Source organism: Barbus barbus (genome assembly GCF_936440315.1).
Source record: "Barbus barbus genome assembly, chromosome: 26".
NCBI classification, from domain to species: Eukaryota; Metazoa; Chordata; class Actinopteri; order Cypriniformes; family Cyprinidae; genus Barbus; species Barbus barbus.
Window position 1 is genome coordinate 8944569 of NC_136754.1, and position 471421 is coordinate 9415989.

General features: G+C 38.2%; 31 protein-coding genes and 1 pseudogene across 53 annotated transcripts; 15 read left to right on the forward strand and 17 right to left on the reverse strand.

Moving 5' to 3' along the window:
- Window positions 1-137174: 137174 nt before the first annotated feature.
- On the reverse strand, window positions 137175-146708 carry psmb5 (proteasome 20S subunit beta 5). Its single transcript, XM_079378979.1, has 3 exons — window positions 146323-146708; window positions 144841-145147; window positions 137175-138568 (listed from the first exon to the last, which is right to left on the reverse strand). The coding sequence occupies exons 1-3, from the start codon at window positions 146536-146538 to the stop codon at window positions 138282-138284; spliced, it is 810 nt and encodes a 269-aa protein (XP_079235105.1). The 5' UTR covers window positions 146539-146708; the 3' UTR covers window positions 137175-138281.
- Window positions 146709-147482: 774 nt separating this feature from the next.
- psmb11a (proteasome 20S subunit beta 11a) lies at window positions 147483-148682 on the reverse strand (the record flags this gene model as incomplete). Its single annotated transcript, XM_079378778.1, has 1 exon — window positions 147483-148682. The coding sequence occupies one exon, from the start codon at window positions 148680-148682 to the stop codon at window positions 147483-147485; it is 1200 nt and encodes a 399-aa protein (XP_079234904.1).
- Window positions 148683-149749: 1067 nt separating this feature from the next.
- Window positions 149750-160652, forward strand: prmt5 (protein arginine methyltransferase 5). The gene is made up of 16 exons (XM_079378576.1): window positions 149750-150068; window positions 150792-150910; window positions 151679-151764; window positions 152098-152232; window positions 153107-153219; window positions 153427-153476; window positions 153572-153735; window positions 153808-153969; window positions 154073-154150; window positions 155264-155322; window positions 155437-155559; window positions 156193-156368; window positions 156469-156672; window positions 156830-156940; window positions 157268-157332; window positions 159781-160652. Exons 1-16 carry the CDS (start codon window positions 149971-149973, stop codon window positions 159931-159933), a joined length of 1896 nt encoding a protein of 631 aa, XP_079234702.1. The 5' UTR covers window positions 149750-149970; the 3' UTR covers window positions 159934-160652.
- A 2915-nt stretch (window positions 160653-163567) lies between these two features.
- Window positions 163568-174285, forward strand: slc7a8b (solute carrier family 7 member 8b). 4 transcript variants are annotated; one of them, XM_079378540.1, is made up of 11 exons: window positions 163568-163746; window positions 165378-165582; window positions 165648-165799; window positions 170489-170614; window positions 171788-171941; window positions 172065-172188; window positions 172359-172462; window positions 172574-172670; window positions 173166-173315; window positions 173500-173677; window positions 173826-174285. In XM_079378540.1, exons 1-11 carry the CDS (start codon window positions 163623-163625, stop codon window positions 173918-173920), a joined length of 1509 nt encoding a protein of 502 aa, XP_079234666.1. In that variant the 5' UTR covers window positions 163568-163622; the 3' UTR covers window positions 173921-174285. The 4 variants fall into 4 exon arrangements, with proteins under 4 accessions (XP_079234666.1, XP_079234665.1, XP_079234664.1 ...); XM_079378539.1 differs by having other exon boundaries at window positions 165630-165799; window positions 173826-174276; XM_079378538.1 differs by having other exon boundaries at window positions 173775-174275.
- Window positions 174286-176055: 1770 nt separating this feature from the next.
- ap1g2 (adaptor related protein complex 1 subunit gamma 2) lies at window positions 176056-187037 on the forward strand. Of its 2 annotated transcripts, XM_079379890.1 has the most exons (22): window positions 176056-176284; window positions 177498-177706; window positions 177911-178035; window positions 178678-178819; window positions 178949-179045; window positions 179139-179215; window positions 179296-179391; window positions 179509-179589; window positions 179681-179779; window positions 179906-179961; window positions 180709-180822; window positions 180918-181058; window positions 181482-181536; window positions 182161-182283; window positions 182498-182587; window positions 183118-183245; window positions 183509-183613; window positions 184680-184824; window positions 184916-185048; window positions 185347-185498; window positions 186100-186198; window positions 186303-187037. In XM_079379890.1, exons 2-22 carry the CDS (start codon window positions 177506-177508, stop codon window positions 186420-186422), a joined length of 2379 nt encoding a protein of 792 aa, XP_079236016.1. In that variant the 5' UTR covers window positions 176056-176284; window positions 177498-177505; the 3' UTR covers window positions 186423-187037. The 2 variants fall into 2 exon arrangements, with proteins under 2 accessions (XP_079236016.1, XP_079236017.1); XM_079379891.1 differs by lacking the exon at window positions 182161-182283 and having other exon boundaries at window positions 186303-187035.
- On the reverse strand, window positions 186962-188504 carry LOC306846475 (ubiquitin-like protein NEDD8). The gene is made up of 4 exons (XM_079379897.1): window positions 188346-188504; window positions 188131-188178; window positions 187961-188043; window positions 186962-187878 (listed from the first exon to the last, which is right to left on the reverse strand). The coding sequence occupies exons 1-4, from the start codon at window positions 188361-188363 to the stop codon at window positions 187785-187787; spliced, it is 243 nt and encodes an 80-aa protein (XP_079236023.1). The 5' UTR covers window positions 188364-188504; the 3' UTR covers window positions 186962-187784.
- A 682-nt stretch (window positions 188505-189186) lies between these two features.
- On the forward strand, window positions 189187-191062 carry LOC306846473 (zona pellucida sperm-binding protein 3-like). The gene is made up of 8 exons (XM_079379893.1): window positions 189187-189362; window positions 189440-189543; window positions 189634-189725; window positions 189796-189976; window positions 190081-190186; window positions 190269-190357; window positions 190455-190858; window positions 190950-191062. Exons 1-7 carry the CDS (start codon window positions 189240-189242, stop codon window positions 190561-190563), a joined length of 804 nt encoding a protein of 267 aa, XP_079236019.1. The 5' UTR covers window positions 189187-189239; the 3' UTR covers window positions 190564-190858; window positions 190950-191062.
- A 3569-nt stretch (window positions 191063-194631) lies between these two features.
- LOC306846474 (E3 ubiquitin-protein ligase RNF212B-like) lies at window positions 194632-197796 on the forward strand. 3 transcript variants are annotated; one of them, XM_079379894.1, is made up of 13 exons: window positions 194632-194752; window positions 194949-195055; window positions 195144-195196; window positions 195814-195888; window positions 196070-196176; window positions 196261-196321; window positions 196407-196435; window positions 196516-196559; window positions 196660-196684; window positions 196775-196823; window positions 196944-197004; window positions 197144-197174; window positions 197281-197796. In XM_079379894.1, the coding sequence occupies exons 2-13, from the start codon at window positions 194956-194958 to the stop codon at window positions 197354-197356; spliced, it is 711 nt and encodes a 236-aa protein (XP_079236020.1). In that variant the 5' UTR covers window positions 194632-194752; window positions 194949-194955; the 3' UTR covers window positions 197357-197796. The 3 variants fall into 3 exon arrangements, with proteins under 3 accessions (XP_079236020.1, XP_079236021.1, XP_079236022.1); XM_079379895.1 differs by having other exon boundaries at window positions 194640-194675; XM_079379896.1 differs by lacking the exon at window positions 195814-195888 and having other exon boundaries at window positions 194641-194752.
- A 523-nt stretch (window positions 197797-198319) lies between these two features.
- On the reverse strand, window positions 198320-204991 carry LOC306846472 (homeobox and leucine zipper protein Homez-like). The gene is made up of 2 exons (XM_079379892.1): window positions 204676-204991; window positions 198320-201109 (listed from the first exon to the last, which is right to left on the reverse strand). Exon 2 carries the CDS (start codon window positions 201090-201092, stop codon window positions 199110-199112), a length of 1983 nt encoding a protein of 660 aa, XP_079236018.1. The 5' UTR covers window positions 201093-201109; window positions 204676-204991; the 3' UTR covers window positions 198320-199109.
- A 1695-nt stretch (window positions 204992-206686) lies between these two features.
- LOC306846477 (dehydrogenase/reductase SDR family member 1-like) lies at window positions 206687-210171 on the reverse strand (annotated as a pseudogene). The gene is made up of 9 exons (XR_013786003.1): window positions 210031-210171; window positions 208887-209030; window positions 208650-208793; window positions 208459-208538; window positions 207768-207900; window positions 207460-207603; window positions 207285-207354; window positions 207074-207147; window positions 206687-206953 (listed from the first exon to the last, which is right to left on the reverse strand). The product of XR_013786003.1 is annotated as a dehydrogenase/reductase SDR family member 1-like (transcript).
- A 1047-nt stretch (window positions 210172-211218) lies between these two features.
- LOC306845729 (dehydrogenase/reductase SDR family member 1-like) lies at window positions 211219-218192 on the reverse strand. 4 transcript variants are annotated; one of them, XM_079378693.1, is made up of 10 exons: window positions 217999-218192; window positions 217786-217840; window positions 215027-215170; window positions 214790-214933; window positions 214634-214713; window positions 214086-214218; window positions 213759-213902; window positions 213575-213644; window positions 213088-213168; window positions 211238-212966 (listed from the first exon to the last, which is right to left on the reverse strand). In XM_079378693.1, exons 3-10 carry the CDS (start codon window positions 215168-215170, stop codon window positions 212836-212838), a joined length of 927 nt encoding a protein of 308 aa, XP_079234819.1. In that variant the 5' UTR covers window positions 217786-217840; window positions 217999-218192; the 3' UTR covers window positions 211238-212835. The 4 variants fall into 4 exon arrangements, with proteins under 4 accessions (XP_079234816.1, XP_079234819.1, XP_079234818.1 ...); XM_079378692.1 differs by having other exon boundaries at window positions 217978-218102; XM_079378691.1 differs by lacking the exon at window positions 217999-218192 and having other exon boundaries at window positions 212070-212631; window positions 212827-212966; window positions 217786-217905.
- Window positions 218193-219692: 1500 nt separating this feature from the next.
- Window positions 219693-232548, forward strand: LOC306846579 (uncharacterized protein). The gene is made up of 45 exons (XM_079380042.1): window positions 219693-219795; window positions 219888-219940; window positions 220243-220289; window positions 220746-220820; window positions 220935-220994; window positions 221126-221209; window positions 221302-221391; window positions 221505-221564; window positions 221816-221881; window positions 222020-222106; window positions 222241-222330; window positions 222429-222515; window positions 222612-222689; window positions 222802-222891; window positions 223035-223097; window positions 223333-223395; window positions 223583-223642; window positions 223725-223799; window positions 223966-224052; window positions 224134-224211; window positions 224502-224564; window positions 225037-225126; window positions 225219-225308; window positions 225391-225480; window positions 225579-225668; window positions 225804-225893; window positions 226021-226083; window positions 226181-226240; window positions 226330-226389; window positions 227478-227546; window positions 228091-228177; window positions 228244-228324; window positions 228425-228493; window positions 228634-228723; window positions 228827-228904; window positions 229314-229403; window positions 229520-229609; window positions 229743-229832; window positions 230102-230248; window positions 230407-230496; window positions 230850-230927; window positions 231157-231303; window positions 231434-231505; window positions 231602-231637; window positions 231721-232548. Exons 4-45 carry the CDS (start codon window positions 220769-220771, stop codon window positions 232272-232274), a joined length of 3834 nt encoding a protein of 1277 aa, XP_079236168.1. The 5' UTR covers window positions 219693-219795; window positions 219888-219940; window positions 220243-220289; window positions 220746-220768; the 3' UTR covers window positions 232275-232548.
- Window positions 232549-232677: 129 nt separating this feature from the next.
- On the reverse strand, window positions 232678-234997 carry cUnh14orf119 (chromosome Un C14orf119 homolog). 2 transcript variants are annotated; one of them, XR_013782086.1, is made up of 4 exons: window positions 234692-234997; window positions 233952-234370; window positions 232903-233194; window positions 232678-232761 (listed from the first exon to the last, which is right to left on the reverse strand). XR_013782086.1 is itself a non-coding variant. In XM_079380043.1 (3 exons), the coding sequence occupies exons 2-3, from the start codon at window positions 234366-234368 to the stop codon at window positions 233021-233023; spliced, it is 591 nt and encodes a 196-aa protein (XP_079236169.1). In that variant the 5' UTR covers window positions 234369-234370; window positions 234692-234997; the 3' UTR covers window positions 232797-233020. The 2 variants fall into 2 exon arrangements, 1 of the variants encoding a protein (XP_079236169.1); XM_079380043.1 differs by lacking the exon at window positions 232678-232761 and having other exon boundaries at window positions 232797-233194.
- A 674-nt stretch (window positions 234998-235671) lies between these two features.
- LOC306846582 (uncharacterized protein) lies at window positions 235672-251858 on the forward strand. Of its 2 annotated transcripts, none has more exons than XM_079380048.1 (18): window positions 235672-235847; window positions 237313-237378; window positions 237498-237609; window positions 238344-238402; window positions 238619-241414; window positions 242024-242137; window positions 242314-242399; window positions 244900-244960; window positions 246921-246966; window positions 248059-248207; window positions 248310-248450; window positions 248544-248727; window positions 248868-249013; window positions 249111-249218; window positions 249305-249412; window positions 249531-249846; window positions 250673-250773; window positions 250887-251858. In XM_079380048.1, exons 1-18 carry the CDS (start codon window positions 235710-235712, stop codon window positions 251190-251192), a joined length of 5037 nt encoding a protein of 1678 aa, XP_079236174.1. In that variant the 5' UTR covers window positions 235672-235709; the 3' UTR covers window positions 251193-251858. The 2 variants fall into 2 exon arrangements, with proteins under 2 accessions (XP_079236174.1, XP_079236173.1); XM_079380047.1 differs by having other exon boundaries at window positions 235673-235847; window positions 244903-244960.
- An 8804-nt stretch (window positions 251859-260662) lies between these two features.
- mmp14b (matrix metallopeptidase 14b (membrane-inserted)) lies at window positions 260663-273179 on the reverse strand. Its single transcript, XM_079380054.1, has 10 exons — window positions 272562-273179; window positions 266859-267007; window positions 266336-266458; window positions 265662-265969; window positions 265021-265182; window positions 263903-264069; window positions 263674-263812; window positions 263412-263562; window positions 263214-263329; window positions 260663-262720 (listed from the first exon to the last, which is right to left on the reverse strand). Exons 1-10 carry the CDS (start codon window positions 272646-272648, stop codon window positions 262263-262265), a joined length of 1860 nt encoding a protein of 619 aa, XP_079236180.1. The 5' UTR covers window positions 272649-273179; the 3' UTR covers window positions 260663-262262.
- Window positions 273180-274682: 1503 nt separating this feature from the next.
- sall2 (spalt-like transcription factor 2) lies at window positions 274683-283559 on the reverse strand. The gene is made up of 3 exons (XM_079380049.1): window positions 283161-283559; window positions 276374-279927; window positions 274683-276207 (listed from the first exon to the last, which is right to left on the reverse strand). Exons 2-3 carry the CDS (start codon window positions 279617-279619, stop codon window positions 276070-276072), a joined length of 3384 nt encoding a protein of 1127 aa, XP_079236175.1. The 5' UTR covers window positions 279620-279927; window positions 283161-283559; the 3' UTR covers window positions 274683-276069.
- Window positions 283560-286842: 3283 nt separating this feature from the next.
- LOC306846587 (GTPase IMAP family member 8-like) lies at window positions 286843-291582 on the reverse strand. Its single transcript, XM_079380055.1, has 5 exons — window positions 290999-291582; window positions 288688-289398; window positions 287878-288558; window positions 287647-287773; window positions 286843-287468 (listed from the first exon to the last, which is right to left on the reverse strand). Exons 1-4 carry the CDS (start codon window positions 291033-291035, stop codon window positions 287658-287660), a joined length of 1545 nt encoding a protein of 514 aa, XP_079236181.1. The 5' UTR covers window positions 291036-291582; the 3' UTR covers window positions 286843-287468; window positions 287647-287657.
- A 109-nt stretch (window positions 291583-291691) lies between these two features.
- On the forward strand, window positions 291692-297579 carry trim110 (tripartite motif containing 110; the record flags this gene model as incomplete). The annotated part of the gene is made up of 8 exons (XM_079378779.1): window positions 291692-291755; window positions 292706-293199; window positions 293309-293404; window positions 293553-293789; window positions 294308-294330; window positions 294465-294610; window positions 294793-295064; window positions 297307-297579. 8 exons carry the CDS (start codon window positions 291692-291694, stop codon window positions 297577-297579), a joined length of 1605 nt encoding a protein of 534 aa, XP_079234905.1.
- A 2841-nt stretch (window positions 297580-300420) lies between these two features.
- Window positions 300421-301330, forward strand: cbln12 (cerebellin 12; the record flags this gene model as incomplete). Its single annotated transcript, XM_079378780.1, has 3 exons — window positions 300421-300696; window positions 300767-300886; window positions 301133-301330. The coding sequence occupies 3 exons, from the start codon at window positions 300421-300423 to the stop codon at window positions 301328-301330; spliced, it is 594 nt and encodes a 197-aa protein (XP_079234906.1).
- A 2054-nt stretch (window positions 301331-303384) lies between these two features.
- chd8 (chromodomain helicase DNA binding protein 8) lies at window positions 303385-324334 on the forward strand. 3 transcript variants are annotated; one of them, XM_079380045.1, is made up of 39 exons: window positions 303385-303497; window positions 304144-304317; window positions 304899-305861; window positions 306320-306586; window positions 306677-306793; window positions 308184-308665; window positions 308746-308860; window positions 309004-309207; window positions 309373-309441; window positions 309540-309595; window positions 309777-309894; window positions 310679-310762; window positions 311056-311193; window positions 311362-311483; window positions 312461-312704; window positions 313003-313179; window positions 313302-313445; window positions 313538-313636; window positions 313729-313888; window positions 315650-315860; window positions 315989-316184; window positions 316281-316451; window positions 316610-316900; window positions 317003-317223; window positions 317361-317563; window positions 317966-318122; window positions 318209-318298; window positions 318542-318645; window positions 318829-318952; window positions 319151-319226; window positions 319348-319622; window positions 319704-319933; window positions 320329-320979; window positions 321702-322045; window positions 322134-322220; window positions 322326-322427; window positions 322510-322620; window positions 322938-323042; window positions 323180-324334. In XM_079380045.1, exons 3-39 carry the CDS (start codon window positions 304911-304913, stop codon window positions 323555-323557), a joined length of 7674 nt encoding a protein of 2557 aa, XP_079236171.1. In that variant the 5' UTR covers window positions 303385-303497; window positions 304144-304317; window positions 304899-304910; the 3' UTR covers window positions 323558-324334. The 3 variants fall into 3 exon arrangements, with proteins under 3 accessions (XP_079236171.1, XP_079236170.1, XP_079236172.1); XM_079380044.1 differs by having other exon boundaries at window positions 303405-303497; window positions 304816-305861; XM_079380046.1 differs by having other exon boundaries at window positions 303405-303497; window positions 304816-305861; window positions 321705-322045.
- A 1405-nt stretch (window positions 324335-325739) lies between these two features.
- Window positions 325740-331199, forward strand: tox4a (TOX high mobility group box family member 4 a). 3 transcript variants are annotated; one of them, XM_079380051.1, is made up of 10 exons: window positions 325740-326042; window positions 326312-326459; window positions 326598-326660; window positions 326877-327179; window positions 327295-327549; window positions 327630-327980; window positions 328514-328594; window positions 328680-329414; window positions 329991-330142; window positions 330241-331199. In XM_079380051.1, the coding sequence occupies exons 2-10, from the start codon at window positions 326355-326357 to the stop codon at window positions 330296-330298; spliced, it is 2103 nt and encodes a 700-aa protein (XP_079236177.1). In that variant the 5' UTR covers window positions 325740-326042; window positions 326312-326354; the 3' UTR covers window positions 330299-331199. The 3 variants fall into 3 exon arrangements, with proteins under 3 accessions (XP_079236177.1, XP_079236178.1, XP_079236176.1); XM_079380052.1 differs by having other exon boundaries at window positions 325752-326042; window positions 326317-326459; XM_079380050.1 differs by having other exon boundaries at window positions 325753-326042; window positions 326598-326681.
- Window positions 331200-331519: 320 nt separating this feature from the next.
- LOC306846589 (uncharacterized protein) lies at window positions 331520-336411 on the reverse strand. Its single transcript, XM_079380057.1, has 4 exons — window positions 336022-336411; window positions 334562-334716; window positions 333502-333583; window positions 331520-333300 (listed from the first exon to the last, which is right to left on the reverse strand). The coding sequence occupies exons 1-4, from the start codon at window positions 336293-336295 to the stop codon at window positions 332435-332437; spliced, it is 1377 nt and encodes a 458-aa protein (XP_079236183.1). The 5' UTR covers window positions 336296-336411; the 3' UTR covers window positions 331520-332434.
- A 585-nt stretch (window positions 336412-336996) lies between these two features.
- On the reverse strand, window positions 336997-348928 carry casq1a (calsequestrin 1a). The gene is made up of 11 exons (XM_079380056.1): window positions 348531-348928; window positions 343604-343697; window positions 342931-343031; window positions 342608-342719; window positions 342450-342523; window positions 341885-342015; window positions 341761-341806; window positions 339093-339147; window positions 338893-338993; window positions 338711-338785; window positions 336997-338637 (listed from the first exon to the last, which is right to left on the reverse strand). Exons 1-11 carry the CDS (start codon window positions 348765-348767, stop codon window positions 338221-338223), a joined length of 1443 nt encoding a protein of 480 aa, XP_079236182.1. The 5' UTR covers window positions 348768-348928; the 3' UTR covers window positions 336997-338220.
- A 2211-nt stretch (window positions 348929-351139) lies between these two features.
- On the forward strand, window positions 351140-352656 carry c1ql4l (complement component 1, q subcomponent-like 4 like). Its single transcript, XM_079378676.1, has 4 exons — window positions 351140-351397; window positions 351555-351617; window positions 351734-351865; window positions 351939-352656. Exons 1-4 carry the CDS (start codon window positions 351172-351174, stop codon window positions 352214-352216), a joined length of 699 nt encoding a protein of 232 aa, XP_079234802.1. The 5' UTR covers window positions 351140-351171; the 3' UTR covers window positions 352217-352656.
- LOC306845717 (heterogeneous nuclear ribonucleoproteins C1/C2-like) lies at window positions 352489-359182 on the reverse strand. 2 transcript variants are annotated; one of them, XM_079378675.1, is made up of 9 exons: window positions 359045-359182; window positions 358175-358255; window positions 357779-358032; window positions 357631-357703; window positions 355836-355886; window positions 355589-355758; window positions 355276-355389; window positions 353624-353757; window positions 352489-353511 (listed from the first exon to the last, which is right to left on the reverse strand). In XM_079378675.1, exons 2-9 carry the CDS (start codon window positions 358177-358179, stop codon window positions 353419-353421), a joined length of 894 nt encoding a protein of 297 aa, XP_079234801.1. In that variant the 5' UTR covers window positions 358180-358255; window positions 359045-359182; the 3' UTR covers window positions 352489-353418. The 2 variants fall into 2 exon arrangements, with proteins under 2 accessions (XP_079234801.1, XP_079234800.1); XM_079378674.1 differs by having other exon boundaries at window positions 352632-353511; window positions 355836-355889.
- A 1322-nt stretch (window positions 359183-360504) lies between these two features.
- LOC306846162 (DDB1- and CUL4-associated factor 8-like) lies at window positions 360505-370654 on the reverse strand. The gene is made up of 13 exons (XM_079379302.1): window positions 370398-370654; window positions 369535-369604; window positions 369108-369194; window positions 367922-368562; window positions 366857-366997; window positions 366348-366442; window positions 365072-365182; window positions 364759-364889; window positions 364539-364646; window positions 364249-364379; window positions 364046-364165; window positions 363170-363286; window positions 360505-362852 (listed from the first exon to the last, which is right to left on the reverse strand). Exons 2-13 carry the CDS (start codon window positions 369569-369571, stop codon window positions 362742-362744), a joined length of 1830 nt encoding a protein of 609 aa, XP_079235428.1. The 5' UTR covers window positions 369572-369604; window positions 370398-370654; the 3' UTR covers window positions 360505-362741.
- Window positions 370655-371536: 882 nt separating this feature from the next.
- On the forward strand, window positions 371537-376210 carry pcp4l1 (Purkinje cell protein 4 like 1). The gene is made up of 3 exons (XM_079379910.1): window positions 371537-371725; window positions 373428-373482; window positions 374392-376210. Exons 1-3 carry the CDS (start codon window positions 371717-371719, stop codon window positions 374541-374543), a joined length of 216 nt encoding a protein of 71 aa, XP_079236036.1. The 5' UTR covers window positions 371537-371716; the 3' UTR covers window positions 374544-376210.
- A 279-nt stretch (window positions 376211-376489) lies between these two features.
- On the reverse strand, window positions 376490-385214 carry LOC306846481 (uncharacterized protein). 4 transcript variants are annotated; one of them, XM_079379903.1, is made up of 23 exons: window positions 385126-385214; window positions 384602-384671; window positions 384263-384311; window positions 383539-383594; window positions 383362-383415; window positions 383168-383227; window positions 382867-382932; window positions 382670-382738; window positions 382167-382217; window positions 381759-381830; window positions 381581-381628; window positions 381401-381466; window positions 381193-381264; window positions 381013-381084; window positions 380858-380926; window positions 380721-380759; window positions 380451-380513; window positions 380313-380375; window positions 380052-380126; window positions 379931-379967; window positions 379593-379644; window positions 379106-379520; window positions 376490-378968 (listed from the first exon to the last, which is right to left on the reverse strand). In XM_079379903.1, the coding sequence occupies exons 5-23, from the start codon at window positions 383398-383400 to the stop codon at window positions 378387-378389; spliced, it is 2010 nt and encodes a 669-aa protein (XP_079236029.1). In that variant the 5' UTR covers window positions 383401-383415; window positions 383539-383594; window positions 384263-384311; window positions 384602-384671; window positions 385126-385214; the 3' UTR covers window positions 376490-378386. The 4 variants fall into 4 exon arrangements, with proteins under 4 accessions (XP_079236029.1, XP_079236030.1, XP_079236031.1 ...); XM_079379904.1 differs by lacking the exon at window positions 382167-382217; XM_079379905.1 differs by lacking the exons at window positions 382167-382217; window positions 384263-384311; window positions 384602-384671; window positions 385126-385214 and having other exon boundaries at window positions 383539-383613.
- apol1 (apolipoprotein L, 1) lies at window positions 385126-390509 on the reverse strand. 3 transcript variants are annotated; one of them, XM_079379907.1, is made up of 10 exons: window positions 390342-390509; window positions 389507-389696; window positions 389236-389301; window positions 388569-388643; window positions 388398-388454; window positions 388255-388317; window positions 387653-387730; window positions 387531-387570; window positions 387305-387356; window positions 385126-387230 (listed from the first exon to the last, which is right to left on the reverse strand). In XM_079379907.1, exons 2-10 carry the CDS (start codon window positions 389561-389563, stop codon window positions 386396-386398), a joined length of 1323 nt encoding a protein of 440 aa, XP_079236033.1. In that variant the 5' UTR covers window positions 389564-389696; window positions 390342-390509; the 3' UTR covers window positions 385126-386395. The 3 variants fall into 3 exon arrangements, with proteins under 3 accessions (XP_079236033.1, XP_079236034.1, XP_079236035.1); XM_079379908.1 differs by having other exon boundaries at window positions 385471-387230; window positions 389507-389575; window positions 390342-390477; XM_079379909.1 differs by lacking the exons at window positions 389507-389696; window positions 390342-390509 and having other exon boundaries at window positions 385471-387230; window positions 388569-388672; window positions 389236-389246.
- Window positions 390510-391573: 1064 nt separating this feature from the next.
- Window positions 391574-392614, forward strand: cbln9 (cerebellin 9; the record flags this gene model as incomplete). The annotated part of the gene is made up of 3 exons (XM_079378781.1): window positions 391574-391634; window positions 391887-392027; window positions 392331-392614. 3 exons carry the CDS (start codon window positions 391574-391576, stop codon window positions 392612-392614), a joined length of 486 nt encoding a protein of 161 aa, XP_079234907.1.
- A 1529-nt stretch (window positions 392615-394143) lies between these two features.
- Window positions 394144-396291, forward strand: cbln10 (cerebellin 10). Its single transcript, XM_079378650.1, has 6 exons — window positions 394144-394349; window positions 394541-394603; window positions 394713-394796; window positions 395085-395204; window positions 395288-395587; window positions 396077-396291. Exons 1-5 carry the CDS (start codon window positions 394181-394183, stop codon window positions 395569-395571), a joined length of 720 nt encoding a protein of 239 aa, XP_079234776.1. The 5' UTR covers window positions 394144-394180; the 3' UTR covers window positions 395572-395587; window positions 396077-396291.
- A 23914-nt stretch (window positions 396292-420205) lies between these two features.
- On the reverse strand, window positions 420206-468140 carry LOC306845618 (telomerase protein component 1-like). The gene is made up of 56 exons (XM_079378523.1): window positions 468034-468140; window positions 459679-460216; window positions 458773-458943; window positions 454257-454406; window positions 454007-454171; window positions 453693-453830; window positions 452445-452516; window positions 452228-452349; window positions 451959-452116; window positions 451755-451864; window positions 451585-451663; window positions 450977-451169; window positions 450609-450828; window positions 450306-450458; window positions 449769-449849; window positions 449559-449680; window positions 449362-449439; window positions 448579-448725; window positions 447481-447772; window positions 446877-446998; window positions 446580-446693; window positions 446385-446502; window positions 445507-445692; window positions 445234-445418; window positions 445008-445149; window positions 444734-444913; window positions 444552-444644; window positions 444296-444428; window positions 440005-440164; window positions 439794-439927; window positions 439242-439330; window positions 439031-439145; window positions 438877-438921; window positions 438477-438684; window positions 432723-432843; window positions 432490-432614; window positions 432311-432410; window positions 432064-432219; window positions 431784-431996; window positions 431617-431673; window positions 430801-430939; window positions 430479-430709; window positions 429144-429301; window positions 428943-429050; window positions 428744-428848; window positions 428438-428567; window positions 428261-428346; window positions 427373-427508; window positions 427103-427233; window positions 425759-425880; window positions 423397-423534; window positions 423146-423245; window positions 422734-423052; window positions 420908-420990; window positions 420711-420815; window positions 420206-420620 (listed from the first exon to the last, which is right to left on the reverse strand). The coding sequence occupies exons 2-56, from the start codon at window positions 460204-460206 to the stop codon at window positions 420501-420503; spliced, it is 7986 nt and encodes a 2661-aa protein (XP_079234649.1). The 5' UTR covers window positions 460207-460216; window positions 468034-468140; the 3' UTR covers window positions 420206-420500.
- Window positions 468141-471421: the final 3281 nt, after the last annotated feature.

Here is a 471421-nt window from a genome sequence, read left to right on the forward strand (position 1 = left end):
GACACAATTCTACACAAACATTCGCACAATGGATCCGTGAGAGCAGTAAAATTCATCTTTCACTCTCTCACTCCTTCTCTCTGCCTCATTCTTTCTAGCCTGTCATACACACAAATACCCATCATTCTCCTCACAACCCTTACGCTCACACATAGAGATTGGCCACACAGTCCCACTGTGTGTAAAACCGCACTGTGCTCACTTCACTTCTGCCAATTCCACTCTACAGCACAAAGAAGCAGGAGTGATTTTTCAAATGAATACAGCCCCCCTGTAACCCTGAATAAAAGCCTCTCGCAAGCCTCCGGGTCACAAACCAGGCCCACCAACAGGCACAGAGGCAGAGCGCAAAGGCCGGGCCGTTGTGTCATTTAAGCTTGCCATTTAAAGGAAAAGTTCACCCAGAAATTCTGTTATCATTTACTCAACCTCCCGTCGTTCCGAACCCATATGCTGTTATATTATTCTGTGGAGATATTTTAAGACTTTTTATACAGCTACACCACCGCTCAAAAGTTTGGGGTCGGTAAGATTTTTTATGTTTTTGAAAGAAGCACTCTTGTGCTCAGCAAGGCTGCATTTATTTGATCAAATTAAAAATAAATGTCCAGTGTCACATGAAATCATTCGACTATGCTGATTTCCCACTTAAGAAACATTTATCATTATCAAACATAGAAAAAGCATCTGCGCTGCTTAATATTTTAGTGGAAACTGTGATATAGGATTCTTTGATGAAAAGAAAGTTAAAAAGGACAGCATCTATTTGAAATATACATTTTGTAGCATTGCTATATAAATGTCTTTTTACTGTCACACAATCAAATGAAAAACATAATTTTGAGGGGTGAGAACCAGAAGGGCGTCAGTGACATTTTTGGTGAAATGGAGATATATATATATATTAAATGAAACCTCTTAATGAGCTCTTTCTACTGGCAAAAGTACTGTCATCCATGAGTGTACAAATTTGTATTATGAACAATTGAAATCAGTACACAAATTCAGATCAAACTATGGTCAAATTTTTGTTTTGGCTCTCCTGTAAAGTAGGTGAAATGTCGCTTATGCCTTTCTGGTTCTCACCACTCGATTTGTTCCTAAAGAAGAAAGCCATTTTCATCTCACTCACTAAATGCTGTATATACAGTACTATTTATCATCAATTAAAAATTTTAAAGTCATCAATGAATTTGGAAGCAGATGCAGACTACACTGTTTAAAAAAAAAAAAAAAAGTTGAGCCAACTTAAAATTAAGGCAACCAGCTTCATCAGATTTTTGAGTTTTCTCAACTTCTTGTTTTAAGTTTATGCAACAAAAAGTTGAGAATCTCCTTCAAAAATAAGTTGAGAGAACTCAAAAAATATGCTGAAGCTGGTTGCCTTAAAATTTTAAGTTGGCTCAATTTTTTTTTTTTTTTACAGTGTAGATGTAAGTTTTAGTGGCATAAATGAATAATGACTTGCAAATCTCTTGTAAAGCTATCATATGATTTCAGAAGAATAAGATGCACAAGTCATGAACTACTTTTTATGCTGCTTTTATGGTGTTCTTTTTAGAGTTTGCTCACTGAATTGTTATTGTAGGGCAAGAACTGAACAGAGATTCTTTAACACATTCCATTGTGTTTTCCACTGTAAATATAACAGCATACAGGTTTGGAATGACAAGAAGATGAGTAAAGGATGACAGAACTTAACTATTCCTTGAACAGTTCACAAACCTGCGGTGGCGCTCCACTTTGAAGCATTTTTTCCTGTTTTCCACAGTCTTCAGAAGTGTGATTTGAGTTCGTGTTTGCAGCATTTGTTAGAAGTGCAGCAGCTCAAGCGGTATGAATACATTTCTGCCAAGTCAGTCTGGATTAACGAGTGTTGAAGAGAGGGAGGGAAGAACCAGGAAAATAGGAAGGAGGAAAGAAGCAGAGGGATGACGCGATTACAGAGTAAGGGGGAACTTATGGAAATGATCAGGGCTTTGAAGAGAGAGAATGTGGCTCTAATGGCTGACCAGGGACTGAGACTGGCCTAAAGACAGTATAACATGAAACTAAAGGCTCTGTATTTCACAAAAGCATTGTGATGTACTTTTCACTGACTGCACTTGATTCTCACCCAGTCATTCAGACTTCAGTCAAGAACTGCAAGTGATGTTCTCCATGTTGTCGCCCAGACAAACACTTGAAGCGGTTCTTCAAACAGTTTCTCATAAATATTTTAGATATCATCATGCTAGTGGTATCTATACTGTTACTGTGTTGCTGTTATTGCAGACTTTGCAGTCAGAGGCCTTTTTGACACTTTTATTGACAGTACAGTAGAGACGAAATGATGGTGAAAAGATGAGGGAATCAGATCGAACTCATACTGGCCACATGAGCACCATGGCACGTGTCAAAAACCTGCACTAGACAGTTTTGAAAGGATCATAAGTTTATGGTGGTTAGTGCTGGTCTGAAGTGTTCTATGCTTTGCTAAATAGAGTTAAATAACATTAACACTGTTTTGCATAACTTGGCAAATTTACTGGTTGTAACTGAAATGACACAAAATAATTTTGATAATTGATTTTAACAGGTGATAATTAATCTTCACACATCACATGTCTCAAATTTCATGTCAAGAGTGTTTTTCACGTACACATTTGCAACCAAGAAAAGTCATTTCTGAAACAACCTTAATGGGGAAAAATTGTAGGTCATGATGGAAATGCTTCTTTCATATAATAAATAAAACATAATACACCTTATATTTATGTTTTCATATCTTAGTATTTTAATAATGGATTTTCATACTTTAAAAAATAGTTAACCCAAAAATGAAAAATGTGAGAAAAGACTCACTCTCATGCCATTCATCATATTTTATGTGCTCTATGTATGTGTTGATCAATGTTCATAAATTGACTCAAAGGCTAAATTAAATCTGTTGGACATTCAAAGGAGGGACAGAATTATATCATGTTTCATTAAAAATATCCTCATTTGTGTTTTGATGATGAATTAAAGTCTTATGGGTTTTCAATGGCATGAAGCTGAATAACTGATGACAAAATTTACATTTTTGAGTGAACTAACCCTTTAAGATAGAAAGCTTGGGCCTGAAACAAGTAAATAAAACTTAATATCCATTGAATTAAAAGTATTGAGAAGTATTGAACTGAAAAACGTTTTGTTTTAATTAATAATTCATTACATTTATATTTACATTGTGAGGGGGGTATCTCCTCATCCACCACCAATGTGCAGCATCCACGTGGATGATACGATGGCAGCCATAGTGTACCAGGACGCCCACCACACACCAGATTATTGGTGAAGCCAATCAGCATATATGGGGATGATTAGGAGGCCATGATGGTCAGAGGCCAATGGGCGAATTTGACCAGGATGCCGAGGTCACACCTCTACTCTTTTCGAAAGACATCCTGGGATTTTTAATGACCACAGAGAGTCAGGACCTCAGTTTAACGTCTCATCCGAAGGACGGTGCTTGTTGACAGTATAGTGTCCCCATAACTATACTGGGGCGCTAGGACCCACACAGACCACAGGGTAAGCACCCCCTGCTGGCCTCACTTGCACCTCTGCCAGCAGCAAAAGAGTTTTTCCAGGAGGTCACCCATCCAGGTACTGACCAGCTGGGGTCGGACTGGCTATCTGGCAGACCGGGCATTTTCCCGCTGGGCCGACGTACTTTTTGGGCCGGGCCTATACATCTTCTCATACCATATTTGTCTGATAGGCCCATAAAACTCTTAGCAGCCTATAGTTTTTCTGCCTAAATAGTTGACGGCGCTGTGGTCTTTGAGGCTGTTTAATGTATTTGTCAAAAAAAGTCGGTTTAGGATTTTTTCCCCCCAGACAGACCGGCCCATGAGACATTTAATCAGCAGCCCATTGGTTATTTTCTTAATTGACATTGGGCTGACCCAATCACATCTTTAAACAACTCCCCTTTTGGGCTCTCTCGCGCTCTCTCTCACACACACACACACACACACACACACACACAGTGGTGTATTGTAACGAAGTAATAATACGTTGTTACAATACTTAAGTATTTTTGGGAGTATCTGTAGCCTACTTGAGTTTTTATATTTCAGCCAACTTTTACTTTTACTCCGATACATTTCCCCGAGGCATATTCGCTACTTTCAACAAAATAGTCAGAAGAACACAGACTGCAGGAAAGCAGGTTTGAGAATCAGTGGTCTGGCGTTTGCAAGTTAGAACAGCTTTGCTCATGTGCAAACCGTGCAAACAAGTGCACGCACAATCGCGGATGATTCATTTTCCACTCAAAGTCGAGTCTGGGGTGTGTGATATACAGTATATCTTCTACAATAATAGGGTAAGTGTTGTTGTAATGATGTGTGATCTGACATTATCAAGTAAGCTATATCATCAAACCACACACAGAGTGCACGCACGTTGATTTATTAATGTATTAAAAAATTCCAGGCATTCTAAATTGTAGACGGCAAAAAATGCTTATGTATGCTTTTTATATTTCTATAATATAGTTAACTTCTAAATTTTACACATATCACCTGGACTATATCTATATCACACAAAGAGTACCGTTTTTCTGCAGATATCAGCATGAACACATTTAATAATCATTTCATACAAGTCCAGTAAGCAATAAGTGACTTGAAAAATTTGTTTTTGCTAAATTTTGCCAAAGAAAATAATTCCAAACAAAGATCACAGCACTGTTTTGCATCTCTGAGCAATGGACGGTGTACTTATTGAATGAATCCGCTTTTTGAACGAATCGGTTGAATAAATGATTCAGTGAATTCACTCATTAACACAGTCAAATGCTCTGTTCCTGAATGAATCAGTCGTTTGAATGAATCGGTTGAATCTCAATGACTCACTCATTAATTGTCACTTTCTGTCACCAAAGTCTTTGCTGTCACCCACTAGCGGTTTTAATTTCACATTTGGACTATTTTTTCATGTTTTAAATTATTCCAAATATCAGTATTCAATGTTTTATGTTAAAAACGCAACATTAGGCCTATTTATGCATCTGTAACTGTAGTTTAAATGCATCCATGTCCCCTGTGAGATATATTAAACTGTGTAAATAAATACATCTTAATGCTATTTCAGATGCAGATTCCAGAAATGTTTCCTTATGTTAGAAAGAAAGAGTTCAAACTGAACACAATCTTGCAACTAAAACTGTATGAATATTTTTATATATATATATATATATATATATATATATATATTTGCTTCTTTTCCATTTTGCATTTACTTGTACTTTTACTTTCAATACTTAAGTACGTTTACGATTTTTAAAAATACTTTTCGTACTTAAGTACAATAAATATCATATACTTTAAGACTTTTACTCAAGTAATTATTCTAAACGAAGACTTCAACTTCTACCAAAGTCATTTTTTTGGTAAGATACCTGTACTTTTACTTGAGTATGGCTTTCGGATACTTTATACACCACTGCACACACACACACACACACACACAAACACACAGGATGCCTTCTTATGTTTTTAAAGGTTCATCCAAGGAGTTAACCAATTTGACTAAGTACGTTTACAGTTTATTTAATGCTATACTATGGGAAACAGTGATGATCTGATCAACAATTTATCATGTCTCTTCCCTTTCTCCCTCAAACACACAGGTACATTCACAGGATGTCATAACTATATAGGCCTATAGTTTTAGGATTCATCAGTGTGGATTATAGTTTTATTATATTAATAAATTACACTTTTTAGAAGTTTTTAATGTGTCAACTCTTACTCTTTCCTACCGGTCTGGGCCAAAATGCCAGGGCCGATTTTTTGTCCCAGTCCAGCCCTGCTGACCAGGCTCAACCCTGCTTAGCTTCAGTGGGCGACCAGTCTTGGGCTACAGGGTGAAACGGCTGCCGTTTTAATAATAAAACTGTTCCTGGGAAAAGAAAACCTCACCTGTCTGAGCGTCCACTGAGAAGTGTGGGTGCCCCTGAACAAGTGTGTACACCAGCCGCGCACTGTTCCCATAGGTGGGATCATCTGCGTCTGAAGCCATCACCTGAATGATGGAGGTCCCTGAGGAAGAGTTTCAGGGAGCGAGAGAGAGACAGTAAGCGAGAGGGCAAAAAAGACAATAAGAGATGATCAATATGGCACATATGAACACAGGTCATCACAGGACAAGCACATTACATGAAGAGAGCCGTATAAAGACTGACAGATTCTCCCCTTCTCTCCTCTCTCTCTCCCTCCTGCTGCAGTGTGACAAATACAGTATTCACTTTCTCTTCTCCCCAGCCGCACACCTTCTTTCATTCGCACCTCTGTCTGTCTCACTTCATTTCTCTTCATCTCCTTCTCCAATTCCCCATTTGCTCCCTCTCTCAATCTCTATGCCTGTTTTTGCGGCCACACTCCCCTGTTCCCTCAACTCCCTCACGTCTCGAATCTCTCTTTCGCTTCTGACAGATTTGGACTTTTTTCCAACCAAATAAATCAAAGAGCTTCACGCGAAGGACCGAAGCGGTTTGAAACGAACATATATATGTACAATGGAAAGAGAACTACGTTTCCCATGGGGCAACGGCTGACAAGCTCAGAGGGACAGGGGGATTTGTGGGAGCAGCTTTTGCTGTTTTCAGACATCAAAGGCCTGATAGTGTCACCATGAGAGCTTGTGGGTTGAGGGGAGGGTGCCGTCTGATTACAGATCTTTCGCAGGTAGTTAAGAAGCAGCAAATAGTAGACGGTAGAAGAACGAGAGCGAGAGAGAAAGAGAGATTGTCACTGTAAACGAATGATCAGAAACATATCAAAAAACATACGTGACTGCCGGGTTGACGCAACATCCACCGGCTCAGAGAAATCTATTCATATTCAGTCTGAGTGGAACTGAAGAAACACGCAACAATTTAGACTGATAACGCATTCACACTGATGGAATATTAGATCTGAATGGCGCTCTGGTTTCATTTATCTCAGAAAGGGTTTGAGTATTCAGATGCGGCGCAGAATATTTCTTGTTTGTGGTTGGGATCCTTTGATATTAATTAAAGCCATTTCAGACAAAACAAAACAAGCACGACTGTCTAGGGGTAATATTTTGAGCTTGCCTCAAACGGACGTAAAATCGATAAAGGTGAGAGGTTATTTCACCGAATGAGCGTCATTAACATTTAAACGCCGCAAATTATAGGGAGCATTTCATTTTCATCCTCGGCTTTTCATTCAATGATTTTTGGGACAGCATGAATCCTACATTATTCAAAAATCATTGACATTCACCAAGAAAACGGGCTAGCGGGGATGAGCATATGTTGTCTTCCTCTACCTATGTTTGCCATCTCGGGTACTGTGGCACTGTAGGGTCCTTCCTCGAAAACAGGTGGGTTGTCGTTGATATCCTGCACTCTAATGATAAACTGGGAGGAGGGCTCCAGGGCACGCTCCGTCTGACTGTCTGTTGCTGTGGCAATCAGCCGGTATTCGTCCTTCTCCTCCCTGTCCAAGGGCTTGGTTACGTGGATGTTGCCCGTCTTCTCGTCAATCACGAACACTGACCCCGCCCCCTCACCCCGCAGCACGTACCTAGTGCGTCCATCACCTCTGTCCATGTCAGTGTGAAGCTGATGAGGAGAAAAAGACAGGGAAAGGTTGAGATCATAAGATACTGAAGGGTTCAAAAGGACTAATATATTATATTATATTGTATAGTGCTGGGTAGATTGCAGTCCATTAGTGATTCCAAATTACATGACAGAAATTGTAGTTAGTAACATAATCCATTACATTACACATTTTAGGTTATATAATTTACCTTTTCATTACTTTTAGATTACTTGAGAGCCAACTCATCTACTACATTGATTTAAAGGTGACATATCATGAAAATCAGATTTTTCCATGTTTAAGTGCTATAATCGGGTCCCAGGTGTGTCTACAAACACAGAAAATGTGAAAAAGAACAACCCAGTACTTCTTATTTTTTTTGGTAAGATTTCTCTGAAAGCTTGTGAAAAATGAGTCACTTTTTAGTAAAACATTTACTAAAAAAGATGAAATATTTGATTTGTTTACTTACATGTCATTTGACCACTAACCAACGCCACAGAACAGTGAACATGCAAACTTATTCCCTTAAAATCTCAGGAGGTACAAGTAAATATATTAGAGGAAAGAGGTTCAGCTGACAAAAAAAATGGGAATCACAGCATTACATGTAAATAAATATTAACATGAATTTGTGCCTTTGGATGTGTTTTAAAGACAAAAGCCTTACAAAGACTGAATAAAATGTAATCATGTCATCAATAAAACAGTAACTCTAGTCTGATCATGAACATTTTAAAATGCAACATAATCAAATGACACGTACTTTATTTTTGGAATATAATTATGCAATCCAGATTATATGTAATCAGTTACTACCCAGCACTGAGTATACAGAGGAGCCTAAAACAGTATAAAACAAAAATTAATCTTGAAATATAGACTCCACTTTGACAGATGAGGACTTCAGGGGCTCGTTCGCAGACAGTACAGATGGACGGTAATGATGACACAGCCTTGCATGAAGCACTCGTACTCTGGGCATTGATTGCGGGTGGAGTCTGGTTACCGGATCAGCGGCAGTCTACGGCTAAGGAGCCTTCATGCAGTGAGCAAAGCCTGGGCTGCACAGGGAGCGCGTGACGCTCAGAGGGAAGACTGTGGAGAGCGCATCAGCATTCATCCTCATTACAGCTTCTACGTGGCCAGAATACGGCTGCTTAAAAAGACCCCATAAGAGCACAACTTCAACAAAAAGTGCCACACAGCAAGTTTGGAAGACAAATGGGAGCGTGTCCTATGTTTGCAGATATTCGAGTGTGGAAAGGGCTGAGTGTGTTCCCTCAATGAAATCAAAATGGAGATTTTTTGGAATCAGAATATTCATTGGCTTTTCTAGATTGAATTTTGAGACAAAACATGTGGTTGTGTAGATGTAAATCCCCGAAGAATGTCCTGACACTCAGTGAGCAGTGATGAGGAAAACAGTAAGAAGGCACATTCTGCTTAGTGTTACACATTCCTGTGTATCACAGGCAGGCCAAATGCAACAAGTTGGCAAGTGATAAAACAGTTTTTCCATGTCAAAGGGTGCTCACATTGAGGTCTGCAGGTCGCTGTACTGTTGGTTGCTAGTAGGCGTTTCTACTCAGCTATCTGCATCACAGAGCTGTAGTATGTTCATATGTAGTTTAAAAGTTCAGCTACAGTCATACTAAAGCAATAATTTCTAAAATGTCTGAAATTGTACTAGGCAGATTTTTGCAGAGTTGGACTGACAGATCAAGATGCTGCATTTATTACAATAAATATTCATATAAAAAAAACTTAATAAAATATAATTATCATTTTGTTGTTATTAATTATTGAGTTATCACATTTTATATTGTTTTATATTTCATTATTATTATTATTACTTAATTTGTAATAATATTCATTAATATAAGTCATAATCAATCAAATTTTCCTGCAACCGATCAGAATCATAAAAAGGTAGGTAAAAAATAAATAAATAAATAATGCTTTAGTTGCTTTTTTTGCAAAGATGGACCAACACTCCTAGACAATGTGACAGCAGCCTGCATATGAAAATTTCAGGATCAGTGTGCAAGGACCTTTAGTCTATTTCTTTTGCATCTCTTATATGCCTGTGTTGTCTGTCTGAATGTTATTTGCATTCTGTGACCCAAGCTTTGTGTCCAGCGTAACCTAAGTTGTGCAAATGACAAATACACAAATGACAAACTACTTAAACTTGGACATGCACAATCATAATAAACAAAAACATAAGCTTTTACATTAATATAGCTTTTTACTAAATAATTTTGCTCAAAGCATATTGAACAAGTGGTATGGTGGGGGTTTCCACAATCGATCTCTACCTGGATAATGCGGCAGCAGCCTTATTGTGCCAGAACTCCCGCCACACACCAGTTATCAGTGGAGAGGCAAGTGTGAAGTAGCCAATTATATGGATGATCTTGATTTTTGATCTTGATGCAGGGTCTTTGATTTCAGGGCTACATACACCACTTATTAAGTCAGGATGACTCTACATGTTTGCAAGTGCAAAAAGGCACAACAAGTCATCACATTATTGCTTACTGCACATTATACTAAATATACTCAAGTACACCAAATCTACTGCAAGCATGCTGTTTTGAATGAAATGCTCATTGTTATTTTAGCTCCTATATAAAATATTTTTTGGATGAAATTCACTTGATCTGCATCATTTAATGCGGTTGTAAATCCAAGACATTCATGCACAAAATTCAGTTTTGTGCATGTATATGCAGCGTTATGTCATCATACATACAGTATAAATGTGGTTATAGTATATATAAATTTTCATATGCTACCTTATCAGCAAAAGATGCCTCATTAATGGACTAAAATGTACATTTCCCATATAAACAACTTTTAAAATGTACAAATAATTATGAATCAAAGGATTGGGCTATCAATCAATCTATCTATCTATCTATCTAATATTATATTGACATTTCTGAGCATGCATATTTTAATACGATTTACAATAACCGTTTTAGTTTGGTGAAGAGTTTTTGGCTCAAGGTCTGCATATAAAGTCACACCAGAGGTGTTCAGCTGGGATTATTACTTGGCTTTCTGCAGACCAGTCAAATTCTTCCACACTGACTGAATCAATCATGTATTTTTGAACCGTGCCTTATACACAGAGACACTGTCATGTTAGAATAGAAAAGGGTCCTGTCCAAACTGTTAGAAGCACACAATTCCCTAGAATATCATTATATGCTTAAACATTCAGATTTGTACTCATAGAAATTACTAAAGTAGTCAAACATGTTCATTAGAAGGGGGTGACCCAATACTTTTGGCAATATAGTGTATATAGTATATATAAGAAATATACAAAATAACTGAATATATTTTATATTTTAAATTATACTTTATTCCTGTGATGTCCTGTCAGCAGCAGTAATATGCTCATTTGGTGCTTAGGAAACATTTCTTATTATCCATGTTTAATATTTTTGTGGAAACCATGACACTTTTTTCAGGATTCTTTGATGAATAGAAATTTTCAAAGAATGGCATTTATTTGGGACAGAAATGCTCTCTAACATTGTCTTTAACTTTTCATTGTCATCAATTTAATGCATCCTTGCTGAATAAAAGTATTAATTTCTTTCAAAAAAAAAAAAAAAACTTTTTTTTAATGGATGTACACATGTAAATGTTCATTGTCACTCTCTGTGAAAACGAATGAGGTCAGGCTGGTAAATATGTGCTATTTACTAAGTCACAAAACGTTTTGGACCTCACAGACCACTTGTGATCAGACTGTCCAAAACAGATTTTAATATCAGGTGTTAGTCAGTACCTCAGCTACAGTTGGTAATCAGTCGGGAAATCTACGTGACTGCCAGTCCAGGTGTCTTGTGTTGTTGCTAGTGAGAGCGGCAGCCATGAAACCGTTGCTGTGTTGTGGATCTGGAATTCCTGTTTCCATCCATTAATTTCGCCTTGAGCTCTCGGTCAGTCAAGTCTGCCAGCGGTTTGCCGTTCCAAGCCTGGGGTTCTTAACGAAGGGTCTTAATGACCCGCCTTAACGACAGGACTTAACGAGGCCCTTAATGAAGCTGCCGCTATCGTTAAGGCTGGCGATGGCGGGATGATAAAAGACGCTGAGAATCCCCTCTGTGTAGTCATGGAGAATGAGAGGAGCGTGTCCTTTTGTCCCTGGCACTGACCCGTTCGACGTGACCTCCGCCAACACTCCTTGTGATTTACACGTCCAATAACACCGTCGGAGTGACACGGCTCAAAGCAAACACACACACAGACTCAAGGACAGACACACAGCGTGATGCACAACCGCACACACACTCTGCCAACCAGATGCCTGACCACATTAGCAAAAAAAAAACAAGCATGAATTTAAACAGTCGCACCATTATTGGCCCTAGCGAGATTAGAATATCGGTACTAAATGAGGTCTAATATCCACACAGCTGAACCGGGCCAACACCTTAATAAAGGACTTATCAAAGAGGCAGTTGATTCAAAAACAAGACATTTTGAAAAGCAACTGAATTATACATGAAATCGAATCAGAAAGGTCTAATTTATGCAGAGACATCTAGCTGACCATAATATGCATTCAAATTAGCCATGTAAATTCTTGGCAGACATCCTGTTTCAAGGACAGCTTCTCGGCTTCTTTTGTATACATGGGCATTATCATTAGGCCTCTAAATCAACTAAATTACTTATATTATAAAGTAATGTTCTTATACTCATATAGTCAATTTCATATTTTTGCAATAACCATAAATCAGGAACTGTGGGAAAAAAAATATTCAGTGTCAACCTCTAAATCACTTAAATAACTTATTCGGGTATACTCAATTTCACATTCCTGCAGCACAATAAATCATAAAACATTGGGAGAGGGGAAAAAAATGTATTTCGCATCTGTGCATTAACCTAATGAATGTGTTTTCCTGGGCAGATTTATTTAGCGCCCCGCGAGTTGGGAGAAACAGTGTTTGAGAAAATGGCACTTCAGCCATCATGTGAAATGGGTTTTGACTGCTCTAAACAGCAATGCGGTGGCCTGGATACCGAGAGGCCATCTACACACATAACCATTACAGAAACACACACTCCGATACACACAGATCTCAGCGTGTTATGAGTTTCAATCCCCCTTTGCCACCGGGGAATCTTATCAAAGGCTTTAAGGCTGATGGGAGAGAATCCTCGGCTCCTTCACGTCTGAGTGAGGAAGATGAAGCTCGTGCGCTTCTCCTCAGAGGAGCTCAGCAACACATGACTCACTAGCGGCATTGAGATGTGTTACTGTAAAACTGAGGCGTTTTTCTTATTTATTATTATTATTATTATTAAGGTGGTACTTTTGCTTTGGCTCCCTCAACTATATGACAAACCTTCATAGATATCATACTAAACATCTTGTGAATTAAAACAGGGTTATGTCCCAGTCTCTATATTTTCCTGTCACCTCTCCACTAGCTTGTCAAAAAAAGCCAATAATAGTAGAAATAAATAAATAGTAGTATAATATAATAGTAAGTATATTATATATATAGTATATAATATAATATAATAGTAAGTATAATATCATATATAATATATTTTAATACAATTTTAAAAGATTTTAAAAATATTACAAATGAAAATTTAACAATGAAAATATTTTCATCTAAAAAAGTAAGTAAATATATAGACTAACAAATAAAAACAATAAATTATTTTTCAAATTTGTTAATAATAGATTATAGGAGTATGTTTTACAAGAAAATACTATTTCAGATTTCTAATGAAAAATTTCATGCTTAATTCAAATTTGTTACTTGCCGTTTCTTTGTAATTGTTCATAAAATTTTCTAGCAATTTCTGAGTGAAAACTGTTTATACACAAAATTGTGTGCCCATGAAAATGAATGCTGCCAGAAAGTATATCAGTATTGAAAGATTCACTAAAGCAGCTTCATAACAACTTTCACTTAAAGGCTTCAGGGCATATCTCGCAAAACAAGTCAAATGACAAAACCAGACAATCTATTACACATCTATGTTATTTCTGTTCTGGCACAGTGACAGGTCTCTTTCGCAGGTGCAGTGTGGGAGAATTCCAAATCGGGGTGACCTTGCTTGCTAACTCTCCACTCTTGGCCCTGCTGCATGACTAAGAGCAGCCGTGACTGTGTCTTCTCCCCCAGACTGACCTTCCATCTGTCTGGCCCCCAGCTAGAACCAACCTCGCATCCCTCACTGGATCTCCTCTGCCAGGCGGCTCCGCACCTGCAGCCCCAAGGCCCAGCTGAGAATCCACGACTGTAGGGCCGACACAGAGCTTTAGAGGCGCCCTTATCTATCCACTGACACATAATTAACATCAGCCCTGCCAGCCCAGACGCACTGACCGCATTATTAAAGCTGTTTACCCTGGCATAGCCTGACACCGTAACACCCAAGCACCAGACTTGGGGCTCTAAGAATCATGCAATTCAGTCAGAAAAATGGAATTTACAGTATAACACGGGAAATTTTGGACTAATAAATCAAAAGTATGGCTCTACACTTAATCAAATCGTGATATGGACTACTGTCTCTGAATATTAAAGTGCAAAAAGACTATTTTAAATAAAGTATATTCTGTGTGTTTCTGTGTGAATGAACAGCACAGTTTTGTCTACCACATATACTCAAGCAAACATGACGCTTGTGGTGTTTTCAGTGTCTGCTGTCTCATCATATAAAGCTTATTTCAAGCATTAAAAAAGGGAAATCTGGCAAAAGCATAAATAAATAAATAAATAAATAAGGATTTAACAGGGCGCTAAAAATGCTATTTTTGCTAAACTTTTAATAAACTTCAACTGTGTGTTAAAAGCTTTGTGATTTCAATTTATTTAGACATGCTTTTTAATTACTATATTGTAAATAAACTTTTAAAATGGAATGTTGAAAAATTTTAACCGAAAAAAAAAAAAAAGAATTTGGGAAAAAAAATACATAGGGTCATACAGACCCCTCTGAAGTGCAGTGTTCAGAACTACAGAACAGGAAGGTTCAATTTATCTCTGCTCAAATCTGTGGGAGGACCAATTTGATTCAAAACGTAAGCACTATGTGAGAATGGTATCTTACAGTTGATTTCACAATTGGGCTTGAGCTGCGGTTACAGGTCAGTGGAGTCACAGCGCAGCCTGGTTTCACCCACACTCTTCCACTAATGCTCCTAGCAAGCTAGTAGGGGTGCTGTGGTTAGTTACTGGTGCCGAGTCTGATAATCGAGGTGTTGTTTTTGTCCGTGTTGTTTTTATCAGGCTGAGCCGAAACTGATGTAATGCCATCTGACTCAGCTTGGCCCAACACCCAACAACGTCCATCACCCGCGTGTCACTTATGCCCACGTTTGCCGGTCACATGAGTAGTTGTTTCACATCATCAGCAAGTATTTTTCCAATTTGCTGCTGTTGTTCAGCCTCCTTCATACATCATTTATGATCAAAACCATCTTTATTTGGCACAAGTTTATGCAAATACCAGCGGTTATTATCATAATCAACTGAAATATGAAGGAAGAGCGTGTGGTTGTTTTATTAATGTGCTTAACTTTAATGGGTTGGCTTTGAAGCCAATGCTATATACTTCAGCTTTATTTACTTTAATAATTTTAACAGGGGAGCATGTAGGCAGGGAAAAGGCACCAATCCTGATGCAAATCTTTTCTGGGCATTTAAAGGGCAATTTGCTCACTTCTATGCCATTGTCTGACAGTGCCAAGATGAGCGACCCTGTGCCAAATACTATACATCATGTAACTGCAAAAGACTGAGCTTCTTATTTTAATTGTTCTGAGCATGACTTTGAGTAGGCTGTATGAATAAATGTACAAACAATAGTAACTTGGTGCTTTTCCAAACACTTTGCATAGTGATATGCAATTCAAAAATAGCAAACGCCAATGTCCCTGGAGAAGTGTTAAGCATGTTTATTAACCATTAGGGTGCAGCCCCTTTGAAAGTGGTCATCTCTATGCCTTATTCTCTGCAAAGAAGAAACCCCTTTGAAGAGGTGACTCTTTAAGGGGTTAGCCGAGGGCATGGATCACAAATCGCAGTGGTCTGGAATATACATCTAACGTCTCTAGAGCTCAGCGGAAGAAGGGAGGCATTGTACTGTCATGTTGTTCATTCACCCTAAACATGAACAAATTCACAACATAGCAAACACACAAACATTTTTTATATTTTTATTATATATTTATTACATATGTGTAAATATATACACATACAATATATTTTGAAAATATGTACCTGTATTTATATGTATATATCATATATATATATATATGATATATGTTCATAATTTATATGATATATAAATGTGTTTAGTATATAAACATAACATATTTATCTGAAATATATACGTGCATGTGTCTGTATTTATATATGCGTACACATATTTTATATACACAACCTTTATTTTGGATGCAATTAATCATGATTAATCATTTGGCAGCACTAATATATATATATATATATATATATATATATATATATATATATATATATTTATGACGGGAAATTATGAAGGGAAAACAAAATCCAAACCCACATGGTCCTGTGTGAAAAAGTGCTTTCCCCCTAAACCTAATAACTGGTTGGGCCACCCTTAGCAGCAACAACTGCAATCAAGCGTTTGCGATAACTTGCAATGAGTCTGTTACAGCGCTGTGGAGGAATTTTGGCCCACTCATCTTGGCAGAATTGTTGTAATTCAGCCACATTGGAGGGTTTTCGAGCATGAACCACCTTTTTAAGGTCATGCCACAGCATCTCAATAGGATTCAGGTCAGGACTTTGACAAGGCCACTCCAAAGTCTTCATTTAGTTTTTTTTTCAGCCATTCAGAGGTGGATTTGCTGGTGTGTTTTGGATCATTGTCCTGCTGCAGAACCCAAGTTCGCTTCAGCTTGAGGTCACGAACAGATGGCCGGACATTGTCCTTCAGGATTTTTTGGTAGACAGCTGAATTCATGGTTCCATTTATCACAGCAAGTCTTCCAGGTCCTGAAGCAACAAAACAGCCCCAGACCATCACACTACCACCAGCGTATTTTACTGTTGGTATGATGTTCTTTTTCTGAAATGCTGTGTTACTTTTACGGCAGATATAATGGGACACACACCTTCCAAAAAGTTCAACTTTTGTCTCGTCAGTCCACAGAGTATTTTCCCAAAAGTCTTGGCGATCATCAAGATGTTTTCTGGCAAAACTGAGACGAGCCTTTATATTCTTTTTGCTCAGCAGCGGTTTTCGTCTAGGAACTTTGCCATGCAGGCCATTTTTGCCCAGTCTTTCTTATAGTGGAGTCATGAACAATGACCTTAACTGAGGAAAGTGAGGCCTGCAGCTCTTTAGATGTTGTTGTGGGGTCTTTTGTGACCTCTTGGATGAGTCGTCGCTGCGCTCTTGGGGTAATTTTGGTCAGCCGGCCACTCCTGGGAAGGTTCACCACTGTTCCATGTTGTGAATAATGCCATTTGTGAATAATGGCTCTCACTGTGGTTCGCTGGAGTCCCAAAGCTTTAGAAATGGCTTTATAACCTTTCCAGACTGATAGATCTCAATTACTTTCTTTCTCATTTGTTCCTGAATTTCTTTGGATCTCAACATGATGTGTAGCTTTTGAGGATCTTTTGGTCTACTTCACTTTATCAGGCAGGTCCTATTTAAGTGATAAGCGAACAGGTGTGGCAGTAATCAGGCCTGGGTGTGACTAGAGAAACTGAACTCAGGTGTGATGAACCACAGTTATGTTTTAATATATTATATATTATATATATAATATTTATAAAAAACTATCAATTACATTTTATTTAAATTCATATTTACATTCAACGTAAATTACAATTATATTTCTATATTGAATACATTAAAATATGCTTTCAAATATCATGTGGAGAGGATTTTTTTTAGTGATTCTTTTTGCAGGTTACTTCTTCACACTAGTAGAGAGCGACACGTGGCTTTATGAATTGAATTATTCATGCAAACAATCCATTAAAAAATGCTGATTCATTTGGGAACAAAACTATTATGGAGGAAAAATTTAATCATTCACCCAATCAATTTGTCTAAAAAACTGATTAAATCAGAAGTAAAATGACTGACTGAGAGAATCGTTGAATCACTCAACAGATTCGTTTGAATTTGAAACTGTATACTACCATAATAGACTTTTATTTATATAACCAAAAAAATAAGAGTAGTATGCTAGTATGTAATTCCAAATTCAGCCCGTTTCATTTAGGAACGAAAAAAAACGAGTCTTTGTTTGAAGCAATCTCTCAAATGATGTGTTCAAAATACAGATTTTTATTGGCGGAGCAAAAAAACTAAATAAAAAATATAAGATATTCAATGTTAACTTCTCATTTTGTTTAGTGAACATTTATATCCTTTATGAAGATTAACCAGGTTTACTACAAAAAAAACTGCTTTAGTTACTATAATTAAACCATGGTAACCAAATTAAACATGGTTTTGCTACAGTAACGATGGGAACCATGATATTTGTAGTAAGACTGTGATTATAAAAAAATTGTAATCATTACACCAAAAAAAACAAAAAAACATGGTTACTACACTTTTATTAATATAAAACCATGGTTAATTTTCTTAAGGGATGAAACTAAAATCACATCCACAATCCGAATCAGCATGGTTTACATTCTGTTCAACAATATACTGACTTCCACAGCCAATAGTCAATGTTTTATTCACCTGTCACAATAATCTATTTTAATTATCTTAATTTTCTCAGAAAATACTGATGCAATAAATTAAGTTTATCATGTAATTAATTTGATTTTGAACTGATTGACAGCCTTAATATAGAGATTTTTAAGCTCAGCTCATGCAGGTCAAAGACCTGTTCTGACTGTAGCCTCTGGCTTCACACTATAATATTGATGATGTGCCTTTTGCAGCTCGCAGGCTGTTAGATGCACATCTGAAAAATACCCATGTAGTCATTCATACCTGAAAAAATCTGCATCTGCATATTCATGTTTTAACAGTAAAGGCCACAGGTCAATTTCCCTCCCTCAAAGCATCACCCTTTTCAATAATCTCTCTTCATCTCTTTCTCTCTCTCTCTCTGTGGCATTGCCCTCATTCAGGGGCAGTAGGCATGGTTAAGTAGAGCGGACGGCCAGCCTCAGCTGAGAGGATTCAGAATAAATATTAGCTCAAGGTCATGCACTGTATTCACACTGGACTATACATAATCATGAGTTAACCCTCCACATGAGCATCCCCTGTCTAAGCATGAGCGAAGTCTTACAGTCCTCCAGCTGCAAATCGCTGAAAGTGAACTACCTCTAAAGCCTTTATTCTACAGAACCTGTGAGTTACAGAATTTCTTTGATTTTGAAACTTGGCTTTACCAGGGTTTCCCAACCTGGGGGTCACCATGTCTATTTGATTTTAGTGGAAATGATTATAATTTTACTCAGAGTCATAATCAAGCAATTTGCTGTTCACACAGAATATTCTAGGATTCCCTCAGCAGTCTGCACCAGTATTAGTGACATAAAGCTAAAATAAAAATAAAATATGAATATCAGTATGACTTAAAAACTTAAAGGGATAGTTCACCCAAAATGCTAATTCTGTCACATTCTTACTAACCCTCAAGTTGTTCAAACCTTTCTTCTGTTGAAGATAAAAGAAGACATTTTGAAGAATGTTGGCAATCAAGCACTTGCCAGTAACCATTGACTTTCATAATGTGGAGAAAAATACTATGGAAGTCACTGTTACATACACTGTAAAAAAAAAAAAGAAAAAAAATAGATGAGCCAAATTTTAAGGCAACCAGCTTCAGCAGATTTTTGAGTTCTCTCAACTTATTTTTGTAGGAGATTTTCAACTTTTTGTTGTATAAACTTCAAAAATAAAACAAAAATCTGCTGAAGCTGGTTGCCTTAAAATGTTAAGTTGGCTCAACTTTTTTCTTTTTCTTTTTTCTTTTTTTACAGTGTAATATAATTTTTGTAATCAGATTCAGGTTTGGAACAACATGAGTAAATGACGACATAATTAAAATTTTTGGTCAACTATATCTTTTAAAAAATATCTTTGAAGTATTAAAATGACAAAATTGAGAAAATAAATTAAAGCTAAACTGAAATATTAAAAATATAAAAAATCTATAATATAACACATAACACAGCTGCACTACTAAAGTAACACAGCTGCACTATTTTTAGACAGTTAGTCTGTGTATAAAACCCTGAATTATTTTCCGTCAAGCTCTTTTGTACTGTAGATGCAAGAGCATGTCCTGCATGAACTGGCTGTTAATTAAAAAGCCAAGGATAAATACCAGACGGAATACAGCTTGGGCCAAAATCCTTATTTCTTGTGAAAATTCTCAGCATTCAGTGAACAACTTGCCATCAAAAGAAAGGCATGCAACATACTGAAAGTGTGAAGTTATATTCATAAAGCAAATCACTAAAATCACTCTCGATGTATCTGAAGAAATGTATACGAAAGATGAAATGGCAGGTAATTCGGACAGTTTATATTAACTGTTCACAGATGCATGGGGAAAGAGGCTTGTGAAGCATATCATTTGTAAAAAATAAGAGCGAAAACCAAACTGCTGCCCGATGTGACAATCACTATGGAGCGCCAAGTGTGACTTGACTAATTTCATGCATCGTATGAAATGAGTGACACAAAATGCAGTATTTCATAACAAAATGCAGTTACACTTTAATGTGTTTCATATACAGATCGACAAAAGCTAGCTGTATTTTGTCACCGAAACCTTTCCATTTTGACTGCATAAGGTGTTATCGACAAATTGAATTTTTGCATGAAATGAGCGTCTGCTTAGGATTGTGTGCCTGAAATGATTTGCAAATTTCACATTTAATGGAAAGCTGACTTTCGTCGTCCTGTGCATGAAATGCAGTAAAGTATAACTTTTGTCATGTAATATTGCATTTTCTTGTCACATAAATAATCTGGTTCATGAAATTAGTCAGTTTACACTTGGTTCTCCATTAATCAGCCTTTCAAAACACATTTGATGTTTAATAAACAGTTACACTACCACTTAAAAGTTTGGGGTCTGTAAGAGTTTTTAAATGTTTTTGAAAGATGCCTCTTATGCTCACCAAGACTGCATTTATTTGATCAAATATACAGTAAAGACAGCAATATTGTAAAATATTATTACAATTTAAAAGGACTGTTTTCTATTTTAATATATTTTAAAAATGTAATTTATTCATGTGATGTCAAAGCTGAATTTTAGCAGTCATTACTTCAGTCTTCAGTGTCACACGGTCCTTTATAAACCATTCTAATATGCTGGTTTGGTGATCAAGAAATATTTCTTATTATCAATGTTGAAAACAGTTATACTGCTTAATATTTTTGAGGAATTTTTATTTCAGAATTCTAGATGATAGATGATAACATTATAGATGTATTTACATTCACTTTTGATGGTTTTAATGCACCCTTTCAAAAAAGAAGAATTCATTTAAAAAAATAAAATCTTACTGACCTTAAAAGTTTAGTTCACCCAAAAATGAAAATTTGATGTTTATCTGCTTACCCCCAGGGCATGCAAGATGTAGGTGAATTTGTTTCTTCAGTAGAACACAAACAAAGATTTTTAACTCAAACCGTTGCAGTCTGTCGGTCATACAATGGCAGTCAATGGGACCCACGGCTTTGAGAGTAAAAAAAAAACATACACAGACAAAACCAACGAAACCCTGCGGCTTGTGACGATACATTGAGACATGAAACAATCAGTCTGTGCAAGAAACTGAACAGTATTTATATCATTTTTTACCTCTGTTCCACCTAAATGTCCAACTATCCTGAGCACTTTCACAACAGCCGGCGAGTGACGCGTCAACGTGCTCTGGCATAGTATACCATAGATATATACAGTCCCCTCCATAAGTATTGGAACAGTAAAGACAAAATTGCTTTGTTGGCTGTGGAGTCAACACATTTGCAAATATGATTAAAATATGAATATGAGACAAAACTACAGAATGTCACATTTTATTATTAGCCGTTTCAACACATACTGTACATGTTTTACCAAATAAAAAAAGCAGCACTTTTAGAGTTCATCCCACTCATTGATGTGAGCATAAGTATTGGGACAGTTGAACATAAGGCAGATATAAAAGATTAAAAGCTATTATTTAGATGCAGATCCCTTGCGCACAATCACAGCAGTGAGTCTGAGATAGACATCACCAGACTCTTGGTCTCATCCTTTGAAATACTTGTCCCAGTCTTTAATGCAGCCAATTCCAATTGTTGCTTATTTTGGGGAGTTTCTGCCTTTACTCTCTTCTTCAGCTGGTGAAATTCATGTTCAATCGGATTTAAAACTGGAGATTAACTTGGGCAATCTAAGACTTTCCATTTCTTTGCCCTTGTAAATTCCTTGACTGAACTGGCAGGGTGTTTTGGGTCATTGTCCTGATGCAATATGAAGCACTTCTCAATGAATCTGGTGGCATTTTCTTGAATATTAGTAGGCAAGATGGTTTTGTACCCTTCCAAATTCATTCTGCTACTGTCATCATACATTAAGTCATCAGTAAAGTTGAGAGGGCCTGTTCCAGAGGCAGCCATGCATGCCCATGCCATGACACCACCTCCACCATGCTTTACAGATGAGACTGTATGCTTGGGATCTTTTGCAGTTCCCTTTTTTCTCCAAATTTTAGCTTTCCCATCACTTAAAGATAAAGGTTCACCTTTGTCTCATTGGTCCATAAACACAGTTCCAAAACTCTTCTGGCTCACCTTTGTGCTTTTTTGCTAACTCTAATCTTGCCTTTCTATTTTTGGTGCTGGTCAGAGGTTTGCATCTTGCTGTGTAGCATCTCTAATTCTGTGTCAAAGTCTCCTGAGGACAGTAGATTGTCAGAGCATCACCCCAGCATCACCCCACGTCTTTTAGGGTTCATTTTCACAGCTTTTATGATTTGTCTTTCATCAACTACTGTTGTTTTCTCAGCCGATCAGGTCGTTGTTGGTGGTTTCCAAACTCTTGATTTCTCCATGCCCTTTATTTTTGCTATAGCTCTAATTGACTTCCTCTTTTCTTTTAGCATCCAAATTGCTTGCTTTTCTCTCAGAGTCAGCTCCCGCGTATTCTTCCTGGTTTGGGTGCGTCATCATCGAATGCAAGATTCAGAATACAGAAGTAATGGGTATAACTGATACGCTACATTCCTTGCTTTTAATATCTGAAGAATTAATGCAGCAGGACACAGCTGATCACTTATAAAGACCTGTGAGGCAACTGTTCCAATACTTATGCTCACATCAGATAGAGGGATGAAACTCTAAAAGTGCTGAACTTCTTAGCTGGTAAAACATCTATGTGTTGAATCACCCAATAATAAAATGTGACATTCTGTAGTTTTGTCTCATATTCATCTTTTAATCATATTTGTAAATGTCTTGACTCCACAGCCAACAGAGCAATTTTGTCTTTACTGTTCCAATACTTTTGGAGGGCACTGTATATACGTAGATGCCTCATTAGCGACTGTTTCTATGGGCCGCGATACGTAAGCCATCCACCATTTTTGAAACGGTCAGCAAACCTTTGAGCGCATTGACTGTGTGTGTCTACAACAGCAGGTTATACGCTTGTATATCTTTGAATATTCATTGATTATTATGGTGAATGACATCAAGTTGACCGTTCCATGATGGCAGAAGCGTCAACGTATCCGCAGTGGTCGAATAGGGCATCTATACATATTTATGTAGGAGACGCATACGCGGAAACTATCTAAACAATGAGTGATGTATACGCGCGACAGATCGCTTCCGCGCATGCATCTACTATGCCAGAGCATGTTGATGCGTCACGCGCCGGATGTTGTGAATGCGGTCAGGACAGTTGGACACTGCGGTGGATCAGAGGTAAAAAATGATATAAATACTGTTCAGTTTCTTGCACAGACCGATTGTTTAGTGTCTTAAGACCTCCATGTATCGTCACGAGCCGCAAGGTTTAATTTGATTTTGTCTGTGTATGTTTTTTTTTACTCTCAAAGCCGTGGGTCCCATTGACTGCATTATATTACTGACAAACTGCAACAGTTTGACTTAAAAAAGTTTGTTTGTGTTCTACTGAAGAAACAAAGTCACCTACATCTTGGATGCCCTGGGGGTAAGCAGATAAACAACAAATTTTAATTTTTGGGTGAACTATCCCTTTAAACTTTTGAACGGTAGTGTACAGGATAGGGATTTTGAACCAATGAGATTTCACAGTGGGCATTGCTAACCAGCGCAACACCACAAAAATAGAAATAAGAGAGATTATCAAAATATCCTGTTGCATATTGCAGTCGTGACTGGTAGAGGAAAAACTCCACAAAGATTTACATACAAGAGACTGCTTTTATCGCTTGTCACGATATTGCATCACGTTACGCAGGCAGTTTCTCTGTTGTGTGAGAGAGAATAACAGTCAAAGTTAGGAATCAAACAATATCAGAATGCCATGTGATAGCACCACTTGTTAGAAAAATGAAAATAAGTTTGTTTTTACATGTGATGAAAGTGTAGGTAAAGGAAGAAAAAAGCGCTTGTGTGTGTGCCATTATCTTGATTTGAAAGATACACAGGGAGAGGCAGGGAATAGAATAAAGAGAGAGGAGAGAAGAGAATGGCTTAGACATGTTCTCTTTGAATTTCACTTATAATAGACTCTCCAGATCCTCCCCCTTCCCCCTCTCCTCTACTTCTCTCTTTCAGCTCCCACTCTCAGAACAGAAACACGTTTGAATTTCTTCTCCACGGGGGTTTATAATAAAATGGTATTTAACCACGCTCTCTCTCTCTTAGCCCTGCCTCTCTCTTGCATCCTACTCTTTCCTTGTTTGCTGTGCTTTCTCGCTGTGCTTTTTCTCCTTTTTTAAAAAATAATTTATTTTGCAAGAATCCTTCTCACTGGATTCCAAGGTCACGAGTTTCCATATACAGTGGAAGCCAAAAGTCTGAAGTTACACTGAAAATTGGGGGTTCAAAATCTAATTTAAAGGAGCAGTTCACCCAAAATAAATAAATCACGTACCCTTTCTCACCTTCATGTCGTTCCAAATCTGAATGACTTTCTCTCTTCTGCAGAACACAAAAGATGTTCTGATATGTGTTATATATTTAAACTGTTTTGTCTATAATAACACCATTGGATCCAAATGACTTTCACTGTATGACAAAAAATGAACTTCTTTTGTGTTGTACAGAGTAAAGTCAGTCACACAGGTTATTTTCCATTGTAAATTGATAGACAGTGGTAACTGACCATTGCACTTGTGTTCCCTTCCAGGAACTTCCCTTCCCTTCCATTTCTTTGCCCTTATAAATTCCTTGACTGAACTGGCAGGGTGTTTTGGGTCATTGTCCTGATGCAATATGAAGCACTTCCCAATGAATCTGGTGGCATTTTCTTGAATATTGGTAGGCAAGATGGGTTTGTACCCTTCCAAATTCATTGTGCTACTGTCATCATACATTAAGTCATCAGTAAAGTTGAGAGGGCCTGTTCCAGAGGCAGCCATGCATGCCCATGCCATGACACCACCTCCACCATGCTTTACAGATGAGACTGTATGCTTGGGATCTTTTGCAGTTCCCTTTTTTCTCCAAATTTTAGCTTTCCCATCACTTAAAGATAAAGGTTCACCTTTGTCTCATTGGTCCATAAACACAGTTCCAAAACTCTTCTGGCTCACCTTTGTGCTTTTTTGCAAACTCTAATCTTGCCTTTCTAATTTTGGTGCTGGTCAGAGGTTTGCATCTTGCTGTGTAGCATCTCTAATTCTGTGTCAAAGTCTCCTGAGGACAGTAGATTGTCAGAGCATCACCCCAGCTTTCTGGAATTTGTTGGTGATTTGTGACAGACACGTCTTTTAGGGTTCATTTTCACAGCTTTTATGATTTGTCTTTCATCAACTACTGTTGTTTTCTCAGCCGATCAGGTCATTGTTGGTAGTTTCCAAACTCTTGATTTCTCCATGCCCTTTATTTTTGCTATAGCTCTAATTGACTTCCTCTTTTCTTTTAGCATCCAAATTGCTTACTTTTCTCTCAGAGTCAGCTCCCTCGTATTCTTCCTGGTTTGGGTGCGTCATCATCGAATGCAAGATTCGGAATGCAGAAGTAATGGGTATAACTGATACGCTACATTCCTTGCTTTTAATATCTGAATAAGTAATGCAGCAGGACACAGCTGATCACTTAGAAAGACCTGTGAGGCTGAAAAAAGTCAGAAGTTACACTGAAAATCAGGGGTTCAAAATCTAATTTAAAGGAGCAGTTTGTGACCGCACCAGCGTGACCGCACTCTGAATCACATGTGTAATCTGTCCAATGGATGGGCGAGACGTCATAAGTGGGTGACGTCACCCACTGGGAAGCTATAAAAGCACATGCGGTGGAACCGGCATCAGCTTTTTGTCATTCAGCAACCGCCACTCTGTCATTTTTCTGTGTTTCTGTCATTTCATGTTGTGAGTCTTATTTAGTGTTGTTTGTTTCTGCACAAAGCACATATAAGCTCCACAATGTCTAAGAGTGCTCACAAATCAAGCACTTGAGCGACAGCAGATCACATTTCAGGCAGTGTGTTCCCCCGTGCCAACGTTACATTACTGCAGGGGATACTCACAGCCTGTGTGTGGTCTGCTTGGGAGCGAGTCATGCAGAGTCGGCTCTCGAGGGAGCCTTTGCCAGCATTCCCCACCGTGCTGGTCTCGCGTCTCCCGAGGCGGAACGGCGGCTGCACTCATGGGGTTCGCAGGTGGATCTGGCAGACGGAATGGAGACAGGCGAGTCCCTATCTCCTTCCTCACCTCCAACAGCCGCTCTCTGGGATCGGAAGCCCGCTCCACAGTTTCTTCCCCTCTGGGAGGCGGCTCGACGCTTCTCCTATCTTCCTCCGAGGAGGTTGATGTGGAGAGCGTCGATGAGGAGTCGCATCCTCAGTCGCCCCAATATGAGGAGCTCATGGAGGTGGTTACTCGCACTGTGGCCAAATTAAACATCAACTGGCCTGCCGAGAAACAGACTGAACCGCAGAAGAGCAAATTAGACAAGAGATTTCTGCATACTAAGCCGCTGCCTCCATGTCGGAGCCTGCCGTTTTTTCCCAATCTACACACCGAGGTGTCAAGATCATGGACGAAACCATTCTCGGCCCGCCTCTTCATCCCCGCTTCTGATAACTATGGCAACGTAGCAGGGTTGAACGACTGCGGTTACAGAGCGATGTCCCGGGTGGAGCAGACACTCGTGAGCTATCTGTCCCTCTACCCGGCATCGTCTCTGAAGGCTCCGACCTTGCCCACCAAGCCGTTGCGCACAACATCAGCGCTGGTGGGCAAGGGGTATATGGCTGCAGGTCAGGCTGGTGCGTGTCTGCACACCATGGCGGTGTTACAAGTGTACCAAGCCGACCTGCTCAAAGAGCTGGATGAGGGAGAGGAGCTCAAGTTTGACGATTTCGCTGAGCTCCGCAGAACCACTGATTTATCTCTCCACGCCACCAAAGAGACCGCCCGTGCCATCGGCAGGCCTATGGCAGCACTGGTAGCTGTGGAGAGACATCTGTGATTGACCCTATCTTATATGAAGGAGAAAGATAGGGTCTTCCTCATGGATGCCCCGCTTGCGCCTTCTGGCCTGTTATCGGGGGTGCCAATTTCGTCGTCGACAAGTACCAAGAGGCCCATAAACAAGTGGTGGCGTTCCAGCGGTTCCTCCCTCGCCGATCTCTAGCTCTGGGGGCTACTGGGCGGGAACAGCCCTCACCGCATACCAGCTCCTCACATAGAGAGGCGCAAAAGCAGAGCGTCGGGGCAGAGGTGGCAAACGCTTTGGGTCGGGGGCCTCTAAGACTAAGCCTTGACCAAGAAGCCCTGACAGGCATGGCCCAGGTCTTACGAGGGCAGACCCCTCTGGGGACGAGCGGGTTACACCTCATTACACGGTGTCCGTCTCTCCTCAGTGCCCTTGGGAGATCAGTCTGCTAACCCTGCCAGAGTTCCAAGGCGTAGCGGTCTCCAGTGAGCGCTTCCCTCAGTTATTTCCGCCCGGAAACGTAGCAGAGCTGAGGAGGCCAGTCTCGAGAGACTAGTTCCCTTAGTAGAGTATTTGGCAGTGTGGAAACTACTGCCGAATGTGTCTCAATGGGTCCTGCATACTGTAGAAAGAGGCTATCGTATTCAGTTCGGCGCCCCCTCGCCGCCTTTCAACGGGGTGATTCCCACACTGGTGCGCCCCGAGCAGGCTCTGGTTATGGAACAAGAAGTAAACACTCTCTTGAGGAAGGAGGCCATTGAGGTGGTCCCTCCTCACGAAAGGGAGTCCGTGTTCTACAGCCGGTACTTCATAGTTCCAAAGAAGGATGGAGGGTTGCGTCCCATTTTAGATCTGCATCAGTTGAACCGCTCATTCATGCGACTGAAGTTCAAGATGCTTACCATGAAGCAAGTCGTATCTCAGATCAGGTCCGAAGACTGGTTTGTCACGATCGATCTAAAGGACGCATATTTTCAAGTCTCCATCGTTCCCACTCACAGGAAGTTCCTGAGGTTTACTTTTGGGAGCAAAGCTTACCAATATCGGGTTCTTCCCTTCAGCCTTGCACACTCACCCCGCACTTTCACAAAGTGTGTGGATGCTGCTCTGGCTCCTCTGCGACTCCAGGGCATCCGCATACTCAACTACATTGACAATTGGTTGATCCTAGCTCAATCAGAGCAATTAGCGATTTGACATCGAGGTGTCGTTCTCGCACATATGAAAGCGCTGGGGTTGAGACTGAACGCCAAGAAAAGTGTGCTTTCTCTAGTACAGAGAACCACTTATCTAGGCGTGGTGTGAGATTCGACCACGATGCAGGCACGCATGTCCCATGCTCGGATCTCTCTGCTCCCGGTAGTTCAGGCGAGAGTGTGCCGGGACAGGGTCCGTCTCCTACTAGTAGCCCTGTTCTGGCCGAGCTGAGTATGGTTCTCGGACCTAGTTTCTCTCCTCGACGGCACCCCATGGGAGATTCCCGTCAGGAGAGATCTCCTCTCACAGGCGGGGGGCACTATCGTCCACCCTTGCCTGGAGCTGTGGAAGCTGTGGGTGTGGCCTCTGAGGGGGCAAAGCACATAGTTTCCGGTCTCTCAACCGAGGTTGCTGAGACCATCCTCCAGTCCAGAGCTCCCTCTATGAGGAAACTGTATGCCCTGAAGAGGAAACTTTTCACTTCATGGTGCGGAGACCGCCAGCTCGACCCAATTAACTGCCCAATTGGTACAGTGCTGGAGTTCTTGCAGTCTCGTTTCTCCGCAGGGTTAGCCCACTCCACCCTGGGGGTTTACGTGGCAGCTTTATCGGCCTACCACACCCCTCTCGGTGGCCAGTCAATGGGCAAGCACACCCTTGTTACACGTTTCCTCCGCGTTGTGCTGAGGCTGAGGCCGCCAGTACGTTCACGTGTCCCCACGTGGGACTTGGCTGTGGTGTTAGAAGCTATCTGTAGGCCTCCATTCGAGCCTATTGAGGAGATCTCCGATCGCCTGCTCACTATTAAGACTACCTTCCTTCTGGCGATATCTTCTCTCAAGAGAGTTGGGGATTTACAGGCCCTTTCAGTGGCCCCTTCCTATCTCAACTTTGCGCCCGGTCTGGCCAAAGTGTTTCTCTACCCTCGAGCGGGGTATGTCCCTAAAGTCCCCTCTTCTACACCACAGCCTGTCGTGCTGCAGGCCTTCAGTCCTCCTCCCTTCAGGGAGCCCGACCAGTGGAAGCAAAATTGTATGTGTCCAGTGCGAGCATACGTCCACAGAGCTGCCCTGTGGAGAAGGACGGACCAACTGCTGGTGTGCTTCGGTCCTCCTAAAAGGGGTCTGCCTGCCTCTAAACAGACCCTTAGTCGGTGGATCGTGGATGCCATCACTATCGCTTATGAGTCATCTGGTCTCCCCTCGCCTCTGGGGGTCAAGGCTCACTCCACCCGAAGTATGGCAGCCTCCAAGGCCTTTCTGGCAGGTGTTCCTATGCAGGACATCTGCAACGCTGTGGGATGGTCCACACCCCTCACCTTTAATGGCCTAGACATGCAGGCCACTCCAGGCTCTTCCGTTCTTGCGCCCTCGTCATGCTCCTGAGGGATACACACAGGGCAGGGACTTGGAAGTCTGGCAGTGTGGGCATCTCGTTCCCCTAGCGTTTTCGACGCAGTTCGAGTTCCTGGAAGGGAACGTCTCAGGTTACGAATGAAACCATGGTTCCCTGAAGGGAACGAGATGCTGCGTCTCGAGGCCATACTTCCAGCATCCCTGCGAGCGGTTGCTTCATTCCTAGAAGCTGACGCCGGTTCCACCGCACGTGCTTTTATGGCTTCCCGGTCGGTGACGTCACCCACCTATGACGTCTCGTTACCTTCAGGGAACCGTGGTTACATGCGTAACCTGAGACGTTTTGCAGCATCTTACGTTTGACACTTTATTCTAAAATGCAATGCTCAAGTTAGAGTTCAACTCTTCTGTGTTTTTCCCACTTTTTGCACCTCACGTTTTTCAACGCCAAAACACATTCTTTGTGAATGACCCATCACCCAGCATCTGAAAAATATAGTGTAAAATTAATGGTAAATATTTAAGATTGTCCACTATTTATAGGACACTAATCAAATAAATTTGTGACACTGACCATGGTAGGACACAAACTTGTGGAGTTCATGCAGTTTGCTGTCATTAAAACAAAAAGCAGGCAAACCAAATACTTATCACTCAAATTACTATGCTAATAATATAATTTCTAACAAAGAATGTTAGAAGCATTCTCACTAATGGTCTCAGACTTCTGGACCCCACTGTTTGTGTTTTCCACATTGACCCTCTCCTCCCGTCTCGCGTGCATTTCCAACTCATTTGCTCCGCGGCATTAACCTTCCGACATTTTCTCATTCCTAGCCCATCTTTCTGTCCATCCGTCATCTCTGCCGCCCACCCCGTCGCTCATCTCAACATCTCAGCATCATTCCCGCAACTTCCTTTATCATTTACCTGTGTGCCCCTCCTTTTCTCCTCTCTCTCTCTCTCTCCTTGTCAGTCTCTTTCTCTCTCTAATTGCTCTCTCTCTCCTGCTGAGCTCCAGCCCGGAGGCTAAATGATTTTCACTGCAAGAGACAGAGGGAAATAAAACACAAAGCCGTTCCGAAAGAGACATTCCGCAATTATTACTGATGATCTCTCTCGCAGCGTGTGTGTGCTGTAACTGTTGCCCCTGCGTGCTCTCTTTCTGTCGCTCACCCTCTGTGTCTGATTCTCACTTTATTCTCATTTTTACTCATGCCCCCTCCCTTACTTTGTAGTGATATTTAATTCTATTTGGATGTGCAGTGTTTTAGAACAGCTTCTTGGCCATGCTTTTAGGAACGAAAGTAGACAAGCCGTGTGTGTGTGTGTGTGTGTGTGTGTGTGTGTGTGTGGCCAGATCGTGCATGCTAAGAAATATTGGCCCCCCAAGAGACACACCCCATTAAAATGCCAGTGACAGCCACCATCTACCCCTGCCAACACCTAACATATTCAAAACGCTCCCCGAGTGCTCGAGAAATGAGAAATATAATAACCCAGCTTGCCAGCGCTGCAAACGCATACGCAGCATGAAATTTGCACATGCTCCAAGGTTACTCAATTTCACCAGCTTGGAGCTCCACGGTAGCATCCTAACCTCGTCTTTTTCATCCCGAAAATACGCTCCGTGCCTACAAACGTGCTCCTGTTGAATTCGGTTATAGGTTTTATCAACAGATTGTCTCAGATCTTGGTGTGCTTTGCGAGAACCGGCACAGGTGGTCTCGCTGATCATCAGTGAGGATCCCTCGTGACATCCGGGTACCCTGAAGCTTGCGGAAAGAGTGCAGGGGTTCAGGCAGCTGGTTGCTGCTTCAGTGTGTCGTTCCTCCAAGGAACAGCTTGATAGGTGGCCGCATCAAATTACAGGTTGCCTGTAGTATCCACCAGCACCCAAGCATATGGTAGGAGCACAAGGGCATTAACATGCTCGTACCCTCACACAACATACTTAATATTAATTCTTGACATGACACATAGGGTGCTTCAGTTCAGGGATGGACTGGGATTTGAAAGCCAACACTGGACCATCACAACCCATCATGGATCATTTTTCACTATAGTAGCCCATTTCCACTTCAAGGAAAAAGTAAAATGGTAATTGAGATAAATTTTGAAAAGCCATAAAAGACAAGTGTGAGATATAAAGTCACAATTCAAAAAGTCATATTAAGAGATCACAAAAGAACAAAATAACACAGTTTCAGATTTAAAGTCACATTGTGAGATATAAAATCACATTGTGAGTCATATTGTGAGAAATAAATTCAGATATAACGGCACATTTTCAGATATGGTCACATTTATGGGATATAAAGTCATTTTGTTAGATATGAACTCAATTTTATTAAAGACTCAATTGGGATATATAAAGCCACATTGTGAGATATAAAGTCACATTGTGAAAAGTCATATGAGATATAATCTCACAACTTTGAGAAATATTAGGCAAAGTCATGTTATGCGATAAAAAGTCATATTGTGAGATATAAAGTGTTATTGTGCAATATACAGTAAATAGTCACAGACTCATAGATACTGTATGTAAATCTATCTATCTATCTATAAACTAATTTTATATAGTTTACCAAGATTCACATTTTGAGATATAACATTGTGTGATATAACTCATCATTTAATAAGAAATAAAGTCACAATTGTGGGATATACTGTAACAAAAGCTTGTCTGATGTATTACTAAACTAGCTTTCTAGATATTCAATGTGGACTTTTAAACCCCATTTATAAAATGATTTCTAGAGTATATTTAATGACTTATGTTGCCTTTTACATTGCAAAAGCAGCACTAACAAGATACACGATGAATGAAGCATCACTGGTAATGTTGAGTGAGACTTTGAGATTTAAAACATGTTCAAACTAGGGGTGTACCTGATTAAGGATTTACGAGTCAGAATTGTCGAATCTGATGTTTGGGGGCAGAGCAAAATACATTATTAAGAGTCAAGTAGTCAAACATTCATCAGTCATAAATACTAACATTAACACAGAGAAAATGGTTATCAGATGTGTATCGATGAAGCCTGTGTGCATTAATGCTTACTCTAACTGTATAGAGATTTTCATGGAGGAAATTAATAATAATATCCTGAAATATAGAATTTTAATTTAGAAATTAAAAATTAATATCCTGCTAATTTGTCAGGCTTTGAAGCATAGCCTACTGACACATAAAACTCCATGCGATCACCTGAATATGAGCTGCTGTGAAAACTTTTTTTGTCAAAAACTTTTTGTCCCGTCCATCGCTCTTTCGAATTTAAATCCTGCATAAATATACGGATGTCATTTCCGAAACTTTGCAGCATTGTATGTGGCCAAAAAATAAAAGTTTTATAAAAACTGAAAGGGATTATATACGTATAGCCTTGAAAGCACACAAAGAGCACTGCCTTTATAATCACTAAAAAGTTGTCCCCATCGAGCGATCTCATGAAGTTTTGTTATAATGAAAGGATTCGAAAGGTTGCACTGGACAAAAATAAACCGTTACCAGAGCACAAACACATTGGATAGTTTGCCAGATCTGTTTCACCAGTATGATAGTGAACAGATAATATCTCGCGTTTTTGGGCACCTATGTTCACAGCATCCAAAAATCAAATTAGAACCGGTTGAAATGTTTTGAAATTTTGTACCCTGCGTAATCAAAAAAATCCAGTCTTTCACTGCCTGTGTCAGTTTGAGTCTTGTTAAGGATTTAAGTCCCTGACACTCCTCTGTCGGTCACGGATTATGGAAAGTGAAACTTAAATCTGTCACAGGAGTGGATGGATTAATTTATTTTATTTTAAATAAAATTATTTAAAGCACCCCCTTATGGCCAAAATGGAACGATCCTCATTCGTAACACCTCTGCGAATATTCGACTGTGAGATTGGTAGTTGAATCAGGCTCATCCTATCGAAGCATTGAATCTTTGAATATTCAGGGTCACTACTAGTAATGGGTGCATCTGATTTGCTTTTATTTTGTGCTTTTATGGACTTTATTAGGCTGACCTGTACTATACAGTGCTATTAATATAACACCATGCCCCCACGTTTGGCCTCTAGCAGGTGAGGAAACTCACGGGCAGACAAATGGCAGCAGAAGAGCGATGGGGCAGCCAGCGGCAGGAAAGGAAGTATTGCACCTTGCGGTCAGTCAATGAATGACGCCTGGTGGCATCACCACAGTCTGCTACAAGGTCACTTTCAAAAACCTAACCTGAAACTCACAGTCTCGAAGGTGAAATAAACTCCTAACCCTTATCCAAGATCCATGGCAATCCTCAAAACACATCGGAAAACAAACTGCACTTAACTGAGTTAACTGAATGCATGAAAGAGTAGTAGTGGACAACCCCAGTCTAAACTAAGGTCTCACTCAGTGAGACCCGAATCTGAAATATCAAATTACTATTGATGGGAGAGGTTTCAAAAGCCACTCAACTGGAGATAACTGAGCTCCCATGAAATTACAGAAATCAAGTGTTTGTGAGTGTTTTTAAATGGATTTCATTGCAAGTATTTGCAACACATTTAATGGTGTTTTGATTCACTTGCCATGAGAGGATTTGAAAATATGAACTGAAGAAAGTGAAAGATCAAAGCTCAAAATGTTGTTTAGAGATTCTCCTGGACAGAACTGTTTCAGAAGTCTGTGAGGAGATTTCTGAAGACCTAACTGAATTTGTTGCTATTTAACAAATCATTATTTAGGACTAATGGCTGTGCTACAGCTGCTTGTGTATTTAACTTACACTGACTGTTTCCAGTCCTCCTCACTTAATATTTCCAGTCAGTACTCAAATGGGAAAATCTGATTTAAAATTGCTTTAAAAAATGGCACCGCCCCCTAAATATACATCTACCAACCTATCTATCCCATTCAGAATTGAATTGAAAATGTATTTTAAATTCAAATTCAATTTGTGAATTTGTACTGAGTGAAAAAGACAGAACATCAGATAGATAGACAGAAAAATAACAGAATGACATATACATAGACTGAATGACAGACAGACAGAATGACAGATACAGAAGAACAACAGAGACAGAATGCTATACAGAATGTAAGATGTATCAACAGATTGATCAACAGATTAAGATAGATACAGTAGGGACATAGACAGATAAAGAGAGATACTGTACTGTAGACAGATTGACAAAAACAGAATGAACAGAGAACGAAATAATGAAGGACAAACAGACAAAACAAAAGACCAATTGACAGAACAACAGACAGAATGAAAGAAATACATATGGAATGAAACAATGACAGACAGAATAAAATAACAACAGACAGAATGAAAGAATGACAGACAAAATGAAATAACAACAGACAGAAGGACAGAGACAGACAGACAGAATGAAGGACAGACGGACAAAATGAAAGAGACAAAATGAAAGAACGACAGACAGAATGAAAGAAAGACAGACAGAACAAAAGCAAAATGAAAGCAAGAATGAAAGAATGAAGAACAGATGGACAACTGAAAGAATGATGGACAAAATGAAGGAGCAACAGATAGAACAAAAGACTGATGGAGAGAATGAAAGAAATACAGACAGAATGAAAGAACGACAGACAGAACGAAAGAGACAATCAGAACGAAAGATTAACAGACAAAAGAAAAGAACAACAGACCGAACAACAGAGACAGACAGAAACACAGAATGAAGGACAGACAGACAGACAAATCGATAAAAATATGGACAAACCAAAAGAACGATAGACAGAATGAAAGAAATATAGACATAATGAAATAATGACAGACAAAATGAAAGAAATATGGACAGAATGAAAGAATGAAAGGCAGATGGACAAAATGAAAGAACAACAGAGAACAAAAGAACAACAGAATGAAAGAATCACACACAAAGCAAAAGAACGACAGACAGAACTAACTAAAGACAGAGAACCAAAGACTGACAGACAGAACAAAAGAACTACAGACAGAAGGAAAGAACGACAGAAAAATGGCGGACAGAAAGAAAAAATTAAGGACAGACTGGCAAAACAAAAGAAATATGGACAAAATGAAAGAACAACTAACAGGACAAAAAAAAACAAGATTTAAAGAACGACAGACAGAACAAAGGAACCACTGACAGAATGAAAGAATGACAGACAGGTGGACAAGACGAAAAAAATAGAACAACTTTTATTTAATGGTAAGTCAGAATTTGGGCTTGCAAAACTATCAGTGTTGAGAATAATTCCTAGTAGAGTAGCACAGAATTGCCAGTACTCTCTACCAGCGTGTACTAGCCTGCTTTGAGCACAGACTCCCCTGCAACATAAAATAGTGAAAATGCCTGCCAAACATGTTGCTAACAAAACTACTGTGGAATTATGAATCGGATTTGTAAACCACAACATTTCCAATCAAAGCCAATCAAACAAAACCCAGAGGAGGGTAAAGGGCTGGGACACTTAAAGAGATAATCAAGAGACCCCAAGCACAAAACATCACTTCGACAAACACAAAACCACAGAGGAACGATGGAGTTTTCAAGCACTTCAAGTACCAAATCTCAATCTTGCCACTTTTATTTTGTACATCCAAATTAGGAACAGTCTAGGGAGGCCTACGGTTTTATGAGGTTGGTATGGTAGTGTGCAAATTTGTTTTCCCTATGCCTAGGCATTGCTTGCGGATGCAAAAGATGTGCTAATTTATGTCCATACATTAAGATCAAGAAGAAACTACATTCATTACGGAATGCAGAGGAGCATATATTGTTATCACAAAATCCCTGCATATGCTCTCCAGCAATGAGTCCTCTGACATAAAAATATGGATGCTTGTTATGCCAACCCCCCAATTTCATTATCATTTAACATAACTATAATTGCATATAATTGATGTTACCTACCATAAAATATGTTAAAATGCATAATGGCCCAGTACAGTATTTATAGATGCCGTAATGAGTATATGAACGCGCGCTCCAAATGCTGAATCTGTGATTAGCTTCACTCTGTAGATTGAGTGCGCTGTGGCACTTGGCACGTCTGCCGCGGGGCTACATAGTTCACTTCAGCCCTTATTAAATCATAATCATCTCGGTTATAAGGCGCAACAAAACATGTCCCCAATTGATCCAACAGACAGCAGTGCAGGCAGCTCCGCATAGGGTCGAAGCAGCAAGATTAAACATTTGTAAGAGCATTAGAACACATAAGAGCATTAGGTGTGTACGTACACACAACACATGCTCAGGCTCCGAACGGGTTCAGCCATGGTGTTAGATACCGTGAAGGATGCTCGGTGAGCAGGGAACTATCAGTGACAGCATTGCCACCTGTTAAGCACACCATATTGGCTCTAATGGCATACAGGACTGTCCATCTGTAGCAATGGTCAGCAGCACCTAAGGCATTTTTAGTCTCGTAATTCCCCATTTCTTCACTCTGCCGCTTACTCTCACTCCCTCTTACTCATTCTGCTGCCCACTGGGCTCTAATGAAGATCAATGCTTGTCTTCTTACCCACTCTAAACAGCCGTCCCGTTTGAGTTCAGTGATCAAATGTGTCTAAAACTATTGGGTGGATGTGTCTGGATCTGGAGTTGGGTATTAACAGCACGGGGGGTTCCATTAAATGCTGCAGGAGCTAACTCACAGACAGGAATACGGTCCCAGAAGAGAACGCGAGAGGTTTTTTTTCTATTCCACAGTGCCCTCTGACTGCCTCAGGCAGACACGCAGAATCATCATCATTCATTTACTCAACGTATTACCCCACCACCATCCCCAGCCGCTCAAACTGCAGCCTAGGGATATGGCAAGAGGAAAAAGATGAGAAAAAGACAGAAAGAGAGAGGTGGGAACTGTGAAATAGCAAAACAATACCAGATGTACAGTGCCAGTCAAAGTTTTGGACATGCATGATTATGATATTGATATTGAATATGATATTAAAGATCTTTTCTACTAAAGGCATGCAGTTAAATACTTGGGGGACAACAGAAAATTACACTACAAAACAATATTTAAAAAAATAAAAAAATAAAAAAGTTAAATTTACTTGAGCTAAAAATCAAAATTGACACATTTTCTTGTTTTAAAGAACAACCTAACTTTAACTTTAAAAGAGGAAATGTGCTTAGAAGAAAAAACACTCAGTTAATTTACATTTTTTTATTATGCTTAATTACCCTAATTTATTACCTAACACAGAAGTAAACTTTGTAGTGTACTTTGGAAGACATTTAAATAGTTTTACTAGATAATATTACATTATTTATAAGTATCTGTATTAATTCTCACTGTAGTATAAATTAATTTTAATTAATTCTTTATAAGAAAAGAAAAAAAATAAAATATATATATTTTTTTTTATTAAATTGATGGTTGAGAAGTTCACCTCACATAGTACTTCTGTCAAAAACATTAATAAAAAAATAAACAAATTAATGTGACATATGAGAGGTCCACAAAGATGTTATCAATGTAAACGGTGGCAAAAACTAAAATATAAAATAGATTTTCAATCAACATTTTTGGTCACTACATAATTCCCATACATCCATTTGTCATTTCATAATCTTATACGTAGGCTAAAAAAGAATATGTAGGTATGTCTCAAATTTGGCTGGTACTGTAAGTCATGGGCACAGTTCAACACTTTGACCATCCAAACGGGGTCAGCAATGGAGTATGACTCACAGAAGAGAGGTAATGTTATTTTTCACCCTCCACCACCAGGCTCTTGATTTTCTGATGAGAAGAGCAATTGTTCATCACAGCACATACTGTAGCTTTAACAGAGTAGAATCAACGGCTGATTAAGAGGCTGATTGAAACATTATTCTGTGACCTGCAGTGCTCGGCTTCCTCAGGATTCAAACAGACAAAGACAGCAAGGAAAAAAAGACTGGGATAATGTGACTAATGCCATTAAGATCAGTGATGTGATAAACATCCAGGCACAATGTTCTGTGGGAGATGTCTTTCAGTCTCAGTGTGAGCTTTTCCCCCCCAATTCACTGTGTTAAGGGTCATATTGGTTAGTGATCTTTGATTTTCCTTTGCCAAAGTGATTAAACTCAGCTCTTTATTCAATTAGAAATAAGTGGTTATTTAGATAAATACAAATGTCAATTAATTTCAATTAAAAGTTGATAGCAATGAGTTGTTCTGTTTTTCCAATACAGTGAAAACAACACTGTGCAAAAAAACAGTCAAAGTTTCACAGAATTAAAGACATATACTATCATTCAAAGTTTTGGTGTAATGTAAGTTCTTACCCTTCCAATGAGCACTGGTTCTGGACCAGCATACTCCTCAATGACAAAGAACTGGTTCCAGATCCAGCTTCGTCGTTTTCTGGATCGAGAGATTTCCCCTTTTTGTTGATTCCGCCCCTCATCTTCATCCTCATCCATTTCCTGGAAAACAAGACCTCGTCCATCTCTGCCAGGGCGAGAGTCCACAGTCATCTCTCTGCTCTCCTCCACCTCCTTCCTTCCCCATTCCGGATCTGGTGGGAGTTTTAGGATGTGACTACTGTCAATGGGTTCTGAAATTTTAATCAATGGATTCTGAGTGGCACCGAATGGCATACGAACACTCTGATCTGATTCTCTTTTAACGTCAAGACTCGTCTCAGTCAGTGAGCTGAAAGCGCCAGGCCGATGTCCCCAGTCAATCTGAGACGGAGTGTGTGATATGCCCATATCGCCCTGACCAGCGAAGGGGTTCGTCTCCGTGACGGGCATGGTCTCACTTTGGGGAGTTGATGCTAAGTGAGTAGTGAAGTGTTTGTACTTCCATGAAGCAGTTCCAGGTGCACCTCTCATCTCCGTTTTTCTGTCCCCCTCACCTAGATCCATAGTGAATCCACTAAACTGTCTAAAGAGAGTGTGAATGGTCTGATCTGGATTTAGGCTGGTATTTGTAAAAGCACTTGAATGTAGCTCAGCAGTCAGGTTATCCGAGTTATAAAGTTCAGGATTGCCTATCCTGTCTTGTTTTTTCATTTTGAATGCCTCCACCTGACTGTGATCCATGTTGATCAAATCCCTTTTCCTGCTGTGACTCATTTTACCTGGAATATTTAGACCTGGAACACTCTGAAGCTGGGAATTCACAATCCGTACAAGGTTTTCTTTAGATATCAGTTTTAATAAGCTTCCAGTCAGGTTCAATTTCCGAGGCGAATCTGGAGTGAATACTTTTGTACCCGCTGTAGTGTGAACAGCAGAATTTGAACTTGCTCTGGTTCTTGAGGGGATTTTGAATCTGGTTCTGTTGAAGTGTATGCCAGAAGTTGTCCTGTGGTGCATCGGGATCCATTTGTCAATTCTTCCACCTTTCTTTGTGTTATTTCTGCCCCTTTTAAACTCTAAAATGTCTCTAGAGTCGTCAATTGGGGCTTGTACCCTTAAATCAGTTTGGTCAGAGTCTTCGTTTATTTGTACAGGTGATTTGGCATTAAACCCAACAAAGTTTTTCTTGGTGAAGATAGGAGAAGCTCCATGGCTCTGGTGAGCTGTGATCTGCTCTTCAACTTCCTCAGGGCCAATCAGTTCTTTGATTCTTGTCATTGTATTGCCATTCCTCTCCAAACTTGTATCCCATTGGTCAGTTGCTCCATTTCCTGTATGTTGGGCGTGAATTGAGCTCACTCCCCTTCTCCGAACAATCTTAGTGACACAGGCTCCGCCTACAAAACAGAGGGACACCAATAGGAGCAGCCTCCTGTCAATCATGTTGCACGTTTGTGATGTATTAATTTAAACAACAACTGATGAAAAGGCGTGTTCGCTTTCCAGTTGTCGTCATTATTTCGTTCTTCTCTGTTTACTCTTCCCCACTTATTCCTCCATTACACCACCTTCATCCAGTTTACGCAGAGCATGCGTTAAGTCACTTGTGTTCACTTTATGTCTCTCCCTCTATCTCGCAGGGCTTCTGTGTTTTGGTGCTGGTAAAACGTTTTACTCAGTTTCCCACAGAGGGTTGGATGCCCTAGGAGAAAAGATAAAGATAATTAAGTTAAAACTTTAATCATTGCAGTATGTTAATTAAAAGTGGAACGACAAGGCAAGTTAGCAGGACACACAGCCAGGCTGATTCATTAACGTATGAGTAATTGCAAGACAGTAACATCAGCAGCATCATTAGAATTCAATATGAGCCAAGGTGGCTGATATTTCCTTGTTCTGTCAGATGTTGCAAGTATCATCAGAAGGCATATGGCATTTCACTTGTGCTCAATGAAGACAGAGGTCTGGTGGGTAGCGCATACAGAGGCGCTCTGGATCTGGATCATTTTTCGTCGTGACGTATTGTCAAGTATGGTGACCCATACTCGAAATTGGTGCTCTGCGTTTAACCCATCCAAGTGCACACACACAGCAGTGAGTAGTGAACAAATGCGCACACACACACACACACACACACCGTGAACACACACCCGGAGCAGTGGGCAGCCATGCTCAAGGGCACCTCAGTCGTGGTATTGAGCGTGGAGAGAGCGCTGGACATTCCCTCCCCCCACCTACAATCCCTGCCGGCCGGGGGCTCGAACTCGCAACCTTTCGATTACGAGTCCAACTCTCTAACCATTAGGCCACGACTTCCCATAAATCATGTGTTGTTTCCTGTCTTATATCTCACTCTCCTGTCAAATAAATCCAAGACCTATTTGAAATGTTACAGTCAAGGTTTTATATGTTACAGTAAGATTCTGTAAATAAAAATGTTTTACAATGAGCAACTTTTTCATTACAGTAAAAGTACAATTTGACAATGGAGTGCCTTGGAGTCAAAAAGGTTGAGAACCAACCATTTATTTTATATACATTTTGTGGTGACCTATGTATTTTATTGCAATCAACTGTAGTGGTTTTTAAAGTGTAGCACCTCATTCTGAGCCTCCCTTCCGTGTCAACACTTCAAAACCTAGTTCAAGTGTTCCAGTTCAAGAGTCTGTTTGTGTTTGAACAAACAAAACAAATATCCGTTAAAACTGATTTTGGTAAAAAATCTATTCAAGCATGTCCTAACTGAGGGGAAAAAAACGTAAACCAATTGAGTATATTTTTTGCTGAAATGAATGACAGACTTCTCAAGCATTCAAGCATGCCATCTACTTCTCCAATAGAAGCTCCTTCCAAGTTGGTGATCATCATTTGACAGGTTGATTTTTGCAATTACCTGGAAATGAAGCTGTTTCTACCACAATACATTAGGAACTGAGCAATTTTACAGTTTAAGTGTGATGTTGAATGAGGCTGTCTGATTTCTGTAGACATGAACAATGAGGCATTGCAGTGTGAGTTGTGTTTATGAAGAGTAATGAACAGTAAGTTGAATGATGGTAATGGTAAAACTGCATAACACTGCATGATGGGTTGTGTATTGTGCACAGAGATGCCCTGTGGGACATATAATTGCAATACAAAGAATTGTGGACTACAGAACTACTTTGACTCTAAAGCAGTATGTTATGAGTTAGAGCCCTGGAAATTGCATAAAGCCAGCCAATCAGACCATAAGTGGCTATTTTAACCATTTTTCTGAGCAATACGCTTCAGACATTCAGCAAATAAAAAATACTGTGGATTTAACTACAGAAGGATGCACTATAGGGCTTCTACACTATACATTTAACTGGTAATGTCTTTTTAAACACCAGGTAAAGGCCAGTTGTAACCCATGGGTTAAGCAACATTTGGCATTTTGAAAGGGGGTTAGCACTGATTTGCAAAGTTTAACCCCAAAGAGTTGCCCCAAATGTATAACGTGTGATTCTAGGAATGCCACGGTGAGTTGTTTAGCAACAGACAACCAATCATAAACAGCCTCACTATTTGCCTTGTAAAATATTCATGAGATTTGCATAGCTGCAGAAAATGTCCATGCACCCATATTTAAGGGAAACACTGATGGCAAATGTGTTAAAGTAAATGTGAAATGAAAATTCATGGTAATGATCTTACAGTGAATGATTCATTCATACATAGGTTGTTTTTGTTTTTTATCCAAATGTCATAAATCAATCTTCAGGTGAAAATACTGTCACTGCTTCCGTTTCATCACAATCTTTACAGAATTGAGAGAATACTTAGTCTATTTTTAACAGACACAAGACAAGAGTGACGACACAATGACATTCCCACAGACAGACAAGCAGTTATTAAAACCGGTCACATCCTGTCAATCAATGTTAATCACCTCATGAATATGCAAATAAGAACTTTAACCCAGCATTAAGAAATGCACAGTGTGAAATCTATGAATTACTAACCATGAATAAAGTATGAACTGTGTGAAACATGGATAAGATAACCGAGGATTACATTAACCAAGTGTAAGAAGCCCAACTGTGATAATTGCTGACTGTAATGCATCGCAAGTGTTATGTCCGCTGTAAATGCTATGACATGCAAGTACAGTAGTGGTGCTCTGGGTCTTGTCAACCCACCTACTGAAGTATAACAGAATGCTGCGTATCCTCACAGGATCCCCCAAACTTGTTTCCCTCTCCCTCCTGATTATTCACACAAGCCTTCAATCCTTAACAAATATTTTTAAAAGCATGTTATATTTTCTCTTTCATCGCCTCCTCCCACTCACCACCTGTCTCTATCTCTCTGCCTGTCCCTTTCACAGCATTGTTTTAATGTGTTATCCTCTGCTTCTCTTTCCTTTTCTTCAGCTACCTCCACGTCAATCATGATTGTGCTTTAACCTCTCTCACCTTCTGCGCTTTGACTCGCTTCGATCAATCAGCCAGTCTCCACAGTGACATTGGGATTGACGGCTGTCTGGCACCTGCACCGATGCTAAACTAAATGAACCTGAAGCCGAGAGTCTTACCGGTGAGTCTTATAGATTATACAAATGAAAAAAAAAATGTTACCGTGCTACAACGAGATCCAAGTCTGCCTTGCAGCCGATTTATACAATGAACAAACTAAACAGCTGTTTGCCAGTGCATAGCAGTTAAGGTTCATACAAAAATGGATTTGTTTTTGCTTAAACAACAGATGAAAATGCGCCAAACAAATCACTCATACAGATAGGGTTGATAGGAAACTGCTGATAGATTGTTGTGCTCTCAATTTAACAAGCTTTAAAACTACGAAGAGGCAAAATTGCAGAGGCAGTGAAATCTTCCTGCCAGCAGTGACAGTTTCTTTAGATTAGATTCATTAGATAGGAACTTTTTTCCACACTGGCTGACTTATTATTGATGGCTAGACGGTCATAACTTGGTTGCAGATTTGCATTTGGACAGTAGAGACAAGTTTCTAGTTAATAGACTGCAGAATAGGGTCTAAGATTATTTGCAGTGGCATTGACTGAGTGTTATGCAAGTATTGAATACAATAAAAGAGTAACACAACAGCTGTTCTTTTTTATAAACCATGTTTTTTTTTTTACAGCTACAGTACAGATGTTTCACATTTAAAATCATTCTATGAAATCAAACTGCCTTTAAATAAAAAGTAAAGATAAAGAATAAACAACAAAAAAAAGAAGAGAAAAGAAAATCAAGTGTATTGTTTTGGATATTTAAAAGGAGTGGACAAATCCAGATTGGCCATATTTATTAGCTCTAGTTGTCAAAGATTGCATGTCTTTCTAAAAAACAAAATAGTTTGTGTTCATAATTTTTAATCCCCACTAAAAAACTTTTCCGCTGATATCACTCAGGCCATGAGATATTAAATATTAACCAAAACTGCTTTAGCTAACATAGATATGGTTTGACTCCGTTCTGTTACATAACATTGGATTTTCACAATCCAATTAATTCCCAATGGACAATATTCAAGCCTCATTCAAATATTTTTGCCTCAATGAAAAGTTCACTCAAAAATGCATCATATTAGGAAGGTAAATAGGTAGCAAGTGGCAATTTATTTTGAAAATACAATATATATATATATATATATATATATATATATATATATAAAGTATATATAATAGAGAAGAATTGAAATGCATTTCTAAAATTAGAAAATTAGTCAAAATGGAAAACAAAAATTTCACATTTCAGCATTTCAACTGTTATACAGTAATGACCAACATATGGAAAATTTCCATAAAAATTTAACAGTTGGAGATTTCTGTATCTATTTATCTATTTATATATTATCTATTTATCTATTCTATATCTATATGTTCTGTATCTATTTGTACAGTTTAACAAGTCAATGTTAAAACCAAACCTGCTTAATTGAGCCATCATCTAAATTAGCTCCAGATATCAAACAAATTAGTATTTTTATTTGATGTCTAGAGTTACCTCAGATGATGATCCATTAATGTAGGATTGGTTTAATAGTAAATTAATTGTAGATGGTAAATAAGTTGCAGTCTAACGCTACAAAGATCCAGGTTGCTAACACAAAGGTCGCTGGTTTATTTCCAGGAAGGAGTGTCCCACTGGAGAGGTTCTGTGACAGCACTCGTGCTCTACCACTGTTGTGCTCCTGAGTGAGACACTTAACCTCGCTCTGCCCCTGACTAAGGCTCTTAACACCAGCTTGTTTAAGTGCCTCTGCTCCAGGCAGACTGTCCCTCCAATTACAGTGTTACTTTAAATAAAGTGACTGCAAAATGACAAGTAACCATGCTGGATACATTCAAAAGCTGTGTATCTTAATAAAACCGTTTTCATGCTCCAGTCCCCAAACTATGCACACAGAGAATTACAAGTGGCACAAATTGTCTTTGGATATTTCGCTCAGCCTATTTACTCACCCATCTACAGTATACAAATGTATGTGCAAATCTGGACGTTGTGGGGAAAGAGCTCCCATTTGTGATTCAGAATTCTGCCCTGAATTAACCTGCATATAGTTCAAGTACAACTAACACATCTTACTTCAGCAAAAAAAATGTTCTGCATTACAATACTTTGCAGGATATTTGTTTTTTTCATTAGGTGTTTTGATGCAGCTCTGCCTACGCTCCACTGATGGAGCTAAGTGACAAATAAAAGAGGAATTTCTTAAGGCTACAAAAAGCTACAAAGAGCCCTTTCTAAGGCAGAAATCAATAAAGCTGTTGCCAACTTAAAGAATGAAGAAGAATTAAGCAGTAAAGTAAGCAAAGTCAGCAAAGTAATAGCTGTGCTAAATGCTAATCGCACTTTGCATTAAAAGTGGATGGGAGGGTGTACCTGAACAAGAAGACATGCTAGTTGTTAGGTCATGGAGATGACTCATGAATATTGATAATGGTCCATTAAAGTCATGTTAGAAAAATCATATCTATGTGTTGAACGTACATGAACTTCACCACAAAGTCCTAAGTATTCTAGAAAACTTGGGATTTTCTTTTCTCTTCCCTGAGTTTCTGAATTGAGGGTGCGTCAACGAGAAAACATTTCAGACATAAATGAAGCAGCATCTGTATTAATCGTAAGTTTGTAAAAAAAAAAAATGTTTTCCATTTACAATAAAACTAAGTTGCATGTGCAAAATACCACAGTATTGTACAGTTTTCATAGATAGTTTCGTACGATACAATTACGATAGAATATATAATGATTCTGAATGTATAGCTGCTTCATAAATTGAATAAAAACATAAAAAAAATCAAAAACACACAGCTCAGTATTTACTAATCATTCTCTAAATCAGAATTTAAAATCTTGTAGAATTTTATGCAAAAAAAGGTAAATCGCCATCTTGCTTTAACCAAAGTTAATTGAACACATTGACATTATAATTCCAGACTTCCCTGGAGGACTGTAATGCAACATAAAAATATGCTTAATTATTTTAATATAGAATATTTATTCAGTTCAAAATTGAAACATAAACAATTATAGCACTTTGATTATAAACTAAATAATTTAAACAACAATTCAGTAGCATGGTAAGTGGCAATTCAACATAAAACTAAATTCAAACAATGATTTGGACAACAATCATTCTTTTTGACCAATTCAAGTGCTTAAATGAACTTGCGGTATATATTTTATACGAACACCATGGTCAAATTTTTATTTGCATACAGGGATTTAGGGTTCTGATCTGCCCTATCCGCTTCTTTTAATAAACCATTTATATACATATTCAATACCTGACACAGGAACACATTTATTTTATTGCTTTCGATTTAATGCATTAAGTTAGTTTTATTAATCATAAAGAAAGTAAAGTGAAAAAAATATATGCAATAAATCATGCCCCCTGACCTGTATGTAAATTTCATTAAAAAAATTCCATTAGAGCTATTCATGCTTGAAGTACCGTTTTCATGTTTTTGCTACAACAGACTAACTGAAACACCAAACCATATTTATAGAAAGCGAACAGGTATATATTGATACAATTAACCAATATTAATCAGCATACAATATAATATAATATAATACACAGTCACAGAAAATCAATAGTGAAACAATAAATAAGCATTAAGTGTAGTTATGTGACAAAATTGCTGCTGAATTCAATCCTGTTGCAATCTATTTCAAAAAGTCATGTGAATATGTAATGATGCCTATGCTTATGCCCATCCAATAATGGCATGCGAGGGGCGTAAAATGCAGGTGGCTGGATTGCTCTATTGTCATGGGCACCAGGGTAACAGCTGAGAGCGTAGAGTAAACCAGCATATCGACATTGTCACATCGGTGGTGGGAGTACCCTTGCTCGACATGAACGGCATATGCAAGTGAGAGACTGAGCATAATGCCTCTGTCACTATGTGGTCTCTCTGACACTGTTAGGAGAATCAATGTAGGGTAAAAGTGTACGGCTAAAGGTGTCGGGAGCAGTTGCTCCTTAAACTGGAGTGTGTGTGTGTGTGTGTGTGTGTGTATGTGTATGTGTATGTGTGTGTGTGTGTGTGTGTGTGCGTGTGTGTGTGTGTGTGTGTGTGCGTGTGTGTGCGTGTGTGTGTGTGTGTGTGCATGTGTATGTGGTTTATGAGGACACAAATTTGTATAATGACATGGGTATGACAGAGGTATTACAATATGAAGGTGGTTTATGAGGACACTGCCTATGTCCCCGTAATTCAAAAGGCTTAAAAAACATACTAAATGGTGTTTTTTTGAAAATCTAAAAATGCGCAAAGTCTCCTGTGAAGGCTAAGTTTAGGTGTAGGGTTGGTGTAGGGCAATAGCGCACACAGTTTGTTCAGTATAAAAACCATTACGCCTATGGAGAGTCCCCATAAACCACAAAAACCAACATGTGTGTGTGTGTGTGTGTGTGTGTTTGTTGAACAGCAGAACGTGACAGCATCTGATCCTTTTCAGACTTGCCTTTTGCTTCATGTGACTTGTATCCATACGCCCCCACGGACAATCGGAGTATCTCACTGAACTGATGGGGGTCATAAATATTTTTAATTAATTTTTCTTTTCCCCAGGGCTTCGAAATCTCTTGGTTCGTTAGTATTGGAGGCAGATCTTTTCCATCGATCTCCGGAACCCATGGTGCAGTGAAGGCTGTCACCAACTTAACGAGACTGAAAATGTTAATTACGATTCTCCTCCGTACTCCTTACTCGCCATTTATTTCTCACTCTCACACATATAACACCTACCCACAAAACACTGTTCTCAATCAGAAAGCCAGAAACACATTCATGCAGACAAATGCCGCATATATGCTCCGTTCCAAAGCCTAGTGCATTTTGGGCGTGTAAGACATAAATGGGCTCTCAACATCAAGGCTGTTCCAAAAAGTAGGCAACTTAATAACACTGCTTCCTAAAAAACTTGCTTTAACCAAGTTTTAAGCAGCATCACATGTATCTTTCACAATAAGACAATCCCAGTGCGCTATGACAAGTATGACAAGTCCAAAAATGTGTATTAAAAAAGGACCGAAATAGGTATGCTTTGATATTATTTTGGCAAATAACAATAAGCAGAAAATGATTTTCATGTTTCAGCCAATATCAAACATATTACACTATTTTGTCTAAATAAATTATGAAAAATGGACATTCATTTTGAGATTTGCTAAAGATTACAGTGTTATTAAAAAAAAAATATCTATTTGTTAACAAATAAATAAAATTCTACTATTGGCCAGTAACTGATCTGGTACCGATATACTGTGTATTATTATTAGAAAATATTTTAATAATTAAATGTTAAGAAAACTATATAAAATCTACACTTTTTTTGAAAACCCAAACTGTACAACATTTTACCCAGAAAATGGTGTTCATTGCATGTTTATTATAGCATTGCAGAGTGCTGTTTGTATGATGCACAGCTGAGTTGCTTCCTACGTAAAGCATTCCAAATCAGTCCCTTCTGAAGTTGTATTTCAGTTAGTATGTAGGCAGTAAGGCAGCTCTCTAGGTTTTGGAACAAAGCTACTATAATGTTCACGAAAAATTACATACACTTCATAACATTCCGTAGTTGATTTCAGATCAGAAGCACACTCATACTCTAGAAAACATTATCCCACACATGGCAGAGAAAATAAATAAAGCTTGCTTTGTTATGTTTTTACACCTCTCTTGCTGTAGTGCTCCAGGGAACAGCCTTCTGGACCAAAAGGGAAAAAAAAAGAAAAAGCCCACCGTTAGCCTCTTTATTGCCCCTGTAAAAAACAAAAAAAACAAAGCTCCGCCTACAAATATAGGCAAACTAATGCTGTGCAGAGTGTATGGTGACTGCAGGTGCTCCCCGCTGCGAGACCTTCAGCAGCACAGAAGTACAAAAATGACTTTGAGAGAGTCAGTCTTCCCTCCCTCACAAAAGCTTGAGTATAAAGCTTGAGTATGAAACAAGAGATCTGAGAGCCACAGCAACAGGGGAAATCTGCCAAAGCGCAGAGGGATATTGCACAAGGCATTCTGTTTGCAAAAGGAAGATGTTTCCACATCTAAATAGATAAAATCCATCGTCCTACAATTGTATTTTACCCGAGGTGAAATTACTAAACTGCTGATCAGTATGCCGTGACTACGCCAGCATGGGGTGTCGACGGGGGGCCAGTGTTTTTTAAAATGCCGGCTCTCTCGGGACACTCAAGAAACAAGCTGGAAGGGGTGAAAAACAACACGATCATAGACTGAAAAGGACAGAGGGAGCATAATCTAGATGGTTTCCATGTTCTGATAAGTGGCAAGGATAAGTCCACTTCAGGGTGGTTCCCGTCTGGAGGATTAATACAAAAGGATCATTTTAACACAAAAGACAAGAAGGGGCTTAAAACCGCGCAGGGCTTCGGCATGCTGAGAGCGCTTCCGCCGGGGCAAGCGGAAGAGAGGAAATGAAAACTCAGCAATCGGCAGATGAAACGGGACAAGCGCGAGAGAGATAAACAATCTCCCAGCCCTCTGTTACAAAACAGCCTATAAGAGACAATCAATCTGCCTCCCACACCACAAGCCAACTGGAGAAATCTTGCCATCGGTAATCTGATTATGGCTGATGGTTCTTGGGCGCTTAAAGTACAGTGGGAAAATGGCGAACATGGCCTCCCTCTGACCCTACTGTCATAAGCACCTCATTAATAACATAATCAGTATTCACACACATTACTGAGCTTTTAATAATTCATAAATGGCTACAAGAGATGCAACGGGGTTAGCAAACAGAGCAAGAGATAAGATAAGAAACCGTTTGGTATTTAACGTGTTTGCCATCTAAAATTAACCTTTTGCCAATGGTGACAATGGTTCATGTTTTAAACATGAAACCGTATTACAATTTAAAAATAATAGTTTTCAATTTAAATATATTTAAAAATGTAATTTATTCATGTGATTCATGAATTTTCAGCAGCCATTACTCAAGTTTTCAGTATAAAACAATCCTTCAGAAATCTAATATGCTAATGAAATATTAATGGCCAAAAAACATATTTTGTATTGTATTTATCATAAAAGTGTCATTATGCAATGAGCCCCAGATCACTTCCATTAACTCTCACTTAAAAAATGCACTAAAGGCCTAAAACCAGCTAAATTGATTTTATTCTTTGCATTAAATTACAAATTAAAATATTGTCTTCCAACAAGTACAATACTTTCATATCTGTTAACATCTCCAAAAGTAAACTGTTATGAAAAAGCTGTTAGAATCTGCTTTAGAAACCACTGATTTGAATTTCTCGTCACTTACATTCAGATTTATATATGAGTATTATATTGCAGTTCCAGTAAACTGGCAAATAACTGCTTTATTTACTCACCACAACCAATTTCCATTCACCTCTGTGTTTGTCTTATGATTTAATGATTCTGAGTCGTTTGTGATAAACGGGGAGGAGGGTTGCAGTTTTATTTTTACGTTGCGCTATGCACTGGAAAATGGACTTTCAAGCTGTCTCGTTACATCTTATAATGATAACTTCTGCTCAGTCATCGGTCTTAGCAACTAATGTATGCCAGTGTTCCACAGACAGAGAGTTGCCAGAGAAGATTTGCTGGTGAGTCAGAAAGTGCGGAAACATTTGCTGAAATTACACCTGATGCCCATCAAGAGTCTTTCTCCTTCTTCTGCCTCAATGGCTCTTGACATCAAAAAGCTATCTGATCCCTTCAGAACAGCACCTGACATTTTACAGAATGGCCTCTGCAATCTTTGCCTCTCTCCACTCAGCAATAGCTCTATGTTTGTGTGGATTCACTACATGCTTACACAAGGTTAATAAGGCAAATATGTCAAGATGTCAAATGAGTACATTTTAATTGAATTATTTACATGATATGCTCGTTAATTAAGAAATCAATATTGGCTGAGTAAAGCCCCAAACGAAGACAATTGAAATACAAATTTTTAGAAATGATACATACACAAACGGAAACATACACATTTTTAGGGGGATCCACCCCTAAACCTGACCATCAGTGGGGCTTCAGATAGTAGCAGATCTTATGGAAAAGATTTAGCAGCACAGTACTGTAAAACCCTACATTACAATACCACATTTATACAATACAGTAAAATACTGTAATTTGTATTGCATTCTGGGTAATTTTGACTTGGCGGTGATGGTTACAAGAAACTTGTTGTAATTTTAACATTTAAATTTTTAGATAGATTTAAGATAAATCAAGTTCTCTCTAAGGACATTGATTCCCAATCTAGCCCTCAAGATGCATGTTTGTTTCATTTATATTCTTGCACAATGAAAATGCTTTCGTGGCCTTAAATTGTTGATGCACCATACTAAAATGTTTTGAAATGTTTTAATAAAAATACTTTTGTAAGTGTGTTTGGATTGTCTTTTGATTTGTAATGTTATTCTGAATTATAGTAGTATCACAATTTTACTAACTATATGTATGTACTATTCCAACTACACAATACACAATAATAATTACACAATAGCAAATTATAGTAGAAACAAAATTACAAAGTACTGTAAAAATACAGTACAATACTGTTTTGTAGTTATACAGTACATTGTTCTACATACTGTAAAGTTGTATTACAGTACATTGCTGTAAAATAAAATACAGTAACTTGCTAGCAACTGTGCTACCAGTAACTTACTGTAAAAATACAGGAAAATTTTTAACAGTGTGGTTTAATCTGGTCTCCCAGCTTTGCCAAGCTGGTCTTCAGACAGTCTACACTCTTACAAATAAAGGTTCATTATTGGCATTGATGGTTCCATGAAGAACTTTAACACCCATGGAACCTTTGCATTACACAAAGGTTCTTTACAGTGGGAAAAATGTTCTTCACACTAAGAAAAATTGGTTCTTTTAAAAACTGTTTACTAAAAGGTTTGAGGAACCAAAAATGGTTCTCTATGGCATCACTGCAAAAACCCACTTTTGGAACCTCTATGTTAGTTCAATGTAGCTGGAGTCCCAGGCTGACCAGCTGAAAAAAAACACAACTTATAGATAATTTTGACCAGGTTGGAGACCAGTGGTGTGGTTCGCCTGTAGTATCAGGTGAAACATGCAAAAACAAATATAGCACTTAAAAAAATTCAATTGCTGGTCTTATTTATTTATTTATTATTCTCACTTAATTAACATGTTAAATTGACAAACCAATTTAATTATGAAAGGCGTTAGTCTCACATCTCTTATAAAATACTTGAGACAGCCTCTCAACAGGATATAAAACTGCTTCAACAGATTAAAGGACACGCCTTCATTCTGTTCATTTCTCTCCACACACAAGTACTTTCCAAGAGACCATAAACTGCCTCTATTACTGTAAACACTGTAGAAGCTCAGCTGTACAGGCAGAAGACATCTGAAGTTGAAAACATCCAAATAGCCCTGGGTTAACCAATAAATTTTTACTTTTTAAACACTGCAATCCATTAGAATAAGAGAATGCCTTTGTCATAAAGCCTGAAAGAGAATAATGACCCTTAATTGCTCATTTTACTAATTACTTCTCATTTGTCAAGCTGATGGTTTCATCCAGTGCAATTTACAATACGCTTATTATGGAAGGGCCCCTGTGGCGCAACTTGGGGTAAAGTGTCTTGCTCAAGGGCGTGATCCATTGATCAATCCTTACGAGGTTTGAACCTACAGCTTTTTGATTAGAAGCCAAGATCTTTAACCTCAAGCCTTTTAATAAAATGCTTGAGTAAGTTCATACAACAACAAACGCTTCATTGTTGCCTATAGATACAATCTAGTCTCTAAAATATCTATGGAAAGAGAAAAAAGCAGCAGTACAGTAGCTCCACAGGGCACATCCTCTAGCTGAATAGCGATAAAGTGAACTTGTTCAGCAAGCACAGATCGACTGGCTTTGTTCAAGCCATCTGCTGGATAGCCTTACGATCAACGCTCAGAACTGACATCTTACGTGAACCCAAATATAACTGAATCACACGCTTTCTTACTATATCTCAATTTACTTCTGGAGGGTTCTGTAGCCAAGAGCGTTTTTTCGATATGTCATTAGAACTACCTTTGCTTAGTTCTAGGCTTTAGGGATTCGCTATAGCTGGAGGTACTGATCAAGCTAACAAACTCTGAGCAGTGCTAGCTGAATGCTAGTGTTGTGGGGTGCTAAAAAAATAAGGGTTTAAGTTTGTTTTTTGGGTTTTGTGAGATGCCTGAGGCATTTCTGTGACTATACTGCTAACCCACCTTGGCCCCACAAACCACCAGCTCCTGTGTGGCAGGTTGGATGATTATATTTGTTGTTCGAGTTGTGGCTGGAGCAGGCTGTCTGAACAGAAGTCTATGAATAAATTGGGAGTTTGAAAAAAAAAAGAAAGATACTTCTTTTAGTAATGCATATGAAAAACAGTTTCTCAGCTATGCAGTGTTGGGAAGTCCAACACATTTGAACAAATCAGTTTTGAACTCACAGTTAGATGGAATAAAAATGACTCAATGATTCTTTGCATGAATGATCATGGCAAGTATTCATAGAGAAGAAAAAACAGAATTCGTAGTGTTACTTTTCTGCCATGATTATCCAGTATGAAGTTCAGCTTTGTTTCAATTAACAAAAATTATGTTTTAGATTTAGTTAACAATAACAACACCAGACCCTCCAAACGAGTGTTTTGTGTCTAAATGCTTTGTAAACAACACATGGTTTACCAATTGGCTGTTCAGATTAATTTCCAAGAAATATTGTTTTCATTATATTTCCAACCTCTGTGTTTACCTACCATATTTGCTCTGGAAATGTAAACCTGAGAGCCATTTTGTGTTTATGGTAATTAAAGACCACATGCCAACATATTTTATGCCATTATCAAGAAGAATATACAGCTTTCTGATACCTGGGGGAAAATAATTAAAAAAAATGCAAGTTTAAGCCTAAACAGTGCAGGAGCGGGAAGGTAGGAAGAAAACCATTATAGGTCCGGAACGGATGGACGCTGAGTAAAAAATTAGGAGCGGGTGGGTGTGGAATGAAACTCGCAGGAGTGGGAAGGCAAAATCAGTCTCACGCAGACCTCTAGGGTAGCGCTAACGCTCACAATGGAATGTTAGCATACTTGCGTGTTGACAATCCTGCAGCTACAGAAGAGTGAAAGCTACTGAATATATGCAGTGCTGTCTTCACATCAGATGTTCAAGCTAAACGTCTGAACTGAAATGCCTCTTTAGTTCCTTTAAAAGCCTCCATTCAACTGCAAGTTATGCAAGATGTGGAATTTCAGAGTAATACGCTCAATAACAGAGTGAATTAGACTCGTTAAAAGGGAAAGTGCAACTTTATGATGTGTCATACTGGTGGTTGCTGATGTACATGGGCCTTTTTTACCTACACAAAAGCTTACGCAAGCTATGCAGTGATATATGACAAGCGAAAGGATGCTAGGATTATGTTATACATTCATAAATGCACAATTGCTACAGTGGCACTCTCTATACTCCACAAAACAGTAGGTACACAGTGCAGCAAAGAACCGCAGCAGCAAGCGGGACTGTAAAACTCATCTGCTTTCGCTTTTTAATCCCCCTGGTTGGAGTCACAGCGCGCCCTGCCTCATTAGCATATATCTCCCTGTACGGGTGACTTTCATTCTCATTGGTCCTCTTGCGTTTAAGCAAGCTGTTGATAGTTATCTTTGCCCCAATCTCAAACGCATTTCCTGTTTTGTTGTTTTCTGTATATGGGTAATTTTCAGGAAGTACATGTTCTCATGCTTGGCACCACTCCAAAATAATTCATTCAATAAATCTTAATCAGAATATTTTTTTTTGTCTTGTTTTATCTAAACATCCTTAAAACAAGACTAATGTAGTGTACTTGAGAAGCAAAATTGCTTAAGATAACAAGACTTGTTTTCAGAAAATATATCTTTTTGCCACTGGCAAACAGTTTTTCTTGCTCTAAGCATTAACCTCACTGATTTATGCAAACAATTGTCAAACAGGGAAAGAAAAAGATTAATAATTCAACAGTATATTCAACTATATATTGCCAAATATCTTATCTTATGCAATTTCACTTCTCAAGTAAACTGATCTTGTTTTTAAAGATATAGACAAAGATAAAGATTTTTTTGCAATGAAAATTCAGCTTCAATCAACCAGATTCAACTCGAGCATTATTATTTCCAAAAGAACATGAGGACAGAGAAAAGCATGGAGAGAAACATAACAGGGAAAAAAAATACCTAAAAAAGAATTTTGATTAATAAAACCGCACATACAATCAATAATGCCACATTTAAGTAAAAGCTCTTTTGAAGGTAAAAGCTCTCCTGATTTGTTTGCACAGACGTAAGTTCGTGGAATGATCTGGCTCGCTCGTTGTCGCTATATTTTGATGTATTAATTTATGTGTATTGAGCCTCGGGGCAGGTTTGGGCGGGCTGTGTGTTACTGCTGATGTACTTTGCAGTGAACTATGTTATGAGTCATTCTAATAGCCTGCTGGATTTATTTGGATGCTTTTACATCTTTAGTAGTTTTATTTGGGGACATATATAATGCATTGTGCAGAGCTTGGCTTGTTCTTTTTTTAGGTCGAGCTGACACGTATTTGCTTGATGTTGCTCTGCACAAACCGAGCGTACAGCTCAATAAAGTGCCATTCTGTTTCTTTGGTTAGCATAACATTTTTATTGAGTTATTTTGATAGAGATTTAAAGGCCTATATGGGAGCCGAGCAGTGCTTGTATGGGGTTTTGTGAAGGACAGATTCGTTTTTATGTCGAGCTCTGCTATGCAAGTTACGCTGATATACTTTCCCACAACCTTCTGCAACAGTAATTCAGTGTTGGGGTTTAGCGATGCCGTGGAGGCCTTAGCTAGCGCAGCTTTGTGCTCGGTTGTATTTCAGGGTCGTTTTCCAGGAGTCATCTTTGCGTCGCCTGGCTCGGCCTCAGCGAGAGGTAGTAACTCTGCCGTAAACGTCCAGACAGTGTCCTCCTCCTCATCGTTTTCTGATTTCCTTCCACCCTAGAGCGACTAATTCTGACCACTCAAGGTCGTGTTCAAGAACAAAGGGCGGCAGTTGATAAGAGATATGGAGCAGCCGACAGTCACGTGGCGGGACGCGTAATGCACAACTAAGCACTCTTTGATGAGGAGATTCCCCACCTTGGGAGCACAGAGATCACATCCTATTTTCCTGAAATCCCTGTGCATTGTTTAGCTTTCCTTCGCTTTTTCTTGTTTATAAAGCCGCATCCATAACTGCATTTTAATGTGTGTGCTCTCACCCGCTCGGACAGGTATTCGGCAGGCTTACGGCAATATCTTTTGGACAGGCGACATGAGAGATTTGTTTAGGCCCCTCTCTCTCCATGCGCATATCAATAAGGGCATTATAGCGAGTAGGGTATCGCTTCTTTTTAGTACAGCGCTGCCATTAAGAGTCTTTGGAGTCAGCTTTTCTCTACTTCTCTAGATCCATCCCTCCATCTCTTTATCACTCATATATTCCATCTCTCCCTCTCTCGGGGTATTAGCCATTCAAAGATCTCTCTCTATGGCACGCAGTAAAAGTTATCACTCCATCTCTCCCGCCCTCGCTCTATCTCTCTAATCTTACTTAATCTTCCAGCCCAGAGTGAAGTGAGAATTAGTTTCTCACTCTCTCTCATCAATCTCTCACACCCTTCCTTTCCCTTCCATCCAGCTCGGTACTTCTCTGTCTCTCTCGCCGTCTAACTTTACCCTCCCTCCCTCATTTGTACTTTTTCATACCTTTATTCCTTTGCTCTCGGCTCTTTCTCCACCTTTTCAGGTTCTCACTCAGATCAGAGATCTTTCTCTCCTTGAAACATGCATTTTACTTTTTTTTCTTACTCTACCTCTTTTTGTCCTTACCTTTACACAGAGTTCTGAAGGAGTATGTTAATCTAATCCTGTCAATCACAATGCAAGGACATATGAGGGTGTTTCTTTAACTATGGTGTACTTTTGGTCTGGTAGACTTCATACGCCACTAACATTTCAAGACAATTGAAAGATAATTATTTTCAGTAAAATATATGGGATTAACTGTACTTGTAGTTAACTGTAACTGTACACTATTGAAAGAGAACACAATAAGCCAATTAAACTGAGGTGAATAATGACACTATAATGTAATTAATTATAACTCAATTTATTGATTTTTAATTGAAGAATTTTCCAGCACTGACAGCATTGTTTGTTTATTAGCTACTATAAAGCTGCTTTGAAACAATCTGTTTTGTATAAAGCGCTATAAAAACCTTATGAAAATTAACCATGGTTTTTTGGCGTATTGATTACCATTTGTATAACCACAGTTTTACAACAAATACCATGGTTAATCCATGGTTAGTGTAGAAAAATGTCTCAGGTTACGTATGTAACCCTGGTTCCCTGAAGGGAACAAGACGCTGCGTCGAAAACGCTAGGGGAACGTCTTCAGCGTCACCGCGCTCTGAATACATGTGTAATCTGTCCAATGGAAGGGCAAGACGTCACAGGCGGGTGACGTAATCGACCAGGAAGCATAAAAGCACGTGCAGTGGAACCGGTGTCAGCTTCTAGGAATGAAGCAACCGCTGGCAGGGATGCTGGAAGTATGGCCTAGAGACGCAGCGTCTCGTTCCCTTCAGGGAACCAGGGTTACAAACGTAACCTGAGACGTTCCCTTCCAGGAACTCGAGCTGCGTCGAAAACACTAGGGGAACGAGATGCCCACGTCACCAGACTTCCAAGTACCTGCCCTGTGTGTATCCCTCAGGAGCACAGTGAGGGCGAGAGAAAGTCGGGCCTGCGTCCCAAATGCCAACTTCTGAGAAGTAAGTCTTGATCCCCAAGAAGGGGGAGAGCAGAGGACTTGAGGCTATGGAATAGCATCCTGATCCACCACATAGCATAAGCTCTCTGGTCGGAGGGCTCAGCCCTGGAGGAAACATGTACTAGGGGGTGCCTACCCACTGAGAGGCCACCAAGAAGGGCACAGTAGGCCGATAAAGCCGCCACGTAAACCTTCAGGGTGGAGTGGGTTACCCCTGCGGAGAAACGGGCCTGCAGGAACTCCAGCACTGTACCAATCGGGCAGTTAACTGGGTCAAGGTGGAGGTCTCTGCACTATGAAGGGAGAAGTCTCCACTTCAGGGCATACAGTTTCCTCGCAGAGCAACCTCGGTTGAGAGACCGGAAGCTATGAGATGTGCCTCCTCAGGAGGCCACACCCACAGCTTCCATAACTCCGAGCGGGGGTGAAAGACCCCTGCATGTGAGAGGAGATTTCTCCTGACGGGAATCTCCCACGGAGAACCGTTGAGGAGAGAAATCAGGTCCAAGAACCAAACTCGGCCCGGCAAGAACAGTGCTACCAAAAGTAGGCTGACCTCATCCCGGCGCACTCTCACCAGAACTGCCGGGAGCAGAGCGATCGGGGAAAGACGTACAGATGAAGCCTCGGCCAAGTTTGTACCATAGCATCCAGTCCCAGAGGAGCTGGAGGAACTAGAGAGAACCAGAGGGGACATTGCGCTGTCTCCTGAGTCGCAAAGAGGTCCACCTGTGCCTGGTCAAACACTCTCCATATCTGCTTCACCACCTCGGGGTGAAGCATCCATTCCCCAGGCCTTGGCCCCTGTCTCAACAGGATGTCTGCTCCCATATTGAGATACCCAGGAATGTAGACGGCTCTCAGTGAGCGAAGTCTGCCCTGGGACCACACAAGGATCTGGTGCGCCAGCTTGTACAAGGGGCGCGAACGCAGACCTCCCTGGTGGTTGATGTAAGAGACCACCGCTGTGTTGTCGGTCCCCACCAACACATGGTGATCTCTTAGGTCTGGGAGAAAGTGTTTGAGTGCTCGAAGCATGGCCAGCATCTCCAGGCAGTTGATGTGCCATGTGAGATGGCGACCACTCCACAGACTGCGGGCAGGGTGGCCATTCATAACCGCTCCCCAACCGGTGAGGGATGCGTCCGTCGCTAGCATTACGTGGCGACAAGGAGCTCCCAGCACCGGGCCCTGAGACGAGAACCAAGAACGTCTCCACATGTCTAAGGCACGTAGGCATCACCGCGAGACCTTGGATGCGAAGTGGGTTTCCCCTCAGGGAGAACCCCTTGGTTCTGAGCCACCACTTTAGGGGTCTCATGTACAGCAGGCCAATAGATATCACGTTGGACGCAGCTGCAAGTTTTTGAAACTGCTTGACAGTGAGGGACTGGCCTTCTCTCACTCTTTTGACTGACGTGAGTATCGACTCAAACCGAGCAGGGGACATGCATGCCTGCATCGTGGTCGGATCCCACACCACGCCTAGATAAGTGGTTCTCTGTACTGGAGACAGCACACTTTTCTTGGCGTTCAGTCTCAACCCCAGCAACTTCATGTGCGCGAGAACGACATCTCGATGTTGAATCGCCACTTGCTCTGATTGAGCTAGGATCAACCAATCGTCGATATAGTTGAGTATGCGGATGCCCTGGAGTCGCAAGAGAGCCAGAGCAGCATCCACACACTTCGTAGAAGTGCGGGGTGAGAGTGAAAGGCCGAAAGGCCGAAAGGAAGGAAACGATATTGGTATGCTTTGCCAAAAGTAAACCTAACGAATTTCCTGTGAGAGGGAAGGATGGAGACGTGGAAGTATGCGTCTTTTAGATCTATCGTGACAAACCAGTCCTCGGACTTGATGACTGAGCGGTTCAACTGACGCAGATCTAAAATGGGACGCAACCCTCCATCCTTCTTTGGAACAATGAAGTAACAGCTGTAGAACCCGGACTCTCTTTCGTGAGGAGGGACCACCTCGATGGCCTCCTTCCTCAAGAGAGTGTCTACTTCCTGTTCCATGACCAGAGCCTGCTCGGGACCCACCAACGTGGGAATCATCCCGTTGAAAGGCAGCGGCGGAGCACCGAACTGAAAACGATAGCCTTTCTCTACAGTACGCAGGACCCGCTGAGACACATTGGCAGTAGTTTCCATGCTGCCAGATGGTCTACTAAGGGAACCAGTCTCTCGATACTGGCCTCTGAACCCGTCTCCAACCCGTCCGCCAGATCCATGTTGCGATCCCCACGATCTCACTCACTCGCCGCCGTGCCTCAGCAGAGGTGCTGAGGCACGGCGGGACCGCGAGATCGTACGGCGGGGCGAAGCACAATCAGCCCCATTTCTTAGAGCTGACGGCGCGAATATAATGATGTCGTCATTCATAGTATGCTTGTGCAAACACTGCAACTTTACAAAGCTCATCGACATCCTTCACGTCCACCTCCTCAGAGGAAGACAGGCGGAGCGTCGAGCCCTCTCTCTGGGGGGAAGAAACGCGGGGCGGGCTTCTGATCCCAGAGAGCGGGAGCTGGATCTGATTGGAAAGGAAGAAGATAGGGGCTCGCCCGTCTTCATTCCCTCCACCTGATCCATGTGCGATTCCCACGAGCGCAGCCACCACTCCGCCTTTTTTTCTTTTACTTTGGCAGAAGCGGGACCGGCACCGGGAGGAACACTAGTGAAAGCTTACTCCTCAAAGAGAGCCTTCCGGGAGCAAGCATACGCAGTGACAAACGCTCACAAAGTGGGCAGTCAGCTCCCTCGAAAACTGACTCTGCGTGCTCTGCTCTCAAGCAGACCACACACGGACTGTGTGTATCCCCAGCAGTGATGTAACGTTTGCAGGGAGGAACATACAGCCTGTAATGCGATCTGCTCTCGCCCAAGTGCTTTGCACACATTGTGGAGCTTATTTCAAGTGGTTGTAAGGGACAAACAACACTAAATAAGACTCACAACACAGATTGACAGACACACACACACACACACAGTAGCGGTTACTGAATGACAAAAAGCTGACGCCGGTTCCACCGCACGTGCTTTTATGCTTCCTGGTCGATTACGTCACCCGCCCGTGATGTCTCGCCCTTCCATTGGACAGATTACACATGTATTCTGTCCAATTGTGTAGATGGTAATTGTGTAGATGGCGCCGGTGAGATCGGCTGCCGTCACGACTGCTCCGACCAAACTTTGTCTTTTTTTGTTATTTTTCCGTATTGTTAACTATAAACACCGGTTTCTTTTTGTAAGATGGCCATTCTTACATACGACAGGGCCACTCTTATTTCTATTGGTGCACAATGCACTAACCTTTCGCCGATTCTGAACCCGGACCCATCCTGGCCAAGCGAGATCCTGAGGAGGAACAAAGGACGCGACCCGTACCGGCGTCCTCGAGGGAAACGAGCCGGCGTCAGGAACAGGCTGAGGGCTCGCGCACACCGCGCTCCCTTACCAAGTGTCCTGCTCGCCAATGTCCAGTCGCTGGATAACAAACTCGATGACCTCAGGGCAAGAGTCAGGTTCCAGAGGGACATTCGGGACTGCAACCTTCTCTGCTTCACCGAGACATGGCTGAACCCAGCGGTACCAGACCACGCCATCCAGCCGGCCGAGTTCTTCTCGGTTTACCGCATGGACAGAACGCTGGACTCGGGGAAGACTAGGGGAGGTGGAGTATGTCTGATGGTGAACGAACACTGGTGCGACAGCGCGAGCATTGTTCCCCTCTCACGCTCCTGCACACCGAATCTTGAACTTCTGACCATCAAATGTCGCCCTTTTTATCTCCCTCGGGAATTTAGCTCGGTCATCGTCAGTGCCGTTTATATTCCACCTCAAGCGGACACGGACACTGCGATATGGGATTTACATGAAACACTACACCTTCACCAGACACAGCACCGGGACGCCGCATTCATTGTTTTGGGAGATTTCAACAGTGCCAACCTCAAGCGTGCACTGCCGAACTTCCATCAGCACATCAGCTGCCCCACCAGGGGCGAAAGGGCATTAGATCACTGTTACACCCAATATAAGAACGGCTACAAGGCACAGTCACAACCACCGTTTGGGAAATCGGACCACGCCGCCATCTTCCTCATGCCTGTTTACAAACAGAGGCTGAAACAGGAAGCCCCGGTGCAGAGGGAGGTCCAACGCTGGACGGACCAATCGGTGGCCGCTCTGCAGGACGCGCTAGATGACGCAGACTGGGACATGTTCCGGCGCAGCTCTGATGACGTCAGCTTGTTTACGGAAGCGGTTGTGGGATTTATAGAGAAACTAATGGATGATACGGTGCAGAAAACCATCATCAGGACGTTTCCCAACCAGAAGCCGTGGGTGGATAAAACCATCCGCGACGCCCTGAGATCCCGCTCCGCTGCCTACAACACAGGGCTCATCACCGGGAACATGGATGATTACAAGGCTGCATCTTACAGCGTGCGCAGATCGGTGAAGGAGGCGAAGCAGCGCTACGGGAGGAAACTAGAGTCGCAATTCCAACATGGCGACTCTAGGAGCCTGTGGCAGGGACTTAGAACCATCACGGACTATAAAACACCACCCTCCAGATCGGGGAATGCGGACGCCTCTCTGGCTGACGAGCTGAACACTTTTTATGCTCGCTTCGAGGCTGCAGCTAATCTCGCTAACGGCGCTAGCAGTGTTAACTGCATGCACGCTGAGGAAGCCGGTGAGGACAACGTATTCACCATCACGGAGCATGACGTGAGGAGAGCATTCAAGAGAGTGAACATCAGGAAGGCAGCAGGACCAGATGGCATCACAGGTCGGGTTCTGAAGGCCTGCGCTGACCAGCTAGCACCGGTGTTCACTGTGATCTTCAACCTCTCCCTGGAACAGTCCATAGTCCCCTCATGCTTTAAGCAGTCCACCATTGTTCCTGTCCCCAAGAAACCGCAGCCCACCTGCCTAAACGACTATCGCCCTGTAGCCCTCACATCAGTGGTGATGAAGTGCTTTGAGAGACTGGTCAGAGACTTCATCATTGCATCACTACCAGACACACTGGATCCACTACAGTTTGCATACAGACATAACCGCTCCACGGAGGATGCCATCTCACACCTCCTCCACACCACAACAAGTCACCTGGACTGCAGAAAAGGGAATTATGTAAAAATGCTGTTTGTGGACTACAGTTCAGCGTTTAACACCATAATTCCCTCCACACTCACCTCCAAGTTGGAGGTCCTTGGTCTCAGCACATCCTTGTGCCAATGGATCTCCAGCTTCCTGAAGGACAGACAGCAAGCCGTACGGATGGGTAAGCACACCTCATCCTCCATCACCCTAAGCACTGGAGCCCCTCAAGGTTGTGTTCTGAGCCCCCTGCTGTACTCACTGTACACTTATGACTGTGTGGCCACTTCCAACTCCACCACCATCATCAAGTTTGCTGATGACACTGTTGTGTTGGGCCTGATCTCAGACAACGACGAGACGGCCTACATACAGGAGATTAAGAACCTGGAGAGTTGGTGCCAGGTGAATAGTCTACACCTGAACATCAGCAAAACTAAGGAGCTGATAGTGGACTTCAGTACGAAGCAGGAGCGGTCGTACCAGCCGATCACGATCAGCGGGACTCCAGTGGAGAGAGTGGACAGCTTCAGATACCTGGGTGTTCACATCACGCAGGACTTGACTTGGTCCTGTCATACCAGCACCCTGGTGAAGAAGGCAAGGCAGCGTCTGTACCATCTGAGACGCTTAAAGGACTTTAGACTTCCCTCTCGGGTGCTTAAGACTTTTTACACCTGCACCATCGAGAGCGTCCTGACGGGCAGCATCACTTCCTGGTTCGGGAACTGCACTATGCAGGACAGACGAGCCCTCCAGAGGGTGGTGCGTTCAGCGGAACGTACCATTCACACCGAGCTCCCTAACCTGCAGGACATCTACAGCAAGCGGTGCCTGACCAGGGCCAGGAAGATAGTGAAGGACCTCAGCCATCCCAACAATGGACTCTTTTCTCTGCTGCGTTCAGGGAGACGCTTCCGCTCCATGAAGGTGAACACTGAGAGAATGAGGAGGAGCTTCTTCCCGCAGGCCATTCGGAGTCTAAACCACTCTCCACTCTAATCACATCACCCCACACTTCCACTTTGCACATTTTTCAAGTACAATCTGCACTAATTTGTAGAAGGTTACGAAAGGATAAATGAGTGGGACTTACATACCATTTGTCTTTGTCTTTAGTATTCCTTTTACTCACTTATACACTTTACTGCACTGCACAGCACAGCACACGGACACTTTATCACTGACATACACTTTACTTTTTATAGAATCTATATAGAATCATATTCTATTTTTTATTCTCATATCTATTTGTTATTTTATTTTATTGCTAGTTTATTCTGTATATATGTTTACTGTACTTTTTCTATTTGTATTTTTGTAAACTTGAGATTTTTCTTAATTTTGTTGGACAATTTGTTGGACAGTCGTACAATACATTTCACTACATGTCGTACTACGTATGTATATGTATGTGACAAATAAAATTTGAATTTGAATTTTTATTCAGAGCGCAGTTACGCTGAAGACATTCACCTAGCGTTTTCGACGCAGCTCGTGTTCCTGGAAGGGAAACATAGTTAATTTGTGGTTACCATGGTTTAACAATAGTAACCATAATTAATTTTTGTCAGGGAAATAAATGTTACTAGTAAAATTATGTGGTAAAGTATTCAAATAGACATTTATGGAATAAAATTGTGATACTTATCTTTCTTCTCTATAGCTGATTTCATAGTTAGCACCAAATGCTAGCTAGAGTATGTCCTAAATAAACACAATTAATCAATATTTTCCAAACTTTGTATATAATTTAAGAAAATTAAAGCTTGATTGGAAAATCACACGTAATAAAATTTCAAACCTGGTCACAAATTTAGGAGAGAAGGTTTGAACCTTTTTAATAACAGAATATTTAGTTAATCATTGTTGTGTAATACTATTTTTATATATATTGGAAGATGTATTTATTGTAACTTGAGACACATAAAACCCTTTTTGTATAATATAGTATAATATATTTTAAAATAAACTGCCCTCCAAATAGTTGAAGGTAGAGTGAAGTTAGAAGTTGCTTCCTGAACATCATCTTGCACAATACTTGGAAAACTTTACCAATTACACCAAAATTGCCACGAATTACACTGAATTGCAAATAATGAAATATGACAAAACGTTTGAAATAAAACTAGGCGGAAGCTGCTCTCTCCTTAATTGGAAATCTGAAATATGTCAATGTTTCTAGAAAGGAGCGACAAACCGATCTTGACAAGAACTCAAATTCTGACAAAAAATTTAAAAGCTCCACATCCTTTTTTTTTTTTTGTGTATGATCCAATCTGCACAATCACACTAAAGGGACTTCAATAAATAACATACCTGGCCTATATCCCAGGAAAGCTATCATATTGCTGTACTTTCTTCTCTCTGTACATTTTTGTTGAGTTTACCATTGTTGGCTGGATTGAAGGTACAGAGGCGACAGACAGCGACTTTGATGTGCGCAGACATTTCTTTTACAAATGCCTATGCTGAATGAATGCACAATGCGCTCAGCAGCAGGTATACAGATGGAAACAGACAGAAAAAGAGATAGAGAAAGCCAAAGACAGAGAGATGAGAGCCATGAGATGCATAGAACGGTGCAGGAGAAAGTCAGAGAGAACGTAAGAGAGAGGACAAAATAAAAAGAAATCAAGATTGGAGCAAGAAAAGACATTAATGCTATGAGCGGGAGAAAGAAGATGAAGATTAGAGGTTTAAGGATAAACAGATAAGGAGAGCAAGCACGTGGCAGGCGATGAAGCGAAGTAAAAAAAAAGATAGAGAGATGAGATGAGACTGGCAGCTGATAAGACGTAATCCCCCCTTTTCACTGTCATTCCAAAGAAAACAGAGAGCGTTAGCAGAAGAAAGAGACAGAAAAACGTGAGGCCACCTCATTTACCTTGGCGCCCACGCGATCCTTCCATTCTCAGTGATCCGGTGATTAAACACAACATGCTTCCCGACACCCAAGTAATCGAAGAAAAATAGCAGCTACGAACTACAATTCAGAACATTTCTCTTCTCAAGCTCCCCCATGCTGCTTGTACAGACACACACAGCCTTCTGTTCCCACCGTAAAATAAAGATGTGGGGGGAATAAAATAATATGAGAAAGATGTTGCACCGTATTGCATCGGGAGTCGTGCGAGTAGAGAGTCTGCTCCCCAAATACTTGTCAGAGCGGAGCTGTAAGGACGTGCACGGGATGAAGGAGCCGAACTGCCACTTTAAATGCTACTGAGAGTGTAACTAAAACTGTGAGTGGTTTACATTATGGACTGTGAGGGGCCCTAGCAGACTGTGTAGGGCCTCTATGAGACTGGGGCAAGTTGACACAGAGACAACCAGAAGGTTTTGTGGCGAATATCTAATTACACAAAAACATGTTTTGTATAGCAATAGACTTGCAGGTTGGTTTCAAATACCTAGTTCAAATCGAAATTCAATTTTATACTCTCAAAATTTTTATACTCTCATTTTTGTTGTTCCATTAATTATTTTAGGTTTCGAAACCATTTTAGTGTTTAAATTTAGCTGTAAAGCCTGTTTAATGGCAGGTTCCGTTGTGACCAATGAAGCATAAAACAAGTTTCTCTATTGGGGCATGTTGTCACAAAAGGTCAATGTGTTTTGAATGAATTGTATATTTTAAAAACATCAGATATGTTCAAAAGCTATTTTGTAGTCCAGACTTTTGTTTATGCACAAAAATTACTTTAATAAAAAACATACCCTGAGAAATATTCTCTAGAATAAAAAGTGTGACAACTAGCCCCGGTCTGCTTTAATGTGATCCACTGCATTAGACTCTGAGAGGTCATTATAAATAGCATTAAGAATATAACTATAAGACACAATTCATCTCAGAGAAGATAAAACAGCAGTTTTCGGCTCATTATGTTTAAAACAAAGTGAAAGAATTATATAAACATATAATCAAGCCAAAAAGGGAAAAAAAAATAAGATAACAAAAACTAATTGCAAATAAAATAAAAATAAAATCTGGCTGGTGTAAGTAGAGAAGTCAGTATTAGGCTCATGCTGGAGATGCAGATCTGTGATCTGAGCAATTAACCTGAATATCTCTGGTGAAATCCCAGCTGTGCAAGCAGGGCACGTGTAAAGATGTAACCTACAAAGCGTCTCCATGGCTAAAGGCATCTGCCAACAAAATAAGCAAAGCACTGTAATCAAAATGAGCTAATCACTTCAGCCTAATTTACCACAGCTACAAAAAGCTTCTCCGGAAGAAAACAAGAAGATAGAAAGAGACTGAGACAGTGTGGCAGAAACTAGGAAGCAGCAGATACATCACAGAGACTGAAAGAGCAGTGCGGTAGAGCAAATTCAAAAGTTAGAGGGAGAATATATATCAGAATATATATATATATATATAAAATTGTAAATAAATACATTAAGCTTTATACATATAATTTTAACTTATGTATTACATATATATTTATATATTCATGGTGGTCAGGCATCATGAATCATCGTGAAAGTAGTTGTGTGTGAGGGACAGGCTTTATTCAGAAAAACTTTGACTTGAAAATCTTGCTTGTATGGTAAAGATCAGCTTGACATCCTGCTGTAAATAACTCTTTGTGTTAAGACAACACAAAAGAAAAAGTCATCCAGGTTTCTAAATTCACAAGAGTGTGACAATGAAGGCAGAATTTTCATTTTTGGCTGAGAAGAAGTGAAAAGTGAGGAGGAAAGAAAGAGACCTACGAAGGAAATGACAGGGGGAACCGCAGGAGGTGCAGGCAGAGAGAGTGCTGGAGGCAGAAAGGAGAACAGCGACGCTATACGTCTCATGAAACTCCACTGCTTCTAAGCTCACTAATTCAATCTCTGCAATCCTGTTGAGTGACTGAACCCTCCACCCTTCCCGTTCCTCAGCTCCCGAGTTCTAATCCGACGCCTATATCCACTACACAACATAACATGACAGAAACGACAGTCAGGGGAGAGCCAATGGAAGGAGAAAGATGAAGAGAGGTAAGAGGAAATGAGTGGAAGGAAAGGACAATTGTGTCACGTGTGTGTCCTAATAAATTCATCTTTAATTAAAACTCGAAATCCCTCATACTTTAAAGCCATTTTTATAATTAACACTCTGATCTTCTCCTCCTAAATATAAAACAAGAAAACAATTAAAACTTTTATTATTTTTACTTCAAAACCCATTAATTAAAAAACACAAACGAACAATGGCAAGAAATTGAGACGGACCCCTCTTTGCTCATTAACGCGTGGCTAATTGATCCAAACCGAAATGTTTACCATAGGGAAGGCGAAGAATAAAATGCTCTCATTTTTTTCACTTAATTGCATTTTTTATTTCTCAGTTTTTGAAGGTTGAATGCAATAACATGAAAAGGTTTTCTTTTAATCCCTATGCTCACTTAGGCTCTCTAATAATTTGCCCAGGTTTCTACAAAAATTAAGATCTGACTCTGAAGTGCCTGATGAAGGGATGAAGGATAAGTGTTTTTGTTGAAAAAAGCAGATTCTTCGAGTGCTGGCTGTAAGTGGCATTCGGCACTTGGACAAATGGCCGTGCCCTTCACTGTGACCCTGATAAAGAAATGATGGGACTCATCCATCAAAACTACAATACCCAAGATTCATCACTGCAAGTACGGATCGCAAACAGACATTGCCTTAAGACACACACGCCATTGTGGTGGCAAATAAGCCATAAACTCACTCATCCTTTCTCCCACTCCTCCTTTGCATGCACTTCATTTCTTCTCTCTCCTCAAGGCAAGAGGAACTTTTAATAAAAAAAGCATTTTAGCAGAGAACATCGGTGTTATAAAAATGAACGAGAGAAGGCCATCTCACCGTAACATGGTTGTGAATAATTTAACGACAGAGATGCTACGTGCCAATCTGCCAAAAGCCTAGGATTTTTTTTTTCACCATCATTTAAATAATTCTTTCATGCAACAGTATCCAGTCCAAAGTAATGGCTAGTCCTCTTCTTCTTCTTTTTTTCTCAACCGCACTTAAACAACATTCATTATCACATTCTCATCAATATTCAACAGTCTGTCCCTCTTTCTGTATCACCTGACCTCTTCCACAAACTCTGCTAACATCTCCATCTTCCTCACAAGTCAGACTCCTCCATAAAGCTTTTACTTTTCAACTTTGTCGTCTCACCAACACCTTGCTTTCCTCCCTCTTTTTCTCTCATCTGCTCAGTGCACATATTGATTTCTAGCAATATGATGCAGTTTTTATTACGATAGATGTCCCCTAATCAACAACAAGCAAGCTATATTTCACATATTACTATACCCATATTTTGGTTTATTGAAAAAAAGAGTATCAGTTAAACAGATTCCCAATTCACCATTCTGTTCACTTTGCTTAGTGAATTTCTAAACTTATATGATTGAATGCAATTTTATGGCGAGCCACTTATTACATGTATGCATCTTTCAAACAATCAGATTCAAGGACCATAAGTAATTGTTCTATCTATCTATCTATCTATCTATCTATCTATCTATCTATCTATCTATCTATCTATCTATCTATCTATCTATCCATCCATCCAACCAGGCAAAATATTTTTAATAAGTCTCTTATGCTCACCAAGGATGAATTTATTTGATTAAAGCAAGTAAAACCTGCAATATTGCAAAATATTATAATTTAAAATACCTATTTTCTATTTTGAAATATTTTACAATGTAATTTATTCATGTGGTGGCAAGACTAAATCTCCAGCAACCATTACACTCTAAAAAACATTGGGTTATTTACTGTACCCAATATTTGGGTTAAACATGTTGGGTCGCTTTGTTGGGTTATTCCTATTGGGTTATTTCAACAACAATGCAACCAGTTGGGTTAAAATTTAAATTCCAACGGTCGATTGGTGCAACTGTCTGCGACAGATGATAAAGTGGTAAATTAATATGTGTACGTTACAAAGTGTCTTCATGCCCTGACACAATAATATTTCAGTTTTTCCTACGAGTATGTTTACATCTCCCCTGTCGACTGAAACTTTAATCCGTTTTTTTCTGCACTCTTGACTAATGACACGAGCGCTTGTAGCCGATCGATTTCAAACGTATTAAAAACGGTTTCCTTACTTTTTCTGTTCGTCTCGACAATTTTGGGGGAATTTTTTTACAGACATTTCAGATGCGCTCACCTTGAAGACCAGCCTCTTTCGTGGTGTCGCGTCCACTCTGAGTGAAGGTATGTCGCCTTTTTATTAAAATTGTATGTCTTTTCCCCAGGAAACTACAGTGTAAAATTAAAACACTACGAAACACGCAGAAATTAAGCATTTTACTATCTCTAAGCTGCTGGTTACCAGAGCAATCATGTAGTGATTATTTTCGCTCTGCGAGCTACACTGATTACACGCGCCGCTTCTTCAGTCATGAAGACCCGAACATGGAAGAGAGTGGTGCATTGTTATCATCAATTATCAAAAGACACCATTATCGGTTTCAAGGTATAGTCACATACAAACTGTTCATGTTATATTAAATTAATACTGATTGTATGTACTATATTAGGGTCTGAACAGGATGCTGGATTTTACACAATTTGAATTTAAACGTTACTGAAATTTCCACTGTCAAAACCCCAGACACGTCTTAACTATAAATGAAAATACAACTAAATAATTAGACATGCAACTATTACATTTTCAGAATGTAATTACATTTTATGCTAAAAAAAAAGGCTTAAATGCAAAATAATAAGGCTAATTAAAGATTAATTTCCAAAAGCACAAACATATAATCACATTTGAAAAGTTCAAAAAGTTTGTATTATATATGCACTGCATGTAACAGTTTGTGAAAATTAAAATATGAAGTACACTAGAACTTGTTTAAAATATTTGTTAAGTAGTTTATATTTGTTTTATTTATCATGTTCTCATATTTATTTTTGTAATGTGTTTGTGTGAAGTCATAACCTTGTAATAATGTAGTACTGTTTTAATCTGTTTGCTATTTGGAATGATTTATGTTTAATATTTTTCATAGTGTGATTTTTGGTGTACTGTATTAAAACCAGTTAGTTAATTAGAATAATAAATGGAACCCACAAAACCATAAAAAATGCATGTCTCTGTTTTTCAATTGATAGATAATAACAAGATTTGAATTATATTTTGAACACTGAAGTAGGAAATGTAGTCATCTTATGTTAATGTTTGATTTTAACTGTTCCTTTTCTTTGTTAATTTTAGATTACTCTGGACTAAGGTATATTATACCCACATGTCAGGAATGGATAGACTTTGAGCTCTAAAGGGCATGGAGAGATGAAGAGAGCCTTGGTTGGATCTTCCAGATATTTCTTCTGGTGAGAAAACCCTGCTCTGTATTTCATGCCAAATTGTAATATTTTACATTATGTACTGACAAGCACACGGACACACACTTAAAGGGTTGTTTCACCCAAAAAATAAAACTTTTGTTATCATTTATTCATCCTCATGTTATTCCACATCTCTATGAGTTTCATTTTTCTGCTGAACACAAAAGATATTTTACTTTCATAGTATTGATAAAAACACATTCTACAAAATATTTTGTGTTCAACAGAAAACAGAAACTCATACAGGTTTGGAACAACTTCAGGTTGAGTAAATAATGACAAAATTTCATTTTTGGGTGAACTATACCTTTGAGCAATTTCACACAAACAAGAGTACTGTGAAGGTGTTTCACATAGCTGAGTTAAAGGAGAAGTTCAATTCCAGAATAAAAATGTCCTGATAATTTACTCACCCCAATGGTGGCCAATAGTTTGAAGGTCCAAACTACAGTATAAGTGCAGCTTCAAAGGGCTCTACAAGATCCCAGCCAAGGAATACGGGTCTTGTCTAGTGAAATGATAAGTCATTTTCATATACTTTTTAACCACAAATGCTTGTCTTGAACTAGCTCAACCTCACACATTACATAATCATGCATGCATGACGTTGGTGGAAGTACCGCCCCAGTTTACAAAGCGAACGTGCAAAGAAATTCAAATGCCCTTAACAAAAAAGGTAAAACAACAATGTTGGACGATTTTGAAGTTGGAGGAGAAAATGAGATGGAGTTTTCTATCCTACCCTAACTTTCTGAACCGGAGTACACAGATGAAGAACTAACCACACGTGACCTTTTTTCAACATGATTACGTAATGCATGAAGACACACATGCGCATCACAGAGCTAGTGTAAGACGAGCATTTGTGGTTAAAAAGTAGATAACTTTTTTTTTTAAATAAGAAAACTAACTCTTATTGTTCGGCTGGGATTGTGTAGAGCCCTTTGAAGCTGCATTCAAACTGCATTTTGGACCTTCAACCTGTTGGCCGCCATAGAAGTTAACTATATGGAGAAAAATCCTGGATTGTTCTCCTCAATAAACTTAATTTCTTTGTGACTGAAGAAAGAAAGACATGAACAAGTGAGTAAATTGGTGAGTAAATTATCAGGAAATTTGCATTCTGGAAGTGAACTTCTCCTTTAAGGCTTTAAGGTAAAATGCTCTGTATAGATGCAATGCAGCATAAAAGGTAAACTAAATTCCAGCTCTGACCCGTTTCAGAATCTGAGTATGCACTTGTAATTCTGTAAATGCATTTATGCCCTTCTGAGAGGCATTAAACAGTATTGTAAAGAAATACCACTTTCAGAAGTGCTTTTGTGCCATCTTTGCAGCGTGAATTTGGCATTAGACTCTAGATCATGTATGAGGCCACAGATAACCACAGCCTGTTGATATAGAGTCTAACAGCACGATTACGAGTGTGATATAGCTTTTACATAACTTAAATTGCATTCAGTATGTCATTGATACACTCACATTACCACCCACTAGCATAACAATGTAACATGCAGAAAGAGTTAAAAAAATTCCCGCACCTGTCTACAATGATACAAATACAACTCTTGTAACACTCGGCTAATCAAATTGATATATAACAGACATTAATCCATTATTACAACAGTAAGAAATGAAATGAAAAACTGCTACCATGGCTTAGAAAGTGCTTTGCAGATTCCCCCCCCCCCCCCCCCCCCCCCCATTCTCCCCATTCTTGTTTGGAGATTAATCCATTGTTTTTTCTATTTAAGTTGGTCTTGGAGATTGCATTAAAGTTGCAGTAAAACCCTGCCAGATATCCTCCTTCATTGCCATACAAAGTGGGTAAGTGCATCATTTATGACAATACATTTTTGGTTATTATTTGATCCAATGTATGTGTGCATATTATTTACCATTTAAAATTTCTGTTTAAAGGTTGGAACAAATTTAATTCGGTATTTGGAGGAGGAGGAGCAACCAAGCCAATTCCCTCATGTCCTGCAGTTCTGGGATCAAATCAAGCCTTCGTTATTGTGGGAGAAATGGCATTGAAGCAAGACTGTCTTTTTACAAGCAGTTGATACATGCTTTAAATTATTTTACATTTTGAACATTGAGTATCCCAAACCTGTTGCAGCTGTAATTGCATTGTCTGTACTAGCTTTGTTCTGTTTGTTTGTTTGTGAATTTATATTTATCTTGTAAACTGAAACAATTGCATATAACCCAATGTGATAAGGAAATAATTAATAACACAATTTCAACCAGTCGTTTAATTTAATTTAATAGAAGTATTTGCAACTTTAAATGTAATGGAAATAAAGCATTTTCCATATGCATGCTGTACATTATTATTTATTTACATAGCAATAATAATAATAATGATGGTTATAATAATAATAATACCAGGATGGTTAAAGCATTTTTTTAACCATCATGTCCTATTTTCCTGAGCCCTTCCAACATCGCCCCAAAAGGCCAGATCTTGTCCACTCAAAGCCGCATTCGGTTTTGCATGCGTTTGATCTCACAGTCCCTGTCATCAGGTTGCATTGCCACAGGCGCTTCTCATTCAATTACAGCTTCCACTGTTGTTGTTATTGTCCTCACTAATAATAGAGCACCTCTGTCTTTGCTGTCACGCAAGGAGCCATCAATAGTGCCAGTCCTTATCTCCATCTCAGCAATCAGCCATAGCAGTGCCATCCTAGTCTAGAGGAAAGAGGGAGGGGGAGGGTGGGGAACGGACAGGCAAACCACAGAACCATCATAAATGAGAGAGGGAAGAGATGAATGGAGACCCTGGAGTCCTGGATAGAGAGATGAGGGTGGACTAGCTTATAAGAGTGTTGGTTTTGTGTGCTATTGTGGACTCTGTGTGTGTGTTTGTTTACAAGACTTAGACGATAGAGGCAGAGGAAATGGAGGAGAAGTGGAAGAAGCAGGGTAGGCACATAGACAGAGATTCAAAGATGAATAAGGGGGTGACAGACAGAAGTGCCCCGAAGGCTCCGGGTTACATTTGGAATTGAGGACGCACAGTGACATGGATGTAATTGGTGGAAACTAGCTTAAGAAGAGGGAAAGGGCCACTCACGAATGAAGGCCAAAGAGGCCCCTCTATTGCATCACTGCCAATCCCAGCTCGCTTCCTTTTTAATCTCTCAGGTTTAGTCATATTTTCACTCTGTCAACACAAATCCACATGTATTTGTGATGTAATCACACTTTAGCTCCACTCCAGCTCATTAACTAGGGATGAGCAACAACACTAAATTTATTTTCAATCTAATATCAAGCATCATCAAGATATAGATATAACACTAATTAAATATTAATTAAAAAATACTAATGAAGACAATATTACAGGATTTTTGAGATTTCTGAGTGAGAAGGTCAATATTTTCAATACCACTAAAGACAACAACACAATAAACCCATTAAAATGTAATTAACATAAATCATAGATAGATAGATAGATAGATAGATAGATAGATAGATAGATAGATAGATAGATAGATAGATAGATAGATAGATAGATAGATAGATAGATAGATAGATAGATAGATAGATAGATAGATAGAAACAAAATTTAACATTATTATTCAATATTACAAATGTCTGGGCACAAAGTATAGCACATTTACTAAATTGCCTCTCCGCACTGCTCCATTTGCCCTCATATGACATTTTCAGACATCTTAGTATTACACGATCGTGGTGAACTCTGTAATTGTAGTGAAGCCTTTATAATGTCTGATAGACAGATGGCCAGCAGGGCTGCTGAGATTAATCTGTACAAAAGCAAAAGCTTTCACACCATGTGGTCACAGCACGAAACTGGATTTCACTGACACCCGGTAATAACATTTTTAAATCTTTCAGAGTTAACGAATAAGTTCGAGGCCAAAGCCCAAAGTCAGCGTGAGTGTGAACCTTCGGCCTTGCACTGGCAGCACATGGCTGGCCAAAGATATTCCTCTTTACCTTAGGGAGCACAGGAACTATAAGGCGTTAATGCCTGAAGTTAGCAACAATTTGCGAATTTTACATTCAATTACCTTAGTTTAACACGTCCCCTCTGCCTCGCAACAGCCTCACAGCCAATGGCATCCAAAGTGTAAGTCTTGCATACCAAGGAATTTCTGAGCGCCTAAATCTGTCCCGAAAGAAACATTTTTTGGTAGAGATGCACAAAGTAGCTGTCAGGGTCTTTTTTTGACAGCCACAAGGGGGAAAAAAAAGGGTAATTTACACTCAAATGCCTATCTGTGAGGAAGTTTGTGGTTAAGTAGATTGATTGAGTAGGAATTTTAATTAGTGAAACTGCAAGAACTCTTAAATTATAAAAAGGAAAGGGAGAGAAAGTGTGTAATTTGAGAGCAGAGCTCTCGACCAGACCAAGGTCATGGGCGAAAATTAGAAGGTCTCTGTGTGCTACGTTATTTGATTACTTAATACATTAAACTACTAAATTTGAAGCACACAGACAGGAAAAGAATGGCCTAAAGAAGCCACAGAGCTCCAAAGCAGTAAAAAAAAATTATTCTGTGGAACACAAAAGAATAAATTCAGAAGAAAATTCCTTACAATGAAAGTCAATGCCGTCCAGTGTTGTTTTGGACCTCACTGATTTTTCAAACAGTTAAAACATTCATCTCCACCTACACTAACCTTTTTCCTTGGTGCCAAAGAGAGAACCAATTGTGTGATACTACCGAGCACACCCTGCAAACACAAAACAATTTCTCTGCCCCACATGCACACCTACTCACTCTTCATCATCAGCTGTGCACATATAATATAAACCTGAGCCCGCGCACACAACCCCCGAAACCTCTGCTGTAATGGAGTAGGTTTGTGCGGGAGAGAGTTCGCTGTCTGCATTGAAATGAAACCGGAGTTAAAAATACACACAGGCACTTGGGTTTTCAAAGTGGAAAAAAGAAGGAAGCTACAAAAGCAGCATTTTTCATTTAACTTTTCCCCTTTCCCCTATGGTCCTTGGAGGCCGTGTGGATTAAACCTTTTTGTAAGTCAAGGAAGTTGGTGCCGCCAAGATTTCTAAATGAAGGGGGCGTCTTAATTGGAAAAGGCTTTAGATATTCCTGAGTCTGATTAAACAGCTCTGCACAACAGAGATGGATGGAGGGAGCGAGGGAGGGAAGGATGGATAAGAAGAGAGGGGAATGGAGAGAGACAAAGGAGTGGAGTAAAGAAGGAGATGTAGCAGAAAGAGAGCAAGTGAAGTAGGATGTAAAGGACTGCGTGTTCATTGAAGTAGGGGAAATAGATGTGAGCGGAAGCTGATGAGTTATCCTGCAGGCTTTAAGTGGCCAGAGTGGAGCTGAGCACTGCACAACACTCTAAAAAATAAAGGTTACGGCAAGAACCAAAGTTTTACAGCCCTGATGCTGTAGATTAAGCTATTTTAAGATCAATTCTCTAGAACCTGGTGCTTTAAAAACTCACAAACTAATACACTAATCCAAAGAACCTATCATGCAACTTTAAGATTTTCACAGAACTTTCCACCTTGTTTTTGAACTAAGAACAGCCGCCGCTATTTGTAATCTGAATGCAAGGCTTCTTGTGTCATTGGTTATTTTACCTATGCAAAAACTATTATGCTGCTTGATATTGCAAACTGGTAATTCATTATCATAAACACAATGGTTTGTAATGCAAACAAGTTTTACTGTTTACTGAACTTTCTTACTCCTCTAGTTATACTGGCTCATGAATCAGACGTCTTACACATTCACAGTAAATAGCTTACTTCCACATTACAAAAAGTCAGCATGGGAATAGGAGATCCACTATGTAACCTAGTGGTCATCTTTCTTATTCTATGAGACAAAATACAGTTATAGTTCTTTGCAATACATTGCACCTTTTTTAGCTGATAAAATAAAATAAACTAAAAAAAATTCATACAAGTTATATTTTATAGTCCATGTCTTCTGAAGCTATACAATAGCTTTGTTTGATGGACACATGGTAAATGTTACTATCCGCAGAGCTCTGGAATAAATAAAAGTCATATGGACTATAAAAACAGTACTGAAGCCAAACATCATTACTTTTTGTTTGTCTTATGACCAACATCTTAGCGTAATTCACTCAATAATATCATATGACTTCAACAGAATCAGAATATTGTGCGTGAGTCATATGGTCAACTTTGTACGATGTGTTTTGAAATTTTAAAGCTTGGTGTTAGAAATCACCAGCCACACAGTGTTTGAGGCTAAGTAAATGATGACAGAATTGTCTTTTTGTCTAATAACTGTATATTGTACATTTAAGAATGTTTACATTACAGAACAAATAGCATAAAGGGATCTGAGCCACTTTGGGAAAATACAGTCTCACTATATCACCTCCTATATATCTCCCATGTCTTCACGACGTACACAAGTACACTCAGACCAAAAAGAACATCATATGCTGCCTGTGACTCAAAAATATTAATCATACCTTTCCTCGAGACTTCTTAATGTTTCTCGCACTTCTTCTTAATGTTCATGTTTCTCGTGATGCTGGAATATTCATGATTCTAACAGGAACATGGTGAGATATTGACAGACTTCACGCATGTGAGCGCATCTCTGAGTGCCACTACCTGTTTGTGTTTGCATGTTTGCGTGTGTGTTTATGCAGTTTCCTTCTTCCAATCATGCCGATTTTGATGGTTTTTAAGCATGCATGCACATGTCTTATTAGCAAACAGTTAGTGTTCATAATTAAGAGAGTGTGTGTGTTGACACGATACACGTGTGGATACACAGTGAAGGAGATTTGGCCGTGCTCCTCCACACCTCCAGGCCCGATTAGCCTCCCCTCTCCTTCTTTTCCGAAGAGCCCTTAGGTGGGCTTTAGTAGCAGCAGATTATTCACCCTTCCTTAGCTTCCCCCTGGGCCAGCTGGCTGGATGACTGGCTGGCTGGATGACTGGCTGGCTGGATGAGCATGAGGGCCAGGCCACGGCGGCTGGAGGGTGTGGGGGCCGATCTATTCTGTGGGGGTTCTGCTGGAGCACCATCCAGCTGGTGTGGATAGATCAGCGATCACCTCAGGCGGAGGGTTAACACAAAACTAACATGCAGAGACTCGGGAGGGAACGACTACAACTGTATCTGGCAGCCTCATTTTCACGAAGTACACAATGCAGAATAAACCCTGAAGATAGAGGCCTGGGACTGAAAATGTTTTCAAAGTTTTTATTAACTGGAAAAAAAAATAATTAATTAAATAAATAAAAAAATTAAATCTTAAAATAAAAATGTCAACAAATAACTTTTTTTGTGCTGTAAAATGTCAAATTAAACATTTTTAAAATTTTGCCATTTAAAAAAAAAAATAAACGCTGAAATCAGACAATTCTAGTGTTATTTTAGTATCATCAAAATACTATAATAGTTTTTTAGTTAAGGTTTTAATAATGTTGTTGATGAGTTTTTGTCATTTTTATTAGTTTTTTTTTTTTTTTTTTTTTTTTTAATGTGTCAAAATAGATTTCATTCATTTTTAATTCAGTTATAGTTACATCAAAACAATGAAAATGAGAAATGTTGCCAGCTGTCTAAAAATAAGTTTGTTTGTTTTTTTGGATCTTTGTTTGTTTGCATTTAAAGTTTATTTTAAGTAATTATATTATATTATATTATACAATTAAAAATGATAGTGTGAAAACTAACAAAAACTCAAATAATTTGTAATGCAAACATAAATAAGTAATACTAACCATGTCTGGAGCAAGCTGTAGTGTCTTGCTCAAGGGCATAATGGTGATAATTCATGGCTCATTCCTTGGGATCAGACCAGCAACAGTTATAATCCCAGATCTTTAACCAACAGGCCGCTCAACCTTCATGTACTAATATTTGGGATCCGAGGCTCAGTACATGCAGAAACAGGCCTTTACAGCAATTTTTAACAAAGCGTGACCTGATAGTGACAAGCGATAAATCCTTTCTCATCCATGTCAATCTCAGTTTTGTCCTAACCAGCAATGAGTGCAACATTTGACGCTCGACGAGACATTCTATCCATCACTTGGTTTTTATTTTTGCTGACTAGCTCCATCCACAGTGAAATCTATTGGCTTGAAGTCCCGCTCCACATAGCTGTACATCAAATATTTACTGATTGGCTGTTATTTTGTCGCTTCACACAGTATGTCACATTCAATGAGGAAAGAGTGAATGCTATCGCCTGTTTGGGACAATTTGTTTGAAAAGGGAGCATGTGCAGTACCAGTTTGGGTGCACCTGAATGAATGTTTTGAACAAGACTAGAACTGTATATATTTTTTAATGTCCAAGGAGAGAAATTAAATTATAAAAGGATGGAAAGCATCTCAAAAGTCTCCAGCAGGCGTAAAAACATTCCTCTTCATTTACTGAAATAAAAACAAAAATTAACATAACTTTGAAAAACTGAAACTAAACTAAAATACATTTTTATGACTCCAAAAATAACTAAAAGAAAATGGCCATAAACTAATTTAATAAATAATAATAATATATAATATTTTTAATTATACTAGTCAGTGCATTAACTTGGATATCCTTAACATACTAAAAACAATAAAATAAAATAAAATGACAGTGAAAAGTAACAAAAAACAAAACTACAGTGAAAAGACACATTTAAAATGTTTTCATAGAAAATAAAACTATAATCTCAATCTCATTACAATTTAAATCACATAGATTTGTGTTTTTTCCTACTTTTGATGAATTTGATGACTCTTATTCTGAAATGTGAAAATAGGTGTTGTATTACATAGGCATGCATCTTTGCTTTTGATCCAATTTCAATCATAACCCGCTAGTCTGTGACAGCTTGTGTCAATTCCCATCATAGTTTCATGCTAGTCTAGCAAGAGCCAAGCTAAGAAGAGAAAAAAAAGAAAGAATCATATTTCAAAGAAGCACACCGGTGTACCACTGTACCGCAGCCGACGTCACTAATTAAAAGGCCTCTCATGGCAAGGCCTCAATGTTCGGAACTTCTTCAAAGTGCGTTAATGGAAGGTCACACCATTATTCTACACAGAAAACCACTGTGCGCCGGGGTGAGAGGAACCAGTCGGGCCTTGACTCTCACAAGCACGCAGTCAGATGAATTATAAGAGACACAGATAAAGGGAAGCCGAGCCTGAGAGAGGAAGAGGTGGAGGGGAAGCGAGTGAAAGTGAGGGCGACGGAAACGAACAAAGAGAACGAGCGAGAGTAGGACGGGAAGAGAAGAAAAGAAAAGAAAAGTGCCACAGATCAGCAAACGAGAAAAGAACGTACAGGCAGATTGATTCACGAACGGTTTGATTTCAGAGGCAGTCAGCGGCTGAATTACATCTTAAGCGGAACCGAGAGGATTGACGGGGCAAGAGAGGGAGAAAAATCGAAAGAAATGATAAATTATAAAGAGTTATGGAAGTACAACTTTGAACGCAACGAGCCAGGAAGAGAATAGGGGGATTAGAAAGAGGAACAAATTAAGGCCAGGGAAGTTAAAGAGAGCAAAAGATTGAGCGAGAGCTACCGGTTGAGAGCGGAGAGAGAGAGAGAGAGAGATGATGATGGCGGCTGATTCGCCGATATTATCTCAGTGCAGGGAGATGTGTGTGACACAATCTCAAATTGGAAATCGCTGTTTCAATCTCTCCTCACTCTTTGCTCGCCGCTTCACTGATAACGAGACAAGCTTAATTCTATTAAAAATAGGCCGGTACGTGTGGCAGGAACAGAACCGTCCCGGGCTGCTAAAAAATGCAGGCCCCCTTTCACTGACAGCCAGCATTATAGCCCACTTTAACAATCCCCCCTACCAGAGCCCCCACTGGACTAACTTTCATCTCGATCTCGGCATCGCCATCTCTCAACGTTCATCTATCTATCTAATTATCCATCTGTCCCTCTATCACTCTCACCCATCTGCCGCGCTCTATCTCTCTCTTTCAGACTATAAGACCAGCTCTAGGGATCCTTTCGTTTTTCTTTTTTCGTTCCCTCGCTTCCGCAAGTCTTTGCTTTGTTTTGCTGAGCCTAGTGTTTTCTTTAAACCGCTCTTCCTTGGTCTCGCTTTCTTGCTCTGTATCTTCCAGGCCGTCCTAATCTCTGCACGCTTCAGCTCCTCTTTTTGTCCTCCTTCAGGGCAGGCGGTGCATTTCCATCATATCATCCCGCACTAAGAGTTGTCTCTCCGTTAGGAAGCTTGAGTGACATTTGGTATACTCCATCACCCCTCAACTTCTGACCCTGACAACACAGCCAAGCGAGTCTCATGCATGCTAATGCCTCCAACCAATCATGAGTCAGCAGGTAGCCAAATGGCCAATCAGATCACGGTGCTCTGTCTCACAGCAGGAAGGTGAAATTAGGCTCATTAAATTAGGCAAGGGATGTTTTTTTTTAGAACTATGTATCAGAGAAACCAACTCTCTTCAGTGAAGTTTCCCAGCTGGAAAATAAATAACACATGAAATCATAATGAGCCTTGATATTAGATTCGTACCGAGATTCATAACTTGACAGAGAAGAGTTGAGGGGAAAAAAGAATGAAGACTGTACTTTTTTATAAAAGTTTACTATTAAGAATACCTCATACAAACAAAATGATTGTTTTGTAGCTTATGTCTGTTAGCTTTAGCGCTAATGCTAATGTACTGCTAAAGCATTGGAAAAAGAAAAACCTTGATAAAACTAGATAAATGAATTTGAAAACTGGACCAAAAATATTGATGACTCATCCTGCACTACACATTTTTGTCCACTTTTTTTCTCTCAAAATAAGTCCCTCCCTCTTGTATGACCTGCAGCCAGCTAGCATGTAGCAAATAATTCATGGCTGAAAAAAGATTATTATAAAACGGATAGTTCTGGTCCTTGATTCTGATTGGTTGAGCCATGTTCGAAGCTGTTGTAAATTACTCTACAAACATACACCTCTTTGTTTCTGTTGTTGCTCGGCAACTACTTTGTTGCCACCATAGATATATATACGTAGATTCCTTATTAGCGACTGTTTTTAGGGGCCGTGATAGCCATCCGCCATTTTTGGAATGGTCGGTGAGTGACTGTTGACTGTGTGCATCTACAATAGCAAGTTATACGCATATATATCTTTTGAATATTCATTGATTATTATGGTAAATGACGTCAAGTTGACCGTTCCAAAATGGAGGACGCATCAACGTATCTGGAGTGGTCGAATAGGTAATCTATACATATCTATATTTGCAACCACAACCGTTTCTGATTTTGTTTGTTCTTGTTCTGACATTGTTTGGCGGAAGAATAATGTTTTTATTAATATCATTACATTTTATTTGCTTTGTTTTATTTTTGTGAAACTTTGCTATGTATATGGAATAACCATAACAGTGAATTTATAACAGCTAAATTCACTGTAAACCGCAGCTTCGTGGGGCTTATTGCTTTCCCAGGCTTTGCCTGGCATTTGTGCAAAATGATATTGTGTTCTCGCTTCTTGCAAGTTTCGCAACTCTCTCATAGTAAAATGTTCAGTGAGTGGCACTAAAAGCATATTCAGTTTTATCCGAACGTAATATTTGGAAATGTTTTTATTGAGGTGAGTGGTGCTAAAAGGTCCATGCAATAAAATACAACTAATAAACACTGCCCTTAACCAAACCAAAAGTGTTAACAAAAGAAAATGTGAGACCAAAACAAATTTACTGAAGCAAACGTGCCTTTTTAACATGTTTCAGTGCTTTAATTGTGTTTCGTACCCAAGTGCTCCTCAGTGGAACTGCATCAAGTTCAGAAAAGCATAAATGTATAATAAAAGTATTTTTAGGTCATGACAACTGTGTGAAATTGGTCATATAAGACAATAAGTCAATCATAATTTGAGTGAAAAACAAATAAACATTGTGTTTTACTGCCACTGGTGGTCATTTCAGCTAGAAATAGCAGATAATGTATAATTACATATGTGTGTATAGGTATGTTTTTGGAGTTTTACAAAAATATAGGCAGAAAATTTCTAAATCAGAGAATGTTGAGGATTATTTAATTTTTAAAAAAGCCCTTCCATTGGTTTCAACAGGAAAAACTTCAACAAAACTGCGCTCTTTAAGCAATTTCATAGAGAGAGGGCTATTTTTCGCAGAATGCCCTTCTTTGGGATTGAGGTAGTGATGGGTAAATGGGTTTGCCCACATGAAAGACTAAGGAGAGTGTCAGGCTAATGAATTAATCAGGCGGTCATTAGTTTATATCTACTGCAGCCGCGCAGATCCCTTTTTTTCCACATAGAAGGAATGGAGCAGAGAGAACGAAGAAGGCAAATCATTCAGGCATGAGAGTGAGGTCTTCTACAGTATGTGTGTGTGTGTGTGTAGGGAAGGGACACGGAGAGACCAAAAAGAAAGAGAGATGGATAGAATGAAAGAGTTATGAGTGTGTGTAAAAGCGTGCTCTTTCATTCCCCTTAGCTAACTGTGTTCATTTCCCATCATGCCAATAAAGCCGAACTTGATTTTAAATTAAATCGGGTGAAGGGATGTATGACTTTAGCAAGGGCAGACAGATAAAGAGTTCGAAGGAGGCTGAAGAAAGAAGAACGCTGTTTGAATGAAGGAGAGGGGCATGGACAAGTGTAGAGAACAGGGGAGGTTACGCAATCATAAATTAAAGCCCTCACTTAGCATAGTTGTACAAGTTGGATGCTCCAGGTACTGTAGAAATACAATGCAAATGAAATTCAATACAAGATAAGCTTACAGCATGTCTGGCATAAATGCCAATTACCACAGAAAATAGGTTCAACTTGTATTTTTATTTTATTTTTTTAATGCAAAAACTGTTATGTTCCTGAAATTAATCCGCAAACAAACTCACATACCGACCACTGTGCACTACAGCCTTTAAACAACATGCAGTATCAATATTTTATTCTAATTATTTTTAACAACAACAACAATAATAATAATAATAATAATAATAATAATAAATGTATTACTTTAATAACATTTATGATAATAATTCTTATAATTATATATTGTTAACAATGTCAATTTTGACAAACTAATATTATTCTAATAATAATAATAATAATGCATTATTTTAATAATAATAATAATAATAATCATGATAATGTAATGTTTAATTTATTACTTTTGTTAACAATCATGACAAAAGGTGATATTATGAAGATGATTTTAATTGTAATGATAATTATAATGTGCCAGTTTAATAATGATTGTTATTATTGGTGTTATTTTATTGTTGACAAATCAATAATGACAAAAGTAATTTAAGAAATATGCTTATAATAATTATAATAATAATGTTTTGTATTTGTTTTGGGGGGGGGGGGGGGGTGCAGTAATAAGTGGAGGCAATCCATTAATAATCTACTGAGTAGAAAAGCATGAACATCTCTGCTTAAAACATCAAAGGACAGCAAGTCTTGTAGTAGTGTACACTTTACTTTACTTTGTTGAACCCAGTACACTCCTTTAACCAGTTTGAGTACATGCTCATGTACACACAAACATCTTTTTCGCACTCTCTCTGTCTCAACTCTCGAGTCAGATGTGCCAGAGGTGACAGTTGAAGCGTGAAAATTCTCCACTGGCTCCAGGTTCCCTCCAGGTGCACATCTTCAGGTCCCAGAAAGTAAACTGATCGATGCTTTGAAAGTTCCCTCAAATGAACAACTACCCTATTCCTAAGGGGAGATACTAGAAATCAGGCTTAGATCAGCATGTTCAGGCCAAGAGCTAAACTGTATCAACCCAGAACTCCTACAGTCAGGGATGTGCTCCAAATAGAAGACGCCCTAAACCCACACAACTTTGCCAGAGATGGTGACCTAAAAGCTCCCGAAATAGTGTTCCATTCTTTCAGAACAGACAGCTACCCACCCTGTATCCGTGTCTAAGGGAAAGTGGCGAGATGCCCACTGAATGAGTTGGCCGCTGCACTAAAGAGCTCACTCTGAGAGAAGATAAGGCAGTTACACTCTGTTTCAGAGAAAAGTGGTGCATAAAAGATGATCGGAGAAGCACTCGCATGCACTAGGTGTCAAGATTTGTCACCACCTGTGCTAGATCAAAACATTTTGATGCCGCATAGCAAGCCACCACGCTTCTGGGTTTTAGTGATAGATATAAGCAACACAACCAACATTAAGTGTAGTTTTGTTTGTGACTTCAGGGCTTGTGCAATGCTTCAGAGAAATGCAAATCTACCGATATCAGCTGTGGCAGCAACTGGAGCAGAGACGGTCATGATGACCAGAATCCATGAATTATCATAACTTATGCCAAATCTCAAGTTCTTTCTGATCCAATAATAATGAAAATAGAACTGAAAAATGAAATGGCATGAAAATACATTTGCATACTAGACAACATGCCAAATTCTGGTAAAACTGTACAAAAGTCTAAATCTCTAACAATGTTTTGGAAAATTTTAGTTTCAATGCCAAAGAAAGCACTTTTTGGTCATTTCCTTGGTCAATCTGAATGAACAAAGTGCTTATGGGGTACCTGAACATCATGAAAATCTCATCATGAAGGTTTTTTTTATTTTATCCCAGTAATCCCACAATTATATTGTAAAACTTAAAAAAAAGAAGAAAAAAAAGAGGAGCATTTTTGTTTTGTTTTTTACCTAGATACTTAATATGACAGATGTCGTTTTTTATTGTTTTTCACAATGTTGCTGAAATATGACATTGCTAGTGAGTCTACTTAAAACCATTTCATACCATATTTTTACAACAAGTTTTAAGGAAGCACTGATACAATAATTATTTTCAACCAATAAATGATGTAATTATTAAAACTGGTACTGTTTCAATGTTCAAAATTTGCTACAGATTACATTTAATGGTGTTATTAAATTGTTTTATAAGACACATTAGATGTGTGTTAGACAAAAGATAATCTAAATTTAATATCTATAAATATTTAATTAAACATATTTAAATTAAATACAAAATCTATTTAATTTTTACATTACTTTTATAATTTTTTAAATATTATATTGTGATTAAATATATTGTGAAATGTACAAATGTTTTGTGGTTTTTTTTTTTAGATCTACACAATTTCATACTGTATATTATAGTGCTGTGTTATACCAGTTTTAATAACTGGTCATTTATTGGTTAAAAATTGTTTCTACATCAAATATTTTTCAGTGTATTGTGGTAGCGTGACCACATTAAGAATGCATTAATGCCAATCACCTCAACATAACAGCTGATTTATATTCTCCTCCAGGTAAGAGGATGGGCACAAACATCATTTCAAAGCATAAAAATTTGGTTTGATCCCCACTTGGTCCAAAAACCTGCAAATTTCTGTCAGGAACAATTCTGAGCGCCAGTCTGAAAATGATTAACTGTCAGGCACCGAAAAGCTCAACCCTGGCCCTCAAGTACAGCAGACATCTCTGGAGTTACACTGCTGTCTATAACGAATCACTCCAGCCGCAGAGTATTGAACCCCAACAGACACTGTCCGATACAAGCAGAACAGCTTTGCTGAAATGAGAGCCATAAAGTCTTGAGCTTTGATCAATGGGTTAACTAAAAAACTATGACTGATCGACATTTGCCAAGTGTCTGATTTATCAGGTTTAACCTGCGTGTGTGTGTTCATGGCGTGATGAAAAGAAAACCCCGATCAATGAGGTGATCGATCGTCCAAGGCCCCTTTCGCTCTCCGTTGAGTGACATTAGCAATTGATCAAGTGTGGCGTGCAACTCGGAACATGTGAACTTTAGACTACTCGCAACAACAAGTATTCATATGCGAACTTGTGTTTGCCTGGCTGTATGTTTGTTGAAGGTTAGAAACAAGGGCAGGAAGACGTCCCACTGTGACGAAGAAGGAAGCTCGGAGCTGAAGTGTGGGAAAGCAGCAGCTTTTTAAGGAGGAAGATAAGCAGAGGCGCATCGACAGGAAGCGGTGACAGAGCGGCTATGGTTAAAAGTCAATGGGCATAAAGCTGAGAGGGCAAAGTTGAAGCGACATCAAACCGCGAAGCTGAATGCAGCTTTTGGCACGAGCTACAGATAGCCCTATTTTTCACCATGCGGGTCGGCTTTATGCCGCTGACAGAGACATGAATAGATGTGTGTAAAGACCCGAGAGATTTGCCAGTGGATTAATCCTTTCATTAAAGGAAAGCGAGAAGTTAATTGCAGCGACAGCTGCGTTTCTCAGAGTTTACTCGATTGACATTTTTACGCCATCTTTTTAAACGGAAAAAAGCAATTATCAATAAATGCAGGGCAATCTTCACATGATGAATCAGGCAGAAATTAGCTTTTATTTCTCTTTTCTTTGGCCTTGAGGCGTGTTGGCAGCACAGGCCTAGAGTGAGTTTTCGTGAGAACCGATACGCAAACGAAAATAAACCACTCGATAGCACTGTGATGAAACGACAGACACAGTTTAAGCGGCAGATCAAAGGTTACGATAGAGCGCCGTGCTGAAGTCTGATGAAAAAGACTGAAAGATAGATGGAGATGGTCCTGGGTAATTACTTTGAGTACCGGTATTGAACTACTGAAAGGAATATTACGCAGAAAAAGTTAGGCTTTTAGACTATTCAGAAATGATGCAGATAATAAGATGAATGTGAATGAGTGTCCGGAGACCAGTTATGAAAGGATAGGCAGCGCTGGTGACAATCCGAGAACAAGACAAAAAAAGAAGAAACCGGTAACTAAAAAGAAAAGAGTGAAAGGGAAAAGGTAGCGCCGGGAAAAAGAGACACTGTAAGAGCTGTTAGTCTTGATCAATCGCCCGTTGCTCAATAATGGCTATGAATGGGCTCGAGGGTTGATATCAGACATACCTTTCTGACCTCTAAACATTTCTGGGCTTTACACATATGAACTCTCAAACCTTGAAATCAAACCATATACAGTTTAAAAATGGAAAAAACATGCATACTTATATTATTAGCGCTGTGAATATATTTAATGAATAATGTATTTTTATTAAACCTTAAAAAAACTGTAATTTGTTAAAACACATTATAAATGGTGTTATAAAATAATAAAAGGTTTTTACCATAGCATTTTTATAGTCTTTTACCATAAAATCGCATTAATTTTGTGTAATTAATTTGATTAATTTGTATATTATGTAATTTACAAACTGTTTAATTGATTTACATCCATAATATACAGCATAGACACAATATATGCAAAGTAGTAAACACAAAGTAGTCTGTTCACAAACAGCTGTCTCACGCACACTTATATTGTCACACTTATACACCCATCTGGCTCTTAACCAAAACTCACCCAACAATGTGTCATAAAATCTCAGCTGCTCTTTCTCCTTCCCTCACTTCCATCTCTCATCCTCTCTTTCTCCATGCTCTGATTCATTCTATTTTCCTGGTGATGACAGCTATGGCCTGGTGTCACTCGTGCTTTTAACAGTACAGCTGTAGGTGCAGCAGCCAATGTGTGAAAAACGGCAGATGACAGGACATGAAAGCATCTCAAGACTCTTTACCCAGATCTGTCAGAACCACACACCTACCAACCCACATCTGCCACACAAATGCCTCCTCCGCATGCACACAGATGTACACATGCATGTGCAATGTAAAATGCGTGGACGTGTGCAGGTGTTACTCATAAAACGTTCTGTCATGTGAAAGGAACAAGTTTTGGCACTCAGCTTTGACTAGGATATTGGTTATTGGCGGGCGGAGGTTGGAGAGAGGAGTCTGACTGATTTCACGTCTGACTGGACAAGAGGAAAGGTCTATTTCTCTATTTCAGGACAAATATGTGACTGCGGCTCAGAGTGATCTAAACCAACCCAACTCCACAGGCAGTTCTAACCAAATCAGGCTACAGCTATAATGTTCAAAATACAGTTTGCTCACAATCGTGATTACATTTTACATTTAGTCATTCAGCAGATGCATTTTACCCAAAGCGACTTACAAATGAGAAACATCGCAATCAAGAGCCAACGATACTAGTGCTACGTTTGTGCCAAAATTATAATATGTGAATACAAATTTTAACCCATTCACATGTGGGATGGGTTTTATTTTTATTTATTTTTTTTTGTGACATACGGCCAAGTATGGTGACCCATACTCGGAATTCGTGCTCTGCATTTATCCCATCCAAAGTGTACACACACAGCAGTGAACACACACCGTGAACACACACCCAGAGCAGTGGACAGCCATTTTTATGCTGCGGCGCCCGGGGAGCAGTTGGGGGTTCGGTGCCTTGCTCAAGGGTACCTCAGTCATGGTATTAAGGGTGGAGAGAGCGCTGGACATTCACTCCCCCCACCTACAATCCCTGCCGGCTCGAGACGAACCTGCAACCTTTGGATTACGAGTCTGAATCTCTAACCATTAGGCCACGACTTCCCCACTTCCCCATTTCTGGCTCTAACTGCAAAACTTGCAATAAAGAACATTTACTGTACAGTGAGCCTGAGGTCTGCTTTGCGTTTGCAAAATATTCAGTGCTTGAACTTTACATTTATTCATTTAGCTGACGCTTTTATCCAAAGCGACTTACAATTGCTATATATGTCAGAGGTCGCACGCCTCTGGAGCAACTAGGGGTTAAGTGTCTTGCTCAGGGACACATTGGTGTCTCACAGTGGATTCGAACCCGGGTCTCTCACACCAAAGGCATGTGTCTTATCCACCGCGCCATCACCACCCACAACACAATGGCTACACACAATGGCCCAATGGCTACATACTTTAGTATGTAGCCATTGGGTGCATTTTCAGTGTCGAGAGTCATAGTTTTAGGCTGCTTCCAAATAAGAGAACAGCAGAAGACGAGATGTTACACTGTCGGCCTTTAAAATATGAGAGCATCTAAATGATCGATTTCTAGATGACGAGTGTTGACCTCTGGACACTTTTATGGTGGCGGCTAATGGCCAGTCAAGAAAATTACAGAGGTCTTGCAGCACTATGATTTATCTTAACATCATGCATATTTATACTAATCAAAAAATGTGTCATTATAATTAAAATCTCTTTTTAAGATATCTAAATGTGCCCAGTATGAGCAAAAGTGGTTTGTCTCAGCCTGAAACAGCATGCCCAATTGGCCACAGAATGCCCACTGAACATTCATGACCCAGGTAATGCATACTGCACACAAAAAGGGCAAGAGCTGGCAGAAATCCATTCTGATTGGCTGGCTGCTAAAGGGTTTGAAAAATAAAATAAATAAAATTAGATTTAGATACACTAATATTATATTGATATATAACATGTTATTACTATATTCACAATTCTTTATACTGTATATACATATATATTTCATGAATCATAGGAATAAATAATATTTTCAAATATATTCAAATAGAAACTGCAATAATATTTCACAACTTTACAGTTTCTACTGTATTTTTTTATTTTTTATCAAATAAATGCAGCCTTGATAAGCATAAGAGACTTCATTCAAAAAAAAATTAGACCAGTAGTGACACATAATATATATATATATATATATATATATATATATATATATATATATATATATGTATACATACACACACACACACACACATTAATTAGAAGAGGTTGTCAAACATACATTTAGTGTATTTGTTATAAGAGCCAATAGCATTCTCTACAATACCTGTTTATTCAAACAGCTCATACCTGGGCCCCAGGGAGCTGTTTAAATAGTCCTTTCAACATGTAGCTTGTGGCAGTATGTGTATCGCATTGCATTTAGCAGCTTTTATTGCACTGATGAGATCGATAAGAGTTTTCCGATCTCAAATGGGAAAAGAATTCCAATGAGCGTGCATTTGTGTGGCATTAGACTTGATGGAAATGATATGGAAACTCTCTGTGATGTATTACTTCTGAGCAAATTTCACCCTCGAGTGATTTGGACAGAGTTTTCTGTGTACGCAACTGTGTACATAACCGCTGGTATTCTCTGATTCTGATATTATGTTCTGGTTGCATATAAATAGCGGAGAATCAGATGGCTATGTACTAAGGAAAGCAATGCTTTGCGATTACTAGATCTTTGAGTCAACAAGCACAAGATTTTCTCTCTACATGAAGTCATTCACACTCAGCTTCCAGGAAATTGACTGTAGATGATGATGGGGAAAAAAGGAGAACGAAGCACTCAAAATTCAAGACCTCCCCCAGATTAAGGTCACTGCCGAGCTCTATTCTTATGACCTGCCATAAAAAACGTGATCCGGAGGCAAGAAAATATGCCACGCCAAACTGCCAGGTAAGATGGATCAATCAGAGCTTTGAAGTCTAGACCATTTGCAAGTAAATGAAAAATAAATGAAAATCATCTGTAATTCTATGAGTCTGTGATTGTGCATCTACCTTACAAAGGCAAAACACAGTAAACAGACAAAAAAAGGAGTTTGAATCGTATGGGGTCTCTTACACAGTGCTTTTAAAATTGTGGGTCATGAAAAGTCTCAGAAGGGTGGTTTGTTCATGTGGGAAATATGAAAAATATAAGTTCTCAAATTCAATTAACAAGTTCGTTGGAGGGCATAACCTATATTTACTTATTTCTCACATGACACAACGTTTGTTGAAGATCATAGAAATATTTCCTGCAGCACTTTTAAAGGGATAGTTCACCCAAAAATGAAAATTGTCATCATTTACTAACCCTCATGACTTTTTTGTGAGTTTATACCTGAATTTTCACAATTCTGAGAAGAAAAGTCCTAATTGTGAAATAAAATGTTGCAATCTTTACAAAGATTTCTCAGAAAAAGTCAGAATTGTGAGATGTAAATTCAGATTTTGCTAATTAACTTTTTTATTTTTTTATATTCACTGACAGAAACTGGCTTCCATTCTACTAAAATAAATATTATTGCATATTTAAAATAACGATTATACCTTCTACTGTGAAAATGTTTCTTAACAGTCATTACATTATCTGTCCTGGGACATACAGGTTTGGCTTAACCAAATTTATATAAATTAAAATTCAATCAAAAATGGTTTCAGTGTTGTGTAGTTGCTGTACTTTTGTCTTTCTAGGACAAGATGGTCCACACGATAAAAAACATGGCTATCCTCCTGCCTTCACCACAATAAAACAATTGTAATTACTGTAGGTGAGTTCTTCCAGCACCTATTACTGCCCCATCACCACAGCAGCAGCAAAGCCTGATGGGATTGCCCCTTGAGCTTCAGTCTGCCATCTCCATCATTCTGTCAACTTCAGTGTCTGTGTAAACTGAAATGGCATTACTGAGTGAATTACTGAGCATGGCAGATAGAAAAATGTTCTGATCCTTGTACGTGAGGATGCCTTACGTGAGCGTGCCAGTCGACCGATTGGCTCGAGTATTGTGGTGCCTCTTACAAGTTCAAACAACACTTTTGCTCTCTGTTTGAATCAGCCCCTGTCTCTGTGGAACGTACAATATACAGAAACGCAAGCAGATCTTCTTTGAACATTTAGGGGGCGGCTGTTTATTGCGTTCCTCTTTTCCAAGCGGGATCATCAATTATGTATAATATAAGACTTTTACGATTAAGGCCTAAAAAAAAAGACGACGACGCAGCAGCAAGAAACAAGATTTAAGCCTGCCATTGAAAATCAAACCCACATCCCCCCTCTCTAATTGAAGTGAGTGATGAGCCTTTTTAATAACAATCAATCTGAGAAAAAAAGAAGACAGGATTAAAGCATCAGAAAAAGAAAAAAAAGACTCAATTAAGACTCTGCCAAACTTTGGCAAGCAATAACACATTAGCATTAAACACAGCAACCTAGAGACATCAACACTGAATCAGAACCAAGAATTTTTCAGGTATAAGAATTCAAAACGCGTATTTATTGATGGCTTCAGAAAATACACCAAAAATGTAATCAAGGGCCACAAACACACACATGTATATCCCAGCAGTTTGTGTCACCCTATTACAATTAAAATCACAGGCTCAGCATTCCCTGGACCCAGGTATTGATGATTCATTTTGCATTTTATCAGAGAAACAGAAACGCTGTTAAAAGGAGATCAGTCAGGCAGCAGGCATAGGGGGGCTCTCTCTAATTGCCTATTCATCAAAAGAGTTCCTCAAGTATATCCAGAGCTGAAATATCACGCATGACAACTGAACCGCACTCCATTAATTATGCTCCCAATGAACCAGGTTCACAACACTCCTCTTCTGGTTATTAGAATCTCAGTCTCTCTCTTTACTGGAGACTCACATAATCAGAGTCATACTTTAACAAACGAGGATAATCATTCACACTGGTAAACAGAGCTGCAGGAATAAATCCTCAGACACACACACACACACACACACCAACTGATGAAGCACATTTTCTAGATCAAATTGAAAAAAGTGGTTAAGGAGGGGGTTGTTGGTACTTCAAAACACTGTTAAACAATAGCGTGGGTGACGCATCGTGGTTTTGTACACACTGACAAACAAAAGACCATATAATAGCACAGAAACTCTGTTGTACTAATGCTCGCTACTAATGTTGGAAAACAAATTAACCATCACTGACTTGGATCTTTGAGGTTTTAAATTATCTTTGTCAACTTTTTACTTAACTGAATGTAGAGTAATGTGCCTGCTTCAAGAGAACATGAAGACATAATATTTATTTTCTTTGTTCATGCTCCTGGTCATATTGTGAACAATTCATCATTGCGCCTTATTAAAAACTGTACTTTATATAATCTTTTACCAAAATGTTATAACTTTTCTTTCCAGATTATGCAGCTACCTGTCATATTCATCTGTTTCAGATTATTTTTTCCTCACAGCTGCCATATTTATGATCATTGGTGAGAAAAAGCAATGGCATAGAATTCCAAAACACTCAGGGGAATAATATTGAGAGAAAATGCAGATCATTGGTTTTGTTATCTGTACCAAACCCTAGGAATTATTTATATGGATCTGTAGTCAGCACAAACATTGCCAAGAATTTTAAGATTAATGCAAATTGATTTTACACTACTGTTGCATTTTACTGAAGTTATGAATTTAAAAAGTGTTTCTTTGGGGACTGAAGTTATATATATTTGAAATGCATTTAAAAATATAAAATATTCTTTTAAATATTGAAAAATACATGTTTTGGATAAAACTAAAAAAAATTTTGCAAAACTTACAAGTCAAAAATCGCTTCATGAAAGGAAAATAAACAATAAAAAATGTAATGTCAACTTTGGTCAGATAAGTAAACTAAAGTATCATTTTATTATGTTTAAGTATTTTCACATCACATTTAAAGGTATTTAAGTCATAAAATGATGTACAGTGATGTCAAACTAAACAGAATAAAGAGCTTTTCACTCTCACATTTCACAATCTCAGTCAATTTATGTTTGAACGATCCAAGTACAGTCCGAACATTCCAAAGTGTTGACTTTAAATGTGTAGAGGAACAATATTGGTATGGCACAACTCTCTACAGCAGGGGTGCCCCCTGATCCTGGAGATCTGCCATCCTGCAAAGTTCATCTCCAACCTTAATACATTTCACATTAACCAGCTCATTAAGATCTTCGTGAACACTTGATAATTTATCATTCAGACAGGTTTGTTAGGTTTTGCACTGATCTCTGCAAAAATTTAGATCTTCAGGAACAGGATTGGGCACCCCTGCTCTACAGCATCTATTGTATAATCTATCACCCCTTTATCTGCTAAATATTTCACAGTTGTCCTACTTGTCCTCGACATGTCTGTGGAAATCAGACATGACGTTTAAAGCAAACATCACAGATTTCTTTGCACCAAAATTAATTTTGCATCGAGGAATTTTATTTTAATACTCAGCTTCTCTATTTTTGTTTACGCAACTCTTGCATTCATAAACGCTGCTGTCTAATTCTATCCCTGCAAGCAGCTGCAACTGCTGACAAACTCATCTGTCATGTGCCAGTGTAAATGTGTACACGGGATACATTGTGCCTCAGGGTTCTTAATGTTAACTCTTTAGGCTCAGGCCTCATTTTTTATTTGGCTTTCACTGCATTTAAAGAAATATTATTGGTTCAGTACAAGTTGAGCTCAGTTGACAGCATTTGCAGAGTAATGTTGATTAGCACAAAATGTATTACTTCTTTTTTTTTTTTTTTTTAAAAAGCAAAAATCTAGGTAATGGTGTGGCTTTTACAATGGAATGAAATGGGTCCAATTTTTGAAGGAATTCGGAGCTTTTAATTTTAGAATAGCACGTACATTAATTCTTCAGTTAAAACCTGCATTATCTGAGCTGACCATTTTTATGGTTGCTTTAGGCTTTTAGGTGTTATGTTACTGTGGCAACAAAGTTGTAAAATTAGATATAACTTTACACAGAAAAGATTAGAAATCAATAATTTCATGCTAAATCATGTTAATACAGATTATGACTTGTGGCTATACTATTAAAACAGCATGTATTTTAACGCTTACAGATTGGCACCATTCACTTCAAGTGCCTCACCATAACCCAGATGTTTGCTTTTTTCTAAAATGGGGGCAGGGGATACGTGTGAAAAATAATTTTTGTGTGAATCAAAATCATTCTACTCGTGTTGTCAATAGAGTTTAACTTGTATTGAACCTGGAATATTCCTGTAAAGGGTTAACGTGTGCTCAAGAACACACACACTTATCTAGCGGATCCTTGAGGCACAAGACTGATGAGAAAAAATCTTCAAAGCCATAAACTGAGGCCTGCTCTGTTCGTTTGATGTGCAGATAATGATTAAGGTACGTAGCAAGAAAACATTTCCATTCGATGGCAAATTGGAAAGAGTGGAGATGGAGGTCTGAAACTCAAGATGAGGTGATGAAAGATGATTGTCAGGGTCACTGGAAGTTTGGCTCCTAGAGTCAAATGTGACATAATTGGGACTTCAGGCACTGGATAAGGTTGGTTGTCGAGGTTATTATATGCTTTGTTTGGAACATCGGATTTGAAAAGCTCAAGCTGTAGCTAGCGTACGATCACAGCTAAGGGAATAAATGCAACAGACATTTTTTCTATTTTCTAATAAGACCAGGTAAATTGGTGGCAACTCGGTCGTGTTCACCATTGGCATGGGTTTCTGTAGGAGGACAGCAAGCAACAGACAGCAAATAAACAAGATGAAGTTCAACCATTCTTCGATATGAGCCAAAATGGCACCCAAAGATGACAGTTCACATTTAAATTCGCCACAGCCAGCCAGGCAGCCATCTCGCTGGTGCATGACTGTGTGAGGGAGAATACATCTGTCTGTATGTCTGTCTGATAACGCGGATGCCAGTCCATGTGCCATAGCACGTTCTTCCTCTGCTTCAGGCCCTCCACAGCTATCAGTCCATCATTGTCATACAATAATTCTGCGTGTAATACCCGTCTGAGTCCCACAGAAACTGACATACTGTGTCTGCAGTGAGAGCGTGTTAAACCCACTCAACATCCTGTAGAACAGGCCAATTTAACACAGGAATAAGCCAATTATCTTCGAAGAGTAGGCAAATTTACAATAGGATTTTCACAATTCCTGTCGGACGTCCGTGTCAGGGGTTGGGCTCCAACACATTAGTCTCCTTCATGACCACACACATTTTCCTAGACAAAAATCTCACTTTCACACACTCATAGAGAGAGGCTTCAGCCTATTGCAAACATCACATGCTCACATTCATAGTCTAGCCCAGATTACACGCCACTAAAGAGATCCTGTTAATACAAACGGTGGTGGAAAAATGGACAGCAACTGATGGAGCTTCTGTGATGGCTACATCTCTCTTGGCATGAAAACGCTGCCATATTCTGGGTTAAAGGAATATTTAGAACAGGGTGCAATGTTAAAACACAACTGACAGAATGTGTAACAATGTTGATTGTTACAAAAATGAATTTCCGCATTTTAAAAGAATCGTAATCTGGATTACAATGAGTTGCTTGCAATGAGGTCAATCAGTGTTAAAACACTCACAGTTTCAATAGTACAGCACCAAAACATAAACAAGATTAGTGTTACAATGATTTTAGTGTGGGAAAAAACTGCTTAACCTTCTGTGTGATATTTTACAAATTCACTGCAATGACAACGCAGTCACAACCCCTCATAACCTAAAACTGAAAAATAATGATTAAATAACAAACATTTTTACAAAATAATTCATTTATGTGCTTTTATAAAATTGTAAACTTCACATTTCTACTTTTAAATCCTTACAATTGGCCCCATTTAACATTTTACGTGCAGTGTTCATAATTTGAAAAAGCATTTTTTGAAAAAGTAGAAAAATACATTTTACAGTAATCAACAGTTTGCTACAAATGCTGGCACTTGATCTTAACTTGTACTAAACTCAGGATATTCCTTTGAAATCTGAGATGCTTTAGTGTCAAAGAGACTGTAAAATCAATTGGATTATAATACACTACCAAAAGAGACTATACTTCCCGCTTGGTAGAACAGCTGATGTTTGAGAGCTGTATTACAGAGTGGCACTAATCATAGTGTAGAATTTATAGTTGTCATTCAAATGTTTGTCTGACTGTTAGAATGGCACAAACCAATCAACCAAATCATTCTCATTCTCAGCCCCAGTAAGATTAGGCTACATAACAGACAGTGTAAGGAAGAAGAGATGGACCACTTGTAGAAAAATCCATCCATCTTTTACTTTTTCCTATGTTGGTCACAGAGGAGTCCTAGAGACTACTTGTAGATAAATGAATAGAAGAAACCACAGCACTCAATATTTCAGTTAAAGACATTAAATTTATGATACTGTTGTTGCCAGATTTTATGATATTGAGGAACAAACGATTTTGGAGTTTTCAGTATTTCCCCATTTAGGCAGACAGAAGTTGTATTAATGACACTGAAAATAGCTGCCTGGGGCCATTGCCAAGATGGCTGCCGAGTGAACTGACTTACACTGAAAAGGATTTGGCTACAATAAGATGATACCTGGGAACCAAAACCAATATCTGAAATCGTACTCGGTTACTATCGTAACCTCGGTTCCCTGAGATACGGAACGAGTACTGCGTCTTGCTAAAGACGCTATGGGAAAAAGCCTTTTTTCTCCTTTACTGAAGCCTTATTCAATCACGCAGTGAAACTGCACGATCATTGGTTCGTGCAGTGTGTTAAAAACGAACCAATGTGTCGGCAGCGGAGCTGCATGAGCCTATGGCGACGGAGCCCGCCAGATCCCGCCAGAATGGGCGGGGTTATCTGGCTATATAATCGGCCGTCTGGCCATAGGATCCTCAGGTTTACTTCGACTGAAGCGACGACTGAGTCGTGCAGCTACCTGGCACGGCAAAGTACGCAGTACTCGTTCCGTATCTCAGGGAACCGAGGTTACGATAGTAACCGAGTACGTTCCCTATCGATACTCCACTCGTACTGCGTCTTGCTAAAGACGCTATGGGAACACAATTCAATCACGCCGTGCTATGGTAGAGGAACGACTGTGTAAAATACCTCCATAAGCATTCCATGCTCAGAGGGAAGTATAATAGTATACTCGGGCTAAAGCGAGCTGAGCTCGTAGGGGTCACGCTCGGCCCGGGTCATTCCATGCATTCCTCGCATACTCAGCACTTTCAGGGCTGAGATATGCAAGGAACCCATCAGAGAGCTTGAGTGCCCGTGCAGTCAAGAGTTCTCCGTTAGGGTTATTCCCACAACGTAAGTCATACTCATCTAAGCAGATAGGACCCTGGCCTGCAAGGCCGGTACATCCAGCTTATAAAACCTTGCAAATGTGGACGGCGAGGCCCAGCCGGCCGCCGCACAAATGTCTGTAATAGACACACTGCTAGACCAGGCCCGTGACGAGGCAATGCCTCTAGTCAAATGGGCTCGTACTCCAATGGGGCATTGAAGGCCCAAGGAAGAGTAAGCCAGCGTAACGGCATCCACTATCCACTTAGAGAGTCTCTGCTTCGTGACCGGAAGCCCTTTGGCGCGGTTACCGAAGCTAACAAAGAGCTGTTCCGTGTGCCTGAAGGAGGCGGAACGCTCAAAGTAGATCCGTAGGGCTCTAACATGGCATCACAAAATTAACTCCCGGTCCTCCTCGGAGGGAGGAAGCGCGGAGAGTTTGATGACCTGAGCTCTGAACGGAGTGGAAAGTACCTTAGGTACGTATCCATGCCTTGGTTTTAGGACGACCTTGGAGTCGTTTGGCCCAAATTCCAGGCAGGCGGGGCTCACAGAGAGCGCCTGCAGGTCTCCTACTCGCTTGACTGACGCTAGTGCTAGTAGCAGAGCAGTCTTCAGCGACAGTGACCAAAGGTTCGTGGACTGGAGCGGCTCAAAAAGGAGGGCCCCTCAGGGCCCTCAGCACAGTGGGTAAGTCCCATGTAGGGACAGTAAGGGGCCGAGGCGGATTCAGCCTCTTGGCACCCCTTAGAAAACGGACGATAGCATTGTCCCTGCCCACTGATTGGCCCGCAATAGAGGCGTGGAAGGCCACTATTGCCGATACGAACACCCCGAGTGTGGAGGGAGAGCGTCCTTTATCCGGCAGTTCCTGCAGGAAGGACAGAATCACCGCCAACTCAGATGTAGGGGGGTCCTCACCGCGGTTTAGACACCATTTGGAGAAAACCGCCCATTTAAGGGCATAGAGGCGTCTCGTAGACGGGGCTCTAGCCTCAGAAATGGTATTTAACACTCGCTCTGGGAGGCTGGTAGGCTCCCGTTGAGCGGCCAGAGGTGAAGCGCCCACAGTTTGGGAAGAGGGTGCCACAAACCATTCACCTGAGAGAGGAGATCTCATCTCAGGGGCACGGACCAGGGGGCTGCGGTTAGCAGCTGGGTCAGCTCTGACATCCAAGGCTGGTTCTCCCACAGGGGGGCCACCAACAAGACCTTGTGTCGTTGTTCCCTGATTCGCCTGATGACCTGAGGAATCAGAGCGATCGGAGGGTATGCATAAAGGAGGAGGTTGGGCCAGTCGTGGGCCAACGCGTCCTTGACCTTCGAATAATAGGCTGGGCAGTGAGAGTTGTCTTTGGAGGCGAAAAGGTCTACTTCGGCCTTGCCAAAGATTCTCCAGATCATTCGAACCGTCTGCGGATGGAGCATCCACTCTTCTGAGGGGACGTTGCTCTGTGATAGCATATCCGCTCCTCGGTTCAATCTGCCCGGCAAATTTGCTGCTCTCAGCGAGCGCAAGTTGAGCTGAGCCCACTCCAGAAGTCGCTCTACCATAAGGAAGAGGCGCTTCGAGGAGAGACCTCCCTGGTGATTTACATAGGACACCACTGACATGTTGTCTGAGCGGATCAGCAAATGTCGTCCCTTTAGCTCTGGCAGGAAAAACTGGCAGGCTCGACACACTGCTAGCATTTCTAAGCAGTTGATGTGGAGGTTCTGCTCCGCCTTCGACCAAAGGTCGGTTTGCCTTCGCACAGCGCCCCCAACCCATGTTGGAGGCGTCTGTTGTGACAACTTTCCTGCTGCAGACCATCCCTATGGCCACACCCTTTCTGAACCATCGTGGGTTCTTCCAGGGGACCAGGGCTGTTACACAGGCCTGGCTCACCCTGATATGTAGGCGATCATGTCGCCATGCGTGGGGTGGAACCCGTGGTTTCAACCAGCGCTGAAGGGGCCGCATGCGAAGCAGGCCCAACTGTAGCACCGGCGATGCTGTGGCCATCTGCCTGAGAGGGGAAAGAGCCGCGTCCATGCACTTCGTAAAAGTGCGTGGGGCCAGGGACAGTCCAAAGGAAAGGACCGTGTACTGATAAGCCACTCCCTCAAAGGCGAATCTCAAGAATCGTCTGTGATGGGGGGGCTATCTGGACGTGAAAGTATGCGTCTTTCAGGTCCAGGGAACAGAACCAGTCCTCTGAGCGAATTTGCGAGAGGATCTGCTTCAGTGTGATCATCCTGAACGACCTCCTCACGAGGGCGCGATTCAGGCGTCTGAGATTGAGGATGGGCCGGAGGCCGCCATCCTTCTTGGGAACGAGGAAGTAATGGCTGTAAAAGCCTGATTCGCTCTGAGCTGGAGGAACCATTTCTATGGCTCCTTTTTTCAACAGCATCATCATTTCTGAACGTAGAACGTGAGCGTTCTAGCCGTCTACAGAAGAGGAGACCACGCCGCTGAAGCGCGGGGGTCTGCGAGCGAATTGGAGTGAGTAACCTCGTTCTATTATCCGTATAACCCATTCTGACACTCCGGGGATGGCCCTCCAGGCCTTGGCCCGCGTGGCAAGGGGCTGGATAAACTCGAGTGGCAGGCCGCCAAGCGGGGACCTGAAGCTCGTGATAAGAGGGAGAGGAATGTGCTCCCTTTTGAAAATGTTTGTTTTATTTCCTTGCTATAACAGCGATCAGTTGTGTGGGCGCTTTTTGAAAGGGCCCAGTGTTCACAACAGTATTTACCACAAACTCATTGCCATCGGCACCCGGAGCTAAACGGGGTGTTTGGAGGCATGACAGAGGCCATTTGGGCCGAGGGCACAGCCCAGAAGCGTCAGGAGTCTGAAGCTGTCAGTTATAATCATAGTGACAACTTGCTTTCGATCTGCCTAAAAGGATCAACCACTCTTAGAAGAGGGGTATTAATTACCATTGTGTAAACACACCAGCAGATCAAAAGTGCTGCGCGCATCCTCTCAGATCCGCTCGTAGCGGACGAGGGGAGGGGCCATCTTCACTGAAGAAGGCGAGCCGAGATCAAAGAGTGAAACGCGGGGCTGCCCTGGCGTAAATTCACTCAAGCTTGATCGCGCGAACCCTGGAGCTTGCAGTTTCTTCCCCGAGATAACTGGGAGAGTAGAAACACTAGAGCAGGGGAGGCGTGGCCACCTTCATTGAAGAAAGGGACCGTGAGCGCGGCAGGGACAGACTGAAGCTTTCATAATGAAAGTAGCGCTGGCAGATCAAAGAGCTGCAAGAGGCGCTAATACTTAGTGTAAACACACTGGCAGATCAAAGACTGTATGCAGAGTGAAAAACGCGGGGCTATGCCGGCGCGAAAAATCACTCAAGCCTTTTTTTTTTTTTTTTTTTTTTTTTTATCCGTCTCCTTCTCCGAGGTGACTGGGAGAAGAGAAACGCGAGAGTCGGGCCGCCCAGTGCAGCATGTTACAATGTGCACAGAAGGATTGAGCCACTCAATGTAATGAGGCGCGCTAATCCACACGCGCTGGCAGATCAAAGCGCTGTATGCAGAGTGAAACACACGGGGCTAAGCCGGCGCGAAAAATCACTCAACCTGATTGCTCAGCCTCACTCGCTGTTCCTGTCTCCGAGGTGACTGGGAGAAGAGAAGGGGGGAGGCGGGGCCTGCTACATAGAGGACCGCGAGCAAATCAGAGTAAAGCCCGGCTTTCGGTGAAAGCAGGCTGCCTGTGTGAGCGCAGTCTCAGTGACGCACACACATAACTTTCCACTCCGGTCCGCCAAAGAGAATAGAGCCGCCCAATGAAGGAGGAGCTCTGATTCTCACGTGTGAACACCGGCGGATCCGAGCGCTGCAGGAAGCTCCGTGGCTCTGATGTTTCATTCTCCGAGCTTTGCTGAGAGAGGGGAAACGGGAGAGCGGAGCTGCCTCCACAGAGACGGACAGCGAGCGGGAAGAGCGAGACTCATACTCGAACGACCTGTCTCAGTAAGCGCGCAGTCAGTGCGTGGGCGAGACCCAGACAGGCGGCACGCGCTCACTGCTCTTTTGCATCGTGCAGGATCCCCTGCACGAGCCACACTCGCTGTTGCGGCATTTGCAACAACGCCGATAAATATGCATTTTTATAGCACTCACCGGATGGCGGCAGCGAACAGACCGGGACTTCTGCGGGGCTGGAGCGCGGTGAAAGCGGCGTCTCAGCTGGCAGGAGGTCTCTGGCTCAGCTGCGAGGCGTGTCAACGGCGAGGCGGCTTCTTGGGATCAGCGAAGGCGAGATGTCGTCGCTGAAGGAGAAGAAATCTGAGGATCCTATGGCCAGACGGCCAATTATATAGCCAGATAACCCCGCCCATTCTGGCGGGATCTGGCGGGCTCCGTCGCCATAGGCTCATGCAGCTCCGCTGCCGACACATTGGTTCGTTTTTAACACACTGCACGAACCAATGATCGTGCAGTTTCACTGCGTGATTGAATAAGGCTTCAGTAAAGGAGAAAAAAGGCTTTTTCCCATAGCGTCTTTAGCAAGACGCAGTACGAGTGGAGTATCGATAGGGAAAGAGAAATTCTTCCATGATCAGACACCACAGGTATGCCCATTCAAATCTAAATAGAGAATGCCTATTTAAAACTCTCTGTTTAAATCTAGATTAAAGACACATCTCTTTAGCCAAGCATTCACATAATGCATCTTATAATCTTGTACTGCAGTTATATCTGATCAAATGTACATTATTTTTATTCTTTAGCTTGGGTTGAACAAATAATTTTTGCTTAGATGGAACAGCAGCTATGCTAATTATGTCTCTATTTGTTTCTCTGTTTCTGTCATAGGATTGACATCCCGTGGTAACTAGGAATTACAGAAGCTTCAGTCTGGATCCAACCCTTAAATGATCTGAGATGACCGAACACCTGAGGAAAGATAATACCGACCCCCCAGAAGACCTCAGAGGATGCCAATGCTCAGACAACATACAGAATTACCAAATTTTGCCAAAAGTTAAATATATTAAGGTTCTGCAATATATAAATATATTGTGGAAACTTAATTCCCTTGTATCGTAAAAAGCGCTATACAAATAAACTTGAACTTGAACTTTTAAATTCTAATTACTACATTTGAACTGAATTTGAAATGAAGTAGAAAACATTCTACCATGTGATTTAGAATTTTTGATTAGAAAAAAAAATTCATAAACTTTGAATGTTGGCTTGAAATTTGAAGATTTAGGCATTACAGGCAGACTAGAGATGGATGGATGGATGGATGGATGGATGGATGGATGGATGGATGGATGGATGGATGGATGGATGGATGGATGGATGGATGGACGGACGGACGGATTGATTGATGTTACACAATCCAAAGACTTGGTCAATAAGTTAAGGCAGAAAACTACAACATGAAAAAAAATTCTCAGTTTGTCAATGGACACATTTCATTCCCCGGTGTGATTAGGTCCATGGGAATAAATTGTTTCAGCTTAATTTCTAGTGGCAAATATTCTCTCTCAGTGCCAATAGCTCTTAAAGCAGTATTTTATTTCTCACTTTAACAGCATATAACAAGTCCCACTTACTGCCTATCAGTAGAGACCACTTCCTGCCTTTGGCACAAAAAGCTCCACTGCCTCCCACAATATATTCAGAAAAACATTAAAATAACAAAATAAGAAAACTGTTTGAAGTACATCAAAATAATAAGCATATTCTCGCTCTACTAGTACATGGCTTTTTACTTTTCACCTCAGCGAGCTCTCTAAACACAGAGAGAGATCGAAAGTATACTTGAAGGTACTCACTTCACTTGATTCTTTCTCATGGAGAGCCAAGCACATTATTTTCCTGACTCACATTAACAAATTGCAGAGGCACAGTGTTTCTTTCAGTGAAGGTTTTAAACATTTGCTGAAAGGTTCCTGTGTTTGGTTAGATGGTTATGTTCCACTTATGAACACAAAAAACAAGCTATTACACATCCTTGACACTAAATGTCATGTCAGAAAGATGCAAAGTAATCTGTTAGTTTCCAAAGAGACAAATTGCATGATACTAATCTGATTCAACATGGTAAAGAGGGCCCAATGTTAGCTTTAATACTCACTTTAACTTGGTCTCTGAGGGCCTCTCATCTGATAAAGCTTGTCGACTTCATTTTACACAACAGCCTGCTGTAGATGGCATCTCTGTAGAGGAACAACTCGCTCTTTTTTGGGGAAACAGAAACTCTTGCTTTCTAATTTGCTAAGGTTTTGTTGCTGTTGCATAATGGGCCTTTTTCTCAAATTGCAGCAAATGTTTCAGGTTTGGATCTACAACACAAACACCTGTACACTCACTTACATTCCTCACTTCATCTTATCCTTTTCCTTGTTCTCCTTGCATGTGCTCATCGTTGCATCTATTGTAAATTAAAGAATTGCCTAGGGCTGTGAGTCAGACAGTCTTGCCAGTGACAATACCAGCATTTCTCTACTGCCGTTTGCTTGCAAGCAAAGCCTTTGGCTCAACATAAGTCGTTGAGCCAATGTCTTGTGTCTATTTCAACATGGATGCCTCCTCATTTTCTCCACACGCTATCTCTCCTTCTCGATTTCTCCCTTGGTAAATGCAAGAGCTCCTTGGGTGTAAACAATTACAAGCTTATTGCTGACACAGATTGCTGGAGTCGTGTTAAATAAAATCAGAGGAGTGTTCACCCGAATTGCAAGCTGCCTCCTGCCTGGCCCATTTTGTAACAGTGAACCTCCCCTTGCTGAAGCTTAGCCAAGCTGAAAGGGATTTTGTGCATCACAAAAACATTTTTTCTGCATATACTTGCACTAAAAACAACAAAAACAAACCAAAAAAATCCATTTGTATCTGGGTCCCTTTGATAGCGCAAAATCATCAAAGGAGCCAAATGAATTTCATTTTCAAGACACACACAGACAAATTACTGTACAAGAAAGGACCAAATGGGGAAAAAAATTAAGAAAGGTGTGTATATGGACATCATAAACCCATAATATGAAATACATGTAGAAATAAAGTTGAAATGCATTTTTTTTGTTTTTGTTTTGTTTTTTTGGCTCTTCTTTAAACTTCTTTTCTGCTCCTCAAGTGTGTTTTTATAAGTGTTTCTGAAGAATGTCTTCCTCTGCTTATTATTTCTCTTTGCCCAGCATGTGACAAGGCACAAAGGCCTTTCAAGCTCTTCTATTGTTTCAAGTAATGATGAAGAAGCTTGAAAGTCGATTTGAGAGGTCTGGTGATATTGCAATACTCCCCAAACCTCTACTTCTCACATATATCCAATGTTACAAGCTATTAGCTAGTATACCCTCAGCATGTAACACACGCTAACCACACAAGACTTGTACTATTTGCTTCATTCAGAGAAAAAAACAAAAACAGGCTGTCGCTGCGCTGTTGGAACCATAGCCGTGTGAGTAAGATTTCCAACATATGGTGAGGCTGCACTTTGGGCGACCTGAGTTCGAGTCCCGGCTCGAGGTCCAATCCCCTCTCTCTTCTACCATGATTTACTGTCTGTCCTCCTACTGTGCTATCTAAATAACGGCAAAAAGCCCAAAGATAGAATTTACAAAAATAAAAAACAATCAGTGCTATGCAAAAACATTTCTCCACAGTTAGAAATATCATCCTCTCATTTAAAGATGCATAAAGTTAGTCTTTTCTGCCTCTTGCGACAACAAACAGAATTGCACTCCCTCCAAATGCCACTGGTTGGACTAAAAGTCTAGTCCTGCCCTCAATTCACTCCATTGGTTGGGTCAATGCTCTTGTGTTCAGCTGGTTAGGATGCTCAAACAGTGTAAAGTCATACACTTTTCTGGTAAATCAACGAGTAATTACTTACAGGACTTGTCATTTATGTTGGATTTTCTATAGGTACAGATTATTTATAAACAGTATAAAGCAGGTTATAGGTCAGACACTCAACAAATACTGGGAATACTAACTAGCCTGCAAAATATGCAATGACTTAAGTCAAAGATATAGACAAACAAATAAAAATGTAACATTTTTGTGGCATACTAATATCGATGTAACGTGCGATACGCTAAAGATAACGATCCAACATGCTGTTGCTATGGTTACATCCCCATCTGAACTTTGTACGTCTATTTTGTAAGCTCTGACTAACTTGTAATCTAACTTTTGTAGCTGAAATATATGGTGAACCGTAGCTATATACACAGTTATATAAAAAGGAATACGTAGACCTTCGAGACCACTCACCTTTTGTATTGAAGAGGGGTAAAGCTTTAGGCAGGTCAGACCTTGAGAGCTCGGTCAAATCCAAACATCATTTCACTTAAAGCCAACATGTGATGAAAGCAGCAGCAAATCTGCCTACTACCATCAGTAATCATTATAACAAATAAACATAGCAAAAACAGCGCCTGTCCTACTAAAAGGGCATTCGCGCTATTAATATATTTTGGGGAAACACATGGCACGGGCAGCAGAGCGTACAATCCAGCCCTGTCGCCGCCGCGCGCTCGCTCACGCGCAACCAGACTCACTTTGCGCCTAAAAACATTATTAGCGATTCAAATGAGTGTCATCAGTGAAGCTGTCGTTAGGGAAGGGACTAATCGTTTAATATTTGCCCCGCGAACACCGGGGTGTCGGTAAACGTGTCTGGTACTGCCCCGCGAATCCCTGAACGGCGACAGACAGACAGAAGCGCGCGCGCCATCTGCTCCAACTCTGCGCGCGCTCAGTCATGTGGAAGGTCCGCGTTTCCCAAGAGTGAATCCCGTATTTAATAACTCATATACCTACTCATAAAACCACCGCTTATGTAGGAAGGACAGGACGCGTGTATTACAGAGTACTGGAGTACAGAGTTTCTTTGACATTGTCAATGGGGAGCATCGGCACTTTGTGTTGACTGTGTTGAATTATCTATACCTTGATAAAAACAATCATACAGCGGACCTTAGATGGACGTTAATATAAATGCAAACTGAACAAAATAGGAGGATATTTCTTATTATTCACATGGGTTTACAGCCAAAACAGTCAATTAAGAAGAATTTAAAAAACACACAAACAAGAAATATATTCAATTTGAAATGAACACATCCAAATCCTTCTGTGCAAGGGAGAGCTTATTCCTTAATCCAACATTCAAAAAAGAGATTCTAAAATATGAAGGAGACAGAAGCGCTGCCTTTCATCACGTGTGATCATAGAAAATATGAATATTTTACCTTGTAATGTCGATATTAAAGCAAGGACTTTCTTTCCTGCGCTGAGTGAGTGTCGGTGTTCAATGACAAGCACCGAGTCAAATATGAACAGGGCAAACGCTGTTATCGCATCTCTCTCTCTCTCTCCCTCTTCCTCTCTCTCCCATAATAAAACGACTGTTTTAAAATCCCTCATCACGTACTCACTCTCCCTAGCTCTCAGCAGTCTGCAGCCTATCACAACAATCATGACAACTGTCTCTTTCAGAAATCCCATGCATAATAGAAAATAAATTCCTATAATTTTGCAATCATCACAATTTACAACATCATTACTCCCTTATTATGGTAATAGTCTATCGGGTGAGTGCAGTTCTTTGCATTTTCCCCTACATTTCAAGAGAGCACAACAGAAACACTATGTGAGTCCAATTTTAAAAAGACTATCCCTCCTCCATCATAGAAGCAGAACGGAGCCAGTCAAAGCATAAATGGAAGTATTTATCCACCCGGGAATGACTGTTTTCTTTCTGTTTGGTGTTGCTGCCAAGGTTTCCTTTGTGTGTGTACGTGTGTCTGTGTATATGATGGGCTTTGAAGGGCACTGTTTTTAAAAACTGATGGAGTCTCTGACCCACGTCGTGCTTCAGTTTCAATATCACCTCGTTTATGCATGACAATCATTTAAGTTGACAGTTCACCCAAAAATAAAAATTCTGTCATTTTCCCTCATGTGGTTCCAAAATTGTATTTCTGAAGAGTCGTTCAACTGTTTTTGTCGTTATGAAAGTCAAAGTGGTCCAAAACAACATTGTACCAATCTGGTCCGGTCACACTTCAGGCAACCAGAGTTTGAGTTCTGGCTTGGGGGTCAATTCCCCTCATTCCTCTCCCAAGATTTCTTGTCTGTCCCATGATATCTAAATAAAGGTGGTATTAAAAAAAAAAGTAAAAATTATTTTAAAGTGAAGCGACATGTGGCCAAGTACCCAGAATTTTTGCTCCAAGTGTGTACAAACAGTGGGCAGCCAGACCTGAGACTCAAACCCGCAACCTTAGGGTTACAAGTCTGACTCTCTAACCATTAGGCCACGACTGCCCCTAAACGTGAACGCATCTTAAGACTTTTTTTTTTATATATATATATATATTTCCTTTTGTGTTCTGCAGAAGAAAGAAAGTCATACTGGTTATACAGCGATACACTCAAAAATAACTATTTGGCTGAACATGATTCCATCATGGACAGTGGTTCCACGCAACTAAATCAAGCTATTTGGACATATCTAATTTTAATTGAGTTTACAACTCAGTTCACTTTAATTCATCCTGTATGAAGTATTTGAGTAGAGGTAACATGTTGTCATTGTGCAAAAGCACTGTCCATGATTAAAGCTCAGCCAGAGAGTTATAATAAAACACTATCAAACACTATCAATCTAAAAATTACTTTTCTTTACACACATGATGTTAGATGTTGGCAGTCTAAAAATGGGATTGCATCCCTTGCACACCCATTGGAATTGCTTTTTTTCATTACAAGCTTTAATGAATTGTTCATTCTTGTTAGCAGGTCCTCAACCCAAGCACAGGCTCAAGGCTTCACCACAATGGTAACTCACCCAAAAGCACCAACATAACAGTAAGTCTTTTGAAATAACAACATAATAGAACATTAAATATTAAAAAGTCTCCCTATTTTCTCATCTTGCTAAAAAATATAAAAAATAGTACTTCATTTCATCATTTTCTCTCCCTATCTTTACCCTAAACCATGCAAAGCATGATGAGACAAGTAAACTTTATTTTAAACTATTTGATTGAAACATTATTATCAGAACCCAAAGAATGATCTAGGTGAAAATATATTACAGTTGCTTTGCTAAATATATAGAGATGAAGACAGATGGAAATTGGAAACCGTGAAACATTAATCAAGTCAATAGTGTTGTTATTCAACTCAAGTCAGTTCAATGTTGATTCAGTTCAGTTCAATAAGTAGTAATGTTGCAAATGTTGCGAAAAAGTAATGTTGAACAAATTTGATTCAGCTATAAAGAAGCAGACAGCAGTAACATTATTTAGCTCAATTCATTAAAGCTAACACAGAAGTCACTTCCAACAAGTTTTCTTTTGGTCAATGGGGCAAATTTGCATGACCAACCTGAACCTGCTGTGAAATGCGTGTAGGGAATTAATTCGGCCTCAGGCTAAAATTCTCTATTGCATTCCCTATTTGAAATAACCTGATTTTTCCACACAGAATTTGTAGAACCCCGGTAAATTTGACCGCACCTTGAGCTATTCTTCTAAATAACTTCTTTTGTGTTCCACACAAGAAAGAAAGTCATACAGGTGTGTAACAAAATGAGGCAAAGTAAATGATGACAGCATTTTCATTTCTGGGTGAACTATCCCCTCAAGTATGGGAAGCAATGACAGTGAAAAAAATCAGCCGAGCCAGTTATTTTCAAGAATTTTCAGACAACACAAAAAAGCACAGACAGACTTACAGCTGAGAAAACAGGCGGCAAAATTGCTGATATCTCCAATCCTCCGTCTGCAACGAGTATGTTGTCTCGCTCCACCTGTCTACCTGTAGCTGTCAATGACAATACTGAGGCTTCGCCCATAAGGCCTCGTTGCTTTGATCTCCTGCTGACATTTACCATTTGAAGTCCTGTCCTAAGCAGCAGACAATAACACAAACACGCTGACTCCCTCCGTATTTGTGCCGGCGTGTGGGTGTGTGGACGTTGTTGTTGAGAGGGCGATGCATTCAAAAAGTTTCAAGCTAGCGAGGGGTGAGGAGGATTATTTGCGTTCGAGTGGTGGGTCATAAATAATAAATGTGCTGGTGCGGACCTCTGTGAAATATTTTCCACCTGTTTTCCTTCTTTTCTAGCAGCTATCATGCCCTCATCGGATCTGTTATTCTTTCAACTGCTTTTCTAATATTGAACAGTCAGATAGGAGCGGGGAAACCTGCTCGGAGGAGATCTCATCAAATCAGACACACTTAAACAAGCTGACCTGTCTCTTGACCCTTTGCAGCTCCCGAATGGGACCAGGGCCAGCCGATGTCAGCAGAGCCAGAGGTCAAGGGGTCAAATTCCCTCAGACTGTGAAAAAATTCCACCTACTTCAACTTAAAAACTTCAGCTGCAGCAATTATACTTTTAAGCATAATCAAGTTTGGCTGTACAAGTCATTGCGGCCTTGTCCACACTAATATGTTTCCGTTTGAAAACACATATTTTTCTCTACGTTTTGGCTTTCCATTCACACTGAGACGGCATATTTATCAAGGAAAACGCTCTCCAAAGTGGATAAATTTGAAAATGCTGTTTTTGAAAACGAAGGCTTTTGAAAACGATCATGCATGCTTAGTCATGTGACACATATTGTACCAATAGATATCTATGTTTATGCCGGTTTGATGCCTGTTGTGTGCTATTCACTTTCACACTATTGCTACAGGTGCTACAGGTACACTCTTCTTATCACATTCCTGTAAAGACGACTCGCGATTGCTGTTTGCGGCAAAACATGAGGGCAGTTGTGTTTTAGATCATTTAGATCGTACAATCAGTGAATGTGAATACGACCTGAACACGTCAGTGAATAGTGAGACATCTTTCTTAATAAAATGATCCTGCCAGAAGAATTGCATGAAAACGTATCATGTCGGTTCCATCTGATTGAGCTTTTTTGAGGATTTACACATGCGTAGTAAAGCGAATTGAATGTTTTCTGACATTACAGTGTGAATTGGAAACTTTTAAAGAACGCCATTTTTAAATGTATTAGGAATAATGTAGATGTAGCCTGCACCTTAAATTATATTAAACTGACTTAAAGGGTTACTCCACCCCAAAATGAACATTTTGTGATTAATAACTTACCCCCATGTCGTTCCAAACCCATAAAAGCTTTGTTCATCTTCGGAACCCGCTTTAAGATATTTTGGATGAAAACCGGTAGGCTTGTGACTGTCCCATTGACTGCCAAGTAAATAACACTGTCAAGGCTCAGAAAAGTAGGCTATGAAAGACATCGCCAAAATAGTCCATCTGCCATCAGTGGTTTAACTGTAACGTTATGAAGCTACGAGAATAAGTTTTTTATGCAAAGAAAACAAAAGTAACAACTTTATTCAACAATTTGTCTCTTCTGCGTCTCCTCTGCGTCATCATAGTGCCATTTTGGAGCGTATCTGCTGGACGCAAACTGCGTACGCATTTCTGTGTCAGCCGCACCACACGGATACGCAGTTTGCGTACAGCGGATACTCCCCAAAATGGCGCTATACTGATGCTAGTTGCCACGCGTCCCTTAAAATACGGATTCATCCTGTATTTAAAGGTAAAATGCGATTTGTCCCGTATTTTACAAATGCCAACATATAGTTGAATCAACAAATAAGTATTTTGCACTGTTTATAATACTAATAGCATTATAATGAAATCAGTTTCATTCGAGGTATTAGAGAAGCTCATTTGCACGTGATTGCATTTTGGTGTCTTTGTTTTCATAGCGACAAGTCTCCAGAAAGCATGCAATTAAAGCCCTTTCACACGAGTGCAGCATGTGGTAAACAAACTTGTGCGGTTTTAAAATATTTAGGAGCTCACGTCCACCCTTTGAACACAAGGTTCTCCAGATGTAAGACTGAATGGGAAAGTGATCAATGGGTCTGTCCAGTAACTAATGATGAACGCGCAGTTTGCAGAGAAGCATTTCAGTTGCTCACGGTGAACTGGATAGTTCACCCAAAAATGAACATTTTGTCATCGTTCCAAACCTTCATTTCTTTCTTCTGTTGAACATAAAAGAAGATACTTTGAAGAGTGTGGGTAACCATAGAGTTTCTGGTCCCTAATGACTCTGATAGTATTTTTTATTTGGTTTACCCACATTCTTCAAAATATCTTCTTTAGTGTTCAACAGAAGAAAGAACTTTATGCAGGTTTAGAACAACCTGGATAAATTATGACAGAATTTTCAATTTTGGGTGAATCATAAAGTGACAGACACATCTGTGCTACAAGGTATAGGCCTATTGTTTTATTAAAATTTGGATAGTCTGTTAATATAATATTCCATACATTATCAGAGCTTGGTAGACATAATTATTATATTTTTAGACATTATTAGACAGATTAATTAATAGATTATAATTACTGTTAGACCATATTTATTAATTTATCATTTATATTAATCATAAATATATACATAATAAATAATCAAAAATCTCATCAGTTTGCCATTTTAAAAATTTGTTAAAAATCCTAAATTATTTAGATAAAAATGGGACAAATTAATATAATTTTAATTTGAGCAAATGAATAAAAATAAATAAATAAATAAATTCATCCCATCCAGTTAACAGCTGCAGAACTGTCAAAAAAGACTAATAGTAATTAATAATTGAAGAGTGCCATCTGAAATTTTCTTCTAAAATAATAATTTTTCTCAAGCTCTCATGTGTAGGTTCAATTATTTCACTTTAAGGCCAATGAAAAGAACCTTGCCATTAAAGTGAAATTACTGAACCTATACACGAGAGCCTGAGAAAAATGCTCATTTTAGAAGAAAAATCGTGAATGGGTGCTCCTTATTTTGGGCAACCCTAGATGACGCGGAGGAGATGAAGTGTTGAATAAAGCCGTTATTTTAGTTTTCTTTGGGTACAAAAAGTATTCTCCTATCTTCATAACATTAGGGTTTGAACCACTGATGGCAGATTATTTTGGCGATGTCTTTCATACTTTTCTGGGCCTTGACAGTGTTATTTAATTGGCAGTCAATGGGACAGTCAAAAGCCTCCCGGATGAAAACCGGGATTCCGAAGACAAACTAAGCTTTTACAGGTTTGGACCGACGTAAGTGGGGGTAAGTGATTAATGACAAAATTTTAATTTTGGGATGGAGTGACCCTTTAAAAATTTGTGTTGAAATTTGTTAAATTATTTTTGATGAGTTATAGTAACGGAAAAACTTAAGTTGCCATGACTTAAAATTTTTACTATGCAGTAGCTTTTGGAATATCATGGTGCTCTTGTATTCATATTAAATTGTTCATTTTTTAAATTTCTTTTACTTTTAGGAAAGGGGAAAAAAGCTGTTAAGAGTAGCACGCTTAAAGTAATACAAGCAATTTTCCATAGCTATAAATGTTTTTGCATATTATCTGCCACACAGTTTATGGTAATAAACAGCACTAGTAATCATCATTAACCGAGCCAAGAGAATAATCTAGATGAGAATAATCTACAGTTGTTTAGCTAAATATTTAGAGATGGAGACAGATGGAAATTGGAAACCATAAAACATCAAAAAGCTGATAAATGTTATATGCTCTAGACGTCACGACTTTGTAGTGAGACAGTCTTGATCTCTTGTTCTCACCACGTGAGAACATTTTATACAAATTAGCTGCTAAAGACACCGCGTACGTATAGCTGTCCTCAAAAGAGGCCTATTTTCCTCTGAGTTTATGGGCTGCCTTGCTAATATGCTCTATCGTGCACTGCTGGCAGGCCAAGAGGGGTGCAATTTAAGGTGTATTCAAGACTTTGGCTGCCTAGAATAAATTGGTATCTATTTTCCTGACATCTGGTCTTTTAGAAAGATCATTACTTTGATCTTTTTAGACTTTACCACAAGAGTGGCTTCTGAGACTTGTTACTTCGCACTCTGCCGTTTCACTCCCTGTAGCATAACATATCTTCTCACTCTTCCACTTTCTCCATCTGGCCCTTCTCTCTGCTTCTCTATTTGTAAACCCTCATTCTCACATTTTCTGCGAAAAATACATCTAAGGGAATTAAAGGAATAGTTCACCCGAAAATGAACATCGTTTACTGACCCTTGTGTCATTGCAAACCCATATGAGTTTCTTTCTTCTGCAGAACACTGAAGTCAGACTGCTCATAGTTCATGAGATTGTTTATTATTGTCGATTATATAAGAGTTTTGTTGTATCTTTCTAGGGAGATTCACCTTGCCAGTAAACTTTAGTTTGCTCACTGAAGGTTTAATGGTAATGTTTTCAGTAAAGCTGCTCAGTAAAAATATATCTATGCTTCTTATTTATGATAAACAAATACATGTAAATTTTAATTTTTCTCTTACAAAATACTGTTTTTAAAAATACAAAATACAAATATTTGTTCAATTTAATTTTTTAAAATATGTTTTACGGGTTTGGTGAGTAAATGATGACAGAAGTTTTGGGTGAACTTTTTCTTCAACTGTGTCATTCAGTAACGTTACGTGACTTCAATCATGCATTTGGGACTTTGCTTGTTTTTAAATAACAGCTTGGCTGCCAGATTGAATGCAGACATAAATGTAATTCTGTGCAATTTTACAAACTACATGCAGCACAACTCACCATGGTTCCCATACGCACACCTGAGTCTCAATATCTAACACAAACATCTACATACACACAAGCCAATCTGATGTTTTTATGCCTTCTCATATATATTTACCATGGATCTCTCTCTCTTTCTCTGCCTCTCTCCAGCGCTCCCTCCTCTTCTCATCTCCCTTCCTTTTCTCCTTCTACCAGATGGTTGACCCATCTGCTCTTTCTCTCTCGCTATCCCTGCCTTTACCTCCATCTCCATCTCTCCTGATACCCCTTGGCTTTTAGAGTGTAGGTCCAAACCACATAGTTCATACATTTCAGAAATGTCAAAGTCACACCAAATTAACCCCAAGGTTACACATAGACACCACAGCCTCAAGGATGGGAGAAAAACCGAGAGAATAATCTGTTTTCTCTATCTCTTTAGCTTTATCTCAAGCGTCTTTCGTGCTGGGTCATGCTGCATATCTCAAGCGGCGTGTTTGGTTATAAGCTGATCTGATCGCAGTGAGGCTTTTCCATCTCTGCCAAAATGTCTCTCTTTCCCTCCATATGCAACTTTAGCCTTCATAATCTGTCTGTGCAAGTAGGTTTATATGGTATCCACCAAAGTTGTTGCAGATGTAAAAAGTCATACATGTTTTAAAGGAACAGTTCAACAAAAAATTGTCATTTTTTACTCATGTCATCCAAAATGCATAGAAACCTTTTTTTTCCATGCAGTTGCAATGAAGACTGAGACTTTCAAATTTTAAAGAGGGCATAAATGCATAATTTGATGAGTTGACAGAGAAGATTTTCAGTGAATCATGACTTAAATTTCAGTATGTTCTTCACACAAAGCTATTATGTGAACTTGGATGAATTACAATGTATTCTGTGAGTCATATGAACCCGATTTGTGATACTTTTATGGTGCTTAGTTTCCTTTTTAAAGCTCTCAGTCTCAGCTCTAAAGTCTCAGTGCCTATGAGGGCTAATTGCATGGGGAAAAAAGGTCTACCTAATTCAACAATTCTGTGTTTGATGGAAAAAATGAAGTTATAGAGGTTTGGAATTACATGAAGTTAATTATTTTTAGTTGAACAAGTACCCTAATTATTTCCCTTAGATTCACTTTTCAAATAAGTATAAAGGTATTTTTGGCTAAAAAGAACCATAATTTAGTTTTTCACTGACATTTTCCACCCTCTACTTACAAAGACTGCTTTACGTTGTTACAAGTTGAAAAAAAATCCACTAAAACGAATGATTGAAGTATGTCTAGATGATCATGGATCTCGCTGAATATAATTCTTGCAAAGACCAGGATTCAAATCCTTCAATAAGCTATTTAATTGTGTTTGTCATATGATTTTACTGACCTAACGCTCCATCCATGTGCAGGAAGGAAGGCGAGAAGACTCATGTGCAGGCAGATAGTGGGAGAAGTGGGATGAGATGGTTAATCTTCTTTTTCCGACCTGCTTGGAAGAAGATACCTGTTCAAACACATATCACCATCAGCCAAAATTCTGTAAAGCTGCTATGAATCTGCAACAGATAAGTGAACACTGTGGAGGTCAGGAAGCTCCCTATGGCTAGTCCATATCCTTGTAATCATTTAGTGCTGATGTATTCATCTGTCTGAAATCAGAAAGCTGTATAAATCCAGAACAAGCTGTTTTTTGCAGTGTAGTTTCAGTAAATAAAATTCAATAAAGGACATTTTGAGTCCCAAAAGTTATAGTACACAAAGCCCTTTTATATAAAAGGTCAAAAAGATCCTCATGATGTGACCCCTTTAAAATGGCTAAAAGGTAATCATGGAATTTGTGAAAGGCATAGGACTGATGAAAATATATACCTGTCTTTGCACTATACAGTATATAACACAATATCACTACAAAATATCACAATATGTTGCTCAAAATGAAGACACTAACTCTTGGGACACTTTCTGCTTCTGGTAAAAAGTAAGCTATTAAGTTCTTCCAAAAAGGACTTACTGACCCCAAACTTTTGAACAGTAGTGATAGTGAAGGTTAATTATATTTTCTGGACTGGTGGAAGGTCATCTAAAGGGTAGTAAAGAGCAAAAAGGTTCTGTGCGTGTCACATCTGCGTCATAAGTCCTATGTCAGAACAATTACCCACTTGCAGGTCAATTTAGCCCATTTACACCAGTGGTGATAATGAAACTAGATGGACAGTGACAACATCTATCCCCTCGAGGCACAATTTCCAAAGCATTCAGCATGGAGTCTGAGACACCTGCGCACCGCCTTGCAACCGTCTCCAGTATCTGCCTCTGCTTATGAGTGTCGCTCCAGCTGTCTCGAGCATATTGGGGGAGGAGGAGGATGAGGAGCATGATGAAGCAGGGGACGTCTGCCCCTTCATCTCATTTCCCACGCTGACGCATCAGTTAGGCATCCGGAGGCATTCAGCTTGAAGCTTGGTATCCAGCCCAGGCCTTATGGTGTTCCTGCGAGCTCCCAGCGCAGCACAGATTTGCCAATTAATAAGATGAAAGCCAAGTCTGCACGGGCATGATCACAGCAAAGAATTACCAAAGTCAGGTGATGCAAACAAACAAACCGTTGGGATTAGAAACGAAGTAGACATTGAGCAGTAAGTGGATGTGCGGCAGGTCTTAAGACAGAGAACGATTGTGCGCGTCTTAAGCAGACACCGGGACTTAGTAAAACTAATTAAAGCTGCAAATGGGAATGAAGACAGAAGCGGCAAGGGTGAGAAGCAGTGGTAAACATCAGATTAGGAGTCATTCTGTCTTTATTAAACCTTGTCTCTCAGAAAGGGGCACTCTAGTCTTCACATACACACACCGGTAAGTACCACACACACTGTGATTGTACAACAAAATTAATTATGGCACAGATGCACTAGCAGACACTTAATATCTACTAATAAGGTAAATAAATCTGAAAGCTGAAGGAAGACACTGTATGATTCCTCTCAAATACCCACTGGGTGTGACAGTCCAGATCTTCTCCAAAGCTACAGAGACACACAAACATACAAGACGCTACAAGTAATAAACCTGTCCTTGATTTACTGGATCAGATAATTCACCGTTGGCTAAAATAAATCCTCTCAAGGTAAGGCTGGATCAGCTACTTGATTGGCGGACTCTGCCTTAAAGGGTACCTATTATGTAAAATTCACTTTTACATGTTGTTTGAACGTGTGTTGGTACACAACCACCATATATAATTATAAAAATGTTGACGGACAATGAGTGAGCCACACACAATCTGCCATGTTCATCTTCACACTAGAGCATTTAAAAGCAGCATTCAAGTAAGAAATGTCTTCTTATTACTGCTACAGAAGTTGTTCAGTCCAGAGCAATGAGTGATTTTTTGCTTCTATTTTATTTTTTGGTTCATATTACAGCAGTAGACAGTTCTCGTGATCACGACTTAATTTTCTCGTGATTTCGACATAACGAAAGTTGTTTTGTCGTTATCACGACTTAATTTTTCTCTTGATCTCGACATAACGAAAGTTGTTTTGTCGTTATCACGACTTAATTTTCTCTGTGTATTCGGCATGAGAAAATGCTATAGAAGCAGCATCATCGCAGCATCATGGATGATCGTATTCGCTTTTACTTTGATCAGGGACTCACTCAAACTGAAATAATAAAAATAAAAATATGGTATAAGTACCATCCCAAATATTGAAGGTGTTGTGTGTGTGACCGACTACATTGATCCATGATAGAATACTTGTCATGCATATTCATACTCGGACATTTTAGCTCTGTGTCTGTCAGTGATTGACGACTTACACATAAGTGTTCGACACTTGAGAAGGAGGCTGTCGGGTCTGCAACTTTATCGTCGAAGACAATATAGCGACCCTGATTTTCTCACTATAGCTACAATTACGTCGTGAGAAAACGGTTTTTAGGTTGAGATCAACAACTTTCGTTATGTCCAGATAACCACAAAACAAATTTCGTTATGTCGAGATCACGAGAAAATTAAGTCGTGATAACGACAAAACAACTTTCGTTATGTCGAGATCACGAGAAAATTAAGTCGTGATAACGACAAAACAACTTTCGTTATGTCGAGATCACGAGAAAATTAAGTCGTGATAACGACAAAACAACTCGTTACGTCGTGATCACGAGAAAACAAGACAGAAAAATTATAATAATGCATGGCCGCTTAGAATTTCCGTACAAAACAGAACAACAACAAAAAACACAAAATGAACACAAACATATATTTATATAAAACAAAAGAAAAAAAAACAGGATAAAAAAGTTCCATACAATAGTATTTACTGTATGTTATGCTGCTGTCACATAATACACATATCTAATATAAAGATGTGATTTCTTTCCCATCTGTTTAACTTCACAGAAACAACTGACTATGTTTTTGTAACTCGTGTGTGAAAGAAAACTTAGTTTAGTCCTCGCATCCTGTGTGACAGCCGCTTTCTGTGTGCGTGCATCAGATGAGTGCGCTCAGAAAACCATAAGAAGTTTCTGTTTTGGAAAAGAGGGCAGGGAGCAACAGATCATTTGCATTTAAAGAGATATGCACAAAAACAGCCTGCTTTTGCTTCCACTCAAAATAAGCATTTTCAAAACGATATAATAAATGATTTGTGGTATTTTGAGCTGAAATTTCACAGACACATTCTGGGGAAACCTGAGACTTCACAAAATATCGGCCTACACAAAATATCTTGTAAAAAGGAGAATAATTGGTGCCCTTTAAGTACTTCTACAGGGCAAAACAAAGGAATAAAAATCGTACTGGGGGGGGGGGGGTCTTGCCTACTTAAAACAAATTGCTTTTATGGAGCCCATTTGTAGAATTTTATAAAGTTTTATATCTCATGCCTACCACTTTTATGCCATACAGATTTAAACTTATCAGCTACAACATTAAAACCACTGACAGGTGAGGTGAGTAACATTGATTATATCGTAACAATGGCACCTGTCAAGGAATGGGATATATTAGGCAGCATGTGAACAGTCAGTGCTTCAATTTCATGTACTGAAAACAGAAAAAAATGGGCAAGTGAAAAGAATTTTGATGAAGGCCAAATAGTGATGGGCAAACCACTGGGTCAGAGCATCTCCAAAACAGTAAGTCTTTTGAGGTATGCAGTGGTTAGTACATACCAAAAGTGGTGCAAGGAAAGGCAGCCTTACCACTTTTCCCCTGAAGCTAGTGCCAGAGCCAAATTGGCTGTGCTTTTCCATTCAAAAGAATCTTGGCCAGGTACCCAGATCCTGGTTCTGAACCAGCCCTGAATCCTTGCTGGTCTTGAACAAGAGAACCTATGATGTCAGTAGGTGGCGCTTCCAACAGACTGCAGTTTGAAAGGTGCCATTTTTAGGTTGGAGTTCAGGTAAAGAAGGCAGAAGAAGGCAGGATGGTGGAGGCAGTGTTGTGCTCTGGGCAGTGATCTGCTGGGAAATCTTGGGTCCTGGCATTTATGTGGATGTTACTTTGACATGTACCACCTGCCTGTACATGCACCCTTCAAGACAATGTTGTTCCCTGCTGGCCTCTTTTAACAGGATAATGCACTCTGTAAAAATAGTCCAGGAGTGGTTTGAGGATCATGACAAAGAGTTCAATGTGTTGCCTTGGCCTCCAAATTTTCCAAATCTGTGTTGTTTCCTGGATGATCCACAACTGTTTTTCTGTGTTGTGATAGTTGTTCATGAGTCTCTTGCTGGTCCTGAGCAGTTCAACTGCCTGCTGTTCTTCAGAAAAATCCTCCAGCTCCAGCTCCTGCAGATTCTTTGGTTTTCCAGCATCTTCTGCATATTTGAACCCTTTCCAGCAGTGACTATGATTTTGAGACCCATCTTTTCACACTGAGGGCAATTGAGGGACACATACACAGCTATTACAAAAGTTGGAAATAGTTACTGATGCTCAAAAAGGCAACACAATGCATTAAGAGCCAGAGGGTGTAAACTTTTGAACAGGATGATGATGTGCAAGTTTTTCTTATTTTGTTTAAAGATCATATTTTTTCATTCGGTACTGCACTTAAAGGATTAGTTCACTTTCAAATTTAAAATTTCCTGATAATTTACTCACCCCCATGTCATACAAAATGTTTATGTATTTCTTTCTAAAGTTGAAAAGAAATTAAGGTTTTTGATGAAAACATTCCAGGAATCTTCTTCATATAGTGCAGGTCAATGGACTATAAACTATACCAGACGATGAATAAGGGTCTTATCTAGATCTGTCATTTAAAAAAAAATTATAAAAATGTATATGCTTTATAAACACAAATGCTCACCTGTTCTGTGATATGCGGTCATGACATAATGACATTGAAAAGGTCACGCTTGATGTAGGCGGAAGCACCGAGTCAGTGTTTACAAGTTGACCGTGTAAATACTAAGTCAAACGCCGTTTACAAAAAAAGGGAGTTACAACTCAACGAGTTTACAAGGTAAAACAACGATGTCGGACGATTTTGAACTTGGAGGAGAAGATGAGATGGAGCCTACGTCAAGCAAGCGTGACCTTTTCAACGTCATTACGTCATGTTTATAAAGCATATACATTTTTATTTATTTTTTTAAATGACAGATCGTTTCGCTAGATAAGACCCTTATTCATCGTCTGGTATCATTTATAGCCCTTTGAAGCTGCACTTAAACTGACATTTTGACCCTCAACCATTTGGAGTCCATTGACCTGCACGATATGAAAAAGATTCCTGGAATGTTTTCATCAAAAACCTTAATTTCTTTTCGACTGAAGAAAGAAATGCATAAACATCTTGGATGACATGGGGGTGAGTAAATTATCAGGAAATGTTCATTTGAAAGTGAACTAATCCTTTAAGAAGTTACATAAATACTTAAATATTTCACAGAAGACAAAATAAGTACAATTTACCTTGATCATCCAATTCAAAATGCTTACACCCCCCCCAGCTCTTAATGCATTGTGTTGCCTTCTTGAGCATCAGTAAATGTTTTCACCTCATGTAATAGTTATGTATGAGTCCCCCAATTGTCCTCCATGTGAAAAGATGGATCTTAAAATCATACAGTCACTGTTGGAAAGGGTTCAATTATGCAGAAAATGTTTGAAAAACAAAGAAGATGCAGGAGCAGAACAGGTAGGCAGTTGAAATGTTCAGGACCAACAAGGGACTCATGAACAACTATCACAAAAGAGAAAGACAAGCGTGGATCATCCAGGAAACAACACAGTATTGTTTTGGAGACTATATTAACATCTGTTATGTGAAATAGCTTATTCAGGACCGTATTAAATAAACAATAACATGCAATTTTCATGATCCCTCCAATTTTGTTAAAATTATTAACATTGTGCATATTCTGCAAGGGGCATGTAAATTTATGAGCACAACTGTATATACATATAATAATTGTGGGCCACATACGAAATCTGTGAACTTTTTCACATATTGTATACTCATTTTGGAGTGGTTTTAAACATGGTAAAAAGTGCTAAATCAGTTGTCAGTAGCTGAAAACATTTTCAAATTAGTTAATATATTTTAATAAAGAAACTTGAAAGGGACAGGCAATGTACTACTGTATTGTGTGTGAACGATGGATGTACTAAATTCGCAGGGGGCACAGATTCTTTGTGGGCATAAACACTGCAGTTAGAAAACATTACTTTAGTTTGATGTTTTGTTATTTGCTGCAATGACATACATTTTAAGTGTGGCTTAAGTGTCCAAATATGGACACTGTATAATAGTCGTTGCCAGAGGCATTTTCTCCAAAGAGACAGCAACAAATCTGGATGAGAAAATAATGGACACTGCAAAAATAAAACAAAATGAATATTACAAAACATGAGACGAAATAGTGCATACAGCAACTGTGCAACAATCTGTGCAACACCAACTCAAGTTTCACAGGGGAAACAACATCTCGTTAACAGCAAGAGACAGGTGAAAAGTCAAGTGAGAGGAGGCAGTGTCTCAGTCGTACTTTGACTGGCCTTTTACCCTGTCATTGTGATAATGTGCGCCTATTATGTTCTCTTCATCACAGATTGGCTTATTACCCTGTCAGTGCAATAAAGGCCACATTCATGTTGACATTCAGTCTACAAATAGGCCTGAATAGGTCCACTTTTTAAAAAAATCTGTCACTAAGGCAATAAAAAGGTCCACCTTTGTACCTTACTCACCTCTATAGGGTGCATATTAGTACCTTAATAGATACATATTATTATTTAAAGCATACATATTAATGCCTGAAGGGTACGTATTAGTACATTTTGAAAGGGAACTGCCTCAAGCTTTTGTATTTTTCTGAGACGGTGAAAATGGACAGACTAATTAAAGTAAACAACTCACCCACTCTGATACCATGTCAAATGACTTGAAAAGGTGATCTGAGAGTGAGGCGGTTTTTAAGGAGAACTCAGCTGCACCTCAACATGACACCTGCAATGTTTTCCAAGGACTTATTGACTAATGGTCTGAAAAGAGGATGACAATTAATAATAATAACCAGAAAAACCATCTCTACAAGAAATATGTATAATAAAATATCTATAATAAAAAAAATTCTAAAAATCAAAATGGATACATTACCATTCAGAAGTGAAAGTGGCGAAAGCGACGTCACGTGTGGCCAAGTATGGTAACCCATACTTGGAATTTGTGCTCTGTATTTCACCCATCCAAGTGTACACACACACAACGTGAACACACAACTAGAGCAGTGGGCAGCCATTTTTGCTGTGGCGCACAGGGAGCAGTTGGGGGTTTGGTGCCTTGCTCAAGGTTCTCGCCTAAGTTGTGGTATTGAGAATGGAAGAGAGTGCTGGTCATTTAATCCACCTACAATCCTTGCTGGTACAAGACGCGAACCCACAGCCTTTGGGTTACAAGTCTGACTCTCTAACCATTAGGCCACGACAAAAGTTTGGAGTCAGTAAGTTTTTTTTTTTTTGTTCATTTAGATCAAAATGGTCAAATGTGGCAAAAATGTGGCACTAAAAACTTACAATGTTATAAAAGATTTCTAGATCAAATACAAGCTGTCATTTTGGACTATCTATTAATCAAAGAAGCCTGAAAAAAAATGTATTATGGTCTTGATGAAGATATTATGCAGCACAACTGTTTTCAACACTGATAATAAATCAGAATATTAGACTGATTTCTGAAAAATCATGTGACACTGAAGACTAGAGCAATGGCTGCTGAAAATACAAGCTTTGCCATAACATGAATAAATTATATTTTGAAATATTAAAATAGAAACCAGTTGATTTAAATTGCGGTGATTTGTTTTTTTGTTTTGTATTTTTTGTATCAAGCAAATGCAGCCTTGGTAAATATACTGTAAGAGACGTCCTTCAAAAACATTTTCAAAAATCTTGCCGATCCCAAAATTGTGAATGGTAGTGTGTTTCACAATATTTACTTATTATTTTAGTTATAATTGAAACCATCAAAAAAAATTAAGCATAATGTGAAAATACAAAAATACAGTGTCAGTTGCCTGTCAATAGTTGCATTTCATTAGCCATTAGCCCACAAACTGTGTAAAAAACTACTAAAAGAACTGTGTAAAAAGAACTACTTTCTGCCCTACACAGATGTGCTAACATACAGATACAGTCAGGGCTTAATTTGTGCCGGAACAAGCCGGATCCGGCACCTCATTTTGTCGGATCCCCCTCCTCACGTGCCAATGAAAGACATTTGTGCTGACCTATAATGTGCATAATATGAAAAATCCTCTATAATGACCGCGCTTGCGGCACATCTGCATTTGAAATAAAGAACCTGAGCACGCAAAAGATGCGACATGTGAACTGCTCTGTTCTCACAAGACATAATGCACGGATCCATAGCCTATACACATGCGTTTTCTTTCTCAGCTGTTCACATTTACTTAAGAAAAAAACCTGGATACTGGCCAGGACGGCCATTTTTGCGTAATTTTGTGTGTATTTGGCTACTTAAACTCAACAACAAACTATGAAAAATAACTCAATATGATACTCGCTAGGCGGCTTTGGATGTGACTGTGACATTTCCTTGAAACAGCCTCTGGAGCGCACCAGTACCTATTGACTTAAAAAGATGTGCAAATTACACATTTTTGTGACGATGCAACAATGACCCGATTAAGCAAGTGACAATTTTGACATCTGTCCAGAAATGCGAGCGCAAACCTTGGATCAGCGACAGCGTGCAGCAGCTCGTATTGCAGACAGATGCGCTGATGTGAAGCCGCTTTGAGAGAGTGAAAGAGAGACGGTCCAGCTGAATCACTCATGCTGTTTTCAAATGATTTATTTACTCTGATAGTTTGTGTGGATTTATTTACCCATACAGGGCTCTAGACTCATTCTTCCCACTGGTCGCACTTTTGCGACTAACTTTCTCAGTTTGTCGCACAAGCACATAATTAGGTCGCATTTTTTATTTTTTTTTGCTACAACATTTGATTAATCAATGCATGCTGATTAATTTTTATCATAGTTTATATTATAGTTATATGGTAATGAAAGTGTTCAACATTCAATCCGTTCTTTTTCATCTGTATTATTTGTGATTTAAATTTTGTGATCAGGAATTCCTTTTTTCGTGCACTTTCACTTTCAAATTCGAGATATTGGTGTCACGTTTTACAAGAAAAGGTAATTGTCTGTTTTGCTTATATCTATACACCTTTCACTTTTTAAGACTAAAACAAAAGATGGATTCATTGTTATTCTTAATTAAAAAGCACAATAACAATAAAACAGTAGGGTACAATGACAAACTAGCTTACATAACATTTATTAACAAAAAGGAATAAGAAGAGGCATAGGACACATCACATGGGGAAGTCGTGACCTAATGGTTAGAGAGTCGGACTCGTAATCCAAAGGTTGCGGGTTCGAGTCTCGGGCCGGCAGGGATTGTAGGTGGGGGGAGTGAATGTCCAGCGCTCTCTCCACCCTCAATACCACGACTGAGAACCCCTAACTGCTCCCCTGGTGCCGCAGCATAAATGGCTGCCCACTGCTCCGGGTGTGTGTTCACTGTGTGTGTGTGTTCACTGCTGTGTGTGTGCACGTTGGATGGGTTAAATGCAGAGCACGGATTCCGAGTATCGGTCACCACACTTGGCTGTATGTCACTTCACATGCTGTATTATTTACCGACTAATAGCCTAAATTACAGAATGTCTAGCAAACACTGAGGAATCAAATAAATAATATTAAAAAAAGGAAAGCCTCTATAGCATAATGTGAGGTAAACAGCAAAGATAACAACCCTAATAAAACCAACTGATGCACGCTGTTAATCACTTAAACTTGTCCACCAATGTGATCGGCTGAATGCTCTGTTACCTCTCCCTCCTCTAATCACATGCCGGATCCATCACCACGCTTTGTTCCGGGACCTCGAAATTTACAAATTAAGCACTGGATACAGTACATAGTATACATGCTAATAGAGGTAAGCTGAGAAAGAAACAGCACTGTTCTGGTTACGACCATTTGCATTCTATAAAGTTTAACACACATTTTTAAATGCAGAGTGTGAAAAATGTATCCCTCTGACCTTTGTAAAATCCTATATCACTCTTTATAGTTCTATCCAAGCTATTTTAAACATAACATCAATAAGGCAGAGAGTATAGAAAAGGCAAAAGCACTTCTGAAATACAGAGTCAAAGGTGAAAACTCTGCTTCCCTCAGTGAAGAATGAGATGAATAGATCAGTCAACCACATTCCAGCTACAGTGGGAATAATTGACACCATACTGAAATCTTACTGTATATGCAGGGAAAAATATCTGAGCTAAATGACATAAATGTAGGTCGAAATCCTTTAAGTGGCCCCATTAAGAATTCTAAATCACTTTCAAGGTGACTGGAATGCGGAGACACGGCCCTAAAACTAGATTTCCATGGCAACGATACTCTTACCAACAACTCAGTGCAACTCAATTTCGCACAAAAGGGAAAACTAAGGCCAAAGTTCACAGTAAAGTGCGAAGTGTATGATCCAAAACCTCACATCAAGGTCAGATGTCATTGTTTAGTAAGGCACTAGACACCACAGGTCACGGAATCAAAGGGTATCTTTAGCTGAGAGCGCGTGTAGGTGTGGATATAAGCAAATTTGCAGGCTGAGGCATCACAATGTGCCCTTGAACAGACAAACAGTTCATGAGCAGACTGCTGAAAAAGGCCTCGGAGAGGCACTAGGGAAAGAATACCAGTGAACTGAATCATCACCATCACCATAATGAGAGGAGATCTGTCCTCACTGAGAACGAGAGAGATCATAAAACGAGAAAGGGTGGGTAGAGAAGTGAGAGCGCGATAAAAGAGAGAGATCCTAGGGAGAATAACCAAAAGGAGTCAAATAGAGACAAACACTGAGGTAGATAGAGGAGAAGCAAGGCAGAAGATAAGGACGGTATATGTAGTTATTCAGGGATTCTGCTTCAGCACTGACAAGCCGACATTACAACACAGCTGGATATTCGAGCTAGTACTCGGTTACGCACAAAGAAAGGAAGAGAAAAGCAAACGGAAAACAAGAGCAGCCAGGTAAACAGGATGTGCAAAGGACAGCGACATGGGCTTTTAAGGTAAAGGATGAGCCAAAAATACGCCTGAAATTTGCATAACACATTCCCGTACCTGAGCCCATTGTATCCCATACAAAGTCAGTTGATTTCCATAACATGATCTATTCATTTCCACAGCAGCCAACACGGAAAGAGAACGATAGGAATCTCATCTTCTCACCCGTGATCCGCTGACCTTGTTATTCTTCCCAAATCCTTCACCCATCCCATCCCGTCCATTACTACACCTTTCACGCTATCCACTACTAGATCTGTCAATTATACCCAATCCTGTCCAGCGGCTGTCAATCACCTCCTTGACGTCCTGCCCACTAGATCATCCATCAGTGGTGGCAGGCCGAACGCATCCCTTCTCATTACCCTCATGTCGTGGGCCAGGAGAATTACAAGTGCGGCGACGGTGGAGAGGCCTGCAGCGGAGGGGAATGGCTTGAGTAATGAGCTGGAGGGCCTTAATTAAGGCTAGTCCTCCGCCGCCGTGAGGAGGGTTGAGGCATTGATTAGCCTGAACAGGAGCGCAGGGGAGATGGCCGATGAGACAGGGCGCTCAGGGGAGATTAAGTAGGAAACTACAGGAAAGGAGAGGACTTCACGCCTCAGAGACTTGGGCCTTAGGTGTGCAGGAGGCTGCTTCTGCATATCTAACATCCCTGTCACAGCAGCCACAAAGATGTTAAACTATCCGAACTGGCGGAAGAAATGCACTCTGTGCAAGTACACAGATGTGAATGATGAACATGTAGCTACAACAAACCTCAGTATTTCACACTATCATATTTGGTACGTAAACATCTAAGGCCTCTAAGTTATCAACATGATCAAAACATCGCTCAAAAACCTGTTTTGCATGGCATTAAATGTTTCGCCCCCACAATAAAAACTATCTTTGTTAATAAAACTAAGCATTTAAATATAATCTTACTAAGACAGTATTATTGGGAGATAATATGAAGAGTGACAACTAATATTTATATGCATTTTAAGAAAGTAGTCTGCTATAATGTTTTCAATTGCGAGCATTAGGAGCTGTAAGAGTTCCGTTTTACTATTTGGCCATATAAATATGAGCAATTGCGTCTAATTGTATATTTTTGCTCATATTGGGCCTTTTTCCTCAAGTATGAGCTCCATATTCTCTTACATCATACTATATGGACCATAAAAGCATGATGTATCAGATATTATACTCCAAAAAAACATTTTTGTACCTATTTTGTATGAAGGTTCAAAAAATTGTTCCATTTAAAAATACATTTTTCAGACAAATATCTCAGGTTTTACAGATAGCGACAGATAATTTCATGTTTCATCTGAGTGAAATAGATTATTTTTAAAAAATCAACCAATTGTTGATTGGATTGAGGCAGATCTGAAAGCAAGATTAAAGTTGTTTGCAAGAAATGTCCAAGGTTTAAAGGGGTCATCGGATACAAAATTCACTTGTTCACAAGTTGTTTGAACATAAATGTGTTGGAAGTGTGTGTACATATCCATGCTATAATGATAAAAATCCACCCAGTGTTTTTTTTTAAATCCCTGTTTTAAAATCCCCTTTCTCAAATCAGGCTGTTCTGAGATTCCTGTCAGAATTACGTAGTTCTGCACAGACCGCTCCCACGATAGTTGATTGACAAGCCTGTCTTACCTTAGACCCGCCTTGAGTGAGCTGAGAGCTGTTCGCCTTTGTGTCGACTCCGGGGGAGGGGAAGAAGATGTCTCTGATTAAGGGATTGAGGTGTTTTGTTGTTGGATGTAATAATGACGATAGCAGTCGTCATTTACTCCCAACATCTGAGCCGCTGAAGACGCAGAGGATTAACGTTACTTTCGTTTTGAAGAGAATGCGCCGATCCCCGATCTGCCTAAATGAGTCTATGTTTGCGTGAATTATTCGTGATCCAGCTTCATCTACAGAAGAAGTGAGTATAATGTTTTTTTATGAATCTTTGCAAATTCCTTTCCTAATAAGGTGCTAGTTAGTCAGTTCCGCGGCTGAAGTTTACAGTCTGCTCGTCACTACACAGAAAAGAGGGGTTGGGTCAGCAGAGCTAATTAGCATTTAAAGCGACATGGACTCAAGCGGCAACCTTCCGGTCTCTCTCGTGAAACCAACACGGAAGTGACCTAAACTGTCATTCGTCAACTGGCCGCTAGAGGCTGGCTGCAAAAGGGAGTCAATCCATAGACTCTCCATGCTAAAATGCCCAACTTTACAGCAGAAAAAAAAACATGTTTACAGCCTGATTCAAAAAAGGATTTTGGTCTATATAGCTAATTTCCCCCTTCATGACAACTGTGAAGGGGGTGAATGTTTTCATAACTCATCCATTTAAATTATATTAAGCCTTAAAGTTCTGCATAATTAAGGGTGTGGCCACTTGAGTGACAGGTGGATTGCCACTGCTGTCAACACCGTTGCGCTAGGCGGGCGTGGTTTCAGCAACTAACTCCACCCACGTAAATTTTATTATAGACTTTTTATTAAGACCCTAAAAAAAATCATATCAGCTTGTGGAAAATGTGCATCCGATGACCCCTTTAAGTTAGCTTAATGAATGAAGAGGTCCAGCATATGTCAGCATAGTCTTTTGCTTTTATTAATAAAAAGTATGATGTCTGTTAGACCACATGTGGTAATTCAGGCAGACTATTTGAACTATTTTATGCATTACAGTGCTCTGATCGAAAGATCAGAAAATTCCCATCCATACACCAAAAGTGGAAAAAAAGAGATGGATTAAAAGGGCAGGAGTAAACAGGAACGTGCCTCCCTTGTGATCCCACCAACCAAATCGCATCTTAATACCAGGTGTAACAGGGCCTTTGCCCCCATCCTGATTTTCTTTTTATTGCATCTTCTCACTGAATGTTACATATCAGATAAAATTTTATATTACTCAAAGGACACTGGAGAAAATTTTATTCATTTGATAGAAGGTGTCACCAATTACTTCTATTGCCTTTGTGAAAAAGTAACTGCATTTGAAAGCAACAAAACAAACAAGTTTTTGTAGGTAATTAGATTCAGGTTGAAATAAAGTTGCACATATATTGAGAGAACCGACTTGTTTCTTTGGGTACACAATGCCACACTTAAACACGACGACTAGTTTTGTTTTTGTTTTTTAGCTTAGGTCAGTGTTCAAGTTTCTGAGAAAGAGACTACAGAAACTGACTTCTCGTGAAGGGTAAATATTGTTATGGTCGCTGATACAGCAAGACTCTCTTTAAACTATGTTCTGCCATGATAGTAGGGTATTTCGAGCCTGAGAGAGAAAGATTAACATTATTTTATTTTATTTTTTACAAATAACTAGGTTAAGTTTAATTATACAAAAATTTAACAGATGTAAATAACTTCAATCACATACATACATACGGTTAGAATACAAGTATATGATAGTGGTGTTTTGCTCAGTGGGCTACTTTCTATAGCTGACAGCAAAATGCCACACTATTCCTGCCCCACCAACCAGACTAGGCGATTTAGCTTGATGCACAGCGCTGCATACTCTGTGACCCGCTGTGAAAAGCAATAAAGGGCTTTCTCGCGGGTCGTGTCCGTGGGGCATGCTCAAAAGGACACAGAGAGCAAAGGAACAAAAATACACAAAAGCAAAGTGACCACAGCCACAAACATCAGTCTTAAAGGCCACTCCTCTAACAGCATCGCCCGCCTCACCGTCTCCCTCGCAGGGTCACCGCACGACCACTTGAAATAGAGACACTGACAGTAAAACAAACAGACATGCTGCATTTATAGAGTCAAGTCATGAGCAGAGGTGAAAAGCTTGTGTTGAAATAGCCACTCAGAAGACAGGTGATGACTAATGACAGATCTTTTTCCAGCTCCTTCATCAATATCATCGGAAACCTCTATCATCGAACACAATTTCACAGGCATTAGGCTTGACCAACAATCACAAAGGTGTCTGCTTCTGCCTGCTGGGTGCATGGTGTTACATTTTAAAATGCATATTTCATAACAGTGGTTTTGGAATTCTATAGGAATCTATAGTCAATATTCAGTGTATACAATCCATATATATATATATATATATATATATATATGGACATTTACTTTTTCCTTTGATAAACATAATCCTTGGTTGCCTTGTTTCACACTGTTCACACTTCATCCTGGGTTACTAATTAATCTAGTGTAGTCAGTTTTCAAGATTTCACATTTATAAACCCTGGATTAAAGTTGTTATTTGCATATTTATAAGGTTGATAACACTGATTGAACAAACACAGCGTGCAGTGATCATGCAAACTGTTTTAATAGCTGTTAGTCCATCTGTGAACATGTTGTAGATCCGCTCTCGAAAATGCTCTGTCTCCAAAGACCTAAAGGAATATTCCAGGTTCAGAACAAGTTAAGCTCAATTGACAGTGCCTGTGGCATAATGTTGATTGCCACACAAATCCACTTGGCTCACATTTTCTTTAAAAAAATTAATTATTAAAAAAAAATAAAAGTCTCAGTGAGGTCAACCCATAAACATTCAAAAAACTTTTGTTTAGTAAAGTTTTGATGGTATAGCAACATGACATGAACTACTGTATGTTTACACATGATATTATTGGGAGGAAAAACTGCTTACTAACCTTTTCTGTTTGAAAGATTTCACAGAATAATTCATGTTTTAACAATATTATAAGCTCTACATTTCTGCATTTAAATCTTCCACAAACTGATCTGAAAATGATGGTGAAGACATTCCTGCCACAATGTCAACTAATCTTAAGTTCTGTTGAACACAAAATGTTCCTTTAAATATTATAAAACATGAGGCAAAAATAGTATCACTGCAATTAACATGTTAGTTGTTGCTACACAACATTTTTAACTGTTCCCACAGATATGGAGACTAAACGAAGCTTTTATGGCTGAACACAGTAGGCTACATGAATATTTAATAAGATAAGTTCGGAGACGGTTATGATTGGTTGTCTTGTCTCTAGGGCAGGGTTTCATAACCCAGGTTTAAAAACAGTGCTAACTCGGTTAATTAGAGGTGTGAAATGTTGCTTAACCCACATGAAATAATATTGTCGATACGGTATTTAGAGCGACAGAACGATAGATAAATAGAACGATAGAACGACAGATAGATAGATAGATAGATAGATAGATAGATAGATAGATAGATAGATAGATAGATAGATAGATAGATAGATAGATAGATAGATAGATAGATAGATAGATAGATAGATAGATACTTTGAGGAGAATGATATGAAAGGTGGGATGACTGAAGCCCCCATGACACTGGCCAGCTGTGCCTGTGCGTTATAAAAAAAATGAATAGAGAGTTTGGCCCAAAGTCGTCTGATCATTTAAGGTTTTAGATTTATTCTTAAATGCTCTTAATTGGAATTAATGAGCACAACCTCACAACATTATTATGAAACGGAAGGAGAAGAAACGAGGATGGGGCAAACGTTACACGCCACAGCAATGACAAGACAAAAGCGTGTCCGTCGCGCGCAGAGATGAAAAACGGCACCTCTCACTGCGAGGCGAGCTGCAGCCTCCTCACGCGCACAGGGGGAGAGAGAAGGATGCGCGAGTGAGCTCAAGGACTGAAGCACGCTGATTACACGAGTCTTTAGGTGGACACTGCATCGCACCGAGAGTGATTTCCTGCTAAATTGATCTCTCATTTGTTTTCGATCCGGAATAGCTGTGGAAGTAGGGGGAAACAACGGTTTTATTTTCTCAATCAGAACCAAAGTACATCACACCTCACTGTATTTTTCTCTTTTATCTGTTTACATTTTACAGAATTACATTTTCCTTGAAGAGAAACTCGCAACACATTTGAGACTGAATCTGGCCACAAAGATGAACAGTTTGGTGGTTTGCTGGTCTTAAGATTGCCTCCTAACCCGCATTGCTGGTCCTGCTTAAACCAGCCTAAACTGATTTTCTAAATTTAGATGGTTTAAGATCTCTCAGTCTGACTGATCCATGTGTCCAAAACCAGGCTGGGAGATCATCAGACCAGTCTAGACTGATTTAAGATCAGTAGCCTAAAGTGACTATCTTAACAAAATAATAATAATAATAAAAAATTCTGCCAACTGAGTATGAAGGTGTGAACCTTGAAAGTTAGCTGACTTTAGAAGGTTTAACTTGGTATTATAGTTGGTCTGAGATGAACACCTAGCCCAATAAAATCAAACAACAGATTCAACAAACTCACAAAGTGTTTATAAAATGACTGTTAAAGGGGAGAAGATTTCCTGGTCTTAAGCTGGTCTCCAAGCCTGATCTGCTGTAAAATGCCCAATCCTTGGAGATCACTTAACACCAGCAAACCATCTTAAGCCATTCAGAGCAGATCAAATTAAGAGAGATGTATCATCTATATGGCCACCTGACAGATGGTGGCACGTGGGTGCATTGGGGTTATTTTTTGACACTGTGAAAATCATCTCGCTGGCACCTAACAAACTAACCAGCTGGTCTCTCACACAATCTTATTCTTCGGTTTGGCTTTGGTTAAGATACAGTTTGACTATCCAAATCACTACAGACTTACGTGGATTGTATCACAATGCTTGTTGAATCACAGGACAAATAGTGTGAAGATGATCCATAAATAACACCGACAAGCATGCTGCTATTGAAATTTCAAGTAGCTCTTCCTACATTTTTAAACCTTGAAGTGGAGGTTCATACAAATTACTCATGAGAGAGACAAATGGTAATGGGTCATCAAGGCTAACCAGTGCTTCTCCCATTGCAGCGCACCTAACAACATTTTGCACTAATACGTGTGAATTGCATTTTCTAAAATCTAACATTATGGATAATTAAAGTAGACAGTTGATGAGTATTCAAAGTGCTTTCAAGAGTGACCTGCCCAACATCTCATTTCACCACTTAAAACGAGTACATGTTCGATGCTGCAGATGTTCTGCAACTAAATGACTTCAAAAACATGATTAGCAAATGTGATTTGTAGTCATGTTGTAAGCAACTCTCTCATCTCTGCATTTTCTACAAGCAAAGTAATGGAGAAGAACTCCCCATTTACATTTATTGGAATCCCATTTGCTTTTCATCTGCTAACTAGCCACCTGTGAAACTAGTTTTTAACAATCATTGGGGCTCAGGGCCACCACATCATCCCATACCCTTTATTAGTGTTTATTTTCAGCTATAAAACTACTGAGGGGGGCTATAGCAAATCCTTGCATTGTAAAACAACGTGATAGAGTATATATTTGGTGTTGGGAAACTAGGTGTGCCGAAATGAAAATCCAAAATTCCCCCTCTAATTAAAAAAAGACATCCAAGGACTAAGTCCATAGACCCGAATGCCAGAGGACAATTGCAGAACACCACAAAATACTATCACTATTTTCCCTGTCAGCTTAAGGTGTTAGAGATTGTTTACTTCAGTTCAGCAAGCGCAAGCACTAATAGCCCACAAGACAAGACTGATGCAGACACAGACACAATGCACTATTTGCATCTCTAAAATACTATTAGGAAGCAGTGATGGCAAGAGGAAGGAAAAAGTAAGACACTTAATTCAGGGCCTCAGGCAAAAGTGAGGAGGAAAATATTCAGAGTTCCTGTGCTGATGGAGACAAATGGGCAAGATGGCCAAAACGAATCCCATTACAAACTATTTTAGTACTTTTTTAAAAAACCCATCTGAGCTGACATTAAAAGGTTCACCTAGAAATAAAACTAAAATACAGTGCCCACAAAATGTAGTTGGACACAATGTATGAATCGAACTGCATTATATATAGGCTGCAGCCCCCCCGCTACTGGGAAGAAAAGGGGGACAGAGTGCTTAGGGCCCTGAGGCTGAGAGGGACCCACAATGATGTCCTTAGGGGGGCCCAAATGAGATTGCCACCCCCTACTGAATATGACATAATTCATTCATAATTATATATAGGTATTCCCATTTAAGAGCAAATATGTTCATTTGGGTGCTTTTCATAGAAAATATTTATAAATTCCAAGACATCATTGAGACAAAAACATGTTGGTGGTATTTCAAGCTTCAACTGCTCCCAAAGTAGGAAAATCCCTTAAGGAATTTACATACGGGTCAGGGGGCATGATTAATTACGTTAATTTTTGCCAACACATTTTTGTATATAATTAATCACAATTTAATTGACAGCCCTAATTTGATAAAATATCAAACCATGTGACATTTATTTTAATGAGAAATAGCACAAACACAGTTTCTCGAAAATAAGTATGGATTTTAAATTATGATATAGCAAATATACTGCTGAAATTAAAGACAGCACTTAGATGAGTGGCTCTAAACCAACACAATATTTGATATAATAATTGAATAACTTGTAAGGACGGAGACATTTCCTATGGCATTTCTGCTGTAATTTTGACTTTTTTTAATAAATAGAAATTAGGTTGATATTAAATGAAAAACATTGTGTTTCCAGAATATTCATGATTATATATGTTCTTAATAAACAATCAATTACTTAAGGGTTTATTTGTATTTTAGGATTTTAATCAAAAGTGTGTGTGTGTGTGGTAAAACTTTAATATAGGGACCAATTCTCACTGTTAACTAGTTGCTTGTTGGCTATTTATTAGTACTTATAAAGCACATATTCTACATTCCTAATCCTACCCAATATCTAAACTTAAAGACTACCTTACTATTAATAAGCAGCAAATTAGAAGTTCATTGAGGCAACAGTCATAGTTAATTGTTTGTTAATGGCAAGAATTGGACCTTTAAATAAAGTGTGACCATATAATTAAGACATTCTGCAGACCCCACTAAAATGAGCTTGGGGGAAAAATACCTAAAAGTAACTGCAAAAATGGACAAGAAAAGTAGTTCTGAGAAACATTTGCTGGCACTGTGCAGATGCAGCCGGTTTGATATTTTGTTATCTAATGCAATGGCATTCATGCATCAACTGTGACAAAGACTCCAAATACATTTTGGGGCCACTGCACAAACTTGTAAACACCTGTCAAAACACTTACCAACCGATACATCAGGAACAAGAGGAAAAAGATAACACTTATATAGCAAAAATCCAAGGTTTATTGAGAGCAGGTTTAGTGTGGTATCTGCAGATACATGTGAGATGAGAAGAACAGAAGCCCACACCCACTCAATGAGAGTCGGCCAACTGGAGTTTTGGCTTGTCACGGTGTCCATTGGGATACAGCGCCCCCTTATTTTATAATTACAAACAACAAGAGGAACTGCAATGGCTTGGGGTTGTAATACTACTGAAAAGGGTTGAAAACTCAACGAATAATATATGTGAGAAAAATAACGGAAACTGGTGTAACTTGGAGAGATGTGAGGAAGAGAGAAAGAGAGAGGGAGCGAGACAGCCTTGCTCATGTTGTCATGCACAGACGAGCCAGCTCTTACAAAAGAGTTGGCATTAACTTTCTTGGAAGAAGATCTGATTTCATTAAGTTAACCAAAGTGCCTTTTAGGTTATATCACGAATCTGCAATTCATTCCTCATCTGACCGGTCTCATCCTTCCCTTTTGAAACCCAACTACCGCTGTGGCCTTTTCCCTCATCCCTTTTCTCCTCCCAACCCCTCCTTCTATGCTTTCTCACTCTGGTATTTAAGGTGCAGCTGAAGCACATCTTCCTGCGAGACCCTTTCCCAGCCCTCGCTGTGGACACGGTAGAGGTTGACTTGGCCTCCGCTGTAGGCGTCACGGTAAGTAGCTTGGTAGATGGCACGGCGGCCCAGGTCGCATGCTTCTTCTACAGTCAGATCGTAGCGAAGGCCGCTGTCGACGACACCGTAGGCGTACATGGATCCTGAACCAACTGCGAACAGGTCTCCACACACTCGGTTGCCCTCAGAGTCCACGTAGTAGAGCCCTGCGATCAGAGGAAAGCAAAAGGAAGAGGAAGAAAGACCATCAGCACTGCTTTACATCCTGCGGTGTTAAAAAGGCAGGCGCCTCCACGGAAGATGTAAGCATTAAAAAAAGCAAAACCCTTCAGAGAGAATTCAGTAGATCGAAGTAATGTTATGAACACAAGGTTATAAATAATGCTCTGAACAATACAAGGTCAAATCTATCTCGGTGAGTACATGTGAGAAAAGGAATCATGGGAACTGGGTGGTTGGCTATTTTTTCTGACAGCTGGATGCTTGGTAGCTAGAGTTTGGTCTGGGAGGTACCTAGGGGCTTCAGCATGAAAGCAGGTGAAAAAAACAACAGGAAGAGTTACAGAATGAGAGCTTACATTTAGCTAATATTCAGTAGGCTAAGGACAAGCTGGAATGGGCAAACATAGCATCCACCCTGGGGCACCGCCTGAGGTGCTATTGATCGCTCTAAAAACAACAGAATTAATTATTGATCTATACCTGAAGATCCGACCTCTCACGAAACATGATGGACGAAGCAGATCACAATCAGTGAACTGGTGGGTCACTGTTTGGTCCAGCTGCAGATCACCTCAAGGTTTTTAAGTGTCCAATGGCGAAGCTCACTCCTACAGTAACAGTGACTACGTCCCATCTGTGCGCCAGCAGAACCAGGCTGCAGATGGACTGTTAATCGGATAGTTCACCCAAAAAATGAATCGTCATCATTCACTCACCTTTTGGAACACAAGACATTCTGAAGAATTTTTCGACTGTTTTTGTCCACGCAATGAAAATCAATGGGGTCATTTGGACTATATGGACAAAAAAAACAACAACAAATCATACTGGTTTGGAACCACATGATGGTGAGTAAATGACTTTCAGGACGAGAGGGTGAATAAATGATTTTAGAAACTGAAGTATCTCAAATTATTGCAACGTTTGCGATGACTGGATGATTTTAAAACTTGATAAAGTTATAAAAAGTCCGTTTTAAATGAATAGTTCATCCAAAATTGAAAATTTGCTTTAAAAAAAAATTAATTTTACCATCCAGGAGTTCTTCCCTCAGAATTCAAACAGCTGATAAAAAGCATCACAATATTCCACAACATCCCACTCCAATCAATTAATGTCTTGTGAAGCGAAAAGCTGTTTCATCATTAAACCATTTTTAACTTCAAACCATTGCTTCCAGCTAAAATATGAAAGTCCTCACATTAGTGAAATTTGATGTGAAAGAACAACAGAGGATGGACTTGTTCACTGATGGAAGCATTATTATGGATTACAGACAGGTATTTTAGCCAGAAGCATTGGTTTAAAGGTAGAACGTCTTAATGATTTGTTTCTTACAAACATATTAACTAATGAACTGAAGTCATGTTGTGGAATTCTGAGATGCTTTTATCAGCTGTTTGGTCTCTCATTCTGATGGCACCTGTTCACTGCAAAGGATCTATTAGTGAGCAAGTGATGTAATGCTAAATTTCTCCAAATCTGTTTCGAAGACGAAACAAAGTCATGTACATCTTGGATGGCTTGAGGGGGAGTACATTTTCAGCAAATGTGACACCAAACCCCTTCAAGGAAGAAGAAAACTCTTGTGTTTCCAACTGTGACAATGATCGTGATCAACTAAACGCTGGATTTTTAAAAGTACGTGAAATTCACTGCATAGACTCTTGACGGCTAAGAACCACCAATCTTCAACGATGCATACCAGTCTGTTATTGTAGGAGCATCAACTTTACATTGTCACGCCCCTAAACATGACGCTGAACAAAAACTGTGGTTGGATGCTTTACATGTTGGTCAGACGGCCTCTTGGGTGGTCTTTGGCCAATGAAAGCTGCTAGAGTCCAGACCTTCTGCCATCAGTCTGATGGTCTGGGTACGACAGACTAGTTCAAAGATAACTAGCACTGAAAACAGAATCTGAAACGTTCCTTTTGTACTCTTTAAAATTTAAGTAGAGTTCAAGGACCCCAAATTGGCTCAGAGAGACATTTTAAGGACAATCTTAGGAAGTGAGGCACAGAAGTCTTCAACAAGCAAATTACACCCTCTGTACGCACCGTTAGCGTGACCTGATAATCGTTACAGCACCCTGAATATATGCAGGGTAATTTACTATTTTGTAGAGCCAAGTGTGACAACTAAAAACAGGTTAAAAATGCAATAGGACGTTTCTTTCACCCGCAAGGCACCGGTTCTCATAAAGAGCGGAGTGCGAGGGTACTTCAGCAGTCTGGGATTTTTTTTTTTTTTTTACGTACAACACCTGGGATCGTTTTTATCACACAACGGACGTCGCATGCTACCTGCGTCGCTGAGAAAGGGTGGGGAAGTAAAGGTGAACAAAAGAGGCACTTGAATTTGCAAGCCCTCGTAAAGCAGAAGCGCTGAAGAGGAAGCGATGTCAGGATGTTACGACAGCCTGGCTCCTTGCACTCCATCACAAAGGTGACAGGCAGTTAGATGTGCTAGACTAATAGTGTGGCTGTCTGCATGTATGAATGGTAACTTCAAGACAATAGGAAGGCATGTACACAGGTGATTGGCTGACTGCTTTACTGATTGTCACAAAGCCATGGTTGGTTAAGAGTGCCGCTGATGAGAGCCGCTGCTCAGAAAGCAAAGCAACTCTGTTTACAGATGTCTAAGCATGCATGCACATAGGCAGTCCACGTCTACACAACATGAAAAGGTGCCAGTTGAAAGAGCTTCATACGTCTTTGAGATAGCGGTCCTGCTGATATTTGCAGCTCCTGGCAGGACAGAAGATGTCTATACTTTCACAGTAGGTGCACAACAAGCTATCGGAGTACAAATTCTAAGTATATACAAAATTAATGTGTAATGTAGAAAAATACAGAAAGAAAATTTGGATCACAACGGTTGCTTTAACAGGAACCTAGTTGTTCACGTTGGGCTTCTAAACACCTGTCTCTCAACCCCGCATCTCATGTAACCATCACAGAAAGGCAAAAAGTCATTTTCCAGAACATTTTTGTTCACTGTTCCTTGCTGTTGAATGATCTTCCCAACCCTATTCAGAACAGAGAATCGCTGGCAATATTCAAGAGACACCCTTTACCATAATCCCTCCGTTCTCAAGCATGTACCATTCTAAAAGACATATGAAACTTTGTATTACATGCACTTCTGGTGCTTAATTGCCTTTTTATGATCAATTGCTTGTTGTATTCCTCAATTGTAAGTCACTTTGGATAAAAGCATCTGCTAAATTAATAAATTAAAATATAACCCTTCAGTGCTATTTTAGCATATTTAACATTTACATTTTCAGTTTTACTTTTAATATTAGTTTAAGTTTTAGCAATTTTGCTGTGTTCTTATTTATAAAATTATAAATAATTAGTTGAATAAAAAAAGAGTTTTTTTTCTATTCAGCTTTATTTTTTATTCCAGTTGTTATTATTAGTAATTTTAGTACTTTTATTTCAGTTTATAGCCACATTTCTAATTGTCAATCATTTTTTAAGTTTTTCATCTGATGTTTACAATGTTATTTTAGCTCAATGCTTAAACATCTTAATTTGTGTTCAGAAGATGAACGAAGGTCTTATGGGTTTAGAACGACATGAGGGCGAGTAATTAATGACAGAATTTTAATTTTTGGGTGAACTATCCCTTTAATTGCAAACCGACTCAGAGTAGAACTTTTGGACCCAACTGTGATCGAATCACAAAGTGGACCACAATTATGTGCATTTTGACTGTCCACTTGTTGTCAGATCGCTTGACATGAATTTTGATACTAGAGCACAACTCAACCAGCAAAGAGAGAATGCATCTGAAGAACGGCTCTAACACTACACGAACACAGGATAACTCTAGGGCATTGACGATGGTCTCAACAGAAGTTGCACTGCATTAAATTTTATTATCACCATCTTTGTAAGAATCATCTCACTTTTTTTTTTTTACCAAATTTATTCCTCAGCACAAACAAACACTACCACAGGAATAAGAGTGCCAGACACTGTTAACACAGTCAATGTGGTCTGTTTAATCAAGATTGATTTAATTTGCAAAACATTTACCTCTATTGAATCACAACACATTGTAACAGCCAGTGCCTTTGTCGAACTTCTAACAGCAATCATTACTTGCAAAATTGATTGGAAGATTTACCACATACTTTTGTTTGCCTGCCAGGCAAAGGTTGTTTTTTGGGACCACGCTAGTCTGTGTCACCGCATAAACCCCAATTGATCTAGCTGACGGGACTTTGCATGCGACCCGACTGCCCTGGCTAAGAGCCGCGTCCATCATGGTGTTGCTCCCTCCTGGCCCACAGTCACCGGCATATTGATTTCCCATTACTGTGTCACTGTGCAGGGCCTCTTTAAACACATCGGCTGCGATGTAGAGCAGTTACAGCACCCTAGTGTCTGCAAATTGAGGGATGCATCACTATCAGAGAGCACTTTGTCGCCATCTGGTGGTACTGGCTAAAAAAACTCCCTGGTTTGCACACTCATGCTTACGAACCGCATTTTGTAGCAGTAATTTATCTTCGTCTTTCTCAGTCAGTTTTGTTTCATTTAGGCTTGCACACCTCATGTTAGGAAGAAACAAAATGAACTGAAAATGGGCAGAGCTCACCATTAAGACCATTAGATTAAAAGCCTCTTATAGCTCTAAATGCAATGTCCAATTAAGAAAAATGGACATCAATCATGGACTAGAAAAGCAAAGGTCTTGAGAGTCCATTAATGTGCAAGTTTGTGATTCATCTCAAAAACAAAGTCATGGTGCTGCATATTAAAACCAGTTTCCGGCTACTGCTGGAGACTGTCAGGAAATTATGGTGATAGAGCTATTTTTACAAAGCCATTTCAGCAGAAAGGCAGGGTCAAATCAGCATAGAAAATAATCCCATAATTTGTCCCCATGCCAACTGCAGCAATCAGTCAAAACATAAATGGCACAAAAAAAAGGCAGTCTTTTACATCACAAAGCTATTGCAGGTGCAGACAGATTACAGCTGGAATGTTTCTGATCAATGATTTTTTTATATGATTGATTTTATTATAAGAAGCTTAGTACTAAATCAGTTATATTAATTATATACTAGGGTTGTGCCGATAAACAATATCATGTATCGAAGATAGTCAGAGATATCACCTGTGGCCGATGCCTCTAATGATAGCAAAATGTTTGTTTATTATTATTATTATTAGTAGTAGTAGTAGTATTACTAGCCTGATGATAATAATATCTAATTAGTATTAGGACTTATTTGTTCCATCATATTACTTTTTCCACATTTTTACAGTGTTGCTCGTTCTAACCAATAACACACGATGCCGTTGAGTATATGAATGCAATGGCCAATCAGATGTGTTCAGATGAGTCATCGCTGAAAAAGCGGAGTTTTGATGTTCAGCACGCGCTGCTTCGCGAATTCTCATCTTAAACAACAAAGTGATGTACGTGTGATATGTAAGTATAAGAGGTTTATGCATCATTCAGTGTAGACAGCTTTACCGATTAGCGGGAGTGTTTTTAAAGTGCATAAACTCACGCTAGACTGAAGTCAGTTATGATATACTTTTTGACAATGTAAATATTCTTTGCTCATTTTCTGTAGCTGCTTTTTTAAAAACTGAGGAAATGTAAGCCTAATAATTAGTAACTTACAATGTTTCTTTTAAATTTTTATGTTAAATACAAATTCAGTCATATTAAAAACATTAGGCTTCTTTTAGCCTTACGCTGGAGTTGGTTCAATTTCCAGCAATAAAACGAAGTAAATAAATAATTACATAAATTTGCATGATAATATCGTGTATCTGCGATCTCACAGGCTGATGGCAGGACGATATGACAATTGAGCATATCGCCCAATACTATTGAATACATTTTACCAGTATGTATTATGTAAATTAAATATCTAGCCAAATGCATAAGACCCAAAAACGGTTCTGACCAATTACAAGGACTTTGTCTAATAAAAGTTAATCCACTTAAAGGGATACTTCACCCAAAAATAAAGATTCTGCCATCATTTACTTTCTTCTGTTGATCATTTTAAAAAAAATAAGATATTTTGAAGATTTTTGGTTAAAAAAAAAAAAAAAAAAAAAAAAAAAAAAAAAACATACATTATCAAAATATCTTCTTTTTGTGTTTAGCAGAACAAAGAAACTTATACAGGTTTGGAACAACTTGAGGGTGAGTAAATGATAGAATTTTCATTTTTGGATTAGCTGTCCCTTTAAAACATACATATGATATTCACCTGGTCCTCTTTTGTCCCAGCCGCAGACCATCGTGCCCATGCTGAGCCCCATGCCTTTGTACTGATACACCATGTTAGCCAGTAGCTTGGAGGCAGCCGCCACTGAAATGCGCTCTTTGTTGCGCAGCTCATAGATGCGACACTGCCTGGCCAGCAGACGCTCCCAGAAGCTGCAGTCCGCGGCTCCTCCAGCCATGGTGCCAAGCAGGTACGGGTTGATTTCAATCACCTTCTTCACTGTCTGTGAAGCAATGTAGGAACCGGCAGTTGCTCTGGAATCCACAGCCACAATTACACCATGCTGAAACTGAGACATATGAGAGAAATAGAAACGTGAAGCTTGCAAATTTAATATTAACTGAGAAAAAGACACCTTTTTATATTTGACTTGACATTCTTTTACTGTCCATACTAAATAAAATGACAAAATGCTGATGTAGAATTACTTTTAATCTAAAAATGAATCAAGTAGTCAAGGTTTGGCTGGTTAGTGTGGTACAGTTAGATGGTAGGTTATGAAACGAAACCATCTGGTTCTATAAAGCATCCTTCTCCCACTAAGAGCCATTCAAAAGATACTATGTACAAATTTTTGTTTTCATGCATAAATCTTCAATAATATTTACTTACAGAACCTTTTACCAATTCTTTGTTTTGTAAAAATTCTCTCAAAAGCATTAAACAGTATTATATTGTCCTGTCAGCTGTTTTCTCATCACTATTATCATGCAGAGTTCCCAACAGACTTAAATAGAATGGCATTTGATGATATTAACAAGTCATAATTTGTTTGCTCTAACTAATAGATTAACATAGGCTTATGAATAATCTATTAAGTCAAAGCAATTTAGTGTCACCCAATCAGTGCCACTGAGGAAACGACAGTCAGAGTAAACCTTAACAGATTTAACATGTAAACAGTGCGTGATTAAATAACACATTTGTCAGTAACTCACTTCAGTAGTATTAAAAAAAATACCTGTAATAATAAAGTAGATTAAACATGTCATTTCTGTCCGCATAAGATTCTGACAAGATCATCTACTTATGAACCAGCAACAGCTGGACACTATAGGCCTCAATGAAAAAGCTGATTTGTTGCTGTGTCATTATGATTCTTACAATCTTCACTTTGGTATTCTGGAGCAAAGCTGGACTCTGTATGTATTCATACTGTAATCAATCTCCATTTAAACATTCATACAGACATTAACACACTTCGAAGCTCTCTAAAGACGTTTTAATTGTTTACAACACACGAGTTAAATGATTAGACACTGCCTGTACTTAGCGACTGTGAGTAACTAACAGGCTCTTGCTCTTCTGTCTACCATTCAGCCTTTTTCTATTCATTACAAACACTGTATAAACATAACAGCAGTATTATAAAAGACATGGCATAATTGTTATGATATGAAGATTTCAATTGTAAGGGGACTGTAACTGGCCAGATGCTATTAGCTGCTAGCTAAACAAACTCACTTTGAATGCTAAGGTGGTCGTGCCGTGAAGAAACTCGATTTTTCTCTCGGGTTCATCTCCTTCATCCAGCGGTTTCACGGCGAAGTTCAGACTGTCATCCAACGTTGCTCCAAAGCCGAGATCCGTCTGGTTGAAGCCGGTACCGTTCGCAAAAGGCTGGTTAAAGCGAGCTGCAAATTCCGCAGACTCACTCCGCAATACACTAGACAGCGCCATGTTTCAGATAATAGCAGAAGCGGCGTTCTGCTTCTTGTATGTTACATGTTGAAGATGCCAACGATTGTGTCACCGCATCGCCATCTAACGCCTAGGATGAACGACAGTTTGCAGTATTTGAATTTTACTAAATATGCCTCAACTACTCATGGGTGACACAGACACTCTGTAATTTGTCATAGTGACAGATTTTGGTTTAGAAAAAAAAACACAAACATTACAGTACATTGAATGTCACAGCTTGATACACTGATGCCATTCCTAACACTGTCAACAAATATACTCTTTATCAAGTATTTGACGTATACCTCACAATTTTACCAAACTAGTTCTTAATTCGTTTTGTTTCATAAAAAAAAATCAAAAATCGTCCCAAAATAAGTTTTAAATCACGTTTTTTACAACCAGTGGCTTCCTAAAAACACTTTTAATGAGGAAAAAATGTACCAATGGTAGGCCCATCAATGGGTCCCTGAGGAATGGATTTATTTATTTATTATAGGACTATCTTTTTTTTCTTTGCTATCAAATTGTTCATTCTTTTTATATTTATCCAGATGTTTATACTTTTTAAAAAATTAGTTGTGTCAGTGATTTCTCAAATTATTGCTGAGTCATTAATTTCCATACAAGGCAACATTTATTGCACATAGACTACATTGTCAATTATTGTACACAGACTAAATTTGTTGGCTCATATTAATAAAGAAAACTGGAATAATATTGATCTACAATATCAAGGAAAATTCTATTTGTTTATGATTACAATTGTTTATATGAAAAAAAAATATTGTATTGATGACTATTTTATTTTTTGGTTGAAATACAGTTTATGAAAACTTATTTTCTTCCCCTGTGCATTGTGGATTCTTTTTATCTGCACTTTTATCAAGTGAACCGCCTGACATTGTTCTACTCACAACTGCTATTTCTGTCCATCACATTCACATTCCATCCATGTAGTTTTGTATTTCCACAGTTTGTGTCCCTATCCGCAGTGCACTGAATATATCACCTTCCCCTAGCTCATCCCCCTCTCTTTTCTGTCTCTCTTTCTCCCTCTCCTTCATCTTCTTCTTCTTTCTCTCCCACTCTCTGTAGTACTCCTCCTTCAGATCTTCTCTGTCTCTGCGTCTCCAGCCATGGGCAGTGATGTGGAAAAGGTCTACATTATTCCCAGAGTAGGCATCCCAGTGAGTGGCTCTGAAAACAGCCTCCCGGGCCAGTGCCACTGCCTCATCCACAGTCATCCCCCATTTCCAGCCATCATCAAGCACAGCGTATGCATAGGGTGACCCTGAGCCCACTGATATTATCTCTCCTTTCAGTTGCATGCCATCACTGCAAACATAGCATACCCTGGGACCAGACCGTCCTCCAAAAACAGACAGAACTTTTTTTGTATTTTGATCTGACACAGTTGGATTCAGTGCATGAACGTCTTTTAAAATCTCCTGCTCATTTACAGAGGCCATTTTCACACTACTTAGAGCTGAATCTGAAATTGTGGATACACCGGTATCCTGTTCCACTGCTTCTTTAACATTGGCAATTTCCATGCAGGACTTTAGCGCCTGAGTTTCTTCACCATCCCATCCACATAGAGTAGCTGCCACACACACATTAGTGCCTTTGAATGGATGAAGCATCATGGAGAGCAGTTTTGCAGCTCCATTGACGCTTAGTCTCGTGCGATGGCGAAGCTGGTAAAGCCTCATCTCACGGGTGAGGATCCGTTCCCACAGCATACAATCGGCACCGCTGCCTGAGGTGTTGACCACCAGGTGAGAGTGGATGGGCAAAATTTTTTGACTTATCGGGCAGCAAATTAAACCCTTACAGCTGGCGCGAGTGTCCGCAGCGGCTATCACGCCATCCTGAAATATAAATCCCAAAGTTGTGGTACCGTGTGATAGCTGAAAGGGTTGCTGATGAGGTGACAGACTGGAGAAAGTTGAAGAGAAAAGAGTTGGTGCTCTGTTTTTTCTGCTGCATTGCTGAGGGGGGAAAAGAAAATGAAAAGCACTATCTCTGTCAAACTCAAACGGTGTCCTCCACATGTATCCCATCTCATTTGGTGGGTAAGTGCATGGGCTGGTGTCATCAAGGGTGTCTAGGAAACCACAAACATCCTGAAGAGCCATTTTCTTTTTCTAGTGAGATAATGGCTTGTAAGTTGGTGAAATGTGGATCCCTGGAAGCTGCACTTACAGAAAAGACCCCTCTGAGACAAGGATTTTTATAGGAGGTGGAGAGTAGGTTATTCACACCCACACACATGATGTCTCAGCAAAAATCTTTGCTATACTAGGCTGTATCTGATATGCTTCTGTGGTCACCACTGAGGCACAGCAGTGAAGCGACTCTCAAACATAATGCTGATGAGAGCATAAATGAGCTAGTTTTTCCACACACATAAAGGACTCTAATGCAAACCTCACAAATTATTTTCAAAAAGGTTTATGCATAGTGGAAGTAAACCATAACAACACTAAATTCTAACAAAATGTGTAACTGACCATGAAACAATTTAATGGTTTGATTTGGGACAATGCTTCTGCTTATGTGTATATGCAAGTCTTTTTTCATAATTTACAAATATTCGATTACAACCATTTTACATGGTGGAACAGCAATGGTTTAAGATATTGTTTTGATTCATAAATTATTTCCTCCAACCAGGCTCTAAACAAAGTGTAAAAAGGGTCACACGCTGGACAAGAAGAGGTATAATTGAATGGCCTACATCGTTTATAAAACTTTATTACTCACTGAGAATTTTGTTTTCATTTCAATTGTATTTTATGATATCCACAAACAATGATTGACTGTCATAAAACTGAAAGCAATGTTTCAGAATTAAATATATGAATAAAAGTATTTAAATCTAATTTCTTGTTAACAATTTGGTTCATTCCTAATATTTTGTGGCTGAGGTAAGAGAAGTGAGTTGCTGTTTTGGAAAGCTATTCTGCTTCAGGCAACAGTAAAGCCTTCAAATATTCTTTGTAAAGTAAAGTTCCAGGGCAAAATCCATTTGGCACACGGGTTTAATCTGTAAATAAGCAGCGCTCAGTTTAATTAAAATAAACGTGGTTATCGTTACTCAATTCATGATGAATGATCCTGTTGTATCAAAAACAAGCTGCTTATTACATAAAAGACTCATCCCCTTAAAACTAATTAAACGTTCTCTCAAAGCGAGCGCATCGTCTTTTTCTGCAGCATCACGTCTGCCCACAGTCTAATCTCGTTCTGAAGTCTCGCGAAGGTCGTACCAGAACGAGAAGCTGCGTTTCAGGCAATCGCCATTTTGGATCTATCCCCGCGTTGTTGCTAGAACGCAGGCGCTCTTATTTTGAGCCAACATGACATCAGTTTCTCCATAGTCCCGTATCAGTTTTATCTTCCCTCACATCCCATCTCCTAACGATGGCGTCCGGCGGTGCAGGTAGCAGGGTGTCCTGCGGGAGAGATTTGAGTTGTGTTCCCGAGGTGGCGGATACCCTCGCGGCGGTGGCCAAATTAGGGTAAGCGAAGAGAGCTTTCGGCGCTGTAACCAGACAAATTATATCAGCGTTGTGGCTAAATGAAGTGTGCTCAGTTTGAAGTTGGCTCGGCTAGGTCGCTGCACGTGATGCACATGAGCATTTGCTAGCTGTTAGCGGATTCTTCAGATTTGCATTTACTCACACATGCGTCTGCCCACCAGTTTTGGGCAATAATATGCAGCTTTCTTTTGAAACCTTTATAACACCTACAGAAGAGGTGTTTATAATCTTTAATGGTTCGTTTTAATATTTAATAGATGTTTTTGAATGGAAACATGAATGTTTTGTTGATGAGAAATGTTCGTTTTCCAGCACAAAAATTGTTACAGAAGTATTAGGTTACATTAGTTTATTTATTATTCAACGTGCAGGTGATTAGATATGCTTGCATTATATTTAAAGATCCGACCTCATTGACTGATGGGATTGAAAGGCTGATCATTTGACAGCTAAATAATCTAATCTGAATCATAGTATTATAAAGGATTTAACACTAATTACACACACACACGCTTCAGTGTTTCTGAAATAAAAAGATGTACTTTATTGATTCCTAAGCAGGGATCAATAAAGTCTAAGGCAAAATCCTTCCCTTTTGATGACATTGACGACTTTTGGCATTTACTTTAAACGTGTATTACAACTAATATCTGTTTTCTTGTGTGCTCTGCTTGTCTAAATGCATATCATTCTGTTCTATAGCTTTGATTTCCTGTGCATGCCACTGTTCCACCCGCGGTTCCGAAGGGAGTATGAACTGGACCCTGCTAAGTCACGACCCGGAGCCCAAACACGCTCTGACCTGCTGTTATGTGGCAGAGGTGAGATATAAGAATCTCTGTGCATCTAAATATTCACTCATTCAATACTGTGAATTAAGGAAAAAGAAAGGTTTTGAGGTTTTCAAGCTCTTAAAGTAATCATGTCATTAGAAAATTTTCTTCATATGTTTTAGTGATGCATCAGTGTACTTTGAAAACATAGGCTATTCTAACTGTAATAACTCAAAAACGTCCTACCTAGTCCAAAAAGACTTTGTTGAACCAAAACATCTGCATCTTTCTGATGTCAGATAGAAAAAAAAAACTACTAATACATGGCGGCCCTACATTTGCACCTCAATAATATCTCTTTTAGTAATCAGAAACTTGACAGTGAGAGAATTTAGAGGAAATTATGTAGATAATATTAATCCTGAGAAAGAAGAATTAATGATAACAGTAAAATGTTGTAGTCACATTTCACATTCAAAGACAGACTTAAAAGCAATCTATTAAATCTTAAGGGTCAGAAAGAGAGTGGAAAGTGGTTATGAAACCTAATTTTATCAAACGACTATTTTTGCCACAAACATTTTAACTAGCTTTTAAACGAACCTCAGGGGACAGAATAAAATGATTAAAGATTGTGTGATAAGACCCTTTAATGTCAGTTCCTCATTAAGTTGCTTTTTTTTTTTTAATTAAAGATTGAATAGCTAACTTGTTCTCCATTTTCTTTATCCATGGTGCAATTACATTTACAGAATTACATGCACTTAAATGTTGCGATTGTATCTTTGTAATAATATGTCCATTCTTTCTTATTAGATTGGAACACGCTTATCGTGGGAAAGCTGTCACCCTGGATTGAGACCGACTCAGAGCTGACCACAGAACGCAGGAATTCAGAAGAAGTATGTTCATAATGTCTTATTATTTTTTAATTAACTATATTTTTCCTCTTCTAAAAATATTCCTTGTCTAATTTGATAGGCAGATATAATTAATTTGCTGTAACTGATTGTTGTGTCACAAATAATGCATACACATGTGCACAATATCTTGACCCTTTTTGGTTTTTGATAAGGGCTTCTTTAAACAGCAGTGCCATTGTAGCTGTAATCAAGTCTCGGATGCAAACGAGGGCCATTTATTGGAGATCTTCCCAACAAAGAGGAAGCCGAGCAGATTTGTTGTTTATTTTGATGTGATCACTCCTCCTAATGTCTTTTGTGCCCTTGCTGCAGGCGCTGGTACAGGAGCTCAATTTCTGTGCTTATCTGGGGCTGCCAGCTTTCATGATCCCCCTAAGGGGTCCGCACTGTGCCAACCTGGCTCGAATCCTGCTTAACCACATCCACACAGGACACCACTCTTGCATGGTAATGGCAATCTGTAGCATAGAATGAAAACAAATATGCTCAGAACACACCATTATTTGTTTATGTATACAACCTGGGCCTATCATTTACACACAATCTTCATTCCTGCTGCTTCCATTTTTTTTTTTTTTTTTTTTTTTCGCTGATGGAATATTAATTAGTGATGCGAGTAGTAGTCATTTTAACTTGCTGTCCATCTATTATTCAAAATAATACTACATGCATTATCCTTAAAGATGACATGATCTGATCCTTTTGCAATATTATTAGGCTGTCATTTTAACGCATTTATGTGCTTAAAATAATATATTTCCACACAAATATTAAGCTTCACAACTATTTTCAACACCGATAGTAAGAAATGTTTCTTGAGCAGCAAATAAGCATATTAGAATGATTTCTGAAGGATCATGTGACATTGAAAACTCAGCTTTTGTTACATTTTAAATTGACAGTCATTTATATATATATATATATATATATATATATATATATATATATATATATAATTCACAATATTACTGTTTTACAGTATTTTTGATTAAATAAATGCATCCTTTGTGAGAGATTCCTTTCAAAAACATTGCAAAAATCTCCAGACCTTTAAGTGGTAGTGTATTCTATCATGCTGGCTTATTAGAAAGTAAGTTCTTAAAAGCGTTTGTACAAAATACAAAGACACAACCTCTGTTCCAATAAGGGCACAGTATAAACTCAATTATAATGCAAAGCCACGTGTAATGCATCAGTGTGCAAGCACAAATAAATCCATTAGTTTTTTCTCAGTTGGCTGCTCTTTTATTGGTTGTAATGCTGCTTTCTTTGTTGATTAGGAATTAATTAGTTCAATGTTGATTTGTTTTTAATTACATAGTTTTGGATACGCGTTCCACTGTTAGCTCCTGAGGACACGCGTGAAGATCTCATCGAGAACGAGTCATCTAAACAAATGGATGATGGCAGCAATGATGAGAAGACCTGGGCATGGTGAGAGAGCTAAAACAAAGCCATTTGTTCAGTTAAATAAAGATATTAAATATCTAATTAAAACATTCCGTTAAGGATGAATGTGAGTTTTTTTTTTTTTCTCGCATAGTCCATATTTGGGTCTGCTGTGTGATTAAATCACTCAGCTGCATGGAGAATAAAGCAGTCTTTGGCCTCTGTTCATTTAATTTCCCTTTTCCTCTTCAGGTGGCACTCATTCAGAACACTCTGTGACTATAACAAGAGGATTTGCCTTGGTAAGAGCAAAAAACTCAAAAGTGAAGTGCTTGTAATTGCCTATTAAAAATTAAGTGGTGAATACTAAGTTTTCTTTTTTTTTTTTTTTGTGAAGCTATTGAAATTGGAGAAGACCTGCCATCTGAGACTTTAATCGACAAGTGGCTTGGTGAGCCAATCAAAGCAGCCATTCTCCCCACCAGCATTTTTCTAACCAATAAAAAAGGTTTTCCGGTCCTTTCAAAATCTCACCAGCGAGTCATCTTTCGCCTCTTCAAGGTAAATTTTACCAATATTATGTCACATTCATTCTTTTCTGGGATGTTATCTAACATTCTAGGGTCTCCCTAGCTGGAGGCTCAGTTTATTTTCACAGGGGCAAACCGTCACAGTGAGAAAGACTTGCGCTCGTACCTGCAGTATCTAGAGTACCTCAACCAAAACCGTCCAGCGCCTAATGCCTATGAGCTCTTTGCCAAAGGCTATGAAGATTACCTTCAGTCACCACTGCAGGTCTGTCTGTCAAAGGATAAACATTTTGCCTAGTGAGTTTTTCAGCACATTATTGATTCTTTTGGTTCAATTATGCTAATGGAATGCCTAATTGTTTTATCAGCCTTTAATGGACAATTTGGAATCACAGACGTATGAAGTTTTCGAAAAGGATCCCATCAAATATTCTCAGTATCAACAGGTGAGTTAAAATAATTTGGTGATGGAAAGCAGAATCTATCACCATTAGGTCACCAGTTATTTACTCTCATTAGTGGTGTTTGTTGCATCATTATAGCTCACGTTAAATGATAAAATGGGCAAAAAGGGGGAACTGAGCCATATCTAGGGGTCACAGTATGATAATGTTGGGGGTTCTCTTTTACAATTACACTACCAGTCAAAAGTTTTTGAACTGTAAGCTTTATAATGCTTTTAAAGAAATCTCTTCTGCTCACCAAGCCTGCATTTATTGATCCAAAGTACAGCAAAAACAGTAAAATTTGTGAAATTTTTACTATTTAAAATAACCGTTTTCTATTTGAATATAGAAAATGCTGAAAATTTAGCTTTGATCACAGGAATAAATTAAATTTAAATATATTAAAATAGAAAGCAGTTATTTTAAATAGCAAAAATATGTCACTTTATTACTGCTTTTGCTGTGTTTTGCATCAATTAAATGCAGACTTGGTGAGCAAAAAAAAAAACACTACAAATCTTACTGTTCAAAAACTTTTGACCAGTATAGTGTACATTTATTCAGTTAACAATTAATTTGTTAATTTGGGTTTGTAAGGACCTTAGCATTCATATACATGACTGTTCAACAGCTTTAGTAAGTTAGTAAGGTTTGTTTTTCCCCAAAAGAAATGAACTTATTCATCAAGGATGCCTTAAATTGGTCAAAAGTGACAGTGAAGGCTTACATTGTACAAAAAATTGTTCTATTCTGTACTTTCTATTCATTGAAGAATTCTGAAAAAAATAATAACAAGCACAACCTTGATAATAAGAAATATTTCTTGAGCACCAAATCATTGAAGACTTCACACTGAAGACTGGATTTCAGTATTCATCTTTGCCATCACATAAATAAATTACATTTAATATTATATTAAAATATAAAACAGTTCTTTAAATTGTAATAATATTTCACAATATTGCAGTTTTAGCTGTTACTTTTATCAAATAAGTGCATCTTACTGACTTCTAACTGGTGAACGTTAGTGAAGCAACACCCATCACTGTAGTGAAGGAAAGGCACCACTTGAGAAAAGAAGAAAAAAAGAAGTTGAATTGTCTCTCCCAACAGGCTGTATATAGATGTCTACTAGACAGAGTTCCTGAAGAACAGATGGAAACCAATGCGCAGTAAGTGACTTCACGTACTTCCGGGTGTCCCATTGTCAGTTCTTAACGAACAAGAAATTTCAGAGATATGCTGTTTGCTCGGCAGACTATGCCAACACTGAGATTTCTTTTCAGGGTTTTGATGGTACTAGGTGCAGGTCGTGGTCCACTGGTAAATGCCTCACTTCGTGCTGCAAAACAGGCTAAGAGGAAACTGCGTGTATATGCTGTCGAGAAGAACCCAAATGCTGTTGTCACGTAAGTAACTTAATGTTAAAATGTGATTTGTTTCTTTTTTGTTTTTTCCTCTCCTCCTTTTTCCCCCTTCTCTTGATAATATAATACTGTAATTGAAGATTTGTAATGTCTCTTATGCTCATCAAAATAGAGAAAAAAATAGTATTTTCACAATTTAAAAACACTTTTCTATTTTAATATATTTGAAAAAGTAATTTATTCATCTGATGGCAGTGCTATATTTTCAGCAGCCATTACTCCAGTCTTCAGTGTCACATGATCCTTAAGAAATCATTCTAATTTGCAGAGTTGGTGCACAAGAAACATTTCTTATTATCATCATCTTAATAAATTTCTTTCATTGAAAACTGTTGTGCTTATTTATTCAGGATTCATTGATGAATGAATAGAATAGCAGTAGAAACAGAATCTATTTGAAATAGAAATCTTTTGTAAAAAAATATATATTGTATGAATATTTTAATTATTGTTTGTCTTAAACAGATTACTTTCAGATTACTTCTATTAAAACATTTTGAAATGTGATGCTTTAAAGGAAAAGTGTGCAATTTATTTTCAGATGTGTTAATTTGATTTCAAGTGTAATAATTTATGGAAGTCAACAGTCCTTTGGTGTTCCCCTTTCTTTCTCAGGCTGGAAAACTGGAAATTTGAGGAGTGGGGTGATCAGGTGACTGTTGTGTCATGTGACATGAGGGAATGGACCGCTCCAGAGAAAGCGGATATCATTGTGAGCGAGCTTTTAGGGTCATTCGGAGACAACGAGCTTTCACCTGAGTGCCTTGATGGAGCGCAGCACTTCCTCAAAGGTTTTATATTAAATCATCTTTGTCTTTTAAAATTCTATGATTTTTGATTTGCCCCGTTTTATATCTTTTGATCCACTCATGGATGTTTGTTTTCCCGTAGATGATGGCATAAGCATTCCGTGCTCTTACACATCTTTCCTGGCTCCGCTGTCCTCCTCTAAACTATATAATGAAGTGCGGGGGTGTCGGGAGCGAGACAAAGACCCCGAGTGCCATTTTGAGACGCCATATGTTGTCAGACTACACAACTTCCACCAACTTTCAGACCCCAAACCCTGCTTCACATTCATACATCCCACTAAAGGTACAAGATCATGCAAAGACAGACAAACCGATGCCAAAAAGACTATGTACTCCAAAAATCGTTCCTTTCATTTTTTTTTTTTTTTTTTTTTTTTTTTTTTTTTTTTTTTGGAGCTCTGTCTATGAAGCCATTAACTCTTGATCTTTACCTTGTACAGATATGAATAATAACCGGTATCAATGTCTACGGTTCTCCATTGGATGTAATTCAGTGCTTCACGGCTTTGCTGGATATTTTGAGGCCACACTCTACAAGGATGTCATGCTCAGTAAGTCTTTTGTAGCAGCAGCAGTGTTTGTGGCACACAGTGTCTGTTTAATGGCTGTTTCACAATGTAAGGCTTGCATTGTTCATGAATTTCTGGGTTACCACATTGAGTGTGTTCTATTATAATGACCTCAATTTGGCATGGTTATCAGGAGAGGGCAATTGAGAATCATTTTTATAAAAAGGAAAACAATTACATTTCTATCAAATGCATCACACTGTAGATACAGAATATTTACTTTAACTGTATTGCATCAAATTTACTGGACAAAAGTGCAGTTTGTGTGTGTTGCTTTAGTGACAAATATCTCTTTCTTTGTTCTTGCAGGTATAAAACCTGAAACGCACTCTCCTGGGATGTTCTCCTGGTTCCCCATTCTATTCCCTTTGAAAGTAAGTTCAGTACTTTTGTGTACACCCCTTTTTCCATTAAATATATTTTATTGGACTGTCCCGCTTTTAATGCAAATATACAAGCTCACTTAAGGATTGGTTTAATAAGATTGTTTAATAAGAAAATGTTTTATCATATGTAAATGTAAAACACCTTGTGTAATTTTAAATGTATTTTTGTTTTGGTTTGGTTTTTATTATTGTGTTTCTGTATCTATTTCAAATAAACGCTGTTCTTTGAACTTTCTATTAATTGTAGAATCCTGAAAAATAAATCTTGGTTTCCACCAAAATATTAAGCAGAACTGTAGTAGAACTACTTTTCAACACTGATAGTAATAAGCAATGTTTCTTGAGCAGCAAATCAACATATTAGAATGCTATCTGAAGACTCACACTGAACATTAGAGAAATGGCTATTAAAAATTTTCAATGACTGAAATAAATTAAAATAAAAAAAAAATTAAATTAATATATAAATGGAAAACAGTTGTTTTAAATTGTTATAATTGTTTTAACCCAGTGTTACTCATTGCGCGGCTCGCCAAGCTTTACTTTGTGACTCGCATGGCAGTAAATGGCCTAATATGATGATATGATCATGCAGTCAATACAGATGTTTCATGAAAACATTAAAAACAAGCAGGGCTTTAACGTAACCCATTAAAAAACTCTCACCATGTCTAAACCGGACGCAAGTTGCGCGATCCGTCAAAAGACAACAGAACCCATCAGAGTACGTGAGCGGAGTGGTGTGTTTCTGAATGGAGGGAGGAGCGGATTTTTTAAGTCAGAGCGTTGTGGTTTTCACTCGCTCCAAGAGCGCTCCACCACCTCGCCATCACGAGTACAATTCATGCCAACGGCCTGTAATATAACTGCATATTTATCAAGAATTCACATGTTAAACACATTTAGCTAGCTTGATAGAGATGGATCACTCAAATCAGAAAGAATGTGAAGCCTATGATGACGTGAGTGGGAAATTATAGTTCTCAAGGAATTTGTAACGGTGCTCCTTCTGATACTGAATATTTCCAGGTGAAAGCATGATTTAAACAAGTACTACAGCACTTATTGCTGATTTTAGCTTGTCATGTGGAAGGAAATGAAGTTTGCACACTTCCAATAAGCCACTTTGAAACTCTCCTGTTATTTTATTTTATTATCCTCTCGTCTTTTAATATACGTTATGAACAGAACTGTGATATTTCAAACATACTGAAATACTTTAGAAGCGAAGGTGGAGCAGTGTTTCTGAGTGGAATGGGAAACGGTGACCCTGGAGCGGAGTGATTAGTAAATGCTAGGAGCGCGGAGGGGAAAGTGTTGGCGCTCCGCTCCACTCACATACTCTGGAACCCATTGATGTTTACACTGGATGCGGCGCGATGTGACACGATCCCCATCAGTAAAAAAAAGATGCCTCGTTCTATGCTCTATTACAAATAATTTATATATTTTTTAAAAATACCTAAAACAACTGCATTACAAGATGGAAATATAGACTAGACATATTTACACTTGCTCTGTCCTACGTCCATGACACTGACTCACTGCGGAGTTGCCAGTTTTAATCTTAACAGCTCTTAACATGAATGTGCACATGGATGGTTAGATAATAGATACATGATGGGCTAGTATAGAAAAAAAAATAACTTAAGGTCTTCCCAGCATTAAGGTAATCCTGCTTTTTTTTTTTTCTTTTTTTTTATCTTGTCCTAGTTACAAATTTGACTGGTAAATGATAAAGAATGATAGCCTCTTTTGTATCGCATTGCATATCAGGAATGACAGACTGATCAAAAAGACATGCTATTTATGACTGGATTTTTTCAGATTGACTTTGTCCTATCAGTGCGGCTGCCATGAAAACAATTGTGAGGACCACTGTTTTAACCATTTTACTGTTCTGTATTTTTGATCAAATAAATGTAGCTCTGATGACCGTATATTTATTAAAAAACAAAACTTTTATTGTTTATAATAGTAGCTCCTCCACCTGATGATATCATATACATACCATAACCGTTTACTCAGAAGTTAGGAGTGCATTTTTCACTTAGCCTATCCCATTGCATTCTGGGAATCCCTTCTCATTGAGTGCTAGTATGCTTCATTATAGCTGTCAGCTTATCTTTTTATTTGACTTTTATCAAACAGTCTGGTTCCACTGAAACTGTATTATTAATGCTACTGTGTTTTATCTCAGTATGTGATTGTTGTCCATCACTCAGTGCATGCACTTTCTTGTAATACCATTTGGTGTGAACATCTGCCATGGACATAAATGCAGTTAGTACTGTCGGTTTGAAAGGAGCCAGCTAAGCACTGTCAGAGCGTGACAGTTTATCGACTCCACAGTTAATGCGCTGAAGTGTACAGCCACGTTGGGAGTGTAATCCTAACACCTTTTTTCCCCCTCTCTCTCTCTCTCTTCCCATACAGCAGCCGATCCCGCTGTCCTGTGGCGATAACGTGAGTGTGAGGTTCTGGAGGTGTAACAATGGAAAGAAGGTCTGGTATGAATGGGCTGTGACTGAGCCTGTATGCTCTGCCATTCACAACCCTTCTGGGCGCTCTTACACCATCGGCCTGTAGCAAGCTGACATCTACTGACACATGGGGTTACACTGACTTGTTTAGTTTTTTGTCTTGTTTTTTTTAAATAAACAATCTGATATTCAGTCAAGCGGCAGGTTTAAATATCTTGTTTCAAGGGCCCAATTACACTCAAGGAGATTGTTCACCATGACAGCTATGTATCTTTGGCATTTCTGTAAACTTCATAAGGATGGAAATTAAAACCACTTACGAGGTATCCTTTAAAGCAATGCGCAATGTCCTGGTGCTCTTTCTTTTCTGATATTTCAAAAATATATTAATAACACACAAGCTGTTAGTTTTTGAATACCATTGTTTCTAGAACTGATTGAGTACAACAGTCTATTTTCTCACTCTACATAATACATCAGCTTTATTTCTCAATTGTCCACCAGTCCCCTGCAAAGCCCCGTTGTGAGAATAATCATAGTATGATGTCCCCAGTCAGGCCATGTTAGAAAACACATCCCATACTTTTATAAAAAAAAATTCCTGATTTAAAAAAAATGTATTGTCATACAACATGAATAAAAAAGGTACAAAATTATGTGATCTTTCTCTCTGCTATATTTTATAAAATGTCCCAGGACAAGCTCACTCCTTTTCATAAATCTATGTTGCAATATACAGTTAATGGTGACCGTGACATATTTAAAAACAAAAACAAAAAAAAACATTTTGATATTGTATTACTGTTACGCATAATCAAATACGCCAAAAACGTAAAAAAAAAAAAAACGTAAAGAACAATTTGAATTAGATTTCCTTTTTTTTTTTGCACTGTTTCTATAGATATTGCAATATCATTATTGTGGATTATTGTAAATCATGATATATTTAAATCAAAATTAGATGTTAAAAACGGCATTAAAAGTGAAAAGTGGCAAATATGACTTTTTATGACATTTGACTTTCCGACTTCCTTTCTCATAATTTTTACTTTTTGTCATAATTATTTCTAGTTGACACTTCATAATAGGTGGCAGTATTGCACCTTAACACTCATTCGGTCTCCAGGAAGTGTCGATTGACATGAAACATTTATTTTTGTATCCTAATGTACAGTTATATGTGATTCATTAACCAAAAAAGAGAAAACACATTAGGTTTTTTAAAGATATTGTGATAACATTATAGTGAATTCTTGTAAATTATAATTATTTCATACTAAATCTTAATTGAGAGTCATATAATCAGTCAAAATTATGGGATAAAAAGACAATTGACATAAGTGAAATCGACAAATTCTACTTTATATGTTATAATTTTGACCCTTTTTTTTTTTTTTTTTTTATGGAATACTCCACATAAATCGTGAAATCTGATATCATGACCGCTGTAGTTGAGCCAGTGCTGCTGTGTGGGCCTGGTCAGGATGCTCAAACAGAGCCAGTGTTTACATGTTTTAATGCTGAATAAATTAAATAAAATTTACGTAGACATCAGATACTTTTAGGCAAAGAACAGTCACATTAGCTGTTGAATGTACTTAAGAGAGAAGTAATTTGTAGCTAAACAATTATAGGCAGGGAAACCATCAGCGCTGATTTTGTTTCCTTTATTTACTCATGAACTCTCATTAACAGAGCACAGCTTGTGAACCAGGGAAATCTCCAAGAGTGTTTGCCAAGACATCTGAACCTATTTGTTAGCATCATGCAGGGAATTTTCACAAATATCCATTCAAGCACCATTGATTGTGAGCCTTGTCTTCTTGGTGAGCAGCTTTGGAAGACACTACAGAAGGGGCTTGCTTTGTCTAATTTAATTATGAATGTAATTGGCATCTGTGACTTCTCTTAATTTTATTCAGTTATTCTTTAACACTAATTTCTTTGGAGTTAAATTTTACAAGTCATTGCATCATTGTTTATGTTATTGTTAAAATGTGGTGGGCTTCCTCGGCTGAGTTTTGGTTTCTTCTACTTAGAGCTACTTAGAACATCTTAGGGAGTTTCTTCACTGGCACTGATGCCTTTGGCAGCTCACCGGGGTGCGTGTAAGACATTGTGTGTAAATCAGCTTTGGAATAGTATGCATTGTGAAAAGCACTATACAAATAAATAAAAATTTAGCTTTAGGAAAAAGCTTATTGATTTTCATGGCTGGCTGAGCTGAAGCTTTGTTCTTTGGCCAGAGAGCTAATTTTTGTCATATGGCCCCTAGCAAACACAATTCTGGCCCTTTTGAAGTGCTGAAAAAATTAGTTACAACCCTGTAATGCATGCATATGTGTGTCCGTCTATATTTAGAAATCAATGTTTAGATCAAAATTGATTGCAGCCTTCCAAGTATTATATATAAAAAAACTTTGCCTATATGGTGGCCCATTTCTGCCACATGAGAAAAAAAAATGCATTGGTAAAGCATAATTATGACGTACCAAGTCATTGACATAGAAAGTCATAATTATGACAAAAAGTTCAAATTGAGAAGTGTCAGTAGCTATGTTTCCATTTTTATGCGCATTTTGGAATATTGCATAAAAAACGCTGGATAGAAATTCCAAGATGCACATAAATTCTAAACTTGTGCATAAAACACTTGTGCACAATTGAGTAGGATAAACTTTTTGTCCGATAAGAAAAAATGTGCATAAACTATGGTGGAAACATGTTTACTGAATAAATTGCACCATGCGCATCAAAAAAGTCATTAGACTTTGCATGATAGGACAGGATAACTTGTCTAGCAGCGGACTGATCTCGTTGCACAGCGTCTGAAATGTTGTTTTGGTTGTTCTGAAATGCCTGAGCAAAAACTTTCATTAAAGTTTTTCTGCAGAATTGTCTTGAACGACTGCTTTCCCAAACAGCAGACATCCATCTACAAAAGCAGTGACAGTTTTGACTCGTCGGATGGAAAGGGTGCTTTATTCGCAAATGTTTTATGTGATATTCCAGTTTTCTGCACAAGTTAAATTTGAATCTTTGGATGGAAACATAGCTAGTAAAAAAATTAAATAATAGAAAGTAAAAATGGTGGTAATTAACATTTTATGACAGACTTTTTGCTTTATGACTCATAATCTCAATTTTGACTTCTCTTTTTGTCATAATTTTGGCATGTCAAATGTTCCCATCATAATTTTGACTTATGGCATAGTGACTTTTATGAGCAGTAATGATTTTATAATAATTAGTTATCAATGCAAGAGTTTTTAGGTGGTGGAAATGGGGTTCCATATTACAAACAAAAAAATAATTTCATATTAATTTTTTTAAATATGTTTCAAAATTATCTTTGTATAATATTTTGCTGCTGTTTTTTTTTTTTTTTTTTTTTATACAGAAAAAGCTGTCCTCAACAGGTTTTGATTTTTTAATGTCTTGATTTTAATATCAGTAAGTGTGGGTTTAGAGGACAAACATTCAAATCTCATAATTTTATTTGCTGATTTACCTGATTATGACCCAGATTTATTTATTTATTTATTTTGACCTTAAATTGAGATTTGGAGCTGCAAGTCTATTGTGATTCCATTGCGCTACCAAATTACTAAATACTAAATCTCTTTGTAGTTGCATAATATTGTCTCTGTTGCATTCATCTATTAAACTAGACCAAACCAGAACACTGTGGGCGGGTTTATCAGATTATCACATTAAGTTTGGGGCGGGAGGATAAAGTTACAGAGACTCTGAACATCAACACTTAAGCACAGAGTTGCTGCTGTCTGTGTGAAAATGAGCAGCAGTGGCGCCCGACGCAGGGCTGCATCAGTGCCGGACACAGACACCGATGACGGAGAACCAGCAGTGACCTTGAAGAAAGAGATCGGACTCCTCAGTGCATGTGGTATTATTGTGGGTAAGTCTGCGTTTTATGCATTGTTTCCTCTTTATATTCTCTTTGCACTTTAAATGGTAGAAAAATACATGCAGTAGATAAAAGTAGGCCTATAGTCTGTGTCCCCTGAATTCATTAGATGAGATGTTGATGCATATCCATGATAGTTTTGAAGAACTGACCATACAATGAAACTGAAAGAGGTCCAATATTGTTTTCATTGTTAGGACCAAAAAATATGAATACATTTTTTATTCCTCTTCCATCATTATACTGGGTGTAGGATATATGCATAAAGTACATAATTTCATAAATTGTTTAAAATATATCAATATGATATAAATGAGAAATAAAGCATATGAACAGTAACTCGAGCATCCAGAACAAACACAGCATGGAGCTGAAGCACAGGTAGGGCCCAAGAAAGGATTATAAACAGTGAAGAGATTTCTCAGTAGGAGTCTGGTGTTAGGTAGCAAGTTTAAACCTAAACTGGGTCACTACTCGGCATGTAATTTAGACTTGAATACAAGAAGCTCACCAGCATGTCTGTGCCAGTTACCTCACTGCTGGGTTAATGCGCGTTATCTGAGATTTAAGCTGTCAGGAGGTGTTTGGGTTACAGCAGGTCGGGTTACTATCTACCTGTGCTGTCCATTAACAGGTACTGTTGTTTTGCCAGTACCTCTGATTAAAATTCAGATTAATAACCTAAGAATTACCTTGTATGGTAAACCCTGAAACACGTGTGTGTGTGTGTGTGTGTGTGTGTGTGTGTGTGTGTATATAAATTACCCTCACAAGTGCTTTTTCCACCTGCAACTATTTACATATTGTACTTTACACCTGTAAATATGAAACAATTAAATTGTTTCATATTGTCTTGCAAATGAAAAAAAAAAAAGATAGAGGAAAATAAGTTAATATGAAGATAAAGGAATTGGTTTCTTGTTTTGTGCAAAAATAAATAATGGAGGAAAGGGACTCAGGAAGGTACTTCAGTAAAAAAAAAAAAAGTGATTCAGGGCTTCTACAAGTGGCAAAACAGCTTATTTCATTCTCCCCTTGTCTTTTTTTCCAAATCTCTTGAGAATTCCATCTCTAAACAAAGGAACTTTTCACTGCTCAACAGGTGTTAACAATGAGCATTCTTAATATTTTACCAGACTGGTTGAAACCAACCCTCAAGGTCACAAAGCACTGAAGAAAACCTTGTACAAGAGAAGAACACAGTACACAAAGACAGAATTTTATAAGATATACACTGCTGTTCAAAGGAGTCAGTACAAGTTTTTATGTTGCTGAAAAAAAATCTCATGGGGTTTTTTTTTTTTAGATGTTGTTAGAATTTCAAATAACGTTCCCAAGTTCGAGTCCTGGCTTGTGGACCCCCTCTCTCCCACTACGCTTCCTGTCAACTAACTGTCCTATCAAAATAAAGATGCCAAAAATCTTTCACACTGACATTAGAGAGTTGGCCTAACAGCTTCCACTTATCTGGAGAGGCTGTAAATACTGAAATATACATGTAAATACATGTAAATACTGAAACATGACAGTGGGGATTTACTTTCTTTCAGACACAATCATCAAATAGTTACATTCAAGTCCTTCTGTTACCTCCTCTTGCCTGTTTGTTGTCATTTCCCCAGGTAACATTATTGGGTCTGGGATCTTTGTAAGTCCAAAGGGTGTTTTGGAAAATTGCAGCTCAGTGGGTCTGGCTCTCATAGTGTGGACTCTCACTGGAGTCATCACTGCCATCAGTGCTCTGTGCTATGCTGAACTGGGAGTCACAATCCCAAAGTCAGGTGGAGACTATTCCTATGTTAAGGACATCTTCGGAGGACTAGCTGGGTAAGACTGACTCGTTTATTTAGATAATGTCATGTGAGGTCTTACAGGGCTTGTCTTTTGAATAGGTTTCTAAGGCTGTGGATTGCAGTGTTGGTGATCTATCCAACTAACCAGGCTGTGATTGCCCTCACATTTGCCAATTACGCGTTGCAGCCTCTCTTCCCTTCCTGCTTCCCTCCAGAGAGAACGCTGGGTCTGCTTGCCGCCGTCTGCCTGTGTAAGTAAATGCTGACAATTAATACATGCTTTGGGGCTACATTACATTGTCCATGACACAACGTTTTATCCAAGAGCATCTTGCATGTAGGTAGTGGTGCTGGGCAGTCACATGTAATCTATTGATTCTCCCTAATTGTTCTTTTTCATCTAAAAAATGGAATATATTTTCTTTCTCTGTATTTTCTTTTGTTTGTATTTTCTTTGTATTTTTATATCAATATGGTTCAATCTTATAAATGAGTTAGGTCAAAATAATCTAAAATGAATCATACAATAGTCTGATTATATTACCTCAAATGTAATTGTAAGTAATCTACCAAGCACTACACTGAACAAAATTATAAACGCAACACTTTTGTTTTTGCCCCCATTTTTCATGAGTTGAACTCAAAGATCAAAGACTTTTTCTATGTACACAAAAGGCCTATTTCTCTCAAATATTGTTCAAAAAATGTTTAAATCTGTGTTAGTGAGTACTTCTCCTTTGCCGAGATAATCCATCCACCTCACAGGTGTGGCATATCAAAATGCTGATTAGACAGCATGATTATTGCACAGGTGTGCCTTAGGCTGGCCACAATAAAAGGCCACTCTAAAATGTACAGTTTTACTGTATGGGGGGGGGGGGGGGTCAGTATCTGGTGTGACCACCATTTTCCTCACGCATAGAGTTGATCAGGTTATCCCCTCCTGTTGCTGGATATTGGCAGGAACTGGAACACGCTGTCGTATACGCCGATCCAGAGCATCCCAAACATGCTCAATGGGTGACATGTCCGGTGAGTGTGCTGGCCATGCAAGAACTGGGATGTTTTCAGCTTCCAGGAATTGTGTACAGATCCTTGCAACTTGGGGCCGTGCATTATCATGCTGCAACATGAGATGATGGTCAAGTCAAGTCACCTTTATTTATATAGCGCTTTTAACAATACAGATTGTGTCAAAGCACTTAACAGTATCAAATTGGAGGATAGAGTGTCAGTAATGTATAATAATAAGATTAAACATTCAATTTTCAGTTAAAGGCATTTCATTATTGAATACAGAAATGTCATTGTCTAGCTCAGTTTAGTTTAAATAGTATCTGTGAAATCAAGTTGACGATAATCGCTAGAAATTAAGTGCCCCCAACTGAGCAAGCCAAAGGCGACAGCGGCAAGGAACCAAAACTCCCTCTGTGACAGAATGGAGAAAAAAAAAACCTTGGGAGAAACCAGGCTCAGTCGGGGGGCCAGTTCTCCTCTGGCCAGGATATTATTGTTTATTTATTGTTTTAATTAAAATTTTAAATGTATAAATGTATTATATTTCTATTTTTATATTGTTGCAATTTCTAACAATAATAGTTATTTGAGGGGAAGTCGTGGCCTAATGGTTAGAGAGTTGGACTCGTGATCCAAAGGTTGCAGGTTCGAGTCTCCGGCCGGCAGGAATTGTAGGTGGGGGGAGTGAATGTCCAGCGCTCTCTCCACCCTCAATACCACGACTGAGGTGCCCTTGAGCAAGGCACCGAACCCCCAACTGCTCCCCGGGCGCCGCAGCATGGCTGCCCACTGCTCCGGGTGTGTGTTCACGGTGTGTGTGTGTGTTCACTGCTGTGTGTGTGCACGTTGGATGGGTTAAATGCAGAGCACGAATTCCGAGTATGGGTCACCATACTTGGCTGAATGTCACTTCACTTCACTTCACTTCACTATGTAGTTCGGTATTTTATTATTTTTAGTTATTTGTTTTATTTTAAGTTTTATTGTATTTTAAGTTGAGGTCTTCACTGGGGATATGTCCCCGGGGCTCATCCAGGTGTCCAGCTTCTGCCGACGATCAGGGCCACATACATCATCTCCCGGCGCCGATCCACCATCTGATCCGGACACGGACTGAGAAACAGAATAGAAACAGACAAATATTAGCGTAGATGCCATTCTTCTTATGATGTAACGAGTACATCATGTGTTATGGGAGGGGAGTGTCCCCGGTTCCGGTTGATCTAATTAATGCAGCCTAATAATCCTTTAACGGATTTGAATAATGGAAGTGTATTAGTGTGTTATGTGTAAGCCAGGTTAAAGAAATGTCTTTAATCTAGATTTAAACTGACAGAGTGTGTCTGCCTCCTGAACAGTATTAGGTAGATTGTTCCAGAGTTTGGGTGCTAAATAGGAAAAGGATCTGCCAACCGCAGTCGATTTTGATATTCTAGATATTATCAAATGGCCAGAATTTTGAGAATGCAGCAGACGTGGAGGACTATAATGTGATAAGAGTTCGCTCAAGTACTGAGGAGCTAAGCCATTCAGGCAGGGCTTTATAAGTAATTAACAAGATTTTAAAATCTATACGATGTTTGATAGGGAGCTAATGCAGTGTTGACAGAACCGGGCTAATATGGTCATACTTCCTGGTTCTAGTAAGGACTCTAGCTGCTGCATTTTGGACCAACTAATTTGTTGATCAAGCGTGCAGAACAACCACCCAATAAAGCATTACAATAGTCTAACCTTGAGGTCATAAACGCATGAATTAGTATTTCTGCATTTGACGTTGAGAGCATAGGTCGCAATTTAGATATGTTTTTGAGATGGAAAAACGCAGTTTTACAGATGCAAAACATGGCTTTCAAATGAAAGATTGCTATCAAACAACACACCTAGGCTCCTATAAGATGTGAGCATTTGCCCACTCAAGTCGGTTACGATGACGAACTGCAGTCAGGTCGAGACCCCGATGAGGACGATGAGCATGCAGATGAGCTTCCCTGAGATGGTTTCTGACAGTTTGCAGATTTCTTGCAGAAATTCTTTGGTTATCCAAACCGATTGTTGCAGCAGCTGTCCGGGTGGCTGGTCTCAGACGATCTTGGAGGTGAAGATGCTGGATGTGGAGGTCCTGGGCTGGTGTGGTTACACGTGGTCTGCGGTTGTGAGGTCGGTTGGATGTACTGCCAAATTCTCTGAAACGCCTTTGGAGATGGCTTATGGTAGAGAAATGATCATTGAGTTCACGGGCAAGAGCTCTGGTGGACATTCCTGCAGTCAGCATGCCAATTGCATGCTCCCTCAAAACCTGTGACATCTGTGGCATTGTGCTGTGTGATAAAACTGCACATTTTAGAGTGGCCTTTTATTGTGGCCAGCCTAAGGCACAACTGTGCAATAATCATGCTGTCTAATCAGCATCTTGACATGCCACACCTGTGAGGTGGATGGATTATCTCAGCAAAGGAAAAGTGCTCACTAACACAGATTTAGACAGATTTGTGAACAATATTTCAGATAAATAGGCCTTTTGTGCACATAGAAATATGGGGGCAAAAACAAAAGCGTTGCGTTTATAATTTTGTGCAGTGTATATATAAAATTATAATTCATAAGATCATGGCTCCACACCAGAAATATCAGATCCAGCCCCAGATGCCAGATCCTGTCAGAAAATATCAGTTTTGCCACTAGTCAACAAAGTTGTCCAACCTGTTAGCAGCAAGTCTTGTCTTGTACCCAAAACCAGTGTTTATTCTGTTACCCAAAACTATATTAACAGTCTTAATCAGCCAAGAATTTGACTGAGAAAAAAATCAGTGAAGAGCAGAAACAGGAGACAAAGTAATAATAATTTTAAAAAGAACCAGTGAATAGACTTAGTTGTGTATTGATCAATGCTCAGACTTTGTCTGACCAACACAAATCCAACAAGTAGTGTTATACCAAACTGCTTCATAACAGCATCCCATAAACCTTGAGTTCCCATAAACATTCCCTTTTATCTCTTACTCATGAAGACAAATAGCCCTTGAAACCACACATCATAAGACTAAACAGCAATGGAAAAATAATATAAAAAAAACAATAATAAGATAAATGACTAATCAATTAATTAATCAATAAAATTTGTACATAAATGGTTTTAAATGATTATATAATTAAATGGAATAATAAATTATTAAATGCTAAATGAATGAATAAATGAATTTAAAAGAAAGCAAAATATAACACAAATGTTATGTTGCTCTTGAAGTAACACACACAAGTTGTATTATGAATTCTTAGATGCTTTATTTATTTATATATATATATATATATATATATATATATATATATATATATATATATATATATATATATATATATATATATATATATATATATATATATATATATATCATTATTGAGCCTTGGCTTGACCGCAGGTGTCACTTTGAATCAGAAAAGAGGCTTTTCATTACCTCTTTGTTAGCTCTTGATATATTAATATATAACTGTGGTTAATGAACTGAATTATGCCAGCTTTGTGACTCATAATGGGAGGGTTTCCAAAGAGCTTGTTCATACAGGTCTGGATCATGCAGGGCGTTCTCTTGCAAGAGCTCAAATCGTACATATTGAGAGTGTTTGTAGACCACGTGTCCTTGGCTTTTTCCAAAGCTGTGGAACAATGTTGTCTGGCAACTTTAATCACTGTTGAAGCTTAAACCTGTTGGCAGTTCTTGCTTTGTTTTCATTCTTTAATCTAAAGCTGTTATTTTCATGTTTGTGAAGATTACAGTAACAGTATTAAGTATTTTCAAACAGCAGCTTGTTTTGTCTGAATTTTAAGTTGGACAGTATATATAACAGACTTCATTCTTCATTCAATGTAACTTCTGGTTCTAATATAAAGTTGAATGTTTATAAATTGTTCTTTTTGTTTATAGTGCTGTTAACTTGGATTAACTGCTTCAGTGTCCGCTGGGCGATGCGTGTACAGGATGTGTTTACCACAGGCAAACTCCTCGCCCTCTGCCTCATCATCATCATGGGCGTTGTGCAGATCTGCAAGGGTAACTTATAACAGTGCAGTCCATAGTGCATCTCCATACATTCCTTAACATCCCTTATAAACATATTTCACTGATATTGTTTTCCATATTTTAACATTTGTCAGGTTGCCTCTTTACATTTTGCTTTTTTTGGGCTGCATATATGGCAATGATTCATTCCAGCATTATTTTTGTTCAGTTGCTGTTTTCCAAATGTTTGATATAAACTACGTCTTAGCTGCAGTCATAAATATTAAAGCCATTTTCTTTCTTTCAAATCAACTTCACCATTAATCACCAAAACGTTGAGTTTTTTTTCTTTCAAATTGATGACAATAGCACTAATGTATTATTCCAAAATGTTTTTAGTTCTTGACATTTCCAGAACGTGTGCCTTAATTCTTTCTGCATTATCAGCATGAAATGGTGGGCATTTGAAGATATGCTGATTTGAATAATGGCATTTCATAGAGAGTGAGATGTGTGCAATTTTTCTGATAGTTCATGAAAGCTGTGATGAATGAAAAGTTCAAAAGAACAGCATTTATTTAAAATAGAAATATTATGTAACATTATACATGTTTTTACTGCGTACTGCATCCTTGCTGAATAAAAGTATTAAAAAACATTTGAATGGTAGCATGTATATCTATATTGATAATCAGATGCAGTACAAGAATACAGTACAAGAAAACAATTAAATCTGTCTTTGGCTTATTTAACTCGCTCGTATTAGATTATCATAAATGGCTTGAATATAAGAGGGCAGGCATTAAGCTACGAGTATTACATAAGCATACTTTTCATATTTGACCCATTTTTGCTCTATAAACAAAAGAGTATAAATCCATTAAGCACAGACTCACATATGAATTGGACTGTCATGCTGGGCCATTTGTAGTCTGCTGCTTTCATGTGTTTAATATCCCAAGGACAAAAAAGGAACTTTGGATGTCTTCCTTATAAAAGAGTCAAAGAAAGAACTATTGATTTTGATAATGGAAACTGTAGTTTGGTTAAATAAGCGTGCTTTACAATGCATACTATGCTTTCCTGCAGTAAATGTGACTAAAAGAAATGAAGAATTGAACTGATTTTGCAGTACTTAATACAACTTTCTCCATTCATTTGGATGTTCTCTACATATTAATTCAGGCATTGCACATAAAATGATTCTCTGTCTTGTGTCTCCAGGTCATTTTTATTGGTTGGAGCCAGAAAACGCATTTCATCCTCTCCAGCCCTATGACATGGGCCATATTGCACTTGCTTTCCTTCAGGGCTCCTTCGCTTATGCAGGCTGGAACTTTCTCAATTATGTAACAGAAGAGCTCATTGACCCCTACAGGTACACTGCCATTTTTCAGGGAAAATGTACCAAAAATACCAAAGTATTCCTGCTCTGGGGAGTACAGGTTTGCCCAGGACTTACAGTCGAGATTCAACCCAGGTTTTAACGCTCTCTTTACAGGAACCTGCCTCGTGCAATCTTCATCTCAATCCCTCTGGTCACTTTCATCTATGTATTTGCAAATATTGCATATGTTACAGCTATGAGCCCTCAGGAGCTGATGGCCTCCAATGCTGTTGCTGTGGTGAGTTGCTCTGCTCAAATTAAGACACTTATTGAGATCTTCCTTCATCAGGAAATTAAGTAGCCTATTCATCAGCAGATCGGACTGACTCATCTGACATTTTTGCTTACCTCTATACTTAATTAACTTAAATATAACTTTGCCTTCTTTCTCTCTTTAATCTCCATCAGACATTTGGCGAAAAGCTGCTTGGGGTGATGTCATGGATCATGCCCGTCTCTGTGGCTCTGTCCACCTTCGGAGGGGTTAATGGGTCCCTTTTCACATCATCTAGGTCAGTCTTGATGCCATGTTATTGCACAATTGCTCATTCAGTTTGCATTGTATTTTAATGTCAATGGATTTCTTTGTATTATCAGCTTGATTGACAGTTGTTCTTCCTCAGGTTATTCTTTGCAGGTGCGAGGGAAGGGCATCTTCCCCGTCTGTTGGCAATGATTCATGTGAACCGCTGTACACCCATCCCAGCTTTGCTTTTCACTGTGAGCTCTTTATTTTGTTTCTTAAAGGAATAGTTCACCCAAAAATGAAAATTTACTCACCCTCAGGCCATCCAGATGTAGATGAGTTTGCTTCTTGCTACATCACTCGCTCACCAGTGGATCCTCTGCAGTGAATGGGTGCCGTCAGAATGAGTCCAAACAGCTGATAAAAACATCAGAACATGTAATCTACATGACTCTAGTCCATCATTTAACATCTTGTGAAGCAAAAAAGCTGTGTTTGTAATAAACATATTTATTATTAAGACATTAAGTTAAAATCATTTGTTTCTCACTGATACTCTGAGGTAATGTTACATTTCTCCAAGTCTGTTCCGATGAAGAAACAAACTCATATACATCTTGGATGGCCTGAGGTTGAGCTTTTTTAGGGAGCTATTCCTTTAAATAATCTAAAAATCTTTCTTTTTATAAATTATATTCAATGTGTTGTTAGGTGCTTATATTCAAATCAAATACTGGTTTATTTGATAGTGTATATCAACTCTGCTGATGTTGTGCACCAGTGATATATACACACTCATCAACTATGTTGGCTTCATCAACTACCTGTTTTATGGGGTCACTGTTGCCGGGCAGATTGTGCTTCGAATCAAAGAACCAGACATGCATCGACCGATCAAGGTAAAGCTGAATCCTATTGACTTTATTTTGTAGTTGTGGCAGCATTAAACCTCAAGAGCAGTCAGAGCTCAGCATTTGCTGTGAACAGTAATGATGTATAATTACAGATTTCCTTTTTTGGGTGGGGGAGGGGGTATTGTACATTTGTAGTCCTTTACCAAAATCAACAGGTTTCACTCCACAGGTGAGCTTGGTGTGGCCAGTAATTTTCCTGATTTTTTGGGCATTCCTGCTGATCTTCTCTCTGTACTCGGAGCCTGTGGTGTGTTGCATTGGTCTGGCCATTATGTTGTCAGGTGTTCCTGTGTATTTATTTGGCGTCTACTGGGGAAACAAGCCCAAGAGCTTCAACTCATTTGTTGGTATGGTATTATCTTAAATCTCAGTTAATATTGATGGATGAAAATGATTTACAAATGTCAGCTATATTTGCATTAGACTAAACAGATTGTGAATCAGGCCTACAGAGACTACTAAGGACACTCCATCTGCTGTTGTCTGTCTACATAGCTAAACTGACACACTTGGGGCAGAAGTTGTTCATGGTGGTATATCCCGCTGAGGGCAGTGAAGATGGAAATGAAGACGAAGACGAAGCTGGATAGGATTACAAGTACATTTACTGATTCATTGATAGATATTCATTTATCAGCTAAACTTAAGCAATATGAATTTGGTAGGTTATGAAAATGCAAAACAAACATGCACATAGTGTGGAGGATAATGTAATGGCTAAAAAAGTATTTTTCATTTAAAAGACTGGCCTTAAACATTCTAGGTGCAATACTGCCACCAATTGGCAAGATTATTAGATGCAATAAAAATGTTGTTGCTGTGACTGTTAAGGATAATTTTGTATTTTTATATTGAAAATATTGTTGTATTCTCTTCATCGGTCTCTTGTGTTTGTATTACCTACATTTTATACTCTATAATAAAATGGTTGAATAATCCTGAAGATAAAGGTTTGCATTTTTGTGTGCGCAAATGTTTAATTTTTATTCACATTTCAGATGTCAGACTTGAAAAAAAACATTATCACCCAAAACAACACAAACAGAAAATGAGGAGAGACAAAGAAATTTGTCTTGAATGTGTGTTATTTACCAGCATGGAATCTTGCCAGCATGGAAAATGTCTGTAATTTAGGAGTAAATGGGAAGAATAGCCTGCTGTGTTATATAACCCACATCCTACACCCTACAACAAAACACGTCCAGAATTGTTACATTTTGGGCCTTGTATCTACAGTAGTGAAGGTAAGGTAAACCACTATTTAATCATTAAAGAACGTATTCTTTATTTTAAACTGACTCATCAGCACACAGGCCTTTATCAAGGTAAAAGGTAATATTAGTCGATTCAATAAAAACTAAAGCAAAGTTCAAAATTGAAGTCAACTATGTGGAACTGAGAATGTGTGACATCTACCCGTTAAAATACAATATAGCCTATAATAGGCCTACATTATACAATGTGCTGTTGTTCTACAGATCCCACGGTGTTTAAAACAGTATGACTTTATTCCACTACTGTCGTGTCCATTCTTTGGAAAACAAATGGGTTCTTCCCCCAGTGCACAGTATTGTCTAAGAACAGAGTTGGCAGAGTTCAGCTCCTGAACAAACAATGAATAAATGAATGTCCCTAGAAAATAAAAAGATCTATATTATGACATTTGTAGCCTTTTTTCCCTTTATTTAAAAAAAAAATATTTTATAAAATAATTTTTCTTATTTAAAAAAAAATACAGATTTTAAAAACATACAGTCCCCTACAGTTTCACTAGTGGTTCGATAAACAATTTTTCTTACTACTTTTTACTTTTAGGAGTTTTTTTTCTAATGGTCACTAACTCGGTGACAAGTAACTATTGGCAGTGACTTTTTTTTTTTTTTAATTCTAAGTTGGTCTGTGCTTCAGATTTCACTTCCTAAAATATCCTATTCCAGTTTACCAAACCTATTGAATAGAACCTAATGAATACTACCTTTCAAAAGATTGGGATCAGTACGATTTTATTTTATATTTTTAAAGTAAATTAATAGCCTACTTTTATAATACAAGGATGTTGTCAAATTTAGATTTCTATTTCAAATAAATGCTGTTGAAATCCAGAATTGTTTTTCTTTTCTTTTTTTTCTTTTTTTTTCACACAAAAAACATAGTAGTAAGGAATACTACTACTACCAAATCAGGAATACTACTACTACCAAATCAGCATGACATAGAAAAAAGTTATTTTAAATTAACATTCACAATATAATTTTTTATTGCATTTTTTATTTTAAAAAAAGTCTTGATGAGCAAAAGACTAAAAACGTTACTGATTACAAAATTAAATGGTAGTGTAGGCTACTAGTAAAATTTAAATAGGTGGGCTTATCAACAACAGCCAGAAATTACATCTAAAACTCGGAAGCCCACAGTATTCAGTGACCTCATATATATACATATATATATATATATATATATATATAAAATTAATAAGTAGTATCTCATAAATAGGTTCTGAATTCTAGTTCCTGGCACTGAAAAGAAAGTAGGACTATAGTCACGATTTAAATATAAAAAATGTAGCAATAACAAATGATATATATTTATTTTATGGCAGAATAAATGTTCAGCCGGCTTGCCATACTTTGTAACATTCATTGTGTAATTTATCTTAAAAATATACGAAAAACAGTAAATAGTGTTTGGGTCCTTTAAATATTCACTGCACACAAGTATTTTTCCCATTCCAGAGCAGCTGGACGAGAATGAATGGCACACCCGGATGGCGGAAGTTGCGCTGTACTATGAGGCTTATGGAAACGTTTGTAAATGCTCTTACAGCGTAAAGTTACTCGCACAGTAAAAGACCTCGCCTGGTTACATTGCAAGGTTAAACAGAAGAGGAAGAGCGGATGAATTAGGCTCTGAGCAGCCGGCAGGCTTCGGTGTTTGAGATTACTGCGCTGCCGAAGGTAAGACGATGAGCCTGGGATCAGTAGCGCACAGAAACACAGCTTGACAACACTCGGGACCTGTACAAACTTGACCTGTGCCATCAAAAAGTGTGTCAATACTCATTTTAATCACAAACAGATGCAGTGTACCACAACGCAAGAAATGTTTACATCTTTTGCAAACGACGAGAGCGACGAGCGGCGCTAATTTATTGCCGTTTTCATGTCTTTCCTGTCGTTATCACTTGATTGTTGACGTTTTATCAGCATTTTATTGCATTTTATTTTGCTGCGAGCACAGCGTTTGTGTTTGAAGATGGTGGGTCGAGGAAAGTGTCTATATATGAACACATGGACTGCGCTGTAAATAATGTATGAAGATGGCTGTATTAGATGTCAAAACGATAATGAGATGTGGAATGCGTCTTGTTAGGAACGAACGTCACAGAGACTGAAGGCCGCGGAGCGCGTGCGGGTTGAATGTAGTCAGCATGGGAAGATCTGAAGGCAGGTGTATATTCCTCACCTGCGCCAAAGGGGAAGTAATGTGACAGGCCCAAATAATCTATAAACTACTTAGGCCTTCGAACAGTTTTTTAAAGTAATAGTGCGGACAAAAATGACTGATTTCTTGAACACAACAAGAAATTTTTGTTCATACAGTGAGATTATATAATGACCACAGGCTTTCACGCTCCAGATGTGCCATATATACATTATAAATGATTAAAAATAAATCGTTTAACCAGTAAGGATTTACTAATTTTATCAAAAGTGGCATTAAAGACATAATGTTACACATTTTTTAACTTTGTATTCATAAAATAAAAAATGTATTACGGTTTCTACAAAAATATTTGGCAGCACAATTGTTTTCAACATTGATAATAAAAAGAATTGTTTCTTGAGCATGAATTCAGCATATTAGAATGATTTCTAATCAGTGAAGTGCCAGTTTTACTGTATTTTTATCAAATAAATGCAGCCTTGCTGAGCTTAAACGACATCTTTTAAAAACTTTCAAGCCATATTTAGTTCTTTGTTTATTTAAAGTGAAGCCAGATAAGATCCACAGAGTTGCAATTAATATAAAAAAATCATTGTAGTCACGATTATGTACAGATATACAATTGAATAAAGTACCAAGCGACTGCCAATGCAAAGTCCTTGGTTTGTGCTGCTTCCTCTTTCAATTTCTATGAAACGTCTCTCTCAATCTCTCTGATTACAGATACAGTCATGAGTCCCTCAGTGCGCTTACAGGAAATGATCCGGGTCATCCGAAGTGCCCGGACACAAGGTGAGGAGAGGGGCATCATTCAAAGAGAGTGTGCGGATATCCGAGCGCAGTTTCGCCAGGGTGACAATGGAGAGCGTTCGCACAGCCTGTCAAAGCTACTCTACGTGCACATGCTGGGCTACCCTGCACACTTCGGCCAGGTGACTGTCCACGTGTGTGTGTGTGTGTGTAATTGCACTGATGGATAAAGAGGTTTTACATCTCTGATTAGGGATATATCACATTATACCACCTCATTTATGTCTTGTCTGTGCATCCTTCTCCCTCTGTACTTTATATTATGTTTTTCTTTTCACTTGTTAGATATCTTTATATGGGGATAACTTTAGTATTGACTCCTGCAGATGGAGTGTGTACGCCTGATTGCCAGCCCCAGGTACAGCGAGAAGCGGATTGGTTACCTGGGAGCCATGATGCTCCTAGATGAGAAGCAGGATGCTAGTTTACTGATTACCAACTCAATCAAGAAGTAAATATTTTACATATTTTTAAGAAGAATGCCTTTTGTAATTTATTAATATTTTTTTATTTAAATGAATAGCTTGCCCAAAAATGAAAATGTACTTATCCTCAGGCCATCCAAGATATAGATGAGTATGTTTCTTCATTAAAACCGATTTGAAGAAATTTAGCATTACATCACTTGCTCTCCAGTGGATCCTCTGCAGTGAATGGGTGCCGTCAGAATGATGGTTCAAACAGCTGATAAAAGCATCACAATAATCCACAAGTAATCCACATGACTCCAGTCCATTAATAATAATGTCTAATGAAGCAAAAAGCTTTGTGTTTGTAATAAACAAATCCATTATTATGATGTTTTTAACTTAAAACCGCTTTCTCTCTCATTCTGACGGCACCTATTCACTAAGTAATGTAATGCAAAATTTCTCTAAATCTGTTCCGATGAAGAAACAAATTCATTTAGGGCCTTTATCTTGATGGCATAAATGTGAGTAAGATTTCAGCAAATGTGAACAATCCCTTTAAATGTTTGCTTTTATATTATATAAACACATTTTCTTTTATTTATTTGATTTTTTTCTTGTGCTTTTAATGTAATTCCAGTTTTGAATCATTATTCTGACCAGCTATTTTATCTCTGTCGTAGTGACCTTTCCCACAGCAGTCAGTATGTTCAGTCTCTGGCTCTATGCACTCTGGCCTGCATGGGTTCAGCTGAGATGTGTCGAGACCTGGCACCAGAGATCGAACGGCTCCTCAGGGCCTCTACTTCTTATATCAAGAAAAAGGTCAGTTCTTGACATTTTATGTCAATAAACTTATAGTTTAAGTCATGTCATGTCAGCACCCAAACTAGCACAATCCTGCTAAATCATGTTTTTGTATCTGCGTGCTGTTGATAATGATTAATGCTTTAGGCCACGCTGTGTGCCGTTCACATAATAAGAAAGGTCCCAGAGCTTGCAGAGCTGTTTACTCCTTCAGCAAGGACTCTGCTCTCTGAGAAGAACCATGGTTAGTGTTTCTTTTTGCAAACTATGCATAAACATAAAAAGTTTGTATTACGTGCAATATGCTTTTTTAATAATTGCCTGACTGTTTCCACAGGGGTTTTGCATGGGGCTGTAGTTCTTATCACTGAATTGTGTGGGCGTAATCCTGACACTCTTGATCGGTTCCGCAAGGTAATTCAAGTGAATTTTCTCTAAAACATTTACTTTAAATTCTCAGCTATACAAACTTTTTTTTCTTCCATTTTTATTAGGCTGTTCCTGAGCTGGTTCAGATTATGAAAGGTCTTGTGACATCCAGTTATTCTCCTGAGCACAATGTAGCTGGTATCAGTGACCCTTTTCTACAGGTCTGATGGCTACAGTCAAACTCAATATCACTCTTTATTACGCTACAACATAATTTCTACATTTTATAGTAAACCCTATGAATGCTATGATTTTATTGGTCTCTTTCTGTCCCTCAGGTTCGTATTCTTAGATTACTTAGAATCCTGGGTCACAATAATGACACCGCTAGTGATGCCATGAATGACTTGTTGGCACAGGTACAGCAGAATAAACACATCCTGTGTAATGTAATTCTGTATATTTAAAGCAGAGTTTATAATGCTTGATCTTGGTGATTCTGATGCACAGGTGGCTACAAATACAGACAGCAGTAAGACTGCAGGCAGTGCTGTGTTATATGAAACCGTCCTAACTATCATGGACATCAACTCAGAGAGCGGGCTTAGGGTTGGTCACAATTCAATTTAATACAATTTCATATTCAATTTTATGTTGATTTAAACGGGAGCACTGACTGGTGTTTCTATAGTTTATTTCAGGTCTTTAAATGCATCTAATTTTTGTCTTTTTAAGGTGCTAGCTGTAAATATTCTTGGCAGATTTCTACTTAATAATGACAGGAATATTCGGTAAGTTTCTACTTTATTTTAATGCTTTAATATTGAAAAGAATTACAATGTTAAATCTTAATTAAAGTAGATTTAACAATTTTATTTTAGAATTTAACGCCACATACATATTTTGGTTCACTACTGCTGTGAACCGATTGTACATTCTTGTGATGTTTGAGTTTGATGTATGTAGAGGCAAAAGGTTAGTCAAGATTTTTATTTATTTATTTATTTTTAAAGAAATTACTTTTCAGCAATGATGCTTTAAATTGATAAAAAGTGAGAGTAAAAACATTTGTAGACAGTAAAGACATTTATATTTCAAGTTTTATATTTATATTCAAGTTCTTGATACATTTCTATTTATCAGCAAATACTGAAAAAAAAAAACTGTTTTATTTTTGATCAAATAAATGCAGCCTTGGAGAGCATAATAGATTTCTTTCAACAACATTAAAAACTCTCATTGACCCCAAACTTTTGAACAGTAGTGCATCTTCAGTTTTAGTCAGTGTTATTTTGGAATAAGTGCAGATCTATTTCAGAATTTTTATGTAATGATTAAAATCAATTTTGGGTGCCTGTAGTTCACATAGACGTATGTGCACTGCAGTTGCTTTAGATAAAAGATTACATGTTTTTTATATTTCAGATATAATGCAAGTAGAATGTAAATTTAGAGCAGGAAATATAAATTGTAAATTCATTTTCACAACCCTCACTACAGTACACTCTCATTTTTTTTTCTCCTCTCATCCATTACAGCTACATTTCAATGACATCTCTCCAGAAGATTGTACAGACGGACCACAATGCAGTGCAGCGGCACAGAGGCACCATTGTGGACTGTCTGAAAGATCAAGACACCTCAGTGAAACGGTACTGTAAGTTCTAAAAAGTGAAGATGCATAGAAATTACAGCGATACAAATGGTCGTGTAATTAGTTATTCATTCTGCTCTTTTTCTTTTGCAGTCGTGCATTGGAACTGTCACTTGCCCTTGTGTCTGCCGTGAACGTTCGCTCAATGATGAAAGAGCTCCTCATTTTTCTTTCAGTCTGTCCCCCAGAGCTTCGATCTCAAACCGCTTCTGGCATCTTCAGCGCTGCTGAAAGGTATCGTCAGTCCTTTGTACTTCATATCTACCTGTTAGTTTCATTCATTATGTCTATGTGTCTGACTCAGCCCTGTTCATTTGTCAATGTTTCTCTCCTATTGAACACTCACATCTGAGCAAGCACCTCTCATACATTTGCTCTCATATAGGACAATGTCCAGTGAGTTGGTTTCTGTAAGGCATGCCTACGTTTAATGCACATTTCCATCATTTGATTAACTAGCAGTGTCAGTGTAAGCTAATTAAAATTTATAAGCTCAGTCTTTGCTACATCGTAACGTTCAGCTCACTAACCACTGGTCTGCCCATTCTAAAACACATAGTGCCGATGTATTGCTTTTTTTGTGTTCTGTATTAACTTGTCTATTTTTGTGTATGTGGCACAGGCGATGAATAGCACTTGTCTTTGTGTCTTGGTCAGGTATTCCCCTTCGAAGCGCTGGCACATCGATACCATCCTGCATGTACTCACCAAGGTAAATAGCCACTGCAACACAACCAAACCAGTTTCTTTACAACGAAAGTCAACCCATTCACAAATAAACAATGACGTTCAGTCTGTAAACACCATAGTGTTTAATAACTGTCATAATTTAGTCATTCATTTCAGCACTGTATTATTTTCTTGGGCACAATGTTAACTAACATTTCCGTACAATGAAAGTAAATGGTAATTTTTAAATGCCAAGATGCAAAAAAGATAAGATGGTAAAATCTCCTGAAACTCACTTTCATGTTTCTCAGAAAATGTACGTAGCCTCGCACATAACATGCAGACAAAAGGTTATTTGTCATAGCCACAAATCAGGAAATAGTTACCACAAATTAAGAATTTCGTGGCCACGAATTAAAAAATTTGTTCCCATGACTTATTAATTAGCTCCCTTGTTTTATTAAACTATGGGCACATTTTACTAATTCAACAGAAACTAATTAATACATGATTTACCAAAACAAGGGAACAAATTAGTACAGTGTGTCCACGGTTTAATTAAAACAAGGGAACGTTGTCGGAGTCATATTTAGGGCTCTATAAAAATCAGTTTGAACAACATGAGAGAATCAATCATTTAAATTTAAGTGATGTACACCTCTCTCAGGCAGGGGGGGATATAAGAGATGAGACTGTGCCCAACCTAATCCAACTCATCACAACTGCATCTGAGCTCCACTGTTACACTGTTCACAAACTCTATAGAGCACTTATAAAAGATATTGCACAGGTAAGGATATGTTTCTTTGCTTATAAGTCTGTAAACAATGTGTGGTTTGACCATTGAGCATATCTGGGCCATGAATACAGCATTTTTAGGATGTTGAATTTCACTATTTTGAATGCAAGAATATGTCCTGTTTGAAAAGTCCTTTTTTCAAGCATTTTGATTTATATGTGCCCTTTGTAAGTGCTTGTGTGTAATAGACAGTTTATCTTCATAGCAATCCTTGGTCCAAGTTGCGTGCTGGTGTATAGGAGAGTATGGAGACCTGCTGCTGAAGGGCGAGTGTGAGGAGATTGAGCCTGTGCAGGTAAACCGAAATGAAGATTAGATAGAAAAGTACATAGAAAGCATTTGTGGAACACCAGTCAGTGTCAGAATAGAATCAGAATGAATCTGGTAGATAAATCGATACATATAGTGTTGTTTGTCACTTACGGAAAATAATTAAAAAATGACCATAGTAGTGCCAAGTTGTTCTCATTTTGAGTTATGTTGAGTATCATGTAAATAAATACCAATGTACATGAATATGCTAGTTATTGTGGTAGGGCTGAGGGTTGCATGCTTTACTTCTGCATGTAAAGTTTAATAGTAACTATTAGTTTGTCAGCAAGATAAACCCCATCTGAGAAGTTGTCTCACAAACCTATTTAATTATAATAATTTATCCTTGAAATTAACCAGTCAGATTTAAAAAAAAAAAAAAAAAATTTTGTAGTTTTGCATTTCTTAGACTATAGTATGAAAGTACTAATATCTGATGCCACTCCTGTACCACCACAGTACTTGTTTTGTAAGGGCCAGCTAAATTGAGTTTTGGGCCTTTCCTGTCGCTAGGTTACTGAGGATGACGTCCTGGATGCCTTGGAAACAGTTCTACAGTCTCACATGTCTTCGCCGGCAACCAGAGGCTTCGCACTCACTGCTACCATGAAGCTGAGCACTCGTATCACAGACAATGTCGAGTGAGACACGCTTTTGTGAAATACTGGCTCGCAGGGGTGCCGCTATGGTTTCTGGGCCCCCTGGATATCATTGACTCAACCCCCCTCCCACCGCAATCGCGTGTAGCCCTGGTGTATAGCTAAAAAAAAAATTAATATGGGTTGAAAACTGTTATGTATCGAATACGTACATTACTAGGAACAAATCACTCACAGAAACATGTTATTTGTGCTTTGTGTAGATTCTGTAGTCTGACCTACATCTTTGTTTTTCTCTCAATCAGCCGAATCAGAAGTATTGTCAGTATTTACGGCAGCTGCATTGACTTGGAACTTCAGCAGAGAGCAGTTGAATATAATGCACTCTTCAAGAAATATGATCACATGAGGTACCGCTGTGTGTTTTCATAGTGTATTATTGTTTATTAAAAATCATTAGGGATGCACGATATTATCGGACTGATATCGAAATCGGCCGATAATGACTTTAAATGTAAATATCGGCATCGGCCTGACATGCAAAATTATGCCGATATGTCTTGCCGATAAGGGGAAGGGGTTAACTCGCATGTGCTCAGGGTGTGCTAGCGATTAGATCAGGCTCATTCTTGAAGCAAAGTTGTCTGAATGATGAATAGATTGACTGTTTTGGATCGCTGTATTTAATGTGTGAAGGCATGTACAGAATGACGCGTTCGTTATAGCACAAGCAGGAGCAGCAGTGACAGCCTCCCCCAGGTCCTAATGCCCATTCGGTAAGGAGTTTTAATCTGTAGGGGGCGCTGTTGGCCTACTTCTAATTAAATTCAAAGTAAAATAGCCTACACAAATAACATTTAGACTGTTTCTGATTAAATAAAGCAGTAATTGATGTAATAAAATAAGTATGTTTTGATTTAATGGTCAGAAGCTATAGCTTACATGAAAAAAACAAATCACAAACATGACCCTTGTAAATTAAATAATTTTATATATACTGATTTATTCATTAATGTGTAACGTTTTATTTTTTAAACAAATCATGAGCTCTAAAAGATTTTCAGAATTTTTACAACTCTTTTGTTTTAGACCATCTACAAATGTTAAATCTTAAAATAAAATATTAGGGTTAACTGCATCTTTCTGGGGGGAAAAATGCAGCGATTGATATAGTTGATTTATATTTATTTTCAAAGCTTCAATGTACTGTTAAAAAACCTTTTATTTTTTTATTTCATTCTAATAAATAAGTTATTGTTAAAAACTAGCCAAAATTAATAACATTTTGCTTATAATTTCTGCACAGGAGAGACTTGTTGTTTCCAAACAAAAGGAAATATATCGGTATCGGCATCGATATCGGCCAAAATGAGTTGAAAAATATCGGCATATCGAATATCGGCAGAATTCCAATATCGTGTATCCCTAAAAATCATCATGCATGAATGGTGCTGCTCTTCATTGTCTTCCTCTCAGAGCTGCGGTATTGGAGAGAATGCCTGTGATGGACAAGAACTCACCAGGCCACACTAATGGAGACACATCAGCAGAGATTAAAGAGCCTAACACATCCAAACCCAAACCAGTTGAAGCAGGTTTGCTCTTAGAACCAGCAAGCCAGGTAATAATTACAGGATATTATATTTGGACATAGAACTGATAAACAATAGTTAAATTTTTTTTTTTTTTTTTTGTATTTACACTTCTGTTAGGTGTGTGACCTTTTGGATCTCTTGGGTGGGACAGACACACCTCTTCAGCCCAGCCCTGCCCCAACCAGCACTCCAACAACTACCTCTAGTGCAGATCTTCTCGACCTGCTGGGAGGACTGGAGCCGACACCAGGTGAGAACATGGATACCTGAACAACTCGTCATTCATCCTGCTCCATTTGACCTATTTTTCCTGAAAGATATACATGTTTGTGTTCATAAAGATAAAAAAAAAACAGCAAGAATGCATTAAATTGATAAAAATGGCACTAAAGAAGACATTTACAGTGGTACAAAACATTTCTATTTCAAATAAATGCTGTTTGTTTGAACTTTCTCTTAATCAGAGAATCCCGGAAAAAATGTATCATGGTTTCCACAAAAATATTAAGCATAAATGCAGAAACATTGCTGTGTTTATGTGCATGTAGTTCCCACGGTGTCAGTCTACGAGAAGAATGGATTGAGCCTGAAGATCCAATGTGACAAACAAACAGAAACCGAGGTCATGGTCAACCTTATTGCCTCTAACTCTACTCAGAATGACATCACCAACTTCAATCTTCAAGCAGCAGTACCAAAGGTCTGTACCCGCTCCATTTTTAAACTTGGCTCTGTTCATGCTGCACTCTGGAATCCAAATGATTGAAGTAGTTTATATTCTGTACTCGAGAGTTTTGGTTCCGTTCTGTGTAGATTAATTGCTATTTTGATGTAATGTGGTTCTCCACTACATGTACATTAAATTTCACAATAAATAAGTTTCAAATACCTTTAATTTGATAATTTATGCCATTTATTAAAATGAAGTACCTGTTATTGTCCAGTTACCTTCAGTTGAATGCATTATAGCTTTGAAGATTTTTTTTTGTTAAAAACCCACTATTTTTATGACTTAAGATGATTTTTTTTTATAAGATTTTTATTATCCTTTGAAAAATTAGTCACTTATTTGATTAATTATTTTTAATTTGCTTTAAATATTTGCCTTTAACATACAAACACCCTGTAAAATGCTTAATGTTTTGTGTAAAGCAGGCCTTACTATTTCTATTTTATTTAATTTCTCACAAAATAAATATTTTAATAAATCTATTTACACATTTAACTTGAGAAAGAAATGATATAATTCAGAAGCATTTGGATGCTGTCATCTCTTAAAACAATAATATATCCCCCTTTAGAGTGTTCAGCTGCAAATGAAGGCTCCGAGTGGTAATGTGATTCCAGCACATGGCCTTGGTCAAGTCACACAGACTGTTTTACTTAACAACCCTAACAAGGCAAGTCCACCCTGCTTTAGTTTTGTGCAGCTGTCTTTCTAAACTTATCAGCACTATTTATGCACAAGCTTGACTATACTTTTATATCCCCCCACCCCCTACAGGTCAGCCTTAAGATGCGGATCCGTGTATCTTACTCAAATCAGGGTGCAATGCATCAGGACACCGTACAAATTGACTCCTTTCCTAGCGCAGCCTGTCAGCCATCAATCAGCCCTTTGTGATAGACCTACACGTGTCCAGAATCTCCATGACCTTTCCTATTAAGATGGAGATCGATGGAAATGGGCAGCTGTCTGTCAACCTCTCTATAATGGACTAAATGCTGTCCCAGCACAGATTTGATACGACAGGTTTTAATGAAGTGCTATCTTGGTTTGAATTGTCTGGAACAAAGTGTGGTTTCTTCTGCTGTCATTACTGCACAAGATTAAACAATCTAACGTACACTGTCATTGGATAAGATCCTTTGTGCACGGTCACTAAATAAGTTGAACTTGACTTACTGATATCCTTCATGTGTACCTCCATAACGGATTATTCAGATACTTTCTGGGAATGAACAACACGAGCTGTGAGGTCAGTTGAGCTCCAATTGCCTTACTGTTATCAAAGCCTTTCTCTTCATCATTTTTGTTCCTTTATCTTTTCCTCTCAAAGTCTCAGGATATTCCTAGAGCACAACTATATCATTGTTGACAGTGAATGTGACCTTACCGTCTCACATATTTACAATGTCCGATTCATAATTCTCAACCTCATTGTGTGTGTAAAACCAGATATCCATTGTTTATTCTTCTTTCATTCAAATAAAATACAATAAATCATATATACTGTATAATGCACTGCATTCAAGAAATGAGTTTAAGGAAGATGATGGTTTAGTCAGCATCTCTTTTAGGACACATCTTTTATTGTATGTTAAAGAGCCAGTGTCATTACGGTTATTATACTATAAACACTTTTTCCATGAAATAACTTCAGCTGAAATAAAATATAAAAATTAAAATTAAACTTAATTTGAACCAGTCGCCATAGCAACATTTCTTTATTTTGTTGAACTTGATGAATATGAAAATATAAAAAAACTAAACCAATACAACAAAAATGAAAATATATTTAAATTTTAATAAAAAGCACAATACTAAAATAAAACTGTCAAGATCTGGATGAGGAGAATGAGTTGTTTTTTTTTTTTTTAAAGCAAGATAATGCCAACTAATTTTCTTTATGAGCCCTTATAAGGGAGCAGTTACACCTTAAAATTTAGGCAAATGTGTTTTTAAGTGCACAATGTTATACAATATATAGTCATATACTGCAGACTGAAAAGTGCAGAAACAAACTCAAATTTAGGTTGTAAGTGTTCAGAATGCATCTGCGTGTGTTAACTCAATCCCAAGCAGCTGTGATCATGCTAATATGATTCAGCCAGTAATTTATGCAAAGCCAAATGTCCACTTTTGGCTTTAACCACCAGAGCCTCCTGGCAAATCTGCTGTTTTGACATACATGATAACACAGGTTTCTACTATTTACAGTCTTTACAGAATAGATTAGAGGAAAGACACTGGCTGACTGCAGGGCTAGTGCAGGTTTTGCCCTCCTCGGAGAGCAAGAACTAAATGCAGGACAGATCCTCCCTGGATCTTGTAGTCAGCAGCAGTCTTCTCATCATTCCTGAAATAAAGAAAGACAGGAGAGAATGATTTTTGCCCCTCAATAGTTGAATTCAAACTGACGTATTAATGGGGAGCTTTACATTTGTTTTCCGCTATAAATGAGTCTTTGCTGTTGTGGTGGGATCCCCTCCTTTTCTTCCACCCTCTCTTTGATTCTCTCCACCTTGTTGGAAAAAGAGAAAAACATTAATTTCCAAATACTTCCGAAGATAAAGAAATACGATCCACATTTTTGGCACAACAAGCATACCTTGTCTGTAGGCTCGATGTCAATTTCTATTTCTTTGCCCGTGAGTGTCTGAACCACGATACAAAAATTATTTATGATACACCTCAATCACTCAACTACTAATGCAAGACATTATTCTTCACTCTGACAAGTCGATTAAGCTTCCATTAAAACATCATTAACGCTGTTAATACTGGACAGAATAAACTCATAGCGGCAGCGACAAAATCACTTACCTTAACTTTAATCAACATATTGATGGCTGTATTTTATCTCATACACATTAAACAGAAACTAGATTATATATATATATATATTAACACTAGTTGTTAAAACCGAATGCAAATGAACCGGCTAAAACGTTTCTACAGGGGGGAAACTCCCACACTTCCTGTGTATCCGAAATAAATTCCGGGTGTTTTGGTAGAACGCGACGGTTCTGTTTTCCGGCGTCCTGTTAGATCCCATAAAACCATGCCAAATTGATATAAAATTGTGGATTGCTAAAAAAAAATACTTATAATCCGATTATAGACAAATACAGACAAATATACAGGTTTCTATTGGTTAGTAGATACTGTAATCTTAGTAAACTTTTTTTTCTTCTTTTTCTTTTTTCCTCCCCAGTGCCAACTGTTACAAATTACTGATTAGACCTAGTAGCGTCTCATTGGGCTTGGACTACCTCATCATGAATTACCTATGGCTAGGGTTTTTGTTTTTTGCAGTTGCCACACCATTTGAAGTGTCTGAAGATAGTCATAATGGTAATGTTTATTATGGCACAAAAATATATGATGCATTATAAATTCTCAAGAAGTTAAACCAGCATTTAAAAGAACACAGCTTTAGCTGGTAGTTGTGTTTGGGAACAGAGCAGTTGATCATTAGCTGGTTAACCAAACTCAGTGCTTTAAAGGCAAGTAGATGGTTAGTTTATTGATAATTATCTGCTTTGAAACCAGCTTCTAAACAGAGATAGTTGGGTTTGGGTTGGCTTTTTGAGGAGTTATACCATTTTTTTCAGCTTTCAGGCACACATGAGTACTCCCTCTCTCCCTTTTTCTTTAGATATCCAAATTACATGTGAGGAGCTTTCCATCCATGTTAAGTGGAAAGTGGACAAATTGATGACTGGAAATCCTACTCGTCTTTTCCTGGGTAGCTGCCTTCCTTCACACTTCTCAAATCTGTCAAATGGAGCAGTTGCAGACTTTTACTATGGATTTAATGATTGTGGCTTCAGGCGAATGGTAAGTTTGACTTCACTAATCGCTGAATCCTGAAAATATGGTGAATTTTTTTTTTAAAAATTCTCCCTTCCAATTAGGGAACATGGAAATACTTGGTGTATGAGAACAAGCTAAACTACAGGCCATTGCCAAAGCCCCACCCTCCTTCTTTCAGCTATCCGGTTAAATGTGTGTATGACAGGTAAATGCAACTAGGTACTCAAGTCTTCACCAGGGCTCTCAACCCCAGATCATTCCCATTAATGTACAGTAATTTAAATTGTGTTATCAGGCCGAAGGGTTGGACTCCGGCCTTCCAGAGCTCTTCTGCTGGTTTTATTCAAGGTCATGGAGAACTGGCCTTTCACATGGCAATTCTCAATTGTAAGCAGGAAAATCTACTGATTCTCTTGGTCTTGTTATAACAATAACTTGCATGTAATATTCCCTCCAGATAACTTAAGTGGCCCTGCAGAATCCAATGTCTTTCCACTGGGATCTTTTGTTCCGATTTGGGCTGGTGTTAACCAGCAAGCCCATCAGCCTCTGCTGCTGCTTCTGGAGGAATGTGTAGCCTCCACAACATTTGAAATCTACCCAGATACTCTTACATACCCACTCATTACCAACAAAGGGTGTGTACATTTATGATTATTTGAAATGTATATTAGTCAGCACATTATTTTATTCAATTCAGTGGCCATGTTTCTATAATTGACTTGATATGAACCCATCATAGGTGTCTCGTGGATGGTAAGAAGAGCTTTTCCAAGTTTTTGCCAAGGGATCACTCCTCCTCGATTATTCTTAACCTTCAAGCTTTCAGATTCGCTGTGGGACAAGAGGTGAGGGAGTGCCTTCAGAGGAAAATGGCAAGTTGTTAAACATCTGAATTTGTTGCAGCCTGTTTTTGTTTTTTTTCTGCAGGTCTACATCCATTGCAAATTAATTGCATGGGACCCTGACAACCTCAACGAAGCAAAGAAGGCCTGCAATTATAATAAAGCCACAGGAGAGTAAGTGTAAACTTGATTTGTACTTGGACTAAATAATGAAGAAGTTTAAGTCGATATGATTTGATGGAAAATATCATATAATGCTGCTTCCTAAAAGGTGGGAGCTTTTAGACGACCCATTCCAGAGTTCTCTTTGTCAGTGCTGTGATTCAACATGTCAAGGCCGTGGAAAGAGGGACACAGATTCTGGTAAATTAAAAGGATAATGCCAAAAAACTGATGTTAAATATGGCAAAGACTGGAATATGGGTTTATGTTAACATGTAATGTGTCTGGATTACAGCACCTCAAGGACTGGTACTAAAGTCAGTGTTGGGACCTTTGACATTTACAGAAGTTTCACCCTGATGTTACTCCATGCCATCCTTTGTCTTTTGTAATTGTTATTAGATTTTTTTTTTTTTAATATTGTCTTATGATAGTATTATGTTATGCATATTGTGGTTTGTTTTTCCTCCTTGCTAGGAGTGTCTGTCTAGTGATGCAATGGATGACTGACAGGTCAGTGGAGTGTACTCTGTACATTTATATTCTTGTAATAAATCACCAGTGTTGGAATAACTTTTTTTTTTTTTTTTTCTTTTTCTTTTAGGTGCTGAATTCCTGATCGGAGAGAGTGATTGGGAGTGGCCCAAGAAGTCATCTGATTTTTTTCAGTCATGACTGCTCCATCTTTTATACGTTCAATAAAGGTCTATGAAATATTCTTTGAGTCTATTATTTGAAACTTTCTTGCTGTGATCACTTCCTCTAAAATAAGAAGTGTCAACTCTGTTGTGTCTACGGATGGCTCATAAATTGGCTCAATATTTCCTTCAGATATATTAAAGTGAAGTGACATACTGCCAAGTATGGTGACCCATACTCGGAATTTGTGCTCACACATAGCAGTGAACACACACACACACACCCGGAGCAGTGGGCAGCCATTTTATGGGGAGCAGTTGGGGGTTCGGTGCCTTGCTCAGGGGCACCTCAGTCGTGGTATTGAGGGTGGAGAGAGCGCTGGACATTCACTCCCCCCACCTACAATTCCTGCCGGCCGGAGACTCGAACCCGCAACCTTTGGATTACAAGTCCGACTCTCTAACCATTAGGCCACGACTTCCCCAGTCCCCAGGAATAAAGTGATTATTCCTAAGTAAGGGAGCAGGTTAGAATGCATTGTGGAAAATGAGTACATTCAAATTCCTTCAGAAACTTGGAAATCTGATTTATATAAAATGAAAATCTCAGCTCGGGTGTGAAATGGTATTCACCGACCCTACACTCATAAAAACAGTATATTTAGTAATGCTACCCGGGAGTGATTACTTTAGGAAGTAATGGTGTTAAAGAGTTATTTTTGTAAAAGTTGCCAGAACTGTCATAATGTAAGGGGGTTGATTCTAATTAAATTTGCATGTTGCAAAAATCCTTAACTTGTTGTTCAAATAAATTCACAAACTAGCAGGATAAAATTAAACGTATCCAATAAAAAGTTATTCCAGTTTACATGTGTATTATGCCACATAATACAACATAATGTTGCACTAATCTCTTCTTGATCTCTATACTAGAAATATTTGTCGCATTTTATGTGATCAGAGTTGGACCATTAGCAGCTGATGCTCATTAAGCTCATTGGAACAATGCATTTCAGATGTGAATCCTTTAATCAGGTTAGCTAGCAGCCAAAGCGTATAAGTATTTCCTTGAAGTATGCTACAGCATGTTGTCAGAATGCCTTCCTTTTTGCTATTTGTGTTTTCAACTCTGGCTGTGTTCTTAGTGGCACAAGCAGGTAAAGTGAGGCTTATATCAGATAGAGTATTACAACAGAGCTGAATTTTTTTACACGCTGATTGTAAGTCTGTCTCCAAATTCACTTTACTTCAGCAGTCACTGTGGATTGCGGCAAAAACTCTGTCTCTGTACGATGGATTGACGTAAACTCTCAAGTGGACCCATCTCTACTCCGCCTGGGCAACTGTCCTCCAACCCAGATTTCAGTAAATCCTCAAGGGTCCGAGGCAGTGTTCAGTGCTGAGTTTTTGACATGTAATATTAGGAGGCTGGTGAGTTTGGTGAAGAATTTCACTGTTACTACTTGTTAGTAATGGTAACTGATTTACCATCTGATTTACTCTGGTTTGGAAGTATGAACCACTGAGGCATTGGTTAATAACGCTTTCCTATGATGAACAAAGGGGTACTTAAAGGGAATTCTTTGGGCCATGTTCAACTCTTAAAACTTCGCGTTGTTGGAGACATTTTGTAGATTGAATAAGACCTGGTTAGATGTTACTGAGATTGGTTTATTTGATCGCTGTGAAAAGTAACACCGCTTGTTCATGTTGGATTCAGTAGTGTTCTAGATCACAAAAGATGGTGTTTATAATTTAATGCATTCAAATGGCAATCGAGTATAGAAAAGTATTAATCTCTCCTCAATCTCTTTGCTTTCATAGGTGACAACTAATGAGATCATATTTGAGACTGAGATCACTGCTCCCACATTGTCAAAAGCAACACCAATTTATTACCCTGTAGCCTGTGCATATGAAAGGTGACATCTTGGTTTATTAATGTATCTGAAAACCCTCCATTTTAATGGCATATTGCTGCTTGAAGGGCTTTTATGATTAATGCCGATCGAAACCGCTGCCTTTCAGGGAAGAAGACTGGGCTCCTCCTTTGTATGATCCTCTGCTGTTTCATACACAGGGCCAGGGAGATCTGGCATTTCGTATGGCTCTCATGAATGGTAACTTTGTAATGAGACGTTCTTGATGATTTGAATACAATGGTCTTATAACTTTCTCTTTGTAGATGACTTCAGTGGTGTGGCCACTACCACAACCTTCTCACTAGGCTCAATGATCCCAGTTGCTGCCTCAGTCACCCAGCAGAACCATCAGCCATTAATACTGCTGCTGGATGAATGTTTGGCTTCCACAACACCAGAATTGACTCCAGATTCTCGTGTTTACCCTCTCGTTACCAATAAGGGGTATGTATGTATGTAGACAAGATGTGCCCTTTCTGAAGCCAAAAAAGTGTTCATGTGATTGGCAGTGTTCTTAATACCCTTTAAAACTGATTACAATGTTTTTTGTTTTTTTTAAGGTGTCTCGTAGACAGTAAATATACAAACTCCAGGTTTCTGCCAAGAGATCAGTTGTCAGAGATCAGGCTGAATTTTCAAGCTTTCAAGTTTGCCACTGGAGAAGATGCAAGTTCACTTGGTTTTCCTTATTTAGTCATTTATTTGTTGAAGTGTTTGTTTGGACTTATTTTGCATCATCCTCAGGTCTACCTGCACTGCAGGCTTGTGGCATGGGAACCAAGGGACCTGGATAGTGGCAATAAAGCTTGTCAATATGACCGGACCAGCTCACGGTATAATTAAAAGTCTAATGCCTCTTGTGGAACTTATGAATAGGCTCTTTCTCTTTTTACAGATGGGTGCTGGTTGATGATCCATCCCAGAGTTCTCTCTGCAGCTGCTGTGACACTAACTGCCAAGGAAGAAAGAAAAGAGGAACAACAGCAGGTCACGGTTCCCTATTTTTGCTTCCCATTTTTACATTACTTTGCCAAAGTAATATAGGTGCCATTTCATGAGTCCATGTGACGAGTCATTGAGTTATTTTTATTTTTTTTACTACTGGACATGAATTGCTGACTGTATGATCTACAGGTTCCACATCTGTAAATTCTGTTATTGGGCCTCTGGTTATCATTTAAAACTGAGGACTGGATCATGCCTTGATGGATTTGATGAGGTTTGACATTTTGTCGTTTTATATTTTATATTGTGCTTTTGTGACCACTATTCAATGTTGCATTATTTCCAAAAGATGGGGAGCCTCCAAGCTACTGGAGTTGTTTTTGGACGTTCGGGTGGAGATCTTGTTCAACTGTTGTGATTCTTAATCTAAATAAACGGTTATAAATGTGTGTGTGTGTGTGTGTGTGTGTGTGTGTGTGTGGTGTTCATTACCTATTCTAAACAGTATTACCTATTCTAAATTGTGCAATCACTTTATTTTAAGTGCCCTAACCAATTTTGTTTTTAGTGAGAATGCCCCCCCAAAAAACGCCATTCTGCGACGCTTTCCAATTTCTGGAAACAATTTACAAATGAGCACGATTGGTGCTTCTCTCGCAGTTGTGACGGACAAAAGCACAGTGAATTGATTGTGCCTCTACTACACTGACTAATAGCAAAGACCGTTTTAAAACCTTATTTTTAGAATTATGCTAAACTGCCCAAGAGATGGCGCCAAAACGCTTCCTTCAGGAGTTCTCCAACGGTTTATGGCGCCGTCGACTGGTGAATTAGTCCAGTGGTCCCTGCGCTCATTCGAGGCCAAATTTAGACTATTTACAACGTTACTGCAATAACTGCAGGTAAATTATTCAGATAAACACCATTCGTAAAAGTACTCTTGTCATGGTATAAACTTATTTTACCGCAGTCGACAACTTGCTAGCATTCCGAGATTAACGTAGCACGAAACGCGTTTTTCCAATTTAACGTGTACATCTGCAATGTTAATGGTGTCTTTAATACGAATTAGTTTTTGTATGTGACCTATTTTTGTAGTAGTGAAATGAACTGGTTTCACTGTAACCACTGTTATGTGAGCGAAGGGAAACAGTTTGTTGTGTCCAGCTGTGGCCATATATTTTGTGAGGACTGCGTAAATACAAGTGAGTAACTGTTACACAATACGGTCATTTTGAGATTATTTTTTCTATGTTCGAGGTTAGTGTGAGTAATTGTAATATCCTCCAAAAGGTCAGTGCCGAGTTTGTCATGCCAACTGTAACTACCTTCACATATCTGATAAGGTAAGTCCAACCCGCGTCGAGAGACCAGGTGATCTCAGCAGCATTCACACAATGTTGTTTTTAGAAGGCCTTGCTCCACAGGGGGGCCTGGTGCTCCTACCCACCCCCCAACTTTACAGCTCTATGCTGAGGGTCCCTTTGCACTCACTACAAGTGGGCCTGGTGGTCAAAACTCGTTTGGAGTACTAAATATGATTCTGTTTCTATTTACCTATGAGAGATTATGGTCATGAAAGTTTAAAGTCAAAATTGAATTTTGAGAACGAGTTCAGTTATGTGTGCTGTATGAACAGTCAACAAGTTATCAGTAAGAAATCGGTAGGCCTACATACTAAGAATCTTTTTTTTGTCAATTTCCTGAATCATTTCTGTAATTAAAAATGGCTGGAAGTAGCAGTAATGTGCAGATTTTTTTTTTTTTAATTGACTAAAAAGATAAAAGCTGAATGAGTTAAAACCTACAAGTACATTATTACATTACTAAATATATAAATATATATTATTATTTGTCACTGGTTACGTGTATTAATATTAATTATAAAAAAAGGGTTAACTTTGGTTACAAACAACATTTAAACAACCAAATGTTTTCTATATATTCCTTTCATTTTTTGAAGATGAAGCCACAGGAAAAGATGTTTTTCAAAGATCCAGTGAAACTTGTTCAGACTCGACTGGAACATATTGCACAGGTCATTTACTGCTTATCAAATACATTTTATTTGTCCTAATTCATTTATAATTGACTGCATTTGTAAGGCCAAAAAAAAAAAACTTTGCTGTGAACTCTGGTACATGAAAACATCATGTCAGAGTGACATCAAGTTAACAAAATTCTGCCATTTATAACTGAAGGAGATGCGTTTGTTGCAGATTGCTATTTTTCAGAAAAGGCAGAAGGAGCGAGTCATTGCATTCTTAAGAAGCAGGTCTGTGGAACTGGAACGAAAGGTGAAAGAAGTCCGTGATCAGTGCTACAGGTGGCAAATTCATGGCATGTATCTAAGATATATTCAGTGGCACTTTAAAAATGGGACTGTTTAGTTATTTGTGTTTTATTTAAGGCAAGTGTCTGAGCTGAAACAAGAAAACGAAGAACTAAAGAAGCCGCTTTCTCAGAGGAGGGTGAGAGTTTCTTATTGCATGTCTCATGCTTCCCTTCTAATTTCCGTACTTTTTGGATGTTATCATTTTTCTTTTCTCCACACAGACATCTCCTGGGAGGTTTTCAATTAATGGGTAAATACAGATAATTGTCTTAATGTAATGTAATATAATATAATACACATGCATTTAAAATATATTCTTTCTATATACAGAGGAACTCCAAGGATGATTCTTCCCGTAGCTGTCACATCACCAGGTAACAAGTTTCATTGCTTGAGACAGAAACTTCAGCTCCTAGACTGAAACACAGTATATATTGTTCTCATCACATTGGATTTCCCATTGCATTTCCACAGTCACACCTCGCTCTAGAACTGTCAGGTAGCTTGCATTCCATCATGTCAATTATTTTTATATAGTAGATTTGCTTTCCCCCCAAATAACACTATTCAATTCTGGTTGTTGTGCAAGTTCGGGTGACACTTTGGAGAGGTTTAGACATTCCAGACTCGGCATGACAGTGAGTTAGCTTCCTTGCTATATTCTAACATATGGTTTGTTTAGTTTAATATAGTCAGTTATCAAATCATATGGAAATAAGAAATTATCATGTGACTGTTTTACGTCTAATCTGTTCTAGACACCCCCAGGGTCATCCATCTCTATGTCAAGCATGAGTTCAGTACATGAACATGGTTTCAGTAAGTGATGTAATACTGACATTGTTAATCATATCTCTCAGATATCATTATTTGAGTTCATAAAGTAACGATAATGTCAAGGTAGACACTCTACTGTTTAGACTCATTGTATGCTTATGTTCTCTTTTTTATCTTAAAGGGACACCCAGCCTAGTTAACACTCCTACAAGGTAACGTTTTATGCGTTTACCAAGACTAAACATTTTTAATGCCCTAAATTGAAAGTTTTCACACTAAGCAATTGCACTGTCCATCTTCCCTTCTCATAATTTGTAGGTCCCAACATACAACCCCTAACAATTTTCAGTTCCAGCTTCTGGCTAGGCCTACACTCCAGTCCCCAAGGCCATAACCAATAATCATTTGTAGCTAATTCAGGTCATTAGAAAGCCACTTTATCACTAATGCATCCACATCACCTAAAAGATGAGTGATCTACTTCGTCCATCCTTCATATCAGTAGATACAATTATATTGACATTAATTTGAAAAATGCTATTTTTCGTTTGATTAAAGATGGCTGTACAAATAATGGCTGTATTGGCCAAAAATGTTTTCATTTACGTTGGTCTCTCAGTATCACAAGTATTTTGTGAATTTTTTGAACGAAGTTATTGTTAGAATTGAAATTACACATACAAAATGTAACTTGGATTCATTTTACAATGGGAATGTAATTGAATTTGCAATTAAAAGAAAACCATTAAATGTGATAATCAAAAATATTTCAACATAAAAAAAATTGTAAGCTGGGCTGTTACAACAAAAAATGATGTTAGAAATAAATCAGTCAAACAAATTGCATTTTTTCCTGTTCATTATAACAGAAAACTTAAACTCTTCAGCATCAATTTATCGTATAATTTTAATTAACAGCAGTTAATTAATGTTCCCTTTTTATAGGTGGAATTTGATCACAAAACTGAGACTTAATTTAACGTTAAGCATACCAAAAGATCTGGGATGAGTTTCTCAAAAGCATTGTGAGCTAAGTAGATCTAGCTACCATTGATGGTAATGGTTCTACGATTTACTTAGGCTATGCTACTATGCTTTTGGCAAATGCAGGCATGAACTGTCAGCACACATAACCAACACTTGTGCATCTTTGTTGATAAGTGAAATACTGATGAATTTAAAGCTTATGTTAATGCTAAATGTAGTTCTACTTTAAATGATGTGAAGGGTTTACAATTAATGCCATATTTTCCTAATGCAAATATGGTTGTTTGGTAAATACACGACATCTTTGACGAGACATCTTTGACATGATTGACGTCAAGAGGTTAAATGAACAGAATGCATCAGTGAATTAAACATAATCAGTCATGTTTTATTTCAATGCAATGTTTTGCGCACCCTGAAACACAAATTAACAGACAATAAGGCACAAGATTTTACAAAAACCATGGCTTTTGTTGTCTTTTCACTGCAGTGGAGTAGGGATGTATTTAAATGAAATGTTTGTACACAATGAAGAAGCATTGATGGATCCATAAACCTCTAAATGCGGAATGTTAAAGATAATTGGAGGGAAATATATAATATATGAAAAACTTAAGGTTACTTAGTTTGTAAGGGAATCAATATACAGTGCCATATGGATGAGTTCAAATAAAAATTTACAAAAACATACCCTCGCTTTTGTAAAGTTACTGGTCCAAAAAAACTCAACTACAGTACCTAATAGATAACCAAGCCAAGGTTTTGGGAAATCTAAACAGTTTGAATATCATATCAGTTCTAAGAAGCAGCAATTAAGGCTCTAAAGGATTACTAACAAAAATACCAACAACACAAACATAGGAAACTGGAGGAACAGCCAGTGTACAAATGACTCCCAGAGCATCACAGGAACATTACTTAGTATTTGTTAAAGTATTTGTTACATTTCAATACTGCCTGTCGTTTAACAAGTTAACAAATCATGTAGTGAGTTTAAAAACAAAAACAAAAAAAAAGCTTCACATTGCTATTGTTTTTTTTACATAGAGGGCATTGTATGAAGTGACTTTATACTGTGCCTTCAGAGGGGTTTTGCCTGATTACAGGACTCACAGCATATTCACAGACATGAGAACAAACAGTTTTCATTCTTATATTAATCAATCAATAACAGTGATCTCTGTGTCCAGTGTTGTACTGTCTTTAGATGCAAACCAGTCTCGGACCTGTTGATAACTCATTTTTGACTTCCGGCAGAGATGGTCAAGGTCTTTCTCTTGGAGTGGTCCAGTCTGTCGATAATACTGCTCCAACGAACTGAGGTCTACAGAATCTGTTGCAGACTTCTGCGTTTTTGGTGTGCTGTTCCCTTGTGACTTGCGTTTCCTGTTGCCTTCACTTCCTGGGGTTCCAGTGGCATCAGCAGCAGCCCCTCCACTTTGTAACAATGCTATCTCAGCAAGCACTTGGTCACGTACATCAGCATGCACCCAGCGTACATGGCCATTTTTTACAGCATAACGCGTGTCCCCAAACCACTGGATAATGTCAGCACGAGGCAAAGATGTTAGTTCCACTATCTGTGTGTATACATCACTCTTTGGCCATGGGCAGCGCTGGAAGTATTCCTTTAGGATAGCCAGTTGCTCCTTTGTTTTCCTTGGTCGTCCAGCCACTGTTAATACTGAAGGTGGTGAAGTGTTGTCCGAGGAGTTTAGGGAACTGTTCAAAGCATTCGCTTTGACAGAGCGTGCAGATTTCAATGACCTGCCTGAGTGTTTTTTAGATGGGGTGATTGATGGAGAAGAAGAAGATGAGGAAGTGGGTGCAGCTGGCTCTGGGGGTGTCAAACAACGTCCCTCACTTTCCTGTTCGCTTCCAGTTTCATTATTCTGAATCTCACTTTCCTCTGAACATTTCTCCTCGTCCACAACTAATGCTTCTTCTTCAAATGCCTCAAGTGTGTTAGACAGGAAAAGCTGGAAAAACTGAGAGTTCTTTGGCCGATTCTTTCTTGATCCTTTCATGCGAACCTTTTCCTTGCCTTCACCATCAGCATGCTTTATTGTTTGCTTTTTAGTAGTGAGAGGAAGAGGCTGAACCTCCTGAGACTGAGATGATAGACTGCAGTTGGGTTCATTTTTTTCTCCTTGAGTGGCGGAGAAGGATGTCGACAACCCTCTACCATTTCGCAGCTGGTAGCGACTGTCACTAAACCATTTTCGAATCTCATTACGAGTTAGGCCTGTCTCCTCTTGTAGGCGCTGAAGCTCTGTCTCATCAGGCCAATTCTCCTGTAGAAAACTCTTACGCAAAGCAGCTAACTGGGCTTTGGACTTTTTATAGCGCCCCTGCCGTGGCTGCTCAGATCCAACAGGAGACTCTGTAGAAGTAGGTGGAGTGGCTGCTTGAGGTGTTTCTGGGATCTCCACTGGCTGTCGGTAGTAGTACGAATCCTGGGGAGGTGGGAGAGATGAACGGAAACGTGAGGGAGCAGGAAAGAGCTTTGCTGGTTCTGTGCTTTCAATTTTATGTCTTTTACGAGGCACTTGTGGACTTTGCGCTAGATCTTCTACATGATCTTCGGTTTCTTTTAAATCCTCAATTCCATTTTTCCTCTTTGTACTGCTCTCCTTGTGTTCAGTTTCACTTGTTTGCACAGGTCTAGCCAGCTTGAGCCGGGTCTCTTCAATGTCCTCCAAAGCCCAGCTAATTCCATACTTGATGCGTTGCACCATGAACCACACTTTGACTTTATCTAGGGGAAGAGCGCAGACACGGGCAAGGGTGCTGACCTCTTGAGATGTTGGATAGGGGAAGATGTTGAAGGCCTGAACAAGTTCAGGGATACCATCCAGCTCACGTGTTTGATCAGACTGGGTCCACACTAGCTTTAGTCCTTCAGACACCAAAGGAAGACATACTACAGAGTTATTATTAGTGCTAAAGCTTACTGCAGCACTGCTCTCTCTTGGTCTGCGATTAGAGGGGCTTGCATGTTCCTTTCCATCAGAATTGTGGTGGTATGGTGATTTTTGCTGCCGTGGACTGGTGAGGCTTCCATCTTGTCTTTTTGCTGCCACCCCTCTTGGAGAGATAACTTTCAAGTCATGGTGACTGTGCATCGCCATCAGAGATGTCATATCTCTATTGCCGCAGACTGTAAGAATAACAAAGAAACAGAGTCAGTTGAGAACGAATACAGAATAGTAGTGAATTCGGACACCTGGATTAGCCCGGGGGACATATCCCCAGTGAAGACCTCGACTAAAAATACAATAAAATACCTAACTACATAATTCTATTATTGTTAGAAATTGCAACAATATAAAAATAGAAATAATACATTGATTCAATTAAAATTTTAAATGTATAAATAATTAAACAATAAATAAACAATAATATCCTGGCCAGAGGAGAACTGGCCCCCTGACTGAGCCTGGTTTCTCCCAAGGTTTTTTTTTCCTCCATCCTGAGTTATGGTTCCTTGCCACTGTCGCCTCTGGCTTGCTCAGTTGGAGACACTTGATTTCTAGCGATTATCGTCAATTTGATTTCACAGATACTATTTAAAGGGGTGGTTGATTGCGATTTCACTTTTTTAATGTTAGTTTGTGTGTAATGTTGTTGTTAAAGCATAAACAATATCTGCAAAGTTACAATGCTGAAAGTTCAGTGGAAACGGAGATATCATCTTTTAAAATTCTGGCAGTTTAATGCCTACAAAAACGACTGGTAAGGGACTACAACGAGTTACTTCCCGGGTCCGATACGTCACGGACCCAGATAAACCTCGCCCCCGGGAACACGTAACGAAGGGGGCGAGGCCATGCTGCGCTGCTTTAGAGAAGAGGAAGAGAAAACTAGGGGTGGGCGTAAAAATCAATTAATATGAATCGCGATTTTGTCTTCTAACGATTTTAATGGATTTACAAGTTTCAAAATCATATGTTTAAAGCAGTGCTTCATAATACTGTCACTCGTGTTGCCCTGCTCTGCATCTCTCTCTCATTCAGATCCTCAGATCAGCTCCAACAAACTGTTCCAATTATACACTTTCTCATTTTCACACATCAATGAGAAGCGTTATACATGGACGCGTGTGCAGTTGCCGTGCTGTATTAAGGCTTTAATTAGGATAAAGCCGTATATTAAAATCTAACAGAAGCAGTAGCACTTTCAAATTACAGCGTATCTAAAAGTATGAACCAACAACAACAAAAAAACATGCCATTAAAAGCCATGCTTGCACAGGTTCTGCACGATCCTCTTCACTAATATCCTCTCCGTCTCATTCAGGCTCAAATTGATAAGCAATATAGATGATGCCATTGTTTACAATACAACCTGAACACATGCTGCTGAGGTAAGGGGCGGGATGTTCAGACGCACACTAGAGGCGGTTTAGTCAATCCCAACACACTGGACCAGCTAACCAATCAGAGCCCATTACGCATTTCTGAGGGAGGGGCTTCATAAAACCAGGAAATAATCGGGACGTTTATCAGAGAGGGGCAGAGAGGTGTGGAATAAAGGTGAATTATGTGAAAAATAATGCGTTTTTTAAAAAAAAATAAGCATGAATACATGTTTGACTGCACCCCATATAAACAAATCAAGCCTAGAAAAAAACCACCCCTTTAAACTAAACTGAGCTAGACAATGACATCACTGAATTCAATGATGAAATGCCTTTAACTGAAAATTGAGTGTTTAATCAATACATTACTGACACCCCATCCTCTAATTTGATACTGTTAAGTGCTTTGACACAATCTGTATTGTTAAACGTGCTATGTAAATAAAGGTGACTTGACTAGCAGGCCATGTGAAATACCCACAATGCATTTTTTTTTATTTTGAACAGTTCATTTTTTATAACAGTAAAAATCCTGTTTGTTGTTTGTAAGCCGGATTTGTGAGGGGTGAAAAGGTTGGAATGCTGGGGGGTGGTGGGCTGTTGCTGGCTGATGGGTGCTAGGATGGTGCTTTGGGGAGGGGGGTTAATGGGTGGGGTTCCGGTCATTCTTTGGTTGGTCAGATTTTCAATAGAATTCATTCAGATCATTTGCAAGATGCAGCAAACTTAACTTCAGAAATTCTGACATTATCGTTGCCTATCCAGAGATGCAAAGTGACTTAATTGTGAGATTTTCAAGAAAAGCTGTTCATCAAACTCCCTGAAAGTCATTAAACTGGGACTTTATGGTCAACTCTACAGTCTAGCCATTGACTTTCCTCTCTAAAGTTGAAAGAAGGACAGATGTCACCCCCTTCCCCCTGCCGTTCTCTTCAACACATTAGCCTTTTATTAAAGCCTGTCGTATACTCTACACCAATGCACACCCAACCCCCACTATGGCGGACTTTGGCAAAAGAGAGATGGGGGCCCTGCCCTTCACAGCTCCCTTGCACGTAATGGTCCACTTCCCCCATTTGCCTAACCCTGGAGAACCATATAGAAGTTCGTTTAACCTTCCAACAGATGGCCAAGAGATAGTAAGAGAGTCTGTCTCGGTTAAATAAAGATAACAAAAGTTGCAATTTGTCAACCTGGTTTGTTTGCCAGTTTTGCAGTTTGCCTAACCAACACAGCACAGTCTACGGAGCACATGTTGGTCATCTCAAACTTGGTCTGTGCTCGAAATTAAAAGGCTTAGATTTTTACTTTGAAATCTAATCATGACACGAGTTCATTTTTTCTGTTTGTCCTGACTAGGACACCAATTTGTAAGTCAGCGACATACTACCTTTTCAGTTTTAGCTTTATGTAGCATCCTATGACTTTAATGAGCCCAAAACAAAGCTGAACTGTGAACCACAGAAACTAACTTTACCAATAGTCTACGTGAGCCATGTTAGGCAATCCTGCTTGGAAAAGCTTTGCCAATATTAGGCAATTTACCACTACATGCAATGAGCAGGCAAGTCATCTACTAAACAAGTTGGAGGTGAACTTGACAGGATAAATTCCCGACCGCCTGTGGTGACCTCATTTATCAGATGATGACTTGGAATGACTCTACTATGCCTAAAGTCCCTTGAAGTCAGAATAGCTTTTGTTTAGCAGGGTTACTATTTGTACATTTGTACAAATATATTAAGTTAGATATATATATATATGTGTGTGTGTGTGTTATTCATTTATTTTAATTTACAGAACATTAACGTAATTAATTCCTATACAGTCTGTGAAACTGAAATATAATGCCGTTTAGACTAAATAAACTTGGTTAGACCTGTTGGAAATTGCGTCAGTGGCCGATGTTTGTCCATGGCCTCTATTATAATCAGCTTATGTGGGGAACTTTTGACGCAGGTCGTAGGATGCGAGATGAGATCACTAGAGTAATGTGTTCATCCAACAAACAATAAGCAGATGTAAGGGCCATCATAAACCGAACTCTTCAACAATATACAAGGGTTTATGCCATAAGAGTTCTTTTACACCAGCCGTTTTGTGGCGCAGGATCCGCTCACGCTTCAGTAACGCACATAAACAAACTCCCGTTGTCCCATTTAACCACACATTCCCGTTGAACCTTGTTCGAAACAAATGCTTCAAATAATGTGAACACGACGCGACGGAAGACACAACCGCCTGACTCCTCGCGTGGCTTTTAGAACGCAACAACAAGCTTCGAGAACCTTAATTCCGTCTCGGCTCTGCTTTAAAAACTTTACAAACGTATGCTGTAAAGTAGTTCCCGTGAAACAACAACTCACCGCTTGAAATTCTCTCAAGACTGTATATAGATACGCCACTCCAGCTGGTTTATATTGTCCGTTGTCACTTTTGTTCTGGAAATCCCGAAGTGTTTTTCGCCTGTCCGGTCAGACCGAGGCTAGACAGAGAGGATCAGGAAACTCTCGGACCAACCCCCTCTTTCTCATGCAATGACGGTGCCGTGGCCATGCAGGTCCAATCCGGGAAGGAGAGTAATGGGAGGAGGAGCACAGCTGAAACTTGGCCCCGTGAACGCACTTCCCATCTGTGATGTAATTACCATGTGAATTGTGCCACATGATAAGTTTTAGGAGTCTGCAGGTAAGGATGCATATCGTTATTCTTTTATCAGGCATGTCAGAGGTAACTTTATTATTAATTTTATGAATCTTTGAGTTTAGGAAACCGCAATTAACTGAATCTACAAATTAGTCCAAAAAAAAATAATTAATCCTTAAAGTTGACACGAGCCATTCTCTTTGCACAAGGGTCCTGATTTGTAAAAATCTGTGGTTTGTTCATTCTCTTTAACATTTATTTAATTGACAAAAGTACAAAGAAGATATTTCCAAAGATTTCACTGACCAACATGAATGTATTTTGTAAATATGAACAGATTTTGATGGCTGAAACACATTCCAAAAAAGTTGGAATAGAGGCAAGATAAAAGTGAAAAGGTTATAGAATATCCACTTTAAACTGTTTTGAAACAGCTCACAGTAAGCAGGTGAATTGGTAATAGGTGAGGGTATCATGTTTGGGTATAAAAGGAGCATCTCAGTATTTGCAAGCAAAGCTGGATCATGGATCATCACTTTGTGGCAAATTTCATGAGAGAAGTGGCAAACAAATCAAAAATCACATTTCGTAATGCAAAATTGCAAAGAATTTAGGTCTTTCACCAACTACCACACGTAATATTGTGAAAAGATTCAGGGAATCCAGAGAAATCTTAGTCTGTGTAGGGCAAGGCAGGAAACCTTAGTTGAATGTTCTTGACCTTTGAGCCCTCAGATGGCATTGCATAAGAAACCATTATGCTGTGGTGTTAAATATAGCCACATGGGCTCAGGAGTACTTTAGAAAACTGCTGTCACTTAACACAGTCTTCTGCTGCATCAAGAACTGCAACTTGAAACTCTGTTACTCTAGGTCTAGGAGAAAGCTATACATCAATTCTATGCAGTGATGCCGCTGGGTTCTCTGGGCCAGAGCTCATCTCAGACAGTCAGAAAGACCATGGAAAGGTGTGCTGTACTCAGACGAGTCCACATTTCAACTTGATTCTGGGAAAAATGGATTTTGTGTTCTCAGTCCCAAACACCGAAGGGCCCAATGAGAATCACAGACTGCTGAGAATCTGAAGCCTTGTTTCAAGAGAGACTGGACACCAATTTTGCTTGCAAAACGTTAACAATTAGTATCCTTAATTCTCAAACAATGAAGCATTGTAATTAAAAGGGCCGTTCATGTGACAACAGTGTTAAACGTGCCTCTGTCCCAACTTTTTTAGAGTGTGTTGCAGCCATCAAAATTTGTTCATATTTACAAAATACATTTACGTTGGTCAGTGAAAACTTTGGAAATATTTTCTTTGTACTTTTGTCAATTAAATAACAGTTAAAGAGAATGAACAAATCACAGAATCTATAAAATCTTGATTTTAATGCATTTTTACAAAACGTCCCAACTTCTCTTGAATTGGGGTTGTATGTTTTCCCAAATGAGTGGACAATTATGCAGCATTGCACAGGTGTTTGACTAATCAGAATTAAGAGTTAAAAGAGTAATATATCAATCTATCAAAAATACAACACAAAAGACTGTAGTAAAATGTCAGTATTTCTTTCAATAACTCGTTTGGTAAGTATACATACATAACGGTTAATTGATCCCTTTCAAGTTAAAAACCAGTATATTAATATGCCAGTACTTTCATACATTTTCTCATTATAGAAAACAGTTGTGACAACATTAATTCTGCTCAAGAATCGTGCATTGTGTCTTCCAGACTTAACTACTGGAATTTTAATCAGTGCTTTACTCATTTGTAAAGATGCACATTACAATAATTTTAGAAACAACATAGTTAAAAAAAATGACAAGATTACAAAAAATAGGCACTCTTCACCAAGACATGTTAGATTTTTCCACTGCCAAGGCTTAGAATGGAACGAGGCACTCTGATGAATGAAGGAGTGAATACGGACAGCCAGGACACATAGGGCACCTGGGAGACAACAAACTTCAGAGAGGTGTAGTCCATAACACTGCGACCTGAAACAACAAGAAGCACATAAAAACTTGTGTAGGATTTCATTTTGTAACATTTACATGTAATTATCTCTGATCATAACTAGAAAAACTATACTCCTGCATAAACATTTCTCACAGTACCATCAACATCCTTGAGTCCATAGCGGCGAGCGAGGTCATCAACACTTGCCCAGTCATTGACATCAGACTTTCATCTGTTTGTCACCAAGAAGCAGAAAATAATATGTCAGCTAAAGCCTCCAGACAATTAATTTCTCACCAATTACTTTGATGGTAATTCATAGCCATGTTAACTTTAACAACTGATTCAGTCTTAAAACAAAAATCCAACCTTTGGCCAGCTCAACTATGCATCGTCCACTAAATTCTGTCGTCTCACCCTTATTGAACATTTCCTTGAACTGAGAAAGATAGATTGTAAATATTTAGGAAGATATGTTTTATTGTTTTCCATTAACTTACAAAGTAGTGATGATTTAGTGCTGGAACAATTAAAAAAGGCTTACCTTTGGATCAAATCCTGGAGGAGCCTCACCATGAGACATATACTGATTAATTAACTCAGTCTGAACGGCCCCTGGCCAGAGGCTTACAGAAACCACACCTTTCTTCTTCAGCTCTATTGCCATATCCGCTGCCATTCTGTCACACTACAGAAAAGAACCAGAAGAAAGTTGGAGCATAAATGCTTTGAGAATAAAGAGGGAATAGTCTACAAACAGAAAAAAATGAATGTGGAATTCTGTGCAACTGATATGATATACTGAAAATGACTTTAGATTCAGAATCTGTATTGCTGTGTGCACGGACTCACTGCAGCTTTGCCGACCCCATAGGATACATTAAAGAGATAGCGCAGACCACCCATGGATGATATGAACACGATCAAGCCTTTGCCCTGAGCCACCATCATCCGTGCAGCATACACTGAGCAGAAATAGTGACCCCTGTGAAAACAGTGACCATAATCTCTGAAATGGCTCCGAAAGGCCAAAGAAAATGAATTACTCTGAATATTTTCAATTATCCAGCCTTTAATCACAGCTTTTTCAATCTAATAATGAATTAATCTAATATCAATTTAATTTAATTTGTTGTTTTACAGGGTCAGATATGTCCAAATAAGTAAGTTTCATGTGGTTAGGTACTTAAGTTGTCATACACTACCATTCAAAGTTTGAAGAAATTGAAATATTTTAATAAAGAAAAGAAAGAAATACTTCTGTTCATAATACATAATATATTCATTATACATAATCTATCTTTTTAAAAAGTTATTTAAAACTGTAATAATATTTTACAATATTACTGTTTTACTGTATTTTTATCAAAGAAGTGCAGCCTTGGTGAGCATAAGAGACTTCATTAAAAAACAACCACCAAATGGCCTGTCTCTTAGATGTGACGAAGTCTTCAAATTTATTAAAAATGATTTATTTAGAAATCTCTGCATAAAATTTAACTATGTCATTTGGGGTCACCTACAGATTTGTACTGTTCTGTACCTGAGTCCAGTGTTGTTGATTGTGTCCCAAATATCTGGATCCACCTCCCAGAACTTCTTGTTCATGTTGTCCATAATAGCCTAACACACAAACATAAATACAACAATAGTAAAACAGTTATGAAACTTTCAAAACTAAAAACAAATATGCAGAAAAACTGCATATTTGTTCCATAGTTAGCTGTGACTGACCTGTACACCAGCATAGGCATTATTCACCAATAAGTCAAGTCTGCCATTTTGCTCATGCTGGACACGTTCAAACAGCTCCTTGATTTCATCCTCTTTAGATGAGTCACAGACCACTGGGAGACACCGGCCACCTCTCTCTGTCACCTGTTGTCATGAGAATAAAAGAAGCATAAAATCAATATCACCTTCTCTAAGTTGAGGTTTATTAATGATACAATCAGGAGCCATTTTCCACACCTCAGCTGCTGTCTGCTTCAGAGTTTTCTCCTGTCGACCAGTGATGTACACTGTAGCGCCAGCCTCAGATAACTGAAGGGCAATACCTCTTCCAATTCCTCTGGAAGCACCAGTCACCACACAGATCCATCCTGATAGTGCCATCTGACAAACACACAAACATAAATTGATGCCAGCAATAACAATGTCTGATCTTTAGAATCAGTGCATTGAACTGGTTCACACAATCAGTATAAACATTTTGGTTCAAAATCTGCCAAAGTGGTTCTCAAGTCAACAGCTCACTAACTCGCTGAAAAGAAAGAAAGAAAAAAAAAAACTGGCCAGATATGAGTCTGATCCCAAATGGGGTTTGCTACTATGGTTTTATGACTTCAAAATGTTAAACAAGAAAGCACAACTTCAACATTTATTAGGGGGAAAACACGATTGTAACCTACTAGCAGGAAGATACATCGATGCCTGTCACAAAAAGAGGGAGGAGTCAACAAATCAGTGATGCGCCCACAAACACACGCGCGCGCACAACATTGAATTTTAAATTGTTCATAGAATTCTAAAATGTTGATTTGTTCTTTTTAAATGAATATACATGCATGTTTTTGTTGCATATATATCTGTTCTAGATTCAATGTAAACACTGTGTTTTGGCAAACATTGTAACAACTGCCAGTGCCATGCCAAATAAGCACATATTGAATTGAACTGAACTGAATTGAGAGAAATGCTCCAAGCCAGGACATCTAGACACGGGATGACGTAATTACGTAATAGCGCAAAGAACCACTGAATCATTTTGTAATCGGTTCTTTAAAACTGTTCCTAAAGAACCGATCGTGGAAATGACTCCCTAGTCACTAACAGTCAAACAGAGCGCAAAAAAGAGAAAGTCTATCATCCTGTGGTCACATTTATCCTCTGCAACCTTCACAACGACGTTTAATTGGCTATGAGTAAGGGTTAGTTATACATCATCACAATTATTTACCTAAGAGTGCAGATGGAAACGTAAACTTGAATAACTTGTGCCTGTCATGTTACACATTCGACTTGTTTTGTGATGTATAGAAGATATGATTATGAAAAACCTACTTGAGACCGTCATTTACATGTTGTATTTAGGCTATGTTACCGCAACACGTACCTGTTCAACTCCGCGGAACCCTCCGTTGAATGGTAACTGTCTCTGGGAACTCTTGCCTAGTCTTCAAATATACAGTGTGGTGAAATAAACTCGCACACATCCCGCAGATAAGACAGTTATGTTTATGGCCCTTCTTCCCACTCCCGTAATACGTCTAATATAAAGCCAGTGTGTGTTGCGAATATAAACGATGCTTTTAAAACGCATGAAATCAGCCACCCATTGAACTCGAGCATGCTAATGCAGTCCATTCCATATCATATAGAGCTGGAAATCCATTACCTTGTCAAAATATTTAGGTTTACATAAGGTTATGTTTCTGCCAACTATGTTGATGTTTATTAGACTAAACTGTTCCCATGAGTGAGTATCTGCAGTGTTTTTACAGTCTATTCATGCGATAATAACCTTAGCCACACTCCCTCGTTATGTATGCATTTCTCATTGGTCTTTTTCTTTTCAATTACTTTTTTGAAAGGCAAAGTGAAAGGAGAGTCTGAAAACACATACAGCTACACTACTACTTTTGACAATGAAATTTTGGCCAACTTGCAACCATTAAACGTGTACGTTACTTTTCGTCTACTGTTTTTCAAATACTGTGTATTCAGACATACTACTCTTCTGGTGTATGGCCTTTTGCATGCTGCAGGGGCTCTCTGCAACTTTCCTGCAGAGTTTAATACAAACCTCGATCAAACTCACACAACAACTTTATAGTAATCCTGAAGATCTTGATTAACTTGTTCAGGTATGTTTGATTAGAGTTGGAGCTAAATTCTGCAGGAAAGTGGACATCGAGGGCCAGAGTTGAGAACCCCTGGCATACTGTGTAGTAGAGATGTGGGCATATTAAGATGCAGCAGGGGACCAGGATGTGAACACAGCAAAAATCCAGGTCTCCTGTACAGTGCAATATATCTGATAATAACAATGGTCATTTCATTGCATTAAATTGACAACATGGCCCTGCAGCAGCATCATTCATTTACCTAGCAGAGCTTAGCTTTATGATTGTGAGGCACTTGGTCACCAAAGGACCTTGGCCACAAAGATACATTGTGTACTTTGCCATTCATCAATCCAGATAACCTCTGTGCTTAATCTACTTTGATGCCTCTCTGCAGAATCACCACTGCTTGCATCAAACCATTATTAGAGAATTAAAAACCAAAGTCCACAACATGCCACCATATGCAACGCCATTGGTTCTTTCATTTTTAATAGTTTGTAGCATCACATACAGTCTCCCAGTAACACCTTCTTGCTGTTTTTAAGTTGCACAGTTCACACGGTTAGATATTAAGCTAATCAATGCACTGTTTCTCCCTCAGAAAGATAAAGCCTTAATAAAAAGGTAGAGGTTTAATTTCAGTAATAAACACTACATTCAGAGAAATGTTAATTGGTCTGTTCAGTGACAAGCATCATCATTTGAGAAAATGGACTGGCAGAGGCCTTACAGTCATATCTTGTTACAGTATACACCAATCAGTCTTTTAAAGTCGAGAAAGCCTTTGAACATATCTTCATCAAAACATTGGTGACTTGCATGATCAGAATGGCTCAGTGTTTTTTTTCTGTTTTGTTTTTTGCAACTCCAATAATACCAAATTGTGAATGCTCTGATGTCCCAAAATATAAAAAGTTTTATTATAAATTTGACATTTTCAGTAGTATTTGATCTCAAAATGCTAAAATATTTCAGATTTCAGTGATATAGGCAAGTTCTGTGTTTTCTTCCATTTTTTTTTCAAATGTGTTTAGTTAACTGTTCAGGAATTTGCTTTGCAAATAAAAGTGACCATGTCATTGACATTTGCCACACTCAAAACTACCATGTTATCAACAAGCTCAGGGCTGGGTGTGCCTTTTACACATATTTTCCTCTTGTGCAATGCAAATTATTTTTTGCAGTGAACATCACTGTCAGTATTACAGAAATGAGATGAAATTTTTTTTCTGATACAAATAGTAAATATACTGAAAAGTATGATTTTTTTTTTGACGCCCAGACATTGTGGCTTATATTTGCTAATGTCATCTTATTTTTAATTTAATAGTTTTTTATTAGCAATAGTAGCAAGAAATCAATGACAATTTTACAGCCAGCTAAATGACTTTATCTTGGTGGCATATTTAAAACAACAAAGTAAAAACACATGTACGTGATCAACATATGTAAAAAGCATTTGCGTCAGTTGGTCCAAAACACTCTGGCCCTGGGTCGTTTTTCTTGTCAAGTCCTGTCTTAGATCACATAAGGAGTTAGTCAGAACTACACTTAAGTCAGTCTATCATTGTGTTCTTCCGGCATGAGATGTAAAATAAGTATGTAAAAGTGAGAGTTGGGCAATAACAGACTGGTGTGCTCTTCATATATAAAGCACACAAGCTCATGAGCTCCAGTGTTACTGTGAGATTCCGTTCATACAGTAATGAAGTGGATAGAGAATCTACTGATTTGTTACTTCTTTGTGTCAATTTGCTGGTAAGACCAGCATTGCTTTGATGGCTCTGTCTGTCCTCTTTCTGACAAGAGAAGGAATGATTGTATGACATGATATTTTGATTGTGATTTAGGTCCTGTGTATGCAGCCTCTGCAAGGAGTAATAAAAAATATGCTGATTGTGGTAGGTTTCATGTGCAATGGTTAAACAGACATTCTTTTCATAGTATCATAATATTTATTCGAGATATTTTAGTATATACTTGAATGAATATACAGTTACACTATTGTTCGAACATTTGGGGACGATAAGATTTTAACTTGTTTTTTAAAGAAGTCTTTGTACCGAGATATGTTAGAATTTGCCAAGGCTCAGCATGGAACGAGGCACTCTGATGAATGAAGGCGTGAATACGGACAGCCAGGACACATAGGGCACCTGGGAAATGAGGAACTTCAGAGAGGTGTAGTCCATAACACTGCGACCTGAAACGACAAGGTGCGCATAAAAAACCCTCTGTAGAATTTCATTTTGGAACATCTACATGCAAGTATCATTGATCATAACAGGAAGCACCATCACTCCTACATAAACATGTCACCGTACCATCAACATCCTTGAATCCATAGCGGCGAGCGAGCTCACAGGTCATCAACACTTGCCCAGTCATTGACATCAGATTTTTATCTGTTTGTCACCAAGAAGCAGAAAGTAACACATCAGCAAGGACCTCCAGACAAATCAGAATAATTCATAAATCTTTTTTCCTTTAAATGAATAGCTCATTAAAAAATTAAGTTTTGTTATCATTTACTCACTTTTTCTGTTAAACACACAAGAAGGCACTTGAAGAATGTTGGTAACCAAACAGTTTCTGGTAGCCATTGACTTCCGTAATATTTTTTTCTATACTATGGAAGTCAGTGGTTACCAGCAACTGTTTGATACCAGCATTCTTCAAAATATTTGATTTTCTGTTCAACAGAAGAAAAAACTCTTACAGGTTTTGAACAACTTGTAAATGATGACAGAATTTATATTTTTGTGTGAACTATTCCTTTAAGTACTCATTCAATCTTAAAAAAAATCCAACCTTTGGCCAGCTCAACTACGCATCGTCCACTACACTCCGTTGTTTCACCCTTGCTGAACATTTCCTTGAACTGAGAAAGATAGATTATAATCAGATATTTGGGACAATGTATTTGTATCATAATCACACCTGTTCTTCATGAACTTACAAAGCAATGATGATGATACAAATAAAAATGGCTTACTTTTGGATCAAATCCTGGAGGAGCCTCATCACAAGACATATACTGATTAATTAACTCAGTCTGAACGGCCCCTGGCCAGAGGCTTACAGAAACCACACCTTTCTTCTTCAGCTCTATTGCCATATCCGCTGCCATTCTGTCACACTGAAGAACCAAAAGAAAGTTTAAAGCATAAATGAACAATGAAGATGAATAAAGGAATAGTCTACGAACAAATAAAAAATGGAAGTGGCATTCTGTGCAACTGAAATGAACCATTTTTTCAAATATGTTACACTGAAAATGACTTTAGATTCAGAATCTGTATTGCTGTGTGCACAGACTCACTGCAGCTTTGCCGACCCCATAGGATACATTAAAGAGATAGCGCAGACCACCCATGGATGATATGAACACAATCAAGCCTTTGCCCTGAGCCACCATCATCCGTGCAGCATACACTGAGCAGAAATAGTGACCCCTGTGAAAACAGTGACCATAATCTCTGAAATGGCTCCGAAAGGCCAAAGAAAATGAATTACTATGAATATTTTCAATTATCCAGCCTTTAACACAGCTTTTTTCTTCAATTAAATCATTTGATTTAATTAATTGTGCAGCTCAGCCTTACAGGGTCAAATAAGTCAAAAACTGATGTGGTGCTGATGTTTAGGTAATGAGGTTGTCATACGCAACTGATTTAAATATTTGGGGTCAGAACATTTTTTTTAAAGAAATTAATACTTTTATTCATGTATATATGTTAAATTATATTAAAATAGAAATAAGTTATTTGAAAGTAATTTGATCTCACAATATCACTGTGTTTTTTTTTTTTTTTTTACTGACAAAAAGTTTTAAAATTTGGATCACTTGTCATTTGTACTGTTCTGTACCTGAGTCCAGTGTTGTTGATTGTGTCCCAAATATCTGGATCCACCTCCCAGAACTTCTTGTTCATGTTGTCCATAATAGCCTAACACACAAAGATAAACACAATAGTAAATGTATAGAAAAACAACATATTTGTTCCATAGTTAGCTGTGACTGACCTGTACACCAGCATAGGCATTATTCACCAATAAGTCAAGTCTGCCATTTTGCTCACGCTGGACACGTTCAAACAGCTCCTTGATTTCATCCTCTTTAGATGAGTCACAGACCACTGGGAGACACCGGCCACCTCTCTCTGTCACCTGTTGTCATGAGAATAAAAGAAGCATAAAATCAATATCACCTTCTCTAAGTTGAGGTTTATTAATGATACAATCAGGAGCCATTTTCCACACCTCAGCTGCTGTCTGCTTCAGAGTTTTCTCCTGTCGACCAGTGATGTACACTGTAGCGCCAGCCTCAGATAACTGAAGGGCAATACCTCTTCCAATTCCTCTGGAAGCACCAGTCACCACACAGATCCATCCTGATAGTGCCATCTGACAAACACACAAACATAAATTGATGCCAGCAATAACAATGTCTGATCTTTAGAATCAGTGCATTGAACTGGCTTACACTTAATGATTTGTTTAAAAATCTACCCAAGTGGTTCTTGAGTCAACAACTTAATGAAAGTCTTGCGGACTTACAATGGCTGAAATATGCTATTTTGGTTAAAAACAGCAATATATGCATGCATATTATTGTAACGTTTTAGTAACATGCCAAGCCATGAAGTCAGAGGCATGTGATGACGTATAATGCAGTAAAGAACCACTGAATCATTTTGTAATTGGTTCTTCATAATGAACCATAAAAATGCAAACGTTGCATCAGACTTGTTATTTATGACTTTGACCTTTGTTCATTTCATACTTATGTGATTTTGTGATGTTTTCCACATTAAACAAAAAGATTATATGGATAAAATGTATACGTTTGGACAAGGCCATAGCTGGGTTATATGGGGGCCCTGGTGCAGGTTGTGGCTGTGGGCTCCTAATTGTCACTATCTTTCTCCCTGCTAACAACAGGCCTGGCTTGGGCAGTTCTCATTATCAGAAGCTCATATTTAGACAGTAAGAATTATGGAAAAAATGAGCAGGAGATTTGTTAATTTATTTAATGAAAATCTTTCTGCATATCTTCCGGCTTATTTGATCCCCTGCTGATTTTGTATGTTTGCTCACTGACAAAGAAATTATCAGTCTATAATTTTAATGGTAGGTTTATTTGAACAGTGAGAGACAGAATAACAACAACAACAAAAAAAGAGGAACAAAAAAAATGATAAATTGATTTGCATTTTAATGATTCAAATAAGTATTTGATCCCCTATCAATCAGCAAGATTTCTGGCTCCCAGGTGTCTTTTATACAGATTAGGAGCACTCTCTTAAAGGGTTGTTATCTGTATAAAAGACACCTGTCCACAGAAGCAATCAATCAATCAGATTCCAAACTCTCCACCATGGCCAAGACCAAAGAGCTGTCCAAGGATGTCAGGGACAAGACTGTAGACCGGCACAAGGCTGGAATGGGCTACAAGACCATCGCCAAGCAGCTTGGTGAGAAGGTGACAACAGTTGCGGTGCGATTATTCGCAAATGGAAGAAACACAAAATAACTGTCAATCTCCCTCGGACTGGGGCTCCATGTAAGATCACACCTCGTGGAGTTTCAATGATAATGAGAACGGTGAGGAATCAGCCCAGAACTACACGAGAGGATCTTGTCAATGATCTCAAGGCAGCTGGGACTATAGTCACCAAGAAAACAATTGGTAACACACTACGCTGTGAAGGACTGAAATCTTGCAAGATCCCCCTGTTCAAGAAAGCACATGTACAGGCCCGTCTGAAGTTTGCCACTGATTCAGAGGAGAACTGGGTGAAAGTGTTGTGGTCAGATGAGACCAAAATCGAGCTCTTTGGCATGAACCCAACTCAGCGTGTTTGGCAGAGGAGGAATGCTGCCTGTGACCCCAAGAACACCATCCCCACCGTCAAACATGGAGGTGGAAACATTATGCTTTGGGGGTGTAAGGGGACACAACAACTCACCGCATCAAAGGGATGATGGACGGGGCCATGTACCGTCAGGGCCAGGGCATTGAAGCCACCCAGGGCATTGAAAATGGGTCGTGGATGGGTATTCCGGCATGACAAGGGTTTTGCCACAAAGTACTAAGTCATGTTTTGCGAAGGGGTCAAATACTTATTTCACTCATTAAAATGCAAATCAATTTATAACTTTTTTGAAATGCGTTTTTCTGGATTTTGTTGTTGTTGTTGTTATTCTGTCTCTCGCTGTTCAAATAAACCTACCATTAAAATTATAGACTGATAATTTCTTTGTCAGTGGGCAAACGTACAAAATCAGCAGGGGATCAAGTTATTTTTCCCCCACTTTAAACGACTTTCGCTTCGGAGCGCGCACGCGGACGAAACTCAATAACAAACGCTATCTTGCGTTCGGAGGCGGGCGCCTTCCTCCTGATGTTTGGTAACGCAACTGTGTGAGACACTTATACTAAATCAAGGTGCAGGCACTTCAGAATGACTAAACTTTTGAGATGGTTTGCGATCAGACTGAGCTGGTTAGTCCAGTTATTCAGTCACGCCAACAGTTCAAAGGCAAAGGCACAGTTGTTTTTGCGCTGCGCATAGACAAATTTACTCTGTAAATGTTTCATTCGTAGTTCACCCGCATCTTTTCTTGTGAGATAAAAACGGTCCGACTCAACCGAGCAAATAGGTACTTTTTATGGGCATTTTTAGAATGTATATGCCCATCGGCGTCCATCCAAAGTTTTTATGCAGTATCCCAAAATCCGCGCAAAATAGGTTAGTAGAAACATATAACCAATGACATTTAATTGGCACAGAATGAAGGTTATGCAACAGCGATGCATCATAGTTATTTACCAAAGTGTCATGCAGATTGAAACGTAAACTTGAATATCTTGTCTCACTCGTTTGAAATCTTCGACTTCGACACTTGCGTATGTGTTTTATGAGATATTTAGAAGATATCATATAAATGACAATCTATATATTTAATGAAAAATCTTCATGTAGGCTAGGCTAATGTAAACGCAACACATAGGCTACCTGATAAACGCTGCGGTTAAACCTCCGATGAAGGAACTCTTGCCCGGACTTGAATCTGGAAACAACAGGCAAAGTTTGGTGAAATTCTTGCAGATAAGACCGTTCGGTTAATGGCCATCCTCCTATTCCCGTAATACGTCTAATATAAAGTCAATACGTTTTGTAATGTGCTTATAAAAACTTAAAACATACTACTCTTCTGGCGTAGCTTACTGCTTTTTGCATACTGTGTAGTAGAGAAGTAGATGGAGCAGTAGGATGTGAACACAGCAAAAACCACGATCTCCTCAAGAGCACAATATATATCTGATGACAATGGTCATTTCATTGCATTAAAATGACAGCATGGCCCAACAACAACATCACTGCCCATATAGTGGTGGTAATCACTGAATTATTCAATCACTGACCCAGCAGAGCTTGAGTTTATGAGCACTTGGTCACTAAAGGACCTTGATGACATATTGTGTACGCTCCGTCCATCAGTACAGATAACCTTTGTGCTAAATCTACTTTGATGCCTCTCTGCAGAGTCAGCTTGCATGTTACCAGTTAAAAACATGTCCGAAAACATAAATAACTAAGGATCTCGCATTTCCATTTTTAATAGTTTGTAGCATCACATAGTCTCCCAGTAACCCCCTTTCTTTGCTCTTTCTTTGTTAAGCAGCCAAATAGTGTTTAGTACTAATTAACACAGATGAAGCCTAAATAAAATAGATAGAGGTTTAATCTCAGTAATAAAAACTATGCATTAAACTATTTTTAGCGTGACATGCATCATTCGAGCGATACTGGCAGAGGCTCTTACAGTACACACCAAACAATCAATTAATGGGCTTAGAAGAAGCTGTTTATTAATAGCCTTTTATAGCCAAACCTCAAACATAAAATGTATACTTTTAAAGTCAAGAACGCCTTTGAATGCATCTTCATCACTGATACTCAAAACATTGGTTACTTGCATGATCAGAACGGCAACATTTTTATAGAATTTTTTTATTGCAACCCTAATAATTCCAAATTGTGAGTGTTCCAATGTTCTAAAATATTACATTTTTAATTTATAAATTGAGTATTTGATATGAAATTTATATTTTGAGTTGTGTTTGAAGTCAAAATAATAAAATATTGCAGATTTCAGTGTTATCAGGAGGTGTTCCATTTTCTTCCATTTTTGGAAACAAGTTTTTAGTTAACTGTTGATGAATTTGCATTACAAATAAAAGGGACCAAGTCACTGACATTTACAAAACAACCGTTATCAACAAGCTCAAGGCTGGGTGTGTCTTATATACATATTTTCCTCTTTTGCAATATGAATTATTTTTGTAATGAAGGTCACTGTCAGTATTACCACAATGAGCTGAAATTTGTTCTGTTAGTGTACTGAAAATTAGTTTTGGACAGCATTGGACATACATTTCACATGCTGGGGAGGGTCTTCATATTTCTAATTTATTAGTTTTTAATTAGCAATAGAAGCAAGAAATTAAACTGCTTTACCATTAAATTTACAAACAGTTATGGCAATGTTGTAGCCAGCTACATTAATTTATCTTTGTGGCATATTTAAAACAGACGTTGAGTAAAAATGCATGTACATGATCAACACATGTAAAATGTAATGACAGTGCAGATTAAAAATGAATAAATGGAAAAAACAAACAAACAAAAAAACATTTGCATCAGTTGGTCCAAAACACTTTCTCTGGCACTAGGTCATTCTTCTTGTCAAGTCCTGTCTTCGATCATATTATAAGGAGTTAGTCAGAACTACACTAAGTCAGTCTATCAGTCTATTGTTCTTCCGGCATGAGATGTAAAATAAGCATGTAAAAGTGAGCGTTGGGAAATAACAGACTGGTGTGCTCTTCATATATAAAGCACTCAAGCTCATGAGCTCCAGTGTTACTGTGAGATTCCGTTCACACACAATGAGGTGGATAGAGAATCTACTGATTTGTTCGTTCTTTCTGTCGATTTACCTGCTGACACAGGCTGAATGTGGTAAGAGCAGCATTGCTTTGACGGCTCTGTCTGTCTTCTTTCTGACAAGAGAAGGAATGATTGTACGACATGATATTTTGATTGTGATTTAGGTCCTGTGGATGCAGCCTCAGCCAGGAGTGATGAAGAAGATGCTCAGATTATGGTAGGTTTCTTGTACATTTCTTTGTGGTAAGTTTTCGACATATTTGACTACATATCAGTTTATTTTAATGTACTGATTTGGTGCTCAAAAACATTTCTTATAATTATCATTGTTGAAATAAACTTCTCATAATGAATGAGAAGTTTAACTTGTGTTTTTAAATCAAAACTGTGCAGCTTTGATTAATTAAGCTAAATAATTAAATCATTAGGAAATGGAATATTTCTGTATTTAAATGGTCTTTCACAGTGCAAAAACTCAGTGTGAACAAGGTCTAAAGTGAATTTTTCTACACATTTCAGGCAAATAGGGATTTCACAAGAGAAAGAAGAGCCATAGAGGTGTGACTGTTTTTAATCTTTATGTTGTTGTTTTTTGTGTGTGTTTTTCACATATCATTTTCATTTTACATGCATGCACTGTTAAATGTTGTTTTTAAATTAATTTCCATGATCTCTCTTTAATCTACTAAGGACTGCTCAGGTATGTGAATTATATTTTTCTTTACTATACTTTATCCAGAGGCATTTTAATCATATATGACCCTGGACCACAACTCCAGTCATGGGTATATTTGTAGCAATAGCCAACAATACGCTGTATGGGTCAAAAATATTGATTTTTCTTTTATGCCACAAATCATTAGGTTATTACGTAAAGATCATGTTCCATGAAGATTTTTTGTAAATTTGCTACCATAAATATATCAAAACTTGATTTTTGATTAATAATATGCATTGTTAAGGACTTAATGTGGACAACTTTAAAGCTGATTTTCTCACTACGATCATCATCTTTACTTTAGGCCTCCGGAAAGATCTTGATGAGATGAAGATTAAATGTAGGGATTCTTATAAAGTAGCGAAGAACAACATTGATGGTGAGTCAACCCATCTTCATTCTACACAAATCTCAAAGTATATATATTAACCATGCAGTTCCATCCTGCACTTATATTCATCAACAATATTTATATTGGTGGACATGTTTGCAGGTCTTAAAAGTGAGCTGGATGGTCTTTTTAAACAAGTTGGTCCCAGTCCAGCCAAGGATGGTATGTGGAAAATAATGATACTGGTGAACATAGCTGTAACATATCATTTTTTTTCTATAACATTATTATTGATAAGCATTAGCAAAAAGACAAAGGTTGACACTTTTCACCCTTGTGTTCCACCCATTCAGTGTTAAACATTCTCCAGAAAGTCATCGACCTACAGGAGCTGGACACGATAATAAGCACTGAGAGAAATGCCACAAAGATTGAAAGTGTGCTGCAACAATATTACTTGTATTATTAATTTGAATAGTATCTCAATATCCCATGTATATTCACATAGTTTTTATCTAAAATTCAACAGGGCAGAACAAGCGTCAAAAGGATGCAGAGAGAGAGTTAGCACGGATGAAGACAGAATTTTCAGGAAGTGTTGAAATGTTCGAGCGGGCAGGTAGAGATACACCCCTGTGCATGGAGCAATATCACACTGACACTGCATTTTGAGCCATTACTCAATTCTTAACCAAAGGAAACTGAAGTAATTGTTCATTTTTCTTCATCTAGTTTCACAGATAAGCACGGAGACGTTGAAAAGCGATAAGGCAACCTCAACAGCTCTTAATGGTGTGTATGACAAAGTTCTCTTTTGATTTATATAATCTAAAGCCTCATCATCAGTGAATAGCCTGCATAAAATAAGTAATTAAACCCAAAACTGACTAAAATGCATGTGCTTATATATTTTCTTATACATACGGATAAAAAATGTATAGCCTGAATATACATGTAATATACTGTAAGTCGCTTTGGATAAAAGCGTCTGCTAAATGCATAAATGTAAATGTAATGTAAATGTATTTATATATAATCTATAGAATTAAAGAAATATCTGGAAGCCAAGCTCAAACAACCAGGGGAAACAGGTGGCATTGCAGACCAGGGTGAGTTTAATGAGAAGGAGAGCAGTGGATCACAAATATTGTAGTAGTGATTGTGGATGAAGTTTTGAAAGGTTCTGAACATTTGTCATAGCAGTTTGATTGTTTTCCACGATAGAATACAATTTGTTTTGTTTTTAGTGCTGCAGATTGTTATATTGCAAATCAAAGCGATGGAACTGAAGACGCGTGTCTCTGGTCAATTTAAGATGCAAGCACAGATGGATTGTGAGTGTTCATTACTGATGTTTACAAAATCCTTATCATGCCAGGAAGTTATGAAGTTGCAGTTTTGAGATGGTTTGAGCAAGTTTATTTTTAGTTATAAATAATCGTTTTATCTCTTTTTGAATGTTTGATAGTAATTATAAGCAAGCTGGAGTATAAAAATGGCCTTATATCAGATCTGAAAGAAGAGCGAGAAGTGAGGAGAGAAAAAAGAGAAACAATTGGTATGTTTTTTATTTCTATAATCCATGTTATGTGACAAATAAGAGGATCCTGATAACTGCAGCATATCCTTTTTCTGTTTTCCATTTTGTGTTCCCAGATATACACATAGCAGCACTTGAGAAAGAAATATTAGATCTGAACGCCCAATTATCAGCTCTTAAACAAACACTTGTTCAGCTTGATGGTACTGGAATCAGACTAGAAATTATGAATAATTTAGCATTTTATATTTAGATGTGCGAATCACTACTTCATTCTGCCAATACTTTGTATCTTGTAGAACAGACAAATGAATTTGATGGGAAAAGAGTAGAAATAATGGACAACATTGCCAAATTTAAGGGAAAAGATGAGATAAGTAAGTTTCTTTCATCTAAACATACCCGATTTCTCGTGAAATATTGTTTAGTGTCACTGTTTTTTTTTTTTTTAATCACCAGTACAATTTATAATACCTTTTCTACTTTTAGTTTCTAGAATTCTTAAACTCCAGTTTGAATTTATGGAGGCACTAATTACGGGACAGGGACAAATGAAAGCAGACGAATTTAAGATAAATGGTGAGATCTGAACAGCTTTTAATCATTATTATTATTATCTTTTTTATTTAAATGTATATTTTTTCTTTTCTTTTTTTAGCCAGGGTTTCCTAAGCAGCTTAATAATTGTGATGCTTATGTAATTTTGGGTTATTCCCTCTTAGATCTCCAGAAAGAGCTTGGAAAGGAACAGGACAGGGCATTATATCTGGATGCTGACAACAAAAGTAAGATTGATATATTGTCTAAATGTAATATGGATGCTTAATCCATACAGATGAAAAAACACTTTTCTGTAAATGTTGCATTAATTTATTTAGTGGATACTTTTGCCCAATTCAACTTGCAAATGAGAAAAATAACACACAATTTGTCATAATATGCTATGTTAATATTAGCCTTGTCCTTTATCCCAAGTGGAACATTCATTGTTAATTTATCTGTAATTTCTTCTACACCCAGGTTTGCGCAAAAAGCTGTTTGTCCAGGCAGAACAGTGCAAAGACCTGATGGATCTGTACACGAGTGAGACATTTTACTCTTCTTGACTCCCAGCAAGCAGCCATATGAAAGCTTTGTTCAAATGAAAGCAACAGGAGAAATTTAAATGGGATTATTAAATGTTATTTGCAGATTCTGCTAAAAGAAAATAGAGGTTCAACTTACTATTATTGTGTTGCAATCATCATTATTTATGTATTGTCTTTTCCAGATGCAGAAGCTGAACTGAGTGTTCAAGTAAATAATATATTAGATAAAACCTCAAAGGCAGGTGAGTTGAGTGAAATTTTAGACACACAAAATATAACACATTTTTTACAGTTAACATACATGGCATCATTTCCTTTCCACAGCTCTCCAGATTATTTTGCTAGGCTTCGAAATAGACCAAGTAATGAAGCAAATTAAAGCATCCTCATCTAATGACGGTATGTCTGTTTTATGATTCAGTTTGAAAAACAGTCAGCCTTAATGGGGTATAACATTTGAAACCATTTCTAATGTATATTGTTCTGTACTGGGTTTCAAGAACCGTTTTTTTTTTCAGTTTTCATGTGGAAATGTAATATTTATTTTTTTGTACATTTATAATAGATTTGAAGCAAATACGGGATGAAAAACTCAAAGAACTGGCATTGAAAAAGGAGGAACTTCAGAAAAGTGACGCTAGCTCTGGAAAAAGTGTGACTCTTTGCATTAATGTCTATCATAAGTCTATGTCTTTTGACTCCACCTAAGCATGTTTTTGTCTCTGCTTGTCAGTTCTTCAAGTGATATCGCTTATGGAGGAAATCTGGAAGCTACAGCGTGAAGATCCAGACAAATTAAATAAAATCAGCAGTGAGTATATAGTGCAGTATACATGCAGTAGTTATGCTAATGGAAAGAAATTGATAGTAAAGGCCAATTCAGACCACATGCTGACAAACATGTTCGTCAGGTTTTGTCTAATCGGTGTGTTTCCCCCTTCGCCTTCTGTTGGTGGTGCATGTTTTCGATGATTTAACATGTTGAATTGGTGTTTGTTGGGTCTTGGAATGTCTGAGAAGTGACATACTGTACTCGGTCAGCTGTTGGCGTTGGTGTAAATTGACTTCAAGGTTTCAACACACATTCTCTTTTGGTTTCAGATCTGCAGAAGGATCTCCTGAACTTGATAAGCAACTTAGATGATAAAATGGCTTCAAAACCAAGTGAGTGGAGAGTTATGGTTTGGAACTAAGGCTCATGTTATTTGCAGTTATGTTCACACCCATACCTACAGATAGTTTGGTAACACTTTAGTATAGGGACCAGTTCTCACTATTAACCAGTTGCTTATTAGCATGCCTATCATTAACATATTGGCTGTTTGTTAGTATTTAGAAAGCACATATTCTGCATGACCATATTCTGCATCCCTAATCCTATCCAATCCCTAAATTCAGCAACTACTTTACTAAATATTAATAAGCAGCAAATTAGGAGTTTATTGAGGCAAAAGTATGGTTTGTTAATAGCGAGATTTGGACCTTAATATAAAATGTGACTGATAGTTTAAAAAAAAATACTTTATGAGTATCGCACAAGCTCAAATCAGTTCATCTATGTACCAAATTCATAATTTGTTCAGATATTTTTGGCAGAACAATCAATATTACTATTATGTTTGTTTGTCTCTCTCAGTGCTAAAAATCATTGCTCTACAGTCTGATGTAACCTGGATAAGAGAAATGCTGAAAACTGTGACTACACAGGCTGAGATCCAGACAGCTGGTTGGCATTGATACTTTTCAATACTTTAAAAGAGGTATAAATAATGGTGTAACATTTCTCAATACTGCTATATTTATACTGACTTCTGACAGCGCTTCAAAAGGAACTGGATGACGTAAAACGTTTGCTGGATGAAAAAAACAAAGAGCTGGCTGCTGCGACCGGTGACGTCAGTCAGATACGTGAGCGAAACCTTTAATTTTCAGAGCTCAAACAATAACTGAAATGGCAATTTTAGCTGTCATTAAAATGCATGATTTACAGAGAAAGATATTGCTGCTCTGAAGAAAGAAGTTTTGACATTGCAAATCCAAAAAGACACAACTGAAAGGAATGCAATGCAGAAGATTAAAGGTATAGCACAATCATTCAGCAGCAAACCATGAATTGATTATCATGATCATTTTTTATTTGATTAAAACTAATTAATTGAATTGTTTTCTCTTTCACAGATCTTCAAGATAAACTAAAACAGAGTAACGAGGCATTGGATGATGCCAATAAATCACTAAAAGAGAAGAGTGCCACACTATCACAACAAAGTAAGTAACTGAAGAGATTCACCAGATGCGAAAGTGATGTCTGGTTGCTATATAAATGATCAGGATTGGAAGATTTCTCTGCCAATGTCCAGTCAGATAATTGCTATATAACGTTTTAATCTGATGTCCCCATAGTTACAAAGATCAACAATCTCTTAGACGAAGTGAGAACCTTGAAACAACAAGTGCAAGAAAAAGAATCCCAAGTAAATGCTAGAATAGCTGGTGAGTTTCATTCCATCCATCCATCCACCCATCAGTTACAATCTCTTTCACTCATCTAACAGCAAATCACATCAACATTGGAGCTCTCCATTAACTCAAGAACACAACTTGCTGCTGTTCTTTTTAGATCTTGAAAGGAGCCTAACAATGAAGGAGGAGGAAAATGCCAAAATTCGTGTTGAGAATGAAAGTAAAACAACATATTACTGCAGTCTTCAGTAATATATGATATTTAAGTCATTGTCTAAAGAAGTGTTCCTCATCTTGCCTATTCTGTCTCTCTCTAGAGTTGAAAAAAGATTGTGTGGACACTGCTGAATGCCCTGAACTCCAGAAAAAATATACCGGTACCTTATCTTTCCATCGGTGTAAAAAGACATTTTTGTAAACAGGATTTGGACAGTTGTGTAAACAGTACTTGGTGGCTGTGTTACAGAAATGCAGGCTGAATATAACGATACCATTTCTAAGCTGAACAATGACATTCTTAAGAAAGGTGAGTGAAGATTCATAATTAAACTGGTTTAGAATTAAACAAATTATGACAAATTTAATCACAAAATATTATAAATAATGCCATGAATACACAATAAAACAAACAACAACAACAAAAAATCATCATCTTGTGTTAAATCCAGTGTTGGGTGTAACTAGTTACTAAGTAATTAGTTACTGTAATTTAATTACTCTTCCCTTGAAAAAGTAAAGAAGGTATTACTCTTATTTTTTCTGTGATTTAATTGCAGTTACTTCTTATGCATGTAATTGAACATAATACTGTGTATAGACTGTAGAACATTTATAAGCAATGCAATAGTTGTTTGAACATCAAAATGTAAAGTCTAATCTTAAAATGCATGCTTTTTATGTACCCTTCTCACTTTAATAAAAATACTGGTAACATTTTAGTGTCCAATTCTCACTATTAACTTGTTAGCTATTAGCATGAATATTACTGGGATATTTGCTATTTATTATTACTTAAAGCACATATTAATGTCATATTCTGCAAGACCTTATTCTAAATCCTTAATCCTACCCAATTCTTAAGCTTTACAACTACTTTACAAAGTATTAATAAGCAGTAATTAGGAGTATTTTGAGGTAAAGTCGTAGTTAATACACTGTAAAAAAAACAATTCATAATTTTTTAGTTTTCTCAACTTGTTTTCACTCAAAAATCTCCTACAAAAGCAAGTTGAGAAAACTCAAAAATCTGCTGAAACTGGTTGCCTTAAACTTTGAAGTTTTCTCAACTTTTATTTTTTTACAGTGCAGTCAGTTAATAGTAAGAATTGGATCTTAATCTAAAGTGTGACCAGAATAATTTATGTAGTAAAAGAGCCGTATGCTGGTATCAATAACTTGTCGTGGTTGATACAGGATTTAGAAAGTAATTAGTAACAGGTAATTAAATACTTTTTGGAGAGAGTGATTTGTACAGTAATCTAATTACACTGTTGAAGATGTAATTAACTAGTAATTAATTACTTTTTTAGAGTAACGTACCCAACACTGGTTAAACCTAAAGTCGATGTCTACTACACTCTTTTATACTGTCACAGTATACTGTTTTATTTTCAGCTTATATCATTAAAAGTCTAATGGATGAAGTTCAGTTCCTGGATGAGCAAATTGCACAAGGATTCCCAGGTAATGAAGGTGTATGTCCATTGATTCTGCTGTACTTTTAATGTGTATGTCTAAAAGCAGATTCAACCAGTGCACATTTAATAATGTTTTTAAAACATGCTCTTATGCTCAACAAAATAAAAACACTTATTGTGAGTTATTATTACGATTTAAAATAACTGATTTCTGTTTAAATATATTATGACTATGAAAATAATTTTTGTGCTGGCATCATCCTTCTAATATACCACTTTGGTGCTCAAGAAACTATCATCATCATCATTATTATTATCAATTCTAAATATTTTTGTGGAAACAAAAATGATGAACAAAAAGTTTTTTTGAACTTTATTTATTTACATTAAAACTCTTGACTGTCACTTTTGACCAATTTCATGCATCCTTGCTGAATAAATGTAATAATTTTGTAAACACAAAAACGTATCGACCCCAAACGTTTGAATGGTAGTGTACATTCCATGCTTTCATTCGACATCACATGTGCAAGGGGTAAAACTTTCAATAGTTTGATGATCTTTTCAATATATGGTTATCTGCTTCTTAGAACTGAAGCTAGAACTGGAAGAAAAGAAGAAAGAATTGAATGAGGCAAAGAAGAAATTGCATGATGAGGGATCCATATCAGCCAAAAGTGAGTCCAACCCCATTTGATCAATTTTGGGAGAGACTACTGCACTTACACAATGCTTTGTTACAGCTCTGGAAGTACTTGAGTTACTAACTAATATAGGGAAGCTGCAAGAAAATCCAACTGAAGACAATTCAGAAAAGATTCAGAGTAAGTTTAAACAAATCCATTTACATACTCTCGTAATCATTTTCATTTCTTCCATTTAATCCATTATCTTACAATTGGTGATGTTCTTCTCTTAATTTAGAACTGGAAGCTCAATTAAATGGTTTGCTGGCTGAATTGCAAAAATCAGGAGAGAAAGGGCTTGGACTGGGTGAGTTCAACCAGTAAGACTAGCAATGCCTAGATCATGGGTTTGGTTCTCAGGGAACGCATAAACTGATGAAATGTATAGCTTACCATTGTTAAAAGTGTCTTCCAAATGTGTTATTTAAATCTTTTTCTTTTATACAGCCTTGAAAATAATGTCTATAAAGGAATCAATGTCTAAACTAAAACAAGCACAAACACAAATGCAAGAGAAATACGCAAAGGAAATAAATGGTAAGTCAATCTTCAATGCATCATTATCAGAAGACTGTTGATTATTTGTTTGAGTAATAGCGGAAAGAAAGACTACTAAACAGATATTATTGTTGTTGGTCAGGACTAAAGAATCAAATAGAGACCAAAGAAAAAGAGATTTTGCTGTTGCGGGCTAACTGTGAACTGTCAGATAAGCTGAGTAAGTACATGAGAAAAGGCACTAAAGAATATTTTTGAAAGTGATTTTACCCATCTTTTACAGGGATAGTTCACCCAAAAAATAAAATTTTGTCTTTATTTATTTACCCTCAAGGTGTTGGAAACCTGTATGAGTTTCTTTCTTTTGTTGAACGTGTCGATATTTCGAAGAATGTGGGTAACTTCCACGGGGACTAAAAACTGTTTAGTTACCCACAATCTTCTTTTGTATTCAGCAGAAGAAAGAAATTCATGCAGGTTTGGAACAGCTTGAGTGTGAGTAAATAATGACAAAATAATAATTTAACCAAAGGAATGGGTAACTCTGCATATTTCCTCCCAGATATGTACTCTGCATTTTAACCCAATATGTTGTTACTAAGACATGCTCCTTCTTTTTGCATAAACAGAGGACAGGATACAAAAACTAGAAAATGAGCTAGAGGGAAGCAAACAAAATTTTAAAAAACTGCAACAAGAATCAAATGATAAGATTGCATGTAAGTTACAGAGAAAATGCACACTGTTGTGATACCATCACAATTAACTTATTTCTTTATAATGATGCATTTTAAACTTTCTGTTTTCAAATATTATCATATCATTTTTTTCTCAGTACTACAGAAACAAATTAAATCAAAGGACCAGCAGCTTTCTAACACTGAAGATCAACTGCAAAAGACAAATGCTGAAAATGCTGCTTTGAGTAAGAAAGTAGTTATGAATAAAGACAACAACATTGCAAAATTAATCAACCTCATATTTATGTTCGATTCCATTTTGTCATCTTTGCATGGTTAGTCATACCACAAATTTCAGTTTTGTGTCTTTTGTTTCAGTCAAACAGCTGAACAATCTGAATGATGACTTGAAGAAACTCAAAGAGGATAAAAATAAGGCACTGCACAATGCAAAAGAAGAAATTGACGGTATGACCACAGTCAAAACACCAAAGACATGTGCTTGAATAATTACCAAGTTCACTTTTCCAATACTATACAATATATTTAAGATTGCTGGAGTGATTAGACGTGTTGGTCTTGATAAATATATGAAAAAGCAACGATCAGCATGTGAGAAACAAACTGCCAAAAGTGCCATGATCATTATCTTTAACCCCAAATTTGACCCATTATACCAAGGTAGAATCAATCTGACCATTTCTTTTTTTTCTTACTAACTGCATTTTTGTGATCAGGTTTAAAAGAGAAATTGCAAAAACAGGAAAAAGCGCTTACTGAAAAGGACTGGTACCTGAAGGAAAAAAATGAAGTCATTGCTGCATTGAAAAACCAATACAACGATGCAAAGGGCGAGCTTGAAATAGTAAAGAACAAAAACAGAGGTCAGTGAAAAGTTCATCCTCTGCTTAAAATCAGAGGAATATTTGGTTCAAAAATGGGAAAATTCAGAGTATTGTCAATCAGATTTTGTCTACAGATAAAATGTAATGATGCTACAAATTACACAGTTACTCAATATTAACTTTTTTTTTTTGTCCAGAGCAACAGACAGAGCTTAAAACAAAGGACCAGCAACTTGTTAAAACTGAAGCCAAACTAAAGGAAATAAATGCTGAAAATCAAGACTTGGGTAAGAATCATTATTCATCATTATTTTATCAGTATTTAAAGATAAAATCATTGAATAATGAATGACAGAATTGCTGATAGAAAATCCAATATAAACTGTTTTTTTTTTTACATCTTGTATAATCACATATCCTCCTGACTACCAGGAAAAAAAAAATGTTTTATGAATTTAGTATTTTGTCATGTCATTACAATGTTTAGAGCATAATAATTTTTTTTTTTAAATATATTTTTTTGAAAAATTATATTTTATTCATGTTATGGCTTTGTAGAGGACATTTGTTTAAAGTCCATAGACGGTAGTCAGGAGGATATGCATACACTAATTTAATTATTTCTTGCCCTTTATTTTAGTTCACAAGCAGAAGAAACTGGAAAAGGAGCAACAAAAAATTACAGAAGAGAAAAATGAATTACAGAAAGTAATCTCTGGTATGACAATACCGTCAAAATACCACAGCAGCAAAAACACAATCTCTACTTGATGGAGTTCACATGTCCAGTATTTTTGACTTGCTTTTACATTGCCCAATCAGCAGATGTATATGTGCAATGCAGCTTTATATTTTATAATGTGATCTATTATATTGTATTCAAAGCTCAAATTGTTCATTTGAAAATTTTCTAAGCCTCATAAACGTTTTTTCGCTCCTTTTATCAGGTCTAGAAAAGACCCTGGAAGCAAAAAAACAAGAACTCTCTAAGAAGGACCAGAAACTCCAGGAGAAGGACAAAGAAGTTGCTACACTGCAAAAGGAAAATGCTGATACAAAGGCCGACCTTAATGAAGAGAAAAATAAAATAAAAGGTTAGTGGGGTGCAATACACTTCCAGTATAGTGAACAATGCAAATTAAATTTGGCCTGGGACCAAATATCTTTTGCATGTATCGGTGAGAGGTAACCTGACAGGTTTTAATATTTTCACAATATTTATAGGTGTGATCAATGAGAATGAGAAACTTAGACAAAACCTGGTTGAGACTAAAAAGGAAGTAGAAGAACTTAAGGGTGAGATTTTTCTTTTATCTAAGCGAGAAGCATTACTAACTTTATTTTCACAATTAACAATGTATGATTTTATTTCTTTTATAACTCTTTATCTAGAAATTATAAGTGAAAAAAAAGAACCTCCAAAGAGTGGTAAGTTTGTGATCTCAGTTTGGTTGTAATATACAGTTAAATCCAATCAAACTAAAAAATGTCTGTCTGTGTGCCCACCTCAGAATGGCCGAGGTTTGATGCAAACACTGCCCACCGCAGACTGATCTTGTCACAGGATGAGAAAGAAGCACGTACCTCTTTATTCCCTCAGCCTGTACCTGATACTCCCAAGCGCTACGACACAGCTATTGCAGCTCTGGGAATAGAAGGATTTAATTCTGGAAAGCATTACTGGGAAATAGGTGTGATTGGAAGAAATTGTTATGTTGTGGGTGCAGCCAGGGCATCCGCTCAGAGAAAGGGTATTCTGAAATATGGCCCTTCAGCTGGCTATTGGGTTATTCAGCAGAATAGAGGTTCAAAACTTTTTGCCAATGATAACAGGCAAGTTCATCTACAAGCTGATGCACCTTCTGTAATCGGAGTCCAGTTGGATTTTAAAAATAATAAGGTAACTTTTTATAATGCAGAAAAGAAGCTTGAAATCTTTAGTTTCACTGGCAATGAGCTGCAGGGGGAAATCCATCCATATGTTGAAACCTGCAGTGATACTAATTTAAACGAGCCTCCCATGATCTTAAAGAAACCTCTATCCACCGATTGGCTCAAGCAGTGATCTCCATGTATTAGGAGTCTGGTTTTGTATCCAAAGAAAATGCTTTCTGCTTTGATACTTCAGCTTATTACTACTCTCAACTGCATGCTTGAATGGCATCTTTCATTTTAATAAATAATCTATATTTGAAAAACATAAATATTTATCTAATATGTTGGTGTCTTTTTTAATATTTAAAAGGATGATTCACGCAGAAATGAAAAGTCTGTCAGCATTCACTCGCCCTAATATTGACGACTTCTCTTACGCTGAATATTAAAGAAGATAGTTTGCAAAACGTCTCGGCGTGTTTTTGTTGTTCATACAGTGGTATAGACAAGTCAATGGTAGACAGAACAGTTGCTCATCAACATTCTTCAAAATATCTTATTTTCTGCAGAAGACACAAACACGACTAGAATGACATGAGGGTCTGTAAGCAATGACAAAATGTTCATTTTTTGGTGAACTATCCCTTCAAAATCAAGAGAGAGAATGTCTGTGAAGCCTGTAGCAGCAAACCCACGTAGAGGAAACATAAATAGTGGGAAAAAAAAAACATTTATTTTAGAAAATACTTTATAACAAGATTTTTTTTAATCTAAACAAAACATATTGAGGGTTAATGGTGCTTGAAAACTACACTCACGTGCACATCAAGCGTAGCTTTTCAAAACCGTTTAACAGCAGAATAGTCCATAGGAGACTTGATTTCAGTTTCATTTTGAAGAGTGAAAAAACAAACAAAAAACATTGTACGAAGAGCCTCAATCTCTGCCTGCTGTTCCAGCAACCCGGCTATAGAAGTACGCAACAAAGGTTGGATCCTTTTCCTCTAAGCTGTTCAAAAAGGCATTTCTCTCCTCTTCGCTCCATGAATCAAACCACTGAGTCCACAGTCTTAACTGGCATTCAAAAATGTTGGGTGGGCGATCGTTCACCTGAAATGCAGAGAAAAGGACGATACCCATGTTATCATACAGATGAACCTGCTTAGTATTATTTATGTCAAATAGATAGATACATTACATACATAAACAGATGTTAAAAGCTGATCACCACTATCCATAAGTAAAGTCCATCAATTAACGTCTTGTGAAGTTAAAAGCATGTTTATAATAAACAAATTCATTATTAAGATGTTTTAAACTTCAACCTGTTGTTTTACAGCTAAAATTTGAGTCTTCCATCCCTAATATTACATAATAATAGTTACCTGATCTGAAGTGAACAACAAAAAACGTAGTCTAGAACAGTTCTAAACAAATTTGTTGGTGGATTTTGATGTGGGAAGACAACAGGAGATGGACTTTTACACTGGAGGAATTGTTATTAAGGATTATGGACTAGTATTTTGTCCGAAAGTGATGGTTTAAAAGTTAAAACACAGTAATAATGAGTTTCTTATAAAAAGTTTCTTATAAATACTCACTTTTTAATTCACAAGACTGATGTGAGTTACCAGGCTGTGGATTATTGTGATGTTTTTATCAGCTGTCTAAACTTTCATTCTGACGGCAACCATTCACTGAAGAGGATCCATTGGTGAGCAAGTAATTTAATGCTAAATTTCTTTCATCAGAAAATCTGTTCTGAAGCTTATTGACATCTGCATGGTCTGGGGGTGAGTAAACATACAAGAATCACACAACAAAGAAAAGGGCATGACGTTTCACATAAATTAATAAAATAAAGCACCTGCAGTGTGTTGAGTTGGTCTAATAAACTGGACACCTTTCCAGGCACAGCCTTTGAAATCAGATCTTCCAGAAAGCGTTGCTTCTGGACAGCGTTCCATCCTAAAAACCAACTTAGTACACATCGTTGCTCCTGAAGTGTCACGAAAGACAGCGGCACAGAGTCTTCTCTGGAGCCCATGTTGAGGGATGTGCAGGACAGTGCTTCCAAACGTTGGGGAACGATGCCTCCTGAAGCAGGTGGAAAGTCTGTGATGGAAACTGGAGGAAGTGTTGACCAACCTTGTCCATCAGACATCCCTAACTGTGTAATGGTGTGCTTGGAGACCTGAGTATGGGACAGATCTTCCACTGTAGGGGGCATCATGGATCCATCTGGCTGGCCCGAGCCTTGTAAAGCCTGGTGGAACCAAGCCATTTCTAATAAAGACAGGAAAAGGATTTCAGAGGGATTATCATTGATGGTACTAAACAAATCTAATGTTGTTGAGCATTTCTAGAATTTACACAACCTGAAACACTGAATAAACCACGTTCATGCATTTTAACATACATCATAACCTCGATTTAAATGCTTCATAAAATGTTTGTTTTGTTGTGCATCGTACCATGTAGGCTACACTTATATTCACTTCCTTATTACGACATATGCTTGCTAACGATAGAATGCTAGCTGATCAAAACAAATGAGTGACCTCCTTTTTAACTTGAAACAAAATCTCATTTTAAATCAAATGTTACCCGTTTCTTAGTTGAACTTGTCACCTCTCGTCGAAAACAGCATGTTGTTACTTTCAACGTCGGTAACCAGAAAGAAAATAATCTCGAGTGAGCCGAGAAGCTCAAACTAAGCAGCTCCCTGTGTTCAATAAACCGCTTTGGCTCTGACACAGGGGGGCTCTGCATATTAGCTTTGTCCTATTCGTGAACGAATCTTTCTTTTTGATCGGATCTTTACACATTGTTCACAAACCCGATCTAAACGGCTTGCTCGCGAATCTGACTGAACGATTCGTTAATGAAATGAACTGGATCAGTTGATGAGTCAACGACTCAGTGAGAGTCGGCTCTTTTGAACATGTCCGATTCATTTAAAGCATGTTACTTTAATAACCTAATCGCAGAAATGTTATAAATAAAACATAGTTTTTAGCAAAGATTGTAATTGTTTTTAAAATTGATTCACTAAAACGAAAGTTTCGAAACAAACACTTCCCTAAAATTAATCGTGCTTTGTCTTGTCGTACGCAAAATCTCAAAAAATCGGTATTTAAAAAAAAATATATTCATTCATTGGATTCATAGGATTCAGAATTTCAGACATTACGCATATTATGCAAAAAAAAAACTATATCCCGAATATAAAAGCACGAGGTTAATAACTGTTTTAATTAGAAAATGCTTAACGCTTCAGCTTGCATTGCATTCACAGCATAAACAGCTTGAATACTGGACTGGCTTTAATAATTGCATCTTCGTTCGCCTTTGCAATGGTTTTATATTGAAACGGAAAATTGCTTGAAGCAATTCTATCATGTCAAATGTCCATGAATACATTCTTCTTCTTCTTCTTGTCCATAGACTGTATAAACAAAACATACATGTTAACTGCCTGTTACTTTGTGAAACATCACAGAACTTCGAAGTCCTCTCTGTGTGCTTCCGCTCCGCCTCTTCCGGAAGTGCTCATGGCGCGCTGACGTCAGTGAGGAAGGCGTTGCGGTCCGCGCGAGCTACAGAACTAGCGAAGGGAATCAAGATGGCGGACCTCGAAGACGTTACGCTGGACGGGAGGCCGCTCCATTCGCTCCGGGTAGCGGATTTGAAGGCGGCATTGGAAGAGAGAGGGCTTCCGAAAAGCGGACAGAAGAATGCTCTCATCAAGAGGCTGAAAGGGGTGAGTGGGCGTTGGAGGTTTCTCGGCTCCGCAGAGTCCGAGGACCGTGATTCAGAGGCCGAGCGTCGGTGGTCTCTCGCTAGCTGCTAGCGCGCACTAGCTGGGGTGCTCATCCAGTGTGTAGTGTGTCATCATGTCCCCCCGCTGTTGCCTGTTTGTGTGTGACGTGCAAAAGCGCCGTTTATTTTCCATGCATGTGAGTTTTGGGAGGGCGCAGACGTCGCGGAGGGTTCGGGGCGATGCGGTTGTGTTTACAAGTCTCTGGATGGATGGGAACTGAGAGGTTTTTTTAACTTGTCGGTGGGCTCACGCTTTGTTAGTGCATAAGGTGTTAGGGGGGGGTGGGGAGTTATGAAACGGGGACACGCTTACTAAAAGTCTCTAAAAAAATTAGTTTTTCTAAGATTAAACATCTTTTACCCATTGAATGTGCTATTGCTGAAATAAACACTGAAGTCGCATCGCGGTTGCTTGGCGTCGGTAGGAGGATTTGATTGATTGATGTGCCGCGCCGCAGCTGCTTTGAAGTTTGTGCTGAAGTTACTGTTACTGAACGGATGTAAACAAATCTCTGTCTATCACTGGCTTGATTGGGTTTCTTTAGCGCACTTGCTTGTTTTGAATGTAATTAAACTATCAGCAGTAAATACATATTTATGTTTCAATTATGATCATCAAATAATCAATGTGTAAGTACACGTTTTTTATATGTGACCCTGGACCACAAAACCAGTCAGTATCACAGGTATATTTGTAGCAAAAGCCAACAATACATGGTATGTGTCAAAATGATCGATCTTTTTAATGCCAAAAGTCATTAGGTTATTAATTAAAGATCATGTTCCATGTAGATATTTTCTACCGTGAATTTATCGAAACTTCATTTTTGAATAGTAATATGCTTAGAACTTCATTTGGACAACTTTAAAGGCAATTTTCTCAATGTTTTGATTGTTTTGCACCATCATATTCCAGATTTTCAAGTACTTGTATCTCAGTCAAATATTGTCAGGTCAAATATTTCAGGTGATGTATAAATCTCAGTTTCAATCAATTGACCCTTATGACTGGTTTTGTGGTCCTGGGTCACATATGTATGCTTATTCATTACACTATTCTCTCTGATCCATACAAACATGAAATATGAATCAATAATCAACTATTAAGTTAAGTAATATCAACTTCTACAGCTTTCCTGTAGCTCAAATAGTAGAGCATGGCCAAGGTCATGGGTTCGATTCCCAGGGAAAGCAAGAGCTGATAAAAATGTAAAAACTGTAACTTGAATGCAATGTAAGTCGCTTTGGATTGAAGCGTCTGCTAAATGCATAAATGTAAATATAATCAACACTGTATGCTATGCTGTCCAGTTCAAGGTATTTCACTTACCTTTGCTGCAAAGTATGTTTAAGTATTTGGTGTAGATAATGAAGTATGTGTTTCTGTCATTCTGCATGTGCAACAGGCTCTCATGTTGGAGAACCTTCAGAAAACCTCCACTCATCACATTGGCCTGCAGCCTAACTCCCGGGTGAGCTGAGCTGCGATGTTTTACAGTAGGAATAAGCATGTTACTGTGTGTTCTTGTGTGGATGGCTTAACTGCTCTAAAACGACTGTACCATTTTGGATTACATGTGTGTTTATTTAGATTGGGGAGGAAATGAGTCAGAACAGCTTCATTAAACAGTACCTGGCCAAACAGCAAGAGCTTCTGAGGCAGCGTTTGGAGAGGGAAGCACGAGAGGCAGCTGAAACTGATGGTGAGTATCACATGATAGTGCAAATAGTGTTTTTCTTTTCTTTTTTGAAGCTGAATGTTTGTAATGTAGTTAACCAGCAAAAATACTGCGTCCTTGTGTAAATAGTAGTAAAGGTGAAATATGACAATATACTGAAAATATACAAGTGCTAGTTTTTAACTAGCTCAACATATGCTAGTTTTTTGGTTAATGTGCAATCTCTAGGCATTACATAGGGATGACAATGTTTCACAAATAAAAATGGTGGTTATAAAAACATGCAAAATCTGTTTTGATTAGCCACCTTGCCCTCTATTGATTCTTCTTACAGCTGCAGTACATAATTATTATACAAAGGTTTTTTGAGCATTGAGTGTTTTGTTAGATGATGATATAATATACTTTGTGAGATATGTTTTATAATTTTAAAATAAGTGTACTAACAAAAGCATTGAACTCCTGATGTATGCATCATGTGGTAAAATGTAAATCTGCCTCAATTTACTTGTACATTTATTTAAAAAAAAGGAAATATTAATTAAACAATTCACTTTTTGAAAAATGGGGAATTATGAAGTTGTATATACCAATAATATATGTAAAATGTATATATGTATGATGTTTGTTTTATTTATTTTTCTCTCTCTCTCTCCATGTGTATATGTATATCATTTTAACATTTAAATTAAAGTGCTAATTAGTCTGTAAACATGTCCGTTGTCATGGTTCATATATTCTATTTATTTATTTTTAAGGAACAGACCATGAAGACCACACCGAGGCTAATGACAGTATTTGTGCTGCCCCTAACCAGGTTAGAAATAATATCAATCCTCTGCTTCTACAGTGTTTGTTCTGGGCTAGACCACAAATTCTTACAAAATGAGTATTTTATTTTTAGTAATGCAAGGTAAGGCTAAATGTTATTTATTTAGATTTTTATTTGCATTCTCCTGATTTTGTTTACTTTACTTTGTGTTTACAAAAAATGACCTTTGGGGAATGAACTTAACACGTGTATTTCCACCAGGATGTTGCTCCCTCCGTAGTTGACCAACACAAAGGAGGTACAGCAGTGGCTGGGGGATTTGGGGTGACTGCGAGTGAGAGTGATGAGCTCAGAGAAAAAGAAACGCCTGGGCAGCCGTCCCCCTCTGTACCTACCCAGCCTGGTGCAATAGCCTCTTTGTCGGTGCGGGTTGTTGGTGAAAGAGGACCAACGTCAAGCCATGTACCAGCTGACAGTGATGATGACAGTGAAGGCGGGGATGACAATGATGACGAGGACGAGGAGTGGAACGCCAGTGCTCAACGGAGTCGTCGAGCACAGCCTCCAAAAAGCCAACCGGTGAGGGAAAGATCTGGTGGCTCGCAGCAACAGCAGCAGCCGCCCCCCCAACACATACCTTTACTATCACAGCAGCTCAGACAGCCCACTCCTCCCCCATCCCCTCCTCCTGAACTCTCTTTTCCACTCCCAGACACCCCTAAACAGAGCCCCCCTAGTCCTGGAGAGCCCCCATCTAGGCAGCGTATATCTAGCTCTTCGAGCTCTGGTAGTTCCAGTAGTGACAGTCGTAGCAGTAGCCCTGAACCAGCAGGTGACTCCACAGAACGCAGACCAGGCCCACTGACCTTACTGGCACGCAAAATGGCGTCTGAGGGAGCTTTCTCTGGTGCAGGAAAGCGTGATAGGGAGGGAATGGATGGACAGAGAAGCCACCATGATGGAGTTGTGTCTGCAATTACCCACGCAGCTAATGCAGCATCAGTTTTGTCATACCCTAGTTCAGTGATCTCCAACCAAGGTGTTAGAGTCGTTAGAACAGTGGTGGTGGAAGAGAGTGATGGCATGAAGCAGGATGAGGGTAGTCATCTTTTATGGGAGCAAGAAAACGAAAAGAGGGAAAGGCAACGAGAACAAGAGAGGCTGAAAGCCCTAGAAAAGGAGAGAGAGGAAAAGGAGAAGGCATTGGAAGAAGAGCGAGCACGAGTTTTGGAACGGGAAAGACAGGAACGAGAAGAAGCTCTGAAACGGGAGAGGGAGAGGGCTTTACAGCGAGAAAGGGAAGAGAAAGAAAAGGCCTTGCAGCGGGAGAGGGAAGAGAGGGAGAAGCTTGAAAGAGAACAAGCATTGGAAAGAGAACGACTCGAGAGAGAACAAGCTCTGAAACAAGAGAGACTGGAAAGAGAGAGGCAGGAAGCTTTAGAGCGGGAGAGATTGGAGAGCGAGAGGCTGGAAAAAGAAAGACAAGAACGAGAAAAAGCCTTAGAGAGGGAAAGACTCGAGAAAGAAAGACAAGAACGAGAACAAGCTCTAGAAAGGGAGAGATTAGAGCGAGAGAGGCTTGAGAAGGAAAGAATAGAAAGAGAACAAGCTCTAGAGAGGGAGAGATTGGAGCGAGAGCGGCTTGAGAAGGAAAGACAAGAACGAGAACAAGCTCTTGAGAGGGAAAGATTGGAGAGAGAGCGGCTTGAGAAAGAAAGACTAGAACGAGAACAAGCTCTAAAAAGGGAGAGATTGGAAAGAGAGCGGCTTGAGAAGGAAAGACAAGAACGAGAACAAGCTTTAGAGAGGGAGCGATTGGAAAAAGAGCGGCTTGAAAAGGAAAGGCAGGAACGAGAGAGGCAAGAAAAAGAACAAGCTCTAGAGAGGGAGAGGCAGGAGAAAGAAAGGCTAGAAAGAGAGCAAGCTTTGGAGAGAGAGAGACTGGAACGAAAAGCTGCATTGGAGAAAGAGAGAGAAGAAAAGGAAAGGGCCAAAGAACAGCAAAGGCTGGAGAAAGAGAGGGCTGAAAAAGAAAGACATGAAAGAGAAGCCGCTCTGGAATGCAAGAGGCAAGAGCGAGAAAGGCTTGAGAAAGAGAAAGCTTTGGAAGAGGAACGGTTGCAGAAAGAACAAGCTTTTGAGCGTGAGAGAGAAGCTCAGAGGAAAGCAGAGGAGGAACGAGAGCAAGCTTTGGAAAAAGAGAAAGAGGAGCAGGAGAGGGCTTTAAAAGAAGAGCAGCAGAGAGCCTTGGAGGAAAGGGAAAGAGTGCAGGAGGAAAAAGAAAAGGCTTTGAAACTTGAAAAAGAGGAGAAACATGAGAAAGAAAGAGAAAGCCGTCTTCCTCCGTGGAAGCGTGGTCGTGATATCAGTGGTCTCTCCTATCCAGCGGCCCATCCTGCTTCTCTGGAGAGTCCAGCGGAGAAGCCCGACGAGAGTGAGACCGGGGAACCTCAGAGCGCTGGCAAAGATGCTCGGTCTACAGAGCCTGTCCCACAACAGTCACCTACGCTTGCAACACCACTATCCCCTCAATCTTCTTCAAAGAAGTCCCGCTTCCTCAGAGATGCTCCTGTGACAACTCCTCTCCCTTCCTCTCCGGCATCTGTGCTGAAGAGACCTCGTACTTTCTCAGACAGCCCCATGCCACAAGCCCCCTCAATTCCATTAGCATCTAAGCCTGAGGAAAAAGATGCCTCTCAGGCTCCTCATACATCAGTCCTTGCTTCAGCCCCCAGTAAGCTTGAGAGCAAGCCTGCCAAACAACATGCACCACAAAAGGAAGAGAAGATGGAAACATCAGAGTATAGTGAGGCAAGCAAAGACACTAAACATAAGACACTCAGAAGAGTGGAGGATGAGGAGAAACCTCCTTCAGAGGAGAAGAAAAGAGGAAGAGAAAGGGAAAAGAAAGAGGTGGAGGATAAAGAAAGAAAATCATCATCCTCCAGTGACTCCTCTTCATCCGACTCGGACTCTGGGTCTTCATCCTCCTCACGCTCCTCCAGTTCATCATCGGAGGAGGAGGAGAAAAGTCATTCCACTTCAGGTGGTAGGAGCGTGAGTAGTTCAAAAGTTTCTTATCTTTTCGTCAGGCTAACTCACTCTTGGTCTCTTTTTGAACACTATAGAGACATTGCTCATGATCATTGTAATCAAGTGTCATAATTCATCTATAATTACATGCTCCTACAAAATAGCTTCAGTAGTAAAATAGGTGGTAGAAGAACATAAGAGCATTAGAGAGCTGGCATACAGGGGCACAAACTAAGGAATATAGATTGCCTGAGCTATTAAGTTTTAGTTTTCCGTCCCATTACATCAAACATTCATCACTTTGGTCATTTTGCAAGACGATAAACTTCAACAACTGCGTGAATTCTAAACTAAACCACTACAATGGTGGGTGAACCATTAAAAGGAGTGTTCCAGGTTCTGTTATCACAAAGCATACAAAAAAATATCCACTTACAATGGCAGTCTATGGGGCCAATTTGGGGCATGTTGCCCCATAGACTATTTTATACTAATTGAGTAAAGAGTTGAAATAGGCTTTTGTTTTGATTAGAATTTCACTAATTGTGTATAAATGACTATCATACTGTTATACCTGCATCTCTCTTTTACATGGCCAAATTTTTAAGCATAACTTACTTCTATCTTCCTCAGTCTAAAGAGGTCCAGAAAGAGTCTTCATCTCAGGCCGCAGAAAAACGCAAAAAACGAATCTTCACAGAGCAGGAGGAAAAAGACATGGGCAATGAGGATGTCATCCAAACCAAGGTTAGCAAGCTGCCAAAAACGGGAATTTAAAAAAAAAAAAAATTGAATTTGGTTCTAACACCCTGACTAGTGACAGTATTTATTACCCTTATGCTACTTTGGCATTTAATAGGCTCAGTCTGTGCAAGACACTGAACAAACATTTTTATGTGCTCTACTTTTTCTATACATTTTAGAAACCCTGCCTTAAACTACAAGATGAGAAGGTAACAAGGGGAAGAAAGGACAATGTTGAAGATGACACTAACAAAGACACTACCAGGTCAGTCTATATTCTACTTTATTATTTTTGTACTCCAGAAATCAGGGATTGAATGAAAACATTACTAATGAAGTTAAAAAGGTATGGAATTCCAAGCAGGGATAAAATATGGTGATTATGATGTGGGTTTAGATGGAAGCATTTGATCAACAGTTTTAAGGTTTTTGTGTAAAATGTGAAATTATTGAAACGTTTTTGCTGCCTGGCTTTGGCTTGTCCTTTTTATAGTCTATTTATTGGACCCAGGAAACCCAAACAAGTTTTATCCTGTCATTTGGAATTAATTGTAATATACTTTCAAGGAGACCAGTTTGATCAAGTGTAGCAGCAATATGCCATAACAATATCAGTTTTTTTTAATAAAGCTCTTTCTGATTTCTGAATACTACAACTAACAACATTGAAGCATCAGAGAGTCAGTGTTAATGCTGTACGTGCTACAAATAGTTTACTTAGGAGAAAATATTACAATTACATGCATCATATTTAAATAATCTAAATAGTTGTGTGAGGTAATGCAAAAAGAGATGGGAATTGTAATTGCTGTCATCACAGTTCTGTATGTTGCCAAAATAGATGTTACTAATGTTTTATCGGTTGCAAGCTGTTTTGCATATGGCTGCGACTGTTCTCCTCGCTTCAGATATTAAATGTATTACCTTTGCAGAATGAAACTTCGTTTTAGCCCTTAGCCTGCATTTATGGACGAATGAAATCAAACAAACACTATTTATTTATCTTGTATAGTTTGCCTCGAAACTGAAGATAAAATAGTCAAATGAATCGGCGAATTTTTGAACCGCTTGTTTTAAAATTAAACCGATTCACTTAAAACTAATCGGACTTTCCAATGTAAAATAACACAACAGCACGGCTTGAACATACATCGTTTTAAACAGTTACTATCACGCTACTAAAATAGAAGTTAGTAGCATCGCTAGCGTTTAGTTCTTCCCCCAAAACGGCATGTAGCTCGTTTTAAGAGCGCGTTATTGAATTCGTGTGGACTGGATTACGAACAGGCAATCAGTGTGGCTGCCTCTCAGCCGGTGATAATGGGGTCCTGCTGCAGTGAGTATCGCGCACCTCCCTTTCTCTCATCTAAACATGGCTGTACTGCGTGTTTGACCAATAACACGGGGCTCAAGGTGGCCCGTTAGCTTTGGGCGAGCGGTGCGCAGTGAATTCGCGAGGTCCCGTCCGTTTGTAGTCACTAGAGAGGCGCTGATAGGTGCGTGATCTCACTGCGTTATGCTGCTCGACGGGGAGGAAAGAAAGACATGATGCTCAGCGCTGCACTCATGTACTCGCATCCCACAATGCGGCGGAGCGGGGGGTTTTTTTGTCATATGTCTTTTTATGTACTAGAGATATGTTAGTATCAGGGCGCATTTTATTTGAAACGACTCGTATTCCGCTAACGTTAGTTTTGTCGGCCGTGTGAACGATCTATTCATAAGGGAATGAAACTGACGCTTCGCCACGCGTGTCACTCCACTCTGCGGGATGAGCGCTGCATTTAGTCGACATGAAGCCTGGAGCTTTAATTTGGAGGTCAATGTGAAACTACATTCGCAAGGTTATAGATACAGCACAGAAATATTGATCTTTTTTATGGAGCTGTTGTTTTTTGTAAAAGCAGGCCTGTAATTGTTGCGGTTGTGTGTGATTGGTTAGTTCTGTTTTGGAGGTAGTGGATACTGTAGGGATCTGTGTGTGTTTTAGAATACGCTGTTTGTTGCAAGTTGTCATAAATTGTTCCCTTTTTTCCCCCATTTGGAATTTTATATGAATCTGGCTGACCATATTAGTAGTGGGTTCATTTGAAAGTGTTATTTCAATAGGTCCTCTTTTTTCCTCCCCAGACATGCCCTGGCTGGGATCTCTAAATTTCCTAAAAATATATAGGGTTTGCCTTTGTTTCCCTTTTTTTATATATATAATGTGGTTTGGCCAATAATGTGCAGGCATTGTACATTATCAACCAATCGTGATGTGCGAGTATGTAGGTGCTACAGAGAACAGTCAAAACAATGCAAGTGTACATGTATTATATGAGGAGTCTACAGATCATGTCAGTAGGAAAACAAAGCAAAACCTATGACATTTAAGGTAATTAAGAAATCACGGCCAGGAAAAGAAATCCAGGGGGAAAAATTTGTATGATCACCCTACATTTAATGGATATTTCACCCAAAAAAATCTAAATCATGTCATTGTTTATTCACTCTCGTGTTGTTTCGATGTTAGGTAGAATATTGACCTCATTCACATGCATTTAATTGCAATTTTTTCATACAATAAAAGTGAATGGGGACTGAGACCGTTATTCTGCCTAACATCTGTTGAGGGTGCGTATATGATGACTTTTCATCCCTTTAAAATCCAAAAAAACTTTTACTCTGGAGGATTTTACTGTGGCTATAGCAAATTGTGACTAATTATTTTTACATTCTCCCCTCTTTTTCCCCCCTATTATTTTTGCTCCTGTCTTTCTCAGTAGTGAGGTGAAGGAGGCTGTCATGGCAGAGCCTGAGAAGGTTCCAGAGAGCAGTGAGGAGGTAAGAGCACAGAGTAGTGCTGGGCTGACCCAACTCTACCATTCGCCACATATCCTCCACATGTAGAGGCAAACAACGTTTTCTAAATGGTTGTCATCCTTCCCCCTATATTTTTCAATACAGATTCATTATTATTACAGCTACATGCAGGCATTACTGAGTATGTTTACTTGTACATAAGCTAATTTAGCAGCTCTGTGTATTGTTTGCCCTTTTTGTGGTCACAGATGATGTTGTGTGAACCTTTGCTGAAGCTGTCCTAGACAGAAGCAGCAGGGGGCACTCTCTCACTTTGGCTGATGTTTAAAACCCCCTTGATTGCTTTGTTGTAAAGGTGCTCATGCCTCTTCCATTGCCCTTATTGGTACCTGCATACAACAACTACTACTACTTCTACTGCAGCATCTGTTCCACTGTCTCCAAGCGCCATGGCTTTACCTGATAGGCCCTTGAGTCTGCTCTGCAGTGCAACACACCAGGCAACAATGGCCACGTTTCCTCAATGGCGTTGGCTGGAAGCACCTGTTGACTGGACTGGTAATGAAAGGCTGAGTAATGTGGGTGTGACATTTTGCTGAGTGTCAGTTTGGCTCAAGATGGCAGCAAGGGTGGAAATGAGATTGCCAAAAACCATAAGCAAATAAATGGACATCTTCAGGACTGTTCATTGTGACTTTTTTTTTTTTCATGGCAACGTTTCCAGTGATTGTCCCAGTTGTTCGCTATATAATGGGACTAGTTTCTCTCTTTATCCTGCAGAAAAACCTTGATGTGTTTTCTTAATTTCCAAGGAAATTTTGAACTCTGTTTTCATTGCACTTTAACACAACAACTGGCTCTGCTGGATTTACAGCTTTCTCATTTTTCTCTGGACTATCATGATCAAACCTAACTGATAGTTTGAAAATGGACTTTTATCTGTTTCGTTGTTTTGTGGATACTTGAAAGCAGGAAAACTGCTTCATTCACCCTGAACAGACAGAAACCTTGCGCAGTCTCCCTCGTAAAATGGACTTCTTCACAAATACATCTGACGTGAGTGTAAAGTGACTGTCTTCTGAAAGGTTTCTCAGCAGTTTGTTTGAAAGACTCCTCCCACGTTCCATTTTCATGTCAATATGATGGACTTCAAAAAAGACACTTAGAGCCTCTCAAACTCCACCCACATTGTTCTACATAAGAGTTCTTCTGCCAGCCTGCTCTCAGATCTGTGCCCAAACTTCCCAGCCTTCTTTGATTGGACAGTTGTTGCCTAGATACAGTACATGCAGACGTGCGATTGGGCCATTCCCAACCCAGTGAAGAACATGTCAATGGTACCGGGAAATAAGTAGTCATTCTCCATTTTCTATTTTAAACGTTTTGCCTAGACAATGCTAATATTTGCAGAGACTCCCTGGTAACCCTAAAATGGAGCTGTTGACTACAGGATAAAGAGTAGATGTGTGTGTGTGTGTATATATATATATATATATATATATATGGCCACTGCAGAGCTAATGTAAAAACAGTTTTTTCTTTTAATTCCTCACTATAGTAACTGCCTCAAAGGATATTTCAACCTGAGGGGCCACTCATTGTGATAGATAACTGCAGCAAAACCTATAAAAAAGTATTTTTGTGTAGGAGAGGACAAGACCACATCTTCAGAGCAGAAATAGATCTTTGAAATTGTCAAATTCCAGCTACATGAAGAACATGCACACACTTGTGTGTGTGTGTGTGTATGTACATGCTCTGACTGAAGGGGTGGTCTTTCCTAATAGATTTCCTTTCATATCTCTTTATCCAATTCCTTATTGATGGCTCACTCTATTTTGCTCTCTATTTGTCATTCAGTTTTATCTCCTTCATACATGCACACACATTTTCCCACAATGAACCCTGTGCTTTCTTTCCATATATACTATCTCACCTTTTCCCATGGCTTGGGTGTGTGTGTGTGTTTGTTCTCTTTCAGAGCACCACGCCAAAGACCTTCTCTGCCCGAAGGATTTCTCTCGGCAGTGAGTATCTCTACACTTCCCCTTAAGTAATTAGTTTGGAGAGATCATTCACTATGCAATACTAGTAAAACGCTTGGGGTCGTGTGATTTTTTTTTTTTTTTTTTTTTTTTTTTTTTTTTTTTTTTCTTCTTTTACTTTTTTTATGTTTTTGAAAGAAGTATCTTATGCTTACCAAGGCTGCATTTATTTGATCAAAATAAAAACTGTAATAATAATATTGTGAAATATTGAAATTTAAAATAATTAGTTAGTCCTGAATTTTCAGCAGCATTGTTCCAGACTTCAGTGTCACATGGTCCTTCAGAAATAATTTAATATGACAGTAATATTTCTTTTAATGACAGTTTTGACCAGTTTTATGCATCCATGCTGGATAAAAGTATTAGATGGATAGTTCACCCAAAAATGAAAATGAAAATTGTCATTAATTACTTACCCTCATGTCGTTCCAAATTCTTCAGAACACAAATTAAGATATTTTTGATGAAATCTGAGAGCTTTCTGATCCTCCATAGACAGCAAGGGTACTACCATAGTCAAGGCCCAAAAATGTAGGAAGGACATCGTTAAAATAGTCCATGTGACATCAGTGGTTCAGCTGTAATTTTATGAAGCTACAAGAATACTTTTTGTGCACAAAAAGACTAAAATAATTTTGGAGAGTATCACAACACGTGCACGCTTTCCAAGGCACAGCGCATGCACGTTCTACGTCAGCAGCACCATGCTCATGCATCGTGATACCGCTGATGTCACATGCACTATTTGGTGGATGTTCTTGGTTCCTTTCTGTGCCTTGAATGTAGTAGGATCCTTGGAGTTTATAGGGGGTCAGAAAGCTCTCAGATTTTGTATTCCGACGAAGAACAAAGGTGTTACAGGTTTGGAACAACATGAGGGCTAGGAATTAAAGACAGAATTTTCATTTTTGGGTGAACTAGCCATTTTAATTAAAATATTATTGACCTGTAAACTGTTAAGTAATGTATTTTTGTAGTCTTAAGACAGAGTGTTGTTAAGTTGGAAATCCAAAAGAAGATGATGCTTAAAAATAAAGATTTCAGCGATTGCCATATGCTGTCTGTCCTCAGGCAGCAAACAGTCTCCTGGGGTGGTGAGTTCGGAGGGGGAAGCGGAGGCCGCAAGCAGTGCTGGCGCTGGCAGGAAGAGGAGATGGGGCTCCAGTACAGTTGTGACTGCCAAGAAACCCTCCATCAGTATCACCACAGACTCTTTGAAGGTCAGATAAAATATGAAATAAAAATTAGCTAAAAAGATGTCCCTATTCCTGTCCTCCGTCATCTGATGAACAGTACCATAATGCATTCCTCACTCTTTACAGTCTTTAATACCAGACATCAAGCCTGCCTTGGGTCAGGAAGCTGTGTTAGACCTGCATCCAGAGGAGATGCATCTCTCTGGGGAGGAGGAAGGGGGAGAGAGGGGTGACCAAGACCTGAAAATTAGACGAACTGTAACGCAGGTGCATGTTATTCCTCGACTAGAAGCAAAGATCTGTGTTTGATTATTTGCATGTGTTTGGTAAAATATCAATTGCTCCCCCTCAACTGAACAGGTTGTGCCCTCTGACACACAAGAGAATGGACAGAAAGAGTCTAAAAGAAGTGAGCATGAGGATGAGGAAGAAAGAAGTGAAGGGCAGGATAGACTTAGCCAGGAGGAAAAAATTGAAGGCTCGACTCAGGTTTCCATGGAGACGGAGCCGTCGTCCCCTGGGCGAGACATTGATATGAAGACAGGTGAGCGTTACAAAAGGAACAAATGTAAACTTTCTGTGCAATAGTGTGAAACGTATGTAGCTATGCTTTAAATAAAAAATCTGACATTGAGGTTAGTGTGATCTCACACACTGCTTTCTTGCTTTGTTTCCTGCCTAAAGTTACTCCCAGTGACACACTGATTCGCCGTTCCATTAGCCAGCAGAAGTCAGGTGTGAGTATCACCATTGATGACCCGGTCCGCACAGCCAAACAGCCGTCACCTCCTCGTGGCAAGCTGTCTAACATTGTCCATGTCTGCAACCTGGTATGTATATACATATAGATCATTGATAAAATAACAGTGCTACATGCAAAGAGATTTAAGTTGAGTGACTACAGACTTGTTTCATAATGTTTCTAAGGTGAGACCGTTTACCCTGGGGCAGTTGAAGGAGCTGTTGAACCGCACAGGGACTGTAGTGGAGGAAGGTTTCTGGATTGACAAGATTAAATCTCACTGTTACGTCACAGTAAGTATCTTCCCTTCATCCCTCTGTATCTCTTTTTTGCGAAATTCTTTGTTTCTTACCCTCTGACTATCTATACTTTCCCTCAGTACTCTAGTGCGGAAGAGGCGATGGCCACTCGCACAGCCCTACATGGGGTTAAGTGGCCCCAGAGTAACCCTAAATTCCTCAGTGTTGATTTCTGCATGCAAGAGGAGGTAAGGAATTTATTTAATTCGAGGAGATTGTTGAGATCTATTGTTTTCTCTTTTTTTTTTTTTCTCTCTCTTTTCTATGGAAACTAATTGTCTCTCAATCCTGGTGCATCCCCATCAGTTGGACTTCCACAGGGGTTTGGGTCCAGCAGGAGAAAAGCCAACAGAGGAGCCTCGTGGGCCGCCAGCCGCTGGGCCTGGCCGTCCAGTACCACCGCCTCTCCTCCCAGAGCGCGATCAATGGGCAGAACGAGAAAGGGAAATGGAAAGGAGGGAGAGAACGCGTGCAGAGAGGGAATGGGACAGAGATAAGGTGAGGGACTTCAGCAAACCTGGAGAGGAGCGGGAAGCTGGTGCCAGAAGATCGCGTTCACGAGATCGCGAAAGGCGGCGCAAGGAAAGAGGAAAGAGCAAAGAGAGGAAAACCGATAAAAAGGGTGAGAAATGTGAAAGTCCTCAGTTACTTTTTGTGCAGGGGAGTTTAATATATTGTTATTTTTATTACTACTACTATTATTTGTTCACTTTTATTGATGTTTAAATTGTAATTTTATGTCTATTCGTATGTACATTTGTTATAAATAATTTATTAGTTTTTTTAACTTTTAATGTTTAAATTGTATATTTTGTTTTCATATTTAAATATTGCATATGAATATTTATTGAATAAATATTTAATTTAAAATTTAACTTGTCAAAATATTTAAATATTTAGTTTTTGTTAAATAATTTCAGTATATTTTATTATAATTAATTATATGTTAAATATAAATGTGATCCTGGGCCAGAAAACCAGTCATAAAAAGTAGCACGGGTATATTTGTAGCAATAGCCAACAATACATTGTATGGGTCAAAATGATTGATTTTTCTTTTTTGCCAAAAAAAAAAAATTAAGATATTAAGTAAAGATCTTGTTCCATGAAGATATTTAGTAAATTTCCTACCGTAAATGTATCAACTTTATTTTTGATTATTAAAATGTTTTGCTAAGGAGTTAATTTGGACAATTTTAAAGGTGATTTTCTCAATATTTTGATTTTTATTTAATTTTTTTCTTCAAATAGTTGTGTATCGGCTAAGTAATGTACTATCCTAACAAACCATACATCAATGGAAAGCTTATTATTCAGCTTTCAGATGATGTATCTCGGATGATATATCTCAATTTCCAAAAAATTGACCCTTGTGACTATTACTATAAATATATTATAAAAAATATTATTTATTGCCTTTTTTTGTGTGTCATTTTGTGTCTTTTAAGATAAAGGACCAGAGGATCCACCTGCTAAACTACTGGATGACCTCTTCCGCAAAACCAAAGCGGCTCCGTGCATATACTGGCTCCCCCTGACTGAGGAGCAGGTATATTTCTTTGCACGTTTTAGTTACTTATTAGAAATGATTGCTAAGAAAAACATTTTCTGTTTTTATGATGTTATGCCAGTGCTCATTACCCATCGCACTTTGCATTGCAGGCAGCACAGAGGGCAGCGGCTCGTGCCGAGCGCATGAGGGAAAGGGAGAAAAGGAGGAAGGAGATGGAAGAGGAGGATAAGAAACGTGAGGAGGAGCGGCGAGACAGGATGAAGACTGGCGGGGCCACCTCAGGGGAAGGTGAGAGAGACCGTGACAGAGAACGAGACCGAGACAGAGGTCGGGAAAGGGAGCGAGAGGGGGATAAACGGAAGGAGGGATACCGCAGGCCTGGCGGAAACAGTGCAAGCGGGAGCAGGAGGTCACGAAGCCGCAGCGACCCTCCCCCCAGAGATCGACGACACTAAGGGAAGTCTGGAACTGTCCAGTTTGTGACCCCTGTTCCTGTATGTGCTGTAACAGCTCTATGCCTACCTTCCTGAGGACCAACTCAGACTTTATAAAAACACACACATGCACACTCACACTCTGCATAAAGACACACGGGTGCACACACACACATTGGGACCACGGTGGTGCTGTGTCTCCATGTAGACTCTTCTCGTTGTCTCTTGACTGGGCTTTAAGACTCCTGGTGTTCATTTCCCACCACAGTGTTAATGGACTTCTGGTATAAATGGGCCGGACTGCAAGACATCCTCCTGGTTTGGTGACATTCTCTTTCTCCTTCAGTGTAGTGTCGACACATTTCTGAAAGAGTGAAGCTGGGATTAGAAAGAGATGCTCTGAAAGCGTTGGCGTGATTTAAGTCCTGATCACTACTTTACGTTCTCCTCTTGTTTTCCTCACGTTCCTTGTACCTTTTTTTTGTCCAGTATCATCTGCCTTTTACCACCCCTTTGCTGTTAGCAGGTTGCCATGGAGAATGGGTTGCATATTTAACCTTTTCACATTTGGTTTTTAATTTTTTTATTGTTTTAGCATAAAAGCTGACTTTGTTTTCTTTCAATTTTTTTGTTTACTCTTGTAAGTGCTGAATGTACAAATAATAAAAAGGTTACATCTAAGAACTGAAAACAAAAAGTTTGTTCTTGGTTCTTGTAGGGGATCAGCTGGAGTCACAGGTTTGCATTGCGTCTGTATTGCTCTGTTTATAATCAGCTGAGCTGTGCACTTGGCACCTAATGCACAGATTCCGTTGACAGTTGTCCTACTTTTATTTTCAAACGTATTCATCCACTTTATAATCTTGGTTCATAAATGGTTCTGTGAGTTTTATTTCTTGCATCAAAGCAAGTAGGTGATGCTTTTAGTTTTGGCCTCCTATTTAGAATAATTTTATTTTCAACCATATCATTATGCAGTCTTAAAGGGGTCATCGGATGCCTAACATACTTTTGTTAAAATTTCTCAATGGTAGTGTGTAAAACCCTTTTTACCCTGTCAAAAACAGCTCTTCACAGCTACCCGTTTTGGTGCATGGCCCTTTTAATGCTAATGAGCTCTGCTCACCCCATCCCTCTCTTCCATGGAGTGCTGTGCAGTTCTCTGAGAGACTGTAAACTTTAGCCACATTCATCGTGATTTAAGATATTTTGGATGAAAACCAGGAGGTTTGTGACTGTCCCATTGACTGCCAAGTAATTACCACTGTCAAGCCCCCGAAAAGTATGGAAAACATAATTGAAATAGTCCATCTGCCATCAGTGGTTCCATCTGAATTTTATGATGAGACAAGAATACTTTTTGTAAGCAAAGAAAATAAAAATAATGACTTTTTTTTTTTCAACAATTCGTGTCACCGTAGCGCCATTTTAGAGAGTATCCCCTAGCGCAAACTGCGTACGCTCTTCTGTAATTGCTGAAAAAAATATTTTTCTTTGCATACAAAAAGTATTCCCGTCGCATCATATTGAACCACTGATGACAGATGGACTATCCTGACGATGCTATTCATACTTTTCTGGGGCTTGACAGTGGTAATTACTTGGCAGTCAATAGGACAGTCACAAACCTCCCGGTTTCATCCAAAATATCTTAAATTGTGTTCTGAAGACGAACAAAGCTTTTACGGGTTTGGAACGATATGGGGGTAAGTGATTAATGTCAAAATCTTCATTTTGGGGTGGAGTAAGCCTTTAACCTAGATTTGTACTACCTAGATTTATTTTTACTCTTTGTACTCAAATTTGCAGCTAATATTTTCTTATATTCATCAAGGCTGCATTTATTTGATCAAAAATAAAACTGTAATATTGTGAAGTATTACAATGATAACTGATATTTTAAAATATAATTTATTCCTACAATGACAACTAAATTTTCAACCACATCATCCTTCAGAAACCACTCTTATATGCAGATTTTCTGGATGAAAACAGTTGTGCTGCTTAATATTTTTATAGAAATTGTGATATGCTATTGAATATTTTTACTCCCTGGCAGGAGTCTAAAGCAGAATCGTTCACATACCACAAGGAGGCAGACTTTGCACAAATCTAAATTTACAAGTCACATGCTTCTGTCTGCCCTTTTAGTCAAGATGAAGGTTAAAAAAAAGCAGCTCCTTTATCTTATCCAATTTTAAGCAACAAAACCTTACTAATGTCTTTTTTGCATATCTGTATAGGCAGATTATGTTCCATGTGCAGCTCATGATTGGTTGTGTGAAGAGGAAGGTCATTTGTTACAGTTCCAGACTCATTATGTCTAAAACCTATTGTTGGCTGGTTACGTATGGCATACAAGCAGGTAAATATAATGCCTCAGAAAATGTTCACACCCTGTCTGCGTCTCAACTCCCACCCTTCTATTTTTACAGCTTTGTTAGCCGTTAAGGGCCCTCTTCCTCTCTTTACTGCTTTGTCTACCTTCTCTCTCTCTCTCTCTTGCCTCATTCCCTCCATCTCCATGCTTGGTCTTTGACGTCCTTCCTGTCGAGCTCAGCATAGGTCCTCTGTAATTAGTGCCCTGGTGGCTGAGTGAAGCATTTTTCTGGCCTGATGCAACACGCTCTGCATAGGGCAGCTGAACTGGGTCGACCCTCTCGTGCCCACACACAGCCCAACCCTGCACCGCTTCTGTGACCGATAGTTTCTTCTCAGAAGATCGGACACTAGATGCTGTCAGAGGAAGTACTCAAGTCGATGTGCCTGTGTGTGTCAGACAGATCGGAGACTCTGGGATTAGGCAGCACTTGTTGCATCATTCTTTTCAGAACTGGACCCGAGTTACTTTTTTGGCCAAATTAAAAGTTCTTCAGAGGTTGTTTTTTTGTTTAGTTTTTTTAATCATTGCAGCCAATGTACAGTAATTCACAAACCACATAAAGGGCACATGGGAGTGTATCTTAAAGGAATATTTCAGGTTCACAAGCTGTCGACAGCATCCATGGCATAGGGTCAATTACCACAGAATTACTTTGGCTTGTCTCTTACTTTATAAAAACAAGCAAAAATTGTGTTCACAGTAATGCATTGACAATGGAGGTCTGTGAAACTGGGATAAATGCTACAATACTTTTCATAGCATATCCACAATACTTAAACATGGATTTAACATTTCTACCAGTGCTAAAATATGATTTATAAAACTTAAGAGCTGCAATAACACTTTGTACAGAAGAGATAAATATAAGCTCATTAACTAAAAAATAAATACCCATTGCCTCTTGACTTCCATTGAAAGTTACTATCAAATCATGCATTTCTTTTAACAAGCTGAGGAAAGTTTCCCTTTTTTCTACAAAATGAAACCAAATACAAAATCTATATAGAACCCCAAGACAATATTTCAAACCCCATCTGTCAAGCTCCATGGATTATATTCACTAATGGTCCTCCTTTCCACTGACATCAACAAATCTCCCAAGATTCAGATTCATTTTCACACCAGGTTTGTTCTGCTGAATGTAGCACATTTAAATATTTAGAATGGAGTATTTTTATACTCCCCAGTATAAATGGTCTCTGTATGGACAAAAGGAGCATGTACGTTCTTCAAAATGTGCCTTTTTTATTTTCAAAATACAAGCATATATGTTTGGAATGATATGAGGGTGAATGAATAATGACAGTTGTCATTTCGGGTGAACTATACTTTTAACTTCGTATGCACCTGAAAAAAATATTTTAAGGGATACAGGGAGAAAAACAACTGTGCCTTTTGTCTTAAATTTTGTCCAGGTCAGCTAATGTAAGGATAACCTACTCCCCCATTGCCCCGGCCCTCGGATCATGCTAAAATACCACATCTTGTCATTACTGTAATAACTGCTGATGAATGATCAAGCGTAAGCAGATTTTAAGCAGTTTTAGCAGACACCCCCTTTTTACGCTCTGCATAGGGCAGCTAAACTGGGTCGACCCTCCCGTGGCCATACACAGCCCAACCCAACATCACTTCTTTGACCGACAGTTTCTTCCCAGAAGCTCGGACACTCGATGCTGTCAGAGGAAGTACTTGAGTATGTTGCAGCTCTTGATGAAAAGGCACTTTTGGTACTTTAAACTTTTATAAGGATGCTTCTCAAAATCCATTGCCCAGAGTTCATTTTTGCAGATCAGAGACTCGGGGATTAGGCAGCACTTGTTGCATCATTCTTTTCAGAAGAGAATCTGAGTCACTTTTTTGGCCAACTTAAAAGTTCTTCAGAAGATGGTTTGTTTATCATTGCAGCTGATGTACAGTAATTCACAAACCGCATATAAAGGGCACATGGGAACGGATCTAAAAGGAATATTTCAGGTTCACAAGCTGCTGACAGCATCCGTGGCATACCGTCGATTACCACAGAATTGCTTTGGTTTGTCTCTCACTTTATAAAAACAAGCAATAACTTTAATAAATCCTATAACTTTTACATAATATGTACAAAATCCACATGTAGAAGTGAGTCCATGATGTATATCGAGATGTTTTGTCCACCTCTATTATTGCCAGTGCTAAAAGGATGATTTATACAACTTAGCAGCTGCAATAACACGCTTTGTACAGGAGAGATAAATAGAAGCTTTTTAACTAAAAAAAATACCCATTTCCCCCTTGACTTCCATTGAAAGCGTATTACTGTCAAAGCATGCCTTTTTTTTTTTTTTTTTTTTACAAGCTGAGGAGTTCTCTTTCTTTTCCCGACAAACGGAAACAAAATACAAAATATACATAGAGCCCTATATAACATTTCAGACCTTATCTATCAAGTTCCATAGATTATATTCACTAGTCCTTTCCATTGACCTCACACCAGGTTTGTTCTGCTTTGGTTCTTGTGTTTGTTGTCACTGAACGTAGCACATTTAAATATTCAGGGGTATTTTTAATACCCCCTACTTTGAACTGTCACTGTATGGACAAAAGGAGATAAAAATAAAAGCATACAAGTTTGGAATAACATGAACAAATAATGGCAGAATTGTCATTTTTGTGGGTGAACTTTCCCTTTATATTTGTATGAACCTGAAAAAAAAAAGATTTTATACAGGGAGAACAACAACTGTGCTTTTGTCTTAAATCTTGTCCAGGTTGGGTAATGTAAGGATAACCTACTCCCTCATTGCCCCGGCCCTCGGATCATGCTATACTACCACATCCTGTCATTCCTGTGATAACTGCTGATGAATGAGCAGTGTAAACAGATTTTAAGCAATCTTCAGCAGACGGCCCCTACCCACCGCACTGCCTTTTGTGTCCAGTAGTTGGAGAAACTAACCACAATTCTCCTTTTTCAAAGCCCCCCTCTGATGTGGCATCTCAGAACTCTTTCTAACCCCCTTTCTTTCTCTCGCTACCCCCAAAGCCACTTGGTTCAAGCTGTAAAAACCTGAATTCCTCATGCAAAAGTTCTGCTTACAGCACAAAAGCTAGAAACCGCTGCTTTTCAGACATTTTACGAACACATTCAAAAGGATGTAAATTTTAGTGCATTTGTGCATCATGTTTCTCATCCGTTTCCTTGGCTTCGAGTTAGACTTTGTTGACATGGATTTATATATGAGAACCATATGTGGTTTAGTGTTGGAGGAGGGGCGAAGGATCTAATGCAACTCAACTTGATGAGAACCGAGGGAGTACTGAGGGAAAAAAGGCACATATTAGAGACAGACAAGGAGGGGAACATATACCTCATGCTTCTGATGTGGCAGTCCAGTCATTAAAGTCATAAGGTGAAGAAAGAGTCTAGTTAACTGTTGCAGGCCTGAGCTGAAGCAGGGGGGTTTCCTGGAGGATGTGACTGGGTCAGAGTGAGGGTAGCTGGGTTTGGTGCACTAGGCAGGGGGAGGGTAAAAAGACTGATTCAGCAGCTCCTGGTGGGGAGTCTTTTCCTGCCCACTTTGGAAGTGTTTACCTTTTAAACAAGGAGGGAAAGAACCAACACTGTGAGTTTAGAGATGCTGATTGTTTTACTTCCTATAACCTGTTTTTTCCCCCCACAATCTCTTGTCTGGAACTGTGGAAAAAACCTGCTCCGCTCACACCACACCCTGTCTAAGTGTAGATGGTATGTTTCCCATAGCTCAACACGTTAATGCAGGTGCCTCTTTTCTTTTATGTGCACTTCTAGCAAACTCAGCATTACCTAACTAGATTTATTCTGTACAGGCATGTAACAAAATTCAAACTCTCACGCCAAGATCTATGTGAAGTGACATACAGCCAAGTATGGTGACCCATACTTGGAATTCTTGCTCTGCATTTAACCCATCCAACATGCACACACACACCGTGAACACACACGCGGAGCAGTGGGCAGCCATTTATGCTGCGGCCCGGGGAGCAGTTGGGGGTTCGGTGCCTTGCTCAAGGGCACCTCAGTCGTGGTATTGAGGGTGGAGAGAGCGCTGTACATTCACTCCCCCCATCCCTGCCGGCCCGAGACTCGAACCCGCAACCTTTGGATTACAAGTCCGACTCTCTAACCATTAGGCCACGACTTCACGACATCTATAATATGTTTTGAGTACCAGAACATATATAAAGTGTTTGCATCGTCACAGTTGAGGCTGGAATATTATGTTCTAGTAAAAACGAGGCATTGTATTAATAAAAACAGGTCCCCAACAGCAGTCCCCAATGAGGATATTCATACAAAACACGTTCTTCATGGATCCCTAAAAAGAACTCATGTACAAAACGGTGCACAAACTGTAAATACACTGTGTATTGTACATACAACATATGAATGCAATATGTTTAGAAAATTTTTTAATGTTTTACAATGATATTTTAAAATGTTATTTAAACTGGAATTTTCCTGTGATGGCAAAGCTGAATTTTCTGCAGTCTTCAGTGTCACATGATTATTCAGAAATCATTCTAATATGCTAAATTGGTGCTCAAGAAAAATAACGTATAATCAGTAGCAGATGCGCTGCGTATTATACACACAAGCAGATGTGCTGCATATTATTTTTTTAATATAATTGAGATATTCTTTTGTTCAGGACTCTCTACAGATAGTTCAGAAATACAGTATATTTTATTGTCACTTTTGATCAATTCAATTTGTCCTTGCTGAATAAAAGTATTAATTTCTTTAAAAAAATGGTGCTGTACATATGGAAATGTATTTAGAGAGATTGCCACATTTCATTGTTACTATTGTATGTAGGTGTTACAAAGCCCATTGAAACTCAATACGATTTCTGGTTCGCTGTTTTATGGCTTGATGAAACAAAAACCATATGTGTCCTACATTAAGACTTGTATTATTATTATTATTATTTTATTTTTTTGACTTTGCATTATTTATATTAATTTACATTCCATACAGGCTGTGGAAAACGTGTTTGCATTTAGGAGCATCACGCTCACATGCCCATATGTTTATTCCATATATAATTGTTTCTTTTTCTTTACATAGGAATCTTTTTTTTACCCATTAACAGACCCTTTTAAGTTTGAAAACATTCACAAGAACCTATTTACCTAATAAATTTATGGTAGTGTTCACTAGCTAACTCCCCAAAATGGTTAGCAAAATGGCTAAAAATAAGTTGGGCTAATCGCTAAAGTGATGGTCCAAGTTAGATTTTGTGCATTTTGTCTGTTTAACCTCTAATGAAAGAAATCTCATCTCTTTTGATATTGTATAAAAACTATAAGCTTGGTGGTTAGCAAATAAACATATTTGAAAGAAAATGGCTTTTTCCAGCATATTCTTTGAATCTGTTTTACTTGACACTTCAAAGTCTGTTCTTTTTCCCATTAGGCTTGAAAAACCAGGAATTCTCTCCATATTGAAAGATGTGGATAGAGCCTGTCAAGTAGAGGTGTTAAATAGCATGTGTCTGACTTCACTTGAACAAGCAGAGCAGCATGAAGACATAAATGGATCACAAAGAGCAGGCAAGTCTCTTCTTTGCCTAGAGACCTTAAAAAAAACAAAACATAGAATGTGTTTTAAGAGAGAAACTTGAAATGTTTGTGGTGCTGCTAATGTTTTCAGTTAAGCCTTGTTTAAGAAAAAAAAGTGAGTCACTTAGCAGAAACTGAGGAAACTCAACTCTGCTTGCCTGGAGAAAAAGAGAGAGAGAAATGGAGGGAATTGTGGGCAGAGCAAAAAGTGCTGAGGTTGTTGTTCATACTGCAGAATCAGCTGGGAAAAGATTGAACTTGCTTAAAATGTGCACAGAGTGAAAAAGATGGTGTACTTGTGTAGCAGGATACGCTCTGACTGAAATACATACAATACATGGTGACTTTTGAAACAACAAAAGCTGTCTTTGAAGGGCTATCATTGCTTGCACTGCACTTTTATGTTTAGACCTGTCTGATCAAGTTATAGGTTGTATCATTCGTATTACATCAACAGTATGTGCACAGATAAGCTGTTTTCCTCCCTCTCTCCTGGAGTGTGCTGTTATCGAGGCAGTTTGGATTCCAGATGTTGTTGATGGAATTCTCCTTGATCGTTGGCCTCTGAACGTCCGCCCCCCTCGCTTCCCCAAAGCCTCGTGACTGGACCTAGAGTGCCAAAACATTATCCATCTCCAGTTGCTTATTCCAAAAAGCAAGTACATTCGGCTGTCTCAATTAAAAAGGATACAAACACACTGAAATGAGTATCATCTCTAACTTACACGTATGTTTGTGCCTCAATCAGTATCTGGAAGTTTAATTATTTTCAAAGGCGTGCACACACTCGCATTATAACAGAGATATGTTTCCTTGCGAACACTGCCAAAAGGGTTTGCAAAATTATAATCATTCCTGGTTTCACTTAATCCTTGGACCTAGCCTGCTTTTTCCGTCCCATTTATTTGGCCAAGTGTTTCCGAGTGCCAGCAAAAGGGAGGAGAGAGAAGTATGGACAGAAATGACAAGAAAAAAACAATTCTATGCAAAAGACATAAGCTTATGTGGGGGCATCGTAATTTATGTGTGATAGTGCAGGGTGTTTGTCTTATTGTGTGGTTATGAGGAACAGGATGAGATGCACTAATGAGAGAGATGCTTCTTACAGGCGACTCTGGGAGGTAACAAGCAGTTCGGAAAATATGGCCGAAGAAGGCAAGAAGTCTTGGATTCGGATGCAGGTTGAGAGGAGCAGCTGGAGATTAGGACAGAGAACTGCTTTTCCTTTAACCTCGCTGTTGTGCAGGAGAGTGAGTGGGCTAAACAAACATGTTAAAGGGATAGGTCACCCAAAAATAGAAATTCTGTCAGTTTACTCACCCAAACGTGTCCAGATGTGACTTTCTTTCTTTTAAATTTCACTAAAAAAGATATTATGGACAAAAACACAGTCATTTCTCAAAATATCTTCTTTTGTGATCCACGGAAGACAGTCATTCATACCTGTTTGGAATGACATGAGGGTCGTTTCTAAATGTTTTATAGTGTTTGGTAGACACCGAAAGTCAAAAAAAGAAACAGCAAAGAAAACTTACAAAATATTTTATTTTTTGACTTAAACATAAAAAAAGGTTTGAAACAAGCACAATTTATTTCTAGATAATGATCATCATCATTTAAATATTATTATCATTATTGGGTTTTTTTTATTCAAACTTTAGATTCCCATTTTAAAAAAAGCACCTCAAGTTTTCAATAATTGTAAACACAAGCAGTGAAAATATCATTTATATACTTTAAAATTTATTTCAGTTCAAAAATACAAACCCACCCATTCACCTTTTCCCCAAATTAAGGCCACTTCATAAGACATACATTATTGCCTGTCCAGCAGGACATTTTTAATGACAATTGTTAAAATCAAAAAAACACATTCTTGACATGGAGAACAATAACAATAGTAATAATCATAATGATAATGACATCATCATTATCAATAATAGTAATTATTAAAAATACAGTACAATATAAAGCCATACTACTGGTGGACACAGACAGACAGCACAGCTTTGCAGGCATTGTTAGTGGGATAAGTATCAATTATCTTTGGAATGGCACATGACTTTGGTTTCTTAACCTGAGTTTGGAGTTGCATGGGGTGGGAGCGGAACCCTGTGTTGCTTTAGTGAAAAGAATGACCTTTCATGAGCCAATGCAAATAATCTTTTATGATATCTGGTAACACTGTGCATAGGAGAACTCTTCAAAAGTACTACGGTGGTCCCATGGTTCAGCGATGGCAATACCATGGTACGGAATGATTACGATATTCATGCACTAAGGTATTTATATAGTACTAGAGAGAATACCATGGTACTGTGGCACCTTCTGACCGACTTATCTAGTTCATGCATCCTGGAAGAATTTTAAAAATGAACAGAAATTACACTCACAAAAAGCTATTTCTGACTATGTTTTAAATTATTTTAAATTACAACTAGAAAAAGGTAAATCTAGTTTAATCCGTTTTTACGAATTTTCCCAAAAGTTGAACAATTTCAAATTTTTTCATCACTGTGAACCCTGTAACATGGCATGACATTCAAAAACCATGGTAGTACGGTCTTGTTATAAAAGTTGCATGAGGCTGCTGGAAATGTGATGCAACCTGAGATAAGTACAGAGTTTTCTGATTGGGACAAACGTTGTTTTCGACAGAGGGTAAGAATTCACAATGAGTCAGACATACAACAATAATCACAACTTTAAAATTACATTTACAAAAGGATAAACAAACAGCGATGAGCTGGCGTCATTGACTACACCAGAAGGGAAAGAAGAGAAAGACATTGAGAGAAGAGGGGAGAGATGAAGTGAAAGTGACAGGGGAAAAACAAGTACTGTATGCCTTTATACAGCGTGCGGGAAGAACTTGGCACAGGTGTGAAAGCAAAATGTTCAAAACCACTAATTACAAGATATAAAAATGCTGAGATTTGTTTGAGTGGCATCATTTCTAAAGTAAACAACAAAGGGTCCCTTTTTGGCCAAAACCATTTTTTTTAGACGTGCTTTTCTCATTTTGGTTTTGCTTTGCTAGTAAGTCCCCTTCTTCCATATTCTCAATTCTCTCCATTCTCTCCTCTCCTCCCCTTCCCTTTCTTCAATTATCCCTTCGTAATCATTTAAACCTTGTCCAGTAGGGAGCGTTGGCAGTAGAGCAAGCGTCTCGGTGTGCCGTACCTGCGGAAGAAGAGAAGTGCTCCGAGCGTAAGGATCACGCAGACCAGCAACATGAGTGGCACCACGACGGCAGCCGCTCCTCCTCCGCTGCTGGGTGCGTCTTCGACCTCGATTATGATCACCTCTGTCTCCTCCTTTTTGCCCTCATCCTCAGTCTTGTCTTCCTCGCGTGTGCGGTCACGCTCACGCTCTCGTTCACGTTCTCTATCCCGCTCCCTTTCACGTTCTCTTTCGCGCTCGCGCTCACGGTCACTTCCTCCGCCTCCACCACCTGTATTGGAGTCCTCATTGGGACAGCCCATCCAATCCCTAAGTGCAGACTTGGGGTATCCAGGCTCCACTCTTAATAACTGGTTGTTAAACTTCCAGTACTTGTTGGCTTTGTAGAAGTAGGTATAACCTGTAAAATTTAAGAGAGGAAAGGTCAGGACTGTACAATAGTAGCGATCTTTGGCCCAAAGCCTACATCCTGACTTTGTTTCAATAAAACTAGAATATTTTTTTTTTTTTTTTAAATGTATGTCTTATATTAGTGAGAGGCAGGAAAATATTGGAACAAGGGAGGGAATGGGGTCAGGAAATGACACAGGCCAGATTTATGTCCTAACCATGCACAACGCCACAAATGATTAATGGTATATAAATAAAAAATCCAAGGGGGCATTTTTTGATAAAAAAAAAAAAAAAAAAAAAAATATATATATATATATATATATATATATATATATACAAATTTTCTTGTGTTAATGAATAATTCTGTGTGCATATGTCATACGACTGACAATGTACTAAGATGTATAATGGACAAAGAACAATCATGTCAGAATGAGAAGGCTTATTATTATGAAAGACTGGAGGTTAATTTAAAATTCAGAAGGCGGTGAAAGGCTTACTTTGATCTCGACTCATGAAGGCAGCCTTTATGTTGTCTGGAACGCCTTGCCATTTACTCATAGGTTTGGGGTAGTCTGGATCCACTGACTGCGTGTCTTCATTGTAGCGATAATATCTGATTGAAGATAAGAAATAGTTTCAGATCTAAGCTCCCTTTGTTCTTATGCCTTGCATTATGGGATATCAAAGCTACTGACTTGTTTCCTTTGAAGAAGTAGGTGTTGCCTGTGGGGGTGTACAGAAGGGCTGCGTCCAGTTTCTCCTTTGGAAGACCATTGCCCATTTCTCTCAGAGACTTCGGGTAACCTGACTCCAAGTTCGATTCAGTGAACACCCAGTGCCTGTCCCCTGCAAGCCAGAGATGATATTACTTCTGAAGCAATAAGCAGGCCTGTTAAAGCCAAAGGACAAAATCCCACTTTTTTCCATTGAAATCATACGATCGAAGAGGATATGTACCTTTAAAGAAGACAAATTTCCCATCTTCTCTTTCATAGGCAGCATTAATCTCTGTAGGCAGACCTCTCCAGAAATGTCCGATTGGCATGGGGTAATTTTCCATAACCCGATTATTACGAACGCGCCAGAACCACTTATCCTAAAACACAGGGACAGGAATTGTGATGAACACACATACTGCATGATCTCCAACTCCAAGCCAATGCGTACACACATATTCCATCCATACCTTAAACACAAACATTTCTCCTCTGAAAATGCCAATGGTGTCAAAATGGCCTTCGCAGATGTCAGGACCAAAGCCAGGTCCTCCCGGCCTGTATGGTGTGGGATATGGAGTGTGGTGGGGGGTCTGCGGGGTGACAGGTGGTCTCGGACGGCCTCCAGTGTCTGGTCCTACACAGAGCAAAAATTCATTTTTGTGAATTAGTTCATTCGCATTGGTCTATTCACTGTTTAAATAAATGATTAACTGATTAAAGTGCCCCTATTATGCCTTTTCAAATATTACCTTTCATGCAGTGTGTCGTGTAGCAGTATGTGAACATCAACTTTCTGCAAAGTTGTGAAGCCGACAGTGCATGATAAATAACGTTTTTGTCTATCAAAAATTCGCAATCGCCTAAACAAGTCGTCAGGAATTTGAATCTTATTCTGTTACGGCTCTACGTCACGAAGTAACACATTTGCATAATGTCCGCCCATGGGCTGTCATTCACACTGTACGCGGTAGACCAATTACAAAGGACTGCGCCATCTGACCAATCACAGCAGCGAGGGCTCACGGAAAGGAGGGGTTTAGAGAGACTGATTCTTCGAACTGCTCCGCATGAGTCGTTTAGGAATCATGCAGAAATTAGGTAAAATTAAAGCTATTTTTTGAGAAAACTAAAGTGTTTTTTGACCTTGGATGCATGTAAACCTGTTTTAGGACACTCATAAAATAACATTAGCAACCTTAAAAATGGCATAATAGGGGCACTTTAAACAAATAGTCTAAATATTTATTAACGCTGCTGTTCATCACTATATTTTTGACTGTTACGTATATTCTGGTTTTATTAGTTGTATTTATTTTATGTTAAATTTAATGTTACTCAATCAGATTCTTTTATCCAAAATGAATAAGCTTTAGAAAGCAAACCAGTATATTTTCTTATGCTAATTTGGTTTGTTTTTGTGCCAGATAAATGGTCTGAAATGCAGAATTAAATAGCATGATAGTGAAAGTGATTTATAAATACATTGTAAATATATTATTTTAGCTTTAGTTAATGATAACCCTGCCTTGAACAGAACTACGGTGTGGTTTAGCAATTCAAGTTGCAATGATATTGATTGTTTTACCATAAAGCTGCTGAATGCCTTTACGGTCATCTTCAGGAAGCTCAAAGTTCTCAGTGTCCATCCACTGGTAGAAGGGAGCCATGATGGCGGAGGGGTCATTTGAATGTTCCATTCCCAGGGCGTGACCCAATTCATGCACAGCCACCAGGAACACATCATTACCTGAATGAAAGTAAGAGATTACCATGTCAGCACAGGTCAGATTTGGCAAACCTTAAGTAGCATGCTGTATAATTGTGCAGCACACATTAAAAACAACTATTTTGAAACACTAAGAATAGATATCACAGAATGACAGCTGAGAGCTGTTATTCTGTTCTTTTAGAGCTTGTTTTTGGGCATTCAGTTCACAGCAGGGAAACGTCAAAGAAAAGCTTTTCGGAAGGAGATGTTCCAAACATTACCATGAAAAGGTAAGGTTGATTCAACCCAATTCAGTGAAAGTGTGCACAAACACAACATTTGCCTGGACTTGCCTCACTCGTTCTATTACACAAATATTCAAACCAAACAAGTTTGAGTTTATCTGAACTCACTTATTCATGTGTAAACAAGAACCGCCATCCATACTGACAAAAACAAGTGAGATCCTTGGGAGGTCTAGAGTATTTTCACTAACTTCTGGTGTTTGTACTCCTTACCCAAAAGGTCACGGTTGCCGATGGTCCAAGGCTCTGCTGCGTCGAAGTGTGTGTCTCCTCCTATGCCATTGCCTGGGAAGTAAGCATGAGCCAAAAATCCTCCTTCGCCATCAAACGGACTGGCGTCGCCATGAAAACCATCGGCGAAGAAGAGCATGATGTCAGCAAAGTCTTCAACCTTATCTCTGATGTCACTGTAAGGGATCTCTCGGAATCGCAAAGGGGTAACTCCTTCCCACACTTTGAAGGCTTTTCTGATCGCCTCAAATGTTTCGTATTCCCCAACTTTTGGTGTGTAGTTCTGTATGCTGTGAAGAGATAAGAAAGGGTGAATTGGATAGGCAATCAGAGGAAAGTAGGGCATAGGAAAAAGACGAATATATGAAGGAAAGGGGTAGAGAAAGTGATTTACATTACAGACAAGTCACACAGGAATTTTGGCCGTGGCTGCAGTGGAGCAGAATTATATAGTAGGCCAAAGATGACTTTTCCATAAGTGTGGTGCGTATTTACTAAAGCATAGCCACAGCCATATCTAAACGTTTATGACAGCAAACCTCAATTAATCGGTAATGGTTTGGACGGGAGTTTTGTGCCGAAAATGACCTAAATACAGTTTCAAATGCACTGGTCTTTTATTGATCCAGCAGAATGGAGTTAAAGTTGTTTCTTACCAGAATGTGATCTCATTTTTATCCCATTTGAGTCCCTGGATTGCGTAGCGCTTCTTTCTCAGGTTGCTTTTCAGTTCGGCTCCAAACTTGTCTGGGACACCACAGCGGGGCTTCTTCATTGCCCTGGCAATCACCGTCAAATACGTTAGATCATCCACCGCACAACAGATTTAATTTCAGTGATTTTGGACAGGATGGCTGTTAATTTTTGTCCTCATATATTCTACATCTTCCGTGCCTCATTGCAAACCAGTGGAGGATTGCTGACACAATGCTCTAGTTTTTCCATTCTCTCCTTCCATGACTAACAACCACATAACTGATGGGCCAAAATAATTCCACAGAGATATCTATAAGCTCTTGAATCTCTTGAACTAGCCACAGGTGTTCAAAAAATGCAAGACTGATTCCATGGAGAGAAAATCATCTAGACCCATTTTTTTGTTATTAACTGGACATGGAAGCACTAATTACACTTGACCGTAATACACTGCTGTATGAATCATGTGGGCAGTTGACTTACTCTAGAGTTGCAGGATCCATGTTGCCGGTGATTTTCAGGCCGTAGAATCTCTGCATGGCAGCAATGGCAGAGGAGACGGAGTGAGGAGAGCGGGCTGTATGTGTGCGGAGATCACCGGGTGGCAAGTAACCATATTGCTGTAGCCATGCCTAGAACACGAGAGAAAGAGAGACAAAGGTACTCATTATTGGACAGAAACCTTTTGTTAATTTTCAATTATATTAAAATGTTTTCTGTTTTTAAGTTGAGGTGCATGGAAAGTGAAAAAGTGAAAAAAGTGACGTAACATGTGGCCAAGTATGGCTAGCCACGTTACGTTACTGTCCAGGGAGCAGTTGGGGTTTCGGTGACTTGCTCAAGGGCATCTCAGTCGTGGTATTGAAGGTGGAAGAGAGCACTGTACATTCACTCCCACCACCTACAATTCCTGCCGGACCTAAGACTCGAACTTAGTCCGACTCTCTAACCATTAGGCCACAACTGCCCCTAACATATATAAGGATATACTTTTATGCAGGTGTTAGTTCTATAACTATGGCATTAAACTCCATAACAAAAATTTCTCCTCTTATCTGATTTTTTTTAGCTGTATCTGCAAAAAAATAAATAATTTTTACAATGTAACAAAAACACCTTGTTTTTACCTAATACATTACCATTTAAAAGCTTAGAGTCGTAAGATTTGTTTAAAGAAATCATTTTAACAGTGCTACATTTAACTGATCAACAGTGACAGAAAATACTTTTACACTGTAAAAAAATAAAAAACATCCAATTTTTTTTTTCTTACAGAATTAGAAAGCATCACAGCCTTTTTCAACAAGAAACCTTTCTTGAGTACCAAATCAGCATATTTCTGAAGGATCATATTATACTATGGTTTCACCATTGCTGGAAAAATTTACATTTTGAAATATTTGAAAGATAGAAAACACTTAAGTATTGTATTGTAACATAATATTATTGTCTGTACCGGTTTTTTTTTTTTGGTGCCTTGGTGAGTAAAAACATAAAAAACAAAAATATTACTGACCTCAGACTTTTGAATGGTTGTGTATATCTTTTTTTCTTACCACAGTTTTTAACCAATTTTTTTTTGTGATAGATTCATGAAACAAGAAGGAAAAAAATTGCCAACAAGGTAAGAAAATGTAAAGTAAATTGAAGATATAATTCTTGTTTTATGCAATTTTGCTTCTCAAATACACTTTATATACACTTTATATTATTTTAACAACGCTTCGATGCTAATTATGGAATACAAGGCAAATAACTGATTAAAAAAAAAATTGACAAGAATTTTTTAATTGACTGGAATACAATTGACAAGAACTTAATTTAGTGGGTAAGTGTGTAACTCACAAACCCAAGGGATTGGGCAGAGTTCTATTCCACAGTTCATGACACAAATCACTTATACACATTGCAAAATTCACTTAAACAAATACTTCTAAACAAATGTATATATCAAGTATGTGTCTAGACTGATTTATGACCTTGCTTTCCTTTAAGGCAAAAGAAAGAAGCTGCATTTTCTGTATCTTGAAACTAACTCAGTGATGGCACAAATTCATTTCTGTTTGTGCGAATATAGGATGATAGATGAGATAATGAAAGGTGAAATGTTATCTGTCTGTGACTCCCTCAGGGAGACAGATACTGTCTCCAGTTAAACCAAACTGTCAGTCGGTAATTTCCCAGGGAATTTCTGGTCAATACCATTGAAACCTCAGAGACAGAGCCCTTATCCTGTAATCCCTCTTTCTCTACCTCCTCCAGCACTCTCTCTCTCTCACACACTACTGCAGGAATGTAGACACATGCTGTGGGGCCTCGGCACGCCCTCGTTCAGCTGTAGCTCATACAGAGAAAAACATGTTAATCACATGATTTGGCTGTTGTAGCTTGTGCGGTCTTTGTGAGTAAAGTGTCAACAGAAAGAGGTTCCTCAGCATGATCAGCATGTTTTAAGTTTATAATGGCTGAATGTGTTTTTGACTGTGTGTCTTGGCAGCAGATGTGATTACATCCACAGTCAGATGCATCAACGCATGTATTCCAAGTTGATGTAATCCTGGAAATTTAGTTTTTTAAGAACTTGCTGTTTTCTTGTACTTTTATTCCTCTATTTTTCTCTTTTTTATTCCTCTGTTTTTTATTTTTGTCTCAGTTTTTTCTTGCCGGTGGGATTGTGATATTTCTAAACTTCCACAAAAGTTCTTCTCCATTCCTTTGTATATCAGACATTGTGAGTCTGTGATTCACTCTCAGTCCTTCACAGCACAAAAGGTTCAGTGTGTTATATCCATATGAGGAAAAAAGGCTGTTAATGGGACATGGATTGGTGGGGGATGGCTGAGATTGTGATAGATGAACATGTCCTATATGCAATCCATTGACTAAAATTGAGTACAATTGAAATCACTTTCTGGTAAGACACCTTGTCTCTATTCTGCTGGATTAATAACATGTAGTGATGTCTTTACAGTTGCGCAACATTTCTTGCATCTCTCAAAAACAAGTTTGAAATTAGAACTCAAACACATCCCGGCAGAGTCTACCTCTTTTTGCTAGTACTTCCTGTCTTTTCCACGAAAAAGGCTTCTTTAAATTTTCACAGAAAAGTTAACTCATTATTCCCCAAAGTTATAAATACAATTAGGACATGTAAGACTGTGCCATCCGTCACTTCTTTTGTATGCTAAAATTGTGGTTCAAGGTCATCGGTGACCAGTCTATGATTATGTCATTATACTAAAAATCAAGACCAAATACTGGGAAACCTCGATGTTGGGTTTGTAACTGTAAGTGTCCAAAATGGCCATTTTTTATCATTTAATTTCATAGCCACCCAGACCTATTTCAATAACCAATTTCTAAGTTTTAATATAAAGAAAAAGATGAACAACTTTCACACACTGAGGTGGTTGCAGGTAGGTGTATAAATCACATTCAATGCAATGGAAAACTGAAAAGTCATGACTTTTCATAAAATTAACTGTCAACCTTCTTCAGGCCTTTTAGCTTGAGATATACCTGAAAATGAAGTTTTGCAAGATATGACAAGTGTACAAGACTTCTTTTGATGTACATAAAGGAGCAATTGGCACCAAATTGTGTTTGAGAGCATATGCACATTAAACTCATAGAGACTTGAGAGAAAGACATGCAATTTTAAGGGAAAATGAGTCACAACTTCCATTCTCTCTGGGCCAATGGAATAACACAGAATCTGGGTGAGCGAGTTGTGAATCCAAATCATAAAAATGCAGTTCAACTGCTCAGGTTACGCTAATGAACCTCAACAGCTGGCTAAATGTATCAACACCGTAACATCAACACAAGATCCATTGGTGTTTACACTACCAAAAGTTTACCACTGAAGTTTACTCTGTAAATTCATGCACTATGAAGTCCCTAAATTCCTTGTATTTCATTTAAATTTGGAACACATTCTATGCTATTGATTCGTGGTTCTATAAGGAAGAATGTATTCCAATTGTATTATTTTATTTTAGTTATTTGAAATTGGATGCTTGGTGGAAAAAGTCGGAAGTTACTAGTTATAATCATCTTTCCATGTATTTTATAGATCAGTGGATCACATTTTTACACCTGAGGCACTTGGCTATTTGATGAAAAAAAAACAAATTCAAATGGAAAGTGCAAAATATGATCATTACTATTAAATGGGAAAGGATGTTGGGAATTATCTTTCCAGTACTTTTTCAGACATACTGCAAAGGTCTGTGGGTTGTTTGGCTTAAGTGACACAGGAGTTCAATTCAGCCTTTCACTTTTCTGCTATTCTCTTGCTTCTGAAATTACATCACTTTTTCAGCCTACAATAAGTTCTATTCTTTATGCAGACTTGCATCATTCACACCCCACCACATTTCCTGCCTAAAAAGATCAACCCCATTTTTTTTTCATTTGTGTCTCTTTTCTGTAACATGCCACCCCCTTCCACATCCCACTTCCTTCCTTACGCTTTGACACTACATCACTAACTGCTGGCATCATCTCACATCTGTTCTAAAGTGGTCAAGGACGAATGGGAAAATCCCCTGGGCATTTCCTTTGGTTCTGTCTAGCCATATGTGGCCAAATGCAAATTCCAATAAAGTACTATAATGCAAACTCCCTAGAAGTCCTTCAGGTGATTATTCATGATCATTGCTGTCAGTGACGAGAAGTGTACTAAAAATAGCATGTCATGGTTTGTGTGGGATTATATGACTTTCACAACAAAGGGACGTGGATATTGACACTATTATTGTCTAAAACCACAGCTGTGCATGAGTCTATAACTTAAGGATATCCTTAAGGAATTAGGAGAACTTCCTGCAGGATTGTGATGACTTCCTGTTAGCCAAAGTGGAGAAAGAGAGGAAGAAAAGAGCCCATATGGAGTTTTCCACCCTGTCTAAACCCCTCCTCTCTTTTTTGACTGTAACAAAGGACAAATGTCATCCATTAAATCCCGCATCTTATAGGAGCAGAATAACCTTTTCCCCCCAAACTCATCCTCAGCATATCCATCCACAATCTGACCACAACATTACAGGCATGACTTTTCCTGTTTTCTTGTGGTAATTGGTCGTTCTTTTTTGCATCCTCAGCATCTTTCATTCTCTGCGGTCTCTTAATTCAGAATCCTTCACTCCTCCTCTGTTTGCTTTGATCACTGAGCAGAGAGATCAGAGTTTCTTAAAGCTAAACATATGTGACTGAACAGTGCTAATGACTGGCAGCTGATAAAATCTTTCCCATATGAAAATTTGATTTTATAACCTCACAATGGTAATAACATCCATAATATAATGCTTTCTGGATTTCTCTAATCTTTTCAAAGTTAAATAGGAAATTAGTGTGATATAATTAGAGATTAAATCTTTTAATTCTAAATGTATAATTGGAAAAATCTCTTGAAAACATGTCACATTATATTTTTAATTAATATGAAAATGAAGCCTGTTTTAGGACCATAAAGTTGTTTTGCATCATGACATTATTTTCATTACATTTAAGCACATTTCCTCCTTAAATGTTTGGATGTTTTACTTTTATCTATTTTATTGGTAATTCCTATTAATTTGAAAAAAACTGTAATATTTTATGATTAGTCTATTGTTTAAGTCAGCAAAAATTAAAGATGAGGGGTGAAATAAGACTCAGACATGTACAAATCCATAACGAGCATGAGATTTAAATTATTTTTTGTACTTCAAAAATGAAAATTGTACAAGAAAATGTGTTTAATGTCAATGCAAATAGGCTTCATTTTCTTTATGCCAATAAGAATTTATTTCCAGATTTTGTGGTGAAATATGACCCCACTTGTTCTTGACAGGTATTGTGAGATTCACACTGTTAAGACTTTAAATTAAGGACCCCTAATTTTCAGTCTTCCTAAATCTGTACAGCAGGAGTCTCATATAATACAGTCTTTTGACTGACAAGAATTGACCCACTTTAAGGGTCACGCGTGTTTTGCATTATATAGTAGGCTAACTATTGCCAAAATAATCATATATAATATATATAGCTATATGATTTTTTTGTTATTTTTACTTATACATTATTATTATTATGCAGAGGTGATATTCAGACCTTCACACAAAGTAAAACATCTGCCACCGCACAACAGATCAGGATGTGTTATCAGTAACAAATATCTCGAGAAAAATGCAGGATACTCACCTCAGGTTTCGTGTCTTGTTTCGAGGACGATCTGTGCACGCACACAAATATTAGGAGCATCAGCTCCGTTAACCGGCTCCAAATCATTCTTCTGTCGATGAGTCCTTTTGGAAAACACGTTTATTAATTTAATAAAGTTTGTCTGCTCTTGCAACTGTCAAAACATAACCACGCTTAAAAAACAATAGCGCCTGCCACTTTTGTGGTAAAAAATAGACGAGAACTTTGACTTCTCCAGGAGAAAGGGAGAATGCTTAAGTTTATCAAAATGTAAACAGTTACTGCTATAGATTACTAGTGCATCGGAGTGACTGGTACTCTATAGTCCTAAAATCATTCTGCTAAGATAAGCGTGGAAATGTTGCATCGAGAGAACCCCGGTATGAAGATGAACAAATTTCTCTTTGTCTTATTTCTCTGTCATTGTGCTAGTTGGTTCAAATCTCCATATGCACAGCAGCCCCTTTCTCTGGGCTGTAGACGTGGTCGCTCGATAGTGTTGCCAAAAAACTGATCCTGAAAAGCCAAAGCCCTCCCTCCGCAACATTAGCCCATCCCGCTCGAACTTAATGGCCTTGCTGACGACCTTCTTCTGCTTTGCTTGGCTCGACCTTATGGACAGAGAAAATACTTCATCTGCCATAGTTTTTTTCCCTCTTTAACAAGGCTATTGTTTAGCTTTAGCAAATTTAATTCATGGTTTTGCTTAACATTCGTTTGTTTGCGGTACTTCAATGACTGGTCAAAACATTGCTAAAGCAAACAAGCATGACAAAATGAATCATTTCAACTGATTGAATGGGAAAATACGCGCATATGCCATGGCATTCATTTAATTTGCCTTTTTTATTTTATTGTGACAGCTGTAAATTAAAAATGGGTGTGTATATGTAAGTCATTGGAAAGTCCCTCACATGATATAAAAGTGTAGGCTATTCCATTTAACTCTGATTTATTGAATTTAATAATACAATTTTTAGATTGGGACCATTTTAAATATTTTTACATTTTAAAACGTTTACAGTGGTGTATTTTATCCAGGTTCCTTGACTTGTGACAAATTCCCATAGTTCATTATTTTTTTATTTAACAGCATTTCAGTGGCAAACTGATGTACAGTATACTTTTTTGTTTGTTAAAAAAACACCAGTTTTTGTCTTCAGTCTATAAGAGCTACACTGCCACACACTGGTGAGATTCTGTCATTGCATGTTTCGTCCATAAGAGAAAAATATATTGCTATCTATTTACTAACAAGGAGCTTTCCTTTTACTTTTGGAAGAGCTTCCATCCTTGTTGCTGGGCTGTCCTAAACGATTTGTGGTAAGATGAAGGTGAAAATCTACTTCTGTCGAAAGGTTCAATGATGTTAAGGTATGTTTGAATGCAACATAAGGTCTATTTGAACATTCTGGTGTTTGTTTGTGCTATTATCAGTCTATGGTTAGTTCATTCAGTATGTAACAGTGAAAGATGATTTATTAGGCCATATAAATTTTTCCTTTGCTCAAATCCAAGGTTTTGCATGTATAGTATTGCAGGTTTTGTGACGTGGCGCCTTGGCCTTGGATACAAGCACTTCCCAAATGCCACCCTTGCCATAAAGTCCAGCTTTGTGAAGTTTACGAATAGTCTGTTAGAGAGCTTGCACACGTGACCCTCTTAGGTGCAGCATTTTTCATTGTAATTCTGTAAACTGTTTTATACAGGTTTAGTACATATTTTAAAAACCCATACATACAAAATTTGAACATCACTCCAGTATACACATATCCCTAGACACACATACTACACGGGCTATACTCTGCTTTTTTCTGTCTTCCGTATGTGCCTCTGCGTGGTTGTCATGGTGCAAGAGATTAGAGGCTAGTCCTCAGACAGATTGTCAACGCTTCCTCCAGTTTCTCTCTCACTGCGCTTGATGTGGCACACACAGAAGCAGTGCAGAGGAGTTTGATTGTGTTAGGGAGTGAACAGATTAGGGATGCCTGTATGTGAAGAAAACTGTGTTTCCCTCAGACCACCAAGGAAGAATAACATCTCTGTAGATGAGATTTATACTCTAAAACAACAACAACAACATGAGAGTACGTGATTAAAATAAATGCATATTCTGGTTCTTGTCATGAATACACTGTTTTTATTTCCTTTTTTATCTTTTAGCTGTACCATGAAATTACAACTCACAGTCAGACTCTTACACCCAATTCATTTCTATGGAAAGCACATGTAAAAGTATCCAGACAAAGAACAAACATCACCAAAGAAACAAACATTTCCACCAAGAAATATAGAAAGGGTTACCTTTTAAGCTACATAGTGGTTAATCTCAGAATCAGTCAATTTATTTCTATCTTTTTCAATAGCTACACTGACAATATTAAAGTAACAAGAGTTTACACTGACATACAGGCTTGTTAAACAATCTTACCCGACTCTTTAGTCTAGTTGGTGTTAAGAGCAGTATATTGTCTAATACTGTACAGCTGGACAGGACAAACATGGACACAATGGACATAGGTTGAGAAGTCATATTTACAGTTTGGTGTTTTGGTGCTTTCCAACTGGAAAACTGTTAAGTAAAATCCTGAAGATTTAGTACAAGTCAAGAATATTTCATGCGAATTTACATAATGTAAATTTTATGAAGTGTTTAAAATATCAGCTTGTTAAAAGCACTTGTTCACAGTTGGTTTGCCCTAAGAAAACAATTGAACATTTACTTCCTTTTGGCTCCAGCTGTACTGTCTGTATTAAGTTTTTTGATTAGGGCATATTTTTACACATTTGAGCTTATTATGAAAACTCTTATGAGCTTGAATTTTTGACTAAAGGATGATAATGATTTGTGCATGGCTGCCCTGGAACAAGGTATCAACAAGGTGCGTTTTAAGTAATTAGTATATTTCTTCATTTGAAATACACTCCCTCCAAATTTTACCATCCTTTATGGATTTTGATCAAAAACACTGCATATTTTTTAAATGTTCTTTAAGAGTAAAGAAACAGTATATCAATACAATAACTCTTAGTGAGGAAATTATCAATTATGTCATCATTGGCTTAGTAAATTTTGGTCTGATCCTCACCCAAAGCTACTGTTCAATTTCTTAGCTACCTTAAGATCTTCACTTTGGAAAAGTAAATGAATCCATCTTAACTTACGCAGACAAAATAATTTACATTTATCTAAAAGAACATCACATAATATTCAAGGAAGTACTTATATAAGATATTTAGACATCATTACATATATTAAAATACACAATGCAGGTATTTTAATATAAAGGATCTGGGTTAAAGATCAGGGACATTTTTTTAAAAACCAAGAAATAACCCTCTATGTGTGTGGGGATGTGTTTTTATAGTCCATAATATTCTTCAGGTTTCTTCCCTTTTGTCAGCTATTAAATTCATCTTAATGTGTTGTTTCTTATTCCTTTAACAGGGTCTAGGACAGAGCATTCTGATGCTTGCTGATGTTTCTGGAGGGCTTGGTTCAAAAAACTCACTGATGTCCTGGTGGGAGGAAGGTTGCAAGGTGGTGAGTTTGTGAACGCTCATGATGCAAAACTCTCTCTGGGGCCTTGGTCTTTGCAAGAGCTCGGGGTGCCTTGACAAATCCTCCATGGTGCTTCATGTGTCCCTAGAAGTTATAGTAAGAGATGTTCTTTAATTGTCATGTAACTTTCGAATTGCACCGAGACAAGAATAAAAATCTCTTGCGTAACTAACATTGTACCATGTTAAACTGTATGTTCACACTGTATGATAATAATTCTTTAGCTTAATGAATTCAGAATGCCACTCACCTTCAGTCCACTGCGACTTGCATATTCTTTTCCACATTCAGAACAGTGGTAGATTTTTTTCTCTGGCATTGGAGGTGGAAGACTGGGAGTCAGTGAAATACATACAGTTGATTCTGTTCTGTCCATTTCAGTTGCTGTTTTATCTGCCTTATCCTTTGCAGCTGAACTACAGTGAGCTTCCTTTATGGTCTTCTGCACATGTGTGTCACGATCCTCAATCTCATCCTCATTTGTTTTGTTTACAGAGTCTGATACCATATCTGCATTAATACTCAAATCTGGAGTTGTCCTTTGTCCATTACTTGGTGTTTTATGTATTTTATCTTTCATCTTTTCTTCCTTAGGGAACTCTTCGGGGATTAATTTGGATGTTTGGAGAAGGCTTTGGTCAGGCTCCTCTAGGTGTACTGTATGAGAAGACGCACTCTCTGATCTCAGCGCAAGGAGAGAAGGAGGCGTTGATTCCGGATGTGGTGGAGGAACTCTGGATGCATTATGAGCTTGTATACTAAGAAGATCCTCCAGATTTGATCTGGATGCAGAGCAAGGAATAGGTGAGACAGATCTATTTTCACTGTGTTCACAGTCATTTCTTTGCAGACTTTCTTTCTTCAGAGCAGGGGAGCTTGAAATCTTTTTATCTTCCAAGAAGGCAGTGTTGCTGGAAAGTTCAAAAGATAGTTCATCAGTGGCATCAGGACCAGTTGTTGCTGACGCTGATTGGGTGGCAGGGGGGACAAGGGAGGGTGCAGAATCCACTGGAGAAGGTACACTGAGTGAGAGCTCAGGTGGATCAACTCTGAATGTTGGAGGTGAATGGGGGGTTGGATTCAGGGATGGGTCAGGGCTTAGGTCTAAAGGTGGTATAGGACCCGAGCTAAGTGAAGCAGGTAGGCTTATGGCACATGCTGTAAGAGCAGTACTGACAGCCAGGGATTCAGTATGTCTAGAATCCGTAATGGTTTGTAGATCGTTTAGTAACTGCACATCTGTAGCACTAGGGCTCATCTCTGAAGCAGAGAGCTCAATAGACTCGGAATGGGACAAAGTATCACATTCTGTTGAGGTATCTGGCATGTGCTCTGGTGGTAGCTGTCCTCCTAAGTGCATGCGGATATGATGTTGTAGCACAAGGGCATTGGTAAACTTCCGTTGACACAAGGGGCAAGAATTCTGTGCACGACTGTTTGGTGGGCGGGCACGGTGGGTGGCAAGGTGTGCTCGAAGGCTTCCTTTAGTTGAGAAGGATCGACCACATAGCTTGCAGGGGAAGGGTCGCTCACCTAAATGAGTAGCCTGGTGCAGTCGTAACGCTCTTGGGCAGCTTAGCACCCGCAGACACACACTACACTGATTAGGGGCAAGTGTCCCAGCAGAGTGCATAAGTCCCAGGTAGGGTGACTCCTTGCTGAAGAGGGATGATGGTATTTGGATCGTAGATGATGGAAGTGAGGTGACCACATTTGTACTTGTGCTTGTGCTCGTGCTCATTAAACCACTGCTGCTATAGCTTAATGCTCCTGCTACACTATGGCTGCTGGTAGAAGTCTCCCCAATGGATGAAACCCAATGTGACTGACCTTGTGGTTCTTTCTCTAACTTCTCCACCAGTCTCTGCAGCTTCGATGTGTCTGAGGCTGGGGTTGAGATGGATGGGGTAGTGGATGATGATGTGAATGGGAATGGGATGTGTTGTTGTGGGGATGGCAGGAAGGATCCAGCTGGAGTTGTTGGCCTGAGAAACCCATGGCCTGCATGATGCTGAGCGGAAGATGTTGGGAAGAAGATTTTGGGTAAATTAGCAAGCTGTGAGTAAGCAGAATGGGGGAGCAGAGTAGGTATTGGTGGGGTGTTCTCATCAAAGCGTTTCATTCCTTTATACACCCCAGCAATGGAGGAGGTGGATGAGGCAGGGGCTGAGAGAAGGGTAGAGGCCAGAGAGGAAGGTGATGAGGATGTGATTGAGGAGGTAGTGGATGTAGAGGCTGCAGCAGCCGCAGCAGCAGCGGCGCGATTGAGCTGAAGGAGAGAGTGTGCAGTGGTCAGCAGGGCCAAATCAATACTAGGAGGAAGAGATGAGGTTGTGGCACGTGTTGAGGCAGTAGTTCCCTCAAGACTGTCACCACGCAGATCATCCTCTTGCTGTTTTTGATTCCTCTGAGTAGCATTTGTATTGGTGGAGGTAATTTGTGCATTTGGTTGCATTTGTGCTGACCCTCCCATCGATCCCCCAGTTACAGATGCAAAAAGTGAACAGGGAAACAATGAAAAAGAGAGTTCAGGGTTTTGCTCACGATGCCGCAAGAAGTGGACCTTGAGGTTCCCTCGTGTGGTGAATCGACTGAAACATACAGGACACTGGTAAGGACGCTCCCCCGTGTGTGAACGCAAGTGTATTTGCAGGGATGAATCACTGCTGAAGAGTTTACGACAAAATCGGCATGCATGATGCGTACGCCCTGACGAAGAGACAGTCATACCTCCTTGAGCAGAGAGTTTTGGGTCCTGTGAGGAGGCTGAAGGGACAGCAACTGCTGGTATAGATTGGTTTGGGAAGGTCACACCACTGTGTCCACTAGCTCCTGTGGTGGATGATTTTTGGGATGGAAGGCCAAGAGAAAGTGTGAGTGGATAGTTTGAGGCAGCAGCTGTAGACATTGATGAGGATGTGGAAGCACTTGTCTGACTGGTGAAGCTTGCTGGAGTAACTACGCTGCTGTCATACTGTGCTTTATGGGGGCGTAAGACATTCAAGAGAGGGTGGGTATGTTTGGAGGTCTTAGAGGTGGTCTGAGGGGGTAGCAGGGATGAGAAACAGGCCAAAAGAGGAGCCACAGAGGTAGGGGGAGATGATGACTTTGGTCGGGAAGGTCTGGGGTTGTTAACAGAACCTTTTAAACAGAGCTGTGGCAGAGATGGTAGTGTAAATGGTTTTGAATCCACTTCACAAGATCCTCCTCCCAATCTCAGTACTTGCCTACAGATTTCTTCAGTCATCTGCATCTGATGAATTTGCCTCTGCTGCAGCACACGTAGCTCCTCCAAGATGAAAGCAATACTGACGGGTGCACATGCTGGGGCTGAGGGTACTGTGCTTGGGCTGGAAGAGGGTGTAACTGGACTTGGAGGACCCTGAGGCACAGAACTAGGGCTTCTCGGGTGTGGAGGCACACAGAGAGAAGCAGCAGCAGAGGAGGATGAACAGGAGGTTGTGGTTGCTGACACACCTAACTTTGGAGAAGCCATGGGTAAGTGAGTGTGGTTGTGGGTAGAGAGCGCAGTTGGTGCAGTGGGACACTGATTAGTAGAATGGGATGGGATGTCAGAAATTTGAAAAAGGTGAGACTCTTTGAGGTTTGAAGGAAATTGTATGGGTTGGTTAGGGATGTGAAAAACAGGATGGCAGGCTCTATTCAGAGAAGTTGTTGTGAGCCTCTCAACTGGTGCGCTTGGGTTTAAGGAAGTTTGGCGGCGTTGAGTTGTTGAGTGTGTGGAAGAGCAGGAAGAGTTCTTTGCAAGAGTAGAGGTGAGGGACTTCACTGCCAACTGCTCCTCTAAGAAATCAGAGAGAAACTATTTATGCAACAATTTATGCCATGCAAATAATTGATTATTATGGTATTACTGATACTGCTAGTCTAATGTTTATAGAACAAGTTCAATAAGGTGCAAGGAAAAAAACGGTACCTATTCAGGAATTTCTTTGATATTAAACAGATTGTTATATATTTATGCATAGGTACACATACATTATTTTAATGCTGATTAGACCAATAAAGGTAGCCACAACAATATTTATATATGCATATAGTTGTCAGTAGAATGTACTGTTTAAACAGTCATTCTAAATGTATTATTTTAATGTAATTAATACAATTAATGCATTACATTGAGTAATTTAAATTAGTGATTAGGAATTGAGTAAAGAGGAAATACTGTAGATTGTATAGATTATATTACACAATTAAGTTTGGAATTTAATACATTTTCTTGTTTGTTGTTTGCCACATTGTTGTCATTAGACTTGTGAAAATGATACACTTTTTAGCCTTACAAATCTCCAAACCAAATTTCTAACCTTCAGTACTTTAATTTTCTTTAGGTTGTTGTCATCTTTATTGCTTTTCAATTGTTTCTACTCACTGCTTACACAAGCATCACCAAGGAAACATAACATATGGAGAGTTTACCTCTGGCTGACCTTGTTAGAAACACTGTATTTGTATTAAAGGCCAACCAAAGTGTAGTATTGCTCTTCTAATAAAGGCTCCCATAAATGCCACCTACTGTGCCACTTAAACTCTCATTATCATCTTTCAACAACAACCTTTTAATATTAATAAATGTATCTATTATTATATCTTTCAAAATATAAAGAACCTAATGTGTACTGTTAATTTTCACCTCTTTTTTAGCTAGTCTTGTACATAGCTGTCTCCTCCTAGATTACGCTCTCTCTATCCCCTCACTCCCTCTGATCTGAAATCCCATCCCTCAACCAGCTTACAGTGCTTTAGCACCGCTAACAGCCAACTTTGTTTCCACAGCAACAATGAACATGGACAATGAACCTCACCACAAATTTCCCAAACTCCTTCACCAACCCACCTACCCCACAAGTCTAAGTGAATATATGCTATTACATATTAAAACAAATCTTCTGTCCTAACTCAACAAAGCCTGAAAGGTTAGTGAGCCTTAGTCCCATTGTCAACCACTGAAAAAAGCTAGATTGCTTAAAATAAGTGACCTTCAGAATCAGAGCTATATCTAAAAGACCTAATAGCATGAATACAAATTACTTAGCGATACATACACATGCATATGCTAGAGAGAGATGCATAAAGTTTCCTGTACTTCAAGAACTCTAGAATTTAAGTCACAGATCAACACACTGTTATGCATGTACTTCCTGGCAGTTAATGCCTGAGTGCACGACCACAAAGCCTCACAGAGACAATGAAGTCTCATGCCATTCCCGTTAAGGCACTCAAGTGTCCCCTTGTTTTTCAATGTTGTCCACCTTTTTCCACAACCTATTTCTAATCCCCTTTTCAAAATCCAGTTCAACATATTACGCATCCCTGTTCCTTTTATGTTTGCTTCGCTATTTGTTATACTTTTTTTACTTTCTCAATAGCCATACATATAATATCGTGGGTGGTCTAAATTCCAAGATTGGGTCGGAAGATGAAAAGTACTAATTGGACATTCGATGGAAGCTGTTGGGATGTAACTATGTCCAAATATTACAGAAATTCCTTTTATATTAACTTTTGTTTTATTTTACTTTTCTTAAAATAAGATATTGTAAGCATATGAATCTGTTAATGTCACAGCAAATATCTCCAATGACATTTGCAAGACGGCTCACTGACAGAAACAATGGAGCTCCCTTACTAAACAGTAAAACATTTCTCACCATGTTGAAGTAGCCACGAAGTGTTGAGGATGGGGCTGAAAAAGTGCTGAGGTCTTTTCTGTTTCCGGCGTGACATGATGCAGGGGAAAGTCAATGGCTAATTGGCCCATGGGTTGAAACAGATTGAAAATCTTTCTCTTTGAGCTAAATTACAGTAAATCTCACTGCATCAGTTCTGAGAAACAATCAAAAATCCATGTTTCATTTATATAGAGAGCTACAAGGCCAAATGCCAAGTGCATACATGAGCAAGCAATGTCTCAAAAGTGAACTAAGCACTTGGCAAACTAAATCTGTGTCTATTCAGTGTCTTAACTAAAATCCAAAGACAACTCTCCACCTCCTTTTCCCGTTTCTCTCTCAAACACAGTCTAGGCTTGTTCTCTCTGCATTTGCATTCAAATAACGCAGAACACCACCTACTCATGCATATACCCCTCCTTTCCCTTACACCCCCAAGTTTTAAGGCGTTCCCCTGACCCTTTTTTAAGTCTCAGTAGTATTTAATAATTAGACACCAGGTAAGAGCATGAAGGGCTGAGATAAAGTATAAACTACAATTTGGTAAACACTGATAAGACATTTTTTATTTCATATATTTTTTATAGATTATATTGTATATTTGTTTTATAATGTCATAGTCTGACTTTAAACTTCATGCATTCATGCTTCATGCATTCAACGGGCCGGCATTAACTTGATTAGAACTTAAAAGGGCTTGCAGAGGTTATCTTATTTCAGTGGCATCACTATATTAATACAGTTAAGGCCTAATACAGTAATACATTTTGACTGCCTGTAATACAGATGTGTCCTGTTTTCAGAGGAGTTTTCAGTAGCATAATCTGTAAAGTAATGGTTTTTAATAATAAAAAAAAAACATTATACATCCTTGCACCCAACAAAATTTTATATTTCATATATGCACGTTTCTTTCTTTTATTTATTTTATTGTTATTTTTAATCCTTTGTCTTTCACAGCATTTGGTTATGCACACATTCCTTACTCATTATGCGCCTGAATCATTTGTGTCAAAACCTAAGATGACCACACAATATTCAACTCCTGAAAAACTCAAAAAAAATTTATTAAAATGATATTCATGCCAAAACACAACAAAGTGTTAGCTTGCATGTCAATATATGCTATAACACACCTCGTAAAATTCTTGTACAAATGTCATAATTACGTCAGCCAAATGCACGCGGAACTACAGCTCTACTGTACGCGCGACCTGTTGCGTCCTCCGGCGCGCTCTATGATCATCATAACCAATTATGATTCATATTTCTTATGACCATATGAAATACTTGGACGTCTCTGACATTTTGAGTGTACGGATTGTAAAGGATATAAACACTTACCAGCAGACGATAATCTTTCACGGCTGTTTTCAAGATTAGGATAGATTATGTCGTACAGTGTCTGGGTCGTAATATCATTGCTGTTCCGGCATTTTGCCACCGTGATGCGCAGTCGGCTTTAACAGCAGGCAGCTCGACATCTAAATTATTTATTTGCTCTACTGTCGTTACACTGTATATTCTGTTGTAGTCGTGACTGATCACTTCTCACCCATTATTCAGTGTTTGGTTTGATGGCACATTGCGATTTCGTAAAGAGATATTTCGCTATTCCTATCATTCCCACAGTCCTCCCCTCCCTCGCTGCTCTGCTTCCTTTGTATTTGGTAAAATGGCCCTCTCCCCGGCCTGAGCCTTTGTTGAGCACACTAACGCTGCAGCATCGACGGATGTCTGTCTGTGAGTCTGTCGGTCCAATCCGGACTGTGTCTCTGCAGGGTAATTAACGAGTCATGTTTGTCTTTAACTGCGTAAAGAGAGAGGACTTTACGCTTCGCTTTCTTTTTAGATGACGTAATTTGACTTTTTTTAAATAGACAATTATTTTATTCTTACAAGAAAAATGCCATTTCCACGAGTATGGTGTAGGTACATACATTTCCGGGTTGTTCTTGTTGTATTTCACATCTTTTAGCTATAAAATTGGAGTTGTTAATTGCTACAGAGTTACAGTAAGAGAGCTGTTTGGTTTACAGTAGTATCCTACTAAAACACTGAGTGGCTATGTTGCTAACAAGTTGCTAAATAAGGACTACAACTACCACAAGGATGTGAGTTTATGTGTTTGATGACTTGGACAACAGTTGTAGTCCATAGATAACAACTGGTTAGAAACCTGTGTTTAGAAAACATAGTCTTTCAGATATTCATATATATGCAATGTATGGTGTAGAACAAAGTATAAAACTTTTTATTTATTTATGAATAGATCCAAAACTGATAGCCTAGGCCTACATTTAAAAAAACCTTATGAAATTACCAAGGATTCCTAAATACCAATTCCAGGACAGCTCAACACCAAACAGCTCTAATTATGTAGGCTACTGTAGCCTATAGCCTATTTAAAAAGTGGTGTTTGGTGTTAAATAATAAAGATACATTTGACAAAATTCTTAGCCTATAATTAGAATTTTCCGAAATGCTATTTTTATTTCTGGCTTGGCAAGGATTCCTCATTTGAAGATGTTCACATCACAAAGGAATGCCATATATGCAGGTGTTTCATCTGAAGAAGATATCCTGTATTTCATGGTGTTGGAGGGTGTGGCTCTTTTAAAATAAAACAGCAGAACAATGTTTGCAAGTAGAAAGAGAAAACTATCATCTAGGAAAGCCTTTAGACAACTTGTATTCCATCTGGTAGTGTAATATACTTTAACAATGTTATTAATAAAAATATTATACAAAATAAATTGAAATGACTTTTTGCCAATTTAAAATGAAATAATAGCTTAAAATGTTGTTTTAAATGTATGTTTTTATTAGTAGCAAAAATGTGTTTGATTACTACTGATACATAAGGCATCAGAATTAAATGTAATGGGAAAAGAACAGACAAGATTTTTATCAGATCAATTAGTATTTATTGTTTCAGATCACAGATGGCACATATGTGAAACTAATCTTCTTTTACCATCTGAACAATTATGGATTAACATACAGTTAGGATGTAAACACATTTGTCAATTTTTCAAATGAAATCAAGCATTAACATTTTCTTTGTTTGGCCTATGAGAGAGACATACAAAATGTGTGGTGGCTGGGGGTCCCCAGGACCGGTTTGAGAACCACTGATTTAGCAGACACTTTTATCCAAAGCAACTGACAAATGAGGACAATGGAAGTAATCAAAAGAGCAATGATATGCAAGTGCTATAACAAGTCTCAGTTAGCTTAATGCTGTACACATAGCAAGGTTTTTTAAATTATAAACAAAAAGAAAACGGATAGAATAGAAAAATAGAGCAAGCTAGTACTAGAGGCCTTTATTGCTTTTAATTGTGTATATATATATAAAAAAAATTGATAGACTTAAATAAGAATAGAGAAGCTACTGTTACTACTAGCTACTGAAGCTACTTGTCACTGGTCTGGTGTCTTTTCAGAAGATAACTTTGTACCCTGCCCATAATGGTACGCATTAGTAGGCTGCCTTTTGAAAGGGTACTTAATTGAGTTATTACAAGTTAAAACCAAATCAAATTTTCATGGTAACTGGAAGCTTATATATAATGCATATAATACATATTATCTCCTAATATTATTTACCCAAACAAATATTACTTAAGGTAGCTAATATTTCAAGTAAAAGGTTTTATAGTTATTTAAAACATATTCTTTTTTAGTCTGTTATTTTTGATAAGATGTTGCACTCTTTCAGTATTTTTGCAATGACTCAACTGTGTTACATATGTTTTCATGATACTTTGTCAAATTTTGTAATGTATTCTTCATGCACTATTGGAAGAAATGTAACAATCAGTAAAACTTTGTATAAACATGTTTTATTGATTGACAGTAATCAAATAATTTTTAAAGTTTTTATTTTATTTATTTATTTATTTTTTCAGGCTACTTACTGAGAGGTGGATCCAGATTTAAGCTTCCTCTCTCTAACTTGTCTTGCTCTGACCAGTTAGATCCACAACCACTGTCACTCTTCTTATCTGCTTTTTCCACAAGTTTGAGATACTCAGATTCCCAATCAATCTCATGCTCCTCCATCACTGCTTCCACTGGTGTAAGGAGATCTGTGTTTTCTCTGGCCATCATCTCCACTTTCCCCATCAACTCTCTGACCTGTTTCCTATCACCCCACTGATTGTTTAGTATGTGATATCTGTTTCCACATTTATTGATCAGCCACTGCAGAGCTTCTCCTTCACTCTCAATGTGTTCTTCAATAGTGGGAGTCTCCATCCAGTCTCCCCTGGTGAACACCACTATACAGTACTTCCAGACATTTCGACCCAGAAGCTCCATGTGCTCCTTGACAGACCTCCTATGTGCTGCAGTGAAGGCGACACCAGACTGCAGAACCAGCAAAACTGCATGAGGTCCTGGTGAACACATACTAACACTTGACATGATCTCCTGCTTGACTGACTCTGAACTCTCCTTTACAGACGCGTACGGCCACCATCCAGGTGTGTCAATTAAAATGAATTTACTCTTGTCAAACTCTCCTTCACTCATCACACACTTTCTCAGCCTTTACTGAGTGTATTTGTTTTAGTTTTAGGTTCCTAAGAATACAATGTTCATAAATAATGTTATGTAACCAGCATAATAGAAATGTTTCCCTGCAAGCAACATTTAAAGGGTCAAGCACACATTGTAAAGGTGAGTCACTGTTTAAAGTGCTCTTGACAAAACAAATTCAATCCAGGAGTACATTTACCATTGTTTACATCATATCAGCTTTTCATGAATAGGAGTGTTCACTTAATTCACATGCTATTCGCATGGCAATGTGGCAATGAAATGTAAAAACAGAAAATAAAATATTATATAGAATATAAAAAATTATGTGGTTGAAGTTATAGGTTATGCATCATAATGTAAATTTCAATAGCTCTATTTATGTAGCCTACTGTATATTTTTAACAAACAGGTGTGGTGTTAGAATAACAAACAAATGGATGAAGAAACAACAGTGATGACACACATAATGCAAGTAAATACGTTTGCAGATTTTGTACAATACGGTCAAACAACAATATTTATTTTAAAAAGGAACAAATAATATAAATCTCCAGCAGCACGCCAGTTTTGGAACAAAATACATACAATCTCACATAAACTCTATATCATCAGTCACAATATAAATTTATGGCAACAGATACTTGAATGTGGAATACATTGATGAAGTGAAAAGAAGAAAAAACAGTTCCACAGATCACTTGTTAGCAAATAGTTGACACACAACCCTTGATTGCTCTGGGGGTGTGATTGTTAACATTACAAACAATATGCGTAGATCTGACATGAGGTTAAGCTGATGGTATAAATATTAAAGCTGATTACAAAAGTCAAGCTCATATTTACAATATAAACAAAATATTACATATGCAAGTGAATGAGTTACCATCCTGCTCTCATTAATTTGTTGCACAAAATATTTAAAAATATTGCATGAAATGCTATTGCTTTCTTTATTTTTCTCTTTCTGTTTTTTTGTATTTACTTCTGCAAACCATCAGTGATTTTCATCTGGTGTGACATTCTCTGAAACGTCCTCTGACAAGGTCCTGAGGTTAAGTGCAGTTTGTATGTTTTCAAGTCATTTCTTAACTTGGTTTTCAGGCACTATGGGAAGAAATACGAAAATTAATAAAACTTTTTGTAAACACGTTTTACAGTTTAATAACAAAATTGCAATTAATTGCAGTTAAATTATTATTTAGTTGTATGTGTCTGTATAAAAATGTAGTGGATACACTGTAATTGTTATGTTTATTTTTCAATTTCTGTTTTCTGTATTTACCTCTGAAAACATCAGTGATCTTGATTTAGTGGGACATCTGAAATGTCTTTTGAAAAGTCTGATAAGGTCCTGTAGTCAGACACAATTTCTGCGTTTTCAAGCCATTTTTTAATGTATTCTTCATGCACTATTGGAAGAAATGTAACAATTAATAAAACTTTGTTTAAACATGTTTTACTGACTGACAGTAATCAAATGATTGTGTTAAAGTGAGTTTGTCAGGCTACTTACTTTCAGGGGGATTCAGATTAAAGCTTCCTCTCTCTAACTTGTCTTGCTCTGACCAGTTAGATCCCCAACCGCTGTCACTCTCCTCCATTCCTGCTTCCACAGGTGTCAGGAGGTCTGTGTTTCCTCTGGCCATCATCTCCACTTTCTCCATCAACTCTCTGACCTGTTCCTTATCATTCTGCTTCATGTAGTTCAGTACATAATACCTGTTTCCACATTTATTGATCAGCCACTGCAGAGCTTCTCCTTCACTCTCAATGTGTTCTTCAATAGTGTGAGTGACCATCCAGTCTCCCCTGGTGAACACCACTATACAGTACTTCCAGACATTTCGACCCAGAAGCTCCATGTGCTCCTTGACAGACCTCCTATGTGCTGCAGTGAAGGCGACACCAGACTGCAGAACCAGCAAAACTGCATGAGGTCCTTGTGAACACATACTAACACTTGACATGATCTCCTGCTTGACTGACTCTGAAGTCTCCTTTACAGACGCGTACGGCCACCATCCAGGTGTGTCAATTAAAATGACTTTTCTCTTGTCAACTTCTCCTTCGCTCATCACACACTTTTTTGTCAGGTTCTTTGTTTCTTTCTTTTTTAAGATGGTGTTCACCACTGATGTCTTTCCAACAATATTGCCTCCCATCAAGACAATCCTCAACTCTGGGAAAAGTTTGTCTGCCAGAAAGAACATGAAAGTTCATTAAGAGTGTTCAATATTCAGTTGGAATCATATAACCTATATAACTCCATATTTTTATTAATTATGCAAAATTGTTGACCATTGTTTTAAAAGATGCACTATACCTGTTAGACATTCTTTCAAGGTTTGCATCTTTGTTTTTACTTGAATCTCTCTCTCCTCTGCTTGTTTCTTCACAATTCTTCTCTTTTCCTCCATATCTTCAAACAGTTTGCTGTCAATTTTAAAGCACTGTCCTTCATGCCCTGCGACCAATCTCTCTATCTCATGAAATAGTTTTTGTACATTTACCCCCCTGCTGTCAGTATAATTGAAAACATGAACTCTGTTTTCACATTTTTGTATTAGAATACCAAGCACTATTCCTGCTCTCTCAATTAGCTGCTTGCTGTCTGTGTCTGCATTTCTCTGCTCTTTGTTGTCATACATGAGCAGAACGATGGTGTGGTTCCAGATCTGCTCACCAAGAATCTCCATGTGTTCCAGCACACTGTTTAAGTGCATGTTTGTGAATGGTTTGTGTAGATTGATGACTAGAAGGAAAGCATGTGGAGAAGGACACAGTTTTAAACTGTGCACAATTTCCATCTTTAAATACTTTGCACTCTCTGCCAGTGTGAAGCTCTTCCACCATCCTGGTGTCATTACCAAAGTAACAGACCTGTTCTGAACTGTATTCTGTATCCTCTCACTCTTGACTATCTCTTCACCCGCTTTACAGTCTTCCTCACCAAGAATGGTATTAGCTGCACTGCGTTTGTATTCTGCTTTACTGCCAATTACAATGGCCTTTATCTCAGGAAGACCTGGACAATCTGCAAAAGAATAATAAGGAACCTGTAATCATCACTTGTAGTTAGCAAACTTTAACAAATGTTTTATCATATTTTAGGTGTATAGTCAAAAGTATAAATTGTATATTTTGCATGTGCATTTAGCTCATGTATGCAATTTGTAATATTAAAACAAATGCATTTTCTGCTGTTTCTTGCATTGTTGTGTTTGTTTTTAGGTGACAAATCAAATTACGTTATTACATACATTTAACAAGATTACAACGTTTTCCAGCTTAGCTTTGTATCATTAGCTTTTGTACAGTTATCTTAACATCCATTATTTAACCCTTAACTGTCATCCCCATTTTTGAAAATTGACGAAAAAGTGCACTATGCAAACTTAAATTATTATAATTCATGAATGCATTTGAATACAGACCTAAGGTTGGTCTCTTTTTAAAGAAGACAATTAGCAGATTATTACAGAAGTGAAATCATTTTTTAAAAACTAAAGTATTAAAAAGTTATAGAAGTTTAAATTTACTGTAAAACAAATGTATTATATTATTTTTATTTTATTTTATATCAAATAAATATTTTAAAAAATAGTTAAAAATCTAAAATTGCTATAAAATTAAAGCCATATGTGTACATAAGTTGTGTTCCAAATTTGAAGTTGATATAAAAAAAATTGAGGTTCATATGCAATTTTGTTTAGGCGTTATACCAAAAACAGCCACCGGGTGCCATTCACACTCCATTCAATTTTTTGCTGATGCATTTCTGTCACATATCTATCAATTTCTCTCTCAATATTACATCTGTAACAAAATAATTGTCAAGATTATATAGATTTTGTCAAGATTATAAAAAGTTTTGATTCTAAAAGACCGTATATACATTTTGTAATATGACACCCCCGCTAAGAAGTACACTTCTATGGTAACGCAATGTCCGATTTCAAAATGGTTTTAAGCTTTCAAACGGTTTATAGCATGTGATGATTGCTAAAACATGTGATAGGGAAAAAGGCAAGGAAATAAAGACTTTTTGTGATAAAGGTCAGAACTCCTGTTATGATGTAGATTTATCACAGACTCTTGGTGCACTCTTGTCATAAATGAATTGATTACTGTTCCTACATAATTTGAAACAACAAAAAATGGTACAATATCTATTTAGGAGACTTAGACCGTTCCAATGATATATAGTTTGTCATGATTACATTAGGATTTTATAGTAATATAGTGAAGTAAAGTTAGGCATCCCATATACGGGACGGTGACAGTTAAGGCTTTGTAAATTTGTTGCTTTGAAACTTGATGGAAACTTCTAGGTTTTACTTTCATTGTAAACACAATGAGATCTCTCGCATTTGTATTAAGTAAAAGGTTTTGGCCTTACTATATTGATTTGTACGTCTTGGGAATAAATCCATACAACCCTAGTGATGTTTATACATTTTTTTCATCCTTTAAAAAACAATGTAGCTATATATTGATCTTTAATTCTTCAAATTGAATATATAAGAGAAGATATTTTGAAGACTTTTGTGTTAGGCGATCAACTGTTCAAAAGTATTTTATATACGTTTGTGTCAAACTTTTAAGCATATATGTACAACATGAGAAAAACTTACTGTCAGGACGATCGGATTTCTCTCCTGCCTCCATCATGCGTCACAGATCGTCAGTTTGAAGTTCTTGAGGTTTGCTTCAAAATCTTCTGTCTCTCCTTTTTTCTCACTCTCAATGTCCTGTTTCTTAGTTCTCAGTCTTTCTCTGGTGTCTCCATTTTATACAATTAGAAATAATGAATCATCAAGCATTTTCTATGTGTTTTTGCGCATGTACTAAATGTGTCTCTGCACTTGAGGAACTGGTTTATCAGCTTCTTAACGAAACGTACACTTAGTGCCACTCCTCTGATTGCGTTGCAAGGGTTTATAGACAATGAAGTTTGAGTCGCGAGCATTTTTTTCACCTTTAGTTTTTTCTAATTGAACCATCTGTATTAAAATGAAAAGAACACTTAACTTGGAGTAACAAAATAAAAAGACAATAAATGTCAGTTTTATTGTGTTTTGTAATCATAATATCTATATCAGAATATTATATCTTGATTTATTTTTAATAGCAATCAGTGTTATTAAAGTTACCTGTTGAAATTTATTAGTTTCCATTTCTTCTCTCCACTCACCTCATAAATGCTTCTGTAAAGAACAGGTCATGTGATGGCTTAGCCGTTCTCTCGTGTTGAGAGGTCACTCAGTCTGATTAAGAAGACATTGCAGGATAAGCCAGCTGCCCCACATGCACACACACACTCTTACATGTACATTTGGGTTGTGTTTCTGAATGAAATCATCCTTCACACAAGGCTGCAGGACAAAAAAGGTAAGCCTTTTCAGTTTTATAGGTTATTATGCATCCCAACGCCAGCCATGTAATTGTAACCAACTACATTTATTCAGATCAAGAAGCCACTGAGAAGTTAATCTCTTGATTTCCCAGTTGCCTGGGTCTGTTATTGCTCACAAGGAAAATATAAAGGGCAAAATTTGTTATAAATTTAAGTGTCATTTCTGTGCGATCAGTGTTGCCAAGCAGAATTGCAAAAATAATGACAGAAAGTTTCCCAAACGCTCCTCTCATCTCCCATTGCCAATCTAACAGTCTCATTCCAAACTCATGGCATTGGATGGGTTAATGTAACTAGGGTGGGTTGGTCAGATACTTAAAAAAACTGCTAATTCTAATAATGTCACAGAGCCAGTGTTTACACTTTTTGGAAGAATCGGCCTACAAAATTTATGGCATATTAACTTTCAAAAAATAAAAATAAATATCACCTTTTATATAATAATTTAATTACTTCAATAGAGACTCATGGGAGATTACCTAATTTATCCAGTAGTCAAATGGAACAGCTTTCTAAAAATAGTTGATTAGGAGACAGATTAACTAAATAGTAGATCTTAGTTTGTGCCAAATAGGCCTGTATTAATCTGTGTAGCATTTGACTTCTTATGAGTGACCAGTCATTACCTTTCAGTAAGTGCACACTTTTTTGTTGTAATTTGTGTCATGCATATTTTATGCTCTGGGAGTAAATGGATTTAGAAGCTTTTTTAGGAGCAGACATCAACAAAATTGTATAATATATATATATTTATATATATATATATATATATATATATATATATATATATATATATATATATATATAACCATTCCAAACTTATTGATTGAGTCAGTGTAGCTGTGTTGGGCTGGTTGGGATATGCAAGCATCACTGTTTTGGTAAAATATTAAAATTTATTTACATTTTTTAAATAAATTTGCAGCTGCTGTGGGCTCCATGGAGGAAGAGCACACATGCCCCATGTGTCGTGACCTTTTTGGTCGATCTCAACCCTTTCCCTGTGGCCACAGCTTTTGCCTGGCCTGTGCGCAAGAGGCCTGGAGCCAGAGTACCAGCCGTGGCAAGCAAAGATTTGTATGCCCACAGTGCCTGGAGGAGCAGAGTGTGGTGGTATGTGACTGCTGTCCGGAAGGCGAGGGTAATGAGGCCCAAGCTGCAGTGAAGACCTGCCTGCAATGTGAGATCTCTCTGTGTGAGCAGCATCTGCAGCCACATCTGCAGCGTCCTGCTTACAGCACTCACCTGTTGGTGGAACCACTGATGGACGTATCCCACCGCAGGTGCCCTGCCCATCAGGAGGTATTCCGGTATTACTGCATGGATGATAGGGAGTATGTCTGCCCAGACTGCATTCTGGAAGGACAGCATGCTCAACACCAAGTCAAAGGGGTGAGAAAAGTGGAGGAGGAATACAAAGTAAGTCATTAGATCTATTATACTGTTGTTTAAGAAAAAGTCCTTGTTATTCTTCGGTATAGCAGAAGTCTCGCACATTCACAGGAAATAACTTCTGTAATGTGTATAGGTCAAATTACAGAGCCTGTTTGAGAAAGCAGAAGGAAAAGTAAAGCAAGGTGAAAAGATGCTTCAAGAACATCAGAGAGCTTGTCGCAGCATCATAGTAAGTTTAAGCCTCTTTGGAATCTCATATTCAATCAAATTAATATTCCCAACCTGAAATATAAGGACTGGTTCTCATAACTGAACACAACATGCATGCATTACATATTCTGTGTGTGTGTGTGTGTGTGTGTGTGTTTGCATTTCAGGAGGACTCCTCTGTGAGTGATGTCTCCCAGGTGTTACAGATGGGTTCAGGCCTGCAGGCTCAGGTGGGCCGACTGGTGTCAGCTGTGATAAAAATCACTGAGCAGGAGAGACAGCAGGCCATGGAGAGGGTGCAGGAAGAGTGCAGCAGGGTAAGAGAAGATCTGAACCAAACTGAGAGCATCCATCGCTTCTTTGGCTCCCTGCTGGATGAGAGCGACCCCTTCCTGCTAATCTGGGTATGAGAATGTAAACTCTTCTAGATTAAAAGCATATCGAGCCTCATTCACCATATTCTGATAAAAAGCTGATATTTTATTAGTTATTGTTTTATATTTTTATAATTCTATTTAAATAATATATATCTTCTATAAATAAATTCCATTTAAATAAATACATTCTAGTAAAATATGGCATATCAAGCTCTTATCAAATGTAGACCTATGAATTTTTTAACATTGTTTGTGTGTTTAAATTCAGATGTCTACAATAATACAGTTAAGGCATATTATGTGTCAGTTTGATTTGATAATAGAAGTTGCAACATGACTTGCTAGAACTAGCATTGCAAGACAGTTTATGACCAAAACCAACATAATACGAGATTTAATTGATTATGGCCTCATTAGCCTTTTTAATGCATCCACAAGACTTTGTTATTGAATACTTTCTCTGACTGTACAAAACATGCAGTTTTATTTAGAATCTTTACAGATGTCATTTTGATTAAAGAGATTAAAATCCTAACTTTTCACAGGTATTCCAAACAGAGGATTCGCAGTAAGTCTTTAGATAAACTGATTGTTTTAGTTAGTGTTATAGCAAATTCTTGTGATTTGTGAGTGCAGTTGCATGTTAGGGCGTAAGTATGTGTGAATCTTTTACTGCATTATTTGCTCTATTCTTCTTTGTAGGATGATGGCAGATCTAAGCTCACCTCTGTTCACACCACCTCAGCCCAGCATGGATAAGAAACGTGTTTTAGAGAATGTGGAAAATAAATACAGAGAATTCATAGCTGAAACCCTGCGCTACCTTATTGAACTCAAGAGAGATCTCTGTAAGTAGGGCTATTAATATTAATACAGTCCATGATTAGCCCTGATCCCATAGTTAGATTATTTTAAGTAGTATGAACCTAAGCATGAACAGAATCATTATTTTCAGTTTTTTGTCTTTGCCTTGTTTAATAGTGCCATCTAGTGGCTACATTTCTAATGGCTGTTTCTCTTTGTTATTAAGTAAGCAGCCCATTAACCTTGGACAAAAACTCGGCCCATCCTCTCTTAAACATATCTGAAGACTTACGGACAGTGATGAGGGTCAAAAACCGCTTGTCTGTCCCTGAACATCCTGACCGCTTTGACCACTGGTCTCAGGTGGTCTCCTGTCAGATGTTTTCTTCAGGAACCCATTACTGGGAGCTGGAGGTGGAGGGTTTCTGGGATATTGCAGTGACCTACCACAGCATTGGGAGAAAATCAAAAGAAGGCACGGCCTTTGGCTGCAACAAGGTAGATTGTGACCCTAATACACACTTTTTGATGCCAAATATGATTGGATTGGATTGGATTGCAAATTCTTAAAATATAAATGCATCTATATATTTTTATTATACATAAAGACCCATACTGTGAAAAACTGAATATAAATGTGAAAAATACAGTCATAAAAATGTTTACTTTTTATTACGTTGATGGGGTGTCTTTTGTGTGTGTGATGATAGAATAAAAAAGTGATTAATCTAATAATTTTATATTGCGTATTTAGAAAGCAGAATGAAATGATAATCATCAAATTTAACCAAATTTTAATAATAAATATTAGGGATGCACCGTGAAGCTCCTGTACTTGTACTCGTTAAAATGCCCGATACCAAACACCGATACCACACAGCATGTGATAAGTAACAGACAGCAGAGTGGAGTTATTAGAGATTAAGGATGTCTATGAAGTATATGAAGTATATGAAGCCACAGCCATATCACCCTGCAGGGCAAGACCGGTTGCCCACTGAAACTAAGCAGGGTTGAGCCTGATCAGTACCTGGATGGGAGACCTCCTGGGAAAACTAGGTTGCTGTTGGAAGAGGTGTTAGTGAGGCCAGCAGGGGGTGCTCACCCTGCGGTCTGTGTGGGTCCTAAGGCCCCAGTATAGTGACAGGTCACTATACTGTCAAAAAGCACCGTCTTTCGGATGAGACGTTAAACCGAGGTCCTGACTCTCTGTGGTCATTAAAAATCCTAGGATGTCTTTCGAAAAGAGTAGAGGTGTGACCTCGGCATCCTGGCCAAATTTCCCCATTGGTCTCTGACCATCATGGCCTCCTAATCATCCCCTTACACTGATTGGCTTCATCACTCTGTCTCCTCTCCACCAGTAAGCTGGTGTGTGGTGGGCGTTCTGGCGCACTATGGCTGCCGTCGCATCATCCAGGTGGATGCTGCACACTGCTGGTGGACAAGGAGACACCACCCCTCACAATGTAGAGCGCTTTGAGAGCTTAGAAAAGCAGAAAAGCGCTATATAAATGTAATGAATTATTATTATTATTATTATATGTATGCAATGAAATTAATGTTAAACATTCAGTATTTACACCTGTATAGCTGATGTGCGCGAGCTGATGGGCTAAGCAAAGCACGCTGAGTGGATTGAGCGCGAGACTACAGGCTGTCATTAAGGCTAAGGGTAGCCTGACAGAGTATTGATAGTTGTGTAAATATTGTCATACTAACAGCTGTCTGAATCATTTTTGGTTGATTGTAATCCATCCTTTTCTATCAAAGTTATCTGACATTATCAAGCTGAATTTGTTAAGACACAGTTTTACTCTGAGTTCTTGTCATATTTTATTATCCTTCTCTAAACTAAAGCGAATAAACAGTGATAATGTGAGAAATAGGTGTTTGAATACATTTTGGTTTGACTGTATCTATTTGATAAATTAAGTTAACCAATTAACATAATACATACTCTTTTGGTTTCTGTACCCAATATTGAAAAAATGCAATGAAATATCGGTATCGGTACGCGGTATCGGCAAGCACCAAAAATAAAAGTATCGTATCAGGCGAGTACTTGAAAAAGTGATATCGTTGCATCCCTAATAAATATTATTAGTAGCTCTAGTACTACTAGTAGTAGTAGTATTTAATTATTAAAATACGTGACCCTGGACCACAAAACCAGTCTTAAGTCGCTGGGGTATATTTGTAGCAACAATACATTGCATGGGTCAAAATGATACATTTTTCTTTTATGCCAAAATTCATTAGGATATTAAGTGAAGACGATGTTCCATGAAGATATTTTGTAAATTTCCTACTGTGAATATATCAAAACTTATTTTTTTATTAGTAATATGCATTGCTAAGGACTTCATTTGGACAACTTTAAAGGTAATTTTCTCAAAATGTTACTTTTTTTTTGCATCCTCAGATTCCAGATTTTCAAATAGTTGTATCTTGGCCAAAAAATACATCAATGGAAAGCTTATTTATTCAGCTTTCTGATGATGTATAAATCTCAATTTCCAAAACATTTATGCTTATGACTGGTTTTGTGGCTCGGGGTGACATATTTTTTGCACAATGTTTCTTTGAACATTTCTCAGAAAACTGATCTTAAATCAAATTATATAAAAACTGAATTTGTGTATTATTCTATTTATATCATATCAGAGGCCTAACCCATTTTATATTTTAATCCATTATGTCCTTTGCATTATGATTTTCTGTTATCTATCTTACTCAGATATCCTGGAGCCTGACACAGCAGCATGACAGGAAACTTTCTGCCTGGCACAACCGAAAGAAAACCCACCTCTCTGCAAAAATGTCTGGCAACCATTTGGCAGTCACTCTGGACTATGATTCTGGCTCCGTTACCTTTTCAGAAGTAGGTTCGTCATCCACCCTGCTCCCTCTGCACAATTTCAGCACCAGATTCACCCAGCCCATCTGCCTAGGCTTTGGCCTCTATAAACCAGAGCTGAACAGCAGGGTCACCATCCTCAAGAAAATATGACGGCATTTAAATCTCGGGTTTGGGTGAAGACAGGAACTGACAGTGCTGTTGAAATTTCTATTTCATAAAGAGTTATATGTTTCTTGAGGGATATATGATGCTCTGGCTGAAAAAAAGATTTTTCACTTTATTTTTCAAGAATCAACAAATGTTTCAGATTTTTTTTTAGCATTTTTAGAATTTTTTGCATTTTTTGTTAGTAATCAGTGTCAAATCTTTATCACTAGTATTTCATCTTAAAGCTTTCACTGTAATTTTAAGGGGAACTGAGATCCAATGCATCTTTCTCCAATAACGGATATTCAAAATTATCAAAATATAAATCTCAAATATTTCCTTTTAGTTTGGTGGATATATTGCCAGTGCCCTTTTTTTTGAAGGCTCTTAAATGCATAAAAGTGCAATTTAAAATGCATTTAAAATATTGAATATGTTCCATGTCAGCAGCCATTCTCATCACAGCTCAGGAAAGACACTATAGTGAAGGGTTTGGGATTGGGATTGGGATCAGCCAATCAGCAATGTCAGCTGTTATGTACAGCTGTTATGGCTATTATATATACTGTATATAATAAAATAAAATAAATCATACTGTCATGTTGTCCTGATAAACCACCATTGAGACAAAGCTTTCTTCTGTTATTATAGACTTCACTGTTGGCAGACCTTCCTTCAACATGTAGGTTTAGGTATCCTTACTAAAGCAGTGCAGCCCTTACTTAGTTTTTAAAATACACACACAATTTTAAAAATAGCCCTTTAATGGACTGGCCATCCTTTCAGGGTTTTCCTGCCTTTGGCCCAAGATGCTGGCATAGGTTCCAGCACGCCAGCGACAGATTTTATTTCTTGGTGATGTTCAAAAATGTTGTGTATTTGAGAAATCTGAAAAATGTCTTTTATTGTATTATCCTTTGTGCCCTTTAATGCTTATGATCCTTGTGGATCAGTCATGTTTTGTGGGACACTGGGTCATATTATGGTTCCTGCTTTCTTCTATATGCTTTCTACTGACTGTTGGCTATCATTTATAGCTACAAATGCCAGATTGGCCATGCTGTTTGCGGCAAAGAAAGATTATTAGAGAAAGTGAGAGAGAGAGAGGGAGAGAGAGAGGTGAAGCCGGTGGAGTGGGTGGGAATGGGAGGGTCTTGAGAGACAGGATGAGTACAGGAAGATCTGTAAGCTGTCCGGTTCAGTGTTTCTCTACAGAAGCTTTGACACTTCGCATCATTACACCTGGGAAACCGAAGGACAGCCCACTAAATCAGGTAATTTTGCTGTTTTTTTCTTTCTACAAAAGCTTAAGAACTTCATTTCATCTTATGTTACTCCAGAGGAAAGAAGCTTTAGTAAAAAATTGCTTACACAAAAAAGGTATTTTTGTCTAGTTTTCTTATAAATTCATCTGTTTTTTTAAATTAGATTTATGCTTTTATAAAAACAATAAGGTAAGAATTTTTAAAGAAAGTCTATATAAAGGATAATAATAATGAAGGATATTTAGATATTTTTACATGGAATCAAAGCAAAATGCTGATTTTTTTTTTTTTTTTTTGGTGTGTACGGTAATTTGGAGTTAGGTTAGTACACAGAAAAAAATTTGAATTCACTCAATTTTTTAAGGTAAGTGGTTGCAATCAATTTATTTGAGCTACATTTAAATAAACAAATTTAGTTGACTAACTTTATATTTTTTAATTAAATGTAGCTAAAATATTTTTTTTTGCAACCACTTAACCTTAAAAAAAATTCAGAGTACTGTAAAAAGATTTTAAATAACCTAAAGTTATTATAAAATGCTTATAAACAATGTGTTAAAATTTTGGGAGAGTGAAGTTTTGTGAAGAAAATAAAGCTACTACCTTGTAAAAGGAGTGGATAGCATTCAAGGACAGCACTGAGTTCTTATTTAAAAGCGCACAAACATTGAGGTTTCACTAAAGACCAGACGCAAAGAAAGCTGACCTTTGTAAATGTCATCGCTTCATAAAGACTATAAACATGCCTTGAATAGTAAATTAATGTGGTGAGTTGTGCCACTTAAGACCTGATATAGACATACTTTATCTTCAAATTCCGAGATGTACATTCTTGGGTTTCAGGACTTTGCATATTGTAGCCGTTTTAGCATGCCAAGGTACTGAGGAGAGACAGGAGGTTTGGCCAATAAGCACCAGCAAAGGAGAGAGAGATAGAGGAAATGCGTAGGGGAGAGAGGTCCTGCATGTTGTGGAACGTCAGGAGGGAAGTGAGAACGTGTTAAAGACAGATGGTCTCTCAGTGGAGTTGTTCTTTTTTCTCTCTCTTGTTCTCACTCTCTCCTGGATGCTGCTCCCCTCAGCTGGAAGGGATCCAAAGTGTTACCTCATGATCTTCATCCTTCACTGCTCCTCTTCCTCCTCCCCCACACAAGCATACCTGTTGGCTTGCAGAGCTCATCTTATCCTCTCCCTCTCTCTTTGTCTTCTCACAGGTTGGCTATGATGATGGATTTTTTTCAGGATGATGAGAAACCTCTAAGTGTCCTTGCCTTTGGTCCCCTACAGGCAATTTAACAAGCACAGAAGTAGCTCTTCTTCAGGAAACTGTGACAGACAAGAGGGTGACGACAAAATAGTGCGAGAGAGAGAGAGAGAAAGTAAAAGAGTAAGTGAGGGTGAAAGACAAAACCAAGGATTTAAAGACCTATAACTTTTACAATAGCTCACAACTTCAGAGTTTTTGAGGATCCTTCACTTATTTTTCCTCGGTTTCCAGAAGACGACCTACTTGATCAAATTTTAGGGAACATTTGCACCAAATTTCAACTGAGATATCACAAGCTGAAATAATAAGACAATGCTGCCCAGCTCTGGGTTGCCAAAGCTAATACTAGCTACACTTCTGCTAATAGGCCCTCTAGTGGTCAGAGGGCAAAATGACACGGAGCCCATAGTACTGGAGGGTAAATGCCTGGTGGTCTGTGACTCCACACCCTCTTCAGAACCAGCAGGTAATGCGCTGGGGATGTCTGTGCGTTCAGGTACCGGCCGTGTGGCCTTCTCTGCCACACGACAAACCAACCATGAGCCCACAGACATGAGCAATCGCACCATGATCATCTATTTTGACCAGGTAAGCAATCTTTACACATTAAAATACTCGTATGTAGATTTGCTCTGTTTAATTGGTCAGTTTTTGTCAGATCTTGGTGAACGTTGGCAGTCATTTTGACCAAGAGAGCAGTATCTTCCTTGCTCCGAGACGAGGGGTGTACAGCTTCAATTTCCATGTGGTGAAGGCATACAACAGGCAAACCATACAGGTACATACTACATATTGTTTTCCTGCGCTCTCAAAAATAAAGGTTCTTTATTGCATCTATGGTTCCACGAAGAACTGTAACATCCATGGAAACTTATTCCATTGCACAAAAGGTTATTCATAATGGAAAAAGTTTCACTCTTTGAAGAAATTGTTATTTTAAGAATTGCTCACTGAAAGGTTCTTTGGGGAACCAAAAATGGCTCTTCTGTGGCATTGCTGTGAAAACATATTTTTCTATTCACAGGTGAGTTTGATGTTGAACGGCTGGCCGATGATCTCAGCCTTTGCTGGAGACCAGGATGTGACACGAGAAGCAGCCACAAATGCTGGGCTTGTGATCATGGAAAGAGGAGACAAGGCTTACCTCAAGCTAGAAAGGGGCAACCTAATGGGAGGCTGGAAGTACTCTACTTTTTCAGGCTTCCTGGTCTTCCCTTTATAAAGGACGACCGTGTGAACAGCTGGGAGATGAGGAAGAGAGAGGGTGACATGCTCTCTGGGGATTTTTATTTTAAGAAAATGGAAGTCACAGAAAAGGTCATATTTGTTCTTAATATTAAGCCTAAAGTGGCGGAGCAGAGAAAATGAGATTTTAAATATTATAATTAAATATTATTTATATTTTATTATTTAGAAATATAATTAAATATTATTGAGAACAAGATTTGAAAACAAAAAGTGATTTGAAAATCACTAAAACTTTTAAACTAAATTTAAAACACTTTTTTGTAATGTAATTCAGATAATTTGCTAATGCGTATGGTTAAACTGAAAAAATTTGACGAGACTGTCCTAATAATATACAGTATTTGAAATGATGTATTTCAGAGGTTTTTTAAACAAAATTCAATTTCTGAAATCACTTTTAATTCAAATATAGCTTATCCACTTGATGTGAGATTTCTGTTTCTTATATGTTTGCCTGCTTATGGAGCTGTGTGTGTGTATTATAAAGCTTTGTAAAAATAAATCTCATTAAATCAAACCCCTTGACTAAAAATCAAAATTCCTTCTTGTTCTGTGTGAAATTAAATATGACTTGTCCTCAACCTGTGTTACTTCGCTGAATGAGGTGCTTTACCTCTAACAACAGCTGTTTGTAAATATAGCTCTCAGCATCAGTGCTGGCACGGTTGACCAGGAATCGTCACAGATAGCAGCATAGGCATAATGGATAACGGATACGAACTACAGTGGCACCGGTCGAGCAAAGGCAGATGGAGTTTTTGGCAGGGAGTCGTGCAAGTGTACACTGGACTCCTATGGACCATGCAGGGTGGGCTGTCACAGTCAATAAGTTACGCTGCATTGCTTTAAAGACACACACTTATTCACACATACAGAACAAGGAAAGAAGTAGAGCAGGAAAGAGATCAGGAGAGAGAAAAGGAAACAGCAAAAGAAAGAATCACTGATGTCAACACAGTATTCATTTATTTTTCTAACCTGTCTGTGAGCATTTAATTTTGTATGAAAGACCACAGCATGCAACTCTAAGTAAGGTAAAAATTTCATCAAAGCCTGCTGTTCATGATATTTAAAAAATAATAATGTTAAATAAATGATGTGGATGTAAATTATTTATCATAAATTTGTTCTAACACATATAATCCAGTATCAAGTGCACAGTATAATGTGAATAATACAAATATTAAAAAAAAATGAATAATATATATTATAAAAATTTACAATATCTGTTAATACACACATTTTTTTAATTAATTTTATTTGAATCACCAGAATAAATAATTAGAATATTATTGAAAGTGTTTTTAACATCATCCATTCAAGCCTGTTGTTTGTGTTTTAATCATGCTAAATAATGTATCATTAATTTGTTTAACGATGTGTGATCCAGTGCACAATGGAAAATTAATAATGGTTTATATAGGCAGTGTTATAATATGTTATATGTTTTAATATCAACAACTAATAATAATGTGAATATTATTTAAGGTGTTTTAATATCATATACATGTTTTGTGTGGTGGCATTTAAATTATACTTTTATTTTCAATATGTTTTAACATAGCACAATTGATAGACCTCTCTATAAAACAGCAATAAATCCGTCAACTAAATTCAAAAATACCTTTGTATCCACCTATGACAATTTTATAAAATACGAGCATTTAGCATCACAAGCTTTATTGGGACATTTGGATACATTTGCAAAAATTGCGTAAAGCTATGAAAAAATTATTTCGTAAACGTAAAATTACAATATTTTATTTTCCCTTAAATAGTCATAATATAGAACTGAATCCGTCTCCGTTTAAATTCTAAGAAGCGAGCATCTCGAACCCTGTGATAACAAGTAGGCCGCATTTAGTGCTGCCTCAACCTAACTAGCCGTGCGACCGATACCCATTAATATCTCCCGCCCTCTAATTCCGCACAGCGGAATGATAGACAACTTGATCCACCAATGGAAGGTTTGCCTTTTGACAGCCCCTCTGAGGATGGACCAATCAGCGGACAGCAGATGAGATCGAGGGCTGCGCGTTCGACCTAGCGCTGGCAAGAAGTTAGTTCCTGCTCTACGCTGGCCGTTTCCTGCAATCGTACAGTGTTGTGAGACGGAGAAAGCCATGTGTGTCGATGCAAAGGTAAATTTAGCACCCCGAATTTATTGCGGGGAAAGTTGGGGCAGTGGATGGCAGCGTTATTAGGGCATATTTCAGTAGAAAATACGCCCTGGCCAAGTCGAAACAGCTTTGCGGCCTTGTCCATGTCTGTTCGTAGTCGGGCTATGGTTTTTGTAGCACGTTGCCTTTGGTTTGGTCCGGTTTGTTGATGAGAGAGATTGAGAGTCCGAACGAGAGACTGTGAGATGTATTGTGAATGATGGAGGATTACTGATATAGCTTAAATCGGCCGTCAGAGAAAAACAAATTGATCAAGCACATATTTAGCATTTATAGCAATAGGAATCGCCATTGTGAACATTGATGGGGTTTGTCGAGTGTGTGCTTTAGGACTGTTGTTCCACATTTATGGCAAGGAAGGCAGTGTTGATTTCGGTTAGCTAAACATCGATTCTATGATTTCTGATGGACTATAAAGAGTATGATATTACTGGTAATGCAAATTTGCGTTCTTTGACTTTTATAAACAACGTTGTGGTATTGGCCAAGTGACATACAAGTCAGTCAGAGATGAAGCCATGTGAAGTGATGGCACTGCCATTCAGTAAGATGTAGCGACTATAAGCTATAAATAATGTAAATTAATGTGTTTTCTTGTCTTTTCCAGGGCATCAGTGCACACATTTATTAATGGATCTCTTAAAGTTCACGCCAACCAGAGAAGCTAAAAGTAACTCCAGAGAGTAGGAGAGGATAGAGGGGAGGAAGAGAGAGAGTAAAGAAGGGTGAACCGGTGGACTCTCTCTTTTCCTGTTCCTCACTCCCTAATAATTAATTTCAGGTAAGTTTACCTGCCAAACAGGAGACTTTAATACACTGGAGATTACATACTAGCTGTGATAGTTGTGAACTTGATAGTGATGTAGCGTATCTTTAACTTGTAGAATTTTGTATTTATTTTTTTTCAGTATTTTTCTATGTATATTTTCTATATCCGTACTGAGATATAGATATATACTGATGCTTATCTAATTGGTGTCTATAATTATGGTTTCATTTACTTTATGCATGAGTGTATATGTTGTATTTAGAATGTTAATAAATATAATATATTTATTTTACCATTTCATTTACATTTTTTGACTGACGTTTTTATTATAAATGGCGTCCTTTGATTTTATTTATACATTAATTTAAGGCCAATTGCTTGATAAACTATTGCTGCATAAATTAAATCCAGTTACTGTCCTTAATTATGTTATTACTTCATTAATGTATGGAAAGAAATATTTGGTGAAGATGGTTACAGTTTCTCTCTCTCTCTTTTTTCATTCAACAGCATAATTGCAAAATCTCTTCAGACTTGTTGGATGTTTTTGTGCCGACACTGGATATCACACATTCTTCTCTTTTTTTCACAAGCTCTTTGACAAGATGGCAGACCCAATTATGGACCTCTTTGATGACACACCACTGTTCAATTTGGATTCCCTACCAGAGGATGCGTTCTCCCAGGGCTCCTCAGACCCAGTCGAGGAGGCCCTGAAGTTGGCACTGGGCCATGTGGATCCACCTATGGACCATACACCGGATCCTGGTGTCCCTGTGCTCAGTGATGTTGTCACAGATCCAGCTCTAATCCCAACACCCTTCACAGCTCCTGTCTCTGTCCCACTGCAGACCCTTCAAACACAGCAGCCCACCCAGATGTCCCCTGAGGTTTCTGTTGCCTCGGCTTCAATTTCCGTTCAGCCCTCTCTCTCGGTGGCCAGTAATAGCAGTGGGGCAGCAACGGTCCTGCTGAGCTCCCCTCTTGGAGTACCTGTGTCAGGGGCTCAAGTCACTACCCAGCAAATCACTGTTACACAACAGGCAGCAGGGCAGTCAGCCCCAAAAATTGTAATTCTCAAAGGCCCTCAGGGTCAGACTCAAGTGCTACAGGGTGTCACAGGAGCCACAGGCTCTCCAGGGAAAGTCACCCTTGCTAGAGTTCTGACCGGGACCCCGCTTAGGCCAGGGATGGCGGTTGTTTCCGGGGGAACGGTATTAAATGCGACATCTCCTGGGCAGGGACAAGTCAAAGTAGGCACTGGAGTTCAAAGGCTGGTTCAGACTCCAAATGGCCCGTTGAAGCAGGTGTTACTGACCTCGGTGCCTCAGACTCAATCGCAGGTTCAGACGCAGCCGGTCCAGGTGCAAATACCTGCACAGACGCAGCTGCAGTCACCGTCACAGCCAGCACAGGTACAGGCGCAGGTCCAGGTACAGCCTCAGACGCAGGTGGCATTACAAACACAGGACCAAGCGTCATCTACTACATCCCCTGGAACGACAGCAGCGGCCGTCCGGCCTCAAGGTGTCACACTTTCAGCAGTGCCACAGCAGGTCAGTCTCTGCCAGCTTTATTAACTTTAATTAAAACAAAAACCAGAAAATAACAGTTTGGTTGCTTAAAATAAGTTAACCTCAAAATATTGAATTTAAATAAAAATATATTATAAACATATAATATTTTTTTTTATAAATTATTATATGAATATGTAAGTATTATACATTTTATACAAACATTTCAGCCAGTTTCCTAGGCAGCAATTCTAAAGTACTAAAATAACTAATACTTAATTTATAAAAATATGGACTTAAAAAAAGAAAAAAAAGAAAAATGAACACCCAACAAAATTACTAAAACTTTAACTGCAATTAAAATAAAAACTAAATATAAAAATGAAACTAATTCAAAATATTAATAAAAACTAATATCAGTGATCCTGAAATAACACTTGCCTTTGTTTTTACCAATTTGTAATTATTTTTGCCTTAATAGCCCTTTTATCTTTATTCAGGGGGAAGCAAAGAGGATCACTCTGGTGCTACAGCAGCCCTCGCAAGGTGGAGCGACCCAGGCTGGGACATTGACAGTAGGGGGAACTGCAGGTCAGCAGGGCCAGCAGCCCAGGCTGGTGTTGGGCTCTCTGCCAGGGAAGTTGGTCCTGCAGGGAGGCCAGCTGGCAGCTCTCGCCCAAGCCAGGACGGGTCAAACGGGTGCACAACCGAAAGTGCTCACCATTCAGCTGCAAGTTCAACAGCAGCCCAACCAACAGGGAGCCAAGGTGAGTGAAAGGACAGGTCGTGTGTGTTGGAAGATATGCTTTTTCTTGGATCTTGGTGGTGACGGGAAGCTTTTTCTCTGTGTGCAACAGTTTCAGTTGGTTTCTGGGGCAGCTAATGCTGGTGGCAGCCCTCAGGTGGTGCAGATATCTCAAGGCCAAGGAGGACATCGACTAGCAGTGCCTCTTAAACTACTGCTGCAGCCACAGGTAGGACATCTGAACATCTGTTTTATGGCTCTGTGATGTTTATTGCTGTACGCTGAGCCATAGAGTAACACATTGCATTCTATTATTTCTGTACCACTTGGAATCTGAAGAATATGAAGTATTGTTTTAAAGATGTTTTATAATATGTATACTCTTTTTAATACAATTTGTCTGGTTTAATTCCTTACGATGATTCTGATTTCTAAATGGGTCCATTAATGATTCTTTTAGTACCTGAAAGGACAAAACGTTTGGTAAAAGAAAATGCATTTCATTGCCAAATTACGAGAAAATTCGAGTAACTATATCTAAAAAGTTGTTGTTAAAGCTACATTTACACAGACTTAAATATTTTTAATAATAATGGCCAGTTATTTAATTACATTTTGCTGTATAATTTGAATCAAATCATTTTTCTTAATTGTGGAAATTAAGATCTTTAAAAAAATACTGAACAAACAAAAATGTGTAGTGAAATTGCATTAAATTTTTAACAACTACACTTAAACGCTTTGCCACATGAACAACCATCCAGTAACTAGACTGGTTTAAAGGGATAGTTCACCCAAAAATGAAAATTTGATGTTTATCTGCCTACCCCCAGGGCATTCAAGATGTAGGTGACTTTGTTTCTTCAGTAGAACACAAAGATTTTTTACTCAAACCGTTGCAGTCTGTCAGTCATATAATGGCAGTTAATAGGACCCATGGCTTTGAGAGTAAAAAAAAACCTACACAGACAAAACCAAATTGTGACGATACATTGAGGTCTTAAGACATGAACGATTGGTCTGTGCAAGAAACTGAACAATCCACCTCAATGTCCAACTGCCCTGAGCGCGTTCACAATAGCCGGTGCGTGACTGTGTAAACAATGAGTGATGTATATGCGTGGCAGATCGCTTCTGCGCATGCGTCTACTATGCCACAGCACGTTGATGCGTCACACGCCGGATGTTGTGAACGCGCTCAGGACAGATGGACACTGCGGTGGATCAGAGGAAAAAATGATATAAATACTGTTCAGTTTCTTGCACAGACTGATCGTTTTGTGTCTTAAGATCTCAATGTATCGTCACGAGCCGCAGGGTTTAATTTGGTTTTGTCTGTGTATGTTTCTTTGACTCTCAAAGCCGGGTGTCCCATTGACTGTACCATTATATGAATGACAGACTGCAACGGTTTGTTAAAAAATTTTGTTTGTATTCTACTGAAGAAGCAAAGCCACCTATACCTTGGATGCCCTGGGGGTAAGCAGATAAACATCCAATTTTCATTTTTGGGTGAACTATGCCTTTAAGTGTCACAGTTTGTTGTAAGCTTTATGTAACATTGTGTTTACATGGTGACAAAGTACAGTTCTCTGAATAAACTGTCACTTTTTCTGCAGTCAAGCACTGCTTCCAGTGCTGGTGGGGCCATTTCTGTGGTTAAAGTTATCAATACCTCGGCTGCCGGCACTGCGTCCGTCACCACCACTACAGCCGCGTCTTCCGGTGTGCGCTTGGCGAAGATCCAGGAGCCCGTGCGAAGAGTGGAGACCCTGTGCAAACAGGAGAAAGCAAATCGCATTGTTGCTGAGGCTATTGCACGGGCCAAAGCCAGGGGTGAAAGGAACATCCCCCGTGTGCTCAACCAGGATGAACTGCCTGCTGGACATACCTCTGCAGACCTAGAAGGTGCTACAGGAGCTGGAGGAGCCAAAAAGAAAGGAGTAGGTGGAGGTAGTGGTAGTGGAGGGAGCAAGAAGAAAAGCCCAAGTGCAGGTGGAGGGAAAGTGGTGGCCGGAGGAGACAAGAAATCCAAGGCGAAGACTCCAGGAATGGTTTCTGGAGGCGGAGGTAGTAAAAGCAAATGCAAGACTAAGCTCAAGTAAGTTCTGATTTCTTATCCTCTTTGGATGAGTTTGCCTCTGCCTGTTTTTGTTCTCACACTTTATTCCCTCTCCATAGCACCATCACTCCAGTGGGTGGTAAGAAAAGAAAAAGAAATGCATCCTCTGACCATTCAGATATAGATCTAAGCCCACCTGTTTCACCCCGCACTCTGGAGGAGGAAATGTCACAGGTATTACGTGCTTACGCATTTACTCGTTCCTGATCTAAAATCAGTCACTCAGTTAGTGATTCATAGCAGTATTGCACATGTTGGCAGTTTTCATGCCATAAACCTGATTTATTGACTCTACTGTGATCCTGTTCTCCCAACAGAAGCGACGTTCTAACCGTCAGGTGAAGCGGAAGAAGTACACAGAGGATTTGGACATTAAAATCACTGATGATGAAGATGAAATGGATGCGGATGTTGACGTAACCACAACTCCTGTGTCTAGTGCAGGGCATCTGCAGTCTATGGGAGCAGAACTCCAGCAGGAACTGGATGGGGATGGTCTTCCAAGCATGCAGTTTTTTGTGGTGCGTCAGCAGTCTAGTCATAGCGGGTCGGATGTTTTTGGTGCTTCCTTTTTGTTTTCCTTTTTATTACTGGTTTTTGTCAGAAGTTTAGCTGTTTACAGTTGACAGTGCCATCAGTAATAAAGTAATGTTGATATGTGTGGGCATGTTTCTGATTTGTTTCAGGAGAATCCAAGTGAGGAGGATGCTGCTATTGTGGATAAAATATTGTCTATGCGGGTGACCAAAAAGGAGGCAAGTATACGTTCATACTATTACTATCATTAACTTGTGAAATCTTGCGCTAGTCTATTCTGACTAAAGCTTAATGGTATTTCCTTGTCCTGATGCAGGTGTCTCCAGGGCAGTATACTAATGTGGAGGAATTTTTTGTCAAATATAAAAACTAGTAAGTCATCACTTGTTTTCTCAGGCCTTTTTTGTGAAAATAGAACAGATTTAGTTTTAGATAAAAAAAAAAAAAAAAAAAAATCTGACAGACTTTATAAAAGTTTATAAACAACTGATCAGTAAATAAAAAAAAATAAAAATTTATTTCTTGAGAATATTCATTTATGATGTGTTTCTAGCTCGTACATGCACTGTGAATGGGCCAGTCTTGAGCAGCTGGAAAGAGATAAGAGAATCCATCAGAAGTTGAAGAGATTCAAGACAAAACAGGCACAGATGAGGAACATATTCCAGGAGGTAAGACCCTGGCTGTTTCTCAATATGCGATCTTGTGTTCTCACTCTGCGTTAGTGCAAGTACAGAGGATGCATGAAAGTGCCTGCATGTGTTCTCGAAATCAAGGGTGCATCAAATTCAGACTTGATAGATTCGGACCGTTAGAAATCTCAGAAGATGCTGCGTGCGGACGACGTACGGAGGCCTGTAAGCTTTAAACTTCTCATTCTAGATTAAGAGATTCCCGCTGCAAGCGCGCAAATACGTGACCGCTGCGAAAGTAAACATTTGTCGTTTTGTTTTGCATAATTTTAATGAAGTGAGAAAGCCTGTCATACTTTTTATTGGCATATTAAAAAGAATATGTAACATTATACATAGCCTAATAATTTTCACAAATACATGCGGTAAAAAGCTATAAAATATGAAAATATTGTCTAAAATAAATGTTATGGCATTTGTTTGTGATGTTATTGTGCATTGCGTGCTGCTGTCTCACTCCTTATAACCTGCTGGGACTGTCAGTTGAGCAGCAAGATCACAGCACATCTCAATTCTCACAAGGATGCGTTCTGTGTTCTCGCGTCCTTCCTAGTTCGTTCTTTCAAGGTAGCCTGGCAAGACAGGTCTCCACGAGAACACAAAACCATTCTTTGCATTCTTGGAATTCGAAACAGCCCTTATAAATTTGAAATTAGGCAAACGTGCCATGTTTTGTTTGGCAGTGTAAGTCATATGGCTAAATCTCACTAATTTTGTTCTTGAGGATTTGTAAGCATATCTGGAATGCTTCCCTGTGCTTTAGGATGAGGAACCTTTCAATCCAGACTATGTGGAGGTTGATCGTATTTTGGATGAGTCACATAGTGTCGATAAAGACAATGGGGAGGTAAGAATTCATCGACCACAGACAAAATTTTCAACTGTCAAATAAGAGTGCATATATTCAAACTGATATTACATGCATTTGTGAGTCTGTTTGACTGGTTTGTTAAAGAGTCATTTGTTCTTGTATCAGACTGCACTGATCTACTGTGCATAGTCAGCATGGACAAAGTGATTTTAGCAAGATGTTTGGTTTCTTTGTTGTAGTATTTCTTGGTACAGAGTCTTATTTAATCATATAATTCAAACTGCACCCTGCCAAAACACTGGTTCTGAGTGTTGTTTTTCCTCTTACAGCCAGTAGTGTATTACCTAGTGAAGTGGTGCTCTCTGCCCTATGAAGATGCTACTTGGGAGCTGAAGGAGGATGTTGATGAAGCAAAAGTGGAAGAATTCAGGAAGATTGAAAGCCGCCCGGTCCGACTCAAGAGAACTGTGAGATACTGCCATGCTCATCCACTGCATACTGTTTTATCTGCCTCTTCCTCTCTCCTCTCAGTGTCTAGTCACAAGAGCATTTTTATCCTGTCTGTATTCTTTAGTTTTCATTAAGAAACAGGCAAGACAGTGGTTAATTATTAACAAGACTTGCTCTTCCATCAGCCTCGACCTGCTGCAAGTGCCTGGAAGAAGCTTGATGAGTCCAGAGAGTATAAGAATGGGAACCAGCTCCGAGAGTACCAGCTGGAGGGAGTCAACTGGCTGCTCTTCAACTGGTACAACAGGTAAACACCCTGCTAATACTCTAAGATGTGATGAAATTTGAAGCTCATGAATATAAAAGGGTTTTAAAGACATCCACAATTTTTTTTTTCTACACATTTTAAAGACCTTTCCACATTGGCATATATATATATATATATATATATATATATATATATATATATATATATATGCATGCTTTCTCTTCCAGGAAATTGAACGAACAATATTAATGATTCATTCCCTGCTCAGGGATGCATAAAAATGTACTCTAGCATGAGATTGTTCCCTCCCCCTCAATTATAAATACCACCTGCCACTGATCCAATGCTACAGCAGTGAACAGACAGTAGTTTGGTGATACAAAACCATAAGTAAATAATTTGACAGCCTACTATTTGGACACATTAGCAGCCTCCTGATGATGATCGTGGGCGTCCTTTTCAGGACAGTCACCCTGGGATATTTGTTTGAATTATAGCCTTACTCGAATAACAAATGCAGGCTCATTTCTTCTTTATTACGGTCTGATTCTGGCAGGACTGCAGACGTATGTGAAAATGGTGCAGAGAAATGGTCTATTCATTGATTTTGACCATGGTACAATCTAGGGTTGTCACAAATTGTTCAAACAATTTCACAGGGTCAGTAATAGTTTTCAACTAAGTAATTGTCCCCAACTAAGCAAGCCAGAGGCGACTGCGGCAAGGAACCAAAACTCCTTTGGTGACAGAATGGAGAAAAAAAAACCTTGGGAGAAACCAGGCTCAGTAAGACGAATCAGCAGGTTGTTCCATATTGCAGCAAAGTCAGATTGTGCAGAGGACTCATCTGGTTCCTGTGGTCTTGTCCCGATGGCCGTCTAGGAGACGAGGTCTTCACTGGGGATCTGTCTCTAGGCCTCATCTAATTGTCCTGGTCTCCGCTGACAAATTGAAAAGAAAAGAAAATTGTTGTTGTTCTTACACCCTCTCTTCTGTATTCATGCCTTTTCACACAGGCAAAACTGCATCCTGGCAGATGAAATGGGTCTGGGGAAGACCATTCAGTCCATAGTCCTGCTGTCAGAGATGTTTGCTGCAGGGGCCCAGGGGCCGTTCCTTATCATTGCCCCTCTATCCACTATCACAAACTGGGAGAGAGAGTTTTCCACCTGGACAGATATGAATGCTATTGTTTACCACGGCAGTCTGGCCAGTAGACAAATGATCCAGCAGTATGAAATGTACTGCAAAGATGACAAGGTTGGTATAAATGTGTGCATTGTGTTTCTGTTTCATCAGTTTGATTGCTGCTAAACAGCAGTGCTGTTTTTTTTTTAATGAAAACTGTAATATAAATAAATCTGAAATTTAAAGAGTATTTAAATATTAGAAGCATAGTTATTTATTTCAATTAGTTGCCAAGGCAGAATTCCTAACTTTCTACTAAAAAAATAGTTGTAAGCTGTTTATTCTAGTAGTATATTTTGATAGCCCCATTATGACTTTCTCTCCCTTGCCCTCTTTTATTATTATTTGTAATTTTTTTTGTCTTCTCTAGGGACACTTAATACCAGGGGCCTATAAATTTGATGCTCTGATCACAACCTTTGAGATGATTCTATCAGATTGCCCAGAGCTGAGGGAGATTTCTTGGCGCTGTGCAGTTATTGATGAAGCTCACCGTTTGAAGAACAGAAACTGCAAACTACTTGACAGCCTCAAGATGCTTGACCTTGTAAGTGATTCATATTTAAATTTTTTGCTTTCCATAAGAGAAACAGAATGTATTAATGTATCAATTACAATAAAAATAATTGTGATTCATTAATTCGGTTTTCTTTTTTTTCTGTTTTTCAGGAGCATAAAGTGTTGTTAACAGGCACTCCACTTCAGAACACAGTAGAGGAGCTGTTCAGTTTGCTGCACTTTCTGGAGCCGGCCCAGTTCCCCTCAGAGATAGAGTTTTTGCGTGAGTTTGGAGATCTTAAAACAGAGGAGCAGGTAGGAAAAATTTGAAAACATTTTGGCAAATAACATCATCTCTGTTAAGAGCATCAGCAGTTTCCAACACAGTCGCCGTCTTTGATTATCAGGTCCAGAAACTGCAGTCAATTCTAAAGCCCATGATGCTGCGTAGACTGAAAGAAGATGTAGAAAAGAACCTTGCCCCAAAACAAGAGACCATTATTGAGGTATGAACCGTTTCTAGCATAAGGACTGTTTTTTGATGATTACTCTCTTTGTTTTTGTAAGTTCTGAGTGCATAATTTTCTGTGGTCCCCAGGTGGAGTTGACTGATGTACAGAAGAAGTATTACCGTGCTATTCTAGAACGTAACTTCAGCTTCCTCAGCATGGGAGCCACACACAACAGCAATGTACCCAATCTCCTCAACACAATGATGGAACTTCGAAAGTGCTGCAACCACCCTTACCTCATTACAGGTACTGAATATATGTCAGTTCCCTTGTAGTATCACTTGTTTGTAATTTTAGCCTTGCAATCTTTGTTTACATGTTGCTGAGCATAACAGGTTTTACTTCAAACCCGGATCACTTTGGTCCTGTAGCGCACGCAAAAATTGTTGCTTGTTGGTTTCCCATCCTGCAACCTCATTTCCAGAGAAATTGGGGCATTTTGTAAAATGCAATAAAATCAAGAATCTGTGATTTGTTAATTCTCTTTAACTTTTATTTAATTGACAAAAGTACAAAGATAAATTTTCCAAAGTTTTCACAGACCAACTTAAATGTATTTTGTAAATATGAACAAATTTTGATTTTGACGGCTCCAAAAAAGACTCCCAAAAAAGTTGGGACATAGGCACGTTTAACACTGTCACATCAACTTTCTTTTTAATAAGAATGTTTCATTGTTTGGGAATTGAGGATACTAATTGTTAAAGTTTTGCAAGCTAAATTTTTGTCCAGCTTCAGATGCTCAGCAGTCTGTGATTGTTGTTGTCTGATTCTCCTTTTCATGACTGGTCATACATTTTCAATAGGAGTCAGATCTGGACTGCAGGCAAACCAGTCTGGCACGTTCACTTGGAGTCTACGAAACCACACTGTTGTAGCACATGCAGAATGAGAGCTGACAATGTCTTGATCTAATAACCATGGACTTCCCATGAAAGATATCTTGATTGCAGTATAGGTCACTGTACAATTCCAATATATCCTTCCATGTCCAATCAATGGTACCTTCGCACATATCCCAGTCACCCATGCCATTTGTACTGATGCACCCCCATACCATGACAGATGTTTGCTTTTGGATCTGTCACTGATGAAAGTCTGGAAGGTCCCTTTGGTTTTTGGGACTGAGAACTCAACGTCCTTTTTTCCAGAAACACGTTGAAATGTGGACTCATCTGAGCATAGCACACATTTCCGCTGTCTTTTTGACTATCTGAGAAGAGCTCTGGCCCAGAAAATTCGGCGACATCACTGCATAGAATTGATGTATAGCTTTCTCCTATAAGTAACAGAGATTGACATTTATTGATGCAGCGGCAGACTGTGTTAAGTGACAGCGGTTTTCCGAAGCACTCCTGAGCCCATATGGCTATATTTAACACCGCAGCATGACGGTCTCTTATGCAGTGCCATCTAAGGGCTCAAAGGTCAAGCACATTCAACTAAGGTTTCCTGCCTTGCCATACACGGACTGAGATTTCTCTGGATTCCCTGAATCTTTTCACTATTATGTATGGTAGTTGGTGAAAGACCTCAGTTCTTTGCGATTTGCATTGAGAAATTAGATTTTTGACTTGTTTGACACTTCTTTCATGAAATTTGGCACAAAGTGATGAGCCATGATGATCCAGCATTACTTGCAAAGACTGAGATGCTCTGTTTATACCCAAACATGATACCCTGACCTATTACCAATTCACCTGCTTACTGTGAACTGTTTCAAAACAGTTTAATTTGGATATTCTATAACCTTTTCACTTTTACTTTGCCTCTGTCCCAACTTTTTTGGAGTGTGTTGCAGCCAACAAAATCAAAATGTGTTTGCATTTACAAAATACATTTAAGGTGGAAAGTGAAGACTTTGGAAATCTTTTCAGTTAAAGAGAATTAGCAAATTACAGATTCTTGATTTTATTGCATTTTACAAAACATCCCAACATCCCATTTTTTTATTATTATTGCTCATCTTTTTGTTGTCCACTTTCTGCATTTTGTCTCTCTGTGTAGGTGCTGAGGAGAAGATAGTGGCTGAGCTGAGGCAGGTGTATGATCCTCTGGCTCCAGACTTTCATCTCCAGGCTCTGGTGCGCTCTGCAGGGAAACTGGTCTTGCTGGATAAGCTGCTTCCACGCCTTAAGGCTGGCGGGCACAAGGTGCTCATCTTCTCACAGATGGTGCGATGTCTTGACATCCTTGAGGACTACCTCATACACAAGAGGTATAGCTTTAGAAGTGTAAACTGTGAAATGGAAATGTGTGATTTCTAAGGCAACTGCAGCCAAAGAATTTTAATTCTGCCATCTGGTTTGTTAGATGGATCTAAAATTAGGTGTTCTCTCTGATTAGATACCTGTATGAGCGCATTGACGGGCGGGTCAGAGGAAATCTGAGACAGGCGGCCATTGATCGCTTTAGTAAACCCGATGCAGACCGGTTTGTTTTCCTGCTTTGTACCCGGGCTGGAGGTTTGGGCATTAATCTGACTGCTGCTGACACCTGTGTCATTTTTGACTCTGACTGGAACCCACAGAATGATCTTCAAGTGAGGATCTCACACTGTATTTTTTTCATAGTGATTTCAGTGCGTTAAAGATGATACAGGTGTTCAGTTTCATCATTTGTCATCTTTTCCACACAGGCTCAGGCACGTTGTCATCGTATCGGTCAATCTAAAGCGGTGAAGGTTTATCGTCTCATCACCAGAAACTCCTATGAAAGGGAGATGTTGGACAAAGCGAGTCTTAAACTGGGACTTGATCGAGCTGTTCTGCAAAGCATGAGTGGAAATAAGGACAGCAGTGTGAACGGGGTAAGAATGAAAGAAATCCTATTGCTGTGTTAAAATGATAGTTTACCCAAAATGAAACCTGTGAGTTTTGTTGAATTATTACTTTGAATTCAAGTTCAACACAGAAGTCACCTTGTGATTAGATAATCACTCTCTGGTATGCTATTAACTTTCCTCAGATTCAGCAGTTCTCAAAGAAGGAGATAGAGGATTTGCTTCGTAAAGGTGCTTATGCAGCCATTATGGATGAGAACGACGAGGGCAGCCGTTTCTGTGAGGAGGACATTGATCAGATACTTCAAAGAAGAGCAACTACCATCACTATAGAGAGTGAAGGCAAAGGATCTACCTTTTCCAAGGCCAGCTTTGTGGCGTCTGAGAACCGCACAGATATTGCTCTGGATGATCCTGAGTTCTGGCAAAAGTGGGCCAAGAAAGCTGACATAGACATGGACTCTTTCAACAGGAAGGTACAGTGTAGCATTTGGAAAATGGTCAGTGTATTCTTTATTTTCTGCAAATCTATCCTTTTATTCATTAATCTTGTTTTCTTTCGTGCAAACTCTTTACAGAATACTCTTGTGATTGACACACCAAGAGTAAGAAAGCAAACGCGTCAGTATTCTAGTCTGCGTGGAGAGGGTGGGGATCTGTCTGATTTGGACAGCGATGATGACTACCCACCCCATAATTCCCGACAATCTCGGGCCTCCCGACGCTCAGATCGGCATTCTGGTGGTGGTTATGGGCGCACAGACTGCTTCAGAGTGGAAAAACACCTACTTGTTTATGGGTTTGTGACCTTGTTTCTTCCTGATCATGTTTTAGTTGTGCTTGTTTTGATTCCCCTCTTCATCTCAGGTGTGTGAAAACTTTCTGTGGGTTATGATTTCATACTCTTTAAATTTCAACATGACTTTGTCTACACAGGTGGGGCCGTTGGCGGGATATCCTGTCTCATGCTCGCTGTAAGCGGCGTCTCAGTGAACGTGACGTGGAAACCATCTGCCGTGTTATCCTGGTTTTCTGTCTGATACATTACCGTGGAGATGAGAACATCAAAAGCTTCATCTGGGAGCTAATCACCCCTCCAGAGAATGGACGAGAACCACAGGCTCTGCTTAATCACTCTGGTATGACTTTCATTATAATCTTTTTTTTATTTTTTATTAATACACCTTGATTCTTCTAGCAAGGACCCTCAGGAGGTCTTCAGTTTTTCATGGTCAATATTATCCAGCCACCTTTCCACTATCTCTGACATTCCTGTATGATTGTTGCATTTCTAACTTTCAAATTGGTTGTGAAGTAGCCATTACCTGCTGCTTATTCATCATAGAAAAATGAACTGTAAAGAGTGTATGAATATATCTACACAAAACAAATGACTGAAAGAAAAAACTAGTCTAGACTCTTTATTGGAGTGGCTTTATAAAGCAACATCCTATGTAGGTTGTGAAATAGAGCATTAGCTTCATGCTAAACAAGCTTAAAGGTTTTACAAGTGCTCATAATGGTGCTCTCCTTTCCTTTAGGTCTGTCCATCCCTGTCCCTCGTGGCAGGAAGGGGAAACGAGTCAAGGCTCAGAGCTCTTTTGATGTGCAGAAAGTTGAGTGGATCCGAAAGTATAATCCTGACAGTCTTCTGCTTGATGACAGTTACCGAAAACACCTCAAACACCAGTGCAACAAGTATGTTAGAACCATCGGGGACACCATTTAATTATATACCACAAAATATTAGCTTAAGTGTCTTAATTTCACTGTCCCCTTTTTAGAGTGTTGCTGAGAGTACGTATGCTGTATTACCTGAAGCAGGAGGTCATTGGAGAACATGCTGATTCTGTATTGAGAGGAGCTGATGCAAGGTATAGCTATCATCTAATTTCATTGCTGTAGATAATATCTTCACTTTAGATGAAAGCATACGCTAAATGCATAAATGTAAATTTCATTAACGACTGGCCGTGTCACCAATATCATTAAATCTTACATTCTTTAATCTTATGTCTTGTAAGCGTAAATATTAGGGTTTCTTTGATGTATTGCATTGATCTGGTTTAAATTAAAAACTTAAATTCCTTCACTGATGCTAGTGTGTTTCCTTGCAGGGATATTGATATCTGGTTGCCTGAAATGGAGCAGCAGGATGTTCCGTCTGGATGGTGGGACGCAGAAGCTGACCGATGCTTGCTTATCGGTGTCTATAAGCATGGTATGTGGAGGCTTTATCATGTCATCTTCAAGGGTGTCCCATTATATAAGACAAACTTCAAGTCGTTAGGTCTTAGGAGATTTTACCTAGATTCAAGAGTTACAAGACATTCTGATATGCCACACAGACTAAAATGTATAGTTTTGCAGATCCTTGATGTGTTTTTGTATCTTGCCATTTCAGGATATGAGATGTACACCACTATGCGTGCTGACCCCTGCTTGTGTTTTGTTGAGCGATGTGGCCGTCCAAATGAGCAGGACATTAATGCGGAGCAGCAAGCAGCAGACCCAGAGCTTGGGGAGGGGTCAGTTTCAAACAGACCTGGAATTTGTTTCTCAAAAGCATCGTGATGATAATGGTTTCTACGATCTACTTAGGCTTACAATGCATTTTGGGAACCGCAGTCCTGATCTCTAACACCTGCATTATAATCTGCAGGTGTTAGAGATCAGACCTGCATTATAAATTTCTTGTAAACTTATATGTTCTTATTGTGTTTTAGAGGGGACTATGACAAGTACTCAGAAGATCCAGAATTTAAACCTGCAACAAGACACACCAAGGAGGTATATGAAGAGGTAAACGTCTTTTGAATCACTTTTTTTCCCCCTGTAATCTTTAAAGTGTAATTCTGGCACATTTATCTTGTGGTGTTAAGAGTTTAAATTTTATAGAAAATATGGATAATGTGCTCTTCAGGCTGATTCGGGGAATGCAGACGGAGAGATTTGTGTGGAGGATCGCTCTGCCCCTGTGCAGGTTGAGGGGACATCTTCGGGATCGTCAGATTTGTATTACTGGCCAACAAGCTCGTCGCTCACAGCCAGACTACGCCGTCTTATCACAGCCTACCAACGCAGTTACAGACGAGAGCAGCTTAAGATGGAGGCAGCAGAGAAGGGCGACTCTAGACGTAGACGCTGTGAACAAGCCACAAAGCTCAAAGAGATAGCCCGACAAGAACGACAACAAAGGTATGTTCCTTTAGTAAACATTTACAAAAATTTCCTCTTCAGTCTCGATGTCCAACGTTTTCATAAGCTTCTCTGTTTCAGATGGACTCGTAGGGAGGAGTGTGATTTTTACAGGGTGGTATCAACCTTTGGGGTCGAAAGGATGAAGAAAGAAGCTGCTCCAGAAGGGGACGAGTATCATATGGACTGGAATCACTTCCGTTCTTTTGCTCGCCTTGATAAGAAAACTGACGAGAGCTTGACGCGTTACTTCAAATGCTTTATGTCCATGTGTCGGAAAGTGTGTCACCTTCGGCCAGCACGTGGAGAAGGTATATTATACTTAAAATTTTTTATGTACTTGTACTGGAAGTCAATGCGAAGCAGTGTTATATTTATCTACTCGTATAATATGACTTTTTTTTTTTTTAATTATTGAAACTGGATATCGAATAAGAACCTGCTTGGAAATTGGTTCAGATAAATCTTTTAAAAATCATTTTTGAAAAAATCTAAATATTTTCAAAAATCAAAGTTGAAATATAAATGTTAGATGAAAACCTTAAACTTGAAGCTGCCTCATTAAATAAGAAATGTTGCCTTGGAAGCTAAATGAAAGAAGTTGCAAGTATTAAAATGGTAATACTAAAACAAATTAACATTTAAAAAGTATAATTCTATGTAGCTTTATATAATACATCGTATACTGTTATCCTTCCTCTATTAGAATCTCAAGATTTGTCCCAGTCTCTGGCCCCCATCACAGAAGAACGAGCCACGCGCACACTGTACAGGGTCAGCTTGCTGTGTCGGCTACGTGAGCGTGTTCTTCCCCACCCCTCATTGGAGGAACGCCTCAGTCTGGCACCACTCTCCTCTGACCTTCCCAACTGGTGGAGCATCCCACAGCACGACCACGAGCTGCTCTTAGCTGCCGCTAGACATGGCGTCAGCCGCACTGAACACTCAATCTTCTCTGACCCACAGTACTCATTCAGTCAGGCCCGCCTCGACTACCTCCAGAACCAGCAAGCCCAAGCCGCTTCGCAGATTCACGTGTTAAGTCAGTCACAGGATCCGACCAGTATCAAAGAAGAGAGCCTAGATGGTGAGTCTCGGCTGCTGGGGGTGGAGGCCCTCTGTCCGTCGGACTCTCCAGCCATGCTCCTCACCCATTCTGAGGGGAAAGTTGGAGTTCCGGTTGGATGGGGCTGGAAGAAGAGCAAAAACAATGGGCCCAGTGAGAGAAAAGGAGGAAGAGAGAGAGGTGAAGGGCCTTCAGATTCTGATTCTGATTCAGACTCGGGCTCGTCTTCCTCCTCCCGTCATTCTGGCAGCTCAGATGATAGCGGAGACAGTGATGCTGAGAGAGAACAAGGTGAGGAGACACTGTTGCATTTAAATTATTTATGGTAAACAACAGCAGTATACCTTAATTTTATTTCTTATTGTTTTAGCCTTATGATGTTCAGTATGCAACTCAAAATTTGTTACATCTATTTGCTCTGAAATTACTTTTCTTAAATCCAGCCAAATCATTGTTGCCAGTTAAACTCAATATTTAATTCAAGTAAAATACAGTAAAAAATAAATGTAGATGGATCAAGGTGTTTTTGTGCAAACTCTTGTTTCAATGAATTATGAAGAAAAATAGCACAATTTCCATATAAATTTTAATGTAATATTTATCAGTTTTGTATTTATCTAAAGTATTTGAACACATGAAAAGTGCCATGTAGGGATTTAAAATTTTTGAGTGACTGTTTTTTTTTTTTTTTTTTTTTTTTTATCCATTTCATTATATGATTCATTGAGTTAGAACTCTATAACAGAATTTAATCAAACTTTCTAAGTCACATTATTTCTGTTACTTGAGTTTAAAGGATCAGTTCACCCAAAATTCCAAATTTTCAAAAAGTCAAACCTGTATCACTTTGTCTTTCATAGAACATAAAAATGAATGAGCTGTTTTTTATTTTCTTAAAACAAAAAGTATAATGTTTTTACTTTTGTTCTTTGGCCAACTGTAATAGTTGATTGGTTTAATTTGGGTTAACTTGAATGTGATTTGTTACTAGAGTGATTCTGATCTCTTGGCAGCAGCTCTTAAGATGTGCGATGGCGATGAAGAAAACAGCATCCTCTCTCTCACACCATCTCAAGAAGGCGCCCCACCCGAGTCCCTCACTGACCCTCTGAGAGTTGATTGGCCCAAAGACCGTGTGTTGATAAACCGAATAGACAACCTCTGCTCGCTGGTTGTAATGGGGCACTGGCCGTCAGGTCGACGCTACGTCTCTGACATACAGCTCAATACTACACCTGAAGTGCTTGATCTCACAGATGACTTAGGTTACCCCCGAGTGGCACGCAAAAGCAACAGTGCCCTGTCTGCAGAAGCTCTTGAAGGCCAAGAATCAGAGTTCACAGTAAAACTCCTAAAGGTCAGGTGGAGTTCAGACATTTGTGAACCTCATCTGTCTCTTAAATTTCTGCTTCATTTCATTTTTGCATTTGTTTCATTTTCTTTAGGAGGAGGGGTTGAAGTTGACTTTTTCTAAGCAGGCTCTCATGCCAAACGGTGAAGGGAGTGCACGCAAAAAGAGAAAGGACCATGAGGTACAGAAATGCAGTCTTATAAATTTACCCAGAAGTAACGTTTCAGTTTACGTTAATGCATTATAAGTATTTCCAGCTACATACTGTTTGTTTTCTGACACGTAGATGGTAGATGCCGAAGGGGTTCTCCATGCTCCCCGCAGAAGGGACCTTCCTAACTGGCTCAAAGAAAACCCAGATTATGAAGTGGAGGGAGACATGTTAGAAGTAAGTGCAAAACAGGTTGAACTCTCTTTTCTGAGTTCTTCTTGGACTGACACAGCTAAAAATGTTTCTATCTTTGTTGCAGTTACTGGTGAACCGGACCAAAAGGAAGAGGAGGAGGAAGAGGGTAGAGAAAGCAGCAGCACTTACCGGCAGTGAGAGAGTGAAGGTCATAGACATGAGGACAGGCAAGAAGGTGAGGAAAGACATTTGGCAATTCTGCCATAATTAACACTTTTCCCCTGTTTAGACTACAAAACATAAGCAGCACAAATGTTTTCAACATTGTTAATAAATGTTTATTTGGTACCAAATCAGCTTATCAGAATGATTTCTGAAGGCTCATGTGACACTAAAGACCAAATTAATGTCTTATAAAAAGTATATATTTTATTAAATAAAGACTTCTTTCAAAAAATCTTACTGACTTTAATGGTAGAGTATACACTGTTCTTGATATATTTTGAAGTTTAGTGCAGTTGGTCTTACTCTCTTGTTTTATACTCTCTTCAGTTTGGTGGAATATACGGGCCTTTACTACAGGATTTGAGAGAGCACCTGGAGGAGAATCCTGACCACTTTGTAGCACCAGAATGGTCTGAGACTGTTCGCAACTCGGTTAGTGTCTCCTATATTAGCTCAGTGTGTTTATAGTTATCATCTTCATCTACCCTGGTTGTATTGTGTATTTTAGGTTAGTTGCAGTCAGTGCTTATTTTTCTGGAATTTAATCTGATCCTTCTCTTCAATCTCAGGGCTTCTTGCCTGAGATTTTATTCCACAGACTGTTGAGTCACCACGCTTCAATCCCCAAAAAGAATCGACATTACCTCTCCACCCCTTCGATCCAGACTGATGACCCTCTCCTGGGAGGCGGCGAAGGCGAGACGTTAGTTTCCGACGGCGCATACATGATGGACGATGAGGACCTGGAGGACGGCAGTCACCTCACATCATCTCACCACTTCCTTACTCCAGCCTACGATGTGAAGATGGAGCCGAGCGTTCTTGATATGGACGGAGGCGACAGTTTGTCACAAGGTGGCTATGATAGCTCAGACAGAGAGGCCATTTTGGATGATGTCATCATGGCACCGAAGAATTCAGACTCTTCCTCCAGCTCCGAGGATTGACCAAATCTCATGTTAGATGTAGTAAACCGAGATCATGACAGTCTTTTATTTTATTATATTCTGCCTTCATTATTTTTATAATTATTATTGATGTTATTGCTTAAAATATGGAGTAACAGATTATTTTTTTTTTTTCTTGGGTTGGATTTGTACTTGACTGTTTTGTGTAGGAAAGATATAGGCGCCTTTTTTCTTTACACCTCATTCAGCACATTGTGCAAGATCTTAATTCCAGAAGGATGAAATGTATCAATTTCATGTCTCACATACCCACAGTAAGCCCCTTTCATGCTTTATTGGCTGGGAAAGGAGCTTTTCGTCTCACACCCCTCTGGCTAAACTGTTTAACAGTGTGCTGGAGGATCCATAGTCATGCACTGAGCTGAGCCGTCGTGGTGCCTCGGTCTGGTGAAGTTTTTGGATGTATATCATTTTTTGTGTGTGTGTTTCGGGGGGTGGGGGGGATGGGTAGGGTTTAGGGTTAGTTACTGAAACAATGTTAGACAGATGATGGCTGTATTGTACAAAGTAGAGTTGGTCCTATGCCTGCAATGATGCAAAAATTATGACTCCAACTGTCTGTGATATAAATATGAATAGCAGTCTACAGTGGAAACTGATGTCTGTTGAATTCTTTTCATCGTGTTGATATTTATGTGAATGACTTCTCAAGGCCCTTTTTATTGACTACTTGGAATACATGCTGAGTAGAAGAGCAAGTTCATTTTCTTTCATATTTTATACTTGGATGAGGTATCATAAAATATCAAAGTCTTCAACGATTGTTTTGATTAATTTAGTTGACGCATACATAAGACATTAAATCACCAATTTAGAATAATTTAAGGTTGACTAAGGCATTGCAAGACCCAATAGAGAAGAAAAAAATCCCAGACATTCAGTATGTGCAGCAGGGTTAATATTTCCCCCATTTTCACAGACGAGGCTTAAGGCTAGTCCCAGACTAAAATGTAAATCTGAGCTGTTTCAACTGAAATGATCTTAAAATATATCAATGCCTTTGATTTGTCTAAAGATGCACACTAGTAATGTTTTTTGATAAGGCACGTTTATAAAACAAAATACATAAATCTCCCAATTGAACTATTGTCTAATCGTGGCTGAGACTAAGCTCTGTCTGTGAAATGAGGACCCCTACAGTGCTGGAGGCAAGTCATGTTTGATTATTTTGTCATGGTTATCTGCCAGAGTCAATATTTATCTGCCAGTCAGTATTTAGTATGAGACAAATAGGTTGCTGTTGTGTGGTGCCTTTTGAGCTCTGTATCTGGAAGTGGATGCTTACTGCAATTTTTCAAAGTATTTCTATAAAAGATTCAAACCATTGAGGGACTGGCTGACATGAGTCATTTTAGACATTTGGCAAACTTCTCAAATTTTATGTCTCAGGATGGATTGTTTGTAGGGACACGCTAAATATTACAAACCATGTTTGCTGTTGTTTTACCCATCAAAAATGTCACTTCCAGTCGGAAATTGCTCAAGACGGAATAACAAGTGAAAATTAGAACATAGAAGAGACTTGAAATTCATTAAAAACGCTATTCATTAAACATTCACAAGACAAGAATAATACACAGCACCTAGGGACATGGCAAAAATGCAAAGCTCAAGCCCTATATTCACTTCAGAATGTAAAAGAAACTAATGATGTCAATATCTGAAAGACATGAGTGTAATTTTAACCAGTAGGAGGTATATGAAGGGGACAAAAAATGGATTGTAATACACATTAGGAATAGGCAAAAAAAAAAAAAAAAAAATGTAAGACCTCTAGGGGGCACATGGGGCCACAGATAACAGGAATCTTTTTAGAGATGCATTCAAATCACAGGACACGTTTTGTCTTATTGTAAACATTTGCGAGTATTTGCTCTTTATGTAAAAATGGAACAACAATCTCGAAAAAATGATTAAATGAGATTCCTTATCCAGTAGTCATAAACGTGATTGGTGATAAAAGTAACAGCTGCCACGTGACATTGTAGCGGCAGCGTAGAAAATAATTTGTAGTAGCTATTGAATTGTAAATACATAACATAGAAAAATAATACATTTGTACTGTTTTAGAAGTTATTAACAACGTTTGAGCTACTTTAAATATTTTCAGCAAAAAAATTTTTTCCTTTTTGACCTGATCGGAGTGCGATTAATCGGACTTGTGAATGCAAACAGACAAACGTAGCAGAGTAGCGATCGAATCGGTCCATTTTTAGCACTTGCAGCAACCGTCTGCTAGTGCAACTTTAAAGCAAACTTTGTTCAAAAAAATTTGAATATGTATTAAGATTATATAGTGCTATTTAATAAGACTTTGGATATTACACATAGGAAATACCAGAAGTCTTTCTTCGCGAGGCCTGTGATATGAATGAAACCTCATGTCGGGTTTAACAGCAACACATCTGTGATTAGCACATTTAGCCAGTTAACGCTAGCTGCTGCTGGCTGGCTGGCTGAATTGGTAAGCCTTTATCTACCACTCTTAACTAACGTTTTTCTATATATATATATATCTATAAACAAATCTGGTTATACTTGCGCCGCGTGTTGGATCGCTTGATGAGGTTTATTGGTATTATTCAATCGAGCAACACATACCATAGGCTGGACAATACCGAGAACATGGTGCTGCGTTTCTTGGTTATTTTCTTTTGGTGAATAGCATTTTTTTTTCTTAGATGACTTGGCCTATTGATTTTTTATTATTTGTCGCTCTTGGATTTTTACAAGCTCAGCCGCTCCTCTGATATCAGGAGATCTTCGGATTATCCTCATGGATTTGAATTTTTACTCGGATCTCTCTGACGGGACTGGTCAACATGTTGATTCCGAGTTCATGGATAACTCGTCTTACAATGGATATGATCCAGTGAATAAGGTAAATCTGGCACCTTTGCGTAGTAAAATATCTCCAGTTTAATGAACTATACATTGTTTATTATTGCAGTCATTTAGTGTGTCTTTGATCTTTCCCTTGCATATGCATTTAATACACATTTTAACCTCTGTTTATTAGTTCTCAGGTGGCAATGATTCATACCTGACCATTAGTGGACCTGGTCATCATTGGTCATCTGAGGTAGTGCTACACAAACCTCAAGTAACTGTTCCATATTCTAAATTCTAGAATTCTGAGTTCTATATTCTGAACTCTCTCTCTCTCTCTCTCTTAATATGAAATAAAAAAAAAAAAAAAGTATAATATTGATGTAATACATTTTTATATTCACCTATGCATTTATTAAATACCAGTTTATATTAACTTTATTCATTTTATTATTATTTTTTATTTTAGAAAACATTCCATACACCCTGTCTGGGTGATGAAGAGTTTGAAATCCCACCAATCTCCTTGGATCCAGATTCTGCACTCACCATAGAGGATGTGGAAGCCCATTTCGGAGAGCTGGCTGAACAAGCTGAGAGCTCAGGTGCTTCTGGAGTTGGAAATAGTCTTGCCAGTAATCCTGTGGTTGGGGGGAATGATCCCTCTTTTGCTTCTGCTTTCATGAATCCATCTCAGGGCATAGAGCACCTGAGTATGGGTGTGATTAACCAGCCGGGGGGAAGTGCACTGCTGAGCTCAACTCTGGGTGTGGTAAGCTTTTCTTTTTCTATCAGTGATAATTCATGTTCATGCTTTTAGCGTGTACGTTTTGGCATTTGAAATGCTGGCGATCTGGAGTAAAGTGTTGACTTTACCTTTTTTTAAGGATCTTGGGCATTCGGTTGGCTCCCATTTCAACAGTTCCTCTTCCATGACTATTGACGTTCCAATAAACGACATGAACCACAGTCTCTTAGCACACAGCCAGCTTACCACCATAGACCATTCAGATCTGAGTGCTCAGTTAGGGCTCAGCCTTGGTGGTGGAGCCAGTGTGTCAAAGTCTCCTGACCGACCGCTGTCAACCACACCATCCCCTGCTGGCTCGTTGCAGGATGAAGACATGGAGGATTTCAGACAAGTGAGTCTTTCAGTTATGGGCTTGATTGGTGGCACATTTTCTTTGTTCCATCTTGTAACCTCTCCTCATTTGTGTTTTAGAAAACTTTGCTGGTGGACCCATCCTCAGCCTCTCCGGCAATCATTTCGCACATCCCCAACTTGACGGGTTCTGCCCAGCTCTCCTCTGCTCCTCCAGCTGTGGTGAGGAGGGTGGGCGGTAAGCCGGCCATGGTGCCTCTGACTGCAGCAGACACAGGAGCAACACTCGGAGGCAAAAAAGGAAAAAAGAAGAAAGATCCTAATGAACCACAGAAGCCAGTGTCAGCCTATGCTCTGTTCTTCCGAGACACCCAGGCAGCCATTAAAGGCCAGAACCCGAATGCCACATTCGGTGAGGTGTCAAAGATTGTGGCGTCCATGTGGGACAGCCTTGGAGAGGAGCAAAAACAGGTGGAGTATAGTTTTCCAATGGCAAAAAATGCAATCCATTTAAAATATACACTACCACTCAAGTGGAGCCAGTCTTTTTTTGTGTTAAGAAATTAATGTTTTTGTCAAGGATTTTTTTTATGAAGGATGCATTATATTAATTAAAAGTGGCAGTAACTACATTTATAATGTTACAAAAGTTGACTAGTTCAAATAAATCTTACATTGTCATCCATTGGTCAGACAAACTGATTCTCCCACCCCAAACTGACACCATTGGTTAATTTATACTTTAGGCCAATTATTGAAATGCAGTTATGTCTAATAAGACTGCAAAGTCATTAAAAATGCTGTTAACACACCGTGTGCAAGAATTATTTTCCTTTTTTTACCCCCCTTATTTCAGAAGTTGGCAATGGAATTGCATCATCTTTTTCCAAATATTTGTTATTTAGAAGTTTTAAAAGAGAGAATTGAAATAAAGAATCTGGAAATGTATGATTCCCATAATTAAATGCGTTTTGTATAATTTAGAGTTTTTATGAATATTTCAGGTTTACAAAAGGAAAACGGAGGCAGCCAAGAAAGAGTATTTGAAAGCGTTAGCAGCCTACAGAGCAAATCAACTCTCAAAAGTGAGTGAATTGTTTCTGGTTTGTCCTCTGTGAGTTTTTGGTTCCCAGTCTTATTTTCTCTTTCTTGTCTTTTTTTTCTTATCAGTCATCTGCTGAGGTGGAGGATAGTGCTCCTTCAACTCCTCCCTCTGTCCCCTGTCCCGCACCCGTCACTCCTGCTCCTGCTGCCCCTGCCCGTCCACGGCTGACTCCCATCCCTGAGCAGAACACTATCACCAACATCTGCGCTTCCAATATCATCCTCGATGGGCCTCAAGTTACTACCCGTTCCCGCACGGGCTCTCTACCCCTGGCCATTGGCCAGCTGCCGCCCCCTTCCCCCAGCCCGACCCCCACTGTCACAAAAATCATCATCTCCAAACAGATGCTGCAGGGAGGATCTCAGATCCACCAGATCCCCACGTCCATGTTGACGGTGATTCCAGCCGGATTGCGAGCCGTGCAGCCGGCTACTGCCGGACGACAGCCTCCACCTCTGCAGCAGATGCAGGGCACCCCACCGCCGCCACGTCTGCAGCAGATGGTACAAACACAAGCCCCACCTCCGCTTCAGGCCAAGCCCCGTGGAGGGGCAGGAGGTTCTGTAGCTGTCACGGCTACACCACCTCCTCCTCTTCAGATAAAGATTGTGCCCGCTTCTTTACACTCTGACCTTTCCACACCGATCATTGTTACTACAGCTACAAGTGCTAATCCTGTTATTGCCTCAACCACCATCTCAGCCTCAGCACATCCTGCCCCTGTTGAGGTGCAAGTTGAAGAGCCCAGAGAGGAGTTGGTCACCGGGACAGATGAGGCTGTTACGGAGGAACCCGAAGAGGTTCGTTTTTCCCTTAATTACAGGGATAGTCCACATAAAAATGAAAATTGTCATGTTTTTTCAAAGCTTTTTCCGAAAGTGTCGTTACCCAACTATGGTTTCTGTTTCCTGAAACCATAGTTCAAATGAACATTTGCATACAGCGTCGCAAACTTATGTGGTTCCATCACCTGTGCATCGTTGTTAATGACAGTCCTATATTGTTCAACCAACATGGTTTAAACAACCATTTTACTATAGTTTCAGGAAACAGACCCGAGTAGTTGGTTAGTTTCTCCAACGATGGTTCACACTATGGTACTTAGTCCAGAAGTTACCACTGTATGGCTTTTTTCTTCTTTGGAACATCACAGAAGATATTTTAAAGAACAGTTTCAGTTCCCACTTCATACAAACTTCTACTGTATGAACCAAAAATACAATGGAAGTCAAAGGCAACTAAGTTTTTATTTTTGGGTGACTTCTTTTACTATTGAGCTACTATAATTTATTACTAACAGCCATACAGGAAAAGATCAAATAAGTTATGCACACAGCAAAGAGTTCTTCAGAGATGTTTTATCCCTTCTCTTTCAGATGGAGATGGAAGTAAGCGTTGCTCCTGAGGCCTCCTCTTCAGCTCCTCATACGAATCTCTGTGTCCGTGCTGGATGCACAAACCCTGCCGTGGAGAGTCGAGACTGGGATAAAGAGTATTGCAGCAATGAATGTGTGGCAACACACTGCAGGTTCGTTTTTTTGTGCATGTGCTCGTTGAATTTTTATTTTTTTTGTTGTTGTTATGGTCAGATTACCATGCTAATTTCACTATTTATTCTCTTAACAGGGATATTTTCATGGCCTGGTGTTCAATCAAGAGCCAAAACTCCGCCACCGTCAAATAAATGAGAATCCTCATGTTTCTGGGTCTTTTTATCAGTGTGAACAGAAGTTTACTGGATTTGAGTGAAGTTGTAGTGTTTATGTTGTAAATAGCTAAGGCATGAAAAAAGCTGTGGAAAAATAACACTAAATTCAAAATGTCTTTGTTACAAATGTTGGAGGTATTACTGCAAACCCCAACTTGTTTGTTTTCCACATTGAAATTGTCAGAAAAGGACCTATGTGATTATATGGACCATATTTTTTCCCACTTAGTTTTGGTCCAGTGATTTTTGTGTGTGTGTTTCTAGTGATTTGTGTTAAAGTGGGACAAAATCCAAACCTTTGTATTGTTTTCAAATATAGTAGCTTTAATTATGATGAAAAATTTGAGTGTTAGTGAATCTCAATACAATCATTCTGAAATTCTATTTCTTGTTTAATGCAATTTTCTCGTGTTGTACTGACAGTATCGTAGATCAGTGTTCAGAAGTGCTCTCATGTCCAATCTTTTTGCCTTTATGGGGATTTGCTGACTTTTTTTAGATTGTGTTAGAGAAATTATTCAGGTATTAATAAAAGGCAGGCAAAATGGTTCAAGTTTATGAAGTTATTGCTAATAGACAACTTTGAAATGAACAGTTTTTTAGTGCACTATAAAAAGTGTCTTTGTCTATTGATGACTATTCAAAACATAGTATAGAAGCTAATATTAGGGTATAGTAGAATTAAGTTTTTTGAATCTGAAAAATATATATATAAACAAGTGTTCACAAAACATATTTCTTGTTAAATATGATTCACAAACGTAGTCTTCCGTTTGAACTAACAAGTTTATATTTTAATAATTTAACAGCCATAGTTCTCATGTCAGTTAATGGTTGCATTTTTTAATGGTCGTGTAAATAAAATATTTCCTTTGTTTTATTATGGTTATTTTAAATAATTTTATATATTTAAGGATGATTTAATTATTAGTATTTCAGCAATATTCTTCACGAATCACAATTTTGAATAATCCGTTTTAAGTGCAAAGTTACTTTGAATGATGGATGAAAAAGCATTTGTATTTGTTCCTTCAAAGATCCCAAAAAAAAATTTCTGCTTAAACGCAGTCCTATCACTTATGGAACAATTTTTCGGTCCATACCGGTCTTGTTACGGAGTCAAGTATTACTCAATAGGAAGAAATTATATATGGTTTCTTCTTTCAAACATTAAAAAAAAAATCAGCCCAGTAAACAAAAACAAGGTTATTGTTTATTCATAAAGAAACTATATGTTTGTCAATGGCTATGAGGAATTGAAAAACAAAGTATAGTGAAATCATTTCTTTTGTTGGCTACAAACTCACAAATCTAAGTTACTACATGTTTGTTTTATATATAAAACTAAAAACAAGTGATTGACAAAGCATAGCTGGTTAAAAAAAAACCTCCAGCATTTTAAGATTTAAAGAAAAATGTTTGCTTGGTCCAAACAAAGATATCACATTAATCGTAAGAAAGTACATCTAAAAGACATAAAAATGGAAAAATGCAAGCAGTAGTGTTACAGCTTTTTTTTAAATCAGGTTGAAGTGAACAAAGCGTGCTAAGAAAGTGAAGTTTTGAAAATCTCTGTAAAGTACAAATCGCTTAAAAAATGATTACAAGGACATATAAAGCCCTGTGAATCCTGCAGCATCCAATCATCTCCAGTGTTCAACCACACATTAACCCTCTTGCATGGGTTAAAAAGTTTAAGTTGTTAGAGTTACGACAGAAGATAGTCATTGTTTGAAAAATAAAAAGTTTAAAAGCATCCGAACACTATAATTTTAGTATTTACATCAAACAAGAATCAGTCATACTTGCATTGAACTGCATGACTGCGCCCTCTAATGCCCTGGATGCGTTACACTTTACACTTAGGGGCAAGAACCTAATGAAGAATAAAAAGTTTGTATAGTATTAGTACAGATGCAGTCGGGGGCACAGATTACAATAGAAGAAAAGTGTCCAAAAACATTTGCAACATGACATAACGGAGAAAAACCGAACACAAAATGAGTTGCCCTGATGTTCTTACTGCCATTGTGTGCTACCGGCTGGATACAGTGGTTCTGATGTGAGGTAGAAATATGGCGTTTGGTTTAGGTCACACACAACATTTGTCAGTTATTGAAGAGTTTGAAAGCTAACTGGCGCCGTGTGATTGAGCCTGTGTTTCTCAAGGTTCTTGTGGATCCTAAAACCCTTCGAGCACAGATTGCAAATGAAGGGCTTTTCACCTGTGTGAAAGCGCAGATGAGCCTTCAAATTGTTTTTGAGATGGAAGCCTTTCCTGCAGTGTGGGCAGATGTGAGGTCTCTCTCCAGTGTGGAAGCGCTCGTGTCTTCGCAAGCTTTTCCTCAGGGCAAATGTCTTTTTACACCTCCTGCACGAATATGGCTTTTCGCCTGTATGAAATCGCTCGTGCCGCTTCAGGATCTTCTTGCGTTTGAACTTCTTGCCGCAGATCTTGCAGGCATAAGCATGTCCACGTGTGAGAACACCCTGCAGGCGCCAAATGCCATTCCCGCACTCTTTAAAGCAGCACAGCCGACGTCCCGTATGGACACGCTGATGGGTTCGCAGGTCTTTGGGTGTAGAGATGCATTTTCTGTTGGAACCATTTGGCCTTTGCACACTTGGCAGCATCAGGAGATTCACAAGCTGCACAGAGCAAGGCCGTAACAGTTTGCAATCGAACGGCGTTTGGCTTAGCTGGAGACGCACCTTCTTGGCATTCGCAGCACTATTATCTGATGCCTGGCTGAGTTCGGCGGCCTCCACTAAGGTTTTGCTGGACTGCGGAGGTTCTTTGAGAGGTGACTTGCCGTCTGTCAGAGACGGTAAAGAACTGACTTCCATAAGACCAAGGTCCCACTGGCTCATGTCAGTGGAAAGGTCCGCACTGGGAATGCTCCCTAAAACAGAGCTGAACGGATGAGACTCTGGATCGACTACAGAGTGTGAAGAGGATTCTTCAAGTCCCTGAAAACCTAAAACGAAAAAAGGGGGTTGAAATTTTTAGTTAAAAATTCATTTTTTTTGTTTGTTTTTTGTAAATAAAACATTAAATTACTGGAGCATCAAAGGGTGTACTTCTGAATATATTACAAAGAAAAATTAACTAGCTTTGTACAGTAAAACACTTTTAAATATAAATTATTATGAATCAAGCATGGCTGGTTTCTTCATGCCATTTTCCTGAATTGTCTCTGGTGTCTTTAAGTCTTCTGTCCATGGGACTTCATGAATTAAGCCGTCTCCTCTACCAATCCCCTAAAACAGTAAATAATACACGTGACTTGGTCAGTAAGGCAAAAGAAGCAGAAATTACAAAATTAACATACTACAACATATTGCAATATTTTTCTTTTGCATTTACATTTATTTTAATCAGTATGTCACTGTTCCCAAATGGGGGTTTGTGAGAGAACTGCAGGAGGTTCATGAGGTTATGAAAAGCTTTTAATAAATTAGATTCAATATAAAACAAAACAAAAATATAACTGTATGGTCTTACGTGCTGCTTGTTTCTGAGTAAAGCAAATCGTAATCAAGTGTTTTCAGAGTCTCGGTTCAAATTAAATGCAGTGAAATCAATCTCTGCATGTTCTGTAAGTTTAATGTACATTTGGGAATGCAACGTGTGCTAGGTTTACTTTATTTACACACTCCAACTGAAATTCCCAACATTTTTGTAGAAAGAAGTTTAAAGCATTTCTCCACAATTTTGCCAAAATAAAAGCATGAGAATTTAAAATATTAAATAACCTGATGGTTTGAATGTTTGAAATTGAAGAATTTAAGACAAATATTAGTCCTGAAAATAGCAGTTTAAAACAAATTAATTGAATTATTATAAAATACAAATTTGTTTTACAGCACCCTTTTCATTAATACCGGTATGGTTTCTGTCTTCATTTTTAGAATTAGCTACAATAATAATAACAACAATTAATAATAATAGTAATAGCAATAATAATTAAGAGTGTGAATGTTTGGACTGAGACTCACCTAAAAAAAGGTTTGTCCAAAAAAGATCAAATATTTTACACATTTACTTGCATGTCATATTTATAACCAATAAATGACACCAGAAAACTGTGGCCATGCAAATATTTAGTAAAAAAAAAATTGATAAATTAATTTAAATTTCAGGTTTGAAATCTAAAATGTGTAATGAATATTATTTCATCAAAGTTGAACATTTCATTTGAACCTAATAAGATCAAGTTAAAAATCAGTGCCACCTACAGTTTCTTTGAAGATAGAGCATGGAAGGTCAACCATGCATTGCAAATCCACAGCTTCTGGAGACTCCTTGCAGAGAGCTTCAGAGGGAGAAAGCCCCTCCTCTCCACTGGATTCCTGCAGACAAATCTCGTCTCTCTCAGTGGACATGCACTGATCTGAATGGGGTTTACGGGTGGAAGAGAATACATGGTGTTACAATTCAGAAACATGGGAAACCTGGTCTGTGTCAATTACAGTGCTGCTGGCTTTCATTATTTAGAGAACACTGTCCTTTCAAAAATCATTTGAATTTGAAAGGTGACTGAATCTGAGAATCAGCTCAGCTTTACATTGGACAAGTGAATAAAAACAAAAACACAGGTTTATAAACTTTGCCAAAACATTTTGATTATAAAAAAAAGTCATATGATGATTAGTCATTACTCGTTTTAAGAAAGGTCACATGCACAAATTACTGTATTTTTTGCATGAAAACTAAGCAATGGGCTACACAATATGAACTGCTGAAAAAATGGACTTTAACCTTGACATATCAGTCAACAGACTGTTGCAACTACTTTTAAAAAAATATGGCAAACGATTTTTACCTTAAAACTAAACAGTACTTATTTTTGTGTCACTTGTTATTTTCAAGCAATCCAAAAATGAATAATTCATTTTCAGTTTCAATAAGTTTGAGTTTCTTATTCCAACAGTGACTTATCTATTAATTTAGTTTCATTCATTTACATGAATCAGCAAATCACATATTGTCCTAATATAGATAGATATTAATTTAATAGATAGTGTTAGAAAAACTGCAAATGAGATATGTTTGGCTTGAATGAACACTATAACAAATCAATACGCATTTACTCCCTTCATTGCAGGGTTGCACTGACATTTACAATATTACTATGCAGAAATGTTACTGAAAATATCAGTTCAGTAAGTGTAATATTTGGTCTAAAGCAGGGGTCCTCAAATCTGGCCCATTCCTGCAGAGTTTAGCGCTAACCCTAATCAAACACACCTGAGCATGCTAATCAGATCATTAGAAAATCACAGGTAGATGAGTTTGATCAGGGTTGGAGCTAAACTGTGCAGCAGATTCGACCTCCAGGGAAATATTTGAGGAACCCTGGTCTAAAGAATAACAAGTAATGAAGTACTAGGTATTAGGTTTTCTAGCCTAATAAATTGTAACTAAATACCACAGGAATAGAAATTAATAGCAAAAGAAGATGAAAGCACCATGTAATAAACAGTTAACGTTACTAGGAAAAGAAAACTACACCAGCCACTATAATAAAAATAATAACCAGTAACATAAAATAGACACTAGTTAATTTTTAAGGCATTTTTAATTCAACGGCTTGACGCATACGACTCTACTTCCGGTCTACTCCTGTTGAATTCAACCAAGATACACGCACAGCTAGAGAAGTGGCTGTTGTTTAACGTTACGCCGATAAACATACCCTGATGGTGGGGCAGCAGTGTCTCTCCTACTTGCACACCGACGCTACAAACCATCTTGTCAGAGAGATTAGTCAATGCACTTTGCATATGAGCGCTGATGTCAGGGACACACACTAGATTTTCCTTGACCCGAGCTTCTCTGTCGACCGTGCAGCCATAGCAATCCAATGCGCGTCCTTCGAAAACTTTCGTTATCTCCACGACGGCCACCTTCAGTAACACCTCCATAACGGCCGCCACCTCGGCTTGAAACCTGGACACGGACTCTGACATTTTGCTCGCGGTCTGAACATGCACAATATTAGTTACAATGCGTAAACAAACGGATCGGTTGTGCAGTCGTTTGTGGTCATAGCCACATGGCTAAAATGGAAGTAATGGGCGTGTCTGATGACATTCCACAATGACGTATGCACGTACACAGTGGTGGCGCCAAATCCAGACGCGCTTCTGGAATGTTGATCGCAAAATTTTGTCATTTATTCTAGAATATCTATTGTTTAAAGTTTGTATCTTTATAGAAATGTAATGTTTGTACTGACAAAAAAATTACTTAGTTATTTTTAATTGCATATTTTTTATTCTATTTTTACATTGATGTTTATAAAAAAATAGCAAAATCAGGGATTTTACATCATGGTAAAGCTTTTCAGATATTTCCTTCCATATTGTGACAGCCTACATTCAAATCGTAAAAGAAATAAATATTAAATTCATCACTTGTTAATGGGATTTAGATGTGGGCGTTGCACTAAAAATGGAGGCAGATGAAAGCGGACTACATGATTGGAGAGGTCCAAGAGAAGTGGTTTTCACTGGAAGATCCAAACATTTTGATTAAACCTCACAATATCAAGGGAAAAAAAATCTCTATAAGATCTATAACATGATCCTTTAGAAAATAAGGTGTTTTCATTTCATGTCAACTTTAGATAGAAAATTAATACAAAATAATACAGCTAATGTAAAAATTAGTTTGACCTTCAAAACTTTAATTCCTTTGTTGAGAAAGTAATGAACGAATGAATAAATATCAATAAATAATTTGTTATACCCTTGTGGAAAGTGCCACATTTGGAACAAAACAAATAAAGTGAGAATAATGAAGCAAAAATAAGAAAACAACCAAATCACAGAGTCACTTTTGCTATATCTTTGTGAGATCGTAAACCCTTTGTGACCACAGGAGATATGACTTCTAGGCAAAACATCTTTTGTACCAAAAGTATCATCTGCTAGGACTATATGAATATCTGTATCCTCTGCATGACATTACATCATAAAATAGAAAAGAAATCCAGTGCCATGTTCTGGATTTGTAACTTCTGTATTTGATTCTAAAGACAACAATAACCTACTAGCAGCAGATCAATAGTCTCACTCTCAGACTTTTGTAATGTCTCATACAAAACTGTGATTTACAACACTTTATTCCAATCTGTTTTTATTTTAAGACTTAAGAGTTAAACCAAGTTGTCTTTATTAAAAAAAGAAAAAATATTCATGTTTCTTTTTCAGTAGAAAATGTGTGATTTACTGCACTTTTAGACACAGAAGGAAGGCTGGACAATCCCCTCTCTGTCTAATGTCACATAAGGTCACATCCTGTCTTAACAAAGAAAGAAGGTATGACAAATGACCTTGAGGAAAAGCCTGCTTAGCACCTTTAGGTCCTATCACAGTGGGACAAACAATCCATCCACATAGTAGTACAAATAAACATTGAGACAATGACAACAAATTTAACAGATGGATGTACACTTAAAATAATCTTACTGCTCCCTCTGACTATCTTACAATTTTGGTTACATTTTTATGCTCGAAAGTCAGGTCCTTTTCCAAATGTAATATTTAACTGCCAATTACGTCCTTATGAACGAAAGAAATGGGTGGCAACAAACTGAAAGGAATACATCTTTTGCTAAAGATTTTGGTTTTAGAAGTGATGTCAACATTTGGAAGTGAATATCTGAAGGTGTAAGAGAGAGCGTGGTCTTTGAATAAAACATTGGGTCAATGGGAGAGAGAATGATGAGCGCATTCCTAGATATGCGTGGAAGGTCACAGTTAAATGATGACATTTTTAACCTCATGATATCCGACAAAAAATAACGAAGGAATTTTTATCACGTTGATGATTCAGACAGTTGCAATTAAACAGACTTTAGTTTGGATAATACATGTAAAATGGTAAGAGTTTAATCATCGTCGTCGTCGTAGTCATCATCGTCGTCATCATCATCGTCATCATCATCATCATCATCGTCATCATCGTCGTCATCATCATCGTCATCATCGTCGTCATCATCGTCATCATCGTCGTCATCATCATCGTCATCATCGTCGTCATCATCATCGTCGTCGTCGTCATCGTCGTCGTCATCATCGTCGTCGTCGTCGTCATCGTCATCATCATCATCATCGTCATCATCGTCGTCGTCATCATCGTCGTCGTCATCATCATCGTCGTCGTCGTCATCATCGTCGTCGTCATCATCGTCGTCGTCGTCATCAGGATCGATTTTGTTCTCTAGCACATCCTCCAGCCAATCCTCCAGCTCATCAACTGTTGGCATGTCATCATCATCATCCATATCAAACCAGATACTCTCGGCCTGCAGAAGACACAACAGCTTAGTCTCGAAAGACACAACACGCAGCAAATAAATCCTACCGTGAGAAACTTACATCATCAACCTCCACTACACCAATCTGAGGTGAGGACAGGTCAATGTCGAAGGTCTTCTCCCAATAGGGGACAAGCTGCAGGTCACAGAGATACTCTCATCACTTCTTATGTACTGGTATCTATTTTCATAATAAGGACATACAATCCACATTTCTTCACACAATAAAAGCCATGGGGTTACCAGAGGGAAGTCATCGGGGTCGATCCAGATGATGCTCAGATCGGGATTGTCTGTGTTATCCTCTGCCACCTCCTTCAGGATTTCAAGGAATTCAAAGCCATCTGAAAGAACCCCAAGAAAACACCAGCTGTTCAAGTGTCATGTTTTAAAATGACAGAGGCCGAGATCAATATAAGCAGCTTTATAAAAAGATCTCATACCTGGGTCTCCCTCCTCAGCAAAAGCAATTATATGCTCGCCATCAAGAGCATCCTCCTGTCAGAAAATGATGGTTACAGTACATGAAGGGAAAGATTCTGCTCTGTTTCTACTACAAATCATGAGATCACATCTTGGAAAACCTTTGCGATGTCTGATCCTTCATTAACTTAGAATATAATTAATGTACATTAGTTTCATTGAGTCTAGCAAGAGTTTCTAATAGATAATCTTGTGAATACACTGCATGTTTAAGTCCTGAAGGAAATCACAGTGCTTGCAAGGCAGCATAAGAAAAGTGTTTTCTGAGAGATATGGACCCTTTTCACAGACTATTGTGATGCGTTTCTGTAATAATTATCTTGGTAAATCTACAGTTTTTAAAAATACTTTTATTTTCAAAGCTACACTTTGTAAATTGTCCCTTTTGTGGTAAAACAATAAAGCTAAATTCATCTTACTGAAGAATTTGGTTTGTTGTGCTTTGATATGCCGATCTACACAGAGATACAGGAAAGAACTATTTTAGTGTCGTTGAGAAACTATAATACAGGTGCATATAAAAAAATTAGAATATCGTGAAAAATTTTGTTTTTTTTCTGTAACTTGTTTCAAAAAGTGAAACGTTCATATATTCTAGATTCATTCCATGTAAAGTAAAACATTTCAAAAGTTTTTTTTGTTTTAATTTTGATTAGAACTTATAGCTCATGAAAGTCAAAAATCCAGTATCTCAAAATATTAGAATATTTAAATTTGCGTTTCATTAAATGGTAATACAGTATAAATTACTGTATAAATTCTGGGTATCTTTTGTTCTTTGAAACCACAATAATGGAGAAGACTGCTGACTTGGCAATGATCCAGTAGACAATGATTGACACCCTCCACAAAGAGGGTAAGTCACAGAAGGTCATTACTGACAGGGGTGACTCTTCAAAGAGTGCTGTATCAAAGCATATTAAATGTAAAGTTGACTGGAAGGAAGAAATTGGGTAGGAAAAGGTGCACAAACAACAGGGATGACCGCAAGCTTGAGAATACTGTCAAGCAAAGCTGATTCAAACACTTGGGAGAGCTTCACAAGGCGTGAACTGAAGCTGGAGTCAGTGCATCAAGAGTCACCATGCTCAGACATCTTCAGGAAAAGGGCTACCAAGCCACTTCTGAAACAGAAACCGTATCAGAAGCATCTTACCTGGGCTAAGGAGAAAAAGAACTGGACTGTTGCTCAGTGGTCCAAAGTCCTCTTTTCAGAAAAAAGTAAATTTTGCATTTAATTTGGAAATCAAGGTCTGGAGTCTGGAGGAAGACTGGAGAGGCACAGAATCCAAGCTGCTTGAAGTCCAGTGTGACGTTTCTGATGTTAGTGATGATTTGGGGTGCCATGACGTCTGCTGGTGTTGGTCCATTGTGTTTTATCAAGTCCAAAGTCAATGCAGCCGTCTACCAGATTTTGGAGCACTTTATGCATCCATCTGCTGACAAGCTTTATGGAGATGCTGATTTCCTTTTCCAGCAGGACTTTAGCACCTGCCCACAGTGCCAAAACCACTTCCAAGTGCTTTGCTGACCATGATATTAATGTGCTTGATTGGCCAGCCAACATGCCTGACCTGCACCCCATATGGAATCTATGGGATATTTTCAAGAAAAGATGAGAAACAGTCGATCCAATAATCCTGACGAGCTGAAGGCTCAGTAGTGCCTCAGCAGAGCCACAGGCTGATCGCTTCCATGCCATTCCTCACTGATGCTGGAGTCTGTGCTAAAGGAGTCCCGACCAAGTAATGAGTGCATAAATGAACATACTTTAAACAACTTGAACTTTTCTGTTTTGCAAATCCTTTTTTGGATTGATCTTAGGAAATATTCTAATATTTTGAGATACTAGACTTTTGACATTCATGAGCTGTAAACTCTAATAATCAAAATTAAGACAAAACATTTTTTGAAATATTTTACTTATTATATATGAAAGGTAATATATGAAAGTTTCAGTTTTTGAAATAGGTTAAGAAAAAAATGAATTTTTTCACAATATTCAATTTTTTTTTATAATTTAAGTTTTTTGTTTGTGTGTTCTTATAATTTTAGTAGTATTTGTTTAAATGTTTTAATTTTAGTTTTAGTGAACTATAATAACCCTGATACAGCACATCTGGACAAATAAATGTGTTTTCCGTTTTGAATGATCTATAGCTCATTTTGTTATAACAAGAAACCTTCAGCTTCTACCCACAGGCTAATGACGTATATATGCAATTTTCCTGTGAAATACCAAGTGTACTTGCATAAAGTAAAGACATAGTTTGGAAGGTCAAATAGTTACATAGTGTAGCTTTAAAAAAGTCAATGTACATTTACATCACCATACTTTTCATTATATACCCTTGGCATTAAATTATAGACGGTTAAATCAAGGAGGTCTGTAATACCTGCAGAGAGCTATCCATTAGCATTCCCATTCATCTCAATGGAAGAGTGAAATTATCAACAAAACAAACTTTGAAACGATTCTGTATGTGAAGTGGTTCAAGCTGAATTTATTGTAGTAAACTGTCAAAAAAAAAAAAGAAGAGAAACAGAATGTTTCAGCAGTATCAAGTGTTGCCTTGCAAGCACCGAAAAAACAACAACTGTTGTTTGACTGAGACAGTGTCGGCTTACCCAGATCTCATACATGTTGTATGGCTGCATTTTCCTCAGTGTTGGCCTGTGGAGACATTTTCAATAATGTTCACTAATGATTTTATTTTTCAATTTAAAGCATTTTTCACATCAGTCAACACACCTGTCATTGTCCTCAATGAATTCAACAAGTTCTTTCTCACTGTAGGGTTTACCAGGGATGACGACGGGTTCATCCATGAAGGGCTCGTAGAAATCCACTTCATTCAACTTCAAGCCTAGACTCTTGGCAATCTGCAAACAGGGGTTGCATAGTTTCGATCAATAGAGAAACTGTCAATTTCAGGGTTTTTCAAGGGTAAATTTACATGCAAAAAAATAAAGGTGTTGCTTTAAAAACTACTCATGCAGATGTACTTTTAATTTGAATGCAGTATAAATATTGTTACACACTACAGCTGATTATGAAGCTACGATCACCCATAAAATATTATTACATCAGTGTTTTAGAAAAGTAGCCGAAAGCAAAAAGTTAATTTGTTTATTAAAACTCTGCTGACAGAGTAAAACTACTGCCATTTTACCTTTTAGCATAAATAAAAAATATCCAGAGAAGATAGGATAAGGTATAAAACCTAAATATCACCAGAAAGTCCAATTAATCCAATTGGTCCAATTAGATTTCTGTTAGTACATAGGGTTGAGTAAAATATGTTTACATTAGTTACCTTTGGACTAAAGGTGGCAAAGAACTTGATGTGTGGATGAAACTCCTCTGCTGCGTCTTCATATTCATGGTAGTCTAAAAATCACAAGACCACAGGTGAACTTCTCAAACAGTTTTAATGGGAATAAAGCCCATTGCATGGCCCATTTGGATACGTACGCTCAGATTTTTGACCCTTGAAGAAGCCCACCAGCTTGATGTCCTCCTCAATATTATGGAAACCTTTCAACTCACGTACATTGTCAATGATCTCAACTGGATCCTCAGTGACCTGGGAAAAAAGTTGATTAGGAAGGGTGAAAATGACAAGAAGATGTCTCCTACACTGAGGACAAAGCATGCATGTGCAAGAAGGAGAACAAGTCGAGGGAAAATAAGTGCATGAAGTAAAGTAAAAATGTGAAAGAAAACAAAAAACTGAGGAATTATTTCAGACCAAACAGTCCCTAATAAGCACAGGGTATAAATTATTTTTCACGTACATCATAGAGGAACTCCACCAGTGTGTCCGCAGCAAGCTCTCCGTCGTACTCAATGACCTCGTCCTCAATGAAGATGTAGATACTGTCAGCCTCGTCCAGACCTGAAGAGCACAAAAATGGAAATAAACCTGTGAGAACAATGTGGGAAATGTCCACCAGAGGTCATGGTTGTTCTTCTGCTCTGATATCCTAAAATTGAACAAGTAATCTGCACGGGAGGAATAAATAAAGCATGAAATAAAGCCTGAAACAGGAAAAACTAATTTGGGGGATTTTCACCAGAAAAAACACAATCAGATTAAATTAAACTTCAATGAAATGTCTAAATGACCTTTGACCAATGTCATAATATTTCTTCCACTACCCTACAGTAAAAGACATGGACATATTTACAGAATAGACAAACCAAAACACACCAACAGTATCTTCCAATGAGTAGATTATACATAAAATTAATATTTTTACATAAACATCAACATTTTAGGTTAAGGTTTTATAAAAACAAAAATGTATATTTTAGGTTTGTTTTTTTGCATAAAAGATAATTTTTTGTTTAAAAATGTACAAATATTCCACTTAGTCCCTTAATATAATGAATATTTACATGGAGTAAATCACATCACATTACAGTTATGGTAATATTTGTGTATCAGTGTATCTTGAATGTACGTACCCAATTTCTTTGCAACAGCTTTGTCTGTCTTCTCATCGAGTAGGCCGACTCCGATGTCCTCATCATCAAAATCCTCCAGGACTTGTGCAGCAAGCTGCGTAACAAAAACAAAAAATTATGTCATCCAGCTCCTTTAAACAGCATGTGTGATTTAGTTACTGGTGCTTAGTGGTGCCCTAACATATACCCAGTTCACATGATATAAATGTTAAGAGGGTAGTTCATTTGGAAACACTAAGGTAAAGTAACTTCTTGTTTTAAGCTCATTAGGGTTTGTGTCCTATCAGCACAACCATTATGTATTCATTATCAACCTGGTTTTGGTAAATGAGTACAAACACAGCGTGTTGGACAAGGACAGCAAATTTGTTTTCTGCCTGCACAGATATTTCAGGCTATGCTGTAAGAACTGTGGCTAGTTTCGTCCACAGTCTTACATCCATAAAAGCCGTCATCAAGAGCGCTGCTCCTGCACTTTCTAAATCGGTGTGAAACTTGACCTGTATGATGGAAGCTGCTTCCACCAATCACAGTGCTACATGTGCGTGCTGAGCTGGAGTAACAGGGTGCTGGCGTTGTGACAGGTGTAACCAACCACTTCTCCTATCACTGTAAGGAACCAATTCCTATACATACTCACGCATATCTCACTTTGAGAAAATTCATTGTCAAATTCAAATTGCCAGTAACTTGCTTGCAACACAAAAGGTTGCATGAATATATCATAAATCTTTTTAATGTCACATGTACGCAGTATTTAAAGTATTTTGATGTCACGTGACAGCTTTGTATGAAAAACAGACTGAATTTTAAGTCATTATTCACTGATTATTTTCTACTCAAGTGAGCTGTTAATGCATAGATATCTATACGTAGATCCCTCTTTTTCATTTGACTGGTTCACATATGTCAACACGTCCGCCATCTTGGAATGGTTAACATTTCAGATGCTTCTGAAGACTTCGGCCAATTCAATATGTCAGATAGCTTATGTAATGCACCTTATGTGACATCTTCGTGGGTATCTATGCATTAACTGCTGTGACCAAATCAAGTCAATAATTAGAATATATCCGTCAGATCGCATCATTGTAAATGTCATGAAAATAATGATTGAAGAATTGTAAATTGCTATTTCTCTAATTAACATGCCAAGGAGAAATTTTTAAATAATGAATTACATCTACAGTCTGAAACTTGGAATTTAGTGCATGAATTGTGTGAATGTTTCATGGTGCAACTTGAAACCGTTCTCATTCACAGTAATTGCACAGAAAAAGACAACAAAAAATTGTATGCTTTATCTATTGCACAAAAATATTAATTCAGGTTTGGACCAAAATATGGGCGAGTAAATGAGATCATTTTAATTTTGTGGCTGTATAATCAATCTGCCTGTACAAGGAATTTAAATTTAAATTGTATTAAACTGACTTGAAAAATCAAGTTGAATCTCATATAGCTTAGAAATTGGTTGAAATTAATTTTGATTATTTATCCAAGTGTTCTATTTAATTGTTTAAATGTGCTGTTCTTCCAGTTTGTTTGTTTGTAATATTAGCATCAATATTTTAGAGATAAAATTCTTATTAGTGTGCTTTATAAAATAATAAGATTTTTTCTTTTTTAGTTATCTCATGGTTTTCCTATGAGTTTAGTCCTATGCATTAGTGCAACACACTAGTTTTAAAAGGAGGGGGATGTATGTCTGTTAATCAAATCTTAGGCTAAACTCAGCTAAAGGCTTAAGGCTAAATAGACCACAGCTATATAAGGTGACCCACAAAAAGCTACGAGTCAACAAGAGAGGATTTTTGCAATGAATCTAGATAGAGTTTGCTTATGACAAATCAGAATCAGGATAGAGGAGGGAGGAGGAGACGTTTAATCCAATATACAGCCACAGTGTAATGCACCCTTCTTCTTCCTATTTGCATCTCTCCATCTCTTTCAGTCATACCTTCATATCTTTTCAGTTCTGCATATATTCAACAATTCCGAAATGTGATGAAAGATAACTAAATAATCAGTTTGCAATTCAGTTACAACAACCGACAAATCTAAATATGGCTTCCCAACCACAGAACTGAGAACACCATCATATCTATAACTAGGTTTCTCAGAGGCCTAAGGAATGTTTACAAGTCAACACATTATTAACCAACATTTGTAAAGGAAATTTAACCAGAAGCCCCTGCGCTGGTTGGTGTAAATGAAAGTGTTTCTATAAGGGCAGAAAGTAGATCTTCTGTTATGGAGCATCCCAGCGGTCTGTACCACACAAACAGCTATGACAGCAGAGCCGACTATAATTAGCGCTGCTGCAGAGACCAACCAGGACTATTTTGGCAAGCTGGTGGTGACGTTCAAGTTCCTGGGATCCGCTGACAGGTACAGTACTGTGCCCAACACTCGGTCCTCTCAGCCTACACTGCAGATTTCATGCTAGAACCTCCTGCATCCACACGGCACACAAGCTGTTATAAGTTCTTATAACTCCCATAACATTACATCAGTGATGTGTATTAGGGAGCAAAGCCACTTGCGCAAAAACCCACAGCTATTGGGCCATTAAACAAAGACATTTTTACAGAACCCATAACCCTCATAATATAGGCCTATCAAGAAAAAGGTTGTGCATAATGCATGTTTGATAAATTATATTGAATAATGTTAACCACACTGTTAAACAAACTGGTTAGATCAGTATGAGGGTCAAATGTGAACCCTCAGCACATTAACCACATATATTAAATTACAAAAAACAATACAAATAATAACCATTTATTAGTATTAAATTGTCATTGTTTATTTATTTTAACAACAACAATAATAGCCTAATAATAATCCACTAAACTAAAAGGTCAGGAAATTGGATGTTCTGGCCCTTCTCCCAAAAAACACAATGTCCAACACAAATCAGTCAGTATGCCACTTATTTTATAACTAACATCAAAGATTTAGACATACTGTTACTCACATTAGGTAATCCCACACAACAAACACAATATAGCAATATCTGTTGTTTCTTTAAAACACACAAAGTCCTTAATAACAACAGGTCATTATTGAATGCAGGAGGTGACAGCATGGCTAAACGATGGTGTAACCTTCCTGAGTTCTGCCTGCTGAGAGTTTAAAGCAAGATGCTAATGTAATGGGTGATTGAGATTGCTTGTGGCATTGTCCACATTACATTTGGTATTTTTATCAGAAAGGTTGATTTAAAATGGAAGTGATGTGAATTTTTGGTACTCTTTGTGTTATTTTAGTATTATTTATAAAGTATTTATTAATTGAATTAGCTTTTATTTTTATATTTTCATTTAGTTTTTGATTTTTGAAAATATTTCTATTTAGCTTTATCAGTTTTAGTCATTTCAGAGCTTATTTTATTTCAGTTAGTTGCCAGGGTCTATTCAAGTCACCTTTATTTATATAGCGCCTTATACGGTACAGATTGATTCGAAGCAACTTTATATAGAGATTTACAAGAAAATAGCAGGACCAATTTTGGAAACTCAATAATAGAGTCAATTCAGATTTTGCTGTAAAGCGGCTCTAATAGACAATTGTGTTATTTAGCTCAAGTCAGTTCAGATCAATAACAGTTGAGAACACTGTTGTCAACAGCTGGCTAATACCTGTCTTCTTATGCAATCTAATACAGTGTTACTGTTTGGCCCCTGGCCCAGTAGTTCAGGCTGTACATACTGTACTGTTACAGAAAATCAGTATTGATGCTTCAAAACGCTACTTTGCAGTATGTTACATATTCTTTTTTAACAGTAGTTTTGGTATTTGCATGTGGGCCTGTCGACAAACCGAAGAGATAAATCCAGAAAAACAAATTCTTTTGAAAAATGACCCATCCAGGCTTATGCTCAGGGTGCAAATATACTGTGTGGTGCATCAGCACTTTTCTGAACATAGATGCCATAGTCCAGGGTGTTCTCATGGCTGGTGTAACAGGCCCCACATTCCCCTGGCTCTGGTGGAGTACTTTTCCTTCTGATATAGAGCAAAACATCTGATGTATGTCATTAATTAAATTAATTTGTAATTGTCCTCTATCAGTGTTAAGCAATCAAAAACTATGGCTAATACTAAGTCAATTACTGTTTCATCCACCCACAAATAGATACATCAATGCAAATTACAATATTTTGTCAAATTTAAGTGCCATGCAGCTCTGTTTACTATCAATGTAACTTTCCATGAACCATAAGAGCAGAACTATAAAGTGCCGGAAATAAACTACTACATGCTATAAATGGCCGCACACTAATTCCTGTAAAGATGAAATTTTCTACTGGCTTCATGAGTCTTTGATTGACATTGCTCAAGGGGCAACACATTTGACTATTAGCTAAATATATAGTTTTGCATTCTGATTAAATGTAACATTTATATTTAGAACCTGTTATCTATCTAACCTGTGGCTGGCAATTTTTTTCAGATGTAGAAAACAAAATCTAAATTAAGACACAACCAGTGTTGTTTTAGTATTATTTGTATACTATTACAGTATTTATTGATATTTTAAAAATAGCTTTTGTATTTTTTGGTTAATATTTTTTTACGTAATGTAGTTTTATCCATGTCATTTTTATTAGATTTAATAAATATTTATATTTTTTCATTTCAGTTTTAGTAATTTTAGTACTTCAAGTTAAACCTATTAACTATTTATTGGCGTTTAAGTTTTTAAAGATATGTTTTCATTTTATTTCAGCTTTATTTTAATTAACATATTTCAGGGGTGCATATAAGTCATATTTTGCTAAAACAACAGCAAATATGATAATCTACTCTAAATGACACTCCAACTTTCACAGATGTCTTTTGGTAAAGGATGTTCATTAACATCAAACTTGCCCACAGTTACAACTCCCTCCCCTTTGACCGATTTCTGAGTCAAACCCACCTCAAGGGCCAGCTCCTCAATCTGAAACTGTTTCTGGGCGACTTTGCTGGATCCTACGTGCTCATGGTAGTACACCACCATCACATCATATTTCTTCATCACAGACTTGTAATTCTTGGCATTTAGGTCGTGAACGCGGTCCTTTCCATCGTACTCAGGGATGTCCATACCTTTCTGCCCCCATGACAGCTGCCCGAAGGTCAGAAGGAGCCCAAGGAACACTAGGTTCCACTTCATGATTAAATACTTAAGAAGGGAAATATGTAGTTCCAATAAATTGAAAACAAATTGACTAATTAAATCATAAAATTAAATTAGAATGGACCTGTGATCCCCGCCACCCAGAACAGACAAGACCAAGTCCTGAGGCCCCCTGTATGAAACCCCAACACACGGGTAAAAGAGACGAGTAACAGGGTCAAGAGCATTTTAGGGGGTGGGATTAGGTGAGTGCATGAGAGAGAAAGAGAGAGAGAGACCGATATGAGAGAGAGCTGCCAAAAAAGAAAGAGACACAATTCTTCATGGAGTGAGCCAGACTATAGATTGGAGCAAGACAAAGTAGAGTTAACCATACAGAACATTTTAGTATGACCTTTAAGGAAACAACAGAAAGTTTGTGTATGGGACAACCAAAAAATGAAGCATGAATTAAAGATTATAAGGAATGAAATGCTATGAGATGGAAAGGGAAGGGATCTTAAGGCACACAGGAAGACATTCTCTGCCATATTAAGTGTTACACAGCTTAGATCTTGGCTAAAAATACAAGATGTAGCATGGACATGGACGTGTGGAGAGGGTGGGGGTGTCTTATTTGCTGCACTTGGCTCATCCCTGGTGCTAGAATGTGGCACTAGGTCACTCCAGGACGATATGGAGGCTGGTGCACCTCCTTGGATTTCACAGATGTCAGTTTGCTTTTTGGGAAATCAATTCTGGCTTGCACTTCTGTCTGACCCAGAATGGTGCATATGATACGTGCCCGACCGCATTCATGCTCAGTGTGTTTATCAGCACTGAAAATTTTTTTTTTTACAGCCTACATGCCTAAACACTGTGAGGGAACTACAGTACGTGTATGTGCAAGATTATATGTGTGCGCGTATTAGCTAAATAGCTCAAGATTACTTTACAAATTGACGAGAGGGAGTTATTAATAAAAATCATGTAACATGATCTTACGCGTTCTCTTCTCCTCAGGCCTCTTTATTTAGTGACCTGTGGAGTTGATGCCTATTTAGTCGTCAGCTGGTGGTTAATGATGAGGCAAAGCAGAGCATTTGAGAGAGATGATGTGATGTCACTGCATATCCGGTGTTAACTGTGCAAAGCATCAGCCCATTTAGCATAATTCTTAATTTAATGGTGATGGTGTTTGATGTGACATGAGAACACTTGGAGTCAAAATGAAACCCTGTTCTCAACCTATTTTATGTCTCTAATGTCACCCATTTCTGATGATATGCAATGAGAAAAAAAAAATGATTGGATATTTAAACATATACTGTGGATTTTTACTATTGGAGCAAATGGAACACAAAAATATATTTGTTAGCTTCCATTCACCATTATATAAGTTTACCCAACTATGACATCTTTCACTTGCAGATGCAAAAAGGGTCAATTATATACAGTGCAAAAAAAAATAAAAAATCTCAACGTTTTACATGTCTGTTACATAAAAATGGCTTTGGATAATAAATATATGCTAAACAATGAGTAAACCATGAGCAAATTAAAATGGAGAGATGTTATTATATCACTGTGACAACATTTAAGATCTTGTTTTTGACCACCTGCTTAATGGATACTAAACTAATCCGTATTCATATTTTTTCATTATGGCACCATCTAGTGTTAAGAAGAATGTGATAAAAATTAAAGACGAACAGAGCTCTTGTCATTATCCTCGTCTTGAGTATTTCGCATTGTAGCTCTCTGTCTCTGACTTGGTTTTGGCAAAGCTGATTAATTAATTTATTAATTATCCACCAGAATGCAGACCAGTATTTTGACAATTCTCATTGAGACATTGAGGCTAATTTTGACCATTCTTTTAAAATTGAAGTTAGTTAACAACAGTCTTTCATTTATATTCAGAGGTTGCTGTCAATACAGCTCAACAAAACAAATTAAGAGGACTGTCTGCAAACCAGAATTTTGAAGTAAGCCTATGGGTGAGACTTCCGGTTCATTAGCCGCTAAATGAAAAAAAAATAACTAGAAGAATAACAATGTGCAGTAAACGGTAAAACTGTTTACACTACAAACCAGTGTGTTCATAATTAAGATAATACATTAAAATATGGTAAGACACACCAATTTTCAATATCAAGCTGCAAAACGAACTGTTTTGTTTTGTTCTATTTAGGCTGCCTGCTTAAGTAACAAAAATGTGCCAAATGTATCAAGAATATCTAATAGAATGAAATGTTTTTATTTTATATATATATATATAGATAATCCATTAATGCATGAGAAAATGTACTTTCAGTGCACTCAATTCTACATCTGACCTGTCCTAATGGATTACTAAAATAAACAAAACCCTTACGATATCAGTGCAAACTACATGTTGACAAACTTACGCAACCTTCATACAAGGTTTCAAAGCATTTGTAACAGCATTTGCAATTCGATGCTTAACTGTGGAATAATCACAGGAGTGATTTGTGTACCTGAAAAACAACTCACGATGGCGGCGTTACAAATGCTACTGCTGCTCTGTGCTGGGAGTTCACTTGCAGAAGATGTATTTTCACCAAGTGTGAACATCATTGCTGAGCTCGAGAAACTGAAAACCATGGATGAAAGGATACAAAAATTAGAAGAAACACTGGCCAAAGTATTGAGTGAGAATGAAGGTGAGGTGGAACAGTTGCAATTTTATGGAAAAACTTTACCATTTATGAACTATTTTAAACATTACAACTTGCGTCTGTTTAAATTATTTGTTTATTAAATTGTTACTAATTATTTCATTATTAGTAACATTATCATATCAACGTATATTTCGAACAGCTTTGAAAACCATAGTCCATGATTCACAAAATAAGCTTGAGTCTTTCCAAAAAGAGAATGAAAGTAAGTAAAAGGCATACTTTGTTCCCACTTACATTGTACATGTAATACAAATGTAATACAAATTACATATTTCATTTTATTATACATTTCACACCAGTCTGTTCGCTTATTCACAGTCAAAAAGGTTGCCTTTTCAGCTGGACTTTTGGAATCTGCAACAGGAAACACTGGGCCCACTAATTCTGCGAAAACTCTGGTCTACAAAAATGTATTTAGTAATATTGGAGGTGCCTATGACTCAAACACTGGTAAGTTCTGTAAAGAGAATATCATGACAAATGCAGAATCCTGTTCAAATATTATTCTGTATGTGCATTGCAGGTATTTTCACAGCACCAATCAAAGGAGCCTATTACTTCAGATTTTACGGTCATTCTCATGGTGGAACCACAATGGCAGTCAGTCTCTTGAAGAATGGTGCAACCCAGTGCTCTCTGCATGCTTGGAAGCCTGTCTCCAATGGTAATGCCAGCAATGGTGTTGTCCTCACACTGGAGATTGGTGACCAAATTTCTACACGACTTTGGGCGAACACCTGGGTTTATGATGATCCAGCAAGTTACACCAGTTTCGGTGGTTTTCTGATTTTCCCCTTGTGAATGTCTGAATTTTGTATCTCATATCCAGTGCAGGATGCAATTTGACACATTGTAATGCAACTTAATTATTTGTTTAAATTAACTGCATCTTAGTAAATAAGGGGCATAAAGAAAAGGATGTCGGGAACATTTAATTTAAAAGTCTGTGAAAGTGATTTTGTGCCTCTTTGGGATGGCACAATAAAGCGACGTTCACTTGCAGAACGTAAGCTGCTAGAGGACACATAAGTCTGAAGTAATGAATTTAGGTAAAGGGGTGCAGAGCCAGTGGTGGTTTTGCAGGCAAACATTAATGCCTTGAATTTTATTCTAACATAAAATATATTTCTAGCATATCAATACCAAATATGCCACTGAATTAGGCTTCACTTTCATTCTTAGCCCCATGTGGTCAGACACCAGCAAAGCAGCATTCATAATAAACAGTGAAATTTAAAGCTCATAGTGTGCAGCGACTGTGTGACATGATAAAATAGTAATCATATTTCACATCAAATTCATGTTACTGGTGATATGAATAAATTAATTAAACTAAAAAATCTGTCCTCATAACGAATCTTTAAAAAAAAAAAAAAATTGACTATCATGATTTTCCAGTGTTTTAAAGCCTGCATAAGATGTTTGCAAAACTGAAAAACAAAAATTTAATTTAATATTTTATTGAAATCTTTCTGTGGAATTATTCTGAAACAGGGTAATATAAAAAAAAGACATGTAAATACAAACATAGATGTTTCCTGGAAGCTTCTTGGCTCTCTGTAATAGAGGAGCCACTCAAGATTCCCCCTTTTAAAATACTAATTTTATCTTTGTTCACAGAAAAAAAAAATCCCATAAGATACACGGCAAACAGGGAACAGGCCAGTTTCTGAGAATATATAACGGACATTCTGCTAGTGGAAAAAAAACCTCTCAGGTTCAAGTCAGAATGATTAAGAATAACTGGAGAATGTAATGCTTTCTGTTGAGCCAGAAAACATTTGTTTGTCTTCATCAAGGTTGAGGGACACTTCAAAAGCCCGAAAAGATGGAATGCTAACATTAACAATGAAACTAATGTAAATGTAGTGTCAGTTACTATAAGAGTGCAGGCATCTACATCATAACAGACAAATCTTTCAAAGACTGGCTTCAACCTTTCAAAAGAACTGAAAGGGATGAATTTTGAGTGCATGTCTCATATCCGCGGTGCTTCAAGCATCCTATGAGTCATCACCATTAACGCTGTCACCATCATCTTCCCCTTCTTCATGCTCACCCTCTTCTTCTTCATTCTCTCCTTCCTGACTTTTAACCTGAGAAGGACATAAAAAAAGCTTGTAAGTGTATCTGTGCAGTATGCAACACTAATTACAACCTCATCATTTTGCACATGGATTATTTATTTTTTTTTTTTTTTACACATACCTCTTCCTCCTCTTCCAACAAATCTCTCTCCTCCTCAGAATCATTTATCTCTTGCTCTTCCCTCTCCCTGTCTTTCTTGCTGGAATGCTGAGGGGAGGAAGCCTCACCCACTTCTGCCTTCACACTCTTCCCCTCTGAGGGTAAAAAAAATCATGCATAAACAATAAATAACAATTGGTAATAATAATTATGTATATTTGTCTTGAGCGATAACTTTAAGCACCACGTCAGCATATTAGAATGATTTCTGAAGGATCACTGAAAGTAAGCCCTATTGAAAAGTCAGTTGTTTTTTTGAAAAGTTTTATATAAGTTTTGGCATAATGGTGTTTTAAATAATTTATAGGGCTCAGTCGATTAAAAGTTCTCATTATTTATGTGTCAATTAATCTATTTAATCGTAAACTACATTTGGACGTGAAAATACCTCGCTAAATAGATTAGCTACAAATAGTAGCTTTAGAAAGAAATATTTTATTTGATTCAACCCCCATTTACACTAGTGCGTTTTAGTTTTAAAATGGCGTTTTAGAATGAAAACGATCAACGTTTACACTGGCGTTTCCGCTGCATTTCAGAAACGATCTCCATTTACACTACACAACCGAAAACGCATGTCACATGACCGTTCATGCAGGTACAACCATAGATATGTATAGGTAGATTCCCTATTATTTAGATGGCGGACACCTCTGCATGCTTGGAGCGGTCAAATGGGGAATCAATCCATATTTTTCAAGTCTCCGTTTTGGTCCGTTTACACTGAAACGCAACCCCGGAGTTTTCAAACTAAAACGGGGTCTGCAGCGTTTTCAAAAGTCTCCATTTTCGACCTTGAAAATGCCAGAGTAGTGTCAACAATCGGTGTAACTGCACAGGGCCTTAGGCTACAACGGCCTAGCATGAAATATGGAAAATAAAAGATGATAATTTGAGAAACATTTCTGTTTTTTTCGTTCATGTAATGGAAGTCATTGATAACCAAAACGGATTTGTTACCAACAGACTTCAAAACACCTTATAAGCCATTCATTCATTCGATTCATTCAAATGGCTGATTCATTCAGGAATTCAGAAAATGGCTCACTTTATGAATGGACTTTTGAATCATTGGTTAACCTGATTCCTTCAAAATGCGGATTCATTCAGAATCACTGCTGTGTTGCTCGGAGATGCACAACAGTTCTTCTGTGGCTTTACAGCTAATATTTTTGTTGGCAAAACGGAGCAAAAACAGACAGTATTGTACATGACAATACTAACTTCTTATTTACTGAACTCTTGTGTAAAATCACATTTGGGACAAATTTCGCTTGTCATATGATATAAATATGAGACAAAAACTCATACAGGAGCATTTTTGCCCAAATATCTTGAATTATAGGGCATAACTGCATTTATGGAGTTGTTGCCCTGCATCAAATCAAAGTCCCTTTCCATAGTCTTTGATCATATTTGTCAACAGTCAGGTGTATGAAATATAAGATGACGTACAGGTCTGGGGGAGGGGCCAGTGCGTTAAAATATTTTAATGGCATTATTTTTTTCACAACTAATTAAGTTAACATGTTAAACTGACAGCCCTAATAATTTATAACATTTTTTGTAATACTGATTGTTTGGTGAACCTGCTACAAAAACTCGAATGTTACCAGATTTCTTGTTGTGGTCTTTCTCCATCCTGTCCAGACTCTCCAGAAGATAGTCAACCTTGTGTTTGATTTGAGAAAGCTCTCTCTTAATAGTTTGAAGGTCATCTGCTTTCACTGGAAGAAAAAAAAAAAACCTTAATGCATGTACAAACTGACAAACCAACCCAGGTCAAAAATGTAAAATGAGAAAAGGAAGGCAGACAAATGACAATGCAGACAAAAATCAATCAATGTTTATTTTTAATGCATTTTTCCCTGACAAATTAACATGAACCCATATAGTGAGGGAGAATAATAAAAAAAAGGCACTGACAGGTTCGAGAAGACATCCGCTGGCTGCTCTTGGATGAAATGGAAAAGCTGGACTTGGTGCGGCGGCTGGTTCCCCCACTCACACTGACCCGCGGACGTTTGGAAGGGATCACAGCCCGTGAGAGAGGAGGTGGTGGTGGAGGGGGCACACGGGAAGGGTATGCATACAATCTGCACAACACAAACAGATCAAAAAGTCAGCACACATTTATAAATCCACACTGACACAGTGTTTGTGCAGATCTTACCTGTCATAGTAATCTCTCTGGAAATCATAATCAAGCTCGAAAGTAGAACTACTGCTGGAGAGATTTAAGAAAATGATTAGAGATTTTGGCAAAAAAACAATTGCTAATTGAAATAAAACAAAAAAATGGGTAAAAATACATACAGTGCCCTTCAAAAGTATTGGAACAGTAAAGACAAAATTGCCCTGTTGGCTGTGGAGTCAAGACATTTACAAATATGATTAAAAGATGAATATGAGACAACTACAGAATATTAAGAACATTTTATTATTAGCCGTTTTAACACACAGATGTTTTACCAGCTAAGAAGTTCAGCACTTTTAGAGTTTCATCCCTCTATCTGATGTGAGCATAAGTATTGGGACAGTTGCCTCACAGGTCTTTCTAAGTGATCAGCTGTGTCCTGTTGCATTACTTCTTCAGATATTAAAAGCAGGGAATGTGTCGTATCAGTTATATCCATTACTTCTGTATTCTGAATCTTGCATTCGATGATGACACACACAAACCAGGATGAAGATGAGGGAGCTAACTTTGAGAGAAAAGCAAGCAATTTGGATGCTAAAAGAAAAGAGGAAGTCAATTAGAGCTCTAGCAAAAACAAAGGGCATGGAGAAATCAAGAGTTTGGAAACCACCAGCAACCAACAACTACCTGATCGGCTGAGAAAACAACAGTAGTTGATGAAAGACAAATCATAAAAACTGTGAAAATGAACTATGAAAGGCGTGTCTGTAAAATCATCAACAACTTCCAGAAAGCTGGGGTGATGCTCTGACAATCTACTGTCCTCAGGAGACTTTGACACAGAATTAGAGATGCTACACAGCAAGATGCAAACCTCTGACCAGCACCAAAAATAGAAAGGCAAGATTAGAGTTTGCAAAAAAGCACAACGGTGAGCCAGGAGGGTTTTGGAACTGTGTTTATGGACCAATGAGACAAAGGTGAACCTTTATCTAAGTGATGGGAAAGCAAAAATGTGGAGGAAAAAAAGGGAACTGCAAATGATCCCAAGAATATCTCATCTGTAAAGCATGGTGGAGGTGGTGTCATGGCAGGGGCATGCATGGCTGCCTCTGGAACAGGCCCTCTCAACTTTACTGATGACTTAATGTATGATGACAGTAGCAGAATGAATTTGGAAGGGTACAAACCCATCTTGCCAACCAATATTCAAGAAAATGCCACCAGATTCATTGAGAAGTGCTTCATATTGCATCAGGACAATGATCCAAAACACCCTGCCAGTTCAGTCAAGGAATTTATAAGGGCAAAGAAATGGAAAGTCTTAGATTGCCCAAGTCAATCTCCAGATTTAAATCCGATTGAACATGAATTTCACCAGCTGAAGAGGAGAGTAAAGGCAGAAACCCCCCAAAACAAGCAACAATTGGAATTGGCCGCATTAAAGGCTGGGAAAAGTATTTCAAAGGATGAGACCAAGAGTCTGGTGATGTCTATGGGTCACAGACTCACTGCTGTGATTGTGCGCAAGGGATCTGCATCTAAATAATAGCTTTTAATCTTTTATATCTGCCTTACGTTCAACTATCCCAATACTTATGCTCACATCAATGAGTGGGATGAACTCTAAAAGTGCTGTTCTTTTTATTTGGTAAAACGTGTATGTGTTGAAACGGCTAATAATAAAATGTGACATTCTGTAGTTTTGTCTCATATTCATCTTTTAATCATATTTGCCAATGTCTTGACTCCACAGCCAACAGAGCAATTTTGTCTTTACTGTTCCAATACTTATGGAGGGCGCTGTACGAAGAAATGTTTTCCTTACCTGTACATATCTACGGCCGATCGCTTTGTTGTTTTTGACCTTTGAGGTTTGGGCTCTCCTGCCAAATTAATATCTGATGGAAAGACAAGGTGATTGTTCAATTAAAAGGGAAAATATAAGATAGCCTAAGATTCTTTAATGTCCTCACCAAGCACTTGTCCAACAATCATCCGGCCGTCCTCTCCTGTTACAGCCACCCGTGCATTCCTCTCGTTGGCGTACTGGACAAAGGCGAAGCCCTTGTGCACAGAGCAGCCAACAATCTTGCCGTATTTGCTAAAAATGGCTTCAACATCTGCCTTGGTAACCAGCAACGTGTTCAAGTTCCCGATGAAGACTCTTGAGTTCAGGGACCTTGGGTCCGTCTTATTTGTGACATTGCTGGCCATCAACTGACTAGCGCTGGGAGGACGACGAGGGCAGGAATAAGAAGAAACATTAGTATATTTCCAAAGGGAAAGCAATACTATTCCTAAATCATTTATATTCAGAAATCACACACAATATTTGACATGGAAAGAAAAATTTGATGGCTGTGACTCACTCCATGGTGTCAGTGCAGGGCAGTAGTCTGTTTGTCAATGTGAGTAGGCACAAGTGAAGACAAGACCAGCACCTTCAACAGCTTCTCACGATGGTAACGTGCAGTTGCGCCAATTGACAACAACAAAAAAACATTAAAATTGGACATGGTTAGTTTGGTTTTAATCAATGCACTTCTGTTTTCAAATAGATGTGTACCAACAAATCATTGGATGCTACAAACTCTGAATTTCTGGCAATATGCTGCTGCTTTCCAGTTTTAGGATACAGCACACTCTATCAATGGAATTCAAAGGAAGAATCTAAAAATTTTAATCTCAGATATCTTAAAGTGAAATGTTTACAAAAACCCAAAATACGAACATATACTTAAAGGCTACTATTAGTATACAGAGTGGTCTTGTTCTCGGTGTTAATTAAAAAAAAGAAAGAAAATGAATTTTTTTTAAACATTTGGCTTCATCGTTCAAAAAACTGATGCAACAGATTCTAGCTATAATACAATATCAGTAAATCTTTAACTTTGACCTAAAAATCCCCAGCAGACCAGAGAGCTGCAGTACTGTTTGGGTTTCTGTTTGTAGTCGCGACACCGCAACAAAATATTCAACGTTCGTATTTAACCCGCAACAACGTGGTTTGGTTTCTTTTCATGGAAATCAATGATTAAAGGCATCGCGACTCAACAAAACCAAAGACACGAGCAGAGATTCGTGAAATGTGAAAGTCCTCGTAGCAGACAAAGAGGACAGACCACACTGCATAGAGCGCTGCTCGGCCTAGACACTCAAGGGGCAGCGGTTTAACGGATCTTTCCGTAAATGCACGAAAAATAAGATCTGAAGGAAAAAAGAATACAAAAACTACTCACCGAATATTTAAAATGCGTTATTTGGGAAGGATCAATATTATTTCACTGCCTGCAAAAAGGCAACTGTGAATTCGCCGCGAGTAGTCAATCTGCGACGACATAAGAGCTGGCCACACATTTTTCAAGTTAAAAGACATCAGTTTTATTTTTGTAATAAGCCCTTCTCGTCTAAACCACGTAACACTGACCTGCCGCGCGCTCTTGAAACAAAGACATAAATTAAAACAAAGTCCATATTAAGTTTTCTGTTGAATGAGTGATTTTATTTTTGTTTGTTAAAAAAGAAAAACAAAAATTTTGTTTGTTTGTTCCAGCTGACAAGCGAGTAAAGGCATGTATTTTGAAAGAATCCTGACCTTTCGAGTCGCATCGCGCGCCCTTCACACATACAGGCACGCATTAAAATCGGTGGTGATGGACAGTGTTTGTTTATGTTTTATTTTATCATTTTTATTTTTGTATACGTAGCCTACTATGACTGCCAATGGTATCATAACGATATATTACTGTCATATGAACAATAATTTATTGCCAGAGGGAAGGACTTGAAAGTCTCGTTTTTCCTCTCTAAAACCTAAACATCGTATACAGGTCATTGGGGAATTAGAGATATCGAAGTCTCTAAAACTATTTCTTGTAAAGCTGAATGATTGAACCACTGGGACAAACATTTCTGTGAAACTGCATTGAAACTATGTATTATGAAAAGCATATGACCTAAACATGAGTGAACAGTAGTCCCGTATAAGCTTTTTCGTATATTTGCTCGCTTTGTAATTATGGACATAAAACACAACTATGAATTTAGCTGAAAATCAAATGGGCCAGGAGGATTTAAACAACTTATTCATGCAAATTACTAGAATTCATTATTTCATTTCATTTGTCTTTTATAAGATTGATCTGCATGCAAACAGATATAGTAAGATTTGCAGTCATTCTTGTATTTTCTTTTTTCCTTTACATTTTTTTTCTAAATAAATACTGCTCCACAAACTTTTGTTAAATTCTTGAACAACTGTTCAGATGTGGCAAGACAATTTCTTTCTGTAGTTTCATTTCATTTTTATGCTCTTAGGAGGAGCTTCATTCCAAAATAATATTATTCACAATTTGCAAGCAAGTCAGCTAAATTAGTTACCATGAGCAATTAACACTTCTACAGCATTTATTGGTAAATAAATTATATATTTTAAAACAAAAGTTCTCTCAACATTAGAAACTGTAATCTAACATGAATGAACATATTGTATTTTATTAACTAACATCAATTCTATAAAATACATTGTTCATTGCTAATGCATTAACTGATTTTAAAGTTAATGTGACCTTGTAAAGTCTTTTTTTTATTTTTTAGATTTCTATCACATGGTTTTATGCTGAATAATTAAATGTCATGACTACATGACATGTCCCTATATTAGGCAATTTTGGGTTTGTGGAAATAAAATATATAATATAAATAAATCATGTGTCATTTATTTCCTGTCTAACCACAAGATGCACAAATAGCGAAAGAGAATAAAAGTATGTTACCATAAATTCCTCCTGTTTTACAGTAAATAAAGGCACTTGAAATAATAAGGCACGTAGTCAGAAACAAAGAACAGATTTTTCTCTTTTTTTTTACTGCACAATTCGTACATGTTGTCTGAACTGAACTGAAAGAACACAATATTAGGCAGCGTGGGATAACTCCAATCAACAAAAAAAAAAACATGCCAGTGATAGGACATTTTGAGCAGACAAGTGAGAATGAGAAAATGAACATTAACAGAAACTAATGCTTTTAATTTCAGTGACAACTAGGGCTGTAATCCAAAGAAAAAAAAATATATCCAATGTTTCCATTCATTTAAAAGTATTTTGTCTTATACAATATAAACCTCTGCATCAAATACCAATTAAATTTAGACACCCTTTAAAAGAGTAAGGTTTGAAGATGATTTTTACAGGTTTTTAATATATGTGTGTGTGTCTTTATATATTTGTATATACATATAGTCATTTAAGTTATTCTTCTCATACAAAAAGAGAAAAGTTGATACATTATTCCCCTCACAAAAGAAGAAGGAAAAAAGGGGCAAAGTAATTCAAGCTCCTTACCCCTCCCTGCGTACCCCACAAGTGCTATCCCTCCCCTGCCATTGACCCATCCTTCTGAAATGAATAATTCCTTTCCACATGCAAGTCGCAACAGGTCACAGTCCATCTATGTTTGCTCTTAACGAGCTGAATTCAAATACTGAAAGAACAGACACCATTTTTATGAAAAAATGGGTTGTGAGGGCTTAGCCTTTCTCTGGCAAACTCGGGACATCCTGCTACATTTGATCCTCGCCATATAGTTAGGCAAAGATCTCGAGGATGCATATTCAAACAAGACAGAGGAAGAAACATGTATTCAACAAATCACTGGCTCCGAGCACATCATCGTCTTTGCTCTCAATTTTTACGGGACAGGGCTGAGAAGACAGCGATAGTCCGTGGAGAGTTACATTTTTAGCCATTAGGAATTTCTTTAAGAACTCCATCCAGTATCTCCACCCAAGTGCAAATCCAAAAACCAAAGAGCTGGTGTCAAATCTCTATTCAATTTAAAAGTCCACAGTAAATTGGGGGACTTGCAGGGCAAAAAAACCCCCTAAATTAGAAAAAATTAACATTTAATCCAAGTATTGCATGCCCCCTAAGCGCACACTCATCTTAGAGATTCAAAACTCAAAGCAGATCCCTGATTAAAGTGCACTCAGTAGCATGGGAGAGAGAGAATGGAGCAAAACAGCCAGCTCTGGAACCAGATTAAGCAGCTCTGGCTCGTCTTCTGTGTCTTCAGTCAGATCTAAGAGAGCATGATTGACCTCAAGAAAATTAGCTGTGCCTGGCTTCAGTAAACACACACACACACACACACACAGGAGAAGAGATCAAAGATAAGACAGAATTGGATGGCCAGACGGCCCATGACAGTCTATCACTGCGATGAACAAAGATTGCAGTCCAAAAATAACAAACGTCAGCTCAGTCTTACATGGAGACATAAGCAGTTCAGATCACTGGAGAAAACTGATGAGGCCAGTAAAAGATGGTGCTGGTTTTCAGAAAAAGTAACACTCATCATCTCATTAATCTGCATAAGGACCGGCATTGAGTGTCCGTACTGTCCCGTCATGCTGCGAACACATCGCTGAGAAAGAAAAGCCTCATGTGGGACTGTTTACTACAGCACAGATGACAAATTTCCTCTTCTGCACCTCACAACTGCTGCAGCAAAACTCTGCTTCTAAAATTCGTGGTTGTTGATAAACTAAACCAGGAAACTGTAGAGGTGATATTTCTCGATCACCAGCTGTATTCTTCCTTGTGATGCGCTCTAAAACTGGGAATGAAACGCGCCTGTGTCCATGTTTATGTAAAATCGGAGTGGTTAATTGCGTATGTGGTTGCAAATATATCAAAAATACGAATCTCAGTATCAGTTCTTCCCCTAGTGATGTAATTTGTGTGTGTGGAGCATAAAGCCAGATTTCAGTCGTTTCCCTCTCCCTCACACTGTGTGAATGTATATATAAAGCTTTGTGTGTGTTTGTTGCTGGCCTTTCAGTGTCTATTTGTGTACCAGTGTGTTACTAGTATGTATGCGCTTAAATATATGGCAAGGAGCATGTGTGTGTGAGTGTGTGTGTAGGTGTGTGGCTCAGGAGGACATGCACTGCACATGGTCTGGCCCTCCCTCTTCTTCATCAGAGGAATCTGGTGAGCTCCAGGATTCGTCTGTGTCGCCCTCTCCTCCCTCCCCTCGCCGGGCCTACAAGGGGCAAATCATTGTACAGTTTTTTTTTAAATGGCTATGAAGAGACCAGATCATGTAGGATGAGGTTAGGTTCTTTTCTGTCAGGTAAACCAATAGTTTGAAGAAGCATTATGAGGTTATTCTATAGTTTGAAAAAGCATCAATAGTAGGTTAAGTGTAGGAGGGAACAAAAAAGCTACCATTTGAGTGATTTCAGTTTTAGATAGCAGCATGTTACTTTGCACAAAATAGAAGGCACTGTATCTTTAATCCATAGAAATGGACTGGACTATATTGGTAATGAAAATTATCCTAGAAATGCAAGTTCTCACCCGCTGAGGTCTTCGGTTTCTCATGTGTCTCATTAGGAACCAGAGGAGCTGTGTGTCATACTGGTCTCCATGACGAACACTGTCTTCATCACGTTCTCGCTTGTTCTTCTTCATTACCTAAATAGTCATGATAAAATATAAAGCATTTGTTTTATTGTTTTTAACAAAAACATTTATTCACCTGTTTAAGTTTGCCGTCAAAGTTTGGATACAATTTGTTTAGTTGTTTTTGAAAGATATTTCTACTCACCAAGGCTACATTAATTAAACAAAAATACAGTAAAAAACGTAATACTGGGAAATATTATTACAATTTAAAATAACTCCTAATTTATTTATATATTAATTTTCAGTTTTCAGTGTCACATGATCCGTCAGAAATCTAATATGCTGATATGATACTTGGGTATCTTTTTATTATCAATATTTTTGTGGAAACCATGATACTTTTTTCCAGGATTCTTTCATTAAAAAGTCTAAAGAACAACACTTATTTGAAATTGAAATCAGATTAAAAGGGTCACAACGCACACATTAAGCAATTACTTTTTGAATCTTGAAAATATGCTAAAAATTCCGCTTTGCTATCAGAGGAATAAATTACACTTTGAAATATATTAAAATAGAAACAGTTGTTGTAAATAGTAGTAATAGTAGTAGTAATATTTCATAGTACCATTTTACTGTATTTTTGATCAAATAAATCCAGCCTCGGTGAGCAAGAGAGACTTAAAACATAAAAACAAAAACTAAATTTTTTTTGACACAAATGAGACCCACTAAATTTCATGCGAGATGCATTGTAGGATAAGATATCTTTCATAGCACAGTATGTATATAGTGTGGCGCAATATGTATAATATGTTTAAAGTATACCTCTTTAAGTCCCTTTAGTGTTGTGGGATACTTAGCAATGGGCGCCCACAGCTTCACATCATGGTCCAAACCACTGGTGGCTAAACCTGGAAGATGAGGATGTGGCTCCAGACAGTTCACCTTAACACAGAAAGACAGTTCAACTTAACACAAACCAGAAGTTCAATGGTCTAGTTCAACTTAGTGAAGTGACAGTGTCTTACCACTCCTCCCCGGTCTCCCTCCATAAACTGAACCACACGAGCAGAGTTCTTATCCCACAGGTAAATGTGTCCACAGTCACTGCCACTGACAACAAACTCACTACAGGGACCATAAAAGTTAACTCCCTTCACTGGAGGAGGATTTTCCAATAGCAGATGGAAGAAGAAAAAAGGGGCGAGGATTAAGAACTAGATTTTACGAAAACTGTATTTTGAGTTTGTATTGGTTATAAAATGCATGCAAATTGTGATGCAAGCACTATACTGCAATGAAATCAAAGAGAAAATACCTGTAGCATTGTTGCGGTGACCCTTGTATCTCCTGTGGTAATCTGCTCCATCACTGTGGCTGGAGTCAAAAAGGTAAATGTCCTCATCATTGTAACTTGCCAGCAGTTCTGAAAAACAGTTCAACAATGACACACTTTGAATGTTGCTACAGCAAACCATGTAATGCAAGGCATGCAACCATACAAGAGTCACTTTCTGAGAGTTAAGTGTACGTATTACCTGTGCCGTCATGGCTGTACACTAAACAGGTAATATTTGTTTTGGACTCGCTGGACACCAAGTGAGAGGGACAAAACTTCTTCAGCACACCATTATTATCGTGTTCATTTATTTTTCTCTGATCATAGATCCTATCATATAAAGAGAGGAAGAGAGAGAAACAGTGAGTGATGCAGGACAACAGTTGCCCAGTCATGGTGCTGTTGGAGAAACAAGTGTAAGTATAAAGTTTGACAGCTGTATCAGAAGCAGCTTGTGATAAAGACAATAGCATGACTTCTGTGTAAAGGAGGTGACATGATGTTTGTCTCACCTGATATACTGGTCTCTACCACCCACAGCAAAGTGATGAGTGTTGGCTGGATTCACGAAAATGGTGTACAGCCCCACCTTCTTTTCACCCTCCTTCACCACCACCAGTTTGCTGAGAGATTGAAAAAGAAAGAAATAGAAACACATAGAACAATAGAACAAAAGAATGAAATGTATCCTATGAATCACACTATGTACTATCTATCTAACAGCGATCTTACCTTGAAGAATTAAATACAATTTTTATAAGTTTGAGTGTAAAGAGATACCAATGATGTTTTTGGGATCTAATGAGGAAGAATCTGATTGTCAAAATATAATTTCTCTAACGTGACAAACCATTTTCTGTTTCTTTCTACAGCAGACGTTCTTCTATTGTTGGCCTTTTGGCCATTTTTATTTTCGTAGTACAGAAAAGAAAATATCAGAAGAGGGGATCGGGATTGCAAGCCAGAATATCAAACACATTCACTTTTAAGCTGCAGGATAAAAATATGTCTAAAAAAAGTATGACAATCAGGGCTGATTCTAAGATTTCAAGCACCTCAGTATGAAAACAGTATGAGCTGTTTTTATTCAGCAGTAAGCGTGAAAAGAGATCACATAAGATTTTTATGGGTAAGTAGACCCAATTTAGCCCAAATACAGTGGGTCTAATGACCTGAAGTCTCAAAAAGTCACATGATCCCTCAGAACTAATTTGGTGCAAAAGAAACATTTCTTATTAATATCACTGTTGGAAATAGTTGTGCTGCTTAATATTTCGAAGGAAACTGTAATACACCTTTTCAGGATTAAGGATTCAGCATAGAACAACATTTATTTGAAACAGAAATATTTTGTAACGTTATAAATGTCTTTACATTTTTATCAATATAATAAATCTTTCCTGAATACCGGTACTCATTTCTTTAAAAATATCTCACTGACTCCAAACTTTGAACTGCTGGGTTTATCTTGTTATTAAATGCTACAGTTTTATAGCATCACTTCTCTGAGTATAAAGCAAGCAATTAGCAGCGTTTCCCACATTAAAAAAACAAACAAAAAAAACACAGCTTGTGTATCAGAGGTGTTAAAAGTACCACTGTTAAGTAAGCCATATAATAACCTGTGACAAAAGCTTCCACTGACTCATCTAGTTGCTGACACAATTCTTTGTAGGATATCTAATCCTGCCCCTGTTCACTTGTGTCACTCTGCTAAAGTGCTTCTTTTCTTTTCCTTTGGCAATCTTAGGGCTGTTTGTGACATTTGTGACATGACTGTGCACTCACTTGGCAGGTCTGTCTAAACGCAGGTCAATGCCGAACACTACTGCATCTTCACCAGCGGAGAGGAAAGAGCAGGGAGAGTCTGGCTCCAGTGCAAGCTGAGAAGGGGGAAAAAAAGCATTTAATCACAAGCATTCCCATGTGACTCTTTTTATATTTTGTAATAAACCAATACAACATATCAGTTTTGTTATAATATAAAAAAAAAGGTTCTTTGTTTTTTCACCACAACATGATTGAATGCTTGATTCTGATTGGGTGACAGATTTCCAAGCTGTTGATTAATGAATGCATGTGACTGTAAAGCTCCAACTAGTCCGATTTCAAACCTGTTTGGTTTGAGGTAACCACGGAACAAGCAAGTTGAGAACAATTCATTTTTTTTTTATTAATACACACGCTAGAATAATGGCCACAACTTGAAACACCATGGAGTTAACATTAATTTTCAATGATCGGTCTGTCATAAATTATTTCTGTTAAATATGCAATTAAACAAAACTTGATCATACCTTATGAGCTGCACCTTTGTGCTGAGCCACTCTTTTAGTGTTCTTGCAACGCTGTGTGGCAGAAAGCTCGGCCACTCTGATCTGTCCATCTCGGGCACACATGGCCAAAGTGGAGTCACCACTGTGTGGGAGGAACTTTGCCTGGGGACAGAATAATAAATAATAAAGAGGACGCATTGATTTAAATGTATACATTTTACAATCTTCTTCTGGACATCTGAAACTAAGATTTAACACCTTTAGTGGATCCACACAAAAAAAGAGGTTTCTGTCCAACAATAACAACCCCCAGAAAAGAAAGAAAATCACAAATAAGACAACAGCTAAACCACTGATGTGGTTTTATGGGGGTTATTTTAATAACAATCACATTCTAAACACTTCTAAAGTACACCACTGTTCAAAATTCTGGGATCAGTACAATTTATATGGAAATTACTAACTTTTCAGTTAGGATGCATTAAATGTATTAAAAGTGACAGTAGAGACTTTTCCACTGTTACAAAAAAATATATACATTTTAAATAAATACTGTTCTTTTGAACTTTCTATTAATAAAGGAATCCTGAAAAAATTACAGTTTCCAAACAAATATTAAGCAGCACAATTGTTTTAAACACTAATAATAAGAAATGTTTCTTGAGCACCAAATCAGCATATTAGAATGATTTCTGAAGAATTATGACACTGATGACTGGCGTAATGAATGACTACTGAAAATGCAGCTTTCCAATCAAAGGAAGAAATTACACTTTAAATATAATAAAATAGAAAACAGTTCTTGTTTGTAATTATATTTCCCAATATTATCCAATAAATGCAGCCTTGGTGAGCATAAGGGATGTCTTTCAAAAACATTAAAATCTTTACTGACCCCAAACCTTTGAACAGCAGTGTTACAGCAGAGGTTAAAGGAACAGGTTTTTGAAAAATGTGTAATAATTATCATGTTTGCCATTAGTGACCTTAAATTCAGAGTGGCACAGCAATGTGCCACTTTTTTAATCGAAATGAAAGATTTCAGAGCTTCAGACAACTGCAGTCAGCTGAACTGCTCTTATTCACCTGAAAGACATTGCTCTTATGTCCACTGTCAAACTCCAGCTCTGCCCTTCTGCGAGCCCAGTCCCAGATCACCACACGGAGGTCATCGCTGCCGGAAGCCAGGCGGGTGCCAGAAGGGTTAAAGTGGAGGGTGTTCACGCAGCCCGTGTGTCTCTCCAGACGGTCCTGCAGCTTCAGCCTCTGCACTAGACATCGCGCTCCACACACCCTCCTCGCAAACTGATGCGAATCACGGCCGATCTCTCGAGCACGCAGCGTCGGGACTGCGAGCCATGAAGGGCGACTCAAGTCACGCAGGTCTGCTCCCAGCCACGCTTCCATGGCTTGCTCATCTTCTTCCTCAGCATCCTCTTCCTCCTCCTCTTCTTCTTCATCATCATCATCATCATCTGAACTGGAAGAGTGGTGTGTGGCTCCACCACTGGGTCGATTCCTCTTTCTGGCGGATCTCTTACTTTCATCTTTTCCCCTCTCTCTCTGCCCTCCTCCCTCGCTCTCTCTTTCTCCTTCTTCAGTGAGAGAGTACAGACCACTGCCATCCATGCTGTCGGTGTCCTCCTCTTCTCCTGGTCCCTGCTTCTGCTCAGAGTTTACACTGTCGTGACCATCCTCACTTCCCTCTGGGACTGAACTCAAATTTGCTGTCAAGAGAAAACTTGAAAAATTAGTGGAGCACTGCTTATTTACATATCCTGCTGTCAAGGTGACTCCAACATTATCTAAGATTCCATAACAAATCAACAGCTCATGATTTTAAGGTGTGTTGGATGCATTAAAATGTTCAAAAGTAACAGTAAAGACTTAAAATATTACTAAAGTATTCTGTTTCAAATAAATGCTGTTGGTTTCCACAAAACTATTAAGCAGCACAACTGTTTTCAACGTTGATAATAAAAAATTAATGTTTTTTAGTTTTTACCAAATTAGCATATTAGATGATTTCTGAAAGATAGTGTGACACTGAAGACTGTAAATTTAGGTTTGCAATCAAAGGAATAAATTACACTTGAAAAATTAAAAATAGTTAATTTAAAATTAAATAAGTTTTACTATATTACTAATCAATTAAATTACAGCCTTGGTGAGCACAAGAGATGTCTTTCAAAAGCATGAATAAAAATCTTACTGCTCACAAACATATGAACAGCACTGAATATGACATTTAGGCCTATATATGTGTTCATACCTGAATCAGGACTGGTCTGGGCCTCTGGCGCTGCAGATGTGTCTGCCTCCTCTCTTCCTTCTCCAGGTTCTGGATCATCAGAACCTCCTGGTAAATCAAGCCCATAAAAAATTTTATGGCAACTTTTACCATCATTTGAATACATCAGAGTTTACGAGCATTTCACCCAAGACTTTATTCACTGTCGCATTGACCCTATTTTATTGTATTTTTTTCCATGAAGCACAAAATGAGATGTTAATAATAATGTCAGTGCTGGAGTTAGTGACTTAGTGTTGGTCTAATGCTCAGAAAGAGATCATATGAATTCAGAAGACAAGTAATTATGAGAATAAATTGCATGGACTATTGTTACGAATATTTCATGGCGATCTTTGAACAATTTTCAGTTTTGGGTGAACTTTTACTTACTTCATGATTTACTTACCATTTGGAACACTGGATTTACCATCTGTATCGCACATACTGTCTGGCTGTCTCTTCTGACAGAAGAGACCCTGTAAAAATAAAAGAGAAAATTGCTTGCTACAATCAATCACACACTGGATATTCACTAGATAACATTATTTATTTTCAAGACAAAAAAATTGATTTGAGGGTACTGTTAAAGAATGCTTGACAGATCACTTAACGATGGTATTTCATAGTCAGTGATTACTAGAGGTCTGATCAAAATGCATGTCTTCAAACTGATGAACATAAAGACATTACTTCCATTTTGACAGGTGCTGACCCCAGATAGTGACTGACAGGATCCCTGACATTAGCTAAATGTGGCAAAATAATCCTGCTTCTACAGAAAATAGCTAGTAAACACCTGCCTCTAAACGCAAAACCCATTACATTACCTTGTACAGTAACAACTGCGTCCAACTGCAGACGCCCCTTAGATGGCAGCTTATAAGTGTTGGTGCATTAATGTTAATGCCAAATAACAACTTGTCAGTGCGCAGTAAACTGGCTGCGTCTAGCTAGCGTGCTAACTAATCTTAGAAATTGCTTTTGTGGCATTACCCTGGTCAAAAATACAGAAGCTGCTGGCTAGTTTTGCAAAGCGCACACGGATGTTGGCATGCAAGTAGTTCTACAGTTCGAACAAAGAGATATATTTATAAGATTACAAAAACGTCCCGACGAGGAAATATGGTATAAGTTAATGTGTCGTGCACGAAAAACACAATTTCAACACGTCAGTTACGGATATGTTACGAGTGCTGACTCGAGCTGACAGCATGTAAACATTGGTCGTTGCGAGAAAATGTAGAGCTAACTAGCGAGCGGTGGTGTTACCTCTACTGTAGGCCCAAAGTCTCCGCACTTGTTAATCCTCTGCGCAGATTTCCCTTCCTTCACCTTCGAGTCAAGCGCAAACAAAAGCTCGACACATTAGTGAGATGTGCCCTCAACACACTCACGCACTGGCGATCCAAAAAACCCCGCAGTTTTAGGTCACGTTTTTGGTCGTGCCCGCAGTGTTTATGTTTTGGCTGATCTGCTTCGTTCTCTTTCTTTTTCCGGCAAGACGCTCGTTCTCCGGAAGTAGGACTAGATCCGCAAACAAAGCGGCGCTTAATATTACACTACACACTGATAAATGTAAATTATGTTCACTTTAAACACACACACACACACACACACTAGGATTTTTTTTTTGTTCCCAGTATTGATTATGAATATGCCATTTACGTTAATAATAATAATAATTCGAAAACAATTACAGAATAATGACATTATTATTATTAGGCTATAATTATTATACCAATTGCATATTCACCATCAGTAATAAAAACAGCCTATTTATACCAGTAAAAGTATGACTCAATGTCTGACCATATCTGAAAAACTATTTTGATGAAATAATGATAATAATCAAGAATGCAAATAAATAAATCAATTAATAAGGATTATTAATAATTATTAATATTAATAACAATATAAATATTAATAACAATAATAACAACGGTTTCATAATATTTTAATAATCTTATGATTATAAGTAAAGACAATTGTTATAGCAATTCATCAACAGTGATAAAAACTTCAACATAACCATAAAAATGTTGCCCAATATCTGATCATATTTCATTGTATTTTCAAAATAATATTTTTATTGATTAATTAGGGCTCATAATCAAGAATACAAATAATAATAATAATAAAAACATTTCAACATTTCATTAATAAAAACATTCAAATTTATTATTATTCTAGTACACTGACCAGAGAGAGAGAGAGAGAGAGAGAGAGAGAGAATATATTAAGTTTATATTGTTATAATGTTTTTATTCTATTATTTTGATATTTTCATTGTTATTATATTTCTCTATATATATTTTAAGCTTTGGCAATATTGTATTTTTTACAGTCATGCCAATAAAGCAATATTGAATTGAATTGAATTGAGAGAGAGAGAGAGAGAGAGAGAGAGAGAGAGAGAGAGAGAGAGAGAGCGCAGGGGCGTGTTTTTCGGGATGAGAGACGGAGATTCAGTTCTCTCTGCACTTGGACAAAAAACCCCCGGAAATTTCGATTGAATTTATTTTGTGTTTGAAAGTCACGCTACAAATTAACCCGCGAGCTCAAAACGACATTCGACTTCTCTCAGAACTATGAGTGAGGTGAGTGTTTATTTGTTATTTTAAATCTGATAAAGCAGATTAATTTAAAAGTTCATTCAAAATTTATAACAAAAGTATAAACATCTATAGCACTACGTTCAAGGTAAATATATTCTTCGTTGAGGCAAAAAAAAGGATTCAATAAATTCGATAAAAGATCAGATTGCTTAGCTGTCAAGCCACCTCTAATTTCTGTTCAGTAAAGATGAGAAATATAAAAGGGTTGTGTTTTTCATCTTTACTAAAAAGAAATTAGAGGTGGGTTTACAACTATGCCATCTACTCTTTATAAATTTGACAAATTTTACATTTTACAGTGCTTTTTACTCAATGAGAAAATATAAAATCTTTGATTAAAATAAAAGTGTGGTGCTTTACATTCTTTTGTGTCTCCCATTAATTGCCAATTAATAAGTGGCTCAGGGGAGCTTGACCTTGCTGATATGAGCTTGGCTAATTAGCAGATGGAGATTGTGCCATGAGTCTTGTGTGTATCACTGATGTGTGAGAGTGAAAATAAAGAGCTGGCTGAGGTAATGTAGCAGAGAAAAAGTAATAGCCAACACACTGGGAGCCAGCTGGCTGGATGGGATCTTTTCCCCCCTCATCATCATGTCTTTTAAGTGTGAAAGCCAGAAGTGTTAAAAGTCTTACCTCCATAATACTCATATAACCTACTTTTGGCAAATTATAAGACAGAAAATAAACAACAAAATGGCATATACAAAGAAAACAAAATCTATTGAGACAAAAGTAGTCATGTTTTTACATTCAAAGGGATTTTATATGACAGCTCAGAGAGTGTGGTGGATGTAGGCTATGCTTTAAAACCTACTAGAGAGAGGAAGATGAGGCAAGTTCAGAGTTAGGGTAAGGTGAAGAGGTTCTTTCATTCCAAAAAAAAGGGATTATACAGGGAGGGCTGCAGAGATTTGCATTTGAAAGAGTCCCTTGCAGCAAGAGAGTGGATAATATGTGTATATGTGTGTGTGTTTAGGCAATGTTCTATTTTGTTCTCTCTTAATGACATTTTCTGTGCAAGTATTTGCCGTATATTAACTGCTAAAAGACAATAAAATAAATATTACATTAAATGATGTGATGCAAGAAATGCATGAATTAAATTGACACATTTTGGATGTCAGTGTCTATATGAATAACTCAAATCTAGGGCATCATCTCAAGGCTAATTTGTTCTCATAATTGAAGAAGCAAGGTCACAGATATACTGAATGCATTGTGGTCTCAAGTAGTTTACTCATGCTGTGCACATTGAAAAGGCAGGATGGTGACGGATTCTATCTTCAACAAAAATACAAATGCACTTTTATTTAACCTATCAATCAAACTGATAAACATGATATTTGTGAACCTCGTGAACCTTCAATAGAAAATGTCATCAAGGGTAAATTAATTTGAAAAATAATATAAAATATACAAACACACTAAGCTTGCATGTTATGGCGATCCTCTCCAGGGCTGAGTGCCACCGTTCCAGATTGCACACAGAATTGAAAAAGGAGGATTAAACCGATGGGGATTAAAGGGTCTTTATCACTCACTGTCCTAACACACATAAAGCCCATATCAGCTTTTAATTTAATGGCAGAGCACATAAAAATTCACAAATGTTGTTTTGTTTATACTGTATGTATGCTTTCACACAACGATAAACCTGAACGTTGCTGTCTCTTTCCTGCAGAACAGTTCATCTGATCCTCCTAACAGCACTCAGGGGCCCACCACAGATAAAAAAGGTGCATTTATGTTTGATTTATCATAATTGACTTCTTGAAAACTCCCCCATGTTTTGTTCTCCACCAGAACTGTACAGTTACATAAGGCCAGGTTTATATTTGTACAAGTGTAGCCCACCACTAAACATATGTCTACCAGTTCAGTCTGATTGTTTTACTATTTTTATCATAAAAGATCAGTTCAGTTCTCTCTCCCCATCCTCTTAACAAAAAAGTGCACATGCATACCCATGAGAACCTGAAGCACACATTTACTCAGGAGACCATTATTTATTGCATATCTAGTGAAGGTTGGTTATTCCCATAAGGTCAGGGTATATTCAGCTGACTTACCCTTTCATCTCACCAAGGCCCTGACGTTGCAAACCGTATCAGCTAATTAAATGAGCTCGTAATAACTTAAAGGGATATTACATCTAATAAGAAGATGTCGGTATGATGCATTATATATGTTTCCTTCTTTTCAAGACAATTAAAGCTTTAAAAAATCATGTTGTAGAAAAAAAGTGAAAATATCTTAGGCTTGTTTTAATCACAGGCCTTTTTTTAGTCATTTAACCAATAAACTCATTGACTTAGATGGAACTGGAAGTGATTGAATTCTAACTCATTTACAGTTTTCGGCCCTCAAAAATGCATCATTCCTGCAGCACATCCCTGCATGTTAATATAAGATACAAGGAAATATTTTAACATCCAAACAAATAGACATTTCAGTTATAAAAAATGAAAATATGTTCTGCTGAGAGATATTAGAATGGTTGCATACAGTTCTGTGGTATGAAGATGTATAAACAATTTATGTAACAGGATTTAACACGAATTAGGACACACTGGCTTCAAAAATGTAAGAAATCCTTTTACTATGTCATCGACATTGGCAGTGTTTCTATGTCATGTGCCCCTCAGCCCCCCAGGAGAAACCGGCGGACAAAGTGGGGAAGAACCCTACGCAAGAACCTGAAGAAGAGATTGACATTGATCTGGATGCGCCAGAGACGGAAAAGGCAGCTTTGGCAATACAGAATCAGTTCAGACGCTTCCAGAAGAAAAAGAAGTAGAAACGGGAAGAATGAAAGGATCAGTGCAGAGGACAAAAACACCTTCCGCAATATTCAAAATGGAAAGAGATTTAATAAGGAAGAGACAGAGAAAAGGGAAAAGTCAAGTGTGGGTGGGAAATTAGGGGTTTGGAAAACAAATGATAGCCCTGTGGCATCAACATGCTGGGTTGATTAGTGTTTAGAACGTAAGAATAGAGAAGGATTTTCACTTTAAAAGACATTGCAGATTTTGTTCTCGTTGTATTTGCCTAGATTTGTCTCCATCCTTTCTCTCCTCTCCTGTAGACATAAATGTAGGTAGGAACGTGTTTTTGACATGCGCAGCACACATCCATCATGTAATACAGTATATTTAGTATATCATTGATGCAAAATGTAATTGATATAAACGTAAGAATTCAAAGGGCATGGCCAAATGTTGCACTGCAACACAGTAAAACATGCTGGTGTGAATTAGCATAGATATGAAGTAGATTAGTTGTAAATGTATTCTTAGAGGTAGCTCTTAATTGTTGTTTTTTCTTTCAAAAATGATGTGTTTGAAAAAATAAAGCAATCTTTCTAGCACCATTATTTGTTTAGCATTAGTTAGCTACATTAACACGGGCTAACAAGTAATTACTTCTAATGCATTTATTAATCTCAGTTAATGTTAATTCAAAGCTTTAAAAGCATTAACAAAGATGAATAAATATAGTAACAAAGGAACTGCTCGCTGTTATTGTTAGTTAACACATAATTGTAAAGATGTTACCGATTTTTTTTTTATATCAACAGCAGACCAAATAATGATTATTTGATAACAGAAAAAATATTATAACCTGATATTAACAGAAGAATTAGCAATATCTTGCACATTTCTGCATTTTGGACAGGTATTTAATCAAGACACTGTATAAAATGAAGTAGCTTGTTATTTTCAAATTTATCCCTGTTCATGCAAATGGTCTTGAAATACATGTGAAACAGGCAAATTATAACATTTTTGCTCATTTCACTGTATTTTACTAGCTGGTTGAATTTAGCACAAGGCCAAGAACCTTTTTAAGTCACGCCACACTCACTGAAATGAGCATAATGCCTTTAATTTTTGCTTTATTGCCAGTTACAGGCATGCAGCGAGATCCTTGAGTTTTTGGTGAATCAAATGAAGATGATTATCAAGGAAAGTGTACCATTTGATCTATTTTAAGTGTCTTTTTCTTTCTCCTTCCCCTATAATTAAAGCGGTCTCTACAGATATCTCAGAATAGCTCATAATAATGAGAGCAGTCTATAGACACTCGTGATTATCTCACAGTTAATGGGACAAATGATGTCTGTAATTGCATCGAGACAGGTGTGATGAAAATGTCATCTGCATTTGATCGTTTTCAAATAGTCACTGTCAATGCAATAATTGAATACATATGTTATTATTCTGTATGTTTTATATAAAGTATGACACATTTTACTGTTGGACAGTTATCTTGTCCTGTATTGCCCTGTACATCTTTTCCTGTGCGTGTGCTTATGTGTGCTTGAGTGCTCTAACCCACACTTGTTTCTTTTTTCTCCGTGTGACTCAGTGTAAAATATATGCTTCAATAGCAAGAACTGTATGTCGTGAGCTAAATTGTATGTCCTAGGGGCAGTGAGTCCATGGTTATATAAAGTAAAGAGCATTGTATAACAGTTGTTTGCTTCTCACCATCAAACATATTTAATGGATACTGGAAATGCATATTGCTTGTAGGTTGTAGTAGTATTTATTTAAACTTGCGATCTAAAATAAGGTTTTTAAGCAGAATATTAATACAGGCAAAGCATTAAGCACAAAGTGAAGAGTAAAAAGTACTTGATTATTTCTACTGGTTATTTATATCCCAAAATGTTAAGATATTTATAGCTTTATAGCTAGTTTGTTGCTGTCCCATCTATTGAAGCACATTCAAGAGTCGCTTCATTTGACCATTTAATGAATGCACATTTACTTATTTTTGGTGTTGATGTGTAGGACATGCAAATGTTTATCTTGTGAGAGGAGATGATGATGTCATAGTTTAATAGTTACCAAAAACAACTATAAACACCTTAATAGCTATAAACTATAAGTACCCAAAATACCAAACATATACAAGCAATTTCTTAAACAGCAGAGGGCACCCTCTCCCTTTCTTTCAGGCTTAGGCCTATGTACACACAAGCAGAAAAACATGAGGCCTTGTCACGCATGCAACAATTGATGTGAAGCGCAAAGTTTGCATACATTAAAAGTTCATGAGACTGTAAAGGGTGTCCCATTTGTCACGAGGTTGCAGAAGAGTCCTCAATCACACCTCTAGCTGTGACTTCTGGCTCTGCTGCAGGTGGATTTTATCAGAGGCCCTTCAAGGAGCCTTCAATGTTAGCAACAAAAAAAAAAGAAGCTCAACACAGTTTTTGGATACCGTGACTGGAAGTAGGAGATTTTGTTGTTGATGGTAGATAGATGCTTATCTCGATTTCGGAGTATGCTTAATAAACTTGAGAGGAAACATCTCTCAATAGGCGGCTAATCTTCAACATGTTTGCCAATAAACATTCATTTTGGATTGAATAAATTGCTGTTAGGCTATTTATTACAAAATAAATACAAAAGCACATTTTGCATTTATTTAAAAAAAAAAAAAACTTTTATGCATTGCATAATTCCAGAGAAAAATAACTACACATTTTAAATGTTAAATCATAAACAAACTATCTATTAATGGACTAACAGAAAACAGAAAATGCTTTTTATAATAAGTATATATGTACAAAAAATAAATACAGAAAATAACTAAACATTACTTCTTTGATGCATGAAGGCCAGCATAAAACCTTTTTTTTTTTTTTTTGTGGGTAGAGAGGATGAAATAGGATTATAATCCAAATTTGAGTCATCTGCACATACCCCAAAGATTCATGGAACACATGAACTACCCACTAGGTCAGCTCCAACAATTGCACATTTAAAGTTCCCACACTCATAAAGAAAATAAATCTAAATTTGCTGAATGCCTTTTTACCTACAGAGTAGTGCGCTCTGTCAGTACTGGTTTAAGGTGGATTCCTTGTTTTTTTTTTGTCTCCACAAGAACAACTTGATTTATGTAAAACCACCAATGTAATGCTGCAGGAACTGAAACAAACAGATTTTTTTGTGTTGTAAACCACACTAGCCAATTGTGAAAATCTTAATTATACACTATAGGTCGTGGAAAACAGGTTGAGGGTAAAATTTCTGACTCAACCCTTATGCTGTAAGCCCTTCACATTAATTAATTTATTTACATTGCTTACAAGAGTGAAATTTATTGATATAATTTAATATCAAAGTTTAGTAGTTTGTTTGAAACCCACAACCCTAAAAATTAATTTGGAATTTTTCATCTGCATACTTAATGGTGATTACCATATTTAACAATTTAAGTTTAATTACTACTAGAATCTATGTTGATTCTCATATAGGGAATAAAAGCTGCATGCTAAGTGGCAAAATGTTTATGATGCAGCATTTGATTTAATATAGAATTAAAACCTGAAACCTAATGCCTAAAAACTTTAACATGAATTTTAAACTGCTTTGCATCCACTGGTATTTATTTAAAGAAATGCAAATCTAATTGTTTTTCTCTTACTTCTTACTATATCATCTGTCAGTTTGACTTTCCTGAATAACACATGAGTGTTTATAAGCTTCTTTTATTTCGGTCTCATTAATCCAGAAATGTTCAATTCCTCTTATAATCTGTTTTCAGACCCATAACATCTGTGTAAATTCTTTTATTTTCTATATTCTAAATCTTTCCAGGTCTCTCTTTGACTCCTAATTTTATTTTATTTTTTGGGATTTTCAGCATCTCCTCTCTTGCTTTGGTTCATTTGCTGCTGCTGCATAGTTTTCTGGTCAAGTTTCTCCTCCAACTGATCGATTTCTTGCTCAAGTAGAGCCAGTTTAAAAGGATCTGACTCACAATGGTCTTCATCCTCCTCCTCTTCCTCATATTCTTCCACTTCAATTCCATCCATGGTCTTTTGAAGCTGAGTCTTCACTTTGTTTAGTTCTAGTAGGCCATGTTGAAGCTCTTTGCAGACTTCTCGGAGCTTGGATGCAAATTTGGTCTTAGCACCTTTGCGAAGTTCATTGGAGTCTTTGGCAAGAAAGAAGACATCCAGGGCGAGGAAGAGAGTGGACATGACCCCTGTGGTGATACTGATGGCCCTGGCGGCTTTGGCAGCACCTCCAGCAACACCTAGAACTTTCACAGTGTTGACAAGCCTATCTGTGTTTATCATAAGGGCTCTACCTGCTCGTCCACCTTCCTTCATCACATGCTTTATGTTACGGCTAAGACTCGTGTTGACCACACTCTCAGAGTACCCCTTAAAATCCCATTCCTGTAGGGTGTTCATTCCTTCCTACATACACAAAAGAAAAAAAATCACATCAATCAGACAGACAGAAAAACAAACAGATGGACCGATAGATCAACATACAGAGAGACTGATAGACTGGCATACAGGGAGATAACACACAGTTGGAATGCTAAACATACCTGCATGAACTCCAGACAATCTCTGATGTCACTGATCTCATTCTGGTAGCCTCGGATCATCTTCTCCACCTTCTTGCGATCCATCTTGGATTGAACCGCATCTGTGATGTTAGCTGTGGCTGAGGTGATGCTTCCAGCTGTGGCCACACTGATACCCACCGCAGTGACGATAGTGGAAGTGCCAAAGGTGAAGGGTGCCAGGATGAGGCCGGTAATAGTGGCTATGCCCCCTGCCACACTAGCTACACCCCCTCCAACAGCTGCACTCACAGTCTTCTTATGAAAGCTGTCAGCAGTGTCCGCCAGAGCAAGCAACTCTAAAATACGACGTTGCAGAGATGCTCCACGCTGGTTGAACAGACTGACAAAGAGACGGGCAGCCATGAACACACGGTCTGCAGCAGCCTCAACAGCCCTGACAAAACATAAAAAAAGATCAGTGGATGCAGTTAGACAAAGATTTAAAATAAAATCCACATTTACTCACCGCTCCTCGTTGTCCTCCTGGAAATGTGCTGTTTCATTCCATTCACTCCAACCTGTCAAAAGTCATATAAAGTTGCTAACAGTGATCTAAAGTAGATATATTAACAGGAATGAGGGACAAAGATTGACCAATCGTCCAACTGATTCATTTTAGTTGACTTAGATTAGTGAGGTCAAGCAGTAGTTTGTCTATATTTTTCTTATACTGTATAAGTCTAATTATACAAGGACTTCCTTAAAACAGATTAGCAGGCTGGTCTTCTAGGAGACTAGTCATGTCTGAAAACATGTAGTTTTGCATATCCATAATAGGTAATCAAGCAATTTGACCCAACTCACCCTCAACAGTTTTCCACCAGTCCATCAGGTCATCATCCTGTGAAAAGAGAGCAATAAAAGGTTAAAACAGATATCATAATTAACATTATTGCATTATAATGAAACAATAATTATAAGATACCTCATCTGTCTCTAAAGAATTTAAATCTGTTGGGTAGGCAGCCATCTCCAGTGGCAGGATTTCAAAAGTACAGTCCTGTAACATTCAGAGAATAAGAAATTAATTATTATGTGATGGCATGATGCAATATTGATACACCAGCATAGATAGGAGTATAACTAATTTGTCAAATAAGTCAAGGACTGCAGATGTGGCCAGAGCAATAAACTCCAATGTCCATAATGTACACTCATTCACATACTCATTGCAACAATAACTCACCTCGTCTGTCCCCAGTTGCTGCATTTCCATTGGCTCCTCAATCATATCTTCTTGATCTGAATCCTATATAGATTTTAGAGTATGACAGTTGTTTTGATGTAAAATATCAAGTATATTTTACAAAAGTGTTAACAATACCTGCGTACTGGATGAAAATGTGGACATTCTAGGTAGAGTTCTCTTCACTCTAAATGACACAACCTGAAAAAATGTCAACAGCACATGAGTTACTGTAGAATATATGAACTGACACTGTAAATAGTTTCAAGTGCAAAAAAAAAGTCAAATTCCGCTACTATTTGTGGCAAGTAGAATTATGGACTTCAATTTCCTACACTATTCCTGCCACTTTTTTGACCTTCAGAAGAGAAAACAAGTGCTCCACTGTATAAAAAGTGAGAGGATTACCTTGTTATTACTGTTAGAGAGTTTTCTGAGTACAGATTTCTATCAAATAAAGGAATCGAGGAAACAGTTCAGCATTTGTTTCATAACATCATCTACTTAGCAGGCAACTTAAAATCTTTACCAATTTGGTTAAGTACCTTTTCAATGCCAGTGTCCAAGAAGTTATAATCCCAGTCTGTAAATTCACTGTGCTCACTTAGTGGATCCTACATATGGGATAAACTGTCATTTTCATTTGATTAAAAATGGTATAAAATGGAAATACAGTAATAAGTATAGGAAGATGCTTTACTGTTTCAGCAGGAAAACGTAACGCTGGTTTTGGGGAACTGCGGAAAGTGCCACTTAGCTTCCCTGAGTTATCCTGCTCAAAAGGGACAGAGGTTGTGACTAAGCAATTACAATTTTATATATATATATATATATATATACTTTACTGTTTATAATATAAATAAAGGGTTGTGATAAGCACCTTTAAGTTGTTGGAGAGATATAATAGATTGTCATTACAGGCCAGCAGTTTAATGTGTAACGGTGGGCTGTCCTACAACAAGAAAGCTTGTAACTATTGTGCATTATCAGCAGGAAGGCAGGAGTAGCAATACAAAAAATATCCAAATCCTACAGATAAATAAATAGACAGTCATTTGTTAATTATTTTTTTTGTTGTAGCAATATACCTCTTCAGAAGTATCCTCAGTTCCTCTTGGACATGTTTTGAGAAAATAAAACAGGGAACTTCCCTCCTAATGAAATCAATCTGAGAGTTAGTATGACATTTTGTGTGCCTTTGAATTCATTATATATGGCCAATATATAATATATATGGTGTTACTGAACCTACTGCCATTGTGACTTACAAGACTGTCACTGCCTGAAAAATCATAATTTTTCAATGCTGGTTGTTCCTGTAAAGAGACAGAGGACCAGCACATTATGCAAAAGCTACAAGAATTATATAAAAAAATTAGACAGTATTGCAAAATGTAATCTTTTCAGACAAAAATGATTGCATGCCAGGCTGCAGTTTTGTCACACCATGGTGTTGTTGTTTTGTGTTTGGTTGTGATTGCCAGCTGAGATTTCTCCATGTTGTAATGATAGCTCTTCCTGTTAAGAAAGAGAGAGGAAGGTAACATCAGACATACAGTATTTTTGACCTAAACCAAAGACAAGCAGGTTGCATTATTCTGTGTAATGTGCAACATCAAAGCACTGACTGAACTTTAAAAAAAACTTTACCATAATTATAGCAATACATTTTATACAGTTTACTGTATGTTTTTGTGGACACAGGGTGGATAATCGGAGCTGTTGCGGTGTCCTTAGAGCTTGTCCTTTTAAATCCAAACCTATTGTGTCATTACAAACTATGTGATTCACACTAGATATTCAGCCTAAGATGTTATGTCATGTGATGTTAGGTGTACTGTTATCACAACAAACCTTATTGCTGTGTTGGCTATACAGACTGTCAGTGGTGGCAGTGAAGCCATCCTGAGCCAAACAGAAAGATATCTCTTGATAAGCTGGCATTATCTTTCATATCAGATCATAATCATTAGCTTAAAATGTATGTGCAACTCTACAGGCATCTCATTTGACCATGAGATTCCTCTCTTGAGGGTTTGGCTGATTTGTGGTCAATTTCACTGAGGAAGTCTCTTGCCTCCCCCTAATGGTAAAAGATGGCACAGTTTCATGGGCTGACACTACTGTGCGATATAATGTGCCGAGCACAATTGTGTTAAGTCATTTTTATCTGCAAAGCATGTATGTAAGACACAATAGATGAAAATGTATTTTAGCAGTATTCTGATACCTCAGTGCTATTGACTCATGTTCAGGTAATTTCAACACTAATAATTGATTATATATGACTATATGAAATAGCTTCAGTTGTCTGTCATGAATAAAAATATTGGCTTAAATTGGTTTTAATGTTTTACCTCTTGTGCAGGGAGACTTGTCCACTTTTTAGCTCTTTTAAACAACCGGCTGAAAACAGCAGCTTTCCCCTGATAAATGAAGAAAATTTGCATTCTATAAACATTTTCATCAATCATCATAGAAAGTGAAAACTATGAATCAGATATAAATATGCACCATTTATGATAAAAGTCAAGCTTATAATTAGATGACAGACCTTTGGGTTATCGTTGCCTGATGATTGATCATTAAGAGCCGCACGCTCACTCTCAGTTAGCTTGTTCTGGGAAAAGATGTTAAATGATTATTCTCAGAAACATGCCACTGCTATATTTACTGTATAGCTTCTACACATTACTAAATCAGATTCTTCCTTGCAGTCTGCATATATTCCAAAATGTTGTTTATTGTAAAGCCCAATCAATTCAGATTCAGAACAGTATTCTGAGAAATCAAACCATAACTTTAACTTTGAAGTACCTTAAGACAAAACATACATTAACTTTACATGCATTAACCTTAATTTTGCTGTTCTCCAACAGACCGTCGTTATTCCCCGTGAGTTTACCATTCTCATCCTAGAGAAAAAAAATAGTCAACTAACCATTGCAAATGAAAGGCCAGATATTAGAAGAGAGTCTGGTTACATCAAACTAATTACGTTAGTGTGAAAGCTTCCTGTTCCTACACCCTTAAACATGCACTGTCTCACCTCAGATGAGTGCTCAACTACGTCTGAACACCCAGACATTGAATCTGCTTCTTCCTACAGCACAAGCAGAAGAAAAAACACAGCAAAACACAAATTGGGAGGGCAGTCATATATGTGGTTGCTAAAAAGTATTTGCACATTGAAGTGTGTTACATAATTACATATGATATTGCTCACTTGAATGATCTGCTGTTTTCCTCGAAATTATTGTCACAGTCTGTCAACTTTCACACCTATGGAGGAACATTCTTAAAATTCGCTCGAAAGCACATTGGCTTTTCAGAAAATACAAAAAAACCTATCTAATTAGCTAATCTTTACAACATTCTCATATTATTTAGAATCGTTCTAAAATATTGTGCCTAACATACAGTCAATATCTTACATTTACACATAAACCTACAAAAAGAGTTTTCTCTCGCTTTGATTTTCTTGCTCGATGCCATTCCTTAGCTGGTCATTCTCTGGGGTGAACTCTTCTATTTGAAACTTGTGTCCATGGATGTTATTCTGTCAGACCAGGCCCACAGAGAGTAAAATTAATTATCACTACCAACTTCTTTCACAGATTATAAAGAAATGGAAAATCATCTCCAGACATGTTTCAGTGGTTCATTAAATAGTTCATGACTTCCTTTTAGATATCTAACTATAGTTCAAATAATTTCCATAATCACTTCCATAATAAATGCTTAAGTTAATATAAATAATAAATGCTTAATAAAATACTAAATGCTGTGCCTTTTTATGATTATTTTTCTTTCCGTTTTATTTGTTTAAATAGATTTTCAAATCAAACTTTCTTTCTTTACATAATCTTCATGTTCTTTATAGTAAAATATGTTTTTCTTTTTTTCTCTCTTTATTAGACACTGTATTAAATGTATTATATTAAACTTACCATGCCTTTTCATGTCATAATTTAAACAGGTACTGGAAACATTTATTTCCTGAAATGAAACAGACATTTATAATCAACTCTCTTGTCAATATTATTAGACCTATCCTGCAGCCGGATGAAATAAAAATAAGGGTAATAGAAGTCTATATATTTTTAGCGAAGAAAATCCTCTATTTTATGGACTATTTGTGATTAGCTGACATAAAGCATTAATGGAGTTAGGTTGACTAAATTGTATTTTATTTTCTGTTTTTAATGTTTGTGCTTAAACCTGGAAATGGCAAAGAATGAGATTTTATTTTCACATGACTGTATCCTTGGCTCATATAACCACGTTACCTCATTTAGGAGAGGTCTGAGCTTCCTGCTACAGTTTTCCCTCTGGAATCACATTTGCACTTCTCCATTTCTAACATAAGGAAACTGTGTTACACAATGCATCATGGTAAACAAAATAAACTATTATTATGAAGCGTTACACAGGTAACACTGCACAGGGGTGCACTGTAAAATACAGACGCTTGATTAAACGCTCGCTAAAGGGTCATGAAAGCCCAGACTTTCTCTGAGATTTTAGCAGAGGTGTTTGTGTTGCACATCATATAAGGCAATGTTAGCGCTTTGCTTTGCTCACTTTTTCTTCTTTTATTTTAGAACAATGTAGAATTCTTTTCCTTTTCGAGCTGAGAGCTCGTTGTGTCGTTATTGTGGATTTTTCTAGTCTCAGAGAAAGCGTTTGTTATGGAATTAAACGTTGCGCGGGCGAGCCAAACACAAAGACTCTTACCGAAAGTTAATTGTTTATTCAATAAACATACAGAATTGACCACTGTGACGATATTTCACCGTACCGCTTTGCCTACCTTAGGTTCCCATGCGTACAGCGACAGAAACAGACTGTCAATACTTTGTCAAGCTCCACCCGGTTAGTCTGTGTTGAGTGAAGAGCAGGGCGTCAGTGTGACGATGGTGAGTCATTTCTCTTCAGTTCTTTTCACTTCCACTAAGTAACAAGTAAGGGCTTATTGTTTGTTAAGACACTTTTGGCCCAGGTATTGAGTTTTATTATAAGATGTTATAACAAAACCTTTTTTTTTTGTTACATAAAGGTCACGTTAAAACCGCCTTGAAAACTTTTTAGAAAACCCATAAAAAATTATTGGAGAATAAATACAAAATAAGCACAATCTACTGCAATATTCACTGTGTTAAAATATATTATATTGTTTTTAAAATCATTTTAAGACCGTCACACACTGTTGTGGTGACATTTACAACCATCAAAAATGTTGACCTTAATGTTGACAGAGGTGCATCAGTGACAGATAAATATTGGGAATTGGTAAATCTGCGAGTAATTAAATTTAATAAATAATGAACTAATGTTCTTTATCGGGTTGTTTTACACACACACACACACACACACACAAATTGCACAAAATACAAAATAACCCCCTCTATTCACTCACCATGGTGGGATAACCATGTGTTCAGGACCATATATTAGTTAATATTCTTTTAGCCTTATAAAAGCAGCAAATATACCCTAACAAGCAGTGGATATGAAGTCATAAAACAAAATAAGATCCTGAAATTCCTTTGCTTTGTAATAAGGAAAGTCAGTATACTTCTAGAACCATATGTGACCCTGGACCACAAAACCAGTCATAAGGGTCAATTTTTCTAAACTGAGATTTATACACCATCTGAAAGCTGAATAAATCATATTTCCATTGATGTATGGTTTGATATGATAGGACAATATTTGGCTGAGATACAACTATTTGAAAATCTGGAATCTGAGGGTGCAAAAAAATCTAAATATTGAGAAAATCGTCTATAAATTTGTCCAAATGAAGTTCTTAGCAATGCATATATAAGTTTTGATATATTTACAATAGGAAATTTACAAAATATCTTCATGGAACATGACCTTTCCTTAATATCCTAATGATTTTTGGCATAAAAGAAAAATCTATAATTTTGACCCATACAATGTATGTTTGGCCGTTGCTACAAATACACCCCAGCGAGTTAAGACTGGTTTTGTGGTCCAGGGTCACATATCATTTTTTAGATATATCATCTAGTGTGAAAGCAATTATAAACTCAGAGGAGTGTTTACAGAGCTTATTAAGATGATTTGTCTTCTTTTATAGTAGCAGTAAACCGCAACTCATCTCGGATTATGTTAAGTTCCATCAAACCCTCATGCAGCTGATCTGCCACCTCTCTAATCTTAGCAGCAAATTCTGATTTTGCACCATTTTTCAGCTCATGGGAGTCCTTGGCCACAAAATAGATGTCCATCCCAACAAAAAGCCCTGTCAGAACACCTGTGGATATACTAGCGATCTGCACAGCACGTGCCGCAGTGGTTCCAGCCACGTTGGCTACCTGCATCACACGCATAATCTCATTGGCATTGGTGAGAATAGCTTTTCCCGCCATGGCGCCGTCCTCATAGATATTTTCAAAACAAGGGAAGTCTTGATTATATGCATGGTTCTTCATCTTATTCAGGCTGAACTTGCGTAGGTTTGTAATGCCTTGCTTGATAAACTTCATGCATTTGTTAAGATCAGCCATCTTTGCCTGGTAGTCTTCCACAATTCGCTCAACCTTCTTGCGATCCAAAGAGTTGTTGACGGTACTGGATATCCCAGCAGATGCAGAGGTAAGACCACCTGCCATGGCAACACCCAGACCAACCGCAGTGACGATCAGAGAGGTTCCCATTGTGAAAGGTGCTAAAATGAGGCCAGTTATGGTAGCAACACCTCCCACAGCACTTGTGGAGCCACCAGTAATCTGGGCAATCTTGGTTTTCTTGTTGAAGCGGTCTAGGCCATCAGCAATGGCATGCAGGTTGATCACGTGCTGCCACAGTCCTTCTGCCCGTTCTGAGAAAAGTTTATTAAACACACGTATGCCCTTTTGCACCTTTTCTGCTGTTACAGCAAAGGCCCTGAGAAAAAGACAGTTAGTCAAGTCAAATTCACTTTGTCATGTCACATGCACACAGAATGAATTGGGAATTACTTGGCTTCCTCTTTCTCGGTCATGTTGTCACTTTTGGGCATGTCCTCCCATTCTGAATGGGGAAAAAACAAAATGGGAGGAAAATAGCTAAGAACAGCAAGTTCAGATCATGATGAACCATCTATCAGAACTTTATTAAGAATTAATTGCTTTTAATTAGATTAAACTAATAAGTATGGGGGGGTAGGTGTTTCTGAAAGTGGACAAACAGGGTAGGAAAACTCACGTTCCACAGTGTTCCACCAATCCATGAGGCCATCAAGATCCTGTGAAAGACACATTTAAGATGACTAAATTTTTTTTCTTTTTTAGAAAACAAAGGTAAGGATCTGTATTTGTAGAACCAACCTCCTCATCTTCTCTCTGAGTTTCACTTAAACGGAACTCATCCAGCCATTCCATGAGGGACTTCTTGGGGCCTTTAGTCTTGGGGGGTGGGGGGTATAACAGAAAGTAGATTGGACAATAATGTGTAAAAGGGAACTTGAAAGGAAAATTCCAATGCAGAAACCAACATAAATTGCAGAAGTTGTGAGTCAAGAAGGAAGGTAGTGTGCTTGTGGTTTTTGTAACAGGTTGCAAAAAAAAATCACAATTTGGTGTTGCAAGCTGATTTTTTTTTCTTTTTTTGCTTAAGCAAAAAAAACAGTAATTGTTTGTTTTTTAATCAAAACGCAAAATAATAGAAGCACAGAATGCTTCCTTTAGAGACACAGCTTTTCTTATTAATGTTTGAAGACATAGAATTCCACTCTCTTGTGCAACTGTTTGTTAATGCAAGGCTCATTTATTGTCACCTGACCCATAGTGTAAAACAGTTTATGAAAGCCTCAGTGGATTTTTATATTTAGCATACCACATCTCTCAGTTCTCATTCTTTGCCTGGTTGAGTCTTGTTTTCAGTGTTACAAGAGTTATTGATTAAAAGAACTGCTAGGACATTACAGCACCTCTGCAAGGTCACTGCCACTGTCTCCATTTTGGTTTCCATTCTTCTTCTGCGTTGTTTTGTTCTGAAATAACAGCACATGCTTTCATTAACTAACAATTGTGAGCATATTAAAAAAAGTAAACATGAAAAAAAAATGTTTACCTTTGCTGCAACCTGGGGCATAAATGGATTTCTAGGTTTCTTCTTTTGTCCTTTTTGCTGTGAAAATGTCATATGGTTTAAAGCTGTTCAACGTCCAGATCACCTGTTTTGTTTCTCTGGAAACATGCAATGGTAAGGCCATCAGTATTTACTGGTAAGATGGGTGCTTACTTTTGGATATTCCTCTTCTCCAGGTGGCTCAGCCACTTTGTCAGGCTTCTTTTCCAGGACCTCATTGCTAGTGTCCTGTAACCATGAGTAGAATGCATATAACCCTATGATTCAGAAATTATTTAAAAGTGTTTTTCTGGCCTATAATCTGTATTGATGAACAAAAGACAAAGAAAATACAGAATGTAAATGATGACACAATACAAAATGATAAACTAACAGAAGTGCCATTAAAAAAAACTTTAGTTAACCTTTCATGTTTGTCAGACAAAACAGCACAATTTGCTGCATGCTTCAGAAAAGTATTTAAATTGTAGCCTCACAATTTTCTTTGTTATTGAATTACTTTATTCAAACTCTGCTAGATGATCTTTTACAATAGTTTGAGTCATATTCCACCCAGCATTCTGATGTGCACTGGGCTCTCATCATTAACCAGCTCGTCTGTATCTAAACCAGAACTTGTATCCTTGGTGTAAAAGAGAAAAGTGCATTTTTGACAATAAGCATTTGATTAAAATGCCCATGTCTTTTGAGATTGACTGGATTAAAGGCAGTCCTAAGAGCCAAAGATGTGTATAATAAATCTGAGCTGTAATATATGTATTTAGCCGGCAAATAATTGACAAAACTGAGTTGCATCTTTAAAAAAACAATGTATGCCCACCTGCATAGATTTTGACTCAGGTTTCTCACAGGACTCCAAGGACTGTTGTGCTTTTTCCATGCCCTGCTGGGGAAGCAGATGTCGTCCTATTACAACATGTTTTATCACCTATCAGAACTAGTGAAATTACAAAAAAGATCAAGTATGTAGAACATTAAGTAAGGTTTAACTAACACACAAAACATGGAGTATGCAATACGTGTCAGTGAGTGAAAGTGAGAGGGACAGAGTATAGACATATACAGTAAAAGGCAGACAAGGTAAGACTTACTTCAGTAGTGGAGTGATTGCCACAGTTTTTATCAGTTTTAGAAAGTTCTGTGTCCATTATTAGAATGTCCTAGTAAATGATCAAGAAAGGGCTGAGAGTCAGATGAGCAAAAACAGGAATATTAACTGATGTTGCGGTCAGACCGAACATCATCACATGCTGAAGGTTCGCTTTGAACTGAGATGTCATCCTGAGACAGAGAAAGAAAAGACTTTTTGTTGAAAAATGACATTCATGAATCAACATTACATGCTGCAGGGCAGAACACACCCCAGCAACTTCAGCCATTATAAGACTATCATGCTCACCAAGGCAGCATTTATTTGACAAAAATACAGTAAAAACATTTTTATCATTTAAACAAAATAAATAAATGCAATTTATTACTGTCATGGCAAAGCTGAATTTTCAGCGGCCATCACTCCAGTCCTCAGTGTTACATGATTCTTCAGAAATTATTCTATATAAATCAAGCTTAGATTATACATCTGAATTCTGAATTACATAGGTAAAACATGGATATTAAGACAAACATAGGGGTGACCGCAAGGGAATTTGAGAAATTAAATGTTAGTGTAATTAGTGTAAATGTAGGCTGTTAATTATTTAGTTAGTTAGTTAGACAGTCATAGTGCCTCTGGCACATTTGTCAACAAAAAACCAACAGTAAAGACAAATCACGGCATTTCTAACAAATGCATCCATGTCTCTCCCGGTCGTTTCCTGAATATGACAGTGCTTTAATGCCCACCTTACATATTAAAGTATGCACAATTTGTTAAGATAAACACCACAAAAAAATGCAGTCGTTAAAAGTTGGAGCATCAAGGCTTACCGCACACTTCGCTGAGAAAAAATATGGAGTAGGGCGAGAAGTAAACCTGTGGTCTGTCTATGAAATGAAAGAAAACCGTGAACTGTAAACTGTTTCCTTGGTATTTTCTATTGAAGTGCAGTACTTCTCTAACTGTTGTCTTGCATTGTGAAGTCAAAGTAGCGATTCGCGAAATGTTATTTAACTCCGCCCTTTCTTGTTTGTTGTGTCTGTATATCCATGGGCGAAAGGCAGGTGGTGCTAGTCAGGCATCCTTCACTCAGAGACAACTATACGTGTGTGTGTGTGTGTGTGTGTGTGTGTGCGCGTGCGTTTTTGTGACAAATAAGGACATACATTTGTATAATGACACAGGTATGACACAGGTATTACAAGTTGAAGGTGACTTTTCAGGACATTGCCCAATGTCCCCACTTTTCAAAACGCTTATAAATCATACAGAGTGAGGTTTTTGGGGGGAAAGTTGAAATGTACAGTCTCCTGTGAGGGCTAAGTTTATGTGTAGGGTAGGTGTAGGGCAATAGCACATACATTTTCTACAGTATAAAAACTATTATGCCTATGGGATGTCCCCACTTTTCACAAAAACAAACGTGTGTGTGTGTGTGTGTGTGTGTGTGTGTTTTCCTTGATCACTCTTATTACTAAATTTTCTCAATGTAACCTAGCCATTAAACATTGTCTTAATAATGAACATCATAAATATATAAGACACCAATCATGAATAAACAGGTGTGCTTTATCATTAAAAGAGTTTGGCAGACATGATATTTAGATTTTTTTTCCAACTAAAATTCTATTCATATTTAGCCTATTATATGTCTTTTGTGACAACCTGATATGGAAAAATATTCTTGTCCGCAAAATTTGACCATTTGTCTGAATAATTCTGGTATGGTTTTATTGTGTTGATTTGTTGTAACAAGCATAGCAAATTCACGAAATGTCTCATGCCTACCAAACTCCAAATGACAATATATATATATATATATATATATATATATATATATATATATATATTGGACTTTAATCTAAAGTCCAAAGTCTCTCAGATGTTGTTCGGGTTTTGTGAAGCTACAAGAAAGTGAACACAGTCTACATTCTTATCACAGAGAGCAGCAACAATGAAGCTGAAAATTATAGTTTTATTATTGTCTGTGTTGAGCACACAGGCACAGGATTTTATGTCACCTACATTAGATATCTTTAATGAACTTAAAAAGATTTCAACCATGGAGGAAAAGTTAAACGCTCTTAATGATGGAGTGAAGGAATTAAGAAGCAAGAATGAAGGTATAATGTACAATGCGTTAATTAATTAATTTTAAAAGACCTGCAGTTGAATTTGTAATTTTTTGTCATCAATACAGCACTGACTACAAAGCTGAAAACCTTTGAATAGAAGACTGAGGTTTCAGGTAAATAATAAATAATTCAATTTATTGTAACATTTAGGGCCAAAACACAGATTAGTTCAAGAAACAGCATTACAAATGGAATGAAAAAATGTTTAAAAGATATATTATCTTAACCTATTTTTTCCAGAAAGGGAGAAAGTGGCATTTTCAGCTTCACTGTCAGCTTTGGGGAAAGGCTTACAATTCATTGGCCCTTATACACATGTAAACACTCTTGTGAATAAAAATGCCTTTACTAACATTGGGAATGCTTACGACACCAATACAGGTACCATCACAAATTCTAAACATGATGCTTTAACAATTTTATTAGATGAATTATCCACTATTTTACGAACTCAAGTTTGTAGGCAATTACCCCTAATCTGAATCTATATTTTATTAAATGATATAGAAATTTAACGAAACTTTATGACATTTAAGTGTTACATATGCCTACAGCAAACATTTGCCATTGTAATGTCGATTGAATGTGGCAATGCTTGTTATAAAATGCATGTGTAGTGAAGCATTGACAGGTTTTTAACTCTGGAAAAAAATTTTTGACTTTATTTTCTACTGTTATCAACAGGAATCTTCACTGCACCAGTAAAAGGAGTTTATTTCTTCAACTTTGTGGTCTTCAATCCTCATGACATATCAACCGGTGTGAGACTGCTAAAGAACAGCATTTTTGTGGTCGCGGCTACAGATAACCCTCCCAAGCAAGACACTGAGGACACTACATGTAACTCAGTTAGTCTTTTTCTTCAACAAGGGGACCAGATATATCTTCAGCTCATAGAGAACCGCCGTGTCTACACAGATTCGCTGAGACGCAACACCTTCAGTGGACACCTACTTTTCACTATGTGAAGTTTCTGGAGGGGGGTGGGAGAATGTTGATTTTTTTTGTTGCCCATTTATTCATTTTAAAACGTCAATGTGTCAACGTGGAAAAAAATGTCATTGTTTGTTGTGTAGAAATTTACAGCTCTTACTTATCATAAATCGAATTCCATGCACATTATATGAATAAAGTCATATATTGCTAGTAAAGGCAGGTAAAAGAAACATAAGGACACTACTGAAAGAGCAAAAATTAATCTTTTGTAATATGATTGAACAAAACAGTGTAGGATATGGTTACTACAACCTACATGCTTTTTAAGTCATCTACCATTTTGCATTTATTTGGGAAAATATAATCCCAAAAAGTTAAATACTTGAAAAGAGTCGGCACACTCAAAAAAAAAAAAAAAAACACAAGCGAGTTGAAAACAGTGTAAGCAATTTACAAGGCAAAGGTTTGGTCACATGTTGACCATTTTCAATGCCAAGCTAACAATGTTGGAACTAGGAGCCGTCTTGATTTAACAAATAAATATGGGAAGATATAATCCAGCGTTAGTTTTGCCAACTGTCACTTCCATGTGGTTTACAGCAATTATTTGTTTTGCAGTCCAGAGTCTGTTTAAACAGTTACACATGTCCCTCTGATACACGCTGATACAACACTAACAGACAACAGTACGGTAAATAATGTTGATTTTTACAACAGTTTTAATGCTCAATGTGTGGGCTATACCAGCAGATGATTTTCAAAAAACATAAACATAAAACAGTGTGGACTGTTCAAAAGTAAATCATTGTCCATGTATGCACTGATATGTTATTCATTGTTCATTATTTTAGCACAAACAAAGAAGCTGGAGAACACAAAGATCAAAATGGATGGTTACATTTTTGTCATTGTCAAATCTCACATTTTTGGGCTACATTTAAAAAGAGACAATCAAAAATGTCAAGGCTTACATCTGATGAGAAATGTTTTTGTAAATGAATTAATGCTTATCTATTAAGGATTATTATTATTTTAGCACAAGCAAAGGAATTGGACAATGAACACCATCACAGCACCTATGGCTGACATCTGATTTTCCCCATGTGAACAGCAAACACACAAGGTTTACTCACCAGCATCTTTGTATATCAAGAGCAGGGCTCAACGCTAAGGATTTTTTTTCTACTGGCTCAGTCGGACCAGTGCTGAATTGCAGTTTGATGTGTAGACACTAACAATTCTCACGTCATAAATAAAATTCCATGCATATTACATGAATAAAGCTATATATTGCTAAAGGCAAGTAAAAGAAACATTAGGGCACTACTGAAAAGCTGTAATGAATCTTTCTTTAACATGATTGAACAAAACCATGTTACTACCTACATGCTTTTTAAGGCAATTTATGGGAAAATGTAATCCAGCATTATTACAGTGTTTTGTCAGCTGTCACTTCCATGTGGCTTTCACCAATTATTGCTTCAAAATGTAGTTTTTGCAGTCCAGAGTCTGTTTAAACAGTTACGCAACTTGTGGTCTTTAAGACAAAGAGTGTTACGCAGTCGATATACTATTAGTACCAGACAGTACAGTAAATAATGTTGATTTTTATAACAGTTTTAATGCTCAATGTGTGGGCTATACCAGCAAATGATTTATTTTTACCAAACATAAACATTCTTGAAGAACTGGGGAAAATAAAGATCATGGAAACAAGGATGGAATCCTTGGAGAAGGAAATGGAGCGACTAAGAACAGAAAATACAGGTAATGTGACGCTATTAACAAATGTGTTTTTAAGAACAGAGAATTTTAATGGAGTATCAAAAAGCTACTGGTTTCCTAGACATAGATTAATACATCCTACTATAAAAATATTTTCCAGTGCAATAGAATGTGGATTGTTCAAAAGTATATCGTTGTCCATGTATGCGCTTAATGATTGTTCGTCATTTTAGCACAAACAAAAAAGCTGGAGGACACAAAGATCAAAATGGATGAACTATTAAAAGAAAATGAAGGTATTTTGTCATTGACAAATCTCACTTATAAAACAGCCTATCAAAAATGTCAAGGCTTATAACTGATCAGAAATTGTTTTTTTTTATAAATGAATTAATGCTTATTTAGCACAAGCAAAAGAACTGGAGACTATGCGTGGAACAACAAATGATGTAAAGAACAAAATGGATGACCTAATAAAACAAAATGAAGGTAAATATGTTCTACCATAAATTACAATTTTGCTATTTTCTATATATGACTCATAAATGTGTAGCCTTAATCTGCTATAAAAACCTGCTATAGCCACAAACATTAAATACTTAAACTTATGATTTATACTTAACTTTATATGTCCATTTAATCTTTAAAACTGTAAGGTAGTGTTGTTTATAAAGAATTTCAGTTATTTACTTGCTTTATTGAAGGTAATCCTTGAAAAGGGGTTTTAATGAAATCATTTCCAATAATGTAATCTAATTTGCATATTTTATGTTGTAGTTTCAAAAGTGGCTTTCTCAGTTTCACTGTCCTCCTCTAATGGACCACACAGTAGTTTACACACCCTGATGTACAAACACATCTTCCTCAATACTGGAGATGCCTATGATGCAAACACAGGTACAATGAATCACTTCATATAGCCTACTGTGAATATTTTAAATCTTGAATGATTTAAGTAATTTTTTTTCCGTCTGATGCAGGAATCTTTACAGCACCCATGAAGGGAGTGTATGCATTCAGGGTTTTCTCTAAGGCCCACGGAAGTCAAGATAAAGCAGTTGTCGCAGGCCTGTTTAGAAACGGCCAGCATGAAATCTCAACATATGCACGGCAAGACGCTGGTTTTATCGGCTCTTCAAATGGAGTTTCTCTGCTGCTGGAAAAGGAGGATAAAATATATGTAAATCTCTATCCTGGATATTGGATTTTTGACAATGAACATCATCACAGCACCTTTAGTGGACATCTGCTTTTCCCCATGTGAACGGAAAATACACAAGGTTTACTCATTAGCATCTTTATCAAGAGTGTAATCATACAAAATGTTCAATATTATTGGTTTTTTTTCTGTCTGTGCGTAAATGAATTTGACAAGTACCGTAATACATATTAAGTCAATTTGATATATAGCATAACTGATACCTCAGCTTTGTTTATGGCACCATATGAGGCAAGTATACATGGAGCTAAGTTATACAAGATCTTTCTCTAAAACCTTTGAAAATTAAAATAGGCCTATTGTTACAGATCGGCCTGCTTTTCACCCGTCACGTCTCACACACACACCTGTTTCCACCTGCCACTCATCACGTTCACCTGCTCCTCATCATGGCCCTCGTTATCTTCTCCTATAAAGCCACACACCAGCCAACACTTGATGTCCGGTCTCGTTAATGCAAAGAGGACTGCTAAAGCTGCTACAGCCTTAATCACTGTAGCGTCCCGTGTACTTATCTGCTATTGAACTTACCTGCTCTCCCTGCTCCTAGGAACTCCCGTGTGTCTGCTCCAGCGATCTCCGTGTGTCTGCTCCTTGTCTGCGGTGTGTGTCTCCTCCGATCTTCCGTGTTCTCCGCTGCTCCTGTGGAATCAAAGTTTCAAGTTCAAGCTCCGTCGTTTCATTCAAGGATTGACAAGTCGTTCACTCACCTGCCATCTCCGTCATCTGCTCATCTGTTGATTAATAAATATCTCATTAACCATCTCCCTGTCTTGTCCTACTTACGTAACACCTATATGGTATTGGTATATGATTTTATTTTTCACAGTAACTAACTGTAGACTAAAAATCTTGGTGTATTAAATTTCAGCATTATGGTATACATGTTTGGCCATGTTACATATTTAACACGTGTGTGTCAATGTGCCAAATGTAACCCACAGAATGGATTTTATCAAAATAGTAGTGTCTCATTTTTCCATTATATTGATCTTTTACTGTTTTCTGTGTGGGTCACTGATCATTATTGTCTTCATGCAGTATCAATAAAGAGACTTTGATCCAACAGAATTTAAAGCTCAACAATATGGAAAAGAATTGGGCAAAATAATATTTAAACAAAATTTAAAAAGTACAATATTGTTTAATGTAAACACAGTTGCATGTTCCATTTTATAGTTACTGCCTAAAACAAATATTGCTTCAAAATGTAGCTTTGTTTGTTTGTTTGTTTTATTTGACAATTTCAAACATAATACAAAAAATGCCATAAAGACTAATTCATGCACATTTCAAAACTGTCGAGGATAATATACACAATTTCCATTGTGGTCACTGGTATTTTAAAAATAGACGAAAATGGACTTTGCAGTCCAAAGTCTATTGGACAATTTAAACAATTTCACAAGTTGTGGTCTTTAGGACTAAGAGAATGCTAATTCAGCTGATACATCACTAGTAACAGACAAAACAGTAAATAATGTTGATTATAACCGTTTTAATGCTCAATATATGGGCTATACCAGCAGATGATTTATTTTCACCAAACATAAATATCCTTGAAAATATGAAGATAATGGAAACAAGGATGGAATCTATGGAGAAGGAAATGGAGCGACTAACAACAGAGAATACAGGTAATGTGATACTATTTACAAATGTTTTTTAAGAACATATCTAGAACTTTAAGTATACAAATAGCTTTAAAAAGTAAGCTAAACATCAAAAGGTAAACTAGAATGGTTTCTTCTTTGTAGATTCTGCCCATAAACCAAGTCTTACCATAAAAAAGATTTCCAATGCAATAAATTATTTTATTTTTAAAATCTAACAACACTAAAGAACTCGTCCGAAGCATTGTGAATGGTTTAAAAGTGAATTGGTAGTTTGTTTTTTTAGTGTATGCACTGAAAAGTTATTAATTTTGTTAATGAAAAATCATAAACATGTCTTCGTAATCTTAACCACAACATTTTAAATAAATTATTTATCAGTTTATCAACATTTTCAAAATATCTTTAGTTTCAAAAGTGGCTTTCTCAGTATCTCTGTCATCCACTACCGGACCACACAGTAGTTTACACACCCTGATTTACAAACACATCTTCCTCAATACTGGAGATGTCTATGATGCAAACACAGGTACAATAAATCACTTCATATACTGTAAATGTAACATTTTTATAATCCTTTGAAGTTAAAGGGAGAGTTTAGTTGACTTAAGCCATTTGTGTCTGATACAGGAACTTTTACAGCACCCATGAAGGGAGTGTATGCATTCAGGGTTTTCTCAAAGGCCTATGGAAGTCAAGGTAAAGGGGTTTCTGCAGGCCTTTTCAAGAATGGCCAGCATAAAATCTCAATTTATGCACAGCAAGACAGTAGTTTTATCGCCTCTTCAAATGGAGTTTCTCTGCTGCTGGAAAAGGGGGATATGAAGTATGTGTGAATCTCTATCCTGATTTGTGGCTTTTTGACAATGATTACCATCACAGCACCTTTAGTGGGCATCTGCTTTTCCCCATGTGATCAAAACTTGCACAAAGTTCTGTAATCATAAATGTTCTTTAATCATAACAATGTTCTGTAATCTGTAATCATACAATTGTTCAATGCACATCATTTCCCTACAGTTTGTAGGGTTTCCACAGTGCACATACAGGAATCAGAAATTCTTGCCTTTTCATTTGTGTTATTAATATCACCTTTGTCTGATACAGGAATGTTTACATCACCTATATATACACTGCCCTCCAAAAGTTTGGAAACGCCCTAGAAAAGTGGGGTTTTGGACAATATTGGAACGAATCTTTTTTAATTTGTGATAATTTTGCACTAAGGGACAACACAAACTACGAAAACACATTTTATTACATAAACAGTTTATACATAGAAATTTTTTTTAATTTTCGATTCATCAAAATATTCATAGCTATTACAGCTCTGCATAATCTGGGCATCCGAGCTGTCAGTTTATTCAAACATTGACTTTGAATTGGCAATCAATTGTTGAAGCTACAGTATTAAGGTGTGCTGACCCAAAAATCTTTTAAAAACCTGGGCCAAGTTTAAATCAGTAACCAGGCATCACAGCTGGCAAAGGGGCATGTCTGACTTTGACATGTATATATTGCCATTATTATGTTTTATTGATGGTCTTCAATGATAATGTCAAGTTACTGTAATGTATTTGCACCAAAAAATGATAAGGATTTATGTTGATATTGTCCAAAATCACACTTTGCCAGGGGTGTTTCCAAACTTTTGGAGGGCAGTGTATATATATATATACAGTCATGTGAAAAAGTTAGGAGACTCTATTGAATTCCATGTTTTCAATGTATCAGGACATAAAAAATTATCTGGTCCTTGGCAGGTCTTAAAATTTTGAAAATAAAACCTCACACTGTGTCATTATTTATTTAACAAAAAACAAAGCAAAGATGGAAAAGCCATGTGTGACAAAGTTAGGACACCCTAGGATTCAATTGCCTGTAGATCCACTTTTAACAGCAATAACTTATTCTAGCATTCATAACTTAATAACTTAAGCATTCATTTTCTGTATGATTTTATCAGTCTCTCACGTCATTCTGGAGGAATTTGCGCATTGGCCTCTGACTATCATGGCCTCCTAATCAACCCCATATACATTGGCTTCATCACTCTGTCTCCTCTCCACCAATAATCTGGTGTGTGGTGGGCGTTCTGGCACATTATGGCTGCCGCCGCATCATCCAGGTGGATGCTACACACTGGGGGTGGATGAGGAGATACCCCCTTACTATGTAAAGCGCTTTGAGTGCCTAGAAAAGCGCTATAAAAATTTAACTAATTATTATTATTATAATTAGGAACCACTAGGAAAGCAGTGGAGGTGGCAGAGTCACGCCTGAGACAAAAGGCACTGGTGGGCACTGTGGCGACCGGCAGAGAGGGCTTGGGTTATTCCCCAAAGACCCTGGATAGCCAGGCCCGCGGTAAGGAAAGACACCATCTACTCCAGGAAGAGGTCAGAGCAGGCGTGGAGGAAGAGCGAGTGAGCAGGGCGGTGGGACTCCGGCAGCAGGGAGCGTGGACTAGGTGGGAGAGTACTGTGCAGCGCAGGATCACCTGGGCAAACATCTTGCAGGCAGATTTCCATCGGGTCCGTTTCCTGGTACAAGCTGTCTATGATGTCCTGCCAAGCCCAGCAAACCTCCATGTCTGGGGGAAGAGCGAAACACCTTCCTGCCTTCTTTGCTCTGGAAGAGGCTCTTTAGAACATCTCCTCAGCAGCTGCCCAAAGGCTCTGGCTGATGGTCGCTATCGTTGGCGCCATGACCAGGTGCTCAAGGCAATTGCTGAGAGTTTAGCCTCAGCCATTAGCACCAGCAAGTACCATCATGCTCAAAAGAAGGCAGTTCTCTTCATCAAAGCTGGAGAGAAACCCCGGGCACGCCCACAATTAACAACAGGCCTCCTCCATAAAGCCTCGGACTGGCAGCTGCAGGTTGACCTGGGAAAACAGCTGAGGTTTCCTCAGCATATTGTAACAACCAGTCTCCGCCAAGACATGATAGTTACCTCCGAGGTTTCAAAACAGCTGATCATGCTGGAACTTACGGTGCCCTGGGAAGAGCGTATTGAGGAAGCCAATGAAAGGAAACGCGCTAAGTACCAGGAACTGGTGGAGGAGTGCAGGGAGAGAGGCTGGAGAACCTTCTATGAGCCTATAGAAGTCGGCTGTAGAGGCTTTGCAGGATGTTCACTTTGCAAAGTCCTCAGTCGTTTGGGCGTTACAGGGGTGGCCAAGAAGAGGACCATTCAATCCGCAAGCGAAGCCGCAGAGAAGGCCACAAGGTGGCTTTGGATTAAGAGGGCTGATCCGTGGACTGCTACTAGGACGCAAGTCGGGGCTTGATCAACCCTGGCTGGGTCGCCTGGGCGAGGGTGTAGACCCGAAACACCCAATGATCCCAGGAGACATCACTGAGGATGCGTCCCAGTGCATCCATGAGATGTTTCTTGCATAGTCATTGTCTTGCTGGATGACCCAATCTTGGCCAAGCTTTAGCTGTCAGATGGGTGACCTCATATTTGACTCTAGAATACTTATATACAGTGGAGTTCATTGTCAATTCAATGACTGTGAGGTGCCCAGGTCTTGTGGATACAAAACAAACCCAAAATCATCAGCCTTCCACCAGCATGCTTGTCTTTGAGGTGTTTGTGCTGATATGCCCTTTAGGTTTTCACCAAACATGGCACTGTGCATTATGGCCAAACATCTCCACTTTTGTCTCTGTTAATGATTTAACTGTATTTTTTTTTTCCAAGTCTTCATAATTTTTAGTTTGGTGTCGATTTTATTCTTGATAATTTGTATGTTGTTTCATTTTATTTTTGTTATGGTAACAGAAGTCTTTTATTTTGACGGTCATTGGCGTGAGCGGATATAGTGCGAGTCCGCGCCAAACATTTCAGTACGGAACGAAAGCTAGACGCACATGGTCATGATTTCAAAGGTTCACGGTTTACAAGGAGTCCAAAAGGATTTAGCTCCTGGTTTAAATGGAGAACAAGGTATAGTTTTAGATTTCTTGTTACCCGTTTATTTTTGTTGTTATTTTGATCTGTTTTCTTTATAGTAAGATTATTTGTTTGTTATTTTGTATTATTTAACCTTCAAATGGTCCTCATTTCCTGTATACATATGACCCCAAAATTGAGTAATTGTAAAAAAATATATACATTTTTAATCATACAAATAACATATCTTTTTGTTTGTTTACTTCTAATCTATACATTAAAGCTGTGTTTTGGGATATGAAGTTCTTTTGTGAAGTGAAGTGACATACTGCCAAGTATGGTGACCCATACTTGGAATTTGTGCTCTGCATTTAACCCATCCAACGTGCACACACACAGCAGTGAACACACAGCCGGAGCAGTGGGCAGCCATTTATGCTGCGGCACCCGGGGAGCAGTTGGGGGTTCAGTGCCTTGCTCAAGGCCACCTCAGTCGTGGTATTGAGGGTGGAAAGAGCGCTGTACATTCACTCCCCCCACCTACAATCCCTGCCAGCCCGAGACTCGAACCCGCAACCTTTGGATTACGAGTCCGACTCTAACCATTAGTCCACGACTTCCTTTTGTTGTATCTATTTACAACAAAATTCCTCGACTACACCATTAGCTTGTATGTGAAATATTAAATTTTTATGAAAAAAATTCAGTTAAATGATGACTAAATTTGATTTAAGTTGTTTCTGGATATTGATCTCGGTGTTAGGTGTAAAATTCTGCCATCTGCTGGTTAGAGCGAAAACTTGTAGAAATTAGTTTTTGAGAAAAAAAAAAGTGTAATGACCATATATATCCAGCAGAGGCCCATAGAGATCCATTCATTTTTCTGCTCACAACTTTTCTGATATTTTATAAATTATATATTGCAACATTATAAAATACTTTAAAAACAGTATTTTTCTCAAAGGTTAGAATTTGTTTTTGTTGTTTGAGGCATTTAAAGAGCCCACTTTTGCAATAATGCCACACAAATTTGCAGAAACTTTTTGCAGAAAGTTCACTAAAACTTGATCACAGGCACTTTTTTTTTCAATCTAAAATGTAAAATCAAAACAATTTCATTTTACGTGAATGTAAGTAACCCCCCACCACAGCCCAGCCACCCACCCACCCAAAAAAAACAATCAACTCCAATATGCAGATACAGTCATGGCCAAAAATATCAGCACCCTTAAATGATTTTAAATGATCAAAGAAGGCTGTGAAAATTAATATGCGTTGTTAATCCTTTTGATCTTTTATTTAAAAAAATTACAAAAATCTAACCTTTAAATGGATATGAATTTAAAATGGGGGGAAATATCATTATCAGATTAAATGATAAAATGGAGTCTTGTATTTAGCTTGACCTCGTATTTAGCTTGAAATACAAATTGATTGCTTGTCTATTTCTAATTTGTATTCTTCTGATATTTGATTATTCTAGTTAACTCTTGACTTTATATTTACTCGTTCATTCGGTTGCTCATGTCTTTAACAAGGATGCAACGTAATCTACTAGAGTCAATAATTACAGAGTAAAACAGAATAAGGTCAAATGTAACAATTTATTCTCAGTCAGGTAAATACTGTATGTATTATCTCAATTCCACAGCAATTCAAAGAGATCAAATCATATCAATACAAAACATAGAATTCTCAAAGATAAATCTATGAGTAAAGAATGCAAACCTGACTTTATAGAAATACATAGTGTGAGTATTCAGACATACCACACTACGGGCTTCTGGCTACAGAAATCGCCCCGATCCTTTTGCTACATTCTCCTTAAGTACCTCAGACCAAGACCAACACCCCCCGAGGTGAAGACAGGAACTAACAATTGTCATTTGCAATTTAATCAAGTCGAGTTAGCACCTTTTGGACAGAAGGTAATTTGCATGAAAACCACTGGGAACTGACCCACCCTCTACACAGTATGCAAAATATCTCTGAACTCTTAGGATCTGTATTACCTTTTAGTTTACTTCTTATAAGAATGAGACCATTGTACCAGTCGCCCTGAGACAATTCAAATGATACCAAACATGACTGTAAATAACACTTGCATTAATGTAGAATATTACATTCTTCTATTGACCATTCTGAGTGAGTTGAGTGAAAGGAAGGGTGGGTGAGGGGAAGAGTGGATGAAAAGGAACTGATGCATATTTCAGAGAGGCGTTTTCCCGCATTTTCTCTCAGTGGGATGTGGAGTCAGATGTCTGTATGTTAATGCACTGTGTGTGTGTTGTCCATCTCAGAAGTTCAAAGTGTCTGAGGTTCTGTAATTCTTACACAGCTCAACGGTACTGCTGTTTGTACAGAGCTTAAGTTACACTTTTGGTATAGTAATGAATACTTTATTCAGCAGGGATGCATTCAACATCAAATGTGACAGTAAAGACATTATAAAGTCAAGTCAAATAAATGCAGCCTTAAGAGACTTATTTTAAAAACAAACAAATCTTACCAACCCCAAACTTTTGAACAATAATGTAAACGTGGCATCATTTGAAATCTAATTTTTATGTTTGTTTATTTTTTAGCTCCTAAAGTGGCTTTCTCAGCCTCTCTGTTGACCTCTTTTGGACCACAAAGCGTTGGACCCTTTTATAATGGTTTACACACTCTGATTTACAAATACGTCTTCCTTAATACTGGAAATGCCTATGATCCAAACACAGGTGAATCAATCCATAAAGTGTGAATGTATCTCTGTAAAAGGGATACATTCTGCGGCGGCGTGATCTCCCGCGAATGGCAGGCTTGAAGGCTCGCGTCTCATGGACTCGCTGCAATCCTGCCGAACTCCCACACCGACATGTCGCGGGCTAGGGCAGAAGGACGAGTGGCGACTTCCATGCCGCAGGACAAACAAACAGGAACAAAGCAAAAACTAGAAAAAATGAAACAAAACGAGGTGAAGGGGTGCCGCTTACTGTATTGGTCTGGTCCTCTTTCACACAGCAGGGAGGAACGAGGAACACGCAGACGAGGATGTAGCTCAAATAATAACAGTCTTTAATGAAGACATCAGGGCAGGGCAAGGCTGACAGACAGGAACACCGGGGAGTAACGAGTAGACCAGACGACATTACACTGAACAGACAGGACTATAAATACACAGGATAATCATGGATAATTAGACAAACACGGCTGGACAAGCATTAACTAATAATCACATCAGACATGGACAGGAAACAAACCAAATATGGAAACAAGAGGCAGGAACACGACACACACGACAGAGGACTGACACTTTCTCTGTGATTACTTTTTACATTTTTTTATTAAAAACTATATATATATATATAGGCATATTCAGCACTCTTTGATTTCTCAAAAAATAAACTGTATCACCGTTTTTGCAATCACTTCTTTATGGTCAGCAATGTGCACAAACAAAACAGAAGTAGACAGTCTACCTGTAATGGTCAGAAGCATGTGGATCCATTTGCAGATAACTTTAATAATCAAAAGCAGGGTCAAACGGGCAGTGTTCAAATCAACAATGGCAGGAATATCAGAGGCAGAAACGATACCGAGCAGGAGTCAGGGCAGGCAGCAAAATAGTCGGAGTTCCAAAGAGCAAGATCACAAGGGCAGGCAGCAGAGAATGAACAGTAATCAAACAGTCCAAGATCATACACAAAAGGGTCACAGAATCACAAGGTAAACGCTCAGAAACGTCAGCCGGGGCAAAACAAGACTTCGCTATGAGCGCGAGTGTGAGTGCTGTTTAAGTAGTGGTGGATAATGGGGAACACCTGTGCAGGTGATTAGTCTCTGAATGGGTGCATGGGAAATGGAGTCTGGGAAAGTCAATACTCAGGGCAGGGTGCCCTCCGGTGGCCATCGGAGAGGGCCACAGAGGTCTGATTCATGACAGAGCCCCTCCCCTGCGAGCGGCTCCGGACGCGAGGGGCATTTTGACGCCGAGGTCTTCCACGAGCATGTGGTGCAGGTTTGTCTGGATGAGCTTGGTGAAATTCAGTGGTAAGTGTGGGATCCAAGAGGTCATGGGCGTTGACCCAGGATCTTTCCTCTGGGCCATATCCCTCCCAATCTATCAGGTATTGCAACACGGTGTCGAGAATCCAGAATCTCTTTGACCCGAAGCCTCCTCACCGTCCACGATGATGGGAGGGGTCCTCTCGTCAGCGACCTCTTTCTGGTCCCTCTCTCCCCTGGGACCACCGGCAGGCTTAAGCAGGGAGACATGAAAGGTGGGTGAGATACGATAATTGGCAGGTAAAGCTAAACGATATGAAACTGGAGTGATTTGTCAGAATATTTTGAATGGACCTACGTACCTGGGACTTAATTTATTGCTGGGCAGTCGGAGTCGTAGGTCTCTAGTGGTGAGCCAGATCCATTGTCCAGGGGCATATTCTGGTCACTCCCTTCTCCGGCGATCAACTTGTTCCCTAGTTCGTCGTACAGCTCGTTGTAGATGCACATGGGCTGCATCCCAAGTGTTCTCGCTCATTGTAAGCCAGTCGTTGACTGCAGGGAGTTCAGAGGGTTCTCCTGACCAGGGAAACAGAGGCGGCTGGAAGCAGAGAACACACTGGAATGGGGCAAGTCTGGTTGAGGGTTCTCTTTGCGTAGCGAATTCTGGGCGTACTCGGCCCAGATCAGGAACCGGCTCCAATCATTCTGATTTTGATGGCAGTAGGATTTTGTGGTGAATCAATGGCGAAGAGACTAAATAATTCGGTGTGGAAGGATCTGACTTTTAGAATGAGGTCTTGGGTGGTGAATTTGACCAGTCCTGTGCCTAAAGGGCGACCGTCTAGCGCCGCCACTGCCAAGCGGGATCCACATGGAAGGAGAGGAAGTTTGAGAGAATTAGCAAAGTTGATATAAATGAAATTTCCTGCTGCCCCAGAGTCGATTAAAGCCATCGTCTCAATTGTAACAATCATAGGTGTTAGAGATGGGTACATTTAAACTATTAGAAGATGAACTCACTGCCGTGGTATCCTTGATGGATGGTCGAGTTGGACAGTTGGCCCGTAGGTGACCCGATAACCCGCAGTATAGGCAGAGGTGATTTCTTACTCTGCGTTCTCTTTCCTTCGCAGACAGATGAGTGACTCCTACTTGCATGGGTTCAGGTTCTGGAGTGAAAGTGAAGGCAGGGGCTTGAGTGGGTGCGTGTTGTGAAGGATGTCGTGAACGTAGCAGATTATCGAGGTGGATTGATAAACTGTTCCGGCATCCTTCATTGCGACAAGCCAGTTCAGTTTGAAGTTCAATTAATAGACCCTTACGATATAGCAGCTTCAAGGGACCGTTACCCCAACCGGTCTGAGCTGCAAGTGTGCAAACAGTGAGAGAGTAGTCAGCTGCCATGTCTCTCCCTTGGCGGAGCTCCTGCCTCCTTGCCACCAGCTGTGTGTTCGAATACTTCTCGAAACTGTTTGAGAAAGTTGGCATATGAAGGAAATGCCATGCTTCCTCCCTCCCATACTGCAGTAGCACAGTCAAGAGCCCGGCCAGTTAATAGGAAACAGATAAATGATACACGGCTCTTGTCAGTGGGATATAACAGTTTAACATATGGTTGCTGATCCATAAACAGCGAGCATTGTAACAAAAATCCCTTACACTTGTCCGGAGAGCCATCAAACTTCTCCGGGAAGGATAGTTGTGGGTTTGTTGTAGGGAGGTTTACGTTAGGGCTGAGGCTCAGGTACTGGTGGGTTCGGCGGTGGTGTGGTTAGTTGAAGTGTTTGCAGAGTCCTCACCAGCTCCTCCGTGACAGACGTAAGGCGGTGGAGTTGTTGTTGATGAGACGTTAGCATGGCAGCCTGAGCTGAAACCTCGGAGGTGAGTTGATACATGGCTGCTGGATCTGTAGTTGGCGAAGTCTTCTGTAATGATGGGTCAGAAGCATGTGGATCCATTTGCAGATAACTTAATCAAAAGCAGGGTCAAACAGGCAGCGTTCTATCAACAATGGCAGGAATATCAGAGGCAGAACAGAGGCAGAAACGATACCGGGCAGGAGTCAGGGCAGGCAGCAAAACAGTCGGAATTCCATAGAGCAAGATCACAAGGGCAGGTAGCAGAGAATCAAGTCGTAGATAAGCGGTGAGTCTCTCCCGGGGTGACCAGAGGTAAAGTTCTCCCGGGGTGACCAGTGACCCGGTTCTCTGTAGGGCGCGGGTTGGCTAAGTCAGTGACCCGGGCTTAAGTGTGGGAGTCCCGGGTTTGGCCGGTGAACAGGTCGGGGTGGTTCTCCGGGGGACCCCGGAGGAGAGGGTGGCCGGCGACCGGTTCGGGAAGCGGTTAGGAGGGGTGCGAGAGGTGGGTCGGGGTGCCTAGAGCGAAGGCCTGATTTTACACCCCGAGTATCTCCAGCCCCTGAGGGACCTTAGGCTCGGGGACGGTGGCGTCGGATAGGAGTCGTAGAGCTCTAATATTACCCCGAGTTTGTCGCCACCTAGGGTGAGTTATTCTCGGTCAATCTTTCAAATTTGGGGGCCTGTATCTCCGGCCCCCGAGGGACCTTAGGTTCGGGGAGGGTGGCGTCGGATAGGGCTCGTGGAGCTCTAATTTTAACCCGAGTTTGGTGAGTTGAAAGTAATTAAATACATATGCTATTACATACATACAAAATATGTATGTATGTAATAACATATGTAATAACATATGTATGTATGTAATAACATATATATATAATGTAATAACACATGTATGTATGTATGTAATAACACGTATGTCTGCATGTAATAACATATGTATGTATGTAATAACATGTTATAACGTATGTTATAATAATGGCCATAACATATGTTATAACAATGGTAATAACATATGTAATAAGGTATGTAATAACGTATGTAATAACATATGTTATAACAATGGTAATAACGTATGTTATGGTAATAACAATGGTAATAACATATGAAATAATGTATGTAATAACATATGTTATAACAATGGTAATAACATATGTAATAACATATGTTATAAACTATGTTATAACAATGGTAATAACATAAGTTATAACAATGGTAATAACATAAGTTATAACAATGGTAATAACGTATGTAATAACAATGGTAATAACGTTTGTAATACTGTATGTTTGTATGTAAAAACTTATGTATGTAAATATGTAATAAAATATATGTATGTATGTAATAACATGTATGTATGTAATAACATATGTTTTTAATAACATATATATGTAATAACATATGTATGTATGTAACAACATATGATACATACCAGCAGAAGGCAGTGTAATGAAGTGGTCTTTAAGAGAAGCAGTCTATCAGCGGAAGTTTAAAATCAGCTCGTAAGTGTATTTACTTGTCTCAGTGTTTAGCGCATTTGCCGTTGCTAGGAAACGCTTATTTTGTTTACTAGGATGAGAGTTGCTGAAATCGCGTTTGGTCTCGTACTGTATCGTGTATCTTGTCAGTGTGTGCACTTGCTTGGCCATTTGTAGTTGATAAACAGGAAAGTGGGTTCAAGCGCCAGCAGAAGGCAGTGTAATGAAGTGGTCTTTAAGAGAAGCAGTCTATCAGCGGAAGTTTAAAATCAGCTCGTAAGTGTATTTACTTGTCTCAGTGTTTAGCGCATTTGCCGTTGCTAGGAAACGCTTATTTTGTTTACTAGGATGAGAGTTGCTGAAATCGCGTTTGGTCTCGTACTGTATCGTGTATCTTGTCAGTGTGTGCACTTGCTTGGCCATTTGTAGTTGATAAACAGGAAAGTGGGTTCAAGCGCCAGCAGAAGGCAGTGTAATGAAGTGGTCTTTAAGAGAAGCAGTCTATCAGCGGAAGTTTAAAATCAGCTCGTAAGTGTATTTACTTGTCTCAGTGTTTAGCGCATTTGCCGTTGCTAGGAAACGCTTATTTTGTTTACTAGGATGAGAGTTGCTGAAATCGCGTTTGGTCTCGTACTGTATCGTGTATCTTGTCAGTGTGTGCACTTGCTTGGCCATTTGTAGTTGATAAACAGGAAAGTGGGTCCAGCTGAATTGAAATGATCATTTGTTGGTTTGGTATAATAAAGGTTATTATACCGCGGCAGCGGTCGCGGCAGTCGTCGTGTGAAGCCCTCTTAGTGTGAAGACCAAAGAGTGTAAAGACCATCGACTCTACCGTGCGACTCCACCGGGCAGGGACACCGGCAAGGGATAGTAGTAGCTTTTTATTTAATTTCTTTATTTTCTTAAATATGTGGGTAGATAGTATTTATAGAGTTGTAACTTTTTAGTTTTAGTTACTTTTTCTTATTTGTAAGTCGCTTTGGACAAAAGCGTCTGCTAAATGACAAAAGTAAAAAAGTAAAGAGTGTAAAGACCATCGACTCTACCGTGCGACTCCACCGGGCAGGGACACCGGCAAGGGATAGTAGTAGCTTTTTATTTAATTTCTTTATTTTCTTAAATATGTGGGTAGATAGTATTTATAGAGTTGTAACTTTTTAGTTTTAGTTACTTTTTCTTATTTGTAAGTCGCTTTGGACAAAAGCGTCTGCTAAATGACAAAAGTAAAGTAAAGTAAAGTAATAACATATATGTATGTATGTATGTAATAACATATATGTATGTATGTATGCATGTAATAACATATGTAATAACATGTTATAACGCATGTTATAATAATGGTAATAACATATGTTATAAACTATGTTATAACAATGGTAATATAATATGTTATAACAATAGTAATAACATATGTAATATTGTATGTTATAAACTATGTTATAACAATGGCAATAACGTATGTAATAACATATGTTACAACAATGGTAATAACATATGTAATAACGTATGTAATATATGTTATAACAATGGTAATAATATAGGTTATTACTTACGTTATTACATATGTTATTGCCATTGTTATAACATATATTATTACATACGTTATTACATGTGTTATTACCATTGTTATAACATGTTATTATCATTGTTATTCATAAGTTATTACACACAAACATACATACATACATGTTATTACATACATATATATGTTATTATATACATGTGTTATTACATACATAAATACATACATATGTTATTACATACTTACATACATGTTATTACATACATACATACATATGTTATTACATATATACATATGTTATTACATACATACATATGTTATTAAAAACATGTTATTACATACATACGTTATCACATACATACATATATATGTTATCACATATTTACATACATAAGTTTTTACATACAAACATACATTATTACAAACGTTATTACCATTGTTATTACATATTTTATTATATTGTTTCAACATATGTTATTACCATTGTTATAACATATAATTACCATTGATAATACATGTTATTACCATTGTTATAACATACGTTATTACCATTGTTATTACATATGTTATTACCATTGTTATAACATAGTTTATAACATACGTTATTACATATGTTATGACCATTGTTATAACATAATATATTACCATTGTTATAACATAGTTTATAACATGCGTTATTACATATGTTATGACCATTATTATAACATATGTTATTACATACATACATACATGTTATTAAATACACACATACATACATGTTATTACATACATTCATATGTTATTTTATACATATGTTATTGCATTCACACATACATACATGTTATTACATACATATATTTATAGATATCTTATAAAATAAGTTATTACATACGTTATCACCATTGCTTTAACATATGTTATTACACTGTTATAACATATGTTATTACCATTGTTATAACATAAGTTATTACCATTGTTATAACATAGTTTATAACATATGTTATTACATATGTTATTACCATTATTATTACATATGTTATTAGCTACATATATATGTGATTACATATTTACATACATATGTTATCACATACATATATATGTTATTATATACATGTGTTATTTACATACAAATGGTATTACATACACACGTTATTACACACACACACGTTATTACATACACACGTTATTACATACATATGTTAATATATATATGTTACTACATATGGTATTACATACATACATATATTATTACATACATGTGATTACATAATTACATATATACATACATATATGTTATTACATACTTATATTACATACATATATATGGTATTATATACATGTAATTACATTCACACATACATACATATTTTATTACATACATACACACATCATATGTTATTACATAAATATATGTTATTAGATAATATATTTATACACATTATAACATACGTTATTACCATTGTTATGACATAGTTTATAACATATGTTATTACATACGTTATTACATATGATATTACCATTGTTATAACATGTAATAACATATGTATGTAATATATGTATGTATGTATGTAATAACATATTAATATATGCAATAACATATATATGTATGTAATAACATATGTGTATATGTAATAATGTATGTTATAACAATGGTAATAACGTATGTAATAACATATGTTATACACTATGTAATAACGTATGTTATAACGTATGTAATAACAATGGTAATAACGTATGTTATAACGTATGTAATAACATATGTTATAACAAAGATAATAACGTATGTAATAACATATGTTATAAACTATGTAATAACGTATGTAATAACAATGATAATAACATATGTATATATGTAATAACATATATGTATTTAATATATGTATGTAATAACATATGTATATATTTAATAACGTATATAACATACATACATACATATGTTATTACATATATTAAATACATGTTATTACATATGTTATTATCATTGTTATTACATATGTTATTACATTGGTATTACATATGTTATTACATATGTTATTACCATTGTTATAACATATGTAATTACATTTTTATAACATGTTATTACATTGTTATAACATATGTTATTACATGGTTATAACATATGTTATTACATTGTTATAACATACGTTATTACATACGTTATAACATACATGATTACATGTTATTACAAACATACACACATACATGTTATTATATACGTTATAACATATGTTACTACATTGTACATATGTTATGACATGTTTGCAATACCATTGTAATAACATGTTATAAACTATGTTATAACGCATGTAATAATGGTAAAATCATGTTATAACGTATGTAATATGTATGTGTGTATGTTTGTAATAACATATGTATGTATGTAATAACATATGTCTGTAGTATGTAATAACATATGTAATAACATGTTATAACGTATGTTATAACAATGGTAATAACGTATATGGTATAACAATGTAATAACATATGTCATAACAATATAATAACATATGTTATAACAATATAATAACATATGTAACAACATATTTAATAACATATGTAATAGTAATAATAATGTAATAACATATGTTATAAAGCATGTTATAACGTATGTACTAACATATATAATAACGTTTTTTGACACGCCTGCGGGAGGGGTCTGCAGGCGCGGAAAGGCCTCTGGGTGTTATGTGTAGCGATACCGAGCCCTTCGGCGCAAGAGGCTCTGCTGAAGAAGCCCCGAGTTCGGGTCAACCCGGCACTTCCCCTGGGTGAGGTCTCACCGTGACCAACCCCACTCCGGATGAGCTCCGCGCGGACCCCAGTGTGGTAGTGCTGCTGCCACTCGGGGACTATGCATGGTCTCTGTGTGGCGTGTCGGCAGGCACCTTGATGTGGGTTGTGAACCACTTTGCGACTTGCCACGGAGGGGTGCTCGTTAGATACAGCTGTCGCTTGTGTGGAAAGAGCTCGACCACGCGGCGGACCATTGTTTGTCACACTCCGCGCTGTAACGGTGGTATCGGACGTAGGCAACGCTCAGGTGCTTTTGTCTGCGAGGAGTGTGGCCGTGGTTTTGTCTCCAACAGGGCTCGGAGTACACATGAGCGGCACGTCCACCCCGACCTCCGGAACAGAAAGAGAGCGCGTTCAGTCCCCGCGACCTCTGAGGGAAGTTCTGTGCCATCGCAGACGGAGGTGGAGGTAGAAGTCTCGCGAGTCTTAGGGGAGGGCGTGGATGGAACCCCCAAACGCCCCAGACTCTCTGAGGAAACTGGAAGCCCGATGCTCGACACAGCAAATTCGTCAGTTCCTCATCGATAACTGGCTTGTGGCGGCCAAGCGTTCACAGCGACGTCGCTTTTTGATCCTTCGATGTCGGCTCTTCCTATCATTGTGAAGCAGAATTCACCAAGCGTTGGATTGTTCACCCACTAATAGGGAACGTGAGCTGGGTTTAGACCGTCGTGAGACAGGTTAGTTTTACCCTACTGATGTTGCAATCGTTGCAATAGTAATCCTGCTCAGTATGAGAGGAACCGCAGGTTCAGACATTTGGTGCGTGTGCTTGGGTGAGGAGCCACTGGTGCGAAGCTACCATCTGCGGGATTATGACTGAACGCCTCTAAGTCAGAATCCCGCCTAGACGTGACGATACCGAAGTGCTGCGGGAACTCGATTGGCCTGGGATAGCCGGTAGGCCCTCCGGGGCGGCCGGTGCGGAGTGCCATCCATTACTGCAGTGTTAATTTCGTCGACGAAGACGACGGCGAAAAATATTCGTCAACAAACCTTTTTTCTGTGACTAAGACGAGCTAAAAACTAATATCTGATGATAAAAACTATGACGAAATTTATGCGCATCTTCAAGACGAGACGGGACTAAAATGTTATTTGAGGACTACCGGACATTCAAAATACATCCTATAGGCTAAGTTAACTGTCTTGTCGTTCAAAATGTGTGTCTCTGTGATTGGATAAGGTGCGTTTGCATGGCAGCCGCAGTGGACGGATAGGCTACCAAAACGCGAACTAGCGATCTGAAACAATGGCCTCAGCACACGAAGGGTTAGGGAGTGGGTGACCAGACGTCCCGTTTTTCCCGGGAGTCACAATTCATTGTCGATTAGCTTAAAGTAAATGAAGGTGTGATAAGTGGAAACGCACTGATAGAAGTGCTCTCTCTCGCGCACGCTCCACTTCTTCAGTTCTCATACAGCGCGTGATCAGTTCTCAGTGCTCAAATTCACACACAGCAGTCCAAATGTCTGAATCAGGTGCATTTAATACCAATTTTAGCCTCATTGAGAAACTCAAAGCGAGGGTTAAATAAGTGATTGATGGTTCAGGTCTATGCAATTGAACATATTGCTGTAAACTTGGGATTTCACATTTCCATTCTCTTAAACTTCCTTTCCTTACTTTCTCTCTTTTTGCAACGTGTGAATGTGTGAATGCTTGTGTTCATGTGTTAGATTAGTTTATGTCTTAGGTTTATATAAATAAAATCTTATTTATATTGAAAAAAGAAGTATCTTGTGATTTCTGCTCACAAGTTAATGTCTTAATCTGCCGATTTTGTTACTGTGCTATTTAATAGTGTTTTCACTATATCTTGGATTTTAATATCCAGTGCAGTTTGTTATACGGCTCGTTCAGTGAATCGCCATAACACTGATTCTGTTCAAATCCCTATAAAATCATAAATGATTCCCTTTGAGCTAAATTAAACTATTTCTTTAAATTACATTGTAGTGGTTAAAAACAAGCTTCAACTTTCCAATCTTTGTCCCTTGTTTCTTGGCCACTGTGGGAGGTGTTGATACAACATTCCGACGCGTGCAGACCACAATGGATCCAGAAAGACTTGTTGAAGTTCCAAACAATAACTGAAGTTTATTGAACCAAAATTAGCTTGAATTGTAACATTAAACAAACAAACAACTTAAAGGCTAATTGCTGGCTTGTTGCACCATGCCGTCTGAGCTCCATGCGCACGGTCGAAAGACTGTATGCTCTCGCACCAGCGCCCCCCTCCTGTCAGGGGTGGCATATCCTTTTAAACATTCTCCCTTCACACCTATAAAGGGCACACACTCAGAGAAATAAACATTAACAATAAAGTAGCAAACTAACATTTAAATGAACATATAGAAATATTAAATAAAATTGTAAGCATGGCTCCTACATACATATTAATAGTATATGTTTATTACGTTACACTGTGATCAAAGCTGAATTTTCAGCATCATTTCTCCAGTCTTCAGTGTCACATGATCCTTCAGAAATCATTTTGATATGCTGATTTGCTGCTGAAATAAATTAAATCGTCTTTCAAATAAATAAATAAATAAAAAGCCTTAATTATTTAAAACTTTTAACCACCAGTGTATATATAAAACAGGATAATGCATGTGAATTAATAAGCAAATTATATTATTATTAGGCCTATAATATAAATCACTTTCCTATGCACAGCATTCGAAAGCAAAAGTCCATTGTTCGATTGAGAACGATTTTTAACACTTGAAATGATGGAAGAAAGCAGATTTACATTAACTCTTATGTCTGCTGAAAACTGCATTATGTAGCCTACATTATGATGATTCGAATTACGGCATTAAAATCTGAGAAATGTGAAAAGGCCAGTAGTAGTTTGTATTCCTGAAAATTAATGTCTGTCGTTTAACTAAACGGTTGGCAAATATTAACTAAACGGTAGGAAAACTCCCGGTGCTCCAGATGGCCAGTAAGGGATCATTCGCGCAATCACTTGGTTGACCCACTTAAGTGATTACCAGCTTGTATCAGTTGTTTTTATAGTGTGCACTTATACTCCAAAAATCACGGTTATTTTATTGCAACATTTTTTAGTGATTGGGTAATTTTTGTGTAACCCAGCTCCTATAGGACAGTCGCAACAACCCAGCGTTTGCGTTTGCAATGAATGCGAGCAGATATATATTCTCTTCGGGTGAGAGCAGTTGCTGACTTATTTCTTTGGCCAAATATAGGTTTGTTTCATTTAATCTATAAAAATGTAAACCATTTTATTTTATGCAAAGCCAAGGCACCTAAACGAGCCGCATCGGTCTTTTTGCGACTATGAAATGTTTTATTTTTACTTCTAAAATGATTGTTAAACGAGTTACCCCAAGAACTGTAGGCATATTTGACGAAAATAAAGGCATTTAGGCAAGAAAGGAAGAAAGGATAAAAAAAAAAAAAAAAATCAAAATAAATGAAAAACTAAAACAAAAACAAAAATAAATCAACAGCAACTAAATAAAATAATAAAAAATAATAGTTTTCTAACCAATCTCAGCATGCTTTAATTTTGTGTTGCTAGTGGTTTTCGTCAACTTAAAATGTCTTTGGTCTGCGCTCTGGAAGTGTTCTGATAAATTTTAATTACTAAAACTAAAATTAAAACGGAAAATAAATTGAATAAAAACTATAGGCTAGAAAACTGTTCACAAAATAAAAACTAAACTAAAATTAACAATTTTTTTTAAATAAAAACGAAACTGAAATTTATAGCGAAAACTGAAAGCAATATTACTTAAAAAATGCAAAACTATAATAACCCTGACACAAAGGTCTTTCATTGGAGGAAGGGGATCCGCCAAATGAGAATGAGAATTCGTAGGTGCCGGATCCGGACCAGGTTTGTTCAGATTAAGCCCTGGGTAGGCTACTAATAGTTGTGCACACACCAGCTGTTTTGCGCTGCTCACTGGGAATTCTCCCAAATCTTCCCATGGCCACTTCAGGCTTGTACACTTAATTTGCGTTTGCAGCTATACTAGTGGTTATTTATTTATTATTATTTATTTATTTTAACGTTGCAGTGGGGGGGGGGGGGGGGGGGGGATTAATAATCAGAAAACATGCCCGTGTCTGCTTTTATTTTAATGCAGTTGTATTAATAAACAAATTCTCCAATCTTTAAAATTGTATTTAATTATGAGAGTGAAGTGGGGGCGGCACGGCAGGGTTTTGGTAGTTGAGCTGGCGCCAGCCCTGATCACCTTTGTGTGCCACTACCGTAATGAACCGAATATAGATGCATTACCAAAGGTTGGTGAAGGCGTTCAATATGCGTTCTTGTGTAACGTCGTTAGTCGTTGTTCCTTTTATTAAATACATGACTCATAAGCAAACATAAATCAATGAAATTATGAAAGCAAAGCTTTTCAATCTTATATGTATATATAAAAAAATCATACATCTAATTCATTATTTATCTTTTCCAGCAGCAAAGATGTCTGAACATCTTTACTTTTGTTCTGTATTGAGATTAAAGAAACATTAAAGATCTTTAAATCAGTGGAAAACAGTCTACCATTTGGTAAAGTTGACATGTATTTTGCTTTATAGTAGGCCTATATTTATCAAAAATAAACGGTGAATTTTGGGTAAAAAAATATTTTGTAAAAGTACAACTGAAAATAAGAGTAAGATTATCTCTGACTTCTCTTTATAAAAACACATAATGGCGAATACCCTTCTTTCTTCTTTTGGCTCCAATTAGGGGCCACCACAGTGGATATTACAGGTGCATGTCAATAAATTAGAATTTCATGGAAAAGTTAATTTATTTCAGTAATTCAACTCAAATTGTGAAACTCGTGTATTAAATACATTCACTGCACACAGACTGAAGTAGTTTAAGTCTTTGGATCTCAACAAATTAGAATACTTCATAAGACCAATAAAAAAAAAAAAAACATTTTTTTTTTTTTTACCTTAGCAATGACCCTCTGTGACTTACCCTCTTTGTGGAGGGCGTCAATGTTTGTCTTCTGGATCATTGCCAAGTCAGCAGTCTTCCTCATTGTGGTTTCAAAAAACAAGAGATACCTGGAATTTATAGGGATGGTCATTAATTGAAACTCAAATGTAAATATTCTAATATTTTGAGATACTGATTTTTGACTTTCATTAGCTGTAAGCTCTAATCATCAAAATTAAAACAAAAAAACTTTTGAAATGTTTTATTTTACATGCAATGAATCTAAAATATATGAAAGTTTCACTTTTTGAAATAACTTACAAGAAAAAATGAACTTTTTCACGACATTCTAATTTATTGAGATGCACCTGTATGTCTCCATTTTGTCTTCCTCCATCACACCAATCATCCGCATGTCCTCCATCAACCACATCCATGAACCTCCTTTTTGGTCTTCCTGTTCTTCTCCTCCTGTCCAGTGGCTCCATCCTCAACACTCTTCCCCCAACATACCCCACATCCTTCCTCAGCACATGCCCAAGCCATCTTAATCTCACCTCTCTCACTTTGTCTACAAACTCTCCTAACTGTGCTTTCACTCTAATATGCTCATTTCTGATCCTGCCCATTCTCGTCACTCCCAAAGAAAATCTCAGCATTCTCAACTCTGTCTCCAAGCCATACAACATAGCTGGTCACACAACCATCTTGTAAACTTTCACTCTTGCAAGGCACCCTTCTATCACAAATCACTCCTGACACTCTTCTCATAGGCATCTCCATGCCTCCACTGGTGTGTCACCTGGGCCAACCGCCTTTCCACTCTTCATCCTTTTTTTTCACGGCTGCCCTCACTTCATCCTCACGAATCCCCTGCACTTCCTGATTCATTAATTCCACATCATCCAACCTTCTCTCTCTTCCATTTCCAACATCCGGCAGTTCCTCAAAATACTCCTTCCACACTTGCCAGCACATTTCTAACTGCATCCTTTATCACCCTAACCAAGTAACTTCCTAGCTGTCTCTCTCACCACTTCTGCAGTGGTCGCCCAGTTGTTCAAGTACTTCTTCACCACCACCTAATTCTCTTACATGCTGATTTGCTAATTGCAATACATTACCTAATACCTAACCACTTGTTTAACTTGTATTCCAGATATACTGGATTTACTGCCGTAATCTCACTCTTATACTGATTCAGTGATAGACCTGAGGCCTCAGAAAATAACTTCCAGAATAATAGGGAGTTGATCATGGCTCTTTGGAAATATGCAAGTGTCATCAGTGAGTTGACTAATAGTTAAAGTGAAATATCCAATCTCAATGGCATTAACTGGGGAGCAATGTACAATGTAAATATTTAAAATTTATTTTTTTATTTTATTTTAATAAAAATAAAAAATGGAAATAGGGCATCCCTGTCTAATGTCTCTCTGAACCACAAAACAAGAAGTACCACCACTGGACAAAGATACATTACTTGATATATTATTATAAAATGTGTGCATCATATTTGTAAAGGCTGGCACAAAACCAAAATGATTGAGGGCCTGAAATATGAAATTGGGCTCAACGGTATCAAACACCTTATAAAAATCTAAAAACAAAGTAAGAGCTTCTTCATTTACTAGTTCTGAGTAGTGTAAAAGGTCTAACGCCAGTCGAATATTATCTAAAATATTTCTTCCACTCATAAATCCTGATTGGGTGACAGATATAAGTTGACCAAGTTTGGAGTCTCTCTAGCGCCACCAATAGCTCAAAGCAAAAAATTCTGGAAGCAAAATTCGATTTTCCTTTAATTCCTTGGCTCATAAATCCTGATTGGGTGACAGATATAATTTCCTCCAAACATGGTTTTAATCTAGTGGTATATAGAGATGCTAATAATTTATAATCTGAATTGAGCAGTATTCAGATTAGGTGCCAATTATCTAAGTGCAAAATGTCTTTATTAGGGGCCATGCTGAATTTGTTTTTATGGAATTCAAGTTGATTAGTCAAAACGTTATCGAAAAACGATTTTGAAAAAAAGAGCATGTCAAATTTGACAGCGCTTTAGCGTAGTCAAACCAAACTTGGTGTATGTTATAAAAACCATGACCTGCACAGTTTCGGCCCAGCTTAATTTAGTTGTCAGGAAATGTGAAAAATGGCTATTTTAGCTATATTTTACCTAACCTCATTATATTCGGAGCAGCATGTCGAGTCAAATGGTACCCAATTTTCCCATGCCGGCCATTTTGGAGATCAACCATTTTACATTATTTAAACAAATGCTATATTTTACAAATGCATTGGTATTCGGCACCATGCCCTGAAGGTACTCAAAAGGTTTTATGGCAAAATTATAACGAAATTTAAAAAAAAAAAGGCTAATGATGTTTGACTAATTTTGTCTATTGTCATCTTGATAGATTCCTTGGGTCATGCCGAGAACATTGATACCAATTATGCCATAGTCGGTCAATCTTTCTGTCAGCAATTTAGATTTATGCTGAAACCCTACTTTTTCTAACTTCTAGACCTTTGGTCTGATTTCCACCAAATTTGGCTCATATCATCTGATCATGTTGGCAAAGAATAAAATGAAATTCAAGTTGATAGGTGAAATGGTTTTTATTTACCGCATTAACAAATTTGATGGCAGGATGCAAAACTGCATCTGAGGCTGTATCGCTGCAATTTATTTAATGAAATCAACACAAATATTCTTCATATCATGGCTTAGTTTAAGACAATAGTATCATTAGTGCAACATGCTTCATGAGTGTAAAATAAAATGAAAATGTGCAGAATGCAACATTACAGCTAATTGAATAAAAGATTAAAGATTACGAATGTATGAATAATGACATGCAACAAGTGACTGTGTCCTTTGACTGATGTTCAGGAAATCAACCTTTCCAAGACAGGAAGTACAGCTGACCCTGCGCATCACCACAAACAAATTCCTTGGGGTCACATGGGTTCACCTCCAGCACCTTGACAGGGCCTCCACACACAAACATGCCCACCTGTGAAATATAGAAACCGAGTGAGAAACAGAGAGCAGGTGAAATAAACACTGGTATACACACTGTGCATAAAAGCAAGAATAAAAATACCTGTTTCTTAGTTCGTCTGTCCCACAGTTTGACGGTTCTGTCATGAGACGCTGAGATGATGAGGCTGTCTGTAAGCCGCAGTACACTCACTTTGTCTGTGTGTGCCTACAGACCAGTCACACAAACCATTTATCAGAAACACATGACTGCATGATTGACATATGATCATATCTATGAGAGAATGTAAGGATACTTGCCGGTCTTCTTGGAGTCCAGGTGGAAAGATTAGGAGGCTGATTGAACCACAGGTTCCCTTTACAATCACCACACACAAAAAAGTCTGTAGAAAAAAACAACAACAACAACATGTCTTAAAACAACGAAACTGCAGTGAATCAGTATCAGTCAAGAGCAGTTCACATGATCACTAGAGGAGAGGTTAATAGGTCATTGTTTTTTTTCTAAATAGAACATTTTCTTTTTTATGGAATATAAGAGTTTTTATTATAAATTACACAGCACTGTATCTTGAAAGAAATAGTCTAATATTACCTAATAAAAAATAAAAAACTTTCCATCATATAATTATTTCACAAAATAAGAATGAAGGTTTATTCAAATTATATATGTATCAGTTTTAATACACTTAAAATAACAAAAACTTTTCACGACAAAAATAAGTATTCAAATGTGTCATTTAATTTACAATTTGCAAAGGAGTTGAAAAATATGCACTACGTTTTATAAAATTTTTATTTATTTTTTCAAACAAAATCTACATTTTTGTTGCTGTTTGTATGTTGTAAAACACCATCAGATGCAGCAGAACACATTTGGGTCATATTTGCATTTTCAACTGTCACTGGTCATAATTCTAACCTTGAAATCAGAATTAGGCATAAAATAATGCGTGTAAAACAGCTTTAAATGAAACAAACAGTTGTAAACTGGCTCAGAGTCAGAGAAAGATAAGAATCGTGTGGCAGTTTTACTGGTGATGTTTGTCAGAAGCTAAAATCCTACAAAATGCCCATATTTTGTGAAAAAGAGTGACATGATGCAAGAGCAAAACAGGCACTATTTTTGGAATCAGCATTTCAGAACTAGTAAGAAACAAATATTGGATTTCATTCATCAAATATGATGCCATTTACCTGTGCACAACTGTATTATGACTAAACTATATTCGGACTAAATATTTAGAATTTATTTAAAGGGGTCATATGACGTTGTTAAAAAGAACATTATTTTGTGTATTTGGTGTAATGCAATGTGTTTATGCGGTTCAAGGTTCAAAAAACATTATTTTCCACATACATTATTGTTGCTCCTCTATGCCCCGCCTTTCTGAAACGCGTCGATTTTTACAAAGCTCATCATTCTGAGAAGCGAGGCATGCTCTGATTGGCCAGCTATCCAGTGCGTTGTGATTGGCCGAATACCTCAAGGGTGAGACTGTCCTTGCAAAGTTGGAATTGCCCCACTTTATATAAACAGCCTTTGTGCAAGCCAGCATTGTAGGCTACTCTTGCAGAATCAGGAAACAGTCCTCTGTAAAATGCGCTGCACAGTGCACACAGTCTAATATTTGGGTTGAACTGTTCTGGAACAGTGTTGTAAATACAACTTAACCACTGATTTCTAGTTGTGTCCTCTTTTGGAAGCCCAAACAAAGTACTTTCACTTTCACAACGAAATACTACAGCCAGAATAATAGTTCCGCCTTCTTTCATTGCGTATACGTTTGGGCGGTGTTTTGCAAATCTCCCCACACAGTGACGTAGACATGTGGGGGCGTGTTTAAATGAGCTGTTTTAGGGGGGCGTGGCAGAGTCTTAACTTTTATAAAGAATATCTCTTTGGTTTTGAGACTTTAGCCTTTGCAACTTCAGGGATCTCATCTCTGCACAAACAGCTTGTAACACTCCAAAGAGAAAGGAAAACTTGAAAATCGCATCATATGACCCCTTTAAGTTTAATATTGTTCATAGAGGGAAAAAAGTTACAAGTGCACTTAACTCTCATGTTTTTTAGACGTCCTGACAAATCAATTCTTTAATTCAGTACATTAAAACAGGAATACCGTTCTGCACTTCTGCAGCTGTGATCCAGGTGCTGATCTGAGATTGCCTCTGGATTGCAATTTGCCTCTCCCTCCGCTGTTCCTCACTCAGCTTCTCCTGCTGTTCCTCCTCTTCCTGCTGTTCCTTCTCCTCCAGCTGCTCCTCCTCCTCCTGCTTCTCCTCCTGTAGCTGCAGCTGCTTCTCCTCCTCCTCCTGCTGCTCCTTCTCCTTCTCCTCCATATTCTGAACTCTTTCCTCTTCTTCCTCCAAGTAATCTGGCCTCTGGCCTACTGCATCTTCACAAAAGGTTATGTCAGACCCACTTGGATTCACAGACAACTGGAAGACATCATTTCAGATCATTTCAGATTATTATAACAGTTTTCACTGTCAATGTCAATATCACACAATAATGACAGATGATGAACTTACAATGAGGCCAATGTACAGAGCGCCCTGTTTCTGACCAAACAGCCAAAAACTCTTGTTATCATTCGCCATCACACCGAGAGGACGTACCTCATTTGCCCAGCTACAATGAAACACACATAATGTACATTTACTATGTATTACCCAGTGAAGGAATGTTATTATTTTCTATGCACTTGCCAACTTGCATGGAAAACTGCTTAACAGAGGAGTGTGGGACAGCTTTTATTTGTATAAAAAATATGCTTATTTACCGAATAACTTCTTTGAATTCGTCTTTAGTAGAGACCACGTCAATGATTTTTCCATCCGAACATACTCCAAACAGGCTGCCACAGTAGAACAAAAAGCTCACAGGAGACTTCACTTTGTATGAAGACACCTTATCGAGCCTGGAACAAAATAAAATAATAACTGATAATTAGCAGATATTAAAAATCTATAATATTTTGTTTAAATAAATGTAAAATAAAACACCCAAAAAATCAATCGTTTTAAATTTTAGTGAAATGTAAAGTGAATTTAGAACATTATGACAACATTAAAAATGGATATTCATTTTGAGATTAATTAAAGATTACATTTAACAATATAAATAAATGATAAATAAATTGTAATAATAAATTATTAGAAGTTTTTAGATTAAGTTAATCCTAAAATGATCCAATCCAAAAATCACAAATATTATTATGAAATAAATAACATTATTATGCTTGTAATTACACTACTGAAATGAAATGCATTTTCAAGGGCAAGCATATATATATATATATATATATATATATATATATATGCATTTTCAAGGGCAAGCATATATATATATATATATATATATATATATATATATATATATATATATATATATATGCTTGCCCTTGAAAATGCATTTCATTTCAGTAGTGTAATTACAAGCATAATAATGTTATTTATTTATATACTGTATATATATATATATACACACACACATATATACATATACAGTGCCCTCCATAAGTATTGGAACAGTAAAGACAAAATTGCTCTGTTGGCTGTGGAGTCAAGACATTTGCAAATATGATTAAAAGATGAATATGAGACAAAACTACAGAATGCCACATTTTATTATTAGCCGTTTCAACACATACATGTTTTACCAAATAAAAAGAACAGCACTTTTAGAGTTCATCCCACTCATTGATATAAGCATAAGTATTGGGACAGTTGAACATAAGGCAGATATCAAAGATTAATAGCTATTATTTAGTTGCAGATCCCTTGCGCACAATCACAGCAGTGAGTCTGAGATAGACATCACCAGACTCTTGGTCTCATCCTTTGAAACACTTTTCCCAGCCTTTAATGCAGCCAATTCCAATTGTTGCTTGTTTTGGGGAGTTTCTGCCTTTACTCTCCTCTTCAGCTGGTGAAATTCATGTTCAATCGGATTTAAATCTGGAGATTGACTTGGGCAATCTAAGACTTTCCATTTCTTTGCCCTTATAAATTCCTTGACTGAACTGGCAGGGTGTTTTGGATCATTGTCCTGATGCAATATGAAGCACTTTCCAATGAATCTGGTGGCATTTTCTTGAATATTGGTTGGCAAGATGGTTTTGTACCCTTCCAAATTCATTCTGCTACTGTCATCATACATTAAGTCATCAGTAAAGTTGAGAGGGCCTGTTCCAGAGGCAGCCATGCATGCCCCTGCCATGACACCACCTCCACCATGCTTTACAGATGAGGCTGTATGCTTGGGATCATTTGCAGTTCCCTTTTTTTTCCACATTATTATCTATCTCTAATCTTGCCTTTCTATTTTTGGTGCTGGTCAGAGGTTTGCATCTTGCTGTGTAGCATCTGTAATTCTGTGTCAAAGTCTCCTGAGGACAGTAGATTGTCAGAGCATCACCCCAGCTTTCTGGAAGTTGTTGGTGATTTTACAGACATGTCTTTTATGGTTCATTTTCACAGCTTTTATGATTTGTCTGTCATCAACTACTGTTGTTTTCTCAGCCGATCACGTCGTTGTTGGTTGCTGGTGTCGCTGGTGGTTTCCAAACTCTTGATTTCTCCATGCCCTTTGTTTTTGCTAGAGCTCTAATTGACTTCCTCTTTTCTTTTAGCATCCAAATTGCTTGCTTTTCTCTCAAAGTCAGCTCCCTCATCTCCATCCTGGTTTGTGTGTGTCATCATCGAATGCAAGATTCAGAATACAGAAGTAATGGATATAAATGATACGACACATTCCCTGCTTTTAATATCTGAAGAAGTAATGCAACAGGACACAGCTGATCACTTAGAAAGACCTGTGAGGCAACTGTCCCAATACTTATGCTCACATCAGATAGGGTGATGAAACGTTAAAAGTGCTGAACTTCTTAGCTGGTAAAACATCTATGTGTTGAATCACCCAATAATAAAATGTGACATTCTGCAGTTTTGTCTCATATTCATCTTTTAACCATATTTGTAAATGTCTTGACTCCACAGCCAACAGAGCTATTTTGTCTTTAATGTTCCAATACTTTTGGAGGGCACTGTATATACACACACTATTGGTTTAAAATGGCAAAATTTGGGCCCAAGTTAGCAGAACTGAAGTATGGAAGTGAAAAACAGTTAAAAAATCATTACCCCACAATGCACTTCTTGGTATCCTGCTCCATCTTCCAGATATATACAGAGCAGTCGCTGCAACTCACCGCCAGCTCATTGTCCGGCATCCCAGTGACTGCACATAAGCTGCCATCACTGACCTTCAACACACACAGAGGCGTTCACTCTGACATTTCCAACTGAAAGAGTTTAAAGAGCACTCACACTGTACAACCCGAATTCCGGAAATGTTGGGACATTTTTTAAATTTGAATAAAATGAAAACTAAAAGACTTTCAAATCACATGAGCCAATATTTTATTCACAATAGAACATATAGAACATAACAAATGTTTAAACAGAGAAATTTTACACTTTTATCCACTAAATGAGCTCATTTCAAATTTTATGCCTGCTACAGGTCTCAAAAAAGTTGGCACAGGGGCAACAAAGGGCTGAAAAGCAAGACATTTTGAAAAGATAAAGCTGGGAGAACATCTAGCAACTAATTAAGTTAATTAACATCAGGTCTGTAATATGATTCGCTATAAAAGGGATCTCTTAGAGAGGCAAAGTCTCTCGGAAGTAAAGATGGACAGAGGTTCTCAAATCTGTGAAAGAGTGTGTAAAGAGATTGTGGAATACTTTAAAATCAATGTTCCTTAACGTCAAATTGCAAAGGTTTTGCAAATCTCATCATCTACAGTGCATAACATCAAAAGATTCAGAGAAACTGGAGAAATCTCTGTGTGTAAGGGACCTTTGTTGGATGCACGTGGTCTTCGGGCCCTCAGATGACACTGCATCACTCATCGGTATGATTCTGTCATTGATATTACTAAATGGGCCCAGGAATACTCCCAGACACCACTGTCGGTAAACACAATCCGCCGTGCCATCTGCAGATGGCAACTAAAGCTCTATCATGCAAAAAGGAAGCCAAATGTGAACATGGTCCAGAAGTGCTGTCGTGTCCTGTGGGCCAAGGCTCATTTCAGACGAGTCCAAATTTGACATTCTTGTTGGAAATCACGGACACCATGTCCTCCGGGCTAAAGACGAGGGAGACCTTCCTGCGTGTTATCAGTGTTCAGTTCAAAAGCCAGCATCTCTGATGGTATGGGGGTGCATAAGTGCATACGGTAAGGGCAACTTGCGTGTTTTGGATGCATTTTGTACACAAAACTTTAAAATTTCTCAGTTTAAACATTTGTTATGTTCTCTGTGTTCTATTTTGAATAAAATATTAGCTGATGTGATTTGAATGTCTTTTAGTTTTCATTTTATTCTAATAAAAAAAATGTCCCAACATTTCCAGAATTCAGGCTGTATTTTTGATAACCGATTAACAAATAATAATGTTAATTCTCAACCCATGATTACCTTCTTCCAGTAAACCATTGAATTTTGATGCCATATCTCTAATCTGCCTTTGTCATAACCACACACCATGAGATCATCAGTACCCAGGAAGCACACAGCTCTGACACTGCCCTTCTGGCAGCGAGGGGTTTCTGTGGATGAATTTATATCAAAAAGTTAAGTTATTAATACCAATCAAATGCTATATTTGGATGCACTGCTATAGCTTCACAAGAAAAAAAGTGATTTTTGCATCAAATTAGATTATGTTTTTTTGACCATTTGCTGTACCCATTGCTGTGGTAAAGCTCCATGACCTGAGGGAGCGATCCAATGAGACAGTGAAGAAGTCCGGCAGTCCGACCTCTTTGCACACTAAAGACTGGATTTCTGCACTGTGACCGTGCAGAGTGTTGTGATGCTGTACCTATGAAAACAATTTTGAGAATAATAAGGAATGCACTGAATCTGATATTACAATTCTGACTGATACGGATATGACAACAATTATTTTAATTTTATGGCCGGTAACAACAAATGGTGAATATCAAATTCTCTATTATATTGTCTAAAAAAATAAATAAAAAAAACTTACATTTTAGAAGTGAATTAAGCATCAGATCATAATGTACAGTATGAAAATGGATTCCTTTTCATATTTGCTGAAGATTAAATTTAGCAGTATTATTAAACTACTAGTGTTATTCAAAGATTAACGGTAAGTGAGCATTTAATGACAGCAAATTCTCAAGGAAAAACCATTTATACACTTAATGTAAATGAAGTTGCTCCTGTTGTAACAGCTGTGGTTTGTATGTTAATTAAGTTCAGACACCCCTTTGTCTGAGATGGTTCTCTGTGTCCCACACCTGCTCCCATTCTACAATTGGTCACCATTTGCTCAGGATGTGATTATCCCAAATGGCCTAGGAACAACATAACTGTTGACTTTCTTCTTCTCTAAAATAATTAAGCCATTTTGGGAAATAAGCATGATCAAACATATATTGTGGAGTGGAATCTGGGTCGGAGCAAACTATAGATTCTTACAATAGCATCAATATATTATGCATGTCTAGACTTAATCTATGGAAATTGTTTTAAATATCTGATTTGCAATTAATATTTATTTTTAAAATTATGTAATTAAACTATTAATGAAAAAAATGTAGTCGTTACCTGCAGTGGATGCCAGAGTTTAACAGTTCCATCTTCTGATGCTGAAGCTACCAATAAGTCTTCTGGTTTTAAATTATTTTCCAGATCTGTGTGCAAAAAATGGTTTTGCAAGATACATATCTATATTTCGATATCAAATAGCTATTTGTGTACACATGTGTGTATTAGTCACTGTACCTGGCTGAGAGACAACAGTGCAGTGATGGAGACATGACTTGTGGGCCTGGATCCTGGTGATTTCTATCCCTGATTCCCACTTCCAAACCATCAGCATTCCATCTGTAGAGCCTGCCATCACATGGTCCTCCTAAAGACATTAAAAAGTACATGAATATTAACAGGTTCCACTTCTGTAGTGAAGTGAAGTGACCAAGTGGCCAAGTATGGTGACCCATACTCTGCATTTAACCCCCTCCGACTCTCTATCCATTAGGCCACAACTGCCACCATGTATGTCTTTGCAACATGGCACAACTGTCTTACCCAACAGCACAATGTGCTCAGAGATGAACTAGAGAGGATCTCTCTCAGCAAATGTCCTGTCTGGATATCCCACATCCGCAGTTTACAGTCACTGGAGCAGCTGAGCTGAGGTGTGAGAGAGGTTTTGTATTCAGTTACAGACACAAAGTCAGATGTTGATGAAATGAATTAAACAGCACTTTGTAAATGTCTTTCTCACCACAGCAGATGATGTCCAGGCACATCCTGTAATCCAGTCTCCATGGCAATTGGAAATGGATTGGGAAAGAACCGGAGGAGAAGTGTTTACCTTCCATATCATCAAAGCCTATTAGAAAAGATTGTGATTAAACTGAGTGTGACAGAAATTTTGTATTCTCTTCTATTTCTTCCAGTGACAGATGTTGAGTGGAGCAAGTACTTGATCTTTCCCTCCTGACAGCAACTCTTTCCCATCAGGACTGAAAGCGAGACATGTGACCCCTCCATTGTGACCTCTCAGAATACACATCACTTTAGGGTCAATCCAGGGCTTAGAAGTTAAATTATTCTTCAACCACAGAGCAATAGTGAAGTCATCTAAAACAAAATTAAATTTTCAACAGAAAAATTTTAATAAAAAGAAATACAAAAATATTTATGCATTTAGCAGATATAAAATAAAATGCTAAATAGAAAATAAAAACATTTAAATAAAAATATTTAAAATAAAACCTCTAAAAATTTAAATCCATTGTTATAAAAATGGTAACAGTATGAAAATAGATATTCAATTTAAAATATGCTAAAGGTTGCATTTTACACTGTTAAATTACTATTTATAAAGATAAATTTTGAGTTTTAGATGAAAGCAAAGGTAATCTAAATGTAAAAATAGGTTGAAATGAGTATGCAAAAACTAAATATCCATCAATAAATCCATCAACAAATATCATTAGAAGACATGGTGTTAGTTTCCACTGTTATGCTAATGATGCTCTATATTTCTTCATAGGCTGATGAAACATACCAATTCACAAAACTGAATGCATAGTTGATATAAACAAATTGGAGGACTAGAAATTTCATACTACTAAATTCTAAAGAAAAAAGTTTTAATTATTGGACCAAAAACCTCAGCATATAATAAGCTACAATACTGTCTAACACTTGATGGCTTCTCTGTCAAGTCTTCGTCGTCATTTGCAACCTGGGTGTGCTCTTTAATAGCTATCTTTCTTTTGAAAGCTACATTTGTAGCATTTATAAAACAAAATATTGCACAGAACATTTGTGAATATGCACTGTTTCCATCCAACGAGTCAAAGAGAATAAAATAGTCACCTCCTAGATAGACTGGCATTAAATATCACTACAAAGTGTAGGAGAAGCCACTGAATATAATAATTTTCATATACAATACATGACTTGCACCTCAGAGCGAGCAGAAGAAACACAACAAATGCGGTCATTGCTTTCAGAGATGGATGCCTGCTGTTTGGAAATGCAGTTGTGCAAGACCGTTCTTGGAGGCAATTATACAGAAATACTTTGAAGACAGACTTTGCTCGGGCATTTAAGAATGACCATAACAACACTGCAGATGTACTGCTAATTTCTTACAAAACTCTAAATGGTTTAGCTTCTCAGTACCTGAGCAAGCTCTTATGTGATCTCAAAATTCTGGCCAGTTGAATATAAATTGAATATCAAAATCAACTGCATAGTTGCAACTGCATATAAATAAAGGTTTAAAAAATATTTTGTGTGCACTGACCAGACGCAGAAGCCACACAGGTGGAGTTGTGAGCCAGGGCGAGAATTGGTCCCTTCTGCACACCAAAAGATCCTATCAACACAAGATTTTCTGGATTTTCTCCTTGTCTTCCCCAGACCCTGAGACGGTGATCCATGCCCCCCGACAGCAGCAGCTCTGTTTCTTTGGCCTCCATCCACATGAGGCAGAGCATGGACACCGGGAGGTCCTCACTGGACCAAACCTTCTCTCCTACAGCACAAAGCATTTGGGATGAGTTCTGTCCCTGCTCTATATTTATGGAGTTGTAAAGTTTTTTTAAATGGATGTCAATGTTTCTTACCTGAGTTCAAACTGAACATTTTGATACCATCTCCATGGTAACCTACAGCAGCGTATCCAACGGTAACAGCCACGCACAGAGCATTAGCTTCATCTTCATTTCTATGTCTGGCGCGTTTTTGCTGTTGCAATTTTGGTGTCTGCAAATAATAATTAATTAACATAATTTTTAAAGGTGTTCAACTAAAATTATTCTGATTTACTTAAAGAAATGTGAGTGCTTGCAAGGCTGCAATAGAAATGTTGATGTTTTCAAGAAAGTTTAAGCTTTGGTTCTGCAAAAATGAAAAAAAATCAAAGCTGTCTTTGTATTTAAGGAGTGCTATTGTTGGTTTATCACAATCTATATGAAAATAATACAAATGTCATCCATGGGAGATATCCAAATATTAAATTTTAAAACAAGTTTATACCAAAACAAATTAATTACATATAATATTATTGGGGCTGTCAGTCGCATGAAATTTGATATCTATTTACACAACATGCTGATTGATTAATCAATTAATTTTAATGATTAATTTTTACTTGCACATTTATTATTATTTACAAAAGTACATTTTGTATGATTTAATATTTCAAGTATCTTGATTTAAGCTCCTAAATTTCACACTAAATAATAAAGTTAAATTAACAGGCCTAAATGTCACACAAACGTGTACAAGTTTACAAAGATCAACAGAGGCATAAATTATTTACAAAAAAGTAAGTCAAGTGGTTCAGGATGAATTTAGTGCAGAATTTTATATTCATAAATAGTATAAGCAGTAAAAATACTAAAATAAGTAGCAATTCGATTTCAAGAGCATGAAAGTACCTTTTCTTCTCCCAGAACAGTAACAGTTTTCCCAAGACCACCAGACCATACATGAACCTAGACAACAAAAAAGTACTCAATCAGTACTGAGTGTTTTAAGATGCATGGCAGAGTGAATCACTGTAACAAAATCTAAGAACTGACGATTATCAGATCATATTCCTCACCACACTGTCATGTCCGGCGCTCAGCAAGAGGTTTCCTCCCTGCAGGAAGTTTAGTGACTGCGTGGAGCCGCGGTGAGCATGATAACTGCCCACACAAGCAGCTGCTGTCACTGACCAGAGCCGCACTTCTCCTGACAGACAGCCTGAGCACAACATGGAGGAGCAGGGAGAGAAAGACAGACTCCGCACCGAACTCTGATGACCTAACAGAGTCTAAATAGAAGAGAAATAAGTTTTAGTATATAAGGCATAATAACGGATCTTCAGAGTCATTCCTCACCGTAACATTTTTCTGTTCAAGCCAGTTCCACAAACGAACAGCTCCATCCCAGCATCCCACTGCCACGAGCTGACCCTCAAGGTCAAAGTTCACACAGTTCAGGGGGGAGGGATTCATGAGAGAGGCCACTTCTTTGCTCTTCTGCGCTGACCACACCTAAGTACAGCCACATAATTGATGAATACTTCAAAACGCCCACACCACTACATGTAGTTCTGAATTAAACTGATTTTTTTCTTGGTTTTACCTTCAAATTTAAGTCTAGTGAGACAGTAGCAAACAGTTTTTTGTCTGGACTGACATCACATCCTGTGATCTTGTTGGTGTGAGCATTCACGTGGGCAGTTCTCAAAGTGATGGAATATTTTTCACAGGTTAGTTACATTTAATTTATATTTCATGCATGCGAGTCAGAAAAAAAATTACCTGCAACCACTCGCAACATCCCACACCTCCACCTGCCCATCAAACGAGGTTGTTGCCAGAAGCTCCTCCCCAAGGAAGATGCATTTGGAGATGCCATCACCACTGCTCATCAATGACTTCACTTCCTGTTTGCAAATAAATAATGTAAAAAATGCCAACTGTTATTTCCACTGACTTATCTTAAAAATGCTGAAAATCACACCAGAATTCCTTTTTTTATGCTTAACTGTCACCTGTCCAGTCTCTGTATGCAGGAAGTGAATTGTTCCCTCTCCAGTCCCCACTGCTATAAGTTTTCCATCAGGACTCACCACCACACAACTCGGCTCAGAGTGAAAAGTATAAACCAGCTTACTGAGCAGAACAAAAAACAGTATTAAAAAAAATTGTAGACACATTTGAACCTTTGCACATAGTGGTGTCCAAAAAGTCTGTGAAAGGACATTATTAAATTAAATCTAATTCAAACATGAACATTTAATAGATCATTCAAACATGGAAAAAAAATCTGTAAATAAACTATTTTTTGCTTCTTTTTTCTTTTCTTTTTTTTTTTTTTACTGTTTTTATGGTTTTTAAAAATTAAAAAAGGCTTATTAGAAATATTGGAAAATTTTGCATAAGCAAATTTGTGACATCATGTTAAATTCTAAATAGCATAAATACCCATTATTAGATAGCTTAAAAATATTATTTCTACAGGTTCTACAGTATTTCTCCCTGTCAATTTGGGCCCATATTCATGAAAAATCTTAGTGTTAAGATTTGCTCCTAGTAACAAAATTCTAAGAGAATTCTCAGAAATGTGGGTGTTTCCTGTTAAAATTAAAGAAAAGATTCTAGTAGAGATAAAAGTAATTCAGAAAGCTTCTTAACCCTTAAAAGAGGTCTTAAGGTCCAAAATTGTTAGGAGTATGGACAAGGATTTTTAAGACGCTTAAAGTCGGCATGAAATCAAAATTGATTTTTTTTTTTTTTTTATGGAATACTGTAGTGTTTATTATAAGTAATTTATCCGTGCACTTCATTATTTTTTTAAAATTCATGTGCCTTTGTAATCTTTAAATCAAAAACGTTAACCTCCCCTCCCCCTCAAAATGACTCATCTACTCTTCCGGTCACGAGCTATGATCACTCTTTCATTCTCGCGTGCGCGTTGTTAGGCATGTTTTGTGCCGTTGATCGTTCTCGTCGCGTCAACCTCAATAAATAAAATATTTCTTCATGCTAGGGTGTCGGCGGTGAATCCAGTGGAGAGAAATCCCCCATAGAACTAACTGCAAACTGGCATTCAGATCTGCCTCCATTTTGTTAGCAACGCCCCAACTTCCAATGATCCAATCAATTTTCAAAGGATGAAATCAAGTCCCGCCCTCTCATTTCAGATGCCATTTCACTTGGATAGACGTCACAGTAGAGAAAAAAAAGGCAATCGCTACTTCCGTTTCATGCCGACTTTACGAGTTCTGTTTCATTCCTCCTGACCGACAGAGGTGGTGCTAAGCACTAGTAGATTGTCGCTGCGCCAGCTAGACAGGTCGAGACAGTATACCAAAATGGTCATGTGGTGACAAATGGGCGGAGCTTCGAGGAGGCACTTAGAGCAGGGGTGTCAAACTCGGTTCTTGGAGGGCCGCAGCCCTGCAGAGTTTTGTTTCAACCTTGCCCCAACATACAAACCATGTAGTTTTCAAATAAGCCTGAAGGAATTTATTAGCTAGATAGGTGTGTTTAATTAGGGTTGCATCTGAACTTTGCAGGGCTCCGGTCCTCCAGGAACTGAGTTTGACACCCCTGACTTAGAGCTTCTCGGTGCTATCCGGTGGTTTGTGTTCTCTTTCTGCACTGATACGTTTACGGTTCTCCGTTTATTGTATCTCATGCATAAGGATTCTGTGGAACACTCCATGCTTTTCAGTGTTATCCGGTTGCTATCCTTCCCTTTTCACACTGATACGCTGATGGTTCTTCATTGATTGGATCATTTTTTAGAGGTTTTTGCAACACTATGTGGCTCTCGGCACTATCTGGTGGCTAGTGTTTCTCCCCGTTTATCCGCTGACGATCCCTGTTATTTTTGAAGTGATCATGGCGCAGGGTTCTATTGCTACTGGCTTTCCCTTGACATATAAACTGTATCCTAATACTCTCCTTCCTGATGACGGCCATGACGTGTGCCCATCCTGTTTGGGAATTCAGCATTTAAGAGAAGCTTAAATGAGTAGGACTTGGGGATGCAGACTTATAATCTACCACTCGTACTCGGAAGGGTGGTGCATCTGCGACCGCTGGTGCCCCCCATTCAAAGAAGAAAGCAACTTCACATAAAGAACATATGAAGGAAACTTCACTTTCTAAGACTCTGGCTGTTCTCTCATCTAAGATGTCAGAGTTAAAATGCCTCCTTCAGACACTTCAGCCTGTAGTTCCTGTCTCACCTGCAGCTGTTTCACAGGAGGATGAAGAGAGATCAAGCAAGAGAATGGAGGAAGAGCCCTTTAGCTCCTCTTCTCTTTCACGTCATACTGAATATTATGTGCTTCCTACAAGTGCTTCTGACTCTTTTTTTTCCAGGATTATCTGAATGCTGGTGTACAGTCTTTCCCTCAGGAGAATCAGACTGGTTCGCCAAAAGCTAGTGAGGATTCAGTTCATTCAGGCTTAAATCCATCTTCAGTGGATGATACTTTGGCTGTGCTCCAGATGGCAGTTGCTCGCTTAGTGTTGGACAGCTCGCATACACAACCAGCCCAGTTCAATGTCTTCTTCAGACAGGCATTAGCTGGATCTTCCTTTTCTATGCCACCGTGTAAGGATTTTGTGGCAGAATTTTCTAATGCCTTGACAGGAGCTGGGGTACCCAAACGGCGGTCAAAGACTGCTCGTACGCTAGCATCAATGGCAAATGCAGATACTATTGGTGCGGGCCGTGCTCCAGAAATAGAGCAGCCTGTTGCTGCCCTGGTGGTTTCACCTGATGAGGCCCTACGGGGCAATGTCCGTTGCCCCAGTTTTCAATGCAGTCGCACAGACTCGTTGTTGAAAAAGGCATATGAGTCTACTGCATAAATATCCCCCGCGGAGAACACATTATGCCAATTGCTTCTCGCCACTACCAGTACACTTGAATCGTAGAATGTACAAAAGAGTGAAGTTGTCCGAGACCACTCATCAATTGACTCAGACTCACCGAAATCCTGTTTTCAAGGTGCCACCCATTCAGGCTCGTCATCGCTTGGCAATGCCAGAGCAAACGATTTCTTCAGCGCTCTACCACACAGTCTCTGGATCCACAGAGACCTTGTGTTGCTGAGGACACACAAGGTTTTCGACCACATCAGCGGCAAGTGCCAGGGGGCCCACGTCAGCCTCCCCCCATTGCCACTAAAGGTTGCACACACAAGGCATGATCTGGTTGGGCTGGTAGTCGATCGTTTTTCAAGCGTACACCTGCAGTATTGGAGGCAGACAAGAGTAGATCCTTGGATTTGCACTACTTTGGGAAAGGGATATACCCTGCAGTTCTGACACCAGCCACCAAAGTTGTCAAGGATTATCCCCACAGTAATAAGGGATGCAGTTCGTTCAGAGGCTCTCTCTCAGGAAATGTGTTCTCTATTAGAGAAGGGAGCGATAGAAAGAGTTCACCCCCTCATTCAAAAGGGATAGTTTTTATTCAACTTCCTTCCTGGTTCTCAAAAAGGATGGTGGTTTTCGTCCAATTCTAGATTTTAAAAATTTGAACTTTTTCCTAAAACTCTTCCCTGCCGGATGTTGTGTGCAGCCGACGTTCTTCATGCTGTCATGAAGGGAGACTGGTTAAGAGCATCGATTTGAAAGATGCTTATTTTCACATTCCGATTGTTCCCCATCACCGAAAATTTATTTGACTCAGTTTCAAGAACCAAGCTTACCAATTGAAAGTCCTTCCTTTTGGCCTGTCTCTGGCCCCTCGTGTGTTCACAAGGTGCATGACTGCAGTCCTGCATCCTCTATGGTATACAGATACAGAGGGAAACGAATCCTACCCTATTTGGACGACTGGATGCTATGTGCCCCCTCAAGACAGCAAGCTGTCCGCGACACCAGTCTGCTCTTGGAGCATGTGCAGAAGCTGGGTCTTTCTGTGAACAAGGCAAAGAGTTGCCTGGTTCCAATGCAAACAATCACTTACATTGGAATGTTTCTGGACTCCCGTTCAATGTCTGCCACCCCATCACAAGCCCGAGTGGACAATATTCTTCAGCTCATTGCTCATTTCAGGCTGGGAGTGAGTATGCAATACAGAGAGTTGCTACAACTTTTGGGGATGCTGACTGCTGCCACTTCTGTGATACCACTGGGCTTGCTCCACCTCAGGCCTCTTCAGTGGTGGAACAACAATTTGCAGTTGAACCCCAGCAGGCATTGCCATCATTTGATTATTGTCACACACCATTGTATTCAGATATTGAGACGGTGGAGTCGCCGGGAGTTTTTGATGTCAGGTGTACCGCTAGGGGTCATTCCCTCTCCCCGAGAAGTAGTCACGACCGATGCTTCCCTCTTCGGCTGGGGGGCAACGTGGAATCACAGGGGTGTCTGTGGCCAATGGTCTCCAGTTCGATCCAGGGATCACATCAATCTCCTGGAATTACGTGCAGTCTTCCTTGCCCTGCAGTGTTTCTTACCAGTTCTGGCAGGTCGCCATATGCTCATTCGGTCAGATAACACCTCGACAGTGTTTCATCTGAATCATCAGTCTCTGCATCTCACTCACAAGATCCTCACTTGGTCTCTTGCTCATCTAGCATCGCTAAGGGCAGTTCACCTTTCGGGGTCAAGAAACCAAGTAGCAGACGCTCTGTCCAGGAATCTTCTGCACCCGGGAGAATGGAGGCTTTACCCAGATGTGGTGCAGAGAATATAGCAACAGTTCGGGAGAGCAGAAGTGGACCTTTTTGCAACACAGACAACCACTCACTGTAGCTTGTGGTTTGCGAGAACCGAGATATCCAGTCTGTTGGGGCAGGACGCTCCGTCTCACGAATGGCCAGACTGTCTCCTTTATGCATTCCCTCCTCTTCCGCTGTTGTGGGAAACATTGCAAAGGATAGCACAGTGCAATCACAGAGTCTTACTTGTCACACCTCGATGGCCAGCCAGGCCTTGGTTTCCCATGCTTCTGAGACTTTAGGCGGACAGGCCGTGGAAAATTCCGCCTCGGAAGGATCTGTTGTCACAGACAGATGGTGCTGTCTGGCACCCAGATCCAGCTCGTCTTCAACTTTGGGTTTGGCCTCTGAGAGATCATGTTTGTGACTGAACTTAATTAGAGACATGCTAACATCTCCAACAGCACAGAAATGCCTTAGTGCAAGAAATGGAAGTAATCACTACATTAAGTATATTAACATATTTGGCAACTAGTAAAATGAAACTACAAAGCAGTGATTTGGTTCTGTCACAACCTTCTAAGCAAAGTGATCACACAAACAGTTACAGCACTTTAAGGACCTTATTGTGTTGCTGTTCGTTTCCTATCAAATATGTTAAGTATGACAGTATAGTAAATAAAAAATAAAGAATATGTATACATATATAATGTGTGTGTGTGTGAGTGAGTATGGTACAACAGGAAAAATTACGCCTGTAATTGCAAAGTGAAGGCTTACAATACACCCTACACATAAAAGCACTAATTTTGTTCCTTCTTGGACAACCAACCAATCACAGGCTTCAAAAGATTGTCAATATCTAGCAACAGGGTCAACCCCACCTCCTCACTAAGATGAAAGTTTTTGTCTTTTCCTCGCTCAGAGTTGCTCTCAGATTGGTCCAGAATCTCTCTTAAGCTAAGACTTCTACATAGAAAGCTAAATTAGGAGCTTTCTTAGAGGATTCTTAGAAGCTTTTAAGAATACGGGCCCTGGACTTATAAATGACTGTTTAAACTGAATATGAGAATATGAGAATAATATGCTATTAATAAGGACCAATATTAGTACCTGGCTTCTTTTTGTACTGCATCTGTGTAGTTTAGCCATTTTACAGCATGCACTCCTCCATTTCTCGTCATGCTTTCTGCCCACAAATGGGCAGAGCTGTCACAAGATTCATTAAGAGCTGTTTGCACAAAGAGAGTAGGCCACTGGGAGAAGAGAAGGCTGTGGCACTTCAGAAAACTGAGACAGTCTTTAAAACCCTTCATGTTATCTGAAACACACACATGAATTTGGTCCATGAATTTAATTTAATATAGGTCTACCACAAAAAAATATATAATTTGAAATTTCAGTACACATTTCCACTCAAGTACAGATCATGACCATAAATCTATTTTGAGTCCTTTTTCAAGTCACTATAGTCAGGTTTTAATTAACACAAAATAATATAAAAGTAAAATACCAGCTGATGTTTTGGATCGCAGCTGATGGGTCTCATATTTTGGGGCTATGAGAATAAAATAAAGTAAAAATAATAAGTATTACAACCTGTCATCTTTGAAGAAAAAAGACAAATGTACTACTGCTAAAAATCAGACGCATTAAAGCTCTCTTACCAAACAAAATGTAGGTCTCCAGAAGTTGATGAAGAAGTCCATGCCGTACATTAGCATAGAGGAAGTAGTAACTGGACAGCAGAAAACACAAAGTCTCCCACTGATTACTGCCCATCTAAGCAAAGAGAGAGAATAGACATCTCTTATGAGTTTTGTAACCTCTTATTGCTCACTGAAGCTCAAAGATCAAAGAGAGCAGGAGGACACTGACTAGGTGTGCAGGGAGTTGAGACAGAATTTCAGCATCCGAGTGAAGAAATGTGTCCTTCCCCTGAGGATTTGACTGTACCCAAAGGTGAGCTGGGAAAAAGTTATACAGAAATAAATATAAAAAAACATACATTACCTTTCAAAAGTTTGGAAGGATTATCTTATGCTCATCAAGGCTGAAATTATTTGATCAAAAATTGTGAAATATTATTATAATTTAAAATAACTATTCAATTTTAATGTATTTTAAAATGTAATTTGTTCCTGTGACATCAAAGCTGAATGTTCAGCATCCATTACTCCAGTCTTTAGTGTCATATGATCAATCAGAAATCATTCTAATAATATTTTTTCAAGATTCTCTGATAAATATAAAGTTTCAAAAGAACAGCAGTAATGTGAAATAAAAATATTTTATAACAATATAAAAGTCTGAATTTAATGCATCCTTGCTGCATAAAATATAAATTCTCTTTACAATTTTTTTTTTTACCTAAACGATAGTGTATAAAACACATAAAATGCATCATGATTTACATGTATCTCGTCTTACCTGCAATTATCAGATGACTTCTGTTTCTACTCTCCTCAGTAGACAGATACAGATGTTCAAAGGCTGACTTCACCTCTGGATGGGTCAAAATCAGGAGGTCATCTGAGCCCTGACCATGGGATGGTCCAATTAGGCTGCATTAGAAGAATGACCAAACAAATTATTGCTTGTCAAAAACAGTATGTACTCCTTATGTCTATATATTTTGTACCTGTGCAAAGTTTGTGCCAGCTGAGAGAATATTGCCATGGGAGCACGGCTCTCTGGATGCCTCGCTATATGGAGAAGTTCCTGCCATGTCACCAGACCACCTCTGGAGTTTAAATCATTGCACATGTTCAGTATAGTGTAAAGAGAACTCTCCCGCAGTCCTGTGAAAGAAACAGATTAGTGATTTGAGAAGTATTTTCAATACATTAAATTAAAAATAAATAAAATAAAATGTTGTTCTCCATGCAAAAATTATTATTTAGATAAGGGATTCAAAAGAAATTGAAAAATTAAAATAAAATAAAAACAAGATGAAGATTGAAGGTGAAGATTCCTTCATATATCCAACACATTAAGTTAATTAATTAATTTAAACTTCTAACAAATCACCATATAAACTATATAAGCTCTCAATATTAATATCAAAACAGTTTAAGCTTTAAAGTCCACATGAAATCAAAATTTACAATATTTACTTTGTTATCACACATTGTTAGTCCTGAGTTGAACAATTAATTCCACTGAAATGTTAATCCACTGAAAAAAACATAGTTTGTCTTGGTAATCTTTATTCAAAATCTGAACAATTGCTTCCGCTGTGGAATGGCATTCCTTCTCTGATGACGTCAGTTTGAAAGCTTGGGCAGGACATCCTTAACCACGCCCCTCCAAACGTTAGTTTGCTGCAAGTGAGAGATGAGAGGAGGAGCGCAAAAATAAATCCCCGCCCTCTACTCAATATTCCATTTCAGCTGGAAATACACCACGATCCTGAAATTAAGTCAGCAGCAACTTCCGGTTCACACAGACTTTAATGTTTAACATAGGCGGAGTTTCACATTTTTGCCTGGGGGGGCACCTACCGGTAGACCATGAGCTCTGATTTTTTATTTTTTACACACCGTATATACCTTTTTTTTTTTTTTTGCACACCGTATATACCTTTTTTTTTTTTTTTGCACACTGCATATACCATATTTTCTACATTTTCAATTATTTATAGCCTATATATTTTCTTCTTCATTTAAAGGAGCACTGCCTAAGTTCTGAAATTTCTAACAGTTACTGACACCAGTGGCCGTTAGAGGAACTGCAGCCAGTCTCATGCTCGTTCTCGGTGCGCACTAAATGAGGCTTTTTTTTTGTTGTTTGTTTGTTTTTTGTTTTAAGCTTATGATGAGCTTTTGTGGGTGTCTGGGTTGTGCTGGAGGCTGGTCGCTTCTTTCCGTCCACAGAGTCCATTTCAAACACTACCGCTAGCGATTGCCGCTGTAGACGAGAACGTGCATGACGTCACATTTTGTGAATTTTGGCGCCAATTTGGACCCGACTCCTCCAGACACAACTGAGCCTACAGGCTGATAGAGGCAACCGTGGTGGACAGTCAAGGTGTCATTCTTCCTATTACATTATGGTTGGCTCATAAATGGACAAATGAAAACTCTATCTTAAAGATTTTTTTAAGTAAAAACCTACACATAGCTCCTTTAAAATACATTTACAACAACGACTGGTTGGCTATACAAAGAGTGGAATAAAAACTTGTCTTACCTATAGAAGAATCCGCCTCTTTTGAGAAGTGTCAAAGTTAGAGACCTCCACGCTTTTTATTGTGGGTTTATTAAAAAAACGACGAATATACATTTTGTTCATTTAGCGTATCTTTGCAGAAAGCGGGAAGAGAACGAGAAGAGAGTCCACTCACGCGATACTTTGAGATTCGCGAGTTGTGAGAGTAGGTTTTTTTGGGTTTTTTTTTACATTAATTACAAATTATTTAGCCTTAACATACTCATTAAAATAAGATAATGCAAATAAAATGAGACAATCTGAAAATATTTTTGTATTCATAGATCTGACAAAATCGATTGGCTCTGATCTGGGGGGGCAGTGCCCCCCCCGGCCCCCCCCAAACTCCGCCTATGATGTTTAATCATCGGGGAAGTCGTGGCCTAATGGTTAGAGACTCGGACTCATAACCAAAAGGTTGCGAGTCTCAGGAATGTGTGATTGTAGGTGGGGGGAGTGAATGTCCAGCCCTCTCAATACCACGACTGAGGTGCCCTTGAGCAAGGCACTGAACCCCCAACTGCTCCCCGCCGCAGCAAAAAATGGCTGCCCACTGCTCCGGATGTGTGTGTGTGTGTGTTCATTGCTGTGTGTGTGTGCACTTTGGATGGGTTAAATGCAGAGCACAAATTCCGAGTATGGGTAACCATACTTGGACACGTCACTTTCACCTGATATAATTCATAAAAGTTTCCCAGATGCAAACTTTTTAAAAACATCTATTAATGACATTTCTGAATAAAACGGTTACATATCCAATTCATGCTCTGAAGTTGTGGTCACGTTTACCATTATTCAGCAAATTTTACATTCAAAATTCACCCATTTCAGCACACTATCAGGAATTTCGTGTGAGGGCACAAGATTTTCGCATTTACAGTTGGGCAAAAAAGTATTTAGTCAGCCACCAATTGTGCAAGTTCTCCCACTTAAAAAGATGAGAGAGGCCTGTAATTTTCATCATAGGTACACTTCAACTATGAGAGACAGAATGGGGGGAAAGAATCCAGGAAACCACATTGTCTGATTTTTAAAGAATTTATTTGCACATTATGGTGGAAAATAAGTATTTGGTCAATAACAAGAGTTCATCTCAATACTTTGTTATATACCCTTTGATGGCAATGACAGAGGTCAAACGTTTTCTGTAAGTCTTCACAAGATTTTCACACACTGTTGCTGGTATTTTGGCCCCTTCCTCCATGCAGATCTCCTCTAGAGCAATGATGTTTTGGGGCTTTCAACTCCCTCCAAAGATTTTCTATGGGGTTGAGATCTGGAGACTGGCTAGGCCACTCCAGGACCTTGAAATGCTTCTTACGAAGCCACTCCTTTGTTGCCCGATGATCCCCTGTGTTTGGGATCATTGTCATGCTGAAAGACCCAGCCACGTTTCATCTTCAATGCCCTTGCTGATGGAAGGAGGTTTCAGCCCAAAGCATGATGTTTCCACCCCCATGCTTCACAGTAGTTATGGTGTTCTTTAGATGCAACTCAGCATTCTTACTCCTCCAAACAAGTTCTATTTTGGTTTCATCTGACCACATGACATTCTCCCAATCCTCTTCTGGATCATCCAAATGCTCTCTAGCAAACTTCAGACGGGCCCGGACATGTACTGGCTTAACCAGGGGGACACGTCTGGCACTGCAGGATTTGAGTCCCTGGCGGCGTAGTGTGTTACTGATGGTAGCCTTTGTTTCTTTGGTCCCAGCTCTCTGCAGGTCATTCACTAGGTCCCCCCGTGTGGTTCTGGGATTTTTGCTCACCGTTCCTGATCATTTTGACCCCACGGGGTGAGATCTTGTCTTCCATTTTCTAATAATTGCTCCCAGAGTTGATTTCTTCACACCAAGCTGCTTGCCTATTGCAGATTCAGTCTTCCCAGCCTGGTGCAGGTCTACAATTTTGTTTCTGGTGTCCTTCGACAGCTCTTTGGTCTTGGCCATAGTGGAGTTTGGAGTGTGACTGTTTGAGGTTGTGGACAGGTGTCTTTTATACTGATAACGAGTTCAAACAGGTGCCATTAATACAGGTAACGAGTGGAGGACAGAGGAGCCTCTTAAAGAAGGTCTGTGAAAGCCAGAAATCTTGCTTGCTTGTAGGTGACCAAATACTTAGGAATTTACCAATTAATTCATTAAAAATCCTGCAATGTGATTTCCTGGATTCTTTCCCCCCATTCTGTCTTTCGTAGTTGAAGAGTACCTTTGATGAAAATTACAGGCCTCTCTCATCTTTTTAAGTGGGAGAACTTGCACAATTGGTGGCTGACTAAATACTTTTTTGCCCAACTGTAGATTTCACAATGGGTTCAAGTCGGTCATGTAAATTCACCACACTGACAAGCAGAAAGTCACTTGGTTTAAAAGTGACTTCTGTGTGGCCTGTGTTTCATACATCGCTACACAATAAACACAATAGATAGAATTGACAATACACATTGGACCTTTTTCGCCCATGAAACTTTACTGAAATTTTGTTATATGTGACTGGACTTCAAGATGTAAATTGGGCTACAGGTCATGTCCCAAGTTCTGGATGATTTACCATGTAATTACTATTATATGTTACTCATTCAGTGCTATAATTGTATTACTATTTTATATTTATCAATGTATTTCCCCTTTAAGAGGGTTGGATATTTGAATGGGAAAGGCCCACCCTGGATCGTTGCAAAGACAAATTTAAAGAATTAGCAAAACATATACTATGTCTTGTACCGGTGGAGCTGATGGCAAGTGTAGCTAATGCCCATCCCAGTCCTTGTCTGCAATATTGATTCTGCAGCCTCAGCAGACCGTGCTGCACCAGCTCACCAAGAGACTGAGGAAGAGACTGCAGGCTGTACTTCATCTACAGTAAATAAACAAATTTCCTCATCATTTTTATGTTTAACTCCACACTTCTTTAGCAAAATAACGTTATGTGGATCATTAAAAACACATTTTAAAAAATTTATTCTTAAGAATTATTTACCTTCTCAAAGGAGGCATAATTCTTAAGCTCCTCACAGGCCAAACGGAGGTAGAGTGGACTCACAGAGCCTTTCTTCATCAGCAGTGTCTGAAGCTACAGGGGAACACAATGATAAATTTTCTAGATATGCAAAAGTTGTCAGTTTTTTCTTATATTACTCCAACAGAAAAACAGTAGTATACCTGGTTATTGAAAGCAGAATCACTCAGTTTCTTTCCAAACTCAACAAGCTGCTTCTGCACAATCTCCTTCTTGTCAGGTAAAGATAATTGCCCCAGTGGAAATGACACAGTGCCTTTTCTTTTGCTAATAGTGTTTTGTAGGGATGATTCTAAAGTAACACTCAGGACCAAACAGACACCCTGAGGGGACAATGAACACAGTGACTGGTTGATGAGAAAATTTAATCATTTTAAATCCACTTATTTACAGTTAGTGTGAATGTGTTTTTCTTACTTTAGGGATGTGCTTTGGGATCCATTCTGACACCCCTTGACCTCGACCATCATGGATACGGTCCGCCCCATCAACAAGCAATGCCAGTGGCTTCTTTTTGTTAAACTCATTCAAGTTCAAGTGGAACTCAGACAACAAGTCTCTGTAGTTTAACAAGACAATAATTATGAAACGAGTTTTCTGAAATGACAATTCATGTTACATGATCAGATCCTTCCTTCCTTACTTATAAGATGTGTTTGGAGGCAACTCCACATCGTTTTTTCTTTTCCTCAGCCATTGAACAAGACAGCGAAGAAGCTGCACAACACTGCAAGCTGACTGGCTAGCATCTGTGGAGTAGGATATGACATCACACAAAGGGGCTTTTCTGTTTTTGACAGAGGTTTTGAGTGCCTGGGCCAGGGCAGCCTTAATAAAACAGAAGACACACACATTAACATCAAACACTGGCATTAATACATCAAGAACAATGGTTATTCATACAATGTACAGATACCATGAACACAGTTTTGCCCTCTCCAGGATTTCCCTCAACCATCAGAATTCCTGCTTTTTGCTGACATTCTTGAACTTTTTCTGTTGCCATAGAAATAAGCTTTGCCCTGCCGTGAAACTGACGCTGTTGGGCATCCTGATGCACTTCCTGTTCCTTAATCTCTGAGGCCACATCTTCATCTGTCTCCTACAAAACAAGAAAAAACATTTTAGTGATGAAGAAATTTCCTAAAATCAATTTACTCATTAACAAGGAAATGTAAAAAAAGAAAAAAAAAAAAAGGGGGGGGGGGGGGGGGGGGTGTATAAGGGTCCATATGTCCAAAAAAGATTAATCAAATAAATTATAAAATGTGCATACATGATGATAAATAGATTATCAGGAAAAGAAAAAAACTATTTTAAAAGCAAAAATAATTGAGTAAAAACAGAACATTTAATAATCAAATAGAAAATATAATATATATTATATAGTATAAATATTATCTACTGCCCTATGTTTCATTTTCCAGTTAGGCCAGAAAGCGGACCTAATCTGTTGTCGGTCAGATTGTCATTGGCCAAGGCTAACAGATTTCGGAATACGTAGATTGAGGAATAGCCCCATTCCATTATTATAAAATGTATAAAAGTATAACATAAAATATAATTGAGTACTGAATTTGTAAAAAAAAAAAAAATTAATATCTTTTCAATTGAAATTTTTTTCAATTGAAATTTTTTAATCAAACTGCAGACTCATATCTTTTTATCCACATCATCCTTATTCATTTTTTAATTGATTTATATTTCAACTGATGTATTGATATTTCAAGCGATTGAGTGGCCCCCAAAAAGTGTAACATGAAAACACTTTGTGTGTTTTGATCATAGTCTGACCTCCACAAAGAGCTGCTGTATGGTTTCCCAGATATCCTCCAGCACCGCCCTCCCAAAGTCCTCCAGACCTTTCAGATAGGGCTTTCCATCCACCACCCCACCCCATTCACAGGGATAACTAAGAGAATATGAAGCAGTGTAAAAATAAATACATAAACACTCATTGTGCTGACAAAACAAATGTACTGAACTCACTTTTCTGTCACTTTGAAGTCGTTGTTCTGGATCCATGTTTTCAAGCTGTTCATTTTAGCTTCAGCTTCTTTGGATTCTGCCACAAAGTCTGTCCTCCATGCCACTGGCACCAAACTAAACATACCAACACATGAAATGATGATGTGATATAATGTACTGTATCTACTGTAAATCACAGAGCCTCAAAAACATCAGCTTGCAGTTGATCTTGTGTTTTGCATGATTTAATTCCTAGGCTGCCATCTGTCAACTACAAAATAAATCCAGTCAGCAGATAAATAATAAATAAATGTATACCTGGCGAGACGAGGTGATCTGAAGTAGAAGAACATGCGGCTCTGGGCAGAGTCTGGATACAGAGCTTGAAACTGTCGAATCTCCATTTCAGTGATGGATAACCCATCAGGCGCAGAGTTCAGCTGGCAGAAAGAAGTATAAAAACAATTCACGAAACGAGGACAAGGATCAACAGGACGTTAAATATCCTGTATCAAAAAACACTTCTTATTATACTCAATTTTGAAAATGTTGAAAGTTGTGCTGCTAAATATTTTTGAGGAAACCATGATCTTTTTTCCAGAATCTATATTGTGTAGAAAGTTTAAAAAAAGAGTTATATGTTATAAATATCTTTACTCTCACTTTTGATTAATTTATTGTATTAATGCCTTTAAATAATAATAATAATAATAATAATAATAATTTCATAGACCCAAACTTCTGAACAGTAGCATACTTTTTATTTTTTAATTTGCCTCTCTTATTTAGCTTGCAACCTCCTGGTCAACATTAACTCTGGTTAACATTAAACTTGTTATGCAGCAAGACTGTACATGATTAATAATAATCACATGTATCACACTTTTAATAAAGCATCTATCAGACAAATAAATGTAATTACCCAGTTGTATTGAGGAAGCTCAGGTAGGGTGGGGCGGGGCGGCACAAGGCCGTATCTCTCTCCCAGAATCCCGAGCAGCAGCTGACTGCGGCAGACCTCCGACAGACAGAGCTCCACAGAACGGTTAGACTCCTCCTCGGTAATGCCCCAGCGCAGCTCCACTTCCTGCAGGTAGAGGTAGTGAGGAGCGGCTCGTCTCCTGAGCTCAGGAAACACGCTACGCACAAGAACATCCCTCTCTGCATGCATATCCCTGAACGTAGAAGAGATAAACACTCGCACACACTTCCATCTATGAAAAGAGAGAAAAGAGAACTGATGAATACAGGTTTTATTTAGTATTTAATTTCCAACAGTGTTGGGCAAAGTTACTCAGCATTAAAAGTAATGCATTACAATATTGTGTTACTCCCTAAGAAAGTAAATAATTGTGTTACTTACCTTTTATTTAATGTAATGCATTATGTTACTTTTGCATTACTTTTTGTCATCTTGCCTACTTGTTTGATTTAATATAAAAAATTATATTTTTGGCAAACGTAAAAGGCCTTTCTCATCAAAAGTTAAATAAGCAATGAAGGAATTAAATACAAAGGATTTTTGTGTTAACACTTATTTATTGCAGATCTGCTTAATATTCAGAGTTTGCTTTTCACTGCTTTTATTAATTTTGAGGAATACTGAATCTGTTTTTGTGCAAATGATATGAATAAATGCATGTTTACATTTAGTCAAGAACTACAGCAAATATCGTGTTTACACAGCGCACACACACAATACCTCTGCATTTACTCTATTTCTCTCAACATAAGGACAGGAGAGCTGTCAGTCAATAAATGGTGTTACTTACTTGAAAAAGTAACTCAAATATTTTATTGTATTTTTTTTTTTTTTTTTAAGTAATGCGTTACTTTAATAACTACTAGAAAAAAGTAATTGATTATGTAACTCGCGTTACCCCAACAATGGTTTCCAATATACTAATGACCTCTCTGTTCTCCACTGGAATATGTGCTGGACCACAACCACCCAACATAAAGTGATTGTTGAACATTTTGTTTAATACAAGTAATTTATGATTTTTTTTAATGGTTATACCTGAACTTTGGTGTTGCCGGCAGTGAGATAACATCAGCAGCTCTCTCAGGTTCAGTTTTGCGCCCCTGTGGTGGCGGGATGTTATAGACTCTGTCCATATGCTCCACATGCTGCAGCATCCTTGAGGAGCCTCTCTCTGAGACAAACCTACAACCACAGAGCAAATCTAAATGAACTGAAACTCCAGCCAATGTCTATCAGAATAGATTCAAAAAGTAAAGTAGTAAGAAGTAATAGAAGAAATACACTGTTGTTTACAAACTGACACTCATTTGTATTTACTAATATAACAATAAATACTGTAGTTACAAACATCCAAAATTCCAGATGGAAGAACAAAAATGATCAATTTCCACAAAAATATTAAGCAGCACTGTTTTCAGCACTGATAATAATAATAATTAGAAGATTTTTTCTTGAGCACCATATCCATATATTGGAATGATTTCTGATATATGTTGTGATCAAGACTGTAGTTATGACTGCTGAAATTTCAGCTTTGTTATCAAAGGAATAAGTTACATTTTAAAATACAATTTAAAAAGTTACTGCATGTGATAATATTTCATATTACTGTTTTGACTGTATTTAATGCAGCCTTTGTGAGCATAACAGACATCTTTCACAAACATTTTAATAAATCTTACCAGCCCCAACTTTTAGAATTGTAGTAAATATTGCAAATATTTGGTAGATCCTAAACTAGCTCTTACTGACAACTCAATGCTTTTTCACAAGAAAGAACATATTAAGTACGACATAACGTTCATCTAAATATCTTACTTCAGGATCTGCTCGCTAAATCCCCAAAGCTCTATAATGTTGGAACTCAGTTTGTATTTCATATTTTCATTTGGAGACCTGTTCAAAACAAACAATAAAAGATTTATTTGCAACTACAGAAATTTTGCCACATTTCTGCTCCAAGCAGCAGACATTTGAATGAAATGCAAATGGAGAACAAGTTCCACAAAACGTACATGTTTGCAAGCAGCACATCTATCACAACAGCATCACGGTTGATATCTTGCCGATAGTCATTGATATCCGCCATTAAATAACTGTTGGTGTAGTCATTTTCAAACACAACTATATGATCCAGCTGTGGAGGAAGATGTTATAACAGACATGTCGTGCAAAATAACTGTAATGCATTCTGGAATAATCATAAAAACAAAAAGGGCTCACACCTTTGTCTTCTCTTCAATTAGCTTGGTGAAAAATGTTGCAGGAGACATAAATTCAGATTGTTCATTGTCATCATTCAAATCCTGAGAGAAAGAGGGACAGAGAGAGACAAAGAGAATAAAACAAAAAAGGAGTGAGAACATCAAAAAGCATTATAGTATAAGATTTAATATGTAACTTTACATGCTTATTTCCACTCTTTTTACATTTAGATTAAAACACTAATAATGTAATATCACAGTTAAAAGCAATCTTTAATGAATCTCAAAATTAATATCCATTTTTATGCTGTACATTTAAATGTCATGATGCTTAACTTCACTTGTAGAATTTAAAATTACTGATGTTATCTTTATTTTATTCTATTCATAGTGTTTTATTATACATTTTGTTGTTTCATTTTATTTGTTATTTTAATGTTTTATTTTTAAGAGTTTTATTTTAATGTAACTATTTTATTAAATAGGAAAAAAATGTGAAAGGGCTGCTTGTATATTATTGTATATATTGTATATTCACAATAAAAGGGAAATTCTTACCTTCACTTGCTTCATTGCTTGTCTCACATTATCAAAAATGATGTCAGACTTCACCTTGACCTCATGGAGACTTCCATGTCTATGTAGCATGACTCGGGAATCTTCACTACAGTAGTTAATCATCATGCATAAAAGCATTGCAGCTTCTTGTACCTGCAGAACATAGTTCACAATATGTTTCATTTATACTAGAAGCCTAATTTCTAAAACATAACAAAATTATAAATCCAGTCACTCTGAAAAATACATAAAAGCACTGTATTGTACTGGTAACTTAAAAAAAATAAGATGCTGTTATCTGACCGATGCTGAGAGTTTACTCTCGTCAATGTCTTCGGTGCTTTCAGGGGGCAAGCAGACATCATCAGCACCACTCCAGTCCCGATCCTCTGAAATATCAGCATCACAGATCACAAGTGTGCGTCCAGGGAGAGGAGGGATGTTGTATTTGCAGGAGATCTGCACAGCTTTCTCCAAAGCACAGCTGTACTTGTTCAGAAGCTCCTGAGTGTACAGCTTCTGACTAACAAATTACATCACAAAAAAAACAAACATGTCAATGCAGGGGTAAAATGAAAATTTCTTTATTATATTAGTATATTTTTATCCAAAATCATCATACTATGTAAAGGTTTTCTTCAATATTAAACTAAATATTCAGCAATACACACTTTGCTTTTTTCAGGAGATTGCGTTTGATATTGAATAAGCGGTAGACGAAGGGAACTCTCATTGTAATCCTCAATCTCTTGCGTGCTGTTGTTTCCCATTTGTATTGTCGAAATCGTTTGCTCTTTGGGAATTTCTTAAGAACCCCTTGCAGGATCTCCCTGGAGCTTGGCACTTCGACCGCAGGCCCACCAGCTGAAAGAGGGAGAACATGTCACTTAAACTTCTTCATGCGCAGGTCTATCGAAGACACTTTGGGAATGTGCTCTCTCATTTAGATTAATATGGATTCATTGACATCCAGTGAGATCCAACATTTTGTAGATTAAAATACTAAATTTCCCTAAATTCCCATAAATACATATTTCATATGGACTAAATTCTTTGTACACTACTGTTCAAAAGTTTTTGAAAGAAAGATGCTGAGTAAAGCTGCATTTATTTGATCAAAAATATTGTAAAAACAGCAATACTGTACAATTTAAAATAACTCCTTTCTATTTTAATATATTTATAATGTGATTTATTATGACAAAACTGAATTTTCAGCTAAAATCTGACTGGTTGACAAACATGTTGATCCAGGAACATCCTTCATACATAAACTTACCAAATTTACTGAGCTCCAAAATGATTTTATATGCAGACAGGAACCGGAAAGGAAACTGCCTGCTCTGGATTACAGCATTCTGTAAGATTAAACACCACAAACCCCCGTAAATTACTTCATCATGTTACACAAGTTTCAGTGTTCAAAAGACTGAATTAAGAGACGCTGACCTTCGATGTCAGTCTGTTGAGGATCTTAGTATGATGTTTCTCACTGATGCCCACAGAGATCATGTTCCTCAGGTTCCTCAGCATTGCCATAAAAGGAAGAGACTTTCCATCTGCAACCACAAAAAAAAAACACACACTTATGTTTGAGTAGATGTTCAAGAATTAAGCCAATTTTGGACCCAAGTGCATGTCCCGCATTCACACCAATGAGTTTCTCCCAGGTGGCAGCTTTGTTTCCCTCCTGACTTAGCTTGCATTCCCATGTGTCGGGCTGCTTAATTTTCATCCGCTTTCCAGCTCTCTCTCTCTCCCAAACCCCAGTAAGACCACTGCGAGAGAAGGCCTTCAGATCACTCGGGTATCTGCATGCAAAGACAGATAAAACATACTCACTCACGGCTGGAAGTAACACTGGACTGAGCAATCAGTTAATATAAAAAATGTTGACTAAAATTCCAGTTTGTAGAACTAACTTCTTTCCCAGAATGGCCATAACATGTTCTGCAGGTTCTTTGATGTGAAGGCGCTTTATCATCTTCTTGAGGCTGAATTCACTCTGTTTTTTATCCTTTGCAGTACGATTCTGGCTCTCCAACTGTATCATAAGATGTTCAGGAGACATGATGTGCAATAACAATTTGTAGTGTTATGTAATATCAAACACATCAAACTAAACACGGCAAAGCTCACATATTTTTTGAGAATGGAGTCATCAACTCTGACAAAGTCACCCCACTTTTTCCACTGTGCAGCAGAGATTTTCTGAAAGAAGAGGGATAGAAAACAAGCATTTTAAAAGTTATGTGAAATAGAAAAAAATTCTAGATAAAAATTGTATGTTACAATGTGTGCAACACAGAAAATATGGAATTGAAAAGGTCTTAAAAAATGTAAACGTGTTTAATGGGGTCATATGATGCGATTTCAAGTTTTCCTTTCTCTTTGGAGTGTCACAAGCTGTTCGTGCATAGATGAGATCCCTAAAGTTGCAAAGACTAAAGTCTCAAACCCAAATAAATATTCTTTATAAAAGTTAAGACTCGTCCATGTCCCCCCTAAAACGGCTCATTCAAACACGCCCCCACATGTCTGTGTCATGATGTGGAAATATTTGCGTAATGCCGCCCAAATGTTCACCCAAAGAAAGAAGGCGTGGTTTCAGTAACCGCAGTAGTGTTGATGCAGCCATGTCAGGGAGATGCTTTGTGTTTCTAGGTGAAAGCAAAAGCACTTTATTTGGCCTTCCGAAAGTAGGTGCAATTAGGAATCATTGGTTAAGATTTGTTTACAACGCATTTTATGGACGACAGTTTCGTGAACCTAGGAGAGTACAAGGCTGGCTATGCACGAAGGCCATTTCTAAAAAAAATTAAAATAAGGGTCAATTCCGACTTTACTATGACAATCTGGCGCTTCTGAATCAGCGACTGTAAGTATGTTTTGTTATTAGTTCAAGTATTTGCTATTGACTGTTCAAATGCGGAGTTTTGTGCGTAACGCGTTGTGTGTTTGTGTGTGTGTGTGTGTGAGGGGAACAGGGTCGCATCACAGTGGATTGTACAGCCCGTTGTTAGGTATTTAAATAGGGATAGTACTGACTGACACTATGAAACAGTGCCCAGGTGATGCCACTCACCTGTGAATAAGAAGGTGGGGTATGTGATTACAAAATCAAGGGGCTCTTAAAAAAAACGAGGATTCACGTTATGCAGGAGTGCTCTCGTTGCCCCTTTTGTTGTACTCCCCTTCTTTGTTTTGTGATAAGATTTAGTTTGCTCCGGAAATATATAGAGGAACTACAATAATGTACATTATTTGAAAAATAATGTGTTTTTTGAACATTAAAGCATGTCAACATATTCTGTTACACCAAATATACAAAATAATGATCTTTAAAATAGCATCATATGACCCCTTTTAAAAGTTTTTTGACATTACCTCTCCTTTCTTTCGTTTCTTGTTGTGTTTGCAGCGATGCTTCCGTGTATTGTATTTGGCCAGCTGATATTCAGTGAACTGCTTAAATTTATCCGCTAGAGCTTTTTTCAGGCAGGAGGGTAAAGATTTACTGAAACACTGCACAAAAACATTTAAAAAGCATGAAAAACAAGAATAATACAGTAGGAGCAAAATAAAATCCTTATTTAAACATCTACCATGCTAAAACCGTAATCGCCGAATGAATATGGTATAAATACAAATATGATGATCATTTCTTAAGGGCAGTAATGATATTTAATATTAATACTTACCGTGCTATAGATTCTTGTCACCTCCAGCCAATCAGATGGCAGCTGTACAGCAGCACAAAAGTACCTTCTCAAGTGTGACTTAGAACCTGGCAGATGGGCCGCCAGTGCCAGCAGGAAGTTGGCTGTGATACGAATGTTTAGTTCTTGCCTAGTATAGACCGCAACCTAAAACCAGTGCAGATATGCAAACCATATGTGTTAACACATGACAACCTAACCCACACACACTCACACAAACAAAAACACCAACCTTTAAGAGAAACTCAGGGTCTTCTGTGGTAATCTCTGTGGCCAGAACCTTAATAACGGCCCACACACTTGTCTTTTTATCCCAGTCCTTCTGGCCCGGGGTACAGCTCTTATTGACAAGGGAGCAGCACACCATATTCAGCAGGTTGTTCTGAAGGTCAAACAAAAAAACTGTCACACGTCGTTTGATTTCACAATCACCTATTCGTCTATCCATTATCTGTTGTAAGAATTATTTAAAATATTACATATATCATTCAAAAGTTTGGGGTAGGTAAGATTTTTTAAAAGAAATTAGAACTTTTATTCAGCAAGCATGCATTAAAGTGATAGTTCACCCAAAAATGAAAATTAGCCAAAGATTTACTCACCCTCAGGGCATCCTAGGTGTGTCTGACATTCCTCTTTCAGGCAAACACATTCAAAGTTATATTCCACATTGTCCTGTCTGTTCCAATCTGTATAATTGCAGTGAATGGTGCCCCCGTTTCTGAATCTGAAAAAAAGTATCCAACCATCACAAAACTACCCCACACGGCTGCGGGGTGTTAATAAAGAACTTCTGAAGCAAAATGATGCATTCGTTTAAGAAAAATTTTGATTTTTAAAACGTTATAAACTGAAATGTGCAGCTTCCTGTCTCTCAAGCAGGCATGTTCACGATAAGGCAGTCCAGCATATGACGTAGGCGTAACTAAAGGCAAACATACTGCTAGCAAGGAGCTAACCATGTCCCTTTAGTGGTGCGTTACTATTAGTGATCCTGACTGTAATATCACAGTCGGTGTTGTGTTCTGATTCACCTATTTCTCAGTGGTCTTTTGTATTCACGAGATTTACATAAGGATGGGGAAACAATGGTGTTTGAGGCTCATGCCACGGTATGTTATTTCCATGTAAAGAACTGTTATTATTCAACTATGCCTAGGTAAATACAGTTTTCCATTCTATGGCACCTTTAAACTAACACATCATTTCACTTCAGAAGTCCTTTATTAACACCCCGGAGCTGTGTGGAGTAGTTTTGTGAAGTTGAATACTTTTTTTCAGATTCAGAAACAGGGGCACCATTCACTGCAATTATACAGATTGGAACAGACAGGACAATGTGGAATATAACTCTGAATGTATTCGTCTGAAAGAGGACTGTCAGACACGCCTAGGATGCCCTAAGGGGGGGTAAATCTTTGGCTAATTTTCATTTTGGGGTGAACTATTCCTTTAAATTCATCAACAGGGAGTAAAGACATTTATTATAAAAAAATAAAATAATTATATTTCAAATAATTAATAAATATAATAATAAATTTGTTTTTTTTACTTTCTATTCATCAAAGAATCCTGAAAAAATTACAGCTGTTTTCTTTGATATGAAATGTTTCTTTAGCAACAAATTTGCAAATTAGAACGATTTCTAAAGGATCATGTGACACTTAAGACTGGAGTGATGGCTGCTGAAAATCCAACTTTTCCATTACAGAAATAAATTACATAAAAAAAATAGAAACATTTATTTTAAATTAGAATTATTTATTATAAAATCACAATATTATTGTTTTTACTGTGTATATACGGGCCCTTTTCAAAAAATTAGCATATTGTGATAAAGTTCATTATTTTCTGTAATGTACTGATAAACATTAGACTTTCATATATTTTAGATTCATTACAACACAACTGAAGTAGTTCAAGCCTTTTATTGTTTTAATATTGATGATTTTGGCATACAGCTCATGAAAACCCAAAATTCCTATCTCAAAAAATTAGCATATCATGAAAAGGTTCTCTAAACGAGCTATTAACCTAATCATCTGAATTAACTAATTAACTCTAAACACCTGCAAAAGATTCCTGAGGCTTTTAAAAACTCCCAGCCTGGTTCATTACTCAAAACCGCAATCATGGGTAAGACTGCCGACCTGACTGCTGTCCAGAAGGCCATCGTTGACACCCTCAAGCAAGAGGGTAAGACACAGAAAGAAATTTCTGAACGAATAGGCTGTTCCCAGAGTGCTGTATCAAGGCACCTCAGTGGGAAGTCTGTGGGAAGGAAAAAGTGTGGCAGAAAACGCAGCACAACGAGAAGAGGTGACCGGACCCTGAGGAAGATTGTGGAGAAGGACCGATTCCAGACCTTGGGGGACCTGCGGAAGCAGTGGACTGAGTCTGGAGTAGAAACATCCAGAGCCACCGTGTACAGGCGTGTGCAGGAAATGGGCTACAGGTGCCGCATTCCCCAGGTCAAGCCACTTTTGAACCAGAAACAGCGGCAGAAGCGCCTGACCTGGGCTACAGGGAAGCAGCACTGGACTGTTGCTCAGTGGTCCAAAGTACTTTTTTCAGATGAAAGCAAATTTTGCATGTCATTCGGAAATCAAGGTGCCAGAGTCTGGAGGAAGACTGGGGAGAGGGAAATGCCAAAATGCCTCAAGTCCAGTGTCAAGTACCCACAGTCAGTGATGCTGGTGTTGGTCCACTGTGTTTTATCAAGGGCAGGGTCAATGCAGCTAGCTATCAGGAGATTTTGGAGCACTTCATGCTTCCATCTGCTGAAAAGCTTTATGGAGATGAAGATTTCGTTTTTCAGCACGACCTGGCACCTGCTCACAGTGCCAAAACCACTGGTAAATGGTTTACTGACCATGGTATTACTGTGCTCAATTGGCCTGCCAACTCTCCAGACCTGAACCCCATAGAGAATCTGTGGGATATTGTGAAGAGAAAGTTGAGAGACGCAAGACCCAACACTCTGGATGAGCTTAAGGCCGCTATCGAAGCATCCTGGGCCTCCATAACACCTCAGCAATGCCACAGGCTGATTGCCTCCATGCCACGCCGCATTGAAGCAGTCATTTCTGCAAAAGGATTCCCGACCAAGTATTGAGTGCATAAATGAACATAATGGCCATTCTTTTATTGGTCGGATGAAATATGCTAATTTTTTGAGATAGGAATTTTGGGTTTTCATGAGCTGTATGCCAAAATCATCAATATTAAAACAATAAAAGGCTTGAACTACTTCAGTTGTGTTGTAATGAATCTAAAATATATGAAAGTCTAATGTTTATCAGTACTTTACAGAAAATAATTAACTTTATCACAATATGCTAATTTTTTGAAAAGGACCTGTATATAATATATATATTTTTTTTCTTCTTTTTTTTTTAATCAAATAAATGCAGCTCAAAGCATGTAAGAGACTTTTTTCCAGATACATAAGAAACTCTGTAATTATACAGAAGAGGTACACGTTCCTAAAATTGCTAAAAAAAAAAAATCACCAAAGAATACATATAAATAAAGCTAAAAATAAATACAGGTGCATCTCAAAAAATTATAACGTGAAAGTTGAAAAGTGAAGTGAAGTGAGACTTTCATATATTTTAGATTCATTACATGTAAAGTTTTTTTTTGTTTTAACTTTGATGATTAGAGGTTACAGCTCATGAAAGTCAAAAATCCAGCATCTCCTAAAATCAATCAAAAGAAGTATTTGCAAAACAGAAAAGTTCAAGTTATTTAAACTATGTTAATTTATGCACTCATTACTTGGTCGGGGCTCCTTTAGCACAGACTCCAGCATCAGTGAGGAATGGCATGGAAGCGATCAGCCTGTGGCTCTGCTGAGGCACTATTGAGCCTTCAGCTCGTCTGGATTATTGGATAGACTGTTTCTCATCTTTCTCTTGAAAATATCCCTTAGATTCCATATGGGGTTCAGGTCAGGCTTAAAAGCAAAATTTACTTTTATCTGAAAAGAGGACTTTGGACCACTGAGCAACAGTCCAGTTCTTTTTTTCCGATATTTTCCGACTATGTTTCTGTTTCAGAAGTGGCTTGGTAGCCCTTTTCCTGAAGATGTCTAAGCATGGTGACTCTTGATGCACTGACTCCAGCTGCAGTGAAGTGGACTCCTTTTGAAGCTCTCCCAAGTGTTTGAATCGGCTTTGCTTGACAGTATTCTCAAGCTTGTGGTCATCCCCGTTGCTTGTGCACATTTTCCTACCCAATTTCTTCCTTCCAGTCAACTTTGCATTTAATATGCTTTGATACAGCACTCCTTGAACAGCCACCCCTTTCAGTAATGACCCTCTGTGACTTACCCTCTTTGTGGAGGCTGTCAATGATCGTCTTCTGGACCACTGCCAAGTCAGCAGTGTTCCCCATTATTGTGGTTTCAAAAAACAAGAGATAACCAGAATTTATACTGTATGGATGGTCATTTATTGAAATTCAAATGTAAATATTCTAATATTTTGAGATACTGATTTTTGACTTTCATCAGCTGTAAGCTCTAATCATCAAAATTTTAAACAAAAAAACTTTTAAAGTGTTTTACTTTACATGTAATTAATCTAGAATATATGAAAGTTTCACTTTTTGAAATAAATTACAAGAAAAAAATGAACTTTTTCACCATATTCTAATTTTCTGAGATGCACTTGTAAGTAGGGCTAGCACATTATTAACCATATTTAGGTTCACACAAACCCCAGAATTGTGCTCACTCGACTCACCTTTCTGTCCCTCAATTCTACAAGATGCTCATCCTCGCTTGCTTCAAGCAACCCAAACTCCTCATGAGGAGCTACAGTCTGCTCCGCCTTTCCATCTAAATCCATTTCCAAAACAGGCACCTCAGAAGACAGCTTCTGGTCATCCTCTTCCAAGCTTTCATGACTTGCATCCTGTTAATATGTACAGAGAGACTGTAATGAACTAGATTAGAAATACCAGTCCTTGCAAGGTATTTGTAAGTTTATGCAGTAACAATGGTAAGTTTGTTGGTAAAGCGGTAAAGTAACAAACAAAGTTTGTTGGTAAATGGTAAAGTAACAATTCGTAAGTTTATGCAGTAACAGTGGGGAAGTCGTGGCCTAATGGTTAGAGAGTCTTGAGTTTTAGTCTTGGGCCGGCAGGAATTATAGGGGGGGGTGAATGTACAGCGTTCTCTCCACCCTCAATACCACGACTGAGGTACCCTTGAGCAAGGCACCAAACCCCCAACTGCTCCCCGGGCGCCGCAGCATAAATGGCTGCCCACTGCTCCGGGTGAGTGTTTATGGTGTGTGTGTGTTCACTGCTGTGTGTGTGCACTTTGAATGGGTAAATGCAGAGCACGAATTCCGAGTATGGAGTATATTCCGAGTAGACATACTTGGCCGCATGTCATGTCACTTTCTTCACTTTCAAAGTTTTAAATGAAATGCTATATCTTGCTAACTTAATCATAATGTGCTTTCTGTGCAGCAAGTATGAATTCTTTTATAGGTGTGAAACAAATGTATGACCTAACATGTTACTTTAATTAATTAATGAATACAAATTTGTGTAGGTGAATAAAAGAATTCAGAAAAACCTGAAAAAAGATGCTACATTAATTTACATAGTTTTACAAAGCAATAGAGGAAATCACTCTATACCTGTCTAGGCTCCTCACTAGATTCCAGCAGCCCTTCAGGTGAGAAAAGCATGTCTTCCACTTCTCTCTTTTCATTTGAGCCCACTTTATTCTCCACTGAAGGTGAAGGATAGGAGCAGACAGGAGGGGCAGCACTGGGAGTTGACATTTTGGAGTAAGAGAGTAAAGAATTATGAGAACAGGAGGAGGTTAGAGAGGATGAGACTGGAGGATGAAGTGAAGGCTCCATTAGGAGGGTATTCTTAGTGCTCAGCAGAGAGGAGGAAGAGGATAGTGAGCTCATCGTTATGGATGACAGAAGAGAGGAACTGGCCATGGTGGAGGACAGGCTGGTTGGCTGGAGCGCTGGACACGATGAAGAGGTGGAGGTCTGCGTGGCCCAGGATGCAGATGTGTTCTGATGTTGAGACAATACTGAGGGTGCTTGAGCCAGAAAGCGGTTTTCCAGCCTTGGACTGCTACTGTTTCGCTGTAGTCTGGCATCTGTGTTTGCCTTCAGATCAGTCTGAAGGGGAGCCGGAGTCTTCATGTCTGTCTGGCTGAAGAAAGGAGAAACACAGAACAGGAAATTGGCATTGCATTAAAGTATAGTGGCAAACTGATTCTTGAGACAGGGAACAAAATACATCCCACGACTTTTCCTACAAATTAGATTTTAAATAAATTAAATGAATGCACTGAAATTAATAATAAATGATCACAAGAATGTTCTCTTAACATAATTTATTTGATCAAAATTGACATCATCACCCACTACACTTGAAACCACATATCGGAAAGCAAAACAGCAATGTATACAGCAATGCTACTATATATATATATATATATATTAGGGCTGCCCCCGACTAAAGATATTCCTAGTCGACTAACACTCCTGCATTTTAGCGATTAGTCGAATAATCGTTCATTTATGATATTAATATAATAACTTGCGTATATACAAGCAAAGGTACAGTCCAAGTTGAAGTTTAACACTTCCATATGACAGAAAATGCTAAAGCATGATATTAGCGCGTTCAAAATGAAAATTAAGCGCTTAAAACAGAATAGTAAAGCGTTTAAAGTATACAGCGCTTACGGACACAAAAATCAGTGGCTGGAATGTTATAGGCTAATTATAACATAAAAACAGCAATCAGACTGTCTGTGCATTTTAATAATTTATTATCAAAAATACAAACTGTAACAGTTACATGTCAAAAAAAAAAAAAAAAAAAAAAACAGTTTTGAATAAAATAAACTAAAATTCGTTCTTTAAAATAAATCAAATAAACTTATTAGTAACTTAGGCCTAGTACAAAACAAGGCAAAAAAAAACAAAACAAATAAATACTGTAGCAAAAACGCTGTTTGGTATAAAAATACAGTGGAAAATTTATATAATTTTGATATTGTTCAAAAGGAAAATTAACAAAAACGAACAATTTAATAAATGCACATGGCACAACGCCAAAACTTAGAATAAAAAAGAAGGCAAACAAATTAACAGCCTAAGTATTGGATTAAATTGTTTAGAACAACTATATTTAAGACAAAATGTGGAACAAATAATTTAAAGAACACTAATACAAATAAAAAATATCAGAGCAAAGCCGCAAACTGTCATTAAGACGACTAATGTCTTGACCTGAAACAACAAATTGCAAACATCAGACAAATTTTTCTAACAGAATAAAAAACAACTTCTGCATTATATAAAAACGAATAAATAAAAATATGTATTTATTTATTTGTATAGCCTACCCGTTATAAAAATACCCGTTTTTTTTTTTTTTTTTTTTATAGCCTAACGGATAGCAAACAGAAACACTACAAAAAGGAAATTAAGCATTCTTACCTAAGCTTTCAATTCGATTTTATTTTTTTTCATATTATGTGAGAGGAACACCAGCTTGTCCACAATTCGTTCTTCTTTTTCCTGACATAATTATTAGCATCAGCCAGACACCTCTCCCACAAGTGCGCTTTGGTATACCGCGAGGCACGAGATCACGTTGATCTCTCGTTGCTTTGATGTCATACACCAACTGCGCAGCCCCTGAACGCGTAATTTCACGTGATTTTTTTTTTGCGACTAACCGACTAATGAAAATGTATTCGACCAAGCCCTCTTCATATCGACTAACATTTAGTCGACTATTTGGGGGCAGCCCTAATATATATATAGTCTGTCTAGAAGTTGCAGGATGTAGTGCAGTCCCATGTTGGCTGCATCATCCACAGGTATTATATATATATATATATATATATATATATATATATATATATATATATATATATATATATATATATATATATATACACACACATACATATACTATATACACACACACACATATATGGCCGAATTTGTGTGGGAGGCATATGAAAAGACATAATCTAAAAGCACAAACAAATTCTTTAAAATTTGTCTGACAGGGTAGGTATATATATATATATATATATATATATATATATATATCTGTCAGGCCAAAGAAGATGCTCTCAGGAATGGGGACAGATTCTTATATAAACAGCCAAATACACACTGGAAAAGGAGATCAGAGTGGCAAAGAGGAATTATTCTGGAGAGCTAAGGAACCAATTATCTTCCAGTGATTCTGCTTCAGTGTGGAAAGGTCTGAAAAACATCACCAATTACAAGACACCATCCCCCAGCACTGTGGAGAATCAGCAACTGGCAGATGATCTGAATGAATTTTATTGCAGGTTTGAAAAAACACCATTCACACCTCCTGCAAACCCCTCCTGCATTGCAGATCAGTGAAGATGATGTGCGTCAGGTCTTCAGAAAGAACAAGAGAAGAAAGGCACCAGGCCCAGACAGTGTGACACCAGCCTGTCTGAAAACCTGCGCTGACCAGCTGGCCCCCATCTTCACACAGATCTTCAACAGATCACTGGACCTGTGCGAAGTCCCCTCATGCTTCAAACGTTCCACCATCATCCCCGTCCCAAAGAAACCCAAAATTACTGGACTTAATGACTACAGAGCTGTGGCTCTAACGTCTGTGGCCATGAAATCATTTGAAAGGTTTTGACTTATCTGAAGGACATCACTGGACCCTTACTGGACCCCCTGCAGTTTGATTGAATGTATGAATGAATGACGCATTTATATAGTGCTTTTATTATGTATTGCCGTACACCCAAAGTACTTTACAATCATGTGGGGGGGGGGCGACTCTCCTCAACCACCACCAGTGTGCAGCATCCACTTCGATGATGCGACGGCAGCCACAGTACAACGGCGCCAGTACGCTCACCACACACCAGCTACTGGAGGAGAGGAGAGAGAGTCAGAGTCATTTTTTCCTACAGAGCAAACAGGTCTGTGGATGATGCATTCAACATGGGACTGCACTACATCCTGCAACATCTAGACAGACCAGGGCCTTACAGTATCTCACAGAAGTGAGTACACCCCTCACATTTTTGTCAATATTTTATTACATCTTTTCATGTGACAACACTGAAGAAATTACATTTTGCTACAATGTAAAGTAGTGAGTGTACAGCTTGTATAAAAGTGTAAATTTGCTGTCCCCTCAAAATAACTCGACACACAGCCATTATTGTCTAAACTGTTGGCCACAAAAGTGAGTACACCCTTAAGTGAAAATGTCCAAATTGGGCCCAATTTGCCATTTTCTCTCCCCGGTGTCATATTACTCGTTAGTGTTACACGGTTTCAGGTGTGTTAAATTTGGTATTTTTTTAATTCAACCAGTCAGATGACGACTTCGACATTCCTGAAGTGTTTCCAGAAAAGTGTGCCATATGCATCAGACGTTTAGCCAACGTTCCGCGTGACGTCTGAGGCTGAGAATACTGGAACCATGTCCTGTGGTCTGATGAGACCAAGATAAACTTATTTGGTTCAGATGGTGTCAAGCGTGTGTGGCGGCAACCAGGTGAGGAGTACAAAGACAAGTGTGTCTTGCCTACAGTCAAGCATAGTGGTGGGAGTGTCGTGGTCTGGGGCTGCATGAGTGCTGCCGGCACTGGGGAGCTACAGTTCATTGAGGGAACCATGAATGCCAACATGTACTGTGACATACTGAAGCAGAGCATGATCCCCTCCCTTCGAAGACTGGGCTGCAGGGCAGTATTCCAACATGATAACGACCCCAAACACACCTCCAAGACGACCACTGCCTTGTTAAAGAAGATGAGGGTAAAGGTAATCTGTGGGCATCCTCAAACGGAAGGTGGAGGAGTGCAAGGTCTCTAACATCCACCAGCTCCGTGATGTCGTCATGGAGGAGTGGAAGAGGACTCTAGTGGCAACCTGTGAAGCTCTGGTGAACTCCATGCCCAAGAGGGTTAAGGCAGAGGTTAAGGTTGGAAGATAATGGTGGCCACACAAAATATTGACACTTTGGGCCCAATTTGGACATTTTCACTTAGGGGTGTACTCACTATCAGCACTGGTGCCCCCCAGGGTTGCGTCCTCTCCCTACTGCTCTTCTCCCTCTACACGAATGACTGCACATCTAAAGACCCCTCTGTCAAGCTCCTGAAGTTTGCAGATGACACCACAGTCATCTGCCTCATTCAGGACGGTACGAGTCTGCCTACAGACAAGAGGTTAAGGAGCTGGTTGTCTGGTGAAGTCTCGACAACCTGGAGCTTAACACGCTCAAAACTGTGGCGATGATCATGGACTTCAGGAGAAACCCCCTTGCTCACCATCATGAACAGCACTGTGACTAAAGTGGAGTCATTCAGATTCCCGGGCACCTCAATTTGTCAGGACCTAAAGTGGGACAATCACATTGAGTCCATTGTGAAAAAGGCCCAACAGAGGTTGTATTTCCTTCGTCAGCTGAGGAGGTTCAACCTGCCACAGGAGCTGCTGAAACAATTCTACTCCGCCATCATTGAATCTGTCCTCTGCACGTCAATAACTGTCTGGTTCAGCTAAGCTACCAAATCTGACCTCAGAAGACTTCAGAGGGTAGTCCGGACTGCTGAGCGAATCATTGGTACAACCCCTCCCCACTCTCCAAGAACTGTACTAATCCAGAGTGAGAAAAAGGGCTGGCAAAATCACTCTGGACCCCTCACATTCAGCACACTCCCTCTTTGAACTGTTGCTGTCTTGTCGACGCTACAGAGCTCCGAGCACCAGAACAGCCAGGCACAGGAACAGTTTCTTCCCTCAGGCAATCCATCTCATGAACACTTGACAATAAACGTGGAACACACAACACTATTATACATTATTTATTTAACACACATACTTATTTACATTTCAAATTTGCACATATCATACCTGTACATACATAATTGTCTATATTATATAATGTGTTTTTGCTATTTTGTACATCGTCTATTTTGTATATTTGTATATTAGGCCTATTCTTTTTATTATCTGTGTCCTGTCCTGTCACTGTTGTAGCATTGTTGTAGCATTTGGACCAATCAGACACACAATTTTTCATTAGATTTAGCAAATCAATTAGTTATGAGATTAACAAATAATCACAGACCCCCTCACCCAATACCCATACTGGGTGCCCGTATGTCTGTGAATGACTCTGTGGCAACCAATCTGATAACACTAGTTTTATTGCTCAAAGGAATGCGGGCAGAGCAACACTCACTTCATTTCCCCTTAGGAAAGAGACATTATGCCATAAAAATGGACTCTTCTCTAATTAATTCATAGAAAAACCTTTCTTTGAATGTACACGCATATCTTCAGGTCATTGTGTACAGTATATTATTACTGTTCTTGTGTATTGTATACTGTTTTATGCATGCTTATGATAGATCACTAGTTAATATCACCTCATTTATACCATGTTTAGTCTCTATCAGTTTGTCTTCAGATGATCTAATTGAGACTGAATATTACATGTTGATACCTATGCAACATATTAGTGTCCTAAGAATCATTAGTACTTTGTGCATTAACCCCAGGCGAATTACCTATGCAAATTACCATGTTCAGAGACAAGGAGTCGTAAACTTTCCCTCCAAAATTTCAAGACACCATTGGCTCTTTGACACCCCAGAGGTGTGACCTCTATATCAGATAAAGCTCTCACATCAGTGACCCGCCTGCCAGTCTGCGGATCTTTTAGATTCTGAGAAGATGAGGATGTGAGCTAGAACTCTTCTGGACCCTTAAATTTTTGTGCCAGGCCTTGCGGCCTTGACTTTCCATTCAACCAAAGATTCTCGGATCTCAGCAGATCTCTTTCTTAGCTCCTTTTCACTTTCTACCTGGGAAGAAACTCCCAATCACCAAAGTCATGACATCTTTGGAATTCATCACTCTTCAAACCAGGAAGAACGATGATTGCAAGTCCAAAACCTTGAAACCATCAAGACTTTCATCCGAGACTGCATCCGGACACTCGTTCAACTACCAAGGCAATGCGAGTATCGTACATTTAACTAAACTAAACAGAGGTTTAATATAAGCTATAGACCCTGTTATAAATGGCGCTGATGGTTTTACTCAGGTGGTTAACTAACTCTTTTCATAGCTTCATTCTCTGGTTTCCTGATGGTTTAATCCATCAACTCTCATTTGCCCTTTCCCCATGTATGAGTGATTGTATGTTTGTTAGACTAGTTTGTGTTAGTGTTTAGTTAATAAAACTCTTGTACAAATTACATGAGTTTCTGATTCTGCCTTACAAATTAATGTCCCTTTACAATTTTTGATCCTTACTACATGCATTGATACTTAGGAGAGTATTTTCTGTGGCCACTAAAATATCCTTTCTTAGAGTTGATATGAACTTACACTGAATGTTCGCTGGACGAACAGATTAGATGATTGCAATTTAATTCTGCTACAGTTACTACTGGTGGCTGATATAAATAATTATAATTAATCATAATTGTAATTAATATACATTTCCCTCTTGAGCTAATTTGCTACACTGTCATTTTGTTGCACTGTGGAGCTTCTGTCACTATAACAAATTCTTTGTACGTGTAAACACCTGGCAATAAAGCTCATTCTCTTTCTCTCTCATTATAATAACATATACAGTCAACACTTGACACCATAAACTGTCAATCCTGTAAAAAAAAAAAGTCGTCTGAATGTGTTAGTTCAGTACAGCACTCAATCACTAGCATTGAGCATGGGTGTGTCTTAAGCAAATAACAAATGTATTGTAGACACACCTAAAAATAAAAAATCAAACAAGCTGTCTCTATTTAAATCCAACTTCTTTACGTACTGGTACATTTCCCTCTCGACTGCCTGAGTGATGTGCCTTGATTAATTGTTGCAGTGACCTTCAATTTTAAACACGTACACTCCCTTCGGATTGGAATCTCTCTTCAGACTTTGGAATGTAATGTAAAGTTCACTTTGCAGGGCAATTACGTTTGATTGGGAGGGACCTAGTGACAATGAGTGTGGAATAGAGTCCTCTATCGTAGCTGCTAATAAATGAACAATCTGACCCAGGCATAGATTTTTGTCCTCTGTAGAGAATTGAGCAAATTTAGCACTCTTATGGAATATGATAATATTTGTAATTATTTATATTTGACTAATTTTCACATTTTTGGTCATAAATAAACATTTTAGGGCTGTTTCAAATCGTAATACGATTTTCTGTTACAAAACAGAGCATAATTTTCATGTCTTCAGTAGAGGACAAAAGGACATACAGTATGTTAATTAAGCATTTTGTGGAGACACAACAAGTGAATAAGGAAAGAAATTATAGATCAATAATGCCATGAAATATTAGATATTCTTATGAAAATGTTGCCAAGTTACTCCAATTATTACACTTTTTCATTACATGTTGCCTCAAGAACACAATAATATTCAAATTAGATACAATGTAGGCTATAGAATATGAATACCAGTTTACAAGCATTTTATGCACATATTACATAAAGTAAAATAGTATATCGAAATCATTCTGTTTTATCTTTTAAAACATAGTTGAGAATCAACTTTGTACAAAGTTTCTTTAAAAATAGCCTGAAAACTAAAAATTCATTGGTGAATGGAAAAAAACTTAAATAAAATATAATTTTTCAAAAATGTTTTTCTCCAAACAATTAAAAAAAAATCACAAAATCTGTTTAATAGTTCCCAGGAACATATTGCCGCATAAACACAGGACAGAACAGATTCATCAGCACTCCCTCATCTCTGAAATAATACATTTTATCTTTATTTTTACATATACTTCTGTATGTGCACAAACACAACAGGCACACATGTAGACAACCCTATCTGTCTGACACTACAGTGATTATAAATCGCCGAGCAACACTGTTGTAAATAAACATGCAATACATTTGGATTATTATGTACTACACGGTTCCTTCAGTGATTTGACTAAAAATAAAGAAAACAACTCACCTTTGTTGCTTCGTGACCAGGTATTAGTGTAAAATGAAGAAAATGGGTGAGCTGCTCACAGACGAAACTTTTTACTTCCTCACCTGTCATGTGTATATCACTACCGTAATGAACCGAATACAAACTCGTTATAAAGTTGGATGGTGGAGGCGTCTCAGACTTAGAGCAAGAAAAGCTTTTCCTCAATCACGAGCGATTTTAGTTTTACACAAGTATGCAATGTCCATTTTATAAGCCTACGTTAACATATGTAGGCCTAATAATTTATACTACACACAATTTTAGTCACTCGTCGTATTTATTAAAAATATTAAAAGTAATATGGTATGGGTAGTTATATATATATAGTTTATATATATATCTTGTTTATATATATATATAAACAAGACAAATGCATAAATATATAGGCCTACCAATAAAATAAAATGGTTTCAAATAAAGTACAACACATTAAAATTATGCAATGACTGGCAAATTTAAATATGAGCACATTAACAAAGTCCAAGAAATTTCAGTGCATAGATGTTTTAACAGAAAAAAATCAGCATTTCATTTGTAAAATGTAAAGCGTTTAATTTCAACTAGTTACAAATTATTTTTTTGCAGTTATAATAATAATAATAATCTAATAATAATCATATTGCAATCTTATTTCTTTTTTGCACTATAAGTAATGCTTATATTTTAAGGATTTTTTTTCCCAACACAAATTACAGGTATATAGCATCCAATTTAGAACTTGTTAAAATAATATATAATAAATACAGTTTATAATGGCTATTATTGTTCAATAAATAATATTTTATAAGTAAGCATTCACATATTACTTTTAAGTCCTTTTGATATTGCTCATTGCTCATTATTTAAAGAAGAAGAAAAAAAATGTACCAATGTGTACTTTGGTGTGTGTAGTGTATTGTGTAATGTGTACTGCTGTGAATTAATGTTAGACGGTAAACGCTATGGGATGCAAGACAATTTTTGGAAGAAATTCCAACAATAAAGTGAAAATTTAATTTAATTGAATTCTATCGGTTATTCGTCACTGAATTGCTTTAATGTTAAAATACCAGTTATTTTACTGATATTTTTACACAAACAGAACTTAGGAGTTTTTGCCAGGTTATATTTGGGTACTTTCATGACGTTTTTAAAATGTCTTATTCCAACGTGCAGATTACGTTATTTTAACACCTGAATAAAATGTCTCCCAAAAGCTGCAGTTTGCTCTGGTTTCATTTTTGTAGTAGACGAACATGATATTTACTTTTTTTTTGACTACTTAAAAACATACCAGGTTGGTATTTTTATGTTTCTAAAACGTTTTATGTTGGCTACATTATTTTTTTATTTTAAAAAACGTTTTTAAAACGTTGTACTACTACATTACCTAATTGCAACCAAATTAAAAATTAAATCAATTTGTGTTGAGTTTAGATTTAGTTTGTTTTTCTATTTACAACATCAGGGGCCTGTACCATGAAGCCGGTTTAGCTGGCTAGCCAGGTAAGTTTCAGTTTAGTTTGCACAAATACTGGGTTTTAGGTACCATGAAAGTGGCTTGGCTTTTAGCTGCGTTTATTGCCATAGTAACTTACACTGAACAGCTAACCTGCTCTGGGGCAGGTTATGTTCTGGGATAGAGAGCTCAAACTGAAATTGGACCAATCAGATGTGAGCAAAGTGACATGTCTAACACAAAAAAAAGTAACTCCTCCAGTTTCTCTTCCTACAAATTAAAGGTCACTATGAAGTACCTTAAATAAACAAATAAATAAAAAATACAACAAAATTGTCTGGCTTTAATGATAATTACAATTTACATATGATTTATATTATTATTACTCCATTACACACAAGCATTTTTAGTTTAACTATTTTAATTTTAGTTTAATTATTATAAAGCATTTATTTTAAATGAATATTAATATATACAGATCATATAATATAGGTAAGTGGTAGAATCAACAGATAACACTTTAAAAATGGCTTCATACAGGATGATCTTACATGTTTGAGTCTCTATCACTATATATTATCAACTATATAAACTAACTTCACAAGTTTCACTTGTGACTGCACTGATAGAGCAAGATAATTTCCTTTATTTGTCCACTTTTATGGACAAGTACTTCAGTGGAAATGTGTTTAAATTCCTCATATTCTTTAATCTCTTAACCTTTAACAAAAGCATTTTGAATCTCGCTGGCTCTCTCGCGAGAAGTGAATCACACTTGCTCTGTGTTGTGATTGGCTGTTCGTCGCTGATGTCACACATTCATGTGCACACGCTCATTAACTCGGGATCAAGCCTGAGTTGACAGAGAAAGTTGATGATCACCTTCATGGTACCAACAAAGCCAGATTAGAGTGGTTTGGTTTTGTCAACTCAAAACCTATCCTATTACTCTGAATTTGTTCATCTACCATCATGGTACAGGCCCCAGGGGTCTGTACCATGAAGCAGGATTAGCTGGCTAGCCAGGTCAGTTTCAGTTTAGTTTGCACCAATCCTGGGTTTTAGGGACCATGAAAGTGGCTTGGTACCATTGCCATAGTAACTTACACTCCATGGCTAACCTCCTCTGGGGCAGGTTATGTTCTCAAATTGAAATTGGACCAATCAGATGTGAGCAAAGTGACATGTCTGATACAAAAAAGTCACTCCCCCAGTTTCTCTTGCTCCAAATTAAAGGTCACTAGTACTAAAAAAAAAATTGTTTGGCTTTAATGATAATTACTTAAGAGTTATTTTACTGTATATGATTTATATAATTATATTTATATGATTATGAATCCATTACACACAAGCAATTTTAGTTTAACAGTTATTATAAATCAATTATTTTAAACGAATGTTAATATATACAGATCGTATGTAATATAAATAAGCTGTAGAATCAATAGATAACGCTTTAAAAATGACTACGTGACCTTACATGTTTGAGTCTCTATCGTTTTATATTTCCAACTATATAAACTAACTTAAGTTTAACTTGTGACTGCACTGATGAAACAAGATCATTTCATTTATTTGTCCCCTTTCATGAACAAGTATTTTTTTCATTGTCAATGCATTTAAATTCTTCATATTCTTCAATCTCTTAACCTTTAGCAAAACCTTTAACATTTAACCAAGGCTCGTGATTGGCTGTTCGCCAGTGATGTCACACATTCATGTGCACATGCTCCACAAACTCAGGATCAAAACCTGAGTTGACAAAGAAAGTTGATGATCAGCATCATGGTACTAACAAAGCTGGATTGGAGTGGTTTGGTTTTGTCAACTCAAAACTAATCCTGTAACTCTGAATTTGTTCGTCTACCATCATGGTACAGGCCCCAGGGGGGTATTCCAGAAAGCAGGTTATGTGACATACCCGGGTAT

Excerpts from the sequence above, each read along its gene's own strand:
- LOC306845729 (XM_079378690.1), bottom strand. The coding sequence starts at position 215,170 with ATGGCACTATCAGGATGGATCTGTGTGGTGACTGGTGCTTCCAGAGGA. Across the intron at positions 214,934-215,026 it reads TGAAGCAGACAGCAGCTGAG|GTGACAGAGAGAGGTGGCCG; the intron begins GTGTGGAAAATG and ends TCATGACAACAG. Across the intron at positions 213,645-213,758 it reads CTCCAGGATTTGATCCAAAA|TTCAAGGAAATGTTCAGCAA; the intron begins GTAAGCCATTTT and ends TATCTTTCTCAG.
- LOC306846162 (XM_079379302.1), bottom strand. The coding sequence starts at position 369,571 with ATGTGCGATACAGATGGTAAATCCAGTGTTCCAAATG. Across the intron at positions 365,183-366,347 it reads CGTTTAGACAGACCTGCCAA|CAAACTGGTGGTGGTGAAGG; the intron begins GTGAGTGCACAG and ends TCAATCTCTCAG. Across the intron at positions 364,890-365,071 it reads GGTAGAGACCAGTATATCAG|GATCTATGATCAGAGAAAAA; the intron begins GTGAGACAAACA and ends TTTATATGATAG.
- c1ql4l (XM_079378676.1), top strand. The coding sequence starts at position 351,172 with ATGCTTAACTGTGGAATAATCACAGGAGTGATTTGTGTACCTGAAAAA. Across the intron at positions 351,398-351,554 it reads AGTATTGAGTGAGAATGAAG|CTTTGAAAACCATAGTCCAT; the intron begins GTGAGGTGGAAC and ends TATTTCGAACAG. Across the intron at positions 351,866-351,938 it reads TGCCTATGACTCAAACACTG|GTATTTTCACAGCACCAATC; the intron begins GTAAGTTCTGTA and ends TGTGCATTGCAG.
- LOC306846472 (XM_079379892.1), bottom strand. The coding sequence starts at position 201,092 with ATGACATCTCTGATGGCGATGCACAGTCACCATGACTTGAAAGTTATC.
- LOC306846474 (XM_079379894.1), top strand. The coding sequence starts at position 194,956 with ATGAACTGGTTTCACTGTAACCACTGTTATGTGAGCGAAGGGAAACAG. Across the intron at positions 196,322-196,406 it reads AGCCGCTTTCTCAGAGGAGG|ACATCTCCTGGGAGGTTTTC; the intron begins GTGAGAGTTTCT and ends TTCTCCACACAG. Across the intron at positions 197,005-197,143 it reads AGTACATGAACATGGTTTCA|GGACACCCAGCCTAGTTAAC; the intron begins GTAAGTGATGTA and ends TTTATCTTAAAG.
- psmb5 (XM_079378979.1), bottom strand. The coding sequence starts at position 146,538 with ATGGCGCTGTCTAGTGTATTGCGGAGTGAGTCTGCGGAATTTGCAGCT. Across the intron at positions 145,148-146,322 it reads CGACCACCTTAGCATTCAAA|TTTCAGCATGGTGTAATTGT; the intron begins GTGAGTTTGTTT and ends CATATGTCTCAG. Across the intron at positions 138,569-144,840 it reads CTGGGACAAAAGAGGACCAG|GGCTCTACTACGTGGACTCT; the intron begins GTGAATATCATA and ends CTCTGATCGCAG.
- pcp4l1 (XM_079379910.1), top strand. Across the intron at positions 373,483-374,391 it reads GCCCACCACAGATAAAAAAG|CCCCCCAGGAGAAACCGGCG; the intron begins GTGCATTTATGT and ends TGTGCCCCTCAG.
- apol1 (XM_079379907.1), bottom strand. The coding sequence starts at position 389,563 with ATGGACACAGAACTTTCTAAAACTGATAAAAACTGTGGCAATCACTCC. Across the intron at positions 388,644-389,235 it reads CTGAGTCAAAATCTATGCAG|GACACTAGCAATGAGGTCCT; the intron begins GTGGGCATACAT and ends TCATGGTTACAG. Across the intron at positions 388,455-388,568 it reads GAGAAGAGGAATATCCAAAA|CAAAAAGGACAAAAGAAGAA; the intron begins GTAAGCACCCAT and ends ACATTTTCACAG.
- LOC306845618 (XM_079378523.1), bottom strand. The coding sequence starts at position 460,206 with ATGAAGACTCCGGCTCCCCTTCAGACTGATCTGAAGGCAAACACAGAT. Across the intron at positions 449,681-449,768 it reads TAATTGAAGAGAAGACAAAG|CTGGATCATATAGTTGTGTT; the intron begins GTGTGAGCCCTT and ends CTTCCTCCACAG. Across the intron at positions 432,411-432,489 it reads GATGTTGCGAGTGGTTGCAG|AACTGCCCACGTGAATGCTC; the intron begins GTAATTTTTTTT and ends CATCACTTTGAG.
- cbln10 (XM_079378650.1), top strand. The coding sequence starts at position 394,181 with ATGTTGATTTTTATAACAGTTTTAATGCTCAATGTGTGGGCTATACCA. Across the intron at positions 394,604-394,712 it reads ACTATTAAAAGAAAATGAAG|CACAAGCAAAAGAACTGGAG; the intron begins GTATTTTGTCAT and ends ATGCTTATTTAG. Across the intron at positions 395,205-395,287 it reads TGCCTATGATGCAAACACAG|GAATCTTTACAGCACCCATG; the intron begins GTACAATGAATC and ends CGTCTGATGCAG.
- cUnh14orf119 (XM_079380043.1), bottom strand. The coding sequence starts at position 234,368 with ATGGCTTGGTTCCACCAGGCTTTACAAGGCTCGGGCCAGCCAGATGGA. Across the intron at positions 233,195-233,951 it reads ACCAACTCAACACACTGCAG|GTGAACGATCGCCCACCCAA; the intron begins GTGCTTTATTTT and ends TCTGCATTTCAG.
- LOC306846475 (XM_079379897.1), bottom strand. Across the intron at positions 188,044-188,130 it reads ACATCGAGCCTACAGACAAG|GTGGAGAGAATCAAAGAGAG; the intron begins GTATGCTTGTTG and ends TTTTCCAACAAG. Across the intron at positions 187,879-187,960 it reads ATTTATAGCGGAAAACAAAT|GAATGATGAGAAGACTGCTG; the intron begins GTAAAGCTCCCC and ends TCTTTATTTCAG.
- LOC306846587 (XM_079380055.1), bottom strand. The coding sequence starts at position 291,035 with ATGATGGAGGCAGGAGAGAAATCCGATCGTCCTGACA. Across the intron at positions 288,559-288,687 it reads CTTGAAAGAATGTCTAACAG|ACAAACTTTTCCCAGAGTTG; the intron begins GTATAGTGCATC and ends TCTTTCTGGCAG. Across the intron at positions 287,774-287,877 it reads TAATCTGAATCCCCCTGAAA|TGCATGAAGAATACATTAAA; the intron begins GTAAGTAGCCTG and ends TTCTTCCAATAG.
- sall2 (XM_079380049.1), bottom strand. The coding sequence starts at position 279,619 with ATGGCTTCTCCAAAGTTAGGTGTGTCAGCAACCACAACCTCCTGTTCA. Across the intron at positions 276,208-276,373 it reads CAAGTCGCAGTGGACTGAAG|GGACACATGAAGCACCATGG; the intron begins GTGAGTGGCATT and ends TATAACTTCTAG.
- mmp14b (XM_079380054.1), bottom strand. The coding sequence starts at position 272,648 with ATGATTTGGAGCCGGTTAACGGAGCTGATGCTCCTAATATTTGTGTGC. Across the intron at positions 267,008-272,561 it reads AACAAGACACGAAACCTGAG|GCATGGCTACAGCAATATGG; the intron begins GTGAGTATCCTG and ends CTCGTGTTCTAG. Across the intron at positions 263,563-263,673 it reads GAAATTTGTCTTCTTTAAAG|GGGACAGGCACTGGGTGTTC; the intron begins GTACATATCCTC and ends TCTGGCTTGCAG.
- LOC306845717 (XM_079378674.1), bottom strand. Across the intron at positions 355,759-355,835 it reads CAGAGAGATTACTATGACAG|ATTGTATGCATACCCTTCCC; the intron begins GTAAGATCTGCA and ends TGTGTTGTGCAG. Across the intron at positions 353,512-353,623 it reads TGTTGGAAGAGGAGGAAGAG|GTTAAAAGTCAGGAAGGAGA; the intron begins GTATGTGTAAAA and ends TGTCCTTCTCAG.
- LOC306846589 (XM_079380057.1), bottom strand. The coding sequence starts at position 336,295 with ATGTCAGAGTCCGTGTCCAGGTTTCAAGCCGAGGTGGCGGCCGTTATG. Across the intron at positions 334,717-336,021 it reads ACTGCTGCCCCACCATCAGG|ATCAGTGCATGTCCACTGAG; the intron begins GTATGTTTATCG and ends AACCCCATTCAG. Across the intron at positions 333,584-334,561 it reads GCTCTATCTTCAAAGAAACT|GGGATTGGTAGAGGAGACGG; the intron begins GTAGGTGGCACT and ends TTACTGTTTTAG.
- LOC306846579 (XM_079380042.1), top strand. The coding sequence starts at position 220,769 with ATGAAGATTAAATGTAGGGATTCTTATAAAGTAGCGAAGAACAACATT. Across the intron at positions 222,331-222,428 it reads AGAAAAAAGAGAAACAATTG|ATATACACATAGCAGCACTT; the intron begins GTATGTTTTTTA and ends TTGTGTTCCCAG. Across the intron at positions 228,325-228,424 it reads CAATTCAGAAAAGATTCAGA|AACTGGAAGCTCAATTAAAT; the intron begins GTAAGTTTAAAC and ends CTCTTAATTTAG.
- slc7a8b (XM_079378538.1), top strand. The coding sequence starts at position 163,623 with ATGAGCAGCAGTGGCGCCCGACGCAGGGCTGCATCAGTGCCGGACACA. Across the intron at positions 165,800-170,488 it reads GCTTGCCGCCGTCTGCCTGT|TGCTGTTAACTTGGATTAAC; the intron begins GTAAGTAAATGC and ends TTTTGTTTATAG. Across the intron at positions 171,942-172,064 it reads GAGCTCATTGACCCCTACAG|GAACCTGCCTCGTGCAATCT; the intron begins GTACACTGCCAT and ends CTCTCTTTACAG.
- tox4a (XM_079380050.1), top strand. The coding sequence starts at position 326,355 with ATGGATTTGAATTTTTACTCGGATCTCTCTGACGGGACTGGTCAACAT. Across the intron at positions 327,550-327,629 it reads ACATGGAGGATTTCAGACAA|AAAACTTTGCTGGTGGACCC; the intron begins GTGAGTCTTTCA and ends TTTGTGTTTTAG. Across the intron at positions 327,981-328,513 it reads TTGGAGAGGAGCAAAAACAG|GTTTACAAAAGGAAAACGGA; the intron begins GTGGAGTATAGT and ends TGAATATTTCAG.
- LOC306846473 (XM_079379893.1), top strand. The coding sequence starts at position 189,240 with ATGACTGGAAATCCTACTCGTCTTTTCCTGGGTAGCTGCCTTCCTTCA. Across the intron at positions 189,363-189,439 it reads ATTGTGGCTTCAGGCGAATG|GGAACATGGAAATACTTGGT; the intron begins GTAAGTTTGACT and ends CCTTCCAATTAG. Across the intron at positions 189,544-189,633 it reads GTTAAATGTGTGTATGACAG|GCCGAAGGGTTGGACTCCGG; the intron begins GTAAATGCAACT and ends TTGTGTTATCAG.
- casq1a (XM_079380056.1), bottom strand. The coding sequence starts at position 348,767 with ATGAAGTGGAACCTAGTGTTCCTTGGGCTCCTTCTGACCTTCGGGCAG. Across the intron at positions 343,032-343,603 it reads AGCTGTTGCAAAGAAATTGG|GTCTGGACGAGGCTGACAGT; the intron begins GTACGTACATTC and ends TGTGCTCTTCAG. Across the intron at positions 342,524-342,607 it reads CAAGGGTCAAAAATCTGAGC|ACTACCATGAATATGAAGAC; the intron begins GTACGTATCCAA and ends TGTGATTTTTAG.
- prmt5 (XM_079378576.1), top strand. The coding sequence starts at position 149,971 with ATGGCGTCCGGCGGTGCAGGTAGCAGGGTGTCCTGCGGGAGAGATTTG. Across the intron at positions 153,736-153,807 it reads TCATCTTTCGCCTCTTCAAG|CTGGAGGCTCAGTTTATTTT; the intron begins GTAAATTTTACC and ends GGGTCTCCCTAG. Across the intron at positions 154,151-155,263 it reads AATATTCTCAGTATCAACAG|GCTGTATATAGATGTCTACT; the intron begins GTGAGTTAAAAT and ends CTCTCCCAACAG.
- chd8 (XM_079380045.1), top strand. The coding sequence starts at position 304,911 with ATGGCAGACCCAATTATGGACCTCTTTGATGACACACCACTGTTCAAT. Across the intron at positions 313,180-313,301 it reads GCCTCAAGATGCTTGACCTT|GAGCATAAAGTGTTGTTAAC; the intron begins GTAAGTGATTCA and ends TCTGTTTTTCAG. Across the intron at positions 318,123-318,208 it reads CTCAAACACCAGTGCAACAA|AGTGTTGCTGAGAGTACGTA; the intron begins GTATGTTAGAAC and ends TCCCCTTTTTAG.
- LOC306846582 (XM_079380048.1), top strand. The coding sequence starts at position 235,710 with ATGGCGGACCTCGAAGACGTTACGCTGGACGGGAGGCCGCTCCATTCG. Across the intron at positions 238,403-238,618 it reads TTTGTGCTGCCCCTAACCAG|GATGTTGCTCCCTCCGTAGT; the intron begins GTTAGAAATAAT and ends TATTTCCACCAG. Across the intron at positions 248,728-248,867 it reads AGACATTGATATGAAGACAG|TTACTCCCAGTGACACACTG; the intron begins GTGAGCGTTACA and ends TCCTGCCTAAAG.
- LOC306846481 (XM_079379903.1), bottom strand. The coding sequence starts at position 383,400 with ATGTCTGGGTGTTCAGACGTAGTTGAGCACTCATCTGAG. Across the intron at positions 380,127-380,312 it reads AGCAACTGGGGACAGACGAG|GACTGTACTTTTGAAATCCT; the intron begins GTGAGTTATTGT and ends TGAATGTTACAG. Across the intron at positions 379,521-379,592 it reads CAGGAGGACAACGAGGAGCG|GGCTGTTGAGGCTGCTGCAG; the intron begins GTGAGTAAATGT and ends ATGTTTTGTCAG.
- ap1g2 (XM_079379890.1), top strand. The coding sequence starts at position 177,506 with ATGAGTCCCTCAGTGCGCTTACAGGAAATGATCCGGGTCATCCGAAGT. Across the intron at positions 182,284-182,497 it reads TTATAAAAGATATTGCACAG|CAATCCTTGGTCCAAGTTGC; the intron begins GTAAGGATATGT and ends TTATCTTCATAG. Across the intron at positions 183,614-184,679 it reads AAGAAATATGATCACATGAG|AGCTGCGGTATTGGAGAGAA; the intron begins GTACCGCTGTGT and ends TCTTCCTCTCAG.